The sequence below is a fragment of the Phalacrocorax carbo genome, chromosome 5, assembly GCF_963921805.1.
Source record: "Phalacrocorax carbo chromosome 5, bPhaCar2.1, whole genome shotgun sequence".
Classification (NCBI taxonomy): domain Eukaryota; kingdom Metazoa; phylum Chordata; class Aves; order Suliformes; family Phalacrocoracidae; genus Phalacrocorax; species Phalacrocorax carbo.
The window spans coordinates 13,054,230-13,611,782 of record NC_087517.1 but is presented as its reverse complement, the minus strand read 5'-3'; the positions used below and the strand labels follow the sequence as shown (position 1 = coordinate 13,611,782).

General features: G+C 43.3%; 4 protein-coding genes across 14 annotated transcripts; 2 read left to right on the top strand and 2 right to left on the bottom strand.

Annotated features, from left to right (window-relative positions):
• Positions 1-50,674: 50,674 nt before the first annotated feature.
• On the top strand, positions 50,675-106,831 carry SLC15A2 (solute carrier family 15 member 2). Of its 4 annotated transcripts, XM_064451227.1 has the most exons (25): positions 50,675-50,792; positions 50,867-50,972; positions 60,995-61,087; positions 65,627-65,673; positions 68,991-69,078; positions 69,696-69,837; positions 71,670-71,762; positions 72,824-72,923; positions 78,808-78,898; positions 81,042-81,119; positions 83,777-83,859; positions 85,087-85,173; positions 85,507-85,596; positions 85,947-85,991; positions 88,191-88,223; positions 89,297-89,385; positions 91,357-91,438; positions 93,366-93,491; positions 94,278-94,442; positions 97,651-97,697; positions 99,445-99,555; positions 100,877-100,973; positions 103,367-103,513; positions 104,538-104,642; positions 105,511-106,831. In XM_064451227.1, exons 1-25 carry the CDS (start codon positions 50,775-50,777, stop codon positions 105,685-105,687), a joined length of 2,340 nt encoding a protein of 779 aa, XP_064307297.1. In that variant the 5' UTR covers positions 50,675-50,774; the 3' UTR covers positions 105,688-106,831. The 4 variants fall into 4 exon arrangements, with proteins under 4 accessions (XP_064307297.1, XP_064307298.1, XP_064307299.1 ...); XM_064451228.1 differs by lacking the exon at positions 60,995-61,087; XM_064451229.1 differs by lacking the exon at positions 50,675-50,792 and having other exon boundaries at positions 50,906-50,972; positions 60,920-61,087.
• Positions 106,832-144,814: 37,983 nt separating this feature from the next.
• On the bottom strand, positions 144,815-183,139 carry HSPBAP1 (HSPB1 associated protein 1). 2 transcript variants are annotated; one of them, XM_064451226.1, is made up of 8 exons: positions 183,004-183,139; positions 170,425-170,610; positions 163,424-163,608; positions 159,164-159,300; positions 155,825-155,996; positions 148,077-148,160; positions 145,627-145,737; positions 144,815-145,417 (listed from the first exon to the last, which is right to left on the bottom strand). In XM_064451226.1, exons 1-8 carry the CDS (start codon positions 183,038-183,040, stop codon positions 144,860-144,862), a joined length of 1,470 nt encoding a protein of 489 aa, XP_064307296.1. In that variant the 5' UTR covers positions 183,041-183,139; the 3' UTR covers positions 144,815-144,859. The 2 variants fall into 2 exon arrangements, with proteins under 2 accessions (XP_064307296.1, XP_064307295.1); XM_064451225.1 differs by lacking the exon at positions 183,004-183,139 and adding an exon at positions 174,945-175,060.
• A 269-nt stretch (positions 183,140-183,408) lies between these two features.
• Positions 183,409-256,448, top strand: SLC49A4 (solute carrier family 49 member 4). Its single transcript, XM_064451224.1, has 9 exons — positions 183,409-183,971; positions 204,235-204,328; positions 218,209-218,477; positions 224,092-224,221; positions 229,554-229,662; positions 230,311-230,378; positions 235,371-235,498; positions 245,894-246,076; positions 249,368-256,448. The coding sequence occupies exons 1-9, from the start codon at positions 183,596-183,598 to the stop codon at positions 249,481-249,483; spliced, it is 1,473 nt and encodes a 490-aa protein (XP_064307294.1). The 5' UTR covers positions 183,409-183,595; the 3' UTR covers positions 249,484-256,448.
• A 6,810-nt stretch (positions 256,449-263,258) lies between these two features.
• On the bottom strand, positions 263,259-543,637 carry SEMA5B (semaphorin 5B). Of its 7 annotated transcripts, none has more exons than XM_064451217.1 (25): positions 543,216-543,632; positions 464,464-464,687; positions 454,509-454,569; positions 422,131-422,192; positions 403,252-403,457; positions 387,644-387,743; positions 371,370-371,415; positions 346,763-346,825; positions 336,755-336,853; positions 335,806-336,019; positions 332,921-333,206; positions 328,537-328,672; positions 323,617-323,824; positions 321,242-321,449; positions 306,525-306,642; positions 300,292-300,473; positions 297,017-297,160; positions 295,435-295,582; positions 293,839-294,064; positions 292,946-293,164; positions 290,925-291,095; positions 289,872-290,021; positions 288,940-288,984; positions 285,547-285,752; positions 263,259-269,644 (listed from the first exon to the last, which is right to left on the bottom strand). In XM_064451217.1, exons 5-25 carry the CDS (start codon positions 403,403-403,405, stop codon positions 269,489-269,491), a joined length of 3,279 nt encoding a protein of 1,092 aa, XP_064307287.1. In that variant the 5' UTR covers positions 403,406-403,457; positions 422,131-422,192; positions 454,509-454,569; positions 464,464-464,687; positions 543,216-543,632; the 3' UTR covers positions 263,259-269,488. The 7 variants fall into 7 exon arrangements, with proteins under 7 accessions (XP_064307287.1, XP_064307286.1, XP_064307288.1 ...); XM_064451222.1 differs by lacking the exon at positions 422,131-422,192 and adding an exon at positions 270,114-270,183 and having other exon boundaries at positions 269,551-269,644; positions 543,216-543,637; XM_064451216.1 differs by lacking the exon at positions 422,131-422,192 and having other exon boundaries at positions 543,216-543,631.
• Positions 543,638-557,553: the final 13,916 nt, after the last annotated feature.

Sequence of the window (557,553 nt, the reverse complement as noted above, 5' to 3'; positions counted from 1 at the left end):
TGTAGACGGGCATCACATGGGCAAGCCTCCAGTCATCTGGGACCTCCCCTGTTAACCAGGACTGCTGATAAATGATGGAGAGTGGCTTGCCGAGCTCCTCCGCCAGCTCCCTCAGTACTCTTGGCTGGATCCCATCTGGCCCTATAGACCTGTGAGGGTCCAGGTGGCTCAGCAGGTCATAAACTGCTTCCTCCTGGATTATGGGGGGTTTCTTCCACGCCCCATCCCTGCCTTCCAGCTCAGGGGGGTGAATACCCTGATGTTGTCACATCTGGTGCTTTTAGGCACGACTCTGATATTTCTGCTAATGATTATTCCTCACAATAACCCCTGTGGTAGTGCTCTATTGCAAATCAGGAAACTGTAGAAATAAATCTCTTCCTTTCAAGGGTGTTTTGTGGTTCAAGCAGAGAGTTGCAATGCAAGAGATCTCTTTTGCCTTGCTATTGGCTTGGTGTGATTGTAGGCAAGTGATTTCCTCTCTCTGGAGGAACTTCATGTCTCTTAAAGTGTGAGGAGCCAGTATCTAACATGAAAAAGTGGGTGGGTGTGGATTGCTTGTGTAATGGTAAAGTAAAGGAGCGTTTTGTTCTCGTTTAGTCGTCTTTTACTGCTTACCACATCAAAAAAGAAAATGGTACAAGTCATCAACATAGGGGGAAATGGCCTTTAATTCATTAATTTATTTTATAATTAATTTATTTCAATGAATTAATACTTAATACACTTTTGTGGAATGAAATTATTTGGGAATGAGTTCAGTGAATTGTTTGGGCCAAAAATGAAGAGGAAGAACTTTTCCAAGGAAGGTTTTATTCTGACAACCTTAGAATAAAATGTGACACATTTTGTCAAAAGTGATGTTTATTTAAATCACTACAATTTCTAGGGAGGAAAATGAGACATTTGGTGTCATCTGGAGGAGGGAGGGGCTCAGAGTTGACTGAAAAAGCCTGAAAAAAGCCTCAAACTGTCTGAGGTCAGACTATTTTATGGGTTATGATCTTTTTTTTTGCTCAGCCATTCACCTAAAGCTCCAGGTCCTCATCATGATAAACCTGGCCTGATGAGAGGACTCCCTGACACTTTTCTTATCTCAGAGTTACAGTGTGCTGCTGCTCTCACCTGCAGCAAGAGTTTGGCATGCACCTCGGTGAGGAACACAGAGGAGTGGTAGCAATTTCCAGCCAAAGAACTACTTGAAACTGGTGAATCTATCCTACAGTTCCTCAGCTGGATGGGCTGTAAGATACTGAGCCATCCCCTGGAAGGGCTGCCTGCCTTGCTTTCCCCTCAAGTAGCAAGTGCTCAGCATCATCCTCTACCTACCTACTGGCACAGAGAGCTTTTCATAACTGGAATGATCCTGTGAGACCCCCTTTCTAAGACAAATAGTGCCATATTGACGCTGTTTTCAGTTAGGATAAATTGTGTTGCATTCATGCTGTGTTCTAAACTGTTTGAATTGCAGATAGATTGTCTTGTGAAAAGCCTCCTAACAGGCAAACCCTGTCTATCTGTTAGTTTGGTAATGAGGCCTAAAGCCCTGGAGGAAGAAGGAGAAACTGCTGCAGCTCTTTCCCAAGATCTGGTGGTGACTTCGAGGTCTTTATGTAGGGAGACGCTGCTTTTTTTTTTCTCTTGAAACTGAGGGAGAGTGCTTGGTGACTATAGTTATTTATGTTTGAGTGTTGCTGAAGGTGAAATTGAGGTATCCTTCTCTAAGGACTTGATTAGGAAGGGTCAAGAGTGATAAAATGAGTGATAAAATGTCTGAAAAACATGTATAATATCATCTTCAAAGCCTGGCATATCCATCAAATTGTGGGTGTCCGTGAAGGAGTCTCTCCTGTATGCTGGATTGCGCTCCTGTGTGTCCCTGATGCATCAGTGACTCACGATGAGCTCTGCAAGTTGGACAGCACATCTGTAACACCACTGCTGTAGCGGGTAGATGCGAGGTTAGCGGAGCACATGCCGGTCCCCAGGCTGGCCATGCAGTGGCACTGAAAGCAAAGCTAAACCCCAGACGTCAGCTCTGGCAGGGTGTATGCTGGCTACAAGGGAAGCAGGCGCTGGGCAGGCTCTCTTGTACTGGGAGGATGCAGGGGGGATGAGGAAGGAATTAATCATCTGCAGTTCGCAGAGCAGGGGGCGGGGGGAGCATGCTCAGTCCTGTGCCATTTGGGAGTTTGCTCTGTTAGCCTGCTTGCTCACAGTATGCTTCTGCACTCCCGGCTGGCTTGCTGGGGCTGGATTTCACCGAGGCTGTTACCAAGGGAAAGTGAGGGTCTTTGTTACTTACTCAGTTTGCCCTGCAGAATGACAGAGACTTTGGCTTTCCCTTCTGCAAGAGAGGTGTATTTTCAGTCCTCTTTTTGTTCTGCCTTGTCTGTCCCACGAATGAGTTGCTGGCTTTGCTTACGAGCATATCTGCAAAGTGCATGGAAGCAAACACAAGCTGGAGGCAGAAGTGTTGTTAAAAGCACACGGAAAGAAGGGAGTGTCTGCAGCAGCAAAAGTTCTCACGCAGGTAGCGACAAAGGCAAAGATTGCCTATTGATCTGCTAAATTGCAGAGTATGCACTATGCAACAAATGGGTTTGAGCTGTTGTACTTGAAATGGCTGAAGATATTTTGATGAAATAGTTTTGCTCAGAAAGGGAGGTTGTTTGGATTAAACTCTGCTTGGATCAAGGACATACAGAGAAATGATTGCATGCTCTATCACCGTGCATAGTGTGGGAATTGCAGCACTCATCTGGGCAGAAGGAACTGTGAGAGACTGCTGAACTTGCATGAGCTTGCATGAACACAACATGAGCTTGCATGAATGTATCCCAACTTCATGTACCAGATTCATGGGTATTTTGGGGCAGGTTTTTATTGACAGAGTCCCTTGGGAGGCAGTCCTGAAGGGCAAAGAGGTCCAGGAAGGCTGGATGTTATTAAAGAAGGAAATCTCAAAGGCGCAGGAGCAGGCCATCCCCGTGTGCCATAAGTCGAGCAGGTGGGGGAGAAGACCGGCTTGGCTGAATAGTGAGCTTTGGCTGGAACTCAAGAGAAAAAGGAGAGCTTACCGCCTTTGGAAGAAGGGGCAGGTGACTCAGGAGGACTATAAGGATGTTATGCGGGTATGCAGGGAACAGATTAGGAAGGTGAAGGGCCAGCTGGAACTTAAACTGGCCGCCACTGTTAAAGATAACAAAAAATGTTTTTATAAATACATCAGTGACAAAAGGAGGGCCAGGGAGAATCTCCCTCCTTTACTGGATGCGGAAGGTAACCTTGCCAGGAAAGATGAGGAGAAGGCTGAGGTACTAAATGCTTTCTTTGCCTCAGTCTTTAATAGTCAGACTGGTCATCCTCAGGGTTGTCAGGCCTCTGTGCTGGGAGATGGAGACAGTATGCAGAATGAAGTCCCAGTTGTTGAAGAGGTGGCAGTCATCAACCTGCTCCTTTACCTGGATGTTCACAAGTCCATGGGGCTGGATGGGATCCACCCAAGAATACTGAGGGAGCTGGCAGAGGACCTCACCAAGCCACTGTCCATCATTTATCAGCAGTCCTGGTCAACCGGGGAGGTCCCAGACGACTGGAAACTAGCGAATGTAACGCCCCTCTACAAGAAGGGTCGGAAGGAGGGTCTGGGGAACTACAGTCCTGTCAGCCTGACCTCAGTGCCGGGAAAGGTCGTGGAGCAGATCATCTTGAATGCCACTACGCAGCACATGTGGGACACCCAGGGGATCAGGCTCAGCCAGCATGGGTTCATAAAAGGCAGGTCCTGCCTCACTAACCTGGTCTCTTTCTGTGATAAGGTGACCTGCTTAGTGGATGAGGGGAAGGCTGTAGATGTTGTCTACTTGGACTTTAGTAAGGCCTTTGACACTGTCTCCCACAGCATTCTCCTGGAGAAGCTGGCTGCTCACGGCTTGGACAAGTGCACTCTGTGCTGGGTTAAAAACTGGCTGGATGGCTGAGCCCAGAGGGTGGTGGTGAATGGAGTCAAATCCAGTTGGCGGCCAGTCACAAGTGGTGTTCCCCAGGGCTCAGTGTTGGGGCTGGTTCTGTTCAATATCTTCATTGATGATCTGGATGAGGGGGTTGAGTGCATCCTCAGTAAGTTTGCAGATGACACCAAGCTGGGTGGAAGTGTTGATCTGCTGGAGGGCAGAAAGGCCCTACAGAGGGACCTCGACAGGCTGGATCGTTGGGCCAGAGCCAACGGTATGAGATTCAACAAGGCCAAGGGTCGGGTCCTGCACTTGGGTCACAACAACCTCAGGCAACAGTACAGGCTTGGGGAGGAGTGGCTGGAGAGCTGCATGGCGGAGAAGGACCTGGGGGTGTTGGTTGACAGCTGGCTGAACGTGAGCCAGCAGTGTGCTGAGGCGGCCAAGAAGGCCAATGGCGTCGTGGCTTGTATCAGGAATAGTGTGGCCAGCAGGAGTAGGGAGGTGATCATGCCCCTGTACTGGGCACTGGTGAGGCTGCACCTCGAGTACTGTATTTGGTTTTGGGCCCCTCACTACAAGAAGGACATTGAGTTGCTGGAGCATGTCCAAAGAAGGGCAACGAAGCTGGTGAAGGGTACAGAGAACAAGTCTTATGAGGAGTGGCTGAGGGAGCTGGGGTTGTTTAGTCTGGAGGAGGCTGAGGGGAGACCTCATCGCTCTCTACAACTACCTGAAAGGAGGTTGTAGCAAGATGCATGTTGGTCTCTTCTCCCTAGTAACAAGTGATAGGACAAGAGGAAATGGCCTCAAGCTGCACCAGGGGAAGTTTAGGTTGGATATTAAGAAAAACTTCTTCACTGAAAGAGTGGTCAGGCATTGGAACAGGCTGCCCAGGGAGGTAGTTGAGTCTCCATCCCTGGAGGTATTTAAAAGAAGGGTAGCCGTGGTGCTTGAGGATATGGTTTAGTGGTGGACTTGGCAGCTATAGGTTAGCGGTTGGACTCGATGATCTTAAGGGTCTTTTCAACCTTAACGAATCTATGGTTCTATTGAGATTCTTCTACATTGTAGAAAACAAATATTCATTAGCCCTGAGAAAGTTGTGTTCAAGTCACTGTTTGGTTGAAGCTGTGATATTTGTGGAGTGCGAAGCAGCTCCAGCAGCAGAGATGGTGGCATGCCCAGGAGCCTGCTTGCAGGAGACCTGCTGAGAAGTCAACCTGGACTAGAAGAGCCTCACCCTGTCCCAGGTGATAGCTCCTAGCCACTGGTGTACCTGTGCTTTTCAGAAAGGATTTGAGAGGCCTTGATTTTCTTCTGAAACGGGATTTTTCAAAGTTGCAAAAATCTCTGTGGGTTGGGAACCCATTTACTACCCAGAGCAGCCACAGGAGTGAGACATAGGATTTACTTTACGGTGTGTTCACATGCATGCAGTAGCTAATGAAATAGGACAATTAAACTCCACTCAATACGTTTCTCTAGTTTCCAGAAAAGTTCTAAATTGGGAGCATTGCCCAGAAGACTTGTTGGAAATCTTTGAAAATACATGAGCGTAAGTTTCCTTTCAAACTGTATTAGGTATTATCTGTTAAATAACTAGGCGAGCACAGAGCAAGCTAAACCCCTGACCTGCTCAAATTAAACAGTTCGGTTAATCCAGTTCCCACTGGACGAGAAGGCCCCCCTATCTGCTTTGGCTCTGCAGAGCAAACACACTGAAAACAAACAATGTCTCTAACATCGTGCCCTTTTTCAGAGCATCACCTGCTTGTTCTTGTACCATATCTCCTGTGCTGGTACTACAGCTATTCTCCTCCCATGTGTAGGGACAGAAAGGGTGGAGGGCCAGCACGGATGCACTGTGGATTGCCAATTGACTCCTTTGGCAGATGACACAGTGTCCCAGGCTGTCTGAGTTCATATGCAGTATTGTTCAGGATGTGCTTACTGCAACACAGGATTACCATCTGCTCGCCTATCTTTGGTTGCCTCAAAGTACTGTTCTTTCCTCAAGGTATCTTTAAAGAATGCAGCTGTTGTAACTCGACTCCCTCTGATTTTCCCACCTCTGAACAAGAAAATAGATTGATTTTGCCTGGTGTGTTTGGCCTTTGAATTGGTGGAGGAATCATAGGGCTTTCAGTTAGCAATGATCTGCCATACACATGTGTGGCATTTCTGTGCCATGTGATGGGTGCTCTGCATCAACCACGGCTGCAGCAGGGAGGGGCTGTGGGGTGCAAACAGACCTGGAACAAGCTGCTGCTTTGGCCTGTGAGGTCCTGTGGTTTTAGGTAAGCAGCAGGTAGAGTCCCTGAGACAGGAAGGAATGGAACCAAAGGGGCTTAGTCTGTCCTAAAATACAAGCCAAACATGCTTGGGATGCAGAATGCAGTTTTTCTGTCATATTTACTGCTAGCTACCGTGCCTCTTGCCAGGCCGGAAGGTACAGATACAAACCTGAGCTCCTGCCAGTCACAGCCCCTGCTGCCTGTGCCTTACATCAGCATTCCCCTCACCTAGCAGGTATATTGCTTTCCTCCTCTGCTGTCTGGCTCTGATTGATGCTGTCATTTGTGTATTGAGACAACCAGAGCCTATAAATCCTTCCAAATACCCTATTATTAAAAAGGGATCTCACCTTCAACTTTGGGGTGGTGAGAAGGGCTCATTATGCTTCTGTTTGTTAGCTGTGCTTATGAAGGCAGTGTCTCTTGGGGCCAGAGATAACACTCGGATGTGTGGTGTAACGTGGTCACCGAGTAGGTTGCATGCGTCAAAATGTATCTCGAGGGCAGGCAGAGATTTCAAAGGCAGCAGCCTGCAGAAATTGAGATTTTTACAGCTGCATTGTGAGGGCTGGTGATGCAGGGTCTGGCATTTGTGACTTCCAGGTGACAGCTCTCTCCAGAGTGGTTCAGAGTGATGGCAACAGCCCAAGGACACTCTGTTGCTTCCTTACCTATGGCTGAGGGTGAAGATGGCTATAAAACCAAAGGTCCTGCGTAGCGAGTGCTAAGCCTGACTCACGGAGCCTTTTGTAGTGCTGTTTTGGGGGGACAGAAACAGCCAGTATGAGCGATGCAGGCACTGTCTTGAACTGATGAGAGACTTCTCAGACTGCTCCCTCCTGTGTCCCTGGCACCCCGCTTCTGTAGGGGAGAGCAGTCATGGACTGGCCATGCACCAAACCTCACCTACAGGCCAGACTACAAAGACATCTATGAGAAGGGTCATCCACGTACAGGTTTGGCAGTATTGGCTGCCTACTCCATGTTACCTCTGGAAAAAAAAAAAAAAAAAAAGGGGCAAATATCTATCTCGGTGCCCAATTGGATTGAGTTTTCCTGCATTCTGGAGATTTCTTCCCCATTTTTTATTATTTTGCCGCAGGCTACAGGTCTGTTTTAGGGCCAGTGTAATAACTATCATAACTTTGTCAGGCTGACACATCAGTATGGTGCCAATCACAGTTATAGAGACCCTGGGACCACTTCATCACAGCAGCTTCACTCCAAGGCTCCTTTTAATCTTTCCTAATAAAATTTAAATGACAGTAGCTGTTCCAGTCATGAACCAAGAAAAGCCTCTCATATTATTTCCTCCCTTTTTTTCCCAGTGTTGGGTTCCCATTTTATAGTGACTAATTTATATGAAAGCTGACATCTTCCAGAGCTGGCTATGTGTGTCTGAAACAAGTGGTACTTCTGTTTAGTGTCTCTCTTCTCATCAGATAGGGTGTTTCCAGAGTGATGTGGAAAACTGTATAGCTGGGCCCTTGCCACTCTCATTACAATCCAGGCTGAATTTCCTGAAACTTATGGGTGCTTTAGACCAGGAGCTGTTACTGAGCTTGGACAGAGGTCTGCTGCAGGTTCTTCTAACCAGTCATTAAAGGTCTGACCCACTGATGGTGCTGAGGTGCCTGTCTGCCTTTCAATTCCACGTTAAATGACAAGAGCCAACAGCTCCTCACATGCTTCACTTTTCTCCTGTTCCCAGCAGAAGACAGTAGAAGGAGAACTTTAAAAAAACTGCACAACCTTTTCATTTTAAGCATGAGTAGCATTAAATGGCCTGCCTTGTTGGGAAACGAGCCTAGCACTTGGAAGGAGAGGTAGGGCAGCTTGTAGCGGGTTTTAGATCCTGCAGGCTGCACAGTCACAGACTTGGACCAGCCCCTGAGAAAAAGATCCTTGGCAGTAAGAGTTAAGCCACAAAAGCCAGTCTCAGCCTTCCTGAAGTGTGAGGGGTCAGGGAGCTGTTTGGAAATCCTGTGGCTTGAACTTCAGTCTGAGCTATTTCTAACACTGAACACACTGGGACTGGAGCAATAATTTGGATTATGCCCATGTCTTTTGCTTATTTTTCATTTAACCTGCTGGTGGCTGCTGTCTTGTATTGCTTTTCAGATCTACTGAGAGCAACTGCTTGTGACTGCATTAGTGGGAATGTATGTCTATGACTTATCCGTTGGTGGTTGGAAAACCCATCATGCCCTGTCAAGACATCACACTCAGCTTGGTTCAAATAGGTATTTTTTTCTGACCTGTTCCTCAGTCTGCTTCTAGCAGAAAGCTGGAGAATGACCAGAACGACTGAGGCTCTCAGAGTCTTGGTGGGAAAGAGGAAGGATACTGGCATGGGGAGGGTGTCACTGTGGTGGGGTGGATGCCACCCCAGTCTGAACACCCCCACAGGCGATAAGCTCGTGCGTTGGGGTTGTGTGCTATGGGCGGGTATGTACAGGATTGCTGACCCAGACTCTAGGCATTGCTAGGTTCCCTTCTTGTCATTCATAGGTTGTGAAGCTGGAGGGATGGCAGAAGACCGTGCTGATAATGTGTGAAATCCAAGTGCTGTGGCAAGGAGGTGGGAGGTGGGGACTGATGTCCTTTCTCATCTCATTTAACATTTTCACCCAGTGAATTTGCACTGGTCTAGTATGAGGAAGACATGCACCAGCTACTGCACCAGCAGAGACCTCCCCTTTGACCTCAGGGCTTTTTTCTTCTTTTCTTTTAGTAATTGTCCATGTCACACATGTAAGGGAAAGGGCAGTGAATTATAATCAAGGCATCTTCCCTCTCCTTTCAGAATGCATGTCAGGGAAGGTGATATCTGAGGCCTTATTAATACCAACTGTTGGTGACCAAATGTCACCAACTCTGTGGCACAAGCAGGCCTTGATTTACATAATAGAGATCGGACTGAGATCTTCAGACTTCAGTGTCAAAGGCCTGCAGGGCTGTATTACATTTTCTTCCCTGTCGATGAAAATGAAGTCCTGGGGGAAATGAGTGGTTTGGTCTCATCTGAATTCTTTCTGGAGTAGTGTTGCCTTCAGAAACTCTAACTGGCAGTCAGTGCCTCTCTTCTTGGCAATCTCAGCCATCTATATTATATCTCGTTTAGCTACAAGAGGGGTTGTTACCAGGAATATCTGTTTGTTTTGTCTAGGTGGAGAATGAGATAACATTTAGAAGATGCACTATGCATCTAAATCTCTCACTTTCTAGAGCAAATCCCAAACATACCATCTCTGAAGGCGATGACATCTTTCATTACATTTCCTGTCTTTACTCAATATCCAGTGTCCTTCCATCAGCCTACATCTTTCTGCATCACTGTTTCGCCCATACCTGCTGGCATCATCATGCTCTTGTGCTGATACCTGTCCAGCATGCCTTGCTGGAGACCTGGCCCTTTAGCAGGACTGCATGTTCTTGGGAGACTTGACCTTGGAAGACTTCTGGCCAATATGTACCTATGTCAAGAGCTTGGATGTTACAGGGCATCATCAGCTCTTCCTACCCTAATTTACTTGCTGCTGGCTCATTCAGAAAACACTGCCTAGATTGACATTTGCTTTGCTGACTGTTTTCAATACTTAGTACTTCTCAAGTTTTAGAAGGTGTAGGGGAAAGTGAACTAAGCTCAGATCTGTAAGGGATCCTAACGTGAAGTTAGGTGTCCTGATCCTTTGACCTGTGAAAGATGTTTTGGTTTTGATAGTAAGATGAGAGTTCTGGCTGCTGCTGCTGCAGGAGATGAGTGGGAAGACCCTGTATGTGGGTGCCTCGTGGCTGGACAGGCCTGGTCTGCATGTTTCCCTGTGTATCGGTGGTTCCCAGCTATTCCCTATTGCAGTAATCTTCTTGGGTCCCATTTTCCCCCACCTCCCTTCTGTAAGATTTTGTTATCAATTGCAGCCAAAACGAAGAAGTTATGGGAAAGTTGGGTCTGTTCCTATTTGTCCTCTTTTCAGGTATATGTCCTCCCAGGGTGTATGTACTTGCCCCATTCTAAACTGCAAATACTCCCTAAGGGTTGTCTTGCCAAGGTCAACCTTGTTACCCCTGAGGCAGAGACAAAGCCACACATGTCACACTGATTTCTGGCAGCAGACAGTCTGAGTAGTTCAGGGGCTGTTTTCTTTGTGGATGAGGCCCTTGCTTCTCATTTTAAAGGGACCAAATCCTTTTCAGTTCAATCTAACTCATGTAAAGATTTTACAAGATGCCTAGAGCTTGCTACAGACTGATGCCATCCAGAGACACTTTCTACAGTCTATTGCTTTTTGGTGGGTTTCTGAAGAGCATCATAAACTGTCAGTTTTGATCCTAACAGACCCCTAGGGTGTAACTGACACTCCAAGAGTTACAGTAACTCCAGTGACATCTTTTTAAGCTCCTTTCTTTTCTCTTTCAAAATTTTAAATCCTGTGCTCCTGTGCCACTTTTTAGCATGTACCAATTTGTGCAGTTTCTAGCAGACAACACCCAAAGTTCTGTTTATAGGGGACTTGTGTATGAATTATTACCTGCAAAGCTTGCACTCAAGTAGTGGGTTATAGTACTAATTAAGGCAAATGTCATAGCAAGAGCACGCTGACGTTGTTGGAATTAATGGCCCAGAGCATTACTACTTAGCACACCTTTTGAAGTTAATGGAATCGTATTAATTGGGATCTTGGAGGGACTGAGGGACACAGAGTACATCACTCCTGAGCAGCACCTCTGTTATTACATTAGGGCTGGAACAGCATCCAAGTTCCTCCTGCCTTTTGTGCCCCTTTTGCACAGCCATTTCACAAATGGATGGCTCTGGCAAGGCCTGGGGGAAGGTTGTTTGGTCCTAGGGTAAAGGGTGAAAAAGTCTGTTCCAGGTGTGGTTGCAGAGAATTGCTCTGCCTCCAGAAACCAGTGCTGAGAATTGCCAAACTGCCTCCAGCACAGTCCTAAAGGAACAAGGAGGCATGTTCAGAAATATTGTGTACCCTTGTCCCTGGGTCTGATTCTGCAAATTCATCTCCCCTCCATGGAGCTTGTTCCGATGAGCACAACCCAGGGTGTTGGTGCAAGGTGCAGTGTCAGAGTGTTAACAAAAAAAGTGTCTGTCAGCGATACTGAGTCCTTTTGGACATTAGCCAGCTGCGGTAGCAGTGATACCGGTGCAGTGTGTGGTTAGACCTAATGTGAAGAAAATTTTAGTTTTGACATAGCAAAAAGCAACTCATGGAGGGCGTCTGCTTTCTTTGAAAAAAACTGAGAGAGATGATACTTTTCCATAGAAAACAAAAACTCAAAACTTTTAATACAGCGCTTTCTGCAGCTGAGGAAAAAGAAAAAAAAAAACCAGATTCCAAACCAGAATGTTCTCATTTTCATCCAAGTTTTCCACATGGGAGAAATAATTTTCAAGCATCTCTCATATAAAGTAATTAACCATAGATGAGAAATGGATGATTTCAGAAGGATAGGAACACATACTATCTCTATATAATGATATTAAATCCATTGTGCACTGGGAATGGAAGTTTTTATGATACTGTAGATTTGCTGTGCCATTTTATTCTTGTTGAGTTCAGGTTTAAAAAAAAAATGCTTAGCTATGATAGAGCATTTTCTTTGTATTAAGAGGAGTGCAATTATTAATTGTCCTTTGCAGCATTACGGGGGTGTAGGTTCATGATTACCATTGACTAAATTTGTAGCCTTTTACATTATCTCCTGAGTTAGCATAGGGGAAACGTTCATATTTGGTTGAAATGACAATGATTTGATGATGATTTTTTGTCAAGTCAATCTCCCACTGCATGGAAGTTGAAACAACAGCATCGTTGAGCCAGCACTGCCTGCACGGGAAGTTCCCTCTCAGCTCCATGCTGGCCTCTCCTGCCTCGGATACCTTGGAGGCCTGATGGCAACATCCACAGCTCATCACATATGGCTCTGCTCAGCTGGGCAGGAACTGGAGCCTGTGAGCCCTAATCCTGCTACAGACTTACTGTGTGAAGTTGGACACATCTCTATCTTACAGCTGTGTCTGCTGTGCAGCCACCTGTAACTGGCTGTGGGGGATGGGCAGGGTTTGCCAGCAGAAAGTCCTTCTGTTCAGGGCAGTTTCTCTTAGGGCTTGTTACCCTGACCTTAGCCTGCAGAACTGCATTGATCCCAGGCAAGTGCAAAGAGCTCCTGGCTGTTTAAATCTATCGCAGTTCTGTTTGAATTGAAAGATTCCTCTGTTCCTCGGTGGAGTGTGTTGTAAAACAATCAGTGACATTTGTTAAATGGAGAACACGTAGGGCAAGGACTCCATCAGCTCTGAGGAGACAGTGAGTAATGGTCTCTTAATGTCTGAGAGCTTTAAAGCTACTATAATATTCTTGAAAGTCAAGATACTGCGGTGGGGCTCTGCATTGCTATCCCATGTTCAAGGGGCAGGCCATCGCTGAGCACGTAGCCAGCCACCATACTTCAGCAGCATCTATGCGGAGGGGAAGGAATTAGTTGCTGTGCAACATGCATCACAGACAAGGCAGATTTATTATTTACTTATGAACGTTCCTGTAGCACTCATCACTCAGCTGGTTACCTGTGCCTGCTAGATGCTGCTTTGTACTTCTGGCGGTGTCTGTTCTGCCCTCTTCCTGACACAAATCAATCCGCTAAGCCTCAGCACATTTGGGAAGGAGGTAAACGTTGCACAGCCCTCACCACAAAAGGGGGAGTGGAGGGGAAGTGCTTGTCTGTGATCGGATGGAAACTAGCGGTACAGCTGGACACAGGCCTCCTTATTTTGGATCCCTCTGACCTGTGGTACCAGTGATCTCTGTTTGAGGGCTTTGTCTTACCCCTCGGGCAAGGCCCTGTCTCTGGAAAGGCAGGAAAATAACCTCATTCCAAGTCCTGTACTGGGTTTGGTTTAAACCAAGTGACTTTTCCTCTCATGTGAAGAGCTCTTGTGTTGAGGTGAGCAGCTTAGTGGAGAAGTCTGTCCTGAGCACATGCAGAACCTGCAAAGGTGCTCTACCAGCCAGCATTACCACTTCTGCCATGCACAGCACAGGGCTGAACTGATTGACCTCGTCTGTCACCGATACATGAAGATGCATATTAACACTATTTGAAACTTGGCTGAGTAGCAACTACGTGGTAACGAACTGTGCATTTTTAGCTTCAGAGTCTCTGGGACAGATGGATGGAAGCAGAGGGATGATTTATATGCTCAAACCTCTTATTTACAAGCAGTCACGTTCCTCATCTTCCTGTAGACAAATTGAAAGAGTTGTAAATTTGCCATATAGAGTCCCTTGAGCTAATGCTTATGGGAGATGTAATTTAAAACATTCATTTGTCCTGGAAGACTAAGCCTGAACGGCATTGCCATGGAAATAGGTACAAAACCTGAAAATAGGTGGATGGACTTCACACAGTCCTTACTATAAAGAATTTACTGTCCGTATAGATACAACAGAAGAAGCAGGAGGGAAATCAGGTCTCCTGAGTGGCAATTCACCTTATTAATCACTGCCACTAGTGACTAGTTAAGGACTAATTGAGGGCTAACTGTGGGTCATGAGAAGTGAACCGGCTACCCAATAGGCATGACACCGTTGTGCATTTATTCCCTAACTGATCATACAGAACTGAAAGTGCACCCCCTGCTTTTAGTAATCTTGGGACTACTGACATTTTAGAATCGATCTGGAAAACAATTCTGCCTTGTTTCTAAGAAGTCTAGTGTATATATGTCTGTAGGAACACAGCCATAGGACTCACCCCATGCAGAAGCTTTTGTAAGAGCAGGGATGCCAAGGGACTGTTCTTTTTCTTTGCAAATAGTCTGGTGTTTTAGTATCATCATTTCCCAGTGCCTGTCACTTACCATCCAGCATCCTGAGTTTAAGAAAGAGGTGAAATACAGCTATTTTCTGTACTCTGTCTGTTTTCCCTGCAAATCTGCTTTCAGCCTGGAATATGGATTTTTGAGGGCTAATGTGGGAATCAATAGATCTAGTTAAATGGATTGGATTCCTTTTTAATTCTAGTAATTGCACTGGCTTGACCAGAGGTGTTACTGATCTACAGGAAGGAATTGCCAGTTGAGCCATGGACTTCTTATGTGAAGGAAGAGGCCAAGCCTCTGTAATACTTTGTGCCTCAGCTTCTCCTCTCCCACCTTCACAGTCTTGATTCTTGCTGTGAGTGGAAAGCACCAAGAACAGTGAATCCTCCGTGTCTGCTCTGGCTCATGGGCAGAGCAAAATGGCATATTCTCAGAGTCCTGGCAAGAGGCTGTGGCATGAGCCTTCTTGCTGTCCTGCTATAAAGTTGCCACGTGTATCTAAAGTACATAATTTTTTCCTACTTGAATATTATAATGAAATAGGGGGAGAAAAGTTTACCTATTTGCCAAGGGCTACCCCAAAGTAATGTTACAAGCAGGTTGCCTAATTCCTCTCTGCTCTGGATTTGCCTTTCTTCCTGTGTGTACATGGATCAACTGTACCTAGAAGCTCTGCAGTGCCTGATGAAATGGGGCTTCATGGGGTAACTGCACCAGTGTCATAGTCCTGGGGCTGTCAGGGCATCTGCTTGCCTGCCTGTTCCTCCAATCCTGCTTGGGTATCTCAGTGCTGTGCTAATACAGAAGCAGTATTCCAATACAAATCAAAATATATCTTCCATTGTGTTCCTTTGCTAGCACTGCCAGATGTTTTAAAATAGCTTCCTTAGACCTGATGCTCTCTGGCTGTTATCTTCATTTCCCATCGCTTTTAGGTGTTTTCTCTTTTAACCGGGTGTTTCATGTATCTGGCAATAGTGAATGCCCTATATTTTCCAGAGCCACTTTTTTGCTATCTGTACATTATCTATCCCTCTCCCTCCCAGAGATATAGTCCCTGTCATGGCATTGGGTCCTCTCTTCACTGCAGAGAGGCAGAAGGAAAAAAAATTGCTTCATAAATTCCCCCATTTCATCACCTGCTGACTCCAGTTCACCCCTATCATTTTTACTGGAGTAATTGTCTTGTTTACTTTCTGTTTCACACAGACTTGTCACAGTGCGTTAGGCTTCCTGGGAACCTCTCTGTAGGTCTGATACTCAATTTCTTTCTGGTTCCCTAATAATCCTCCTAACTCACTTCACCTTGTTTTTATAGGTCTTCTAGTCCCCTTGCTAGGTAGTTCATATCTTTAATACAATTCTCTTTATTGCTTTTACTCCTCTTTACCTTCTGGCCTAAACACGTTGGCCTCTAATGCCTTGGGTTTTGCTCCTGGTCTAGACTCCTGTAATTAGCACTGAGCTCACAGCAGGTGAAACAGTAATTTTATAGTCTCCCATGGACCTGTGTGTGTGAGAGAGTACCCAGGGGCAAAGGCCGGGTTTCTCTGCTCCCCAAACTCTCTCTGCCCTGATGCTCTGAAGGTCCCTCTTAGATGGTGTCATTCCTTTCCTTTTCTGTGGCCTGTTATTTCAGGTACTAACTTCGTCTCTTATTAGGCCTGTTTGGCATTTACCACAGTGGAGCTGGGCATGCAGGTGTCTCCCACCCACAGATAAGAAAGATGTCCCCCTGGTAGTACTAGTAGTGCCTTTATCTCTCATTTTTGGGCTTACATCTGCAGAGAGTCCAATGCCAGCTCAGTGGAAGCAGAGGGGTGGATTTGACCGTGTGCTCCAAGGCATGTGGAAATTAACACCGGTCTCTCTACCTAGGCATTTTCCAAACCTTAAATGCGTAAGTTAGAAAAAAATATTAAGATATCCCAGTATTGCACTAAAGCTGGGAAGAACTCAGGAAATTCATGACTCATGGAAATGGATAGTGGAGGATACTAGGGTGTTCTGTAGATCAGGCTCTCTCAAAGCAAGCGTGAGTCCTCATGATAGTCTGTTCTGCTTCGTGGATCTCTTTTATATTTTATGTCATTGATTACATGTTCCAGATTGGTGTTAGATAGCTGTAACTAGTCCCCAGTTGGGTAAGCACATGAAGCAAGGTAATGTATGTGCGCAATTTCTTCTGCTCCAGTATCAGGAACAAATGCAAGCAAGGTTTCATCCCATGTCCCAGCCTTCAGCCTGTGCCCTTGTCAGAACTGGTCCAGTCACTCCCTACGAACTACAGCCCTGCTTCACCGGCACGCAGGCTGGGGGCCTGCTCCCTGCCATGTGGCCTGGGGACACCAACAGCACGTAAATGGCAGAGAGGCCCTCATGCAGGACAGCATCACCCCTGCTGCTGTCTGCAGGCTCTTCTCAGCAAGCTGTGCTAAAAGGAAAATAAAGACCACAGATGAACTTTCTCCTAATTCCAGATAGAGAACTTTTCCTCTGATCAATACATTGGCTTATCTCCAAATGCAGTGCAGAAATTCTTCAGATGGGCACAGGACTGCTAACAGGAGGGGAACATCTCTACAGACAACATATTAACAGAGTGGAAATAAAAATCCTTTCTCCTTCACGTTGTTGAGATAAAGTGAAGTGTTCTCCATGTCCCTTACCTGTCACCTGACTTCCTGTCTTGCCTTTTTGCCTGTGGTAATAATGACGATAAGAGATCCAGCAGGATGACTTTCCACTGAAGACCCAAGAAAGGCCAGATAGCTGAAATATTGTGAGGTTATTCAGAGAGGCAAAGACCTGGAGGAGCAATTACATCTTTTTTTTAATGGCAAAAAAGCTGTGCCAGTGTGACTCCATCTTCCTGGTGCGCAGAAGCTACAGATGTGCTTTTAAGGCCCTACATGTGTTGGCAAGTGCATAGCATGTCTTGTGCCTAGTATTGCTGCGCTTTGTTGCTGGAATTTGGAAACACCAAAGCCTACATTAAAGGAAAGGGGACTGAGACCAAGCAAGACATAAAGGCATCATAGGGGAGTAGTTATGGTCCTGGCATAACAAGAGGTGGGGAGGGCTTTTGCTTTGGAGAGGAGAATGGCACTGAGAACTCCTGGATTCTTTTGTTTTCACAACCAAAGTGTGCAAGCAAACCTGCTTGCCTTTCTTCTTGGGTACCATTACAAAAATTAATAGATGTAGGTAAGAACACAGTGTGTGGAATAGAGTAAACTATTAGAGACACTGTTTCATGAGATGTTACAAGCAAAATTAATTTTGGTTGTCTGGGAGGTAAATGCTGCCCCAAGGCTTCAGAGACACATTTTGGATGGCTAGAATATGAAATGCATACTCCTGTCTCAGAGGACAGCGGGGGTGTGTGTGATTTTCTATGCTTGATTATTAATGTGTATATTTACTTTACTTTTATTAATGTGGATGTTTACTTTGTCTTGCTGGAAGAGACAAAAACGGAGGTGGGGAGTATTCTGAGTAGCTCCCCAAGCCTGTGTTTCAGCAGGACTTTGGCACACAGCTGCCTGAATCTTCTGGGCCAGGGGTCCTCTCCCCTGCCTGCTGGCCATCTAACTGTAGGCTGAGAAGACTTCATCTCCTCCTAAGGAAAGGGCTGGAGATGGGCAGACAAACTGCCTGCCAGAAGAGTTGGTCTCCCTCCAGTGACTAGAGGGACCATCTCAATGAGTAGGTTAGACTACAGATGTCACTTCTGGATGGCTGAAGGCAGTGACATGTGTCCCACAGCTGCGGTCACACTTGCAGAGATATTCAACGGGAGTTACCTGACTGCCTCTATACTTACAGTATCTGGGAATTCTTGGGTTCTGTAGACAACACCTTGAAGGTAGCTGGGGATAGGTGTGAATGCCACCCATTGCAAGTAGCTGAAGGTACATGCTCCTGAGTACTGGAGAAAAAAATACTTTCAGAATTGAGCATATGGGAATAAAATGGTAAGATAAAATCCCATCATGCTGATTTCCCTGTTGGTTTCCATCTTCTGATATCAAGTATGTTCTGACGTCAGTCATGAGAACTGCTGGCTGTGAAGTTAATGCTGCACAGTGCCTTGGAGCAGAGCACACCAGCATTCCCGTGCTGCCTCTGTTTTGAGGATTCATAGGGGCCTGAGGTGCAGTCTGGGAGGGGAAGCAAGACAGGCATCACAGGGAGATGATCCTTTTTGAATGATTATTTTCTTTATTTCATTCTCTTTTTGAAAATCATCCATATTGTCTTCCATTCCCAATTCCTCAGCAGTTTCAGAACACTTAATTACAAGGTCATATTAATCTATGCCTGGTGCCCTATATAGCTTCTGCTTCCACTTTCAAGAGAAGCTGAAATTCTCTAGTGAGGATAAATGGGGAAAGTATTAGACCAAACTGGGTAGATAATACAGTTTCTGTGGAACACAGGAAGAAAGAAAGCATATGTAGAAATCACATGGCCTGACAAGACTGCTCAGGCAAGGCATTAGTCACAGGCTGGGAGTCAAATGGCTTCCTGAATAACACCAGGAAACAGCAGCTATCATCAAATGACACATCACAATATGATACTTTGGGGCAAATTGCTTAATGAATATGCATTTCAGCTTAGCTTGCTGTGAAATAAGCACAACACAGTGTTCACTCATCCCAAAAAGTAAATACGTAGGGAAGGTAGTAAGTTCGCTAGTTATTGATGTTGTGGATTGATACATTAGAGTATAATGTGCACTGGAGCTTATGCACTGCTGTCTGTTCTTGACAAACACGCAATTTCATATGGGGATATCTGGAATCATCTACTTAATCATCCTGGATTGGAGAGGTTTCACCAGTGTCCTGAGTGGGAGGTACCATCCCATTCGTGAGAAGTGCTCCTACCCTCTGATACATGTCAATGAAATTTCTGTGCTCGGGCACCCTGAATGTCATATGCACATTTTTCTATGCATGTCCTCATGCACATACATAGTGGAAAACTAAATAGGCTACATTCTCTCACCCCTTAAGCAGAAGGTTATTAAAATGTGAACTCCATAGTTAAAGTTGTAAAGCCAATTTCATAACTCATGTAGTAATGTTCCCTCTATTTAATAAGGCAATTCGTTGATCTGCAGCAGCAAATTATACTTTTTGAGGATTTAAGTAATACTTCCACTTGGCTTACAGTTTAGGAGGCAATTTAACATTTCCCTGGGCTCACTAGTGCTGACTGTACAGAACTTCTGGTGTTGGGCATTTATTCAGCATAGAAGCTTGAAAAAGTTATTGCTATTTTATGCTCAATATGGGACTATTTCCTTTTAGAAACCTCTCCTTTGCCCAGCTACCACCAGGACCATTGGAGTCTGCCCAATTCTGGCAAACAAATCCAAAAGGAATGGATTAATGCAAGTTAGCTGCGTAGGCAGCCAACACCAGGAACACCTGGCCCAAACAGGACATGGTGCCAGACATCTAAAGCCAGCCTGACCTGGTCACCATCTCTTCAAAAGCACCAAAGGACCTCGTGCCTCCTCTGCATAATGGAGAGAATTCAAACATAGGAATCAGGTGCCTTGAGGAAAACTATTTCAGAGGGAGCCATTGAACAAGACTGGTCGTATTTGTGTTGAGCCTTAAGAGATTTGAAGAATATATTTTTATGACCCTAAAGCTGCTTTGGTTTTCTGTTTAGGTCGGCTTGTGTAATGAAAGCTACTACTCCTGTCTACAAACCTTCTCTTCGCCTGTAGCCTTAGGCCATGGCCATTGAGACAGTCACAGCTGGAGTCCTCACAGTGCTGGCAGCAGAAGTCCCCTGGCCCCATCTATTTGCAATCATGGTTGTACTGGAAATCTGCCAGGATGCTGGGGCTGATTCCTAGAGACAGAAATACCCTGCTTGTAATATTTCTTTTTCCAAATGGATCGTTCTTCAGCTAAAAGCCCATCCTAGCCTGGAAACATAAACATGTTTATTCCAGGATATTTCAGAACATTTTGGACACATTTCCTTTAGGTGGCAGCAGGAGTACAAGAATATTCAGCCTCTTTGATACTCTGGCTGCTGCGGTGACGTGACTTTGTGCTGAACAGAAACACGTTTTTCAACCCTTTCACAGCCTAACACATATGAGTGTTTATTTTCATTATTAGAGTGATTTGCTGATGAGCTGAAGGCATGAGTCAAGACCCGCTCACCTGTCTGGCCAGTCCATACAGGTCTCTGTATGTAACTGTTATGACTGTCTGGACACTTAGCAGTATGGAACTGATTCAGACCCTGCCTAGGGGATCTCAACCTGGAGTCGGTATCGCCCACACATAACATTGCGATGGAGTGTGAAAGGCAAGAGATGAGGAGGAAGAATGCTGAAGATACTGTGTTGCTTGTTCACCTGTTTTACGAGTTGAGGCAAAGCTATCAATAGTCTAAATACAATTGCAGTAGAGCTGCTAAACTGTGCAGAATTGCCCGTCTCTGGGATGGCCCTATTGCTTGCTTATCTGATGGGAGGCCAAAAGATATTTCTGTATTCCTCCCCTCATTTGCAGACTCTTTCTTCCTTCAAGTCTTGTTTGCTTTGGAAGGGAATTTCCAGCTGATGTGTCCATCACATTCCTTGACAAATTCTTTGAAGTGTATGGTCTGCTTGTGGGACAAGGAAGCCTGAAAAGCCCTTTCCCTTTGGGCATCAGTATGCCTAGTAGGTCTCAGGAAGAGAAATAGCAATGTGGAAGTGTCGGCTTTCTGAACTCCATAGGATGCCATTCAGGCATTTCCATCCAGCTGGAAATGAGGCAGAGGCTCTCAGTACTGCTGAGAGGGAACCGCCTCAGGCCAGGCTGGCCTTGGGCTTGTGGGAAGCAAGGCAGAGGCTGAACTGTGGCTGTCATCTCTCCCTCACCATTAAGTGACTGATATGGGATCCAGCTGGGTGCCCATGGTTGGAGGCCTCAAGCGATTGCTCATATGCTGATGTATAAGCCTGCTCTGCTTCAGACACTTCTGCTTTCTGGACTTGCTGGTCTCAGGCTCCTCATGTCTCAGTGCTGCTCTAGAGGAGAAATCCTGTTTTTCCTATATGTTGGGCTCCTGCCTTCTAAAGAGGGCCTTGAAGTAGCATCATCTTTTTGAAGACAAGCAAATACACCTGGTATATACATTGCAGTGACTTGTGGAAGCTGCTGGCTGGGTGGTTTAGGGTCCTGGTATTCTGCCATTCTCCGTCACGCTCAAACCTCCTTCCATTCATCTGTCAACGAACAACTACCATTGCCTCACACCCTCCTGGAGCCTGGCCATTTATCCAGCTTTTATGGTGAGTAAATAATATGCTCAGTTATATGTCTGGAAATAAGGCTCTGTACAAATTCCTCGGGCAATCAATATACAGAGTCGTTTTATGTTAGAAATAGCTTGTTCCAAATGGCCATATATATCTTTATTATACTGTAAATTCTCACACTGTCACTGGAAGCCACATATGCCTTATTACCCAGCTTCAGCTGCAGAACAAACTCATTCCCTCCTTCCCTCCTTCCATGCCTCTTTCTCTCTCCTCCTGTCCCCTTGGCTCAAGGCTGAGGAATTAACCAACCTCTCCAACACACTAAAAAATCTCCTTCCCTTCCTGGTACAAAAGTGTCCTCTTGGGACTTTCTTCTCCCCAGGAAGACCCTGCTATAGCCTTCTTCCAAAAAAAAAAAAAATCAGGCTTCAAATATCTATGTGCTATAGCCTTTCTATTTTAGTTGTCTTTTCTCTGTCAAAATTATTTCTATGGCAAAAGCCTTGAGTGCTCCCAGCCAGCTCTGAGCCCTGTTCTGTCAGGCGCTGTACCCAGTGCACAAGATGGCTTTAGCCATCTTGAACCAACAATTTTACCAGAAGACATCTGCATCCTCTGGTTAAGGTCTCTCCAGCTCTGGGGACTAGTCTGAAAGGTTTGTGAGAGATAAAGTTGTTGGACCTGGGTGGTCAGATGAAGTGAGGACAGTTCTGGCCACATCATGGAATACAAACTGCATTGGCACCGCAGGCGGGGATGGGGGAGATGGATAATTACTGCCCCTCAACAGCTGTGGGGCTGCTTTCCAGTCCTGTGCTTTAGCTAGAAAATCACTGGCAATGATATAGGAGGGCGGCTTTGGTAGCTGTGAAAAAAATGTAAAAAAATCAGGCAAGAATCAAAGTGTGGTGATATTCGTAGATGGAGAATGGGAGCCCTCAAACACAGGTACAGCTGACCCCCTAGAAGCACTCCCATTCTCCTCCCTGAGATGGGGAAATGAAAGTTATTTGCAGGGTTAAAGTTACGGGCATTGGAGACAGCAAAATAAACAATAATGGCTTGAAGAGAAGACAGGAAGATGAAGCATGGCTATGCCCTGGGAATAGTCACTGCTTGCTCAGCATGTCTTGCGGTTGTACACCAGCTCAGAGTGGGTCCCACCTTCAGACTTTGAATTACAGTGCCCTGAAGGCCAGCACTGCTTGTGTGGAGGCAGAGCTCTGCCAGAAAAGCCAATGTAATCCTGCAAAATGAAGTCACAGCTGGAGGCAACAGGCACATCCTTTGCTGGTGTATATCACCACGACCTGATTGATTTTAGGGCCAACCTTGCTATTGAAGATGTCGCAAAAAGTTCCTTCAAAGGAATCTTTAGAGAAATGTTTCCCCCTTGGTCTCCTGTTAACTTGCCTGTGATAATACATTTGCAGCATGCTATCAGTGTGGACCTTGCTCACAAAAAAAGGAAAGAAGGAGAAAGACTGCTGTTCATCTTATTGACTGCTTATTCACTTCTTTAAAAGTAATTAGGAGTTTAATCAGAGTTTCTATGGATTTTTGGGGGAATCTGTAATTAAAATCTGCACAGTCCACTTGCACTATATACTTAACTTTCTCCCAGAGCTGCTCAAATATCTTTAATATTCTCACTTCCTCTAATGGAAACTGTCAAGTACCCCAACATAAAAATGAACAGCTAACGAAACCGCTGCAACAGGCCACCAAACCACAGCCCCCAACAGCTTTTTGTTGTTAGGAAAGGTCTGATCTGTGATAACAGCCCAGGCTGTAGGTTAACAAGCCTGATCGACTCCAAGCTGCTTTTTGTCTAATGAATAGAGATGTTTCTTTTCATCAGTGTAAAGAGTGCAGCGTATGGACAGGGGGGAAGGGAAGGGGAAGAAAAAAAAAGCCATCTCACTGCATAGGGATAGAGCCAGTCTCTTGATAAGCTTTCAATTAAGAGCAGATTAAAATTAGGTTTGTCTTCTGAAAATGGCAATGACGTTAATATAATAATACAATGTAATAACTTAATAACCCAGTTGGAAGTGACTCATCCACATCAGTTTTGATGCCTAGTTCTGGGGAGGTTGTGTGCCTGTCCCTCATTCCTGCGGGCGTGCAGGCACTTGTGGGGAGAGGCAGAGCTGGGCAGTAATTCATGGCCTGGCTGCTTCTTCTCCCTGGCTGGTCCTCAGGGCAGTTGGATCATCTACCGTCAGGGCTGCTGGGAGGTGAGAGTTGAGTCGAGTATGGCTGGGGAGATGACTAAGGGCTCTGATTTGCCTTGAAACCCAAATCTCCTGATAATTAGTGTATTCCTGGAGGAAGATCTTCACCTGCTGGCAGGCATTGCATTTGGAAGGTAGCCAGGGTTAGTCCAGCTTTCTCTCTCAGTGGCAGACAAGAAGTGCTTATTTCTTTGTTAGGCTATACCTGGTGGGAGGGCCCTGTGTGCTTGGTCCATGCAACAGGGAAGGGACCAGTGACATTGGGTGGCCCCAGGGGATGGTGAGACCCTGGTCTAAGCCACAGGCAGGAAGCACGTTTGCCTCCCTGTGAGACCCAGTGTTTGGAGCAGCTGGTGCCCATGTGCAGTCAAGTGTCACCGCCACCACCTCTCCCTGACACGCAGTCCAACAAGAGGCACAGCACTGGGATCTTTGGATCCCAGTGGATCCCACTGGAGACTTTGTTCAGGTTGCCTCGGGTGTTACCTGGGAAAACCAGTGAGATCTGGTCTCCTGGTTGCCTTTGTCTTTCCTCCTGCTCCAACTTTGGTTGAACTGCTCTTTGAGAATCACTTTGAGTTCCTTGGTGCCATCCTTCACAGTTTAAGGCCACAAGGAGCTGGTTTGGCCCGTGTGTCTGAGTTGGCATTCAGACACTCAGCGGCATTCAGATCTCTCCTGTAAATGAGGAGTCTCTTTTCTTGACCACATCAGCTGGGCTTTGTGTTCCTGAGCATGTAGGTCAGTCTGGTAGGCTGGCACCTATGAGAGAGGTTATTCCTCCCTGCAAACTGCCCCCAAACTACCTATCCCCTCACCCCTACGGTGCCCAAGGCTATCAGCAACATCAGGGAAGTTGATACCTGGCCAGCCTGGTTTGGAGGTGTACGTTGAAGCTACGCTCCACACCAATTCCTCCTTGGCTCCCTTCTGTATGCCACTGGCTTTTCCCAGTTTCTGAACCCAGCCTGGTTCTGGAGAAGTACTCTGTAGGCATTTCTCTTGCATGGTGCACAGAGAATAAGCAGAGCCTGAGGCTCCATTTTTCTGGGTACTCTATTAGCATGTGGCTCCTAGCACCAAGCAGTTTGGTGTGACTGACAAGGGAGATTTGAGGTGCAGTCTGTGTGTAGAAACAGCTGTTGAGGCTCAGCAGAGTCCACCAATGCCTGGACATTGCTGCTTACCCAATCCCATTGCTCCCTGGGGAAATGACAAGGTCCCAGAGCTTTGAGGTGTAGCAGCCAGTGCCTGGCATTGCTAGGAAAAGACCCAGGAATCAAACACCCACAGCTGGTTGTTCCCTACTTCTCAGTCCAGCCCATCACATGCATTAAGGACTATGAAATCTGCTGGCCTTAGTGGGAGTTTATCTCCTCTGTTCAGGTAAAGGAAATAGATTTCCTCTGCCACAGGAAAGTGTTAGTGAAAGCTGCCCTGTGCAGTGTTTGCTGCCCCGAGCTCAGGTGCTGACCCCTGCAATTAACCCAGACTGTCAACCAGGAAGAGCCTGTTTGAACTGGTGTCATGGGAGAGTGCAGCTGCTCGTTCAGCTCATGTCTGGATGAGGTTGGATGATCTCAGGCATGCCCTTTGGATTCAGGAACAAAGTTGGTAAATCTGTTCCTGCAATCCAGACAAAGTAGCATTTTCCTGCTCTTCCTGGACAGAGACCTCATTGATTTATTTATGTCTGGGAAAAACAGTCAGAAATACTTCTTAATTTTTTTTAATGAACCTCTGCTTGAGATCATAGCAGTCCATTCTCCTGCTAATGTCTGTGGTGGTTTGAATGCAGGATACATGTCTGGTTTACAGCTGCTGGAACCTGTAATCTCCCTGCAGATTCAGGCCTGCTCCTGCAATGAGCTCCAGGTCCCCGCTTATAAAACTGTGTGGCTTTGTATTAAACCTCTGTGAGGGCCAGAAATCAGCCTCCCAATGGCCTGCTTGCCAGAGCAAACCCCTTGCAGACACTTAGTCTATAAGGGTCTGCTAGCTTGAATTAGCCTTGATGCTTACCAGCTGTTTGATATCACTGCATTGCTGGTCGTTCTGCCTGGAGAGTTTTACTGTTAACACTAATCCATTACATCTCCTGCTGATCATGCCTGTTGTCAGACATGAGACCATGCCTACTGCCCCCTTGGAGGGCTGCTCATGTTTGGTATCCTCTGTATACCCTGTGGAGTGGATGTGATATGGCTCATTTCTCACCATTGTTTGGCAGAGGTGACTGGTGCAAGATACTAACACCATACCTGCTGCTTTTCCTGCCAAGAAGCTGAAATAATCAGCCTCAGAGGGAGAGGCAGGAAGGGCTTTCTAATGCAAGGTAATCTCTGGTGTCTTTAGGTCCCTCTTGATCGGGCTGTGCCAGCTGCCCTCTGGATTGAGGAGGTCTGATTTGGCTGGGTGTGGTTTGCTTATCTCTTTTCAGGGGTCAATCAAAACAGTAGCCTGTAACTTGTGTCAGAGAAAGGTATTTGTCTCTGTGCCCTATGTGGTGTTTTATGGAGGAGGTTATAAAACTCTTCTCTTCCCTTGTCATGAAGGCTGTCATCTTGGTCCAGAACCTGGGCACTGAGCTTTACCCATGAGAAGTGATCACATTAAATGGGTTGTCTTCCCAGATAGAGCACTCAAGACCTCTAAATAATGAAGTGCAACAGTATAGTAATTTTCAGCTGACAATGCCTAAGCACTTGAATGACTTACCATGCTTCTGTGTGCTAGCCACTCTGTTGTGTACTGGAGATTTCCTGCACTTTGGTGTCTGTGGCTTGCTCGTGCCCTTGAGTTTAATTAGCCAAAACCAATGAATTAAAGCAGCTTTCCAGTAAGACAAATACTTACCTGTGCCCAAATGCAAACCTCTTCAGAGCAGTTTTTACTCATGTCTGACCTCTAATGTGGGCCTAACCCTTTACCTTTTGAGTTGAGGGACCCACTGTGATTGACTGTAGGATGGGTGTGCTCAGTCCAACACAGGTGCAGGGTGGACAAATTCAGTGGTAAAGAAAGTGAAAAACAACAGTAAGCAATCCAAGTAACAAGGTAATACCAGCCTGGAGAATAAAACACTGTATTTTTTTCCCTTTGCATTATGGGCTGTGGTTTTTACATCCATAAAACAGTGTGTAGGACTCTTATGGTCTTAAAACTCCAGCTTTAATTCAGAAATGCCTCTGATGCACTGGAAAGTCATCCCATGGAGAGTAACAGTACAGCAATGGTGTGGCCATGACTAACCCAGTTCCTTGTGGTATTCCCTTTCCCACTCCTGGCTGTGCAGCTAGGGATATTAGAGTGCAAAGGGAAATGGCTTGAAAGCAATTGAACTGTGAAGTAGTTAGATCCTGTGTAACAGCCGTAGGGAGAGGAGAGCAAAGGAAAACAGTGGTTTCTCAGGTGTAAAAAGGGCATTGCATGAACTGCATGAGATGTGGCATCTACACTGGCAGCAGGAATCCATCCGTCCATTGCTATGGGGCCACCTGGTCCCATATGTCCATCTGGTTATGGGGCTCCATTCCTTTACCCTGCTCTTGTTTGATTTTGAAGGCCACTCAGCATCCATCTGGGATCAGGAGAAAGTGTCCGTCATTCCTGTGTTTTCTCTGAGGTGATGCCCATCAGGTTGCTCTTCACCACTCACTGTATTTGTGACCTGGTTTCTCTGTGCAGGAACTTGGGGTGGCAAAAGGCAGGGGACAGTCCCAGGATTCCGGTTGTCCCCAGGTTTGTGTCTGATCTCACGTGTTTCTTTACACCAACCTCTGTTACTGGGGCGCGCATCTGTTCGAGGAGCTGCCTGTGTTGGGAGGGGATGAGATAGGCTTTGTTGCTGATATTCAAGGCTAAACTTTGCAGCCTCTGCAGTACTGTTTGAATGCTCTTCTCCCTCAATTGTTTGAGGATAATGAAGGCAGCAGTTTTTTGTTCGGATTTATACTGCTTTAGAAGGTTAAGCTGGGGGCTGCTTTTGGGCACTTCAGTGTCCCATCACCCATGTCCCGTGACAGGTAAGTGCCTGCTTAGCTGCATTTTCCTCCAGATGCTTACCAGTAGGACAACTGCATAGATTTGTTAACACTGTCAGGGGAAAAGAAAAACGTAGGGTGTTTTCAATGGGAGTCTGGTTTTACTGTAGCAATGATATAGGCTGTTTTCCTGAGCTTTGGCCTGTATTATTTTGGCCTGATTTTGAAGTGCTTGTTTTTCAGTAGTTTTCCATTGACTGACACAGGAGGCTACTTGTAAAATTGTAGTAGAGAAATTCAAATGTTGCACTCTTTAGAAAAATAAGACATTCATGTTTTGCATCATAAATAGGGAAATTTAGCCTTTGACAGCAAGAACAAGTTCAGCTGATTGTAGATGTTTCTGAGGATGCTTTTTAGCTTTGTCGCCTCTCAAAAGCATAGTAAGGACTGGACCTCCTACTTGGGTATGTGAAAGCTCCTTGTCTTTATTCCTGAGCAACCAGGGCTACCCAACATTGATAACTGTGTTCAGTGTTCAATAAACAGTGTTTATTGTTGTTGGAAAAAAGTAATTCCCCTTCTGGCAGTGAAGAAGGTGTGATTTGTAAATAGAAGTCTGGGAGTGGTGCTGTGGCTGCAGATAGAGTGAGGGTTTGACAGAAATGCAGCAGAGCTAAATTACATGTGTGTCTATGTGCGGGAGCAGAACAGCCCTGTCAAAACTCAGACTCTGATTGCTAGAGCCACTGCCCTGGATGAGACCCTGCAGAAAGCAGATACTGTGCAAAATGGCTTGTGTACCATAATTCCTAGCCACATTTACTAAGAGGCAATTCTCCAAATTATGTGGGACTGGCAAAACATGCTTCACAGCTTCATTTGACATAATTTCAAATGTGAAATATCATTAAGAAAGGTATCTTTGACCATGTTGTAGATACTGAAGTACCCACTAAGGCTTGTTACACAGGTCATGACTGTTTTTCTTTGAACAGATGATACTGCTTGTATATAGACAGCAATGTTCTTTCAAAGGATCTCCACCCATCTGGCATGCTTTTGCAGCTTTTCAGCTCTCAGGAAACTTTGTTCTGCTCTGATTTCCCACCTGGGGTTCTCTTAGTAATTAATTTCCTCTGGAACAGAAGCACCTGAGCTGCAAACTCAGATGCTGGTGGACCATTTGGGAATGTGCCACTTGCCCTGTTCCTGCAGTTTTCCCTAAGCATCTTTGGTTACAGTCAGAGGCAGGCTCCTGACCAAGGTGGACACACATTTATCCTGGCAATGCTGTTCTTTTTTAGTTATTCTTGTTTTTCTCTCCCACTGCTTTGCTGCCCCATCTCTGTGCTGAGAAGCTGATTGAGGATATACCTTGGCCCCTTCCCTAACTTGAGCCTGGCATCATCAACAGGCTGGATGTGGAGGAGCCAATGAGCACTTCAGGTACTGGTCCCAGGCTGCCAGTTTATGCAGCAATCTTGCAGGAGAAGCCTCCGTTTCTTAAATATAGGATTCTCGTGGTGACTGCTGATATGCTGGATTGTTCCTCTGTCGTGGCTTAACCCCAGCTGGCAACTAAGTTCCCACACAGCCGCTCACTCGCTCCCTTCTGCTGGGATGGGGGAGAGGATTGGAAGGGTAAAAGTGAGAAAACCCCTGGGTTTAGCTGAAGACAGTTTAATAGGTAAAGCAAAAGCCATGCATACAAGCAAAACAAAACAAGGAATTCATTCACTACTTCTCATTGGCAGGCAGGTGTTCCAGGTGTTCCCAAGAAAGCAGGTCTCCATCATGTGTAATGGTTACTTGGGAAGGCAAACGCCATAACTCTAAATGTCTCCCTTTCCTTCTTCTTCTGCCAGCTTTATATGTTGAGCATGACATCATATGGTGTGGGATATCCCTTGGGTCAGTTGGGGTCAGCTGTCCTGGCTGTGTTCCCCTCCTGGCTTCTTGTGCACCCCTAGCCTGCTTGCTGGTGGGGTGGTGTGAGAAGCAGAAAAGGCGTTGACTCTATGTAAGCACTGTTCAGCAATAATGAAAACATCCATGTATTATCAACACTGTTTCCAGCACAAATCCAGAACATAGCCTCAAACTAGCTCCTATGAAGAAAAGTAGCCCCATCCCAGGCAAAGCCAGTACATTCTCCACCCCTTATTCCGTACCATTTATGTCATGCTCAGGTCCCGCACTATCCAATACATCCTCATTAACCACCCTCCCCTTCCCCATCCTTTGACATAATACACAGGTATCATTCCCTGAGTCTACAGACCATCCCTGTGAAATGTCTGTATAATTTCCACAACTGTCCACAAAATGTCCACCAAATTCATTTAGTCCATGACTCTGGGCTCCACCTGTTATGGTGGTCACCCAGGACAGGAGAGGTGGTGTGTTGCATGGAGTCACTGGGCACCAAAGCCAGCTCAGGTTGGGTCACTGCTGCACTCACACTGCTTCTTGTAAGGCTTGTCCTCCATTGGTTTGAGTGGTTCCTGCTATAGTAATTCCTATAGCATACAACTCAAATCCTTGGTTACAACAATTTAAAGGTATTTCCATTACAATCTTCACCCCTGGTCTCTTTGGATCAGACCATCGAGTTTAACATTGCAACAAACTCCTTCCCTTGCCCCTGCTCCAGCTTGGACCTACCCACAGACTGCAGTCCCTTAGGGGACATTAAACAATGTGTCTGTATACAGACACACTTTGAAGGTCAACCTTAGCAAATACTGTTGCATTAAATCTGCGATTCAAATAATATTCTAAGATATTAAGCAGAATAAATCTAGCAGAACTGTATTTTATTATAAAGTGAAAATAAGGACACTTCAAGAAGTGAAATAGTTAAAAATATAATCAAGTTTCAAGTATATAGAATATTTAGTAAGGAAACTTAAAAAGTCACTAGATGTCTTCCCATTGACTTAGCATAGTTCAATATGCTCCAAGTGGAGCCTTATCTATGAACCACAGTCTCTCCAGGGGTGTTACCTGCTGCAGCATAGACTTATCCACAGCCACAGTCACTTTGAGGTGCACCTGTTCCAGTCTGGCCTTCTCTATGGGCCACAATGCCTTCGGAGATATACCTGCTCCAGCATGGCCTTACCCACAGCCACAGTCCCTTCAGAAGTAAACCTGCTCAAGCATGGGCTTGCCCATGGCTGCAGTCCCTCCAGGGGCATACCTTGTCTGTCGTGGGCTTATCCATGGCCACGTGTTTTGAGGTACTTCAGCATGACCTCACACACAGCCACTGATGCTTCGAGGTGTACCTGCTGCAGCATGGATTTATCTACAGCCACAAATGCTTTGAGGTGTACCTTCTCCAGCATGGACTTATCCTTGGGCCACAATCCCTCAGAGGTATACCTGCCACGGCACAGACATAACCACAGCCACAGACACTTCAAGATATAACTGCTCTGGCATGGGCTTATCCATGGCCACAGATGCTTCGGGGTGTCCTGCTCCCACGTGGACTCATCCACAGGTGACAGTCCCTTTGACTGAAGTTCACACTGGACTGCCTGTCCAGTACAGCAGCACAGAAGCGGCAGTGATGCCCTTGTCATCTGCCAGCCCAAGTGCATGGCCATTGCTGTTATCAGAATGTTCCCAGGTCCAGCAGAGTAAGGTGATAAGGACTATAGCAGTACAGCAAGCAGCGAAAGCAAAAAGCAGGCACTAACGAGCACTAGACTAATATATAGTAAGGAAAGCAAGACCCATGGCAAGCAAAGGAGCCTGGCAATTAATAGCTAAACAGCAATAACAACTATAAATTTGATCTAGCACATTCCAATCAAATCTGTCATTGTCTTGAACCCTTTGAGCCCCATGTTGGGACGGGCTGGTGTTAAACCACGACACCCTCTCAGCACTTATCTCCCTGATGCGTGCATCCAGCTTCCTGCCCTGGGCCTGGCCACTACTTAGGATATAGATGTTTAGTCTGTTTTAATTTGTTTCTTGCAAATCAATCCTAGAAGCCTCCCAGCCATTTCTGCTACCTTTCTCCCACAGCATGTGCAGTTTGTTGATACCCAGCCTGTTGCTGGGGATTAAAAAATTTATATGTGTTTATTTAAGCAAGGAGCTCTCTGCACTGAGCTCTTGGAGACCAGCAACTGAAGGCTGTCTGCATAGAGGTGTACAGGGAGGGGAAGATGCAAAAATGAGGAAGATCCATGAGGATGCTTGCTGTCTCTCCCTGACTCCACTGAGGACCTGCTTAGAGCCCATGCCTTGTTTTGAGTCTGTCACCTCAGTCATCAGGGAGCTGCTGGAACAGGCTAGGAACAGGCTGTGCTGGTGCCAATGGCACTACACAAAAAGACATTCACAAATAATGAAGCTCTGAAACACCCTGAGCAAAAGAGTCAGCAGCTTGAATTGGGGTCACTTGTGCCTTGGAGAGAAGCAAGCTGGGCTGGGGGAGTGGGGAAGAGACCTCCCCCTCTTCTGCCTGGCTGGGGGAGGGGGCCTCCAGTGGGCAATGGGGAGTGAATCTGCTCCCACTGACTGTCCCTGGGAAAGCCGGGCTCTGGCAGGGGTCCTTAACTCTGCTGCAGATCAGGGTCTGCTCACCCTGGTCTTCTTCAGGCCTCATGTGGATACCCAAAAAAGGCATGCTCCCAGCCACAGAGCTTGGCTTTCTGAGGCTGCTGTAGGCAAACAGATGCTGCCCGTGGACCAGCAGTTCATATAGCCTCCTGAGTATCTGCGATGCCCTGAGCAGCCCTGGAGAAGTTGCCACCTTGCTCCATGCCTCAGTTTCCCCTTTTCTATAACAGGACAATAATGCTGATCTACCGAGGGGAGGAATGATGTTTGTGTCATTGTGGCTGTCCCTGCCTGAGGGGCTGCTGCTCCCAGAGAGTGAAAGGAGGTTGGTTTTGAGACAAAGGCAGAAGGATACTTGACTTTGCCATTAAACCAGTGGCTGGCTCTGGCCACATGACATGTCTTCCTGCTGTTTCCTTAAAACTGGAAGGCAGATCCCACCAGGTCCAAGCAGCACCAGGGGTTTGCTGAAGCTCAGCCAGTTTGGGGTCCTCATTTGAAGGTGTCATGCCTCTGGCTAAAGGAAGTTCATGAAGCCAAGTCATAAGGACCCACCACAGCAGGGTATGTAAAACATAGGCTTTCCACTGGCTACGCTTGCTTCATGAATCAACTTTGAGGGAAGAACATAAGATTTTTAAGGCTGTACTGAGTGGGAGCAAAGCCTGCCCCTGCCTCCCAGGTATATAATAGCAACTAAGCTGCTCAAGGACTTTGCCAGCATAATTTCTCTGCAGTGCAGTACCTAGGGTTGAGCCACCAGTGCTACCTTCTCTGAAGACATGAAGTGCAGCCCTGAGGACATGTGGGATGTAGTGTTGCTGTTCCCCATACTGAAATCGTTAGTGAGTGTGCAGATACCAGCTGGACATGTGTTCAGGGTTCTTACAAGTGCAATCACCAAATGCTGTCTCCTGAAACCCTGGGGCTGCTTTGCAGCAAATTAAAGAACAGAAGCCCATACGCTATTTCACTGGTCGAAGTGGGGAGAACAAATTAAAGTGCCTATTTTAGCACAGTGAGGCAGCTGTGCTCTTCTCAAGGCAGTTCCTGGGAAGCCACCTATCCATGCTTGATGGCAGGGAAAGCATCTGGCCTAGCAACAGCCAGTTAACCAGAAGTGGCAGGGCTGGCTAATACTTGCTCATGAGGAAATCTTTGGATGCCAGCTTGGCAAAGACCAAGGGGCAGATGCAAGCCCAAAATGCTCCCCACTAAGTAGTGGCAAGTGCCTTTCATGGGACTGTCACTTGCCAGGTGAGAAGGGGCTGGGACCTATCCAATGGGGCATTTTAGGGCTCAGCAGCAGTGGGTGTCAGGTGTTCAGTGGGATTTGTTCACTGTTGGTTGTGACTCTGAGTTACCATCAGCAGAGTGAACTGGGGGAACTGGGTTGCGGGAACAGTCTTCAGCTGCTTCCCTGCAAAGGCAGGCAGCTACTTAAAGAGCCTGTAGTGGTTTTTAAGCAGTATAGAAATATTATGTATATCATGTTACTGTTAAGTCTTGGTGCACTCAGAAATGTCTGGCATTCTTATTCTTCTGTTAGCAGAATGAGGTTTAGGAAGTAAGAGTGACCAGAATCCCAATAGATTTCTGCATGAGGAGAAAATGGAAATGTGGGGGTGTTGTCATGCCTTGCCACAGGCATAACAAGTGGTGATTGGATGTTGCTAACTGTGCTTGTTCTTTATTTCTAACATAGTTTTCATAATAAAAACAGAGTTGGAAATTAGAGAAAATGTCACTTCAGGGTTAATAGATCACAAGAACCAATTCACTCAGAGGATGTAATCCCTCCCTGTACATGTACATAGATGCTGGGTGTATTTAACTGTTTCAGAGTCCAAAATACTTTAGAGGGATTATTAGTACTTTCTTTTAACCCCTTGCTGATAGTGCTTTATAGTTCACATGACATAATTCAATTAAATTAAACCACACCAAATCTAGGCTGAAGTTTCCCATACTTGGCGTTTAGGACCTTACACTTTGGAATGAGTTCAGCCTGTGATAAGCATGTTTTTGGGTGCTTCTGGGCTGTTCCTGTCTGGTCCAGAGCTGACAAAAGTTGCTCTCTTCTCAGGAGGTTTTAGTTTGCCAAGCAGTGACTACCTGTCTCCTGAAAAAGTTCCTATGGATCCATGGTCAATAAAAGGTTGCAAATGATTGTTATAAAGGCATGACTGCTTTAAGATAAAAGAATAGTTCCTTTCCTTTTCCAGGTGAAAACTTGTCCCAAAGATGAAGTGATTTGCTGAAGGTCCCTCAGAAAATGTAAAGGAGAGACAGGAGATGAACCCAAGTCAACTGACATCCCATTTGATGCTCTCTTAACCAAACTGACTGCCTGCATTATGGAAAATTCAGCAAGAAACATGGGTAATGAAGCTGCCCAGCTGCCTGGAAGAATGACTCTGCTGCTATACAGCAAGTAATCCTTTAGATTTAAGAAATGGCATAACTTGTAAGGAGGAAGTTTACAGAATATGTCATCTGAAGACACTGCCATGTTTAATGCATTTGGTGCCAATGATTTGCGTTCCCTTGCTATGCTGTTTACAGAGCAGCTGGTGCAGAGCTGTTGAGCTTGCTATTGAAGATGAAAGGCTGGTTGTTTTTCAAAGCCCTTTGTGCCTCTTTGCTCCTAACTGGAGCTGTCAGCGCAGATGCTTTTTATTTCCTTTATCGCTGGAGGTCTGAAGTCCCTTCTCTAAAGATTTCCTCAATTCAAAGGAGGATTTCTTTTGCTTGTAGTCCAAAAAGACCTGGATGGTCTTTGCTTTTTTGTTTGGGCTGAAGATTCTACCAGCAACACCAGTGCCTTCGAAGGACTGCTGAAAACCTTTAACTCCGAGACAGCCGATGTCCCATCTGAAGTCCTTTGATGAAGACATGAGGAATTCAGTCTGTCCTCCTAATTTCTGTGGCCTGGGAATGAGAACACCCCTCCTGAACTATACAGATGCAGTGGAAAAATTTCTGGTGATTATTAATTAATGGTCTTTACAATGGTACATAAAGGATGGAGCTTCCCCCCTCAAAACAGCACAGACAGCATGTGTTAGGTACGGTAAAAATCCCCACAAAGAGATGCTTGCTGAAGTTGTTTAAAAGCCAAGTAATCAAGGCAGCAGAATCTTCCCCATTTCAAAGCTGAGGTACTGAAGCTATGGGAGGTCAAGTAATTTGCCCAAGATCATGACAGGAAGATGAGACACAGCTGTGAATTGAAAATAAGGTCCTGCTTTGGTACCTTAACAACCTGATTTTCATCTTGTGTGCCATCTCTTATGCACTGAAATATGCTGAATTACAGGATATTCTCTCTCATATAGTCTGTCAGCTGGTGGTTCTGTTACTTTGACAGGGGAGCTGTCTTAGAAATCTCTCTGATCAGTTGTTAAATCTGCATGATATCACTTTTTTGAAATGTTCTAGCCAATGAGTTTCTCTCAGAGCTGATCTAATTGGTCCTTAGTGGCAGTCTGAAGGGCAGCCCCTGCGATGCCCATTCCAAGCACGCAGCTTTCCCACCCAGCCTGCAGCAGCAGGGTTATGTCAGTCAAACTGATGCTCCTAAATGGCTACATTGCCCAAATGGAAAGCAGTCTATGCAAATCTCATAACGAAGCTGTAGCAAAAAGACTGGATCCCTAGTGTTCTCCAAAGCTCTCCCCATCAGTGCATTCAAGGGACTTCTGACTGATGAAATGCTCTTCAGCTAGATGTGCTTTTCATCTGTAAATGTGTTTTCTGTAAATGATTCATAAAAGTGATCCCAGCTGGTATTTTTTAGGTTGCCCTGTAGCCGTGCTGCCAACACGCATCCCTTGCTGACCACACAGTGTAGCCCTGTAGGGGAGCTGCAGCTGAGCTGCTTGTGAGTTGTGCAGGGCTGAAAAGTCCATAGCTCAGCCACTCTCATCTTAGCTGAACAAGAGTGAAACAGTCCCAAAGTCACATAGTTCACTAACGGCCAGAGCAGATCTTGCTCTCCTTGCTGAGCAGTTTGAGTGAATCGATACCAAAGGGTGAATGCTGAAACCAAAGGAGCAATGCCTTCAGATATACTTCCAGTTTTAATCTTCGCCACTTATCAGAAAGTGATGGCACCTGATCCAGGCAACTATCTGCTTGTTTCCTTCCTGTTTTATTTCTTGGGGTAGTGTTTACGCAGCAAAACACATGCAGGATGCACACAACCTTCCTTCTGCGCATCCACATGTAGGTGACTTCTTTGCTGTTACTGATTAACCGTTATGTAATTGAGACTAGAAACACATAAGTGTGAGGAGGGCAACATGGCTGCCAAAGAAAACTTGTGTCTTGAATCTCAGGTATAAGGGTCACCAGAGAACTGTGTAAAGAGTAATCAAAATGCATATGGCTACTGCTGAAGGTGACTGCATCTCAGCAGGGAATGTAGTTCTTTCTCCCTCTGTTATATTTGGCCAATTGCACTGTATCAGTACAAAAAACATTCCCCAAACTCAAAAGGCTAGGTCCAGTCACACTGGAAGTCTGTACAGAACTGGAAACAATGTGAATCATTTAAGCCCTCAATTTGCTTTCTCAAACTGCCCAATCTGAGAACACCACAAATCCTCTACCTGATTCTGTTACCAGCTTTGCTCATTTCTATTTTGAAAAGGTTTTGTTGATTTTTATTTTGTAAATTTTAACCTCTTCAAAAAATATCCCAAGTGCACTGAATAGGTCACCTCCTGCCACAGAACCTGTTTGGCTTAATAATTAAGAGATCGATCACCACCGGCCACAGACATAAAAGTTTAAACTGTGTATAACTGTTCTCTGTACTAATGCAATAAAAGTGGTTTTACTTTTACAGTGGTAATTTTAGCAGCAATCTAAATCAGCACCCTGTTGATGATCAGAGAAATCTTCCTTTAAACAGAAATGCAGTGCAAGTGAGCTAGTTAGTATTATGGGCACATTATTGTCTTTACTTTCTGCAATCAGCTTTTATTCATGGTTTTACAATAGGTGTAAATTTTTATATTTCCTTAGGCAAGCAGAAGAATGAACTGAACTTCTAGAAAATTACTTAAAATAGGCTATGGTGATAAAAAATAGACAATTCCATAGAATGTGTAAAAGGTCAATGGATTAGAGTGCTGAGTACTGCAAATGGGCAGCCCTGCTATGCTGGGTCTGGCAGTCAGGCAGCTGAAAAAGAAAAGCTTGACTGGGTGGTGTTCAAAGTGTGGTGGGGTGTTTTCTGTATGGATGTGTGCTGGGGAATTTGGGAGGGGAGAGGGAGAATGGTGGTGAGAAAATTCTGTGGTATGAGGCACAGCCACTGGGCAAACGGTATTTGGAAGGGGAATCATCTAATGTGAGGATGGAGGACTTGCTCCTGTGACAGACCGGGGCTCCCTCGGCTGTGGCTTGCCCTCATCCCTCAATCCCAGGCTGCCCTCAGCTGCGACCAGCTGTAGAAGTGAGGGAGACCAGGGAAGTGGCTTTGTACCTTTGTGTGATACAGTGGCAAGCACACTGTGCAGAGAGAAGAGCAACTCTGGAAATCTGTGGGTTTGATGCTCTCAAGCAGTACCAAAAATGTAGGGCAGCCAGTTTTATTTTCCAATTTTCTTGACAATGTTGCTTTCAAAAGTTGAAAGAAATCATTGAGATCTTGCTATGCTAAAGTTTCAATGGCACTCACGGCATGGAAAAGCTTGTTGCTCCACATGACTCTGTTCCCAAGCTGCACTGGCTCAGACAAGAAATGTGGTGGCAGTTCACACTCACATTGCTTCCAAGGGTAGAGCTTTTGTTTTTCCGGTTTTCTACGTCCATCCAAACGAGCCTTGGTCAGTCACAGGATGCCCTGCATGCCTGTCTCTGGAAATTCTAGATGGATTTATGTTTGCAGTTGATTTGACGATCACCACTTTACTTTTGTCAGGAGTGCAATTCCTATTGGCTTCCAGGAGAATCTGTTCAGCTGAACATCTAGACAGACATGTTAATTATTATCCTTTATACTCCTTTTATGTCTGGATAGTCCCTTGCCATCCTCTTCCGAAACAAGACCACCCATGAATCATTGTTTGAGTGCTACATGCAATGTGTTGTTCCCACCTGACAGGGGAGAGCTATTCTGTGTGCATGGCTGCGCGTCGGGGAATGCTTGGAGCTGAGGTCCTGCGGCTGACCTGCCTCAAATAGGAGTCACTGCCCTCTGTTTTCCCTTCTGTAATCTTTCAAACCATTCTCCTGTCTGACTGCTGTTTTGTAAACTCTCATGAAAGTTGGTTGCAAAGTGCTATCATTGCGATTTTGAAGTGAAAGAAAGAAATGGTGGTGGCAGATTCAGTGCAGTATAACTGAAGGCAGTGACATGCATTACATTATAGTTGGTCTTTCTATCTGTGGTCCTTTCTTTTTTTTATGAGTAGCGAGATGACAATAAGTCAACTTATATTAACTGTTTCTTGCCTTCAGGCCCTGCCAATGTGTCAAGAGATGGCTATGTGAGGGAGAAGGTTGAATGTTAAGCCTTGTATGTTTGCCAGTCTGGATGATTCCTCATTAAAACAGTTCATATCAGTGCAAGTTCAGATCCTAATGCAGAAACAGCCTCCTTTGAAACCAACAGGGCTGGGCTGGGCCATGGCCTGGTTTCTCAGGCCTGTTCCAGTTTGCAGAATAACCCATTTCCCTGGGCAGGAGCAGGCTGCACGTTTTTAAGTAGCTTAGTCAATTTGGTTCGCTTAGCAATGGGTAGGATGGGTATAGCTGCCTGCTTTGCTTTGTCCTAGAGGGCTATGTCTCCAGGTACTCTTAAGTTATCTTCTCTGCAATGACAGATGGGGCTGGCTTTGATATCTGCTTGCTTTTTCCTTGGGGACTCAAATGGAATCAGTAGCTAATTTTAGGTAGTCTCCTGGAGAGCTACTGAATGGCATTGCAATTGTATTTTGATACCAGTGGAGAAATCCAGGGCTGGTTACCTTACTCATCAGGGCTAGAATGAGCATGGAGACTTCCACAGCCGACAGAAAAGGAAAAGACCAGGGACGGAGGGTCTGTGGATCAATGGCCATCCACATGTTGAAGAACAGAGAGGCAAACCCTTCTGTCAGCTGATAGTGGTAACTTATCTCCATGGTTCTGGAGTGACCTGGAGGACAAGCACTTTCCAACTGCATGCTGGAAGCAGAAGGTTCAATGAAATGAGCTTCTGTTCTGTGTCCTGAAGCCAAAGAACATCTATTTCAGGAACAACCCAGTGCTAGCAATGACCTTTCATATCCTACCCTTCTTTGGGGCAGGTGCTTGGCTCTGGTGCTCTGTGTAAGCCAATCCTTTGTCTTGGCTTTGGCTTTCCTTTTCCTCCCCATTTCTGACTTACCTTGCTTCATCACATGTCAAATTACTTTCATCCTTGCTGCCTGCCACAGTGGGACACGGGCCAAAAGTACTGTAGAGCAGAAGGTACAACATGCATAGCCTGCTTTGACTGGCCAGATACAGCTGTGCAGTCCAAGCCTGTGGTCCCAAAGCTCTTCCCTTAGCCTGTATGCAAGCAGGGAGCCTGTTGCCTTCAGAGACTCTTTTGCCTTAGGAAGCACTTTGTGACTTGTCTTACAGCAAGGTGTTAAGTGATGCAGACTTGCCCCTCTCCAGGCCACCTCTCCAGCCTCTGATGGAGAAGAGGAGCTGCTCACTGTGTTGTCTAAGCTGTGTTTGGCCATCCTACCATTTGGGCAGACCTGCTGCCCTTCGCTGGCTTGCACTTCAATACCAGCTGGCTCAGGCAACCACCCAATGCATCTGCCGCAGTCTTACAAAGCAGCTGCAGCTTTCATTGGCATGGCCAGAGTCATCTGTTCTGCATTAATTGAGCTGACCAGCATGCAGCCCTTCTCTGCACTGCTGGGATATGTTGTAAAGAGTGAGGGACCAAGTACTCCAACAGCTTGACTGTAGAGTAGGATAGTCACTGTAAGCAATGTCTCTGCTCTTACATGGTTGCCTTTGAGCTTTGAGCTAGAAAGAACCAGGCTTCTTCCCCATTTAACACAAGCTGGATCCACAGTGTCTGGCAGAGTCACGATATCTGTCACATAGGCAGTTTTCTGGGTGCCCATGGCTTCAGTTTCAGTGTTGGATGCTCTCTCCATGTAGAAGTTTGCTCTGGCACCCAGCACATAGCAGAGGTATGTGAGTCTGCCCGACCAAATGAGGGCTGGATGGGGTGGATAGGTGGGGCAGATCTGGCCTGTGCAGGTATCCAGTCTTTTCCACCCTGTGCAAGTAGCCATCCTTTTTGCTCTGTCCTTCTGTAACAGCAAACACATCCCCAGAGCTTGTCCTCCTTGGATGGCCGGTAAATGAGCTGTGCTTAGTGAAGAGGCAGCCGAGGCAGCGTAAACCTGTATTGCCACTCATTGTCAATAACCTGCCTCATTGCATGTGCTTTGTCCATGCCAGTACACTGTGAGAAAGGTGGAGAAGTGGCAGGAGAGTGCACTGCCAGTGCAGTTGTCTCCGGCTCTAGAAGATCTGGGAATGTATTAGTCTTAGAAACTCAGAGATGCACATTTCCGCCCCACCAGAATGTCTGAGATTTAGAAAGTCTTCCTATCTTGAAGCAGAACAAGCTGCCTGCACCTTGAAAAACCGAAAAACTTGACTTGAGTCAGTAAAAATGTTTTTGACATGTTTTATTTCAAATGTGAGCCTTTGCTATGTCTTTGCAGATTTTTAAAATATAACAAGTAAAATCTTTGAAATTATGTGTTTGAATAATTTTGAAACTTTATTCTCTCTCTCATTTCTTAAATAAAGATAATCTTCTCAATTCCTTTCCCCTGCAAGCCCACGTTTTTCACCAGTCTAAGTGAATCCCTTCTTCCTGTTAAAAAAAAAATAATCAGTTGGTATAATCTAAATCTTCTTGATTCAATTAGAAAGAGCTTTTGCGGAGCTGCTAAGTCAGGGAGTTTATCTCTCAAATGCTAAATGGTGGCAAAGAGGTCACCACTGGGCATAAAATTAACCCTAAACCCAATTTTTCCTAGCTTCTAGCTGAGTTTTAAACACTGGTAATTCTGACTTTGGTTTGAGTCAGGATATCCCAGTAATAAGCCTCATAAAGCACCTCAAAATTATTTGATAGTGAGACATCAGAAAAACAGAGATGCGCATCCACATGTTTTACAGTCCTAACTGCAAGTGAAGACATTAACTACTCATTCACTGTCAGTTGATTCCAAATCCCTATAAAACGCTTTAAGAAAATGTATGTTCTTGAGACTTACCCTCAGTCAAGTCTCCCCTCATACTAGGTCTTGCAGCTACTTGACTAATAATGTGAGGCACAGGGGCACGAGCCACCTTACAGCTTACACTACAGTAAATCTATTCGCTCCTTGCAGCAAGTATTGGTTTTTCACTAGACTTTGCTCCAGCTCTGCAACCCTAGCACACAGACTGTCTTGTTGGTGACAGCCCACTGAAATCAGTGGAGTTACACTCATATCTGTGGGGCTGGTCCTACAGGCTGCACTTTTCTTGGTTCAATGAAAGTTCAATTTTTTATTGATTTGGGAGATTCCCACCATGATACCATTGATATGGCATATAGCAACCATAGTAGTGATGACATACAACATTACATAGCAATTAGCAACATACCATTCAGTTCATTGGCTGTTGTCACCCAAAATCAAATCCCCTTGAGGTACACACTGGACTCCTCCATCCTCCTGCATCACCCATCAAGTGCACCCAGGTCCTCGAGCAAAAGCAATCCCACAAATGGGTTTGCCTTTGCCTGAGGCAGGAGTAATCCAAACTGTTTTCCCCAACATATTTTTTACATGTACTACAGGGACTCTATCCCTTTCCATAGTACGTAAGGGTTCTGATTGGCAGGGCCAGCTTGATTGGCAGATTCCCTAGTGTTGACTAACCAGGTGGCCTTTGCTAAATGTATGTCCCAGTGTTTACATGTCCCACCCCCCATTGCTCTCAGTATAGTCTTTAATAGTCCATTGTATCTTTTGATTTTCCCAGAGGCTGGTGTGTGATAGGGGATGTGATACACCCACTCAATGCCGTGCTCTTTGGCCCAAGTGTCTATGAGGTTATTTCGGAAATGAGTTCCGTTGTCTGACTCAATTCTCTCTGGGGTGCCATGTCGCCACAGGACTTGTTTTTCGAGACCCAGGATAGTGTTCCGGGCAGTGGTGTGGGGACAGGATATGTTTCCAGCCAGCTGGTCTTTGCTTCCACCATTGTAAGCACATGGCACTTGCCTTGGTGGGTCTGTGGGAGTGTGATATAGTCAATATGCCAAGCCTGCCCATATTTATATTTCAGCCATCATCCCCCACACCACAGAGGCTTTACCCGCTTCACTTGCTTGATTGCAGCGCACGTTTCACATTCATGGATAACCTGTGCAATAGTGTCCATGGTCAAGTCCACCCCTCGATCATGAGCCCACCTGTATGTTGCATCTCTTCCTTGATGGCCTGAGGTGTCATGGGCCCACTGAGCTAGAAATAGTTCACCCTTATATTGCCAGTCCAGATCGACCTCAGCCACTTCAATCTTGGCAGCCTGATCTACCTGCTCGTTGTTTCGATGTTCTTCAGTGGTCCGACTCTTGGGGATGTGAGCATCCACATGGCGTACTTTCACAACCAGGTTCTCTACCTGGGCAGCAATATCTTGCCACAATGTGGCAGCCCAGATGGGTTTGCCTCTGCGCTGCCAGTTGCTTTGCTTCCATTGCTGCAGCCAGCCCCACAAGGCATTTGCCCCCATCCAGGAGTCAGTATAGAGATAGAGCACTGGCCACTTTTCCTGTTCAGCGATGTCTAAGGCCAGCTGGATGTCCTTTACCTCTGCAAACTGGCTCGATTCACCTTCTCCTTCAGCAGTTTCTGTGACTTGTCATGTAGGACTCCATACAGCAGCCTTCCATCTCCGGTGCTTTCCCACAAGGTGACAGGACCCATCAGTGAACAGGGCATACTGCTTCTCATTTTCTAGCAGTTTGTTATACAGTGGGGCTTCTTCAGCATGTGTCACCTCCTTCTTTGGTGATAATCCAAAGTCTTTGCCTTCTGGCCAGTCCATAATCATTTCCAAGATTCCTGGGCGACTGGGGTTTCCTACTCAAGCCCACTGGGTGATCAGTGCAACCCATTTACTCCACGTAGCATCAGTTGCATGGTGTGTAGAGGGGATGTTTCCTTTGAACATCCAGCCCAGCACCAGCAGTCAGGGTGCCAGGAGCAGCTCTAATTCAGTACCAACCACTTCTGAAGCAGCTCAAACCCCTTTATATGCTGCCAATCTCTCTTTTTCGGTTGGAGTATAGCGGGCTTCGGACCCTCTGTATCCCCAACTCCAAAACCCTATGGGTCAACCTCGGGTCTCCCCTGGTGCCTTCTGCCAGAGGCTCCAGGTAGGGCCATTCTCCCCAGCTGTGGTGTAGGGCACATTCTTTACATCTTGTCCTGCCTGGACTGGCCCAAGGGCTACTGCATGAACTATCTTGTGTTTAATTTGTTCAAAGGCCTATTGTTGCTCAGGGCCCCATTTAAAATCATTCTTCTTCTGGGTGACTTGATAGAGAGGGCTTACGATCAGACTGTAATCTGGAATATGCATTCTCCAAAAACCCACAATGCCCAAAAATGCTTCTGTTTCCTTTTTGCTAGTTGGTGGAGACATAGCTATTATTTTGTTGATCACATCTATTGGAACTGATGATGACCATCTTGCCATTTTATTCCTAAGAACTGGATCTCTTCTGCAGGTCCCTTAACGTTACTTTGTTTTATGGCAAGTAAAAGGAAACTGTGGCCTGCACTCTGCTGCCAGAGGGATTGAGCAGAATGCATTAGCGATATCAGTCATGGCATACCACTTGTCTGCCTTTGACTCTAGTTCGTATTGCAGTTCTAGCATGTCTGGCACAGCAGCACTCAGTGGTGGTGTGACTTCGGTCAGGCCACGATAGCCTACTGTTAGCCTCCACTCTCCATTAGATTTCCACACTGGCCATATGGGACTGTTAAAGGGTGAGTGGGTCTTACTGATCACTCCTTGGCTCTCCAGTCAATGAATGAGCTCATGGATGGGAATCAGGGAGTCTCAGTTGGTGTGATATTGCCGCCAGTGCACTGGTGTGGTGGCAGTCGGCACCTGTTGTTCTTTGACCTTCAGCAACCCCACAACAGAAGGGTCCTTCAAGAGGCCAGGCAAGGTAGACAGCTGTTTAATTCTCTACATCTCCAAGGCAGCTACTCCAAAAGCCCACTTGTACCCTTTTGGGTCCTTGAAATACCCTCTCCTGAGGTAGTCTATGCCAAGGATGCACGGAGCCTCTGGGCCAGTCACAATGGGGTGCTTTTGCCACTCATTCCCGATTAGGCTCACTTCAGCCTCCAATGCAGTTAGGTCTTGGGATCCCCCTGTCACTCCAGCAATGCTGATGGGTTCTGACCCTATATAGTTCGATGGCATTAGGGTGCCCTGTGCACCGGTGTCCACTAAAGCTTTATACTCCTGTGGGTCGGACGTGCCAGGCCATCAGATCCACACAGTCCAGTAAGCCCGGTTATCCCTTTCCTCCACCTGGCTGGAGGCAGGGCTCCTCTATTCCTGGTCATAGTATTCGACACTCACTTCCTGTAAATATGAATCACAAGTGTCTCTATTAAGATCAGAAAGAAAATCAGTGCTTCTGCTCCTCTGTCTGGGGAATTGCTTACTGGAAACTGGAGCAGCAGCTTTCCTGGAGAAACCCCCCTGAGTGACTGTTTTCCCTTGCAACTCACGTACCTGTGCCTCTAGAGTCCAGGTAGGTTTTCCATCCCACTCCTTCATGTCCTTTCCGTGGTCACACAGGTAAAACCATAAGGTGCCCCGTTGTGTGTATCCTTTCTCTTGAGCAAAGGGTCACTTACTCCTAATGGCTGAGATACTGGTCTGTACTGGTGGGGAGTAGGACATATCTTCTTTGAATTGCTGGAACTCCTGGGACAGTTTCTCAACAGCAGAGACAAGCGAAGAAGAGAGATTTGCTTCATATTCCCAGAGTTTATCAATCAGCTCCGCCACTGTTGGTGTCTCGTCATCTTTCCAGGGCATTACTGCCAATGAGTTCCCATGTGTTGAAGGTGCACTCTGCAAACTTCTGCCACATGGGTTGTGTGCACTTGGCTTCATCTGGATCTTTGGATGACTGTTGATCGTCCAGGTCACTATAAATCACCTCAAGCATGGCTAGTTCCCTCAGGTACTGGATACCTTTCTCCATGGTCATCCATTTTCCTAGGCAAAATACAATATCTTCTTTGAAGGGGTACCTTTCTCTCACACTTGACAGGAGTCGCCTCCAGAGGCTGAGGGCTTGTGTTCCTTTTCCAATTGCTTTATCAATGCCCCCTTCCCTAGAGAGGGATCCCAGTTGTTTGGCTTCCTTCCCCTCTAATTCCAGGCTACTGGCCCCATTATCTCAGCATCGGAGCAGCCAGGTGATAATGTGCTCACCTGAAAAACAGCCGAAATATTTTCGTATATCCCGCAACTCACTCAAGGATAAGGATTGGGTAGTTTCTGTTCCTTGTACAAGTTCTTCCTCTTCATCCGCCTCTTCTTGTGATGGCCCTGGTTCTTCATCATCTCTTTTTAAATGAGTTGACTTTCTCTTCTAAGATTTCTTCTTGAGTATAGGGGCGACTGATACTGGCATGGGTTGGTCCTCTGATTTAGCTGCAACGCTTGTCACTGGGGTTTGAGTAGCTGCAGTGTCTGTTGTGGGGGTCTGAGTGGCCACAGTGCTTGTCGCTTTCCTTGTCTTTGTCTTTTTAGATCCAGAGGCCTTTTCTTCCCCTTGGGGGTACTGAATAGGGCTCGATAGGCATGGGCCAGGCCCCAGCACATTGCAGTGATTTGTACCTCTCTGGAATTGCCAGGGTGACAACAGACTTACTCCAAATATTCTACTAATTTTTCAGGATTCTGCACTTGTTCAGGGGTGAAGTCCCATGACACTGGGGGTGCCCACTGTCTTAGGCATTTGCCCATACTATCCCACATACCCTGCCACGCATAGCTGTCAAGCCTTGGGGCAGATCTCTGGATGATATTCTTAAATTGCTTATTAACCTTAGACAGAACTGAAACGGTCTGCCAAAGCAATACCAACAGGTGTATCTTAACTACCCAAGGATGTTCAAGATACTGAAAACTTGTTGTAATGAAAGAGGAGATGTTATATAAGATGGTAGCTAAGGTGCCATTCTGTATTTCCTCCATAAAAAAATCTCTCAGAAGAGGAGGTATAATTGCTAATTGTCTCCATGAGGTGGTAGCTGAAGTACAGTAATGGCTTCCATGCAAGACCTAAATAACCGATAATGCTCAAAGCCAGTGTTTAATAACAAATCTCCTAGGCAAAACATCTCTAATCACTGCAGAGCACAGCAAACTACAAAAACCAACAGCAATTTTTAACGTGTACTTTACAATCAACATGGTAGAGACTGGACAAACTAATATTGAGAACAGATGAATCAGTGCTGTCCAGCAACTGTTATTATCTGAAATCCTTTGTGCCCCACGTTGAGCGCCAAAATGGACTGTCGTGGTTCAGCCTCAGTCGGCAACTAAACACCACGCAGCCGCTCACTCACTCCCCCCACCCCTGTGGGATGGGGGAGAGAATCAGAAGAGCAGAAGAACTTGTGGGTTGAGATAAGCACTGTTGAATAATTACAATAAAAATAATAATGATAATAATAATGATTGTGATAATAATAACAATAATGATAACATAATAAAATGGTAAAGGAAAAAAAAGGGAAAAAAACCAGAAACACAAATGATACAATTGCTCACCGCCTGCTGACCGAAGCTGTCCATCCCCGAGCCGTGATGGCTGCCTCCCTCCCCCAGCCAGCCCCTCCCAGTTAACATACTGGGCATGATGTTACATGATATGGAATATCCCTTTGGTCAGTTTGAATCCACTCTCTTAGCTGTGCCCCCTCCCCTCCCAGATTCTTGTGCACCTGGCAGAGCATGGGAAGCTGGAAAAGTCCTTGACTAGTACAAGCACTGCCCAGCAACAACGAAAACATCTGTGAGTTATCAACATTGTTTTCATACTACGTCCAAAGCACAGCACTGTGCCAGCTGCAGTGAAGAAAATTAACACTATCCAGCTAAAACCATGACACTCCTCTTGGTTTTCTGCAGCCTCAAATGCCAGACCCCAACTTCAGCCTGGTGTGTGACCTGCCATTGGGCAGGACGATGCCTCCTCCAAGGCCAGCATATTAAAATGCCTGTGTCTATACATAATTGTATGTATTTTGATGATATATGGTGTCTGTAATTTTTTGAACAGTTCAGCCTGAGGAGGGTTGAACTGAAGTGCAAAGGAAGGTCCCTGGTCTCCTGTCTGGCCAAGATACAGCAGAGGAAATCTTTGCCATAACCAATGATAACAATCCACACCAATTACTCAGTTAAAGCTAAACCCATCTTTAATCAAGACAGTCAATTTAAGAGGCCTTTGGGATTTTTTGAGAAGGATGAACTCCTAATCAGTGCAAAGGGAATTGCTCCTATTTATTCTAGAGTTGAAGTTGCCCCCAAATTTGCAGATGCTAATTTTGAAAAAGAAACTCAATCATTAGTTTTTAATAAAAATATTACTTCTTGGGAGGTGGTGGGAGGGACTGAAAGCATTTCCCCAGCCAGTTTGGAGTTCATTAGTGCACCGATCAGGGAAAGTGTGCACAAAAAGTGCAGTCAGATGAATATTCCTTATTTAACCTCTGAACCAGTAATTCAGAAAAAAGGCAATTTCTTCTAAATCTGAGTTCCAGGTGGCTGCCTTTTATGTGAGCTCTGTTAAATTATTCCCTTGCTAAATTCTTACGAAATAGCCTGTTTGCTCCAGTAGTTGTTGACTCCCTGAGATAATTTTTGAAACCAAAACATTCTGTTTTTATTAGTAATTATCCATCTTTCACCCTGGTGATGTGAGGGGCTTGAGGAAGGTGTTTGTGCCTGGGTATCATCTTTCCTCCCTGTTTCTTCACTGGCATGGGGAGAGGCTGGATGAGCTGGTTCCTGCTTGTCTTCCTGGCTGTGGGTAGCACCAGGGTACAACGGAAAGATGTAAGAGCATCTGGCAGTAGTCTTACCTCCAACCAAGCCAAAAGGCACTGTCCTTGGCCTCATGCTCACTGCACAAGCTTGTAGCTGGATCTCTCTCCCCTCATTTCCACCACAGTGTCTCAGCAAGATCTCCTTTCTTCGGCCTCAGTTATCATCATTTCTTCCTTCTTTGGTTGTCCCATGTGATTCATCCCCAGGGCATATTTCTGTGTGGCAACCACCAGACATAGTTTTTTACAGTATCCTGTTTATTCTGGACTTACACACTGCAAATTCCCTACACAGCCCTTTTTAAAAACACATATTTATGTGGTTTTACTGACTCTGGTCAAAGTAGCTGTTCTGAAATCCCATAGGGATGGAGCATTAGGGGCAGGCAGATATGATGAGCTGGGGCTGCTCCACATACCAAATGCAGCTGCCTGAAACTAGCCTTGGTCTTGTTATAAACTGAAGTATTGTCCAGCCCTATTTTCACTGACGTGATGTATTAATGTGCTGAGGGGACAGGGCAGGAGGACTGCCTCAGCATTTCTCAGGTGGTATGTGCCTGGGGCATGTTTGTCTTGACCGATTTCTTCCTGTGCATGAACTCTGATGCAGAATGAATATTTTATAAAGCTTTTAAAATCTCTGTCTGTGACTTTTATGGCAAATTGAGCTCCTCTCCTGTTCTATTGCTTCTCTTCCTTTCTCTCCTTGTGACCTCACAGTCATCAGTGCCTGAATTCCTGCCTGTATGTACCTCATTTTCTCTCTCTCCTGTCTTTGAGGAGGTCCATATCCATGACCATATGTGGCTTTGACGCTAGTTGCTAGGTCTGAAGGGCAGTTCGCATGGCTTGAGCAGGCGCAGGCCTATCTAGGTGTGTAGAAGACCCCAGAAGTCTGGAATTCCCTGCTAGGAGCAGCAATGGGAACTGCAAGCTTGTTGCTGGACTTTCAGGCTCCTGCCTCTGTGCCGGGGAGCCTGGAAGCCCCCAGACCTCAAGGGTTTGCAGGGTCCTTGTGATGGAAATGGTCTGGGTTCCCTGGACAGCCAGACAGCATTGAGGGCTGGGGACTCAGATGTCCTCATTCCAGTGTGGTCCTGCCGACACCCAAGGTGAAGATTCTTCCTATCGAACCAAATTACTACAGGTTTAGTTCCACAGACAAGGCAGAGCCTCCTGCTTCTCACCAAAATAGGTGAGAGGAGAATCAGGCTCTTAATCTCAAAGGCATCTTATCATGTCCTCTGAATTATTCTGTCACAAGCATCTTGAATGTCTTGTTTATCTCCTCTAAAATTATCAGTACACTGCTCATCAATCAGCCTTATTTAACAACTAACAGGCCACAGGTTGTTTAGCAACCTGAGCATTGTGGCTGAAATTCTAAATAATTGCGTTCTCTGGAGCCCCGTGCCTGAATGGGGAGGGAGCTGCTGGTGCCTTTGAGATGCTTGAGCGCTGTGGGGATGGGGGCATGGGGTGCCTGGGTAGATGGCCAGCCGGCCACCCGTGTCAGGCTCTGTCCTTCTGCAGCATACCAACCCTTAGGAGCAGCAAATTTCAGTTTCACAGTGGATTATGAAGGCAAGGCTGAAGAAAGTGAAAACTTCTTTTCTTTCTCTGGCAATTAAAGAACTGAGGTTGTTTTGCCTTAGGAATATAACTTTACCTGCCTGGCTTGCTCCTTCTTCACTGCAAGCTACACTTGAATGGCAAAGTGATTCTTGCATGTGTAGAAAGTGGGAGCGCCTCAGAAGTTTTTGCACTCACAGGAGGACTGGTTTTTTGGAGAAGCTGAGTAGTCAGTACAGTGAGTTTCCCTCCTGCTTGCCATTCACCAAAGCCTAAATCTAATTTTAGGCATCAAGTTGAATATGAGCTCTTGAAAACATTTGGCATCAATTCTGATTGCTGATCACTTTTGGTAAGTTGGCTTGGTACAGCCAAATCCTCTGAGTTACTTTCCGTTCCCCAACAGGGAATGTAAAAAAAGGAGGAAGCTTTAGGGCTGAGAGATACCAGGTCTGGCAAGCTAGCACCCACACAATCCCTGTTTTAGCTGTCTATCCTCCCTGTAGGACCAGCTGTTTCTACAGGAGCCCTTCTCTGGAGCACATACAAGTTGGAAAGAGACCCCACCAATAACTCTACACTTACAAAGGCACTGAGTGGTACAGAAAATATGAAAGACTCCCCTGAAGTACATGAATGATGAATTAAAGAGTTAATGAATCCTCAAGAAGCTTTACGTTTTCATACAGAAATCAGAGAGGGGAGGTTCACCAGTACATTTCTCTTGCCAAACCCACAGATGAAGATTAACTGAAAGCCTTCAGGGACAACAAACAGAACAATGTTACAGTGAGGCCAAGAGCTTGTTTCGCCATTTGTTCTCTGTATGTCAGCATGGTATGCAAGTGCTGCTGTGGGTAAGAGAAGAAATAGCCTTATTTCATTCCCTAAATTCATCTCAGACACATCCTGAAGTTTAAACGGTTCGTAGCACTCTTTTTTTGTCTTGGACCACTTCACTGCTTCCTCCATGGAAATCCCACCACCTGGGGAAACTCCACCGACGCGTTTCTTTGAGACTTGCTGCAGATATTTCCGTAAGTAGCATACTTTGATGTGTTCCTGTTCTTTCCGTGTTCCCTGGCTGGGCGTGCTCGAGCAGACAGAGCTCATGTGAGGAATGTTCGTGGGAACGGGCTGTTTTGAGGCAATCATACAAAATATCCATGAAAGAGCTTCAGAATGAGAGTTGCACAATTCTGCACACTGAACCTGTTTCTAAGATGTGTATTCATGCAGGTGAAAAACTCTGAAGTGTACAATGTAACCTGTGTGTCCCCTTGTGCATGCTTATCTTGCAGATCACTAATGCTGTCAAAGTACCTGAAATTGCTTGCAGAAACTACTTGCCATATAGTTCTGAAAAACAAATAAACCTAACAAAAACTCCTCTGTTCATAGGGGAAAAATTCAAAAGGCAGAAAATGAGAAAGTTACTACTACTTTTTGTGAATTAATCACCCATCTCCAGATCTGACAAAATAACTCAGGGAAGGCTGGAGTCTCTTTTTGCTCTATTTTCAACCAGTGTTGGAAGCAAAAGTGCCAGAAATCTCTGCAAAGCCTGTTCTGATGAGATTTTCAGCCAGTTTCATGAATCAAGTTGGTTTGGATTAACTGTGAATAAGCCCTTGGGCAGAACTAGCAAATCATGGGTTCATTGATCACAGACACTTCTGTGCATGGGGTCTGACCCAACACTCAATAAAGGCAATGAGAAACCCACTGGGACAGCTTATCTGATAGCTGTGGAGCCTCTTTGTAGTTCTCTCCAAGGTAGCTGGAGTCAGCTATTCCGAGATACTGGAAACTGGATGGGCGTGAATTTTGTTTATGGTCCATTCACCCAATTTGTGGGGGTTTGCATCAGGCCCAGGGACAAGCTCCCTCCACAGTACACTGCTCATTAAAAAAACTGGTGCAGCAGATGAAACCTAGTAGAATCCAGCTTGTAGTTTCTTCCTGCTGCTCTGATGCCTTGTTTCCTAGCAGTGATTAACAGGGACAGATGCCTACTTCTGGGATTGTTTAGCTGTGGAGACAGTTTCAGGGCTGTCCCTTGTGGCTGTCTCCACAGGTAACATGCTTTTTAAGTTATGCCCCTCTATTGATCCCCTGTCTGAACAATTTCCAGTGGTGCTTGCTCTGAGCCTAAAGGTGTCTACAATCAACCCCGTAACAATATTTGAGGAGAGCACTATTTTAAAAGGCTGGCTCTCCTGAAGCATGCTGTGTGTTTTAAATGTGACAGGCTACATGAGAGGACCTGAAACAGAGACATTTGAGAAAGCCTTTTAATCCTGGAGTCTGAGCCCAGCCATACTTTCTGACTTTGATTTGGGACTCAAACACACCCTTTTCACCTGGCATCCAAGCCTTGAATGGACCATGTCCCCTCTCCAATCTGGAGGAGTCCAGAAGTTTAAAAAAAAAAAAAAAAAAGATTTTACAGAAGCTTTTGCCTCAAAATGATTCCTCCAACATGGTAAGAATGACTGATTTTGTGAGATTTCATAATGGTGGAAATCTTGTGAGACTGTCCCCTACCTTGCTTTGAAATGCCATCCCCTGTGCATGGGTTCCTCCTGTGCGCCCAAATCCCAGCCTCAGTCTAAGCTAAGCAGAAAGTTGCAGCTGCTGCTTCAAAATATGGATAAAACCTTTCATACCCCTCTATCTTAAGGACAGTTCAAAAATAGATGGTAAAATGTCTACAGAATCAAGCATGGGAAGAACTCAATTTGAGATGAGGAAGAGTGTGAGTTAATGAGGTTTGAGTCTTCACCAAGTAATGATGGGGTAATGAGTTTAATGAGATACATCTGCAGAATGAGCTGAACTGTACTTTGGTGGTGATGGGACAGTTTAAAAAGCAGCATGTCCCACTAGCGTACTTGGGCAGTGTTACTGTGGGGGTTGGATTTACTGAATGCTCCCTGGGATGAAGTGTCAGCCTTATGGCATAGGGGTTAGTAGTTGTTTTTCAGGTTTGCGTATAGCACAACAGTGCTGTTGTAGTGTGATTGCAACATGCATAAGAGCTGCTTGCTCTCTAGCTGCTTCTTATCATCCTGCTGCCCTTCAGGTTGTATTTGCTGTGCTGCCCTTGAATACAAATACTGTGAGTTCTCATTAGAAGGGGAATCCTGAGGTCTTTGCTGGGGTTTTTAGCTTATGAGCACAACTGGACGATGTTTGAAGGACTGGTTTGTGTAATAAAGAAGGAGAGAATATAGGTTTCTAGGTTCCTCTTGTACTGCAGCTTGAAAACCTGTCCTTGCCTTGTAGTCCTTCTGAGGAATGAAAGAGTTAATGTATTCTCCAGAACCTTTATCATTCCTGCAGAATAACTGTTCTAAAGATGCCTGCCTTGGTATTACAATGTAATATGCTGCCTGACTAAGCCCTGAAAATCTGGTGTCTGGTAGATAAAAATAATTGATAATGATCATTTTGTTTGAAGCATTAAAATCTTCAGCAGAGCTGTTAGGACAACAGCTCAGCTGCTCAGAAAATGGCAAAGAAATTTTTTTTTTTGTCAAGTATCTGACTTTGCTTGCTATGCAAACTCCAGCTGAGGCTCCTGGGGGCCAGATTTTCTGGAGGTGGAAATCCAGTATTGAATGCCTGATAGGGCATCAGGGCTATCAATCCTGCTGGTGAGGCCGTGTGGAAAGGTAACATGCTCACTGAGAAGTAAAAGCACTGACTGAATGATCATTCAGAAGTTGTGGGCCCAGTTCTTGTTTCTGTAGCTGGTTTTCTGCACAGCCTTGGGATGGTTGCTTTTTCTCCTTGTCCTTATATCAGCTCAATTGCTGGACCAGTCTTGCAGTAGGTCAGAGAGAGTAGAAGGGGTCGGACCTCCTATCTGCTTCTTCAAGCAGTCTGGAGGGCCCCACAGCTAGCAGGGCTTCTGCCTGGAGTGACTTGAGTCAACCAAGAGCCAAGGCAGCAGGGCACTATGATCCCTGTCTCCGTATGGGCTGTCACTGTGCTCATAAGCAGCTGTAGCACTAAACTGTGCTCGTGGAGCCAGAGGTCATGCTGGAGATGGGACTTGCAGGGAGCATCCTCAAGGCACTGTTTTTCTTTCAGAGCTTGTCTTTTTGTAGTTGGATAGTCCTTGGTCACTTCTTCCCAGCCTGGTGGCAAAGCTACTTGGGCTGACAGCCCTCAATTTGGAGGCTGATGCAGGAAGACAGGTTGGAGTGAGCCTGTGTTTGAAGAGGTCTCTGCTGATTAGGGTCAGATGCTATTACCACAGGGGCAGTTAATTGAGGGGGTATCAATTGGCAGCAGTTCATCTCTCTCTGCTTTTCCTTTCCTATCTGTTATTTAAAAAAAATATTGAGAGGAAGGCTGCATTAACTTTACTTTTATCTTTAATTCTGTGACTGCAGTAAAAACCAGTATTTGAGAAGTCACTGAATACGGGACAGAATTGGTTCTGTAATAATAATAATAATAATAACTTGCTTTCCCTCTTTGAAAATAAATATACTCCTTAGCAGAAAGATTTACCCATTGCTGGCAGTCAATCAGCCAGGACAATTTGGGGCTCTGAGTACTTGATTAGAATAACTTTAAGGAAAATTGCCTTCCTGAATCAAGTAGGGATCCATTAACCTGATGAAACAGGGTTTGCTTATCTGAGAGGTTAAGGCTCAAAACACAGCCTGGGCTGCATTAGATGAGGCCTCTTTTAGAATGGCATAAAGATGGAAAGTAATAAAAACACCATCTGTCATGTCTAGTCAATCAGATCTGGTATAAGAGAGGAATTATTCCTCTGACTTTACTGTTAAAAGATCGTCTGTTTGTTAACAATGGCAAGTGTCAGGAATGTTGAAAACTGGTTTTATTGCCTCAAATTATTTCTAGCTGTCTTTATCTCAGAGGGAATGAATATTAATCTGAGTTTATACTGCAAAGAAATATTTCTAGATGAGTACAATGCAAAGGCATTCCATGTTGAGTCTCTTTAGTGATTTATTGTTAGAGGTAAAAGTGAATGAGAGAGGGATAAAATGTGCCATGTACACTTTGCTTCTGAGAGTGATTATTTCTATAAACTAATCTCTTGCAAGTTCCTGAGTACTCAGAGGTTCTTTGAAGTCAATTGAATATATAGCTCTCGAGTATCCCTCTGCATCTTAAAGGACTGGTGTGGCTAGTTCTTCTCGTGTAGCCTAGGCGTAGCTGGAGGTCATGGAAAAGGTGACTGCTTTTTTTTTTTTTTTTGGCACGGGTTTATTAAAGCTAATAAATGTTGACACTAATGGATTTCTCTGTCACAGAGTACCAGTGTGCTCTCCTCTGTTTACTAAGGGCTACTCAGGAGCACTTGGAGACTTCTAAAGGGTAAATGCCAAACAGCAAAGACATGCCAGCTGTGGGCACAGAAGGTGGAAGGAGTGGTGGAAAGCCAACACCAGCATATCACCAGCACTGTTGCTCATCAGCTGGCGTGGAAATGCCATCTGCCTTTGTCAGGCATCACAGATGAGACTGTGGTGGATATATTAACTGATGTGAATGGGCACATCTTCATCATCTAGTGACTCTTGTTGTAGCTGGTACATACCTATACTACTTCACAACCCACATGTAGCATTTCCATCTTGCAGCTGCTGAGCTTTATCCTGTTTGCCAGGCAGACATCCTCTCCAGAGAAATTGGCTTAAGAGAGCAAGTACTGGGGCTAGTGAAACCTCTGCTAGGTCTGGGCATCTTGCTTTGCTCAGGTACAGATGGGATTGGCTGCTAGTGAAGAATAAATATAAAGGACCAGATGAGGAGCTGATACGTCACCACAGGAAGGTTCTGGAAATCTGTGGAGGGTTTGTATCCTTATAGTGTACAAGGAACTGCTTAGAACTAGATTAGGAAAGCTGAAGGGCCTGGAGGCGAAGGTAGTGGCCTGAAGAGTGAATGTGGCTTAATTTGACTTCATTAAACCTCCTGCTGTTGTGTAGGATTCATGCTCTGAGCCTGTGTCTGCAATCACTCAAAATGCATGGGGCTGGCTCTGTTCCTAGTGAAGCCAGCAAGGCTCTGGTGGCCTGCAGGTGCAGAAAGAGCAACCTATGCCATTGCCTGCTGCTTGGGCATGTGCCGTGCTGCTGCCCTGCGTGGTCAGCACTGCTCTATAGCTCCTGGGTGGCCACAACCTGGAAAACACCAGAGGTGGTTTTGATGTGCCCATGGGAAAAACATTTCTGTGTTCAGGGTTGCTGTTTGCACAAGTGAAGCAGAACGTTTGCAGGTATGTGATGCAGGATTTGGCTGTTGTGTGATGGGTACAGCCCCAGGCAAGATCGCAGGAGAAAGGAGACAGGTTAGAGCAAATGTGTGATCCACTATTCGATCATAGCCAGAAAATGTGCTCCAGTTAAACTGCTGAGACAGTTCTTGGAGAAAGACATGTTGAGCAGAGGGAAGTTAACATGTGCTGTGGGGTGGCTTGTGGGAAAGGCTGAGGCCCCCTTGTCCCACTGATGTCAGGTGGATCAGAGGCTACTCAGCTCCTAGGAAAAGTGGACCTCTTTGGGGGAGTTAGCATAAGGAGGAAAAGTCACAGATAAATTCTTCATCCTATGCAAGTATAACCTTTCTCCCTGCCAAACTCAGAGGGGATTTTCCACCAGTGCCAGGGGAGAGCAGACTGCCCTGGGCACAGGATGGTCAGGACAAAATTAATTGTGCCACAATGTGTCACGATCCCTGGAGACACAAAGGCTGTATGTTTAGAGCAACCTTTTAAAAAAAAAGCAAAAATGGTCTCTAATTTTGTGCCTGTCCCTGAAGGAACTGATGCAGGGAAAACCCACATGACTGCGCTTCCTGCTGGAGCTGGTGAGAGCTACTCGCGCTCACTGTGTTAACAGATTGATCCCTGTGGTTGCTGCAGGGGGAGGCTAAAAAGAATGGATGGCACTGCAAGCTCGTTATGAAAATGCAGGGAACCAGAGTTAATGAATCTTGGATGATACCCTGATCTGCCTGGCCCTTGGTGTGGCAATGGATGGAGCTGGCTGGGGAGGGTCTGATTAACATCTCGGTGGAAATGACAGTCCCTAGAATGCAGAAGGTTGTCTCATATCTGTCTGTGCTTCCATCTGGGAGAGGTCACTGTCAGAGAGCTGAGATCTCTCTGGATTAGATCTGCATTTTTTTTTATCAGAACAGAAGTATTTTTGGGATTTGCATGTTCTCTGTCCCTGGCAGCTTGCCCTGATGAAACACTGATTACACAATTGTAATCCAATGTAAGCTGTAGTCAAAAAATCAGCTGTGTGCTGGGATATGGTGAGAATACCCTCTCTGTGATGGCAAAGATTTGAATCTGTGCAGTGCATTATGTCTCCTGACATCGGGAAGCTTGCAAAGAATAAAAAAATGAGGCTGTTTACTGTGGGTGCATGGAAAAAATCAGAACAACTGTAATTAATGCCTTCCCTGAGATTCTCCTAATCCTGTAGTAGATTAATGAATGAAAACGTTTGCCCCAGATGTACAGGCAATCAGTGCTGCTTGACTCTTACGGCCGGTAGAGTTAAGGCTAGGAAACTTGAAACATGCGCTCAAGGTGCCTGACCAGTGGTGTAGTCGGAACTGAACATCTGGGTCCTGCTGTCACATCCTGTAGCTGTGCCACGTCCTTCACTACCCGATAGAACCCCCCTGCCAGTGCCGGGCATCCCTGTGAGCTGGCTATGAGGAATAGTTACAGGATTCCTGCTTTCTCATTACCAGCTGCCTCTCACCAAAGGATAGGCTAGCAGTGGGTAAAAGCAGCTTTTTACTCCAGAGCTGAGTGGGAGAGGGTGCAGGACTCACCAGCAGAAAGGGGATGCTGGCCAGCTGAAGGGTCAGTGCAAAAAAGGAATTCCCAAGGCAGTATCGGTCCCAGAGGCTGGAATTCAGCACAGAGAGGAAGGCAGTGCACCCAAGGGATGACTGAGAGACTGGATGCAATGGTCTTTCAGCGTTTCTCCAGATCCAAGGCTGCTGCAAGCTGTGATGTCTTCAGTAGCTGAACTGTCCTTCAGAGCCTGTGGTAGAATAAATCAGTAGCTGTTTTTTCTTTGCTGCGATAATAATGCAGGCAGGGAAGCTTAATGGATAGACTGCTGGGCTGGCATGCAAGAGGTTTCAGCAGAGTCTGCCTTCATCAGGATGGTTTTTCCTTCTTTTGCTCATCTCTGAAAAGGAGATACTGAAATCTGCTTGGTGAAATGCGCCAAGACCTTCTGCTCAAAGCTACTATGTAAGATCCTGCTTCTGATACCACCAGGGAGAAAATGTTCTTGGTACACTAAATGGTCCTGAAGTGCTTTTCCAAAATCCTGCCATACCACATCCATCTTTCTTCCAGCTGCGGGGACCTCCTCCCTTCTCACTCTATGAAGGGGACAACTCAGCCTCAGCCCCAGGCAAGTGGACTGGGTAAACCTTCAGATTTTCCTGTTTCCAGGCTCTCTGTTATTCAGAGGTTTTGGGCAGAGAGCCTGAGTTATGCCTGAGCCAGACAGCTGTGGCGTTGGGTGTCTGAGGGACTAGCACCCACTGTTTGTTAGGGGCGTAAAAACGATGTTCAGAATTGATCACCTGCACCCTTGCAAGTCAAACGGTGGTGATTAGTTTATTAGAAACTGAGCTTGCATTCCCTTGCACACTTCTCTTGGATCTCCTTTTCTTGATTCTTTTTTTTCCAGAGCACTCTCTGTTGTTGACTGCACATACCTGTGTGAACAGTGAAACAGGCTATTGTTTTAACTAAGGACTGTCTCTAAGAAGCAGACAACATTCCTGAAATACTTTAAATCACTATAAAGGGGAAGCAAAGGGCAAAACATAGAAACATCCCAGGGGCTGGACGTGTTCCCATGGTCCAGGTTGCCTGGGGCACCTGGATATCCACTTCTCTAGGTCTTGAACTTACTAAAACCAGTCAGGTCTGAGTCAGGGCACAGTACGTTATCCCATAGCATCAAGTACAACTTAGAACTGGAAGGGAAAATAGCTGGAAAGGAATTTGAGAAGTCACTTACCCTGTCTCCTTACTGACAGACTGAATAGTTAGATTATTCTTGATTTCCTATGCAATATATAGCTTCTTTTCCTATGCAATATATAGCTTCTGTGGTATTCGCTTACTGTTAATCAGTGGTCTGTTCCAAAACGCCACAAGTCTTATTCTGGAGCTGACTTCCAATTTTTTGCAGTGATTTTATGACACTTCCATCCTGAGAGCCTAGAACCTAATTTACATTTGTGGTTATATTTTGTTTGTGCTGCGTTTTCTTCATTTCCTGCCTCGGCTGATCAGCTCTATCTTTCCCTGTGTTTTGCTTGGACATTCCCTCCAATGAAGGAAAAATCTTAATTCTTCCGTGCTATGACAGTCTCTTAAACAGTTCTTTGGAAAGAAAAGCTGTTTCCTGGTGTGTTTTTTTCCTCCCCTAATCTTCTAACAGAATTCACAAGCATTACCAAGTAAAGCTTTTTATTCTTCCCAACAACTATTCTCCCTCCAGCTTTTCTTCTGTATTGCATTGTCTGACCTGTAGAGCTCATACTTCTTTTCTGCTTGTTTTTTCACAGTGCTTGCCCAGAGTCTCATACTGCTAGCTTTGCCATGCTGTGCTTTGTACTTATCTATGGTATATCTTATTATAATATGGCTAATGCTCCTTGGATCCTGATCATACATCCTACATTCTGGATTTAAATCTTTCTTACCTGCTATTTTTACTCTAATATATCTTGTGTGAATAGCCTGCTCTTTTTTAGCCATAATTATAGTTTTGCTTCAATCCTCCTTTCACAAGCTACTCAAAATTTACCATCGTCTTTTTATGAGTTGTTTGTGCTGTTCTTCCTTTTACTTCAGCCTGTGCATTCCTTGTTGGTCTATCAAATGACTCAACACATGTAGGAATTTATTCCTCATTTCATTTTGAAATTTGATCTGTGATCGGCTCGGGCTGCTTGCTATTACAGAGCTATTTTACAGTAGCTATTGCTGCATGTTTCTCTTCACTGTAAAGTTAGGATGTCTTTTAGTGTTTCCCTAGTGCATCTTTCTACTCCTACCCATTTCCCTTGGGTCAACTCTTGTTCAGCTAATAGACTTCATTAGGAACTATGTATCTATCTGTTTGTAGACTTGACTATATTTCGTGTATTGAGGAGATGATGAGAGTTATGGGGCCATGAAGCACATGGGACTGGGATTTCAGTGCAGTGAAGTGGGGAAGGATGCAGGTGGCTTCAGGGCCATGATACGTGGTAATGGAAACCCTGTTTTGCTCTACTGCTGAACATATAGAATTTCACTGTGAACCACTTCTGTGTCTGCAGAAAATACCTGGGCATTTCACCTGCAGAGGAGATGCCTTAGAGCCTCTCTGAAAGGAAGTCACAGCAGTTTAGGGGAGGGTATGGGGGGAAAGCAGGAAGAAACAAACAGCAGAAGTGCAGTAGCAAAAATGTTGATCCTCCTTTAGGCAGCTCATGGCTTTAAAATGAAAAAGGGTCTGGGAGGACAGCGTGTCAGTGTTATCTCTGCATTCCTGTGTGACACCTGCAGAACCAGGAACTGAAGCCAGTCTGTCAAAAGGTGATGAAACTCTATGTCCTGACAACCTTAACTACTAAAACGTGTATAGTTAAGACCAGCTCTGTAGCTGGTGTACAGCGTCAAGTTTGGATTTATGGCCAGCTGTAGATCCTGTTTAGTCACAGGTCCAGTCCCTGTTCTCATCCAGAAGTAGCAATTTTATTGAAAGATAGTGTAGCTGCAGTGCAAAGTGATTGATCGTGAACATCCATGAAAGATGCCATGCAGCCTTAGAGGCTGTATTCAAGGAGAAAGGCAGATTCCCTATGACATCTGGGAGCTGAGCAGAAATTACTTCAGTTTGACTTCAAGATCAAAAATAAAATGAAAGTTTAACTGTTTTATTGGTGACCAAAGGACTGCTGTTGTGAGGTGAAACATTAACAACAGGGTGAGAGCGAGCCAGGATTGCTCAACGAGGTCCATCTTCAGGTGCAACAGAGCTGGAGTCGTCCAATGCACAGGAAGCAGAAGGCATGGCAGAGGGGGATGACATGCTGCAGGCTGCAAAGGACGTCCAAGCTGGTGAGAGAATTTTTTAAAGACTATTTCTTGCTAATCATAGAAGAAACCGAAGGCAAAAAGGCACCAGGAGGGATGAGAAGTTTCTCTGATTGTTTCAGGTTGACCAGTGACCAGATGACAGGCTCTTAAATACAAATTAGGTGCTTGAGATTGTTAGTGGTATTAATCTAAATACCTTTACCATTTTGAGTCTATAAGGACTGGTGAATAGAGCAGAGGTGCAGGTCTGAGGACTTCTGGCATATTTTCCTGGTTGTTCAAGTGATTTGATAAATCATTTTCTTAAATTACTTTGAAGTTTGAGAGAAGACTGCAGGCAATGGAAACAAGTCTTGATCCATCTAAGTCAGTTAAGCCATGCTCTTTCCTGTAATCAAAGAATTGGAGAAAATAAGCCAGAGGAGACCTGGAGGGGTTATCTTGTCCATCCAGGGCCAGGTCATTAAGCCCAAAGTGTTGCTGACACACCTTCATCTAGCTTCTTATAACCTTATCTTGGAGAGAGAGAAAGAGGAGAGAAACACAAATATGGCCCTTTGGCTATAGAAGTTTGGCCAGTGTATATGAATTCAAAATAAGACTCATTATTAAGAGCCCAGTGTGGCTGAGCTGAAAATCAAGAAGGGATTGTACCACAAGATGGATGCAGATAAAAATGAAGTGATCAGTCGAGTATAAACAGATTAATGTGCATGGTACTGCAGCAGGAAGCAGTGAGAATCTGAGGACTGTAAATGCAAAGGGAAAATGCAGATTATTTTCCTGTGGATTTGGGAACTAGAAAAAATTAAATGAAGAACTGAAAGACAGAAAAATGTATTCATGGGAACTTCTGGCTATGCAAGGCATCTGCTAGCTGAACATTACATTTAAGCATGAATCATCCTGCAGATTCCCCACTTGCATAAAGGATAACTCAGAAATGAAGAAATTTTACAGAAAGCAGTCCTTGCTTTCCTGCTTACCAGTTGAAGTTGTTTAGCATATGATTTTCGTAGAAATTCAGGAGAGCACCTCATCTGTCTGTCTGTTCTGGGACAGGACCCGATATTTAGCCAGATATATGTTCTTATATAACAGACACTAGGGATTGCCTGAACCTTGCAATCCCAGCCATGCCACATCTGATTCAGATTTTACCTGTTCTTGCAGAAAGGGAATTTGGCCAAAAGAAGCCCCGAATCTTCTTTACTGAAAATAAAGCCAGTTATTTTTCTCATCTTATCCTCAATAAAAATGGAGAATGGTTGGTCTCTGTGGCTGTTTTTCCTGCCAATGGGTAGGTTTTGGGCACAAACATGAGCAGCACGTTGGCTGTGCTGATGTTCCCTTTGCTCATGGAAAAGCTGAGGACGTGTGTGTTCCATGCCCTCCTAATCTGATGGAAAAAACATTGATAGCTACTTTGAGAGAGATTTCCCAGTTGCTCACTATATGGGTATTTCATCTGGACCCTCTTTTCCTTGTGAGACGTTAGAGATGCTAGAGTTAGGATATGTCACATCCACAGCTGCTCTAGCTGTTACACCACTGACCCTGTCATCAAAGAATAAACCAGCCTTGTCCAAGAGCATTTTTACAATCCAAAATTGATGTTTTGTAATCCTCATTCTTTTGGTGCTTAGAAGGGATTATCTGATCAAGTATCTATCTGGCCATGGAGGAACGTGCCTAGCTTGTCCTAACCTGCCTTTTCAAAGGCAGTGGAGATGCCTGTCCTGCTTCTGTCCTTCACAAGGGAAGTGGTTCAAAAACTACCTTCAGCACTTGAAGGTGAACTTCATCAGGCTCTAATGATTTGAGCAAATTTGGCATATCCAAATATTCTTTAAGCTGTTTTTGTCTCATTTCACCCATATTCCTACTGGTTCATTTTAATGGTGTTATGTATCTTGTTGCAATTTAGGTTTTTTAGTGAAGACAAACAAAAAGGACACAACTACTCTGGCTTCTCTGGATAAGCTTTTGTTTGCTCGTTTTCTAGTTTAAATAACAGACTTTCATCTTCCTTCCTTTTTCTCCAATATTGACAGCATTTCTAACACCTTTTCTTATTGCCTTTTGTGTCCCCCTGCTAGCTGTAATTCATTTTGTGCCTTAGCTTTGCAGCCTCTATCGGTCTATGCTTGATCTATTTGTTTATCCTTGTCTTCAGAAATGCCACCTTATTTCCATTTGTGGTACAATTCCTTCCTGATTTTCAGCCCAGCTGCACAGGTCTCCTTCTATCGAGTCTTATTCTGAATTCATTTGTATCTGAGGTACTTGCAGATTTATTCTCTTTAACTTGTTCTTGCTGTTTGCCACAACTTACCTTTTATTACCAGATATTTGAATTCCTTTTCTCCCTTTCTGTCTCAGAAAACCTTCTGGCAGCTAACAGCCTAAACATTTCTGCAGTGTATTTGACAAGTAATATGTTAAACCCACAGATTGATATGGTTTTTCATGCTGGTATTAAAAAAAATCATTTAGCTTATGTGACGCACGCGGCCATGTACACACTCAGGAAATAGCTGCAGGATGCTGAAAGTACTAAGGCATCACACTGCAGCAGTGTGGGAGCCCTGCACAAGGGATGGTGAAACCTTTTGTGTCTTCCTTTTGTATTACTCCTTTAATAACTTTGCTGCTGTGTTTGCTCTGCTCACCTCTGCAAGGCAGAATACAACAGGCTTCTACTGGGAGTTGTCTAGAGATACTTAGGGCAGTAAGAGATACCACCAGAGGGCTCAAAAAGTATTTCTGCTGCCTTGAACACAGGGTCAGACTTGCAGGACTCAAGAGTATGTGCTGACTTGGAGTGCAGGAGACAGGACCAATGTGCGCAAGTCTGTTCCTTGCACGGCCCCCAAAGTTGGGGGTGCTTTTGAGTCACTCTTGCCCATATAATGGGCTTGACAAACCCGAGCTCCCTGGAGGCTGTTTGTGGCACCTGCGAAGTGTGACCCAGGTGAAAAGCAAGGTTGTGAGGGTGTGCAAATAACTGGGAAGGCTGAAGATGAGGAGCCGGTCTGTGGAAGTATATAGAGGAGGTATCAAACTGTTGCTTTGCCACTGCTGTAGAAGAAAAAAGGAATAAGAAAAGGGTAGACCTTCCTGGCCTCATCTGCAGTTTGGCCCATGTTTAGCTGCTCAGTTAGCAGGAGTGAAACAGGATCCCTGGGGATCTTCACTGGAAGCAAAGGGAGTGCACATGGGTCAACATTGAGAGTAATTATGCTTCCTCCATGCATTCTCTCACATCTATGTCCCTAATCTACATGTTCTCCATGTCTTGTTAGCAATAACTGAAGCCAAATTAAGGATCTATGGTGTAAGCAAAGGTCTCTTTCCTGGTTTGTCAACTGCAAACTTGGTTCCTGTGGTACCCAAGCACTAGCAGCAACTCTGTACTGGAGCTAGGGATGAGTTTATGGAGACTCCTTGTACCAGTTGCAGATTCTGGATGTGGTCTGTACTTTTACTGGTAAGAGAAGGGAGAAATATTTGGGAAAATGCTTTGGACATTTGCCTTTTAAAGAAGCCAAATGTAAGGGGATGAAAACAACACCTGTGCTGAGAATACTGCAGAGCCAGAGCCACTGAGGATGGTTTATGGAAAGGCTGTGAATTTTACTCTGTAATTGAAACTGGCACTGGAATAATACTGATGAAGAGTTCCTCTCTTCCTGTGGGAAGGGTATGGAAGGATGGACAGCAGGGTGCTTGCAGGGAGCTGAGCCACATAGCTGCAGGGGCTCCCAGCACAGCGTAGGATGCATTTGCCACATAGGGAGCCCCAAGGTGGCCTTTTGGATAACAGGAAGCAGAGAAGGGGTTTGGGGCTGCTCCTGGGTGCTGGCTGTCCCACTGAAAATGGTAAGGTCATTCAAGGGCATTGGTGCAGGAATGAACCTTGGGTTGCTTCACTCCTGGGATACCAAAGAAATAATTTAACATAGTGCAGGTGTCTGTGACATCCAGTGTCAGAGGGTTTGGTGTAATGAGTGTTTTAGTAGTTATGATTTGGGATGGGTGTGTGGCTTTTCAGTGGAATGAGATCCCTGCAGAATAAAACTGTCATTGCCAAATCAGGAGGGAGATGCACGCTCTGCCTAAATCTGCAGGAGTATCTGGGACCTGGGATTTTTATTCAGCTCACATCTGTTCAGCATACAGTGCTGGGCTGGGCTGGTGCACGTACAATAACTGGGGGCATGCCAAACAAAAGGGAGGTCTGTGCCACAAAGTGCTGACAGCTCCAACCTGTGAATGATTTAGGCTGCACTCCCTGACCCTTCTTGAACTCTGGAGTTGTCTTTCCTGGTAGCCTCTCCCCTTTTTTTCTTGGTAGCCTCTCCCCTTTCTGCCCTGGCTGCACAAATGTGCTCAATTAGGGTTAACTCAAACTGAATCAAACTTCATGCCTGAGGCTGGAAATCTTCCCAGTCAACTCACCACAGCCACATAGCATGGTGGGAGACAAGGCAAGAGGGGAGATGAACGCTTTTCAGAGAAATGAATCCAAGGAAACTTTGTTCGCTTTTATTTCTGCAGGAGATGATCCCCCCAAAGGAGATTTCCCTGTTCAGAAAAAATCCCCGGTGAGTGTTACAGCTGGTTTCCTTTTCTTTGCTTTCTGCTCAGCTTGCTCTAAACATTGCAAGATCTCTCTGTTCTTTCCTCTGTTGTGCTCTGGCTAGGGACAAACACCCTTTCTTGCGGAGGGTTGAAATAAGCATTAACAACTCAAGGCAAAAATCCTTCCACTAACCCGATTAAGTTAGAAAGGGCAGCTTAAAGAGAAAAAATCAACTGTCCAAATATTTGGGGAAAAGCGTAAGTGTTTTGATTGCAGCCTTTTTTCTGAATGCTACTTTCCTTGTGGGAAAGGGCTTACTTCTGTGAAGTGGAGGGGGTGTCATGTGTGGGAGGAGGGAGCTGAGCTGTGCATTTGCTTCATTTGATGAAACCCACCAGGAAAGGGTTTCCAGATGCTACAGAGCAGAAGGAAGGACAGGAATTGAGCACGGGCCGCTGATGTGAGTTACAGAGCCTAACTGTAGTTCCAGAGCCTCAGGTTTACATCTTTGTCTCTGATTTAAAGCCAGATTCAGGTGAATATTTTGTTGCTTTGCAGATTTGATGTTTTCAGGCTAATTCTAGTTGAGTGCTTGACCCCCTAAAAACTGTACATTGTATTGACTTCAGGGAGAAGAGGGCTTGAATTGCACCTGCTTTGACTTGCAGGACAATATGGTAATACTTGCTCTTAAAGCTCACAGTCATTTCATTAGCAAGCCAACTATTTAACTTGCAATTTTAAGTACTGTGCAGACATTAACTATTGGATATCCAGAGCTCCTGTGAAATATTAATCTTAGTCCCATTTTGCAGCTAGTCAGCAAGGAGAGGTGAAAACAAACGTCTCCTGTAGCCAGCACTTTAAATGACCTTTCTTTTTTCCAAAGACACAGACTATCAGCTTCCACAATATCTTTAAGAGCTCCGTAATCCCACAGATCCCAGGCTTACAGTAGTAGCTAAGCACAGCATACTATCTGTAGGCTCATGAATCCAGGCTTAGCCTCTGCTTTTGCTGGGGCTGTCTTCTGAGCAAGGTCCTGCTTTGCGAAAGCGAGGAAACTGGATCTGGCTCCCTGCATGGATGAAAGCTGCCCACTTTTGGATGTCCAGGCAGGCCACAGGCAGGTCAGTGATACAGTGGAGAGAATACATGAGGTTTTCTGTGCGTGCCAATGCCTTCTCATGACATACAAGCCAGATGGAAGTACCCCTGCTTGTAAGTTGTTGCTCTGTGTATGTGAGCGCTTGCTCAGGCACCTGGGGGAGGTTTAGCTGAGAAGTCACGGTCTCCCGCTTTCCTTTCCTTGCTACTCATCTGTAGGAGGTGCCCATCCCTGAGCAGGAGTGGCTGAAATAAGCCACTGCCAGGTTTTCTGTCACTGCAGGTTGCAGTGTGACATGTGATGCCTTAAACCGCTGCAGCTAAATCCAGCAGGGCTTGTGCATTGAGTGTGGAGGAGTGAGTTCAGGCAGCAGGGTTCCCAACACCTGGCCATCTGGGTTTGAATGGCCACACTCTGTGTCTCCATTAAATGTTATTAAATCTCAGAAGTACTGATAGCGAGGTCTGTGAAGGAGAGGAAGAAAAATATCCCTGTTACACAGTTTTACTTACAAGAAAACGCCTCCAAGCACCCACAGGAAACATAATTTGCCTCTTATGGCTTTTCTTTATTATGAAAAACTTGTTGGAGAAAGGTATTCTGTGTGTGCATATGTCTGTGTGCATTTACAGCTTATATATGCTACCATTTTTAGGCTAGTCTAAAAGCAGGAGGCCCCAGTGCGGTTTCCAAGGGAGCCCACTCTGTCTTACAAGCCATATGCTGAGCATGATGGTTTCAGAGTAAATAATAGATGAAATGGATAATTACATATTTACTATAGTAAAGCAAAGAGGCCAAGGGTTTCTTAATAAAAAGGCAGCCTATAAATAGCAAAAGAAAAATATATCTAAAAAAGGACAAAAGTATTTGTCTTTATAGATGCTGGGTTAAGTAATGGAAAGTGTTGTTTGTGTTTTGCTTTTTTTTGTGGGTGTTTTTTTTTTTTTTTGCAGACAGCCAGTCTCTTCTCTTTTGTTGCTCTTGTATAAAGTTAAGCAAGACAGCATCATTAAGATAGACTCTTCTAAACTTGATGCTATTGCTTTAGGAATCCAAATAAGCTCAGGTCTCTTGGTGGTGAAGTAAACCTGAATAAACACATCTATTTTGGTGTTTGTATTTGCATTTGGGACTCTGGGAAGAAATACAGGAATTCACATGCATTTCTGTGCCTTGTGTCAGAAATAATGAAGAGTTCATTTCACTTCACTGGCCCATACCATGTCTGTTTAAAACAATAAATAGAAATGCAACTGTTAATATCACACTCCCCCCTGCCCCATCCCTCACCAAGTGCATGGCCAGACCCTCTCTCCCACTAATTGGTAGAGGCCAGGCAGTGCTGTGAAAACCTGCTTTCCCTGTTGCAAGGCAATGGAGCTAAGCAGCTGGAAGCTGCTTAGCTCAGACTGCAGTAGGGTAGCAAGAGGGCCGGAGGCCCATGCAAGGTTATGCTAAGACTCATCTGTTTAAACACCTTGTATTTCACTTGGAAACTGCTGATTTTAGCTGGAGTAAATTCAGATTTGGTGAAAGACTGGCTATGCTCAGACAGGTTTGATAGTCCCATCACTGTTTTGTTTAAAAAATTGAATTATCCGTAGCTATGCCAATGTTCTGGGAATACGAAATGGATGCTGTGCCTGAGGGAGTGCAGGGCACAGGGCTGATGCTCCGCTTCAGTGAATGCGGTGGTACAGTTCAGTGCAAGTGAGGTGCAGACATTGAGGGCAGTTGTTGCAGGGGAGGAAGGAGCTTCAGGGAGAATCAGACAGCAGCTCCCTAGGGTCTACCAACTGCTGAAGCAACTTCTGGTACTAGGAGAGGAAGCAGTTTGGGGCCAGGGTAGTAGCTTTATGTGAAGTGTAGGAGAAAAGGCGTCCAAAGGCATTTTTGCACCTCAGTGGGTTTTTGCATTGCAGCAGAGAGGTGGAAGGACCCTTCCATTGGAGTTCCTGGGGCTGCAAGCATGGTGTGTTGCTGACAGCCCACAAATCCCCATGGTGGTCCTTACTGGGCCCGTGTCAGCCAGGCTGATTCACTGGGAAACACTAACCAAAGCAAGATAGGTGTGGGGTCCCCTCCCTCCTTTGAGTACAACCCATAGGCCAGTCAAGTGGGCACCTGTTTTTTGGACTGGACTCTTCTCCACCCACAGGCACTATGGGGATATGTTGCTGGGGTGAAGGCTTTCACAGAGCTGATATGTTCTCATTTGTCTCCTGCAGAAACTCTGTGGCTCCAACTACCCCCTAAGCATTGCCTTCATTGTGGTGAATGAATTCTGCGAGCGCTTCTCCTACTATGGCATGAAAGGTACGTTGCCTGTGTCTGTGAAGCGACTTTCCCATCCTTGGGTTTCTGTACACACTGGTCTAGTGTTCCAGGGCTATCCTGTATGTGGTCTCAGCTGTCTCTCAAAGTCAATTAGTATTTCCGGATGCAGGTATGAACATTGTGCCCTAACATTGATGCTACACCTGCTCTGAGCAGAAGCTGGGACCAGAGAGCTCCAAATGTATCTTCCAGTCAAAATTTTAATATGATTCTTTGTCTCAAACCTGGTTTTCCAGTGTGTTACGCCTTTCAAAGTTGTGTGAAATAAGCATATTTGGGAATTGAATCATACAGGCACCTAATCTGCAAATAGAAAATGTGCATAAACAGAACTACAGGTTACAGTAAGCTAGAAAATACATTTTCCAGCTAAACATAAATTTTTATGAGCAAAGAACACCTGATAGTCATAGATCTCATTTTAGCTTTCCCTGTGTCAGGGATTGAGGAACAGGTCTGAAAGCATAGATCTTTCCACAACAGTGCTCATAGCTGCTGGACAAATCAGTGGTTTTCTTGCCACCGTGATGTAGTTTCCTGCTTACCTGCAGCTATACACAGTAATTATCTGATGTGATTTGCTTGTTTCCTTTTAGCTGTCCTGACGCTATATTTCTTAAGCTTCTTCCACTGGGATGAGAATCTCTCCACTGCTGTGTACCATGCCTTTTCTGCACTCTGTTATTTCACACCTGTCATTGGAGCTATCATGGCAGACTCATGGCTGGGGAAATACAAGTAAGTGAAGATATGACTCTAATTCAGACAGCATATACATCTACACCATGCAGCCTGTGGGAGGGCAGTGCTGTGTGCTCCCACTTTTAAGCTAGTTCAGTGCAGCAGACACACACTTGTGAAGGTCAGCTCCTCTCTTAATGGATGAACAGCTGATCTGTTTGCTCATGCTGTTCTGTGCTCCTCTTTCACCCAAGGGCCAATAAGCAACAAAGTTGGAACAAATTAAATGTCACACTTTTCCTCCACTGTCCTTCTCTACCCACCTTGAGTAAGCTGAGGTATAAGGTGATTAACCCTCAGCTTGCCAAGATCTGCATCTGAGAAGGATCCAAAGATGGTGAGGAAGTGGTGTCATCCCCTAGATCTCGCAGTTTCTGATGAAATGTCACTAACTATAGTATACTTACACTTTCACAGCGTAATGAATGTGTAAGCACACCCATTTTTATGCCAGAGAAACCTGGGTTCACTCAAATCTTCTCCCTCAGCACACAACCATGTAAACTCTTCCCTTACACTGGTAAGTTGTGGGGCTGTCATCTTCCCCAGAACGGTGGTGAGCAGCTGGATATAGCAAAGGATATAGATATATAGAGAAAAAGGATATAGAAAAATGCTTTGCTTGGCAATATTTGTTAATTGTCTGAGGAGTCTTGGCTGTCAGAGTGATGAAGTGTAGGCCGAACCCTCTCTCTAGGACTAAGCATATCTGGCAGAAGAGTCTCAACAGGAGAATGGCTGCCTTATGTCTTTCCAGCAGAAAGTTCTTAAGGAGATACCGACGCTCTTTTTTTCTTTGTGCTTGCTTTTAGTCATTCTCTTGTCCCTTTGAATGAAAAAAATGACAGTGGGAGTTTATTAACTTCATTATTTAAGGTCATCTAACAATGTTCATTGGTATTTCAGGATATCTATATTGCAGCATGATGTTGTGAGAAGGTAAATACAGACTTTTGTGCGTTAGGCTGGAGTCTTGCCCTGGAGTAATCCCTATGACTTAATGGGAGGTGGCTTTTGCTGTAGTAGCTGGACCTTGGCCAATACCGAGGACAGGATAACATATTAGAGGGACTTTTAGGAATGATCTGATGTGGCTCTAAATTAGCTGATGCAACCAGGGTTTGGATGCGTCAAGGACTGCTTCCATGCCCAAAGCTCATAGGGCTTCTTCTGGTGCCTCTGTCCTAATAAGTCCTTCCATTCCATCTGTGTGTTGTCTGAATGTAAATAGATAGACACCTCTAAATCCTGAAGGAATACACTCAAGAGCCTGATCCTCCTAGTCAGATTTCTTCTCCCTCACCAAGACATGGGAGGCAGATAGATGAGCGCAGGTCTTCAGAGGTACTTGGGATCTGAAACAGACTTGTAATGAGGAAAACCCACGCCTGATTTGGATGTGTTAGGTGTGTTGAATGTGGGCAACAGTCCCTATAGACATCTTCCAGCCAAGGGATTCACTTAGGCGCATGCCACAAAATACCAGTTTTTAGTAATCTGGAAACTGACTTGGACCTGAACAGTACTCTCTTCTTTGCAGCTTTCTATGCATGACAAGACTGAAATATTTTTAGTTTATTCTGCTCAGCACCTCTGCAAAGAAAGCAGGGGCTATCCCTCCCTGATCTGAACCCATTTGCCTATCTCTTTCTTCTACAAAGAGTTGACACGAAAGAGTTATAGCTGCCTGCTATACCAGTGGTATGAACGAACCAGTTCCTTGTGTGTCTGCCAAGTAGACTTACCATATCAGGAAGCACAGGCACACTCTGTTTTCAGATCATACATCACCCTGCACCTTCAGTCACTGCTGTTTACTTTCCTCACAGGACGATCATCTACCTCTCCATTGTGTATGTGGTTGGCCATCTGATAAAGTCAGTCGGTGCCATTCCATCCCTAGGCAACCAGGCGGTTCATGTGTAAGTAGCTGTTGAAGCTGCAGCGCTGTAGTACGTTGCGATGGTAGTTGGTTTACCCAGGACTGTCATTAGTTTCACCTGCATCAGGACAGCAGTTTGGGGACTGTGCATGGGTTGCTTTTGTTGGGGAAGGGTTTGGGATATATGAGTAGGAACAGAAGGATCTAGAGTGTGGGTGCGCCAGGAGCTGGAAAGCACCACAGAGATGGTAAGCCCTTTGAGGTGAGGACCTCTGATCACCCCTCTCTGCTATACCATGCTACTGGAGTTTGGTTTTCTCCACCCAACTGCCAGCACCAGGCTCATTCGTCCCTCATTTCCTCATCAGCAGGGCTGCCCAGCTCAGCAAGGTTCCCCCGTATGCGTGGGAACATAAAACCAAAGAAACATTTTCTGATGTGACAGAGGAAGGTCTGTCTCTTCCATAAGGTACTACCCTTCTTGCCCTCTAAATTCTGAACTGATAGGCTTGTCAGAGTAGTTCCCCAGCTGGCGTCTCTGAAACCACCAAGATGCTTTTGCCTAGGTGGTCACAGCTCCAAAAATATGCACATGCAGGCAGGAGCACCTCTCATTTACTGTCCCAGACCTGGCCAGTCCTGACACTCCTGTTCCCTACAGGTGTAATCTGTCAAGCCAACCATGGTATTCTGAGGAGCACTGGGAAGTAGAAAGCACCCAAGAATGAGCTGAGGTCAAACAGTTTTTGTGCTCTAACCCAGGCTGGAAGGCCACAGGAAAAGGCTTTTATTTTTTCCTTTTTTCTCAGTTGGTCTCTACAATCTTTTGTTCTCATATGAGTAAAAAATAATCCTACAGATCTTTGATCCCTAGTAAGTCCCAGAACAGCAAGAAACTGACAAAATCAGTTTGGTTAACTGACTGGTACTGAATGCAGAAATGAAGATAACTAATTTGTTTTTCACACTTAGCTGGCTCATCATCACTACCCATGTGCAAAAGACAATGATACCAGAGGAATCGAGGTTGGGTGACACTAAAATGCACTCATAAGCAGTGGAAAGGTTCTGCAATGGTGATATTTTTGTTCTTGTATGAAGGATCCTGTCTATGGTTGGTCTGTTTTTGATCGCCCTTGGAACGGGAGGTATCAAGCCCTGTGTCTCTGCATTTGGTGGGGACCAGTTTGAAGAGGAACATGTAAGATTTCTTTTCTTTCCTAAAATCTGCAGTGTCTGCTTACTTTATGACGATGTTTATGTGATTAAATCATGTTGTACTAGAATAAGGGCCAGTTTGCTAGGAAAAGATGTAGTAAGATGTGAGGTAGGATGGTTTGCATAAGACTTAAGATAATCTGGATGCTTCAGGAAAGGAAAATGACAGAGCAGGACTGATATTGGGAAGGATAGGTCATAATTGCATCAAATCATCCAAATGTTAATTGGATGTTAGAGCAGCTGGAAAATCCTGTATCACAGAACTTGGAGTAATTTCTGAACCAGCTTAACAGAGGTGATAATCACAGAATCACAGAAGGGTAGGGGTTGGAAGGGACCTCTGGAGATCATCTTGTCCAACCCCCCTGCTTGAGCAGGCACACCTAGAACAGGAGGCACAGGAATGCATCCAGGTGGGTTTTGAAAGTCTCCAGGGAAGGAGAATCCACAACCTCCCTGGGCAGCCTGTGCCACTGCTCTGGCACCTGCACAGTAAAGAAGTTTTCTCATATTTAAGTGGAACTTCCTGTGTTTCAATTTGTGTCCATTGCCCCTTGTCCTATCTTTCGGCACTATTTAAAAGAGTCTAGTCCCATCATCCTGACACCCACCCCTTAGATATTTATAGGTATTGATGAAATCCCCCCATAGTCTTCTCTTCTCCAGGCTGAACAAACCTTGTTTCAGCCTTTCCTCATAAGGGAGATGCTCCAGCCCAGAGATCACCTTCATAGCTTTCCGCTGGACTTGCTCCAGCAGCCCCCTGTCCTTCTTGAACTGGGGCCCAAAACTGGACACAGTACTCCAAATGCTGTCTCACTAGGGCAGAGTAGAAGAGGAAGATAACCTCCCTCCACCTGCTGGCCACACTCCTTTTAATGCAGCCCAGGATACCGTTGGCCTTCTTGGCCACAAGGGCACAGTGCTGGCTCAGGGTCAGCTCGCTGTCCCCCAGCACTCCCAGGTCCTTCTCAACAAAGCCGCTTTCCAGTAGTTCAGCCCCCAGCCTGTACTGGTGCATGGGGTTGTTCCTCCCCAGGTGCAGGACCTTGCACTTGCAATTATAATGCACTGCAATGGAATACAACAAATGAACATTGGATCACCAGCCTATGCTAGGATTCCCTGAATCCTTGGGAATTTTCCCTCAAATCAGTCATAGTCTGTGTCTTAGATGTTGTTCAAAAAGAACTTTAGGAAAATCCAGTCTTTTGAAAGTACTGCTAGTACCAAATCTATCTGGAATGTTTCCTAGATATTACAGAATGAAAAGTTCTGAAGAGTTGGGAGTTTCTTTTTTTAGTTCTGTTTGTGCTCTGCATCCAGTCAATTGTAATCCAGTTGCCTTGTGTCCTCATTATCTATCATGAGAGCTTAGCCCCTCACCTGCACCAATATCAAACTCCCATTATGCAGCACAGTCACTCAACCAGGGATAAGGTAGTGCTTAAAGAAACAAAGCAGGTCAGGAAGTACTAATCCGCAGGCAAAATGCATATTTTTCAAATTGACCTGAAATTAAACACTTAGATTTAGGTTGACCTAACATATAAATAAAAATTTCAGTTTTCTCAATGACAGTATTCAAATCAGCAACTTCTGTGTGTGGCATAAGTCCTCAAATATGTAGAAGGCCATTGCTACAAGAAAGAAAATAAGTGTTGTGGTCTGTGATGAGTAGGCTTAAATTCCAGGAGGATTGTTTAGGACTGACAGTAGGAAAAATTTTTTTAAAAAATAAAAATCTAGAGAAGTACTGGAAAAGATTAAGACCTTTGGGAGATGGCAATTCCCATCAGTGGAAGCACTGAAGAAGGGCATTGGACTAATGGTCTGTCAGAAAAGGCCCTGGTAGGGTTGAACTAGGGATGGGATCCCCATAGGGCCATTTGCTGTTTGCCTTTTGCAATGCCCCAGCTTGTAGTCAGCATTTAATGAATGAATAATATAGACTAGAATGTTTATTTTAAAATTATGGGAAGACTTGTGCTTTCTGCACATGAACTGTGCAATGCTGAAATGCTGAAGTTTATGGTTACTAAAGAGTAATAAAACACAGTATGTTTCATGGTCACTTGTTCAAAGTGGATCCTTCTGCAGGCATGTCCATCCTGTGCTGCCAGTTAGTCCCAGTGCTTTAGGGGATGCTGCAGAAGAGGGAGCAGCAATCATCTGGTGGTCACCAGCTTCCCCAGGTGGCACAGCTCTGAACAAAAGCAGGCTAGGGCAGTACAGCACATGCTCTGGGAATAGACTGTGTGCATACTAGCATGTGGGCATCCCAGCTTGCAATGCCAACAGTTGTTTGAAAAGAATTCTAACAGGTGTTACAGCAGCGTTTTCGGAAGTGCTACTTCTATGAATATTAATGATTAATAATGTTTATCCAGCATCTTTCAATTACCACCTAATTACAGTATGATAATATGTACCACTTATCTTCAGAGTGTTTTATAGACTTCAGCTAATGAGTCTCAGCACCCCAGTCAGGCACATGCCTATTATTATCCCAAACTTACAACCACAACTGAGTTGCAGAGAAAAACCTGAATTGCCTGTGGTTGTGTGGGCCTGTGACCATTCTCCAGTATTCAGACTACACCTCTCCAATAAATTTATCAAATACTAAGGATCAAATGTTCACCTCTGTGTTGCCTTCAAGAAAAACTAATTTGGAGAAAGAAAACTGTAAAAACCTTTGTGATAAGGACAATGTGTTCTGCTCTATTCATTCTTTTCAATATAGGACGTTTTGTATTTTACTGTTTTGAAAGGACTTGACCTTTCAGAAGAAAAAAAAGTTTTATGCTATGTGGTAGGAAATGTAAGTCTTCAAAATTGGAATGGGAAGTTTTGATTTTGTAAGGAATGAAAGTTTTGGGGCCAACTAGGGTATTTCTCCCCTCCGGAGTGGTGTTTGAGAGGACTTATATTTTTCATCTTCCACTACAGATAGGATGAAATAAGTTTTGAAAATTCCCATTGAAATGAAGCATTTGATTCCCTCTTAGTTTTCAGGACACCAATAAACTTCAGCTGAGCCCTTAAGTGCACAGGCTTAGTTGTTCCATCTAGAAACTAGTAGCAGAACTAGTAGTTCTGTGTATAAAATGAGTAAATAAATTGCCCCTGCTATTCCCATGTAGAGACAAATTTATGTTTTGAGGTAAATGCACACCATTGCTCTGGTTTTCTTTTAAGTACTTTATGAGTGTAATAGTCTTGATCTGCCACTTTGAAAACAGTACTACTACAAACAGTGGTGGAGACTGATTCAGCAGGTGGTCAGATAGGGAAAGTAGATTTACCTGCAGGAGATTTCTAAGCATCTTTGTCTATGGGATTAGGAATCCAAGCTAAAAGTGCCTGAACAAAATTATATTTATGATATGTTGCATGAATGCAAAGGCTGCTGTGCATATTAATTAAAGACCAAAGCTGCTTTCAAACAGTGTGATATGGTGTTTAAGGTACTAAATAGCATTCTCTTTGTTTCTTTATTTTCTTGTTGCCAAGGAGATCAGGATTATAATGTATGGTACCTTTTCTCAAATTAGCTAATCCAAATCATGTTGTTAATGTATGTCTGTTCCAAAGATTAAGAAAATAAGGAGGGAATTCTTTTTTTCAATCAGTGTAATTTGCAAGGTCATTAGTTTTGTACTTGCTTATGCTTTTCTCTGACCATTTTTTTCCATCACTGAAATCTGAAAATGCGTGAAATAAGATGCCCCAAATTCTTTATGCATCACTATCATCTTCTCTTACCAACACATTCTTTTTGGTAATTGTTACTGTAGACTTTATCATGTCAAGAGCTGCATGCTTGAGTTTTTCCTTAGCTCTCAAATTCTGAGTTGCTCAGATAGGAAGGGTTAGAGATAATGGCATGAGAATTTGACTAGAAGAGGGCAGGACTGTGAGGACTCCACCGCACCATCCACACCAAGCCATGGCAGGGCTACTCTGGGAGTGGGAGAGATTGCTGAGGCTGCTTATTTCTCTAGATTTCCTTATGATGACAAGTAACTAGTTACAAAGGTAGAATGAAGAAGGAAATGTACTTTTTCTGGCTTAGCAGTAGAAAGCTCCAGGTAACAGAAAACACTGGTAAGGACAGAAATGGAGTATAAGAGATCAGTGCTATTTGCTATTAACCATGGGAACATGCCATAGAGATGATGATTATAAGGATTACAAAATCCTTTAATCCAGGATAAATAATTTATGAGCGATATATGGATTAGATTGCCTAGGACACACTAGGAAATAAAATTGTGGGAAAGCCAAAAGCTCAAGTTGGGGCAAGGCAAAAAAACCTTAATCCAAATGAGTTCTTAATCCACCCCAGACTCCTTGGTGGGTGGCAGTGGGAGGCAGTGGGGCTCTCACCCTCACCTTCCCAGTACCAGCTACACAAGGGGACATAAAGCCCTCCCATGTCCTCCCACCTGCCCACCTTCCCTGCAGTAATCCCCTGTGATAAGAGGCTTCTTGCCATATGAAGTAACAATATTTCCTGTTGACTGCACCATCAGTCACTGGGAGTTCTGTTACATTTTTGGATCCCAGGCTTCATTCTTTAAGAGCTGTCCTCTTTTAGCCTCCTGCAGTTCTTTGTGTTTTCTCCTGTTCTCTAGCCTTGTGAATATTGTTGTAAGGAAGCAGGACATATTAGAATGAGAGAGGGCAGAACCAGGCCCGTGAGGAGCTTCCTCACACTCAGCAAAGTTAAAGCTTTGCATTTAAATGATGCTCAGATCATGGAGATGTCTCAAGGTGCTCTAAGGAGCTCTCCACTGGGCACCAAGCCATGTCCTAAGCAATTTGCCCACTACCTTTACAGGACGTGGTGACAGCTGGGAGCAAAGCCTAGATGCATATGGAGTATATCGCTTGGGCTGTCCTTAAGTGCTGGTTTCACCAACTCAGGTGTCCTATAGCTGGTGATACAGATGAGCATGGGGTAGGTCAGGTAGCCTGCTCTTGTTTCTCCACTCCACTGGCCCACCCAGGCAGAGGGAGGAGGTTTAGCACTGTGTATGTGCATGTGACTGTGCATGCATTTGTCCCCCACAAGCAAGGAGAGACTGCTCTCAGCTGAATGCCCTCACCACACATTACTCCTGCAAAAAGGACCAAACTCAACATCAAGGTCTTGATTTGTTCCAAATTATGAGTTATGCAGGAAGATGATGAACAGGAATCCTTTGACTGTATGAACTATAATATGTTACATCATCAGTTAAATTCTGAACACTCTCTTAGAAATCATCCTTCCATTGGGCTCTTGAATTTGCTCCCGGAGATTTAATTTACCCTATTAGTTTTAGGTTGACGGCCCTCAGCTTGGTAATCTCCTGTCTGATGGATACCTCTCATTTGCTGGCACTCTCTCATCTATGCTGTCATTACCAGCTTCTCAAAATACACAGGTTTCTTTTTTTATTTCTACACAGGAGAGGAGGGGAAAAAAAAACAACCCAAAAGAGCTCAGACATAGGAAGGAATGATGAGCTTGTCAAACCGTGCCAAATTAGATTGAATTAAGTGACAGAGGATCTGAATCATGCTACTTGTTCTGAATAAGTAAATGCTCTCCCCTCCTTCCAAACTCACAACACTCTTAAAGCAGTGACTTTTCCTCTGAAATGCCAAAAAGCCCCAAAGCACTTCTCAAGTAACGTGAGCTGATTTGTGTGAACATTTACCATCACCTGAACACAATCTTGTTTGCTTAACATTTTATGCACTGTGTGTCAATATTTACCCAGGCTTCCTAACAAGAGAATTGATAGTGTTCAATTTGCAAGCCCAATGCTGTGCGTTAGCTGTGACGTTGATATTGTCTTCTTTTGTTTTAGACCTCGGAGAGAAGCAAGTTTTTTTCCATCTTCTATTTATCCATTAATGCTGGAAGTTTGATCTCCACGTTTGTAACTCCTGTATTAAGAGGTCAGTGTTGATTTAGAATAAGACAATAAATTAGCTGCCCTCTGACTACTCTGCTGTGCACAGTTAGGCTCTTATGACAACTGAATGGCAGAAATTACATTATCTGTGGAGTGGCCAGTGTATTGCATTTACGCCTTGTTAATCCTGCCATAGCAGCATAACAGATTTATAGTACTAGGAAACGAGTCACAGAAACTATATTCCTGGTTGTATTTCAAAACCAGCCTGAACTGTGGAATTAAAATATGAAAGGTGGAAGGACCTATATGGTCATCTAATCCTCCCCATTGCCAGTGAAGGATTATTCCCTGTCTCGCCTTCAGGTAGCCTGTGGATGGGAACTGATCTCTGCTGTCCTGTGCAGGTGTCAGGGCCAAAAAACTTAGCAGGGCTAGTTTTGAAGTCCTACCTTCTCCCTCCTGCAGGGTGCTGCTGACTTCTGGAGGGCTCTGTCCTGGCACCCACGTGGGTCTGCATGGGTCTGCTTGCAAGATTGCATCCCTGAGCAACTGTCCTTGAAGACAAAGTACAGGCTTATGCCCCACTTAAGACCTACTTTACATTCTAGCCAGCTTGCACAACCCCTTTTAGTCCCTTAGTCTTGCTGCACTTACTTCATTGTTCTGCGGTGCCTGGAAGCCAAGGGAATTGGCACGCTCTAAATACATACACAGAGGCATAGCAGCATGCCATAGGGGATGGGGACAGGGACAAGGTAGCCATCACACTTAGCAATTTTTTTCATTCCGTCCCATGGCCTCTGGGAAGCTTTCTTTGTTCAGAGTGGTTATTTTAACAGGCAATTAATTTCACAAGGCTATGGGCAATTGTGCTTGTCTCATATTTACACCGTGCGTATGGGTAAAGACAAATGCTATATCTCATGCTCTTTGTCTCACCGGTGTCCCTAGGTCAGCATTCTGTTGGGAAGGGGCTTCTGCTCAATGTAGTCAGTGGGCAGATGAAAATCCAGTCCCATTTGAACATCAAAACCTGTGCCAATACAGCCTAGGAATAAACTAGCTGCAACATGGAAATGAGGTAGAGAGGATGGGGAAAGAATAAAAGTTCTAAGTGTGAAAGCTTTTCTTGGAAGAGCAAGAAATGCAGTTCATAGACATTTGGCAGAAATGAGGAATATATACTTTTAGGTGGAGCAGTCCAACTCATTTTGCATGCCAGAAGTTCAGTGTGCCCATAATGTCTTGCTGCCAGCTTTTCTGGATTTCAGCTGATTTGCTGAAAACAAGTAAATAAATGCTATGCACACACACAGCTAGGCAGCTGACTATGACTGCCCAGGGACAGAAAACAGGAACAACTGAAGGCTTCATGGGTTGGTTTCCTGTTAACTATGTTGGCTTATTTTAGCCATTTTTTTATTACTCTATGTAAGAAAGCAGTAATTTGTAGCCACTGGCATACAAACACTGCTGGCTTTCTGTTTGCAGCTGGACTCCTAAATTCACATGGTGTGAGAACTGGCCTTGCCCAAGAGGCGCAGGGTTTCAAGGAACCATTGCTCAGGTGATTCAAAGCCATGCTGTAACAAACCTGGCTTCCTGATGGGTTATTGCAAAACCTGGCATTTGGAGCAGGCTGCCTCTGGAGAATTGGGAAGGTGGCAAGAAAGCAAACTGGGCTTTTAAGACTGAATCCTGTGCTCCCACTTATATAGTAGGGTTATTGGCTTCCAGTTTGTCCGCTGTAGGTTGCTATGAAATCAGATTCAGTTTTTAGCTCAATAACCCATGCAGCTGGATCAAATAATGTGGAAACACAGGACTGGTTATTTAGATCTAGGCAAATACAGAATGGCTTCAGGTTATTTTAAATCTTATGTGTTCCTTCTCAATTACAGCTCCTACTACTTCTTTCTACCTATTTTTCTCCCCCTCCCTTCTACCATTCTCATCAATATCCCATTATCAGCTGCTTTTGCTGGCAGACACTAATCCAGCTTCCAAATTGTCTTCATCAAGGGAGGACAACTGTTTCAAGGAGATGCAATTCACAGTGTCAAGCACCAGCAAATAAGATTTAAAGCCAGGGGAAGCGACTGATTTAGGGGAAGCAAATCAAAGGCCCCGGTAACATAAGTCTGACTGTAATGAGGTGCTTTTATTTCTGACTTCTTTTTCAGGGGATGTGAAATGTTTTGGAGAGGATTGTTATGCACTGGCTTTTGGTGTCCCAGCGGTACTGATGGTGTTGGCACTCGGTGAGTGAAAACAATAATGCTTGGAAGAGGAGTTACCACTTTTGACTCCATGGACAGATGAGAAAATGCACAAATTAATTAGCTCTGGATAGATACTGTGATGGGGAAACTTGAGGGTTCAAGGTCATCCAACAATTCCACAGTTCAGAACAGCAAGAAAAATCATTAATTCATTTAGTTGTGGGGAGACCATGGTTTTAACTGCAATCCTTTATCATCATACTGATGAGAGGGTGGGCTGGTGGATGTTTCACAATACAATTGCCTTGTTCCATAAAGCAAAGCCAAAATTATTCCCCTGATGGCTTGCAGTTTTGCCTACGAGCAGGCTTGGCATTTGAACTGCAATATGAGCAGTCCTCTGAGTTCCCCAGCTTATAGAAGAGAAGCTTAGCATGCCACTTCTAACCTTTCCACAGGCTCTTTGCGGCTTTGGGCCATCTTTAATGGCTCAGACTTCTGCTTCAGAATCTATGCACCACAGAAATTGCAGGAGGAGCTGAATGAGATGTTATTTTATTCTGAGCTGTCTCACTTTGCTTGGCTGAAGTAATTCCCACAATTACAGTGACAACTTATTATGTTGCAATAAAAAGCCCTTATTATTCAAGTGTCAGGAGGCAGCCGCCATCACCCTGCTTCCTAAAGCTTGCATCTTAGCCCCATTAATGTACTTGTCAAGATTTCTTCTTCAACCCTTATAAAATGCTCAGTAATTTCTGATTTCTACATTCTTACTGTTAGTCCTTGGTAGCCAATGCAGAGGACACCCCATTAGCTTTTGTTTCACAGTTGCAAGCTGCTGAGGGGAGCGGTCTCCTTATTACGCTGTATTTAAGAGGCTTTGACACAGCGTGGGGTGACTTCTCAGTCAGCTTGTTAGCTTAATTGAGAGACCAAGCAATTTTGTGATTTCACCACAGCATCTGTGATTTGAAAAGTTTGTCCCGCGGGGAATGTGAATGTTGCTCTCTCCACTCAAACTTCCATCAGAGAGAAGAATCAGGACACTGGAGAAATGTCATCAGGCCACAGCTAATGTTGCAGCTATTATTTTCAAAAAAGTGCATGGTCATGGGCCTCAGAAGCTTCTCTTTCCCCTGTGGCCTGTTCCTATCTGTTTAAGGCAGCAGAGGCTTCTCTGTGCACCACTGTGTGATGAATGTTTCTAGCAGAGTGGTAGTTGCCCAGGGGAAAATGGACGTGTAAATATTGCCGTTTCGGTGAGGGCATCAATTGAAAAGTGTTTTTAGCTAGTGTCCTGCTGCCAGATTCCACGACCTGCCCAGCAAAGCAGCTCTGTGTTCTTTTGTAACCTGCTAAAATGCTCTTGGAAGTGATATATTTGACTATGTGAGCAGCATGTGGAACTGGAGAGAATACCCTTTCAGCCCTGACTGGCCCTCTCCCTGTGATGATGGAAAGCAAGGATAGATTTAGAGGCAGAACGGAAATCTTATAGAGCAAGATCTTCTGGACTGCTTCAGTTTCTGAAAGATGGGGGAAGATTAACACTGTTTCATTCCAAATGCCAAACCTAATGTAGGAACCTCAGTTCCCAAAGGAGTCAATGGCAACACCAGAAGGTATTTCAGCGAACCTAATGAATCACCTTTTAGAGGCACCAACAAGTCCACAGGGAGATGCTAAAAATTAGGTAGTGCAACTACCTACTCTGAGTGACTTTGGACAGGTGTCTTCAAGTGCAACTCACCTAAACTGACATGAGAGGTCTCTCTGGCAGTTCTGCAAGTCAAAACTGGATGCAAAGGGTCTTCATAATCAGAAAAGAGAAATGAGCTCCCTGCAGTGTCCCAGGTCTCCTGTGTTAGGACAGAGATGCCTGCTTTTCTCCACTGGCTGCGGACTGACCCAGACAATTAGGTTAGTTTAAAAAGTTGAGACTGGTTTGTTATATGGATTTCATGCTCGGCTTTTATTGTGCTTCTCCCTGCTAACGTCTTTGGAATTCCAATGTGCTTAGAGGCTCTCAGAGAGCAGGAAAAATTAGATGTAATCAGATAGCCCCATCTCTGACAGGATTTTGAAGCCATGGTTTAATATTCTTTGTGCTTTGAGGGAGAAACCAAGACAAAACAATATCTTAAATTGTATATCCCTTTGTGGAAACTGTAAATTGAGGTAATTTCTGTTAACACCAGTGTGTGATGCAGTGACCTTTGTGGAAGTTTCCACTGAACTGTGTGTGAGATGTAAGTACACAGAGCCCGTGCTGGATCTGGATTAATTCTCACACGGCTGCAATGAGTCAGGGCTGATTTCCAACATCAGGTGAAGCAATTCAATGCAGATTGAATTTTAAGTTTAGCCTACAAAAAGAATTGATGGACGGAATTTTCAAAGCTTTGATTCCCAGCATGAATAGGATGTGGAGGTGCCTGTTGTGCCAGAGCAGATCGTGAGAAGATGAGGGTGACTTCTTAGGGATCACACTGCTTCATGTAGGATGTTGCCTTTGCTTCCATATGAAGGCATTAAAGGAGTCCTGTAAATTTATTTTGTTAAAAAGGCAATCCTGTAAACCCCAAGAGCAGTGGTTTTCTGTTGAATACAGGGATGTGGGATCCTTCCCTGAAGCAAGTGCAGGATTGAGCCTCAGTCATTTTAATTCCCATTTGGATGACAATATTTTTCAGTTGTGTTCATTGCTGGAAGTGGACTGTACAGAAAAAGGCCACCACAAGGGAACGTCTTACTGGAAGTGTGCAAATGCATCTGCGTAAGTGTGTGCCATTCTCTCCTTTTCATGCATGACTCTGAGGTTGCAGTCAGAAAAGTGCGATGGGGAAGAGGAGGTGATATTTGGAGTTCTTCTGTATGCTGCCCCTAGATATCTTGCTGATGAGCTGTAAGGAATAAGAAACACATTTATGTCCTAGTTTATTCTTTCAACATTTCAATTGTTTTTCCTTAGCTCCATGAAATGTTCAGTTGTCAGTAGAACCGCTAGTGGCAGATGCTGGTGGAGACTGAACTGAAAGGAAAATTCAGAAACTCAAAGTGTCTGATATATGACTCAATTTTTTTCACCTGAATAATTTTACTGAAGTTTATCAGTTCAGCAGACAGTAATAGTACACATTCATATTATGCACATTCAGCATGTTCATGTAAATGCAAGAGACACCTGCTGCAGCTGCAGTATAGCTTTATCAATTATTTTTGCATAGTGTGTGAGCTGAATGTAGTCTGTGAAAGAATACTCTCTTATTATTAAATGGATAAAGATGTTTCAGGAAGCTGTTGCTAACAGCAGGTGTTTTCTTTTACCTAGGTCAATCCTAGTGACAGTTTTACCTTGGGGAAACAGGACAGATCTTAAAGATAGGATTTCTAAGTGAGGTCTGCCACTCTTTTTGCCGGGATGGCTGTGTTCAGTGACTGGAGCACACAACATAAACAGAAAAGTTCTCACTGAGTTCTCCTCCAGTGAGAAACCAACTTAAATGCTGGTCTAGGAGTGAATGAGGCACAGGCTGCACCAGGAATATGCAAAGAAATGTCTACAGAACAAGAAGGGAGTGAGAGTTCTGGTTTTGACATTGATTTGGATAATGAGGCATTTCCTTCCCAGCACAGTGGTCAATCTGACAGGTACTTTTCGGAAGAGAACTGAAGAAATGATGCACAATGCTTTATCATGTAGTAGGTTTTAAATCAAGCATGAAAGTGTCTTTTGGGGCTAGTGTCAGATATGTCTCTGAAAGACAAGCCCGTGAGGTCATTCATTCCCACATCACACCTTTTATCAACCAACGTCACAGAAACTTCCCTGCAGAGAATTGGCCTTAGAGCATCCGATACGAGATTCTGGAAGTGTCCATCAAAACCCCCACAATTTTCTGGTGCTGCTTACATTTGGGAATGGGGAGGGCAGCCTTGAGCTGGGAATGTGACAAAGGCAGGTGCATTATGAGGGAGTTACTCACCTGTTTTTTTCCCCTAGTTTGCTATTAAAAACCGGCTGAAAAACCGCTCCAGTCAGATTCCAAAGAGGGATCACTGGCTGGACTGGGCATCAGAAAAATACTCGGTAAGTGATGCTCTACCTGGCAGGTTTGGAGGGGGAAGGGGAGAGACAGGCAGACAGACAGGGGAAGACGGTAAGACTGGCCTGGCCACACCACTCCTCACATGCACTGGGCTCTCATTTGTCCTGTGCCTTCCCACATCTGTACTCTCCTGACCCTTAATGGACAGTTTAGGTGCTGCACTGAAATACAGAAATGCAAATACATCCAATGTCATAAATTAAGTGCAATAAATAACTGACATGCAGAAAGAAATAGGAGTTCTCATGCTTTGATGCTTGAATCACCTGTTGGCTTTTCACCCCATCTTACCTTTTTGCCTGTTCCCTTTATAGAAACAGCTGATTGGGGAGATTAAAATGGTGACACGTGTTCTCTTCCTTTTCATACCGCTGCCAATGTTCTGGGCCCTGTTTGATCAGCAGGTACAGTACAGTGCATTGCAGGTCTGCCTGCCAGCCTGTTTGCACCCTTGTCCTTCCAGGGTAACATCAAAGCATCCTGGGGACACAGAGTGCCATGCTCCTGCCAGGTGTCCAGGAGCTTGCTAAGACAGTACCCACCATCGCTGCTGGCCATCCCTTCACAGCCCTGCTGTGCATCTGACACAGGAGAGTGAGAAGGAAGAATGTGCCCTGCCTACTAGCAGGTGTTACAGGGAAGGGAAGGAATAGATGGGAAATAAAACCTCCAGCATGGCTGTCTTCTCTGTCCCCATGTTTTCTAGTCCCATAGGACATCTTGAAGGCTTTACAGCTGTCTGTTTTCTCCTTAGGGATCCAGGTGGACTTTGCAAGCCACAAAAATGAATGCTGACTTTGTAAGTACTTAATATCACCAGGGCTGGTAAGACTAGTACTAACATCACTGCTCTTGCTTTTTAACCGGAGTTTCACAGTACTAAGAGCATCTGCCTGATGAGTCTGGGTGAGTTGCACTTATGGTGATTAGAAGCAAGATGTTCTGTGCAGCCATGTTCAGTTCATCACAGCACATCTTGGCAAGGAACAAGGACTGGGGAGCCATCAGCAGCCTGCAAGGTCAGAAGTGCTGACCTACTGGCAATCAGTCCCTCTGTGACCTTGAGCAGGTACAGTTTCCAGCCTGCTACCCCCACTGAAGAGAGAGAAGTCAGGGAAAGTTCACACAGCCCTTGTAAGGTGTAACTAGGGCTATCGTAGTTGTATATTTCTGCTCTGGCTTACTTGGTGATACATTAACGAAGCCTCTCAAAACCAGCAGGCCTCTTGTGTATAGGGTAGAGATGTGATGAAGATTAATTATTTAGTAGCCATAAAGTTCTGCAAAGATGTGAATGGCAAATAGTGCAGGGTGCAGTGGCAGATAAATGTGGATCAGCTATCTGCCTAAAGATGCCACCATCCTGGGCTAGTTTCCAGACATATGTGTTTTCACAGGTAAGATCTGGGTGGCCTGTTGATGCTCATGTCAGAATTTAGGACTGTAGATGCCCATTTTCCAGTTTAAAATTGTCTTGAAGACCAAAACTTGAGCCCTCTGTGTTGCACCTATTAAAAATTGGGCTCGCAGCATGTGATACTTATTAGGCTTAATTAATTCAAATGAGGCATGAAAAAGACTACAACTTGGGTAATATTTATCCACCTCAGAAAGACAAAACAGTGAAAGTTCATGCAGTCTTTGTGTATCTAAAACCTTTGTTTTCTGCTGTTTTGCTCACATGCACTTAGAGATCCATTAACAGAAGATCTAAGAATCACCAGGTGTCACTTATTAAACTCTCCCCGGTAGAGAAGGACATATTCAGGGCTTTTTTGTTACACCAACTTGGATAGATTTTTGGCTCATGTTTCAGTCTCATCTGCTCTCCACTGGTGAGTTGTTCCAACACATAAAGGTGAGAATTAACTGCAACATTGGCATGATCCCACCATTAGGCTTGTTGGAGTTCATGTTTGTAACATTCCATGCTTTTCCTTTCTGCAGACACAGGGCTCAGCTAGGAAGTCCGGAGTTAAATAGGGAATATTTAGTGTGAGATGAAATATTTGCAGGTTTGTTCCCTAACGGCACATTTGTATAGTGTGCACAAAGAAGCAGGAGGGGATATTTGCCTGATATTTTTAATTGTAAGACTCCTTTGCTGTGACCAGTGCTTTCCACTCTCCCAGGAGGCACCTGCTGGCAGTCAGGCAGCCATTCTAGATTCACCTCAGGACAAGCCTGGCAGACAGGAGACAAACTCCCACAGTGCTTTCATGGAAAGATATTATTTACATCCTATTTTTCCCCCTCTCTGTCTTAATTTCAAACCAAAAGTGTTGTGTGGAGTTCAGACAAACACCAGACCCTCCCTGGAGACAGCTCATCGGTCCTTTTTGGGGACTGGGATCCCTCCGTCCATCCCTGTTGACCTTGCCTGATTGTGGGGGGCTGGATACAGTGGTGCAAGGGTGAGGCCTCTGATAGCTTGAGGGCTCTTGGCTGAAACCAAGAAGTCACAGTTGACCAAAACCCATTAGGTGCCCTTGGCAGATGGAGAGAGGTAAGAGGCATTTGTGCAGCCCACTGCCTCAGGGGTGGTCTTCTGTTATCCTTTTGGGGTGCTTGGGAGAAATGCCAACAGAGCTCAGGGTCCTGAAGCTTGAGAGCACTCACTTGTGGGATTTGGGCTTTTCCCATTACAGAAGCAGGAAGGGAGGAAGCTCTAAGACCCCAACCCAACTTGGGCACTAGCATGCCCATTCCTCCCCACCTACCTAGTTCATGGCTCAGCCAGTCTGAAAGATGAGTCTCAGTACCTGTCATAGGCTGTGTCCCTTCTGCCCTATATCAAGGACTGAGTATAGCTTCCTTGTGCAAAATTATTCTCATCAAACACTGTGTCAAGAACACAATATCTCTTGCTAAAACCAACATAAAGCATTTGAGGAAACCACCTTTGCTGGTAAGGCCTCTACTGGACCTGCTGCTTATTTGCCATACGCACTGTTATATTATGTGTTTATGAATCACTTTGAATATCTTTTTGTTTCAGGGAATATATGTCCTTCAGCCTGACCAAATGCAGGTAAAAGATACTATAGGGTAGGAAATAACCTTTTGAAATGTATTTTCTTTTTCTTTCTCATTTTTATTTTTCTCATGGGACCAGTATCCTTTCTCTGCTCCTTTTGAAAGTAATAGCAGTGCTCCTGCTGACTGCTGTGGTATGAATCTGCCTTATTGCTCATTAGCCATTTTGCAAGCTTAGTTTTGGGGTTCAGAAGACCCCAGGGGTGCCCTAACACAGAGGTTGAATCTTGCAGAATAGTGCAGAGGTGTGGGGAGACATGCTACCATAATAGTTCTGGAACTAGTGCTGGCATGTGGAGGATAGAGGCTGTGTCTCCTTTTAACATGCCCCTGTGCTGGGGTGAATGTTGTACCTGAAATATGTCTCCTTCCCCTTTTTTTCAGGGCAAATGAAAATGTGAAGGCTCTAAGATGGTGCCATGTCGTCACAGTTTATTACAATTCTGATGACGAACAGCTTTGGAGAAATTCAAAGCTGTTCTGTTCCCTGAAATCTTCCTTTGAGACTGAAACAGCATTTCTCTCTGCTTGTTCTCCACCACTCTATTTTCTTGCTCTGCCCCTGCTGGCTGGCAGACAAGCTCTGCCCCTCCCAGGAGAAATTTAGTGCCTGGGGGATTACCAAGCTGTGTGGAAGTGCAAGAAATCGCCAGTCTCAGAGAATACTGCCTGTTCCTCTGGGATTTTGCTGAAGTCCCAAGATGTTTCCATTACTGCTGATTTGTTGTAAGGTCCCACCACAGCACCGAAGGTCACCTGCCTCTATTGTCAGTGGGTTTTGTACTCTTTAAAAACATAACGCTGCAGTTCTCTCTTCAGGGAAACTGGGCCAGTGATGCTTGCTTACCTCTTGGAGGGGAGGATATGAACAAAATGTATTCATGCCTGTGAAAACTAAATAGCAGAAACTGTCGGAGTGCAAACTATGATTATATTTTAAAAGGAGGTTTTTAAGTGTTTTTTCATGTCCTTTCTGTAATGGAATTATTTCTGGAGGACAGTGCTTTATGAGTTTAATTACTGAAAGTTGCTTTCTAGTCACTAAACTCCCATTCTTTTGTATTGCAGTTCTTAAATCCACTTCTTATTCTTGTCTTCATCCCACTTTTTGACCTTGGGCTCTACCCCCTGATAAACATGTCCAAATTTAATTTCACGTAAGTACTTGGGGACTATGCAGATGCCTCAGTGCTTTTTCTTTTGTGGCAAGTGTGCAGAATAGTTTTTAAGGAGGAGAAACACAAATTTCCATTCACCCTTCCCAGTACTTGCCCCTACTTTAGACCCAAGTGGCAGCATCATCCAGAGGGGAAAATTCAGTGGTGTTCACTTCTGCTATGTACAGATTTTCCCTGAAAGCCGATATGAACAGTCCCTCTTTTGAATTTGATCAACATGTTCTTCCCTTGATCTCCTTTATCACCCGTAGATAATTACCTCCCTGAAATGTCCCTGTGGAACCAAATTCACTGTCTCATGTGGGCTACATGTGGTGGTGTGAAAGCAGATTCCACACTAGGGTCTGAACCAGTGAGTATGTAAGGGAATTTCCATATGACCCAAGCATTTTATCCCTAGTCTGTGTTAGCAAGACGTGCAGTCTAACAGGAGCAGACTTCCACGTTGGTTCTGAGACCCGCTTTATGCATTTTGGGGGATTTCATTTCAGAGTATCTGTAGTCTGCCTCTGTGGACTGATGCTTTTTAGCAGTGGGAGCACCCTCATGGAGTGCCTCTGCCAGTGCAGTTTCAGCTGAAAGGAACCAAATTTCCATGACCCAGCACTACTTCTCAACATGAACCACAGTGTGGGAAGGGGTGATGAGTGAGAGTTTGGTTTAAAAAGCATGTTCCTAATCTAAAGTGCTGGATAGACAAAACCACATAAAATGGGGATGGAAGGAACCTCAGAAACCTACCCCATCACCCTGCTGATCCTTTCCCATCATGCTGAATTACTTACACCTAAAGACATATCAAAGACATGGTCCAGCCCTGTGCTGGTGGCCTTTGGAAGACTCACATCAGAAGCTGTGCTTCTCCATGCTACCTCAGTGTGAGCCCATGCCCTGGACTGAGCCCTAACTCAACAGGAAACTTCCTGCATGATGACCAGTTCACAGATTAGTTCACCCAGCAACACAAAATCATGCACTGGTCAGGACTGAATGACATGCTGTTTCTGTCCCCTGGATGCAGGATACTAACAGGCTCCTATCCAGTTTAGCTGTAGAAGTGGCTGTGGAAACACGGTAGCCTGCAGGGTGTTAGCCCATGTGGCTGCAAAAGTTTGTGCCACAGAATCCCAATGCAGCATTGAAGATCAAAACAATTTTTTAATTACAAGATGCAAGCAGTAAATATTTTCTTATCCCAGGGCATGTAACTGAGGGACAGAATTTGGGTTCGTAATCTTGATTTCCCACCTCAAGTGCGAATGTGAGTCCAGACCATTACAAAGAGTGGACACCACTGAATCTAGAAACAGATTTGTTTCAAATCTCAACTACTCAATGCTCAGTTTAGACATGCCATTCTGGGCCTATTTTCTTCTGCTTTATATCAGCTTCTCATGCAACTCTGGTAGAGTTGCACTAGTTTTGCTCTCAGTTCAGAAGCAAGCTCTTTATTCTCTAGAAATGTAAATGTATTCGCATGAGAAATAATCCAGAATGATGCCACAGATGGTCAGAAACACTGATGATACACGCTACACGTTTTTCTGCTCCTCATTCCTGCTGCTAAATAGCATGCCACTTTTCTTTTGCCTTTCCCAAAAGAGACTTGAAGATGTATCATTTCTAGTGCTCCTTCCAACATCACAGGTTAACATAATGGCATGAGCTATTCCCACTAGAAGAGCTAGGAACAGGATAATATGAAACTTGCAAGCAAAGAGCTTTTTTTCAAGTCATATCAGTTTTAATTGGCCTCAGTGCTGGCCTCATGCAGAATAATAGAATAGTTTTAAGTTAAATGATTGGCAATTTAAACAGCACATCATCCCCAGTGCCACCTGTTGGACAGTTTATTACATAGTTTTGGCATACCTTTGGCTCTGAGGAATGGTCTTCCATATTTTAAATCTTTTTTTTTCCTTAATGACACCTCTTTCATTTGCTCCATAGACCTATTAGGAAAATGGCAACAGGTATGATCCTTGCAGGGATGGCATTTGGACTTGCAGCTGCTGTAGAAGTCAAAATAAATGTAAGTATAGCACAAGGGACTCCTCAAATATTTTCTTTCCCTGGGGTGGTTTTATTGATGCCTGTTAGATGATCCTTCTAACTATTGTGTTCCTTGATCATAATTTTTAATGTCTTCTTTACAATTAAGCATACTGATCCAGTTGCTAATGAGAATTCTTACTTTGTCTACTTTTCCCTCTCTTTGTCTCTTTCTCTGTCTAGTCTTTGCAGTTTTGCTGTGCTGGTCATCTCCATTGGTCTATATTCTAGATTTCCATCGTCAAAGTGCTTGACAGACATCTAGTTTATGCTAGTGATTAATTCCTAAAAGGTAGTTGGTTCTCTCTCATTTCTTGCTGTAGCTTGCCTATATTTTACTGTTTGGGGTTTTGTATGTGTGTGTGGTGGCTTTTTTAAAAATTTAATTACTTTACTACTTCAGGGTGGGGATGTGGTTTTTTACAAGCCAAGTTGTTTCTCCAGTGAGGCAGGTGAATGCAGTCACTTCTAGAGTCACAGGCTTCAGCGACTGCCAGGCATCCCTAGACAGGATGGCAGCAAATCCCTTGTAAATTCGATGTTAGCCCCTGCAGATTTGTATGATGTGTTTTTGGCCTGTGACCAGCCATGTGCAAACTTTTTCTGACCTTTGTCTCCTGAATGCTACTATAGGATTAATTTTTTAAAGTTTCGATGTATACTTAAAACAGTCTGTTAAAGTAGCTGGCTCACAGCCCTGGATTGACATCTTCTGGTTCCTCAAGTGAATCCACTGACAAGTCTCTTACTAAAATGAGACTCTGTGGGTTCAGGTCTTCTTTCATGAGCAAAGAAATGCTTTCATTGCCGCCACTAGCAGCTCTGACTGAGCACTGAAAGTCTGCTCTGGCTGTGAGTGACTCCTCCAGGCAGAGGCGTAGTGACTTAGAGGTTTCCCCCTGCCCTGTGCATGGAAATTTTACCTTGAAGGACACTAAAAGCTCTAACAAAGAGGGGGATAGGATGGCCTACCTTGGCTTGGCTCTAGGTATTGCAGCTGAAAAGCCACAGTAATGGAATTTGCTGGATAACATTAACAGGCCTGTTGGTCCAGAGCAGCATATGGGTACAGGGAAATCAGTGTTGCACTATCTTCTCTGACAGTATGTCTCCCCACTGAGCTAGGTTCAAACTGCCCTGCCTGCAATGCCCAAATTATAGGATAAGATAGAGAAAAAATTAATAGCTTTGAAGTATTGCTGGGAGCTACTTGAAAATGAAGTGAGGGGGAAAAAAAAAGAGACCCTTTTTAAAAAAAATTCATTTTACATCTGCAGGTAGTACAAGGCTGATACTGATTGATGTACACTTTCTAGGAAATGATTCCTGACAGAAAGAGATACCTCTGTGCTGGAGGCATCGTCTTTCTTTTCTCAGAAAACAGGGAGTGAGATCTATACAGTCTGCTGTTAGATAGCATGGTGTCAAGTGATACAAAAGCACCGATTACAGATGTGGAGCTCAACTTGGATTTTCAAAACTGCTTAGCTTCTGGCCTAATTCTTTTCCCAGTCACTGACTGCAGTGGAAAATAATTATTCTGGTCACTGCTTTTGAAAGCTAAGCACATTTTTTTTTCTGTTCTGATATGGCAGTTTGTTAAATCCAGGCACTAGGGAGCTGTATAATGAAAGCAGTGACATTGTTCTACCTACCCAGCAGTTGTGTAGCCTGTACGGTGGTGTGAAGAGCAGTTTTTGGGAGGAATGATAGGTTGGCTGTTGAGCTACTGTGAGGAAACCTCCCTAAATAAGATTAATGTTCAGTTTTCTCTCAGTGCAGCTTCTGATGAGGAAGGGATGGAAAAGTATCATTACAGAGAGGAAGACTATTATGGCTAAAATGAAGAGATATTAAAGTGCTAATAAAGCAAACAGATGGCACTTAAAGCCTTTTACTTTAATTAGGAAACTGATTTGCCTCGACTTGTCCCAGAAGAAAGTTTAATTCGGGTTCTGAATTTGGCAAAGAACCCTGTTCAAGTGACAATCCAAGACCGGGACCTATTTCAGCAGCCTGTGGAGGCTTTTCAGGTAAGTATATATGTGGGGCTGGAAGGCCTGACTTGTATCCCATTGAAGAAACGGTGGGCTTTTTTTCAGGCATTTTCTAATAAAGCCCACAGATGGTAGAGCTTATTCTCCTCCACCGCCTTAGAAATGCATGGGAATATCTTTAAAAATGGAGCATATTATCTCCATTGAGGAGACAAAAATGGAGAGTTTTGAGACATATTTCCATGACAAAGGAGGAAATGGCTAGCCACATTCACCTATAATTAGAAATACAGGATAATTGTCCTGAGATGAGCATGTTCAGCTCACATCTCTTGGTGCTCAGACCAGGCATTGCTGCTGGGATCTGGATGGCATCTGAAAAGTATTTACCTGCAAAGGAGGAAAGAAATAGGAATGCAGTTATCTGGGCATGTGCACTGGGTTGTTTCCTATTTCAGCTTCCAGATTACAGGTCAGGTTAGTTTGGAACTCAGCCCAGCAGTCCATTGGCCACCAGCAGCCTGACATGGTTTAGGTGTGGTCCCACCGGGGCAGAGCAGGGCCAGGAGAAAGTGTAGCTGTGTGGGCAGCAAGTGTTCCCTGGCCTTTGGGATGCATCCAGCAAGGGAAGGTGCTCCAAGCTCTGGCTTGACCAGCCCAAAGCCTGTAAGTCAACATAGATCCTTTGCTGAAGAAGGCAGCTCTCACTGTTAAACTTCCCTTACAGGCTCCCTCAAAGAGAGGATAGGGTTGCACTTGGTGGGAAGAACCAGATCCTTTCTCATCTGAAGAAAGTGTAACAAAGTTTGTTTTTTTCCACAGAACCCAGCTGAGTACTCAAAATTAATATTGAACGGAGAGCAACAGAGCCTTCACTTCACCCTGCAATATCAAGGATTGTCTCTTGCTTTTAACTACACTGTGAAGGAAAAATCAGTATACAGCTTAATTGTTTTTGAGGCAGAAGAAAGCCTATCAAGCCACTTAGTAAGTGTGGGAGTGAAGTGTAAATACAGTATTAATTCAATGACTGTGATGATACAATGGGGTAATAGGCTCATTAATTCATTTGCTCAGTTGCAATGTCTTTCTGATTGCTCTCAGATGCTCTAAACCTGACTTCTTAGCTAGCGGCACTGGATCTGTACGCATTTCTGCTGGTTGATTAATAGAGGTGTTATGGCATCTGAGACTTTCTGGGCACACTTTAATCCAGTGAATGCTGCAGTGGGAGAGCAGAATCATGCCTGCTAGGCAGCAGAGGTTGAGAAAGCTGAGGAAACAGAGCACCAGAGATTTTCCCCCAAAGATGGTTCTATAAAGCAAAGATGTTAAAGAGGCTCTAGGGCTGGGCATGGAATGAAAGCATTTGAGGAATGATTCCGGGTTTAGTTATTGCAAGTGTTTAGTGAAAATGCACAGAAGGGCCATTTGTTTTGCTGAACGGAATAAATGATTAAGCTCATTTCAGGCTCTGCAGCAGAGCCGGCTGTGTTTGGACTTTTGTGTATTGCTGCGACAGAGAGAGGCATATGGGATGTATTGGCCGGATTGTGATATCTTTTACGTGTAACTGTATCCTAAGAAGCTCTCTTGAAATGAATGGTGTTACTGCACATTGTGGTAGGTGTGTAAATGTCATCAGAATCTGTCCTCATGCTAAAATGTCAATTCTCTTTGCAGTTCCTCAGCCTCTTCCCTTACAGGGTTGCCACGCCAAGCAGTCAATCTTGTACAGTAGAAATCATATAACTGTTTTTAAAAATGAAGTGTTTAAGAATTTACTTTTTCCCAGCATTGGAGTGTTTTACTGCTTTAGAGTTTAGAGCCTGGGGCTCATTATCACACAGTGTTGTTAAGTTTCCCTGTGACCCTGATGACTGTGTGCTGTTACTTTAAGGAATGGATACTCATACAGTTCTTAAGTGAAAGCCTGCAACAGGCTGGAGCAAAGCAATCTCTGAGCTTCAGTACATCTCTGTGCTTCCCTAGCTATCTAGCCTGTGCTTTAATTAATTAATTAACCCTGGAACAAACAGGCTGTCATGTGCTGGGGAAGAGCCCTGCTGTTGGGTGATGCTATTGTAGGGAAGTGATCATGCCCCTGTACTTGGCACTGGTGAGGCCACACCTGGAATACTATGTTCAGTTTTGGGCCCCTCACTACTAGAAGGACATTGAGCTGCTGGAGCATGTCAAGAGAAAGGCAACGAAGCTGGTGAAGGGTCTGGAGAGCAGGTCTTATGAGGAGAGACTGAGGGAACTGGGGTTGTTTAGTCTGGAGAAAAGGCTGAGGGGAGGCCTTATAGTTCTCTACAACTACCTGAAAGGAGGTTGTAGCGAGGTGCATGTTGGTCTCTTCTCCCAAGTTACTAGCGATAGAACAAGAGGAAATGGCTTCAAGCTGCCTCAGGGGAGGTTTAGACTGGATATTATGAAAAATTTCTTTACTGAGAGAGTGGTCAGGATTTGGAACAGGCTGCCCAGAGAGGTGGTGGAGTCACCATCCCTGGAGGTATTTAAAAGACATGTAGACATGGCACTTCAGGGCATGGTTGAGGAGACATGGTGGTGTTGGTTTGATGGTTGGACTTGATGATCCTAGAGGTCTTTTCCAACCTTAATGATTCTATGATTCTATTGGTCTATCATTCTCAGCTGTAAGTAAGGGAGGTGTGGAAAACAGTGTGGTAAATGATACTCACTTTTCCAGCATTGCAACACAAGGATAACAATGCCAGCATCACTGCTATGCTGTAGGGTTTGCCCTGGAGTAGCCGTGGCCCACGCCAGCCTCCCTCACGGCTGGGTTTGGCCCCCTCACTCAAGTGGGGGTGCTTTCCTGGAAGGATCCAATCTGCAATTGGTTTCTTCTCCTTTGTGGGCTGTTGAGTAGGCAGGAAATGAATTTGTGAGCTCTGGGGATCACCAATGAAAGAGAGTAATGATTTGGCTGGCTTGTCTGCAACGAACTAGAGTGTTAATCCCCATGCGTCTGCCATGGGAAAAAACGTTGTTGTTTATTATTTATTGCTCTGACATTTATTATTCACTGTGGCAATTTATTATTTAGGGCATACATTTTTTGTGGGTCAGCATATCACACTGAAGTACAATAGAAATTTTATAGGTATACTGAAATTCTGGATCCTTGGTTTCAGAAGTTCAGGGTTTAACATCAGGAAGAAGGTGTGGAGAAAGGGCTAGAAGATTTTAAGAGAAAGCCAGTTTCTGAAGGTAGATTCACCCCCTTTTGGCTTGTCTGCATTCTTTCTGTGGGCAGCACAAATGGAAATTACCCTGGCTGTTTAGGTGGACATGGCACAACTGTGGATTTCTACCAGCCAAGAACCTTACTCTGTGTTCTTTTTGTGTGACATATAATCTTCAGGCAGGTCTGTCTCTTTACAGTTTTTTTCAGCATTGTACACCAAATAGGCTCTCCTTGAATGAATGTAGGTTATGTTAACTATTGAGCTGATGCTCTAGCTGTGATCTCTAGGAGAGGCACACTCATTCCCCAGTGTGCCCAACCAGGTGGCCATTTCAGGATATATCTGCAGAGACTGTGAGCGCAAACAAGCTCCATGCATCTTGGTCTCTCCTGCTCACTGCCTGCACCATAAAACAGTTTAATCTTTTGAGTATTGAGGGTCAGGGAAAATATGAGTGATATGTGATGATCAGAATAGTAACCTAGTGGTTCCTCTTGGCTTTAGGCTTCTGTGAAGTCTACGAGTATGCCAAGAATCAAGGCCTGGAAGTTAGGCAGTTGCAGGTTTTGTAGGAGTAAGGCACTCATGTTTAATTGTAACTAGTCATTGGAAGAGGCTAATGTGGATAATGCTCTCTTGCTATCTTCAGATCAAGACAAATAATTTATTGGAGGGTGTTACATGCCTCAGTAGAAGGGTGACTGGCTGAAACTCTTTAGCCTTTGTTATGCAGGACATGAGGAAAAAAAAGTATGATCTCATCTTAAGCCCTTGGTAGAGCTGAAATTTTGCCATTGGTTTCATTGTACCAGGACTTCACTTCTGTGTCCTGATGTAAAACTTACGTGAGAGTCCAGTCAATTTCTGTGGGCTTTACAACACACGCGTAACTCCACAAACACTAGTATTTTCTGCTACACATTGTTATAAGGCAGCATTAACAAATACGTTTGATTTTTTTTTTTTCTTCCCCTTTCTAGATTACAGACTTGGAAGCAAAGCCAGAAAATGGTTTGACAGCTGTTAGGTAGGAATAGCGCTCTTTTTTTTAAGATTTGGAGGTGGTGGGCTGAGGGAAATGGCTTTTGTCTAGTGCAAACTGTATGTAACATACACCAGATGTTCTCAGGTTGGAATCTAGTCCACACTTCTCATGCAAGACTTGGCTGCCAGCTGCAGAGGCTTGACAGCGTGTCACCTCCCACGCTTGCCATGCAGAGCTGAGCATTATTGCTGCTTACTGCCTAGGATAGTCTGGGCTGAGATGGCAACATAAAAGATCTCCCCTGGAAGAGTGGTAAATTCATCTCACTGTTTCCCACCTGTTTGGGAAAGAAATGAAAGACACAATGTGGAAAGGAGCCGCTGCAATTTGCCCTCTGCAAACTGGCCAGTCCATGACGTTCATTGATCTCGCGCAACTTCATGCACATATTCCTACTAAATTAGATACAGCAACAATTTTACATCCTCATAAACAATTCAGCTGGGCTTTGGGCTCTGCTTAAGCAACTAGTCTACTTTCCTAATCTGAGCTAATCCATGAACAGTCCTGTGCCAGTCTGTGCTGAGATGCTGTCTCACTGAGGTCACAGTTACTTCTAGCATAACGTCACCAGACCTATGTGAGGCTGCTGAGATTGTGGAAGCAACAGATTTGCTAAGGGGAGAAAAAAAAGAAAAAGAGGATTCCAGCTGGTCTTTCTGGAGGATTTGGGCAAGCTGCAATTTAAGAAAAACAAAACAAAAACCAAACAAACCAAAAAACCACACACAAACAAAAAAAACCAAACCAAAAAACCCAGAAACAAACAAACAAAAAACCAAAACCAAACCCCAAACAAACAACCACCCCCCTCAAAACCTTTAGATAGTCTAAAACAATGTCCAGACCCTCCCTTATCTGAAAGCCTATGTTGACAGAGTAGGAGGGCAATCTCTTCACAGCCCTGTTCTTGTGAAGGCTTCCACTGACTAAACACCACCTTGGAGACTCGATTAATACCTGCAGTCAGGAATGTTTTATATTTTCCTGTCAACATTTTTGACAAAATACAAAAACTTTCCTTTCAACAATTTGTGAAGAGGTTTCATTAGGAAGAAACTTTTTCCACTAAGAAGTTACTTTTGTTAAGCACTTGACTATCCTCAGGGATTTCAACCCCGTTTTAAGAACTGGAAACCAAAGAATTCTAAAACATAAATCAAATGAAAAGTGTTTGGTTTGGCGAACAATTTTTGAGTTGTCAAAAGGAAACTGTCTTTTTTTTATGAAAAAGCATATAAGCGCTGGTGAAAAACCCAAACCTGAATATTCCCATGGAAGTTTTTGTTTTAATGAAGTTATCTTATTTTGCTAGAAAACTCTTTCCCACTGGTAGAAACTCCTTGGAAAGTATGCCAGCATGGTGCACATGTTCATCAGGACACCCAACTTTGTAGTTTCATGGGATGGGCTGTCCTCTCAAACAGCCATGGAACAATCTTTGAAGGTGTCTGAGAAGAGATTGCCCGGAAGTTCTAACCCACAAAAAGTGAGGGTCACTTTTCACAGGAGAGAGAGTAAAAGGGTAGAATTACACAGCAGGAAAAACTAATCTTATATTGAAAAATTGGGCAACAAATTGGGTGATTATTTTGGTAGCTTGCAGGAGAGGCTGTCATAACCTTATGGAGTTACAGAATGCTTTGTGAGAGAGCGCACTTCTAAAGTACCTGATATTATGCTTCTCCTGCCCTGTCTGACAACCCAATGAAATATGCTTTCTTTGCAGATTCATTAATGGTTTGAGCCAAGATGTCAACCTCACCATTGACAGCGAGCAGTTCATTGCTGTTCAGAAAAACTACAGTGCTTCTGAGTACTTGCTGCTAAAAAGGGACAAGTAAGTTTCCCTTGCTGTGCCGAAGGTCCTTGCTGAGACCTTTCCTTGGATACAGTTGGCCTTTTCTTGGGTAAATGGCAAAATCTTCATTGCTATTGTCTTGGGATTTGGCCATGGGGGCAAGTGTTTGTAAAAAAGTGGAATTATTGGCTCTGCGCAGAGCAGGTGCTCTGGGCCCCTCATGTGTCCAGGAGCACCACACATTTAGTCTGCAAAGTGTCCAAGCCAAAGGACAGCAAATCAGTATCTCTTTGTAATATGCAGTTGAATAGGTTCAGCCTCCAAACAATGTCTGGGATAGCTCCCTTTCCGTGGCTGTTATTGCTTTGGTAAAATAAAATCAGTAGGGACGAAGCTTGGAAAATTTATTCCCATGACAGGGTATAATGACATCCTAATTTAGGCCATCATCTGAGTTTTCTTAGAGTCAGGTCAGGGGAATTTTGGAAACCCCAAAAACCTTTTGAAGAAGTCCAGATACAGCACTCAACTTTCTCTGAGATTTTATTCACATTATGTGGGGGCCTGGAGGGAAGAGAGAGGCCATTCCTGTACATCTGTCAGCAGAGCAAGGTGGGACATGGTAAAGCACCCTCTGCCATTTGATGCCTGCTCTATTTTGATATTCTCTCAGGCCCAAGGTCTTAGCATTAAGGTGCTCTCAGGGAAAGGCCAATTCATATTCCATGCTACAAAGCATTGGTATGATGTGGGCTGGTAACATCAAATAACATTACATGGGTTTGCAGGCTGGGCTTTTGTTAGACAGGGGCTCCATATGGCCTTGGTTTGGCAGCACTGGAGTTGGCTCTTGCAATGTTTCAAAACAAACTTCATAGCTTTTTCCTGCATCAGCGCCATCCAAAATATTTATTGCTGCAATTTAGCAATGCTGCTGAGCCTCTGTGCCACCTCACACATCCAAAATCAGAAGAACAAATATGAAGGCTAATTTGCTCTACTGAAAGGAAACAAAGTGGCTTGTGGGTGCATATCTCTGATTTCCTGAAGGCTGCTTGAGCCTGGCTAACTTGTCTAGCCCATGGTTCCTGAAGGAGTAGAGAAAAGTTTGGAAGGAAAATAAACCTTAAAGGGGGGTCAGAAAATAGCCCAGGTCATTAGGTGAACTCCAGTGAGCACCTAAGTGTTTCTGGAAGGAAAAGATGGCGAGAACTGTAGTGTTCATCTGACATAAATATTACTGCATCTTTACATCGTACATCTTCCTATTCCCATTGTAGGGGCATGTTTGATAGCTCTGCTCTGTGTTCTTTGTCTGTGGGACTAATTGGGAAATACTGTACTTCATCATTGTATCTAGATATAATAATGGAAAATGCATAACGGAAACAGGAGAATTCACCCTGGAGCTAGGGCTGCTCGACTTTGGCGCGTCATACACCATTGTGATAACTAATGTAAGTGTTCCTGTGACGGTAACAAGCTCCTCCTGTTCTGGTCTCTGGCAGTGCTTTTGTTCTTATTTTTGTGACACTTTTGCTTTCTTCACTCTGCAAGACCTGCATGGTAGCCATCTGAAGGCAGTACATAAGCAAGGTGGGTGGGTACTTATTCTACCTTACACTGAGATCTTGTCAGATCTCATGGGTTAAGAAGTAAGATCTTTTCCTTGATGGAAATCCTGCATGGAAAATCATGTGACCCCTGTGGTTTGTGCTGGTCTCATGCCTCCCTTGTTCAGTCAACAGTGATGCAGCGTGCTGCAAAGAGCTATTGCAATCTGCCAAGAGCTGACTCTGCTTGTGGTCTTTATAATACTGCACCTAGTGGTACCTCACACCTGAAAAACTCTGCAGAAAGTCTGCTGTATCCTCACATTTAACTTACTGATCTAAAGGCTGGTCTTCCAGGATTTGTGAATTATGCATGGGGGAAGAGGGACAAAGTGTTGAGGGAGGAGGTTGGTGAGATTGTGCATCTGTTTTTCCTCCTCTCACTGTCTGTACAGCACACTTGGAGCCTAGTGTAAAGTCAAGGCATGGTTTTCAGAACTACCTAGCCCTGACGGGATGTGAGCACTGCTGAGAGGGTGTATTCCTTTCCCTGACGGCCAGCCTCCTAGGCCCACTGCTAGCAGCAGCCACGGAGATGTATGTGATTAGCTTAATTTCCATTTTAACCTTTCCACTGCACAGGCACACAGACAAACCAGGCCTGACAGGACACACTGCTAAGATGCCCTCTGAGACTTTGACTACTGTGTTGTGGTGAGCAGAGCAAAGTGCTGTCAGCTACTCCCTGGCAGTAACATCTCCCTGTTGGGCAATTAATGGGAGCTGTTCATGTCTGCAGAGTCCAAATACGTAGGGGGAAAATAAAGCTGCAAAGCACCTGGCATTTTTTTTTTAACTCCAGTATCTGGAGTAGGATGCACAGGATGCACCAACCTGGACGAAACAGGCAGATGCTTCCATCTGTGAGTGCAGAGTTTTATGTACATAAAGCACATACTTTAAGTGATGTTGGTCAGACCCTTCCTCCATGGCTGCAAGCCTCTTTCACCAGATGAGAAACCAAGTAGAGAAGTTGCATGAGGAATATTACATTAAGAATATTGCCCCAGAGCCTCTGGTAACACAACTAACTCAGGGCAGTTGAAGTAGATGTGTCCCACGTCACTGTGGGATTCCAATTTGTGGTCCCATCTACAAAAGTCCCTGCTGCAGCTGTGGCTGCTCGGGGGTGGCTCTGTGCCTCAGCCCTTCTGGACCCTGTGCCTAGTCCTTCAATCTTTTTGAACCTCTGTTTTTCCATCTCTGTCCCTGTGGTTCCTCCTTCTGTACAGAGTTAGTTTGCTCCAGGCCGAGGTAATTTTTAATTATTGCAGTGATTTGTACCGAGCCCTGCTCCTCTGCCAGGAGTGCTATATAGAAGAACCAAGAACACAATATATTAGTCTGCTAATGTGGCTGAACTGTGATACTGAAATCATGGGGGTGCTGCCTTTTACCCAGCCTTCCTCAGTGTGCAGTTATAGTATGGTGCTTGTGACATGTCTTTGTGGGCTGAAGAGCAATGCACAGCTCTCCTCTCCCCCCTTTTGGCCTGTTAAAATACAGCCTCTCGATTTGCCTCCCTGCATGGTGATTAAGTACATCTTGTAAACTTCCCTTGTATTTTCCCAAATACTCTCCTTAAACGCAGGGTTTTCTGCCTGAAGTAATTTCAGCCTAGTGTTTAGCCAGAGAGGCTAAATCTCTCTCTGCCTCTGTGCATCAGAGGCACTATTAATTACACCTGGGAAAGCAAACAAAAAGAATGAGGAATATAGCTACCATAACTATCTGAATACATCTGATATGGGGCAGTGTCTGCTACTCTTGGTGTCCCTGAACCATGTTTGTTTAGGTGTTACAGTTATAGTAGGGGAGTTGTACAGTGCCAATGAAATGGGAGCAGTGGCCACATGGCTGCAATGAGCATTTATCCTCTTGTCCTCTTCTGGCTGTGGGGACAGCAGCAGGTCACAGGCTCTGCAAGAGTACCACGCAGGCTTTTCCCAACCCCACTACTGAGGGCAACTTGTTGATTTGCAATAACTCATGCAACTCTTGTAGCACGTGAATGAGCTGGGATGCTTCCATCCTGCCACCTCTGCCTTGTGCAGTAGCAGTCAGCCCATTCCCAACAGGCTTGGAAATGGCGGGGTCAGACCCAGTTTTTCTGCCAGGGCAGAGGTTTGCTTCTGCCTTTACTTAAAACTCTATTTTGGTAAAGTTGCTGTTAGAGTCCAGGCTAAGAAGGGTTGATCTTTGAGCAGCTAATCAATGTGCCTTTATTTTCCTGCTAGGTTTTTGGAGATGCTGTTAAGGCATGGAAGTCGGAAGACATCAAAGCCAACAATGTCCATATGGCTTGGCAGTTACCACAATACTTATTAATATCTGCAGCGGAGGTGATGTTCTCCATTACAGGTCTGGCCTTCTCCTATTCTCAGGTACTTCACTTAAAGATTAGACTTTAGATCAGGCTTACAATTAGACTTCAGGATTTATCCCCGCATCTGCAGGAATACATCCTTTGTCATGATGCTTACTGACAAGGTTATCTGTGGTTCAGTTAAAAGTGGAATTATAACACATCTTGCTGGGTGCCCTCAAGCTAAATTAATTCATACTCTGAAGATACCCGTTCTCAGTTATTCTCAGGAATCTCCTTTTCTGGTAAAGCTGAGAACAGAACTGGATAGAAGTTTATCTTAATGTGAAAACTCTGAATACTGTAATATCAGGTTTTTCTCCCTGTGAAATATTTTGTGATACATGTTTTCCAGTGATAAAAAGGCAAAGTTGTCTCAAGAACTCCAGGGTGGCATGGGGGCTTGGAACCTGCTTTAAGTTGAGAGACTGAAGGGATCTAACCCTACACAAGTCTCTAGCAGAGGAGCAAGGAGTAATGAGTGTGCAAAGGATGATTTGATTGTTGTTTGGGGAGATGGTTTATAAGAAGAGAGGACTGGGACACTATGGGATCAAAAAGTGGAAGCTGCTCAGATTTATCCTTGGAGTAAAGTGCAGATATTTATTAACGAGGGTGATTAATACAGTGGGATGATCTGTCTTGGTATGTGGAAAATTTGTCATCAGCAGGAAGTTTAACATGAAGATCCAGTCTCTTTTCCAAAAGTGTACAGCCACATGGCTCTAGACTTAAAGCTGCAGGGCTTGTTGTGTGGCTCCCTGAACTTCCTGATCATACGATTTCAGAAGATGCAGGCTGGGGATGATCAGGATCCAACTCTGCAACAACAGCATCTCCGCTTTCTTCATGTGTCCTCATGGATGACATGTTTTGAAAGCACCTTGTATGGAGCTGTTGAAATTAACCACAGAGGAGACTCTGCGCATAGGAAATTCCACCTTCTCCTCCTAGGTTGAGCCCAGTGACACCTACACTGGGCAGGGCATCACAGGGTGATGGGCACAGCATGATACCCACTGACCAGGCCCTTCTCTTTACAGTCTCCGGCCAGCATGAAGTCGGTGCTGCAGGCAGGCTGGCTGCTCACAGTGGCTGTTGGGAATGCTCTTGTGCTTGTTGTTGCACAGGCTGCACCAATTGCACAGGTACGGTTTGGCTCTTAAAACAGAGGTAATGCTTTAAAACAGGCCTGGGCGGTGCTTCTGGACATCTGTGTCCTGGAGGCACGGCTGCTCTGCACAGCCCTAGCCTCCTGCAGTAGAGTGGTGGCAGCCTGCACCGAGCTGCCTCCCAGCCAGGACTCTGTGTTGCCCTCAGCATTGTTGCCCTCCAGAGCAATGGCTCTCCCTAAGCCTCCCAGTGGCAGTAAATAAGTGATCTGCACTGGGATAATGTTGCTGGAGCTCAGGTCTAGGCAAGCAAGCTGTATTTGGGCCTGGAGCCTGGACAAGATGCCGGCCATGCATTGCAGTTGTTTACCAAAAGCAGCTTGCCTTCATCCAGCTAGCCCAGTGGGCAGGCATCCTCCTCAAGTGCTAGTTTGGGCCTCCTTCAGGGTCAGCTGCCTGTGGCACCCCCGAGATGTTGAGCTTGCATGGGGAGGTTGTGGTGCAGAGCTTGTTTAATTCAGGCTATCAGACTTCTGGGATGATGGCATGAAGGTGTGAAATGGAGCTCATTTCTGGCTAACATGAAACGGCCTCTTCCAAAGGCATCTTGTGTGCAAAAAGCCCAGATGGGGTATGTTCCAGTTAGGACAGACTTGTAAGAAAAGATTTAATGAAACTAGCCCAGTCTAGCTGGTTTGTTTCAAGGTATATCACACTTCCATAACTACATTATGTGTACATGAGTTTACCAGAAAAGAGGGTGAGAAAGTTGTATTTGCGAGCAGTCTTGGAAGCTAAAAAGTAATTTTCATCTAGCTCTTTAAAAAGTGCTTGGAAGTACAGAGAAATCCTCTGGACTGAGAATCTGGGGTGCCCTGACCTGCTGTTCTTTTTTCTTTCCTAGTGGGCTGAATTTGTCTTGTTTGCTCTTCTCCTCTTTGCTGTGTGCATTATTTTCTCCTTCATGGGATATTCCTATGTCAGTGTGAATCCAGAGGACCTAGAAGAAAAGGAAGAGAAGAGAGAGATCTCAAGCAGCGGAAACATGATTAACCTCGTTACTCAGAAAACAAAGCTCTAACACATGGGCTGGGATCTTTTTTTTTAACTCTGTAGATGGGAGGGTAAAAGAAGGGTGGGGGACAATGTTATTTTATTTTATAGCATTGCAGTCCCTATTACTCCAAATGTAGCCACCTTCTAAATGGGACCAAACAGCCCTCTATAAAAACAATGGGGGTCCTGAAATCAGAGCAAAACTCCCTGGGAAAGCTCCTCTGGAATTACAAGCCCTTATAAGTAAATAGTGTAATTTAAAACCTGCCCATCTTTTTAAGCATGGAATGCTTTCCTATGATTTTGTTTTAAGCATATATTTAGGGCAGCAGGGAGGAAGGGTGGAAGGAATGCCATATGACAGTAAAATTTGGAGATGTTGGGAGAAAAGAATGAAAACCCAGTATAGGAATTAGGGAAGAATAGATGTTACTGACAGAAGACTTTTTAATGCTATAATCAAGGACTGGAACTGTTACAATCCCAAAGGATTTAATCATGTAACTCTTCTTATGAGTATTTCACCCCATTTTTGCTTGTTATGAATTGTCCTGATTTATGACTTTCACCTCCAGGCTCAGAAATAATAACAGGGAATTAAACTCTGCAGCCTAAAATATTCCCAAAACACTACTGAAGAAGATATGCATGCTACCATCTCTCTGGTACTCATTTTTTCCTAGAAGTTTTTAGCGACTGATGGTGGTGTTTGATTAGAGATGTGATTAGAGAATTGGTTTATGCTTTCTTATTTCAGAAATCCAGGCAACTATTTGCCATCTTCCTATATATTAAGCCTTTATTGGGCATTTTCTGTTACAGCACCTGCCGCTGCAAGTTAGGATACAGCTGATTTTTTATCTCATGCTTCAGTTATTCCCCACTGGGAGACATGTTGCAGCAGTTTCTATAAAATTCCAGGCATCCTGCAGTGAGTTAAACAAGGATGCACTTTATATTTTTTTCAGTCTACAAGAGGAGACCGTGGCATAGGAGATTTTTCTTTTTCCTTCCTGTTTTTGTGTGTCTCTACCAAACTTTGGGTATAGCTATTTTATCAGAATTGTGATATAGTTGTCTGATTTTCCTCGCTTGCGTGAAGCTGTGATTTCGTGTTCTGCATAGAAGTAACTTGACCATTGCTGATCTAGTAAAACTCCTGAGAGAGTCCTTGCCTTCCTCTGTCGCTCCAAGGCTGCAGTTGTAACAGGTATGGCCTGATTTATAAAAAGGTTGTCATTAGGCTCTTCAGGTTCACAGAGACAGATTTTAAATTATGCTTTCCTCTTCCATCTTGGCATTGGTCACAGGTGGTCACTGATGCTTTGATTCAGGACATCACAAAATACATGTTTAATTTCACTCCTGTTCAGGAACATTGCTAGGGAATACGCTTAGCTTGACACCTCTGCTGCTTTAATGTGTCGTCTTGAGTAAGACTGAGAAAACCCCACTTTTAGGTTTGCGACTGGAACACTCACAGCCTCAGATTGTTTCCTTTGCTTCCTGTCCTAAATGGTCATGAACTTCCACCACTGGTTCTGCATAAGCTCGTGCCTGCTGTGAAATAGCATCTGGGTCTTGTGCCAGAGGGGGACCATTGTCTCAGATAAATGACAACAGGCTGTGGGTGTGCACACAGACACACTTAATGTGGTTCAGTCGATGCAGAGCCATTTATTAAGCTGTGGTGGCTGGAACTGGGCAGCTGAACCCTGTGACTCAGTGGGGAATGAAGGGCATTGAAAGCCATCTATTAGGTCATCCAGCCTGCTCCTCAGAAGCCAAGTGAGGATTATTCCCTCTGCTCCTTTCTGGTATTGTTCTCCTGCTGTGATTCTTTGTGCGGATTCTTTCTCCTCCAGGCATTGTTGTTTTCCTAATCCTGTTTTATGATACACTGCAAATCAGCTCAGAGGCTGCTGAATCATTCTGCTATGATGCTGTTTGACTGGCTTCCAATCTGAAGCACTAATAGAAAGCATTTCTTCCTCCCCCCTGCAAACAAAATAAAAATCCACAAACTGAAGGAATGGACAGGCTCCAGTAACGCTGAACAGACACAATTTAGAATTATTGGAGCATTTAATTTTTTATAAGCCTTGAATTTGGAAGTATGTTGGGGTTTGAGGGCATATGTGGTGAAGAGAAAACAGAAAATTATTGGAGCACTGTCCTTGGGAAGCACTTGGTACATCGCAGCTCAGTGGCACGAGGGAAAGCAAGGTGTCCAAAGGAGATGATCTTTAAGACTACATATGCTCAAGAACCTCTTGATTTTTATGTTTTATTTCCTTACTGGCGGCAGTACCAGAAGCTGTCACACACTCTGAGCTTAATTTAAAGGAATCATTCCAAACTCATAAAATATACATTTAGGATGTCATCTGTATCTGCTTTTTAGACTCCTCATGCCGAATTACCCTTTTCCAAATATCTCCATGTTCCAAACCATCACCATAACGCTGGGGGAGGGCAGAAAAAAATGCAATTTGCAGTTGGAAAGGTATCAAAGGGAAGGCAATGCTAATAAAGTGCTAACATGAGGCTGGGGGCTGCTCCTGCAGCCCCTCCAGGGAATTGCTTGCCCGAGGCAGTGTAAGGCTCTGTTTACATTTCTCTTCCAGCTGACACATTTACTTCTTCCTACCAGCTCATCACCACCTATCGGAAGCTTTATTCCCCTCTGGTCTGCCTGGTTGGTTTCTGGTATGATCCTTCTCCACCCTTTCAGCTCCAATTGTAAAGCTTTGCTAATTGGACCTATTTATTTGAAATGCACCAGCCGTTTGGAGGGATTTCCCCTGGGCATGCTGACCACTGGCCAGAAGCAGGCTGGGGGCTCTAATGAAGAGCTGCCCCTGCTGTAGCTGGGAAAGGTGGCAAAATAGCATGTTCAGCATAGCACTTCTTCAGTTTTAGAGCCACAACTCCATCCTCGGAGCCCTTTCATCACTTTCAAATGGACTCAAGACTGGATCAAAGGTTTAGGATCTGATTCTGTGGAGTATTGAGGTCTCTGGGTTTTCCTTCCATACGGTCAGCTCAGAGATGGGGCCACGCACAGCTCCTACCACCCACTTTTAGAACAATATTCCTGTTCCTTCTGGTTCTTTGATTTCTGATCAGAAGGAGAAGCCAAAATAGTGATAGTATATGTAAAGCTATGTGAACCTCTATAGAGAAATAGCAGCCTGCTGCCTGTCCAGCTTTGCCTGTCATTGAAGGGAGTCTTAGCTGTTGGAAGAGTTTGACCTGCAGCAGATTAGGGAAAGCTCACACCAGCTGTTTTGGAAGCCAGCCTACAGAAATTATAATCTCTAGTTAAGGGACAGTAATGAGCTTGTAGGTATGTAGGTATGCTGCTACACAAGCCTTCATGGAGATTGCAGGGCTTTGGCTTCACAGTGGAAGTGTGTGTATTTATCTGTTTTTCTGAAAGATGCTTTCTGATAAAGTTTTTTTGTGCAGCAAATTTCCCTTCAGTTGCACTGGCTGTTATTCAACACATTTTTCCCCTTATCAGATTGTAAGTGTGGCCAGTGTTATTTCCAGCTTTGCATGAGATAAGCATAAAAATGAGATTTCAAACTCAGCAAAACAACTTCTTGACTGAGGGTTTCTTAAATTTACCTCTTCTTTCTGAGGCTGTCAAATGCTTTAGGTATTTGAGCTGCCTCTGTGCAGCTCAAGGGGTTGCACCTCTCTTTTATTCCCTCCCCCTTCCCTCATAGCCCCACAATTCCAGAAGATGAGTTTTGGAGGATGCCAGAAGATAAGCCCTGGGAGGGCTGTGTGGGACTGCTTGGATGCAGCTGGCGTGTGCTGTCAGTGCTGGCTGGGAGGCAGAAGCCTGGCCAGACACAGGAGCTGGTTCTTCTCTGGACACCTAAATGGGGCTGGATGAGGTAGCCTGGGGCAGAGCTGGCAGGGCCTGCCCTGATGGGAGATGTGGTTTTCCTGAGCAGTGATCTGGAATTGAGTTTTATTGTGAAAGTGAAATGTAAGCGAGTGAAAGGAAAAGTTTCGCTGGCCTTGGCTTTGGCCTGAGGCACTGTGCGAGGAGGCTGGAGACTGATGGGCAGGGAGGAAAGGAATGGCTGTTTGGTCAAGGTCTTCCCAACCCCTCAATGAACAGCTGAAATTCCTTGCATCAAATTAATTGGAGAGAAAATGAGATGGGAGAAGTGGAAAGCTCAAATGATTAGAGGATGACTTCAGACCTTTCAGAAAAGTGCTCTCCTCACTGGTGGTAAAAGGCTATCAGGGGAGTTGGTCAAACCATGGCTTCAGAACTGGTTCATCATTCCAGAGTATTGCAAAAACCAGCATACAGACCTGTGTCAGAGAGCCTGCAGTGACTGGAGGAGGAGGAGGTGGCTGTGCCCCTGGTGATGTCCCCACCATCAATGGCAGCCACCACTTTGGCTTCCCCTTGGGACAGAAAAAACAGCTGAAGGTGTATTACAGATGGGAGCAGCACAGGAAAGACAGCTACACTTAGGGATGGCTATCGGGCAGTTTTGGACACACACAGAGGAATAATCTCTTCTCTCTGTGTTGAATTTCTTTGCCTAGCTACAGGAAACTTTCTAGCACCAGCACCTTAAACTTGGGAGTTCAGCTGTATGGCAAATACCACTGAATTTTGGATGTTACCAGACTCTGCATTTCATTAGCACTACATTTGTTATTGTGATATAATTTTAAAACAGCATTTAAGAGATGTTTCTGGTCCCAGATGTTGATAGATCTGGCCAGGGTTTTGCATGTTGATAGCTGGATTTACCCTAGTCTTTCATGTTAACACGTGCAATAAACTTGTCATGTACAAGTAGATGTTGTGAGGCCTTTAGATTTCCCCAGCAATTTAGGAAAAAAACAAAATCCCCAGTAAAGCTGGCTAAGCATGAACTGTGGTGTTGCTTCCCTGTCAGAGCTGCCCACATGCTTTGCAAAGCGAACCTCATTCATCTCTTGCAAAGTGCTTCCCAGAAAGACAAAAATAGGGGATGCTATCAAATATTTTGCCTTTGCTCATACAGCATTACAGAAATTGTGTGAAGGAAAATTATTTCTTTGCTTAAAACGCCTCCTTCCTCACCATCTCAGGTGGACAACAAGGAACAAAACAAATTGTTTCTCAGTGAACTTTGGATCAAAGAGCTGCTGCATCTTCTCAAGGTCTACAGGGCTCCACCAGAATTGGTCTAAATTTAGGCCAAAACTAAGGACCTGAGAGACTTGTAATCAACAAGATAAAGAGCAGTACTCTCAAAAAAACCTGCTAAAACACTGGTCTAGTTCTTAATTAAAATTTCAATATGCTTACAGAAAGTAAAAATGTAAACCAGAATGTAGCAATTCAGTTTAAGCAATTAAGAGCTGCAGTTGGAATCCAGCAGTGTGGCAACAGGCAGCCAAGCTGAAGACACAAAAATCAAGAAAACATAACTTCTTAGATTATTTTTTGTCACTGCATATGTTGTTCAGTCTGCTTGGCCTGTCCTGTTCAATCTACCCATGTGTGTAAGGAAAAGATGTTGAACTGACTTGTGGAAGACACATACCCTTTCCAAGGTGCGGCTTGGTTTTCCTTTTGTTGCAGACTCCCAAATTAGCTCCAAATGACTCCCTTCACTAGCAGTCAGCCCCCTCAGTCCCACATGCTGATCTTCCCTCCCCAAAAGTCTTCTCCCTGATGACTTTGCCAGCCCTCAGCACCTTGCTTATTCCTCCTCTCATGCAGCCTCTCTGCTGCCAGCAACAGCATGTCTCCTTGGGGGTTGTCCTGGGTAATGCTGGCCACTTTCCTGCAGCCAGAAAAGCTTCTCACTCACAAGACTACTGTGCCTGAGCAGAAATCACACAGAGCCAAATATCTGGGTGGTAACAGGGCATCTGCCCTGGCTTGCTTTGGCTCTGGCTTCTTGTGACAGCCTCATATGGCCTGATGCACCTTCTGTAGGCAAATCAGTTCAGAAGCGCTGGGGTAATCCAGCATCTCTGTGTGTCCCTCCCATCTATCCTGTGCCCAGTTAGCTGCCTGCAGTCAGCCCTTGTGTTATGCCATGTCAAGCTGCAGGGGCTTCTGGACCAAAACACTACTGTTACCAGCCATGGGGGGTCTGTTTGTGCTGCCCATGGCCCCAGCCTGCTTTACCTGGCCTTTGTTTATACATTATTTATGGTCAGGCTGCTCCTTCCAGCCTCCCATTTGTGCTTGCGGCTCTGGAGCCCTCCCCTGCCAGTCAGTTTGCAAGTCTTTCTCTTGTAGAGAAGTAGGAGAAAGCCACTAAGGTTGTGTTCATCATAGTACTAGCGTGTGGTCGGTGGGCTGCATCTTCAACCACAGATCTCCCTTCAGTGTGGATGCAGCAGCTGGTGAAATGGGGCTAGCTCTTCTGCCAGCAGTGCCAGCGCAGGGACTGCTGGGGTTGGTGGGGCTGGCTCTGTGGCCTTCCCAGGCTTGATCAGGATGTTTTAAAAGCTGGTGTCAATGTTTTGCTGGGAGACCCATGCTATTATTGTGGTGCTGCCGGGCTTCAGCTTCTGAATCTGCTGGGTGAGCAGCAGCGGGCTGCGTGTCTGGGCAGAGCTGCTCCTCCTGACACAGGGTCCTATGCCAGTGCTGCTCGCCCACAGCAAGGCGCTTTTTGCTCCTCCTTCATCTGCTTGCCCAGCCCCAGGGATCAGGTCTCAGGTAACTTGCATCTCCCAGGGTGTTATGTGCCCACCCACAAGGGAAGTTTCTGCAAGTGGTAATGAATTTGATTTCTTTGAGCTTGGACTCTACCCAAATCTGCTTGGAGCCTTTGTTTCGGCTCTTTCTCTGTTTAACCTGTGCATCAAAACACTCTCTGAGTAGGCCTTGATGCTGTCCTCACCAAAGACAGAAACCTCTGAAAGGTGCTATGCCATCATGGATTTTTCCTGGCCAAGTTAGAGGTGAAACAGGACAGCAGGAATCCAGCAGGCACCAGGAGCTGCTGCCTTTCAAGCTGCCAGCCCAGCTCTTGCTGTGTCCTGAGCTCAGCAGAGGCCAGCGAGTGCTTGGATGCCTCTCTGAGGGCTGTGACTCCCAGATCCCAACACTGTCCAGCCCACCTGTGTGCCATTCATGGTATGTCAACACCGGCTTTGCTTCCTGACACTTTATACAGCCCAGAATCTGCAGAGCAAGAAGGAAGTTCCCTTGTTCCATAGAGCGTATTTAATTTGCTTTTCCTCCCTCCTTTCTCATTCACAACCAGTGTCATTAGCTGCCCTGTTATTCCAGGGCAGGCCAAGGGACCTGTGCAGTCCTCCCATCTCATCACTGCCTTGGAGTGAGGGGAGGTTAGGACTCTCCCACTCTGCCCACCCACAAGCACTTTCCTGGAAGGTCTCCTCAAATTCAGGTCCGCCACTCCTCCAAAGAGCACATCCCTCATGAGACCAAGGATTTGACATGTTTTTAACCAGCCAGTCCCATTGTGGGGATTAGCCAGCCTGGGTAACATTTGGATTTTACCCTTTGCTGTCTGCTGGCTGTGGCTTTACTTCTGGAGCTAGTGTCACTGTTTTTCTTTCCTTTATCCCCTCAAAGGTTGTCCCGAGCACCTGCACTCTCTATATAAAATAAATAAATGGCCTTGCCTGTTTGCAGGCAGATGGTCCATCCATCTTCTACTGAAATTTTAATAGTGCCATGAAGAATCCCTCTGCGCTAACGATGCCAGTATAGTCCTTTATATCCCCACCAGAGGACTTCTTTGGGCCTTCTTTGCACCATACTTTTGTACATGCTGGTCAAAACCAAAGGGCTTGCGCTTCATTTCTCACAGCCTGCAGCACTCTGCAAGCTTCTGTAATGCAGGCTCTGAGTTCCCTCTTCTGTTTGAGCTGAAAACTATTAAAGGCTGTTGAGTGCTTCAGCACCAGCTGGGTTTTGTCTAGTAAAGTTCGTTTTTTGCATTTTTTTTATACTGTATTCACATCCATCACTCACAGCTATGGTTTGAAACACTGCTCTAGTCCTCCTGTCAATGCTCAGTTTTCCGGAGAAGGTCAGGCTTTCAGCTATTCTGTAAAAACTTTATCTTTGGTGACTTTAGTCCTAATGCTGTTCATTGTTCAGCATCCCTTGAAGCCAGGGATTCGGGCTCCTTCCTTTGGGTTTTCGCTTCTGTCCGCTCAGCATTTCTTAGCTGGTATCACTGTATTACACCTCCTGGGGCCCACTGACCTACTGGGCTGAAAGGGAGCAGAGAATTCATTGCAGTTGTTTTAAAAGATGCACCTAGACTGAACCTGCTCAACTCTGAAAGTTTTGAGCCCTTTCCCAGCTTGTTTGAGGAAGAGCAGGCACTTTTCCATGTAAAGGTGTGCTTTCATGCCTACTGCATCCTGATCTGGCTGGGAGGGGGTGCTGCCAGGTCAGAGCAGCTCTGCCGTCCCTGGCACTTTGTTCCTGCTTTCTTCTGGCTCTGCATTTCCTGGCTTGGATTCATCTGCTCTAGTCTTCTACTTGGTGGGTGTTCTGCAGTAGTGATATTCACTCTGAGGGAGCCGTTGCCTCCAACAGTTTATTTGACCAGTCCCATGATGTTACTTGTGGTGACACCCATCACGGGGTTTATTTTGCCTTTTCAGTCTCCACTGTTGTTCCAGGTTTCTGCTGTGGTTTCTCGTCATTCAGACTGTCAAGCTTTTGACAATTTTGTCTTCCTCATCATGGCTTCCCATTATCAATGCTGTGCTTCGAGTCCAAGTGCCCTGCATGCCACAGATCTGCAAGCTAAGTAAACTTAGCAAATCATTAGGGCAGATTTTGACTGCTCCTGTCTCTGTCAAAGACTGGCATTAAATTAGGTCCCTTTGATGAACTGAGCTGATGGGCCAATTTGGATTGCACATGTGGTATTATGAGCCTCGTGTGGCTTATGATTAAAAGACATAAGAGAATGCAATTATTTAGAGAGCTACCAGGAGATTGCTGTAACTCACTAGTCACTTCTTTACCAGAACAAAAGAAGACCCCAATTCTGCAGGGTGGCAGGCAGCTCCTGGGAAGTGTCTTCGAGCCTCTAATAGCTGGGGGAGGCAAGAGTCACGTTTGTCTCCTGCAGGTTTTGATGTGTGATAACACTGTGAAGGGGGGGTGGGAATGTCACTCTGACCATTTCTGTCCCTAAGGCACTTGCTCCAGGAGTGAAACCTTTCACAGAGGTGGCTTATCTCTTTCTACAGTTGCTTGGGTTATTTTCCCCCATAAACTACAGTTGTCTTTGCAGCAAGATAGAGCTCAGCTGGGTTTCTTTGCCGGACTCTAATCAAATCCCGACCTGCACAGGGAGCTCAGTGCAATCTAGGCTGAATCCGTGCATCAAATCCTCAAGCCTGGGGCTGTATCCTGACCCAGTAGAAAAAGGTCTGTTAGCTTAGGCTCTGCATTAAGCCCTGAAGATGAGAAATGTCTGACTGGACACAAATACAATTTTGCTTGCTTTTTTCTCTCAGGTTACTGAGTCAGAGCTGGATGGCATATGTAACTGTAGTAGGGCCATTATTCTCTCTCTTTTTTTTTTAAGCAACATTCATGCTGCATTTTAATTACAACATTTACAATACGTCCAAATAGCTTGAGCTCAAATTGATCTTGTTTTTCACCCAGGAAGCTTGTTTTTCATCTATTATAATAATAAATGTGCTATTGATAATAGTTTAGGTGCAATACAGCAAAGCTTTGCGTTATGCATCAGCTCTGGAGAGCCAGAATTTTCTTATTATCCATTATTGATATGACAGTGTGCAAATATTTAACAAACAAATTACCAGGTTTTCCTTGTTCCCTTCTTAGTTTGCAATCTCAGTCTTTTTGACAGCTGAATTCAGGATTAATGATGATCTTGTTTAAGACAATTGTTTGCTAGCAGGTTTATTCCGTACACTTACAAGTGCAGTAGCAGAACTAGCACTGGCACTTTGAATTAAATCTCATTCTTGAAGCAAATTTTTTAGCTTTATTCCCTCCAATTCTCCTAAGTAGAAATCAGATTTGCCTGGTAAAGTGTTTAGACCTGTTATTAATTTCTTAGCTTATGTAGTCACGTTACATATAGAAGCTTAATGTGAAGGGCTGGCAAAAGGAGCTGTTTTTCTCTCCCAGCCCTGAGCTTGCTGGGTCTGTTCTGATTTTAAGTGGTTTAAGAGCTCTGAGCACAAGCATGGGAGCAAGGAGACCACCTTGAGCCTCTGTAGAAAAGAGAGATCCAGAAGGACATGCTGGATTTGGTCCTCAGTAAAGCACTGGAGGCCGCACTGGGAAGCATTCAGTCCAGGTGCTGGGACGGTAAAATACATCCATGCTCTGCAGCAGTTTCCTCTCCGCCTGCTCCAGGTCTGAGGACAGGGTAAAGGACATGGAAAGGGCTGAAACATCAATGTCTGCCTGTTTCTGGGTAGATGGCTGCAGGTAAAACAAAGAGGGTGCTGCACCCCGTGGGAAAGCCTGATGCATCCCCCAAGGGGATCGGGGGCATCTTCTGGGCAAAAATACAGCGCCAGAATGGAGGCTCAAAGAAAGCATGAAGCACCCCCTTCGGAGCACGTGCAGGGCACTGGGCCATTTCTGCCCTGCGGTTTCTGACCATGGGCTTTGCATACACAATACAGAAATTCACTAGAGTGTGAGCCAGGCTTTGGAGATGAGAAGTTAATTTGTTCTCAAATAAAATCACCTTTTGTTAGCAGAAAATCTGTGAGTTGGGTTTCCCAAGGGAATAGTGTTTGAAAATCACAGATGATTAAAAGATAACACATTTGAGGGTTTTTTGTTGTTGTTTTGTTTTTGTGGAGGGTTTTTTTTTTGTTTGCCTTTTGAATTTGGGAAGCTGGGTGCCATGCATAAGTTTCTCCACAAATTACTTGGCCACAAATTTCTTGTTTTAATGGAAGAAAATCCAAGACTCTCCTTAAAAGAGGAGCCCCCCGGGGCTCTGGAATACCAGACATCACACCAGCAAAAATTACTAGGGTTAGCAACTCCTAGTGTATTACATTGGTGTTAAGCAAAAATAAGCCAAATCAAACAAGAGTTGATGGAACAGTATAAAAGCAGGCAAGCACCATGGCTTGGCTTGAAATTATGCGTTAATAGAGAGTGTTTCTTCATTACTTTTTATTTGATAAGCAGTAAAACCACAGATTCACGCTGAATACAGTCTGTATGTGCCCTCTGCTGATTGCCCATCCCCGTTTGCAATAAGCACTGATTACTCCCTTCCCCTGGAACAAGTGGTGGGCAGTATGGAGCAGCAGGGAGAGGGGCACAGCTGTGTATTTCAGCACATCTGCACATGTGTTTTCAATCCTTGAATAATCCCCATTATATGAACATTTTAGCCTGGTATTTAAGCCTTCATCTCACTTCTTTTTAAGGCTTGCTGAACACTTTTCCAGTTGATTGATGCAGCATCAATCACAGTAATATGCCAGCTATGATGTTCCCATCAATAATTACTGAGGAGCCAGGTGGCTCAGGGCCCTGAGCTGAGCATGGGCATTTTCTTTGAGAGTAGTAGGGGGGATTTGCCACCACAGCAACTTGCAGATATGTGGGGCAGCAGTAAGAAACTGCCTGTCATTCGGTCCCCAAGCATATCCCAGCTTGGGAATATGGCTATCGATGTGGTTACGTCTGCAGCCCTCTTCTGCTGTTGGGGGTTAAAGCTTTGAGAAAAAAACAGCCTTACATGCAAGTCTGTGAAGCGCAGCTACCAGCTGGACACACCAAGGGTAAACTGGCTCCAATTACCTGCTTTGCTTACACCAACTGCCATGTATTGCAAATAAAACCAGCCACAAGGAACTAAACTATTAAGCTGCTTTCTCATAATCATTAGTTATGAAGATACCATCACTCATGTTTGTAATCTATGAACTGTCCTGTGATAGCTGATTTATTTTTTTTAGTTCAGTGAATTGTGATGGTGAGGCTGCAGTGTTACCAAGTGATTCCTGCAGGGACCCGCATCTGCAGGTCTGAGCCAGTGAAATCCCCTTTCATGACACGAAACTGGCACAGTGACCTCATGGGTACAGATTTACGTTCCCCCCATACTCCTGGCCACCCTGCCCAATCTCTGGGAAAAGCCCAGCCCAACCCAAATGTGTCCTGCTTAGATGGTCTGCTAGCAGAGGGTCAGGCAAGTGTTTGATATCCGGACAGTCAATTTAAGGAGAAGCTTTCAGGCCAAGAGGGTGTCACCCCAAAGACTTTCTCTGGCACGTTGAACACCCCAAAACTTTGCTGGGATCCATCAGCCTGAGTACTAATTTCCCCTCCTCTTTTGTCTTCTCTAATGTGTTTATTCTAAGAGTGGCAGTGCAGTGAGAGGGGTTCTTATCCCCGTCCCAGGGCAAAGGCAGCAGGTATGGGGCAAACCCCATACTTCTTCAGGCCTCCCCCAATTCATCCTGCTGGCGTTTGGTCCTCCTTACACACCTCTGCCCTTTCCCGCTGCTGGGAAGGGCAGCAAAATGGATCAGAAGAGGAAGAGGCCTCCAAAGTTGCTCATCCCACCAGGGTCACTTGCTGCCCAGGCTGGCCACAGTCTGGACAGTGAGTTAGCAATGGGACTTGCTACCAGAGCATCTGGGACAGTCTTGCACTATTTTCTCCCGAAACTACTTTCTGGACAGATGTCTCCCAGCTGGTTGGTCTCCTCAGATGTGCACATCAGTCAATGCATGTGATCAGATCACTGATAGATGCTCCGCGGCCATCTGGATGCTGGGAAGAAATGACAAATCTCCCCCCCCACCAACCACACCTTCCGTGAGATATTGATGAATGAGATCTTTATTGGCTGCTGGGCTAATTAAATAGAAGTTGCATCAACTTCTAGCTGACAGGGTCTAATTGCTCCTGAGTGGATTTTGAGAGGACCAGATGAATAGGAAAATAAAAGGAAAGAGTGTGGATTGGATCCAAGGATGTATCTGACTGCATCGTGCTTCAGACGAGCTGGAAGTTTGCCCCACCTTTCCCTAGGGAACAGGGACAGAGCGGGGGCTCCTGTGCTGCGAGAGCACACAGGGAGGTGCTGTCAGAAAAGCCAAAACTAACATAGACAACAAAAAGGGGAAAATAGTATCCTGGTTTTAGATAAGAATTTCTGAAGTCTTATCCTGGCCTCAGTGTCTAGCTTTGGCCTTGAGCAGCCGGTACCCATTGCTCTGTGCTCCTGTTCCCTATCTGTCACGCAGGACTAACAGTGCCTGCTGCCGAGGGCTGAACTGTTTTGGATGCTCTAACACCACACGAATCCCTGAGCCTGGACTTTTTTCTTCCTCCTGTTGCCTTGAAGATCAAAGATTGCAAAAGCGGTGTCAGGTGCCCAGTAGTCCCCACAGCTGAGCCGAGCCCTGTGCCACCCTGCTGAGGGCTTAGGAGAGGGGTGCTCCCCTCCAGAAACAAGGATGTTGGGACTTTGAGCCTGGCCCTTTGGGGCACACGGTCCTTTGAAGATGTGAGGTACTGCATGTGTGCAACACCATGTGCTAGCTGCCAGCAAGGGGTGCAAAGCCCTCTTGGCTCTTGCTGCCGTTCCTCCATGCAGGAGCAGGGTGGGGGTCCAATTTGCTTCTCTCCTCCAGGCCCCTGCCTAAACCTGCAACTGGGGAGTGTGGATGGTTCAACAGGAGCGTCACTAACAGCAGAAGTTGCTGGGGACCCAGGTTTCGGGTTGGGCCGGGACAGAGCTGGATCTGGTACACAGTAGATCCTGGCATTGAAAACTTTAACTGAAGTTAATGGCCAAGCCCTCAGTGACTTCAGTGGTGTCCTGTTTTCCCCAGTGGACTCTGTGGGCTATATCTGGGCACATCCGGCCTAAGAGGCTTGTCCCATATTTAATTTATGGGGTGATGAATGAGTTCTTAGCATACAATGCATTTAATTCCATTTTTGCCTGATTTATGATGTGATGTGAACTGCATGTGAAGCTTTTAATTCAGGGGGTGGTGGCTCTGATTCAGTATATGGAGTGTGACAGAAGAGATGATAAATTTGATTCCAAAGGTGAGGCATCAATTTCAGTGTGAAGTGCATCAAATTTATCACATGGCATATTGGTTTCAGTGCATGACACCCCAGTGACAGCAGTGCCAGGCCAGTTAAGCGGGATGCCTTCACTGCCTCACCAGTGGTCTCCACATCTACCACCTGCCCAGAGGAAAATGCCCTTGCTCTAGGTCTTTTATTTGACCTTGCAGGACTTGAAGAAAAACAGTAAAATGGCTCATCAGGTGCTGGTCAAAATATTTGTCTTCAATTTAATACAAACCCCATGTAAAGGCTTTTGATATCCCACCTAAATTCAGGTCTCAGGAAGACGATGCTGCTCCTGGGAATCTCAGCATCAGCTAGCAAATTGGCCTTATTTTGGGTTCATTTCATGGCTCAATGTCTTTGCTTTTAACTCAATGTCTGGCTGACCCACATTGCTGAATGAGGATGTGGATTTTGAGTCCTCTCTGGGAGAGACAGACTTTAACACTGGGCTCTCTCTCATCTGTAACCTTTGAAGGATATTAAAAAAAACAAACACCCAGAGAAAACATCTCCTCTTCTCCCTCACTCCACACTAGGGATGCTTTTGGGATAAGAATTCCTGGCTGAAATAAACTCACTTCTTGATTAGGGGATCCTGGTGGCATTCAAGCAGCAGCCGTTCGGGCTGATGGGACTTTGTGCACGCAAGCAGGACAGCCCAGGGCATGCTGGGTGCCGAGGGGGCTCCCAGTGCCTGCGGTACCCAACCCCTTCCCCATCCTCATGCCCCATTAATACCAGCACTCCTGAATCCAGCCCCAGCACAGCAGAGCATGGTGAGTCGCTAATGCAGCTGAGAAAGATGTGTGAGGGCTGATGAAGGGATTTGGTGACAAGCTGAGCGGGAAGTAATTACTTTTCTCCTTCTCTCCTCCTCTCACTGCCACAGCCTCTGCAGTGGCAAGGATAAATGCAGTATATTAGCAGCAGTGAGTGGCAGATTCACTGAACTGCAATTTATAACACTGTCCTCCCCAAAGGCTCATTGGAAGGCATTATGAAGTTAGCTTTGTAAGAGGGGATGAAATGATGAGAGGGTCACTCTGGAAAAGCATTTGGAAACCCTCAGAAAAAGACCTATTTTCTTCTCTCCAAGCCAGGTATGTCTCATTGAGCCGACCCCAGCGGAGCTCCGAGGGAGGGTTAGCACTCTTACACCAGATATTAAATTTAATCCAGTGAGAAAGAGCAGATGTTGATGTGCCAGGTCTGTCTGCCACTATGTCTAAGGCATAAGGGTGGCTGAAAAATCTTCCATCAAAATGTTTTGATTTTTCTTGAAGAAAAACCTAAACTGCTACTAGTAAAAAAAAAAACAAACCCCAAGGCAGAAAACTTATGGCCGAGCAAACTTTGTCTTCAGACAGTTGATAAAGGGTTGCTACTGTCAGAGGGGATAAAGAGGATGATGTTTTTCATCAGACATGTTAATCTGATCTATCCCTGCATGCAGGCTTGTGCAGTTAGATAAAATAAAACAGCTCCTGATAGGCTGATGAGCCAAATCCTATCGCAGTTTCCAACAGGGGACTCTGAGCTGTCTGGATGGAGAGGCAAGGGGGGGCTTTGCTTATAATATACCCCCTGGTGAAGGGTGTCAAGCACTAGGAAAGGCACTGGGTTAATGTGCCTCTGGTCTGCCTGGAGCTGTTTGCAGGTTCGGTCCGTACTCTGGGCTCCCAAAACCTCTACAGCAAACAGGTCATGCTGCTCCTGCCCCTCACAGCCAGGCTCCCGCAGGGAGAGGAAGCTTTAGCCCCAGTCCTCCACTCTCCAAAGGGGTTAAAAAAAACACCTAGGCATGTTTTAAATTGTTTAAAAAGTTCAAGGGAGGGGAAATGCTAAAACCCACCCCTTTCAAAAACAAAAATGCTCATGAATCTGAACTCTTATTTCAGCACTGCCTTGCGAACAACTTTGTGACCGGGGTAAGAACTGTTGTGTCTGGGAAGCTGCTGTGCCCACTCCCATGTCCCCCAAGCACCCCACGGAGGGGAGATATGTGCCCCACTGTACCCCAGCCATGGGACCAGGCAGACTCATGGATGCTCCCACCACTGCCCCCATAAAGTGAATCTCAGCGGCTGAGCCTGCCAGGAGCCAGGACTGGGAGGTGGACAGTGGGGAGCATCCGAGCCGAACAGCGTGGCCTCTGCTCCCACATCCCACTGCAGGGCAGCTTGCTGAGCCCCCGGCACAAACCCCTCTGCAGCACATGCAGCTGCCCTGCAGAGCTTCCTGGCTGCAGAAGATGTCTCAGTTGTGGAGAGAAACACGTACTTTATTTCTTCATTTATTTGTTTTACATGGGAGACAAGGCTGCTTGTTTATAATGTCGAACAACCATTTTAGCTGAGTGCAGTAGGTCCCGTAAATCAATCGCATTTCCAGAGCATTAACTGTTTGCCAGGAACCAGCAGTTTTACGATGCCTTTTCATGTTATTCTGGGGGGACTCTGGGGCCAGAGTCTCTGCTGGTATAACTTGGCCTCGTTCTCCAAATCCCGCTGATTTACATTAGCTACCTGATGCTGCTAGGAGCTACTGCAAGTATTCTCATACAAGTAGTTTAAAAATATTATTTGGCCTAGTTTTTACTGAAGGAGGGCTCATACATTGCTGCATGGTGTTTTAAAATACATTTGTCAGAACGCTTATTTGCCTCAGATCAAACTGTATGTCCCAAACAAATGCATCTGTCACTCTGAAATAACTCCAGGCCAAAGCATTAGCAGAAAGGAGGTCCCTCTCCAGTAGTACATACTCCAAAAGCTGCTGGTCCCAGTTAGCCAGGCCTCCTAGGAGCTTTCTTTCCTCCTGCTTGCGTTGCCGAGGCTCTCGGTAGACATCATGGTTTTCCTTCAAACGCTTGTTTGTCATCAGCCTAACAACGGTGAGGCTACCAGTGCTGCAGCCTTTTGGGATGGCTCTTATCACCTCCTTGGTTCATTCTTCTCCACAATCTCCATCCATCCATCCATCCATCCATCCATCCATCCATCCATCCATCCATCCATCCATCCCTCCCCTTTTTTTTAGAGGGCAAGATCCTGGGGCAGGAACTGTCTTTCTTTTCTCTCTTTTATCCTGTTCCTTGAGTGGCAGGTTTTTATTGACTTACAAATACACACAAAGCGTATTTTTGTCCGTGATCAAAAGGATGTGGTTTTGTTAATGTTTTCCCAAGCTTCTTAAGAGTGAGCCCTTATTTTTATTTTAAATTGTTCTTTTTAGTGCTGACTAAAATGAGGTTTTTGTGCCTTGTGAGCCACACTGGGCACCCACATGGCCTCCCAACAGGGTGGACATCACCGATGGGGATTCCTGTACCCTCCTGCCCTGAAGGACCCGTTACACCTCTAATGATCAGATGGTCACTCTGTGCTGTTGGATTTCCTGGAGATGTTTGAGACCCTGGTGATTTGTACTATTTTGTCTCACTCAGTTTTCCCACACTGCTCTGCTATTAATTTTTGTACATAGAGAAGAAGAAAAGGAGACGTGAGGCCTCTGGTTGAGATCCATCCCCTGGAAACAATGAACTGCACACTCAGCTGGACGGACGTGGGTCTGTCCTGGCTTTTGGTGTGTTTCTGGGCAGATAGAGCTAAACTTAGTTTCAAATGTACAATTTCCCATTCACATCAGAGGATGTTTCAGTTCACCATTAATCCACGATGATGAGATTTCTATGAACTATAGGACTCAGGAGGCTTGAAAAGAGTATCTGAGTATGTCTGTCCCTTTGGTCTGGTGCATTTGGGAATGGCTGGGGTCCAGACTGACAGAAGTACCTCTGCTTTAAAAGGATTTAAGTAATAAAGTTTAGACAGTTCCGTATTTGTTTTGAATCAGCTTGGAAATGCAGTAGGCTCCCTGATTTCCACCACCAGCATCTGGCTAGGCCCAATTTTAAGGTACAGTTTCAGGTTGCAAACAGAATTGAAATTTTCAGACATACGGTGCTAGCTTCGTAAGTGGTAATTGCATCAACTTAGGATCAATGGAGCAGAATAATATCTGCCCACTAATAATGGCTTAATAAAATTAATAGCATTGGCCCCGCCATGAATTACTTTAAAATAGGGATTGTAGGATAGTAATGTAAACAATCATTGATTTTTCTTGGGAAAGTAGAGTACTGTAAATTAGATATGACTCTCTTCAGTGTGTAGTTGATACCAGACAATGGAGAAAATGTATCAGATTACCTCAACAGTGGGTGGAGAGGGAAAAAGCAAACAGGGCTCCTGTGGCACTGGGGAGGCGATTAGGAAAATGAAATGAGCCTGGACCAGATGATGAAAGCTCAGAGCTGCCTGGCACTTAATATTGCTGCCATCCAACCTGACCCAATTAATAACATATTAGTGCAGAACAGGTCTGTTCAACAGTTCAGGTCCATTAATTGAAATGGTGTGATTAATGGCATTAAAGGAGATGAAGAACACGTAGAAAAATGACATGAGTCTGCAGCTCCGTGCCATGGCCAGTGTGTTGCTTAGGGGCGAGGGAGGTGGGGGGTGGCCGTGGTCCTCCAACACCCAGGCTTCCTGTTTTGGCACCCTCCGGCTGGGCTCCGGTGCTGCTTTTACCCTCCTTGAGATCCCTCCAGCGCCCTGGTGCTAAGCTCAGCGTCAATGCCAGAGTCAGAGAGGTGGCAGCTGGAAGGACCAAGTCCATCCTCAGCACTTCCCAAGGTCGCAGGGGAATCGCGTGCACTCAGTGGCACTGGTGCCTGTGGGGTTTCCATGCCGGTGTGCGGGCTGCGTCTGGCTGACAGGGCAAAGGCAGCCAGGCTCAGGCCAGCTGTGCAGCCGTCGCTCTCACGGGTGCGGGTACCCACTGCTACCACACAAGGGGACATCGGGGCCCCGGCAGCAGCGTGGCTCCGTTCCCACTAACTCACACACCCCCAACATCTACATTTCTCCTTCTGGAGACCAATTTTCTCGTCGATTCCAATTAACCCTAGTGCTGACGTCTCAAGGACAGCTCTGGAGGCGGCTTTGCAGGAGAGCAGCAATTCGGAAATGTGTCTTGGGGCTGCAATGGCGCCTCAGAGCCCACCCTTAATTACAGCAAATGGCCAGAAAGAGCTGTGCAATGATTTGAGCCTTTGTCATTTGCAGAATAATTTGGTTGTAAGATTACCTTCAGTCCTGACCTGCCATCTTTCCATTATGTCGGTGCCTCTGCCTGAATGTGGGGCTTAGCACAGGAGTGGGCACATGGCACACACCCCGGCCATTTACCTGGTAAAAACAGTTTGTCCTTTTCTTCTCCCTGGAAAATAAGCACTCCACAGCCAGTCTGTGAGCGTGCTGGAGTGGGGAGCAGTGGGCTTCAGTTCTAGGGAGCCCAACCATTGCCCCTTGGCCATGGGGAACAAACCATTGTTGCTTCAAGATCTTCTCTGCCCTGGTCCTTTTTGCCATTTCTATCATCCCCATGAAAGCTGGGGGTGAGCTTGTCCCCATGTGCCTTATGGCTGTCCTTGCGCCTGTGCCCCCATCCCAGCACAGAGCCTGCCAGTGAAACCCTGGGAATTTAGTCGGTTTGAAATGCCCAAATCCACAAGTTTTTGGGAGATGGTGTGGCTGGTGGGGGCAGCCTGTGTGCCTTCACTACTGGCAGAGGCTGCATGATCCACGGCGGCTGTTTTTGGGCCGTCAGAAGCAAAGGGACAGAACTACAAAAGCAGCAGCAACACCAGGGAGAAGCAGGTTCAGAAGGATGAGTCAAAGCACAGCTTTTAAAATGGGGAATAATAAATGTACAGAAAGACCCACAGCGCCGCAATGAAACATCCCTTAAATCCTTTGTTTTCATTTCAGATAATAAACGAAAATCATTAGGGCTCAATTAGTCATGAAAGACGGGGGTCTTTCTGCATTGCACTGGCTTGAGAAAGCGACTCCTGCTCAAGAGCACATCTTCCCTATCCAGCGTGGGATGATTAAATATCAAACACTTTATTTGTGCTATTTGCATTGCTATTTGCACGGGATGAAAACCCTGCAGCAATAATTGATGCACATGGTTTTAAAGGCGCTCGGCATTCTGCCTCGCAGAGCTTAGAACATGCAGAGAAATGAAGGAGAGGCTCTGAACAACAGAGGCTGCTGGTGCCGCTTCAGCAGCACAGCGGGATAAAAAAGAAAAGCAAAAGAGGAAGGAGAGACAGACGAGTTTAAATGACCCTGACACAGGGAGATAAGGGTCTTGGGTGTGTTGCCTTTCCCTTGGGGATGGAGAGGAGGGGATGGGGCGGGTGACAGCTGCGCTGCTGGTCCCAGCATGTCACTGGGATAGACTGGTGTTCCCTCCCTGCCATGCCAGGGGAAACTTTGCTGCAGCAGGCCGTGCACATGTACATGAGGTCTTTAAATATTCATAAAGCAGTCACTGTTGTTGAGATGATGGGCAAGAGAGACTCTGAACTGGGAAGGTTCCCAAAGCCGTTTGCACGCTGGCCCCACCACAAGCCCTCGCTATGCGACTAGTGGGACCCTTGGTGGTGCCAGCACGGGGCTGTGCTTTAGGCTGAGCAGAGAGAAGATACCCCAAGAGGAAATAAATAGTCCATAAAAAATCCCCCACAACAGAACAACCTCCCCCAACCCCACTCTCTTCACAGACATGGCTGTGCTGCACGCAGGCTGTGATTTGTTTTTGTCGCCATGGGAAATGTAAAGCACAGCAGCTGTGCATTACTTACTGCTTTTATTCCCCATCTCTCTCTCTTTATTTCTTTGCTGAGACTGCAAATAAAAGAGCAGATTAGTGGCTGTGCTGCTGTCACTGTGCTCAAAGGCCGGGCGGGCAGAGGCCGCCGGGAGCAGCCAGGGTGCCTCGAGCCCCAGCACGGCCCTGCAGAGAGGAGCTACTGCAGGCATGGAAGAGGGACGAGGACCTGGGTCTTTGCTGTATTTTGACGCATGAGATCCCATGTGATGGGGCAGAGTGAGCATCCCTGAGCGCTCACCTCGGGGCAGGTCACACAGTGGGGACGAGCTCTGGCACAGGGTTTCGGCAGGAACAGGCTGAGCATGAGATAAGGTCATCTGCCCACGGGGAAGGAAGATGCTCGTGCTGCCGCAGGTGCCTCGACAGCTTTGGGAGGAGAAGCCTGGCTTAGCCTGCCCAGACTAAAGCAGAAAGGACCCGTCATGGTTCTGGGACTCAGGGATTTTTTTCCTTCCTCTCCATGCAATTTTTCCCTTCCTTCAAGCAGGGACTGTAACAGGCTAACCAAATAAGGGGCTGTAATGTAATTTTAGATATATGCTCTTTAGAAAATGAATTCACATTTGGAGTAGTAGTATTTTGGTTTATTATTTAATTACAGAGTTTGTAAATGTAAATGGATTTAGACACTTAATTTTAGGAGGCTTGAATTACCTTCCATTCCTTGTTTAATATTCAGGTAGAAAAGCTCCCACGTCTAGCTGCGGCACGTTTGGGGTGCACAACGCAGCTGGGCAAGCCAGGCGTTTTCACCACTCTGTCTTCTCATTTGTAGAAGTTTGGCCAAACTGTGTTTTACTATAAAGTGCTTAAAATTAATTAAGTGGCAGAACATAAAGGAGCTGGTTTGAGTCCTCCTTCCCTTGGCAGCACTTTGCAAACTGCGATAACCTCCCCGGTGAAAACCAGGAGAAAATTGAGCCCCTGGGCACCGGCTTTTCTTTTGCACCTGAAAATTTAAATCCTGCCGTTACCCTATTAGCAATTGTTTGCCTAATATTAACCATGTCAGATGAACCTCTGATGGTACAAGGGCTGCTTGGCTTTAAGTTTGAGCTCCATTCCTGTGTAGTGCTGGGAGCACATCTCTCGTTTTAACCAACTTCTGTCCAAAAGCTGAGCCAGTGCTGCAGTGTACTGATGATCTGCCCCTGTTCAAGGTGACTGAGGCCCTGGAACACTGAAATCTGGGCAGAAAATACTTCTGAGGACTCACATCTGAGCCCTCCTGCCCACCTGGGGGTTTGACCCTCATGTTTTTCCACTTGGGTGGAAGCTACACTTCCAAAATATCGGCTTTTCTGAGAGGTTTTCCATTACTTCTAGTGAAGCTTTTTTTTCAGGGGAGTTGCCTTCCTGTTTCTTTGTGATGGGGTCCTCCTTAGCTGAAAATCCCTGTGCGCCCCAGGGGACGGTGCTGGCTCTTGCACCGGGACCCTGAGAGGCCCTGAATGCCCGGCGGGGCAGGGATGCTCCTGGGGTGAATCCTGTGGGGATCTGTGCGCCAACCCCCATGAGCGGGAGGGCAGCACCCACACCTCCCCACGTCCCACCCCGCCACCCCAGCGAGCCCGGGGCTCCCACAACATGTGCCTTCTGGACACGCCACCAAGCAACAGGGCCATTAATTAGGGGAATCAATTTGTTGCCTGGGCAAGGTGCCAGCACCAGCAGCACTGCTCAGCTCAGGAGTGAAGAGTTTATTTAGGGAAAAGCCATTGCTGGGCATTTGCATCCCCCTTCCCCGTTGAGCTGTTCAAGTCAGATATCGCCAAGCAATATTACTTGCCCCAGAAGGCACAGCAGTGGTTTGGGATGCGGTCCTGGGGGGTCCTCCCCTGTTCCCCATATGCTCTGTGACAGGGCCAAGGCTATTTTGGGGATGCCCTACTTTTCCCCCATAAGGAGGGGGACCAAACCATTTTGACCACTCAGATGAAGGCCCAAATAGTGGTAAAACCCCACCAAAGCCAAGCCGGAGGCTATGGGCTGTCCTGGCCAGTGCAACAGTCCCCAAAGTCCCTTGTGTGTGCCTGGAGGCAAAAGGAAACCTGCAGCTTTTCTCAGTGCAACCTGAGAAAAGAACTTCTTTAATTTCCATTATCTATTTTGAACTGTGTTTAACTCAGGCTGATCATCCCCTGCAATTCCCATCTCCTCGCGCTTCCTCCCAGCGTCAGCTATGTCTGCAGGCAGCTGGCCAAAGCTGGGAGAAACTCCACAGAGATGCTGCACACGTAGGCATTTAAGCCCCTTATTTACCTTGCAGGGACACCCTAGCCAAAATCAGGGAGGGGGCTGCGATTGCTTTGACACTTTATGAGGCATGTACATGCTCCCACCTAGCTTTTGAGCTGCTAGTTATGGATAACAATCTACAGGTCAGCTTTCGTAAACAAAACTCCCCACTTGTTCAATGCTGAGTAAAAACTGTATAATCATTTCTCTGCGAGAAGAGGGTGCGGAGGGTTGTGCTAAGATTGGTAACATACTCCTTGGATGCACACTAAGGAATAACTATTCTCCCTCCTGAATATCATGTTTTAACAACAGGCTGCTTTTTATTTTCTTTTAATGTTGTATGATTTTAAACCACTGCATTCAAGCAGATGTGCATTTGGCATCTGGATAGATGATGCAACGTAAAGTAAGGACCATCTAATTCCTATCCATCTGGATTCCCCGTATAAATAATTAGAGTGAAGCACCTTCAGAAAGGAGGCTGAGGGGGCCGAGCCCATCAGCAACAATGTGCAATAAATGGCAAAAGAAGACATCAGAGTTTGCACGACATGTTCATCTTAATCCCTTTCTGCTGTTCAGGACCGCTAAAAATAACCCCCCTTCGAGTTTTGGCTGTTTACACAGCTGTAGTATAAATATTTAGATTTGCAAGAGAAATGCTTGCTCAGCCAAAAGCCTTCCCAGATCTCTGGAGTCAGCAGCAGGGCGTTTACAGAGGCCCAACATTTCCTTGGAAAATGAAAATCAATAATAATTAAAGCAGGGAGTGATGTTTCCACAGCAAAGCTCGGCACTTATGTAAAATTAACTCGGCTCGTGTGCTTCAGGGGGTGCATGAGAAACTCCCCGTGAGGGCTGGTGAACGCCATTGCAAGCTGCAGAACAAGTGCCACAAGCTGGGACCTTGTCTACACAGGCACAGAGCGGGTGATGGGGAGGACGCAGCCATCGCGCCGAGGGCTGGGGGTCCCGCAGGACCTGCAGTCACCTCAGCAGAGTGTGCCTGGGACAGCGAGGGGTTGGTCCAGCGAGTTTTCTGGCCTTTGGGTGCTCTGTGGGGGATGTGCCTGGCATTGCCCTGGCCAGAAACCACTGGCCATTGTGGTTTTCTCCCTGCATTTTGTGACCATAAAGTTGGCTGTGGACCCCAGATCATCTTTTGACTACTTATTGCCAGCAAAAGGAAGGTTTTTACTCCTCTGGAGTATTACACAGACAGGTACGGCATCCCCCACCCCAGGGAGAGGACGGAGAACACGGCTGGCTCCTTCCTGCCGAACGACTACAGCCTCCTTTCTAGATAAAAGTCTTTAAGTGGATTTTCCATCTGGTAAACCATCACTTTAGGAAAACCATAAGGTATAGCAGTTATTAAAAAGAGGATTTTTACTAATGCACCTACTGTGTCTTCATTATGTCAGGGCACCTCTAAGAAGAGATTTGCAGAAGAATCCATCCATTCATTTCCACGCATAATTCCTCAATAGCCCATTTGCTTCAAAGATTTTTATCGACTTTTACTACTACATGAATCCTCAGATATTTATTTTTTAGGCCCCAGGGGACCCATTGAAAAAGAAATTAATTTTCTGAAGTTTTATGACAAAGGTGTTGCTCTGGATAAAAGCTTCCCATTATTTCCAAACTTCTGTTCTCCACAAAGACAACTTTGGCAGGTTGGCTCCCTTGGCTGCCATGGGGTGAGAGGCATGGATAAAATTTTAGCTCCCAGAAATAAATAAGAATATATTTCTGTTGGAGAGGGCTCCTTCCTTACCACCACTGCTTTCAGTAGTGCGGACATCTCTCTGCAGGTATCCAAATGCACACAAATGCCTGGGAGTGGGAACTCTGCGTGTTCCCGTGTTGTTCCCATCAGCACCACCTGCCTGACCCATCTCCTTGCAGGCCAGCCCCACCGCGAACAGCCATAACTGTCCTTACAAATCCCCTTCGTGCCCCCCAATCCCTGCTGCACAGTGATGCTGGGGAAACAGCAGTGGGGCACCTGGCTGGTGGAAACCCTTTAAAATCACTCCTGGTGGGGCTTCAGTGGAGGCCAGCTCTCCACCAGTGAAAGGTTTTGCTGTGCATGAATATCCCATATCCCAGGCAATGCTTTCCATGCCGATTTGGGCTCTGCCAGAGGAGCTCATCAGGTTTTCTGCTGCATGGCATGCTTTGACATGGTGGCTTTATTTCCCGGGGCTGCCGCAGCCAGGGCAGGCATGGAAAGCAGCCGGCGGGCTGGACTGGTTCCCCCGCCTCCCGGCGCAGCCCCTTCCCGACCCCCAGCACCAGCAGCTGGAGAGTCATGAGCAGGAGAAAGCGCTCCAGGAGCTCCCAGCAAGCCCAGAGGGTACCTGGGATATTAATCCCTAGCAGGCAGGATCCCACCCCGCCAGAGAGGCCATGAAGAAGGCAAAACTTAATGAGAAACAGGCAGAACTAGGAGTAATAAAAGTCTTTCTCCCCATTTCCATCAGCCTTGTGCAATATTTAAGCCATGCAAAGGTAAGGCAAACTCACAGCACTGAGGGAATATTCTATAGATCAACTGTGCTGTTTTGGGGGAAGGAGCCAAGCCTCTCCTCAGTTTGCTTTTCTGAGGATTGGGAGTTTCCAAAAGCAAACCAGATGCCTCAAAAAATAGGCTGATGTGAGCGTGGGGATGTCACACATATGCACTAACAAAACAGGCATTCGAGGCAGCCCAGCAATCCAGGTGCCCCTGGGTTTGTGTAGCTCCAGGATGATGGCGACCGATATAGGCTGGAGGAGTAGATGTGCCTTGTTGCTTAATAAAAATATAAGCTCTCTGGGTGCAATCCTGCTCATACTGAAGTCTGTCAAGATGAGATTTCACTGTCTCGGTCTTCAATGAGACACTGACTGAAGCAGGGTGATGGAGATGAGGCCAACAGGTGGGGTGTGGGAGAGGAGGATTAGGGGAGAGGAAACATGGCCACATCCATCTGCATCTGTCAGGCACAAGAGGGAAAGCCAGATGGTTACACTGCGACAACGTTGACACAGCTAAAGAAAATATTTAACTGGACCCATTTGCCACAAGGTGTCATTGGAATTAAGAGCCAACACATCCATGAAAGGATGAGGTGCTACATGGATGATGAGCGTATCCAGCACTGTGTTTAATCAGGGTCATAAACTGCCACACTTCAGGGAGAGGGCCAGCCACGTCGGAGGGAGAGGAGAAGGAAGGATGCTGTGGGCAGACAGGCACTTTCTGGTTTTCCCCATGGGGAAACACAGTGGCAAAAAAACAAGGCTGGGTTTGCTGTTTGTCTGCCCACGTGGTGCCACGGCAGCGCATCAAGGATCACTGCTAGTAACTGCCTCCATATGGCACTTCTACAGCAAACCAAGCTTCTTCCTCCATCTCTCACATCCCACTGCTGTGGCCGGGTCTGTCAGGACAATGTCCCCGTCCCCTTGCTTGCCCTGCCCCATGCATGCTGGCAGGGCTCCATGAGCAGTGGTGGGACAACAGTGAGTCCCATGGGCAACTGGTAGCCTGCAGCAAGTGGCCCACCCCACCGTCACTGCGAGCTCCGGAGGGACATCTCCAGACCTTCACAGCCCAATAGTTCTGCCTTGGAAATTGCAACTGGCAGTAAAACAGGGCAATTAGCACTAATCATCCTGAATTATCACAAGTCCTCCTCCATCCCTGCTTTTCTGTCTCTCCTTCCCCCAGAACTTTGGTCTCTCATTAATCAGGACAGAAACTTTCTGTCACCACTGATTGCATTGTCCAACGTCAGCTGCCTGGAAGGATAAAAATAAAAGGTGGAAAGCATGTGCCTTTGTACGAATAAATAGGTGCCAGAGAAGGTAATCTAATTATGCAGTGATTGAATTAAGTGGAAGAAACTGCCTTATGCCCACAAAATATCTTCCCTGATGATCGAGTTGCAGCATGGTCTCTGTTTGGCCAAGCGATGGGGTTTGGGTGGGAAGGCTGGGGAGCAGCTCCTGCCTAGTGCCATCGGGATTGTTGTGGGTAACTGGGCTCACCCTCTCTTTTCTTGGTAAATTTGGCTGCTGGCAGAGGGAGGCCGGCATTAAAATATTCTCGTTGCCTGCTACAAATTTTCCATGCAAGAAGAAATTATTTCAGAGCAGATGGGACTTACGGCTAGGCTGCGTCCTTCCACTGCTGTACCTCCTGTGGGATTAAATGGGACAAAGTAGAGCAGTTAAGGGACAAAAAGGGAAAGCTCACTGCAGACAGGTGTTACTCAAAAGTAAAAGCCATGAGGAGTTTATACGGGCTGGAAGAAAACATGGATTTGCAGCTGATAAAGGGTTTCACGCAGGTCCTGGAGCCGAGCGCCCTGACGAACACGCTGCAGCCTGGGTGTACCTCTAATTAGGATAAATCTCCCTGCTGCTGGACTTAATGCATTATATATTGAAACCATTTGTGTTCATTTGTAGCAAATAATTACTTTAAAATGTTACCATTTATTTGGGTTATTTGACTTCTCTATTAATTCTAGAAATAATTGTTTAAAAGATTGTGTTGAGGTCAGTGAAAATCATCAATATTATTCCGTTATTGGTTGATAAACGTGGCAGAGTAGCTCCGTGCGGCCGGGGCAGCGGGGAGTGGTGGCTGACCTGTTGGCATCACCGCAGACCCAGCCTAGCCCTCCATTCCCAGCAGCTTCCCACCACCCCTCGGTGACATGGGGCACACGGCGGATCTATGCTGGAAATCACTTTGTGCTTCAAACTCTGTGCCTCCCTCTTAATTGTTAGGAAATGCTCCGATTTTGATGCAAAGCTGTAGCCACATCCTTTCCTGCTTCCTCTTGCTGTAAATTTTCTGTCCTGTGACGCTTAAAAGAAAAAAGCAATCTTCTTAATCACACCATTTGATAATACAAACAGAGGTACAAGGTAAAAGGCAGTAAAGCAATAAGCTCCTCCGTTGTGTGCCCTTCAGTCTGGCTTGATAAACTGAGATTTCGCCATAAGACTTTTAATGCATTAACATTAAAAGGGGAGAAAGGCTATTTTCTTTCCTTGCAAGGTGAGACAAAAGAGCCGTGCTTTCGGATTTGGCAACATTAGTCTTCATTTCAAGAGGGGGAAATTAAACAAATTAATCTGAAAGTGGGGAGGAGGGAAAAGCCTTCAGTACAGAATTAAAAAAAATATTTCTGGGGCTCTTCACATCTTCCTGATGTTTCAGCCAAGTCCATAAAGCATTAGGGAAACACATGGACCCCATAAGCATCCCACTGGCCATCCCTGGCCAGGCACAGGGGTAGCAGCTCCCTCTTCCTGATGCTCCAACTCAGCACGTTGCCAAAATTTTTTAAAAGTAACCCATCAGTTAGCTGATTTTCACAGAAGAGTTTGTTCTGGATAAATCCAAAGGGAGAACTTAAAAGCTCTCTGCATTTAATTTGATCAAGGCTTTAATAACATCTGGCTGGATTAGTATGCGGGTGCCACTGCACTCCCAGGAGTGGGGCTGGAAACAGCCTCCTGGCATGCCATGTTTGCCACACTTCAGTGATGTCCCCACCAACTTTGCCCAGTTTGCCAGTAAAAAGGATGCTGTGGGGTTTTGGTGGCACAGGGCTGCTCCCGCAGACACCCCCTGGGAGCTGGGGTCCCACTGGCACTGATCCCCCCCATCCATCTGTGGTGGAGCGGGGGAGCTGCCCCTAGCAGAGCTACCACCATGAAGTGGGGGAGAAGGGGGTCTGTGGGGTGGCTGGGGGTTGGGAGGGCAGGGGATGGGGGCTCAGCCCCTCTCGCACCTCGTGCTGTCATGTCACCTTTCTGCAGTGGGGCTTCTCCTGGGAAGGCACCACAGCCGCTGGCACCAGAGAGGGATTTTGTCTCCTCTTAAATCACAGGAAAATGATTTAAGGGCCCGAAAGCTTCAAGCCAGGACTCTTAACCGAAAAGGCTCATTGATTTTCTGTAGCTGATGGAATAAAAGAATTACTGTGGTTAAAAAAAAAAAAAAAGAAAGAAAACTTTGTTCAAAAAGCCACCTTGGCACATGCTCTGAATCAGTGGGGCTGGTGCTCCCGGGTGCTCTGGGTACTCTGTGGTAGGAGCCGGCAGAGCCCAACATCTGGAAGGACACAGGGTGACGTTCCCCCCATGCTGCTGGGAGGGTTTGGGCATTGCACCTGGCTGCAGCCCAGCGACGACGGAGGCATTATCTCTGCTCACCAGGAGGGACTGGATTTCCTTGCTGGTTTTTCTATGACGCTTCAGACATTTTAATCCTGCACCCCACACATCCCCCACCAGGGTTATTATCTCTATCTGTGGATGAGAGATGGAGGGGACCACATGGGACCAGCACTGGGGCTCCCTCCCTCTGTGTTCCACCTTTTGGACGTGCAGCCTTGGCCCCACTCTGGGGTTTGGGGACCAAATTACATCCCTTGCAGTTGGGAAACAAATGCCAATGGGATAAAGGTGGGGAAGCAGCAAGAGGGGGTCTCTTTTTCCCCTGGGGGGGTTCCCAGACGCTGGCAGCAGCGTGCTGGGAGACCTTGCTCTCCCTGCTATCGAAGCTGCTCTGCTGGGTATGAATAATTGCCCACCCCCTCGGCCATGCCCTAATCGCCCGGCTACAGAGTCAATCGCCTGCCTTCTCGCTCTTTTCCCAATGAATGTCTCACACCTCCCCGGGGTGGTGGCACAGCCTGGGCAGCCTGCACGGCCGAGGCTTGCTGGGATTTATCAGAACGTCCACCATCTGCAGGGAAAGAGCAGCATATTGCACAGAAAATGCCTCGGATTGTGTCACCAAGTTGTCCCTGGTGCTCGCAGCCAGCCCAGTGTGGTGGCTGCATCTCTCAGAGAAGGGGTGAAAGGCAGAAGAGCTGCGACCGCAGGAAAAAGCAAACGGGGTCGCCTTCAGGAGCAGCCGGGATCCTGACTGTTCTCAGAGCAAGATTCAGGTGATCTCCAGCGGGAGCAGCTGCCCATGCTGGCGGCAGCCTCTCACCCTGACATCCCCTCCCTGGCACTTTGCTTTCCCACCAATGCCCAGGAAATCCCTGTAGAAAACACCTGCTCTGTGACCATGAGGAGCTGGCAGCATTTCCCCAGACCTCCACAAACGCACTTCTTAATTCTCTATTTCTTCCTTAATTACACGAAAGCAATGACCATTCTATCATTGCTTTACAACACCGCAGCTTAAACCCACTATTAAGGCAGGAGTGTTGCAGCTCAGACATTTTAATTAACATGAATGATCTCACCTTTGTCCATAGCATCTTTTTACATGTTATTATATCAGGTAATTGTTAAACTACTCACTGGTTTAGAGAGATCTGTACTTTCATTAAAATGTCCTGCTTTTTCTGACCTGGCAGATTACCCACATTTTTAAGCCTAGTATTTTCAGGTGATTTGAGTTAAAACAATCTGGAAGAAACAAGATGAATTATTTAAAGCACCGGTGGCCTCAAGCTAGGCAGTGGGGTTTGGTCAACATTTCTCCAAACTTGAGGAGCTTCAAGGTGCTCCCAGAGCTGGCTGGGAAACCAACTCCCTATTGACCAAAGCCATCAAAAGACTTGAATAGTTTAAATTCATTTGAGAACTTTCTACACTTGTGGGGGAAAAAAACCCCCAGCATTCAGTAATTTCTAATATCCTCTGTCTTGTTTCCTTTCTCACTGGAAAAAAAGGCTAGGAGAGAAATCAGGGGCTCTTCCCTCAGGAGAGGAAAGCCCTCCCAACTTTTTTTGAGATTTTTTTAGAAATGCTGCCCGTAGTTTTTCAATATGAACTTTCATTGCAAATGGCAGGGGGACTGAAGTAAAACCCAGCCCAAAAGCCTATCCCACGAATCATGGTTTCAAGGCACACGTGAACATGGGTGAAACTACTGCTTCTGACCCATTTTGACCACTGATAAGCATCAGTTCTTCTCTCAAATCTGGGAAAAATTGAGACAGTTTTGTGCAAGCCATTAGGATCGGCTAAAGCATCTCGCCTGCACCCATCCCTCAGCCCTGCAATTGGGCAGCAATCCTGCTTTGCCACTAAAATGTGGCCCTGGGGAGCTATAAGAGGGCCCAGTGCTCCCCCCCCCAAGGGCAGCTCCAGCTTCTGCCTCCTGGGTTTGGAGAGCGATCAGGTGAGAGCAAGACAGACACAAGCATAGGATGAAACTTCTGCCTCGGCTCAACAAAGACCAAGGCACTGGGAGACTCCTGAGCTTTAGTCTGAACACCTGAACCTTCATCTTCTCCTCTCCCTGACCCCAGGCTGCTGCCTGAGAAGCAGGAGGGTAGCTGAATTAGAGAAGACCAGGAAGGAAATCCCACCACAGCTGCCCTTCCCCATCAGCACTGGAACCATTGCCTGTCCCCAGCCCAGAGCAAGCACAGGCTCCAGCAGGTAAAGTATTTGATGGTTGCTCACCCTCCCTTATCACTGGATGAGAAACACCTGAAGGCCCTAACAGCCCTGCCCAGCCTCACCTGGGACCCACCCACAGGCTCTGGAGCCTCATTTCAGCTCATCCCTAGGTCAGTATCCCTGGCTTGAGCCCTGCCTTTAGAAGGGACTTTGGACCCACGTTGTCCTTCTGCTCATAGTTGCTGGACTCTGATGGGACCCTGGACCTGGTTCATAATTTCCTGCATGTGGAGGTGTTGATGGACCCTGGTACAAGCCCTGATAAGGCTGTAGCCCATCAGTGAGGGTCACCCTTGGCTCCTGGCTTGTCCTGGTGATCTTCAACTGTAAGTTGTTGTGCTTCAGATGGCGGTGAAGGCAAGGCTGTGTACTTACCATGTCATTATGGAGGGCATGAATCTGGAAAAAGGAGCTGAAAGGTCCCCTGGGTTAAGGGACTGTCTTAGTTTTTGCCATGTGTCTGGCCAACCCTTTTTCAGGGTGGCCTTTTCCAGGGCTGGGGTGGGTCTGCTGCAGTGTTACCCATCCCACTGAGGAGATGCATTTGAGTCATATAAACTGTGGTGAGGGCTGTTATCTAAGAAAAGCCTTTGCCACTGTGGGGCTGTGAGCCTTGTCTGTAACTCTCAAACCCACCTCCAGAGGAGGAGGAGTGGGAATAGCTCCGACCTGCAGCCCTGTAGATGTGCCACCCAGGCACAGGGCTCAGTGAGGCTCTTCTGTGGGCACAGGCAGCTTGGTGCAGCAGCGACGAGTGCAGTGGTTAACTGGGTTAATTATATTCATGTTGCTAGGATCACTGTGAATTATGTTAATAGCAGCATCTGGGGAAATTACATCTTCATTAATTGGTCCTGATTGCTTTTTGGCAGATGCGAGATGTTTTTGACTTTAACGTGCAGGACAAAATTTATTGTCATCAGTACATGCAGTAAATGCACAAATACCATTACCTTGCCTTGCTAATTAACTCTCCAAAGAGGAAGAGATGGGAAAGACCTGCTTGGCTATCACTTCCTTTCTCTCTTTCCCTAGCCAGAGCACACTTGTTTTCTAACAGTCCATGCTCCAGTGCCTCTTCTAGTAGAGTTTTAAACATTATTTTGAAGTTAAAAATGGTAATAACGAGACTGACAGACACAGAAAAGTAGCCATGGGGCTGGGGATGCTTCTGATGGTATGTATTGTATGCTGGAGTTGGCCTTGTTGTTCTCTGGCCTTGATCTGCCCATAAGGCTCCTCCTCGTGGATGTAACTTGGTGGCAATCGGGTCTGTTCACGTGCTTAGTCAAGTATGTTGGTGGTTCAGCTGGACACCTTTGACCCCATCGTGTCTCCAGCTGGAAGAAGTTGAGGAGGCTAACCTGGGCTGGGTTGTCCCCAGGGAACCACCACTGGGTGGAAGACAGGGCTATTGGGGTATCAGCAGAAGAGAGTCGTGGCTAAAGCGGCAGTCATCTATGTGTGGTCTGTCGTGTCAATCTTTGCAATTCTTCAGCTTTCAGCCAAGGTAGTAGCAAACAAGGAATTAAGCAGCATTTCAATGAACTATTGCTATATAGCAGGAATCTCTGGTTTTAGCTGTGGCAGAGATCCTAATCTCTTTGGATAAAAACCCAAAGCTCTGAATGAATGCAGAGTGTGGGGCGGAGGTAATGCATTACCTCCCCAGGGAAAAACAGCCTAAAACTCAGGCAAGGCATTGAGCAACTTGTAACTTATGAGGCTGTTTGTCTGGAGATGGCAATAAGTTGTATTACGGCCCTGCTTGCTCTGCCTTCTATTTACAAAACACCATTTTTCATTTTAATGGTGATTTTTCAGCCAGCTTTGTTAGGGCTGCTGCTAATTGGACTGGATTCATGTGCCCTGTCAGGGCAGGACAAGGTCGGTGCTGGTTAAAAGGGAAGGGTGAGTTTACCTGTCTGGTGCTCTGAATGGGCATCGCCCAGGCTGTGCGGAGCAGGAGTGGGGGTATGGCAGGGGTGAGAGAGGAGTTTAGGACCAAGTTTAACCCTCTGGCTGCCATGGAAGCTCAGAGATGCCCTCCCCACTGAGGTGATGGAGCGGAGAGTTGCTCCACATGAGTCAAATAGCCCCCAGGGAGATGAAGATCCTTTTTGTGGGTGACCTTTCTGACATGCAGAGCAGGCCCAGCTCTTTTTCTGGGAAATTGGGTTTAAAAGATCTTTGGTGCTTGAAGTTTCAGCCTCAGATCTTCATGAAGTGGTTTTCATGGGTCAACACAAGGAATCAGAACTCTTTGCTGGGACAATCTCACCAGAGCTTTGGAAGGAGCAAAGTTTGTGCCCTCAATGTGCCCTCAAAACCTAGAGCTAGATTCTACTGAGAAACTGTAACACGTGCTGAGCAGAGAGCTAGCCATGTCTTTTCTGTTACGCTGCCCCTGTAAATAGGTAAGCAATAACACAAGGACCAGGGCAGCTGTAATGCAGGTGAGACTTGGCTGCAAAGCAGTGCTTCCGGCTTGTGGGACAATTTTACCCACTGCAGGGCTCCCCAGGTCCCTCAGCAAGCTCCTGGGTTTCTGTCTGTGGGTCCCTGACCCACAGTACCTGCCACCCCTGGTCCTCACTGCCCTACAGTCCTCCCCAGAGCCCTGAATGCTGTGGTCTTGCCAAGCTGACTGTCCCAAGGTGACCAGAGCTTCTACCCCACAGTCACCCCGTTAAGATGGACAAACCCCATCAATTAGATGGAGAAATAAACGTTTAGTGGAGCATTCACTTGGGATGTCTTCAAAACACAGGTCTGAAATGTGTGGCTTTTTAGGCAGAGGTGCCATCATCCCACTGCCCCTTCAGCTGATGTGGCAACATCTGTCCCCATCTCACTATGGGATCAGACCTCCTTGCCCAGAGGACAGAAAAGCAGGGCGCAGAAGAGCTAGGCTCCATTTCTTCACCTGTTCAGATGAACTGGGTGGTAAAACCAGGCTACCCATTTGCAGTGGTCTTTACCCATCAACCACTGTCATAGTAACACCAGAAATAACCAGGAACTCCCCCGAAGAGGAAGTCTGCCCATGCCATACACCCAAACAGTTCACATTTGTAGCCAAGAAGCACAGCAAGGAGCTTACTAATTGGCAAAAGTACTGATTTGTAGAACTGCCTTTATTTTAAAAGGCAATTAGCACTGTGGAAGGATTATCTCTGCCTCTTCAATATGCCATGTTTGTTAGTTAAAACTTCCATTTATGGTTACATAAACATATGTCACGGCTCTGCAATTGAGTTGCTCTGTGGCACCCAGCAAACGGAGGCAGATCAGAAGTCCTGAAAGATGTGAATGTGGCAGGAAAGAGTGTTGTGAAATAAAATGGTACCTGCTGAAATGTAGTGGGGAGGTTTTTCAGTGAAAGACTAAAACTCTGGAAGATGTAACCATTTGGGATTTTCCCTTCCTGTTCCCTTGAGAGGTGGGATTTTTTGATTGGAGTATGGCTTTTTCTTTGCAGACAGGCAAAGTGCAAATCCCTTAGGTGAGGGCTGTGCTTAGGGACAGGGAGCAGCAATGTTGAACAGCCCAGGGGAGACAAACCAGACTGGTCTGTGAACCACTTTGTAAACTCAATTTTGGGGCAGGGAGGACCCAGGGTTTCCATCAGGCAATGGGGATGGGCAGGACATGTGTGGGGACATGAACGTGCTGGCCAACCTGCTGCTTGGTCTGGGCCGGGGCTGGAGCGGCTTTAACTTCAATGCTGAGCCATGCAGTGACAACCACTTGTCACACAGCTAAAGCAGAGGTGATGAGCGTGTCACCACTGTGACCGCCTGGCTGGTGGCTCCAGGCCACCATCTCAGCTGTTGCCATGCCCACTGGTGACAGTGAGCAGGAGATACTCTTTTGGGGTGAGGGGGAAGAAAGTTTTCTCTTGGTGGTTGTGGAGGGTTAAGTGCAGGGTTCCTGCTCTTCATCAAGCCAGCCTGTCACCAGAAAGGTCAGATATCATTTATTTTTAACGCTATGAATATGTAGAAACTTGTCAGAGCTTCTCCACCCAGCGGCCATGAATTTAGAAATGGTGTCAGAAATCGCAGCATTCAGTATCCTGTGAATTGGATCAGAGCTATAAATTTCTCTTATTGGTGTGTGAGCCGTTTGCCGTACGTGACATTCTGAATTTGTGGTCACCTCTCTCTCTACCCGTGTGCCGAATGTATGACTGAGATTTTATATTGTGCCTCTGAGACACAAAGCCCTTCTGGTGCTTTTGCCCAGCATCCCAAATAGGCTCGCTCGCTCTCCTCCCCGTCCCTTTGCTAATGGCTTCTGGCCACAGCCTGGCCCTTAAATCACCAGGCTGCACCTGGACAGGCATAAACTGCAACTCTTCCCAGACAGAGGGCATTTGTTTAGAGCAGTGAGCAACGCGCCTCTGAACACACGCGGCTCAGCCTTGTGAGAACGGCTGCTCCTACGCCGAGTCTGAGACGGGTTCTCTGATGCAGGCGCTGGAGCCTCTGCCCACGGGCACGAGTCCTGTAAAGACCTTCGAAATGTTCAACAGCCTTTTCAAGGACAGTTATTCTGAACACAAAGGGAGAAAATGTTCAGCATAGGTATCGTGGGGGGTATGTTAAAATGATACGTGTGCTGGGAGGAAAGCTTAAGCTAAGGAAGTTCATGATGTGGGGAGTGGAAGGTGGCGTTGCCATCTACCTCCTCCACTTTACTGCCTGTGCTTTTCCTCCCCCACCTGTATCTGTTCTAGATATAAACGCTTTTTTATTGCAAGGCTATTTTTGCTCAGTGAATTAAAATGAAGCGTTTGCAACCCCTCCTCCCCACTGCAACCACCCCAGCAGCAATGATCCCTGCCTGGTCCCAGCCCCTCTGGTCAGCGGGGGAAGGAGACAAGTGCAGCAGCAGGACAGAAGCGGGCTGTCGCTAAAGCACAGCTCTGCCGAGGTGCCCCCATGTACTGAAACGGGGCTGCCACGTTCTGCAGATCTCCTCCCTCGGAGCCTGGTGAGTCACTAAAGGCAGCAGATGTGACTAAGATGTTTTCTAAGTAATTTTTAATCCTTTTGGCACAGCAGTGCCAACACACAAACGTGAACTGTACCAACGGGACTGTTTATTAAATTCTGGTCTTGTCGCAGTGGTGCAACCCCATTGAGACAGTTTGGCGTATTAACACAAGACAAGAAAAGCAGATTTTCTCAGATGCCACTGAGAACCGTGTCTCGCCTGCAGGTTGCTGCTGAAAATGGTACACAGGCATCATCAGGGTCTGAGCCCGATTACAAGGGCAGAGCAGGACATTTGAAACTGCACGCTGCTGGGTCGAAGACAGAGCTGACATGGCCCCTACTACTAACTCACAGTCACTTTCAAAGCCAAGTTCTCCAGCGAACTGCGTGTACCTCTTCGTTTCATCTTTCCCTCCCAGCCAGACAGAGGGTGAGCTAAATCCTGCCCCATCAGTAGCTGAAGTAACTGCACCCAAAAGAGCACATCAGGATAAGGTTTCTGTGCTCGTTGAATGTTAACCTTTGAGCCTTTTCAGTTGAATCCTTTTCCAAGTGTATTAGGTTTTTGTGGGCTTTTTGTGGGGGTGGGTGGTAAATGACAAGGTTTCCTGGATTTTTTAATGCCTATCTAGAGCAGGTACCATCATCCATCAGGGCCCTGCCAACCTGCAATCTGTATAAAAGCAGAGAAAAAGCACCTTTGCCATCATGATTTTTCAACTATAAATTCCTGGAAGGGGATATTTGTGAAAACATCACTAGCTTCGTATATTTAGCAGGGAATAGGCATCAGGAAATAGAGGGCTGGTGGTGCAGGGCTCTGAATGCAGAAACAGCTCAATGATAGAAACTGGTTTGTAGGTGCTAGTAGACTTGAGCAAAGCTAAGTTTTGAAAGCAAAGGCTTCACGGGAGCTGTCCCAGAAGACCGCCTCTGAAGCTATGGCTAGGGCAAATGCTGTTCGCTGTTGCCACCGCAGGCAGAAAACTGAGGTGAGAGTGTCCCAGAAGATCCCAGCAGCTTTCTTTCCAGTTTTGGTTTGGTGTTTTTTTTTTTCCTCAAGCCTCCATGCACAGCTTCAGGGTTAACTCACCTTCCTCCCTGTATTTTCCAGTTCTATAACCTTTTAATCAAAGGACCACCCAGCCTTCAAAAACAAATCCAAGGACTACTATACTTTGAAGAAAGGATGGTCTTGTACAGCAGCCACTTACAACCAAAAGAAAAAAAGTCATTAAATTTTGATTGTTATGGTAAAGAGTAGAAAAGAGGCTAGAAAGTCATAACTGCTTTGTTTTGTTCTATAGAGATAGGGAACTGTGCTCATCTGGCTTTAAATAAATCATAACGGTAACTTCCCGATGGCCTTTTGTCTCCCAGCTTCAAGTGTTTCTGAACCACCTCAAGGCAGCTTTCTTGCTAAGGGCTTTTGTCTCGCCCCCTTCCAGAGCTTTGTGGCAAAGCTTATGTTATTTTGTGAAAGGAATTAGATGCGTTAGTGAGTACAGTACCTCTTGGCTGAGGTTAGGTTTATTAGAACTTACTGTTTCTAAAGTGGTCAACTGATCACTTACTGACCATTCCACTTTAAATGTGGTCAAGGGCTGCAGTCAGTCTACCTTCTCCCACTCTTAGTCCCCCTCTGCCCTGTGACCACCTAAGCGACAGCAGACTGTTGTCAAGCCACACTTGTTTCACTAGTGATGCTAGTCGGGATCTTCCCAGCCCTGGGAAGTGCAGTGTTGAAGGACAGCACAGAAGTGCTTTTTCAGCCTTCCAGCTGCTGACCAGCTTTGGCAGTGGAGGGGAGTGAGCAGGCGCAGGGTTCAGTGTCTCTGGTATGCTTCTTAAGGACTTAAGTTGCCCACCCTGAGGCCCAAAGCACGAATTCATTCTGCTGGGATGAGCCTTCCTCTTGGGAAGATGCAAGCTGTAATGCCCTTGCCCGTGGGGATGCATGTGTATTACTTGAATGTAGACATGGATCAAATGCATCTAGCTTCAAGCCCGCTTTCCAGTTCTGACCCCAGCTGTGAGGCATTAAGTGCTGCAGTATCTCTTCAGTATGGCTAAACCACATTCATTCCCAGTGACTGCTGCTTGCAGCATTCACCGTTGTAGCAAGGGATGCCTTAAGACCAGAGCTGGTTTGCCTGGTACCTGGGGTTTAAAGGAAAAAAAACAAAAAACCCCAAACCACCAAAAAAACCAACAAACCAAATCCCCAAGAACCCCTGCAAGAATATGAAACACCCCCTTCTGGCAGTTTAGGTCTAGCGAACTTAATCCAGAAGGAATTACGGCCATGCTGTCACACCATGAAACGCAGAGCCTGCTTGTTTCTGCACAGCCGTCCCAGCCAATGCTCAGAGCTGCAGAACATTTTAAAGATCCCATCCACCCAACAAGGTGGGATTGTAACTGCGTATGCTCTGTTTTGTTCGTAACGCCGAGGAGCTTTCTGACTAAACACACCTTTCTCTTCCCAGCCATCATTAACCAGTTATTCTTCTTTCAGCTCAACTTCAGTCTGCCACTTAACCACTGTGTCTGTCTGTACCTTAAAATTATTTGAAATGAAACATTCAATTATTACCGAGCTTAAACACCCAGAACAAGGCTGCCATTTGGTTTCTTTATTTCAGAAATGATAAAGCGCTCCGGCACTAAACTCTTGTTCTCTCCAACAGCAGCCGAGCCACTAAACTGATGACTTGTGGATTAACCAAACAGTCTAGCAAATCGTTGGTAGAAAGAGCTGTTTGTGAGGCATTTGGACTGCCGTCTGAATCCATTTGATGTGCAGGCGTTGCAGAGTCATTACTCATTACCGACTGCTTCCTGGTGTGGTGTAATTTTCCAAAATGTCCTCCTTCATTTTCATGGAGGAGATCTCTACTGTCACTTTCAACTGCAACCGCACCCATCGAGCTTGTTTCTTGAGACTGTGGCAAAACTTGTATAAGATGAGGCCCAAAAGGTATTTTCTGCAACTTTTCTGCTTTAGATATTGGAAAGCCAAATTCATGGGTTAGTAATGTGCAGCCCTCTGGTTCAGAGCCAGCTTCCCTTTTCTTCCTCTTGCATGAGGTGCTTGTCCTTTGCTCTGCACCAGTGCAGCTGGGACATGCCTGCTCTGACTCACTTGCCTTTTGACACTTGAAATATGCAGACACAGCTTTATTCAGGTACTGAAGATTGATTTCATGGGATGTTGCCTCAACCTAAGAAAACACCCAGGATACACTCAATTAAAAGGAGATATGTTTCAATTCAGTGTTGCATGATTATCTTCCATGAATTAATTTTGCTACATGTAGGGAAGGAATTTAAAATTCTTTTTCTCAGGCAGCAGAAAGACTCTGGGGGAGCTAAGCAAAATGTCAGTAATTCTCTGTTATCACCTCTATAATGTGAGCAAGAGAGGGCTTACCTCTGTGGGATTTAGCCAGAGATCTCCATCACTGGGATTTTCTGCTGATTTTATGGCACATACCAGCATTCGAGTTATTGCTTCTTCTACACGGGCTTCATGATCTGCATCCTGCCTCAAGGGAACACAAAGTGTTTGGAGATAGGTTAGCACTCAGGTCTCTGCAGAAACCTGGAAGTTGTTCTTGGGAAGGACTAAATGGATGGTCTTAGTCTGAAACCCATACTTATGTATGTGAAGTCAGTGAAAGGCTTCAGACTTTTGATGTTCCTACACGTGTGTACAGCCCCCACGTGAGTAACAGCACAGAAATTATTTAAGGTGTTGCACTCGTTATTCATCCTGGTCTGCTGAATAACAGGGTTGTACTGGTTGTGTAAGAGTACGTTAGGAAGCAAGGAATACGTCGAGTAGCTCACATCCAGCTGAAAACAAACTCCTATTCTAAAGTCTTGCCAATATAGTTAATGGTTTCACTAGGACTACAGATGTTGATGTGATTCTCATCTGTCAATATGAAAGCAGCTGGTAACAGCTGCAAGCAACAACTGCCTGATTTGGTAATGGAAATGTTCTCAGTATTGCTTTTAAGCATTCATGTCAGAATTTATTTTTACAGATGGATTGCCCAACACCTAACAGTGCTGCCATCATCAGCTGTAGGGATAATTTCTGTAAGGAACTTTCACCTGGGTTGCAATAGCTACACTTGTTTATGGCAGCTTTTGATATTTGGGGATGGGGGAGCGCCAGTGCCATTCATCAGCAAGACCCAGCAAACGCTCCACTGCTCATGGTGCCATATTCAACTCCCTGCTCTTGCTGCCACCAAGCAGGATCTTGGTGAGTTCTGTAAGACCTTTACGACCAGGAAAGCCATGGAGTTCAACTCCACTGTTTTTTTTATTCTTGCAGCACATAAGAACAGCTAGAAATGTTATAGCTCACGCCTGGGAGTTACCAGCCTGGCACGACTGCTCTGGTCCTGACCTGCTCCTCCACAGGGGGACAATTTGTGAGGCACCCTTTAAGGTATGAGTGTGTGTTGACATCAGGGTCTTTCCAAGCATGGGGCACACAGCCAGTTCATCTGAATTACCTCCAAGGCTGCTCAAATTTAAGGCAGGCTTAAATGGTTGCTCTGTGACATTATTGGTGCTTTCTCTGGCACTGGCGCAGCCTGACTGTACTTAGGGCTATATAAGAACTCGGTATGGGCTGTCGGCCTGCTGTCCTTTCTAAATACATAGTCTAAATACATCCCATGAGGGAAACACCCAAGTGAGTTCCTCTGCTCTTCAAGCACGTGTTTTGATGTTGGTGTAAGAAATGTATCCTGTAGTCTTTAACAGCAGTTGAATGCACCTGTTTGTTGCCCTGCAGACTTCAGTCTAATAAAGTTTTTTTTTTAAAAAAAAGAAAAAAGGCAGTAAGTATTTTAGTGAGGCAGCTTTCACAGGCCATTTCAAAGGGTCTTTTTTATATTAAGCAAGGATTAATGATAAAGTAATTTGAATCAGAAAACCTTCTGGAGCATTGAGATGGTATCCCTGCAACTCTCCCATACATACTGTTTAACACAAGCAAGAAAAATCAAAGCCTGGGGAGAAGAAAATTAATTTAGTCCTTGAGAAAATCCAACTCCAGGCAAATGAAAAATATCACAGAGAAATGAAAATTCAAAATTCCTCTGCCATCCCCTTCCTATCACGTTAATCTGATTTAAATTCTAATTTAACTTTGCACGTAAGCATGTGCTTGAGGTAAAGCTGCTGTTTTGTCGTCTGCTATTCAGTACAAAGTTAGCTAGTCCATAAGAAATAGGTCATGAAAAGTTTAGCTTGTGTTTAATTGTTTGCCTGGTAAACTTGCATTTGATTTCTGCTGAATTTGGGCTTCAGATCTGGAACCTTGGAAGGTTCTTCAGGAAAAACTGAATCTAAAAGGGTTCTTCCCCCACCAGCCTCTGAGTACAGTGCACCCAATAGGGCTGAACACGGCAGGCAAGGGACAAATTGCTTCAGTCTTGATCCTTACAGAAGTTCCTGCTCAATGCAGCTAAGCAGAAAATGCAGCTTGAGTTCTGAGTGGCATCATTTCTCTGCTTAGGTCACATTCTTTTTACTGTCTTCTTGCTAGAGATGCTTCTTTTTTTCTCCCATGACTACTTCTAGCAAAAACCCTGAATTGAATGTTGTGCTACTGGTAAAGCATAGCTGTGTTTTAGCAGTGGCTGACAAATGATGGTAGTAGAACATGCAAGACTGCAAAGTTTTCTGGGATCCTCAGGATAAAAGATACTATGTAAATGTAAGCACCATTGAAACTACTCAAAGTGTCTCATAAGGTAATTAAATCTGGGACAGGATTATTTGTGTCAGCTTTCCTACTCTTTAAAAGATATACAAACATTGAAGTGCTACATCACCATGACATAAAAAGGAAAATACCAGTTCAATCCAAGAATTTATGCTGACAGTGATGGGGTCAATGGATTCCACATAGTGCCACCAGTGCCTTGGAACGAGCAGGACCTGGAATCAGAGACATCGTATTAGGGTACTAGCAGAGGCTTGAAGAAAGACAAGGGGATGTGGGATGCAGAGGCAGAATGAGGCATGGAATAGCGGTGGGTGGTGATCTCTATTTCTTTCTTTTAAAGAGCCTTTTCTAAAGAATTAAATGCCCACTCTCTCCTCCCATTGTGTCAATACTATGTAAGAAGTAGACGTGATCTAGAACTACCTCTTATCCAAACTCCTACTCATGTGAAGCAGGACTGTAACCATATTTCTAGGGTTACTTTTTAAGTAAGCAAGGTCTGGCTGTATAAAGGGAGTGCAGCTGGTGTAGCAGTAGAGCAGGGCTTTAGAGAAAGTCTCAGCCAAGCAAGAAGTCTTTTGTAGGCTCTCCAACCGAGCAGACTTCCCAGTTCCTTTAGAAGGACTGCCAGCTGGCTTCTCCAAAAAGCAGATATCCTAATGCTCATCAAGGTGATTAACAATATGTAGCTTTAATTCTGGTAAATACTCACCAGCATTACACTTGCCACTTTTAGCAGATAAGCTTTTAAAGGAAGGTGTCCCAGAAATCATGACAATCTAGTTTAAATCAGAGCTTTGCAACTCTATCAGGATGATAGCTGTGACATAAAATTGATTCTAACCCATGCCTTTTATGGTACAAAGACATTAATGTTGTTTTGATGATATAGTACCACTTTTACAGATTACTGAACATTAGATTAACATAGAGCTATCAAGAAAAACATAAAAGATGGCTTTTGACAGGGAATAAAGATGGTCAGAGGCGGATAAAAATATACACTTCAGAATGGAGAAAGTAAAGCAATGATCTGTATCTGAATTGCAGACAATTCTTTTTCTTGGTAGACACAAATTACTTAAAAGAATGTTCTGCTACCTAGATAGCCCTGTGCTTCATTATATCAAAACATGGCTAATGAGAAAATGTCTCTGTAGGAAACAATGACTGAGGCCCTAGTCCTGCAAATACATACTTACAGGACAGTCAGAGCAGAGTCATTTCTGAGCCACAGGACAAAATGTTCTCCAGAGGTTTCAATTTAAGTCAAACAAAAAACCCCATTGTCTCTCTAAAGGTCAAAAACATTTGGAAATTGTACTTTAATCTAGTACAGCATACAAAACAGAGAAGGGAATCAGTCTGTAGAGGGCCATTATCTAAAAGATATCACCAATTAATTATTACTGACATCTAAAAGTGTACAAAACCCTACACAGACTGAAGCCAGAACATGTTTGCTACACACAGCAAGTTTGAGCGGTGCTTTTATCACAGAAACCTACATTTTTAGATGAAAAGCGCAGTTGCATTAGCTGCAATGGGTTTATCTGTCAGCAAGTGTTTGCGCATGTTTCATTGACAGCAGAAGCATACACAAACCGCTCATCTGCTCTACAGGGGATCTTATGCTGTGCTCTGTTAAAGAATCTGGGTGCCATCCAAATGACAGGGAATAATGATGAAGCCTGGAGAATTTTGGTGTACAGCAGAAGACGGCTTAGCTTCTAGAGTAAGGAGCTGTTTCCAACAATGAGGTCCTTAATGTGAGACTTGCCTAGGAAGAGTGAGCTTGCTATGCTGGATGAAGACGCTAAGGAATTGGGGTATGGTGCAGAGGGAGGATATAGCTAGGGAACAAAAGCATGAGGCAAGTTAAGGGAACTGTATAAATGTTACAGTACTAGGGGCTGCCTGGAAAAACCAAGATGGAAATTAGGAATGGAAGGTGCTGGCTCAACATGATTCATGTGCAAAGCGGAGACAGAATTGCTTTGGAAAGAGGAGGTACAGCTAGGAGGAAAATACAGTCCCCTAATTAGTCCAGTCTTTTCGAACCAAAGAGAAGGAACTTGGTCTTTGGAGAGACTAATCAGAATTTACCTGCCAGCAGGTTAAGGGTAATAACTGCGAACTTGTGTATTTCTGCAGCTGGCACTGTTTGCTGCTGTGATTTATAGCGGACCTACAGAGTTGTGACTCAGAGGCAAAACAGGTACCACAAAGACACTTGCTCTCCTTCTTTATTTTTGGGTAAGCTTATGCCTGTTAAAATAAGGATTTATGGTAGCAAGAACGCTGAAATTACCAAAAACCAAAAGACTAAAACCTTAAGGAAGATGAAGAAATGGAAAAAAGTAATTAAAACTAAAAAATAAGGCTGGCAAGGGAGCAGCGGAACTAACAGAAGGCAAAAAAAAAAAAAAAAAAATCCAGCAAAGAGAAGAGGAGTAGGATTACTCTACCTTTACAAACTAGTATTCTAGGTTTGCAAACTAGAACCAAAAACCCCCACAACAAAACCAAAACGAAAAACCACCACTACCACCACCCCCAACTGTTGATCCCACAATAAAATAAAGCAGACTTCCATATATTTATGAATATGGGACACAGATTTAGCTACATTTGAAATGATGTTTCAATAGGAAATGTGAAAGTAAACCACAGTGAAATAATACGCACACAAAAAAACATGCAGCAAACATTTTACAGGGAAAATGTAAAGTGCAAAAGCAAGACAGAACTATTCTAAGCTAAGAGATAATTTTGTGTTAGCCTGCTTTCTGCGGAACATATCTAGCTTTGTGGGTTGGGGAGATACTGAACTAAACAGCAACCAATCAGGTAATTTTAATATTTGGGCTAGTGATAGGCAAATATAGCAGATGAAGTTAATGTAGGACAGAAATCCCAGAAAAGACAAAATGAAATTCTAGTCTGTAATGGGAGGAAAGAAACCAAGAGAACAGTTGGGAGAGCAAGTGGAGCAATGCTGAAGACTTGTACAGCACGGAGAAAAGAACAAGTTTAAATCCTCAATGGACATGATTAACTCAATACAGTGCAAAGGTAGGGCAAAGGTGGAATTGCTTCAAAAAGAGAGCATACCCTGAAGTGAAGTATTATACCAAGAAATTCGTGCTCATTAGGAAAAGGTATTTGGGTAAATACGCAAGAAAAGGAAGCATCAAAGAATGCCAGTATTATGGGATGAAAAAGATGGGGGCTGTTGGGGGGGACCCAAGCAAATCCCAGAGCTGCTTGAAACCCTGGCAGTGAAAAATAAAATAAATGCATAGACAACTCTGTGGGATCACCATATGAGGACTCCACAGGGGTGCTGCTACCCCAGCCCATGGCCTGTCCCAGCCAGTGCCTGGCTGCCCTGGTGCTAGGAGGTGCTTCTTATGCTGCCTCGCTCTTGAGCTGGTGTCTTCCCACCCACTGAAAGAGTGCCCAGGGCCACTGACAGCAGAAACACAGGCACAGCCCTGGGGTGGTCTCTGGACAGGAAGGGAATGGGGCTGTTACCATGCTGTGTCCATAGGGACCCAGGCGAGGGAAGGAGGGAAGCTCAGGGAAGAGGTGGAACAGTAGAGTCAGGAACTGGCAGCTTTCACCTTCAGTTTGCTTGACTTTTTGTGCACTCATGGGATTTTCCATGTGCGTTGCAGGCCGAGTGGTGTTTTCATCACAAAATTCTCCATCTCTTTTGTAACGGAGGTGATACTTCTGGTGTCTAGAGGATGAGCTGGGCTGTCTGCCATGTTGAACCGAGCTTTTCCTATGGAGCCAACTGGGGCCAGCTCTGTAGGCTCCCACATGAAAAATGCCTCTTCCTTCTCCAAAACAGACTTATCAACCATCTACTATGCATAATGCTGTGGACAGCTCTCAGTACTCCTTTACTAAAATCACTTAAACTCTTTTCCAGCAAAAGCAGTTTTTCACTGCAAACCCGTTTAAAAAGTACTTTATACACTTTGAACTGAAACATTTTATTGCTTTTTAAAAAATTTGAATTAATGCATTTCCTGACTTACTACAACACCTTTTTTGTTTGGTTTTTTTTTTGCTTTTTTTTCTTGATTATTGAGAGTTTGTCCTGCTGTTCCCCCCTTTAAGCCCAATCTGAAGTTCTCATCCCTTTTCTTTGAAGGTGGCACATAGGGAAATCCCTCCCTGACTTCATGAATATTTCTGCTTGCTCAGGGTTGGGTTAGAAGTCAGAGGTCTGCCTGCGCTGTTGTGAGCTCTGGCTGCCAAGCAGGATCCCACGGTGTGTCAGACACTGCAGCAGGAGAACAGAAAGAGAAAACCTTGCAGCTGTATGCAGGAACTTGGTGATAACTGTAGTTGTGGATGCAGACTGAGTCTGCGATGTGTTTCTTCAGACTTTCAGAAGACAGGCAAGAAAAGCAGGGGAGGAGAGCTTCTGAGCAGCACATCATGGTGATAGACAGCGAGCAATAATGGTGATCATTTCTAAATAACTCTTCCCATACTGTGATGATGTTTTTCAAGGCTGGCAGGGAGCATCCTTCTCGGATTCGATGTGCTTCTGAGTTTAGCTCAGTTAGGCCTTTCCTCGCATCTCTGTTGTCTAGAGCTGCACTGCACCTCCTGGCTCTAGGCTGCACCTGGGACACAAGGCCAGGAAAGCAGGCAGCAGGGCAGCTGGGTGCTGCCTGTAACAGCATGGGTCCTCGTGTGCACTACTGTCTGGCGTAGCATGAGAGGGAATGGCATTGCTCACGCGAGCCCCGTGTACAAGGTGTTGGCTCTCCATTAGGAGGTCAGATGTGTGGAGACTCAAGTGTCTACCTTCGGACAAGCTGAGATGCACGGTCTCATCTTTCTACTGTTATCTAGTTATATGGACATGGATTAAGAGGAAGATGGATTAAGAACAATTATATTAGCAAGCAGGAAGGAAGCAAGAAGCTGGTGAGCAGTGGAGCAGAGGAAAGAATGATCAATGATTTTGTATTTGTATAGAATCTCAGTTTTTTGAAGCCTTTTCAGGTGGGATTCATCTCTCCTATTTTCAGTCATCAAGAAAGTTAAGCATCTATGTGTTTAGACTTCTTTTATAGCCTGTGCTGAAGGACAAGACGGGATCAATGTTCCTGCAGGACTATAATCGTATAAGACAGGGAGGATGAATCGCCTTGTAGAGGTGCCAGGTTCCTCCCACTGTTGGCAGACAGGACATCTGTCCTAGATGGGTTAAGTTGAGGGTAGCAAATCTCACCCTAACTCTCTTAGTACTTGTCCCAGAGTGTGGGGTAGAAGATAGTAGAACAGACATGTTTTGCCCCATTTACATTCTTTTAAGCAGTGTTTGCATATTCGTGAAAACAATCAAGATGTTACTAGAAATACTGCAGAATTTATGAACAAATAAAATATTAATGCTTTGGGTGAAAACTCACTAGTTCAGTCAGTACAAATCCACCAGCAGTCAAGCTCCTGCTCCATACTTACCACTCAGCCTTGCAACCACTGCAGAGGCGACCAGGTCCAAATATTTATACGGAGCCCCTGCGTTTGTGTGATGCAGCTAGAGGTTGTTATTTTATGGATATAGTCGTGTACAGCTGCAAACCCTAAAACTACTCAGCTGCCTATTTAAGTAAGCTAGATATCTAAATGTTATCATAATTTGTATCGAGACACAGATCACTAATGTATAACCAGAAGTTGATCACGACCTCTGAGAAAATTCAGGCCACAGCCACTGGTCAAGTACAGGATAAAACCTTATAAAACCTGAAGTCTCAGCCAACTACTTAAATTCATAACAGAGACTCACCTCTAAACAATACAGTGAAAGGGCACAAAGGATGCAATTAAAGTACCCATTGTGCATTGGTACAATGTTATATGAAGGAATCCTCCTTTAAAGCCTTAAATGGGTGTAGAAAAATGGCTTGTAGCAAACAACGACCAGAAGGTGGCATTAGACACATGAAGTTTTTGACATTCAAAGCTGCACTCACTCTACATGCAGTTGCTCTCCTGAATACCTAACACCTTTGTCTTTATTTTTCAACCCTTTATTGTTAAAATATGGAATGGAAAATGTTCTGTGTACCCTCTGGGAACGCTATGTATTATCACAAAATAAAGCTAGCTGCAAATTCTGTAGTAATTGTATTAATTCTACATGAAAGCCACTGCTAAGCATATATCAAGACTATTATTTAGGGATCCTCTCCCTTGTTAACAAAGGAGGAGTTCTAGGTCGTTTCTCTCCATCAAATGGCAGCAGTCCCCAGCCACCTGCCCCATAAGCTTTGGGATGAGATGCTGGAAAGCACCACCCAAAGGTGCTGATAAAATGGATAAAGGCAACACCTTGCTCGTCCGTTATTGCCTCTACATTACTTTCTCCCCAGAAGTCCAAGCAGTATCTCCTTCATGGCAATGCAGACAACTTGTATTGCTGAGCTGGCTCAAGATCTTTATTCCTAGCAAGATTAACTTGTAATTGCTTTAAGCCTAATTAAAATTAAGACCATATTAAAGCTTCACTACCATACTTGATCGTTTGAAAGGAGATTATAAATTGAAATAGTGTTGGGGATCACGGATAACACAGTGCTGAATGGATGTGGCATTTTTATCAATAGTAAAAATTTGTTATTTGTACTTTAAATTATTGAACACTGCAACTTTACAAAGTGCAGAACATGAAACTAATAATTTGCTCTAGGAGTATGACTAGGAGACAATGTAGTGCAAACAATTAAGGTTGATCACAGATTCCCCATTTGCAAATGTACCTGCAGAAGAGCATATTCTTCCCAGTTGACAGACATCATCATCTTGTTGGAAACTACTATCCTGCTCCAGTCTGCCACCTCACCAGTTCACAGGAGCGCTCCTCACTCTGCCTTCTCAAAATTAGCTAGATTAGCAAAAATCCATTCTTTCAATTGTTGAAGGCAGCTGGGTTTGCCAGCTAGGGGCAAGGGAGCATTCGCACAAGCTGCTGAGCTGGCAGGTCAAAAGAGGTGATAACATCTGGTAGGAGAAGAGTGAAAAGGTGCTACAAGCAGCAACTCCACCATCTTAAGTGGTCGGCGCAATGAACATCGCAAAATTCCTTTGGAAAGGCCTGTCAGTTTGAGATGCACAGGAGTGCTTTACAAGGACATGCGCTGCTGAACAAATGAAAAAGGGTAATTCAGATGCCAAATACAGACCATGCTGATTAAATAGAGGATGCTATTTACAGCAGAAGACCAGGAATTAAGAGTCCCGAGCCCTACTCTCATACTGCTGCTGACTGCCTGTATGACTATAAGGCAGGCACTTATAACTGAACTTTCTCAGTCCAAAAGGGTTAATCATGCCCTCATCCTTGTAAAGCACTGTGAAATCTCTGGATGGTGTCTGCTCTAAATGCAAGTCTCATTATAATACTCTGCTATTAAAGCAACAAGTCGGGCCAATGTTCCCTGGTGAAGGTTATCCACTATCAAAACATGAGTTCCTTTGCTGGCTTTACATGCTCATTAATCAAGCACATTTTATGGAACATACTGGTTTCAGAGTAGACAGGTTGGAGTATTGTTCAAGGTTTTAAAGCAGACAAATTGGAGGGGATTGCAAGAACTGTGATGAAATTGAGCAGCCAATTGAACTAACTCTCCAAATGTTTGCGGTTTTTGTACAAAAAAGGCTAGTAAAGTAACTGTGAGCAAAGAAAGTTCCCATGCTGAGAGAAATGTGTCAATCCTGAGTGCAGACTGTAGGGAGAGGGAAGTTTCATGATTTGTCAAGATTTCCTAGCCCTTAATTAGCCAGTGAAATAATTTACTAAAATCTTTAAAGTAACTTAAGGCTTCTATGTGAATGGTACCTGTCCTGGGCTGAGTGTAACCACATAGGCTGTCGTGTTCCTAAACTCAGGAAAGCGTTTCAGATCAGGGTTGGCAATGTTGACTTTGCTGAATATGCTTGATTCCTCATAAGGGATCCTGGTGGGATAAAGGAAACTGGTGTCACCAGGTGGAAAGAGGTGCCATCTCTTCCTGAAAATAGACGATAAAAATGTATTCAGTGCATGTCAGTTATAGCAAAGAACTAAAGGCAGTAGCAAGGTTTTCAATAAAACATAAATCTGCCTTGCTGTGTGAATCTCCTACGCAGTGAGAACACAGGCAGTGCTTACAGGCTGTCTCCTGAAAGTGTTTTTAAAATATTCCACTTTTTAATTTTTTAACTGAAAAGATTTACAGCTTCTCACAAATGATTTTTAAAAGGCAGATAAAATAAAATTTTAAAAAAGCTCCTCCATCTGGTTCTTTCTGCCTTTTACAGAGCAACACACAGCACTTACAGATGCTCAGAGCTTTAAAAATTGCTCTATAAACCAGGGGAAATAGTTTTGTTAAAGACAACGCACTTTCATTCACTGAATGAATAACTGCTGTACCCATGTTTGTTTTAAAAGGAGGGCATCATGTGTTTACAATGGTAACAGTAAAGGGGTATGGACGTAATCGTCTGTCTCCTATCTTCACCTACAGTACTTATTTGGCTGTTAGCTGCAAACCCCTCATTCTTAGTAAAACTCACCTTGATGCTCCTATGCCACAGATGGCATACATAAAAAACAGAGACATTCACAGGCATAAGCATCCTGAAACACCTGCATTTGTTATCAGTACCACGTGATGCAAATGTGGCTTGTGTGGGTCACTGGGGTTAAGAACTCACTGGGCGTGACGAAAAGCCCAGATGGAGCAGGACACGGTTGTTGTGCTTGTGAGGGCACTCAGTTCCAGGCTGCTCTCTATGTGCCCAAAGAAACAGGTCAACACACCGCAGTGTGGAGCCAAGCAGAGCTGAGACATGGACCTCGTCCTCAGGAGCTAATGTTTCTATTTCACTTACACAGACCAGATCAAAGAGGAGCAAAAGAATATGCCAGAACTGGTGGTGCCAGTTTTATGGGTACTATAAATGAAATATCTTAGCAGGTACATACGTTATTTAGAAATAGGAGTTTTATATGGCAGTACTTTAGGTGATGGAAATAACCAGAAAGGAATACACAAAGGGAGAATTTATTACATTTAAGAGGTGCCAGACAATCAATACAGCAGTGACCCACGCACTAAGCAATGGAAAGTAAAGGCAGTACTTTGCAGCACAGTTGGACAATTTGAGCAGCTCTCCTCTTTGTTTCAGACTTCAGGGAGATCTTTTCTTCTTCTCCCTTTCCTTGGTACTCACTTCTTTCTTCTTGCCTACTGCTTCTGGTTGTCAGTTCTAAGTCACAGATATGAAAATGGGAGAAAAGCAGCCAAATGGCACAAAACCGGAAGAGACAGGAATAGCAGGATAGCCAGAACTGCAGAGATTGGCACACATGGAAGTGTCATCGGCCGCTCACATTTCTTGGTAATTACCAAAGCTACTGCTGGGTGCAAGCACAAAAAATAGTTCTCCTGAAATTCAAGCCCTCTTGCAACTTTATTTTTCCCTCCAAACTAGAGCCTCTGAAGGGGCAGAGAATAACTAGTTAGAAGGCTCATGGGTTAATCCTGCAGGCTTATGACAAAGCAATATCATGAAGCAAAAAATTAAGAAGCCCGAGGGATGCAAGGAGGAAATTCAAGATAGCAACAAAGGGCTAAGGAGTCATCCCTGGCTTTCCTGCAAAGGCAAATCTATTTAAGTTTAGCATAAGCTCATATTCTGTTACAAAGCCTGTCTTGTTTGTGAGTCCCAAAAGGGAATCTTCTGCTCTGAAGCAGCACAGGATTCACAATCTTGTGCAAGTTTGCAATCTATTTATAGGCTTTGCTCTTAAGAGGAAAACAACCTTGTCTTTTCAGGCCACACAAAGGTTTTATGCTGCTTCTTTCCCTGAGAGGAACAAGGATTTTGGTCTACCAGAGGGGCAGGAAGTGTCTTGGGAAGGCAGGCAAAATTGCTATGTGATGCTGGAACTCTGGCTCAAGTTCAACACCTGAAGGTAGAGATCAAAGAGGCACAGCAGGTATTGGTCCTGCTAGACTACCCTACTCATTTAGTACACCCAATATTTAGATGGATCCTTAGAAGATATTTAGGCACATAAGTGTCATGGTTTTCAATGAGATTTCTGGCTCCTAAATACACTTAAGTGTTTGGACTTCAATGCATAATGCTTACTGATGTGATCTGAAGGCTACAGGACTGGTTGCAGCAAAGCGCAGTGCTGAAGGGTGCCTCTGCTGCATGTTCACCCAAGGATCTCAAGGCTGTTCATGAACATGAATGAAAACCTGCCTGAGACCTTAACAGAGTTACCCTTCTTACAGATACGATGATGACAAATTCATTTGCTTCAGGCCTCAAAGCTGGTCAACCTGCGGCACTGCCTGGCACAGAAGCCAGCGTAGAAGCTACCCTGATGCCCAATCCTGCAACTTAATCACAAGACCACCATGATTTTACTGCTTTATAAAATGTCAGAGCAATTAATCACATTAAAATCCCCCTAGCAAATTATTCCTTCTACTATATCCCATCAAACCTAAAAAATGCATGCAACTTGTTTTGTTACTGTAGCATTACTCTAGCAATAATAGATACCAAAAAACCCTGAGGCCAATGTGCAAGGAAAGGATGAAAAAAAGAGAATGGGGGGAAAAAGAAAAGACAGCATGCAAACAGGCAGAAAGATACAGCAACAAAGCCACATGCTCCAAAATTAGCTTGGAGCCTCAAGTGCCCCTTTCGACTTTGCTCACAGCTGGCTGCTCCCAACCTGATGTTCCCCTTTTAAATTAGTTCTAGCAGGCTATTAGAGGCTCTTGCACAGAGAATATAATAAAAGTCTAAAGTAGTTTGTTTCCATTTTGTTTCTGAGATTTTTATTTTTAACTCTTTATTTCCTAATCCCAAATTTCTGAATTTATAACTACTAGGAAGATTAAAATGTTTATTATTGGACCACATAACACACAGATCAGAAAAGATCTTCAAACAGAAGAAAATAAAATTGTGTTACCTCCATGCCCCAGTCAAACCCCAGCCCACAAAGTTCTGCCATTTCCTATAGAACAGTTCTTATTCTCTTCAATTATTGAGAGCTCAGAAAACTAAAATAATCAGGACCTAGAATTAATACTCAAGAGTCCAAAACTAATTTTATAGCACAGTATAACTTTCTCCTGTACTTGTTGTATGTATATGTACTAGTTACCTTCCTTGTACTTGCAAGACTAAGTTGCAGCCGTAGGAATCCAAATGGCAGGGGGTGTTTGCTCCTTCAGAACCAATCCACAGCGTGCTCTCTTTCCCACTTCTTCCAGGAAAACCAAAGTCTGACCACCTTATATCCTACAGCAATGAAAGGGTTATTTATGTAAGCTGTTGAACTGATTCACATCCTACCCTCAGTTCTCTGAGTCTCTTTTCTTGTCCCCCCACTGCTCAGTTGTTCTTTATCCACTGCAGCTGTTGCTCCTTGGTGGGGTTCCTGCATGCACAGCCTGTGCCCCTTCCTCCAAAATTCTCCTCTCCAGTAGCGTTTCTTCTGCTGACTTACTTCTTTTTCTGACTACACAGCCTCCCAGATCTCTGTCTCCAGTTTTCATACCAGTCTTTCATATCACTCAAGTTACCCATTTGCTCTACTGCCCAGCTGCTCCTGGCCACACATGGCTTCTTTTCCTTCTCTTCAAATGCTCTTTTTTCCCTTTCTCTGCTCTTAACCATCCACCTAAGCTGAGAATTGCTTGTAGAAAAATTCTGATATGTGGCATTTAAAAAAGAATGAAAGGAAGGAAAAATCCCTATTCCCTTTTCAAACCAATTTGATAATCCATGTAGTATATTTGTTCTCTCTTTGTTCCTGCCTCAGCTCTCTTCATGTATTCTGGCAATGCAGCCTATACCTCCATCTCTGACCCAGTGGTATGCTGTTTTTTTTAAGTTTCTTGTTATTTAATGGACACATTCTTCTGCCTTTGCAACTGTGGAGGCAGTGAACTTAAAACTACTCAATTAGCTGGTGAGAAAGGGCAGAACAGGTATACATGTATTATGAACATGATCCTGGAACCTTCCAGTCCATTGATCCTCCCACAAGCAATTCTCTGGGGATGACTTGGAGGGACCGCGAGGTATTTTTCAGATAGTTCAAGGGTTTTGCAGGATGGCTCTGTATAGCTTGGGTAAAGCTTTCCAATGTTTCTATAGCTCACCCTGCCACCTGCAGGGCCTGATCATTTGTTTATTGGAAAGCACTTGAAGTGTACTGGCCAGAGATACTGGTGTCTTTTGGCTGGAGCCCCAGACTGAGCCTTAGGAAACAGTTTCAATTCCTGGCTCCCTGGTGGTGTCAGGCAAATCACTTCATCTCTGAGTTTTATTTTTCCCCGTCTTGAAAAGGAAGATAACAGTATTTGTTCTGTTTCAGTAAAGCACTTTAGGGTCATTCACATCACCTAACTTTAGGAACCTAATTTAAGCTTGGCTCCTGCTCTTGTCAAAGGACTCTCAATCATGCCTTGGAAAAGCCTCTCTCTTTCCACTGTCTATAAAGAGAAAATAGAATTCTAGCCTAATTTAAGTGTGTAAGCTAGCTGCTTGCAGACAGGTGGATGACTATACTTTTTTAAGATCTATGGATGAGGAAAACTACAGCTAGACATTACCATAAGGATGACTTCACCATGACTCTGTATCAGGAAACCCTCAAAATGAGCAATAGCCTTCCTAAAAATTAGGTGTTGCTAGAGATTTGGAATTTCAGAGTTATTGATTTTAAAGATATAATTTGAAAAAAAATGCAGAAGTGTAATATCAACATTTGTCAAAGGCAGCAAAAAATCAAAAAGTTGCTCCTATAGATTTCAGCAGCCATAAAATTTAAAATCCAATACAACTATTTCAGTGATAAAGTTAAGCGTAACACCACCTCTACACTTTAATCTCACACCTAAATAGTTTTTGTATTTTGTTACAATTTAAGTGGAAAGAAAGCATACATAATCAATATAAGATTTAAAAGAACTTTTTGAAAATGGTGCAGCTGTAGCAAATAGTTGAAGCGATTATGGGTAGAACAGTTTTTAACCAATGAACTGAAAAGGAACCGGTAGGATTACTGAAATCTTGTCACAGTGGGTTCCTTTTCTACAATAAAAAGGAGAAATGTACTAAAAGGTGTTCCAACCATAACAGATGGCACATTACTCGTGAATTATATTTATTTCATTTGCTGCTTATAATGAAGTTAATCTGTACCCATACGTCACTATAAAAGGTCTCATTTCTATTTAAACTTCACGCATATATCTTGCTTCTGATTTATATCTCAAATTCTGTAATGAAATATCAACTGAACAAAAAATGTAAGATGCTAGATACTGCTCATAGATTAGAATAATGGAATCATTACCTTAGCCCACACAACTGTAAATGATAAACAGTGCAATCTAAATTTCAAACAACTTCTAAATGGCCCTATTAATCACTATAAATAACAGTGCAGTTGGCCTTCTTTTCCCCTTCAGATCACCTTACGTAAATCTAAATAAAATCTAAAAAGAAAAAAGGGGTTATCATCAAATTCACACAGGAATGGAAGAGAATTTCTACAAAGAACTCTTCTGGCTGGTATAAATTGTGTAGCAGTATTTCAAAAGCCGTATGAGTCTGGAACTGACGGATGCATTTCACTCCCATGCCTGTGAAACTGGCAGATGACATACACCATATTTGCTTGCATAACACCATTGATTTTTTCCTTTCCCAGATTCTGCTTTAAAAAAATTCCACAGCATAACCATTACGCTTGCCTATTCTAAAATTGCAGTACAATCTGTTGCTTGTTATAGGTCAGGTGATGAGGTTGTGGCACGACACCTGCAGAGAAATGCAATTCCTGGAGCCTCAATTTTGTTCTTGAATGGGGGCAAGGGGAAGAAGGAGGTAGGGAAATGGTTGTTTCCTTCAAGTGTGTTTTTATTGACCGAATGAAGCAGCAGGCTATTCAGATCTTCTGAGCTGCTATTACCTTGTGCCATAAAACACAGGAAAATGCTGTCTGTTGAGGCAGAAAGAGAGAAGACCAAGGCAGGACCATGAGGGAGGAAGTCACTCAAAGATCTGAGGAAGCCTGAATCATCCCTGGAACTCCCAACTTAGTTCAGACAACATGACCCAGTATCAGAGTCATGCAGTCCAAGTTTATGTGATCCTGGTTGTGTTTCAGTGTGCTTAGGAAGGGAGGAGAGAAAGAAAGGTAAAACAGTCTCTGTACCTCAACCTTACCTTCCAACCCACAGACCGATGGGAAAGGAGGCAGACTGAAAAAAGACTCAGCATGGAAAAATACTACTTTTACTGGTATAAAAAAATAAAATACATATAAGGAGCATGTGAAATGCTTTCTGAGGAAATCATTAATTTGAGGGGGGTTATCAGTTCATATTCTCTGTCACGCCAGTGATACGTTATTTGCAGGGAATTACGATTCCATCTTCACATTTGAAAGTATAGAAATGAATAAGGCTTCATATACTATTTTTATTTTATATCTTTTGAAAAAATACACCTTTTGTAGAGCTACCCTTAATTTTGCCCTCTGACAATTTGCAAGAAGTAGCAGGAATGTAGATGAACTAATACCTTGAAATAGCAGACAAACATGAAGAAAGTAAAAGAAAATACCCCAGGTAGGTGTCCTAATACCTGCATTTGGAAATTACCATTTGGAAATTAGTAGATTATGTACTTCCTTTTACAGGTTACTTCATGTATTTTACTGCCTCCACAGACAATAAAGGTATGATGATCCAGAAGACTCAGAACTTCTCCTACTCACAAACAGTTAATCTAAATATATTAAGGGAAGGAAATGTGCCACTTGACAATATGAGCCACAAGGCAAAACATGGAGCAAAACCATGCTACAGCCTTGTTGTTACAGGAGAATTCATGCCATCAAATCCTCTGTCCTGAGTGGAGCTGTTACTTCAGGTACCATTTGGGTACAAGGTGGATCTGGGGCAGCAGCAGGGTCTCAAGTTTGCAAGATGCCAAGCCTGCCAGCTGCCTGTCATTTCCACACCCTATTCCCACCTCACTTTCATACCTTCAGCAGAGGTGCAGGGAAGGAAAGCGTTCAGCTGCAAAGGTCACACATGACTCGGTGCTGCCCCAGCCTGCTCAGTCACAAAATGATCCTGGGCTAAATGGGAAGGGGAGTGCTGCCAGTCTGGTAGTTATTTTTGCCACTTGTGGTGTTGTTTTTAAGCATACAAGGAGACCCAGAATTTTAGATGGCTGCCACTTAGTACTAGCTTTCCGTTAGCCTGAGAGCCAATAGCTTTTATTTGAAAATTTTTAAATAAATGGCCAATGGAACAAGGCGGGGACAGCAGTAGGGGTTTCAGAAGCTACACTACATAATTTGCAATGTCTAAACTAGGAAGAGATAATATTAATGTTTTACCTGGAAAATTTCTGGCTTTTCTTCAAACATCGTGGCAATGTATTTGTAGTCAGCGTAAGCCCAATATTTGGAGTACTCGTAACAACTGAATGGTCCAGAGAGACAAGAAGGCTGCCCACAACTCCAAGCCAAAAACTCTTCAAGTGTAGCCTTCACATAGCTACACCTCGTTTCAAACTGGGGAACTACAGCAACAAAAGAAAAGCCAAATATTACATGAGCACTGAGCACAAATAATATGTAATTTCTCTCTCAGCTCTGGTTAAATGCAACATGAGACTAGGTGGCTGGACTCTGGTCAATAAAATGGTTTTCATCACCTAACTCATAATTAAAGACTGAGACTATTGCTTTTTCATTAAGGTTTAAGCAAACGGCTGTTACTTTGAGCTTGCTGCGAGGTAAAAACTCAGCAATAGTTGTTCATGTGCAAGGCACCCTTCAGCACAGTAACTCAATAATACGTTCAAGTTCCCTAAACAACTGAGAGTCCTCTGCTTCATCTCCCTTCTTAAGTGTGAGCTGCAAATGTGCACACAAGTATTTGAGTACCCTTTATTATGTCACTGTGAATTTATGTAGATGGACATGTTCATCTTTCCCCTTCTCCGAACCAGTAACCGAATCAGCACAGTAATGCGTAGGAAGTTAATCTTGCAGCCAATGAGCGCCAATGTTCAATCTAAAATGCTGTGTGTCTTTATTTTTCATTTGGGACTGACAAAAGCATATTGAGGTGTTCCTTGGCAGACATAAGAAGTATTTACCAGCACTGTTTTTCTCCTGTCATGCTTTGGTGAGGCTGACTGATACAGCCTTTCAGCTCAAGGTCAGGTCACTTGGAAGGCCTACAAGATAACCACATCACAGCATACTTTAATTGTGGTTAATCAGAGATCTTCATTTCCCACAGCTGCTAATAGTGCCAGCTTCAAACACACTTATCCAATGGTTAAAAAAAATAAATATTACTTTACTGTAACTACTACTGGGAAAAAATTACTGCAGCCTGAATGAATGACAATGACGGAGCTGCAATTTAACCTTGTGTAACTTGCACAGAGCTGCTCAGAAATGGGATCCTTTCACTGCTGTGCAGCAGCAGCTCTTCGTTCTTTACTGCTCTCATTTTATTATTGCAGTAATTCCCATAGAGTCTCATACATTTGTTCTTATTCCCTTTGGGCGGGAGAACAGCTTTTACAAACCTTTATCACTATCATTTTGCCATTTTCCATTGTAGTAGCCTAGTAGTGGTTTTCCTTCTCCTCACTATCAAATTCATTAACTAAAAATAAACCCCACTATCACACCATTCAGCAATCTGTAATCTGGGTCTGTGCAGTAGAAGGGCTCCCTACCTAAGAAATGCATACAAGACATACAAATCACCTGCAACAACCAAAGCCCCTATATCTGATTCCCTGTGTTGCAGTCCAATGCCCCCTCCTGATACCCAGTCATTAATGCAATGCACATCATTTTACTAAAAGATGGTCTGATGGAAAAATCAGATAAAAGATACAAGCGCTACTGAAGTATACTTCATATATACAGATACTCAGTATCTGTATAATTTTGATGAGAACAGAGAGTGCTTACGACACTGCCTATTTTCCAAGATAAATCAGGAGCAAGTGCTTTAAAGGCAAGTAATATGCTCTTTTTACCTCACAGTGTATTTCACCCTGAGCTTCATTTCAAAAAATCCAACTATGAAAGGCAAGACTGTCTTCGAGGATACAATCTCCTCAGGCAGGGTTCTTGGTTTAATTTATAACTTGTTCAGTACCAAGGTGGGTGCTTATGGAAAAATAAATAGTAATAAAAAACGTATTTGGGCAATCTGGAGAGATTGCTTAGATGGATTCGTAGACTGCAACTAGTGTGAAAATGTTAGCAATGGGCAGCTGAGAGCAAGAACATTATTAACCAGTTTGCTAATACTTAATAACTAAAAGCTGAAGGTGTTTCATAATTGATAAATTGTAGATTAAGCCATCTAAGTCTAAAGTAAGCTACCAGTGCTGCCTGATGAGATAGTATCTGAAGGCATGACAGTCCTCCTCTCTCTCACCTAATGCCACAGATTGAAACTGGAGGGAGGGAGAGAGGCAAGAAGTGTTTTTTGCAGGAAGCAGCTCCCTTCCTTAGTTGAAGTCTGGTCCTGGCAGATGCCAAATTCTGTTCTACTCAGAAAGACAGTGTTTGCAATGTATGCTAGAAGAAATGTAGACAAAAAAGACAATAGCTTTAGAAAATACCCTAATGCTCCAGTAAGAATGCAAGTGAAATGTGTCCTCCATTTCTTTAAACTTAAAAGAAAACCAAATGTCTATTCACAGCTGCTGGGCAATTAAAATTATTTAAACGAATAATCCAAGCAAGGAATAGCCATTTAATACTATAACAAAGCACAGGCACACTCACAAACCACACAACTGGCCCTCCACATCCAACTCCCATAACCATTGTGACATTTATTTAGCATATGATATTTGTATTATATTTTCAGCCTCCTATTCAGCTACTGAGTCTATGGCCACCTTTGCAGTCCCTCTCCATGTCAAACCTCAGAGGTCTGAATTCTTTCGCCCTCCTTCGCGATAGAACCTCTTGGGCAGACGTCCAAGCTGCAGCCCTTTTCTATCCAACAGCATCAGTTCTACCCAACATCTCTAAGAGAGATCTCCCCAGAGATCTTGTGACTCATAACTGATCAGCATGACAACCTGTTGCTCTCTCCAGCTTCTTCACAGTTACCTCATTGTTTATTCATTTCACAACCAGAGAAAATGGTCAAAATAAGAAACATCTGCATACAGAAGGCAGTTTTGTGTAAGCTTTCTTCTTCCTCTGTAATTGCTGGTGTGCTCCAGGTAGCCATCAGATAGAAGGGCTATCATGCTGCATTTTCTCTGCCAGAAACTCAACTTCCATAGCTGCTCCCCACCCTTTATCTCACCTCAGAAAAATCACAGAATCCCAGGTTGGAAGGGACCTCAGGGATCGTCTAGTCCAACCTTTCTAGGAAGAGCACAGTCTAGGCAAGATGGCCCAGCACCCTGTCCAGCCAAATCTTAAACGTGTCCAATGTGGCCGAGTCAACCACTTCCCTGGGGAGATTATTCCAATGGTGACTGTCCTCACTGTGAAAAATTTCCCTCTCGTGTCCAACTCAAATCTCCCCAAGAGTAACTTGTGTCCATTCCCCCTTGTCCTCTCCATGTGACTCCGTGTAGAAAGGGAGTCTCTATCTTCTCTGTAGCTGCCCCTTAAGTACTGGTACATGGTGATAAGATCCCCTCTGAGCCTCCTTTGCTCAAGGCTGAACAAACCCAGCTCTCCCAGCCTATCCTCGCATGACAGGCTTCCTAGTCCTTTGATCATCTTGGTGGCCCTTCTCTGGACCCCCTCCAGCCTGTCCACATCCTTTTTGTATAGAGGGGACCAGAACTGTACACAGGACTCCAGGTGTGGCCTGACAAGTGCTGAGTAGAGCAGGATAATGACTTCTTTCTCTCTGCTGGCGATGCCCTTTTTGATGCAACCCAGCACCCTGCTGGCCTTCTTGGCCGCAGCAGCACACTGTTCGCTCATGTTGAGCTTCCTGTCCACCAGGACCCCCAGGTCCCTCTCCACAGAGCTGCTCTCCAGCCAGGTGGATCCCAGTCTGTGCTGCACTCGTGGATTATGTTTTCCCAGGTGCAAGACCTTACACTTGTCCTTGTTGAACTTCATAAGGTTCTTGCTGGCCCACTCCTCCCGCCTATCCAGATCTCCCTGCAGAGCAGCTCTCCCTTCTGGAGTGTCTACTTCCCCACTCAACTTGGTGTCATCTGCAAACTTGATCAGGCTACACTTGATCCCATTATCCAGATCACTTATAAAGATGTTGAATAACATTGGGCCCAATATTGATCCCTGGGGGACTCCACTAGTGACAGGTTGCCAGTTTGAGAAAGAGCTATTTACCACCACCCTTTGGGCATGGCCTGTCAGCCAGTTCCCCACCCACTGCACAGACCACTGATCTAGGCCATAACACATCAATTTCTCTAGGAGGAGACTATGGGGGATCATATCAAAGGCCTTGGAGAAGTCCAGGTAAATAATGTCCACCGCCCACCCCATGTCAACCAGGCAGGTCACTTTGTCATAGAAAGCCACCAGGTTTGTCAAGCACGCTCTGCCTTTAGTGAAGCCATGTTGGCTTTTCCCAATCACGTGCTTCATTTGACTTGTGATGGCCCCAGGAGGATTTGTTCCATAAATGAAACTCTTAGTGTGACTGGAACTAGATGGATAGGCATTTCCTGATTAATAGCACCTTCATTGCTCTTGTAATGAACGCTGGTACTCTCTCTGGAGGTATCTCTGTGAATGCTTAATCCTCTGATTCTATTTTTTCCCCTTTTATGGACACATACTGTTTCACTTGTGTAATCACACAGAATACTATCAAACAGACAACCTTAGGTAGCTGCAAATAATTCACACAAATAATATTGCTAGCTGCTATGTTTTCCATGTTTCAGATGTGCCTTCCACATCCATATGACTCAAGAAGTTCCAAACAAGCAAGAAAAGCAAATATAAAATCCAAGAAACTCCCACCAAGTTGCCCCATTTGCAGTTCTCACTTCTTTATATTAAGGAATATTCAGTTTGGGAATGCTGCCCCACCCAGGCTGCAGATGTGGCACTAAAGAAATATGAGAAATTGTCACAGTAAGAGGTCTCAAATTATTTAAGATCTTCCAGATGAAACTCATGGCTTAAATAATCTCAGCAGCTCTGAAACAGTCGTTTCAGACACCAAAATATACCCACAAGCAGGAGAACAGTTTCTTTCTCGCATATGTTTCCAACTTAGTGGCAGGCGTGGTCCCATCTAGTCTTAAGGCAACGAATCTATTGTAAACATTGGAGGAATATTCAGAGAGATCAGTACAATTTTAGTTGTATTCTCCTGTTGCTTTCTCTAACCACATCACTGCCTCCGTTTCATCTGGGAAAGTTACCATGAATAATGATAAGAGAGACCCTCGCTGAAAAACAATGTTAAGCGCACAAGAGCGAGATCAACCATCTTCCAAACGACAGTGGCACATGAAATGTATTACATTATTTCAGACTCTGAGATGGCTTGGCTAATGGCCTCACTAATATAGCCTTACAATGCAAATTTTTTATAGCATCACAGGTCTCATTCAGTTACAATATAAACCCTGAAGGCTCTACCCATTTCTAGCTCACATTAGCATATAACAGAGGCTCCTGAAGAGAAACCGATTTCTGCCTACGGATTGATGCCTTTATGAAAAAGCAAAATATAGATAGATGCAACTTCAAGATACAAATTCCAATTTAAATCCACTCTATATCCCTAGTGACTACAAGTTATTGTCAAGTGATGACTCTTATCTACTTAGCTGGTAGCATTAATCCATCACTTAGCTATGTAACACTCCATCAATCCCATCAGAAGCTCTTCCAGCTGAAATACCCAATTGGCTCTCAAAAAGCACCTAATAATTAATGGAGACTAGGACTAAAACTATCCTTTTACCTGGTAAGCCTTGCATATTACAACTGAGATATATTAATGAGGTGTTAAGGAAAATGTCATATGTATGCAACTTCTTCCCTATTGGCAATGGGATGCCTTTTACATGTAGTGCAAGAGTTGGCTGATACCTCATCAAACTATAAAGATACTGCTGTGAAGATGTGTACCAACATATTAATTCTACACCTCAGTTATCCCATCTGTGGAAAGTGAATAAATAACATCTGTTTTCCCAGGAAGGACATAGGAATCATTAATCTATGCTGGTAAAATGCTTTGCAATCCTGAAATGCCCAGCGTTTTCCCTCTAACATTTCTTCCTGTTTCATCACTTCTCTTGCAAAAATTGAACATGAAATAATACGGTCAGTAACACAGTGTTGTTAAGACAATGTGATGTAATCCTACCACTTCCATAGGAACTGGCACACCCTTATCTGGAGTCTTTGTGCAGATCCTGTATTCCAAGAAAAAGGTGGCCCAACTGAAGAAGGTTGGAAGAGTACAGAAAGAATAGCTAGGTGGGGACTAAAAAAACCACGACTTATATTGAACATTTTTTAAGAACTGTGTTTGTCTGGCTTAGGAATAAAAAGATTGAAGGGAGACGTGATACTTTAGGCAAAAGGGAGAAAGTGCACTGCAAAATATATTTTGGTATGTGGCTGGGATGGCAAAGGATGTACGGGGCATGAATAAAGCAATGAATAACCTCCAAAGTGGCTAGCAGATTTCCACCTTGGAGCATGTTTCCTCTATCTTCCCTCCCTGGTATGACACTCTGTCCATAAATAGACTATGACTAGTACTGTGTGCATACAGACCAAAATGCAGTTGTAGTATTTAAAATCATGTCTTTCTCCCATGGTATGTTCCTAGATATCTGAGTGAATCCAGAGAGTTAGAGGTGAGATGATTGTACTGATGTCAAGTAATTTTTTTAAAGCTTTATACTTCTATAGCATCTTTCATCACTGGACTTTAAAGTACTGAAAACAACCATCATCTTATAAAACCTCTGAGAGGAAAGTGAGAACTATCACTGTTATCCAGATTAAAAAAACAACAAGATAGCCCAGTTAATTGCCTAATTTTTTAACACATTCAGGTTTGTGGATATGGAAGCTCAGCTTACATGAACACCACAATCATGTAAAAGACCAGGACCAACCACAAATACTAAACGGCAAGAAAAGAAAATGGAGATGCTTGATTCTCATCTTAGTGTTACTCACTAGACTTCCTACTAGGAATAAACACGCAAGAAAGAGAAAGCAAGGTTCCACTGTTGGCCAAAATCAACGCCCTATAAGCAAAGCTGGTGGTGAAAATAATACATTAGAGAGTAAAGAGTGATAATGGAGAGACAGAGGATTGCAGAACCTAGAAAAGAGTTACAACATGCAACACCAGTCCACCTCAATCTCACCTAAATCCACTGCCTTCAGACCTAGCCTAAACTGGATCATCTTCCCATCCAACAGCGCAGAAAGGTATTTTGCATTCCAGTAGAGGGCTGGCCAGTCATCAACCATGTTACAGAAGACTGCAGGTTGCTGTAGGGACATCACAATTTCCTTGGCTCTCCCAGGAGTAAATGGTTTGACATCTTCGCCTAGGTAAAGAAAAAAAAACAGCTGTAGAGAGATGATTAATGATACATGAAATGTCACCTATCATCTCCCACGGCATAGGAAACATTAAGAACTAACACCTCCTTTGTTTATGGTTGGTTTTTTTTATTGTTTGTAGATTTTTGAAAGACAAATTTCTGCTGCAAACACTGAAAGAACATTCGTACACTAAATTATAATTATAATTTAAAGCAGTCTATTACCACACAAAATGTAAAAAAAAAAAAAAAAAAGGCATGTGCTTAGAATTTTCACTTGTAGCTTAGGCAATAAAGCACTTTAGCCAAACGTTTAGAATTAGGCTAACAATAAAAAAACCTTATGAATAATGTCCAGAGTTTAGAGAACATAAATTTTATGAGTAATAGTCTTTCTGCATGGGATTCTTTCCAAGAGGTCTAGAGCATTGTCAGAGATGGCAAAACAGGTTCCTATGCATTTGATTTAAACCGAGAAATGGCAGCATAACCAAACCAGCAGGTATTTTTAAAGCATTTTGAAATTCCTTTTCATCACAAAATTTTAGAAAAAGTAAATTGTGCCAATCCAAGAACTAAACTAACCTGAGATTTCCACTTACTCCTTTGCTGTTTAGAGATTTATATGCCTCACTGAAACTGTCAAGCTGAAATGCTGGCAACCTTGAATAAACTCAGCACTTTCAGAACAACTCTTCTTTAGGGACATATTGAGAAGGAAAACCTGATTTTTTTTGTTTTAAATAACATAACAGCTCCATAGAGCTGAAGCAGTGGACTACAACTCCAGATCATAAAAAAATCCATTCATTATTTAACCTCTACTGAAGTTAACTCATCCAGAATTTGTGTCCATATAATGCCAAGGATTTAACATACTGAATCAATACATATGGTTCCCCATGACTTCTAGCAGCTCATTTAAAATGAACAAACCAATTCACTCGCTCTATTTAGGGGTCAAATTATGGTCTGGCAAGCACGATGGGTTAAATAAATACATGACAAGAAAATTCCCTAACTTTGCCTTTCGCTCCTCCCTGTGTGTGGGTGTTGGGACAGGTAGCGGAGAACCAGCCAGTCCCGCACCAGGCAGCCCAGCACTACCAGCAGGGAGAAACACAGAAGATGACCCACCAGGACTAAAGTCACCAAGGAAGGTTCTTCAGGATTTTTTCAAACATAACAGTTTATTTTAAACACATGAATGCTGAAGTGCAAATGGCAGGAATAAGAGGAGCTCTGTGTGTGCTGTATGCCAAATCTCTTTGGAAACTTTTCTGATCCCCCTTCTTTCGGCAGGGTTTACACTCCAGTATAGCTGTACTTTCTTAGTTTTCTAAATTAAACTGCTGTCTTCACACAGGGTCAGTGGAAGGTGTCAGGGCTGGGGTCTCCTACAGTCAAGGGGTCCCTTCTCCCACAGACTTCCAGGGAGACTGAATCACTCTTTCCTTCCACTCCTCATGAAAGCTCCAGCTTGACACTTTAAAACTAAAGACCTCCAATATTTTATCTTCATGGCATGTAAAATTTTTAAATGGCTTCCCTTTCTCAAGGCAGATGACAGGAGGGAGTTTGGGTTTTGGTTTGCTTTCCACATTTCCTCTCATATGCAGAGCAACACTTGACAGGATGGTGTTGCTGTGACACTGAGATGTCTACGGCACTTGGCCTTTAGTCTCACGCTCCAGCAACTTGCACAACCAGGACATAAGGAGGCCTCACGACGACCGTATGTCTCACCATATGGTCTTCACTACCCCCGGAGGGAGGCTCTGGGGGTTTCCAAGCAATAGGTTAGTATACCTAGAGGGAGCAAGTCCAGCAAAGGCAGAAAGACCATCTGCAGACACGACGGCACACGCTGGTGCAGCTACCAGGAGCTGGCTGCGAGGCATGGCAAGAGGCTAAAGCTCAGCATGGTTTTTTTGCATTGCTGCTGTTCAAAGGCTAAAGGCAAGACTCAGTCCAGACCTGAACACTCCCAGAGGGATTTATAAAACTTCTGTCTCTAACAGGTGCAATTATAATATTTTACAGACGTGGCTTTCATGATGTGGGAGCTGGCTGGCCTTACATACCTTACAGATTTTCTAACTCATAAAAATGAAATTATTCCTGCTTAGGCTAAGTTATTCACTGTATGGCTGTCTTTTTGACTACTCAATTGTTTTTGTTTTAAGGGCCATACATTTACTTATTTTAAAGGATATAAATCCAAAGAAATGCAAGCAATGTGTGGCACTTTTTGGGAGGATTTTGTAAAGCTGAGTTTTATTGCAAAAGCTTCAGGTTTACCCTGAAACTTCAGTCAATGGTTCGGATGTGCTACAAAAGCAGAAATTTTACTACGAGAGAGGGGAAGGCTCATCAAAGGCAACTGTTGATTCTGTGCGGCTTTCTAATGTGATTTCCACACGCATATTGTGCTTTTGAAAGGTGTGGTTTTAACCACAGTGAATATACAGTGGGAAGTGCAAAGCTCAAGCTACTGGGAGAGTTTGTATCAATGCCAAACAAAAAACCACAATTAGACTAAATAGCCTCTCCTCTACTGAACGTTAGCTGGAGGTTTTTGTCATGTCACCACTCTTTATTCAGTTGCAAACCTATTTCCCTATAAAATTTAGAAACAATGAAAGGGGACAGTCTAAGTAATGCTAATAATTCCTATCTTCAAACAGTATTAAAATCATAGTTGAATGACTATATATCTTTTCCTGATATAATCACACACAATACATGTGACATAATCTCCAGTGAAGTTTGAAACATTTTAGAAAATTTAAAACATTAGATAAATGAACATTAGGGTTTTTTGCAAAGACAAATGGGGATTCTTGTGAAGAAACTTTAAGTGTCTTGATTCAGTTTTATGCATTCCTTGGTGAGAACAGCAGTCAGCTAACCATAATTCTTTCCCCATAATATTTGTCATGCATAGCTAAATGCCTGTTAGAGAAAAGACACACAATAAAAGGTAAATATCATATACTACATCAAATAGATATGATAATTTGGTGCACTTTGCTCATGACCAACAGAAATTTCTGATGGAATTATATGCTATAGGAATGGTAAAAAGTAATTAAGAGATATATCTGAATATATCTCTTGAAAGAGACATTAGCAGAAAAATTTGTAATTTAAAATAATACTAATATTTTCCTTAGTGTTATCATAGCTTCACAAAGACCTCATAAGCTGGGCTCTTGCTTCTCAGTATTTCCTAAGCTGAAATTGATGGTAATTGATTCCTAGGCAAAGCCTGAGGTTGTATAGCCTATATAAGGGCATACAGTTTGGACATGGATGTGTGTAAGTACAAGGTGTATAAATAAAATGCATTGCAATGAAACAAAACATCCATGTCACATCATGGGCATTAGGTATCAAATTCCTAAGGGAAGATCAGGTAGCAGGAGAGAACAGAAATGCATATTCCCTTTGAAAAGAAAAACTCTGTTGGAGTCTTCATTTTCTCAGTTGTACTCTGATCCAAAAGAGAGAAGGAATACTGTTAAATTAGTTCTTTCCATCAGGCTCAACAAATGATGTGGCTTCACAGTATAAAAGGAAGCAGGAATAATCTGTCTCATGTTTTGACTTTACACAAGGCATGTATAGAATCCAACCAGGAACTGAAAAACTGAACCAAGTTTTAGCTCAAGTTTTGTAACTGTGACAGCTTCTATAATTGGTGAAAAACGTAGGTGTTCTTTAGAAAGGTAACACATTGTGAAATAGAGATCTTCCAATTAAAAAAAATAAAGCTCTCCAGTCATTTTTACATGAAGTGTTGTCAAATATGAAGACTTATCCAGGCTTCAGCACTGAGGGCAGGTAAAAGAAAAGCAATGAATTGGCTAAGTGCTTTCCAGTAGACTTTATGCTTCTAAGAGAGGAAATAATTTAATGTTTCTAACAGTTTTTCTGAACAACTGAGTGGGGTTTGGGAATAAAGAGTTCAGCACAGCAGGCAGTCTGACAAAAAGTGGACTTGATCAAAGCTGTTCAGAAGTTAAATGTACTGTCATTCATTTAAAATAATTTAGCAAATTAGAAGAGTTCATTAGTGTGTCGTAGTTGGCTTCTGCCAAAACACCCTGCTGCTTAAATATGAGATTTAATTGAGAGGTATTCAAATTATTTTCTAAAAGAGGGAGTACAAGGAAATCCTGGTAACATATTTGTTATAAGCATCATCAAACCATTTTTCTGTAATGCTTCATTATCCTTATTTCTTATAGAAACTATTAAAAATTAAAAGAACAATTTGACATTTTGAATACATTAATACAGAGCTGCCAGGTCACTCAAAAAAGTCAACTAACCTCCAAAATCTTAACCATCCAACAACCAGGAGCGGGAAAAGAGAAGGTAGAGGGGAGGATGGGGAAACTCCCCAAACCAAAGAGAAGTGACTTTGTTTGGAGGTCAGACTTAATGATTTCACAGTACATTAACTCTGTAAATTAAAAAACAACTTTAAATAATCTGCATGTGATTACAGCGTTATGCACTATAATCAGCCCACTCTGGGCAAACAGAATGCACCTAAATATACACGAGTGGCTTTCAGGATATACCGCATTAACATCTAGGTATTACTTCCTGACCAGTTATTGCTGTTACTATTATTTTTGACTCCAGGAATGTCAATACTGCAGATGCAGCATAGCTGGGGGGCATCTAACCTAGTTTTGCATAGACATTTTGGCTACTGAAGGATAGTTAGCAGTTGCATGGAGCCTCTCAGGATAGAATGGTCAAACACATCTCTGCACTGGGAAGACTGGCACCTGAAGCTTACTCTGGTAGCGTGAAGTCAACACACACTTCCTCCATGTCCGCTACAGTGAAAGGAAAAAGAAGAGGCCAAAAGAGGAATTTGTATTTGCACTCACTTTCCAGTCCTGCTGCAGCAGGGCTGAGCATCTTACAGTTTTTCCTAGAGTAAGTCTGAGTCGCTCAGGACATAAGAGCATGGGCTATACCCTCAAACCTCAAACTGTCCTGACAAAGAAAAGGAAATAGCTGCCAGACTTCTTAGGGGTGGATTAAGAGCCCAGAACAAAGAACTGGGAGGGACTTCCTGCCTCTGCTCTAACTGACAGCATATAATCTCAAGCATACATTTATGAAATTCCTTCCTAAATCCCCCAGGGCTCTTCCTAGAAAGCTGTTTCTGAAACCTGGCCAGCTTCCGTCTGTTGCCTCTTCTCCTGTCCTGTAGTGTACTTTTCGAAAGCAGTCATGTTGGTTTTCAGCTAACTGAATGCTGAATGCCCTCAGCTCCTCTGGTCTCCTCTAGTAGAAGAAATGCTTTCCTTTGCCTGTTATTACACCTTCCACAGCTCCTGCCTGCACCTTCTGTCATTTGAGATACCCCCTTCCCCTCCCACCCCCCGCAAAACCAGGAAAAATAGGATATGTACAACTGACAGAAGTCATACTAAATGTATTTCCAGTGAACTTTGTACACTTCTTAATGGCAAAATTGCTGCAAGCAAAGTGAAACACAATGAAACGGCAGCACTTGTTGGATAAATGGCATTTCACCTTCTTTTTGAAGGAAAGCCTATGGTCTTTGACCAAAACCTTCCATCAGATATATATCCATATATCCTACCCACCAGGATATATGAGAGTTTCTCCAAAGGAGAGACTATTCTTCCTTAAGCTAGGGCTGCTACAGTTCCACTCTTCTGTCTGTTTAGGGTGTAAATTACACCCCCCTGCTGCTGAGGAAATCTAGTAGCAAAGCCATTTCTTCCCAAAACCCCACCAGCACTGACACACATTTCTCATAACATTTCCTAATGGATGGGAAACTTAATACAAAACACAATACTAATATAACATTATGACTGAAAGTAAAGTAACTGGCACATCAGGGAACTAACATCTATATTTCTAAGAAAAAATAATTTTTTCATGTTATAAGTAAAGTTTATTTCTATTTCTTTTTCTATTGCATGTTAGTAATAAATATGATTGCACTACTCAAACTGATGAATGCATTGTATAAAATTCACTGTCAGAAACTGTAACGGTTTATGACTATCATTGTCCTACCCTGCAAACTTGACGGACTAGAACCTCAAAATGACAGCAGCGAAAGAATCTAAATCTTCTAAAATACACCGTTTTCCCATAAGCTAATTGCAGTAAATAGTCAATAACAGTAAACAGTATTCTAAAGATATGCTTTTCCCATAAGCCACTGTAATAAATAGTCAATAATACAACCGAGCCTTTTGATTTTGATCCACAAAGGGGTTACGATAGAAGAATACAAGACTTTGTTCATTACTATAATAAACAGGATACAAATTATGATTAATGACTGAGTCAATTAGAGGTATAATTGTCAGAATGAAATTATACTTTAAAAGAATACAAGAAGTATTTTTGAATTACATACATTATTGAACTGAAAGAAACCAGACAGCCACCACATGAACCTCAAGAACAGTTTCTGAAGAGCACAATAACCAACGTGCACAATCAGGGTATTAGATTCAGGGATTGCCATTATTATAGAATATTAAACAAAAAGCATGGCTATCATTCCATCTGTTTACATCATTCCATTTCTTTCAGCATGGGTAGAACAAGCAGAAGTGAGCTTAACCTTTGTTTCAAGTTGCTATTTCTCTTTATAAAGGTTCTTATGCAGCAACATGAAATTTGTGAAAAATGTTAACAGTGTATGTTTTGAGTCTTGGGGTTCATACGTACGTATGAATGTAAAATCTTGCTTTGACGTAATGCAGAGCTAAGGATGCATTTGACCTAATACAGCTCACCAAAATGTGAACTACCAAGCTCTAATTTAATTTTCAACCTTAACATTTCATTAATGTTAATTCTGTTTTTTAATATAAGCATAAAAGAAACTCTGTTTTTACTGAAAAAGAACAGCATTGTTACATGGAAGCTTCTCTTTCACAACTTTATAATATAACAAGCTGCTGCTATTGGTGTCAATATATCTTTACCATCTTCCCTCTGGAGATTTTCATTCTCTTTTCTCTTTCAAGTAACAACTGCCTGCAAAGTTTCTTTATCTGTAAACACCAAGAGCTAAATATCAGAAAAGATCAAGGACTCTGTAGGCCCAGATCTCCACTCAGATGCACATGAACTCTTGTTCTAAGCAGCTGCACCTGCTTTTCTGGGGACTGAAGGTGACCTTTAATTTTAGAAGAAACCATGACAGCGCTGCCGCTTTGAATTTTGGAAGCTTCTTGCGATGTGCAAAATATACCAAAACTCAGTGTTTGTCAACCTATTAGTATATCTAGGAAAGTCCTTTCAGTAGAGGAGTTTCAATACTTGCAGATTTCTTTCGAATATTAATGTCACTATGTCAACCACTGACTAATTCAATATTAGTATTAGAAGTAATGTCTTATATATCCAATCTTAAAAAGCACATGGCATAAATTTAAGATAACCCCCTGAACATCAGCAAAACAATAAAATTGCAAAAGGTTAAGTTGCACTTTTATACAAAGACTTCCAAACTGCCTAACCGTCGCTCTTGTTGAAATACTCCAATAGAAATTGAAATTTCGTGCTACCATATCTACTCCCAAGAATCTCATTGTGTCTGTGATCAAAAAGCATAGAATAACTTAAATCATATATGCCCCTGTTCAGAAAAGCATGGACACAGAAATAATCAATTTAGACTCTTCTTTCTATACAGAATTACATGATAGTCACATTTCCAAATAGACAAACAATATTTTGTGAGCATTATGTCTTCAATATGGACCTGATTCCAAACACCCAGCCAGACAATCAGGTCTTCAGGAGACTCATTTGGAGAGCACACAGCATACCTGTTGCATGACAGCCAAGCGTGACTAGCCAGACCAACAGAAATAATCTCCCTAATGCCTACATCATTAATTATATCAGAGCAATAAAGTTACTCCCTGCTGCTTCAATATAAGACAATAGGAGAACAATGACAAAGCCTGATCAGAAATGAGAAACACATTCTCCAGTGATACAGTGGACAGACCAGTATCAGAACAATATGATTACCTCTTCTTGCTGGCATCGGAGACAATGGTCAGAGACTCTGCCTACACTGAGGCAGTCCTACCCCAAGGAGACAGGTGGAGATTTTCACCCTGTGTTCCCAACTGACGCCTTACATCCTCATGTGACTCAGTTCATTTCCACCATTCTCAGGTTTTCGGGAAGACAGGAAATGATCAGTCTCTGACACTGGATTTCCCTAACACAACTTCAGGATGTAAAATACCCTATTGATGTTGTTTGCAGTTATTTGCACATGGCAGCCCTGAATAAAATGAAAGAACATAGGGACCATGGTCTGCTGAGGTTGGAGCTCCAACATAACGTCTCTAAAACACGTAGGGCACTAAGCCTGAAGGCTGCCTAAGTGAGGTAGGGAAGTAGGCATCAAAATGAGCTTGGATGAAAGACATCATGCAGCTTCTATCTCCTCCTGAAAGGAGATACATGTTCATCATTAAGCAGGTGATGAATGGCAGAACAAGCAGAAATGGAGTACAAAATGCTTTAAATGTCCCCAAAGCCCAAATCAGGTGTGACTTTTGCACATCCTTTTGAGAGCTACAGTAGAGAACCTACAGCGTGGTCTACAGAGAACCTGGTGAGATGTGAGAACACTGGCCAACCACAAAGGCAGACTCCACAAGAGAAAGAAGCTACCCCACGCCTTACTAAAGGACCTTGCATTGGGCTCTGGCTCACCACAAACCTAGAACCATCTCCACCACAATGGTCACTTTGCAGTGTGGATATACACAGCCTGCAATCAAAAGGTATAAATTAATGCCCACTGGATAACACTGATATTTGAATTTAAGAATAAAACTGTTTCATAGGCTGAAGTTATGTCTGTATTTTCATTTACTGTTGACACTGGAAAAAAGGAACGACTGTAAAACCTTTTTCCTCCTGAAGTACAAAGAAATCACAGTATGATGTTTGAGCTGGAAGTCTACCTACCGCTCAATAAAAAAGAAAGGTGAGAAAAGATGCTGAAAGGTACAGAATACACAGACTGTAAGGTACCCAAACCAAGCCCAAAACAGAGCAGATCCTGAACAACCTGTTCCTAAGTAACTAAAAGGAAAGGGATGTCAAAACTCGATGAGGGAAGAACGGGATTTGCTCACACCTCACAGGCTCACCTTCAAAGGTGGAGTTCAAGACAGGGGGTCTAAAGAAGAGAACCATTACAGCTCCCTGCTACACTAGTGCTGTTTATGGCAGCTCTGAAACTACATTGTCACAATGCCAGCTGAAGTCTAGAAGTTGAGAGAAGTCCCTGGAAAGCAGGCCTCTTTTCGATGCTAGAAGGAATATTCAGAATTGGCTAAATGCCGCTTTTGAACCTATGAATGAATTTTGGGTCCTGCCCATTTTGTGCCAAAACACTTCTGGCCTTTGTAGGGTATGCAATCAATCGCTACTTGTCAGATTGCAATTTATGAATTGTTAAGTACAAGACTGTACACATAATGTTAGGAGTTGTGGGAGAGAAGCGTAAGAAACAAGGGGATGCTGAAGTTCCTCAAACCTCTCTGAAGAAAGTCATGTGGAGAGCAGATCCTTCAAACACCTGATGACTGGACAGAGCAAATGGCACTTCCTAATGCACTAGGAACTGGGGGTTGCACCATGGAGGGGATACCCTCCTGGACTGCCCAGCTCAACCATTACATGATAGATGTGTTTAAGCTGAATTAGACTCTCCAGATGCCTCAAGGTTATAACAAACTTGTCAAAGCCTTCTGTTTGTCTTAATAAGCCAGACTTAAATCACCACAGTCTAGGTGCCAACTCATAAGCAGATCAGCCAGGCCTGCCTCAGGGATGGGATGAGCATTTGGCAGCAAAACTAGCTTTGGCCATATAATTTCTATCCATCACCACTAGTTTATCAGAGCTCCAGGCCACCAACTCCTAAGCAGAATTCCAGAAGGCTTTAGGCCAGAGAGAGGTAGACAGGTGTGAATACAGAGACACAACCACCTTGAGAGTTTTTAGGTTTGAAATGGAAGCACTTACGCTATTGTGGTTGGGCAATTAGTAACTGGATGGGCTTCTGTATCACAGTTTTGGATCTAGGCGCTGTTAAGTCTGTGCAAGTCCTGCTACAGGCATGTAAGTTCTGGGCTAGGAGACACAGTAACATTTCTACTTGTCTGAATATATGTGCACTTCATCTGATAATATTAAAAACTCTTTAGCTACAGTATAATGAGGTTAAAGCAAGAAAAGATTTCCCCACCCCAAATATTACAAATGTCAGTAATGAGAACAGTAAAAATGTCACCACACGGAGAAAAGAGTGAAATTAGCATATTTAGAGAAGTATTATACCCATGAGTGAAATAATGCAATCAGCTAGCTGCAAGATAAAGCTAATTTGGTTTCCAACAGTTTATCAACAATGCACTGCTCCTTTACATTAACAAATTTAAATGGTACCATATCCTGCAAACAAGAATAATTCACACAGAATATTACACTGTGTTAATTAAAAAGCTGGAATAGAAAGGTCAGGCCATGACTGAAAGATGTGCATATGGGTTGTGAAGCTATGAAAAGATGGAGTGATTTCAAATCAAGCAATTAAAATAAATTATTTAAATCATTATTAAGTCAATAAAACCCCCTAGATTTTCTGAGCTTATTTTGACAGCTCCTTTCTTTTGTTGCTGTTTCTCAGATATTTCTCTTTCTTGCTGACCCACACAAGGGTCAAAATATCTTTAAACCCACCATATTATGAGGTGGCTTGGTTAAGTTATCAGAGTTATCCTACTAATATTTAAATATTCATTTTATTATGCAGGAAGAGGCAAGTTTTGTAGTAAAAGGACACTGCAAATCCCCACTTGCCTGATTTCTGGATGGGTTTCCTGCTGCTAGAACAACCAAGAAATCTGCACAATTACTACAGTTAACTGAACTATTTCAAAGAGAAATATTTTTTAACTTTGTTTACTTTTGCAAATGACAGCACTTTGTCTTTGGCACAATGCCACCAAATCAATTATATTATCGTAGTAAGACAGCCATTGTAAATTGAAAGAACATTTTGGCATGGGCTAAACTATGCTGAGGTGGTTATATATGAAAAAGACCTAGTAAAACAGGGAATTAATCTTACTTGGAGACCCAAAGCACTACTGGAAGATGACAGGTCATGATCAGATCTGAATCTCATCCAGTATTTTTACTGTGCTTTATTTTTGTCACTACAATTGTACACCGCAAGCTCAAATCTTACTTTGTTACTATCCGTATGTCCCCGTTATTTAACTGTGCATGAATTTTATTTTTCCTGGGGAATTTCCTGAACTTTTCTAGACAAAATCTCATTTTCTTTTTGATCATAGTCCTGCTGATTGCAGATGGTATAAACTTCCTTTTTGCACCTTCAGTGCAACTTCTAATTTTAACCTCAGTCCAGCAAACAGAGCTGTCTGGGCTAAACAAAATGCAGTGTCGCACGTTTTGGGAAGAATTTCATGGGAGTGTGTTGTTTTGGCTGCAAAACCGTGGGATGGGCACCACGTGTGAAATTCAGCTGGATGCTGCCCAGCACATCAACGGAGTTACGGCGCTGACACCGGATCTAAAACAGGCCCGCGTGGATCCCACTGCTCAGCTCTCCCCCATTAAGCACACAGGCATTTATCAAGCCAACTTCCAGACTTTGTGACATAATGCCTAAGCAAGCCAAACTGAAACAGCTCATTTTTTCAGGGAAGATGAAGCGTTGTGCTGCATACGAGCCATTAATTTTACGACAAGTACAGATGGTAGATATACAGATATGTACTCACGCAACCTAATGGAATGACTATATACTTCAATCTGTTTAAATGATAAGGGTTTCTAATGAGCTTACTGTAGCCCACATGATGGTATATTCATCCGAACTCTTAAAATGGATTTCAGTGCAGGCTGTAACTAAATCCTACCACTTCCCCCCCCAATTCGGGCCAGGCCGGCTCGTACCCGCCTCAACACAAAACAACTTACTCCTCCCGTTGAAAGGAGGGATACCCTCCGTGAATTTCCCCGCACGAAGGCACCCCGGCGGGCTGAGGGGCCACCCTAGCGCTGCCCCCCGCGGCGGCACCGGCCCCACGCCCGAGCGGGACGTTTCCGGGGAGGAGCTGAAGGAGAGGGATGGCGGCCCCGCTCCAGCCGGCTCTTCGCCCCCCGTTCCCGCCCGCGGCCTGCAGACGAGCCGGGCCCGGGCCTCGCCGCGCAGCCGGGCCGCGCTAGGCCGTAGGGCGGCGGGGCCGGGCGCGGGCGGCGCCCCCCGCGGCTGGGTGGGCGCGGAGCGGCGGGGGCACCTACCCGGCGCGGGCGGGCAGCGGCTCTGCGCCCCGGCCATGCTCCTCCGGCTCTCCCCGCGGGGCGGCTCCGACGGGCTCCCCTCGGCGCCGCCCTCACTAACGGCAGGGGGAGCCCGGCCCGGGGCACGCCTGGCTTGCTGCACCCTGACGGGCGGGGCGAAGCAGAGCGGCGGGGGCGGCGTGCGGCCGGAGCTGACCGCGGCCCCGGGGCGGGGGCTCCCCCCGTCCTCGCCAGTGACACCCTGCGAGGCCGCCCCGCTCCTGCCCCGTGACCCGAGTCCCCACTCCCCGCGGGGTGGCAGCCCGTGGGCTCCCCCGCCCCGCGGGGCCGCGGCCGCCCGTCGGCACGGCTCACTCCCCGCGGGCGGCGGGCCCGGCTCCCTCCCCACCGCCGCTTCCCTCCTCCCCTCGCCGGCGGAGGAAGGAGGCGGCGGCGGCCGCCGGCCCTCCCCGACCGCGCATGCGGCTGTGCCGGGCCGTGGCGGCTGTGCCGGGCCAGGGCAGCGCCGCCGCGCTCGGGGGTTGAAGTGCGTGTGTCCCTTCTACCGGCCCCAGCCCCTCCTTCCCGGCGGGCCCTGTCAGCGCCCTCGCAGATGGGCTTAGGCTGGAGCAGCGCGGAGGAGCGGCAGCCCCTCCTGCCGCCGCCGCCGCCGCCACAGCAGCAGCAACGGCGGCGGCCGCAGGCGCGGGGGCCCGCGGGGGGCCCGGCGGTGCCGGCGGCGGTGCCGGTGCCCGTGCGGCGGCTGGCGCCCTTGGCGGGCCGCGTCTACGGGCGGCGGTGGCTGGTGCTGCTGCTCTTCTCGCTGCTGGGCTTCGCGCAGGGCCTGGTGTGGAACAGCTGGGGCCCCATCCAGAACTCGGCCCGCCTGGCCTTTGGTTTCAGCAGCTGGGACATCGCCCTCCTCGTTTTCTGGGGCCCCATCGGCTTCGCGCCTTGCTTCTTCTTCATGTGGCTCATGGACAAGAAGGGTGAGCGGGGCCGGGGGCGGCCGGGCCGGCGGGTCGGGGCTCCCCGCTCCACCCCTGCGGCGTCCCCCGGGCCAGGCGGGGATGCCGTGGCCGTGGCCCGTCGAGGCCGCGGTGAGGGGCGGCGTGGGGGCGGTGAGGGCGGGGAGGGGGCGCCGCTGCCTGTTGCGCCCGGACCAGTGGCCTCGGTCTTAAAAGGGGATGACTAATACTTCAGAGGCATCATGAGTGCTATTTTCAGTACGCTGCTCAAATGGGTGCATCAAAGGCCGTTCCCAGGGAAGGTACTTAAGCTGCTCTTTAAGCTAAGAGGAATTATGGCATCTTCAGTCGTGGCTGAGGTGTGGGTCTGGAAATGCGCTTCCTTCTGGCATTGCCATGCGGGTGTTTGCCTGGAGATGGTCATGTTTGCTGGCAGTCGGCTGTGATCCAAATGTTTGGATCAGGTAACATCAGTGCTCAGGGCGGCCACTGCGTCTTGAAAGAAATACTTCTTTAAAAACCAGACTGGACATGAGGTCGCTGGTTTGCTTTTGGTTGTGCTAGGGAGATGCAAAGACAGCAAACGTAAAACAGAAGCTGTACTTCGGTGTTTCAGAAGACAAGCACAAGGAAGAGTTTCCTAATTTGTGTTCAGGCCGTTGCTTCTCGGTAGGAAACTTATGAAAATGGAGTTTGTCTTTGGAGAACTTCTCTCGGGCCTGTGCAGTTCATCTGCGGTCACCCCGGGGACCGCTCCGGCGAGGGCAGGTACCTCTGTTAGCAGATTTGAGCTCTTGGGCCTAAATCCACAGAGTCGTTTGGTCTTCTAATTCCTGCTTAAACAGGCCTCTAAACAGAAGATAGCAGCCTACATACACTTGTGGATCCTAATGGTGAATGCTACTCATTCCATTTATTTAGGAATTAATAAGCTCATTTGTGGGGAGAGAAGGGGGGAAAGTAAAGGTAGGCAGGGAGAAGAGTTAGAGCTGAGAAGGCCTGTGTCTCAAAATTGGAATTGCTTTTCCTAAACTGAAGAGGCGTTGGGGAAATAAAACATGCTGGGCTGAAAATACGTTCTCCAAATGAGTCCATGGTGTCTCTACAGCCAGTCTCCTTTCAAGTAATGTAGATGTAAGTCAACAATGTCTGTCTAGACTGCTGTATAATAGTGTTGTTAATTATCTTCAATTTAAAGTAAGTTATTTTATTTTGTACAGTGAAGGCAACGACTCTGCTCCTGGTATGAAGGAAATAAAGCTAAACTTGAACCTGTGCTTGTAGAACTCAATCTTTATTTTTATTTCTTCATTTTCCACAAAGTTGATTCTGAGTGATGCAAAAAAAATACTGGGGAAGTTTTGAAGCAACTCATGGAAGGAGAAACATCAGTGTTTTGATGTTACTTTAATGTGATTGGTAATGTAGTTTCTGGATTTCTTGGTTTTACATGTAGCTTGTTTTAATGAGAATGTGTATAGAAGTGTTTTCCTCATTACCTTAACTGTTTGGGTTTGGTGTTTTGTTTTTTTTTTTTTTAATTTCCATGTTCATTGGCAGTATTGATACAAACTACCCCTTTGTTCTTGTGTTGTTGCTTTCCTTGTTGAGAGAATTTTGGTGGAAGGCCTAAATAGAGCATCTCAACTCCTTGGCTTTATGCACAAGGAGTGCATAAGGGCTCTGGAGCATGTTCTTTGCACAGCAGCAGATTTTGTGGGAGCCCTGTTGTGTTTCATGCTGTTTTCTGAGTCTGGATGATTTGCACAGAGAATGTGGTGCTGTTCACTTCAGAAGCGATGGTGGAGTCCTGCCACTTGGTTTCTCACGGAGCAAAGAGGAGAGCTACTACCGCCCAACCCTCCCGTGGGGCTCATTTCCACCGGAGACATGTTGCAGGGAGGTGTCTGCTCTTTGGAGTACGCGTGTTCTGGGAGGAGAGTGACTCTACTCCTTTGAAGCTGTAAAGTTGGATGGGTGTGACCTTGCAAGAGCAGTATTTCACTTGCTTAAGGGTACAAATGCTTGCTGTTACACCAAATTTGCTCTCTGTACCAAAAATATAGAGAAACAACACCATTTACTCTCCTGGCTCCAGTTATCTGTCATTGGAGTTGGCTAGTAAAGGAACTGTCAGGAAAAAAATGTATTTGAGAAATGTCAACATGTAAAACCTGGCACGTATCAGAAGTATGACAGTGTAGATGATGCATGTCAGAATTTCAGAGGAGGTTCTGCTTTTAGATAGGCCTATACTTCATGGTCAGAAGTATATCTAACTGATATTGATATATAGCTGCCTGCTGTCAGTTAAGTGTAACTTTGTGTTATGATGCTTCAGGCAAAGTCCAAAAGTATTTATCTTCTTGGTTTTCAGTTGTTCTTTGTAGCATATAGTTTGAAACATAAATCTGTTTCCATACCAAACTTCTGTTGTATTATTTGTGTGCCTGTTTCTTATTTTAGTACTGCTTATATGGGTTTGGTCACTTTTTTTTTTGTAACCTTTTAACTAATTAGATGTTGAAGATTGACTATTAAGCAATAGATATGTTAATATTCCTACCTGGAAGAAGCATTTCTGGGGCTGCGTGATTCAGTTCCATCACAGCTTCTCAGAAGAGTTTTTGGTGTCCTCTGAGAAGAGAGGACAGCAGTGTTTATTTTTAGGACAAAGTATGCTATATAAGCTGTAAATTATCTGTTCTTCAGTTCTGTATAGAAGGCATCCAGGATGGAGAAATTATACTTTCTTGTTTGTTTTCTAACCTCAAAGGGTTTCTTGGCCTTTGTGACACTTTTCCTCCTGGCCTGTCAAGTGTGTCTCCTGGATTTATTTTTTTTTTTTTGTGGAGGCCTGTTGTAGGTGACACAGGTAATGCACTTGGAGAATGGGAGGAACACGTGGGCTGGGAAGGGTGTGTGGATGGTGTCTCTTGGCTCCCTGGAAAATTTCTGTGTGAGATACTACAGGCAACTCTACGCCTCCCCCGAGGACTCCAGTGACCCAGAATGGCTGTTGGTATCAGAAGCAGTGTGACAAACAGTCTTGTGCTGGCTAAGCCCACGTCCCTGTAGATCTATAGGGATTTCCTAATTATTTTTTTTTTTTAATGAAATTGACGGTGAATTTTCATCAGGAGAAGTGATGGTCTTAACAAGGCTGTATTTGTAAAAAATCTTACTCGAAGGTCTGAACAGGCTCAGTAGGAATACACAGGGTTTTTTTGAAGGGCGATAACACTGTATTTTAAGTGTCTTTGAGATACTGGAGGAAGCTTGGTCTGAGCTGGTACTTCTGTAAGGCGTGGTCTTGGAAGGTAGTTTGCATTTTTTTCTGAGCTCTTGTTCTCAAAAATACATTCATTTTTCAGATGCTTAGATCACAGCTGGAAATTCTTCTTTGGGGAGTGAGCCCTATTCCTGTTCCTGCCTCCCTGCTTCCTCTGGCTGAATGGAGACTACTTCTGCCAGAGTGCTCTTCCTTGGGAGCCTCGAGGAGCTTTCCATGCTCCTTGACTCGGGTGCTGTCACAGGGACAATGGTGACATCTGTAACGTTTCCTAGCCCTGTTCTGGGATGGGTGGACGTTGAAACTTGGGAATTATATTTGCGTACGTAATTTTTAAGTATGTGCCATTTTGAAGTAGGTTTGAAAACCCTTTTCCGTAGAATTACATATGTTGTCTTGGTTGGTTTCTTAGTGAAGAAAGGCTAAAAGATGGAGCGTGCCATGGAGCCCCATGTGTCTTATCTGGTGTGTTTTCTTTAGCAATAGGATGAGAGAATCCTGGTTTAAATTATAATTACCTTTAGAGATTCAATAAGACTGAAATTAAATGGGAAATTACTTCAGTGTGCAGTTAGATGGACCCTTGTTGTTTACAGGATTAAAATTAGCTACAATTTGTTACATGATGCTTGAGTGTTTATGGATGTTTTGTGCCTTGAGTGTTTCATTTCCTGGGAACTGTAAACATAAGCACACAGAACTGTTAGGATGGTTATGTATCTAATTCCTGCTGAAATAGAAAGCTTACATACTTCTATGCATCTGGTTCACTGGTTTTTTTTATTAGTTAAGTTCATAGTTACAAGGTGAGACCTAGAAGCAATATATACTGCCAGTCTTCATTATGTTCCCATATAATCAAGAAGAGGCAATGAAGAATGAAATGCTTTATGCTAATTTACATTAAACAAATTGAAAAGAATGGTGTTATTTTTCATTAATTTTTGGAATACAGTGAATACTTGTTTATATTGAGTTTGAAGAAACGTGGCATATTACTTGTAAAAAGGTGATCTATTTCTTGGTCCTTTTTTATAAAATGGTATATGCTTACAAGGGTTGCATGGACATTCTTAGTAACTTTATTTTGCGGAAATTAAATTTACATAGCATTGTTATCCTAGTGATTAAATTATGAAGTGGAGAGAAAACTTCAATAATCAGATTTTGGTTTTTAATGGAGATTGGCTTGTCTATTGAAACAACAAATATTTTTACTTGCATGAATCGTTACTCTTTCCTGAATATCAAACTCTTGATTTCAGTGCTGTCTCCTAAATCATGCTTCTCAGTTTCCTTCTCTGAGACATTTGATGGTTCATACTTCTTTCACCTGGGAATTTTGACGTTCAATCCTTTAATACAGTCTGACAAAATAATAATGAATATTTAGTATGAGTACTAAATTGGGCCTTAATAATATAAAAAAGTCTTGATAACTGTTCTCTATCCATCATGTGTAGTTTATTTTGTACAAAGAGATTTCTGCATAGCAGTTTTCATGTTTGAAGTTCCCAGATTGTCGCTTTGTGCATGGAAACACTGATGTTGCTTTCAGGGGACCTTTGGACTGCTCTAACTCATATCTAGGGTCACTGGGACAGAAGTGAGAAGCCTTCAAGTGAACTTGCTCCCCTTCTAGATCTTCATCTAGGAAGTGTTTGTGAAATGCCTTTGGTTTTATTTTGAGAGATGTGAAGGTGGATACAGAGAGCGAAGAGGTAGCAGGTGGTTGTTCCAGAAGTCAGTAAAAACATGAATGGTCACATGGGGAACACTTTCTTTCTCCTAGCTGTTTCCATTGCAGTTGGCATCTCGGAGTCCTTGCCTGTCATTCAGGCTCTCAGCAATGTGGTCGTAAATACAAATTGGAGCCTGTTACTAATAACTTAGAAAAATTGCAGCAGATCTAGTTGCTGATAGGTATCACTGTTGGTATAGATGGACGGCATGATGTACTTTCCATGGTGGCACTCAGAAGAACATGCTGAGTTTTTTTAATGGAAGTATTCATAGTTCTGTCATGTCCCAAGTGATCATAACCAAACCCCTGTGTGTTTAATAGAAGGAGGATAAAACTAGGTGAATCCTGAAGCTTTAAAGTAAAGGTTTTTGTCCTGTTGCAGAGAAACACATTTTCAGCTTCTTTTTCTCATTATCTCAGAAACAGACTTTTCTTATCTTAGATGCATGACTTCCAGATATGTGGCCAATATTCCAACGTGACCAATTTGATAATTGACAGGTCAAGTTCAAGAATGAGTCTCAGCTAAAGACTTGGTGTAAGGCTGTAAGACTTTAGCTCGATCTCACCAATTTCTATTAAAAGGACTTAGACACTACAACAGTAGAAGAGGTTTATACAGACATTATGGTTTCAGTAAGTTCGTACAGCCTACAGGAAAGAAATACTACCAGGAAAACCTGCAGGTATGAAAATGTGGGTAGAATGGCAAGGAGCCAGTGAGAAAGGAAAGTGTGATGTTTCTGGTGCTTGACTGAAATGTGCTGGTATGACAGAGAGCGGTCCTATGATAAGCAACTGATTCTACCCAGTAGCATTTATGTTAATGGCAAAGTCTCATTAACTCCAACAAGAGCAGCAGAAGGCTTTCTTGCATTTAATAAAAGCTATATGTGAACTTAGTGCTTTAGTTTAAAAAAAAAAAAAACAAACGGTGGGGGTGGGGGGAGAAAATGCCTTGACTCATTTGAAGTGAAAGCTGTATATGTTTGGTGAAAAGGCAAGTGATTCATGCACTTCAACCAAGTGCAAAAGAAGTTTGAAGAAAAAGGTCTGTTTTACCCCAGTCTGTTCTCTCTCATTCTGTGGACATCTTCTACTGCATGCTATGAATAATATGTATTTCATTCTTATAAGGAATACTGATCCACACCTATCAAATTCCATGAAAGGGATTAATTTTCTTAAGGTAACGAATATTGGAAGAGATGAGATGAAGTGTTGTTTTTCATGTGGAAAGATTAAAGAAGCAATTAGAGAGCTAAATATAGGTAAATCCCACTAGAGTAGATATTTGATCAGCATGACTGTACAAAACTTATTTTGATGAGTTGCTTGTGTGTGTGTGTCTGTATAGACATGCTTTTCCTTTGCACCATCAGAAGAAAAGAAACAGGAAGACTGAACCAAACTTGGCTTTTGTTGCTTAATTTTATATACTGTGGCTGCATGAAAGTCCACAGAGCATATGTGCAAGTGCTTGCAGAAGTGAGGACTTATTAAAGAATTGATTGGCCCACCCTCACTGGAGTCAGGCATGCTGCAAAAGACCACTTGAGATACAGAGTCATTAGCGACATAGAGTGGTTTAATTAGGATCTGATGAGTTGTATTAACTTGATGCCACTATGATTCATCATAGCAATACTAGCTTGATTGTTAGCAGCACTTCCCATACCTCCTGATGGGCCAGGTTCAGATGAAAGCATCAGTCGTGACTGTAGACAGATGTCCTTTTCTCGAGCTCTTTCTATTAGATGGTATCACGCCCCGGTCTCTGCTTTGTACTATGTTTCCACAGACATTTCTCTTCATACTGCTACCCTTTATGCAACTCCAGTGCTCTTTGCACTCTTTACATGCTGCTTTGTAGCTGCAGCAGTGTTGCTAGAACAGCTGTTTGAAACACCACATACTGAAGAATACCAGGAAACGGCACAAATAACTTTTTCTTGATGGAAGGTAAAATCTGAACATGTTTGCATAGCTCATGTGAGAATAGCAATGACCAATGTTATCTTGAGGTTTTGTGCACTGAACATACAGGCACACTGAGTGTGGGATATGAACTTGCTGTACCTTGATGTTAACAGATTGATGAATAGGGAAATAATTTACCAGTGTAAAATACGATCCCTTACTTTTATTATGCAGCTGTTAACATGAGCAGTATTAAAGCACTTAGACATCCCAGAACTGGGTCAGGACACGGTTTCAGCTAGGAAGATATTTTGTCAACAGTAGCTTTTAGAAGTTTACTACAGAGAGTATAATTCTAGGGCATCTGTGCACTGATATCTCCCCTCTTGTATGCTCATGTATTTTCACTGTCCCTCACAACCTTCTGTTGACCCAAATCCTTCCTAATCTGACTGCTTCCTCTTCTCTATCTCCTGTCTCATCTGGGCATCTCCTTGCTGTTGTGGTGTGCCCATCTTGTCCTCCAACTGCCCTCTGTCTTCCACTCCTCCTGCTTGTTGAGGAAGAGGTTGGACATGAGAAGCTCAGGGCTCAAAGGAGTGAGAGCAGATGTGAGAAAAACCCTTGGGTAGGTAGAAAGAGACGGAAAGAAGTGGAGAGTATGGGGCAAGGTAGTGAGTGTGTGTAGCATAGGATGCATGGATGCAGAAGCAAGATCTAGAGCTGGAAGGCAGGGAGTGGTGGGGATGGGAAAGGTGGAGGAGCAAGCTGAGTAGGAGGCACAGGGAAAAGGACGCTGGGCGTCCTCCTCAGCAGCAAGAGGCAGTAGTAAACACAACTTGGATAGCCAGCAGCAAATGATGGGGTGGCAGGTGCCTGCAGCCCTCCTGGGCTGCCTGCATAGCACCCCAGCTGCAGGTCAGCAAACACAGCTTTTGTGAACTGGCTTGAAGTGCTTTTAAAACCAAGGGCTGGGAAGTCTGTTTGAACACAGTTGACCTTCTCGCATTTTCTTATCATAGAATCATAGAATAGTTTGGGTTGCAAGGGACCTTTAAAGGCCACCTAGTCCAATCCCCCCTGCAATAAGCAGGGACACCTTCAACTAGATAAGGTTGCTCAGAGCCCTGTCCAACCTGACCTTGAATGTTTCTAGGGATAGGGCATCTACCACCTCTTTGGGCAGCCTGTTCCTGTGTTTCACCATCCTCAGGGTAAAGAATTTCTTCCTTATATCTAGTCTAAATCTACTTACTTTTTATTTAAAACCATTACTCCTTGTCCTATTGCAACAGGCCCTACTAAAAAGTTTGTCCCCATCTTATAAGCCCCCCTTTAAGTACTGAAAGGCCACAATAGGATCTCCCAGCAGCCTTCGCTTCTCCAGGCTGAACAACCCCAACCTCCTCAGCCTGTCCTCATAGGAGAGGTGTTCCAGCCCTCTGATCATTTTGCGGCCCTCCTCTGGACCCACTACAGCATGTCCATGTCTTTCTTGTGCTGAGGGCTCCAGAGCTGGACACAGTACTCCAGGTCCAGGTGGGGTCTCACCAGAGCAGAGTAGAGAGGGAGAATCACCTCCCTAGACCTGCTGGCCACACTTCTTTTGATGCAGCCCAGGATACGATTGGCTTTCTGGGCTGCAAGCGCACATTGTTGGCTCCTGTCCAGCTTTTCATCCCCCAGTACCCCCAAGTCCTCCTCCTCAGGGCTGCTCTCAATCCTTTCACCCCCAGCCTGTATTGATACTGGGGGTTGCCCCCACCCAGGTGCAGGACCTTGCACTTGACCTTTTTGATCCTCGTGGGGTTCACATGGGCCCATTTCTCCAGCTTATCTCCAACAAGGTCCCAGTCTCTTGTGTCTGCACAACCCAACCTCTGAACTCTGCCTGGCCGTGACTCTTGTCAGCCAGAGGGTTTATTTGGCCCTTCCTTCACCCTCCCCTTCCCCGAGGCACCCTGGGCTGTGGCCGCCTGCTCCCTGCCAGACTCCCCAAGTGCTGCCAATGCAGAGGAAAGCGGCTGTTCCTTCTTGTGTGGGTTTGGTGGTGACGGATGTCTGGCCTCGTGATGGAGGCATGAGCAGGATGCTGGGGTGGATGTGGCCACTGTGGGTGGTATCTATTCTCTTCTGGAAGGCCTTGTGGAATGGGACAGAAAACACTGAAATACTGTTTTGTTGGCCATTGCCTTGCTGCATTTTAAGAATGTGTAAAGTTTGCCAATCTCTTTTCTTCTAGAAGTTTTTAATGGTATGGCAGCTGTGCTACATAAAGGTAGCTGGTGCTAACTTCGGTAACATAAATGACAACAGTAATTCCAGTGTTATCAACACCCCTTGGGCTTTCTCATGGATTTTTATTATGGAAGTAGTAAAGTACTTAGGAAAGTTGTATTGCAATCATTTTGCTAGCTGTATGTTTATACTGTATTTATAATTCTTAGCTATTAGTTTATAATTGCATTAAAAAGAGTAGATCAGGTTTTGGCCTGTGAAAGCTGAATCTGCTTCCTTTGAAGAAAACAGAATCTGTTTCATTTAAAGAAATAATGCGATATTGTTTGGTTTTCCTATCAGAAGAAACTAAGTGTGAACAAAGAAAGACCATTTTCATTTGGTAATGCTGAACTAACCCAGCTTTACTGATTTCTGAATTCCAGCAGCAGCATTACTGTTGCACCAGCAAAACAAATTTTATGCATTATTTTTGGCCGATGTTGTTTTTAAGAGTTAGTTTCATGTTACGTTTTAAGATTGAAAAATAAATCTGAAGCAAATGAAGAAATGTAAGTTCATTACTCTTTATAAAGTTTGGATATTTTCTGTATTGTCAATTTCTACCTCTTTTTTTTTTTTTTCTGGTGAGAAATGCTGTGCTTACGGGAAAGAATCCCTGTAGAACAGGGGTATTAGCTTGCCTTTTCAGAGCTGAAGTAGATGGTGCATAGCACAGGTCCTGAAATAATGTTTGCTGTTGTGAAAATCAACAGTCTGACATAGTCAAATGGAAGTATTTGGTTTAAAAAAACACCCAGACCCCACCAAAACCAAGGTCAGTGATGAGATGAGCAGAAGTAAATTTAAGAAACATGATGTTTTCATAATTCTCTGTTAGAATAGTTTGCAGGTGTTCTTGGAGAACATTGTTTGAGTTCTCTCAGTGACAACCCAGTGCAGCCTCAGCTGAGCAGGCCAGAGACCTTACTGTTAGAAGTTTCTTTAAGAACTTTTTTTAGTTATAATCCTGGGGCAAGGGAAATCTTGGCTTCCTCTGGCTTTCTCTCAGTGGTGACATTCAGAGCTATTCCATCAATTCCTGCCATAATTTTGGTCTTTTTTCTTTAATGCTTCTCGCATGTGCATGCTATTGTGGCTCTGTAGCCATGCTGTAACTGTAATTGTGCTGCAGAAGCTTGTGATCAATGCTCCAACTTCCTCAAAAGCTACAAATTAAGCTTTCTCATGCAGATTTGTAGTAAAGAGGATTTTTAGATTTTTCCTCTCTAAAGCTGGAGATCCATGTGACTCAGCCTGACGGAGTGATGTGTTTTGAAAGTGAGAGGTCTTCTGCTTTTTGCAAAGACTGATGATGATCTGCTGGAATACAAGATGTAAATACAACTGCATTTAGAAGCTATTTGTTTTATTTGGTTATTTTTGATTAACACCATCCCTTTTGAATATTTGAGAAAGGAAGAGTTGTTATTTTAATTGATTATTCACGTGAACCTAAAAAATTAATCAGGAGCCTTAAAAATATAATGGGTTCAGGACCCATTACAGTGCTGCAAAGGGTGTCTTTTAGGAATAACTATGTGCCCTAAATAGTGCCTGATGCATTTTAATGTTAAAGTAACATTGAAAATGTTCACAGAGAGGAAAATTGAAAGCTTCCTCCAGTGACCTTTCCTAAAAGTCACAAGACCTGCATGGATGTTACATCAATGGGACTCTTAAGGCTCTTTTTTCCCCAGCTCGCAGCAGGAATAGTAAAAGGGGAAACTTTGCACTTAGTGTCCTGCTTAGCAGATGCACTAGGCAGTATTTAGTGTGGCTGCCAATCCTTGCTGCATGATTGCTTCTCGATACTCTGTTGTGGCAAAGCAAAATGCCTCTGTATTTCTTAAAACGAAGAATTTCATGCACCATTGGGTGTATAGGCAAGTACCACTAAGATAATGACAGAACATACAAGAGAGATTGTTTTTCCTCTCTGTTGCCATAGGTAAGGATTTGTAGTTAGCTGTGTGGTAATTAAGCCTGCTGTGCAATCGGGAGTCTTTGAAATGAGTGGGAAGAGAAAAGAAGCTTGGTGCTGAAAGGGCTTGGGTTGTCAGCGTTTGTCCAGGAATACAACAGTGAGAGCTAGAGCGAAGGCTTGTTGTTTTGTGCTTTTTCTTGACTTGTTAATGAGCATCCACAATTTAGCTTCAAAATTAATGAAGAGGTTTAGTCCCCAACTGCATTATTTGCTGTTCTTGTCAGTTGCCCTGCATCTCTCTCTGTATGTATACACTAGCACACATGTACACACACGCATGCCCTGTTATGTAGTTTTTCAGTTTATCAAATGGCAAAGATGGATTAAATGATTCACCCGAATCTTCATGTTTCAGTAAATATTGGAGGTACCTGAGGTGAAGGAAGAAAGAACAACTCTTACAAGTGTTTGTATATTAATTTCATAGATACAGTAAGTACTCAAATAGCTATTTTTAAAAAAAAATTATTGTATCCCAGCACTGCACTGACCCCAGTTGAAGAGACGACCTGAATTACTAGCCTTCTGATACTAATGGTGAGACTGGCTCCTGTTTCCATGTGATTATAGCTTGAATAAACAAGGTGGAGTGGGGGAAAAAAGAGAAAAGTGAAGTGGCCTGCCCAGTTCCATAAGGTGTGTTGAGAGATGTGGGTCCTGCTGTCCCAGGCCAGTGCTCTCTTCTCTGAGGTTCATTGCACTTGGATTTGTTGCAGATAAAGTGAATGCTTTCTGCAGTAAAATGTGTAATATCAATAAACAGCTAAAATAATTGGTCTCCTTTGAAGCCAAGAAGCATGGTATTAAAGAATAGGAGATATTTTAGTAAAGGGACTAAAACTGATTCTAAAATCAGCATTTTGATCTGCAGGCAAATACCATTCAACTCAGCACTTTGTTTATCTGTTCAGGCAAAATGTCAGTCTCTGGACTGATAAATAGAATATACATCACTTGTAGAAACTTGCAATGAAGATCTTTAATCTACATCTTTTGCCATTTGTTTTTCCATTGTTGATATCAAACAGTTAAGGTACTTCAAAATCCATAGCTGACATATAGAAGGAAATTTCAACACTTGTAAACCACCTTTTTATATAACAAAAGCTCAGATAAAACCTGTACGGTTCTTAAAATCAGGACTACTTTATTTGAAGTAGTAAACTTTTAAGCTGCTGCAAAAACTCTGAAATATTTGCTTTGTATTTACAGGTATAGTCTGCCACCAGCTGTGGTTAAATCCATGTTAGTAGAGCTAACTCTGTAGGACACTGTAGAAGAACTTGGGTCATTAAGTTTGTAACAGCTATGCTTAGAGGAGTAGAGAGTTGGAGAATTAAGTTATACTTCCCTTGTCATATTTTTAGATATTATTTATGTGCTTGCTTAATATGCTGGGATAATGTTAAAACAGGATGGGTCCACCGATCATATTATCTTGACCTAATTGATGCAAATGAGACAAAAGCATACTGCATCCTCTTGAAATGGTTGTGATAGCTTGTTCTTCCTTCTAACAGATGGAGCCAAATTCTTATATCTGGGGTAAACAGAAAAATAATGATTTTAATATGTTTTAATGAATGTTAAAATGGGAAAAAAGCCCCCAGAATGATAAAGCAAGAAGAGTATTTACAATACAAACCAGAGGTGAGCGGAGCAGTTTGAGTGTGAATACGTAAGTATCTTGGTTCCCTTACAAGAAGGGATGCGCGTAGAGAAAGGTACAGCAGCTCAGGAATTGTGGGGTGGTCATGTGAATTGTCATAATAATTCTCAATTGCATTATATTTAGCTTTGTTTCTCACAATTATGTCTTAGCAGCTTCTATATCTGTTTTAGTTGTCACACATGTTCAGTCATTTCCCTCAAGATGACTGTCTTCTCTCTGAAACACCTTACTAGCTAAATTTTGTGCTTTGAGTCTCTTGGTTATATTGGATTTTTTACAAGTTCATAATTCAGGAGAGATGCTATTCTTACAAGGAGTCACATGATGACATTTCTGCAGAGAATGCATCCTTCTCATCTGAGAGTTACACTGAAGAGAGGACCGGTGGGATGAGTGTTGGACATCATATTTTCAGTTTTGCAAGCAGCCTTGCTGTGTCTGTCCAGCAAGTGCTAGCAGCAGATACAACTTTATCTTTGGATCAGATTTGGTCTCTGGCACCTACCTGTCTTCCTCATCTGGCAGGAGCTTCCCTGTAGGTTCCCCTGCATTGCTGGTGATGGCCCTTCTGGGATACCTGCTCTTCTGAATTTCTGACCCTGATTAGAAAGTCTATATCAAACCACAGGAACTACTTTACTTGAAGCTACTATGTTTATACATACAAAGTTTGTTTCCTCACATTTAAAATTTGCAAAGAAACTAATTTATAAGAAATTTCAAACTCTTCCTCATAGCCCCGGCGTCGACTGGGCAGCTATTGCTGACAAATTCTGTTACAACAGCTGTAAGAAATTACGAAGAGAAATTACCTCTCTGAAGATCATTGCCTCCTACATCCACGTTTCAAGAGCTTGTTAGTACATATTTTGTCTGGGGATCCCAGTCCGCCCAGCATTTATGTCAGATGGAAATTGGAGCACAGTGTCTAGTAGAATTTGCCCTTGCCCTGCAATCCTCCACTGGAAAATTGAACTGGGTTTTATTGTGGGATCCATACAGGAAAAGGTCTACTTTCTGCATCCGAGACAAGACTGGGGGTATTGTCTTACTTATTTCAGATAGGCCCTATATGATAGAGCTTGGTTCTTACTAGTTGATACCAGAAAGATGCTGTCACCCATCCTGCAGAATGCTTAAGTGAGGTTGCTAGAAGTTCGCTTCATTTTCAGTCAGGAAAAAAAGTACTCAAGTCGTAAACCTTTTCAGTTGAAATTTGGATGCTATTTTGGTAGTGCCACATAGAGCCAGGGGAACAGATGGAAACAATTGGCTTCAGGTTGTTTTAAGAACTCAGCTTGCAAAAGATGGGGCGATAACAGAAGCATCAGCATCATGTCTCCAGAGAGAAAGGGAGTTCCAGGGTGTGCTTAATAGCACCCAATGACATCTTGGCCATCAAACTAGGAATAATTTTTGGTTAGCTATGTGTGACCTGGTAGTCATTTGCAGTCTTTTTATTTGGTTCCCAGTTTTTTCTTGCTTCTGAGTGTAGCCGATGCTATTCTTGAAGTATTTATTTTCCACCGAGTTTCCAAACACAATTTATGCTCCTCTGCAATCAAGTGCTTTTGTGGAATCTGAGGCAGCCCTGGTACACTGATTTTTCAAGTTTGTTCCGTTTGTTAGCAGAAAGATTTCAGGACCACAGCTCAGCTATGAAGTCTTTTTACATCCATGAAAAGCGTTTTTTCTTGTGAGTGTTGTATTGCTTGATGCAAGGATGCTTCCTCTGAAAGAGGATTGCTGCTTATTGGCCTTAATGACAGTAGTCGATTTGGCAAAGTGCAGTCACTATGGAAGTTTTATTCACTGTGTGTAGTAGAAAGGTAGCATTTTTATTTTTAACGTATTTTAATCATGGCAAAGATAACTGATCTTGTGAGAGTAGGTGGCACAGCTATTAGTATACTTTGATAGAATTACTTTTAAAATACAAAGATTTCTGGAGTGGTAGACAATGATGAAGTAGGGACTCTATGCAGAGCTTTCAGGATTCCCTAATAAAGTGATCTGTTTAATCAAGCTGTTGTATTAGTATGGCTAAATATAAAGGCACGCATTAAGGAGGTAGAGAAACAGACCCTTGCTATGAAACAGAGAATTGGTATCTAGCGAAGAAATCCATTTTTAAAAGGGTGGTTGAACAATAAGGAGGGTATTTAGACAACTCACAAAACCAATTCCAGGACTAAAGGAAAATTGTGTAAGACTTGGAGGTCAGTGCTTTGCTTACTCTGAAACCAAAGGTAAAGGTTGTTTATAGTATGTTAACTTCACTGAAGGAAAAATGCAAGATCCTGTGCTTTTTGTCAAGAAAAGCAGAGCAAGAATTTATTTGAAAACTGCATTTGCTTTAAATTGGAGGGAAAAGCACTATTTAACAGGGAATTTTTGGAACGGCTGTTGAAATTATGGAGTTTTCCTGATGTGTGTGCATCAGGACAGGATTTTATTTTTTTTTTAACTAGATATGCTTTAGTCACAATAATAGCAGAATAGTTAAGTGACTTAAAACGCTCTCAGTTCAGTGTCAGATGGTTCTTGCTTCCAGCCTGGTCTTTAAAAACTGTGAAAATGTGCAGCAGGCTGATGTCACTCATTTCTAAGTAGAGCCTTGTCGTATTCTGCATTTGTAGGACTGATTTTACTATCTGCAGCTGAAGGAAGGAAACCCCTCAAATGTTAATGCATCCAAGAGCAGGGGGTGTGAACTGTACGAGGGAAATCCACTGCTGGCTGTGCAGTCTGGAGGGCTGAATCGGGCAGATTGTCCTCTGCCAAACTTCCATTAATCTTAGCAGAAAGGTGAAAAGTGTCTGTCCTGCACATCCAGGTGGAATTCCCCCCCGCCCCCAAGGTGGATGCTTCATTAAGGGGGGGGGGGGGAAATACAAACCCTAACAATACCTGCCCGTTGTGTGATGCTCTGAACTCAGTGTGTTGCTCTCCGCGGGTCTGTAGCACTACCTGGGGATCCAGGGGTGCTGCCGTATGCTGGCCTCCACTGCGGGGGGATGCACAGGGTGCTTGCTGCCACTAGACAGCAGAAGCAGAAACTTCCACTTCTTGATATGCAGACAATTTTGACCTGAATGTGTGTTTTGTGTGAGTAAGGATTTGGTTTTTTTTCAGTCTCAGTCACGTGTTTTATGATGTTCTATCGTAACAGGTGACTGACAGGTGAGAGAAGGAATGGTCATATTTCTCAAAAGCTTACAAAGGCAGTGAACAGTTTTAATGATGTTCTCTTTCTGAATTACAAACTGATAATGTATAAATAGAATAACAGTAGCTGTACAATATCTTTTATTAAGCTTCTTATTAAACTGGGCATAATAATTAATCATTTACTGGGTAACAAGTCAGTAATGTAATGAGGGAGGGGGAAACGCATTTTCTTTTCATGTACTTGAAAAACCATTTTGAAAGTAGGGCATGCTGGAAGAGTTGTGGGAGCTGTGACACCCACGCATTGGATGCTATCGCTTGATGTTGCTGTGAGGGAGCAGAAGGGCAGCTGGGTGCCACCAGTGGCCGCTGCCTCTCACTCTGCTGTGAGACCATGGTGCAGTGGGTCGGGTTTTGCTTGTTTTCTGTGGTGGGGGGCCCTGGGTTCATCATACTGTGTGCATCACTGCAGCAGCTGCTTTCCCAGCAGAGAGGAAAGGAAACTAGTGGGCCAGCTAGAAATGTTCCAGGGGCCAGATCCAGTCAGCGTATCCTGCCAGCACAGGTAATCGTTACTGGTTTACTAGTACAACGTGCTCTTGGCCGGATTAGAAGTCTGTGTTTTACAGAAGAGTTAAGAGGATTGTGGGTTGAGAGTTTGTGTTAAATCAACAATAGTGACAGGAGTTTGAGGGTAGTTGTTTTAAAAAGAAATAAAAACCAGTAAATGTAGCATGGGCTGCTGAAGTTGTAAAGCAGACTGTATTACCTGTATGGTTAGCTGCAGGAGGGTTAAACAACTATATTGGCTGTTTCATTTGTAAATGATAATTTTTTTTCTTACTGACTCAATTTCTGCTGCTATCTTGGACTTTTCTATTATTGTTAATGACATTTGGCCATTCTGAATGTGGCCATGCTTTGCTCAACAGTCAGTGCATCCTGTGGGGCCCAGAAGCCTCCTGCAAGAGCAGGGTGGGAAGGAGCAGCTAACGAGAAAGGCTCCAAAGAACAGAAATCTCCCCCCATTGGCAGAAAGTTGCTTTAAAGGAGTTTCTTCCCAGTCCAGCCATGTGTCAGAAACCTCTGGTAGAAGGGGCCTGGTAACTGGATGATGGATTTTAAGAAACTGTAGCTCCCTCACCCCCTCCCCCAGTCAATTACTGCTTACATTTACAGGGTAAAATGAATGAAGTTAATTACATCTAGTCAAAATCTTCGTTGTGTGAAATCCTTAGATCTTTTAAAGTAGAGAAGTAATTTCTTGCAGGGTTAATAGGCTTTTTTTTCAGGCTTGGTTTATTACTTTATTTTATTGTCCCCATGGTGCATGCTGCTATCTGAAATACTCCGGGGTGTACCTTTTAGAATAATAAAAGATGTCCAATTCAGATCAAGGGCCACTGCAATGTTCAAAGCAAAAATACTGAAATAATTATAAAAATATTATTAAAGACCAATTTCTAACAAAGATGAAGAGGATGGATTTGGAAAGTTAAAATGTAAAGCAAAATAAAAGGGGAAGCTGCTTAGAGGTTAGAAATACATCATGTAATTAGCAAAGAAAATGTCTAATAGGCTGTTTGTCGGACAGTCTTTTACTTGTTCACTTTGGTGTCATCATTTTTAACATGCAGCTTTAACCAAAGGAATTTTTAGGGGTGTGTTTACATGTTAAGGTGAAAAAATAAAAAGGCCAAAGAATAATCTGTGCGATCAAATTATTTAAAAGTGGTATGTTACAGTGTATAGTATTCAAAATGAGGACTTAAAAGAATGTTTGGAGAGATCAAACATACTGGATTGTGAGGCTTTAACTGATAATTTTATTATAAAATTACCCGACATGTAAGGTTGACATTAAAGATAAGCCTCGAATTAGGGCTGGGGGAAACGGTATCCAACTCAGTTTTCACAAACTTGCGTGTCGCTTTTCTTAGGAAACTTTTCCACAGATTTAAATTAAAACTTTTTCTTGGTTTATGTTTTTTTGTTTTGGAATTTTTAAAAAAACTAAATATCAAGTAGAAGTTTTTTATTTGGAAACACGCCTCATGAATTCTGCGGTGATTTAAGCTTAAATTCTGTATAATATTCATTTGCTACTGTGCCCTGGGCTTACACCTGGCCTCTGCCTCCTGTGGCAGCCTGTGAGCAGGACCCTCCAGGCTGTCTGTCTCTGTCCTTGTGTCTTCTGAACAGACTGTGCCGTGTTTTCTGAAATGTAATTCCAAAAGACCATGGTTTACCTAGAAAATATGAGTTATACATACATTACTAAAGATTTCCTGAAACATTGCAGCAGCGTTTCCAAATGGAAAACTTCAAATTTTTTCAGCTAAAAGACTTGAGTTTTGATTTTCTGTCAATAAAATTCTAACTTCCATTGTGTACAAATTCTCATTATGCACAAAAGCAATGCTAACAAAGATTCATTTCCCAGGAGAAAAGGCAAAAGCATCACATATGTGATCCTGATACAAATAATTACCCCCGCAACATATGCAGTATGGTAATACGGGGTTAAGCATGCTATGTGAAGGCTCACATGGTGGCCCAGCAAACATGAAGAACAACAGGATTTTGAACAGCCGTATTATCCGGACATTTAGTTAGGGCTCTCTGAACACGCACACTTGAAAAACCAGTTTAACAGCAGCATGTACTGGTTGAGCACAGAGTCAAGCAAGTAAGTTTGGGCAGGCATTGGAAATGCTTTAAGGAAGCAAGGAAACTGATGGTACTTCTCCAGGGCATCAGGGATGTGAGGTGTCCTTCAGAGTCACAGGGCTGTGGGTTGCATTCCTTTTGTTAATGACAGAGCCATACCAAGGGAAGTTATACCTCCATTTCAGAAAACCTGTAACATAAACTTCTTTCTGCTTGGCTTGTTGGGCTAGGTTGATTGAGAGAGGAGCTGTCTTTGGTTTGGTTTGTGCAGCGTCCAACACAAGGAGTTGCGTTATTGTGACTGAGGTTCACTAAGAGCTGTTGCAATACGAGCAAAGTGATGTCTTGTCCTCTAAAGTTACGTTTTAGTAAAACACATGCTCTAAACCCCCTATAAAATTCACACGGAGACAAAATATTTAATGCGACTACTGGTTGAATTGTACTGATTAAAGGAGTTGTTAACATAGAGGGAGTACTTCTGAAAATTGGCTGTTTTAGAAATAATCAAAATCGTTTGTTTGTTAGGTGAGTTATCACAGGGACTTGTTCTTTTTCCATCCATGTTTTGGGTAGTTGCTAGTTTCACCTGAACGTTAGAAATACTGTGTGTTTGTCATAATTTGTTTTTATTATGTTCTGCTAAGAACATGGAAGCCCTTTGCTTGCTGTTTGTTGCTGTGAAATTGTTTCAAGTTTTATGACTTTACAGATATAGACTGTATCAGTGGTTTTTAATTCTGCATATTTATTATTTTGGTGTTTTACAAGATGCTGGAGGTTAAGCCCCTCAGCTGTCACTGTTTTCTTTGTGTTTGCTGCTGATGGAAACACCTTAGCAGCAGCAAGTGAACTGCTGGCAAAAGGAATTGCAGCACTGAGATAAAGTTTTTTCTAATCTAAGTGCTTCTCGGTTGAGAATCACAGTATGAGGGGAAAACATATTCAAGGAATCAGTCAATTGTAGCTTTTTTCTGTTGTACTATATTTACAATCTCTGACAATTTGAGCTGAGCGCAGCAAAAACCTGGCCTAATTGCAAGGACTGCAAAAAAATACTTGCACATTTTTTCCCTGAATAAATGGTTATTTCTTCAGGATAAAATGCATATCTGCATTATGAAATAAAACAATATCAGGTCTGTGTCTGCTGCACTCATTAAGTGGTTGGAAAGAATGTACAAGTCCAGATTTTTCTTTGGACCTACCTAGATTTCACATCACACGCTGGAGCGTATTCCCTGATGCTTCTAATTGTAAAGGGAATATTGTACATTTTTATCGTATTTTTATTATCACTTCCAAGAATGTCTCTAAGATTTGGGTACCGTCTTGTGTGATAGTATGCCTTTGTAATTCCGGAGTGTAAGTATAGAAAATAACACAGGATTTGTAGAGTATCTGCAATTCATATTGGCACCAAAGTGTTTATTTGAGAGAGAGATGCATTACTTCTGTGAGACTGCAGGTGAATATATATATATTTAGGCAACTTTTTTTTTTTAATATTGCTGACTTCACTTGTAAAATACTGTTGGTTTTTTATCTTAGGTCTGAGGGTAACCGTGTTACTAACGTCATCCCTCATGGTATTGGGAGCTGGCCTGAGATGTGTTCCAGTTTCAGACCTAGAAATTAGGAAGAAGTAAGTGAATAATTTACTTTTAATATACATATTTTATACTTTCTGTTAATGTAATTTTTGTTGCTATTGCAAAGACATGTTTGTACAAATTTTCTGTATTTATTTTGATACGCCAAATATTTGTTGTGTGGATGTGGGCTTACATGCTTCTTTGCTTCCTAAATTGATTTTTCTAGTCCTCCTCCTGCATGGTATCTGAATATCAGAAAGCCCTTTATAAACTTGAGTTAATTAAGCCTCACCCCATCCTGCATAACTAATATTAATCTGCTTTGCAAACAAGGAAGCAGAGATTTAGAGAGGTTCAGAAACTGGCCCAAGATCACACAGGGAACCATGCCACAAAACCCTAAAATATGTAATTTGTATGCAAATGTTAAATAATTAGTTTGTTTCTCATGCTCAGTCCCATATTGGATGTATGGGACTGTGTAGTGAGACAAGTGAATTTACACAAAATGGCCTTTTTCATGTAGCGTCTTCCAGTCTGCATTGCAAAGTAGTCTTGTACTTCTCTGTGGTTGAAACGAATGCCTTCTGTACACGTGCAATTTAAAAGTTTGTGATAGAGACATATTCCTTCCTAAAAATCGCACAATGCAAACAATTCAATTGTCCTCTTAATGTATCCTGATCCTCGGTAAGTACAGAAGTTGCACTTATTTTGTACAGCCAGGGAATATAGATCACTTGTTCACTTAACTTGCTTCTGCCTCTCATGCTGAAGGAGGAGGGATTTTTCCTTTTCTGCTTTTTTCTGCTTCTGTAAAAACAGTAGTAGCACTAGCTCTTCACTAGTTATGCTTGTATAATATGCAAGCACTAAGAAAAGAACTTATTTATAAAAGTTTTTTATGTGGTCTTTTTCCCTTGAATTCTAGTCAGCTTCCAGGCAGTCCTTGTATTATTTCAGCAAGTTCCTTTTTTTTTTTTTTTTTTTTTCCCCTTCCTTCATATTGATTACCCTGAAAATCAGCAAATCAGATTGGAAACCTTTAAGTTGAGAAAGAAAATGTTTGGTGTGAAGTAGAAGGCAGATGACTCGGTAGCATGGGTAAAACAAAGGAAGAGATTCAGAGAGAGAGGACTGAGAATGTAATAAATGCATGGATTGTAAAACTATCCCTGGTCAGGAGTAAGTAGCTAGTATGTAATGAATGGCTTAGTAAACTAAGTGCAGTGTGGTGAGTAGGGGCCATGCAATTTCAGTTCTTGGGTGCTTAGTGAGCATACAAGGAAACCCAAGGCGCTCCTGATGTTGGTTGCCCAGAGTTGCCCATTTCAATGCGGCATTCAAGGACTTTGTGAGCAGGGGAGGCTGAACTAATCATATTATGCTACCATTCACAGTGACTCATTTAAGGTGAAAATGTACTGTTAAGGAGGCTGGGAAGAGCTGTCCTCATTGTGCCCTTGTTTTACCTTTCTCAAAATGTTAAGGGGTGCTCAACATCCAGTTAATCCATTCTGACCAATCTTGGATTAAAAAAAATAAAATAAAAAATATCTTTTAAATGGGCGACACGGCTTAAATGCAATGAAATGTGGTGTCTTATGTAGCTTTTCATTATGGTTTATGCCAGAATACTTCTGCTACCCTAGGCTTTACCAAAGCAAGGATGAAGACTGCGAGAACCCTAGAATAAATTCTCAAATGAGATTTAGATGTAAGGTTATAATTTTGGGGGTGGGAAGGAGAGTTTCCACCTGTTCTGATCACCTTTAAACAACGTTTTCCAGTGTAACTGCAGCAAGAAAACCTGGAGAACAATGAAATAAATGCCTAAGGAGAAACATTCAAAGAACAGCTTCTTTAACTAGGAGAAGAAAAGGCTGTGGACTGTGTAGAGTCTGAGATACATAAAATATGATGATACATTTTTATTGAAAACTATATAGGAAAAAAATGCATGAGCAGAATCTTGATGGAAAAGATTCCTAATTTCATTTATTCACACTGTGAAAATATGCATCATCTCCAGCTGAAATTGACAAATTTGCTTACTTAGCCCACTCCAAAAAAAGAGAAATTTTCAAGAATTGCTCTACCTGAGGCAGTAGTTTGGTATTTTACACAGTTTGATTAAAAAATCTACAGCTAATTAATTATAGCTAACTGTGTGAAGCAAAAGGATGGTTTTCAGTGAAGATTTATTGAGACATTGTAAGTAATTGTACAAACTCTGCGACGTTATACCAGGTAACCTGCATTGTTTGAGGGCTAAGACTGAAGACCAATTTTCATTAAATACTTGAAGCATAGTACCAAATAAAACAATATTCTTGAAATGAGCATTTGTGGTGGGTTGACCTTGGCTGGATGCCTGGTGCCACTGAGCTGCTCTATTGCTCCCCTCCTCAGCAGGATTGGGGGGGGGGAGGGAGAAAACGAGACGGGGAAAAAAACCCTGCGAGAGTCAAGATGAAGCACAAAAGCAAAGGCTGCGTGTGAAAGCAGAAGTAAAATGAAGATTTTATTCTCTACTTCCCATCAGCAGGCGATGTCCAGCCACTTTCCAGGAAGCAGGGCTTCAGTACTTACAGTGGTTGCTCTGGAAGACAAATGTAAATAACAAATACCCCCCCTTCCTCCTCCTTTCTCTCAGCTTTTATTGCTGAGCAAACATTGTATGATATGGAATATCCCTTTGGACAGTTTGGGTCAGCTGTCCTGGCTGTGTCCCCTCCCACGATCTTGCCCACCCCTGGCCTACTGGTGAGGGTGCGAGATGGTGAAGAGGCAGCCTTGATGCTGTGCTAGCACTGCTCAGCAGTCGCCAAAACACTGGTGTGTTATCAACACCCTTCTAGCTACCAATACAAAGCACACCATTATGAGGGCTGCTATAAGGAAAATTAACTCCATCTCAGCCAGACGCAATACAGCATTACTGCTTAAAGCATTAGCAACAACTGGCTGAGCACTAAACTATGCACATATGATGAGTGTATATGTGAGTGTGCAATGTTTGAACGTTACAGAGCTGGTCAAATGGACAAGATCACACACAAGCTGATACTGGAGTATTTCAGAAGCCAAAACTGGATTCCTTCAGTCCCTGGGTAATCTGCAGTCACATACTGAAGGATTTCCATGGGACAATGATGTCAGAGTTAAGATACATAAAATTAGAAGAATGTTCATGATGTTTGTCAAGTTTAGGGTTTTTTTTACTTTGTAGCTGTCTCTGCTCCCTAAGCTCTTGTAATTTAACATTAAGGAGAGCTACTAAAGCCCATTGCCTATCAGAGCAATCACAAACGTGAGGAAATCACTGTTAAGACTGACATTTAATCCTGACTGCTTTATGCTCCTTATCTCACACAGACCTGTAATATCCATGTGCATTCTTAAGCTCCTTTCTTGTCTGTAATTATTCTTTTGGCTCTAGCATGTAACAGCAGACTATTTCCAGTTCTCCGCATCATATTTTAAACACAAACCTTAACCTCTGTTTTCAGTTCATTTGATGCCTATGTATATGCATGACTTGTGTGAGGGAGAATTCAGGTTGCGCGTTTGTGTGTGTCTCTTGAAGCAGCTGTTCCTTATGGTGAATTTTCATTCTCTGCCAGTGTGTGGCCTAAAACTGTACTGGGAATCCATGCCAGAACTGCATAAATTCAGCAGAGGTTGAAGTGGGATGCATGGCAAAAATGTGGAAGTATGGACTTGCATGTGAGATTGACGAACCAACCTATACATGGACTATTAAAGTCCCTCTCACGTACACATATTCTCTTACTCACCTGCTTTCCTCCGCAGCCCACTGACCTGTGAGGTTAATGTGTGTATCATATAGACAAGGAGGTTAAAAAGTATTTTTCTTATGTACCATGCACTTCTGGGTTTGTCAAATGTGCCAGATATGTAACAGTGATTTTGACTTTTAAAAATAAAACCCCAAACCATTATTCTTTTCTAAATGTACGAAAACATAATTTGCCACACCTATTTTTTTAATTCGTAGTTAATGTAAGTTATATAGAACATGAAAAAAAAGACGTTAACGAATTCTACCATTCCTGAACTTGTACCTTCTTCCCTTCCCTTAAGGTTACAAGAGCATTGCTAATGCTTTTTGCCTGCTTTTTGTCCAGTCCTTTCCTTTTTCACTGCTGCTTGGCACTGAGTAAATATTTTCATTGGACTGTCTTAGAATTTACTTATTTTATCCTGAACATCCACATTACTAGGAGGCCATTTTTTTTAATAGGCAAAGTCAGGATTAGTTATTTCTTCCCCCATGTAATACTTCAGACTGATCTCATATTCTGTGTTTAGGAATAGATTTACATACAGCTTAGGTCTTCCATATGATTATAAAATAATAAATCTAGGCAGAAAGTTGTATGAACTGAAATGTATAAAAAGAAGGAAATAAATTATTAAATCGGGCCATAGCTATAAATCTGTGGGTTTTAAGACTGTGTGATATAAGACTTCTTAAAATGTTTTGAAAGACAGGATAATGAAAGACATGGAAGTAAAGATTGTAACATAATTTGTCATTTGTATTGAATATATTAATTAAGCAATTTATTCGAACTTAGTATGCTGGGGGCTGGTAGTGTTTGGCCTTCACATCAGATTTCACAACAGAGAAGTAGTTATTGAGGACCTTGAGTCACGGCAGTGAGAGGGCGCTCCTTGGCAGTAAGTACCATTAAAACATTTGCTGGGAAGCCAGCAAAACAGTAACACAGAACGACAGTGGAAACAAGAGTAGTTATTTACTGGAGACACACTTATAATTGGTACCTCCTGTAAAGGAGTTTTTTTCTTTAATAATACCACTTGTTAGGATTGTGATTTTTTTTTTTTTTTTTTTTGCCTGCTCTTAGGTATATTTGTGTTCGCTTTTTCCTTATATTTGAAGATTTGCTCTTACCACAGCTTTGGTACATTTTGTTTCTAGTAGCTAGTTGTAACCTAGTTTGTTTTTTATTCTTGTTAGACTTACTCTTTAATAGTTCCATGTGAGCCACTATTCTTATGTGTGAAAAATGCAAAGAGGTACCTCAGAACAGGTAATTCCAGTAAAGAAAAGATGTACTAGGATCCTCATATTCCTTGGCAATACTGAACATGCTTCTGTTCTCAGAAATAATCCCAAACTGGAGCAGCCGTGGAGAAGAGGGATTAAAATATTCCAGGGAATTAGAAGAGCCTTTTAGGAGAGGATGGTACAGGAATCTGCCTGTAAGAAATACAGACAGAGTGTGATGCAGTCGTGTGCTCCTAACTCACTGGGGAAGAGAAATGAAAAAAGTATTTAAAGTGAGGTTTGGGGAGTAAAAAGATAGATAAACATACCTGCTTCTGTGCTGTGGCCGAGTGAGTGTAGGAGGAAGACGTTAAGATGGAGCACTTGCCTGGCGCTGGTGGCACTTGCTGATTTGTGCTTTGGCTGCTGAGCTGGGTTAATTCATAGTATCAGAGAAAGAGGTAAGTGGGGAAAAAAGGAAACAGGTCATTCACGGATAGGTTCTCATGGGGAATATTTAGTTTTTATACCCCTGTAACTTAACAGTTTAGCTTGTTTCTGTTACCTCCACCAGCTTCATCTTGTACACAGGTTTTATTTTTTTAACCTCTGCTTCAAAGCTGCTGTTTAGATGAGAGGTCCTGCAAGTTCTTCCTAAGCAGCAATGATTTTTTCCTGCTTTGCTTATTTGTTGATGGTAGCGGTGGATTCAGTGGGTGATTAAGTGTCCCTCTGGCTGCCCAGTAATCCCACTTGCCACCACTTGAGCTGCGCGTCCTGTGATGCACTGGCAGTCGCTGATCAGTACTGCCGCTTAGGTGGCAGCCAAATTAGCTTCTCCTTCAGCTGAAACAGCCTTAGTGGATAACGGAGGCGACTTGACAGTTTGGTGATAAATACCCTTTCCTCTTGCTCCTGTGCTGGATTTCAGCCGTGGCACTGTGGGTGTCACGTGCCTCTCCCAATGACAGGGGTAGCTGCTGAATTAGCAATTTACAGACCCTGTGTAAATTCTTGGAGTGGTAAATCCAGTAGATACATTAAAGGAAACTCTGAAATCTCAGAAAGCACTTGGTATTGCAGCAATATTTAACAGGTGGCATTTCTACAAGGCCTCAGCTAGTATAAGCCTATGCTGGAAGGGAAGGGAATTTATATTCTTTGTGAGATATTTAGCTCCATCTCATATAAAGGCAGGTGTTAACCTCAACTGTAGAAAGCTTTTAGGTTTTTTTAGTCATACTGAGCTCTTTGCCTTAGTCTTGTGACTCATATTCTGTTGGCTAATTTCTATCCTTAGAAGAAGAATTCCTATTAATTTAATTTATATTGAAGTAACTGCATTATAATCAAAATGTCATCGTGCCCTTTCACTTGCGAAAGAAAAATAGTTCAGGAATGTTTAAATAGGTCTTGTTTATCCCATTCCCTAATTTGCTGTATCCCTTGTACACTCCTTTTACTAAAAAATCCTACTTAGTACCTATCTTGTGCTAAGTAATCTCCATCAGCTTTCTCCAGTGGCAGCCTTGATAGCAGCCAGTCCTGCTGCCCTTCCCTGCTGACTTGTTTCAGTGTGTTTTGCCTCATTAGCCCATAATGAAATTGCCTACTTTGTGTTTACAACAATGCTGTTTATTTTGGGTCTGTTCGTATTTGATGAAAGTGTCCTCCATTAGTGTTGCTTTAAAGATCTTTTAATAATGCATTTGTGGAGTGGGTTAACTTTAAAAGAAAAACAAAAAACCCCTACTTCTAATAAAAAAAAAAGGCCAAAAAGCAGCTTTGATTTCATGCGCCCTCATCCTTCAAGCTTGGATAAAGCTTTAAGTGAAGAAACATTCTTCAGTTGTGTGGCAGCTGTGATGGCTGAACAATAACATGGCATGATGTGAGGATGTGAGTGAATTTGTCACTGTACTGCCAGGGGTCTCACTGTACGTGCACCTCATCCCTTTCCTCTGTCAGGACATCTGACGGAGACATCAGGGTCTTGTCCTGAGATTGCTGCTTCCTCTGCGTGCAAATCCTTGTCTTTCTCTTGGAAGGCTCTCAATAATAATAGTTTTGGAGTAACTCAATTTTCCCAATCCTTTTGTGCTGGTTCTGGCTGGGGTAGAGTTAAATTTTCTTCACAGTAGCTAGTATGGGGCTGGGTTTTGGATTTGTGCTGGAAACAGTGTTGATAATGCAGGGATGATTTTGTTATTGCTGAGCAGTGCTTCTATAGAGTCAAGGTATTTTACGCTCCTCAAACTTCCTCGCCAGCGAGTAGGCTGGGGGTGCACAAGAAGCTGGGAGGGACACAGCTGCAACAGCTGACCCCAACTGACCAGGGGGATATTCCACACCGTATGACTTCATGCTCAGCAATAAAACGAAGGGGAAGGCTGGCCAGGGGGCTGCTGCTCAGGGACTGGCTGGGCATCAGTTTGTTGGTGGTAAGCAATTGGTTTTTATTTGCATCACTTGCCTTTCTTGGGTTTTATTTCCCTCTTTGTTCTTTTCCTTTTCATTACAATTATTAGTATTATATTTTCTTTCAATTATTAAACTGTCCTTATCTCAACCCACAAGTTTTCTCACTTTTACCCTTCCAGTTTTCTTCCCACCCTCATTCTGCTGTGGACGGGGAGTGAGAGAGCGGCTGTGCGGTGCTTAGTTGCAGGCTGGTGTTAAACCATGATACCTTTTAAATTTAAAACCAAAACTCACTGTTTTTCAGACTGTTGCAAATGTGTTTGCTGCTTTCTTTAAGAGTGGGGGAAGAGGCATGAGGCTGGGATGCCTGGAAGATGCTATGGTCCTTTCCAAGTCTGCTCCCATAATGATGTGACCAACTGTGTTGAGGCTATGGTTTGTACAGGGGGTGAAAAACATGAGCCCAGTTCCTGATGAAAATGGTTGAAAGTACATTTTAAAGGTTTTTTTTCTCTTTTCTCTTTCACTTTATTGCTGGAGATAATGTACCACACAGTGACTCAGGCTTTCTGCTTGTAATAATTTTTCTTACTGGTAGGGAAAAACAGCTTTAAATTATTCCACATACCAATGGTCGCATGCATCAAAAACAAGCTAACAAAATGCTAATGGCCTCAATCCATGAATATCCAGAAGGCATAAAGCTTTTGTAGTATAAATATATCATTTAATGAAAATATTGAAAGGAAGTGCATTTCCATGGAATTCGTCTTTCAGAATGTTATTTTTAATAGATGAATTCATTGCTTTACCTAGAGGTATTTTACTTTCCAGTCCTCTTCCAGACATAGAGCCTTAGTGCACTTTCTTTGGGTTATGAACAGAGTCGCATTTGCATTGGTTTGTCCCTGTACTCCATAGCACTGAATTGCTGTAAAGCATGAATTTGACCTCCCTACTTCTATCTTTGCCTTAAGAAGTACCTGAAAGGGTTCCACTTAATAGAGGATTCTTTTGTTGTATTTATTTTTGTGAGTCTAAAGGAAAAGCTCCATCCTCTTCTAATAACTTGATTGTGAAAAAGCAAAGGTGGTTCTTTAAAAACTAGTGTCAGTTCCCTCTGTGGTATAATAAATCACTTAATGTATAATGTGAATAAGTCCATGTCTTTTCATGTTCCTTTTCCTGGGCAAGCAACTTGCATCATACATCAATGTAGATACTCTAGAATAGGAGGTATTTACTTGCTTTGTTGCCATGTGGTGAGGCTAAATTCAATAGCACTTGAAAAGTGCTCTGAAGTCCTCCAGTGGAAGGGTCTCTTTCATTTGCTTTCAGTAGTTCCCACAGTGAGCTAAACACTATATAAACTTATTTGTCTTCCAAATTAGCAGGAGGGGAACAGTCCACTTCTTTCAATGAGCAAAAATGTCAGGCATGTGAAAGAAAAATCAGCCATCCATTTCTGTAAAACATTAACTTCTTTATCTGGAATCCCTTTTTGCGTTAATTGTTAGGATCAGCAATTAATCTACTAAACCTTCTAGACTAAGGGGCACACTGCAGCACTGTCTTCGTGCAGCAGCAGGCTAGCGATCTCAGTGACTTTGCTCCTCACGCTTTGCTAAACAGTGGCAAAACTGAATTACCAATTTTTTTTTCATTGCATTTGTATAGAAGATTGAATAGTGACTAAGCAGTCAATTCTCATGGCAGCTAGTAGGAAAAGCATAGTAGAAGTTTCAGGAAAAGAAACTCTACCAAAATCTGACCTTCACAAGGCTCTTGAGATGAGCTCTGGTCCTTCCCAGGACCCAGAAGCACCAAATTTCCCCGTTGACTGGGAGCTCATCAGAGGCTGGTAGAGAAAATCCATGTTTACAGAGTCAGAGCAGCGCACTAGGGCCGATGGCCTCACTCTTCCCCTGTGTTGCCTGCCAAAGAAAAGGTGAAAATGCTTTTTCCACTCTGTTAATCAGTATTAAAATACCCATAAGACTTCTCCAGTCCTAGCCTTCCCAAAACAAGCCCAGTTAACATGTCTGAGAACTGAGCTTTGGAGACTTATTTTAGTGTTTTGGTTTAAATCTGTTGTATTAAAAGTAACTTTTTGAGTAAGTAATTTTCCTTCTACTGTTGCCTTTGTTTTCCCATCTGAGTATGGAAACTAATGAGACTTTCTGTCATTTAAAATTCCAAGTCCAGGCATGAGACTTGCTGTGGTAGAAACACTAAATGTCTTGGTTTTTACATAGAAGAAGTGTTTATGTAACACACAGCTTTCTAAATAGCTTAACAAATCCAATACCTGATGGGACTGTGACCATGCATGAAAAGTTTCAACCCGTACAGGGAGAAAAAGATAAATAAAGCTGACTGTAAATGGAAGCTCTTTCCTATCTTAACTATGTGGTATTATCATCAATCACTGAAACCTTCTTCCTGTATAATCTCACTTTTTTTTCATACCCAGCTTGCTCAGTGATATTGTAATTTCAACATTTATAGCCTTACATGTTTTCTTTGTTGTTGCCTGTTAGGATATTGCAACAGTGACAGCAGGGAGTGAACAAAGCAGGCATAACCAGGTTACTTCTTAATACTCGTATAAAGTCTTCTCTGAGGGAAGCGATGGAAACCATATAATTTAAGTTATTTATAATGTGACTTGACAAAAACTTGTAAAAGGGATGACAATATAGTACAAAAAGAATTTTTCTTCTCTAATGGCTATTGTTATGTTTGAGCTATTGCTTGGTCTAGCTTTCTGCAATTCAGAGGCCAGTTTAGGAAAAAATGTTATCTTTATTTTGTGCAAAGCGGGGTGTGTGTGTATATGTCTGTGTATTAATTTTTTTTATGTATAGATAGATACATGATGTAAATTTATAAGTTATCCATTACTGTGATGCTATGGCACATGATATTTAGCACTAGAATTTACTACCAGTCCTCAAATAATTTTTATTTATTTTTTTTGTAAAGGGCTCATGTGTTCAAATGCAAGTTACAAGTTTGGAAGAGCACAAAAATTCATTAGCGCAGAGGTCAGGTGTGCAAAAACCTTGGAATTTCACAGTGAGTCCCTGGCCTGGCTTCTGAAATGGCTAGAAATAAGATATTTTGGCTAGATGTTTACTCTCCCACTTTTGCTTTAAGCTAGACAGTCATCAATTATTTTGTAAGTCTGGGATTAATTTCTGGTGTAATTTTTTTCCAATTTTCTCTTTCATGATTGTGATTAAAAAGCCTTCTACTCTTGTGTTATTTTCTATTATTTGAACCAATAACTTTCTACTTTTTGATATATGAAAATAATTAGGTGATGATTGGATAAATAATGCATCTGAAAACAGAACAGAGCTGGATAAATAACAGATGAAAATTAGCCCGTTAGCGTAATAAGACTGAAAAATATTTTTCCGTCTGGGTAGGGTGCTGAGCTAAAGTTATCTTGTTAGCTCTTTTCTCAGGGAAGAGAAATCTTGTTGTGCAGAATGAAACTGAAATAGTGACAGGGAAAATTGCAGTTGCTCTCTGCACCTTTTTGGTAGCAGGAACAAGGGGAAAATCAGGGAGTAACAGAAACAAATGTCTGTTGGTGTTGGAGCAATTCTTAGCACTGCTGGTGTACGAGAGGAGACTCCTGTGGTCTGTGGGACCAAAATCTAGCACGGTGATGATAAGACATTGTAACAAACAGCAAAAAGCCACCAGTACTGTTGTGTTCTTATTCCTCTGCCAGATGGAGCGGCCGCTGCATATGTCTCCCAGATAGCAGCTTAGTAAATGCACTGAATTACGTTTTGAATCTCTTGTCCCTGCCTGTCTAGGGAAATGAGTTAAGGACATGTAGACGAATAATGCAAATAACCTTTTTCTCAGAGGAAAAATAGCTTAATTCAAGACAGTACTGAAAAACAGATAAAACAAGGTTTAGGCTGTTATCGTACGCAGAGGTATTTGAGGTAGTAGTCTGTATATCAGTGGCAGTTTAGTCTGAAAACAGTGTTTATTAACTGCAATATGTTAGATTTGAAAAATTCAGCACTATGAGGATAAGAGATGCTTTACCCTGGCTAATAATGTCAAGCGTGGCAAATACCAAAAATGTGGATGGAGAGGTAAATCCATGGGGACAGACAGCACACCAGGCAGGAGAACACCAACAGAAGAGATCTACAGAGAGACAAAAATTGGCGCTTTGAAAAAAATAAGACAGAAGAGTAATGTGGAATTGAAGTTCTGGATTAAGATACTGCTTTCTCCCTTTGGATCTGCAAAGTAAAATTAAACATCTGTCTCCCTTGAGTATAAAGGTCGGTTATAGAGCTTTATTCAGACAGTGGATTTTGATAGACATAATCTAAATCTGAAGTGTAAGTACATGAAAAGAATACGTAAAATACAATACATGAATTTTTTTTTTTGTTTGTTTGGTGGTTTGTTTGGGCTTTTTTACAAAACTTTTCTACCAGATGAAGTGCCTACATGCTTATAGGCACTGCAGAAAAACTATTGCGCTTTTTTCAGATTTTGGTGAGCTTTATTTGCCCTTAGGTTTTCTATAAAGTAGGTGTATTTGAATTAAAACAATGTCATCATAGTGGTATAAGTGAACTGAAGTGTTAGTATGGCGCTATAAAGGTTATTTTGTGGTGACACAGTTTTCCTAGCATACAATAACAAAACCGCAATTTAAGCATTAAATGCACTTTGGAGCAAGAGGAAGTGTAAGTTTGAGAATAACTTATTGTAGTGAGATAAGTAGAACGAAAATACCAGTGTGCACAAGGATACTTTCATTTGTCCAAAGTGCACAGGGTTGGAGAGGAACCATAAGGGATTCATGTAAAGCGTCCTCAAGAAAACTATACCAGAGTATTATTTAGATAGTGTTTTTTATTTATTTAAAACTATTTAATTTTATTTTACTGGGGGGCCCCAGTTAAGTATTAAAAAGGCCTGACCATGCCTTGGTGATGTCCATCTGAAGCACATAATGAACAAATAGTAATGAAATCTATTCTCACTATGTGAACTTTGGGGGGGGTGGGGGGGGAAATTGCAATTCCTTATATGTAAGAGTGGATATTTCCAGCTTGGAAAGTGTTTCCTTCAGATGGTATGTAATAGCTTTTTCTTTTTTCCTGTATATTTTTATAAATTTTGTTTAAAAATTTAATTTCTAATCCACTGAGAATCAGTAGCATCTATTCCTTTTTACTGCAATCTAGCTTGTTAATTTGCTGAAGAGTCAGTCAGCATTTCTTTTGCATATTTTGTTCCTTTGTGTGCTTTAAAAAACTCCTGCTACACTGTATATTATTCAATCATTTGTGGCTTGAAACATTGCCTAAATGCTAGCTTATGTTTCCCCATTTTCAGGCTGTAGCTTTTTATGTCTGACAACTCAAGTCTTGCAGCAATAACATCGAGTTCCTGCTATGCTTAGAAAAACACCACCCATTTAAAAATATAATTTGCCACCATTTCATTGCACAATGGATAGATCTACTTTGGAGGGTTGCAATGTTTTGTTTGACTCACTAGCAGTTTTTTAGACATGCGTGTTTTATATAAATTCAAAAATGCTTTTGCCTTTCATGGCCTATCACTTTTTGGAAGAGTCAAAGTAGAAGGTTTCTGGCTGACTTCCACATGTAGAAGAGCCTTCAAAAAGTCCTTTCTGTATCTGCTCATTGTACTAATATTAAGCCAAAGTTTTTAGAGGCTTCACTGCTTGGAAGTACTATCTCTGTTCTGTCACCAGTCTTATCTGTTAAATCCCAATGAGTGTGAAAAACAAGAAAAATCTGGGTTTGCTTGGCTGTTTCAACAGTATGTTGAGGACGGCCAGATTGCTGGAGAAGATGATTCTCTTGGAAACCTCAGCAGCCCAGCCTCCTCATCTGTAGGCACATAGAGCTCATCTGAGCGTGTAAATAAAAATAAATAATGCAGTGAAAAAATATGCAGAGTATTTTGCTGAAGTGTTTTAATTTTGGATCAGCCGTAGCTAATTTAAATCTTCTGTTTGGATTTATGCAGGCAAGGGGTCAGGTTTAAGATGTTTGTAATTTAAAGCTTTCCTGCTACTACACCTTTTCTACTTTTATATCCTATCATGATACCTTTTCTCTGCAAAGAAAGCCCCCTTTATTCCTTCTTCCTTTCCTGCTTTGAAGAGAACATTTGCTTCTCTTTTATCAGAGGTAATGAGACCAGAGTAGCTCCAGATTCTTTAGATCAGTCTAATTGGGCTTCTTTCAGTGAATAGAATATCCTTTTTTTTGCACAGGACTTCCATTTCTTTGTGCATTTCCTCCTTTTCCAGCACTCAATATCTTACATGCTTTTTTTAATTACAAAAAAGAAAAAAAAACAACACAAAACAAACAAGGGGGTGGGGTGGGGGGGTGGGCAAGCAATTGTGATCCAAAGGACTGTGGTCTCTATTCTCTATTCCAGGCTGATTCATGGAGGGCAGCTGTTAAATGGCTTGGCAGGGCCAACTGTGATGAACGCGGCACCATTTCTTTCCACAACATGGTTTTCTCCGGATGAACGTGCCACAGCAACAGCCATTGCGTCGCTGCTCAGTTACCTGGGCGCTGCTGGCGCTTTTCTAGTGGGACCTCTTGTAGTGCCATCTCCTAATGGAACATCTCACCTCCTGCTGGTATCGCAGGGCAACACTGAGCACATCAAGGACCGCATCGAGGCTGTCCTGTATGCAGGTGTGGTTTAAAAAATACAAATTTAAAAAAGGAAAAAAAAATTTACGTACTTTTATGTGTGTTTGGTACTTGTGAACCACTACCCTCTAGTGGCTGGTCTGCACAGAAAACAGTTACTGATGGTTGGAAAATAATCAAGTGGTGAAATGTTGTACCATCAGAAGGGTTAATTTTTTTCCCTTTTATATAGGAAAGATTTAAAAATAACCTTTTGTACAGACTGATTTCAAATTAAATATTTCAGTTGTTTGTATCAGCTGATCTTAGGAGAACTGTCTTCTAGGAGAGCTTACGCTTTCCCTGAGCTTCTACACTGGTTTTTGCTTCTTGAATTTTCATTTTAAAAATGTGTCCATGACAAGCTGGGTTTTTTTCTTTTGTTTCTGTAAGGATGGAAATTCAATAGTCTTTCAGCATTAAATTCTTTTCTGCATTATATCAGCCTTAATTTATGACTTGCATATGCCTTTCAAATGTGATTAGATTATTAGTATTTGAGAATCTGATGTTGAAATGAAAACTCAATAGATTTTGTTTTTAACTAGAACCACATAATTCTTATGTGGTGAGCAATTTCAATTAAGTGACAACAGTTCAGTGGAAAAATCATATATAAAATTCACCTGATATAACTTAGATTTTATGTCCTTGCTCTTTTTCATGCAATGGCTTCTATGGTTCTTTGTGTTACTTACAAAAAATTAGCATCAAGCTTTAAGGAACAAGTTGTTGCTTGAGTGGCTTAAGAGTCTACAATCTGATTCTTAGTGGATATAAATTGGTATAGCATTAAGAGCAGCTGAGCTTTACCATGACTCGGCATTTGCACATTTGGTTTTGTTTTTTTTTCCCCCTGGTAATTGCAGCCTCTGGAGGTCAGCCAGGAGTTATCCTGAAGTGTTCCAGTATTATTAAAGTATATATACTGTGTAGTTTATATGCAGGTTTATGGGATTGAGTTAGCTGTTTGTGATCATTTATACCTGGATGTTACTCTTATGGAAGTTTGGTCAAGTTAATACTCCTCTTGGGTGAGGGCCACTTTACTGTTCATTTTAAAGGAAGCGTAGTAGAAGTTGGATTACTATTTCAGCAAGTATTTTTCAGTAACCTACTTTTTACTGGACTCAAATGTATTGGAACAACAAAGAAATTTTGGCTTGGTTAGGCCTTTTTCAGAGGTAAATATGGTGTTAGCCTCTGAAAACCTCAGGGCAGATGAAAACGGCCAGTGTGAAAGAAGGAAAAATGAAAGCAAGTCAGCTTTTTTTGTCCTGAGGAGCAGTAGATAAGGGGAGGAAAAATCTAGTGATTAGAGAAGTGCTTTAGCTCTCCCTCTACAGATTTTTCCATGGAGAGAGAAGAATGCATCCACCTAAAGGAAGTACAGTTTTGTGTCTAAAACCACTGTTTTGAGTCTGGTAGCACTAGAAATGTTGCTTTCAGCAACTCATTAGATTCACTTTCTCTTCTGTTCTTTTCTGGGAGGTTTTCCTAAGCGTTTTCTGCTGAAACTAGGATGGATCTTGCTTGCCACCAAGATTCAGAGGTGTGTCTTGCCTGCCCCATGTCTCAGCATGGCTCTTTCCACTTTTCTGTGCCAGAAAGGGTTTAGGAACATTCAGTAGACCTGTTTGGGATGGTTGGTTCCAACATAAGATGATCCTACAGCAGCTCTTCAGCTTCCCAGGAAATGCATTTTGTGGGGCATCTGTAGTTCTTACTTAGTATTTGAAAGTGCTTTAAACAGCACTGGTTTCTTTGTGCAGCTACGCTCGTGGTTGTGTCATATAGGGTGCGTCTCTTCAGGAGCCCTTTAGCTGTTCAAGCAATGAAAAAGAGCTGGTTCATGAACGTTACGGGCCTGCAGTAAATTGCAGCAATAGTGGCAAAACATCCAACTGGTTTAAAATTGGTAGGAACTGTCAAAGAGGAGGTTGCTTTGAATCCCTCGTTGGGTTTGTCCTGCCTCACCTCAGCCCTGTTTCCCTGGAGAGCTGGAGGAGCAAGGTCCCCACTGTCTGCCTCCCCTGTGCTCTGTTGTGCCAGGTAGGCTCCAGAGGTGGAAGGAAGGCTGCCTCGTGGTGGGTGACTGCCTGGTGGTAGTTGTACAGCGCTGTTCACCTGAGGACCAAAAAATACCTGGTAGGTGTGGTAGGGTACTATTTGTCCTCTTAATCCACTAAGCAGAAAACAAAGCTCAAATTGACTTCACAGATTACTAGGTGTTACAGAATGTAGCAGAACAAGGAGCTGGCCCAAATGCCCCACTTCTTTAGCAAGTGTGGTTAGGCTTGGTATGACTTCTCCTTTCAGATATAGTGGAAAAGCCAGTTCTGCAGAATAAGCACTCTACAGTCCTAATAGAGTTGTGTTTGTGATGGAGTTTGTTGCTTTTGTTTGAGGTGGAGTTAGATAAGCAGCCTCCAAAAGTTAGATGATGACTTCTAAAAGACGGTAGTGATGTGAATTGCTAACTTGGGATCAGTAGCGTGCCAAGAATGTGCTAATTTTCCAAAGACTTAACCTCAAACATGATTACGAAGCAATTGCTTATAAACCCATTCTGAAATTGCTCTGTTAACTCCAGTCTCTTCTGTGTTTTAATAAATTGCTGTTCCTTTATCTCAAACGTGGACTAAGAGCTTAGCTGAATTACCACAGCCTCTTTCTGTGTCATCTATGTCGCTGCATATTCTGGTTCACAGCTGAAATAGTACAGATGTAGCAAATCAGGATTGAATTGTATTACCTGAATTGCATAAGGAAGCTTGAATTATTCTGGGCTGCAGCCAGAGCTTTTAGCCATGTGCTTTCGTAAATATCAATGTGAAATCATTATTTGTTTAAAAAAAAAATAATGCATGCATGTATGTGCAAAGTGCCTTCATTCCCCCTTTAGATTTCCAGACAAGACGGGGAGGAGGTTTCTTGGGTTTGGGTAGGGTTTTGTGCTATAAGTAGCCTATCTGAAGGAAAAAGACATTGTATTAAGGAGGGTTGTGTCTCTGTAAACCTTTTTTTTTTTCCTGTTTGGGGCTTACACAGGCAGCAGGGTGCCTATTTCCTAGGCTAAGATGCAGGCATCTCTCCAGTTTGATGATCACAGGTCACTGTGGCGTGGTACCCAGCTTATGTGAAGCATTCCAGATTCAGTCTTCAACAAGAGATACACAGGACTGTTTCTGCACACTAGCTTGTGCTGACCTTCCCAATTCAGAGTGCTTTGCGGCATCCATTGTGCTGTTGAGAAGCCGATGACTTTTGTGGAAGAGCTCCTCTTTTGTGACTGCAGCTCCCTCGGTCTCAATATTGACCTATTCATTACCTTTTCTCTTTTGCCTACTTTTACTCCCTACTTACAATCTAAAACTTGTCCTAGGAGTGTGTTTTTCTTTATCTAGTCAGGTAGAGTAAATGATGATGGAGATAAAGGTGTGGGTTTCCTAGTGAGGAGGGAATGCAACATGTAAGACATTGGCAGTGTTTGGCAGTACCAGGACGTTTGGTAGAGATGCAAGTGTGATGCACACAGCTAAGATACCACTAAAAGCTTTTATTCTTCAATGGAGGGAGCTGCTTTAGTTGCCAAAGTGAATTCTGCTCTTTTCTTTTGTGCGCGAGGGCAGTGCTTGCAAGGCAAATTTGTTAGCCTGGGAAGTATAACACTGGAAAACATGAAGGAGTTGCAAGAAGGTAGTAAAAGGACTGCATGCTGAATTTATTAAAAAAAAAATAATGAAGTGTTACTATACTGCTCCTCCTCCAGCAATTTGACTGGCAGGAATCTTGAGGCAATCATAGAAGAGGCCCCAGATGGACACCTATTATAAAATATTACTGTGACTTGAAAATATTATCAACGTGTTTTACATTCTTTAGAAAAAGACATAGCCTTTCTCCTCACAGCATTGCAGTATAATGAAGTTAAATAATAAGCACCTTGGACAAAGTTATGGGTTTGTGTGGTCACATTCTTGTTGCCTGTACCTGTCTGCAGTCTGAAATAATCCTTTAATATATGATTAAAGTGTGCGTACATATGTATACCTATAAACCTATAGGTAGACCTAGGTGCAAGAGAAAGGGGTAAACAGCTTTCGCAAGCCATGCTTCCTTGTCTAGTATCATGCTGTAGTGACAAAGCTTCTCATCCCTTTCTTAGATTTGGGATGATCAGTTATGGCCAGTTTATCAGGGCTTGTGGTCTCAAACACAGTGTCCACAAAGACAGAAATTAATCTGATTTCTGGAGAACAGAGGAGATACAGTGAGAACGTATAAGTAAAGGGCCTTGACCCTCAAAACATGTAATTAGACCACATCAGGAAAAGAGACACTACATAATTCAAAATTAATCCTTTAGTATTTGATTGTGAAGAATGGCATTGTCACATTCCCGGTATGCCTTCAAAAGAAATTTAGTGTAAACTTTTTTTCCATATACCAAATAGAAGCATTCATTTCCCTTCCCCATCTCCAGCTGATCCATTTAGACTCCAAGTGTTATTTACTTTTTAGTTTCCTGAATTTATTTTCTTCTGGTTTAGCAGAAGAGCTGGCAGAGTGCCATGTTCATATTGATTTATTAAAAAAGAGAAGAAAAAAGAAAATGAACACAATTGAGTATCCAGCTCTGCTGGAATTTATTTGTGGTGTCAGTGAACACTTCTTTGTTATAAGATCACAGGGTCTTTTAAGATAACACGCTTCAACTATACATTTTTCTCTCCAGCAGCAGCGACTCTTGTTTTCAAAGGGGATACGAGAAATATTGGGATTGAGGACTGTGGAGAACATGATATACATTGTAAAAGGCCTGTAAAACAAATTAGTTAGACTGACTGTGGGTAGAGTTGTTTTTCCTCAGAATGTCTGATCATGGGGCTTGCTGAGTATTTTCTGTGAAGTGCTCACCACTTTGCACGTTTAGGTCCAAATTTCTGCTATGAAATTTTTCAAAGATCTAGAATACCTGCTGCTGAACAAGAGGAGCATCTGCAAACAGCTGTATTTGTGTATTTTTCTCCCTATTACCCATGCTCTTTCTGTTCCTGAGCCATGGCTGCTCCTACGCTTTTCTCTTTATACTCTGTTGCTGTGTAATACTGTTTGTGCCCGAGATGCTGCCTTGCTTGACCTTTCATTTGCCTTCATCATCCTGTGCACCAAGTAATTGTCATTCCATGCCCTGGGGCTTCCCCAGTCCCATCTGTTTAAAGTCTCATAGCACGCTGTTACCTGCACTGCGTTACTTCTATCTCGAGGAAACGTGGCCAAACCTTCATAATGCAGTTCTCTCCAAAGAGAAAAAGCAAAAGCTTTCCTTTTGCTTCACCAAGTTCCCCATCTGTGAGCCTGGTTCTCTGCAGCTCCTGTCAGTGGAATGGACTGCTGGTATTTCTCCATCTCATTGATTCTCCATCTCAATTGGAAATCTAGCTTGGGGGGGCAAAAAGAAATTATCCTTCAAGTTATGGAGTTCTGTTGTTGGGAGCAGTAAAGCACTTGTGGTGGAATTTCTGTATCAGAGGCTGGCTGATAACAATGCTGTACTGAAACAAGTCTTTCGATGCTAACATCTGGTTTTGTTTTTCTTTGCCCTCTTTTTTAGAATTTGGAATGGTTTCCCTGATATTTTCCGCAGCATTGGCCTACTTCCCCTCGCGCCCTCCATTCCCTCCTAGCGTGGCTGCGGCAAGTCAACGGCTCAGCTACAGGAGGAGTTTTTGCAGGCTCTTAAGGTAGGTCCATGTTGCGTTTCCACTTCAAAGCAGATCAACACCTAAATAAATAAAAACAAGTGTGCTTTCATCTTCTCATTGAACAAACAAGTTGGTTTGTAGTGCTTTTAAACAAAATCAAATCAAATATTAATGCTGAGACATAAAAGGATGCTAACTGCTAAAAAGCAGACAATAAATTTTAAATCATTAGGTATATCTCAAGCCTTCGTGGCAGAGTCCTCCAGAACCAATGCTGCTTTAGTCATCCTGATAGCATGGCTTTTCTGATGCAATGCTTCTGTTCCATCAGGTTATAGAAGATTGTTAACAGCGTGCATACTGCTAGGTGTGAGATAACAATTAACAACACTGGGCATAACTAACTAATAAGCTACTTTCTTCCAAGCTTGTTATATCGGAATGATTTTGGGGTTTGCTTGTCATTCAAAGGAGTATCCAGCTGATTTCATTTAGCCGTGGGAGCAGTGAATGAACTATCTGAAACCACTATGGGATTTCTTAAATCTCATTAATTGTATGTTAAAATATGAAGTGGGAGTAGGAAAAGTGTCTCCAGATGTGTTTCTGAAAAGGTTCAAAAGTGAGTTAGTTTCTTTTAAGTTTTGGGTTTTTTAAAAAAAAAAAAAGGTCACAAAGAAGGTGACATCTCCAGCTTTGCAACTTCTGCCACTTGAGCTCTTTTGGTAAGACAGAGTCCTGTCCCCCACTGTTTGTACAATTTCTCGTGTAATGGGAATCTGATCTAAGAGGAACATAGAATCATAGAATGTCCTGAGCTGGAAGGAACCCGCAAGGACCATGGAGTCCCACTCCTGTCCCTGCACAAGACAACCCCAAATTCACACGTGTCTGAGGGTGTTGTCCAAATGCTTCTTGAATAGCATCAGGCTTGGTGCCGTGACTGCCTCCCTGGGGAGCCTGTTCCAGTGCTCCACCACCCTCTGGGGGAAGATCCTTTTCCTAATAAAAGCTTTTCCTAATAAAAGCAACTGTAATATTAATGATGAATAATTGTGTAGACCTGTGCCATGTATGTGGTACTGCACGGATGAACTCACGGGGCAAAGAAGAATGGCTCCGATGGTGTGGAGTATGGCTGACTTCACTGGAGAGCTTCAAACTCTTACTGTAATTGTTTCTTGGGTAATGTTGTGATAGGACCTGAATCTGTGTACAAAGGGCTGCTTGAAACTTGGTAATTGGGGAGCTTTAGGCATTTAGTTATTACAGACCTATTGTGGGCTGTACTTTGTAAAAGTGTATTTAGAGCCAGCAAAAACAACTCGTCTCATGTTGTCATTGGTTTTTTCTTTTGTTTGCGGAGGCTTTTGTTTCAGTTTAGGGGATAAATAGTTGACAAGAGGCTTAATCCTGTGTGTTCATCCAGGAGCAGGCTGGCTGTTGGGAGAAGGTGCGAGTACAGCTCGTTGGTTAGTCTGCAAAGTGACCTACTTAGGATATTAAAAAAATAGCAATTCCCATAGGGACACTTAGCACACACAATAACGCTGTTACACACCCATGCTGGTGTGCGGTGAGACCCTGCCTGAGGGCTGTGTTGTAAAAATGTTGCTGTTGAACAGAAATCCAAACAACAACTGACTCCGCAGGTGAAATATAAAATTTCTGTTGACAGTACTCCATTTGGGAGCTTTATAAGCATTAGATTGCTTGTTCAAAGCGTTGTAAATAGAGAACTGGAGATACTGGTAAGGTCAGGAGGTAAACAGCAAAGCTGACAATATTCACAATCAATGAAACTTAAGAAAGCAAACTGGACGCTTAAATAATGAGCATAGTTTGTAGAGTCTCCAAGAACCAAGCAGTTTTTTTAAAATGCGTTCAGGTAGATTATATCTCCCTTCCTTCTGGTCTTTGTACATTCTTCCATGCTACCCCTTATCAAAGGCACTTCTTCATTCCTCTGTACATGAAACAATCAACAGTTCATAATTAAACCCACTTATCTTAGGGAGCCTTTCAGCAACAATCCATCAAACAAGGGGGTTTTATAAAAGAAAATAGTATCTGCTGTGCTTCAAGAGAAATCCATCATCTGGTTTGTTAGGCTTCTAGATTCTGTTGCCTGCCTAATCTGGGCTTCATAATTCTTGGCACAGGGACTCTTTCTTTTGATTTAATGGAGTAGAGCGAAGGTAATCAGCTGATGAGTACCAGGAAGTAATTATTTCCCCTTTATTGTAGACTTACCCTCTGGTATGAGAACTGTGTGTAAGGCATTTAGGATATGTGTGAGCTGATGGCCTGACCCAAGTATGCACCAATAAACACTCAGAACAACTGAGATGTTCATAATTTCCCTCTTTCCTCCCCTAAACTGTAGTTTTATTACTTCAAAGTAAAGGTGTGTAGCATAACTTTACCATTGAAGTCATTGACCTTTTTCCTTGGACACTGAAGGGATCTATCAGATCCGTGCAACTCCCACACTCCTTCTTGCCTTCAGGTCCTTGAGCAGTCATCTTCATGAGCTGCTTCTTGCTGAGTTGTATTATAAATATCTTCATAGGGTCAATCCCTGTAGGCCATTTTTTTTGTGACTTGCTTAGGAACTTCGTTCTTCCTCCTTATTTGGAGGAATCCTGCTTCTGACAGATTATAACGATTAGCTGATCCCTGGTTATCTCCTGATACCAACTCTCACAGCCTGCAGCAGGAGACGACAGATTAGTCATGGTTTGGGAACTAAGCCCAAATTTTTTAACAGTCTGTCACACACTGTGACAAGTGTAGTTTGAATTCCCATTAGAAAAAGTAAGGTGCCCTTTCTCAGTTTTGTGGGTGAAGTAAATATGACTTCCCCCCCCCCCCCCATTTCAGAATATGCCACAAATTTCCATGGAAAAAATTCTAATACAAATAAATAGCTGATAAGTCTTAAAATCGGCATTAAGAAAACATGTAGTGATTTTTGCTTTGATGTAATTAGATGCTTATAGTTGGTTACGTGTCTTTTATGTTTTCAAAGGATTATGTATGCCATTCTGAAATTTCATAATAGGGTTTTTGTGCATTATCATATGACATCACCATAGCTGCTCAGAGCGTGCCTGATGTTAATAGGCACTGTCAAAGTTATTCTGAAAACGGTGACTGACTTTGACGGGGCTCCCCTCTGAACCAGTCTGTCTTATGGATTCTTGTGACATTAAGTAGATTTCTGAAAAAAAAAAAACCAAAAACACCCAGAAGAAAAAGCCAATTCGTATTCCAGCAGAATGGTTTAACAGAGGCTAATGCTGATATCCTGTCATAAGGGCTGTTACGATGGAAAACAGTGTGGGTTCACCAACTGATGGTGTGACAGACAGCACATTTTTCTATTTTCAGTGGAGCAATTGCAACATTGCAAAAACAAATACAAGTGACTGGAGCCATGAAAAGCAGAGCTGCTGCTTAAGATGTATGTTTCAAATAGCTTTAGCATTTAATGTAGCCAGCGCTAGCTATTGCTGGACAAGGAGACAGAATGAGATATGGTGATGAGTGCCGCTTTGTCACTGCCATGCACCCTTTCTTATGGTCAGCTTCCTTATTCTGGGGACTAGTCAGGGTGGCAGCCTCTGTCTCTGGAGTTTGTCATGGTGCAGGTCTGGTTCTCTTCTATGGGAACCAGGAGTTGCACGTGGCACAGAGCAGCCACCCCATGTGCCAGTCTGTCTCATGGCTTGAGTTACAGAAGACTTATACACCACAGGAGATCCTGGTCAAGTAAGCTATGAAGTACTCAACCCCACCAAAAGCAGCTTGTAAATGAAGATGAGGTTCAGATAGCCAAAGATTTTGAATATTGAACAAGCGTTATTTTGGAAGAGTGCATTCAGACTTTTTCCCCTCTTTGTAGTCTACAACATGGGTATATAATGTCCATGAAAAATGGGCACTTTCCCTTTTATTTTATTCTACAGATGTTGAATTGGCTTTTACATGGATAGTATTAAATAGCATCAGAAAACCTGCCTTAAGACATGCCAAGATGATACAAGATAGACTAGGATAAGAGTATGGCATTATTAAGAGAGAAAAAATGTTGTCAGGAAGACAGCAAATGCTTTAGCATTCAGAGAAAAATAAGCAGTGTGTGGAAGAGCTGAAAGTCTGGAATTTGTTTTTCTTTGCATTAAAAAATCTGACATGAATGATATTGGAAGAGGAGGATATCTTCATGTGATAGAAACGTGTTATTCAAGAAGAGGATGTACGAAAAAGAACAGTGCAGAAAAACACTGGCTGGTGTGCTGTGCGTGGATATTCCAGGGGAGTAAAAAACATAAGCTGCAAACCTCTGAATGTTATGGAGAGTATTTGAAGCTCTTTTCCTCCCTCTTGGCTTTCGTAACTATGTGCTATTGAATTGCCACTGCATGCCAAGGAGCTGGTACTGATCAGGATCAGTTTTATGTAAATTCTTTGGGAATGGGGGGTTTTGTGGTTACACAAACATCCCATGGGATAACCTTGGAATCACTGTAAAATCTCTTCGCTTTAAAGTATCAGTGTTCCAGAGTCCAAAGTATATTTTCTGGTTTTATTCCCAAATCAAAACAATTTTGAGGAAAAGTTGGATGTCTTTAGCAAAAATGTCACGTTTGTTTTTGGTTACGGTGGGTGGGTGGTGGAAATTGGTGGTGGTATTTGTCTGCCAACTCTTGTTTAGCTGTGTATGGTGAAGATGATGACACAGCTTTGACTGCTTCATCTTCACTGAATACCAGTGGTTGAATAATTTTAATTGGGAGGGAAAACCAAACACGTTGACTGTTTAGAGCAGAATATTATACTTGTCTCTGATTTTTTGACACTTCAAACTATCAAAATTTTCCACTATTGCAACTGTACCCATCTCGTTCCCAGAGCTCTCCCTGCCTTTCACCAAAATGAAGAGAAGTAAAACAGTTTAAAAACCAGTACAGTTCAAAAAGTATGGATCTCTGATTTTATTCTTGAAATACACTTTTTGTCATTTAAATTAGTGCTTATTGTTCCTAGCACACACTTAAGTAGGTTTCCCATGCAAATGCAGAAAAATTGCTTGCGGAAATGAGAAGAACATGAGCCCAGCATGTTTGAACTATGTGGAGAGACTGGCTTTTTTAATCATCACAGTGCTAAGGCAGTAACATCTCAGCATTTCAGTGACATGGCCGGATACCTTTCTTGTTTTTCCTGGCTCACTCCTCCTTCAGACCTCTGCTATTTTTCTTGATGGGCAGAATATAGATTCCAGGGTGTCATTTACTCTAGCAGCTAATCTTGGTGCAATTCCTAATATAAACTGCAGCTAATTGCATATGTTTTGTCTTCACAGCAATTTCCGATTCTTGATGATTGCTTTAGCCTATGCTATACCACTGGGTGTTTTCTCTGGCTGGTCTGGTGTTCTGGATTTGATATTAACGCCAGTTCACGTAAGCCAAGTAAGTATCTCCTGACTAATAATCAGCAGCTATTTTGTAAGCAGCACGCTTTTATTTTGCACTAGCATAAAATTGTATCAGGTTTTCATGTTTAAGGTGCTATTCATACATATGGACCACTTTTCTCCTGAAATTTTAAACAAAATAAACTGTAGCTTTGGCATCCCAAACAGTCACAATTCTCCCTGCTGACTCTTCACCAGCAGTGGGTATTTTAAGATCTGTAGGCACCTTTTGACAAAATGGAATAGGCAGGTAAACAGAGGAGAGCATTGTTGGCAGCTGCACCTTTAGTAAAAGAAAATAATATTTACCAGGTGGAAAAGGTGAAGTGGGGAGAAGAGGATTTCTAAGCTTTTGATAGAATATTATAAAAATCGAGAGGACATTACTCAGATTCTATAGAGAGAGGTTATATTTAGGGCATAGGCTATTTAGTCATACTTTATTTTAGTGACTTTATTTCCTTTTGAATACCCTAGAAAAAGTCTTGCACTTCAGATTATTGTGGGGGGCTGTTGCTAGCAGTTTGCAGCTCCTACACACCATTTGTTTTGAAAGTAACATCTTATCTTATTTTCTCAGCTTTAACACATTTCTGTTTTGTTTTGTTGGGGTTTTGTGTTTGTTTGTTTTTTTTCCCGTCAGGTAGATGCAGGCTGGATTGGATTTTGGTCTATCGTTGGAGGTTGTGTTGTTGGCATAGCAATGGCAAGGTAGGAATAATTACGTGTCTTTCTCCATTTCTTCAACTGTGATTGTCATTTAGCTTATACTCATAATAACATAATTTGTTTTCTCTCATCTTCTAGATATTTGAAATGGAAAAAGCATAATTCTGGGGTAAAGATGTGTTTCTTGTAGAGCAATGATTTGTATATTCCATGTTAGCGGTTCCTGGGGTTGAGAACACCACATGCATGTGCCTCAATTTGGCAAGTCATACTGTTACTCCTGACAAGTGCTTCCTGTATGCTCCTTTTAAACACAGCTCTTGTGAATTCAGCTGCCTGGTATGAGGGAGAACCTGTTGTAGCGCATTTGGAAAGCACTGAAGAAATGACTGTCTGTCTCCCTCCATCAGTGCTTTTGGGCATATTGATTCCCAAAGGGATATTGGGAATGTAGCACAAGCAGCCTACCCACAATAACATTATGTTCCTCGACAGAGAAATGAGTCTGGGCCCATTTTGGCCAGGTAACTGGATTCCTATATGGCCTAACTATTTTTTGCGATACTGCTATGGGTGGTATGGTTATGCCTACACTTTTTAAATATCCAGTCATAGCTTTCTCTGGCCATCATGGATGTTGATGACATGGGGAGTCAGAAAGCAAGGAATGTATTGCCCTTCCAAAAGGCTTCTGCTTTTTTTTCATTGAGGGTCTCTTTTTATAAAACCAGAAAAAAAAAACAACAGGGTGGGGTGAGGTGAAAAAGTCTTTCAGGACGTATTTGAGCAGTGACTTTATAAAACTGGTGAAAATCAATCACGTTCCCCTTGCATCTGGCAGATATCAAAGCATTGTCATGGCATCTTTATGTCCACTCTATAGACTCCATTTCTGCAATGAGTTCAGCACAAGTATAGGAGTCTGTCATCGTTGCAGTCATTCTGGGATTGTGGACCCAAAGAGGGATCTTTTTAGGGTAGAGATTGAAGCACTTTTTTTTTTTTCACTTGCTGTGCATCATCGGAGTACACAATGCATAAAGAAATGTGAGGTTTCTCATCCTGACATTTTGCAGGCTGCCTAGCAACTGCAGCAGAGGGAGAGGAAAAAAACTCCTGACCTGGGGAAAAGAAGCAGGCGCTTCCCTCCTGTCTGCTCCAGATGCAGGGCAAAAGACTTAATCTATTCAAACAAAGTTCACACACTGATTTCCTCTAAAAAGAGTTACTTTTGATTAGCTAAGCTCAGATAAGAGGTTTTCTCTCTAAGAGGAGTAGATGTTTAAATTCAACTGCTGTAAATGACACAGGTGCTGCAGCACGTTACGTGCTGAAGCAGGCAGTGTGCCAGTTTAATCCTTTCCATCATGGGTTAATCTCTTGTATATTTGTGACAATTCAATAGTAGAGGGGCACCCTTAGGCGCTCACTCAACTTTGTTAGGAGAGAATCTGCTGACTCAGTGCCAACATGCAAATCTCAATCTTTGTGGTAGATTAATTTATTTAATGTATTGCCTGGGTGAAGTTTCAGGAAATGCTGACAGTCTCTTTGACTGCTTCAAAATTGATTTCAAACCTTATTGAATACCAGTATTTTGTGGCATTCAGAGCTTTGCTTTTGAGTAAATTTAAAAAATACCAACAGCCTGCCTCCAAATATGTCTTTCTAACTTGGGCCATACACAGTTCAAATGGGAGGGTTTGCACACAGAAAGGGAGGGAGGAGGTGATTTGTCACTCCTGATGGATGACTTTCCCTCCTAGGCCTATTCAGCATTTATCTGTGTAGGGTTGAATCAATGACGAGTCTGACTGTAATCTGCTGAAAGTTGTAATTAGGAAAATTAAGTAATGATTCTTGTCAAGGCTGACAAGTTGATGTATTTCAGTGTCAGAACTGTGATTTGCCAAGCAAGCAGCTCGCTCTCTTAACCACCTCTCAAGAAGCTTGTTGCTTTGGGGTTTTTTCTTTTTTTTTCTTTTTTTTTTTCCCTGCTAATTTATCAAAGCAGAACTGGTGCAGTTTATGGATTTGTTCCTTCCATTTTTGTAAATGCAGATTCTACCTTTTAGAACTATAACAACCTGAGCCTTGCTCTGGAGGATTTGGTCCTGCACGTCACAGGAGGTGTTAAATCATCTATATTTAAAGTAATGCCCAGTTTGGAAATTTATCTATCTCATTTTCAAAATGGTGCAAGCTTTCCTCAGCTCAATACATAAATCTTCCCACTCTCCACCCACTGCTGTCCCGATAGCCATGAACTTAGGTATGTTTAACGAATTTGTGTGATGCATTTTTATAATTGAAAAGCCTGGGCTATTTTGGGCAGCTGGCAGGTGCCATACCCTTTGCTGGCAGCTTTCAAATGATACTGATTTGAAGAAAAGCAGTGTCAAGGACCAACATTCGTATCATTGCATGGAAAGATAAATCTATTCCCTTTCCTCAGATTTTTTTTTTTTTTTTTTTTTGGCCACATTTGCTAATGATCATAGATGTTTCTGAGGTTTGGTCCTCCACAGCTCAGTTTTTCTTCCTGCTTTTAACCTGCAGTGTGGTCAAAATGCTGAAACTTTATGACATGGTGATAATTCCCTTAGCAACAGACAGTGTTGTCAGCAACGCAGGTTTGTGATTTTAACTGTAGGACCCAGCCTAGGGCTGGATTTGCTGGGATGCAGGGGACTGTTACCAGCAGTAGGCTCAGAGGTCTGTGTCTGGGTAAGTATACACCTTCTCTCCTGGTTTTTAGCAGCTGCAGACATCCCCTTACATGCTGGAACAGAGGGTTTTGAAAACAGTTAATGGGGTTAGAGGATAAAGAGAATTTCTCTCATTTTTTGATTGAAACAAGTATTCTGAAGAGTTGACTAGATTTACAGACTTCTTTATTCTCCTGTAACCAGACAAGAAGCACAAGTCCCTCGATTACCAGTTTGCTATGTCATTTTTTCCCATTATTTCTGTTGCTGGCTGAATTCAGTAGCTGCATAAACCTTTCAGTTTGTATTTGACCCTTCTGGAGTCCTGTGGTATCTGAGAGCTCGTTGGAGCACACTGCTACCACTGACACCCAAACCACTATTACCCAAACCAGGATCTTTATGTCAAAAGGAGTTGGAACTGGTCAGTAAAGGTAGATAGTTGCTCCATTTCACATCTAAATCATTCAAGATAGTTTACGTTCTCCCATCCCCACATATTCCTGGTGCTAGGATAGAGATGGAGGACCCCCTAGAGATCCGTTCCAGACCTGTTGTCTGTGAATGTCCCTCCCTGAAGGCTGGTATTTCTCACACTCTTTCATTAGGCAGGATATACGTAACTGCTTTGCCTGTAAGGAGAGGGAATAGTATTGTTTGCTGGCAGGCAAAGCAGGGAGTCTCTGTGGAAGAAGTCTGAAGTCTGCACTTCAAGATGTTTCTGAGAAGCTTTTAAAATTGCTGATTTTGACCCCAGTGATCCCAAAGAATAATTAAAGAAACTGGCAAACCACTGAAAAGAGGTGATCCTGATTGCTGGATTTGGATTGTCAGAAAAAAACAAGAGTAGCATCTAACCTCTGACTATTAGAGATTAATGCATAAGCCACTTGAACACTGCAGTCATAAACTTTAAAGATTATATGCAGCATTGATCTTCCTCTGCTGCTTATTGAATTACTCACTGCTAAATTCAATGCAGAATTAAAGCACAGGAAGAATCAAAATATGATGAAAGAAGTGGTGGTTTGGGGGTTTGGGGTGTTTTCGTTTTGTTTTGGGTTTTTGGGTGGAGGGGTTGTTTGGTTTTTTTTTTTTTATTGCATTACTTGTACATCTCTTATGGTGTATGTAGAGCTAGGCTTCCTAGTTCTCAAAATATTGGTAGTATTACCTGTTCTATCAAGTGAGCTATATGGTATCTGCCTGTAAAGTGATCTTTACTGTGGGAGAGAAGGCAGTTAGCTGACAGATGGGTCAGATTTTGACATGGACCAAACTAGGTGGATTGTGCTGCCCTTAGCCTAATCGAGGTAGGAGGCTATGACGGCAAAAGACTTTCTTTAGACATAAATACCTAACCTGTCCAGCCCAAAATCATATCTCCTAAGCAGGAGATTATAGAAAATTACTAGTAGATAAATGACATTGCCTTTTCTAATATATCTTTTTAGTAGCTGTGTTGAAATCCCTTTTGAAAAGAGCAGTTGCACCGATAATTGTGCCATGTGCGCACTGCTCAAATGCATTATGTCTCCTTGAAAGAAAAAGAAAAAAAGATGAAGAAAGCAATTGTACCATCAGGTGGTATAAAGATTGTATTTCCCTCTATATAACAGCCATAGTGCCCAAAGGACGTATGGGGCTGTCCTCCCCCACAGTCAGTGGGGCATGTGTAGGAGAGGAGTGGGACCAAGCTCTTGGTTTCTGGAACATATCAACCCAAAACAGCCACCAGCAGCGACTGCCTGGGTAAAGAGTTCTTCCTTTGCCGAAGCCACTGAGAGCTTCATCACCAATGCATCCGAGGGTTCAGAAGCTGTTTCTTGTCATCTTCGATCTAGGGATTCTGGTATTTGGAGTTTTGTCATTTCCCACAGGAATGAATCTTGACACTTAACTTGCCTTGAATGAATTGCAGCAGCCTCCTCATATGCTAATTGAGCAGCGTGTCTGCCAAGGGAGGCTGGCAAATGCTGACAAAACGGCGATGTAAGTAGTGGTGTGATGTTGTGTCCAACAAATGCAGAAGAAAAAAAAAATCCCTTCCTACACCAAGTGTTTTCAGTTGATGCCTTGAGAATTGTTCTGGTTTGGTTGTTGTTTTGTGACAGCTAAAAAATCCATGGCTCTTCACCTTGTCAGCTAGAAATGTCACCATTCTACAAAAATGCCCTTTTTCTATTTCTGAAAATGATAAATTATTTAAAAATTGGTTTTATAGTCTCCAAAATGTTTAATGAGAATATACTGAATTGTCAAGCATCGTGTTTAAATAATATGAAAATCAGCATTTGTACTGCTCTGATCTGTGCTTTTATTTTAGATTTGCAGATTTTATCAGGGGCATGCTGAAGTTTATCCTGCTGCTGCTTTTATCTGGAGCAACGTTAGCATCAACCTGGTTTACTCTTACCTGTCTAACTAGTGTGACTCATCTGCCTTTAACCACAGGTATTGACAATTATTTTAATTCCTATTATTTATAATTGGTATTGCAGGCAAATATCTGTAGTCCTAAATCAATTATATTATAACCTGGTTTGGTATTTTTAGTAATACAGTAGTTTTACCAAGACAAAAAAAAATATTTAGAAAACCTACTGAATCTGAAATCTCTTTACCAGCTTTGAATAACTTCATAAAAATCAAAACCTAACAAAACCCAATCATAAGAACCCAGAATATACATTTTAAAATTTATTTTGGGACTGAGTGTTTTTCTGTTATGAGTGTTTTGGAATAACAGAGGTTGAGAAATAAACCAAGAGAGATCAGATGAATGGGAATAGCGTTGCATATAAGAAACAGTGGCATGTCTAGGAATTTAGGGTTTTGAAATTTATATTAATTATTGGAAGCATGTGGTACAGTTCAAACCGAGGTGACCCATCGTATTTTCAGCCATCTAAATCTGTCCCCGCACTGTGCTGTCCTCTGGTTTGCACCTGCATGCAGGTTCAGGGAACTCTTCCAGCCCAAAATTAACTCAGCCTGTGCCTCAAAAAGAGGGGAAAAAAAGCTGTTGGCAGGAGTGGGGGAAAAGCTCAGAGGTCTACTCAGGCTGCCAGCGAGCTGTACCATTAGTTGAAAATTAGCGCTGCTTAGTTCTTAAAAATCTGTCATTCGCCTTCCTGTCTGTACGAAAGGATTGATGCACCTGTGATTCCAAGACCTTCAACAGAGTAATGAGTTACAGTAAAACTAAGCCATCAAGATCTTCTAAAAAAATTATTAAAGAATTCTGTAAATCCATTTTAAATAAGGTGCCATCTTTGTTAAAGGCAACTTGATGCATTATAGGATAAATGAAAATTGTTTTTTCACATTTTTAAGAAAGGGTTTGGTGTGGCGAGTAGTATATAAAATACTGTTTTACTCAAATTAACTTTGAGTTTCAGTAAGTGCCCTTGGTACATTGCATATGTCACAACTATAATCTAAAGTGGGTACAGCAAATTGAAATACATGATCAATTCAGGAGAAACACCATCTGGATGGATAGGTCAAAGTTGTGATTTATCTTGAAATGTCAACTTTTTAAAAAAAGATTCTGCTTAAATAAAATGTAATTTAATCTATAAACAAATCAAATTTGATGGTGGCTATTGTCATACCAAATGTCTACACTTTTCTTTTCCATCAAATATAAAATAAATGCAATGAAAGCTTATTTCTTGTGCTTGCCTGCTTCATCACTACAAGCCTGCAGTAATGTAAATTTTTACAGTAACTCTATCATCTGAATTGATGAACATATAAATATCCTTTCAAGCCTATGCATAAGAATGAAGCAGAGAGGTTTCAAGAGGTGAAAGTCATTATGTATGCACTCACCAATGATCCAGACCAAAACTCGTGGAGCTCTGTCTCCTGATTTTATTTTTTGTAAAGAACTCAGCATGCAACATAGGTTCTAGAAGAATTCTTACTTGTTTATAGCATGTAGATGCATTATGGTGGGTTTTTTTGGAAAGGTGATTCACTGTCAAGACATAAAAGTACCTAAGGTGTTTGGGGTTTAATATAAAGCATCTTAAACTAGTACCTTTTGATAAGAATCTGGGGATTGGGTTATTCTTTTCATGCAGTTATTTCTTTTAAAACGGACAATTCCTTAGATTGAGTTGTAAATTATATTTTGGAGTTTTCTGTGCTGTTCATATATATGTCACTGTAAATGTTGAACCCTTTTCTACAAAGCACAAGCTTGTTTTCAATAGAAATGCCAGCAATATGGTGCATTCCTTAAAAAAAGGCAATCTAAAGCGTCACGGCCTAATGTGCAGCCATCAAATAATATCTCTTTTTTTTTTTTTTTTTTTTTCTTCTGTGGCATAACGTTTAAACTTTATAGATAGGCGGAGGGGAATTCATATCAGCCTTTTCTCATTAAAGTTCATATAAAATAGATGCAATGCGCCTGTTCAGTTTAGATCCTTGTACACAGAAAAGCAGCGGTATATCTTTATGAAATATGCTGTTATGGATGAAAACACACAAGCTATTTAAGCTAATTTATAGGACTTCATGCTAGATTATTCCTCAATGTAATGATGCAATACGATGATGACCTCTGCATTCCACAGTAATTGGGAGAAATGGTACATTTGAATTGATTTGGATTAACTTCTTTTTTTTCTTTCTTTTAATTAAAAGTTTGAGATATAGAGTATATCAGAGTATAAATGTAGGAGGTCAAATGCAGGCCATTGGCTGGCAGCTTTGGGAAGTGATTTGAGGTAGGTGGTTAAGGTGGAAGTCACTCTGCATAGGCATTCGACCAGTGTTGACAGTGAACTTCCAGGTAGTTATTCTCTGTGTGTTTCTGAAGAGCTGGAAGATGTACAAAAGAAAAGCAGCCATCATTGTGGTGTGTGTTTTGGTTTGTGGGTTTTGGGGTTTTGTTTTTTTTTTTAGTAGTAGCAGAGATCCCTGTAATGCTTTGTATCCCAGAGCTACTTTGCAGACATTGCTAACACCTGCAAAACAGGGATTGTTGTGTTATTGAGGACAACAGGGTTTGATGTTGCCAGAAGGTTAATAGGTTCCTCAGCTTCTTCCCGTTCTGTGGCAAAGACCACATGTGTTAGGCCTGGCAGTGCTACAGAGCCAGTGATGGAACTCAGTCCACACTTTCAGCTTTATCCAAATGCTGCGGCAGAGCAAGCAGGGTTCAGAACTGATTGTTATGGAAACTTGTGGGGTTGTACATTTGATCTTGCAAGGAGATTTTCCCTTCCAACCATCTAGTTCCGATTTTGTGAGGGGCTTCCCCCTCCTCTGTTGTCCTGCCTCTGATGTTGTTCTTTTGAGCAAGGCATGTTTTCCCTACAAAACCACAAGCATTGCCATCTTCAGCAATACCTGGAAACTGCTAAAATATCCACATGACCTGACGGACTGATGATGCAGTTAAAAGGAAGTTCTTCAATGGGACAGGACATTCCTTTTGATGAGGAAGCAAGACGCCTCATGGGAGTCTTTGCACTGGCCCGGTTGTTAAGGCAGGCTTCACCCTAGAGATGAAGGATGGTTAGAGAATATTGTCATCCTCTTCATCTCACCTGATGGCTGCTTGATCCATGAATAAACTTTGCATCCATAGGTAGACGTTGCCAGTGGTTTCCCCAGGTCCAAAAACAGTCCTTTCCTTTAGCATGTGGATATTGTGTGGCATACGTGCTCATTCCCCTCTTCTGAAATTCCTCTGCCTGTCTCTCACCTGGTCTCCAGAGTAAGCACTCAGGTGGGTAAGTTTGCATGGAAGCAGGCTTTTGAAATGCTAAAAAGATGAGAGAGTTTGGCCAATTATTCACCCTAAAGGGAAGGGAAGAAAATCTCTAAAGATTTGTTTTTAAAATAGAAACAAACCAATCCCCCTCTTTTAATCATCAGTATTCTTTGTAGCAGTTCTAGTAATGTCTGGTTTTTAAATATTGGGGGAGGAATTGTATTTGAAAAAACGGTCACAGCAAAATGGTTTTTTCCTGCACTTGTTTGTATAATGTTCTCCTAATTCCTTGTAAATAGGCACAATATCATTTAAAGATATTTCCTACAAAATGTAGTTACTTAGAGTGGAGACCTTTAATGCAGATATTAAAAATCAATGACTGCTTTGTGTTTTCTTTAAATGATACTGTTTAGCATTGTTTGTATTGTGTAATGCCTGCATTGCTCTGCATTATCATAATATGCTCCATTTTTCCTCCTGCCACAGAGCAAGCCAAGTCTTCTGTCATTTGCTGACTTCTTAATGTATCTCCAAAAGATTTTTTTATTAAAAGTGTATTCAGTCATGTGTATGAACTATGGCTGCCAGTATGGGGAAAAACAGAAAGCAAGGGAATAATGATATAGTGCCATCATAGCTACTATATTATCTATCTGAAACACCTCTTGTCAGCTAATCACAGCTCCTAAAAACTCTTGATTCTGGAATCGGCTTATATTTTAAGCAAGCTTGAATTTTCTTCTAAGAAATTTTAATTTCAATTTATATTTTTTTCATTTTTCAGCAAGTTTCAAAGACAATTTTATGTACACATTGAGCATTAAAATAGTTCTCTCCATTGAATTCCCAATGCAGCTGCTGATCTGTTTCTCTGTGCCAAGTCCATTGTTAGTGCGCTTTGTACTGAACTTCATTATGTGAATTTATGTACAATAGGATACTTTGACCCAAAATAATTGTGTAAGGCATTGTAATGCCAGTTTCAGTATCTTGCCACTTTGTATTGCTGGTGGTATCTCTGGATACAAATACTAGCATTTTCCAAAAATTGATATGCAATGGTAGTTGCTCACAGCTCAGATTGAATGTTTTCAGCGTAGCATATCAAGAATATTCTAATATTTATGAGCACATTCAGCAGAATTTTGCTTTACAAAATGTTTCATAGTGCTGCATGGCAGATACTCTGAATACGGTGGCAACTCCATGACTTGATGACTATATTTAGGTTAAAAGCAGCCTACACTTTATTTTCAGGTTCAACAGATTGAACATTATAAACACATCTGTCTCCCTGTCCTCATCTACAAAGCACAGTATTGAAAAAGAGAGACGGTAATTATTTAATACCAATTGTTTTATTCTTTACTATAAACAAGATGTGCTTGATAAGTATAAGGCAAGGGGACCCAGGGGATAAAACAGTGTCCTGAAAACATTTGTTTTTCTAGCTTCAGCATTGACCTGTGGGCAAATCATTACCCCCACCCCTGTTGTGCTTTTCCCACTCCTAAAATGGGAATAGTGACCTTTGTCTTCCTGAAGGCTTCTGTAAATCCACAGATAGAAGAGGGCTTAAAGAAGAACTAATTTAAAGGTTTTGTTTCAAAACAGTTTTAAAACCTAGTGTTAAATAGTGTACAGTGCTGGAAATTTGAGAGGAGCATTTCAGGGATAAATTTCTAAGAATCTGGCCACTTTAAATATCCATTGATAGCAAGCCTCAAATATTGTATGACTTCCAGCCTACCCCACCCCACCCAGCTTTTTTTTGAGGCTTACTCAGTAATTTCTTCCCTTTTTAGTTCTTCAAAGTAAATGCTATGCTTTTAAAGTGAGTTACACTTGCTTTTCTCTTGGGAAGTGCATAGAACAAATCCAATTTGATCAGATTTTTGGTTACTTTCATAACTATATCATGAGATAAGAATTTGATCAGTGCGTGCTGGAATGGAAATCCAGGCAATGAAACATATTGATGTTATAAATGCACACTACAGGGACATCCTACTTCTATTGTGGTTTTTGTTCCTGTAAGTGAATTACAGTAAGAATTACTGTCTTACCTTGAGGGAGTTACATTTCTCATGGAAAAATTAAGAAGGACTTCTTCGGTGACAATTCTTAGCATGGCCGGTAGCAAGAATTGAATTATATGGAAGTTTCATTCCACTTTACCAGACTTTAGAGAGTTTGATAGGAACTAACTTTGAATTGTTCAGATCATTTGTGGGGATACTAAAGTACTAAAGTCAACGAAGCATCCATCCACATGAAGCATAATCCTTTCATTTTGGCATTTGGGATGCTGTTTTATTGAGCAATAACAAAATTCCCTAGATCCCTGTAGGTTTCACTTTAAATTGTATGCAGCACCCAGGAGAACATATTGAGTTGTATTTACTTTCCTGTTTATCCATATGAAATTTGTGTGAGTCTTGGCTTGGTTTGTCTGAGAACCGTTACAAAATGTACAGAGTTCAAGAGTTTCTGGCAAAGGACTTTGGAAGAAGATACCGTACCACCTGCTTGCACTTGATACTGCTCTAGAGTATCTGCATTTTTTCTGTAAATTTAGCTGCAAAATACTTTTTTGTTAAAGGAATGGTAATATTTCATATTTTTTGTTAAAAGTCAGCCAAGATGTACATGCCAATGGGTTGATGAGAACTATTTACATCAGTGGAGGTCCTTCCATTAGTTTCATTTACTTTTGGATCAGATAGCAATGGTATAATTTAAGAGTAAATTGCTAAACATGTTGCAGAATATCCTGGGAAGTTCTGGGAACTTCTTTGGATGTCAGAGACACTTGAGACTCCTTCTGCTGTTTTGGAAGCTCATCTGGGGACACCAAGTGCATGCCATCATTGAAATCACATCCCTCTTTGAATTCCTGATTATTTTTTTTTTCCCCTGAGGTTTTTTTTTTTTTTCAATAAAGCTTTTTGCTACAGCATGTGGCTGGGAGAAAATAGTCTTTCTGGGATACGTGCATGTATTTGCCATCCAGTAGCTGAAAACCTGCAGGGGCTAAGAAGCCAGGAATGAACCTAACTTCTTACCGCTTTTTCTCCTGTTTGTGCTAAGGCACTGTATCAAATCAGTCCCCGCAGTCGGTACCTTGCTTCATCTAACTGGTAACGTCCCTAGTGCGATTATCAAGACACGTTTCATTCCTTGCTTCCTTCCTGGCCAGGAGGAGAATGAGTGCTGAGGGACTAGCATGGGTTGCCTCACACCTCAAGCATGAACATTGCAGGATGAAGGCCAGCCTGAGCCTCCTGCCATGGCAGCTTCAGGCCAATTCTCTGAAGCAGCTGGGCTTCGGATGGGTGTTTTGCCTTTCCTACTCTTTTGCACTGGCCAATCTGTGAAATAGCTGCTTAATTCACGCAAGCATCTTTAAAACATGACATTAATCAGTTGAAAGACATGCAGCCCAGTTCCATTATTTATTGATGTCCACAGCTGCCACTGTCTCGGGTGCACAAATTTGTACATAGCTTCATAGGCAGTTAATTCCTTTTCCTAAGAAAAAGTGATCTTTTTTTATACTAACAGCATGACATGCTTCCCCAGCATATGCCTAACCAAGCTAGCTGTTTGTCCTTGTTAGGCTTTAGGACATGATGTTAGCTTCTTGGTAAATCATCTTTTTCTTCTTTTCTTGTCAGTGCTTTCATATCCTTATATTCATTTCCAACGACTGTCATCAAGATTGTCTTAATTGAAAAAGCATTCGCTGTAACTTTAGCAGCTGTTCTTGTACAGTATAAAGTCATGGTTATTGTTTGTGTTCGTTCAGCGCAAGGTCGCTGTAATGGAAAGTAAATGGTCTCCACTAATAGGTGGTATTCTCCCTGCTACGGTATCTTGTTCCCCATGAGCTGGAATATGAGATGTGCTATTTAGCATATGAAATAAAAGGCAAAAAGCACTTTTGAACTCTTACTTGACTTCTTCCCATAACTTATTTTTCTGAAACTGCGTATCTTTGACTTTTTGTCGAGTTGACCAATTGCATTTGTGACTTAATTGCCAAGTTAATGGAATAAGCTTATTTGTGTAGCACTCAGGAAGACCTGGATGATTTATAGAAGCATGAAACAAAAAAATATTTTCCCATCACTACAGTATATACGCATCAAGGGAGAACCCTGTGGGCTTTCAGATGTACAATCTCGTTCACGTTCAGAGCCACTTCTTGAGGTTTACCAGTTAAACTAGTCCTTTCCATTAGATCTTAGAATTTAAATTGACATCTACTGGACACTATATTCTGCCTGTCCTTTTGCCTTGACATTTCCTTTTATTAGTTGCCAAATATGTGTGTACATATACATACCCCTTGTTTTATAAGTACTAGCTGTGATCTCAGCAGAGGTTTTGCCATTGATATACAGCTGGCAGTTTTTGGTGTGCACGCGTGAGGCGGGTAACGCTTTGGGGAAAACAAAAGATAATACTAAAGCTTCTTTGCTCATGGTAGTATGGAAGTGTGAGTTCTGTGCCAGTGGGTGTATTTGCTAAATGTATGGCTAAAGCAAGTTGTAGTGCAAAGGAAATGTAAGGTGGTAGTTTCTAAAGTACAGAGTTACTGTGCTTACTTGCTTGCTCTCTAGTCGTCTTAATACAGTTTAGTAAGTGATGAGCAATGATGTAATTCAACTAGCATATTTTAAAGTCTCAAATTTATTTTGAAGGCTTCTGTTTGATATATGGAAACTTTTGCATCTACTGTATTGTCTAAAATTTGAAGTCTTGATCTTTCAAATGGCTGCTGATCTTAGAAGCATGTTTTTGCCTTCTGCTGAAGTGAATTTAAGTTTCTGGAAATCATACGTCTAGAGATTGTGTCTGCTCAGAAGCACAATATTCCCCTTTCTTGGCTGTTGCTGTTCATGGAGGAGGTTTCTTTCTTCCTATTTGCAGCTCCACTTTTGATGGTGCTCATTATGGCTTTCAGCAGCTTCATGACTGTATTCACTGTTTGAGTTTCTAACACAGAATTATTGCTGGCTGTCACCTTCTCTTTGGGGAAAGTTCTGAAAAATTTCCCGAGATGTTACAAGTAGTTTCCTATAGATGCCTTTAATTGAGTGTAATGAGGGGCAGATGTTCATTTGTCTCGAGATATACTTCTGTTTCATTTATGTGTTGGTTTCTCAAGCCAACACAAAAATATCAAATAGCTGAATTCATTGCTCAGATCTGCTGGCTACGCCTGATAGCAGTGAGAGACAGAGCAACATGCAGTTGTGTTTGAGGTAAAGAGCAATTCAAAGAGAGGGTCATGACATTTTAAAAAGTGGTGAGAACTTGCAGCAAGTATCTATGGATCTTGTAACTAGGGAATCAGTTTTTCAGCGTTAGCTAGAAGAGCCTGTTAGGAAAAGCATCCTAATACTGGTTTGGTTTTTTAATTGAACACACCTGGCATCCATCTATAACTCTTATTCTGCAGTTTATAATAAGATAATTTGAGAGTTGAAAAAGTTATCATGGTTTATTTGTTCTTTTTTTTTTCTTTCTTCTTAACAACTTGGAACATTCTAGTATGTTAGAAAATAAGTGGGGGCCAGCTGTCCCTCCTGAAGTTGTGCCATCTGTATCTTCTTTCTGGCTGATCTTCTGTCCTCCTTTTCCTGTCCAGGCAGACTCTCTATAGAGAAGGAAATATGTCTTTGTGCCTTGGAAGCAAACCACATCAAATAGAGGATCTGATAGATAGCCCTTTCTGCTTCTTAATGCCTTTATCTCTTTGCTATGATTCTTCATATTTTAGGAAACAGTGATTTTTTTTTCTTAATTTTTTTTTTTAAGCTGGAATTTTTCTGCTTCCTAACAGTTTCTCAGTTGAAAGATTGAGCAATGCTTAACAGAAGATGAAGCAGAGCTATTTCGGTTCTCCCCTTTTCAAGACAGAAGAATGTAAATTAAACTGAACATGCAGTTTCTATTTTATATAAACATATATATCTGTATGAAAAAAAATTGTCTAAGGATTTTGTACCATACTGCAGTGAAAAGATGCTGTAAATAATTACCCTGTGACTTGGTAACTCTTTTGCATCTGAATTTTTTTTTCATATATTTTCTTGTAATTTTAGTAGAAACTTCAGAAAACATTCCAGACTTTTCTTTTTTCTTTTTTTTTCCAAGCCTTCTAATAATTTCCTTATACTTTTTACTTGATCATTAACCTCAGGTTGTTGAGGCTGCAGGTCAGGAAATCTTTCCCCTTCTCAAGGCAGCACTTAGCAAAGACTTATTTACATTTCTAAATAGGTCCTAAATTCTTCTGAAGTCTTATTTTTTTTCAGAAATAGTTATAATAGGTTTATTAATAGAAAATATATGCATATTAAGCATCTCTATTAAGATATTAAGCACTGTAAAGTATTTGGCAGTGTCAGAAAATGCAGAGCAAAATATTTGTGGTTACTGAAGAAATGTCTGTATTCTTCTGTTGATTCGTCCAAGAAAAATCATTTGTTGTACAGCGGTGAATAATCTGCATTATCAAATAGGTCCTGTTCCCGCCAGGCGCTGGGTGCCCTGCATTTCCTTTTGAAGCCAAAAGGGATTCAACATGTTGCAGCTCAGGCTGTGATGAATGCTAATGTCTTGATATCTGGAGACCATTAGTATTTATTTGTAAAATGGAAGCAAAATTAGCTTTGACCTTTACAGCTAAGTCAAAAGGTTAATCCATGTCCATTTCCAATTTGGTGCATTAATTGCTCCCTGTCTTAATTGTGTATAGGACAATAGTTTCTGTTCATTTCAGAGGTAAATCAAACAGTAGGTGATGCTTTGCATTCATAATTTTGTTCTGTTTGTTTTACATACAAGTGAATTCCAAATCACTGAATGTGTCTTCATGGGTTCTGTTTAAAAAAGAAATAAATCATTGTTTCTGATTTTTTTCCAAATTAATGCATGCATTCTGCCTAAAACTAGTGGGGTGTGATATGCTTTATGATACACAGAGGATAAAAATATGTTTATGCACTTTTCAGTTACTCAAGTATTAGTATTCTTGGCAGCGCTGAATAGGGGGAAAAGTGCCATCATGAAATTAATAACTGTTTTTGTTTCTTTTATAGCTACACTGTACACATCCTGCATTTTGTTGGGTATATTCCTCAACAGCAGCGTACCAATATTCTTTGAGCTCTTTGTGGAGACAGTCTACCCTGTTCCAGAAGGGATTACCTGCGGAGTTGTCACCTTTTTGAGTAATGTGTTTATGGGAGTGCTTTTGTTCTTCCTCACATTTTACCATACAGGTAGGAAATATAAGCTCCTTTGAAAATATAATTCTCCATGAAGACGTACCCTTGTCAGTAAAGGGGGGATTTGCACATACAAGTTCTGTTAATAATCAAATGTTTGATGGCTGAATCCCCCTACGTAGCAGCAAGGGAGAAGAACTTTAATTGTTCTTTTCTGTATGCATGCTAATAAAAATGAAAGGCTTTATTGCAATATGTATATAGTCATATTCTACTTACAGTTTGCTGTAGCCAGAAACCATCAAGATAATACACAGTCGTCATGTTTTTATAAAGGCCTGGGAACTGTAACCATTAATAATGGTTGTATCTATGGGTGTTCAAAACCCCAATAAAGCTAATCCTGTCCCATGCATCAGGGTATAACTGTATTGCCCAGGAGGGGCAGAGCAGAAATGCCCCATTTATGGTCAGCTCTGCACAGTGGGTTGGATGTACCATGGCAGGAGAGAGAGCATCTCTTGACCACTGCTCAGAGGTGAAATACTCATTCCTTTAGATAATCTAGTGGCCTAATGAGGCAGAACAGTGTTTTGCTTGACGTTTTCATCAACTTCTTCAGACTTTCTCATCTCTCGAGTATTATTTCCTTCCTCATAATGGTAACTTTCAACTTCCTAGTCAGTAGACTATAATATATGTAATTACTCTAAGATGTAAAATAATAACCCATCTTGCTTTAAAACGGAAATGGTCTTTATTAATTATTTTCAAATATGCAGATGTTTGGTTTGTATTTTGTTGTTCTGGTAAACATTTGCTTCATGATTCTATGATTTGTAAAGCAGTGTTTTGCTTTGGAAGCATTAGAAATTGCAAGCTTTTATATATTATCATGATGGCGTGTACTTCTTAAGACGGTGTGTTTTATACCCAAAAGGAGACAGAGAAATTTCAGAACGAATTGTGCTTGAAATTATGAAGGTTACAGCCTGGGGCAAATTTGCAGTGTGGTCGGTGTGTCTTGCTGCCAGGGAACTGCAAGCAGGTTAACAACCCTGTTCCAAATTGTGGTCTGAACACGAGCTGAGAGAAATGATTTTTTTAAAAAAAATTTTTAATACTGACATTGAACGGCATCATTGTAAAATCTGAATTACGTTCCTGCTAGCCTCGGGTGGCGTGATATTTAATCTTTACATTTTAAAGAATGCTTTTCTGACTTATATTAATTGGTGTGAACTCTGTTCACAAACACTGTTATTTTCAACATTTACATCTGAGCTGAAAGGCTACACAGATCATTCTGAGAATTTTTTCAGCATTTTTCATGGTAACAATCCAGTGTTTAGAATTACTTGATTGAGGATAGGGGTACAGTGTCTCACTTCTGACTGAAAGATTATGATAAAGTTAACTCATTCCCTCATAAACAGGGTATTTGGGCCATTTTTTGTCTCTGATATTTCTTTCGCTATAAGGTATCAGAAAATGTAGGTGAGGATAATCCTGAAATTAGTGTATAGATACACTTGGAATATTTTCCCTATTTATTCAAAGAAAAAATCAAAACGTAATTTGTGCTTAGGACGATCCATTCTCCATGATGCAGTATCGCAAATGATCGGAAGTACAAAAGCACGTGTGGTCGCTGGGGGGGATCGAAGCCAGTGGGTGCTATTGGTGCCTGTGATAAAAAATCCTGTAGAAGGTAGATAATGATCTTAAACATTTATGTTTGATTCAAATACATCCTCTAATGGCATTTAAGAAGCTTACAGATAAACTAGAACTCCATCAAATTCATCTTGTTCCCTCGGTTTTGCTTTTTAGACCAAATAATCTTTAGTAGCTTTAATTCGGATTTCTCTCTTTTTCTCCTTGTTCTCTGATATTGCAAAGGCTGTTGAAGAGCCAAGCCCTGGAAACTTTCCAGTGCACTAAGATTGTGGTCCAGCTAGCACAGTGGAGATGTAAACCTTTTTAAAGCTCATCTTCCCTGCTAGTGCTGTGCCGAGACCCAAAGCTGCAGCCTCTGGATGCGGTTTCCTTCACCTTTTGTGCAGGGACTTCCAAGGGAAAAGCAAAAGCAAACTGACCTTCAGCTTCGCACGATCGATCTGTTAGCATACATCACCAGTGCTGTCACACCTTCTGGATTGCAAAAGACATGGAGGATTCACAAGTTAAATTTGGTCTTTTAGGATATTTGAGTTAATGTCTGTTCAATCCAATGAAGCAAGAGTGTTATAAGGAAAATAGTAGCAAAGCATTTGCCTGTTGAGTTCTGGCATCACATAACATAGTCTTCTCCAAGCCTTGGAAAATTTTACTAAGGTTTTAATAAGATTACTGCCTAAACAAATCTGTAAGGGGTTTTGGTGGATGAGGAAGAGTGTTGTTGAAGGTTACTGATTTACAAAGGTTGATTTTTTTTAGGCTTTCTGACTTTTGTCCTTTGCATTGTGTAATATAAATTGTACTTTTTCTTTTAGCAATATAAATTACAGATTTAAGAAAGTAGCAGTGCTGACGTCTTGATTTTGATTAACTCAGACCTTGAGGGAGAGTTTAGATGCTGTAAAAATAAATAATAATAATAATAAAGGAAATTTTAAAAAAAGAAATAAACCAGCATGTCCAGTACAATTAATGTTTCTTCAGTAAAATGAAATTATGGTGCATTGTTTAAAAAAAACACAACAAATAAAACTGCTAATTAATAGCCAAATATCAGGTGATAGGATTTCTTGAGCGTGGAACACAGGCTAAGAGCAGTATGTTATGTCTAACAGCTAAAAAGAGGCTTCTGAGGAGCTGTTTGTGCAACTAGTTTTAAATAGAATTGATTGTACAAGTTTCTTCACAAGTTTCTTCTGAAGAACCGGTTTTCCCTTCTTATACCATGTAGCAGGTTTGATTCAAAATCAAATCCTGCTGCTTCTTGTGGTTTTAATTTGTTTTAGTTTTCAATCCATAGGAATCAAAGAACTAATGAGTAGAGTCTTCAGAAGTGCTTTGTTCTCCATTAGCAATGATAGATTTTATTTTTTTCCTCTGTTCTCTCCATTGACAGCTTGAAAAAGGGGGATTAATATTAGCTGGAGGCATTGGGTTTTTTTATATATATATTTATATACACACACAGACATATATAAATATAACTTAAGGTATCCATGAAGAAGTCTCATAGACCATATTAACCATCTATTAATTGAGAGCTGTCCGGATTTCGTTCAGAACACAGCAATATCCTTCAAACCCACCATCAGTCGAAGTTTTGGTCACTTTAAACACAGAACGTGTTTGATAACTCTGAATTTGGGTCTGTTTTCTGCTTTACAGAGTTTTCCTGGTTCAACTGGTGCCTGCCAGGATCGTGTCTGCTCAGCCTGCTCCTCATCCTGTGCTTCCGCGAGTCCTACGACAGACTCTATCTCGATGTTGTCGTCTCTGTGTGATAACGCTGGACTGGTGAGGGGTTGGAAGAGACTGGAAGTCCACTTTGCAGCCTGCACGTCTGCCTGGATTTGCACGGCTGAACTGCAGAAAAACAAAGAAATTACAAAACTTAATCGTGGCTTTAGTAGAGAGGGTGAGGGACAGGCTGTTCTTACATTCAAGACCACATTTATTTGGGATAAACGTGGAACTTGACTGATGGTGACGATGCTGAAATGCACAAAGATAATATATCTGATGTACAGGTCCCGGTGTCAGAGCTGGGGCTCTCTATTTAAAAGGCTGTTGATGTAGCAGTGAGGTGTACAGTTGCGTGTGCGTGCGTGTGCGTGCGTGTGTGCCGACTCAAGGTTGTACACACCAGGGTACCAGTAATCTCTGGAGTCTTCTATCAGAATAGAAATAGTGAATAATCTTAACTAAAGTTAAAAAAAGATAAAAGAAAAAAAAATCTTTTTTTTTAAGATCTCTCAAATCGTTAGTAATTTATATAATGAATGTCCATTAAACAGTTAAGCTAAAACGATTTGGTGCTTGTACACTACATTTACATTCTAATAAAGTGATTTCTGATATAAGACACTGGTACCAGGGTTTTTAGCCATACTAAATATCCCGTACAATCCCTGCAGTGTTGTTAGAGGTGTTTGTTGTCACCCTGGAGCACATGTAAATGATAGCTTTAGCTGCCACTGAAACCCGACTTGCACCTGCAGTCGCCGCTGAAATGCCACCATGGTTCTGTATCTCCTGAACACGGAGCACCTGTGGTGTCTCAGAAGTTTGCTGAAGAGTCACTCTTGGTAAGTGTTGCTGTTCTAAAGGCCACCACTGTGTCACCTTTTCATCTCCCGTCTCCAGAACTGCCTTTTTTACTGTGAAGACCTATTCGTGCCACCGAATACTGTGGGAGTGGATGTCCGAGTCACACTAGTTCTCTTCTGATGCTCCAAGGTGTGCGTGGTTTTTAGGATTAGTTTATGATTGAGGGTGCATAAACAATATTGTGTGTTAACCCAAGTCTTTAAAATCACTGTTTCCTAAAAAAATATCTTTCTAGTTGATGAGGTGTCCTGATGGCGAAACGACAATGAGTTTGACAATGAGAAATAACTCATGAGTTTTGGCATAATATGGGAAATATAATGCCAGCTCTTTTTATCAGTACTTAACTGTGGTCTTTCTGGCCCTTACTTGAACATAAATATTAAAGACACTTTGAATAGTTTTTTAACTCAATTTCAAACCTGCTAATAATTTCTTAATTATATTCTTAGATTTCAGTTCAGCAACATCTACAGTATTTCCGTGTGTGTTCTGCACTTTGTGTTCGGGGTGTGTGTTTGTGTCTGTGTGCGTGCATATTTATGTGTACACTAATAAAACTTATATATATATCATTTATATATAAGTTATGTAAGGGTATGTGTTTACATAGGTTTATTTTCAGCGATCTAATCATGTCTCTGGATGGTTATGTGGTATGCCACTGTTGGTAACTAAACCAGTCACTGCCACGAATGGAAGCGCGTACGTACGCCGTCTGCGACGTGAATCTTTTTCAGGGCGTGAATGATTTCCTACCGCAGCAATTTCATCGCAGGGGGTGTGTGCGCATGTTGGAGGAGGCTGGTGTGCAGGGTTCTGCATCCGTAGCAGTCTGAACCAAACGCCCTTTCCTCCTGTGCGGGGCTCTGCTGCCAACGGGGTGACACCCACACTGTAAACTCACTCGAATAAACCCTGAACTGAGCACTGCCTTTCAGACACGGATCCATTCATTCTCTCTGCTCTCCTGTTACAGAGAGAATATGCCACTAATACCTTCAGCTCAGGAGTGTATCTGAGCAGTAAAATAAAACAAGCAGTTCCCTGCTTTTCTCTTTTCAGAGCAATGGAGGTATTTACTGTAGCAACAGAATATTGTCTTAGCTCATTGCCTATACTAGCTACTAAATGATCTTCTCTGTCTTGAAGCAGGCTCTTTGTAGAAATGGAGCTAACCTACACTGGGGTAACTAAATCAATCTAACCAGCACATTCAGAACCGCTGGCATCATCCTCTTACCATTTTTCAGATGAATGGTATTAACTGTCCAACTTCTTTTTACTATGTTTTAGTGCCTGGAACAGTTTCAGTATCCAGTAGCTGCCTGCTACCTATTGTCTTCTGAAACCAAGGATCACTTGCCAAGAGTCTGATTGGAGTTGCATTGTCATGACAGAACTGCGAGCTCGGATGGCTCTTCAGAGCTCTGCTTCTGCAATTTACTGTAGCTATATTAAGATTAAAATTGGACAGCTCAAGCACTGTCCTGAGTGACAGAGATTTCTAATCCTTTCAGTGTCCTGACTATTTTAAGATGGGAAAGCACTTCAGGCAGTATTCGGACTATAACCTATTCTGCCTCTGTTCCAGAAAGCACTGAACGATTCCAAATATTTGTCAGTGCTGTCAGATGCAGACTCTCCATACAGTCAGGGGAGAAGAGTGAACATCTTGTTTTAAACCCCGTTGACTGTTTTTCTGAGTTGGTGTGAATTGCTCACTGCTCTCCTGAACTCGGATGCTTCAGTAGAAGTTTCTGTGTCTGTCTTGGGCACCGTAGTGTGTGGTCTTAATGACAGCCCTCGATGCCTCTGCACCAAAATAGAGACGTTACCCAGAGCCGAGCACTGCAGTGGGGCTCTGCTGGAGACCTGCGCTGGGGCTGCAGGCACTGTTCTGCAGTCAGGGCTCAACCAGAGTTCCCAGCAAGTCGGATGGAAATTTGCCTGAGTGAAAACCAAAGGATGGCCCCCAAATTGCTTAAAGTTGTGCAGGACACTGCTGCCTGCCACACACACAGGGTTCAGGCTTTAGGATTTTATTAGATTAGCAAGTCTGCCTCAGGACAGAGGTGAGGGTTGCAAATGTGCTTGCTGAGGTCTCTGAAAAATATTCTATCCTCATCTGTGCCCAGCAGCAGCATCCTTCGTTGGAGGAGCAGTCCATTTCATGCCAGTAACCCAACTGAACCTCTGGGAATACTTTTTGGATATGGGTTATCACTAGGTCCACCTTTGGATTTACTGAGGGTCCGAGCTGTCAGGATAACCACAATTTATTGGAAGTTAGAGTCTGAGACCACAGGGAGAGCCCTAAGCAATGCTGATACAATTAGCAGTAGCGCAGAACAGGCTCAAACCAGTTATTAATTAGTGAAAGTTCTAAGTCTCTGTAACTTGAGTCAGTAACAACAGGGGTTTTTATCTAAATGAGGCATTACCTTGCACTGCCAGAGAGTAGCCGACGTTGGCTGCTGCTTGGCCTGTGACTTGCCAGCAGAGGAAGGTGCCCTGGGCAGTCGCAGTATTTGCTTCTCTTCATGGCCTGTAAGTTCATGGCCCTGAAGAACATTTTCTTTTTCCTAGCAATGCAGAGCCCCCTAAAATACAAATAATTGTGCTATGTTTTATATTGAAAACAGTAGGAAAGATGCTCTGTAGTGGCTGCTCTCTTTTTAATAGTTCTTCATTTTCAGTATGGGCTGCTCCTTGGGTTTCTGCTTGGCATGGTAACAACTCTCAGTTCAGCTTCCAGTGCTGCTGTCTTTTCTTCTTGCGAGCTGCGGAGCTGTGCTAGCTTTCCTGCTGCTAATGAGGAAGCTCAGGGTTAGTAAACGTAGGCTCCACTTACCACACTGTTTGCTGTCTGTCGTCACTGCTGTTACCCATTAATTTCCTTCTGATTCCTTCACCTTCCCACATGGCTGCCCACTCCCCTGATCCGACGTCCACACAACAGGTTTGGAGAAGAGCTTCCCTGTTCCCAAGCAGTTTGAGAGGGTTGGGTTGGCCGACCATCTATTTAGTATGCACAAAAATAGTGATTTTTAGAAAATCAGGCAAACTGGAAGAAAGTGCAGACCCAACAGATTTTGCTCATATATGAGCAGATAGTCTGTTATGAGCAGACTATAATTTGCCTGAAATGTATAATTTTAGCCCCCACACCTAGAGAGGCCGAGCTGATAGGGACCAGCCGTGTTACGTATTCAGGTTCACACAGCATCACAGAGTTACTCCCAACCATCTGACAGAGCTGAAATGAATGGGAGTGGGATGTCTTTAATCTCGGAGTGGGTTGGAAAACCCCAGGCTGCGTCAGTGTTTGCATCGGTGACCCGGGGGAGCACCAGGCTGATGGATTGAGTAAGGGGAGGGGGGGGTCTCCAGGGGGCATTTCAACACTGAAATATTGCACTGAGTTTATCAAATCCATATAAAATCTGAGGTTTTGTGATGACAGGGATGTTAATGCCTGGCTTGTTTTACGTTAAACTTCGCAAGTGACTGCGTAGCCTTACACTGCAATATAAACAAGCTGAATTAATATGCATATATTGTCTGTTACAAGAAAAGGGAAGTGCTATTTAGTTGAGAGGATTGACTGAAATATGAATGGGAATTATACAGTTCGCACAGTGGATATAGCTGTCCTGTGACACTATGACAGCAGGGTTTTAGTTTTTCATCTTCTTTCTCCTGTTGGGTCATTTGCAAATATTAATAATTATCTGTGACAAAGGCGTTTTTATGTTTGTAATAATTTGGCAAGACTACTGCATACATTAGTATTTGGTATTTGATGTTGGTGCCACTGTTCTCGTTGTTGTTAAAGTGCCGGGCTTGGGGAGCGGGAGCGGGGCGTGCGTGAGGAGGCCGCAGCGCTCGTGGATGCAGTCGCGCAAGGCTGACCCTGCCAAAACGGAAAAGGACTTCATCATCATCTTCCGCGGGTCCAGGACGCGGGTCCCAGCGTTGGGCTGGGGGGGAGGAAGGGGGAAAAAGCCTCGTTGCGGTTGCTGCCTCCCTTCCCTCGGGGAGACAGCCTCCAGGCTTAGTGCTTTGTGCGTGAGATGGCAAGTATCAGCACAGGCTTCGTTCATTTCCCTGCAGCCACTACTGCTGCGAGGCGGGTTGCAGGCGGCACGGGAATACCCGCCCTGCTTCCCCCAGCAGCGCCTTTCACGTGGCCGAGGAGGACTGCCACAGAGCAGGCGGCAGCCCCAGTACAGTCAGAATATTGTGTCAATCAGCCTATAATTTTTGCAGTTTCTGTTTCAAGACAGATGAAACTAATAAATAGAGGAAGCAATTTAACTCTGTCCAAAGTTTTGACAAGCAAAAGCAAATATTTGCACAGATGTGCTGGCTCCTGCCTTTTAGTTGGGATCGCAATGTGTTTGGAGCAATTGGTGCCTGCCCGGAGAGTGGACCCGCTCCCGCAGCCCCGGTGCTGCTCCTGCCACTGCTCAGCCCCCAGCAGTGCTGCGGGAAGCTTCGTGCCGCGCCGGGGGACAGCGATGGGTGCAGAGGGGGGAAGGGAAGTGCTGCAGCCAGGACGCCCAGAAGGTGTGACGCTGGTGGGCGCCTGCGTTATTTGCGCTGGAGGGATGTCTTCTGCACTGTGGTTTTATCAAAGTCTCATTTTACTTCCTCAAGGATGAGGTTCTGACCTTTGTTTTATGTTTGTGATGTGACTTGTGCCACAGAGCAGCTACAGCTGTGGCACAAGGCGTAGAGGCACTGGTTTTCCTGGGTGCAGCAGAGAAGGCAGGTGGGACTTGGTCTCTGCAACACCAGCTTTTCCTTCCACAGTTTCTCTCCCCACCAGCTTCCCCCATGTGATTTCTCCACTTGTTAGATCTGGACAGACTCATTGCTCTGACTTCATGTTACTACATGAAGAAAATACCACGAGCAAATCCTTTTTTTCTGTATGGGGAGCTTTTCCCTTCAGGCTCAGGCCTTCTTCAACCTTAGTCCCTCTGTCTGTAAAAGCTGAAAAAGCCCCAAACCCCGTGTTTTCCTTGGCAGAGGGTATGTGCAGGTTTGTGTGACGTTGGGCTAGGTAACAAGAGCCTGGGCGCTGCCCTTGCTCTGTTACAGTGCTGCTCGGGGGCTTGGGGAAGGGGTGCTTGTGAAGGGGGTGCCTTGCTCTCCCCACCTGTAAAAGGGGAAGGGGACACCCTGTGCACCTCCCCAGGCAGGGACACGCTGTGGTCAGGGCTGGGAAGTGCTTTGGGATCCTGTGAGGGACAGGGGCTGGAGCAGGGCCTGGGAAATGCCTTGTTTAATGGGCTGTGTGTCCTTAGCTTTGAGCCTTCTGTAGGGAGCGCAGACCCTGATTTTCTGTGCCTGGCCAGAGTCTGCCCGGGGCGGTTGGTGGGGGGTGCCGTGCCCCCGGGCTGTGTCCAGCGCGCTCTGGACGTCCTGGATTTGCAATCAAAGCCATGATGCGAAAACGGAGTTGGCTCCCTCGCCCTGGCCCCTGCCTGCGCCTCTCCTGCGTGCCCCGATCTTTCTGCTCCCGCACATCACCTGTGCGGAGCAAGCCCGGCAGAGCCGCAGGGTGTCCCACAGGCGGGCGGCCGCGGGCTGCTGCTCCCCCCCCAGTACAATGATGTATTTTCCAGATATATTTGTTTTCTCTGCCTGTGAGATTTACTATACTAACGTCTCTTTTTCCCCTACAAAGTTTACCGTCTTCCACTGTGCATTTTAGAAACAAGTACTTGATAAGGTGGAAAAAAACAGCTTTTGATTATGCGATGCACCTAACAGTTGGGGTTTTTTGAACTGCATGAACATACAGAGAAAGAAGAGGGTTTTACATGTTGGAGACCATCTTTGTAAACTATCCTCAACCTGTAAGACTGTTCAATTTTACTGGAGTTTGTATGCATTTTACTTTTGTAATTTTTTAAATGATTTGATAGAATTTTAGGGCAAATTCTAATTTTTGTATGCGATATTCTGATGTGATGTATTTTTATTTTTAAGAAAATAATGTTGAAACCACTATATAATTGTAAAAATAACACATCCACCGTGTCTTTTCTTTTTAAAACTGGAATATGACCATGAAGTGCGTGTTACTTTACGTACTGGTTGTTGCACATTAAAGAGGTTACTCAGATGTGCTGCCATCACTGTTCATTAAGTAAAAAAAAAATAAATACAGGTGAGTAGTTTATTTCTGCTATAATATCACTGAAAAACACTTCAGATACTGCTACAAAAAGGGAGTTGCTTAGTCTAAATGAACGTGGCCTCACCCAAAACCCAACCCCGCCAACAGAAAAGTTTCCATGGCTTTCAGTGGGGTTTTAGGGCAGGGGTCTGGCACCGCTGTTGGACTGAGGGTCCCTGTGGACCAAGGGGTGTGGGGGGCGCTGGGACAGAGGGGCCCCAGCAAGCGGGGACCGAGGGAGGGGAAGGCGCTGGCGGCAGTGGCAGCCCCTGCTGCCCCACAGCACCATCCTGACTGATTTCACATCCCACCTCATCTGGGCTCACGGCCCGGGGTGCTGCAAGCCAGCTGATTTTGCTGGCTCCTATCGTTAAGATCTCTGTTCGTCCTTTTGGAAAGGAGACCCTTCGTAATAACCTTCCTTGTGTCTATTCTGCATTTAATAGATACGGCCCCAACCCAGGATCCCTTGATCCATGTTTATTTTCTAGGACCAGCTCTTCATTAACGCCCTGACTACTTACCAGGGTAAGTTTAAAATAGCCTCGCATCCTATTAGTGCTGGGAAGAAATCTGTCAACTCTCATATTGTGGAATATCTGGGCCCCACTATTCTTAGCAACAGTCTCTTTCCAGGCTATATATGGGAGCTTAAGGCTCCTCTAACGATGCAGTTCCTGGTTGTATACATCTTCAGTGTTACGGAAATCTCCGTCCTTGGGATGAGAGCTGATCCATCCCCCATCTCAGATCTCTGGTCCGTCTCAGATCCCTGCCATCGTTTGGTGTGTTGGTGAACCCTCTGCGCTCATCCTTTCTCAAAGATTTTTTTTTTAACCAGGTTGCTATTTTATCTTTCCTGTTGTTGAACTCTGCTGGCATATAAATAACATTTATTCTCTCTTCCCCCGTCAGCACATCCTTGCCGGGTGCTTGTTGGTGGCTTCCTCTCCAGCCACGTTGGAGCTGCACGTGGGCAGACAGGACCTGTGGGAGCTGCTGGGCAGGGGGCCAGGCTGGGTGCAGGCACTCGCTGTTGTGCCCAGATGTGGGGGAGCCACTCACAGATACCTTGTGTCTAATGGCTGTGGGACCAGCAGAAGCTGTGGAAAAAGTCAGGGCCACTTGCAGGTACCAGGTATGGGTGTTTTGGCTTCTCTGGGCTGCAGCCCAGCACCAGGGGATGCTGACGTTGGGGAAGAGCAGCAGCAGCACCCAAACACAGGTGGGCCTGCCTTCACTCTCCTGCTGGGGATCGCGAGGGCCAAGTGGCTGCGGTGCTTTACTTGCTCCAGGAGCATGGTTTGGGCTGCAGCCAGAGAGTTTTGTTGGGAACCAAGGCATTAGCCTTTACCTGACACATGCCTCTGACGTTACTCTGCAACCACCACCATATGAACTCAAACTTGCAACCAGGGGATATTTTTTTTTTTTTTTGCTACAACCTGGGCTTGAGCAGGCAGAGGGGAAGCCCCGGCGCATGCACCGTGCCAGGACTCCTCACGCAGGCTGCCAGGAGCAGCATGCTCTCCTCTCCCAGCACAGCCAGTCACCCAGTGAAGTCATCCTTGAATAAGGGCTGCAAAAACCACCTTAACTCTTCGGGAGCCAAATCAGCATGGGAGCGTGGCCCCATGTCGTGGGGAGCCCTGGCTCATCCTGGGCTCTCAGCACGAGGCTTTGCAGCAGGTCCTGCAGCCACAGTGGGGTTTCTTTTTGGGAGCTTTCTGCTTTGCTCCATATCTGGGCCTGTCTCAGGGCTGGAGGGGCTCTGCCAGTGGCACCAGGATGGGCTGGACCCGTTCCCTGGGGGCTGCAAGGGCTGTGCAGTGGGCGAGCCTGTCCATCCCCCTGCTTGGCCACAGACCTACAGACATGGTAAATAATCAGCTCAGGCACTAAAAGGCAGTGGGCAGGGGATACACACCTCTCCATAGGCTGCACACAGGGAAACGCTGCCTCGATGGGACCTGGTGAGCCGGGCTCAGGTGAGCACAGGCAGAGGAAGCGCCAGCAGCTGACCCCACTCCCCACTGTGTCCTGAACCTCGAACTCTCCCCAGGGCTCTCCTAAACCTGCCTTTGATTGCAGAGTCAAGGGTTGGAGGTAGCTTCGAAGTTGAGTTTAGGTGCTGAAATCACATCTCTGGTGGGCAAAGGAACGGGGGACTCTGAAGGGTTTGTGGTGAGCGGATGAGCAGCAGAAGTGTGAACTAGAACAGCATAACCTCATGCAGAAATGACTTCAACTGCCACTGAAGTGCAGAAAAGACCTTTTTGAAAGAGATTTTTTTCAGAATAGGTCTTAGTTTATGCTAAAGCATGGCAGCTCATCCTACCTTCTATACTCATGTGGTACTTAGGGATTATTTTATCTTGGCTGGGGGGGGACTGTGGGTCTCTGGGCTGGTGCACAGAAGTGATGCTCAGAGCACAAGTCCGTACTTATTAGTTCAGACCGTCCTTGGCTGCAACAGCACCTGGTGTGGCAGGGACTGCCAGGAACCGCGCTGCTTCCCAGTACGGGCTGCCTCCACCAGGCAGCGAGGTTTGTCTCTTCCAGCGCCAGACGAGTGATGGATCAGCAGAAGACACTAGTAATTGCCAGGAGGCTTTCAGGCAGAAAGCAAGGCTCTCACTCGTGGACAGGCTGATGTACGTCAGCATGTAAATTGGGTACAACATAAAAAGAATTTCAGCCGAGCTCCTGTGAAGAAACCTATGAACAAAAACATGTTGTTGCTAAGAAATGTGAAAACAAAAAACAATAATGTGGCTCCTGCCAGGGTAATAAAAGCGTATCAGCGTTATGCCTGCTCTCTCGCACAGATCGCTTGCTCGTGACAGTAAATTAAGTACTGCAAAAATGGGTACGGTTTTCTCTGTGACCACTGATGCTTCACATCATGGAAATATCAAATGTTTCTGAAGGCTGTTCATTACCCTGCGCTTGAGAGGGGAGCAATCCATTGCTGGCTCCATTATTTCCACGACAGCAAGGAAATGACTGTGGGAGGTTTAAAAATGAAAGAATACAGCAAGGTTAGATGGATCGAACCTCAACAGCCTGTTGCCATTCACCGTAGTCAGTTCTAACCCCAGGTCTGGGAGACACCACAGTGTCTCCAGAGCGATGGAAAAGCAGGGCTACTTTCTGCTTCCAGCTAATTGCTGGTTCATAAACGGTGAAGTTTGACCTTGAAAAATCTCAAAAAACTTATTTTGAAGCGTGGCAGTGGTACAGCACAGCTCCTCAGCCAGGAGATGCCTGTGCCCCACAGCCAGAAGGAGCTTTAGGCGCGTGCTGCATACCAGACCTGCTTCAGCTGGTGCAAGGGTCCAGTGAGTTGAATCTTCCATGTTCAGTAGAGACACGCGCCATGGAGGCGAGGGGTGAACATGCCAGTGTCTAAGTACAGCATGCTAGCGTTTCCTTGTCGTCTTTATAGTCTGAAAACTCTAACGACCAAACTAATCTTAAATGCATTTAAGTTGATGCGATGCGATGGTCAATGTAGGGTCAGTCACAGCAACAAAAACAAGGGTGATAAAGCTCTGGGTCACATATGCACCTGCTCCATGAGCACTCCAGGGTGAAGCAGGAAAAGGCGCTGAGAGATCCAGCTGCTGAGAGCCGGATTCACATTTTTATCTCAGCAAAGAAAATGACCTTAGTCTGACTCAGTCCTTTCTCCAGAGGAAAACTCTTTGGTTTGGGGAAATCGTAAGCAGCCTGAAGGGTTGAAGTCTGACCAAAGATGGGCTGTGTGGCGGGGGGTGTCCTGGGGAATGGGCTGATGTTTTACCCTCATAGCCTGATTCCCTCCATATGTGACAATGTAAGGGATTTATTGTCTGTCCTTACCATGCATGTCTGGGGCGGGGGGGTGGTGTGTGTGAGGGAAGAGTGTGGTAGGGTTTTGTTGGGTTGGTTTGGGTTTTGGTTTTTTTTTTTTCCTTTTGGAAACAGGCTTGGGCAGGGCTGACTTCTGCCTTCCTCTTGGTTGATTTGAAAGTCAGCTTTTTAAACAGAAAGTGCAATGACAATGCCACGAGTGGCTTTTTATGAATAAACAAACCAAACCATGTCAAAATGCATTTAAGCTGTTAACAAAACTGCATTTTTAATGACTCCCCAAAGCTTTTGGTAATTGAGCTGTGTTTTTGAGAGTGTGCAGTCTCTTGGCTGTACACGCAAGGCGGAAAAAACACACAAGACACCTCGGGAAGCGATGCTTTTGCAGCATATTGACTCTTGTGCATGTTGAGGTGGAGCTTGCTCTGTGCTGAGCTCTGCCCCGGGGTGGCTGCCCTGAGCTGATTTAGATTGACTCAGGGACCACCCCAGAGCCTGGGGACTGTCCCTGTGCCCAGCCACAGCGGCACGGCCACGCGGGCTCCTACAGCTGAACAAAATGCCTGCATGGGCAGAGGGAAATGCAGGAGTCAGAGATAGGGCTTGTGATCGTGTCACGATGGAGGGACTGGGGGCACGGGTGGGGCTGGGGGCGCTGGCGGGGGGTCTGGGCACAGCAGTAGTAGAGCCACTTGGGGCTGTTTTTCATCGCCGCAGCCTGACTGCTTTCTGAGGTGCGTCTGCATGGTGCTCTGCCCCACCACCACTCTAGGCAGCATATGAGGATCATGTATGAGAGAGCTGAAAGCTTTCCTAATAATCAGGCTGCAGGATATTTCTTATTTCTGCGCTATCTGCAGGACGTGGTGCCTGTTCAGAGGAGGAAATTAACTTGGTCTGACATGACTTGCTCTTGATAATGCCCTGGTGCCAATATGTAGCTGCTTGGCCGCTCTGCAGTGGTTACAGCTCGCTCAGCTCCTGCAGGAGTCCCTGCTCCGGCATTTCCACAAGCACTGACATTAACTGGGCTGGGCTGCAACTCCCTGCCCCTCGTCGCCTCTGTAATGCCGCGCCTTGGCTGTGCCGTCGCTCAGGCAAGTCCCCCACCGGCCATGGACGTTTCCAGCCCTTGAGGGAGAAGAAAACGAAAGGGCTTCATAAGGAGGGACAGGGCTAGGACAGGGCTGTCACTGCAACATCTGGCTCAAGGCATCCCTAAAGCATTTATTGCAGAGAGCTGGGAGGAAACATATAGAAAGGAATCACAGGGAACCTTCTTTTTTCTTTTCCTCCATTTCTTATAGGCAACCTCCTGAGCGCTGCCGGAGGCAGGTTGGAGGGGGGCTGCGGTGCTCTGGTCCCCGCAGAGAGCTCCGCACCCTGGCCTGGTGCCCGGCCTTTCCCCCGCTGCTGCGGGTGCTCCCCAGCAAACCCTGTGGGCAGCGGGCGCTGCTCAGCAGCCCAGCACCAGCAGAGCAGCCCCGAGGCTTTGGTTTAATAATAAGCCCATGGGGAACCTGCCAGGTAACACAGTTCTTTGCTGTTTGCTACACGCGGTTAAGAACTAAAGAGAAAAAAGGGTACAGTTGGGACGCGCAGTGACGGTGAGAGAACAAAATGCACCGGGGCTACGAGTGAAACTGTTGCGTTAATGAATCAAATTAGCAACTAGAAAAAAGTTCTTGTGGTAGATAGATCTTAAGGAAATTGGAAATAGGCTCTGACATAATACTTTTGCTCTAATTGTGCGCAGGGGTGTCTTGATGCAAAAAAAAAAAAAAAATCAGAAGCGGCCTCTTGATGTTATCACGCAAACTAACTGGGAAAAAAAATTCATCTTATTCACAGCAAGTTTGTTTTTACTGATCTTGTGCCTCTCAATTACTTTTTAATGGTCTGCATTGAAAAGAAATTCCTGTATGCACACTTGAGAATATGAAAACACCCAAATGATAGCTTATGATTTAGTAGGATTAAAGTATTATGTATGCAGGTGTAGCACGTTTCAGGATATTAGTAATCCAATCTATTTTTTATGACATTATGGTGTAATTTTCTGTATGAAACTTCAATATAAGTCTTGAGCTGTATCGGAACATAAACTAAAATGTTCCTGACTGTCACTTTTCATGGTCTTTACTTTGATTAATAAATGCAACAAGAGCTATAATGTTCTTCAACACGAGGCTATGATCATCCTTCAATCAAAACGCGTCCCTCAGCTTTTTCTAACTTTTCACATCAGTATGTAAGGCTTGAGAAGGAGCAGCGATGTGATTTCATTGCAACTGAGCACGTACACCTGGGAAGCTCTGCAGAAGAGGAGCGCATTTTTGCTCGCTGCAGCCGGCCAATCTCCTTGGCACAGCGAGTGAGCACTTGTGTCCTTGGAGACCTGGTGCCACACGCCGAGAGCCGGGGAGCAGAGGTGAGAGGTGCCCTGCAAAACTGGACGTGGATTTGGCACCCCGACTTTCAGACAGATTTGATTTTACCTCATTGGGCGCCTTACTCAGAAATCCCGTTTTAAAAATGCACCCAAAGTTTGGCGTGGAGCTGCACTCCAACATTCAGGCTGGCGTGGGAGGGGAGTTGAACTGCAGCGACAGGCTTTGGCGTTATACTCAGTAACACAACTTTGTAACCACATAGCCTGCAACGCATGACAAGTATAATCCAAACCGGGGCCTCAGGGTGCAGCCGGAGTGCAGAGGGGGAGGAAGGGTGTATGCTGCAATTCCGCATCCCGCCAGAGCGGCTGAGTGAATTTTGTCTTGCCCTTGGCCCCCAGCGTCGGGAGGAAGCGCCTCCGCATTCCCTCTGGCCCGTCCTGCCAGCGCCGCTCAGGAGCCCCAGCCCCACTGCGCGTCAGCTGCAGAGGCGAAATAACTCACAGGCTTGCCAGGTTGGTCTGTTTTTATTTCTGAATTATTCTTTACATTGTACAATATATAAAAATACAGAGTACCCAAAAAAAATTCACAGTGTCTAAAGGCAGTGATTACAGTCTAGGTCACCTTTATACTAAAGTACCATCGAGTTTGATTGCATAGGAAGGGTGATGTGCCTTCACAACAGAGTCCAGTAATACTCTCCAGGTTTTGCTGTTTTGGGGCAAGCAGTCTGCGTTCGCATAGTAATTTCCCACGTATACGAGATCCAGTATTGCATCTGCCACTCTCCCACCTCAATTACAAGCGAAAGCTTATCATTTCCATCTCATATACCGGTCATCCTCCCTAATCCTTCCTCTGTGGGAACGCTCCTAATTAACTGCATCGCTTTTAAGTATGCACAAGTTTGGATGTTATCTAAGGAGGGGTGTGTGGATGGAAACCACACTGTCGTGCAGCTGGCTGGCTTTTACATTGTTTGACATTTTGGTACTAAAAACATTTTTGCTTCCGTTATTAATGGCCCATCCACGCTGACCTCTGCTTGACTCCGTGGCACGTGAATTAACGGCACCCCGCTCACGGAGGTTTCAGATCTGGAGTGCAGTGTTAATACTTTTCACGACCAGCTTTGTTTAAAACCAAATCATGGCTAGGACTTGCAGCGAGCCAAGCGCTGCTCTTACAGCACTGAACCCTCTCGAATGGCAGGGGTGAATTTGCAGCTGAGGCTGGAGGCAGAACAGGAAAACATCCAGTTTGGGCCCAAAATTGTGTTGAATGCTATTGAGCACTAATATTTGTTACTAACTGAAGAGCAGGTTGCTGGTTTTGCTCCTCCAGCCAGGACTAATGCAGACACTAAACTTTCCCAAAGGATCAATTTCCAGGCAGAATGGCTGAGACTGGTTAAGCTCCACATGGACCCAGCTCCAGAGGAGTTTCTGTCCAGTTTTGAAGGCTCTGGCAATCAGGCAGCATAAAAATTTGTGGATTTTCTCACCTCCCCCAAATCTGCTCTTGAAGCCACCTGAAGTTTTCTCCTAATAAACGTAAGGGGAAAATTCACCTGTACAAGTCTGGGCCTTGGTCACCAGGGCTTTAAAGTGATCTGTCGAAAAACACTAAATCCTTCCAACCCAATCTACTGGGTATTTCCCTGTTGTGCCAGACAGCGCCAAGGGATGCTGTGCCCTGCCGCGCATGCGGGCTGGCTTGCGGGACCGACGGGGCGAGGAATAGACGCAGAGCTTTGACTGCTGGCACTGGAAGCTCCAGAGACACCCGGGGCACCAGCTGCCTGACTTCCACGGCCTGGTGGCTTTTTTGGACCCCTCTCAAACTAAAGCTCATGGGTTTGCAGGGTTTCTCCTCCCTACATTTTGTACTAAAACCTCCTAGTGTGGCTATAAGGCAAGGCTTATAATGCCGATCAGTAACTCAGAAAGCAGTTGCTAATTTCTTTAACATGGAAGATGACATTTTTCATGTTCTAACAGATGATGTCTTTTCCTCTAATGGTACAATATTTGTTACTCCTACTTGCTATTTTAATTTTCTTTGCACAATTACTCCCTACTTATAATTACAAAAACAATAGTGTGATACACATGAGAGATTTGGGAGGCCTATTTAGAAAATATAAGCATTATCAAGAATCTTTTCCTTAATCATTCTTAACCAGAATGATTTAGGGGGGAATCAGCATTTCTAACTAGAAAAATCAATTTTCTTTCAATTAAAAAATTGTATTTAATTTACCTCAGAAGTGTTTTGTTTTGTTTTGTTTTTTTAAACCTAATGGAAAGGATACTAGATTTTTACTGTGTTTTTTTTTTCCTTCACTTCGTCCTTGTGGAATTTGAATACCAGCACTGCCTTTCTTATTCTAAGTTTCCTCTGCAGGCATTTTGCTAAATATATATATTGTGTGTGTATATATTATAAATATATACTGTATCTATCCACTGATAGATGTATACACTATTACAAAAAAAGAGTAAGTTGTTACACAAACTTTACATTTACATTTTTTTATATATATATTTATATATATAAAACTCTTCCCCGACTACATTTGGTACAAAGAATAAATCAATCTCAGTGGACAGCAATTTCCTTTCCAGGTGGGCTTAACATCAGATTAACACTGGAGGCGTCACATTGTCTGCATCAGACGTGGACGCCATTCCTACTCTCTGTTGATTTCAAACCAGCCATCTCATCTTCTGAACGTAAGGCATTAGGAACAGTGGTGGTAAGACACTACATATTCTTCTCCTATAGTGTCTGTGCAGTTCATATATTTAAGAGCAAACCTGGCTCACATGCTGAACATTCAAGTGCAACTTTAGAGCAACAGCACCACTTATGCTGTGGGTTCAGCATCAAGTGGTTTGTCTGTTAGTGAGCTGCACAAGTTATTCCTGGTGGGTGACAGCTGATCAAGTCAAGCCCGACAGCAACTGCACGATGCAGCCTGGATAACACCGCAATGCACGCGCCTTCTGGAGGGAGAGAGGCAGCCAATTCCATGGAAAAAGAAAGAATGGCCTAATGAAAGATGTTTCCGCTACATACCTGGCTGTAAGATTTCCATAATATTTTACATACTGTTTACCTGAATCCTGCCCAAAGGGTCTGCAGAGGACCAATGTCTCTAGACCAACACAGGAACTGCCCAGGGTCCCCCCCTTCTCTACCTTAGATGTGAAAGAAAAAAAACCATATATTTAGCAAGATGAGTCTTTTGAAAGCAACGCTCCCAAACTAAATGCATTTCCAATGTACTGTAAGATGGCTGTAGGAATATGACATTTTAGCAAGTTTAACATCCAGCTGCAGGAGCAATTCAAGCTGTTACAGATATTACAGACCTGATGACCAAGCTGCCAAATTACCTGGATTGCAAGAATATTGCTGTACGTGGTGTCATTAACCTGCCACACATTAGAGAGCTCATAAAAAATTGCAACCCTCACACTGCATTACCATCATCCTTAAAAAACTGCACTCCCATGCAAACATTAATTGAGTAATAAGTGTTCTGATTGCTTTCTTTCACTCTCTCTTGCTCTCTCCTGGATTCTGCTTTCTGCTCGAATGGAGTCTATAGACCCTTGCTGCGATTGCTAGTTATATGAAAAAGGGCTGAATCCATTTGGATGGCTGGTAAGAAGGGCTGTCTTGATGAAACTATAACCACATGCACCACCGTCAAAGCATCTGCCCTCCAATAGCCTACAAAATATCTGCCTCCTGAGTGCAATGGCAGTAATGACCGCTCTTGGTGAGCTGAACATTTAAATAATTTCAGCTGCTATGTGGCACTTTTGGGGAAAAAAAAAGTGTTATTCTGTGAAGCTGAAAATGGAAAAGTTTGGGGGGGTGTAGAAGAAAAAGAAAGGAAAAATACAAAATTTAAATGATTGCAAGGTTTGACTTGCTCTTACCCTCCCAAACTCCAGCTGCAGCCCTTCCACGTGCACAGTAATTGCATAATGTGTTGATACAGGGAATCTTCTGAAGGGGAATCTTGGAGATGGCTTTAATTTTACAATGGCCAGACTGATCTCAGGAGCCAACGTTTTCTTCTGAATCATATAAATTAAAGTTGGGAAATCCCATCCTGATAGTCTAACGTAATAGTTTTCAAGCCCTGGGCTACCTACTTCTTAGAACTAATTTAAGTGAGAATTTTAAGTGTTGCTGAGGGGGATGTGGAAATTCAGTGAGACAGAGTGAACTCATTACAGCGTGAGGCGCAAAGGCATTGCTCCTCAAACGGGTTCTGGGGGCCTGGGAAGAGCCCCCCTGCAGGCGTTGGTACCTGCTACCAGTGCTCTCCTGCTTCCCTAGCGATCCTGCTTCACTCCTGCCACTCTCACCCTGGCCGTGCTGCCAGGTGAAGTTAGGGCTACCAAGACGCTGCGCCTACCTGGAGGGTTGCAGAAGGTTGCTTCAGAAAGAGCTTTGAGGTCTGCACCAGCTCCTGACCCCAATGCTTCAAATGCGAGTACATCTATTCAAGGGTACCTCCCTCTCTCCCTCCGTTCTCTCTGTTTCACCCAATGAGACCAGAGCAGAAGCTGGATGAGCTGCTAAATTAGAAAAACAGCTGCTGGAAATGATGGGCACCACTGAGTCTAAGGTGTCCTTGTGGCAGTGTTCATGACCCCACTTTATTACAAAAATCCCTGCAGCCTTCAATCACTGATAACTGAAGTTGAATAAAGTAATTTAAAAATGGGAGGCTACTTTATTCTTGCCTTCTGGTCAAACCACCATCACACAGGCTTACAGAGCCATGTTGGCTTTTCCTTGCAGGAAAAGCAATATACTTGTCACAAGCAACACAGTCTTTCTTCATTTCCTACCAGCTGCCTATGTGAAAGAGCTGAGCACACAGCCCAAGCTGGGCTTCCAAACAAGCAACTGCAAAGGAATAGCACCGAGAACCGATTGGTGTTGGCTTACAGCAAAATCTGAAATAAAGCAAAGACAAACGGGACCGCTGGGAACACGGCCAAGCCAATGGCCAAGCATGGGCATGGCAATTGCTCGAGTAAGATGCAGACGACAAAGCCAAGCTCGGGACCACGTGGAGCTCATGCGTGTTTCGGGATGTACTTTTATCTCATGCTCAGCATTGCGACATTCTAAAATCCTTAGCATCAGGAGTTCATTATAAATATTTAGAAACACTGAATGATAACAGCGGTGAACTTGTTCACGTTGCTAACACATTGGATGTAATTGTACATTAAGCACGAGCAATAAGTTTCCTTTTTGCCAAACAATTATGTCAGACAAACATCTGGTTGCAGACAACATGGCTTCTGCATCAAACTAATACAGTTCTTATAGACACAGTTACACACATACACAAAATTACATTTCAAGGCTCAATATACTGTTTAATAATGCTACCGCCTCAATTTACCTCAATAGCTGCAGCAGCATTTGTTTGTTGGGTTGGTTTTGTTCAGAAAAATTAAGGAAATATTGGCAAACAACGCACATTACTCAGCTGTGTTACTATTTCATAGAGTACTGACTGGAAGACGCTATAAGAATGTGCAGCAGACTTTCTGGGTCATGTCAGACTATGGAAACATTCCTTAGAAAAATATCCTCCCCCTGCAAAGTCAGAATTATTCACTCTTTGAAAGTAAATGAACTAAAAACCAACAATCAAACAAGAGGAAAAATTAGCCCAAAGCATGGTGATTTCCCACCAGAACAGCATGGCCTCTAAGGTTGCCTTTCCTGGCAGACGCAATCAGGATCAAAGCTAGAACAGAAAGAGTTAACACTGTCTCAGAAAAAAAGAAAAAGGAAGAAAGAAAAAAAGCCCATGGCTCTTGTGCGGCAATCATCACATCTTTTTTCCAGTGATATAAACATCTTTGTTTGTTAGGCACTCCAAGTTCATGTCTCCGATGTTATTCCAACATTTGCTTTTCTCAGTGTCTCACTGCCTGTATAATTTTCTTTTAATTAAGACTGGAAACATGCTGGAAAGCTTCTTTGGGTAATGCACTTTGTTTGTGTGTTGTTTCTCATCAGCCGAACTGCGTATTACCAAAGAAGGCTGCGGAGAGTATTTCCTGTAATATGAAAAGATTCTGTCGAAGATACAGGGAACACTGCCCTAGAAAGTTACTATTTTTTTACTTCAGAAACATAAAAAAATTAAAAATAAAAAAAAAGGAAAAGAAAAATAAAACGTTCTTCAAGTTGTTGGCACGATGGAGTCCCACTCGGCCTGTCTCATGAGCTGCATGTCATCCAGTGCACCATTGCTACCCTGTCTCAGCAATAACACTCCTCACCAGACAGACACCCCTGCCCCAGGAGGCCACCTCTTGTCTTGCTTAGAGTGCACCCGCGTGTCACGTGCTGCTGCGTGGTGGTCACTGAGCCCAGCACACAGCCACCTCCTTGACAACGTTGGCTTTGGACAGCAACGCTGGTCTTCCAGCCATAAACAGTTGCAGTAGTAAGAGCCATCTCCAGCCAATTATCCACAAAAGCTCTGCAGAATGGTCCATATGCATTTTTGTCCTTGTAAGGAGATGTGCTGTTTATGAGAAATACAATTAACCAAAGGAAGAAAAAAAGACTCTACTGTACAATATTTACATCTAGAGGCTGGGCCAGTATTTGGTCCATAAAATCAATTTAAAAAAATTCATATAGGGATTGATCCAGTCCTGTAGGATCTGTCCATCATCAGCTGTTGGTAAAGGTCCTTCCAGGGGAGGCCTCGGGCCTGTAGTCATATTTATTCAGTGTACTGGGATAATAGGTTGTCGTGTACACATTGGTTTGCTGCAACGGGTAGAAGTTGGTCCTGTCATCTGGTATCAAATTGTTCTTGTTAAGTGTCTGTAAAAGAGAAGAAGAGATGACAGGCATGGCAATGGTGCCACATAATTACTCTTTTCTACCTGCAGACACCTCCCTTTCACCTGCCTTCTCCATCACAGTCTCTGTTGCAGCCACAACCGCCTTCCCTCCAGCTGGGAGAGTAAGACGGTACATCGTACTCGCTATGGGGCTAGTCTGCGGGGGACCACAGCTCCTGCCAGGTCTCCTTCAGTGGACCTGTGCCTAGCTACTGCTAGGGCTAGAACCCAGAGCCTTCTCCAGGCACTCAGAGTCTCCTGGTAGATGGTGTGTTGTCTGAACATCATTGTCACACAAAACCATGCTGGGCCTACACAAAAGTTGGTGACTGATGGCAGTGCTCAAGCTAATCTCTTCCAAAATGCTCATGTTATAGCCTGCAGCTCCCTCTCAAACCAGTTGCCAAATGGCAGCTTTTTTCTCTTTGGAAGAGCAGGTGTGCATTTACCTGATCTCCATCTCCATTGGTAGATATCCAGGTTTGGACCCCCCGATATTAAGTGTGTCACTTCTGTAAGCTACAGTATAAGTAACAAATCATGGTCACTTTTGGAAAAACTAAAATGACTTAAAAAAAAATTTAACAACCACGTAACAATTGTTGGCAACAACAACATAAAAAATGAGAACCACAAACGCCCCTTTTACCATAAAAATTTAGAGATGGGGCTTTTCTCCCTCCCCTCTTCCCCCCCTTCTTTGCTTTTTGCATGAATTACTATTATTCTTCCCACCAGCAAGCAGGCGCCCCCCTCCCCCCAGGTTACAGCCCATTGCTATGCCAGCCATCACCTGTGCAAAAGGATGAAATGCCGTCTTGGAGGGACAATGCAATAATTCTATGGAACTTTCTCCATCTTTATAGTCATCTGATCTCTATGAATTTGCCTGAGGAACATTTATGACGGTTTTTTTTTTTCAATCTCTGGCTTAAAGTTTTTATATGTATCTCTGGCCTATGTTGCTCCCACGTGCAAATCTAATAGTTGTCATGCAGGGAACTCACTCCTTTGATTTGGGAGTCAACACTAGGCAAGTTTGCTATAGCACCCTCATGATCACGGTACAGCACATTCAAAGAGGGCATGAGCATCTCTCCTGCCTGTCTGGCACAGAGAGATGGAGAGGTCTAATGAGGCGGCTAGTCCTGGGACCTAATGGCTGTTCTGCCACAACCCGATGATCCTGGGGGAACTACTTTACCTCAGTTGCCCCTTGAGACAAACAGCTCATACCTGACCCAGCTCAGGGCAAGATGGAAATTAATTAACTAATGCTCAAGCTCATGAAATAGCCAGCTCCGGTAGCCTTACTCCACCCATCTAACTTCAGCCACCTAAAGTTCAGGCATTGGGGCTCGGTCAGCAAGCCAGGGACAAGCCTCCTTTCTGCATGTAGGCAGGTAAGGATGAAAATTGCCTTTTGGGGGAGCCCCTGTCCCTCACCAGCCACAGCAGCAGCAGGGCAACCTACTGAGAGTGGGTGCCTGACTTTTAGGAAGCTACAGTTAGGTGAGTGGGCGCTTGCTCTGTGCACATGCCCACGGCACAGCCAGGGCTTAGCCACATCCCAGCTGAGACTGCTGAAATGACCAGAGCTATCCCAGGACTCAAAGGCAAGACCACAGGCAGTACTTTTATCTCCCAATTTCTTTGTAATTGAGTAATTTTACTGCATGAGGAGGGGGAGAGGAGGAGGAAGAAAAGAAAATGCTTTCTTCAAATCCAATAGCAAGCTGACAGCTACAGCTACCCTGGGAGCTGCAACTCCCAGTTTCACATAAGACATTAGGAGGAAAGGCTTTCCTATGGCAAAAGTACACTGGCAAAGAAATTTCCCAATTGCTGAACTACTGAATGACTTTTCTGGAAATAGGCACCATCTGAAACATCTCATACATGAAACCCAGAGGAGAGACAGCCTCATCCTGGTCTGACTATGTTCTTTCCCTGCCTGGACTCTCTAAAATGAGCTCACAGCACGTCATTTCTAGGAACCAAGGGGATAATTTGTATAGGCATGCTCAAAGTGACAAATATTTCCAAAGAACGAGAGTTTTTGCCCTTCAATATGGAAGGAAGAAAAGAAATATCATGCTTTGCTCCCAGTCACCCAAAGAAATAAAATAGTGTAAGCAACAGTCTGCTGCTTTGTGCTGGAGGCTGGGAAACAAGGAAGCCAGGCTCAGTCCTCTGCTGCTTGCTATGCTTCCTTGGGAAATCCAATTAACCTGCTCGCTGCTTCAGTGTCTTCTGACCCAGCTTGATAAAAATGATTGCGATCCCTTGTAGAAATTCACTTTGCTAAGTACTACCACTGAGTATTTGGGGGAACTGCTCTCTGGCGAGCACCACAGGTGTCCATACCAACTGTACACAATGGCTGCCATCTCCTATCAGTGTCTCTATCCCAGAATACTGACTGCAGGCAGTGTAACCCCACAGCCACAGCCCACCACAGCAGGAGGAAGAGGCTGATTCCCACTGCCTCACTCCCTCGGCTCTCTTGAAGGCGGTCCAGCATCCTGGCCTCATCTGAGTCACTTTTCAGGATGGTTAAGATTCATGACATGCCCGGATTACCAACTCTGAAATTTGGTGATGTCAAAATCCTGACCTGGGATGGCTCAGGACCGTCTTGATATGAGAAAAAAGACCTTAGGACTCCACTTCTTTGGCTTTCAGTTGGAAAACCTGCATGAGTTTCAACATGTCCAATGGTGTCTAAAACTAGCCCCTTACAGCAGGCTTAACATTTAATTAAGACAATCTGCATTTTTTTTCCTCTCTCTTGTCTTACCTTCATATAACATTTAATTAGGAAAAAAACCCCACAACTGCTCCTTTGCTCTTTTATTTTCTTTGGAGGGCTTATATCTTAGGAAAATACCTTATGAAAATGGTTTAGCAGAATTTATAATGCAATTAGCTGCAAAGAATTTGTCTCCAGAAATGCTGCGATGGCAGTACAGTCCTAAATCAGCACGATCAATGTGCACTGTCTTAACATTTCCCCCCACAAACTTATTGTCTGTCTTATTTTAATAAATAGATTATTAGGTTCCTTGTCACTAGAAATTGGTTGATATTTTGAAGAAGGGAAATTAGGCAGCAGTGAATTTTAGAGATGTATACATACATACTCATGCATGCACTGCAGGAGAAGAGGTGCACAGTTGCATCTCTCTGGGTAGGCTCCTGTGCTGGTTTTATGCAGAGCTTTAACCCTTACTCTTGTCCTGCAATTCTTCGCTGTGACTGTACAGAGATGTCCAATGACTTTCCCTTTGGAAGCTATTCCCCCAACGCTATATGGGTTATGCCGTCAAGGTCAGAGCCTCCTGACAACTTGAACTCACTGGAGTTATTGTGAGGATGAAAACAGCCTGCTGCGCCCATAGATGTTCCCACCAATATTTATCAGTCCCAATGGGAAAAGCAAAGAGTTGTCACCATAGCACAACTACAGGCGATCACAAAAACTAACACAGAACAGACCCTTGCTCACAGCCCAACTCCCAGGAGTGCCTCTTCACCTCAGCCACCTCTGAGTCAAGTCCCCAGTATTAGAGTGGCCAAGAAGTGGCTGCCATATGCATACATTTAATTTTGTTCAGCTTTCTCCATTGATATTTTTAGCCTAAGTCATCATTCAGATTTTCCATTTGTTACTTTTTCTCCAGCAATGCCTTGCCACTACTCCCCCAAATTCTGCCTCTGCTCCAAATCATTAAGTCATAATCCACTGACCTACTTGCTTATGTTCTCCCAGATGTATCAAAACATCTTCGTGCATAACAGTATGGGACTTTCAGTACTACTCCCATCCTACAGCTGCATGTACAAGCTGTATAAACATTTCTTACACACATAAGCAGATCAAATGCTTCAATTTTCAATAGTCACAAAAATTTCAAAATTTGATTTATAAAGGGGATAAACATCTCCTCACCCCCGACTAAAAGGAATTCCATGAGTTTTTGAGAAGCTAAAGTGAAAACGATGCTTCTAAAAGCATCTGATACACATACAATTAATACCAAAATAAGGGCCATAAAGTAGTTCCTACAGCGTGACATGCAATGGCAAGATTTTCTTAATCTTCTCACGCAGAAAGCACTCAGCTTTCTGCAGCTCAGCATTCTCTTCAAGCTCCAGATCTTCTTTTCTATTTTGGGGGTGATGTGGGGGAAGAGTCAGCAAGCTTCCCAAGAGTTTTGTAGGTTAATCTTCACCAGCTACGCAGCACTACAGTCCCTGTGAAGCCAGTGAGCAAGGACAGTTTTCCCCAGCCTCACAGTTTCTCCACTATTTCTCTGTTGACAGGTGTAATTTCAGCCCTTCCACCTCCCACCCATGACACTTTCCTTTTTAAAAAGGTAAAAAGAAGAAAGAAGAAGTTGGGTAACCTTCCTGAGCAGCTTCAAACCACTCCATCTAGCATTTATGGTTAAGTTATCACCACTTTAACCTCTGCAGAGGCTGTGCCACACAGCGTGCACCTTTGCAATGGGCATGTCTCATCAGAGATGTGTCGTCTGAGCCAGGACTGACTGCATAGTTGAAAGTTTCAATCTTGCAAGTTTGTTTGTAATGTTGAACGTCCCAGTGCACTACAAAGAAAAGCTTCCCCTTTCCTTTGTCACGAAGTCAGCGCAGGCACTAAGGAACCAAGGGTAACGACTCCAACCACGGCTAACCCTGGTCATCCACTGTGGACACAGGCAAAGGTCTAAAATTAGGGTCCTGGTAGCAGACAGCAACTTTGTAGTCAAACCATTCTTCTTAGCAACATCCAGACGAAGTCCATGTGCATCCTATATCCTGCCTCTGCAGAAGTCACAGACAAATTCCCACTGAACTCAGTTGCACAATTAGACCTAAAAGAATTAAAGTAGCACTTCCAATTTTCCTGGGAACAGCATCCAACAGACTTCCTGTAGCAACAGTGGGCTGGCCATTACGCCCCTTCATCCCCCAGGAAAATGGCAGGAATTGTGCAATGATGTAAGGAAGCCAAGATCCAACATTTAGCTGCTTTTGTGCTCCTTTTCAGTTATTTGTTTCTTGCAGTGAAATCAGATTGAGGAAAATGCCTTTTCGATGCAGATCAGCTGTTTTATGGAGCTAGCCATGCATTTTTGTTAAAGGATGTTACTTTCTGTGTTCTAGTAACACTAGCCAAATGACTTTGGGTTGTGGAAATATATTAATATTATGAAACATTTCCCACAGCTTGTACATCTCTGGAAGTACCAAGGCGGAGATCTCAGAATTATAATTAACCAGTAAATTTGGAAGTAATTAGCACAATAATTACATTTCAACAAAATAAACCGTACAACTAAAATAACTTCTTTTGGTAATAATTGACACCAGGAAAATAAATGTCGTCTGGCCCACCCACATGCTCCCTTTCTTCTGATCCACCGGATGCCACAACACTGCTGTGCCTCTCGAGCTATGCATTACCAATGACCCTGGAAAGATGGAAAGTTGCCAGAAAGACCTCATGAGACCTGTGTATTTACTGCAAGCTAAGAAGTCTTTAATGATTCTTCTTTCCTAGCTTAAAAATTTGCTCAGTGTCTTACACTAAACAAAGTATCTCACCTGATGCTTTTATAAAATCTCTTGAGCTCTGCCTACACTGAAGTCAAAGGCAGCAGTGGCCAGGGTTTATGTATTGAGTTCTTTCTGATGAATTCAGTAAGGCTGTTTGCAGGATTTACAGCAAAGTGTCGATGTACAGATGAGGAACCTATTGTCTTTACAAGAAGGTTTTTTCCTCTCAAAAAGAGATTAAAAAAAAAATCCCACTGGGACACTAAACTCACTAAACTTATGATTGCATGTTCTTTTTGGATGGAAGCTTACCATATTTTCAGACTGGAAATTCTTTGTTCACTGTTATTGGTAAATAAATTAAACAACCCCCAAATGACAGCAGCATCTGTAGATGTGCTTGGGTTGACAATGGAAGTAACATTCAATTATAAGGAAACTAATAGCTACAGTTTTCTATAGCTGTTTGAAAATAGCTATTTTAACATACTTAGGAGGGAGTGAGGTTATACCACTGCCATTTTAAATTTATAAAAACCTTCAGGGTTGGCAACATAAAGGACCATTGTCAGAAAGATGTTTTGGCACATCTCTGACTTTAAGCAGATGAGTAAGATGACAAAACAAACTCTACGTAATAGTAAGGCAAACTGAAGTGAGTCCCTGCTTAGAGCTAAATCCAGGTTTAAGTCTTTTTCTGAACTGGAAACTGAAGTCTGAGGAGTTGGCGGAAATCTTCCCACTGGCAAGTGCAGGTGTCTAGCCTAAAGCTTGCTATTTATCCTTGGCTTGCCAGTAATTTGGTGGTGGCAAAATCCATGACGTGGCGTCCAGACACAAAAGAGGAATTCAGGGCTGCCCGAAGCTGCTTCCCAATATAGCTGGTGCACAGGATATAGCAGACATGATCTCAGCTGTGTGGGAAGGTGTAAACTGTCTCCTTGCTGCACTGCTATGCTTCAGTGTAAGCCCCTCCTGGGTCCCTCACACACGCTATAGTGTTACTACAGGGGCTCATGAGTTGAGCTATAGCACCTGCCCTCATGCATACTCTAGTACTCAGGCTAACTCACCAGAGGTATAATCACTGCCTTCTAAAACTAAGTTTAGTAATCTGCATTGGGTGCAGATGATCATCTAGAGCAACTGGACTAGACTGGGCTTCCACTGATGGCAACTAGTAAGGCTGCAGTGACTGGCTGTAGGTCTGTCTGGGGAAGGCAGTTCTCACTGCCTCTTTGCGGTTACACTGGAACAAGCAGCCCGGAGTTTTCAGATGGCCCCAGAGCTGCTTATTCTGGTGATTACCAACGCAAGTCATGCAGCCCGGTGCCAGCCCACAGCACTACATTTAGACTGAGAATTGCAAAGGTAAAACTGCAGTGGTGCAAAAAAAAAGAAAGAAAAAAAAAAAAGTAGTAAATATAGAAATAAAGGTAAAAACCAGCCTAATTTGCCATCTGCTAACTCCGTTCAGTCTCTCAGAGTCTTATTGCTTTCCAAGTATCTCCCACCCCTTAAATAGCTGCTTTTTGATTATTTTCCTCAAGATTGCTTTGCTTTCTCCCCAAGTTGCATCTCACCTTGTTATTTCCTCTCTATATTTATAATCTCCCCAGGTCATTTTCCATTATTTCTATAGCAATGCCTGGTTTTTGACACACCTCCCAGTTTAATATCTTCTGTTAGTTTAATTAACACACTGACTGCACCCTCTCCAAGCTCATTAACGAAGTATTAAATAAAGCCAAACCTTGCATTACTGCTTGCAGTGCCCCACACAACTCCTCCCCATAGCCCCGTATGTTTCCATTAACGATTGCCTGATGTTCACCATCCATTAGCCAGGTTTCAATGTCTGCAGCAGCATTCCTGTCCAAGCCAATTTCTACCTGTACATCACAAGATTATTTAAGACACCAGTATCATCCTCTTTTCTTTAGGTGTATGGACCAGTGCAGCTAGACTTTTAACCAGCTAAGAATCTGCCCTTATGCAGCTCAGTCTCATGCTTTCCCTTCATCCTCTAATGCTGCAACTCTGTGCAAAAAGTGATCATGTTTGATTTCCTCCTGCTCAGCATTAGGTCCCAGCTGAGCTGTCAGTTCAGCCCAGCTACCTTTCATTTCATCAGGGTATGTGACATGTTGCCTCTCAAATATTAATTCAGATTTGCCTGCATATTAACACTGACACAGATTTGTTTCAATGAGCTTCCATCATTGTAACTGAAAGCACAGTCGAGTCAATCCCATTTGTTTCTCCTGATTTCACCCTCTAGTATGGCTCCGACTATGCCAGACTTTAAAGACCAAGCAGGATTTAACACCCCATTGATATGCTTAGCTGAATGGGTATGGTCCAGGTGTACTCTGTCGATTGTGGGTCTGTATGGTTACAGATAGTTTCTCTTATCCCCAAATAGAACTGGCACACAGATTTACTGGAGCTGCTTGTGTGCCTTTAGTGCCTTGGACTTCAGTAGCTTAACAGTGACTCAATTATCTGGGAGGAAATTGGCCTGCTTTCTTACAAACGCTTTTGTATTACCTTTGCATTTCATGGCACTGGGGTTTGCCCAAGATCTACAATATTTATAAAGGTAATTGGAGTTGTTCATTAGCTGGTTCTCACAGACTCTCCGATACAGTCCATCTAGATTCCTTCATCCGCAGTTTTTCAGTTCCTTCCTTTATTCACATGCTTTGTGCCAAATGTCAGGACAATGTTAGAGCTGACTTAATGAGGATTCCCCTAGCTATAGGGGAATGCAGGCAGAGTTACTCCTGCTTTCCCTACACCAAACCTATTGCACATATATAAATGGTGCACCAGGGAAAGGTGGCAACAGATGTAGTGTTGCTGCAGCCTGTGCAGCGTGTGTGGTGGCAGCAGCCAGCACATCCTGAGCAGCTCTGAGGTCTCAATTGCTCTTTAGGACAGGTTGGTCGTGGTTCAGGAAAAAACCAGCTCAGGTATTTTGGTCGTCCTCTCTCAGAGCTGCCAGACACGTTCTGGACATCGAGCTCTAGTTCTGAATACTGACACAGCTATCTTTATTTTGTATGTATGCAGAGAGATTCCTTTATAATTCTACTAAAAATCCATATTTTCGCTAGTGGAGCTATTCCAGATGAATAGTGAGGCAGCTCTCCTCCAAGTGTACCACAAAGGTTATATGTTTTCTGGTATTTATTGTTTATCTAACATTATCCTCTCCCTTTACTTTAGCTCCCTGCTTCTTCCATGGCTCCCTTTAAACATTTCTGCAAACACATCGTTAATTCCTCCTGAATATCTTGGAGGCACAGAGGATTTCCCAGTTCAGCTACTGCACGTAACACTGTCAGCCAGAGCTTCGAGGCACAAGGAGGTAAGAACCACTTCAAGCACATGGGCCAAGGGAGAACCATTAAGTTTTAGCAGGTGAGGCTAGGGTATATTTGAAATATTCCTCTTCTCACCAGTAGAGGGAAGTCATGCAAATACACAGCAGTTGGTGCAGTGCAATTTTGTTATTCCCATTCCTACAGTTCTTCATTCAATTCTCCTCCTTCCGGCACAGGTGGATGGGTGGGGGCAGGTACATGTCAACTTCAGAGACATTAGGAAAGGCAAAACTTGCAAGAAAAAGGTAATATCAATTATTAGATCAATTAGTGTAGTTGGAAAAAAATCAGATAAACTTTCGAATGCACCTGTCTGTCTTCAGGTCTGAAATAGCAGCTCACATGTTCAAAAACCTGCCAGCTTTTTCCAGCTATACTCCATTGATCTAATTAAAAGCAAAACAAAACAAAACTTGTCTGCCTACAAACCTGTCTTGCTTGCATCCACAGATTATCACAGCTGCAGTAATACAACCCCAAAGAAACAACAGTGCGAGCATCTATGATGACTAGCCTAGCCTGTAAGAAGGCAGAGCATGGACCACATCCCTGACCTAGGTGTAGAGATGTGCCTGGTCATACAAGGAGAAGGAGAGAAGGCTGAGTCAATAGAGGAAACCATGATAAATACAAAGCACCTACCCTGGCGTCACTTAAAACTTCTCAATATGGCTTAAAGGGGAAAACAAAAATTCATCCCCAAATATGGACTCTCTTGAAATGGTGGGGGAGAAGGAACAATGTGGATTCCCACCCCACGGTGAGCAGCAACAGCTCTGCGAAGTAATGAAGGGTTTGTATGAAAAGTGGATGGAGTGGGGAGCAGTTCCCATTGGGGGACCATTGTGAGCAGCTGCTTAGCATCCCAGAGGGAGCAGGAGCAAGGAAACATTCAGATCTGAATTGGCAGTTTCCCCCACTCTTAAATAATGTATCTATGAGATGGAGATATCTGTGACTTGCACACAGCAACCCGCTGAGCCACTGCTGCCATGGGGTGAGGACACTTCCAAGAGATGCACATCACTCTCCAGGCACAATCATCCTAGGACAGCCACACCTCCAGGCATGCTTGACTGCTCAATTTGACTCGACCCAACGATATAAAGGGGAGAAAAGACACTAATAGATTTTGACTGAGACGCACCACTTAATCCTTTTTTCCCCATCAGTAAGCTCTCTTGCTTTCCCTTCCTAGCAGGCATTATGTAAATTGAGAGTCCCCTGAAGTGATATTTGCAACTGCAGGATCATACAAGAAAGGGCACAATGCTCCTTTGCCAATACAACCCCCTGCCTCTACTATTCTTTTTCAAATAATACTATACTCATGGTAAGTACTAAAAATATGTACTCCACCATTCAAGCACTTAATGTTCTTAAATGCCACTTTGTTCAGAGGAAATAGTCTTTGTTAAACATGAAATTCACTGGGAATGAAATTTATGTTTCAATCTGATTTACTTTTTTTTTATATATATATATGTGTGTGTATTTATTTTTTTCAGCTGATTACATCAGCTAAATCTCTCTCTAAAATGCCATGCATCTAAGGCAAATACTTAAGGGATTCTGTTGATAACTTATTGGCAATGCTGGGTATCATCAACTGCTGGCTTATGTCTGAACTTTACAGCCACTTCCTGGCACTTGAATGATGCACAGTGAAAGGGTCACTGGGAAAAGAAAAAAGCTTATAGTGCAGTGCTATCAGTGTATGTGCTGTGATCACTACAAAGAAATGGTTTAGCCAATTTTAGTTGAGGTAGTAACATATCAAATTAAGCAATAGGAGACTGAAGCCCTAAGTTTTCCACGGCAGAGAGAAACAAACATCCTCTGAGACCAAGGCTGACTTAGACAAACATTCCTCTAGGGCACCTGACAGTAGTTAAAGCTCATTCAAACTTGAACCACTGGCTGTCTCCCTGCTATAAAAAAGGTGTGATTTTCAGCAGCAACGAAAACGACCATCACCAAGAGGAAGCCATTTAAAATCCACACAGGGATCCACTTGCCTATACCCTGAGCTTTATTTCTTTTTGCAATGTTGAAAGCCACACCAAACACTCAGCCTATTGTTTTATTCAGATTGATTCTTCTTCCAAAGACAGAATTGGTTTCCGTTTCATACCTCTCCACATTGGTACTTTGTTGTCATGAATTATTCAGGATTAGTAATGAAGTGTGGATCACAGTGTCCAGAGTCCTTCGCAGAGGAGGTCTGCTATGCACTATTATTTAATTCTCAACAGCATTGTTCTCACTTTATTAAAAAATATTCATCGTAGCTTTTAATTTATACAGTGTCCCAGTGATCTACTGAATATTCCCCCCATTTTCCTGGTAGCTCTATTTATATTTGCTGTATAACTCTGGGCAAGTGCAGGACTCACAGTCCTACTGGAGGTAATGTGTTAGTTCTGATGTCCTCCTAGAAACTTCAAGTATCAGGTGATACATCAGATATTTAGTTTCCCTCTTCTTTGCCATATCCTGCAATCTCGCTCAGTTCTCACCTCATCTTCCCGCACGCTAAGTGCGCTCATTGACATAAATGACTGTTTCGCTTAAGCATAACTTCAGTGTTTGGCCCTTAGCTTCTGTGAGAGCAGTGGTGATGCCCCAGAGCAGATGAAATGCTCAGGCGCTTCCTCAGCTTATTTGAGACATCAGTACAGAAAGAGTTTGACAGCATGACTCATGACTAAAGCTGTGTTCAAGGAAGGAAGGACAGAGGAAGGACTGTCCAGCACAGTCAAGAAGAAAATCTGCAGAATCGTCATAACCATCCTGCAAACATACATTTCTCACTAATCCCATCTGGTCTGATCCAAAGGCCATTGGATTTTGGATTTGGACCAACATGCAGGCACCTTTGCCTGTCCAAATCCCATGTAGAATAAAATGTTGGCTCTCTTTATTGGCAGAGGATTTAGCAATAGGAAGAAGTTCAGTCCAAACCCTTTCTCCATGTGTGGCTGTTCCAAGAGCTCCTAATTCACAAGGGCTCAGCCTTGACCCTACATCCTCCTGCTTCTACTGCAGGATCATCTGGTTTTCCATCAGCACGACTCTAATAAGTAACTCACATAAGTAAGTCACTGAGTAGCTAAAGCAAATTGTTAAAAAGGAGGAACTCCTCTCTGCTTTGATAGCCAGTTATTAACTAATCGGCGTGGCAGTACTGGGAAGGTTGTAGGTGGTTCTGTAACCCATCAAGCCAAAATGTGAAGAGCAGATAATTTTTATTTCATTATGCTCTTGTTCTGCACAGTCTTCAATATTGTCAGAGTGCTGTACGAACTTTAACCAATTAATGAAACATGAACTGCTTATTAGGTGACCCAAAAGGTCTCTCCCCTACGATCTGTGAATAACAAATCAAAATCAACATGCTGCTGGTAAATGCATATGCATGAAATCTTTTAAGACATGATGGCTAAAATAGCTAATAATAGCTAATAATAAACCTCACAGCATTGTTGAGAAAGCAAAACAGGAAGGAAAAAGAAGCCAGCGAAAATAAAACACTCTTCTGCAAAACACTGCCTAGGCAAGTTAGCATCAGCTAAATGATCAATAGGTCACCATTATGTATGATATTTACATCTGATCTGCATTACTGCATTGCTGTGCTGAAATGTCCAACAAGGCTTAAATCAGCTAGCACTTCCTTCATTAAGATCTGCCTTCATATAAAATTCACCTTGATTTATGAGTTTGCATTCAATGCTGTACATTTGAATGTAACACTGCCAAACTTTCTACTGTGTTCACCTGCTGGTTGGAGAGCAGAGATATTTCAAGATGAAAACAAAGTAAAGATGGTTGTAGAAGGCTTATTATTATCAAAGAATGGAAAATAATAGACTTGTGCGTATGCTCAGCCTTCTGCTACCATCATGCCACCGTGTCTTATCACTTTCTGTTACTGAAAAGTAGTCTACACACCATGTATTTCCTTAATCATGGATTCATTAACTCTTTCGCACACACACAAACCTACAATGATTCTTTTGCTTTCATTACCTAAAAAATGTTGGGGGCGTTTTTCTTGGTATCTGCTGAATAGAAACTTACTTGGGTTTAGAATCTGGAATTTCAGGTGTTTTCACTTTCTTTTGTACATACACATTTTAAATTCAGATGGGCCCATATCCAAGCTCAGTCCAACCCTCATTTTCCAGAAGGTGAATTTTAGCTACTCCATTATTTGAATGTTAATTGTGTAGCATCACAATAAAACCACACATGTTCCTTGAAGGCATGAAAAACTCCCTCCTGACCCTTAGAAAAATCTGCCAGTTATTCCTAAATATAAAGCTGGCTAATCACAAGTTCTGTAAGTAATTACACAGCACAGAGCACACAGAGCCTTCCTCTTATTGCACTAACATTATATTCTTCAAGGGACCACTGAGGAGTGACAAATTTGAAGTATTAAGCGAGACATTTTCAAGCAAGAGTTTAAGAACAAAGGGCCAACAGAGAAGATGAACATAAGGAAATATTCAACAGGAATAGGGAAAATGGGCTTCAGTTGATAAACAGATTTTACCCTTTCTGTAAATCTCTTTGCCTCATTCACCACTCTGAAAGTGTATGACTTTTAGAGTTGTTCTCAGCAAGTAGCCCCTTGCTCCTAAACATTTAGTTTTGGTCTGTCCAATGACTGCTGATTTATGCACTTGAACTCTTTCACTTCCTAACATGCTATAAATAAGCCCCATCTGGTCTATCTCTCTTCATGTCCAAGTCCCTTCTTCCCCCAGCCTAACTCAGACAGTCCCAGTTAGCTAATGCTTTCCTTTAAATAAACTAGACTTTTCAAAACTTGATCTAATGCCTAGGCTCTTTATGTCCCTTGAAAGAAGACTCTAACAGCTGCTCACTGTTACTACACACTAGATCAAGTATTCAGAGATGGATCTATCAAAGAGGTCAACTCCCTCCTGATACTACATTAACTAATCTGCTGCTATTTTAAACTTTGCTTGGCTTTGTTATTACTTCTACTCCACTGCACCACCATTCAGCACAGACATACTGCATTTCATAATCTATTTACCCAATTGATCAAGATCGTTCTGTGAACTTCATCCTTCTAAATTTTAACCATTCTTCCTATTTTAGCATCATCTGACAACATATGACAGCACAATATAAATCATAAAGAAAATGCTAACACAAAGCCAACCCTGTAACCACCTGCTTTTGGCCACAAAAATAAATTTGTCTCTTTTCTTCATTGTTTGCTATGTAAGAAACAAGGCGATATGTTTGCTCACCTCTTTATTCCTGTAAGATTTTCTCACCTGGGTCTTCCTATTGACTTTGCCACAACTGCTCACATAAATGAAAGCTTTACTCTCGCAGTTTGAAGCTTCCAGGATCAGGTCCCAGTTCTTTACCTGTCTTAATAATTTATTACCTAACCTGTATATGCAAAGTGTGCCGAATAATACATCCTGTGAAAATTTTTTAAAAGCCTCTGAAAATCCCAATATATCTGCTGCTTCCCTCCTATCTAGATCAATATTTATTTAATTTAAAAAAGGAATCCAATTTGCTTGACATGATTTACTTTCCACAGATCCATGCTGGCTCGCATTATGATGCTGCACCCTTATTGAACTGTATGCAACTGTAGCCTTATGCTGCTAGGAAATGTCTTTTTGAGACTGCATTTATAGGCAGCAGGATCCTCTGAGGGATCGCAGTGCCCAACACAAGGAATCCAGCACATGCTTATTGCCAAACTGGTCTGTTATTTTCCAGCTCAAACTGTTTTCCTTTAAGACATCAAAATAACATTGACTCTTTTCGAATGACTTGATGCAAGCTTTTAGTTCTGATGCATATTCACATTGCAAATCATGGCCATGTATCAGGAATTGTCCTGTGCCCAGCATTATAAAATCCCTACGCAGAAACAGTGCCCAACACCCATGGAATCTGGACTAAGGCAACAGTCCCACCGTTGATCTTATTGTTGGGTTTCAGTTAGAAGCTAAGCCAGATCAGCAGAAACAGAATCAAAATGTCAACAGCACATAGCTACATGAAGAAGGAAGCAGCTTCAGGGTTTCCTTTTGTTTTGTGTTCATGTCCCAAATAATGCTTCTCCTTAGGCAGGCTTTTCCTTCCATGGTGACATGAAGCACCTTCACCCATCCCACTGCTCACTTCTCTGATCCCACACTTCACCTGGAGACTGATGATCAAATACGACGATGCGCTACTGTCTCGGTATATTGTCTCTTGCATCCTTAGTCCTATCTGCTCAGATAACAGGTGATGTTCTCTTTAATGAGCAGACATGCCAACAGAATATGCCACTTCAACACTCATCTTCTCCTAAGGCTTCAACTCCCAATTCTGCTGCTATCACTGAATTCTGCATGGCTGCCTGGGGTAAGTTCTGTCCAGTACTGATGGAGAGGGCAGAACCCTCTCTGCTTTCTCAGTCTCTCCAATTTGGCAGTTCCCAAAGCACTTCTAGAATCTCATCCTAGCAATAAGTATTTTCCCAGCTATTTGTCTAATGAAGTCTCTATTTTTATTCTTCCTCCCCTCCGTTTCCTCTTACCATGCACTAACAATGCACTGAACTGAGCTCTTACTGGTTTCTGAGAGGATAATTTGTGTGCATGCAATTGTTAGAATGGGCTGGAGTATCTTGGTGTATACTTGCCAAAGTGGCATTCATCACTGTGAAACTGTGAAACAGAACAAAATCCCATTGCAGTAATGGGACTTTTTAACCCCTTTGTGACAGTATGGCTAAATGCCCCTTCAACCCCACATGTAATGCCAACATCTGGGCACAGAATCACAAACCTACCCAATTCCAACCATGACATAAATACAGAATTTGTGCAGGTAGTATCAGGCTGTTTGTGGTATTTCTCATCAAGTACCCTACCTTGAACTCCATAGGGGTGTACTTCTCGTTCTTGGGGGTTGTGTTGCCCTTGTAATGGAGATGGTTGGGAGTGGTTGGGTGGATAACAGTCGACTCCTGGGACTGCCTCTGACAGCGCTGACAGTACACGTAAATCACAAACGTTAAGAGGCTAGAGCCGAAGAAACAGGAGACCCCAGTGGCAATCAGATGGATGAGACTAAAACCTGCAAGGGAAATTACAAGAGATGCTATTTTTAAAGAACAGCTTTTTTTTTCCCTCTCCTGACAAGACCACAGGTGCAAATCAGAACTATGACATCTCGGGATCAACATTAATAAGCTGTTGAAGCCAGAGCCTTACGTTCTAACATAAACTGACATAATCTCCCTGCAAATCGGCCTCCCCAGTGCAGCTCTGGCTTGTGCAGTTTAACAGGTTCATGCATTGTTTTCTCAAAGCTCCCTCCCTGTCTCTCCTCTCTCCCCTCTATTGATATTGAAACTAAACATTATGTTAAGCTGACAGCTAAAGAAATGAGCCATACAAACACTGCACATTAATGGATTCCAAAGCATGCGCGTGTCATGGAAATACGGGAATTAAAAATGCTCAGTGTTTCTCTGAAGGGGAAGGAAGGAAGAGGAAAGCCCTTTTTGTTGGCTGCCCTAAATGCCTATAGGACTGTGTGTGGGGTGGGGGGAGATATACATTCCTCCCCCATGTAATGCAAGTGTGCGCAGCACTCTTGCTTATTTACAGGGTGGCATTGCCTTGGCCATGTATGCACTACCTCTGAGGTGTATTTGTATCGCTGTCAGTGAAACAGGGGTCCTCAGGGGAATGGGAAAGATAAGGTGGAAAAAGGAAAGGGGGGAACTGCTTGAAAAACACTTCTGTGTTGGCTTTCTCCACAAACTGCAAAGATAGGAAGTCAATTGCAGGTAGGTGCCGGCAGGGTAGCTACAGTGCAAATATTTCAAAAAGAAAAGCTCTTGGACTATAAAAGCCTCCTACAGAGATCTCTCCACATGGTATTGCAGCAGCACCCTCCAAGCACAGCGCTGACCTCTGGAAGGAGCTGTAGTTGTGTGTCCCACGCACTGGGAGGTGCTTAACTCACAACTCTGGCTGGTGGGGGGGGAAGACAAAGTCAAATAGTACTCCTCATTCCTCCCTCACCTCAGAGAGTCTCAAACCCTATGGTAAAACCAACCATCAACAGATCGCCACTGACAACAGAACAAACAGTAGTGACCTTTACAGCCACCAAGTTAATGAAGCAACCAGAAGCAATCTTGGGTGGCAAAACTTTATGACCTTGTTGTCTTTTGCTATGTGCAGGGCGGGTCTACAGAAAAAGGGTTAGTATTGATGACTCCAAATGCTACTGCCTTTCCTCTGCCTTTGCTCTGTCATCTTTCAAAGAGGAGTAGCAGGAGCCCTAGTGCCTGGGGGGAAACCCTAACTGCTTCTCCATGGGCAGCTGTCCCAAGGGACAGCCACATGGGCTCAGTGGAGACCGCAGTGGTAAAATTCCCATAATACTTAAAAAGCCAATTCATTTGGACAGGCTGCTGTGTTGACTGGACTGTGTGCAGAGAAATGGAATGGACTACTCAGAGAGTGGCTTTAAATGAGGTTCATTCATAGTCTGATCACGCTGTGCATTTTTTTGGTGCCATCTTACATTTTAACTGATATGCTTTTCAAACAGAGAATTCTGCCCATTAGTCTACTGCTCTCTTCTAATCTTTAGTTAAAAAATATCCTCCTGAGTTTAAAAAGAACAAAACCAATAGAGTTCTACAGCAAAGTAATGCACTTCAATCATAATTACTGTAAGGAACATACAGAATATATTAGACTGATGAGCTACATTTATTTTTTAAACCACACTATAAAATTCTATTGCAAGATTACCACTTTCTGTTGTGTTTTGGACGATGGTCCAAAAAAACAGCAGAAAGATAATTTCCTACTAAATGTTACAAGACTTTCCCAAAAAGACATTTCCTTTCTAAAAACCTCCGCCTGCTTTATGTCACTCCTGAGAGCTAAAACACAGAATATGCAGCCGTGCTCAGTGAAGCCACACGACACTCCACCGCATTCTCCTCCTGTCCAGCTTTGCTTATATGGCAGTGAATTTTTCATTTCACTGTTACATTTAAGAATTCACTGCAGTGGGAAATCCTTTCTAAAACATAAAGCGTTCTTACATTTCTCTCTCACTTTTGAAAGACCCATCTGAATTTTCAGGTGACTTTTAGCTGCATCTTAGGGAAAAACAAATTATTTGTTTGCAGCATGTGAGTCCCCAGGGGGGGAAGCTTTCTGATTCATCACTCTGAAAATATAGATTTTTCTTTCTCAGACGCATCAACAGAATTTCTATTGATTGGCTTCTTTGCCAAATATTGTAGAGCACTAGGTAATAATATTTGTTCTGGTAAAATGTAGATGGCAACAGTGAATACAATGATGGCGGTAAAAGAAGGAAATGTGTATACAGCGCACGACAGCAGAGTGCAAGCCATAGCAAGGAGTCCTGGAACTGAAGCACCCTCTGAGGGAGAAGTTGTGACGCAGAAAGCCAACTGTTACATTGCAGGTGCTGAAATCTTAATTCCATTCATTGCCCCACAGTCGCAAACCGAGAGGCCACATGTCTGTGCCAAAGGTGGCATGCCTTTTTTTGCCATGATCTCCACAGGGAGAAGAAATTTTGGCAGCCTGCAGACCATCTAGATTTCAGGAAAGCAGGGATGTTACGCTAGCAGGAATTGACATGGTCATTAATGTGAAACTAGCATTTTAAAATGTCGAAGGAACCTGCCATTTTCTTCAGTCTGCATTTTTATCATAGGGGCTCCTAGGGCAGTGGAAAAGTGACACTAATGACTGGATCTTTCCAAGTCACATGCAGAAAGGAGACACAGCTTCTGTGAGAAGTGAGGACTTGAATGGAAGGAAGTGCTTGGAGGATAAGTATAAACTCTAATCTCATCCTATATCAGCAAACTATGTGTATAAGAGACCCTGTTCACTGAAATCTTTATAGGTTATTTAAGAACACCTGCCTCCAAACAGCTGGAGGCTTACAGTGGTGGAATGAGGAAAATCCCTTCCTTTCTCCCGAACCATTTACCTTGTGGGTACAGGCAATGTGCTCCCTGGTAATTAATGACCCTCAGTGACCAACCCAAACCCCTAAGTAAATAAAAATCTTGGAACTGACAAGTGGACATGCGGTACATTCCTCCAGTCTGACTCAGACAGCAAGACTCCAGTGGAATTAAGGCTATCAGTGGGATATGAGCTGTATAGATTAATGGTTTGGTTGATACTGCACAGGGAGAAAAGAAGCCAGGTTAAGATAAAAATAAGATATATAGTTAGTGGTACCCTACCTCCACAGTTCGTGTTCTCATCAATGCTGGAGGCTGGCAGGATCACTAAACAAAGAGAAGAAGATTGGAGAAAGTTGTCAGTTTGCCATCACTTCACTTCTTTCAGTAATTAAACCCCCTGTGCTCCAGACACAAGAAGTTGCTCACGTGTTCTGCAGCAAGCTGAGAGTCTCTCTAAATTGAATTATAAACTCAGAGTGTGAAACACATGCGACAAAACCTCTCCAAAGACCTGACAATTCCAGTACTGTTACCTGATCACTGTTTAGCTTCTTTGATTTAGGGGAAAGAAGATCGCTGAGAAAACCATGAAAAAGAAGAGTACCATTGCCTAGCGATATCAGATTTTTAAGTCAGGGCGCTGTAATCCAGAAAACATGTGGAAAGGGGTTATTCAGTCTAGGCCCATAGCAAATATTTGCCTGAGAGACTCAATTTCCACAAAAACAGGGTGGAAGATGTTGATGACCATCTGTCCCTCAACAGTGTCCTCTACTAGACCCCACTTCACGCCCCAATTTTCTCCATCTGCCTCACCTTATTTCTTTGCTCTTTTGGGATGCTTCTTTTGATACCTGAACTCAAGGACCTTTTGTTGCCCATATCCATATTGAGGAGATAATTTTTATAACCCAGCCTGAGAAGAACTATGCAATGTTAAAAGCTTCAATTCCAGTGAAGCAATACTAGTTATTTCCTACAGATCTAGGTAATTCTGTTTTAAAGAAAAACCGAGCTGCCTTAAAGGAACACCATTTACCCTGTGCCTGCCACAAGGGGATTTATAAGATGTTTGTTTGTTTCCTTGTTTTCCTAGAAGCATCCAAACCCAATTTATAGTAGAGAAAATCTCAGGCTAGCTTGACAGTCAGGTCATAAGCTGCTCTCCTGAATTGGCCCACCCTCTCCCTCCTCCATGACACTGTACATACCAGGAATCTCGTTATACAGGCAATCTTGGTACTGTGTGCTGTTTCCGACGCACTGAGAAGAGTCTGGGCTGTGTACCTCACAATAACGGCTGCGGTACTGGACGCCCTCTTCATTACATAGGCTCCACTCTGACCACTCCGACCAGCCACCTGAAACCCAAGATAAGGAAAACACACAGGCAATGTCAGCAAGAAGGAAAAGGATCCCTTGTAGATACCAAACTTCTCCCATGCTGAAAGATGTCTAGGTCCTGGCCTTGGCCTCTCTCACACATTGAATCCAGGGGCCTTTAGTGGATTTAATTTTCTCAATACAAATAGCAATGCAGGAATCATACCCTACTTGCCAGGTTGTAGTTTTCTCAGTACAGACAGAACCAACCCTTGGTGGAGTACTGCACAGCAGAGAGTTGTCCTAAAAGCTCCTACATCAGCTCTTTGGTCAAAGATGTACGAGGAGCTGGATGGGCAATGTTGCACCAGTTTTGAGGTGGCCTCTCAGGGATACCCCAAGCAACCAGCGCTAGTTATAGCTGTCAGAGAGTTTTGCTGATGTTCCTAAGGGCAGGAGCCAGCCTGCGGTGGATCAGAAATACACAAAGGGGGTTCAAAACCAGCACAGATCTAAAACCTGCCCTCTGAGTTGTAGCACATGCTCATCTGCCCGTCTCTGTAAGAAAAAGGAAGGATTGTCCCTTCAGCAACTGTGCAGATTGATGCTTCTTGACTCCTTTTGTTTGTCTTGTAAGCTTCCACATTTAAGAGCAAAGCTCCTGCTTTTTTGATTACTTTAAATGGATCAGCCGTTAACAAGACTTTGCCTATCTGGCACCAGAATGACAGAGCATGGGCTAGTGAACAGGTGAAGAGAAAGGTGATGCATTGCAGTTGAATGCCGGGATGTCTCCTTTTTCCCAGCTCCGTAGACATTTACTGAATGGACAGAAAACGCCTAACTGGTGTTTTTCCTGATTTATTTTTTAAACATTTTGCAGATGTGCCTTGCTCCCACCACCACCCAAGCCAGATGGAGCAGGGACAAGAAATGGCTACCTTCACATGGGTGTGTGTTGCAAAGGGCCTCCTCAGTGTGCAGACCAATGCAGATATCCTCTCCGCTAGACGGAGCTGGATTGGTGCAAGTCCGCGTGCGCTGGTAGTGTCCTCCTCCACAGGTTGCTGAGCAGTGAGACCAAGGAGTCCAGCAAGACCATGAGCCTTTCACTGAAGGACATTGAAAAGCAAGGAGAGAGGGGTAGGTGCTATTAGTGACTCCTTTCACTGTGACAAACCTGGACAGCCCCAGTATTTCACCTTCCAGATCTACCCTGCCCAGACTAGCTAGCAGTTTCTTGCACCCCAGGACATTTGGGCCTAACAACAAGAACTTCATATCAATAGAGGGTATGAATGTGCTCCACTCTGCAGAGGCAGAATGAAGTCTATGCACAAAAAGTCTCTGCATCATGAAGTGCCAAAATAGAAACTACTTTTCAGAGTAGTCACTGAAATTATTCTATTCTATTCTATTCTATTCTATTCTATTCTATTCTATTCTATTCTATTCTATTCTATTCTATTCTATTCTATTCTATTCTATTCTATTCTATTCTATTCTATTCTATTCTATTCTATTCTATTCTATTCTATCTATCTTTTTATAAAACAGCATTGTCACTATTATTATATTGCCTCCTGGCGCTTCAGCTACAGCAACAGCAGATTTACTTGGGGAAAAAAGTGCTGTACAACCTAAGTGGAGCTTATATGGCATCTTTCTGTGGGGGCCCCGAGTCCTCTAGTTCCAACCTTTGGGAAACATAAACTCAGAGGCTTTATCTGACCACAGCACCATAACAGGTTAACAGTGAAATGAGGGAGGGACTTAAGATCCCCGATTCCCACTTCCCCGTCAGGCTATTAGACTGTCTGATTTGCATGTCCACATGCCATTATTTCAGAAGATAATAACCTGATGACTTAGTGCAAGATAAACCCAGGATTTGTGTATACACATTGAGTGGGGCAGGGAAGGAGGGAGACACAGAAGAATAGTAATCATGCACTCAGAACAGATTGTAAAACATCATAGTGTCCAAGGGGAGAAAACAGCACAGAAGAAGGGCACAGACATTAGTGAAAAGCCACTGAGAGCTTCCAAAATAGTACTAATAGCTGCCTTTATAGTGCTAGAGTTATTTTCTTTTTATAGGCCATAAATGCAATATTTGACACTCCTGCTACGCTCTTGCGGCACATTCTGATCATATTTTCCTATCTGCATTGGAATTTTATCTTTGTATTGAATTTTAGAATCATAATAATACTGTTATAATATAGCATTTTCAAGTGTAGGTCACAAACTATATTGCCAGAGGTAGATAATTGCTAGAACTGCAAAGAGGCAAGGTAATTTGTGTAAGATCACTTAAATTTAGTTTAGATAGCTATTACAGAGCAAGGAGAAGGATAAGTGAGAGAGAATACAGTAGTCAATGGTCTATTATTACTATTCTGGACCAAGAGTGCAACATAAACATGAGGACAAACTCGAAAACCAGGAAACCAGGCAAGAATACTCCCTGCTGGCTGTGCAGGAAATGGTAACTGATGTCAAGAGTAGATGCCCATCGCAAGAACAATACGTAAGCAGGAGAGGGGGAAGAAACAAGTGTTCACAAGAAGAACCACCACATCAAGCATCTCTACACAGTATTAAGCCACATTTATTAAGCCTGTCTCCTCATCAAGGTGCAGAAGCACTGTGATGCCCTCCACTGGATGGAGCATCAAACCTCCTGAAGTAAAAAATTGCTAGACAAGCCACAGTACTACTTCCTCTAGAGGATGTGGCTATGTTACCCTCTTACCCTAGGTGAAACATAAATCATAGCACTAAAGATCACACACGAGTCATTACAATAGCTTTAAAAAAAAATAAGGAAAAATCCCCCAAAGTAAAAAAAAAAAGACGCAGCTTCAAAATACTGATTTTTTTTTTTTTTTTTGTGGCTCTACCATTAAGATGCAGAACCACACCTCTGAGTTTCATGCAGGAAGATGATCATGGTTACCTGGGCAGGGATGCGGATTGCAGTCTTGGTATTCCGTTGCTGACCCCACGCAGGGCAAGCCACCATTTTTAGGTTCAGGGTTTGTGCATGTTCTCTTCCTGATCCTAAAGCCCAACTCACAGTCCCTGGAACAGGAAGACCAGGCTCCCCAGAAGGACCAGCCCCCATTGATAATCCGCGCAGAGGTCTTACCAGTCTTGAGAAGGTCATCAACAAGAGCTTCAAGGAAAACAAACAAGACACCACTTAATCACAAATTAATCAGTTGTTGGACTTTTAAAAAGGGCTTCAGCTCATGAATAAAATCAGGATTTATGTGCCCCGGGGAAGAGTTTCTGTTGAAAGCCCTTAGCAAGAGTTTTGTTCCTCAGGGTTACAGCTAAGCTAGACACAAAATGAAATCTGTACACACACAAACTGAGCCTACTGATAACCTTGATAAATGACCTTTCCTGGCAGCAAATTATGGCAGTTGAGACACTGCCACAGTTGAGTGGCCCTTGGGACACTGCCTTGCATCACAGCAGTAGTGAAGGGAATAACACCAGATGCAGTGCACAAGGGGACCTCCACAGAGAAAGAAGAGTAAAGACACACTGCTCTGTAGAATGGCACTTCTCTTCTTCTCTACACCCTCACTACTTGCCTGTTATCTTTGGGGCAGCCTGACAGTAGCAAGAACAAATCTATATGCTGCCATAAGCACAGACCTCACAACCGTGTTGACCTCTAAGTCACGGGGCTCTCTCCATCCCTGCCATTCTGCAGTGATACTAGTCATACATGCCGAGGCTTATGTAGACACAATCAGGTTCTGGTTGTTCTGAGAAGATCCCCCTTCCACCACCAAATCTAGGCTTGCCCTATGGTTCCCAAGAGCTGGCAAGACGTACAGTCAGTATCACACACTGCTGAGCCATCATTGGGGCAGAATCGGCTCTCGGTCTTCTTCCTCCCAAACTGCAGCTCATGGGGATCGGACAGCTGGGCACGACACGTGTAGCGGAAGCGCTGCTCCTGGCGGGCACCATTCTGGGTGATGTTGACAGGCATCCAAGGGGTCCAGGGTGTGTTCCTGCGCACCTCTGGGCAGCTTTCTGGGTTGCAGGTCTTATATTCCTGCCAAGAAGGAAACCCACTCTCTTATTAAAGAGCAGCAGCCTAACTGGCAGAGATTTATTTACACCCCAGAAAATAAGAAGGTACCCTCTGCATTTAAAACAACCTCCTTCTACTTTATTTGACCTCACAGACACAAGCCAGTGCTGGGCACAGCACAAAATGTGGTTACTATAGAGGTGGTGGTGGTGGTGGTGCATAGCTTCAGGTGGACCTCAAGGGTGAACTATGCTTGCTATTTTTATGTCTCCCTCAGGTTTGTGTTTCTTTACTAACTCAAAGTCCTGTGGGATTTCAAAAGTTTGGTACATTTTGGGCAGGAGAATAATTCAGGCAATAGATAATAACAGCAAACAAGTTTTCTGCTGTGACCCTGAGATGCTGCTCTTAGGTCAGCCTAGAGAAGCCCCATGAGGACAAAATGTAAGTAAGGTTTATTCTTTGAAAAGTTTATTGTTTATTTTTAAGATGGGTTTAGATTATCTCTTTTTACAGCTATTTTTGTTTCATTGGCTTTTTGAACTCTCTAGTAAGGGCTATCAACCATTTGCCATCTTTGGTGTAGAGCATCCATTGAATACAGACAACATTCTAGCTGGATGGGGATGGGGTGATTTGGGGTCTTTACAATTCTTGACGCTAGTGGGAGGAATTCCAGTGACAAACATTGCATTCTTCTTTAAAAATAAATAAATAAACCAGTCTTTTCTGGCAGAGGGAAAGAAATGTAATGCTTCAGGACATAATGATTCTAGAGTAAATGCCAAACAGCTTGTGAACAGATGGGAGGTTCCAGATCAAATCTGCTTACACTGAAAGAAAACTCTTCATAAAACTAATTAAAACAGCTGCATGAAACAGCTGCCAGAACAGGAAAGGAAAAATAAAGAGAGAAAATGGGTAGCCATTGCTTCACTGATGGGTTAACTAGGTGTTTGACCTGTTGTTTACTCAAGTATGACAGTGAGACTCTCTTCTGATGCGTGTAGGTCCTCCTTGATTGAATAGGATCATCCTTGGCAGTAGGACAGAACAAAAGACATACATAGTCCTTTCAGGTAAAGGACTTGATATCTAAGCCTACATGTGCCTAAAGGAATTCCTCTGTACACCAGTCTGTCCTTACCTGTGCGCATGTGCGCACACACACACACACACTGACACGTGCACCCTCACACCAACTTCATTGACTTTGAGAATCTGTCACTGCTCTGCTTCCTGGTTCATTTCAGTATCCTCTCCAGCAAAATCTGAGGATATATTTTTCTTTTAGCTTGGGAGATAAAACCAAGATGGAGAGAGGCATTAAATGCCAAGTCCCTAGATGCTAGATGTCAACAGGTGCCCCTTATGCAATAAACAATACATACCACAGCACAGCCTGGACATGTATTTCCATTTTCACAGGACCTCTGCCTTGAATGAATCCCTCCACCACAATTCACACTACATTTATTCCAAGGACCCCATGAAGACCAAAAAATCGGTAATGGACATGGACTGTTCTCATTACAGAATCTGCAAGGGAAAAGTGCATTGCTCAAAAAACAGCCATGTCAACACATCCGAGGGACAAGAAAGCCAGCAGAAGGCTGACCCAAGTCAGATTAGCAATACTGCTGTTCATGGCAGAGAACTGTACCCTTTGTACAGAAAGGGGAGTGGTTAACCAGGCTGAGCTCAGAGACAGTTTGAATGAATGGTCAAGATCAGGTTTTTTATGTGCTGTAAGCTCATAACTTTTACGCACTGAATTCACAAAAGAGGTCATAAGCTGAAGCCCATGTCTCATAAAGAGACATAGTGGATGGTAAATATTTTCAGTGGGATGACTAATAAGAATTCAACTCAACAGTGACCTGTCACTAATGACATGTGTTAAACACCTGACAATCTTCTCTTCACATGATCCGGACCTTACTGCTGCTTGGATCCTAAAAACACTAGTGTTTGCAAACGGAGCTGAACTAGATGCTATATGCACCTAAAAGCAGGCCTTAAATTAATGCTATTTCATCTTCCCTTTTCAAAAGGCAACTTTAATTTTGTTCAGCTTTTTAGTCAATATTGTTCCCAAATTGAATCACACAGGACTGCAGTTGACTCAGAGGTAGTCTTTAAAACCCAAAAAGGACCATTCTGAATGGCCACAAATCAAACCACACATTAAAATGTCCTGAATCAAGGAAGTTAAATAAATTGCCCTTTGTATTCTGAGAAATGCAGAGAGATCTGTCTTAAGTGACCACTCAAGGGACATACAACAGCCTATTGCCAAGCAGAGGTGGCCTTTAATGAAATGTCAAATCTGGAAACCAAACTGGGATGCCCTGAAGCATGTGTTTAATGAGGGGCTGGGCTTGAAGAAGCGTAATAGTGCAGATGGATCTGTAGGTTCAAAAAAGTATTGTCTTCTAGTGATTTTGCATGGAATTTGCTTAGTTTAGAGGGGAAAAAAAAAGAGATGTTTTTCTGATGCAAAGCCCTGAAAAAACTCAACCCTGAATCTGAGTTAAGCTATATTCTGTCTTGAACTTCTTTTGGTGCATCAGCAAAATTAATACAGACTTAGGAATGGTGCAATTGGCAGTGAAAGCTGCACATATTCAACTGCCTCCTCAGGGACAGATCAGAACAGTGTAACTGTATCTATAAACTCTACACTGCTAACAGCAGGCACAGCTTCTCCTTTTGTTGAGGAAGTCAGCCCTGTGTTTGGGGGACAGGAATACTTGTGAAGGTATGAAATGTCCTGCCCAAGACGGGAGGCAGCTCTGAAGTCTCTGGTGGTCACAGGCTCGTTGGAAGAGACTGGCCATGCATGTGTGCAACCTCATCCCTCCCAGGCTCTGGAATGCCTTCCGCTTTGTGCATTCACCCAAACAGCCTTAATCTGCATTCATAGAATAGCCATCACATATGTGAACACCCAGCATTGTGAACACCTCTTACCTTTCTTCCCTGCTCTGTCCAACGCAGACCCTGCCTCCATGCCGTGGAGCAGGGTTGCTGCAGGATCGCTGGCGGACCTGAAAGCCTATCCCACAGGAGGTGCTGCATGGGGCCCAGGAAGACCAGGGTGTCCAACCGCCATTTCTAACAAAAAGGGTGGGAGAGAACAGGTTACCTAATGATCTGTCCACATCATGCCCTGCTTAACAACAAAACATGTAAGGCACTGACTGGGGAATCATTGAACTCACTGGAGAAAAGATTATTCATTGCAACCAGACTTTACATTAGCAGAGATCTAGAAAAGGAAGTTTCAAAAGTGCTTAGTTTTGGTCTAACTTTCCTCCCATTGAAGCCTCTAAAATTGGAAAGGAAAAGAATGAAGCCAGTATTGAACAATTTTGAAAATGCCTCCTAGAATTTGCTGGGCAACACTGTGGTCATTATAACTCTCACTGACCATACCCCCATCATCTCCTCCATGTCTCATAACCTCCCTTTTTTGAGCCAAAGGCTGATATCAAAGTCATATCTCCTGGACTCTTCTGCACAAAGAGTACAGGATTTGAGGCTCACCAGTGCTAGTTGTGCCGAAAGATGTAAAAAATCTACCCTGTGCTAATTCAGTAGGTACTGATGCTTTAAATATCTTACAGCATTACTACTGCCAGCTCCCATGGTTTTATCACAAACCTCATAATATTTGACGTTTTCCTAAAGCCTTCAGCACTGAATCCTATTAAGTGGAAATCTCAAATTTCATTAAAAATAACAATAATTGCTTTTAGCTTTCATGGCCGCCTGCAGACGTCACTGTAGTGTGACCTTAAATCTGGAGAAACCAGAAGGCAATTAAGAGCTCAGAGGCAGGATCGAGTTTCACAGTTTAATGAGTGATCACATCTCTGCTGAGCAGTGGTAACTTAGCCTGAAGCAAACGGGATGTAAAACCCCTTAGTTCACACCTCAGTGACAGAGATGTCAGCAAGTGCTCTGTGCCTCATTCCTGCGACAGGCTGAGCACGTGCAGGTGGCTGGCTCCTGCAATGCTGCTGCCATGCTGTAACTCAACCACGTGCTTAAAAAGAAGCCAACATTTTCATCTTTAAAATCTTGCATTTATTAGAGCTTACTTTCCTTTGATTTGGCAGCACTACTGAGCCTTGGAGCAGGAGAGGAGGAACTGTATCTCATCTCTTCTGTGCTGCAGGTTTCATTTTGTATGGAGCCAGTGGCAATGCTCTGTCCTACAGAACTGCCTAATCTTGACACTTCACTGCCTTAAGCCAAAAAATCTCATTTGCTTTTGGGTTTTTTTTTTTTAATAAGAAAAACCTTTCTAAAAATTCTGGTGAAAAAACAACTCAGGTGCTCTCTGGTTCTTGAAAGCTAAGCTTGAAAACAGATGTTAATTTTCAAAGCATTAACTGAACTAATAACACTGCTGGCAAGAAATATTTTCTGGCATAGCACCAATCAGGGCAGAGGATGAAAGTTAAAACCCACATTGCCCTTCACAGTTTTTGTATTTGTTATCAACTCTTGCCTGTTCTTGGCAGCTTTATTTCAGAACTGTGTTAGATATTACTCCCCTCCTCCTCTTGTTTGCTCATCCCTCTCCCTCCTTCCCTTCTCTCCCACCCCAAAGAAGGTCAAAGAACAGAAAACTCACTTATATAAAAATCCTACTATTCCATCTTATTCTGTCATGTTTTAACCTACCTACTACCTCCCCACTCCTTAACCCAAAAGAAATATTAGATGTAAAATCACAGAAAATAAAAACCAAATAGAAGGTTGCTGTTATTGCAGCACACAAGGCAAAGTAATTTCTACTAAAAGTTCCTCAAAAACCCAACAATTCTCAGCATCTATTTGTGTTTCAGAATTTTTACCAGAAATAAAGACACTGTGCATTTTCAGGTCTCCAGATTTCTAATAGAACTCATCTTTAAGCATCCTGCTCCCTCTCTGCAAAAAGAAATCCCAATGCCATATGAAGTCAATTAAAGGAAATTTGAGGGCTGAGGCAGATGTAGGATGACCAGATGTCCCTATTTTTCAAACCATGCTGTTTTCCTATGTCTTAAGAGTGAATAATCTATTTTTCATCCCCATCTTAGAAGCTGTTCCTGCCTCTTTTGCCATCAGAGCAGTGCTGAGAAACCCATCCCACTGGCATGATTTCCATTTGCCTCTGACATAGAAAGCCTGCCTTGGGAAGGCTCCACTCAGCCCATGGTGGCAGCACAGGGGCAGGAATGACTGTATGCCTTTTAGGCAGCACAGCCCACAACTAGAAGGAAAGATGCCAATTAAAGCATGAGTATTGCTGAATTTTTGGTGCCAAGACCAGCACTGATCTCCAGGGAGGAGTCAAGAGACAGATGTCCTTAATGGAATGAACGTTTATGGAGAAGATAAAGTAGATGAAAACTGTGTTGACCCAATATTTACCAAAATATTGGCTGGCCCCACCCCGGTTAAGTAGTGCTTACACTATTGCATCCTCTTTCCTTGAGTCATGACATGATGTAGTCTGAGGGCGGTGGGGTAACATTGGACACAAACACTGTGGCTATGTTTGGGCACCCGACCAGAGGACATTTAGCTTCCATGTTGCTCAAGCATGAGCTTCAGGCTTCCCTGGAAAGGCAGCACTTCCACACAAGCTGAGCTACCTGCATTGTTTAAGTGCTGCCCCTGGCAGGCATGCCTGCTAAGCACCACCCGCTGCCAGACGATGATCTGTTGCCTTCACCTAGCCAGCGTGCTGCAGACAGATCACAGACGCGCAGAACAAGGTGAACAAGCATTGCTCAGAGCCAGGCTAGACCCTGTCTTTACAAGCGTTGCTCTGAAGGAGCTCCTCTCACTTCTGGCAATGCAACCTCAGAATCCCAACTCTGAAAAATGATGAGCTTACTGGATTTTTTTATCTTAATGCTGTTCAGTTGGCTAACAAGTACCTCTGCTTTACCTCCTCCTGATGGGTACACTGTAGTCACTGTACAGTTGAGGGAAACCAAGGCACGGTGTAGGGAAGGTTAATGTGTACACTAATTTGGGGTGCTCATCTTCTAAGAGCCCTGGCTGAAGGCCCTTCTCTCAGAGCCCTTGGACTCCTTCATTTTCCACTGACTTCAGGCTGGACCTCACATTCCTCAGTTTGGCTGGGATAAACAATATGGTCACAGAAATACAAGGAAGGGGCTAAGCTGTGAACAGGCACAACTCCTGTTTCCTTCCTAAAAAGCACAAAGATGCTGAGGTACCTTGAGCAATTTGCGACCTCGATCCTGGCCCCTTCACAGCCATGACCTCCGCAGCGAGGCGGAGGGCTGTCACATGAACGTGACCTACACATACAGGAGCCTGTGCTGTCCCCATCCGAATGCTCACACAGTTGCCATGGGGACCAAGGCCCCAGTCTTCCATTTGTTGTCAGGTTTTTCACCTAATTTTAAAAGAAAAAAAAGGTCATTAATAGTACGTTTACATTTCTGCAGACAGCCCCACAATAGAAATGCCAAACAAAGCTGCCGGGGGGATTAGGATGCAGCTTAGATGGGAGCTGTCTGTGCTTGCGAGCAGGATTCAAAACAGAGGGTTGTTTTCAGACAATGCCACATCAATATTTACCCTCCAAATTCCACCCCACATACCTAACGTGTGTGCACAGGCATCCGAGCCAACCCAGCCAGCACCACACCAGGCACAAGCATCCATCTGCCACACCACAAAACCACCACACTCCTTCATCCCACATTGCACAGGTTCAGCCTTTCAAGCAACGCAATGGCCAGTGCTGACTGTCCCCACTCCATTATGCTCCAGCCTCTGCAGTGCTTGGGATGGCTCCTGCAGAATATTTTCCAAGTTAGCATTTGTATAACCATAGTGACCAGCTGAGACCAGGGCCTCGCTGAGTTTGGCCATGTTCAAACACACAGTAAGAACTGGCTCCCTTTCTAAACACAGCTGTAGCCTAAATGGCTAAGCTGGGTGAAAGATAGAAAGTAAAGGAAACTAGAAGGTAAAGGTGACTAGAATTAATGCTGAGGATCACATAGTGGGCTAAAGAGCAACCGTTCATCTTAAGGCAGTTTATAGACCAGACCACACTGCTATTTGTTCCCTCTGCCCCTTGCTTCATGCCTGTACAGCCCTGAACAAGCTGGGGCTTGAGCTCCCTGTGTGCTGTAACAAAGAAGTAAAAAAGTAAAAATCCAGCAGTTCTGGCAGAGCAAAAGCATGAGAAACAGAACTATTTCAGCCCAGGACTGGTGAAGACCTTCCAGAAGACAGGGTGTCAAAGCTTGCTCTCCTGCGCCTTGTTTTAACCAGTGCTGCTAGGTGAGCCCTAAGCTGAGGGCCAGGGGAGCCAGCTGCTTGGTCCCTTGCAGCAAGGCAGACTTGAGAAGACGAGTGCTGCCTGCTCCTCTCCAGATTGCTCCCAGGCCACTGCTGCCACTGGCACCAGCTCTGACAGCAAAATCCAGCAACTCCAGAACTCCAGGACCATGTCTGGGAGGCTGCCCTGAACACCCCTGTCCTGGCTTCCCCTCTGCTCCTGTCTTCAGAAGCACAAGGCAGAAAGACATCCAAGCTGGCCCTGCCTAGGTACATCTATTTCCTTGCTACAGCACAGCACCGTGATGCACTCTCCCCTGGCAGCAACCTCTGTCCTCCTCACTCCATGTCCCAAAGCGCAGGGTCTCGCAGGTGAGGCAGCAGCAATGGTGGCTCATCCCCACTGGTGTCACCCATGGGGTGGTGGGACGTTCAGCAGCTTTGGTAAAACCACTGGCAAAGGCTGTGACTGACAAATTCTGGATTTGGCCTCAGTGTCATACACAACCCAGGGTGAAGAAAGGAAGAGGCTGGGTCCCTGGCAAACAGCCCTGGCCCCAAATCTGAGCCAGCTACTGCTGACAAGCCCCACTGCACCATGCTCATTGAGCTCTGCAGTCAGCAGGATCAGTCCCCTGGGCCGCCCCGGGGGGAAATAATTTCTCCTGCTCTACAGACAGGGAAACCAAGGCACGGAGAGGCTGTGAGCCTGCTCAGGAGCCATGCAGGAAGCCAACAACAGCCACAGGACTAATGCTTTCTAACACTCATCCTCTGACACACACTGCTCTGTGCTTATTCTCCAAGTCTGGCACTACGTTAAACACTCACAATGCACCTCTGGGGGGCTGTCATCTTCCCCCCTCACCCACCTATAGCAGCATCAAAAATATGCAGCAGTGGCATGGAAGTAATTTAGATCTGTTACTGTGCTCATCAAGCTGTAGTTGGGGGTTTCAAGCATCTGGTGCAAACCTTTGTTTGCAATAGATTATCATGTCATTGTAAAAATTTGCTCTGGGCTGCAGGTTACAAGGCAACACGCCCAGAGAAGAGAACACTGAGTTTTGTTGTTGTTGCTGAATTTGTTGTTTTAAACATGCATGCAGTCAAAAATCAATACAGTTGGGTTGCTAAAAGTTGGGGGGGGGGGGAATCAAAAGAACTACTTTGAGATATTTAATACTAGATTTTTATCTCCTTTTTCCTCCTGCCTTACAAAAGTCATAATCCAAGTATTGGATCATTTCTATCAATTTTTGAGCCAGAAAGCCTTGCTGATTCCAGCAGGGAGTTCTGTTCAGAAATCAATGGTATGATATGGCCCGTGGCTTCAATTAAAAAAAAAAAGCTGACAAATAATTATTGGCTCATAAGTGATACTGGGAAGCAACCCAAAAATTAAACAAATAAGCAGCCATAACCAAAATGCTGAGATTTATAAACATGTCACATTGTGAGTGTGGGAAGTTTTTATACTTAAGAAATTACATATGGATTATTATTCCATCTTTAAATTCATAAAACTATCTTCAAAAAAGCAAACTTGGGAAGTGGGATAAAAACCCACATGCATTGATCTTTTTCAGGAATATCTTTACAAGGCAAATCCTTTGTAGCCAACACAGTGCCCATCAGACGAGAGGGCATCTTTAAAAACATTTGTGATCAAATGCCCTTCTCTCACCCAACAATATTACCAATTCCAGAGTTCTCACATTTTGTAAACTGCCATACTCCCGCCAAAGGCATCACCTTTTCATTTCTTCTTTGCACCATCTAAAGGCTTAACAGCAGGATCTAAAAATTCAGACTGACCATTCCTATCCCCCACTGCCAGGCTATTTTCAATGTTTATTCTGATATTATAGATAAGGCTGGAAGCATTCCTTGTTCTTTCAATTCATCTATGCTTCCTCTTAGGATTCAGATGTCAACTGCTTAAAACGTTGCCAAGCTTCAGTTATTTCAGCTGGAAGTTTCCATGCTGGCTGTCTGACAGAAGCTGAAAATTCTTGCAAAGTTTCAGTCAAAATATTTCAAATATTTCTAAAATAAAATCTAGAGAAAAAGAATGTCCATAAGAAGCAACCTTTTCCTTGAAACAAGCTAGTGTTCAGAGCAAGGAATTGAACCCTATGTCGCTGTAACATCTTTTTGCAATTTCTCTGTAAAGTGATTCAGATCTGTCTAGGGTATAAAATCCATGGGAGGTGGGGAGGAAAATGCACAGTTTTCAGAGACTCATAGAATTCGATCTTGGCACCTGAAGTCCCCTCTGTGTACTGGGCATGCTCCAGTGTGGGCCAGAGCCCGATTATCCCAGACACTGCAGCTCCAGCTCTGAGTGGCTAAATCCACATGAATTGAGAGCAGGGTACAAGTCTGCTAGACACCCCAAAAAAGGAGTGGGGAGACTGGCACTGATTAGCAAGAAAATGGGGTAGCATGGAGCAGATGCCAGATGACTGAGACAGGGGTTTGTTGGGCACAGAGTGTGACTGGGATGAAAACATGTGAGGAAGAGCATCATTTCGCTTGGGATAAGGAGGACTGTAGGCTTCATTGGGAGTACTCAGTTCCTGACTTGCCAACCACCATCAGCAGTGACCCCATGAGCTTGGATAATGGAGTTTGTTAGCCAAATCTAAAGTTCCTTTCCTGCTGGTGGCTCATGTTGGCATCAGTAAGAGATTATAAAGTGTAGATTTTTTTCAGTTTTCCTAAAACCAAAAAGCACCTCACTCCCTTCCGCCAAGTCTAAGAAGAAACAACATGCAGTCATGTATTCAGGACTCCCTGATATGACACATGCACATACTGGGAAAGAACAGCAGCATGTGCAATTTGTGTCCTATCACTTCTTAATATTAAAATGCTTGACATTTCAACCTTAGCAACAAACCTTTAGGAGGTTCTGGGTGTTACCTGCTAATAACATACATTAACCATTGCCCAAGGTACTATGTTAACACTGTATGATTAACCCTCTTTCTAAGGTCCCTTACTATTAAAGCTGGAGAGTGGGAATCTGTAGTACAATGCAGTGCTGTACAAAGATGTTCAGACTAGCTCTGAACAAGCATGTTTCCACAAGAGCAGCAATCAAGTTGTGTTAGTGTTGTGGTGGACTCACACAAATACCTGGCCCCTGTAGGATATAATTCAATGATATGCCAGTTCTAGCCTTAAAAGTCACCGCATGCCAGTCTCTCAGCCATGCCAGGACATCTGTTTGTGGGCTAGGCTGCAGAAGAACTCACTGACATTATCTGGGTTAGGAAAGGTTTATTTGGGAGGGGTGCTTTTAATCTACGCCATGTCACAGTTGAGTGTGATCTCACATACAGCTGTACCAGCGCCTGGTGCTCGGCCCAGGAAAGTGGGGTGAGAAAATCCAGGACTTCTTAAGACAGTAACTCATCCAACTAAACTCCCAGACAGGCCTTTTTCAAGAGTGAAATTTGACATTGGGTCACTGCATTCCCCTCCCTTTCAAGCGGTCATTTGTGTGTGCTGCCTTAGACTCTTGCCTCTGTTGACCACAACCTTTACCCTGCACTGAACACAGGGAAATACTTGGTTATTGCCAATGTAGGTGCTTACAGGAGTCATCCCACTCCACACCAGAGATGAACTCATTCCAGCGAGGGGCAGAGGAGAATGAAAAAGAAAGCACTTGCATGTAGATTTTAAACAGCTTGGCAGCCTGTCAGTCAAAGAGCACAAGGCTGATGTATGCACCAGAATGAGAGCACCTAAATGGAAAATAATCTACAATGGAAATGCTAAAACAAATGCAAAAGCAGGACCCCAAGAACAGCCAAAGCTCCTGAATATTCTGCACTGGATTTTTATGACCTTGAAACAATGATCTGGAGTAGCCTGTTCCCTAGTGTGCACCACAGCAGACATGTTCAAACTAGAGGATTAACACCTCACACACCTATCAACAGACACAGGCATTAAGCAGGATGAGATAACAGCATGGGCAATCAAGAAGCACTGCATCCCAGTTCAACACAAGAGGGTTATAAACGCACAAGCCTCTGAATCCAGCAGTGAAAAACTTAAGCCTGCCAAGCTGAGGATGGATTGAAGTAATGACTAATATTTCCCAGGAAAATATCTGAGAAGTAAGGAAGATAAGGGGAATAAACATCCCAGCACCTCCAGACAGAAATAACATACTGAAGTTATAACCCATCCAGTCCACTCTCTCTGTCCACGGGACTTAGCAGTATTAACATGCGAACTGATGTTAGATAATAATGGTGGACATTAATGAGAATTTCTCCTCCCCTCCTCACCCCCTAATTTATTTCACAGGACTGGTTTCCTCCCCAACCACCTTGCAGGTACAGTTCAAGCAACAGGAATTAAATCTGGCCAGACGGCTTCTGGGGATCACAGCCAGGAAGTGGATGTTGTCGTCAGAGGAGGGTGGGTGGGTGCGTGGGAAGGGAGTTGGAGTGCCAACTCAAACCGATTCAAGCAGAGACACTTTTTAGCTGCTGCATCTCATGGAGACCAGGGCAAGGAAAGAAGACCATATCCTTGAAATATCACATAGACTTGGTCTTTGGACTGCTAAATTGAGGTTAGAAATTAACACTCTTTTTCTCATACTCCTTCTCTTGGATACATTCTCCTCTTCCCTCTTGCTCTCTAGTACATACTGCATCTTTTTGTTCCCTCTGCAAACCACCCATGTATGCCCTGTTTCTCTGCTGCTCCCTAGATGCCTCTTCCTGCCAGTGCAACAGTTCTTCACCTGTGTTGTCTCCTGGGCCTAGCCCAGGGATCCAAGAGGAAAATGAACTGGATGCTGCCCAAGGACGCTGTACATCAGCTATTCCAATTTCCCCGACCTGCAGGGAAGCCAAGGAAATGGTGCAGACAGTGAAGCAGCCCTGAGAAAGCTCAAGTTTCGTCTGGGGCTTACGTGGTTCTCAGCAGTAACCCAACAGCATGATCCAATCTCATTAAGGCATGGGTGGGCATAAGGAGGACTGAATGCTGGGCTCTCCATGCTCTCCTAACAGCCAGTCCTCATCAGGCTGCCTGCCACGCACTCACTTTCTCTCTCCCTTCCACACATACGTACACACTCACACACCAGTATATATAAAATAGTTCCACTCCTTCCACTTACTGGGCACTCAGTAATATTTTGAGTCCACAGGCTCATGTTGGAGCTGTCCTCAATGGTGGTGCATTGCTTCTGCTTGTTATCCCAGCCGCAGTAGGGGTCTCTGGCTCCTAGGCATTCCCTGCATGAGCAAAGAGAAAAGATTAAAGCTCTTTAAGACTGTCTAGTTCTAAAGACACGTATTCAAGTATAGTGCTTGTATATGACAGCTGTCAACTGCACCGAGGCTCAGCAGAAGAAACAATTTCTTCTAAGCAGAGGTTTACCTGCTTGGAAAGGGAGAACGGCTGACTAGAAGGGTGATAGGACACAAAGCAAATATCACTCATAGAAGTTGTAGATTAAAAATCAGTTCACTACTCTCCAAGGCCTAGGGAAAGAAAATGACTTTACAAATTTTAGTCAAAGAACACTTGTCATTGAGATATCTTTGTGCCCCCGTGTAATCACTCAGCAGGCCAAATCTCACACAAAGCAACCTCTGTGAGTATGTTTTCTGACACTGTGTCCATCCAAAGGGGTTAGACAAGCAGAATTAGCCAATGGACCAGTAATAAAGGCTTTCTATTAGTCTTGGCCCTTGCTGGAACAATAGTTTCATTTATAATCCCAACATCAAGATGTCAGTTTGGAAAAGTCACAGCAGAACATTATTTCTAAGCTTTTGGCTGCCTTGAACACTGCTGTATTCATTTTCCTCCTGAATCCATATTTACAGGCTAAGTGTGTGTTCCCAACATGTGAGCTGCTAAAGAAAAATAACTAGGGTTACTACTGCCGCTAAACAGAGAAGGTCAGTCACAGAATCAGTCTGTACCGATAAAATTCAGCTGTATTGGTTGTTCCCATGGGTTCATTTCAAATTGTTAATTTTCATTAAGAAAACATTACAGTACAAGCCACATCATGCATGTATTAGTGAAAGACAAAGAAGAGAGGTCTAAGCCTAAAAAGATTCACAACATTATTTTTTATTCCAATGATCCATGCTCTTCTATCGCACAAAAGGCTGATAGGATCTTTCCAGAAGTCCCAAATGATTTGAAAACTGCCAATTATACAGCAGCAAGGGACTAAGGGGAAAAATTCAGTTCAAGAAGTTAAACAGGAGAGTAATAAAATTTATTCTAAAGGTAGGTATCAGTATGATAAATGAAACATAAAAAAAAAAAATCAAATGCAATGAGATGTGAACTGTTCCCTCCCAGAAATCTTTGAAATCCTATTAGCCTGTAATCAGCCGCAAATGAAAAAGCAAGTCCCTTAAGCACAGCTGAAAACACTCTATCAGGCTGTACTGCCTCCACAGCCGTTTGCCCCAAAGCAAACCCTACACTGTTTTGCTGTCTGGTGCCCATTGTTTTATACATATATATACATATACATAGAAACACACACACACAGAGACACAGGTGTATATATTTATATTTTAATGATGAGTTTCCACTTTGCTTCTATATGGCAGCTCCTACATCTCCTCTACTAAGGATTTCACACGCAGAGTTTTAAGGAACATAACTTTATCCTTCATGCTTTAGCAAGGTAGTTATGATGACTGTCTCTACTACATTTTTCCTTCAGCTGCCTCAGCACACCCAAGGAAAAGGCAAAGATGATTTTGTCCCAGCCCCAGGCAACAGAACATCAAATATTTGCCTAGAAAAGACTAGGGATCCTCAGTCCAAGGACACAGAAGGGACACGTGGTGCTTTGCTCATTATTCTCGCTAAAGACCTCCATCCTGCTGCTTTGGCAACCCACACTGCCCTCATCCATGACGTGGGGCTGCCGCCACATCCAGAGCTGCCTTTGCCGTCCAGCAGCCCCTCAGCAAGGGCAGCACCCAGTTAATTACTGAGCAGATGCCAGGGCATCTGCCCACCCTCTTGGTAACTCAGCCCTCCAGGAGGAAACTGGGTGTTTTCTAGAGAGAGGAATGAGAGAAGCTGGGTGGGGGTGTGTGGGTGGGGGTGTGTGTGTGAGGGTAAGAAAAAAAATTAAAAAGCCCCTGCTTTTAGTGAGAGAGCCTTTTGGTCAGGCTTTCAGATCCTGACACCACATACTTGCTATTGTTTCCAACTGCATGAAGCCATTTCACTGGGCACCCAGTGAGCTGAGAGAGGTCATTGTAATTCATAACAGAGAAGGCTGTTGTGAACATCACCCTATTATGATACACATTTTCTCTGAATTTAATTTATAGGAAAACATGTGCTGCATAAATTCAGGAAATAATCTCCATATGTTCTGTGCTGCAGCCCTCAGCCACTCCGCAGGCTACAATATATCCCGGTTAGGCACTGACCACTTTGCTGGCACTATCATAATGTATGTCATGTAGCTAATGTGCTGCTCTTGGCTGAGAGCGGCGAGCTACAGATCCCTAACAGCGCACTCAATGAATTACAGCCTCAAGTCCCCTACTGCCGCCACTGACCCCCAGCTGACAGGCCATCAGTAACGGAGCTGCAGAGCCGCCAGAAGGCCACGATGCTGGGCCCCAGGAAAAGCCCAGTGCGGTGCTTGCTGGTGGGGAGCTATGGCCATCCCATGCTGCGCTGTCCCTGTGCTCTGCATCGTGGGTGTAATGAACTCCTACCCAGCCCGGGCTCCGCTGGGTTGTCAAAATGCGCACTCTGTGATTTAACAACCATCAAAGCCTGGGACTTCTCCCTGTCTGATGGCAGGCCCTCAAAACCATTTGAAATCTAAAAACAAAATAGCTATGCTGTCTGCCTCCCTTCAGGATTCAGAGCCCACTCATCTCTTCAACTGTGGTGAGAAACCTATTATATCATCTGACAGCGATACACTTAAGGGTGAGGAGGAATGTATTTACTTACACACAATTTGCTCCATTTTTTGCCCTTTTGTAAGCAGGAAAAGCATTACAATGTGCATTACTGCAAGAGAACAGCATTTCTGGCAAATACTTTAAGTGAACACTTCAAAATCCACCTTAATTTATATCCTTACAATATCTTTAGAATGTAGATCCCTATTTATGTCATTAAAAGATAAAAACGAGCAAACACACACCAGAAGACAAATATATGTATGCATACATGCACGCACAGATCAAAATGCTTCAGAAATATGCTGTCATTCTTAGTAGATCAGGCACCATGGTGTGGAAAATGTACAGATATCACAGCATTTCCCCATGGTCAGAACACAAAATAAATTGCAATGTTTATGTGCAAATACCATTTTGTATTATGATACCGCTGAAAAGTCTTACACAGGCCATGGGACCCAAAGTCTTGCAGGGCAGTATGTAAATACTGTGAAATAAGATACAAAGGAGTTTACATGCTGTAATGAAATGCTGATGTTTCAATGGCAATGGGACTTCTGCCACTGGCTCAGTGGGGCCAGATTTCATACCATACATACAGGGAACAGCACACTTAGGTCTCCTCAGTGGCAGGCTGAGGATGCCTCAAGGAACTAATGACACACTGTTGTCTCCCATCATAATTCACACAGGTAGAGAGAACCCATTATCCCAGAAGACTACCCAAGCATAGCAGGTTAACACTGGCTATATTAATTCTAATGGCTTAGTTAATGAAATCCCACAAAATGGGATGCTTGTGGAAGTAAGACGGTGATGATACCACATGGTCCATGCCCCCAGTTCCCCTCTGGCCATCTACTAACTGTAGTGCTTTTGGCGAGGACTCAGGAGAATACCTCTTGTCGGATATCTAAGAGGTTGGATTTATTATGACAGGGCATTGCTATCAAAAGCGATTCACTTTAAATCACCGCCTCACAATAAATGTCTTATTCGAGGCATAAAGGCATACACTGAAAATGCTCAATTGAAAAACAATTCCATTTGTATCTCCTATTCAAGTTATTTTTTTCTCCGGTTCCTTATTCTCACTTACCAAGGACATTTGCATGAAAATAAGATCTTACTCATAAGAGCTCACCTGCTGCCTGCTGTTTGGGAGCTGTAGGCCTCCCTGTTGGCTGTTGCAATCATTTCTACAGCAGTGATCTCAGATAACACAAAGGATTAAGACTCTGCAAGTGGGGCACTATTCACAGCCTACTGAAGTCAATGGAAACTCTTACCTATGACTCAAAGGAGTTTTTATGGGGCCTTTGAAGCCTGACAGTGCTGAATCTTCACTAATAGCATGTGCTGTAAAAAGGCTTCTGCTTCCAAGATGATGGTCCTGGCCAAGATCTCCTTTTCTGTAGCAGCCTGAATGACATCTTCTTTCAGAATCTTCATTAAAGATTAAATGTCTGTAGTTCAAAAGTTTTTGATTCCCACTTTAATTTGCTCTGAGCCTAGATAACTTCATCTTTTGGTCATTTTTCCCTGAGAGGTAAAACTTTAGACTGTATAATAAACAGATCATCTAATCAATAGAACCAGACCTAAGAGATTAGGCTTCGACAGACCAAAGGAAATAAAGAATTACTAGAGCTTCTTCCCATTCCTACTACCAGACAGAAGACACACAAAAATTCCATTTTGTACCAAAAGCCACAAACCGTCATCCAGAGCATTCACACTGAAGGACTCTGTTCCTCTCATCTACCAGGACATGCTTGCTCTCCCAGTTTTCATTCCCTCTCATTTCATTTACTTCTTTCTCACTTCTTTTTGATGACTAAAAGCAAATAGGAATGGAACGACAGCATTTGATGATCTGCAGGGGCAGGGCTCTAGACCCAAAGACTGAGAAGCTCCCTTCCCAAAATGTATTTGCTCACGAAACCCTGCTGCTGCTCCAGGAGAGTGTTTTGCATTTTTGCTTATGAGTTTGGAACCTAAAGGGGACATCAAGTTTGCCAGGAGATACAATAATTGTCATAGCACCTAGTCCTTTAAAACCCCATGGGCATCACCAGTTAGTTCATCAGAGGCACAGAGATAGCAGTGCTATCAACAGGTGCAGTGCAAACATTTATAAGCCTGCAAGGCACTGAGCAACACTCATCTGTGCCCAGCATCTCAGGAGCATGTGCAGCACAGGAGTTCACCTTGCTCTTTTGGGGAGTAAGACCTCAGAATTTCATACTGGTTTGTTGCACTCTTTGAGCAGTTACCTCCGAGGGAACAGCCCTTTGCAAGCAATAAGCGGGGTTTAGCACTGTCTTTTGGTTGCAAGCATGAGGCTGTGTTTGGCAGACAGGCATTTCCTGACAAGGTTAGCTTACTGTCCCATTGCTATCAACCTGCAGAGGGGATGAACTAAACAAATAATCATATTAGTTTCCAGCCAACCAAATCATAATTACTGACAACCTCAATAGCCCATGCAAGGAAGAGCGGACTTCTGTTTTCCCTAAAGCCAGATGTCATGAAAAGAGAAGAATAATCAAAAGGATGTTCGTGGCTTAAGAAAATAAGATTAGAAAGGGGGAAAAAGCACTAGACCTTCAAACAATCCCTCTAATTTTGATACGTTTAAAAATTCAAACTGCAGAGATGAGTTAGTGATCTGTACAAATCCATTATCTTTCCCCACTGAGAAGAGAAGCCAAGTGGAACTGAGCTGCTTTAGTCAGGTGCTGGTCAAGTAGCAGCTTAATTTCTCAGCTGGTGAATACAACATATGCCGTGCCAGATGCTACTGCCCTTTCCTCAAAACGAGTAGCCACATACTTCATAAGGGATTAATGGGGCTATTTGTGGAGCAGGGCACTACTCGGGAAGAGCATACTACAGCTCACAGGTACCACCATTGTGCGGGCTACAGTTGATGTTAATCTGGACAGACAAGGTTTGGGATTTTAGCATTTGATATTGGATGCAGAGGCAGAGAAGCTGAGGGGGTGTGTGTGTGTGTAATTTATCACCCACACATGCTTAGCATCAGTGATTGCTGTTCTGCACATGATTTGTTTTGAATACATAAATTAAAGTCATGGTGTAAAATGACCTCTAAAACTGAAGTCCATTTATAAGCCAAACAAATGTAACTTATCTGAAAGAAACAGTGCACAGACAGAGGATTTTCAGAGGCATCTTCATCTCATTTTCCTTTCCACATCAGGGACCTTGGCTTGCTAGTTTCCACCTCCTGCCCTACCACTTTCAATATCACTTTAATCGATTGTGGCTTATAGATTTTGGCCTCGTGCAATCTACACAACAAACTATTCCATTTCTTACTTTCTGACATCCCATTCCATCATCTTTTAGCAACAGTGACTTCTTTATTGGATAGGTGTTTATTTTTATTTTTAAAGCTGTGAAATAAAACAACATTGCATTTATTCAAATATGAAGATTAATGCCATCCCAATAAAAATTCTGATTAAATCTGGATTTATGTTTACATTAGTAAAGCAGGTTATTAAAAAAAATGAATGTGTTCTTCTGCAAACACTATTAGAAACTCTTGTCACTATGCCAAACAAAACTGACCTCTAATAAAAACAGAAGTACAGAGGGCCTCTGACTACCAGTGATGGGATCAGACATCCACAAGAAAACTCAGATACTATTAAAGTCCTAATGAAAGGAATAGTCAGAAGGAATTCCTGAATGCAGGGCATGTTTGCCTGGACTGCAAAGCACAACGGTTTCCTAGCCTCAGCAGGCTTTTGAGCCTTAAGAAAACATGTCCCCCAGGGCTGCCATATGGAAAGAGGCAGAGGGGACTAGACATCCTTTTGGAAAGGCAGCTCGGGCAAATCAGTGCACTCAAGTGTTATTCCCTGTCTCTGCCCTGTGTCAGTCAGTGTCTGGAGGCGTCTGTCAGATTAAGATGTGCTCTGCTCCTGCGCTTCTGCTCTGTGGTTGCAGATCTGAGACTTCTATGTGAACATGGCAAGTTCCTGTAGTCTGGTGACATAGGTGGAAAGGGGAAAAAGGGTGGTCTAGGCAAAAGCAAATCACAGAATCACAGAACGGTAGGGGTTAGAAAGGACCTCTAGAGATCATCTTGTCCAACCCCCCTGCTTGAGCAGGCACACCCAGAGCAGGGGGCACAGGACCACATCCAGGTGGGTTTGTCCCCGGTGCAAGGGACACAGACAGGTGCTTTACCTAACTTCTGCAAGATGCTGATGATTTAAGAACACAAATTATGCTAAAATGGGAACTTAGGAAGGGAAAGAAAACTGCAAAGGCAGACAACTTAGAAAGAAATGGGAGTGACGGTAAAGAAATCTGAAAACAGTCTACAGTTGTCACCCAGGCTGCAGAAAGTAATCCATACTCAGGCAGCTCCTTTGTGAAAGTTGGATTTTGTTAAGCTCTCGGTAATTATTTTCTGCTCAACAAGATGTAGATTCAACTAGACAGAGCCTTTGTAGATTAACGTACGTTGGAAAAGACAAATAAATATTAGACAACCTACTACACCCTGAGGATCTAACATATCTCTTATCCAAGGCAGGGCTATTTTAACATTGCATAAGGGGCAAAATGGTCCTGCCAACATATTCTCCATTGCTTTTTCCCATGTAGTTTTAAAAACACCATCAAACAATGCCCATTCCACTTTTTAACAAGAGACAACATCACTTAAGTAAATGGATATTCTTGAAATCCAGCCCTACCCCTTTGCAGACTGGAGTGTTCCCATAGATCTACAGTACTTTGGTATTTTGACTTGTAAAAGACTCTAGACAGTATATTATTATATTTTTTCTACAACTCATACATATTTCATATACTTACATGTACTTAAATTTTAAACTTAAAACAACAATAACAAATTTGCTCTGGCTCCAGATACTTCCTTCTCCCCAAACAGGTAAAACAGCACATCTCCTAATAAAAAGTTAATGATGCATCTGTAGCATTATATTCATTCAGTATTAACATTGGACACATTTGTGTTTTATACTGCAAATGCTGCCTGGAAGTTTGAGGCATGAAACAAACCAGCCATGGCAACAGTAAGGCTGTAGACTCCTTGCATCAGGAGCCATGTCGCTGAATATGACCATTGCCTAGAATACAAATCTTATGACTTAATAGTAGTGAATTGCAAGAATTGACAGATGCAATGAATATCTGCCCTGGGGCTTGCTGTTAGCTTTAGTTATTAATCTTGTTTGTATAACAATAGCATCAATGTCATCCTAATACTATGTATTCCAAGAAAACTACCTGCTTTCCTGTCAGTCACCACTGTGTGGAAACTAATTTCACATAGCCCACCTAGCAGGCATCAGATGGTAATGACTTCTAGACATCATTGATCTGAGCTGGCCTAAAGCCAGCCTGCTAGAGGCAAAAGGATCCGTACGCTAAACCGCTCCCTATCTTGCAAGCTAAGTCATGTTGGCAGTACACTTTGAAAATAAGGAGCAAACAAAAGCCCTCAGCACGTTCAACCTCCCTGCTTTTTCCTCCCTCCTAGCAAATCCAAAGCTCCCCAAAACAAATTGGCAACCTAGTCATGATAGTAAGGAGACAAAAGGCAGTGAGCCCTGAAATTAGCTGATTTTGTTTGGCATTTTCTGAAGTGACCTTCATCTGTTTCAGCAGTTCTATAACCCTGGACTCTTGCTACTGCTGAATTCCCCTTCTGCCACAGTGCCATTCACCTGGGGCCATTTACATAGTTTGGAGCTAAAAGTGGGAGCCTAAAAGTGTACAGGCAGCTTAAAATAAATGTAAAGCATGTAATTGGTTTGAGCATTCAATAGAAATGGGAAAAACTGTAACAATTCATCTGGGTCGGAGCAGAGCCCTTTTCCACTCTCATCCCCTGACCACTCTTTTCAGTGATGAAAACACCAGCAATCTCAGCACAGGCTTATTCCTCAAACTAAGCCTCTTGCTGGTTTCCCCACCGGCCCCACATAGCATTTCTCTCCTCACTGTTATTTGTGATTCCTTCATACTTAAATTCCATCTACAAAGTATGCTATTTTCTTTCTTCCATGCCATTAAAGATAATGTCAAACAAGATGAAACTGAAAACCAATCTCTGGCATCTTACTGGAAACATAACCATGCTCACTACATTGCCACTTAACCTTGCCTTCTTTTTTATCCAATTTCAGACACACGTGGCCACATCCCTTTCCAAGACCCTTCAGATGAAGCTCAACTGCTATCCTGAAATCCAGGTTTCTTAGACCTGTACCATCCCCTTGAAACTTAAAGGTCATATCCTGCAAATAGTATGGATGCGCTTAACTTTACATATATAAGCAGCTACATTAAAGAAAATGGGAGTAATTGCCTGCTACAGCAGATGCAAATGTGTTTTCAGGATAGAGAAAATGGTATAATTTTGTACTTCTATTTAAAGAACACAGATCCATTTCATCTACCAAACTTCATTCTTTCCAAGAGCTTTAGTGATCATCGTTCTGTTTGATGTCTTCATTCTCCGTCAGTGGTAGTCTCGCTATTTACTTAAATGTAACCAGAATGCCAAACCAGATGTTTAGTGATTTATTCTGATGTATTATTGGATACTGTGGACGACAGAAGATTGGGCTGAGCACTCTCCTTTCTGCCTATGAAGTCTTTCAAAGCTTTCAAGCATTATTGGTGGTACAATAATTAGCTAATTCCCTTAATTTTGGAGAGGCCGTATCAGCCAAAGCAGATGGAAATTGATGATTAAGCTTTATCACAACATTTTTGTAGGCTGTTACCTTTCCTTTCGCCTCTACTCTTAAAAGGATGTTGAATGAGCTGGATATTTTTTAAAACTCTCAGGGAGAAGATTTTCAAAACAAAATCTGGGCCAGATTTTCAACAGCCTCAGCTCAGAGGAAGGGGCTGGATCTTCAAGGTCTTTGATGAACAATCTGGCTATCAACATCGCCTCAGCGTTCTGCTGGATGCTGGGCTCCACTGAACAACAGCCTCTGCTTTGTTCCTTCCCTTACCTCTTTTATCATTTTCTCTCCTGCACTTTCTACCCAACAATAGTTCCTTGTTTGTCCTTCAAGGAATTTTTGTCATTCTGATGAAGAGGTCAGAGGATTTCCAGCCCATATTCAATTCACTGTCTCCCCAAACTGGAAAATTTTTAGACCTCTTCCCAGACTGTATTATTCCTCAAATTAATCCTCCAATTAAGTTCCCCAACAGTTTCACTCTGTAGTTCTGGTTTTGTGATCCTAAATTCAAGTGCTTCTTTCCTTTGTTACAGAGGATTTTGCACCATACAAGGAATAAAAGAAAGAAGAAAATAACAATAACCACCAAAACAATCCTCCATGTGATATCTCAACCCCCTTAAAGTATAGTGTGGACATGGTACAGGGACTGGGCTTGGAGCTCCAGTTTTGCACTTTGGAGAGAGAAAGCAGGCAGAAAACTCTCTGCTTCTTTTTACTGCTGACCTGTTTCTTCTGAAAACTCCCTGGAGCCATTTCAGGCGTTACTCACCTACATGTACTTAGCTGTACTGGCCCAGACCTATTTAGAGGTGAATTGTGTTTCCCACACGGATCTCAAGTCAGCAAATAAGAGTACTTGTCAGCTGAGTCATTTCTGCTAGCTTTGCATTAAGCACCATGGCTGGAGGGGATGTACCGCAGAATTTAGGCCAAGTAGGAGGGCAATAGCTCAGCATCACTTGACAGCAAACTCCCTGCAACCAGGTCAAAAAAGCAGGCAGAGTTCAAATGAGAGCATGTCATAGCTGCACCAAGAGGATCTGGCTCTCCCCATAGCCTCGGAGGCAGGAGTATCTCCACTGGCATGAGGCTGACCTAAGGTGACACACAACCTGATGGGATACCGACACGTGAGCACAGCATGACAGGGGAGGACAGGCAAGCCAAACTATTCTCAGAGCCACATTGTACATCCCAAAATTGCAACCTGCATCATGTGAACTGTAAATTTTATGCAGAAAACTGGAGGGAGGAAGAGGAAAGAATGAATATCAACATAAAGTGTGTTAAAATAAACTGCTTAGGACAGGGAGAGCAGACAAGGTGGATATTCAAGAGTCCCTCTGGTCTCATTCCTAAGCACATTTTCTTTTCCTCATTTGAATGTGTAATCAAAAAATGGCTACAAAATCACTCCAAGGCCAGCCTCAGGTTTCCGTCTGCTCAGAGGCCCACGGCTGTGATGCTGGAAAGGGGCAAGACAAATCACAACGCGCTCCCTACAACAACCAGCTTCATTTTCCTACCTGTTTGATTGCAATTCCTAAAATGCATAATCTCACCCCACCCTTTGAAAAAATTACTAAACTACCCCTACAGATAGGCCCCACCTGAAAATAATGGTCCAGATCTGAAGGCTTCACCTCTTTAAAATTCAGATTCAGGATTTTGTTCAGACACATTCTAGAGATATGTTGGTGTCAGTGATAAAGGTGCAGTGCTGGCTCTCCAAATATCCCTCCCCAAAGCTTGGGGGCAACTTGAGGTAAAAATCCAAGCTCATTTGAAAATTGCAGGGAGGTTACAAAGATTTCAAAGCCATGCAAAATCCAGCAGCAAGCACAGCCAAACTACCACCCAGCAAAGCAGCCTTCAAAACACGCTGCATGTTCAAAGGGCTTGTAGGTTTTGCTCACATTGGACATCTTCCTAATAGTCTCCAGCGAGAGTGGGGTATGGCAGCACTGAAGCACAACAGGAAAACACACGCAAAAGGCAGGGTCCCTGCAGCCAAGTCCAGCCTGTAAATTTGGGCAGCTGACATTACAGATGTCTTCCCGTTGCCCTGCTGCTAAGACTGGCTGTTCTGAAAAGACAGATTGAGACAGGTCAGTGGGCACACACAAAACACTACTCAGACACCCAGAAATATATTGGGTCAATGAACTACATCAAGACATGTGGCTGAGTTTCTGGTCACCATTGAAGAGATTAGATTGGTGCCATGTCAATAAACAAACAGTAAAGGAGATGGCAGAAATCATTTTCCCTTCCTATTTCTTCCCTTCGCTTTCTTCCCTTCGCTGCTGCTTTTTCCCCTGTACCATTTCTGAGTCTTGGTACCAAGCCCCATGGTTTTAAAGCAGCAGAGCAGCAAGGATTGCTGGAAGGGATCAATGCTAGGATCAATTTTCTCTCAATACTTGATTGCCCATTCCAGGGAGAACCCAGAAGGAAGGGCGAAGGCAAGAGCTCTAAGTCAGCAACTGAGAACCCACATCAGCCCCCAGGGTGTAAAACGCTGCAAAGTTTCCTGATAACATGAGGCACAGCCAAAGAAAACAGTGTTGTGGTATTCCTGCCTGGGAGGCACAAATTCTCCATCACCTCCAAGCTTCCTGAGCCCGCATCAAAACGATTAGATTATAAAAACTGCTGAAACCAGAGCTTTTCAGGGAGGCCAGTCAAGAAGTCACAGCACAACAAAAAAGTAAGCAGGGGGTGTTGTAGGGGTGGGAGCCCTTCTTCCCGTGGTGGCTGTATAAGTATGTATTAAACATAGACACAACAATAAGCAATAAATCACAGCCCAGGAGAAGTGCCAGGTGGAATGCACTGGAGGAAATTAAAACATCCTTTTCGATACAGTTCAGTGTTGAAAGAAATACAAAGGAGGCCAAGTTGACTTATAACCTACATAGCCAGGATGCTAAGGGGGAAATGGGTTCCAACATTTGCAGCTGAAAAATTTGCAGCTGAATAATTTCCTACAAAAAAAAAAGCTTAGCTTAAAAATTCATAATAATGTCACAAATATGCTTTTAAACAAGTAAATAAATAATTGCCTTCCTTGGCTTTCCTAAGTTTTCTTCTTCTTTTCCTCTTTCCTTCAAGTGCACAGCCCCTCCACAAGACTCAGCCATAGAACAAAGGATCCATTACAATGTACACAAGTACATGACCTGGCCAGCACGCAAATTTAAGAAATTCTGACCTCCCCATCGCCAAATGTATGTGCCCACCACGCTGTCAGGAGACCCTGTCTTGTGTACTTTGGTATAGGCCAGTGGCTAGCTTAAATCTCCTAAAAGTAGCATGAAACTAGTCAATGGAGGAAGAGTTTGAGTCTCCATCCCCCAAAGAGCTGCTCTCCTTCCTTATTTCACTGAAAAATACCTCCAGAAAGTTTGTTTTAGGAAAAAACAGCATTGGTATACACGCTTCCCAGGAATTTCAGCCAGGACTCAGCACTGTATCATGCATAAAACTGAGGCTTCTTGTGGCCACCAGAATGCAAGGGAACCTCTTTGGAGTCAGGTTTCTGTTTTGCTGGGATAAGGTTGTATGAGCAGGCCACTGTGCTGCGGCCCTCAGGTCCTAGATAGGTGGTGCCTCTGTGATGTACCCCCATCTGCCTGCCCTCCAGCCACTGCTGCTTTTTCCCTGCTTGTCCCTTTTTTAGGCAGTTGAGCAAACCTTCACCATTTGAGTTTTAATGGAAGTGTCATACAAAGTACTTACGCAGGCTGAAAGTGGGACACGATCTATAAATTACCAGAGAGCTGAACTCAAGATTAGGGAAGAAAGAAAAGGAAGAACTCATTTCTCTTGAAACTGGATCATATATATGTATACACACATAAATATTCTCAAACTGAAAATCTCCAGGACAGCCTGAAGAGGACAGCTGTTATGTTCTGCCTTTTTACATCTCTGCTTTTAAGGGCTGAGGACAGGATGGCATTTTCCAGCTGTGGTTCTCTTTCTTTTACTAAACACTTCTGTGTCAGCCTGTCTGTATAAGCAACTAAACCTTTACACACTGAACACTTCTATGTCAAACTTAGAGTAATGACCAAGTTATATTTTCTGAAAGAGACAATTAAGAGGTTCAGCAAAAATGGAAAGAGCTGGCAGTTTTATATTTAGACAGACACGAATTTAGTACAAGCTGATAGATAAACTCTACTTGTTGAAAATAAAATGATGGTGACATTTTCTATATTAGGTTTTTTGGCAAGAGAAGAGGGACATCTTGCAGTAGGCCCTGCAAGATTCCCCATGAAAGAAGGAATCCATTTAGACGATGGTAACAAATTCCTTCCTCTTGTCTAGCACAGAGGACATCAGTTTCAGACAAAACTCTCATCAAGGAAAGCAAGGCAAAAGAAGGACGAATGTTTTTAAGAGGTGTAAACAAGCAATTTCTCACTGCAGACCTCACTACACACTCAGGGAGTTTATCTGAGTGTATGTCTCAATCAGTTGGTATCACAGTCTTTCACCTGCTTGAATGGGGGGATACTATTTAGATGCAAAAACGTTCTACACACGTTTCTGGGTGGAAAGCTGCTCTGGATCCAGGGCTGACAATCAAAAAGTCTTTTTTCCAAGTCCCTTTAAAAGGTACAATCAAGGCACAGAATCTATCCAGGTGTAAGAGGTGTCACACATAGCTGAGATGAGCTATTAGGTTCCAAAAGCAGTAACAAGTTGCCACACAGCCCAGCCCTGCCTCATCAGATGTTTGAGAGGTGATTACATAGATAAGCCAGGATAGGCAGGCTGCAACTCATATTCAGAAGCCTGCAGTCACACTGCCAGTAAGAACCACCAGTAAAACACACGGAGTTATTCAAAGCAACACTGAAATATCAAGTTAAAAAAAGAAAAAAAGAGGTAAATATTGCAAGTCCTTCCATAGTAAACACAAAATTAATTTCTGATGAGGATTAATTAATATTTACAAAAATATATTGCTCATTCTCATTGCTCCTGTCATAAATGTATCTATTAGGAGATGCACTCCTAACAGTGTCTTTTGTCTTGTAGTGATGAAAAAAAGCATTCTAAACCAAATCAGACTGGAATATGTCTCCCTGGTGCTTTTCTTTTTTAGCGGAATATATCAGAGCTGTAAAATTGCTTACCCTTCTGTTCTGTACATGGAGCATCTCTCCAGAGGAATTTTTAGCACTCCATTATTTAAGCCCACAAAGAGCGACCTGTCGCTGTGCAGGATTTGAAGACTCTTGATTGCCTCCCGTTGTCCATCAGGGAGGATCTGCATTTCCTCTAAATAACAGCTCCTCAGGCTCCTGTTAGTGGTAGAAAGGGCCTTCAAGATGGTGCCATACTCTAATGGAAAAAGAAATAAGAAACAAGTAAATCTTGGAGGCGTTGACTTCATTCCATACCTGCCTAAAGTGTGAAATATGAATGTAATCTTTACACGGCTGCTTTAAACCTAGTTCTGGGTCACCTGTTGCCCATGCTAGAGCGAGCTCCAGCTACATGGTTACAATCCTCAGCAGTTCTCAGATGTTACAGAAACCACCTGTGAATGCATTTTAATGGGAAACCAGAAGGATGTGAACCATCTGGAGAGTGAGTACCTGGAAAAATTTCCCAGCTGGAGTACTGAGGCAGAAGAGAGTCTGGTCCTTTACCAGTGAGTTATACAGCAAGGTGACCTGAGATAGTAGGGATCATTTCTGGTGCTTTGAGTCTATATTTCTTTTGGTTTATGGAGCAGATCGCTGTGATTTGATGTCATGACAAATGACAACAGATGCAGTGGCCCTGCTGGAAATCTCAGAGGTCTCCATAATGACTGCATGGGTCACGAATCTAATTGATCCTCTTCCTGGAAGAAGCCGGCTGCCAGCTTGACACGGGGATGTTATGGCATGAGCAGTGCATGCACAGAAACTTATATATTTTTGCTCACAGTGCTCTTACCTAAACAATTTAAAGATCTGATAAACTGTGGGAGATTTATGCTGGGGAAAAGGGGGCAACCACACCATTTTTCATTAAAACCCCAAAAGGTCTGTCAGCCCCAATTGTTCCTGAAGCTTAATCTTCCTATCCCAATAACTTCTCTACTGGTGCCAAAGCTTTGCAATTTACCATGGTGGGGGTGTCTGCCATGCAAAGCTTCTCTTTCACTTCGGAGGGCCTTAAGACTGAGGCTCAAGTTTGGGCTTAGTTTATCTCAGGACTGGGTTTGTGTTCAGGACTGCTTCTGGGCAGGGCTGTCTCTGCTGAAGCATTTGACTGATTTAAATGTTTCAGGTCCAGCAGAGCTTACTCTTCAGTCACCACTAACCAGGGCCAGAATGCAAACATGAATAAAGAGGTAAGGTTATGGCAGTGGACCTTTCTACACAAACTATACGAGGTAGAAAGTATCCCAGCTTGCTCTCAGGCTTTGTAGCTGGGACTCCTCACTTAAAATAGCAAGATATCAAAATGGTAGAACCATGTTTTATTTCTGTTTAAGTACAATCTTCTCATCATAATCAATGTCCATGGAGGCTCCCACAGTGGGAATGTTACTAGAACACGTCCAAGATGATCACTTTTGAAATAAGTGGTGGTAAAAGTTAGATAATTTATGACACAGTCCTGGAAGGTAGTAACATGAGAATGAGGCAATGACTCTGCATTCAGATGTGAGATTAAACTAACACTTACAGAGGCAATCCATCTCATTCTAAAGTCAAAGCTTCTGCAATAGGGGATAACAACGTTATACCCATGAGGCTGGCCATATACTCTGATTAATCAAACTGTTTAATTTAACCTCTATCATTAGTATGAATATGGGCTAAGACAACAATTTGTAACACTTGTCCTTCTTCAGCATCTTTCATTTATCCAAGATATCTGTGCATTTCAGAAGAGGCAATGTGTCCTGCTAATTAGAAGATGGCAGTAGAAATCAAGAGGCTAAATCATATACTTAATTCTACCACTGGCTCGCTATGCTACCACAAAAAAAGCACTTGCCTCAGCTTCCCCATCCGCATTATATTTCAGTGCATGCCCATTCCCAAAAGTACTGGGAGTCATACACCAGTAGGCACACAGAAGCGCAAAGAAGGAAATAATAAAAACATTGGGCAAGCCTGGAGGTTAAGTATTATTATTACTTATTTAGAGATGAGTATGTCATAGCACAGAGAGGCAACTTACGCACAAAACCACAGAGCACTTCAGTGACCATTGCTTTTCCCCACTGTTATGTATTAGTCTGTTTAGTTGAAACATGTTTTTATAAAAGGGAGAAAAATGTTATTGTTGTTTTTAACCAAAATGTAGATTTACGGTCTGCTCACTTGGGACTCTGCCTCAAGTCCTCCATCCTGCTTTTAATTTACTCCGGCAAACTAATTTCCATGAAGGTTTGTGCCAAAACGATGTTGAATGACAACTGTGTAATGATGTCACAACTGGACTACTAGGGCTGCTAGGTCTACAAGCAAGTGGAGGGAACTTTCTTAAGCTCTGATGCTCTTACCTGTCCCGATATACATCACGTGGTAGAGCGTATCCTTCCCCTGAACAATATCAACCACCAGTTTGGAAAATCGAATGCTGTCCTGAGTCACGTATGGATCTACAGTCACTGGCTGCACGACATCATTCATCAGGAACAAGCGTTGCGCATCCTGCAGGACTCTCTCTGTCAGGTTCTCGTTAGGGCTGTCATCACTCAGCGTCCCACACTAAATAGGGAAGACTAAACTTCAGTACCTGCATTTTCTCCCCACCCCAGCAGCCCAAGACAAAACCCTGAAATTCTTCTAGAAACCCATGTCCTGTTGATTTCCCCCAGAGCTGGGTCTGTGTGTGGGGTCACAGGATCAGGCCCTTAGCCTGATCTTAGGTCCTTAGCCTAGCTTTGGCCTGTAGCCCACTCTTAATAATTGTTTCTCCCAGCTGGTCCACTGAACACCAGCTGGTGTTTCATTCCCTTGTGATACCTGGAGCCAGCACACTAGGAGGGCAAAAGGCATTAACAAACCAAGGAGAAAAAGAAAGAATTAAAACTAGCTGTTGAAAGATGTAAAGCTAGCAGTGGAAAGAAAGTTTTTGTAGTAATACTTGAAGCATTTCAAATCATCTTCGGACTCTACCTGGCATCTCAGTCTGTACAATACATGAAAACCGGAGATTAAAAAAAACTTCTGAAAAATGCATTTGTTTTGCATTGAAGAACTCAACTTACCACACTGCTTTTCTCTTACATGCTCTCTTTTGAACAGACCACTCCGGCTTCATCTTAAGCAAGGCAGGTAAGGCACTAGGTCCCCCCTCCCACACACAGCTCTTCTATCCTCACAGTGAATGGCAGGTCAACCGGTGTCCCTCCATCCTCCAGCACCCCGGGGTTCACTGAGACAGGACTCAATGCCCTTGTGCATCCAGAATAGGGGGGAGAAGAGAGCTCATCTTCTGTCTTTTAAACACCAGTGTTAAGTCCTACTACATGGATAATGCTTTTTAAGGCCTGAGCTTCTCTCTCACACTAATCTCTAGAATCCAGCATTTTCAAAAGCCAGTGCAAGATTATACTCTCCATGCAGTTTTGTGGTCCATGTTAGTAGCCAGGGCTGGATCTTCACTTTTCCTACAAAGCCATGCATGGTGGGCAGAAGATTTATTACTCCAAAAGACAGCTGGGTGACTGGTTATTTATCCTACCCAAGGCCATGGGAGTCAGTGGTACAACTAGAATTCCTGCCAAATCCCATATCCAGTCCATGGAGAGCTTTGCTTCTCACTAATCACAGAAACATAGAATAGTTTGGGTTGCAAGGGACCTTTAAAGGCCACCTAGTCTAATCCCTCCTGCAATAAGCAGGGACACCTTCAACTAGATCAGGTTGCTCAGAGCCCCATCCAACCTGACCTTGAACGTTTCCAGGGATGGGGCCTCCACAACCTCCTTGGGCAGCCTGTTCCAGTGTTTTACCACCCTCATCATAAAAGTTTTCTTCCTTATATCTAGTCTAAATCTACCCTCTTTTAATTTAAAACCATTACTCCTTGTCCTGTTGCAACAGGCCCCACTAAAAAGTTTGTCCCCATCTTTCTTATAAGCCCGCTTTAAGTACTACAAGGCTGTAAAAGGGTCTCCCCACAGCCTTCTCTTCTCCAGGCTGAACAACCCCAACCTCCTCAGCCTGTCCTCATAGAAGAGGTGCTCCAGCCCTCTGATCATTTTGCGGCGCTCCTCTGGACCCGCTCCAGCACGTCCATGTCTTTCTTGTGCTGAGGCTCCAGATCTGGACACAGTACTCCAGGTCCAGGTGGGGTCTCACCAGAGCAGAGTAGAGAGGGAGAATCACCTCCCTAGACCTGCTGGCCACACTTCTTTTGATGCAGCCCAGGATACGATTGGCTTTCTGGGCTGCAAGCGCACATTGTTGGCTCCTGTCCAGCTTTTCATCCCCCAGTACCCCCAAGTCCTCCTCCTCAGGGCTGCTCTCAATCCTTTCACCCCCAGCCTGTATTGATACTGGGGGTTGCCCCCACCCAGGTGCAGGACCTTGCACTTGACCTTTTTGATCCTCGTGGGGTTCACACGGGCCCACTTCTCTTGCTTGTCCAGGTCCCTCTGGATGGCATCCTGCCCCTCAGGTGTGTCAACTGCACCACTCAGCTTGGTGTCATCTGCAAACTTGCCTATGTTGTACTCAATTCCACTGTCCATGTCATTGATGAAGATATTAAACAGCACTAGTCCCAGTACAGACCCCTGAGGGACACCACTTGTCACTGATTTCCATTTGGACATTGACCACTACCCTCTGGATGTGACCAATCCTCATCCACCGAATAGTCCATCCATCAAATCCATATCTCTCCATTTTAGAGAGAAGGATGCTGTGGGGGACCTTGTCAAAGGCCTGACAGAAGTCCAGATGGGTGACATCACTAAGTGATGTTCACACATGAGTCATTTCACTTGAAGAAACCCACAAATTTCTTTTCCTTCATTTTGGGTCCAGGTGTTTGGGCTTTCCTTGGAAGAGGTGTTAGTATACTGTGTATTAAGATGTCAGTTTACAGCACTCCAGCTACACTGTACAAATTTCCCATGTGCATCGTCTCAATATGCATCAGAGCAACTCTTTGCAGTGTGGCTGCCTTTCTGAGGTGCACCATGCAGAGCTTCTCTTACAACGTGCTAAAATGAGTTGACAGGAATTTACTCACATTTACACTATAAATATGGATCCTAACAGCTGGTGTACTAAGCCCCACAATATTTTGGAGCTTGTGTGAACTAGGTGAACAGGGAGATACTAATTCCCACCACCTGTGAACAAGGCCTATTTTATCAACTTTAGCGCCTTCCTGAGTAGCCAAACTAAGGAAACCCCAATGGTTTCTCAATGTGTCCTCCAGTGGTCATTTTAATTTCATGACTGCCTCATCCCAAGTTCTAAAGAGTGTTTAGATCTCTCTCTTCTGCTGTCTCCTATACTCCTGGTTTACACTACTCTCTTGCTTTGGCTGCTTTTCTCCCCACTCACTTTCCTTTCTAAAGCATCACTGAAGGAGGAGTCCCAGAGGCAGAAATGTCATTGTTGGTTTTGTTTTCTGTTCTCATCAAGTCACAGATAATCCTTTTGGTCTATTGGCAGCCTGTGTGCTGACACAGCACCCCTCTGGTTTGGTTTTATTTTGTTTTGTTCTAATTTCCTTATTATCTGCACTGCCCTGATCCTCTATACCCTTCAGTATTTCTCTTTCCTCTCTGCAAGAAAAAAAAAAACAACTCTGGCATCCTTCCCTCATCGTCCTTTGTGAACACTGAGGCAAAAAAATTAATTTAATTTTTTTTGCAATATCTGCCTCTTCTGTCGCTAAATTATCCTTGTCATCTCCTAAAGGCCCTTCACTGACCTCTTGTTCCTCCTGTACTTGAAAAACATCTCAATCTCTTCTCGCAATCTTCCTTTTGTCCGCCACATACCTCCTTTTCCTTTCCTCATTTTCCTCTGACTCTTTTCTTTCATCTTGCTGCTGCAATCTTTGCACTCCACATTTTATCTGATACTTTTCACTACATGGAAATGCTTTCCAAAGTCCTTTTCTGTTCCTCCTGGGTTAGCCCAGCAAGGGACAGAAAGTCCTTGATTCTCAGTTAGCCTTAATATTCCCTTTAAACTCAAAAAAAAAAAAAAAAAGAGAGAGAGAGAGAGAGAGGGCCTGGCCATGTTTGGCATGGCTGGCCCTTCAGTGAAGTTTCTTGGTTTTGAGTGCACCAAGCTGAGGGGGTGACTGAGAGCCCAATCCTGCCCCGCCTTGTATAGGCAGAAGCCCTCACTTGGGTGCCATGAGGGAATTCAGGGGGAGAAATCAGGTTCCTCAGCAGGAACCCAAGCACATCTCTGCCTGCAGCGTGGGCCTGCCTCCCATCTGCTCTTGCTGTGATTTCAGGAGACTGCAAAGTCCTTTTTGGGAGGTCCTTCACATCACCAGCTTGAAGGCAGATGGCATTTACAGGCAGCCTTAACAACTTTGCCATAATAAAGGAGAGCCAGATTCACACAATTGGGCTGAAAGGATTCACCGTGGGGAAGCGCGGACAGGAAGACAAGTCCATCCTCCCTAGGATTCCCCAGGTGGGAAGGGACTAAGCTGTAAAATGGACTCATGCTTCAGAAGACTCAGGTTTGCTGCGGCTGTCACACACATAATCTGCACTGCACTGACTGAATCTGGGCATAAAGCAGCTGAAGTTCTTCTATAATTTTAAAATTGGCCTTAACTCATAATCTTGGAAAAGTGCTCATTCATAAAAAAGAATTTTTTTTAAGATGAGAAGGAACCTGTGACTATCCTCATGTGTCCTCTTCCACCAGTAACTGCTGCTGTGTGTCCATAGCTTCTGGCTGAGCTACCTTGTCTCGGAAAGACATCCATCCTGCACTGAAATAATGCTAGCCTTAGGGGCCCTATCAAGTGATGGAAAATTCATCACATCCTTACGCAGTCACAGTGGTTAATTACCTTTCTTGTTTAAAAAGATAAATTGTCACCATTCTGGTTTGACTTTGTCCAGCTTCAGCTTTCAATCCTTCCCAGTTTCGGTGGGGACATGGCTATTATGTCCCCTTGTGAGGATCACATTCTCGGAGTTCACGTGCCAGTGATGAGCATAACAGAGATGTAAATTATTAATTATTATAAATACTCTGAACATTCTTACTCTCGTTAAACCATTCAGTTTTTTGCCATGATTCCTGTGGTCTCAGTAACATGTGATAAGGAGTTCCACAGACTGAAACACTCATATATGTGGAGAAATACAATTTATCTGCACCATGGGTCTACCTAGAAAAAATGAGCCCCACACAAATCAACCCACTGGAGCGACAGAAGGTAAAAGGGACTGGAGTAAACTGAAGAGCAGCAGCAGTACCTGGAAATTAGGGATGGGGTTTAATGTTGGCAGCCAGGCTGATCTTGGGTTTTCTTGGTAACGGAAAGGGCCATTAAATGCCTGAGTAATGGCACTCAGATTGAAGGCACACACTGCTGAGGCAGCTATGCTGTTTCTGGAAAAGGGGAGAAAAAACTCAATTTAATCATTAGAACATTGACATTTTCATCATAACAGATATCAAACTCCACTCAAATAAAATACATGTAAATTGCTAGGTAGATGTACAGTGATACCAATCTCACAGGAAGTAAAAATGAATAAATAAATTGTAAAATGCAGATAGCTTCCATGATAATTTTGAGAACAAATTTTAAGCTTGATTTTAAAATGTCTGTGATTTAAGAGCCACAGAAGCAGTTCTGACAAGAAAGGTGAATACAGTTTAATTTGCATGGATTATTTGTGTCTGTCTTTTTTTTTTAATTTTAACAACCTGTCTATCTTTATTGATTACAGACAACCTAATTTTTAATCTCTTGGTGTTTCTTAAGGTGAAATTCTGTTTCTATAGGCTCCTGAACTCTTCAGCTATAAAATATAGTCCCTATTTTTTTTATATATCTATGCACACATTCATGCACACATATGCAGGGGAAGGGGAAGGGTGACAGCACAAACCAGGCTGGTTGTTACAGCAGCTCAGCACACAAAAAGGTCTTGTTAATACATGAAAGCCTCTGTTTTCAATGATCACAGTTCACTTCTTTGTGTTCCCAGCTGGGAACAGCATCTGTCTTGGGCAGGCTGTTCACCACGCACGCACCAGCCAGGGGAGGCATGGCTAGGGAAATGCCATAGTAGGAAGGACTCCTTGGAGGGGAACTTGTTTTAGGATGCTCCACTGCCCAGTCAGACTCACACACAGATCAGTTGGCCTTTGCTGTCCTGTTTCACTCATGGAGGACCCATTTCTGCAAGGCCCTGAGCAGGCTCAGCTCCTTTTGCCTCAAGAGGGTTTGAGGGCACCTCCCAGACGGTGACGGCACCTCAGGGAAGCCAGCCCAAAGAGGGACATTTGCTAAGTGCTAACCTGAAATTCAAACCTGCTCCCAGCTCTTCCCTTCCCCCCTGCCTTTTTCTTTTAAAGGAAAAGAACAATGTTTAGAGAAAAAGATATCTGAATAAAACTAAAAATAGGGCTAGCACAAGAGACTGACTCGTCACGGTGCCTTTTAAATAACCGAAGCCCTTCTGTGTGTATCTTTCTGCTAATTAAAGTGATTTGAATTCTCTGAAAAGAACACTTTTTTTTTTACTAAACCAATAATTACACTCTGTCGCACAAAAAAGCGCCTTGCTCCACAATCCCAGGCTGAAAGCAGAACAGATTATTTCACAGCATATTTCTTCCAAGCAATACAACATCAGGAAGAACTTCTTGCTTTGCCTTCCCATTCTCCACTCCTACCCCTACCCCTTCCATCCCTGGAGTGATGGAGTAGCTCGCTTTGAACATGTCGAAGCAATGCCGGGTGAACCTTTCTCCACTTTTGTCTGAACACCACTGATGCAGTGCATGCTCACAGACGGCGGCTCTTAAGACAAAGCTAATGATGGATGACAAGTAAATGCCTTGAGGCACACATGGAAAAAAAAAAAAAGAGAATGAGAAAGAAAATGAAAAAGGAAAAGAAAGAATAAAACCCCACTAGTCTAACAAAAACACTTTTTTTAAAAAAGGAAAGGGTTTTTTTAGGGCCCTGCTAAGGACTCCACAGTTTAGCCCTACCCCTTCGCTGAAGAGAGGAAAGGAAAGAAGTTTTCCATGAATCTGTGGCCCATTTTCCTTTCCACCTGTGGCTTGGCGTATTTCCCACCCCTCCCTATGAAGAGTTTGATCCCAGTCTCAAGCCAGTAACAGCAACTTGTGCAGCTGGCCCCTATGTTGTCCTGGTATGAATTGCAACCTCCTTTATTCCCACCTCCTACTTCCTGCGATTAACTAGGTGGTTTAGAGAATGGGTTAAGTTCAAGGAGTTTTAATGTTGTCTCTATTACCTCCCAGAAAATTTTTAATAAAAAATTCTTAAATATTTCATCAGCAGCTTCTCCTAAAAGCTCTCTTTCCTACTGATTCAGCTGGGTATAACACACATGAAGCAATAAATCTGTATGTGGGTGTTACCACATACACTAATACCCCTTTGTTATAGGATGACCCTAAATGCATTAAACATGATCTTTCCAAAATAAAAATACCTTTAAACAAAAAAATCATAGTTTTGTGGTATATTGGTGTTCTGTATAAAGAAACTCAAAATGGAGCATATATCAACCCTCTTTGGTATGCAGAGCTCATGCAGCATGATATAAGTCCCAGTGGAAGTTAAAATAATAATTACCATTATTTCTCTAGTCAGATGACAAATTGGAACATTTTCTCTTTGAACTCTCAGAAGAACATCATGTTGTAGACCCCAAACGCTACTTGATCTAATGTCAGCTATTAACAATAACTCATTTCTTCAATTACACAAATGTTACATATTATATTGTCTTCCAAAGATATAAGAGAGAATGTACACCTGTACTGTATGAAGACACTTAGGTGTAACCCAGAGGAATGGGTAACACTCATCATGTCTCATGTTAAACGTGGGAGACAGAAACAGCAGGTGAGAACTCTTCCAACCAGAGGTAGCCTATGTATCCCCCTGTTATATTCCAAAAACTATACCAATTTGATGAATATAATGCAGTTATTAATAGTTTTCCTATTTCCAACTTCTGTTCTTGGCTGGATGAATGGACAAATGGATAGACAAAACATTACCACTATGGGCATAGAAGTCCTCTCTCACTGCATCAAAAAACCAAAGTGTCATCTCAAATGCCCAAAGTAGCCAGGCTTCCTTTTAATGTTCACGAAGTTTGGCTAACATCCTTTAAATACTTTTAGAGAACAACTCATGCTTCTTTCAATTCCAGGGCAGATTTTCCCCAAAGTCCACAGTCAAGGTGCAGAGCTCAATCATGTCTATTTTTTCTAGTTGCTTCTCCACTGGCTCACTTTTGGCTGACGTTGGCAGTGGTAGTGCAGAAACAAAACATGGAAAATGGATGAGGGTGGGTGGCCAAACACCTACCTACTTCTTGGCATTTACAAAGCGGGAATAACATTCAGGAACTGTTGAGTCTAATAGTAAAACACCCAACAGTGCTTTAGCTCAAGAAGTTGGGGCTGGTGCTTTCTGACTTCAAGGGCTGAAGTTCAAGCCCTGGCACAGCAGCAAGTGACACATTAAAATCAGAAGGCCTGCACTTGAGTGGGGCTTCACTTCTTCGGTTTGCTGTGGGCTCCTTGGGACCAGACCCTTATTCATATTGAACAGTACTCCATTGCACACAAAAACCCCAAAGAAGTTGGCTACCCAGCATGAGAAAGGCACTTCGCATCTTTGTCATGTAGAGTAAGATTTTCATTCTCTAGTTTACACATCAGGATAACACTCCCCTAGAGAACATGCATTATTGAAACTCAATACCATGAAGACTGGTTATAGCTTGAAAGTTATCATCCTAGCCTTGGGCTGCAGAGGAAAAGTTATTTGAGTTTTTCTGACTTAAAAATATACATTATGAGTTTTTTAATATATTTTTTAATTAACTCCTCTTCTCCTTTCTGCTTTCACAGCTACACTAAATCATTCCAATTACAAGTTTTTTCAATATGAAGCCAAGAAGAGATTATTACGAAGTTTCAGAAATCATGCCTTCCATTCGGAGTTCCAATGCTGCTTTTGATTTCTGGACCTGAAACAGTCTGTAGGAGAGGTACAGTCCCCCCTGGAAATGTCAAATGCTGTGTAGCCTGCATGACCTTACTTCTATAAAGTGTTGTTCAACAGCAATTTATGTTGTTTTCAGTCTAGGCTGTTGTGATCCCGTCTGCCTCATTCTCCTCCTTCCAGTCCTTCTCTCCTAAGCATATGTACCTGTCCACGTCAAGGGCCAGCCCCAGGGTTCACACAATTGTGTCAGACTGTCCAGGCATTTAACCTGGCTGAAAATTAATTACGTTTTCCTGTTGGGTCATTTTTAGACCAGCTCCCTGAACTACACAAGTAGCACTGCCACTACAAAGAGTCAGAATTCTGTCACAGCCCAGGTTTATATCAAATTAAGTTACCCTAGAATTGCACAGTCACCTTTTATGGACTCCAGGAATCTGTGAACCATGGATTGAAAACATTGTCCTACAGGCTATGTTGCCATGATGGATAACACAAAGCTAACTATTCCTTCAAATTAACCAAAGGATCATTCAAAAATGAATCCTCAGACTGTCTAAGAAATCAGGATATTCTCAAGTCTCAGACTGCTGGGATAGAAGAAGGGCAGTAAAACCAGTGCAACTTACACATTAGTAGTGAAGACACCATAGATCAGATCTTGCTCAGGAAGGTAGAAGGTGCTTTGCAATTCGTTATAATAGAAAGGGATTTCTCCAGCACGGGAGCAGTTCAGCCTAGCCTTCATGAAAGTTGTCCATGTGTCCTCCAGCAAAAATCTCCCTCCGATATCATTTTTGCAAACCCTTGCCACACGAGAATACACTGTTTTCCCACAGTCATGTTCTACTGCATTCTCGCGGAAGAAGAAGTAGGTGAACAAACCGATGTCGTAGGCGGCAATAAAGTTAGGCTCTGAAAAACAAATATTTGAAGATATTTGTACAGGTCAGAAATCAATCCATGCTCACTGACTTGCTCAATGCATCGTGCCGCCAGCTCCCTTTATGCAGGCTGTCAAAGCTGGGACCGCAGGGAGTTTGGAGTCAGCAGGGGACATAAAAACACTAGATGGGAACAATGATATATGGGGATAGAGCTCTAGTTCCACTTTCAGATCGTGGAAAGACCCCATTGTTTCCCTACTTTATTGGCAAAGTTGCTACTGATTTCAGTGAAAGCAGAGTTCAGCACTTTGCATACTCATGACTACTCTCTGAACCTATACTCATTTTACAACATAAAGCCTTCCCCTTGGGTTCCTTCACCTATTCACTTCTGAAGCGCACCTTATGATGTGTTAAATGTGCTGCAAGCATCCGCCTGGTTCCCCAGGCTGCTGCACTGAAACATTCAACCTACTCTCCCAGCGCAATCACATCTGGCTTTTATCATAAAGCCTTTCCAGTTTCTAGGCACAAAAGATTATCTTATGTCCATAAAACAAAACCATTTTGTTTGTCTTCATAGACTGACAGTATTGAAGCAAGTTCTCCTTAATTCTTTTTCTCCTAGAATTATTGTTATTATTTTCACAAGAATTGAAAAGAACCTGGAATTGGTTTTGTAGTGAATATTTTAATTGGGTATTTAACAAAGCTTTACAGTGTACAGTCTTTTATCCCAACAGTTTCTTTGGCAAAGGGAAAAGATTGGCCAATGAATAATATTTGACTAAACAAAAAAAAACTCTGTTGGTTTTATACGGTGCTTTTACAATGTTCATTTCTGAGTAATGCTCAAAGGAAGAAGAAAATAGAGAATTGCTTTAACACTGCAGCCCAGGAGTGAAAGGAGAAGACAGTCATGGTGGAGGGAAAGGAAGGCAGGCTGATGCTGCTGCAAGGCAGCTTTGGGAGGCAGATGATGGTACAGAGGTGAGCACACCACAAAGCATCTCCCATCAAAGTTTCTCCTTCAAACAAACAGTGAAACTTAAAGGGACCGTTGTGATCACCAATCTGACCTTCTGTCTAACATGAACCAGAGAGTTTCACCCTGTAATTCCATCATTGGATCCTGTAACTAACAAGTGAATTAGACCACATCTTTTGAAGGAGATCTGATCTTACTGGACAATGTCAAATGGCTTTATATCCATCACTTTCCTCAGTGACTTGTTCAAATGACTGAAGACTGCCCCAGCTGCAAACTGCACTTCTTTTTCCATTTGACGTTATCTGGTTTCAGCTTCCAATCACATGCTCTTGCCGTGACTTGTCCACTAGATTAAAGAACTTTATCCTGCCAGAAATCTTCTCTTGATGTAAGTACTTCCATATCATGAACAAAACACCTTTTATCTCCTTTTCAGAAAGATAAATAAATTGAGCTCCTTAAGTCTCTCACTGTGAGGCAGGCTTTCCAAGCTTCAAATCACTCCACGGCTCTTCTCTGAATCATCTTCAAGTTTTCTGTTTCTTGTTGAAAAGTGGCCAGAACAGGATGAAATTACTTCAATGTCACCAATGCTGTGCAAGGTTATAAATCCAAGAGTCATTAGTTTTTCCAATACAAACTAGAAACTCAGCTTCTGTTTGTCTTTCCTTAAACTGCCCTGTTCCAGTGTGACTTCCTTCTGAATTCTTCAGTCGTGTGCAGACAAGAGGCACATATTTCTAATGAGTGTGTATGGGTTACGTTGCTTCTTGGTCCTAATTCACAGTCTTGCCTGATGACATTCTTCTCCTAAAACTCTGGATCTCCATACTGACTCCAATCTGCCTGCAGAAGCCTAGTTCAGTCACACTAAGCTTCAGAGAGTGCACCATCCCACTGCTCATATCTTTGATTGAAAGGTCCTGAAATCCAATGGAAAGGTTCTGAATATCTTGTCAACTTACCTTCATCAAAGGAGAGAGGGGGAATATTCGGGTCTCCATCACTACAGTCTGCTCAGAGATGATGTGCTTTGCCCCAGACAGAAGGTGTGGAGTCAGTGCAGGAATTACTGGCTGAAATTCTGCTTGAATTACTGGATTCAGTTCTATAGCTTGCTTGATGCAAGGTATTATCACACTGGGGTAACAGCTGCTTTTAATAACTATAAATCCACAACAGCGTGGGTTTACATGGAAAATAACTCACTGTGAAATTTCTCATTTTCAGACTGATCTTCCACTGAAACCAACCATCTTCAGCTGAGTCAGTGAAAGTAGAGAGTGCTTAACACTGTGCAGAACTGGGTCAAAAATATGATGCTTTAAGTTCATTTTGATCTTCAAATCTTTGAGTGGTTTTCTTGTTAAAAGGATGTATTTGGTCATCTCACAAAACAGAGACCCATACATATATTAAGTAGTCTGTAAGACCCACCTTCCATACTCTAAAACAACTTCTCTGAAATACTTCCAGGCTATTTTTAAACATCTTCTAAGCTGCATCAATTATTGCACTGGAAGCCCTTCCCCATCGTAACTCTGGATCCCAATGTGAAAACAGAGTAAAAGGTTTACAAGCCTGCCAAGTTGACTTTAATACACCTCTCGCTCAGATATGACCCACATGACTTTACCATTGAGCCATTTGGAGTTGTATTGTGCTGTCCTAAGTGGGGGAACATTTCCAAGGCTGCGGTAAATAGCAGGATCCCGTCCAGAGAAATCAATTACAGTCGCAGCATAGAGTTCTCCTCGTGATGTAATCACAGCTGTCGAGTTATGCCGGGGGTCGTATGGGCACCGAGCCACTCCATTAATTCTGTCAATGATTTTGCTAAGATTTCCTACCTGTATTTAAAGGAGAGAGGAGAGAATTTAAAGAGTATCTGTCTGTCTTACTTGTATAGAGAATTCAGTTTGCCCATGATTACCTACGAGCAAACCCCTGATCTAAAAAAAAACAGGCAACTGTAAGAAAGTAATGCTAGTGATGACTAAATTTATCTCTACATCCATCGTTTGCCAAGGTAAGAAGTTGTGCCTGAGCCTCACTGATCCTATTGCTTTCTAAGAAGGGTAATTCCCCTGCCAATAAAGCCTGTAGGCCCCAACCCACTTGGTGTAATCAGGTGCTCCTGCTGCTAGCACAGGTTCCTAACCTGCCGTAGACACCTCCTGAATATATACTGGCATTAAAAAATATAAAAACAAATGTTGCTTTGGACCTGCTCCTGCCTCCCTTGAATCCAAAGGGAGTTTTGCCATTTATTTTAAGGAAACATTTAAGTGTTCAGCTCAGGAGGTGCTCACAGCTAAGCCTGTCTATATTCCCAATTTTCAGCAGCACACCCAAGGGTTACATGAGCAGCACCCTGTCCAGATCCAGCTCACACAAAACACAAGTTTTCTGCTCCCCACTGCCCCAGAACAGCCCAAAGGGGCCCAAAGAACAAATCCAAAACTATTTCAGATCAGCTACATTTGGAACATATTCTCTGCAGCCACGATGCCCTGCCAAACAACTAGCCTTCCCCAGACCACGTATCCAGCCCTCTCCATCACTGCAAAAGAGGCAAAACAGACCTGTCGACTGGAACACACAGGCGAAAAGGCATTTGTACCACAGGTAAAAACCTTCTTGCCATAAACAATCAGCACGCGGACATAGTTCTGGCACTCTTCCTATAGAGACACAAGACAGAAACAAAGGATTTTTGAAAAGGAGACTGTGGGGTTATTTCTTACATTAAAAAATTACCTGTATTGCAGCTGGAATACACCTTCCTTATCTCTAACTCAGACTGAGGTTTGTTGCATCAAGCAGTGCACAGCTGTACAGAACTAGTGGTCTAAGAGAGCAAGCCCAATTTGCTGGTTATTTCTCTAATCATAGCCCTGCACAGTCCCCAGATACGATGTTATCTATCAGGTTGACTCTGTATTAGCTACACAAGTGCCTCTTTCTGTGTTCTGCTTAGATCGGAGGAGGAATCCTTCTTCTTTTCATTATGATACTTCTGACCTATTTTACCCAGTAATGCTGCAGCTTAGAAAACGTTACCCAGACACAAACTCCAGTGAAGGACAGGGGGTCCATCTGCGCTATAATTCAGACCAGTGCCAGCAGGAAAATAGCAGGAACTCCTCCTTAATAGGCCAGGCTGGTCAGGAGAATCTTGTGCTTGAACAGATTGTTACTTCCTGCCTCCCACAAGGATTGTGTGCTCAGGATTTTCCATGGTAGAAGGAGTTTCTCTCTTAGGCCAGGTCAGTGAGAAATAACAAATCTCCTCTTCTCAACTCCATGACCATTTGGTGGTACAAATAGGCAAGTCCCTCCACACACCAGTCCCCAAAGGTGTGGGGCTCCAGACACCCCATGCTGGGGTGGGGGTGGCAGCACAAAGCTGCATTTGGATGCTTTTGGGTTTTTTCCTCCCCAGAAAAATCTCCTTCATGTTGTTGGAAAGAACCAGAGTGTCTCTTTCTCCCCACAGCCCTATACTCAGAGACCTGTGGACTGCAGATCAGGCTACCTGAGCATCTTCAGGGAGTTAAGCCATTGAGGAGGAAGAGGCCACATAAGGCAGGAACTTTCTAACATGACACACAAGGAATAGGAGGTGCAGGACCAGCCGTCGAGCTCCCACAGGCAGTGCAAGAAAGTCGAATGCAGCCTACCCCAAGGTTCACCCAAACAGCCTACATGAAAGATGCACTCCAAGCCTGGCACCAGCCTGCCTGCCCTGGGCTCTGAGGCCACCTCAGAGGAAAGGATATGAGCAACGGCTAATGACTAGCACCCACAGGGCTCCAAGCAAAGAATGTATATTCCATTCTACTGTAAACATAAAAGGAAACTTGTTAAAAAATAACAGCTATGCAGGGTTATCCTAGCTGCTTTGCTTTCCTCCCTCCAATAGATCATAATTTGCCACTAAGCTGAGCCTACAGCTGCAGACACTGCTGCTGCTTCTGTAAGCAGCAATCACTCTGCGAGCCTCCCTGTCTCACAGCGCTCCATGCTGTTGATCATTTCCCTGAAGACTTCATTTGCAAGATTTAGCAGTGTAAAAACACTCCCTATGATCTGGAAAGGAAGAGGCTTGCTCAGCTGGATTACGTGCTATCTCCTTTCATTGCTGTATGGAAATCATCTCGTTGAAGTATGGCATTTAGCGACAACCCACCAGTGTTAACCACAGACAAGCGACTGCATGGGCATGACGTGGGTCTTGCTTTTGAATGCAGAAGATCAGAGGGGCTGCACTCCAGAGCCAGCCCAGGAGCACTTGCCCAGGCTGGGGAAGAGGCTACAGAGAGCCACGGAGCAGGTGCTGCCAGTCTTGAGTCTCAACAGGGGTATCAGGGATCAGACACATAATGCCTGGCACTGAAAATGAGAGCTTGAATTCATAGCTGGGTCGATTCAGTACTTCTTATTTCAGAAGCAGATCAGTCATGGTGACTGTGCATCAGTCTATCAAACAGGACCCTGAGAAACACTGTCCCCCCTGCTGTGTGTTGAGAATAGAGGTCTCATCGCTCCCTTTAATAAAATGAAAGACTCTCCAGCCTTTCTGCCCTATCCCATCATTGCTACATGGTGCTGTGAGCCCTGTTAGTTATTCCCTGTTCTAGAGATGTGTGCATTTCATGAGTGGGTTAAGTAATTCCCTTCTGTAGAGCACAGTTATTCAATCCCACATAATATTAGGACCACTATATATTTAACTGCAAAGTACTAGAAATTCTTGAGGGGATGCTATGAAAAAAAGGTATGGGCTCCTCTCCCAGCAGGATTTTGTTTTCAGAATATGACTGATTTGACATTTAACCCAGAATGCAGCTCTGTACCCAAATCTCACAGAATAAGAGAGTACGCATCTGCTCCCCCTCCACATCCACTTTGCTCTGCCCTGTGCAGAGTCTGAGCATAGCTTCTGACCTAAACCAGCTAATACCATATATGTTACCGGACCCTTTCCTGCCCAGGTACTTTAGTATATTCCTAATCAAAATTCTCTCCTGCAGAACTCTAAAATCCTATTTTGCAGAATTTCCTTCTTTGCACAGAGCTATATTATAGATTAACAAACTTCTATTTCTATAAAAAATCTTCCCAGCTGAGAAGACAGCACACAAAAAAGAATTTCTCTGTGAGGTCATATGTTGTATGGTCTTCTGCAGTCTACTGGCTGCGATGCATCTGTTGCACTCATTATTCCAAGGCACAGTCGCCTGGGTTGGTAGGGATGCTGGAAGCTGGTAAAGTATTGTGTTATTTTAGCCTAATTAAGCATTGTTTTATTTGTACCCATTCAGTCCAAAGCAGGAGTTATTTATTGAAACAGTGGGGAAACCATACTGAGCAAAGATATCTGCTGCTGTCTAAACCTGCACCAGAATATTTAATCCATGACTTCCAGCCCATTTCTAACTCCTCTGGCAAAGAGCAAAAGAGCAGAGTCAATATGGATGAGGTGTTAGATTGGAAACATTTGACAGCTGATGCTTTTCAGGGAACTGGATACACCAAGCCCACTAATTATTTCACTGGCTCTAAGAACCAGAAACTGGGGTGACTAGTGGATGATTTCCACTCTGCTTAGACAACGATGCCTCTAGGTGCAGGCCACATCCAACCGTAGTTATTCCTATGAATTAGCTGAGTAGGCATTTTCCCTGGACCTGCCTTACTGATGGTAGTAACAGCGCTCCATGCTCCTCTAGGAAGGGCAAACATAATATGTAGGTTTCATCCACTGGTGTCAAAGCAATTTATACAGCTTTAAGTAATGTTCTGAAACAGATGTGCATTATCTGCCCTGTTCCCAGTTGTCTTCTGAGCAACCTGAACTAATTGAAGATGTCCCAGCTCACTGCAGGGGGGTTGGACTAGGTGACCTCTAAAGGTCCCTTCCAACCTAAACCAGTCTATGATTCTATGATTCTCTCAGCTGGGTGAATCAAAACACACAGGTGCTAAAGGTTTTGCCATGGTGACACTGAGTCAGAGGAGATTCTGAAGGACAGCAACAAAGATGTAGCTACTAGACCCCATCTCTCTAGCCTGCCTGGCTTCAAGAGGAATACTGTGCTCATCTGGCATTTCTTATTGCCATACCTGCTATCAGTCAAGTCAGTCTATGAAAACTTCCAACCAAAGCAAAGAAGAAACCAAACCACTTAAATGCTCCAGCTTGCAGGATGTTTTGTCAAGACACTGTTGGTGAGATTTACACTAGATCCTCTTTCTACCCTATTCTCAAAATAACTAGCAGGAAAGAGCCTCCTCTCTGTGTTCCTTAACCAGCCTAGATTTGCTCTAAAAGTCATTCAACACACTGCTGTCTGCAACAATTCACAGCTGAGGCAACTGGTTAGTAAGATGATCTCACAAACCCCTACAGAAAATAGCTATTTAATGTAGTTTCTTCCATGGGCTGGAAAACTCTAGGCCTGCAGGAGGCAAAATTCAAACTGGCTTTAAAATAGCCAGAAAATCTGGCAAGCTTGAACCCAACTCCGTCCAGACAAGACAATATTTGGATCCTGCTCTCACATTATGGAGCAGACAGTTAGATCTGTGTATGATCAGTCTGCAAATCTCATCACCAGAAGATATTATTGGGATCAAGAGATTAAGGATTTAAATAAAGGGAGAAGACTGGGTATTTATATGGTTAATGAGAATAACCCAGTCATATTAGTTGGGATTATTATTAAATATATGGCAGGGCTGATAAAACCCTTTGGCTCATCATCAGAGCATTAAGCATATCTCCAATTTTCCTATGAATTGCATGTTACCCACTTTAGGGTTCTCCCTCCTTCCTCAGAATTACCTGGTACCGGTCACTTGTTGAGCTAAGACCTTAAATTGAGCAGATACCACTTTTTCTCCAGTCTAGTGACCCTTGTTTTCCTGGAAAGGAAGAGTACATGACTAATGCTCAACCCTGCAGGGCAAAGGGTCTCATGGTCGCTAAGAGAATGAACTGCTGAAGCCTCTCCCTCCCAGCCCCCCTCAGTTTAAGCCTATCCTCATTCGTTGTGGTTTTTGCAACCTTTAAATTTAAATGCATCTGTCTGCGAGTTCTGTAATGTCCACAACTGTAGACAGGACCAGGCCTCTTTCTAGCTCATACAGATGTCAGGCTGCTTTGAAAGCACATTTCAAACGCAAGAATCAAGAGTGGTGCCCTGTTACTCCCTTCATTCATGTGGACAGATCAGCAAATGGAGGGGCTGAACTCCTGCCAGCTTCGGCTTGAGGTAAAATTCAAAAAGACATTGTCAGGATGCTGCGAATAAGCCAGCTATAGGTGCTTCTTGAGTCGTTTCATCTGTCATCTCTGAACACTGGAGTTCTGTAATGTTGTAAGCCCTTAATCTCATTGTACAGACGTATTTTTCTTTGAAATCATAACCATATATAGGCACTACTTTAATTGCCCTTTTACTTGGAATAAACCACTCAAGTCCTGTTTTGAGAGATCTCCTTTTTAATTTTTTTTTTTTAGGCTAACACTATTTCATCACATACTGAAATATTTTACTCATAGATTAAAACCACAGTTACATGCTGTATGAGAAAAATAGCTGTTTCAGATGTCTGTTGTCCTCAGTAAAGAAACACAGACTCCTGGAGCACAACCTGCAGTTCAGAGATCAGCCAGCAGAACTCCATGTTACCCCTTCAACAACATTTTAGAGTGTCACAAACATTTATCTGTTGCAGTTCATCCCAGTTTGTTAAAAAATAATCAAGACCTAACATGTTCTTGAGCACTGTTATTAACACACTTTCCGATATCTATATTTATTTCTTTGGACAAACAATTCTATTAATCAGTTTAAGCCAATACCCTGACCAAGCTGTCTTTCTCCTTTGAGTGTAATAGACAGCAAAGAGAATTGCTAATGATTTTTCCAGCCAAGTTTTCTTTAATGGACTTCAAATCAAATTTCAAGGCTGATTCTGCATTGATAGCTTAGCAGAAGTACTAAGAATGCAGGTTCAGGTCTCTAGCAACAGTTACAAAGGGGGGAAAAATATCTGACCACATCCCAGTTATTTCTGTTTGTCTGGGGATTTATGGGATGCCTGTCCTACCTGGATGCCTATTATTTGTAAGTGGCATGGAGATTCCCAGCTCCACTAGATAACCAGAGGGCACGTCCTCTGTGTGACACAGAGCCACCCGAAGGCCTGAAACGGCAGATTCCTCCATTAGCGCCAAACCCATATAGGTGGGCTCCAGCCTTGGCTAGGCTTTCCCTGTAATCTTGTGTGAATCATAAGACCCCCCAGTATCAGGGCATCATACAGGAAAAGGAAGAAACTATACTGGAAGTATGGTGGGACAACCAGTAGCTGGATGCCTATCAGACATTCCCCTGTTTCTTTCTTGCTCCAGAAATATTAATAGTGCCTCATCTTTCTCCTGGCTACACAAAGCTCTTAGGACAGCATGTCAAAGCTGTAAGATCACTGCCATTTTCACAAATAGTTCCCTTTCACTTTTTGAAATGACAGCGTGCTGCTTTTGGAAGGTTAACGAATAATTCAGTGCTTAGACAAGAGAAAGACCAAAGTGCTCTTGTTTAGAAAGCCACAGCTTTCCACGCCAGGCAAAATTCCTTAGATGTGGTGGGTGTGGACTGTTACGCAGAAACAAACCAATTACAATCTAGAAGCCAAGCAACTCCTAATGAAATTAAATACACCTCTTCCCCTTCTGCTCTCTCCATCATTCATTTTAACTGCAACCTCTCAGTGATATCATTTGGAAGACAGAAAGAAAGGCAGCATAACACTGACTTTGTTCTCTCCGTTGTCTCTCAGTAATTTGATGTTTTCCAGGGGACAGTTTTAAGGTATTGATCAGTATACATTTTATAAATGCTGCAAAAGTAAGAATGATTACTCTTGGAAGCCTGCACGTATCTCCAGAGACGTGGCAAAAAAAGCATATACAATTCTTTCAGGAAACCACAAGTTTTGGTTGCTAAATATGACATAAATGAAAGACTTTTCTGAGGTGTTTTTTTTTTTATATACCACACGACATATTGTGGAGAGTTAATTTTAAAATCAGGTTCAAGAACATATGCATTAATGGACAAAAATCTGATAAATTACTGAACTGAAAAAAGTCCTCAGGGTGAAATAATTCACAAACTTGCTACTCTAGGAGGGCCCCAGAATGGGTGGTACTAGCCCAGTATCAACATTTTTCTTAACAAACATTTGTGGATAACCCAGATATTACAAAAATAGTAATTACCAGTGAGGCCAACACCTCACTATATATATAGCGATATACACTAGGCTGGTAAGATGGACCCAGCAAACAAAATACATTTTTGTAAGATATAATGCATTAAAGAGCAAGAAACAAAAGGGCTCCATGTATAGACTCGGAGATTACATCCCAAGACTAGCCACTGTGAAAAGGATTTAGTGGTCACAGTGGCTAGGTAATTCTGCATGATCTCCTATGGCAGAAGAGCTTATGAAACTGCCAGATGTATGAATAGAGGAAGGGGAATAAGAGGTGGAAGACTGTTTTAATCACATCTAGGCGTTAGAGAGATTGACAAGAGAATACAGGTGAAAAATTGGAGTGTGCAGAAAACAGACACAAAAAATATTCAAGGGCAGCAGAAAAATGACTTAGAGGAAGAGGCTTGGAGAACTCAGGTTTTTACATTAGCAAAAGTCCTAAGTACTGATTTGACAAGAGCATGTAAGTGCCTTTGTAAAAAATAAATATTGGTAACTAACGGGCTCTTTAGTCTAGCAGAGAAGGACCCATCCATTCAAAACTGAAGCCAGATCCAAAGAGGAAATAAAGTAAATGTTGTTAACAGGGAAGGTGATCTGCCATTAGAACAAGCCAGCAAAGCACACAGTCAGCCCATTTGCTTCAGGCCTTCAGTTCAAAACTTTTGGCCTTCCTCAGAAAGGTACAGCAGCCACACACAAGTTACGGACTGCAATTTAGGAATAAGCAGGTTAAATTTGTGGCCAGAGCTACACAGGGTGTCAGAAGAAATGACCTAATGTACCTCCTAACCTCAAATCTGGGACCCAGATTTCTCATCTCCCTTTTCTCTGGCCAATAGGTACTCAAACATAGAGTAACCATCATGCCGTAATAACTACAATTCAGTGATATGCATTTTGTGGCTTTTACTCTTGCACTTTTTATTTTCCTTTTGGTAAAGCTCTACGAATTTCAGAAGATATTTTCTAAGCAGCAGGAAGAATCTGATGTAGATACTCAACAAGCACAAGAATGAAGGGGAAAAAGGCATTTTAATACGCTAGGTGGCTTTGAAAACCTCGCCCTAAAACACATATATTATTAAATCAGCAAGGAAAATGGACCAGTCATATAACTTACGCAAACTACACTGTGAATTAATATAAGAGCCAAAGGTCCTCCTTATTTCTGGTCTCCATCACCACAAATCTAAGTGCCTGACAAGCCATAACATATTTATCATCAAATCATCTGTGCTAGGTAGAAAATTGCCATTAGTCAAGTTTTGAAAAAGAAGAGGTGAGGCAGGCAGAGCTCTACCACCATTACACAGCAGAATCAGAAATGTTCATATTAGTGCTGCCCTCACTTGCTGCATTTACTCGGCATGGGGCAGAGATGCTTGGTCAGAGCTGAACTTCTTAGCTGGAGTAGAGTACTTCACCAGCTGGTTAGGCTAAACTCAGTGTTTTAGGAACCAGATCTAAGTAATTTCTCTGCAGTGTAACAAATAATGAATGAGTAGACTCCCCCCAGGAAGGGCTCATCCATGGACACACAGGCTAGAGTAGATACAGACTTGGGAGATCTGAGTTTACTTAGCTACTGAAGAATCCTCCTGCTTTTGTTTGTAGCTTCATATCTTCTCGTTAGACTCTTAGTCAACACCTCTGTGTGGCATTTATTGTATGTCAAGTAGTGTCTAACAATCTGCTTAATTATTGTTCCTCAGAACTTCACACCCATGGCCACTGCGCCCACCAGACAATTTCAAGCTCTGGATCACAATCAGCATAAACTCAGCTGTTCAGAGCATTATCCTCAGGAAATTTTGGCAAACTCTTTGCAGTGTGAGGAGGCAGCAGCAGCAAAGATACTCAGACCATCGCTTTCTTTTGGCATGACAGTAAAAAAGATAAATTGAAATTATCCTAGAATTTGTTCAGTCAAATGCATGGTTTTATCCAGGGGTTGACAAAATAATTCTAGGTTATAAATTCAAATTCTTCGTGAACAATGGGATACCATTTAAATCTCACAAACTTTACAATGGAAGAAAAGAGCAAAATCCTTTATTTACACATTTTAAAGTACAAAGACTCCAAATTCAAAAATTCTTCAAGTCTTGGGTTTTGGAGGTTTTTAATTTTGTTCAGCTTCTGTTGGACTCTTGTCTAGTGGCTGTCCATTTTTGGTGTTCACCTAACTCAGCCCATTTTGCCTCCAGGGTGTTCTCCTGGATAACATATATCCTTCATGAAAACATGTTCTAGGATACCCGTACTCCTATTCTCCAAAGCTACATTAAGCAAATTGTTGTCTAGCAATCAAAATTCAAGCTAGCTTTTTTGCGTATATACCAGTTAATACAGTAATCACATAAAGTTTATCATATAAAATGAACAGGGCCAATGGAAAATCATATAATCCTGTGTTTAAAGCACTGAACTGGAGCTTGGCAGAATTCCAGCGTTTTGGGCCAGCCACACAATCACTCTCTGCTTGACTGTCCAAGTCTAAGCAATGATCATGCTTATCCTTTCTTATCCTTTGTCCAGCTTCTTTGGTTTAGACTGAGAACTCTTTGTGATGTAGTACTAAGGACAATAGGACACCCTTTCAGTTGAGGCCTGAAGATTTTTGAACTGTACCAACGTCATATTTGAAAAATCAAAATATTTCCTGCTTTTAGATAGACGGCTTTGTTTTAGCTTCTCAGAAGAGGGGCAGAAAGGACCTGTGTTTGGATCAGAAATGTCTTAAAATTCCAGACTTCTGGGACAGCATGTTTTGGCTCAAGCAATTCTTGCTTTAAACTGCACTTTAGCAGACTGTACCTGCCTCCAGAGGAGCTCTGAGGTATGCCACCTGAACAGACTGCAGTGTGCTAGCAGATTCAACTCTCATCTTCAAGCAAATTATACAGAGATGAAGTCTAACTGCAAAAAAGCATCGAAGCCCATGTGGCCGAATGCCAGTGCTCACTGCTGAGTACCGAGACTAAGCCAACCTGCCCAGCCTCAGACTCCACTGCAAGACGTTACCCCTGGCTTGCCACTACCCTGCTCCCAGATGTGTCACAAACTGTGTCCTCTCCAGCAGTGAAATCACCTTTAAATTCCATGCAGAGTAAGTCTAATAACTTGGACAGGGGGTGTTTGAAATGGCTTGCTCAGTGGTGCTTATACACTCGTGATGGTGGATCTAAGCTGCTGCAAATTTACAAGCTCAAGCTGGTGTCAGATGCTCCCTGTGTGGATTTCACATGATGCAAACAAATTTACCCACAGCATCACTGTAGCAAAGCAAAACTTACCTCTGTTTTCCCTTTACTTTGACAGGACCTCCTGGTGTCTTCATCTGAAACCCATGCTGTTGCCTGAGAAACCAAAATGCACAAGTCACATGACAATGCCACCAACCACCATGTCTGGAGACTCCCAAAGCAAGAGCAAGTATCTCCAGCCAATTTACACAGCCCAATTTAAAAGCAGCATAGTGATAGTAAACATGTATCTCGCCCCCACTGTGCTCACAGTGCACACAAATGATAAATAGATGAGAAGTCCAGTGGCAGAAGCAACTGGAATGTTAACAGAGGACAGACTTTAATTTACATGTAAATACAACTTCTGATCATCATTCAGCTGGAAAGTCCAAGACACAAGCCCCATAACACTGAGCTAACACCCTTTTTCAGAGCGGACAGCGCTGTATAAAACCACCAGTTTTCATCACCAAAGTGAAAACCTCCCCTGCGGCAACATCCAGTTCTGCACAAATCTGCTGGTCTCCTTCAATTCACCCACGAGATTATCACCTTCTAAGTAAACCTGGAGCAAAGTGAGCTGTTTAAAACAACAACTGGGAACTGACAGGTGAAACCCAGAGAGACGGGAAGTGGGGAGAAAGGCTGGATGGTGATTCGTGATGCCACACAAGTGGGGTCAGATCCTGAGCTGGAGTAAAACATGTTAGGGCTGAGGGCACTATTGACTGGGGGGCTGCAAGACCTGGACCAAGAGCACACGGGATCCCTGGTTGGCTCTGACTCCTTCGGAGCCAAGAGGCCCCTTCCTTCGCAAGAAAAGTCAAGACCAGCACAGCTGCATTAGAAAGAATGTTTAGATGTAAAATATTCAGCAACATGCCCAACCATTCAGTGCGCTCTGCGATTTTCCTCCCTTCAGCACTTTTTTAAAATAGTCCTAACAAATTCAAGCAGGTATTGTTAGCTGGAGGTGAAAATACATATAAACATCCATGCTATACATAATACATCATTCTGTGTTCAAGAAAAATAGCGCTGTTACCTAGGGAAAGGCCAGGCTTGCAAAGTTCAGATACAGATCCAAAGCTCCCCTAAAAGAGCCAGGATTTCTTTTTTTTAACCCAGCCCATTACCAACACAGGAAATGGCTTCAAAGTTCGGTCCGGATCTGAACTCTTCTTGAACCTTCTCACTGCAGCCAATATATTTTTTTTAAACTCTGGGCTTCCATAGAAATTGTCCCCTTGACACATGATAAATCCTGTTTTTTGCAGGAGAAAGATGGAAGACCAGTAAGCAGAGATCAGTTTTCCCACCCCCAGCTCAGGTCCATGAAGACGCTTGCCCAGAACCGCAAGAAATGTCACCACCCAGGAAATGCATTTATACACAACACCGGGGGAAGGGATATTTCTAACTCACTCGGAAAAAATGGTATCTTCTCCACAAGCTGAGCATTCAGTTTCATTTGGCTTGAAGTAGGATTTTATGAGCACAGGCAAATATCTGGTGGGAGAAGGGAAGAACACAGATCTTTCCCTGGAAGTCGCTTGGGAAATACCTCCCAATCCAGGCTGAAGGCCAAAAGCTTGTGCCTCAGAAGTGTTTTTGTGAAAGCTGGGATAAGTCTTTGCTGGAAAGGATCATTCAGCCATATCCTGAGAGGGGATATGTCACTGGATGAGAGAGCTCATGTTGATAAGCCATCACAGGAGAGCCGGGAATTTTAACCGGTGACTCCCAGGAGCCCTTGATATCTGCAAAACAACTGTGCAGCAGCATTTTGATCCCTAGTCCCAAGTCTAGCCCATATTCATCTAACCACAGTATTCTTGCACGTTGGATCAATTTTTGGCAGCCTTAATAAAAAAAAAATTCCAGAAAAGAGACACGTGATTAGGTAGCTCTTCTTCCCATTTCAGAAACAGACCATAATTTCTTGACAGGACAAATTTAAAACAAAAATTGTTGGTTACTTCAGCAATCAGTAATGCTTCCCTGCAAATATTCTGGGTCTTCTGGGATTGCAGCAACACAAGAGAAGAATTTGGCCTAGGGGACACCTTGGTTTTCCTGCCAGGCACCTGCACCACAGAGCTTTGAGGCACGTTGTAAATACAGCTCATGTCAGAGCACTGGTCCCCTCCAGCTGCGTTCTTGGTGCCTAAATGTTTTGGGTTTTTTTTATTAGGCAACACTGCCCTTCAGCTTTCTGAAGCACTACCTTGATGAGTCTAGTGATAACAGAAGTTCTTGGTGATGGCCCAAATTATAGGAACATGTTGTTTGTGACTGCACCATTAGTCAGGGTGCACTTCATTAGAGCTAAGAGGATAATTAAGCAATATGGCAATCCACAGCATGTTTTACAAGTCCCACACACGTCTTTGGTGGGACAGGGAGGAGCTAATTTGAGGGCTGAGTAACTCCAATGTCCTCTAGTGACTCAAAGAAAATATTCATAACCCTGCAAAGCAGAACATCTCGTCAAATATAAAAATATAATTGCGAAGCCAAGCAGCTAATGTGTGTTTAAAAAATTGTGCTGCAAGGTATGAATACGCACCAGTCAGCTGACCTACAGCCTAGACAAGTCCTTCTGTTGGGCTCCCAGGACACTTCTGTGGTCATGGCCTTTGGGGTGGACCTGGTAAGAGGTCCTGGGCAGGCTCAGACGTCTGAGCTTGGGACTTTCACATGAGCCTTCCAGCATTGTTTGGTTTCTTTACTTGACTGACCAGCCATCTTTTCAGAACAAAAATGTCCCACTCTTGTCAACTCTGTCGTCTTGGGCTTCTCTGTGCAAACTCCCTGTGTAATGCTGGTGCTTTACTTCCTGCACCTCACTGGTATGTTCAACCCAAGCCTCTCCTTCCCAGATGAAATATTCTTTGTCTGCCTTAGATTAATTTTGCCCCAGCATCAAACTACATCCTGGACATTTGACAGAGAAACCTTCTGAAAGATCTCTCTTCTGGAGTACATCTGTGTGTACCCATACGTTTCTCAGTGAGGCAGACACCTGCTTAATGCTTGTGTAACACTACAGCACTGTAAGGGATGCTTTGTACTTTTGTCTCCTTACCTGACCATAACACTTCTGAATAGCCACCTTCTTGGACACTGACTTAGGTGCCTCCCCTCCCTTTCCTCATCTCCCTCAATAAACCAAATTAATATTATTTCCTTTTTCTGCTGAAAGCTGCCTCTGCACACTTGGATGAGGTACAACCTGTATCCACCAGAAGTTTTTGGCTATTCTGATTAATTTTCTCCGTTTCTCAGTTAAGTTTCCAAGCTCCAGAAAACACATCTGGGGTTATTTTTGTACCTGCTGCTACACATGGCAGTCAAAAGCAGTAGAGTAGACACCTCTGGACCCATGAGGCAATAAAACAACGTTCATGGCATGGGTCATGGAAAACAGAGCCTGGATGAAGATGTGACAAACTTGGGAGCAAGGCTACATACAAACACAGGACAGTATGCATTTTCTCGTAGCTACTTGCTATGTGCTTAAGCAACCAATCACTTTTTTAGGCTGTCACGATGTCAGCAATTCCTCCTTACATCCTTACCAAGAGCACTCCAGATCCTCATGCTACCTCCTTATAAGCTCTCCAGCATATCTTCCCTCCTGCATTTCCAGAAGAAATGCAGTTTCTAACAGTGTTTCCAGCCACTTTGAGGACATCCTCTACAACCACAGGGCCCATGTGCAGAATGGGGGAACATGAGATTTGTAAGCCATACAAATGAAAGAACCAGCTCAGGGCTGCAGCTGCTGTGCAAGACAAGTGCTACACAAATCACAAGCAGGACTGCCCAGGCACCTGTGCAGACAGGCACGAGAGTAGTAGCAACTTTGCCCCGAATTGAAAATGCAATTAAATTTGCCTTCCTTCAGCCTATTTGCATGGACACCTGGCTCTTCACACCTCTATTCCTCTTCTTGAGTTTTATGCAGCCAGATTTTCTCAATTAAAAAAAAAAAGGGGGTGTGTGTGTGCTTTGTGTGTTATTTCTGCACCTTTAGGAAGTCACATGAAGGAGAACAATCACAGCAGAAGCAGTCATGTACAACCACATGTACCTGGTGCAACACTGCCCAACTAGAAATTAACAGAAATGGCCCACAATGTTTAAGCTCAGTGCATATATAAATATTCAAATGCCACACTCTGACACAGAAGAAAGAAAGAGTTAATGTCTCTTCTAACAAATTATGAGCATCACTGTTTGCTCCCAGTTCAGACTGCAGATCAACAGTGCTCTAGAAATTCTAGCTCGTCGTGTGTTGTCAAATGAGTTATTCAGCACGCACTGCTGAGAGAAGCTTTCTAGATACATTGATTTAATTACCTTCACATCCCAGTGTTGGCATCCAAAGTACCTGCCTGTCACTAGCGAGTCCTGTTATCAATAGTTATGTGCATCCTCAAATGCTGATGTAAAAATCTCTTCAACTTCTATGGTTTTACATTCAGGCCAGCAATTTCTAATTACTTCAAATACCACATATGAATTTAATAGATTAAGCATACACTAATCCCTGCACTGTACTTGCACAACAGAGGTTGCAGGTTTTTGTGCAGAACCAGAACATTGCTTTAAAACTGGAAAGTGGAGACTGGAAGATAATAGGTTACATGCATATTTATCGGGAAAATTAAACCCATTCTTAATTTCTAAAGTCCTTTATTATAAACCTATCCATTTGTTACCAACCTCACTACCATTAACTAAGTACTCCATGCAAGCTACTGGCAGCCTGGCATGCCTGCAGACCCAGAATCATGTTCACTCCTAGCAAGGGAAAAAAGTGTAATACAAAAATGTACACTGTGTGTTTGGAAGGAGACAAAAAAAATCAAGTACAGATTTACTGCAAAAAAAACCCAGGGACTGATTCTGTGAGATGCCCAGCATTTCCTAAAAGGTACTGACTTCCTCAGGTTTCTGCTAACACCGGCAGAAGCAAAAGTTGCACCTTGTGTCCCAGGCTTGGGTCTGCATCGATCGGTAATGGCAGAAGCTTCCATTTCCATCAACTCTCCGCAGTGCCCACAGGAGACTTCTCAATATGCCTGCGGAGTAAGAGGTGATTTTGGTTCTCCGCTTGTGCTATGCAGGGCACCCTGAGCAGAGTCTGCCAGTCACATCACCCTTTGCTGAGTTATGCATGAGGAAGGAGGGCAGGAGGTGTTGTGATATGACAGTTACCATTCACTAGAGACCTGAGCTGGCAGAGTCATCTCTTTCCCTGTGTATTTATTTACATCTTCCTTTCCAGTAACTGTACAAGGCACTAGTATGTCCAGAGAAATGTACCTCTGGAAAAAAAAAAGACTTGCTTTGAAGACAGCTTCCTGCATTCCTTATAGCAGCTCAAAATCTGTGCATTTCTTATTTACATCTACAAATAGGTTTTTTTGATCAGCTCATTCCACAGCAAGGTATGGAAACTCTCCTCCAAGTCTGTGGAGAGAGGAACATGGAGGGACCATGCTTCTGCACTGCATTTAATATCTGCCAACTTTAGCCTATTTACATAACCTACCAGACAAGTTTAGCTTAACCACATGCTTAAGGACTTTACTAAATTGGGGTGCAGACCAAGTCCTTCACATGGTGGCTGCTCAGAGGCCAATGCATTCCCCTACAAGATGTCAGCCTCAATCTTTTCATCTGTACTGATGAACAGATTTCAGACTTCTAAAATATCACCCATAGGTTCTTGCTGATAATGACAAATCCATTTTGTAAGTTTACTTCTTTGTTCTATATACTTTGCAGTCTCTACACAAGCTAGCACCAGTGTAAAAAAGAAACTGGTAAGTGATGGGTCTTTCAGCACTTAGAAGAAAACAGTCTTTGAAAGAAGTTCTATAGGCTGGATCCAGAAAATCCATGAAAAGGTTCTTGTTTAACTTAGGTTTCTATGATGTGTACTATAAAAACATTTCTACAACAGTTTAGCTATTTCTTCCCTATTTAATCCTCCAGGACTTCTCCATAAAGACTTGCTGCCTTAGTCTTAAAAGTGGTAAGTTACGTTTCCTTTTTGAAGCATTGACTTTTGTCTCTTGAGGACAAGGCACTTTTACAGTGCTCTATAAATAATAACTTATTGAAATCTAATTTCTTACTAATAAAGCACAGTAGCTTAATACCCCAGAGGCCATTTCTGAAGTTCCAACACTGGTAATTTATTAAAACTCTGATAAACATGTCTGATAAACAGATAACAAATACCAAAAGAACATAACGCCAAGCTTCAATAAATAGTTCTGCTACGTACTGCGGTATACAAATTACAGATCACTGCTGCATGCAGGGACAGGTGTGAGGACTGATCACAGTCAGTTCATTGTGGGGAGAGGATGGGGCTTGGATAAAGGGAATTGCATTATGTTTCATGAAAATTTTAATTGATTTCCCTTAAGTGATCTCAGATGCTTCGAGATGTGGTAAAACTCGAGCTGTTTGCTTCATTTAAACTAAGTACCCACAGAGCCTATCAACAGACTGGCCCAGTCACACGGCTCTTCTGGAGCAGCTGGACAGTAAGTCAGCTGGGGAAGACCTCAAAATGTAACATGTAGAAGATGCAGGTTGCCAAACATGAAAAAAAAAAAAAAATCCATCAGTGAGTTCTAGTTCCCATAACCTTAATTTCTGAATTGGACCTTCTCTCTATAAACAAAAGTCAGCCTCTTACTATACTGGGACTGATTTTGGCCTGGCAGTTATTGGCTGCTGAAGACGATAGCTCACTCCATTCATGTCAGAGCAGAAGTGGATGTTACATACTAGCATAGTAAGTATGGAATTATTTATCAGAAAGAAGGACTTTCTCATTTTAAGAATGAATCTTTAACTCAGCTCCAAATAATACCACCTTTGGATATTCATGTTCCTCTATCCCATGGACTCTTATCACATCCTTACAAAGAGAAATGCAATAGTCTGCAGGAAGTTCCTCTGCCCTGGCTCACCTGTTTTACAAAAATTATGTAAATGGTATACATCTGCACCCACTAGTCAGGGAGGAGAGTTTCCAGGAGGTCTGATTATGTTCTCTTTGCTGGTTTCATTCTTAAGCCTCACTGATTTAGAGTAGAGTCTGTCCTCCCGCCTTATGTTTTCAGACTGTATGCATAGATGGAGCATCACTGTAACACCTGGCAGAACAGGGCCTCAGCCTCCAGGTATGGGAGCTCTACTTTTTCTGATCAAGTTATCCCAGCCCAATGAGCTACTGTAGATCAGCTGAGTCATGGTAACCCACTCTGTTCATCATTCTGTCTTATCTCAGATGCAAGGTGAAATACTTGTTTAAATCGTTCACAGTCTTCCTCCTGCACATCCCAGTAACACAGCTCCGCAGCAAGCAGAAAGCTCCTGTACCTCTGTTGTGTGTCCGTGCCTACAGATACAACCTGTTTTGAACTGCAAATGTTACCAGCTCCTTTTTGAGGGAAAGTTTTCAGCTGCTTTGAGTTCTTCTTGGACGGTCAATGCTACTGATTTTTTCCCTTTCACAGCTTCAAATTCCCTTGTTATTTACTTGTATGCCAGGAGCACGTAGTGGCACAAACTGAGACTGTGACCCCATATTTCTAGGCAATATACAAACATGCTGTGGGAGAGAATTTCTGCCTGAGAGCACTTACAAGCTAAGCAGACAACACAGGCACATGGGAGGAAAGGAAAACCAGAAGCACAGAGAGGTCAACCGACTAGGAAAAGCCACTGAGCATGTCAGAGGCACAGATGAGCACTGAACTTTGCTCTCTTGAGGACTAAAAACTTTCCCGTCTAGCACAAAACAAGTTCTTTGATAGCATTTTTTGCTAGTATCACAAAATGCATCCAGTGCATCGGTAGCGCACAGAGGGAGCAGGTTTAGAAAGAACAACGGGCAAGATGCCATGCATCCTGTCCTCTTCTTTCTGACATCTTCAGGCAAGGCCACAGTCTAAAGTAGAAAAACAAATTTGAGTTTTGGTGCCTTCAACTTCCATTTGTCCTACAGAAGATTCCATTAAACAGCATACAGTCTGTAAACCAGAGACTCGCCCCTCTCTGCAGTGTCAGGTAGGATTTTACAACTCCAGACCATGCATTTCCTTATCTGAAAGAAGCGTTGTGTGAGGCTTAACAGATCATGGTTTCTAAGTGTACCCAAATGGAAAGTACTGTACAAGTACAAGGTTTTATTATTAAAGACAATTGTCTAAAGCTTTAGTAAAGAACATTTGATAACAAGTACTAAAACTAGAAGAGTGTTTTCTAAGATAAACAATAAATATAAATAGTCACATCCAGGCTACAACCTGTACTTTTCAGCTCTTTGGGAATTTTGGTGAACAAAGGACAGCTTATAATGGAGCAGCCAGCTCAACCTTGAGGAGGTACTGTCAAATTAAAACTCATATCTGAAGCAAGCAGATTGACTTGCCAGTGCTTTAAGCATATTTTCAGTAACCCTGGTGTAACACATTTGTAACTCAATGCTGAATTCCACACAGCAGAGAATTTAAGATTTTTAATGTAATGGAACTTTCTTTTTCATCCAGATTTGTAGTTTTTGTAGGACCCATGAGCCTCCATCGTAGCTCAGGACTCCCTGTGCAAGCCTGTGTAGGTATAGCCTTGCCAAAATGCATTATAAGCAAAGCATAATAATATGCGAGACGTCAGGTGGCAGTGGACAGCAGAGCACAGAGACCATGGAGCATAACAGCACAACAGGAGAAGGTCTCAGCTCACCAGCTGCCTAACTCATCATGAAGGTCTGGTAAGCAGAAGAGTTTTAGTATACTAAGGATGGGATTCTTCGGAGACACAAAGAGGACACATGGGAGGAAGCAAGAGGAGGAGGCACATTAACCAAGGGGGAGAGAGATACTGGCTTCATGGGCTCATTCAAAGTGGGGTTAGCCTCTTATGGGAAGCGATACGCAGGTCTGTGAAAGACCCCTAAAATTAATACCAGCACAAATGCAATGCAACAAGGATACCCCCAAAGAGAGGTGAATCAGTGGAAGGGTGCAAAGACACTGGTAATCCAGCAATACAAGGAGCTATGGATGTGATGCTACACCTGAACAGAAGGGCTTGTGGAAGTCAGGAATGATGGCCAGATTACAGGTTTTAGCAACAGATTGGATTGCAGTGCTGTCCACAAGGGCAGAGAAAGAAGAAGTACATGCTCTGCTGTGGCTATATGCTGAACTCAGACTGACAGCTACATATTTATGCAGCAATGTTAGATGAACATGCCAACATGTTACTTTGGAAGAAAGATATGGCTCTGAAGAAGGGAGATGAAGATGGCACTGGATTTCTGTTTCCACTATCTAGTGTTTGTATTTTTATCCTTCTATGTAAAGAAAAATGTCAGTCTATGACAACGATTTCATTCTGCTGATGACCTACTTCAATTTTCTTGAAAGTACTTAACACTACAAAGATGTACTTGCAAGTACTATATAGGAACCCTTATATTTTTTTTGAAAACAACTTAATCCATTGGATATTTCTATCACTTTTAAGCATGCAAAAACACGGACAGGGCCAAATGCAAATTTATACTCTTAGTTAACTGGGACATTTTGCATGCTACTAAAAAAAGACCTTAAAGGTCTCACCTGTAGCCAGTTTAGAATGAGTGACAACATCCAGAACTGGAGAACAGCAAAGGGGACATTAAGGAAGGATGACTTACAGTGTTTCCTATTACTGAAGATCAAAAGCATATAGAAACTGAGACAAGACTTTTAACATACTGGGTAATTAACAGCCACAGTGGAATTTGGTTTCTTGCCATGTCACATTCAGTTTATAGCTTATGACAACAGTCATTTACTAAATGTTCTGGAGATTACAGAGAAATAAGACTATATGATAAATCAATACAATAACTAAATAAAGATGTTAAAACACACTCAGTCAAAAATGATTGAAGTCCACTGCAGTCAAGCACTGGTCGGGAATATAAGCACAGCCAATGCCCATGCAGGTGCAGCTGACACTGGCCAGGTGGGTACCACATGGCACTATTTCTCACACCACCAGCATTGTTTATTCTGTAAAGAACAGGGGGGGTTGGTTTTGGGGTTTCTTTTCCCTTCAGTTGCTACAAACAAGGTACAACAAGCTATTTCTAAGAAGCGAGCCAATGAACAGAGTCCCAGCAATGGCCACCCTTGATAAAGTGGAGGCAATTCTTCCTTCAAGGCCCCTCTGCCGCCAAAAGATGTCCATCTCCACCCCTTTATGTTCTTTGGCAGAGTTACCATTCAGAACAAAATCCCTCCTTCCTCTTTGTGGGCTCCACTGATGGATGTGACAAGACTTCTAAGCAGCCTCCTCTTACTATTTTGCACAATGATTTCTGGAGTAGGAGGTTCAAAAACCCTTCCAATGGACCAGCCCATATTCAGTACAAAATCAATTTACCATGGCTATACTCTCCTTTGTATTTCTGCATCAAGCAAGGCAATTTTATTCTCCTTCATCTTTCTGCTCTGGGTTTCCTTGCCATTGTGCCTCTTTGAAGCTCACTGCTATGTAGCGATGTTAAGGATTCTCCCTTGCCTCCCCCCCTGCTTCTGAGACAGACTGGACAAATCCTGCACAGTCAACTGAGTGCATTTTTGTGCACCCACATCAAGAGTTCAGCTATGAAAAGCAATCTTCCCATATATGCTTCAAACTGAAAATGTAATCACTGAAGCACACGTGAAACCTCTGTGTATTATCAGCTTTCTAAAGCGGAGAAGTCTTGCATTCTTTATTCCTCTCCAGGTTACACCATTGAATATACTTGTTCAGCATTTATTTGTTTGCTCTGAGAAGCAGCTAAAATAAGTTTGAGGAAATGCCCAATTTGGATCTGACTCTCCAAACAATTAGGCTGAGATTCAGGAATCAAAATCAGCACATCCTGCAGTATTAAAGAGACTAATGAAGAACTCAAGATGACTCTTTCACTGTTCTGTGCCTCCTGTTTTTCTTTGGGGAAATCATATCTATTGCATTTGGGGGGGGGCTAATACTGTTTCCGAGGACAAACACTGCAGTATATTCTCATTAAAATTGCATAAGAGGTTGAACATGGTTTAAGTCCTGTCTTGGCTTGAAAAAAGGGGGCAGTGCACAATTAAACAAATAAATGTGCATGCGACTCAATTTATCCTATCAACATTCTTTTCTGGTTGCAAACTTAAGCTTGGTGTAGTAAAACCAAAAGGGAAAAACAGCACTGGAAATCTTTAATTAAAGCTAAAGATTCATTATTGAGACCAAATGAAAGCTTTGAGATTACTTTAATTAGCCAAAGCCAGTTTTGTGCGAGCCAGAGAGACTGGGAAATTTTTGCAAGGCAGGCTGAAAACAGAGATCCCACCTAAGCCTGCTTGTACCATGGGAACTTAAGTGAAACCAGACTCTCCCTCCTGCTCTTCCCTATTTTAAAGTAATACTTTTGAGCTCCAAGAATATGGGCAAAAATTTCTAAATCCTCAGCTATAAAGAAGTCTTTGTACTTTCCTAGACACCAGGATTTTGACATGTACTGTGGAAGCACATGAAATACTCAGCTGCACCCTGCTAGGCATTTCTGCTTAAAACTAAATGGCAATCCTTGCCCCAGTGAGCCTGAATCCTAGGGTTAAGGTGAAAGACAACATGTAGTTGCAAAAAACAGGCAGAAAGAACAAGGAGCAGTGAGATGACTGATACTTGCAATCAGGGAATACACATGGTGCACAGGCAAGTGTGGTGCAAGCTTCCCAGGGAAGTTTTTGGCAACACACCTAGATTTTGACCTTTAGACCCTCTGGCTTCTATGGGGCTTGGTGCTCAGCATCACAAACTGTCAGAAAATGTCACTTCTGATAAATCACTAATAACCAAGAGCAAGTAGGACTTTTCAGACAGTACCAGGCTGGGCTGGAAGAAGAAGTTAGCAATGAAAAGTGCCCCATGTTTCAGAAAACAGATTTTGGGTTTTTTTAATTGTTCTATAGTTACCTTGTGCATTACGTATCTGCTTTCCTCTGCCAGGTGCCTAATGCTCTTGATAAGCTAATTACAGCCTTCTGCTTATTTCATGTCAAGCTTAACTCCCCAGTCTGAGCCTAGCCTGCAGTTCTGGCATGTTTTTTCCTTAATTTAAGACCATCTGTGCTCCATCAGCAAGGATGGAGCACTTAAATACAGAGAACACTTAAATACAGAGAAAGTGAGGAACCAACAGCGTTGAATTCCCCATACAGTGCCCCCAACTCCTCTCCCCAGCATTTCCAATTAAGTGTGAAGCCAACATCCATCCAATCCTAAATACACTGGAAGGCTTTGAGCAGGCTACAGTTATCTACAGATGCAGCAACACTTTCAATGGTCAGTGGGGAAATGACAAGTCAGAAAGGAGCTGAATCTCTCCATTTCTTTACACCAAAATCATCACATTTCAAATACCATCACATCACCAGCAATGCATGCAGTGGTTGAGTTCAGCACTTGATCAACAAAAAATCAAATACTTGCCTCAGAGCAACAGCAAGGAGTTGGTTTGGGAAAAAAGTGATGGCATTGATTTACCAAGAATCCAAAAAACATTTCTCAAGCCATACGCTTATTGCTGCAAAATGGAAGTACACAACAGTTTAAATCAAAACCGGACTGCAACATTAGAGGAGATGGCTCTCTGCCCCTCTCCTGTGCCACCACCAAAAGTTCAAGTGCTTCTAACCCCTGCTGTCCCCTCACTGCCCAGCCCAGGTGGATGCAGGCCCTGCCTGCTGCCGCTGTAAGTGGGAAGAGCCCCACCGCTGCGCATAGCATCAGCCCACCTAGCTTCCTCCTAAGGCTGGGAAACAGATGCCTTCAGACTCCCTGCTTGGTCTGTCACAGTTTGCCTTGCTTCTGCCTCCTCTCTTCCAACACCAGACGTCAGCACCTGATGCCATAGTGAGCTCTGCCAAGCTTCATCTCAACAAGGAATTTATTTGCTCTTTCTCCTGCAAAGAAGACTCTGATGCAGTGTCTTTTATTCCTTCCGCCCAGCTCCTCTGTTCTGTTTTCCAGTCTGCACTCTCCTGCCAACCTGGGATTTATTTTCCAATTTCCTTCAGTTTGAGTCCTGCCCTTACATTCCCCCTGCCACCTGTCTCTTCCCTCACCTTCCCTCCAGCCTGTTTGCATTTGACCTCTACCAAGGTTAAAGATTCTACAAATGAGTTTTAAGAATATGCCTTCTAATTAAGATGAGGGGATACAAAATGATTCTCCAACAGCATTAATGCAGCATACTTCTTTGTGCTTCTTCTGTCTTAACGCCCTTTTGGTGGTTTTCACATTTATCTTGTATTGTAAAAAGAATCTTTTTCTTTTTCCTGCCTTGTTCTTAAATCCTCAGTAACTGATCTCACAGCAAAAGCTACTAAATTTGTAACAATTATATTAGCCACATACATTTTTTTTCTTCTGTCACTGTGTTTACCGCTATTATATTTATGAACCATTGATCATTCCTTTCTGCCCCATGCATCAAAATCCTCTCCTCTTAGGCAACTGCAGTTTGTCTCTCAACAGTCCCAGGCTAACTTAAGAACTTTTTTGTCATTCTTAATAAAGCTTAAATCACTTCTCTTTGAACAACCTTGCAGCCTATTCAAATGGCTGCAGCCCTGTTATTCCTTTTTCTTTACTTATAAGGAAGTAAACCCCTCTATTTCAAAAAAGCTCAAAACCATGCTTTGTCTCCTGTCTGAAGTGATTGATTAATAATTAATGTATGGAATTTGATCCACACAAAAGTGTTTCCAATGAAAACCCTCCCCCCAAATTCTTTCCAAGCTGTTCTCTTTTTAAACAAATTTACACAATTATTTATATTTTAAGTATTTTTATCTGAAGGGATACATTTTTATTGGATTTTTCCCCTACCAGATCCCAACTACTCTATTTTTACATTAAAAGCTTTTCATTTAAGAACATTAGAAAAATGTAGTGAAAAAGGGGTCCATTTTAAACATGTGGACATGCTGAAGTTGCATAATTGCTTACCTAGAAAGCAGAGGTGAAAACAACTGCTTAATGTTACATGTACTATGAATCAGCACATAACAACTTTGCGGACTTCTGATTAAGGCAAATTCCCTCTATCCACAAGCGCATATTATCGCACATAATAGTTCAGTCTTAAACAGAAGGCCACATATTTCAAAGCACTTCAAGAGGACAACTATCATCTCAGCTTCACATGTGGAGAAAGGAAAGCACAGACTAGAGATGGCTGGAAACCACCTTACCTCCCCACAGCTGTCTACAAGTGAGGCAGCTAGTCCATGCCATCCAAACTCTGCTTATAGACAATGGAGAGAAATATGTGATTTTTCTATGTATCTCCTTCCATTGACTCTCCACCCTCAGAATAGCTCAGTCTCTACTCACTCATGTTACTGATAAAAATGTATCAGATATAGCTATAACCATGGAGTAGTAACCTTTAGGTGAAAGGAGCATTTCAGTGACAGTGGAATACCTGTAGGATCATTGTTCCTATTGACTGTTCAAGCTACCCCACATTTATACCCCATCCCTCACCCTCCTCCAGTAGTAAAACCCAACCTTCCTCTCCCATTGCCCACCCACTAGCAGGCAACTCACAGCAGATGTTGCCTGATATTGTTTAGCTGGAGGTTTGCTACTCGTCCTGCAGCCCTGAAGGCTTCTGAGCCTGAAAAGTTCCTATCTTTCACCAGTCAAGGTGGCTGGAGACACCATAGGCATAGTCAAGTTTGTGCCTGTTTACTCGCCTCTCCTCTTAGCACGTGGGTTGTGCTTTCCTTTGAGTTCAGCCTGGGGAAGGTAGGTGAAACCTTGGACGCCAAAGTTCTTTGAGGCACTCGAAGGATTCGGGGAAGCTGCGCCTGCCGTGCTGTGACAGGATCAATGTCCTGTGGGAGCAATGAGCAAACTGTTCCTGTCTCTGCTCCCCAGCTCTGGGTCTCTGGTAACAGCTGTGCATTAGTGACTCTGCTGTGCAGCTCTAGGCTCCAATAATCCCCTCGTATTAGTCATTCAGAACTGTTGTGTTTAAAAGAAGCTGTAAAACACACATCAGCTAAACTATTACTAGCAGAGAAAAGTAGGATTATTTATCTAGGGAAAAAATGCACACACTGACATGAAATGTATTTACTTATAAAATACTTTTTTTCTAGGAGCTCAATAGTTGGTTTTAAAGGAAACATGTAAGGTCATTCATGGGCCCTTTTAGAGAGGTGCAAATCAATAAACGGTGATATTTTTTTAATGCTCTCATTATAAATGAGTGGATGCTATCAGGGTCAAACTTAATCCTGTGCAGACAGCCAGTGCTAGGGATGTGAGTTGTTTAGATCTCTTAAGCTCTGCTTTAAGAGTAAAATGTAGTTATTTCTCTATATTCTCCATCTTAAAAAAAAAACCTGCTGCTTTTTTTTTTCCAGTAATTGGCCCAGAAACTCGTTGTTTGTCTTGTAAGATGTAGTCCTTTGTGTTTTTAAGGACTTCTCTTACTTCTGACTTCCCAGCATGTGCCGCTCAGATCCCACGCCAGGGACGGGTCAGGGCACCGGGTCCCAGGTAGGAAAAGCACTTCACTGTGTGCACAGCCCTGAGAAGCGGCAAACCACAGCACCAGCTGCAGCAGGGTGCCAGGACCTCTCCCCAGGCTCCACCGATCAGCAGCTCACCACCTGCACAAACCTGGGCTTGCTAACAGCAGAGAGACTGCAGGAGGTATCACCTCCTCTCCAGGAGAGCATGAAGCAGGAACTGACTGCATGAACCCCGTGCTCTTCGAGTGAAACTCAATAGGTCGCTGTTGCCACATCGACCACTCTTAGCAAAGGTGCTGAATTAAACCCATCCTGCGTTAGAGCCTCCACTAACGATCGCATCAGAGAACCCTAATTGGGACAGGAGCAAATAGGAAATGCTTTCTGTGCTTTGGGGTAAGCAAGCATTTGCAGCTCAAGAATAAACTTCTCCCATCTCTAAAATTATCCCACATCCCTAAAGTAATAATAATAAAAAGCAGCATGTTTTTATATAAATCTCAGTTTATATAAATGCCAGTTTAGCTAAGGTGCAGCCTACAATAAGAAGCTGATTTGCCTCTCAGGAACATCTGCAGAGCTGGATTTGTTGACAGCAGCCGCAGATGAATGCATGTGTCAGGGCAGGGGACAGCCAGGGCATAAGTACATGCAGACCCCGCCGAGCCTCCTGGAGCTGGTGGAGTGGGAAGCAGCCCACAGAGAAAAAGGGGTAAATAGGCCAACCAAAATACATTTTGCAAAGAAACAGAAGCAACATTGGTGACAAGAAATGAGAAGTCCAAGGGATTTTTTTTTTTCATTTTTATTTTTTCCCTTCTTTCTAAAGAATGTTTAATGGTTCCGACTGTAAGTTGCAAGGAATAAGAACATTAGTCTTCATTCCCAACACATAAAATGCCTGACAGAGTTTTATCAAATAAAGAGCCCAATATGGTACTGTTATCAGTAAGTGACTTCAGCAGCTAATTAAATTCTCAGTTTCTGAATCCTGCTCATAATGTTTGCTGACAAAGACCAAAACCCCTGTAGTAATTTTGGCTTTTAGGTGAGATGAAGCAGGGAAGGAGGGAATGACAACTAACAAATTACCCAGGAGAGAGGGCTGGCAATCCATGGCTGACAGTCATCACACAAACCTCACTTCACCGGGTGAGCGTAACGGGGTAATTCCCCTCCAGATGTAGATCAGCTCCATGGCCTTCACTGACTCCAAGAAGGCTGCCCTGCTTAATGCCAATATGAATCCAAAAAGGTACAGCTCCTGAACCTCCTATACATCCTATACGACCCTATGTACATGATCCTCCTCTGTGTGTGTACATACATATGTATAAATAAAAATAGATACGCAAATATATATATCAGAACTTCTAAGACCATGCCTAAATACTCACTTTAGAGGGCAATTATGCTGATTACAGCTAGGCAGTGCACCCTGAGCCAGTTTAGCAAATCTATGAATGCACATATTGAAATGTATTCTCACTCGGTAGAGCATGCAGCATGTTCTTAACCTGGACAATTCTCAGAGGAAAACAGGCATTTATTTGAAGCTAAACCTGGGCTTAAAAGCTTTGCTGGCTATAAATGGACTCCTGAGTTGAGTTCTCTCAGACAGAGGGGATGTTGTGTTCAGAAGTCGCTCAACACTAGGGAGTGTGAGAAGAGATTTGCTTTCTCTGCTCTCTGAATTTCAGCTGATGGGTGTCATCAGCACAAGGTTGGTTCCCAACAGCATATTCTGGAGCCTATTAACGAGTAGTTCCCTGCAGCGAGGAGCTGGAGAAGTGCATCCTTGGAGGATGAAGTGTAGCCTTCAGACATGGTCACCTCCAGTCTGACATGCCTTGTTTTCTTCCCTCATCTCCCCTTCCAGGTAGAAATGTCTATCTTAGATAAATCCTGGGAAGGCAGACTTGCACGTGAAAGCTGCGAACTAGATCCTGAGCAGTCATTTTAAGGAAGGGTGTATTCAGGGAGTAGATTTTATTTAGGAACCTGAAACCATAAGAATAAAAAGCTGAATTTGCCAGAAAGTTTGCTCAGCCAGTATAAGCTTTATTATGGAATAGCTTTAAACTCTAGGCTGAGAGTGAGAGGTTTTAGGTGCAGCTTTGGAAGGTGATTTATGAAGAGATTTATATGTTAATCTGTTAATAAAAAATGTAGCATACTGATAAAATATGTGACAATCATAACTCAGCTATGAGCCACATATTAAAGACTGCATCTGCTCTAGTAGAGGTTTTGATTATGTTTTTAAATGAGGGAACTGCATTGGCCTGAAAATAAAGAAATAAATGTTTTATCTAGAAATATGTGCCATATAGTTCAAAGAAGTATCTGAGAATCTGCAGAAAAACCCAAATAATAAACTGCTTTTAAGAAAATGACTTCTGGAAAGTGAAGCTTATTCCTGAACACTTCAAAATGGAGTTCCTGTCTGGCAGCTCGGTGGTACATAAAGATACACAAAGTATTCTCACTCTTTCCCAAAATTACTTCTCAAACTGGATTTTAAAATTGATAATAATCTTGATACTCCAAATAGACTGAATAAATAAGTATCTTCAGCAAAGTTGGGCCAACTTCTGAGCACCCACGGGTTTGCTCTCTCATATCAGTGCCTGGCTTCCTCATGATTTTTGAATGGATATTTTGAAAAATGGGGACAGCTCTGGCTCAAGGATGTTTCTGCAAGTAAATATGAAATAAAATACCTTTATCTCTTTTTATTGACAAAAATTCACGGCACTTTTCATAAAGGAGTGCTATATGCCTTTTTCGCACGTGAGCAAACACCAGGCAGAAAAACCAGGCACATTAACTTGCCCTCAGTGCAAATTCGGGCCCTCAAGCCCTGTCTGGTGCCTACCCAGCATCTCTTGGGGATGTAAGATTTATCTATTATTTCTAAGCTTTCTGATGAGCACCAGGGTTTTGTGCACATATTCTGAATCCTTAAAATTTCCCAGTGAAATATTTTTAGCAGGAAAGATTACTTGAGTGACAATTTGTGCTATAAACTATATTACTCAGTGCTCCCTGTTGATTTAATTAATCATATTTTATTCAGCTATACAGAGAAAAACCAAGTTAAACTCTGCCACTTCTCCTCACACTTCCATATACTTGCAGAGCATGTTTCTCAATGGCACATTTAAATGTGGCACTACTGAGCCCTAAATAAGTAGAAAATAATGCATTTAATGCTTGGTTTGATTGAAAGTGCAAAATATGAAACCTGTTCCATTTGTTGCTGTGTGACACAGTGAGGACCAATAGGCAAGTTTTATTATTATTAACTATACTTTTTTGATAGGTACTGTTGGTTTGCCATAGAGTTAAAGATCCCTCCAGGGACCAGCAGGATGGGAAGTGTGTCTTCAGGAGCAGCTGTTCAGTTTAAGAGCCCCATCTCTGTAGCAGGGATGTTTCTGCTTCTTAGATCAAGAAAGGAAAAACTGGGGTAAAACTATCCTTACTGGAAATGCGCTGGATACATAGCTGCAGTTCATCTGCTACAGGACCATACAGAAATGTTTTATCCTTATTTTGGGTTTGAAAAAAATACCCATCCCAAAGCCTCACAATAGCAACAGAAAAAAAAATTCTTTCAATAAGCTTGGTGTCAAGTCTTAAGAGCTGATGCTGCTTAAGCATACTGCTAACTTTAGGCTTGGGTTTAAGTCTTACACCTCCAGTGGGACTCAGAAGATCATCAAGTTATGCCCTAGTAACCGGGTAACATTCTCTGAAGTGCTCACATGAATGTAAGTGCTCTCAATTTATAAATTTGGAGCAAAATTCAAAAAGCAGATAAGGTCGTGTGTTTTGCAGTGGGGTAATTGTAGATCTGTAATTAGAGATCTAGATTCTGGCAGCCCAGGTGATACTGGACAGTGTGTAAGTCCACAAGCATTCTCACCAGATTCAGGGTTATGACTATTGGGGAACTAACATGCTCTGTCTCAGAACTTAGAATCACAGAATGTCCTGAGCTGGAAGGGACCCACAAGGATCATCAAGTCCCACTCCTGTCCTAGCACAGGACAACTCAAAATTCACACAATGTGTCTGAGGGTGTGTCCAAGTGCTTCTTGAATATCGCTGGACTTGGTGCCGTGACTGCCTCCCTGGGGAGCCCGTTCCAGTGCTCCACCACCCTCTGGGGGAAGAACCTCTTCCTAACACCCAACCTACACCTCCCCTGGCACGTCTTCCTGCCATTTCCTTGCGTCCTGTCGTCGGTCACCAGAGAGAAGAGATCAGCGCCTGCCCCTCCTCCTCCCCTTGTGAGGAAGCTGCAGAACACAATGAGGTCTCCCAATTTAGTCCTCACTCAAATTTTGTCCTCAGGAAATATTACTAGATTGTTAATTAAAGTGTATTTTAATGTGAAAATTTTGTGTCTTTCTTAATGGATTAAATAACCTATGTCATCCAAATAGTTTTGCAATAGGTGTACACATTTATTCTTTCCTATTCAGTTAAAATACAGTTTATTTTTAAGAAAGGGAATACTTAAATACTCTTGAAGCATTTTAAATACTATTAAGACGATATAACAAAACTGGTCAGCATACAAACTTCACAGGGCTAGTTAGGAACATTTTCACAGGAGATCTTCCATTAAAAAAAATAATAGAAATAAAAACATTTTACAAAATCCTAACAGTTTCTATTAAACTTATCAGACAAGAGTCCAGAAGGGAACCTTGGATCCAAAGGGAAATTTTTGGTCACAAACAATGGAAAGGAAAGGAGAAAGATGCCCCAGACAAACACGGTCAAACACGTGAGATGAGAGAAATGCTCATTCAAATCCTCTGTCTTGATGTTTCAGAAAATAACTTGACCCAAAATATTTGCATACCAGGTAACCACGTGTATATCTCCTTCTCTTTCAGATTTTACAAAGATGCCAAAAAGTCTTGTTTTCATCTCAGTGCAAAATATCTTGGTGTCTCACAAAGGTTGGAAAAATCATTTCCCACTCAGTTCTATTGAGAACTCTAAGTTCCAGGTAAAATCAGGGTGAACAGAGGGTAGGCACTGTACTAGGATTTATTAAATGCCTGCCAAGTAGCCTGCTTTTAATGTACACCACAGAATAGCATTCCTTGCTAAGAAGTCCTAATCAGCATTGTGCATTTTAGAAAAATTTGCTCAAAGGATTATGTTTTTTAAATGACCCTTCCACCTACTCTATTAATTACAAACTCCAGTATGAAATGGACTTTTATATGGCCTCACTGTGAAAGCTGCAGATTAGGAGCTAACCTTGTTTCAAACCCATGCGTAAATTAAACAGCAGGTGCTCCAAGACTACATAATCTTAAAAATGTGTTCTATAAAATGTCTAATATTTAGTGCTTACAATGCATACAAGAAGACCATTTAAAGATGGAGATGAAACATGTTGCAGGGATTTTTTTAAAAAAATATGCTAAAAGATTAAGAACAGTAACCATTTTAAAATTATGTTTCTTGACTGCTAAAAGAATTTGAATGTTACATGCTCAAGTTTCCAAAATTAACAGGTGCTTTTGGATACCCTATCTAGGGCATCTCAAGATGCTGATTTTCAGAAATTCCTTAAAAACATGCCTCAATTTTGGCACGAAACACAGGCAGAAAAAAATCACAAGTGAACCCCAAAATACCTTAGCCCAATTTCCTTCTAGATATTGATATTCAGCCAAAAAGAATTAGCCACTACCAAAGTTTGTCATGCAACTAAAACTCATTTATGAAAGGTTTCTCGAGTCCTGAATGGAATTTCTGAAACACATTAAACAGAGAGACGTGGGAAGGGGAGGGGAATCTCAGAAAAGTTGGGACATTTTGTTCTGTGAGGCAGGAAACAAGCCTGTTCTGCTTCAGTTTCTGCTCCAGTTTCTGCTCTGCTCCACTCACTAGTTCTCATGTAAAATCTCAGTGCTACAGTTTTGGAGAAACAACCTCAGCAGAACCAACAGAAAATTCAAAGTCAGGAGCAAATCTTGGCACATGGTAGAGCGGCAGAGACAAAAGCATCTAGTTCTGGAGAAGGAATCCAAGACAAAGAGCTAGGAGCTAAGAAAGGAAAAGAAATGACCCCTTTATGAAAGTATAATATGGTCCAACAGCTGACATATCCTAAAACCTACCTCTCCTCATCCATTCCCCTGAAATCTCAACTGCTCTATAGGGTAATGCTGTCTTTTTACACAGCTCTTATCGAGTAACTTGCCCACATAATGCTAAATTTTGTCTTCTAGTCCACTGCAATTCCAAGACAAGAGCTTCCTATCCTGCCTACGTGGAGTGGCTACCTGATAATCCAGTGTGTTCTTTGCTATGAAGATTACAAAATTAGGTTTATACTAACAGCAGTCCAACACGGATTCAGGAGTAATACCATAACTTTAGCTTCTTGAACTGAAGACTCCTAAAATATATTTTTAGGAATGATGGTTTTATAAAATGATCCTTAAAGTTGATGGAGAACTCTTGCTTATTTTAATTGATTTTTCACGGGTCTTAAGTGAAAGTCATCCACAGTCATTCAACAGGTAGAAAGAAAGAGCACAGTTTTTTTAAAGTCTGGGAGTTTAAAACCTTTCTAATATCAGAGAGGGACAACCTGGTTAACACTGGGTTTGTGATATGCAATATTCATAAAGGGGATTATAATCCAGAAAAAGAATAATTTATTCCCATTTGAAAGCAATTAATAAAGTAATGCTGTGATGAAAAACATTATGGCCTGCTCAATCAAAATATTCATTTTCTAGTTAAAGAATAGATAACTGTCAAGGAAAACATGCATTAGGTAATTCTACCCATTATAGAATGAAAGACTAAAGTACTGCATTTTCTACTAGCAAGCAGAGGCCATAGAGATATTGCTCCCACGAAATGCCATTGCCACCCTTGCTGAAAAGACAATTAAGAGCCACCTCTCTCACAGGAACACCCTGGCCTCCTCTCCTTTCCATGACAGCTGTGGGGCTGAAATGTGCCCTTACCTTTTCCCTACAGGGACAGTGCAGCCTAGGGATATAGCCTAGGGATTGCACAAGAGCACTCAGCGAAAAACAGCTTTAAACTTCACCTGACCCTGCTGTGGAGAGGTATATTCCTCACGCTGCCAGGCTTTGGCCCACAACAAGCATATCCTGCTGTCTCTGTAGACTGTGCACCTCATGTTCTTGCCCTCACCTCATGGAAGTGCAAATGCAAAGGAACACATCTGTCAACACAGTCCTGCACCTTGAAGCAGATTTAGCACCACTGGCAACGTGAAGAGTAAATCCCATGAGCAGAAATAAATCAGACCACAATCTGAAGATGAAAAACTATCCCCAAATCAGTCCTGAGAAGATCCACAGAGGAGATACAAAACAACCCAAATCAGCATTGTGATTACTTCTTAAACTGCACTCTCACCCCCTATAGAACTAACTGCAAATTCCTTGCATTTCTTGTCTCACTTTCTGGTCTGATCTCTGAAATGATGCATAGTGAAGGGAAGGTAGAAAGGGGTGCCTTTAAGCCACACCATGTGCTTTATGGAGACAAGCCAAGCAGCTACTTAGGCAACCATTAGATTGGGAAACAATCGCTTCCATCATTCCCAACACGTGTGTCAACATAATTCCATGCTCTCTTTGTCATGCAAAAAGTCTTGGCAAAGTGACCGGATACACCCAGAAAGCAGGAGCAAACTAAGCTCATTATGTTAACCGGAGATCCCACAGCATCCTCCAGTGCCATAGAAGGAGACTTCCCATGTTTTGCAGCGTAGGAAAGGAAACTCGCTGCACTGAAAAGGGCCCAAGCCAAGCCTGGCTTCAGAAGTGTATAACGGAAATTCACAATTGGGTTTCGTGGAAGGGGATCCCTTGTCTGACAAGCACAAGAGACTCTGTCAGGCAGTGTGATAACAGGCATTGCAGAAGGTATGACACCTCGCATAACTACAGATACTTCCCTCTCCTGTGTGCTCGCTGGAAGCCTTCCAGCCATGCTAATATGGCTCTGCAAAGGGAAATTCCTGCCAAATGAGAGTATCAGCTTCTCTAACTCTTTATTGTTGTCATTGGTAACTCCGGACTTTGTTTTCCTTTTAAAGGAAGGTTCAATGCATTTTATAACCATTAAACATTTTTTCTTCTCTCTGTCTATACTTGTAACTCCTACTAAACAGCAAAAGGCTTGTGCACATGGGAATAGCTGGTAATATTAGTCTAATAGCTTCTTTGCCTGGTCAGGTACAAGAGGAAGGCCCTTTAGTCTGTCTGAAAAATGCTGAATACATCTTTGGTTTTCTAGCAACCAGAGAAGACGGTAAACATCCCAGAGCATAGGCATTTATTTATTTATTTAAAGATAAGCGGTTGGGGTTTTCACTAACAATTTTTGCCACATCTTTCAATTCCAGATGCAGAGCAGTGGAAGGAAAGTCCTAGTACTGCTGGGTATTTGCAAGCCCTTCCAAGCTTTAGCTGCTTTGCCTCCATCCTGCCATGGGTAACATATATTTTTCAACCCATTTTTCCTTCTAAATGCTTGCAAGTCCAATCCTGGTTTTAGTAATGCATTCAGCAAAACACAGCTCCTCAGCAATCCATGTTCACAAAGGCCAACAATGGCTAAAAATAAGGATGAACAAGAATAGTAAAATCTTCTCCTACATGTTGCTGACATGTCCTCTGATGAAAGCCAAGGATTTCTATTGATTGTTGTGTTTAAGCCTGTGTCAGTCACACTACACGCTTTGTTCCTTAAGATGCCATATTTTTGGCAGATCCTGTTACCACCTGAACACTCAAGAATCAAGAGCAGAGAGAGCTGTCCGAATGGGCAAGTGTAGAAGCAGCATTATTTTTGGAGTGGGAATAAGCATCTGGTTCTGACTGTGTCTTCTCCCTGCTCCATCACTCTGGGCAAATTTACACTATAGAGCTTTCAGAAAATGTACATCAAATATTACAGAACATTAATTAGAAAGCCAAATAAAACAAGAGAATAAAAAATGAACATACCTGAATAAGAGAAATGTTGTGTAGACTAAGTCTGAAGAGGTAGTTCCTGCATAAACAAGCAGAAAAAATTACAAACCGTTAGGCTACCAAAAGAAGGAAGAGAGAAGGTATAAAAGCATATCATAGTTTTTGGCCACATTTCTACAGACAATGAGGTTTTCTTGGACTCCTCTCCACCGAATGCAAAAAGTTACATGCTGCTTGCTCGTAAGTGTCTTAGTGAACCTCATAACAAAGTTCTGAGCAGCTCTGGAGTAAAATATTCCAGAAGTTGTAATGAAGAACCACAATGAAATCCCAGCAACACAGGGACTGTTTCCAAACCCTCAAAGGGCTCTGGTTGAAATCCTGTGTGGGCTGTGCTCATGTTTTTCTCTGCATTCTGAGAAAACTGGGGTTGGACAGAAGCCAGCTGGAGCAAAGCTGACTCCTGTAGTATTCTCCCTCCAAGCCCATCCTTGTGGACGCTCCCATTCAGGACTTCATGGAAAAGGAGAAGAAGAGGACAGATACTTCTCAGCAGAATCTCTCTGCACAGAAAACCAGCAGGGAAATCAAGTTAGGGACTGCAGATACTCCCAATCCTCCTGTCATCACATATCCACTGGCAAAGCAAGGGAATTCCTGACAGAAGTCACTGTAGCATGAGGTACCACACATAAGCTGAGCTCCTGTAACCCTCCTTCTCCACATTCATATCCCACCACAAATAGGAGGGAACACACATTTGCATAAACATCTATGGATGAGGCTTAGTTAAGAGGATTTATGTCACATTTTTGCTTGCTAAGACAAGCAGTTGCCACGAATCAGCTGATATATTAAGCCATACGGACTTGATTGTGTGCTTGAGGGTTTTGGCCACGTCTAACTTCATATTTTTGCAGCCCATCTGTCAGGAGGTCTGAAGAGCTTTGATCCTTTTCCAACATCCCTGTCACCACAATCTTGCTGGGAAGACACATATTATACCAGGTGAGCTATGTTTTTGGAGGTAGCTCTATTTAAATAGTAGAAAGTACAGCTTTGATGATATAGCTTCATCTGCTCTAGAAATGCCAGTACACAGACATTCCCCTCCCTAGTAGAAAAGCAAGTTCCAGTTTTAGGTCAGTGAAGTCAGAGACGTTACTGGAAAGCTCCTATAGTGATGAAAAGGTCCTAAGGACTCTTCTAAATAGCCTTGTTTAGGGTCTGTAATCAGCAGCACACTCTGCCCAAAGTAAGTTATTCAAATTTTGACATACAATAAATTCATATTGGGTCACAATGACCACTACAAGGCTTGAGCAATTTTTCCTTCTTCTGTTATCCCTCACTTGTCACAATCACACAGTTGCCTGTATACTTTTTCCCAGTTCTATGAATAAATTGAAAGGTCTCTACTGCTGCTGACTGTCAATAAAGAAGAATGGGAACAAAGATGATGGGGATCTCAGGAGGTCAGACTCCTAGTACTGAATCTTCAGCTGTTGTAGCTCTGATTTGGTCTGATTTGCACCATCCTATTCTATACTGGGACTGGTTACTGTGCTGGTTTTGGCTGGGATAGAGTTAATTTTCTTCATAGTAGCTAGCATGGGGCTGTGTTTTGGATTTGTGCTGAAAACGTTGTTATGGATAATACAGGGATTTTCATTATTGCTGAGCAGTGCTTACAGAGAGTCAGGGTCTTTTCTGCCTCTCACCCCACCCCACCAGTGAGGGAGCTGGGGGTGCACAAGGAGCTGGGAGGGGACACAGCTGCGACAGCTGACCCCAACTGACCCAAGGGATGCCCCACACCATATGACATCATGATTAGTGTATAAAGCTGGGGAAGAAAAAGGAAGTGGGGGATGTTCAGAGTGATGGCATTTTGTCTTCCCAAGTAACCATTACTCGTGGTGGAGCCCTGCTTTCCTGGAGGTGGCTGAACACCCGCCTGTCCATGGGAAGGAGTGAGTGAACTCCTTCTTTTGCTTTGCTTGCATGCATGGCTTCTGCTTTGCCTATTAAACTGGCTTTATCTCAACACGAGTTTTCTCTTTTTTACTCTTCCAATTCTCTCCCCCATCCCACCGTGGGGCAGTGAGCAAGCAGCTGTGAGGGGCTTAGTTGCCAGCTGGGGTTAAACCACAACAGTTACCCAGAGAAGAATGAGACCCATTACCAATATCTGAACAAAATACATCAGTAATTACTACACCTCCTGTAAGTACGCAGAGAAGTACACACATACACAAAATCTCCATCTTCTCTCCTAGTCCTATCACTGTACCTCCAGCAGTTCTTTTGTACAGTCTGAAACCCTACTCTGTCTCAAAGGGCTGCATACTTTCCCAAGTAATTTGTTATTAACTCTTTAGCATCAGCTACAGACTTAAATACTATGTCCTGAAGGTGCATGCAGCAGGCTAGAGGCACTAAGCTTATATACAGCTAAAACTTCAAAATGGAGGTAAATCCTCATCCGGTGACTGATCTGACTTAGCTCCCTTAGAAAAACACATGCTACTCTCACCAAAATATTAATGCGATTCCAGGACATGAGAAATCAAGGAATAAGCTTTCTCCTGGAGAAGTTAGGCATGTCACCGGCCTCCAATCTTACAACACCCTAAGGAGAAATTCTCATAACTAGGGACTTGAAGTTGCTATCCTGTTGTTAAGCATGCTATTTAAATGCATTGATTTTGGAAGCCTTATAATGCAGATTTCAGCTCCTTGTTTTAGTCTAGTAAAAAGCCGGACAGTTCAACTGAGTAATAAATTTTAATATTAGGGTTTTTTCCCTGATAGCACTGCAGAGCAAATTCAACCAAAATATCTTTAATGGAAGAGACATATCTAAAGAACACAATTTTCATTGCACTCAGCCAAAAATGATGTAGACAGGAATAGTGTCCATTTCAATAAAGCCAGTCTCTGTCCTCTCAGTGATGGCTATGTAGCACCTGGACAAAGCATTAGTAGTGAGATCACTCAGGTGGCTGAGACCTAAACCAGGGAGGAACGTAGTACTAATGTGAACAGCGTAATGATCTTCCAAAGGGTTCATACCAACCTCAGCTCTCTAAGTCTGACCTTGTGACTTTTTTACAGACAGGAGGGTTTCCCTACATTTTTCACCAGTTTGCCTCACCTGTTGTCTGCACAGCCACTGGCAATTTCTTTTTGTTTGATCACTCTCACATGTCAGCAGCAGTAATATGAACACCAGTAGGCAGATCAGGCTATCAGAGACACCTCCAGACTCCATTTGACCTGCCCAGCTAGGATGGACTAATCCTTAATTAATAACATACTCTTTTAACCATACTTGTTCTGTAAAGCTATACTGGGAGTAAAAAGCCAAGGGGAAAGATATGCTGAATAAGACAGTGTCATTTTTATGAATTGCATTTTAACTGCAATTTATTCCAAGAATGAGCAAAGTCTCTGAATGACAGGCATGGTTTATTGTACCTAGAATTGCCCCATTTGTGTCCTTTTTTCTGCTTGTGTTTGAAGTTATGTCTGTTTAATACCTTGCTGAACTATAATTTAAAGCAGCTGAAAGGGAAGGATTAAGAAATATATAAGAACACTGAGACCTCTGCATGAATGGATGAGGTGCCTTCTTGGTCTTTTTTTTTTCTCTCCCATTTTGTCTTGTAAGTGAATGTTGGCTGATTCCTTTCTCTCTTAAATTAAACCCATCTGGACTAGGCCAGAAGAGCGATTGCCTGGTGAAACCAGCTTTCTAATAACCTCTTTCTCCTGTATAAAGAGCTGGTGTACAAGCTTGGAGGGGTAGGACAAACTTCTTACCCACTGTCTGTCCTAAAAGGTCACGCAACTTCACTCCATGGTATTAAAACATGAGCTTTGTTTCATCTCAGAGTTGGCTGCATTTCAGTCACCTCCAGAGCAAGCAACTACACTCCTCTAAGTACTCTGGGACAAATGGTATTACACACATTAAAAGGTGCCTCAAACTGCTAATTATTATTACTACTAACCTTATTATTGATGAACATCAGTGCATTTCTGAAAACGCCCATGTTAAACAGTAATACCCTGAAGTCTCAGCCAAGACTGTGATTTTGTTGTGTTAAGACAGAGTGGGTTGATGGTGGTTCCTCTGGAGACTGATTCACAGCAGATGCCTCTTTAAACAACCTGAGGGTGGATCCTCTCTCTGTCACCTCCAGTTGCAGGGGAATATCACCCCTCAGCTCAGATATATGAAGTTAGCTGCTGTAAAGACCCTCCTGCTCTATACAACCTAATCTTGAAGAATTTGCCTTCTAAATGTATACAGAAGAGTGAAAAAGAGACATTGTTCTCATTTAAATTTAAAGCACAGATTAAGCGACTTAGCCAACATCACAGAGCATATCTGTAGCACAGCCAGGAGCCGATCTCCTGGTCCATTAGTCCACACCCTAGTGAGGAGAATAACTTGCCCCCAAAGTTGGGGCACAGCATGTAAACCTGTGCTGAGGTGCCATTTACGCTCATGGAAATTGGGTAGATGTCAAATTTCCCAAACTGGACCCTCTATGCTAGTCTGCGTATGAACAGAGCCAAGGTGCAGAATAAATCCTGTAAATGAAAGCATTTGTTAGTTGGCTTCATAGTTTATATTTGGCTGCCTTGTAAAATGATTAAGTGCTCACTGTGCCTGGTACCACAAAGCATACGTACCAGAACAGGAGGAGAGCAGCTGAGATGTTTCAAGAAAGGGTGGAAGCATATATCCACTTAAATCTGCTTGCCATGACATTCCCAAGTCAAAGCTGCTTATTAAATGTTTATTTCACATAGCCAAGCGCACTTTGGATGAGCTTTGTAACACGATGCCCATGCACTTGTTCACACATTGCCTGGCCTTGAAACAATTTACAGTTGACGGCAAAGTACTTTGCCTGTGATGCCACTGAGCAACACAGCTACAAGAGAAATTAAGCCTTTCCAATGGGAAGTCAGGTAACAAGAGTGCTTGAATAATAGCAGAGACCCTTTATCTTAGGAGTTCTGAAATTATAAGGGTTGCAACATGCTTCAGATACTCGTTCAGGCCTCTTTTTCAGTGCCTCTTTTTAGGCACTACATCCATCAGCACTGTGCTGGCTGATTAAAAGGTGCTTCCTTCTAATTAAAAGAGAGCACGCTTTTCAGTTCTGCTGTGGTAGATCAGGAAGAACATCCCAGCAGTCGGTGGACTGAACAGGTGTAAATGAAAGGCTACTACAGCTTCAGATTCTTTTTTCTATTTAAATGAGCAAGGTTTGTTCACATTTCCCAACACTGTACCCCTCCGCACACACCACACAGGTAAGATAACTAGAATAACTAGAGTAACTAGAAAATTGGGGGCCACAAGATTCCTAATGCTCACCAGAACCTCTCAGGACTTTCACATGCACACAGAGACCAACAATATGCTGCTTTATCTCAGCTGGTCTGTACCACTACAAAACATGTACACCTGCTCACATGTTTTTACTTGCCTGTACCTTATAGAAGGCATGGGAAGCTCACTCCTCCCTCATTAAAGGGCAGGCTATGTCAAGCCCCCTCTCTTTGTACCCAGACAATTACCCTGCAAGTAGAAGCAAAGCCAACAGGAGCTGATAATGTTTGCTCATGAAAAATAAAGATACATTTAGGGAAAGCTGAAGAGAACCGAGTGAAGGGTCACCCTCCCTTTTGGGGGTTATTATTGCACTGGAACAGGCATCCAACACAGCCCAGGTGGTGTACTGGAGACTCAGGTAGGCTTGTGGTGCTCTGGGAAGGCATTCACGGTGTTGAATAGAATAGAATAGAATAGAATAGAATAGAATAGAATAGAATAGAATAGAATAGAATAGAATAGAATAGAATAGAATAGAATAGAATAGAATAGAATAGAATAGAATAGAATAGAATATTTCACTTGGAAGGGACCTACAACGATCACCTAGCCCCACTGCCTGAGCACTTCACGGCTGACCAAAAGTTAAAGCACATTGTTAAGGGCACTGTCCAAATGTCTCTTAAACACTGACAGGCCTGGGGCACTGACCACCTCTGTAGGAAGCCTGTTCCAGTGTTTGACCACCATCTCAGTAAAGAGATGCTTCTTAATGTCCAGTCTAAACCTCCCCTGGCACAGCTTTGAACCATTCCCACACACCTTATTACTGGATACCAGGGAGAAGAGCTCAGCACCTCCCTCTCCACTTTCCCTCCTCAAGGAGGGGATTGTGCTGCAGTCAGGAGCCACATCTGCAAGAGGGACTCACAACTGTCACAGCGTAGATAATTAATAAGAAAAATAATTAATAGAACAGGGTCCTTGGGCGATACAAAACAAGACACAGAATTATGCATGTGACAAACCTAAATGCTCCCTTCTGGCACTCCTGGAAGCCACGTGTTGGGGCTGAGCCTCGGGCTAGGAGCCAGCAACTCCTGTCAGCTCTTCCTATCTTTGCTCCTGGAGGCCTTAGATATACTTTGTACTTCCATAGTACATGACAAACACAGCTTAGTCATGCTTCACGACTCCCTGGGAGCTGGTTAGTATCATTCCCCCGTTATACTAATGGAGAAAATGAGCCAGAGAAAGGTTAAATGACCTTCTCCAAAGTACACAGCACGTCAGTGATGGAATCGAGATCAGACCCCAGGGCTCTTGGCTACCAAATCTCATGCTAGATTAATGCACACTGCCTTTACGCAGGTCCAGCTGTGGCTGAACTTCTCAGATAGTTATCCACATTTCTGAACTAGCCAACCATCCCAAGAAACTCAGCTCCTGAAGGATGATTCTGGCCTTTGCTCTCAGAAGGAGTTAATTACATGCCTGCTCTGCAGTGTGATGTGACGATACATTTGCAAACGCTACTCCAGTGATTCATCTGAAGGGCCTGGCATACACATGCTGGAGAAAAGGTGGAGAGCCAGCATCTCCCTTACAAGCAGGATCCTTATTCACCAGTAATTTTGTTTCTATTGAAGAAAAACTTGTCTGGTACATCATTCTTCCTTAAAAATCAATAGATGTTCAACAGAGAACCATACTAAATGGCAACCAGTAATATGATGCAGTTGCTGTATGAGCAATTGCTTTTCCCAGAGCAACATTGCTCAGTGATAAATCCAGCCAGAGCTAGAGGAGCATCCTCTTAGAAGAGGCTCCTTATGCAAGCAGCATATCATTCTGATTAAGCAGCTTCCAAATTAAGCCAGGGTCCCAGCTACTGTTTCAGGGTTGCCACTGAGGCCCATTTAGTACTTCTCAGTGGAAACAAGGACGAAAATCAAATCCTCTATACTCCACTCAATGGAGGAGAACTACCATCATCTTTAATGACACAGGGCTCATGGCACAGACCTGCTCAGGCTCGATGCTGTATACTTAGGGCTAGCTGTAGGAAGAGTCAAAAGAGGCAGATACTTCTAGCTGCAAAGCATGCAGAAAACCAGCATGCATGTTCAGATATTCAGAAATCTAGATGGATGGCTGCTGCCGTGGGAGGGAGAAGCAGGAAGGGGATCAGCCCTTGGACCGACAGCTGCGGCCCCAATTCCATTCGCTTGCAGGGGGAACAGCGAGCTGGCTCTAGTGTCTCTGGCCCTTCTCTTTCCCCAGGGCAGGAGAGGAACAGCCTCACTGCAATGTGATCCCACCTCCTTGGGAGTGGCAGTGTTTGCCATGCTCCCAAGACACGTTGAACCACCTATCTTCTGGAGGGTAGCCATATGTACACACTTCAGAGAACAGGGAATGGGATTTTTTTTTGTAATATTGTTTGAACTTATTCATAAAATGTGGGCCAACTTCCTTTTTTTTTTTTTTTTGTTACATTTCCCTCCCTCTGTTGCACTAGATGGATTTCTTCAAAACCTCAGAGATGGAAACTGAGCCAAATTGCAAAACTCATGTGTGGGTTTGTTCCTATTTTCCTGGAAGAGTCTATCTCCCAGACCATCACGCATTATCCCACATGCCACCTCAAGTCTCTCTTGACATGTGACTGACAGCTCTTCTCTCCCTCTCTCATCCAGTTGGCAGTCACAGAGCACTTACACCACCTTGATATTGCCCCTAGCCACATGGGGACCTTTGATCTCCTATTTGCCCATTGCTTTTAGTTGTGCTTTCATATGCCAAACTGTAAAATTCCTCTTCTTCTGATGCACTGATTATTGTTCAAATATTCCCCAGCAGCCCCCCCACCTGCCTACTTAGGCTGATAAACATGCTCAGTTTTGTCAGGCTTTCCTCAAACTCTGGATGGGTTCAACACGACTTGTATGCAAATACTGATAGAGTTGCCTGGTGAGCTTAAGTTATTGCCAACCAATCCAGTCTCTTTGCTGTGGTTTTTATACCTTTGCAATGGCACAGAACAGTGGGCTTAGCACCTAAACTTCTGGATATAAAGTGAAACGCAAGCCACTGTGGTGAGCCTTGCCATATAAAACTGACATATCACCAACTTAACCAGAGCAAGAGAGAGTATTTTCAGCAATGGAAAAGGAAACTGCTCTGCAGCCCCATCCTGTGATGCTGTAAAATGCGTTAGGTCCAAGTCTCCAAGGCTTTTGCCAAAATATACTGACCTTGTGTTTGCTCATACCCCACTCCCTGAAATGCAGTCTCAAAACTTAATTATTCTCAGTGTGTTACTGAAGTAAGTGAGCCTCTCATGGGTGGCTGCTTTTGTGATAGGGTATCACCAATTTTAATTTTATCTGTAATATATTTTTCCAGTCAGGTCTGCAATTCACTGTGTCAGGATGCTCCCTATCAGCCTGTGCTGTGGCAAGGTTGCCTTTCACACAGCACTGGCTGTGCAGGCACTGGGCACAAGTCAGCTGATAGCCTGGTTCTTCTGATGATGGGCAAAAGTGCATGGACTACCATGCCAGTGAATTCATTTGCAGAGAGATAGATGGTATTGCCTTGCAGGCAATTTGAAGGACCAGCTGTTTTCCCCGCCTACAAAGATGATGGACCAGAGACTGCTGTTGCCTCACCCTCTTCTTCACGTACAACACCTGGGACAAAGCTGTCTCTTTGCTCTCCTACAGCTGTGGCTTCTTCTGCGCATTGGTCTGGCACAGCAACATGACAGTGCTGCAGTATAGCATTTTATTTATTTATTCTTATTTAATTAAAATTCACATTCTGTGCTCAAGCAAATGCACAAATTTTAACTGAGAAAAAAAATTACACTTTGAACAAAATTTGGGCCAGGCTCCAAAATCCCCAGAATCCCTTAATTACAAAAATACTCCTTCCGTCCTTTCCTGTCCACACCTTTTCCCCTCCTCCCCAAGAGGTATAAGTCAGGGACAGCACAGATCTGGGGTATGGCAAATTCCAGACTCCTTGCAGACCAGCAGAGGAAAGCAAACTCTATAGGTAAGAAGCAGACATGCCAGTGAGGGTCCATCCCTCCACGCTTATACAAGGGCTGAGCTGACTCACCTGGCACAGTATCAGAGATGAAAATTTCCCTGTGAACTATCCCAGGCCCAACCAGAAAGGTTAAAACCTGCACGTTAAGTCACACTTTTGTTCCCTGTGTAAAGAAACCATGCACCCCAATTATGAATTTAACTAGCTGCAACGTCTAATCACAGATTTCTCACCTCACCATATTCTTTACCATGCAGGACAGGCAGCTTCTTTAAAAAACATCAATGGTCTTTGAAAGTTTCTGTTAATTTCAGAGACTGATTCTCCCTTTTTTTCTCACATCACCATGTTATCTGCCCCCCTCGAGCCCTCGATACAAGGATGCAACTTTAATTAGAGCATTCTTTTGTCTGATACAAAAAATCACAGTGAAAAAAAGATGGTGTTTGTTTTTCTAGGTTTTTCTGCAGCAGCGCTTTCAGCTACCCTCCTACAATCTGGATATAATAAAAAACATTATCATGCTCTTTGCTTGCTCACGTCCTCATTAATACCTCAAATAGCAAGGTAATTTCTCAGCCAAACGTGACTTAGTAGGGGGTAAAGCTGGTGTAAGACAGTACGATACTAATGCGAGCCATCAGAAATGGCAGTAAATCAGCTCAGTCATTTTGTCTCAGCAAAGACTTGAGTCAAATCCTGTAGTCAGAGACAAACAGCATGTCGCTCCTGGCTGATAACAGGACAAGCCTGTGGACCTTTGTCTATGCCCATGTGGTCATGGCTGATATTAACTTGCTTGCATGTTAGTCTCTCCATGTTGTATAAGACTTGACTTTTTCAGCCATGATGAATCCTCAATCTAAGTGAGAATTTCGAAGACTTATGTCTTCTTTGGAGGTGCAAGGCTGAGACCAGGTGATTAAACTACCAGGTGGAAATACAACAGTAAAGGGTTCAAATCCCACCCCTGCCACAGGCTTTCTGTGAGTCCATAGAAGAGCTTTGGCTATGTCCGCATTAGCCAAGTACAGAGACCTCTGAGGTCATGCAGATTTTGACTGGTATCTTCAGAAAGCATAGTCTTGCTGAAGGATTAGCTGTGTTAGGTGCAGAACTGCACTACCTTTCAGATCTACCACATACTCTCATTTCTCAGCATCACGGACTTTCATAGGGCAGGTGTGCTTTTAATCCCTCTGGGCCTCAGATTCCCACCTGCAGGGTGAAATTATTAGTGCTTCTCTGCCTCACAGAAGCCCTGTGAGGATAAATGTTGGTGAGGGGCCCCGGTCATTTGGCAATAGAAAGCATTCCTGACAGAGTATAGACCCAATGTTGATACTCTAAATCTGTGCATCATCTCTGACCCAAATTCTGCCACTGAATTTCCTGTTTTGCAAAATGATTTTTGCCCAGGCAACACAATCTGCAGAGGTTTATTCTCTTCAGGGTTCAGTGGCAGTCCAGATCTGGACAGAATTGAAGGTGCCCAAGGGTAAGAGTGATATTTTCTAAGCAGCACAGGTTTTGAGAGTTTTACTGCAGTGCTCTGGAGCTTTCTGCCAAGCAGACAGGAAAGAGCCTATGTTCAGCCAGAAATCTGCATGAAACCTGGTGTCTGACAGGCTAATCTATCACACACCAGAGACTTTCAATAAACTCAGGGTGCCAAACCTGCTGGTTGAGGGTCCTAGAGTATATTTACAATTTGCCATATTTCTGCAAGCTGCAACTTGAAGCAACTCTTTTGGGACAACAGTCACTCCATTCAGCCTTCAGCTCCTAAGCCTGCATGATCCAGAGTTGTTTTTATGCTTGGACAGCCAGGAGCAATAATAGCCAGGAAGGGCTTGTGCCCAGGCTGCTGTGCTCCCCCTAAAACAACCTTTGTAAGTTCATATAGCACCCTCCCTGCTCCCCAAACTAACCTTGTCTCCTTTCTTGCATCTGTCTTCTTGGCATTAACAGGCACATTCCATTCAGCTCTAAATCAAGTATGAAGATCACCCCCATCAAAGCATCCAGACTTGCATTACCAGCAGCTTAGTAGCTTTACATTTATTGCCGAGAAATCTGGCAGTCCAGAATGACGTGCACTTTACTTGCCAGTTTTGAGTCCGTTGATGCAGCCTCTACTCACTACCCTCTACCTCTAGGCTCTTCCTGGTAATGACTACTTGTGAAAAGGACTTCTAAGCTGCAGTTCCCTGTGCGACAGCCATTAGAGATGATCCTTTCCCATCTCCTGATGGAGGTGACAGCCCCATTGGCAGGCAGAACTATAAGGACTTTTGGTCATGATGCCTTCTGGCTGGTTTTCTACAGTAACACCTTCACTTGCTGCGAATGGCCAACCTTGTAGCCACGCCTCTCACATCTGCAGCCCCAGCAGGGTCCTGCCCCGAGCTGATGCGCCCACAGTTTCCTTCTGGGAAAAGTCAAATGTTTGTCTGGGAAGCCCCAAGGCACTCTCTGTGCAGCCATTTGTTCGGGTACCATCCTCCTGTTGTCCAAGCTGTTTCTCTTCAGCTTTCCATTGTGCCAGATTGTCACACAGTGTCCCAACCATCCTCCTTTAAACCTTTTATGTTCTTCTCACTAGGGAGCAATTCTGAAGCATGCTTTTTGGCTTGACTCCAAGCAGGGTCTTTCATATCATCATTTCTTTACTGGCTCCTGTCTCTGCCCAGCCAGTAATGAGATAGTCTTGAGGAGTATGTCTCCTCAAGAAGGTAGAATGTCACAGCTACACATTGTACCTCCTCCACAAAACCCACCCTCCCTGGGGATTGGGCACTCTGACTCCAGCACAGGTGAGAGAGCAAGGCACTGCTCCTCCAACATGCAGGTGAAATCACTGCCGTGGGGATAAGAGAAGGCCAGCGTGTTCTGCTATGGGTAGGGAAGGAGGGAGGGGAAAGGACAAAGGGAGAACATTGGAGACCTGAGCTAGGACATCGTGCAGGAATGGGGATGGACCCATACCTCACCACCATCTCCTCTGGCATTCCCATCACAGCACAGGCACACTGGTAAAGGGTCTGAGGCTGTCTGGCTGTCAGGCAGGCTGCTGCTCTCCACAGTTTCTGACAGTGTCTAGATCTGACCTTGAGCTACAGCAAGCAGATGCCATCAATTCAAACAGTTGCACTTTTTAAGTCACCACTTTTTAACACAGGTCTCTTTTGCTTGCCCATCGAGTTAGGAAATTCAGCTTATCTCCTTTGTTAAACCATTTATTATACAGCAGCTCATTCAAGCTGTTCTTCCCAGTCCATTCACCAGCTGTATTACTGACAAAAGAGCAGTGTCCCAGTCTCCTAGCCTTTGTTCTGGTACCAGAATAATCTCCTCTGTGGCTCTTCTGCCGTGGCGGCCTATGTACAACTTGTGTCTATAATTCAAAACGATAGCTCATTATGTGACACTAATCTGCGAGAAACTGCCACCCATTTCCTCACCATTACTCTTTGATTTCAGATGTTTAGGTAGAGCAAATAGACCCTCAGTTAATAAAAGCAAACTGCTCACTAGGAATGCTTTATAGCAGAGTTAAATTTGAAATCTAATAATGGGAAAGAGATTGAAAGTAAAGACAATAAGCATTCCAGATCACGCTATTAGAAAGGGATGGAAGTTTCTACATAGTCAAGGCTGCAATCAGTTTCCATTTCAGCTCCTTTATTGGCTTTGACTTGAAAGGTTTCTCAGGTCTGAAAAATTCAAGGCTTATTCTTGATGAAAAGAAGAAAGTGTTTTTCAAAAAAGCAGGACCATTGTACAAAAATGGCATTGCTGATACCTAGGACAGAAGAAGCAGGATTCAGGTTCCCCAAATAATCAGTTTTTAGTGCATGGGGGGATTTATGTGTCTTGTTTTTTGAGCTGTTCAGATCATATTTTTAAGTTTTTTCTCAGTAATAATGAGGCCTAGAAAATTGTTTTTCCTCCCATTAAAATAAGCTGAAATAGTAATCACATGTGCTCAAGAGCTGAAAAAAAGCAGCAAACATTTCAAAACAATCACTCATTCACAGGAAAAAAAAATGGTACATTAAAACACTAAGACTGCATTGAAAGCAAAAGCAAAACATGCAAACTATGAGTCAAAATGAAGGTTATGAATTTTTGAAATGTGTGTTTTTATACTTAATGAAATGTGGCTCATAATATGGGTAGTGTGAGATTTACAATGCTCTAAACTATTCATACCCTTACTCACAAGTGTTTGGATTTTACAAATGATGTGACAAGTAAATACGTTGCTTAGAAACCATGGTGGGATTTTGAAACTAATTCTTTTGTTTCTGGGATTTTGATTTGGCAGGTGTTTGGTCAGTGGAGTTAATCAAACTCCTCTGGTTTGCACTCAGACAGTACCAGTTATTTGGGGAGGGCTCTCAGATAAGGATAAAGCTTAAAAATCTGAGGCTCATGTTATTCCAGCTCCACGTCTGCACGGTATGCCCTCAATACCTCTTACAGTTTCAGTCACGCTGTGTCCAATTCCTGAAACCAAAACCCTCGTGAGCCCCAGGATCTTCTTTTCTTCTAGGAAGCATTTTCTGTGAAGCTTTGAAACACAGGATGAACTAAGCCAAAGAGATGCTGTGGTGAGGTCATACTGCTTTTAAATAGAAACAGAAAGAACTAGTCTGAAATAATTTATAATGCCATCATCTAAAAGAATGATGTTAACCAGGAAATTGAGAAGCAGGAGTACTTATAAACTCCACCCTGATCCCAAACTCCTTCCACAACCCCAGAATAGCTGGCATTACTACTAATATGATATACAGTAGCACATTTAAACACGGTTAACATTTAAATTTAGGTTTTATAAATTACACCCTGTAGAGATGGATAGAGACAGCTCCTATCTCTTTGAGGTATTGTTTCATTTGCAAATTCAAGCAGATGGTGCACGAGCAACTAATGACTCAAAAAATCACCCCTAAAAATAGTCCAGAACAAGGTGTGGATTTATCAGGGAAGGAGGGAAAAGAAAAGGCTTTACTTCCCATTCCCATTTCTCTGGCACAGCTCCAGGAGCTTAGCACACCCAGAGCTGTGCAGCATCGAGGACTCCATCCACACCCCCATATTCATGCACCTCTCCCTGTCACTTTGCACAGGCTGGAAATGAGATGGTGAAGAGGGAAAGGGCTCAGCCCTCCCCACCTTCCCCACACCAAGCCTGTGTCCAACCCAAAAAAACCACCCTGGGAAATTGCATCTCCATTAACTCGATCAAGAATTGCTCACCAGAGCCGTGTGGCACCATTGAAACTTTCAGTCTCCCAGTCAGGTGGGTAGTGTTTCATAAACACTAAATTTGCCAAGCAAATTCTATAAGTACTTGTTTCTACTTCCTCATGAGGCAATATACTGCAATATTTTGTACTTCCAGCGGGAAGCCAAATTTGCTGTTATTCCCCTGTTTATAATGATATTGTAGCCTCGTGTCTAACCACACTCATACAAACTCTTGCGGAGACGGAGACTCCCTCCAGGGTGTGTTGCTGGGGTTTGAGCAGGGATGAAGTGTGTCAGTGTTCGCAGCGTCTGCACGGGGGGAAACCTGCCGTGCAGCTGACTTATGTAAACTATAAATTCCTCAGAGCGATGTGCCTGTGTTTGTGCAATGCCTGGCAGAAGGCACTGTTCACAACCGTCCCCAAAGCAATGCCGTTCTGAAGTAATAAATATTAATAATTGCTGGTTAAAGATTCCAGCACAGGTAAAGCCATGGCTTGAAAAGTAAAATGTTACTGTATGAGAAGCAGGAGGGCCTCTGGCAATTTGAAGAGCTACAAGAAGGTAAGTGTTATTATTTACTGCACAAATACACACAGAAAATGTATATTAAATCACACTCCAGTTGCCTCTGTGGAGCAAAAAACTCCCCACTCTGCTACACACCTTGCTCTTTTCTCTTGTTCATATCATGAGTTCTTCCAGCTCTGCTCTTCACCTCCCTGTCCTCTAATGCTGAATAACCTGGGAGGAAAGAAGTCTCCTCCTCCATTTTCATTAATAGCAGAGACTGCTACCACAATGCTATCTGATTCTAAATATTAAAACTGATTTGTTAGACCATGCTTAGTCTTTTCTTTTTGGGTTGTCTTATCTGTTTATTATGCAATAAAAAATAGCTGCTGTTGGGGCTCATGATTCAACCACTCCTGATGTATATTATTTTCACTGCACCATAGTTCTTTTCCCTGTTACAAATGCAGCTCTAAATTTGTTAGAGCTTGCCTGTACTCATCTTGTATGTTTCCACCCTCCTCTTATGGCATCCTGGATAAAAGTAATGTTTAAAAATAAGGGAAAAGATATGCTAATTATATAGCCATATATGTAGTTCTGGGCCAGAACAACAGAGTTGCACCAAAATGCATTAGGTGAGGATCTGGCTGTATCAGCAAGATGAAGCGAACAGGTTGTGGAGGGAATTCTAAGAGAGAACAAAGCAATCATTTACATTGCCACTATGACTTATACAAAGGTGTGTAGATGAACCTGGTACAGAGGGAGAGTCTGGCCATGGCAAATAAACCAAAATGTCTGAGCTGGCAGAGGGATGGTGCAGAATGATTTACTATAACTCTTCTAACATGCACAATACCGAGGGAGATGCCAGCATTCTGCTTCATTAACCAGTCATTTTGATTGCATCTTTCTTTTTTTTTTTCTTTTTAAATTCTAGTAATTTTCTCTTCCTTGCAATTATACTAGGAGTCTAAATCCCTCTACATAAATTATAGCCTTCTTTTTCAGGGGGACCCTGGCCACATAAACTGGAAACACACTCTCCTCTGAAGCCAGAACCCAAAGGGAAAACGCTTGAGCAGCAACCCTGGACTAATTAAAAGATTATCTTTACCTTGCTCCCACAATGAGCTGGTTCCTGTTGGCATCCAGTGCAAGCTGAGAAAAGTCATGCACACCTGGATAGGTGAAATTCGACACCCAGGGCTTCAGATCTGCAACGAAAATGAGAAAGCAGAAAACAATAAAGCTGCTCTAGAAGCAGTGAGTTCACCCGCACATCCACTAATGGATTTCCTACCGAGTTATCTGTCAGAGGAAGGCTAATTAATAATCTATTTAAAGGGTTTCTATTTATTCCGATTTTCCACAGAATGTGCAAAAAAACGCACGTAAATGCAGGGCTGTCTCAGCAGCTATTTTCACATCCAAGATGGAGTGTCAGTATTGGTTTCGGAGACAACAGCAGCTCAATTTGACTTCTGTTAAAGCTAGGAACCATCTTCAGTGCCAGGGTTAAGGGGTGTAAAGGGACTAGGTGCCTGCCGTTGCACCTCCATAACCTTGCCTTCTGTGCTATGCAAAGGAGAACTGCTACCCCCCAGAAAGAGAAGGTGGGGTCAACTGAAAACCAAGTTAGAGTAGAAGTGATCTGCACTCAAGATCTGACTGCCCCAATGACAAGTTTTACCTTCTCCTTCAGGTTTTATGTTCTCTTCTACGTTTCACTTTACCAAATGTCTGGGATCCCTATCAGTTAAATCCTTCCTTAATTTAGACAGGGGGGATCATCACAGCATCTTTGTGGCTGAGAGACTGCACAAGCTTGAGACTGGCTCTATCAACCAGCTTGGATTTGCCAAACTAGGCAATTGTCCAAACTGCAATCACACAGGTTAAATGCAAAGCAATAGATTTGGCTATGCTATGCTTGTGAAGACAAAGCTCTTCCAGAAGCTACATCTATTAAAACAACATCAGTTGAGAGATGTAGGGCAGACACTTCTGATGTAATAAAAAATACACCTGTTTAAAGAAAAAGGTGAATTACTATTTTTAGGGTACCCTCAGGCATGATGCTAGGGCATTCACAGAATTCCAGCTTTCAGTACAGTTACCAACTTTGACCTTGCGTATATCACAGATCACAGAATTTCAACCCCTCACCTTACACCCCTTTACTGCATGAAATAACTGGGGATAGATTCATATGTATCTTTCACAAAATAATCTAGCTTAACTGCAATGAATTCTCTTGAGAATTTTTTCCAACTCTTAACTACTGGCTGTTAAATACATGGAGAATACCAAATATCTGAGGGAGCAAGGCACAAATGAGACAGAATCAGTATATCTGTAATCCGTCTGTGACCTGTTGACAAGTAACCTTGCCTCATTCAAGGACTGGATGTTGAAGATCGAGGAGGCTCAATATGGAAGGTAATATATTCTGGCCTTGTGCCAACAGAATACCAATACACAGGACAACGACTTGATGACTCATAACAATAATGATGCAGTTCAGACCAGTTCAAAAGAGCTCTGAAGAAATATGCTCCATTGTCATTTTATATCCCCAATGATAAATTGAGAAGTCTCACCGATGGCAGTTGGGTTTGAAAGTTTTGTTGTAGGCATTAGTTCCCCTTTCTGTAGGGGTGAGATGACAGTGCTGATGAGGAATCTCATTAAGGCCCTTGGCATCTTCGCATGCTTTGTAGCATTACAGATGTGGAATGGTTTAAAACCATTGACATAGGGATATTTGTTGAGCAATTTCAAGTCCCTTCTCCCTCCAGGTACTTAAGCAAGCCCTTCAGTTATTAAAACCTTATGAAAACTCATTAAAAAGTCCCTACACCCCACCTTATCGTGGAGCTTCTGCCTCTGCCCTTAATACCACCATGTTTCATAACAGCTCCTAAGCCCCCTTACCATGGAGCTGGACACCAACAGGCCTGGTCCCATGCCCTGCCTAACTGGACACTGCCAGGGTCTCTCTGACAATAAGATCTCCAGCCTCACAATTTAAAAGCCCTGTCACCCGGAGCTGGAGGCTTCCAGCCCTTCTCAGCATTCCTGTCACACTGTGTAACCACACACAACATGTGTACCTCCTCTGCTCTTCAATGAAAAGGCATGAGTTAAGGAATCACTCAGCCCATCTAATCTTCAAGCCTCTCTACCTCCTACACTCCTCTGGGACCCTTAATGATGTACTAGCACCAGGGAGGCACTGCAGTTTCACCTCTGGCATTCTCCTAACTAATGGGGCTCTGTCTTCTTTTCCTGTAGCTCTTTAGCTGCAGAGACATTTCTGAGCCAAGCAGCAGAACCAGCAACAATAACACCTTTCAGGCAGGTTAGCCAGCTGACATGTGCTGCAGATCTCCTGGCATTTCTGTTGGCTGATGGGAGTGGGATTAGGGGATTGCTATATAATGATGATGCCTTTTAAGGACCCTGCTTTTAGGCCATAATTTCTCTTGTCATTTTACCTCCTCTCCTACCAACTTTTTCTTACTAAGTAACCAACCCCCTATTACAGTGCAGTGGCAGGAAGAATATTTCTTCAACTGCTGCTCTAAGCAAAAGCTCCTCACTTCAGAAAGGTACACTCATCAGTTCTTTTTAATGGCAAGCTCTGACAAATTACAGGTAAAAATAATTAAAAAAAATTAAAGGCAGTAGGTGGTTTGAATCTTTCCATGTTGGCTGAAATGTCAATCAAGCTCAAGAAATAAGAGGCAGTGTCTTGATTTCTATTACTACTGCAGGTGGTACAACTTATAAAGAAACCCTTCCCGGTTATTAAATTAAAGGCTGCAAGGCATGCATCCTCATAGCAAAATTAAGCTTTTATAGGCATGTAGCTGGAGATTATTAAACCCAGCATGGTCCCAGATAAGAATGTCTAAATGTGAGTTGTCAGAATTAATGCCAAACGGCACATTTTCCTTCCCAGCCTTCATTCTTCCTGTTATGAGGGAAGGGATAAAGTGGAAGGGAAATGCAACCAAGAGTCAAGACACGGGTCTTTTTTCATTCAACACATTCAAATCTACTGCTTAGACCACAGGCATCCCTAAGGACAGTTCCAGCCTTTCATTCTGAAACTAGCTCAGTTCTGCAAGGTAGGTGCTGCTCTGGGTCTATCCCATATTAGCTGAAGTTTACACATATGGACCCAATGAACTCCAGAGTTTGCTTGTATTTGACCTTTCTCAGAAGGCTGATTTTTCTAGTGCTGACTCTTTAATTTGGCTGGAAACCTTCAGTGCTGGGGCATGTTTACATTTGCAAAAGTATCTGTTTTAAAACAGTATGAAAAATTAAAAACCAAGGCCCTGGCTTTGCATGTCGGCAGCAGGAGCCGGAAAGCTAGGAACCACATGGCTTGGGGGCAAAATGTTCATCAAGGCCTTCTTTGTACTTCTCATCTCTAATCATTTCCAGGAGGTTAAAGATCCATGCTCTCACTTCCTCCACACAAGGACCAACGAACAAAAGTTTAATAGTTTCCAACACCACCCATCACCAGACATCTGATTCAAAGCCTCTAAAGCTCTGCAAGTCCCTCCACAGCTCAAGGTGGTTCAGGTATCCAGCTGCAAAGAGGACAAAGCTTCACAGGAAATGTAAGTCTACAGACATAGCTGTGCTTAAGCTATTATGCATGCATAAGACAAGGTGAAAAGAGGCCCTATGTCATTTTGGAAGGTGGTCCTTGCAGCCTGCTAGCACGCTGCTCTGCACAGGCTTCCTGAGAGTACAGGACTGGGACAAGGATTAGTCAGCTGCACAGAGGATAGTGTGCCAAATTGCAGGAGCTGGGTTTAAAGGCCTGATCCAGAGGCTCTTCAAATCACTGGCGGTTTTCCACTGAGCTTGATGGGGTTTGGATCAGCTTCTAAAGATGTGGGAAACCTAGTAATACTTGAGCCTTCATCTCCTCAAAACCAGCTGCTCCCCACCTCAACCTTACACCGTATGTTTTGGAGGAAAGAAGTATGTAAACACTGAGTTGAGACTTGCCTGTCTGAAGGACAGCATTTACTGCTTCATTTCACTTGAGCCCACTTGTAGCTCCCATCTCCAGCAGGCCGTAACAGCTTTGTGCATCCAGCACACACCATGCAAGAGCAGAGAGGTTAAATGCCCATGTCTTGAAATTGCAAAGCCATTGCTACGTGCACAGACTATGGCTAACCATTATGTTATCCAAGAACAGCTCTTCCGGAATAATTCTCAACATGGATTTCCCAGGCTGGAGCAAAAGAAGCTAAACTAAACAGGACCAAGGATTCTTTGTACAAAATAAGGGTATACCCACATACAAATTATCCATGCTTCTGAGCTAGCTTTGAAGACCAGTGAGGCTGCATGAGCAAAAACCTCATCTTTAATTACTTGTCCAAGTATTTCTCCTGTGTTTTGGGCAGAGCTTGCAGCCCAACATGAATACTACACTGCCAGCTGCAAAGTCATTAACTATACTGGAGCTGGATCATTGAAAGCCAATTCAGGCATGTCTCTATGAGCCCTGTTTATACTTTTGAGTAGCAGCATAGTCACTGCTCAAGGTGTCCATACATTGAGTTATTCTGGAATAGCTCCTCCTGACAAGTGCCAGGTATAGTCACTAGTTGTGCCACCATGTAGAAATACCAGTCTCCTGCTGAAAACAGGAGGACTGCACAGAAAAGCTTCAAAGATACCATGAAAAAGACCTTAAGGGAGGAAGATAGGGAAGTTAAACAAGAAGGAAGATCCAGGGCCCCCATTCCAGAAGAGACAACCTGAAGCATGTACATTACATGAAGCCCCAGCAAAATAATTAAAGGCTTGTGCAATGAAGTAGAGCATACATATAGCATTGGGGGCCTGCCAAACTCAACGGGAATAAAGAAATACCTTTCTGCACATATTCAGACCTGCTTTTGTGCAGCGTTAACTTGACCACACATCGAGTGTTTCCCTTACTGCCTCAGTATGGTCTCTTATAAGTTCTCTTAACTCAGCTTACAACTTCATGGCAAGTTTAATTACTGTGTGTGAGTATTTCAGCATTCCTGGGGAGGCCCAGATGACAGCCATGACCTTGTAACTGTACAATCTCCTTTCTTTTTGGTGTGCTTCAGCCTTGGCACAGGGTAAACTATGTATGGTGACTGACAGATAATCCAGTTTGCAAGTAGTCAACCACTTAGATCTTTTTCAGACCACCCACTAGCCTGAAGGACTCCCAGTGTTGTATCCCACTGTATCCCACAACAACAACCAACAGATGCTAATCACTTTGTACATTGTGCCTTAAGGTAAGGTCTCAGGCTACCTTCTTTGTATAGACTGATAAAATGTCCCCTTTTCAGAATCAGACCTACCATCTCACACCATCCTCTGCTTCAATTATCCTCAGCATTCAAAACATTTTTCATGAAGGAGACAGTTGCCTGCTAAGACTGAGGCCATGGTTTCCATTCTGTCGGGCACCAACCAGAACCCATCAGAAACCAAGCAAACAAGGCTGTAACCAAAGATCAGAAGGCTAATGACTACCCATGCTACCACCTGTCTTCTCAAACACAGCAAGTGTGGACACATCTACGGATGCAGAGGTTAAAAGCCTGCTTACAGTGTTATCTTTATAAGACTGACAATTAATCATATTTTAATATCAGCCTCATTCTAAAGTTTAGCTCTCTGTTGTAGGTCACACCACAGGTTAGTGCAATAGTCTTTGGAAAATAACTTTCACTCCTACCCTATGCTGAGATGTAAAAGTAGCCTCCACAACACAAAACCACTCTACAATTCAGCAAATTTATCAGGGGAAAGAGAAATCTTTTGCTGTGCGGGCAGAGCTGAGCAAACAAATGTGTCAGCACTCAGAGCTCAACTTTACTCACGAGGCCAAAAAAACACAAGCTGGCTTTACCCCAAAAGTCCTCCTACACACACATATCACCCTGCTGTCTTGTCTTCCCATCACCACCTCCACCTCATTACTGGTATTCTCTCTTTCTTTAATCTGATACATTGAAATCTTTAATAGAACATTAAATATGTCCTCATTCCAACTGCTGTGATTTCTAGCTTCATTCTCTTCTTAAATCTCTGATCTCCACTCACCTGTATGAGGACTTAGAAAGCTATTGCCAGAGTACAACCTCTTTTACCAAATGGGCCAAACCAGCAGTTTCCTCCTCTCTCCCCTCAATAACCATACCCAACTCAGATGTTGTTCCAGCTGTCTCATTTTCACGGTTTCACTCAGTTTACCCCTCTGACCCCACATTCATGTCCCCTCCCACTCCTGCTTTCTTTTCTAGCAGTCTTCACTTTCCAGCCACATTTCTACCTCATTTCCTGCCCACTCAATCAATTCTACCCACCTTGGCCAACTACAAAACTCCTCCGCAGATGACAGAAACAATGAGCTAACTCATGAGTGGCCTGAGAGTCACTGTGATAGCTGCTTGCAGCGAGCCATTCCCTTTCAATGAGATGCAAGAAGCAAAAGAGTTGCTAATGTCCATCTGCAGGCTGTCCAAGAACATGTGGATAGGAGATGACTGAAAGAAGAAAGAATAAGACTTTTTTTTCTCTTGGTATCATGAAAGAGGGAATAGTCCCATCTCTCAGCTACGAAGGAATAGGAGTCAGAAGAAAAGGCTTTGCTCTTTACCACCCTGAAAGGGAAAAAAAAGAACCGAAGACTCAGGGCGTACCTTCTTAGAGCCATAGAAATCACAATAATCATAGTAACCTCGACATGTTATCATTTAAATTTATGTCAAATCTAGATGATTTTGTGCCTCTCCCCACACTGCCTCCAGCTCCTCCTTGAACTGACCTTGCTGAGATTCTTCCATCCCAAGAGAGAAATTGCATCTGGAGAAGCAGGCACAGTCCCAAGTGCCCACTGGCACTGACATTGGAGTCCTCTCTGTCTTGGGCAAATCATGAAACTATTCATTGCCTCACTGCTTCCAATTGTTAAATGGATTTAGGGATACTGGCTAGTGTATCAAGGCCTAATTATCTGTAAAACACACAATGTACGGGGGGCACTATTTGTTGCTAGTGCATACCAAGCATCTTGACTGTTTGTTTCCTAAATTTTAATTATTTCTTCAAAACAAGTGTTGCTAAATCATTTAAATATGGAGAAAAAATAACTTAGTCCAAACCTAATTTTTGCAAAAGTACAATTATGACTGCTTGTTTATTTACTTTTTTATTATTAATATGGACCAGCTGGCAAAACACAACAGTCTATCAGGAAGAACCCAGGGATTCAATCCCAGATAAAGAAAATACCAAATAATAAGCATGAACTAGTGCTCTCTCCCAGTACAGGAAAGTGTGCTGTTAAGTTGTCCTGGGACCCCCCCACCCCGGGAAGGAGATTGAAGGACTGTGAGTCACATTCCCAACTCTGCATGTTTCTACAGTTCTTCACCATTTCTGCTCCATCAGAGACGCCACTCTTGGCCCATTCACTGTGTCACTTGGGTTCCTACTTGCTGATGGTGAAGGGCAGGCTGAAGCTCAATCAAGATCTGCCCCAGGGGAGAGTCAGGAGACTTCCACTCTGCAAGTCCCCAGGCCTCAGGCTTGGGGACTGGGAAAGAAGTCATGTAACATGAGAGAGGCTCTTCCCTCTTCAGCATGGCTCCTGCTCGGACCCCCACAAGACCTAAACGCCAACTAATATCCAGCATTGCAGACCCTCACTGGCAATGGCTGATCAAGGGCAAGAGGAGATGCCACGCTGCTCCAAGAGTGTAAGATATGGACGCATGTCCATGAGCCATGAGCATGTCTGCCGTGCCTGAGATCAACAGGACCAAAGGTGTGTGTCTACATAGCACGGGGCTATGTGGAAAGAGTTGATCTGGTTTTCCTCAGCAGGCTACTAACTGGGGCGAACAGTACCCTATTGCTGCCTCCCTTAACAACCCTCCATGAAAACCTGGCCTGCTACCCCACATGTAACTGCATGGGGTCATGCAGTCATAGCCTGTGCCCCACCACCACCTTCTGAAACTCGGCTAACCAGTGCCACCCACAGCCCTACTGTCAGCAAACCCAAAGCTTTCCTGTTTTCTTAAGGATGTTGCAGAGTTTAAGTATTGTGACCCATTGTTTACTGAGACAAGCCCTGCAGCTGTCACGCAATCTCCCTTGCTGAGAAAGTTATGGCAAGTGCTCATGCCTCACTTGCAGCTTCCTATGACATTCTGATCAGTATAATCCCTTTTTTCAGATAGGAAAGCAAGCTGCATCTTGGCTCCTGCAGCCACTGCAGTCTGATGGGAAAAAAACACCCCTTTGTCATTGTTCAACCATTATTCAATCTGCCTCCTCCACATCTGGAGGCAAATTTTTTTTATTATCCTTACAGTTACACTTCTACACCAGCCACTTGTGCCAGCAGAGATGGTGCAAGATTCAGGGCAACTGTTTTCACTAGTGAGAAAGCAGGATGGAGCAGAGAAAGCATAGCTAAACTCTCCATGAGTTTCACCTGCAGGTAGCCAGATCTGCCACAGAAGCAGATGCGTCTGATTTTGATGAACATCTGAAACAGAAGTTGACCCTATTTGCTGGCTCACCAGAGACTGAACTGCAGATGCCAAGTCAAATGCACAGTTTGTACTTTTTAGCAAGCCAGGCCCATGAGGACTCCTGTCTTCTGTGGACAAAGGTCCCACCATGAGTCAGTTACACCAATGAATCTGAGCAGAGGTTGTAAAATCCTGAAAGACTTTTCAAATGAACCTGTTCTCATAAGGAACCATGTTTTTAAATTGGAAGCTGGCCAATAATAGTAAAAGATTATCAAAGACCACGCTTCACCGCTGACCTCTACCTCTTATTAATGTGCTGTAAAACAGAGAAATCCCCATGTACAAAACACAAATCTGAATTTTGCAGCTCAAGCACTTCTATTAAAATATATTCTAAAGATCGTCCAATGTTATAAAAAGGAAAGGATGGATGATCTATGAAGACAGATCTTTTTAAGCCAAAGCGCAAGAATTTCTTCAGGATTTTATCTGCACCTCCAAAAGCTAGAAATGATCATAAAAACCTCTAACCCAGTCTACCGTGTATTGCATATCACAGACTTTTGTCCAGCTAATCCTATACTAAGCCAAGGAATAACTTGATTCAGCCATGTTAGAGGAACAACTTGGCCAGTTGGACCTATGGTAGCAGAACACTCTAGAAACAAAATTATATGCTAGGGTTTCTATTTACAGACTTCATATTTCAGTGCTGTACACTTTGACTGTGGCCTACCTCAGCACATAAGCATATGCTTGTTTTCAAGTACACAATCCCATTGACTTCAAGGTAAGTACATATTAAGTGCTTGACTGAGCTGTGACTGTTCGTAGCTTTCCAGGGTGAACCCCACATGATTAAACAAGAATATTTCTTATGAGATTGCTAGTACTAAAGTGAACTTTCTCAAAGCTAATCACATCCTTGAATGGAAGGCTTTAGGAGAATGTGATATATTAGCACTCATCAGAAACAGATGTGCTAAATAAATGAGGTCTGCCATACCACTGGCTCACAAACTTATTCAGCTAGGGAGCTATGCTAAGTAAACTTTAAAATTGAGAATGAGGTCTCCGCAAGGCATGTCTTTGCACTGAGACACAGAAAAAGAAGAAAAGCACTTTGTTTTGCTTTCCACCCTGTTTCCTTTCTCTGAGGTGCTGTCTGGGATCTGAAAAGAGGCAGACCTCTTCTATGTCCTAGATCCAACCACTGCACCAAAGGACGGACCACGCACGCGCTGCTGTTAGCTGCTGCTGTTAGCCCCAGTTACACCAGCAGTAACTCTGGAAAATGTAAATTACTACTCTGCTGTTGACCAGAGTTTTTCATGGCCTTGGTCCACACATACTACACTGGTGACCTTCTGAGTACCTGTTCCTACACGTCATAAGCCCACCTCACTCAGTCCTGCTGCTGAGCGTGCCCTCCCTCTCATCATCAGCACCACTCATAGTCAGAGGCTGCTCCTTCACTTGAGCTATCATACCTCTTTAAAGTTTTACCTTCCCTCACTCCAGTATGTAAGAGTTACACTTTGCTTCCTGAAGCTTCACTGTAAAGTCTTCCTTTTTTCTCTTGCTTGTCATGATTCGCTCTGTCTAAAGCATTTGGTGAATGAAGGGCATTTTCCAGGACCCTTTTCTTCTTGAGGCCCCAAGGAACAGAGCACTGAATAATTTTTTCAATCAAATCTCATTGTGATTATTTGCGAAGTCCCTTGGACACCGTTAATGGGGAAGTGTCAAAGAACTAGCATCATTATTGTTATTATGGAATGAAAAATATATTGAGAGCTGTTGGGTGTAATTTTCAGAAGTTTTGCCTGAGAGCAAATTACTTCCCTAACCACTGTATATTTATGGCTTTATTAGTCATAATTTCCAAACAAATTTGAAATCAACCCTAAAGACGAAAATATCAGCTTCATTTGCCACAGTTCCATTTTTCAAGATTAAAAAGAAAATTGCCACAAGGCTTGCTTAATGGAAGCAAAATCTACTGAAATGCACTGAAGGTCAAATATGCTGCAGCACCCGCAGGATGCCACCAGTTTCTGGTCAACACTCCATCATTAGTTCATGTTTGGACTCCCTATTTGGAAATTCAAGGGCAGCAAGGCTATGAGGTAGAAGACAATTCTCCCATAATGTATTTTGACTTCCCTTTGATGTTTAGCCAGATATACCTGTATACTTCACCCCACAATCTTCATCCTTCATTACCTAAAATTTTGGTTTGGATTGTCAAAATCTCACTTGCTCAAGAAAAGTATAAATCTTTATCAGAATTCCCTAAGGGGCTTTCGTAGCTGGTTTTTGGAGTCGATTGATGCTAATGTGCTTTTTTCCCATCAATATACAGTAAAGGGAATAATGTATCAGTGACCAATTCAACAATAGTGAGGGTGTTTGGTAAAATGTCAAAAACCTTCAGAAGAAATAAATCATACCCTATTATCCTTCAGCCCACAAAGTTAAAACAGTTTTTGCTTTCAATACAACAAGCGAACACTTAACTGCTCCCTACAGATTTCAGTGTTTGAAGTTGGCCACATTTCAATAAAATGTTGTTTAAAGAAAGAAAATATTGAGAAAATATATAGCAAGCTACGTTCAAGCAACCTGAATCATATTCATCTGGTAGGAGGTAATAATTACAGACAGTCTAAAGTAAAATCCCAGATTTAAACACTCCCAATCTAATTCATTTTGAAAACCTGAGGCAACAGACGGAGTAACTTGTCTGAGTCTAGGAGAGACTGAGGATTAGACAATGGGTCAAATGCTGCACACTGAGAACTCACATCAACCATGATGATACAGTCTGCACAGCTGAGATTTGCAGTCCTGAAAAGACATGGAATATAAGCTATTTAACCAAGACCACCTCTCTCCTCTGCTTCAGCCTGGGATCAGTTGGGGTGTTTTTGTGGATGAAGACAGGCTGCAGTTATTAAAGCAGGGACAAATTATGTTCTTCCAGCTTACAGTAACTGCCATGACCCAGGGGAGAAAGCCCTGGGAGACTGAACAGAGAATAACCTGGGAAGTCTATCATACTTTTTCCTGAGTACAGCCATTTAATGGATAAAACTAATGAGAAATAAATAATTATAGAAACTGCAAGTGGAAACCTGTCTACAACTGATTTCCCGTTAGGTTGTGAACATCCAAGTGATTCATATAACACAGATGAGTTTGCAAACTTTAAAGTACTTCCTTGGTAAAGAAGCTGAAACCAAGCACTCTGCACCAATTACAAACATATATGCACGTCAGTCATGGCTCTGGCTCTCAAAATAACAAATCTTACATAGTATTGATGTGGCAGAAGATGTTTGTGGCTTTCCCAAGGGGTATGGTACAAAGGAGCTCCAAATGTCTCTAATGAATAGCAAAGGTGCTTTATGTCTAAGAAGTGGCTATATAACAATGAGGGATACTGCTAAGAACCAGGACAGTATGGCAAGGGCATAGCCTGGTTGTGAATGCAGGGACTGACCTATTGATTATAAGATATGTATGGGAAAGACCAAAAAGATGAGCATGACTGACAGGAACTAGAAACAGTTCATCCAGTGTTCGGCTTATCAGAGTGGTCCACAGTGAAGCTGTGCCAGCATGACATACTGTTTAGTGAAACAGGACTTGTACGCATGTGTTCATGCACATATAGATAAAAAAAGGATACACTAAGATTATACCTGACTTGTTTCACTAATTTCTCAAGTCACTGAAAAACAAACAAGCATGCAAGAACCTTATTGTAGCTACCCACTCACAACCAAATAGGTAATAAGACACCAGAAACAGGCTCCTGGGAAGTAAAAGATCATTTTCTTATTGATCTGACAAGGGAAATCAAACTTTAACTGGATTTCCTATAAGCACAGAGTAGAACAATCTAATTATGAAAAGCCCAAACTGGGTACGTTATTATTGTTGGTGAACTGTACAATGAACATCATTTATAAGCTCCAGGGAAATCAGGGCACCATTGTGTTAGTTTGGTACTGAGCAAACAGACAGGACGGTGCTCACAGCACAAATTCCTAACCTGTCCCTCATGATCTCTGTGAAGTCTGTCAGGACAAATCATTCAGCCCGCAGGCCCTTCTCAGCCCCCATCTCTCCTGGCAGTGCAAGGTTTAACCTAAGCATGTAAAATAAGCACATTTACGACCAGAATTTAGGTCCCTTGACTTGTCTAGATCATTTTCTCTAGGTCACAAGTAATGGCAGGTAGTTTGAGGAACGGGCTCTGTAAGGAAACAGGCATTTCTTCAGGTCTGAACAGAGTTAAAATAAATGGATTTTGCATATGTAGACTCCTTTCTGCTTAAGTGAGTAGGTCATGTACTGCATTCTCTCTTTCTTACCCCTCCCATAGCAATACAGAGAAATATCAGTTCAAACAGACAGCTGACTAGTGTGGGTGAGATATAATAAGCAAGAGATGAGGCATAGCAAATGCAGAATTTCTCAGGAAATAAGTTAAAGAGTAGACAAAAAGGAATTTTACTTGGATTCTTCCATGACAAGGATATTATTCAGCCAACTGGATGTTAAGAATATTGCAGTCTGGTGGAAAAGTGCAATAAAAAGAGAGGCTGAGCACAGGCAAGGTGGGAAGTGAAGACTGGAAAACACAAAACATGTTACGGGATCCCATTTGCCTTGCAATGGGAAGCCTGGCTAGCAAGGTTGTGAAAAAGAAGCTATTCAACCCCTATGTAACATAAACTGTTTTGTTAATCTGTTCATTCTGGCACTAAATTAATGCATCCTGTATAACTGAACGGCCTGGGGCCTTACTTATTAGTACCACCCATCCACTGAAAATTGCTGGTGTATCACAATCCTTTCCCATGGCAGCAGGAGCATCAGAAGAGCTGCTGCTGGGGTCACTCTTTCAGTTGTTGACTCGGCATTCCCATTGTATAGCAGGTTGTGATCCGTGGGACCATGCATTTGGAGACTCACAGAAAGCCCATGAGCCACACTGTTAAGTGGAGCCATCCTCACAGCAATTTGGAACAGCACATAAGGTGTAGATTCATTCCCCTGCTTGTCTCCCCTTGCAGCCTAAACCTGCTTGTGCTGGCATCAGAAGAGGGTATAGCTTTAAGGTAAATTATATTATGAACTGAGATGTGGTTTTGGAGGTGTGAGCTTTCTTCCATAGAACTTAAATACTATGTGCACTGGAAATAAGGTGCCTTTAATTTTATTCCTGTGTATTTTCCAGCTGAGCTTTGCAGCAGAAAATACAGGATTAAACTGTATCATGAACAATCCCGAGGAAACAGGTGCTGGGAAAAACAATAACTCTGAATCTAACTTGGGTTTAAGAGACCAAAATGATAATCTGGGTCATTTTCTTGAAGTGCCTGCAATTTTCAATCTTTATTTCTTTTGTATAATTGTCAAGTTCTAATTAACTCATACCAGTTTTTGCCCTCTATCATTAAAGAGAGGAAGGGAACAAGAACAGTGAAAGGGGAGGAGAGATTATTTTTTCTGTGAAAAATTCATGCCTGATTAAAACAAAGCAAACTGGCAGATTATGAGTGTGTTTACGTAGCCATCACTTCTGCAGAGAAGCACTCATATTGAGTGCCAAAAAATACCTACTAATTCCTCAACATCAGGAATCTGGGCTCTAATATTCCCTGCAGACTGATTTGTCTCAGTGCTGGATCCTGCAAACACATCCACTGTAAACCCCACGTTTGGTGCTCCTGATTAATAGAAAGAGTACACACTTTTTCTCTTTCCTGTACCTATAACATTGTCATTATTGTATTATCTATTTAAATATCCAACTGAGTTCCACCATGTTTTTAAATGTGAGTGTTTCTCCTTTCACCTGCCCCCAGTTAAACAGATGGTTAGACTTATTTAGCAATTAAAATCAAGGTTTATTTGCCCATTCCACCGGAGCAAGGTTAGAGCCAGTGCCATATCATGTAAGCTTAAAGATTTTGCTAATTTCCTTTAATCCACTTAAACCTTTAAAGCACAGATAATGGAAAGCAGACAAGAAATCTCTTACACTTTCCAAATTAAGAGACCAGAGTTTCCTCCTCTGTCAAGAAGAGTAAAGCTCTCTCGAAGAACCCTGAAAGGTCAGCAAGGAAGCCTTTGACTACTTTCTTCCTGGAAACCCTATCTCAAAGGTCACAAAACCACAACTAAATTGCCTTTAGCAAAGAACCTAACTAGAGACACATTGCAAGGCACTTAATTGCCTTTAGCAAAGAATGTAACTGGAGATGCATTGCAAAGCCTTAAATGGGAACCAAAATCGATATTTCAACATTTAGGAGGAAACCATTTTTAGCAAGGAGATTCAGCAGCTGATGATGCTGCTACACTGAGCTTAACACACTAGTCTAGGGTGAATTCAGAAATAACGGTGGTGCCAATATAATGATCTAACTGTCATGTGGGTAAGTGGACAGATTGGACAGACAGCAACTTAGGAGTACAAGTACACTCATGGAAAATCCAATTGGGATAAGGACAAGATAAATTCCATGTTGCAAAAGAACAGTAAAAAGATTGCCCACATTTGGCAGGTTGCTGCAACACAAAGGCCCGCTCTCACACTCTTAAGACCTCAACAAGTTAAATGCCCAGATGAAAGACAGAAAAAATACTAGCAGAGATGATAAATACATAACAAAAAAGCAACAAACAAAAAGGCAGCCACTCCCTGCAATTTTAAAACAATATAGTTCTTTTGCATTTACGTATGTCCAAATTCTCTATCACTTTTCACTTACTGTCTGGATCCAGCCAGCCAGGTGAGGTTTATAAGCAATACTGATCCCAGTTAGAGAAAAGGAAACTGAAACACGATTTCAGTGTGGCACAAGATTACAGGAAGCCTGTAGCAGAATTGGAAATGGAGGTATGTAGACAGTAGTACGAAAACTGCCTGAATTAAGTAACCGCTGTGAACCTCAGAGTTAAAACGCTGTAAAGCATCAAAGGGAATATGATTCACCAGGCCACTTGAACTGGCCTGTGGATCACAGGTGTATACAGCACAGACTACACCATCATCCATAACAACACCAGCAAGGACTTCAAAATGGATCATCCTACTGGAACCTGAAACAGGAATAGAAGCTCTTACCTTCAAAAGCAATTGTGGGGTGTTCTTTCCTGACACATTGCTGATGTTCAGCTTCAGAATATTCAGGTACATTCTGTGATGCTGAGACATGAAAAGCGAGAAGAAAAAGGCTTGGCAATGACAGGGAAATGGCCTTTAATCTTGAAACAACCATGACTGAAGGGCGGCTGCAGATCTAGCTTCCAAGGTAGGCCCAGGGAGGATACCTGAAATACAAATAATTCCACTTTCAGAAAGATGAATGCTTACCCAAAGTGTGTAACGTGCGTAGGGAAGGGTGGAGGTTCCCCTTTCATCTGAACCCCAGTTGTGCTAAGTGGACAAGATGATACTCCACAAACAGCATCTAAAACAAAATCACCAGTTTACAACTGTATTCAGGCTTCTAACTTCAAAGAGAATGGAAGTGCACGGCTTCCTAAATATGTATCTCTGTGTACCTTTGGGGTACATGTCCATATACAGTAGTCGGTGTGCAATGGCCAGCACTGACAACATGAAAACTCAAATACTCCAGGTATCAATGTGTCCCCCAGTGTAGATACCTCACTCCTTGGTTTCATGATATGTCCATGTCTAAATGTCATGCTACATTCAAGAGATCGCTAAGGAAAGGCCAACATCATTCATCATTGGAACACATGTGCAATCAATACTGTTCTAATAGGAGATTTATACATTTTACCACTGCTGTTTTAAATGTCTTGAAACAAGAAAAGCCAATTAAAAGGTGTTGCCAGGAAAGTGCTAATTAAGGTAACATAAAAATTAAAAGAGCTTAATGGGAGAACGCTGAGAAGTGAGTCAATTACCTGCATTATCATGGGATGCTATAGTTCCCAGTCACAAGAGCTGAGGCACAGCTGATGCACTCACTCTCAGTCTAGGAGACGGGAAAGTCATGCCTGTTCAACGTGAGCAGTTTTTAACAATAGCAGCAGAGAAGATATAGCTCTAAAAACTCCCCTGGGCCTACCAGGCCTGAGGCGGGATGGAGGATTAATTAGCCCATGCCACAAACTCCCCAAGATGCTGCTGCAGCTTAGGAAAATCTGCATTGCCAAATTTAATCTTACTGATGTGCATATGTAACTTTGTTCAATTATTGCAAACACGTGTTTTCAAACAAATGGAGCCTCCTACCCTTAGATCTTATCTAGTGATAAATCTGATTTTTATTAAATTCACACATAACAAGATTTTAAATTCCTGCGGGTGTAGTGATTCATAAAGGTAGTGTAACAGTCAACACCCGCAGTGCCCAATACCTCTGAATTTTTGTTTGGAGTCTCCAAAACACCTTCACTGAGCTGAAGTTGTCAGGCTGGTGGCTGGTAAGACGAGGCACTGATACACAATGACAGGCTCATGGCATGGAACGAACTCCAATATAGGGGACAATATTGCAACATCAAGGAGCTGGAAGAAGTTCACAAATGTTTTCGGGCATCATAGGAATAACAAGGGACTGCTTACAGCAGCAATGGGAGACAGCTGGTTTGAAAGATGGATCCTATGTTTTATTCTTATCTGTATTTCTCTGTGATTTTAGACACTGGCATGAAGATGAGTTTCCAGTGCATCTATTATGTATGTCCTCAGCCGCAGCTACATACCATTGAATGAAAATAGCGTTGGCATTAAGGATCTGGGGTAGCTCTACGGACTTGATTTCCCAACTAGTGTGAGTGAGAGATTACAGCATTTCACATTTTTTCCAGCCCCATATACATGCAGACTTTATGCAGGATAGATAAAATCCCCTTCCAGTTCTCCAGAGGAGGTTCTACAGCACTTCACTAAGGACGGTTTGCCTTTTTTTTTAACACAGCATGTATCATGTTAAATTACAAAATGGGACTGGCAGAAGTGAGAGATGTGAAATCATTCAAAGCTAAGGCCAGCACAGCATTTAGTCATTAAGCACAAGCATACTGCAGGGCGTACACAACTGGGTGCTGTGGCATCTCAGATGATGGAGGTGTTGTGCAAGTCATGCTGTAATGAAAATTATTGATAATGAAGCATCAGATTATATTTTCAGCATTGGTTTAAATCATCGGGTTTTTTGGTATGGATCCAGAAGTAAAACACAGCACAGAGATGTGAACCCCAAGGAGATGTGTTTTGTTTAGCTCTCGGATCCTCTAAAAGTTCCAGAAGAGACAAAGCCGAGCTTTCTTTAGATAGGTGATGGTTGTTGTGGGAAATGCACAAGAGGCAAAAGGAATTCTTCACTGTCAGATATCCTTGCTGGAAACTGGAAGAGGCAGTCACGGAAATCTCACTTTATGCATGCCCTACTCCTCCAAGTGCAGCCATTACTGGCTAATCCTAGAAATAAGGTACTAAGCTAGATGGACTTATGGTCTGAGCCAATATGGCCATTTTCACGTACTAAGCATCCAAACAATGATCTCAAGCTAGGTGAAAAAATGCTTAAATCAAAGACACACGGTAGGGTCCCATGGTCCTCTAAGGCCCTATGTGGTCTAGAACCAGCAGATGAGTGAATTCAAGTTTCACGCTCATCAGGGTCATGAAATGATAAAAAGTTGCATACAAGAAAGCTTCATAACAACCCACAGCCCATTCTGTGCCAAAGCAGAGTACATTTACTAGTGTTTTGTCTGGACTAGTTGTAAAATGTGCCAAGTAGTTGGATTTCTGCCACTTTCCCTGGGAGATTTTACCACAGTCCAAGAGACTTCAATGTTCCTTAGAAAGCTGTAACCAGTATTTGGAGTAAAGTTCCATCTTCTTTTTCCTTAGTTCCATCTTCTTTTTCCTTATTGTCATAGGAAAATCCAAAGTGTGCATGAAAATAATGGTTTCAAACTTGATGTGAAGTGGAAAGTAATGTATGACCAAAGATGAAAAGGAAACATTATCCATGTATGCTTCCCTACGTCCCCTATTGCCTACATCCAATTGCATCCATCAAATGTGTGGAGCTCTCATGTGCTGGGAAGTTGAACAAAATCAGTGTCATATGCAGCCCTGAGCTGGTATCTACTGGAGTCAGTGAGCCAATGGGTAAATGACAAGACTGATCAAGGACAACAGACACCAGAGCTTTAGAGCACCAGCTGAACAAGATTCAGACAGTGGATAGCATTGCAAAGTTACTCCTTCAACCTGCCCCTTCCCAGGCTGCCTTTCTGATTTTTTTCCCTCAATATGTTAAGAGAGACTCTAACTCAGTAACTGCCATTCCCAGCTGCTGCAACTTTACTTCTAGGAAAAAAAAAAAAAAAGAAAAAGAAAAGAAAACAAACCATATTCCAAATATGAAGCAGTGCCATGTACAAGAGGAGGTCAACTGTATGCCAAGAGCACACTGGTAACTGCCTGGGAGAATCCAGCGCCTTGTTTTGAAGTGTAAATGTTTTAATTCTACTGGAGATGGCCAAACTCAAGCCTCCAATTTTGCCCAAGCTGCAGATTTTCACCGTGAGGGCTGGAGTATGACCAGCGCTTAGGACCAGTCCTCATCCAAACTGCTAAAACATTGCACATCCTAAGCACAGTCCAGGCTAGTGGTGGTTCGCACTGCTGGAACTTGCCCTAGTGTTAAGCCATTTAGATACAGTTAAATGCTATAAAAAGAGCCGTTCTTATTAGACACTCTGCTCAAAATGGCTTACAGCTCAAGAAATCAGCTGTCAACGTTTCAGTGCAGATGAGAGACAAGAGCTCAAATCCCTGGTTAAACTCAAATCTCAGACAGGACATATCGTTTCAATTTGTTATTTGCTCATCTTGATGAATCTTTACCACCGCAGCTATACCCTCCCCTGCAATGCAGACACATTTAAAAAAAAGGATAAAAATGTCCAATAAAATTATCTGTCCAAGTTTATCTGTCCTCTCCCTCATGAAAGCCTGTCCTCTGCACCTCTGCACAGCCCCAAGGCCAAGTGATGGGGCATCTCTCTCCCTTCTCCTACTCTGTACTGTGAATCCCTCTGGCCCTCTGCCAAAAAAAGGGTCAACAAATTCAGACTCCATTGGATCCAGTGAAATATGCAAAGCACCGCTTCTGCCACCATCCTCTTGCCTCTTAAATCAGGCTCCCTTAGCTCATGGGCCTCCCCGACTGTAGCAGCGATGGCAGGGGACAGGCAAAGAGCTGCTCCTTCTGGGTAAAGCAGGAGGCCTGCATGCTCAGTGCATCTCCAAAGCTGAGATTTGCAACTGCAGCACCCATGTGAGCACAAACCCACTGCCACAGGCCCATTTCTCACCCAGTCCCTTTCATGGCAGCCCAATAGGGACAGCATATAATTCTGCTCTGCCTCGTGGCTTTACCCCCTCACACAAGCGCAGCTTTCAGGGGATCACCCACAGTCCCTCCCTTATTCATTCTCGGGGCATGAGTCTTTTCCAACTCACCCTGTATTGTATCATTGTAACTCCATTGATTTCACAGGAACTAATCCTGATTTACAGAGGGTAACTCAGATCAGGCCCCCTTTGACTAAAGCTCCACGTCTAAAAGAAAAATACCTTCAATCAATCTTCAGGGCTTTAAAACAAAGCACACTTTAAAAATGGCTGTACCAGGAATTCATATCCTGCTTTCCTCTCACTGTAACTATCATTTTGACTTAATAAAACGTGACAGTATAGTTTAAGGATAAAAGAAAATGCTTCATCTTTCATTTTAACGAAAAGAGATGCCTTTTAAGAAAGACTAAAAAAGGAACCTCCTGTAAAAGCATTAATTCTTCTGTTTGGGATCTTTTGTGATTGGCCCAGTTATGATTTTATTAGAATGGGATACCAGAGGAAAGAAAAGCAATGGAATGAGGTGGACATTAAAGTATTCAAAAAAAGTACTGGAAGAATAAGGAAAATAAATATAAACACTATAAAGCAAGACAGCTCAGCAATGTGGCTATGACAGGCTGGCACAGGCAGCTCTGCCCTAGAAAACTCCAAGGCCAACAAAACCATGGTCCTTTATTCATGTGCCACTCCTTGCCCTCCCCTCCCACCCTCACCAGCTGGAATTCATCCCACCGAACTGGCTCCAAGGGCCATTTCACACTATCGAAGAAAAGGCACTTTTCCCTCTGCCCCCGGCCACATCCCTGCACTCAGCCCTCAGCCATGCCTGTGCTGGGGAGGCGGATCTGTCTCAGAGCCAAAACATTGCACGCTGCACTTGCATATCCACACATCAGGTCTCATGTGCACCCTTAGACTGGGCTCCCACGTAACAAGGTTTTGTCACTTATATACTTTTGATGCAAACATATGGGAATGGTCAAACTATGGTTCAGGTGAGAATCTGTGAAGAGATCTTGTTTTGCTTTAATTAAATCACCAGTGAGCTCACCTCTAATTTCACTACAATTTACTCGCTGCAGCTCTTGTTCTGGCTGGCTTCACCATGCTCTCCTGTGCCCACCTTGTTCAGGGCTTCCCATGGCCTCCACTACAACCATATCTTAAAGCCTCAGACTGAACTCACCCTCACAACACCCCAGGAAGAGAGAAACACATTTTCATGCGTATAATCCAAGGGTTATCTTTTTAAAAACCCCTACAATTCAGCAGCAGGGTGGATTGCAAGAGTGTGCAGGTAATATGCCCTCCTGCAGCAAAGCAGAAGCTTGAGCTCCGTGCTCATCATTGGGGCACTCTCACAGATCCTGCCTCGCACAGTCTGCAAGGCACCAGTTGCAGTATCACAGTAGGCCTTATATCAGGAATAAGCAATCAAGATCTCACAACACAGGTCACTTTATTGCAACCTTTCTGTTATCTGTATAAATAATTCAGGTAACTCTTTGCAAAGGAGAAATCGGTTTAACCTACTATACCGTAGGCTCATGATTTGTGAAGCCTGTAGTGGCACCAAAGAGTAATAGTCTATAGTTTGATCTTCTTAAGACTACATCCCACAAAATACTGACAGTCCACTTTGGGGCATTTTATTTCTAGAGTGCTTTCCAATTGCTGTTCAAACCCACCCAGGACTGGTCAAGGTCCCAAACCAAGCCCATAAAATGCAATGGGATGTTCTCGTTCAGATCAGGTAACAGAGACAAAACTCTTAATAACAGCTTGGTACAAAATGAAGTGGTTGGTGTCAGTCCACTTCTTTATGGACTGGTGTAAGCCTTCAGTGAGCCATCATCAGCCACCATTTGGTTACTTGGCCTCAGTAGCACAGTCAATGGCTGCATGGCTCTGGAACTGTTTCCTCACTTTTAGAGGAGGCCCTCCAGAACAGGAACCTATTATAGAAAGCTCCCATTAAATAAAGCTGATTCGACAATAAAAGCCTGTGTAACAGAGCAAAATATAATGTACCGCTGGGTTTCTGCCAAACCCAGTGGGCATAAATAAATACGTGCTCTGCTGACACTCAGACCTGCTTTTGAATAGGGCTAACCTGACCACACATTGAGTGCATCCCCAAGTGCTTCAAGAGGCTCTCCCTGAAGGGCTCTAGATCTTTTTTTACTGGCTACACATAATATAAAGGCATGCAAAGTTTTGTTAGTGCTTGTTTGGGGTATGAATTTAGCACTTGTGAAAAGGTGCCTTGGAGTCTGAAGCCGTCTGTTTATCTAAAGATCATGTTTGGCAATGAAGGCTTATACTCATTTATTTCCCTGGTAGTATGCCTCCACTGTTCTCTAGAAGACTACCTCCACTGTGGGGATGGAAAGACCTTCTATTTGCTGGTCACAGAATGGCCTCTCTGAGAGGCTGTCAACAGGGACGTCAAAGTGGAAGTGTTTTTGGTAATTCTGGGACCTGGACTGACTATGGAATTATTTTTCATGTGCTCTGCCTGTGAAATATAGAGACGAAGGCAGTGACTAACACAACAGCAGAATGAAATGGATGCTATGGTACTTAGTACAACTGCAATTATACACAAAGTTTACTGCAGCCTAGATTAGAAATCAGGAGCTCCTGGCTCCCAGTCAAAGTCTCTTGATGGTCCATCAAAAAGAGGGGATGAATGAGTGTAATACAGCCCAGGAGAGGAGCCACCCCAGGGCTCACAGAACAGCAGCAACACAGCAAGAATAACTATTCCAGAGGCCCTGCCTGTGGCAGGAGAGCGTGCCCAGGGCTCGGCATCCCTTGCAGTGCAGTTGCCTTTCCCGCTGTATGTGTGATGTAGGGCCCTCTGCATGGGTGCTGTATATCCAAGGTGCCAGATGTGCTGTTTACATGCAGATCAGCCACATAATGCAAGTACAGTAGATTCAGCATCAGACTTCCTGCAAATAGTCACCTGGCTGCAAGGGCTCTTTCTGGCTTGAGCCTATAGCTGTTGTAGAAACACTAACACAGCAGCTTTTCTTCAGGTTGCTCCCCTGCACAACATGGGAATGGATTGTAAATTTGTAAATTAGCAGAGACACAGCCCTGACACCACACTGCACAGCCAATGTCATTCCAGCCCACTCTGGTGCCTGACAGTCTGGAGATGCTCCTCTATTTGCAGTGATTTCCAGAGGTGTGGTGCTCCTGCTCACAGACCTCCCCACTGCAGCTGTGACACTACAGCTGGGACAACTGAGGCATGACACAACTCTGTGACTCAGTCACTAGTAATTGCAGCCAGTTTTTGGTAGAAGCAGAAAGAGAAGTAAACTCCTCCTGACTCTTCCAAATGCTTTTGGTACCGGGCCTTCTTTTGTCTCAAGTTTAATAGGAAAACCATAAGTGTTCTTGAATTTTTGACTTATTACAGTACTAACCGTTGTTTTACTGACACTAGTATTTTATTCAGCTCTGATGAGAGGGTCCACTGAAGACATCCCATGGGATTTTTAGTAATGAAGTTAGTGACAGTGGTTCCAAACTGCATCAGACTGAATACAGATTGGTAACTTGCAAGGTTTCTCTCTTCAACACCATGAGGGCAAGCAGATAGGCGGTCCTGATAAACTATGTAGCAGCCACTACGGTGACCCTGTGGCCACACAGTCGGGAAAACAGTAAAAAGATGAAATTGAAAAAAAAAACCAAACCAAAACTTAATTCTCCTTTGACCTGGAGCAATCTCAGAATTCAAGTCTCCAGCAGACGAAAACTGAGCCATGAAATCATCACACCAATCAACCTCCTGCCTGAGAGTCAGCCGTAACATATGGGCTTGACTTTCCCTAGAGCCTTGTTTTTTAAAGTTTAAAGACTCCAGCACTGGCTCCAGTGCTACAGCTCCTGCCACCCACCCCCCTTCTGCTCCATCCCACAAATCCTCCTGCATCACTCACACAACCCTGTGTGCTGGGGTCCAAGGCAGTTGCTGCACATCACAAACCCATCTCATCCCTCCCAGCAGCTCCTTCCTCTGTTCCTACATTGCAACAACAGGATGAGAACTTTTTCTTTTAATGCTTGCCCGTGCAGGAGACAGATACCACAGCTTGTTTATTTTTGTCAAAGATTTGTGATTACCCGGTGCCACATAACACATACTCATGGTTTAATTGTAACACTAGGAGAATAAACATAAAGCATCGTTGTAGCACAACTCCAAGTTTCAGCCTGCTTGGAAACAAGAATGTTTCGCTGCAGCATCTTCTTGGCACTGCACAGCATCATTTTATCATATGGAAACCTTTGCCTAGAAGGCATTCAAACAGCCTACATATGCCCCAAATCTGAACAGACAAAATAATAATTGTCAGCCAGACTCTTTTTTCTCCTGCCATGCCCGGCTTTTCTCATATTTCTTGCAGCAGCAGTTACCCGTTGGTCTCTGTTAACTCTTCCCCTCGTTGGAGCAGCAGGGCTGCTTTGGTCTGCCCTGACTCTGGTGTTGCACTTGGGATCTTATAGAGGGGAGCAGCTCTTCCCAGAGCTACCCGGCTGCAGGACAGCACTGAAGGGAAGCAGTGCAGAAAATACACAGCTCACAAATGACAGGTTATTACTGACTGCTGTGTGTAAAAAAAATAGAACTGATTCCTCATCTGCTGAAAACACCAGTGACATCAGTCTTCCCCCGAAAAATATCTGGTGATCAACAGTTTATTAAAAGGCTGAGCTGAATTTTCCTCTCCTCCAAACATCTTACACAACTTCTCTGATACCAGGAGCATGGTACTGTGTTACCTGCTATCTGAAGCTCACCAGCCTAAGAACACAGGTGTTACTATGCTGGGTGACAGCAATATCCTTTCAGATCTTTCTCAAAATTTATATTTAGGCTAAGACAAAGTGAAACAAGACAGGTGACCTTCAAAAAGCCCCTGGCTACATTCTTTTAATGAGCTGCAGTCATGATTTTCACTGTCCATATATGGATTTACTCTACCTGAACAGTACACAGTACAGTCCCCAGCTTGTCAGGTGTCCCTCTCCCTAAATTCCCCAACACACCAAGGTGATCCAGGATTTAATACAAACCCTATTACTTTTAACTTAGCTAAACAGCTCCATGCTGGAATGGAAGAGAGGAATATCTGGACTGAAAGCATCCTCCACATTCACGTTTTTGACAAATTCAGATGTCCAGCCAAAGGTGGACATCAGAATCTTCTCCCACCAGCTGGGAGAAGCAGCCTGCCAGCAGACACCCCAGCCCGGGGTGCCAGCCCTCCTTCTCAGAAATGCTTTAAGAAGCCCAAACAAGCCCTCGGACAGAAACCTTGTCATCATGTTCCAGGAGGCAGGGTCTGAGCAAGCGTTTGGGGGCTGATATCATTTTAATACAGTCCGAGACCAGGCTTTCTGGAGAAGATGAATTATTTGTAATGAATTCCAATCACATGGCGCTCCAGCCCCCACACCTTCATCCTGCATATATAACCAAATTAGTTTAGGAGATGTAAGTTATTCAGGGACTTAGCTGTTCAGTCTGGCCTTGGAGGATTTGCTCTCATTATGGCTTTTATGCAAATTCTGTCCTCCAAATCTCTTCTGAATCAATTATTACTAGATTAATTTAAACATGTCCACCTGGGGTGCCTGTATATCATGTGCCTCATGTTAAAAAGTAAAAAGGATGATAATGAATTCAGGAGGTGACTGAAACAGATTCCTGCTTTGTGGAAATGTGACCTTTTTGCATAATGTCATAAAAGAAAGAAGTTTCCTCGAGAAACATGGCAGATAGGGTCGTTTGTTGGATCAGCTGGGCTTTCAATCACTCTTTGGAAATTAGCATGATACAATAAAAAATTAATAAGAAATTAAAAAAAAAACACTTTAATGCTCCAGACTATTAAAGTTTTCGATGGACTACTAATTGAAATGTAATGCTTAATTTTAAGCAATGCCATTTTATTAATGGTAAAAACTTGAATTAATGTCATTAACCAATGTTAATATTACAAATCCCCTGAGGGATAACAAAGCAATTATGTTATTCACAGAATTGAAAGGGGTGAAAAAGTCTGTATATGACTGCACTAAGGCAGAAGAGACTACTTCCATCTGCATCTCCTCTGCTGAGAAAAGGGGTTTGTTTGTTTTTTCAGCAAAGAGGAGGGTGAGGGAGAGAAGAATTTGCGCTAAGTTAATTACTGCTGATTTTCAGGTACTTAATAGCTAGGAAATTATTCTGTTACTCAAACACCATACTGTGGGGATCCTGGAAAAACAATTTGGGAATGAGAAACTGATTACAAACCCTCCTTGGAGGCCTCCCTGTGTGCACTCGGATCCTAACACATGCACCAACCGCCTTTACCTGATGGAAAAGCCTGATGTAAATCGATGGCCCCCACCTGGCAGTAAATGGCTTTATGGAGCTGTGCTGGCTTGCATCTGTCAGGGATCACCAAGGAGATCATCTTCTGTGGTACTGAATGCTCTCAAGTCCATGTGAAGGCACATGCTTTTCTTTTATATAGTTTTTGCCATCTTGTCAGATCCACTGCTCATACAGCAGGATAGATGGGGTTAGTCTTTAATTAAAGAACCAAACCCAACACCCTTGCCAACTGGCAGAAGTCACATTGCCCAGAGGGAATAAGAACCTTGTATGATGCTGGTATAATACTGCATTTACCCCAGAATAACCATGTTCAAGATAAAACCTTGATTAACTATTGTTTTATTGTCTGGCTGATAATTCAGGGACAATGAGGAGATTCAGCAAGCCAGAGCATGAAGATCTCCCCAAGGAGCTACAAACCTTGTTATTCCTCAGAATCCCAAAGACTTTTGCTTTTTATTTACACAAAGTGAAAGTACTCCAGCGCACCCAACACACCGTTGCCAAAATCCACAACTAACTCAAATGCCTCTTTCAGTGTGCACTTTTCAAGGCAACCAGTCAAATATGTCACATGTTTGTGAACAGTATTAATCCATGGGAAGAGATATAAAAATTAGTTTCCTCTGTTTCATGTAACATGCCAATGCTCTGCTGTAAACCATCTCTCAGGATGCCCAGGAGATTCTTCTGACACTGTCCAGCCAAGCAGTTATTTTTAAAAATTAAGTTCATCCCCTTCTTAAGGGAAAAAAAAAAAAGCAATGACACTAATAACTATTAGGCTTCCTGTCTGTGTTGCACAAGGTGTAAAACCTCAATACTAACCGAAAAGAAATGGACCCAAAACAGACCAGGGCTTTCAGTGGAGTGAGGATGTACTCCTGAATTCAGCTGGACATAACAACAGGCACACATACTTGGTGGCTGGGACCAGGGTATCATTCTTTCTTTGTAGCCAAAGCACAGAGCACCCCAGTGCCTCTTTATGTTTCCGTTCAGGATATAGATACAGCTGTAAAACACAATGAGATTTGGGGTCTTACTTAAATTGATACATTACTTAGCAATCTTATTAGAAAGGGCAGAGTGAGCCAGAGGAAGAATTACTGCAAGGTTTCCATTGTGCTTACCAATGAGGTCCAGCACATGGCAGGCTTCAGTCTATGGAGCCAGTTATGCTCAACAGCAGGATGCCTTTCTCCTGCAAATTTGCAAATCAGTGCGTTTTGTCTTCCACCTGTGGTTTCTCTGTACCTCTTCTCTCCCCCATATCCTCAAAGAACACCGTTAAACCCCCTGTGAAATATCTCCAAAGTCCATTCTGTCACTCCCATTTTCTCTCTCAACTGCCCACTCCTGATATGAAAACAGAGGGAGGGGAAGCCACTGAAGACACCAAGGTCAAGGCAGAGTGAGACAAAGTCAAATTCATGCAATCATTTAAAACCGCACACCATCAGACCATTACAGAGACTCGAGACGTTATGGATTGCAGCTTAATAGATCGCAATGGAGGATGATGGGGGAGAGGGGAAGAGAGAAATGTTCCTTCTGGGTTGAGACTTACTGATTAAAGTGCACGAGTGGGCAGGGGACCGCGACAGCATTTGTGTTCATAAATCCGAGACTTACTTCTCGATATTAATGGACGCACCATTGTTGCCAGACTCAATGTTTTGTTACTGCGTGATTAATTGAAAGTCACACGCAATGACATATTACAGGCAGGATAAAGCTGTCACTGGAAAGCAATTCTTCACAGTAATTCCTGCCAGTCTCTACAATCTGAAATTGCATACCCCGTTACAGACGACCCCTCAAGCACAAACGCATTACATATCTTTTTATAAATAACAGTGACTAACAACGGCAGTCTGAGGTAATCTCTGTGGGATATGAAAGAGAGAAAAAGGTAAGACAGAGAAATTGTCTTCAAATATTAGTAAGCTTGTCCATGCTAATCTCCATCAAATGAGACATTTCTCTTTTCCTCTAAAATAAAACCTGTTCCTGCTGGAGACATACAAAGTATGATAAAGGGACATGTTGTGGCATAAATGACAGCTAGAAGCCTTTCTTCTTCAAAAGGCCACTAGTTCTAAATCTTAAAAACGTATCTTGATCAAGACTAATTAAACTTCGACACAGTCGCTTTATCACTTACTTAGGTCAGTAAGTAAGTATCAGTAACTGGTCCAGCTCACTTTTTTAAAGCCTCCAGATCAAAGACTCTTTTATATTTCTTTTGGCAGCAGCAAGAAGATACCAAATCATTAATTTTCTCCATGCATTTTATTTCAGTCAGAATCACTGCATTCAAAATACAATGTAGAAAAAAAAATCTACAGTGCTCAAGGGAAAGGACACAGCACAGGGGAGTACAGGCGCCCAGGAAATAGCTCGCATCACTTATATTTGTGTACGACAAATTCACAGCTGAATTGCCAGTAATGGTACACAGTTGCCTAATCTTCCGTTGGCTTTTAGCGCTCCATTTCCCGTATCATTGGCTAATGGTTAGATCTGTCCCAGTCCTCGATTTATTTCCTTGCTATCTGAACATAAATTCGAGGCAATACCCCACTACTCAGATTATATTTTAAAGACTTACCATCAGATAGGGTGGCATCATCCCAAACCAAACAGTACTCTCTCTTTTGCAACTTCTCCATTAAAAGAGCTCCATTTCACACCCCGATGGAGATGGTCAGACGTTTTAAGCCCTTTCAAGCTCACCCACTTATACTTTCTGTTACCAACCACTTGTAAAATACGGAAAAATGACACAAAGGTCTTTACCTGCTCAGAAGACGGTCTCTTGCAGGCTCTTGTAAATCTGCCAGTGACAGGAGCCAAGAGAAATGGGGACAGGAAAGCACAAAGCCTGGGCTGTCCTGTGGCCTGGAGGCAAATAGCAATCTCTGTCTTCACCTAACCCAACCAGAGCCCTGCAAGAGAGTAAATCTGTGTCCACTGGCCTTTTTAACAGTCCCTTAATGACCGTTAACTTTTTTCAGCCAGCCATTGATTCTAATGGCATGTGCATTCACACACAATAATACCTCAGACGGCCTTCATTAATTTACCATGCATAATTTCTCTGAAAGCTTTTGCCGATAGAATACCCCTAAACTGACTCACTAACTGGTGAAGATAAAGCACTTTCTGTGAGAGACCATTATGCAGATTCACAGCATTCTCCTCAAATAAGTTAAAAAGTAGGTATTGTTCGGTGTCTGCCCATTTTTTGGACCGCAGCAAAGTACCAGGGCTCACAAATGTAAAGCTGCTGCTGGAGTATCGGGTGTGACAATGAATATGTAAGATACTCCGGGCTGGGGAAGGAACAACAAGAAAAAAGGCAACTTATATGAAAAGGTCTTTCTACTGTGAAGTTCCTGAAATCTCTTACGAATTTCAACAATAGGATGTCCTAAAAGTGAAAGGCTGTTAAAATACCAAGGGAAAATGCAGCAATGTAGATATTCACCAGCCTAGCTCCATTCATCCAGACAGAGGAGCGGAAAGATCCAGCAAAGGAGTGGATTAGAAACAAACTCTCCCAGAGAACAAGGGTCTGGAGCTGTCAGGAACTACAGTGCTGCCCGTTAGCCTTGCAATAAACTACAGAGCTGTCAGCGTTTTCCCCTTATAAATCTCTCAAGTCTCCTCTTACGTACACTGATGCAACATTCAGACCTTAGTCCCGTGGCGGCAATGAAATTGCAGACAAAAGCGCCGCAGTCCCCTTTGGAGGCATAAGAGCCATAAATATAACCAGCAGTCTTATAAACTTTGCAGGATGTTGGTTTTAGGGAATAAAAAAGGATTTTTTTTTTAATTACAATTAGTTTGGATTTAAGCAAAGTCACAGGATGGCAGGTGAAAAGCTGATTGAAAAGGTGATCCTGGAATAGGCTCCTCTTCTGCACTACACTCAAGTCTTTTATCGACTTGCAAGTCTCTTATCCCTTTCTGGAGGACTGATCACAGAGCCCACAAACGCTGCGTCTCCACTTCCAAGGTTACAGGTGGCAACCTGACTTATGTGAAAAAACACCTTCCATAGACACATTCGCTTGTTATGCCCTCTAATATTAAATGTGGAAGTAAAACAAAGATTTTTTTTAAAAATCAGATCTGGAACTTAATTTAATCTGTCTCAAATTCATGAGTCGTGGGACTCAGCGTTTTGGTTCTTGTCAATGAGCAGTGAACCACTTGCAGAGAGCACAGGAGCAAACGTAGCCACAGAGCAGGTGGATTAAGAGCAGAGCTCTTCAAAAAAATCTCTGTTAAAAGAAAGCTTTGTATTTTTAAGAAGTGGCTTTTTGTTATTTCAGAATATAGACTGAAAAAAAAGGCCCCCAGTGGGGAAAAAAAAAGATAATGAAGACTGACAGCATACGTGGGGGAAATATGCTCGCGTGAGATACCTTTTTAAGTGAAAACCACCAGAAGGATTTTGGCAACACAGATTTAGTACAAAGGATGTAAGCCATTATCAGCATAAAGGTAATGAAAACTCAGGGAAAACACCACTGCCTGGAGTCAGTATAGTTAAAAACCATTAATATTGCTGCTAATTACACATGCTTAACTACAGCTTTGCCTGCAACTGTAACATCACAAAATTGCCAATAAACTGGTCTGTCTAGGGAGTAACAGACTTCTTCAAAAGCCCCTAAATATGTGTTTACAGATGATACGGGGGAAAGCGATCTAATACACCTGAAGAGGCGTATCTCCCCATTTTTTTTCATACATTTCACTTGCTCCAGACAACTAACTCTTCCCCCTTGCTGTGGTGTGCTGGCACCCTGAGCCCAGCTTGTCAAACCAGGAAAAACATGAGCATGGGCTACAATTCTCCAGTTACTCAAGCGGTGGTAGTAAATCTTAGCACAACATACATGACTGTACTAGACATCAGGTAGTGCGTATGCTGGAGGATTTTGGGACTGGAAGCAGTCTGTCTGCTCCAGATACAAGTAATGACTCAAACACAAGGCAGGAGACACTCAAGGCTCCCGGTGCGTGCGACAGCCCAGCAGAGTTACAGCCACCCCAGCCCTCCATCCAGCAGTAGCAGCAAATCACTCTTTACATTTTTCTAACCCCTTAACAGTGTTGCCATACAAAACCATCCTTTGCTCTTGGCTTGTGTGTTAGAGGGAAGAAGTAGGACAGCGTTTCCCTTTTTAATCCTTGATTTTTACATTAATTTTCTTATGGTCTAGGGTTCTTTACTGAAATCTTGCAGTATATCTGCTCATAAAGTAAACAGCATAGCACTCTGCTTCCGAGACAATATATAACAGCAGAATAAAATTCTATCCATATGTCCGAAGAAAGAGAGGTTCACAGTCAGAGCTGGCAAATGGTGTGATTAATCCTGACTGCATTTCAGCGAAGACAAATCTAGAAATAATGTACAATTTCTCTGTTTGTGAATTACCACTTGAGAAAACTCCCTGCCTGTATCATATACACCCATACCAATTTTTGAAGATTGTTTACAATAAATCAAATTTGGGGCAGTGCTTGACTGATGAAATTTCAAACACCATCTCTTCATTCTTTGGGTGCTCCTTTTATAATGCCAAGTTAACAGAAAAAACACAGCGGATACACAGACGCCAGACACATTCAAAGGTTTCCATCTGGGCTTTAATTACTATCACAGTTGCCTCACTAAATTGAATATGATCCTCCCCCTCCTAAGGGCTTCGCCTTGTATCTGATTTTGCTTACTTTGCCTTGATGAACTAAATCTGGTATAACCATTTTCTGTAATGCCCCAGAGGAGCATCATCCCATGTATAAACTTGCTGCCCCATAAGTCAGCTTTTTACATTTCTTCCTTCAGACATTACTCTCAACTTTATTTAGAGAGATTTTTCTTCCCCTCAGGAAATTATTTTGGAAAAGTCCTAGAGCAGATTTTCTCCAAAGGCCACATTTAGGTTAGATTAAGTCATTGCCATTATCGTAAAGTTAAAAAAGAGACAGCAACGTTTAAACCACTTCTTCCAAATGCAGAAGACAAACAAAACCCCCTTTCTCCCCCTCCACACAGCATCACCTGTTCCTGACCCCACTGACCAGTTCATTATTGCTTTCAGATGCTAATTAGTGAGTCCAGACAGCCTGATCTTTGCCATTACTCCTGACCTATTAGGCTTGGCCTCCCCCAGTTATTATCAGTGTCTTTCTATAGGTGTTCTTAGAGAGCAGTAACAAGTAGGCCATCTGTTTTAGCTCTCCTGATTTGAGCTGTTAAATAAAAACACGTAACATCATCCACAAAAATACCTTTGTTAGGGTTCTGCACCCTTTATAATTAACTGCAGACCTACTTGTTTTCCAATAAGGTCATTCTTTCAGTAATCAGAGGTGGTCCCAGGAGGTAGTACATAAATAGCCTATACTAAAGCCTAAATTAGGCTAACTCAGAACTTCCTGTACTCTTCACTGTAAATAAAGCAAATATTTATAGACCCTTGCAATCTTTGAGGTTCCTGCCTAAGAATTAGGATCAGAGCAGCTCTCCTTGCTCCTGGTAAATCAGAACCCAAGCTAATGTCCTAAATCTTGGATTCTTCAGTGTATCGGTTTTGTTTGAAACTCCCCATACCATTCTTTTAAAAAATAAAAAGACAACCAAAAGATAATTCAAAAGGCAGATGAAAATAGGCTATGAAGGAAAACATCTCTCTGTTAAATTCTTGTTAAGGCATATTGTCACAGACTCAGAACATCTGGCTTCTACTTTGGGCTCTGCCACTGACTCTCTACGTGGCCTCAGGCAAGTCCTTTCAGCTTTAAGTCTCCATCTTCTCTTTCTTTTCAGGCTAACAAGTGTTTTCCTTTCTTCTCTCTTTGCTTTCAGTCTTAACCATCCAGAGATGAGCATAATTTTAAAGAAGACCAGTAACAACATTTACTCACCGGACAACACCATCTAAGTAGACACTTCTGTGAGGGACGGAGGCTTTGGACTGTAAACACTTCAGGGTAAAGACCATCTCCTAACATTTGTCAAGTCTTCTGTTTTATAGACTATTTAGAGAAGGCTAATGGTATGCTATAGGAGTTTCTGGAAGCAGCTGGCTGAGTTTCTGATGGAATCATCACTTTAAACACTGTTGGGATGTCATTGTTTTATTCAGAGGTGTCAGAACGCCTAGAGCTTTGGCCAGCCATCTTTTCTCATTAGTAATTTTCACACAAGTCTAAATAAATGTGTTTGTACTGTGCCCAGCGTAATGCAGCTCCTATGTGCCACATTAACACAGCTAATAAATAAAAAATCCTATTCATGATATTCTTACACCAAGCCAGCAGTAGAAAATGGACACTCATCAGGGAAGCAGGAAGCATTAGTGGCTGGGGTGGATGGTGTTAGCAAACAGGCTCCAGCTGGAAGCGTAAGCATTGTAAGTAACTTTATCATTTATTTTCAACAGCTAACTCTGCATTTCCTTGTCCCTTTACCACCTCACAGAGAAGGTCTGGTGAAAAGCATGGTACCCATTTATCCTTGGTTAGCTGATGAGCCAGCAAGCCTCTTTGTTACATTTTGGCCTGGAAACCAGGGGTGGACCTGAATGACCAATGCTCTTCGGCTTCTGCCTCTACACAGCCAACAGTGCAGGAAGAACGATACCAATGGGCAGTGAAAGAATACTGCTTCCTAAATAGCTGCCACCAACATGCTAGATGCTTTTCAAATACACAATACCCAGCCTAAAAAAGCTGTTGTCAGAGAGCTTTCCGACATCACTGGAACACAAAATTAATACACAGGGGAACGTCTCTGTGAATACATCAGTGCAACCCCATGCCTCTTGCCTTGACTGTGCCCAGCTGTGGTACAGCTTCCTTACATCTCTTTATCATTAACTATCCTTCTTACATGGAATGATAAAACAGTTGTGTTTCACAAGAAAGTACTTTAAGAACAGAGACTTAACATTGGAGCCAGACATACCTAATTATCCTAACATGTATACACATTATCCTACAGAATCTGGAATTTCAGACTAATCAGATTCTTCATTTCTTCCAGGTAGCATGGTTAATGGTTTTCCTGATCCACAGAATAAACATATTTGAACAAGCATTCTGCAACCACAACATCCCATTGAACTCCCCCCAGGGTGTGTACTTACAGAGCAAAGGCTCCCATCTCCTTTAGCCAGGAAACTAGCTCCTCTCCATTTAGGACCAGGTTCTACCAATACAAATAACCCCGTATCAGTTTACTGAGATTCAATGAGTCTTTGGTACAAGCAATTTCATGGACAGTCTGCAGAAGCTCCCCCTAGCCGCAGCCCCAGCCCAGAGCTCACTCTTTCCACTGCCTTTCTCTTCACCTCTCTTGTTCCTCAGATGAGAAGCCCAGCTCCCAGGCTGAAACAGCTACATTTTTCCAGAGCAGTGAAGCTAATGTTACTCCCAACAAAGTTCAAGGGAGTTACAAGTAATATTCTTGGCAAAGACCCCTCGCCTGTGAAGACACCTGACAGGAGAAAGCTGAAGCCTTCCTAACCATCAGCCTTGCAAAAATCCGAGATAAGAAATCATTCACCTGTGCTCATAAATAATAACAATACTCTGCTGTTGTGACTTTAGCTACTGAAATCTATGAGTAGCAAAGGAAAAGGAGCCTCTAAAAGCAGCCTTCTGTGAATCCTGAGAATATACTGGGTGGTTCACTATGAAGATGTCAGTTGCCCTAGAAACCTCATAAGCTGGAGTGGCAGATAACTGTAGTAGACAAGATCTGTCAGAAAAAGTTTGGCATCATCAAACCAATGCTTTGAAAGCATAAAAATGACTAATTGTCTGTGTTTTCTTTTCCACATGAGACAAAAGGTTCTCCTGGCAATGAGGGACACCTCTTTGAGTTGTGTTTTGTTATTCACTCATCTGCTTAAATTCAGAGTGTAGGATTTAAAGCTTATTTACATTTTTTAAAAAGCTTATTTCATTTAAATTAAAGCTAGGTAAGTAATGGGCTTGCGTTTGTTCCCCTTCTCTTTCAAAGACCAGAGCTCAGACAACCTTCTGAAAGACTGGTGTTCTGCTGGCCCTAAACCTTACTTAACACCACTATAAAGATGCCACATAACTGGACACAGGTCTCATTTCTGGCCAGGAGGCTATCAAGATGAAAAAAAATTGATCCTGCGATCCATTAAAGCACAAACCCTATATTTGACCAGATTCTGACTTGTCATATCAAAGTAGATTAACTAGTCAAGGTAGTGGGTGAACACAGTGGCAACAGAAATCAAGGTTTGGTTTACAAAACCAAAGCACCAAAAGACATTGATTTTTGCCAAGGCTACTGATCCAAATCTTTCATCAGCAGTAAATAAACAACAACACTGAAAAAGAGAAAGATGAGCTTTAAAAAAAATTAGCTATAATGTATTTAGACTGACGTTTCCTTTTTTGGCCTCTTAGTGTATGTTTCTCATTCCCTCTCCCTCCCCTTAACTGGCCAGTTGCCAACAGAGGAGAAAAGAAGAGAAAAGGAACAAAAATTAATTATAAGCAACAATAGTAATTCTAAACTTTCTCAAGGACTGGTGCCAGAGCAGGAGGGAAAACTCAGGAACTCTGGGTTTGCTACACTATTCTTCGCAGGTCCCCAGCGATGCCGGTGTATCTTTGTAACCAGCACACAGCAAACAGCACAGCTGTTTGCATTCTCTCTGTGCACAGGGAAGCAATTTTTCCATTTCATACATTATTCACAACTTGCTGCAGCCATTCCACAAATTCAGTACATCTCCTTTAATACAACAATGAGATTGAGATGCAGATTCTCTCCCTTGTTGGTTTTTTTTTACTTGAATACTGAGAACACTGGATATGGGTTTTCTTTCCATTTAAATTTCTCTTTTCAATTTGGAGCTGATTTAAACTATGCATAATGCACACAGGCAACAAGTAAGGATTTCCTGCTCTGATCCATGCCTTCTCCTCTGGGCAAGCCTGCAGAAATAACCCTCCAAGCTTGGACATGGTCACATCCCCTACAGTTTAGAGCAGAGATATACCCAACTCCCCCAAACTTTCAAAATGGTTTTGGAATTGAATGTCTTCAGAGAAAATACTGTCTCTTTTTCGTCTCTACAGTGACTAATACAAATCATAGTCAACCCCTTTGCAAAAAGCAAGCATTTAACACTAATAGCCGTTACCATTAATAACTCCTTGCTTTTGAACCACCCCTAGACTGCAGCCACCAAAATTTATTCTCACTTGATGTTAAGATGACAGATTTGCTAACAGACTTGGGAGGTGAAATAACATCACTGGGCCACCTGCTCCCTTGGAGTTTAGCTTTAATAATGTAATGCAATAACATAAGCTGAAGTAATCTGATGCACTTCATGCAAGAGGGAAATGTAGATTTTCTTGCTTTCTCTGGAAGTTTTGGGTTAGGCGCCACAGTAAGCTGTATCATTCTGCTCCCACATGCCCAGACTGAACAGAGCAAAGAGTCAGGTTCATCTCTGGTATCAGCCTTGGCTTGGCATGAGGCCAAAAAGAAAAAGAAACTGTGATTTTATTGCCATTTCTAAAAGACCTAGTTGAGCATAATGAGCACAGATTTCTTTCCACGCTTCAGGTTTGGCAGCCACCTTGCATTTCTTCTCCAGATAAAGTGGAGTATCTTTGTTTTGCTTTGAGAAGTTAATCATCTTATCACTGAGGCTTCATAACATACTGTATAGGAGTGTCTCTGGAAAGCATCTTGTGGCTCGGCATGGTTGGTTACCTGTTCACTCACTACAGCATCACTGCAGTATCTATGTTGTCAAGGTTGCTTGACACAAATTGGATTTCATTTCAATATTGCATTGATGCCATACCGTGATCACAAAACACCAGTTTGCACGCAACATTGCAGGAGCCAGATCTGCACACTTGTAACTCAGTCCAAGTCCACTGACAAGAGCGGAAGTGTATCATCCACATCAGCAGATCACCTGGTGTAGGTCTGATATTAGGGGCAGGACAGGCCAGCAGGAACTCTGGATTTGAACCTCACCACAGTCTGGGCAGTTCTTTCAACCTCCCTAAACACCAACTTGTTTTTTGATAATATGGTCCTTATATTGTCTGTTGGCCTTATCAAAATATCTTAATTATTTAGGTTTGCGATACGCTTTGAAATTTTAGGGTGAAATAAGTTGTGGGGATTCAGAGCATTGCTGCAGACGTGATCAAATGCCCTGTACGCTGTGGAGGACATTACAGTTCTGCTGACATGGGAATGACAACGCAGTTCTGCCCTCCATAGCTTGATACAATTGACTACATGTGATACAAAGAACTAAGCTTAAGAGGAAAAGTAAGCAATGTAAGCCCCATCATCCCAAGCTTGCTACCCACATGACTGGTGTTACATTAGGTGGGTTATTGCAGTAACCTACCTGCAATATTCACACTTCGTGGATCTTATCGCTCCTGTATAGAAGGTACCCCATACGTAAGTCCCCTGTTCCCACTGATGTGAAATCCTTTTAGAAAATGTTGCTAAGCTTTAGACTACCTGCATGCTAACCCAGAAAGCAGGGGACCCTGCTAAAGAAGTCTGTAAGCATGGGTTCTTCACCATCAGTGAGGCTCAGGACTCAGGTGAAAGCTCTTCTTTTTGTACACAGGCTTACATGTTAAATATGAGGGTCTTGACAGTGAGGTCAGCTCCAGGTTTAAATTACAAGGCAGAAAATCCCTGCGTAATTTCAGTAGCACTGTATTCACTGAGTAAATGCTTACACCAAGTTCAGGTCAAACCGAATGCCACCTGCACAGGCTGGTACGACATGCAACGAGTAAGGGTTTCCCCACCAGAAGTAGGTACATGTAGGGTTGTTTCCTACATTTGCAGGGGAACAGGAAACGATCATTTACAGAATCATAAATATACTTCAGTGTCATCTAAGGCAGGGCCTCCATCAGAAAAGAGTTACCAGTTACAGGGCTCATGTTGTTCCTCCTCCTCCACTGAACAGGCTGTTAAATGAACAAAACCAATTTTATCTCACACATCCAACTAGCATATAAAAAAAGCTCAAGAGCAGCTGCTGCCTACCTACAACTCTCTAATTCCAGCCCAAACAATCTGTTTCCCAGTTGTGGGAGAGCAATCCGCAAAAGGACCCAACAATCAGACGAGTCAGCAGAGACGTGACGTTGTGCCTCCAGCTCTGGCGCGCGGCTAATTACGAAGGACAATTATTGTAATTAATGCCAGTGGATGTGGCCAAGTCTCCCTGCAACTACTGAGGGGAATTTCTACCCCTGCTTCAACCAAAAACCATCTGTCAGACAGGAAAAGCACAAAATAAACCCCCTCCTTTCCAAATATTCTCAGAAAAATGTGTTATTGCCACTAACCTGGCAGTCACAAGGAGGTCACACTAGTTTCAAATAGGAACCACACTATGAAGTGAAAATCCCCGATTCCTTGTTCTCCACCTCATCAGGTAAATAGTCCATTGATTTATGCACCAAGAGGCTATTGCTGGAGAGGTGCAGGGACGGGCAACTTACACACTCCTGTTTGTCCCAGGCTGGTTTGGTTTATATAGTAGGGTTGGCAAAAGGCATCAGCTAGAGAAAATGGACTGGAAATGCTGCTACTGCACAGCTCTATCAAGGTAGTGAATTTTGCAAAAGCTGCTTGTCATTGGCCACTCACACATTTAGATTTTCGTGTCCTTGTACCTCACTGACCACTTGAAAGGCAATAGGAATAAGGAAAAATTATTAAAGCAGACATGCTCCTGACTGATCCATGCACAGACTGCTAAGAGGAAAATTTTGCTATAAAGGAAAGTTGTTGGCTATGTCAAACTACTTTCTCTGCAACTAGGAGACAAAACCTATGTAACTGTCTGCCACAGTGCCCTGATTCCTTCTCATCTCTCCTCCTCTTGCTGCATCACTGGTGCTGAGCTCTCATCACAAAAATACCTAGACCTCTTTAGTCACTTGTTTCAGGCATCAGACTCTTCATTTTGTGCAGAAACCTTCACTTGCTAAGTACTGGCACCAGGTCACTGCAAGAATTTTGGTGGTGGTACTCAAAGACTCAACCACCTGTGCTCCACTAGAGGAAAAAGCATATGGCAAAGACAAAACTGTAGCAAAGAAGGAGTGTTTTCAAAAACCTTATGCAGTATTGAGGATTTTTTCTCCCCAAAGTGTAGTTCTTACTGGAACACAAAAGTAATAGCTTCTAGACTTTCAATACCTCCTTTTTCTGGACAGCCCAATTGTATTTTGCAGTCTTACCAGCTCAAGTGAGGAGCTCCTCACATTTTAGCACTGATCTACCCTGGAATCCCTGTGCTAAATGCTGTATACTCACACGATCTCCCATTATTAGCAACTTAGTCACAGCAGAATGGAGCACGGCTACACAACTTGCCTGAGTATATTTGGGCCATAATGCTGCTGGAAAGATCCAAACTCATAGTATATACCTACACATTGACACTGCCTGGTAGACAGGCTCTGAGGAGTTGAAAAGGCAAAACTAGAGTCTGCTGAAGAAAAAGACACCTTCAGATGAATCTAAAGCTCAGGTCCATGTCATTCACTTCCATCAGGCTATTACAAAATCAAAGAGGTTGTTAATTTGGGCTAATATGGCTGGAACACCTGGTTTGGCTCCTAGCTCTGCAGAGGTAACTCATACAATTTAATGCAAGCAGATAGATGACATATATGCACCATTAAGTGCTACTACGTGCAAAGGCATCTGAGAGTACATTCCTATTCATCCCTGTTACTCCAATAATTATTAAAATAGACATCTGCTGCCTGCAAAGCCTCATGGGTCAGAGTTAAGGTGTCTTTGTAGGATATTTCTGTACAGGTGTAATGAATTATGTACATGTATTGATCTGAGCTGAATGAAGATTTGTTCTTCTTGTAAGTTCTTGTTGATGTACCGCGATGCAATGTTTTACATAAGTTAATTAAAAACTACTTAGTAGTCTTCACACATAGGCTAATGGTGAATACATCCGTAGAACTGAAACCATTACACAGGACAGTTGTTTTGAGCTGGAATGTACACATGTAGGTTTGTGACATATTAGAGAATGCTGAAATATTGCTATTTAATTTGAACACTTTCTGACTCATGACAATTGTATATTTTTCAGCCCATTTAAAATGTCTTCATTATTTCCCATCAATATTTAATTCTTTGCTTGATAGTGATTAGCCCCAAAAGATAATAAAAGGCTCCAGAGGAATGAGGAAAGCAATTTGTAACTTTCAAGAATAATCTTCTATGGCTTCCAGCTATGTAAACCAAGCTCTTGTATTGTATAATGTGAGCAAGACAATATATCAATGAAGCATGTTTATTCTAAGGATTTAAATGTAAAAGTGTTCATAAAAATCTGACTCATCCTTTTACATTTGAAATCACTCTTGCTCAGACTAGTCAGAGAAAATAATCTTCTCAGCTTTTAAAAAAAATCTGAAGTAAAAGGCTTCTATTCAAATGTTGGTGTGGGTTTTTTTGTTGTCTAAAATTACTTTTATTTTTATTTTTATTTCTGAAACAACTATGAGAAAATAATCTTCATATCAATGGTAGGAATGCCCTGGACTACCTGAGCCTGCCAAGAGGAGAAAAACAGAGACATCCAAGCCAAGGAAAGAAGTTTAATGTAATAACTAAGCACGTGTCACAGCAACTGTTTTTAAACCCGCCTTCCTGTCAGATAACATACTCATAAATCCATCAGCACCAGGTCACCGCTGTGTCCCTCTGGGGTGCAAATGTAATTGAAACCTCACAGCCACTTAGAGTTGTTGTTTTTCCATGTTGAAAAGGCTAGAGAGGTTAGACCCAACTGCACTAATAGATCAGATCAGGCTGGCATTTATACCACCACTGCCTAACTGAAAAGCTCTTTGTAAGTCTATGGGCAAATATTTTGCTTCTGATTTGCTTTGACTAGCCGTACGCACATCCAGATCGCTCGGCCTGTGCGGGTTGGGGGAGATAAGCCTTTGGTAGAATATAAGAAGACAATCAGTTAACGGTGCTTAACACCTGTTGCTTAACTATATTATGTCTCATCAGTCAGTTTTCCATTTTACTTCCCTTTAGTGTTTTTCTTTATCAATCTATCTTCTTTCCATTATTTCTGTTCAATGGAGTAAAGACAGTAGATGAAATGTTAAAATTACTTAGGATTTTCAACTGCAAGAAGAGTGTATAAGCAACATTAAGAGTCTGATTTCAGTGTAAAAGAGGATATTCGGGTAAATCAGAGATCCCAGAGCAATTCAGCAGCTTGGAACTGCAGAGGAAAGAAAGATTAGCCATTCTCTTCCAAGAATGGTGAAAAATTGTGCATGCAGCTGATCTAGGTATGTTCTTGTTAGTTCCTTCCCGTTCTTTCCTTTTTCTCTCCTTTTATTGAAAGTTGCCTTATTAATTTTTTTAAGCGTCATTCTGTACCCAAAATAGGTGCTATCATCATCACATATTCTAATGCAACTGCAAGAGTGTTTGCAGCACAGAGTAGGCAAAAGTGGGCCAGCTCCCACCTAGCTACATCTGGAAAGGAAACGAGCCAAGCTGGGACCACATGGACATCAGTACAGGTTAGTCACTGAATTTGGGCAATTCAGCACAGGCCGACTTCCGCATTATTGCAGCTTTAATGATGCAGATCCCCCAAACGGCAAAGTTCCTGGAAAACCAGAATATAAGACTTCAATGTAGAGGATAACAAGCATCGTCCCCGTGTCAACAGAGTGTTCAACAGGGGACTATTTTATATCCAAAACCAGGAGATGTGCTGAGGCTTTGAAACACAAGAGAAAAAATCCAAACCCCCAAAGTCAAGTTGATTACTTTCTGCAGAGAGCAAGAAGTGGACTCGCGGTGCCTGCGAGTCTGCCTCGGCAGCAATGTCTGCCGTGTCCCTGAGGGCAGCAGTGTGAAATTGGCCGCTACACCACGGGCCAATGTACTTCCACAATTTGCAGTCCTACCCAGCTTCACTCTCCTGATAGCGCTGGATGAAAATGGATTTGTCCACATAACCACAGCTAAAGCTGCTGCAATTCTGCAGCTTGTGCAGGTCTTTCTCCAGCGAATGCCCTCTTAAAAATGCAGGAGCAGAGCCTCACCACCATGATGGCATCTGTGCCTTCTGCACCAATGAAACCAGCCAGCAACACCTGGAATCCTGTCATTAGGCAGCCAGAGAGCAAGTAACACACAAACCGTATTTGAAAGTTCTTTTTAATAATGTTTTACACCACTGAGTAAAAATCTTTGGGATATTTAATCTCTCTTTGTTCCAGAGAGCCACCTGCCACAATAACTGATACGCGCAGCCTGCCTAGGCAGTTGATGTCAGGGTTGGCAATGCTCACATCTGACGCTCTCCAGGCAGGATATTTCAGGGTGATGCTGACAACCTATATATTGAGATCTTATAGCCAAGTCATCTGTATCAATTCTGTATTACTTCTCTGTTCAGTAGGTGGTGGGTCAAGAAATTACAGGAAGTCAAGTGGCCCCCATCTCCCACATTGTTATTAGATCAAAAGCGAATGATTGCTCTGCTGGCTCAAATACGTGGGGAAAGAGCAAAAACCCAGTCACTCAAACATATAAAAGCAGTTAAAAGTGAAAACAGAATTAGGTTAGTTAAGTAATGAGGAAAAAAGGGCACCTATTTTTCATTCAAGTTCTATGGTAATTCAGAGGCTCACAAGTCTTCTCTGCTTCATGATAGACCGTGAGAGCTCATTAGCAAAGCATATTTTAATTCTGAGCAAATTAAAACACATATTATTGTAACATTTGCCTATAGACTTGCATAAAAATTATTTACTTAATTTATCCAATGAAAGGAAAGGACTAAACTGTATGGATTGTAATGATAAATGTAATGAAAATTCAGAATTTCCACTGCACTATTTCAGTTTACCCTGACCTGCCCTGGTACCACACTTGACCAAGCCATACTGCTCCAGCTACCTTTGCTTCCATCACTGCTCTGCTCTGTAACATTGGCAACTCACTCCTAATGTCAGTCACGAGCTAAAAATCACTGTCTGCTACATCAACACGCTTCGGGGCACCAGCCAGCTCTGATGCGTGTAAGTCAGAGGAGGCTCCTTTACGACACATCGTAGTTTCTTGCATCTTCCTTAAAGCATCCAACATCGGATGCTGTCACTGGCAGCACGTTGAAGAAGAATGATTGCTGGTTTCGTCTGACGTGCCATTCCTATTCTAACAAGTAACGAGAATTGTAAGCATCTCCTGAAAGCACTGCTTAAAATATGCACCCTTAATTGTTCTGCCAGTAGCCTTCTGGAATCCTGTAGGGATGTACTACCCACAAGAAGGATACAGTTTGTCAGATAACCAGCTTCCTGCTGAATAAAAGTTATCTTCAGAAAAGAATTAAAAAATCTTGCTGTATACCAGACACAGCTATGCTCACTTTTTCATCTGCACAGTATTTGCATCACCCACAAACAAATGCCTAGCACTGCACAGCCAAAGTAACTCTGGGGAATAGACTTTGTGCTATTCAACCCTGTGTATAATGTGCAAAGTTACTAGCCAGCTTCCTAACCCAGCCTCCTTACTGCTACTGCATCCCTTTAGAAAGCAGGAGGAAAACACATTTTTTCCTCTACATAAAAGGAAGAGTTTGCAGTAGTCAGAGACACAGAAAAAAATGTTCTAACTTGGAAACTGGCTGGCTTGTGTGTGTGAACATTAATCAGAAATAAATACGAAATATCAAGGTATGTATTGCACTGTTGGCCTGGACCAGGCGCTGATGTTTATTACTGCCAAACATATTCACTAAAATAGGAAATGCCTCAAAGCTGAGGATCTCTCAGCACCAAAAGAAGGATTCAAGGCAACAAGGATAAAAGGCTATGATGGGAGGGAAAAAAGCAAGCAAAAAGAAAATGCAAGGGTATGAAAAAAAAAGTGGTAATTTACTCCAGGGAATGGGGGGAGAGCAAAGCAGAGTGCGCTCAGACTCTGTGACGACAGAGCTTCGGTGATTCCCCCTTCCTTTCCACTCATCCAGTCCTGACAGACAGGGAGAAAATTAATAAAAATCAAATCCACTGAAGGAAAAGGAGAAACAACATTTTTCATGACCTTTCATATCCGACAATGTGGTGGGAATCCCTGGAGAAGGGGTGCAGCATGCAATAGCCCGGGCGCAGAGCTGCAGTCTGTGCCTACAGACTGCATGAAAGTCATTTAGAGGTGGGACAGAGCGAGCAACCCGTTAAATGGAAAACCAAAAGATCAAATAAACAGGCAAGTGCTAGAATCTTAAAAATCAACCAGCTGCTTTATTGGGAATCAATTTTGTTCCCTTAGGAAAGAAATAAGATAATGGAAAGACTTACATCCAGAAAAGAGCCCTGCTCCTGAATTCTGTACAGGAAGGCAGCATTAAAGGAGGCCCTCCGGCAGTGACTCAGAATAAAAACGGCCAAAACCAGGTTGAGATGGAATAAAATCAGACAGCACATCCCTGTGCTACCATTGAAATGAATAGTCTTAATTCACGCGATCGGTTCATCTGCCTCTCAGACACAGTATTTCTCTTTAACATCACCCTCTGTTTCAAATCAGATCATTTTGCTACCTTCTTTGCAAAAATGCAGGTTCTACCTTTCTACTGCTTCTATCAAGCTTTGTCCCAATGCTTTTCTAGGCCAGTTCCTCCACTATCGCCCCTGGCCCTGATCTTTGCAGAGTTTCCCTCCAACTGCAATTATCTAACCATTGTTCCCTTAGAATTAGCCATAAAACAACACAGCAAGCAAAACAGTGACTTCCAGATGTGTGAAGTCACATCCTTCCTCTTTCCACCTTCCTTGCCTGCTTCCACGCCCCCTCCTGTCTGCTGGATCTCCACCACATGCCCACTTGGCCCATCTCTTTTCCAGGCTGGAGAGTCCTTGTCTGTTCTACTCAATCACCAAAAGATACAGACACACCTGGTGATAAACTTCACTTGTTTTCTTACAGCTGAGGTCAGTACTTTCTCTCCTCAAGATCAAGTCTAAAACGCACTGAAGGCCGAAACAACACGCCCCAGTCTCCCAGATCAGAGTCTGTCTATGGGTAGCCAAGACTTCACTGCACGTGATGCCCTACAAAAACCCCCAGCCCAGCTCAGCTCCACGAGCAACAGCATCCATCAGCAACATGTCAAAAGTAGTGGTATACCCTGAAAGGATCAGAGCAAAGATTATAAAGGCTTTATGCTCAAGACTCTAGCGTATTGACTTTCTTTGCAGCAGGCACCAGCCAGGAGACATCTCCTTCCAAGGCCCAGACTCGTTAAACTGCAACAAAATTTCACTGAATGTTCATTCAATTCTCTGTGCTTTTTGCCCTTTTTGGCAGGAAAAGGCGCTTTTGATAGCTCGGCTGTTTAATAAGGAAATTCCTCAGAGGGTCTTTGCTGAGAACATACAAAAATCCACTGACAGCTGCTGTGACGGTTGCTCATTTTGGGGTTAGTGCACATTATTTAGACAGGAAGCAGTTGAGGAAAAGGTACAATTTATTAAAAACAGGCCCAGATCCAAAACTCACATTATGGTAAAACACATGGCACAGAGACAGCACGCTCCCACCGCAGCTACCTGCACGGACGGGCAACCCCAAATCCCCGCTATCGTGTGAGTCAGGCGCAGGAGCTGCAGTTACACCAGGGATGAATAGGACCCACACCACTTGCAGTCCTTCAAAACTACAATGCTGTGATAAATTCCTTTTTTGAAAGACACATCCTGCTTTTCCACATGGTGCAATCTGAAGCCAAGTCTTTGCACTTCTTTTTACATCTTTAAAGCAGCTGTCAGACAGAAGGCTGTCTCTCTGAAGGACTCACAAGGTCCCTCACACCACAGCATCACCATAAAGTAATGATTTTTACAGCATCTTTGGGAAAGATCTCCTCCAATTTACAGGAGGCGAAACTGAGTCAGAAAGCTGCTCAGTGATCTTGCACAGCACTCCCCACTGCAGAGCAGGATGATCACTCTGGCTTTTACACACCCCCCAGCACTTATCTCACTGAAAAAGGTGTTCACACATCGTCCCGTCCACTGCAGCAGCGGCGTGGAGATGGGATTTTGTCCCCCTGCCCACATGGTGGCTGTAGCCCCTGCCACGGGCAGCCTCCCCACTTCTGCTCTTCTTCTATCCCTGGGGCAGCTGCATTGCTTTGGTGGGACGATTTCTGTATGTTACAGCCTATGAAACCCATGGGGCGTTGCACTGAGACTGCTGCAAAATGCACATCTCCCTTCAGAGAGAAACGACCTGGTCTGGCCTGCCAAGCAACACCACGGCCAGGCAGCCACAGTCCACACCGGCACAAGGTTTGTTCTCCGGACACAAGGCCCCGCTCTCTTCAAGCAGACAGCAAAGAAAACCTCTGAAATGGGGTTCATAAAACACCTGATGTCAGCCTAAATGAAACAGCAACAAGACGATCGCTTCCAAAAAATGGTTGCTATAAAAAAAAGATAAGATTTTGCCATCCATTTTAGAAATTCACACTACCCGGATGGTGATTATTTTGCTCGCTTTACAAAAGCACAGAACCTCCCGCCTCCCCGCCTCCCTGCCCGTGTCAAGCAGGCTCGTCTGGATGTTTTCATGTACACCCACATTTGTCTTTCCTTGTATGATATTACAGAAACATTTTGGTTTGCTCTTTTCATACGCTACATTCCAAAGCATTTCTGTCAACAGCGAGCTGCATCCCTGGCGTAAGCTCCTGTGTGTAGTCAACTGGTAGGCAGTCATCAAATCCCAGATACGGCCAAAGCCTGGTGGTAAAGAGGAGGATCAGTGCAAAGCAATGACACACACAACCACATGGACACGCACGCACCTTTCCTGCCCTCACCACCAAGGCTTTTTGCCCAGTTTAAGCACCACATAAACCCTTAATGTGTATAATAAGCCTGGCAAAATGTCAATGAAATTTCATGCAGGTTCATGCCAAGATGTGCACACCAGAAACTTGGTCGCGCAGACCTTGGCGTAGCTGGCTGCTGTAGCCACCAGTGCCGTGCACACTGATAATTAACATTACCATATAGGTGGAGGATCTGGTCACTGGTCACAGCTGACATGAAAGTCAAGAGGTTTTCTGAACTTAGGAACTGAGCCCCAGCTGCTGTGGTGAACGAAAGTCTTTCAGCAGGGGCACTGAACCTGAGGGAAGAAAAGCAGTGTTTGCCTGGAAGGGGCAGTACTTTGCATTTTTTCACAATTAGAAAACTCAGCAGTAGCTGAATGGATTTATATCTGAAGTATCAAAAAGAAGATTTTTTTTCTGCCTCTAGAGAAAAGAGCATCCCAAGCGCTAATTTTTATTTAAGCAACTGTAGAGAGCAGTATAGAATGAAATTGCCATCTGAATCTTAATTATACCTTCACATTGAAACACTGTAGTGAATTACATGTAAGATTGAAAAAAAAGGAGTGATATTAACATATAATGAGCCTTATCAATTACTATGGATCAGGAAAAGTAGCCCTCATATTATTGAAATAGTTTAATTTGCATGGCTGGATGATTCAGATTCTTCTTGGTCATTCATTCAAATCTCTCCAGAAGTCATAGCCACAGACAAATGTCCCGTAGCAGGGTTGGTCTTAAATAACTAAATTAAATACACTGTTAGTTAGCCTCTCATTTTGCAGCAGGGAAATTGAAAAGATTTCCTACAGTAAGTCTACAGAGGAACACAGATCTCTAGCCATTACTGAACTAACTGTATATGTATATAAAATTAGTATGATTTTTATAGTGCAGCAGTATGTAAAATGACTTGCATATTTGAGTTTAGCTCCTCATGGACCACAGTTCATCCCCATGCTGGAAGCAGGAAATGTATTTTAGCAGTATAGCAAGGGATGGACTTGAGGACAGTGATCTGTGTTTCCGTCATTTGTACAGGAGCCCAACAACCAATAACCCAGAAAACAAATAAACTATACTCAGAACTAAGGCTGTGTGTATACTCAGGTTTAGTCCCGATTCAGCCACTGGCAACTCGCAGTTAACAGATCTGAGACTACAAAAGCAGATAGAGGGGAAGCCACATTGAGATGTTTCCTCCAATTTTGCCAAATTCTGGCTTTTCTTGGCCATCCTTGGGAGTTTTCCTCAGCTGTAACTACATTGGTTGATGATGACAAACAGCAGAATGACAGGTACAAAGATACAAGTCAGGAGCTGCTCAGCGTTGCCTTGGACATCACATTTATCCTCTCTGCTTTAATATTCCTGCTCAAGAGTTACATGATTTCCTCGCTTTGCAGGGACGTTAGGAAAATCCATTTAATACTGTTGAGCAGATTAAGGTGTTGGATGAATATCGATCACTGAGCTCATCCTGACTTTAGTACCATATACATATACAGGCCAATCTTCAAGACACTTTTGATGATCAGCACTGACCGATTATATTTAATGAAAACTATTTTAGAAACACATTTGAGTCGGGTATCATTCATTCATTTCCAGATTCAATCTGCAAAGGAGTGGGGGAAAGTTTGTTTCCTTTTCTGCAGATTAAAGGTTGTGTCTGCTTTGAAAATTAATCACTTTCTGCTGTCATAAAGTGCTCCAAGAGGCAAACTGATGGATTGGCATGAGGTTGACTCACAATAAACAGATACCCACACGCCTGCAAGCGCTTGTAAAGATTAAGGATGGAAAGGGATTTTTTAGAGGTACACAGAGATTCCATCGTAAGTAATGAAATGAGGAAAACAAAGGCAAAATCTTAACTTTAAAATTCACCGCGGAGTGTTTATTAGAGAATGGGCCAGGGATAAACTTCCAAAGGAAGCTCCAAAAATTTTATCACTTGCAACTGGATATAAACGAACTGGACAAAGCACCTGAGACCATACTATCAGGTGAGCTCATGTTTTACAGTAAGATCATTTAGATGACCTTTAAAAAGCTCCTTTTCCACTTGGTATTCCATGAAGGCCCATAGCTGGAATCGTTACAAACCCCTGGTCCAGCACAGACCCCAGTGAGCCTGGGATGTTAGCAGGGGAGAGAAGGGAGGAAGGACCGGCATATCCCTGGGACACCGACATTTCTCACAAGTACAACCCAGCCACGCACCATGCCCTGCCTTTCCTCCCTCAGTCGCCCTGCACAGAAAAGATCCTGCAGTCATTTATCACCTTTAAAAACTATCTATCTGACAAAGTGACTTCCTGACCATGTCCTGGCTTTAAATCAGAAAGATGGCAGGATGTTCACTACATCCCTATGCATCCCTTGCTCTCCACAGGCATCCTTCTGCCCTACCCCTGTCACCACTGTCCCAGCCATGCCCTTGTTGTGGGCAGCATGATAACAAAGTACAGATAATGACTCCAATTAGGAGGTGTGAATGTCATTCCTCTCCCCCTGCTCTCCTCCAGGTCACTATGAATGTGTTTGAAAACTACTGGCACAGCAATTTAACGATAATTCAGATTTAATTTGCACTCTGTCATCTCTGTTTTCTCTATAGGCTTTAATAGTTTAATTTAACAGTCTTAAGCACTGTCTATATTACCGAGACATAATGTGTATTTCAGATTTGAGCAGCTACATAGCACAAAATAATATTTCACATTTATATTGTGCCTTTCATGATGAAAATGCTTAAAAATGCCTTGATTACTATATCCACACAACAATCAAGTCATCCATCACTGAAATGCAGCCACTTCTAGGTTGGAGATCTCATCCGTCTAACAATTTAGGCAAAATAGAGCAGAATATTCCACTGAAATGAGAAGGCAAGTTGAGCAGGTACAATTAAGTTATCCAAAACCGCAGTTGGGCAGAGCTGTCTGCTATGCTCAGTCTTGTAGCAGGAAGTTTTTTATGACCCTCAGATATCTAATCAAAAGGCAGTAGTACCTGTGGGAACAGTTTCCCTTAGACCAGCATCAGTTTATTACCGGTTGAGAGGAGGAAGGCTCTACCGGCTGCTACCTGGCTCAGCAGCAGGGCTCTGTGCGGCACCCTGCCTCTCCCTCTGCCACCTCCCCTCCAGGTCAGTAGCCCCAGTCTGATGACAGTCAGAACTAACCCTCGAAAAGATAAAGAAGTAGTGAAATGATAGCCAACGTTCCTCGCTCCTGCACTGCCCAGGCCACATCCTTCAAGCCAGTCAGAAGGCTCCCGCTGATGTCAATACACTCTGAATCAGGCCCTAATGAAACTCAGCTCAGCTCTGCCCATCAGTCCCAACGCCTGCTAGCATCACTGGCTGCCAATTTTCTAACTGAACGGCTGTCCAGTGAGAGCAACTTTCATGTCTCAGTGAGCTGCCTGCCTAATCTTTCAGTGATCAGCGTAGGAGAGATCTCTTACACATGTCGATGGAAAACATCTGGCGATGAATTTGGCTCCAGAGCAGAGTCCCACCTGCTTTAGCCACCCCACGCCCCCTGCTCTGATCAGCAGGAATCCATGGTGTTACAGCCTCTCCCCAAAGCGTCATGTTCTCCAGGCCCTGCAGCCTTGGAAGGTGGTGCTTTCCCAAGCAGTTTCCCAGCTAAAGCTTTGCCTCCCTGGAGCATTTTTGTGATAGTGATCCTGGGACCAAATAAAGTAGCAGGAAAGTGGGTGGGTGGAGAACAAATGTGTCAAACTGAATAAAGATTCTCTCTATTTTCAAGCGCATTATCATCCATGTTCATCACTTATTAAAAGCCTTATTTATAAAGTCTTTAAAGCCTAGTTTAATAACCTGCAAATCATTACTTGAATCACAAAATTTGCTTTTTATTATATTGTGTAAATGAAGCACTGTAGCATTTAATGTAAATTATTTTTTCCTCTCCCTCTTTTGTCACTGTTTTTAAAGCCATTATAATCAGGTGCTTTTCCCAACCAACCCTAAAAATGCACAGCACAATATCTATGACCCAAAGTAATGCTGTTCCTGGGATTTGAGTATAACAACAAAAGAACAAAGATAATAGACCAGCCCTTCCCATGTGCTTGCTGCCTCTGAGGTTTCTAACTGGGTGGTTCAGATCATTCTCTCTCCCCAGGGAGAGTCTCAAGGTCCCCTTATATCCAGGAGACATAAAAAGGAATTTGTTCATTATTAATACACTGTCTCCAAGAGGCTTTTCTTTTTAATCAAAGTATAAATTCTGCGATGGAATGGATATACATGCAAACTGAGAACACCGCACTGTCAGTGGGGTCTCCTGGCATTACAGGCGAAGGCATGGTAACAATCCATCAATCACATTTGCGGCTGGGGGATTGGTCAAGAGTTGTGGCTGTTTCAGGCCAGAGAGAAAGACATTTGCCATTTAACCAAATGAGGGCTTCCCAGGGACCATATTTTACTGAGCTGCCAGAATGCCAGTAGGGGCAGTCACCTGCCTGCGTACATGGCACAGAAATGTTTGTCAACCCAAAGTCTAGTACATGCTCCCCCAGCATGTATCAGCGGATCCTGCTACCAAATTACACCTCTGCAGCCCCAGTGGGACTTGTGGCAGCAGGTCTCATGTCCATCACTGAGGCCAGTCTTTCACAGAGATAAAATAAATGCATTAAAACACCTGGACTAAAACCAGAAGGAAAAATATAACAGGAAAAGAATTAAACACTGGAAACTGGTCCAAACTGCAAAGCTGAAAGATGTGGATCCAAAATCTGGAGCAATTCTAATCAGGGTTTTGGTTCTGGCTCATCTGTAATTAAAATGAAGTACAAATCTGCCTGAGACAGTCAACAATCTCAGCTGTTTCCGAGATCTGGCTTTCATTAATTTCATTAACATCTTAAATGCATTCTTATTGCTTGTTCTTATGCTGAAGAGCAAGCGAAATAACAACACACCATGAACCAGTTTATCTTTGTCTTTGCAGAGGAGCAGATGCAGTATCAGTCTCAAGGGTACGCAGGCCCTTCACATGTAAAATGGCAGCACAGGGAGTCGTGCAAGTGTGGAAATCTTTGGCCTGAAAAATAAATTGAAACTAGCACTTTCATCAGTGCCTCATGCACTTAGGGGAGCTGCACCAGCATTATTAGTATTAACGAGTGTGACAATCTCAAGCTATAATTTGCCAGTCATGTTCCAGAGAAACAGTCAAAAAGTCAGAACTCATCTGGAGCCCTCCCAAGTACCTGCGCTCCAGGAGGCCTGACCTGGGATTCTGCAGGAAGCTCACAGCCCTTCCTGATGCTTGTGGAGGGAGAAATACCACAGACCAAGTTCCTGGTCAGTGTTATGCATTAAAGACAGTATAGTTAGGTCTGTGACAGAGAGTATGATGGCACTTCTGTCCCTTCCTTCACTTCAGATATTTAAGATTAGGGAGAAAATGGGAACTGGGAGGCTGGTTCCCCATCTCCCTGAAACAAAGCTGCAGCAGCCAACAAGATTAATCTCCCGTGGGCTATCTGCTGCTTTGCAGGCCTTATGACTGTGTCCCAGGTGGCAGAAAGAACAGGTAGTGTGGGGACGCAGCCCACTTTGGCCCCAGCAATCTCAATGGCAAACTGCAGCCCATCCGCAAGCTTTGCTGTGAGAGCAGGACAAGCGGTGGCAAGAGGAAACGCCACCAAAGCCAAATCCAGCAGGGCTCCAGGGCACGCACCACTGGGATGGTGAAGGAAGCCACTTTCAACCTATATAGATAGTATATCAGGACACAGAAACTCTGGACAAACTTTTAATCAACTTTCACTCGATCTAAATTCTTTTGCCAGACTTCATCTCTCTTCTAGAGTGAGACAAGTTACCAATGGAGCGACTAGAGGGTGCTACAACACATATGGGCCTCAGACTCTGACCGCCTGGCGTTTCAGAAATTCCTGGCATAAATTAACTGTTCAGCTCTGTGATGTTGATTATTTGCTCCGCTTGGCATATGCAGATATTTTGATACAAGAGAGACAATACTTTCTAAGACCTGCCATCCTCAGGTTTTCAAATTCACTGGCATGTATAATAGCAAAAAAATATGAAAGACAAAAATAGCCTTGTACAGATAAAGACCTCCATGTCACAAACGCAAATTCAGTTTAATTAAGCCAACTCACATACAGTATATTCCACCCATAAAACTTAATATCACCTAAAAATTCCCATCAAATGCAAATTTTTCTCAGTGATCTATTTGTGCAATTGTGAGACGGGGAGAAAGCACACAAAGCAGTGGGAGCTGCAGGCTGAAGTAAACAGTGTTGTCAGAATATGCAAAACAAGAGAAGAACACAAAAAAGAGAGAGAGAAGGAAGGGACAAACATTCTCTGGCTGGGAAGTTATTGAGTGTTTAGAGCCAAAGAGGAATGGAAAGCTTGGAAGGGAATTTCTACACATAACCTACAGACTGTACCCTATTTCCACTCCCAGCACCTCTCCCATTTAGGTAACATGAAAAATCTTTCTGAGGGTAGACGAAGGACTAGGTTTATGGTTTTAAAAGTCATTGCCTAAAATCAGCACCACAGTGAGCAGAAAGGAGCTTTGCATTTGGGTCGGCTTCGGCGTATCCCACACTTTGAGGAGCTCTGGCAGTGAGGTAATCCCCTAGGAATGTGTGTGCGGTTGGATGGCTGTGAAAAGAGAGCGGTCAGCTACCAAAGCTCTGCGCTGAATATTCACGTCACACACACACAATCATTTTTCTTGTTAAGTATTGAGAAGAATGGGAACATTATAAATGCAGTATCTTTTTTGGCTACAAGTTTAGCTGCTTTAAAAAGATCTGCTCCCTCCCTGCTCCTCCACTCCAGAAGCTCTCCTCCACCTCCATCCCCAAACCAAATCTGCACACACTGAAATTTATAAGACATAAAAAAACAGGGGGAAAATTAAATACAAGTGAACTAAAGCTAAAGAGTAAGAAGTTTAAAAGATGACAATGCAGCAAACTGGTATAAGCATCTTAAGGTCACTTGTTTATCTAAAAATGACACCTTATCAAACACATAAGCCCATGCCACATGTTTGGGTTACATCCACATCCATATCCACATCCATGTCATATTACTCAAAGCAACTGTTTTCCTCTCTACATGTTGAAGAGTCATTACAGCCACAGCAGATTAAGTTTGCCTTGCCAGTGCCAAGGAGTGTTGGTAGTGCTGACTGTTGAAAATACCTTTATTTGCCTGAGGCTCTTAGCAACTTGTTGCAGTGAGACAGGGAAAGACTAAGTGAGGATCAGGTGCCCCAGCCCAAAGCTCAAGCGCATCGTGGAAAGTTTCCCACTCATTTTGGTGAGTTTTGGTTCAAGCCCCAAACAAGAAAAAAATGCAATATAATGCTTCCAGTCACTTTTCTGATTATTTGCCAATAAGGCGAGACAGATCATCTTCTCTCTTTCCGCCCCTGTTTCAAATGCCCCCGCACTGGCATTTATCTGTCCACTTCCATATGTACTTGCTCACCCCGTGCTTAGCTCAGTGGGTTCATGCTCATGCAGTTCGCCTGCGTGGAAGCAAGACAATGGCACAACATAGAAGTAATTTTCAAATTAATGATATCTACAAAAGAATAGAGAACTAGACCAATCACATCCCTCATTTGAAAATAATATTTTTTCTATTTTCTCAAAAATTTGCACATACTTGTACTCATAAGACTACACTAAGTTTATATATCACAACTCCTGATTATGAGATTATTAGCTTGAATGGCACATTTAAATGCCAATATCTATTCTCTTGTAGGAAACAATCTGTTCAAACATGCAATTCTTGACCCACTCCAGTACTTCTAAACTTATTTAAACTTACTTTCTTTGTTTAACAAAAAGAAAGAAGGGTGGCAAAAAGTTGCCAATCCACTTGAAAACTTCTACTGTATTAATGCATGTGCTTAGAGAGATGAAAACTCATAGGGAACAAACTTGCTAAAACTAAGCAGCAAAAGTGTCAAGCAGGTGCTCTGTACCAGGGACCAGAATGCAAATTTACTGCAAACTTATTACAAATTTTAGCCTTCGACTTCTAAACATGCTTATAGAAATGTCCTTACAGCTGTAACTAACTCCAGCACAGAGGTCTTCAACAAGATACACAGCATTAGGAAAGGTCCAGGACAGTGTCTGGTAGTGTTTACTTCCAGCTGCGAATTGCCCCACAGTGTACCACCTCCCCCTCAGAAGATACTAACTCTCCACAGGTATTAACTGACCAAGCCTGAAAATCCTACCATGTTCCATTAACTCAAAGCCCTCCACTTTACCAGTGGGAAAAGTGAGATACAGTACAGCCAAGGGACTTCTCAGGCTTCTTGCACAAATCTGTAACGATAAAGTACAATTTTCTTGTTTGCTGGGGAATTTAACTCTTATGTGAGACCATATCTGAACAGTATCTCCAAGTACTTCACAACAGGATGTGAACTGCCCACTTCGTACAAGGAGGATCACTTTTTCACACCACCTTAATGAAGGTCATTAACTCACACTGACAAAAGGTGCTTTCTGGGTTTCTGTCATTACCGCCATGACTACAGCACAGTCTGCTCATGCTTCAACTTCCAGAACAGCTGCCCCCACTGGAATTTCTGCAGATGGTCCATCTCCCATGCAAGGCATCCAGGAAGCTGACTGAAAAAATGTCCATATGAAATGATGTTCATAATTTCAAAACTGCCCCAATTACACGTTTGGAAGGAGACAATCAGGGGCTATGGTTAAAAAAATTACACTACTAAAAAGTTATTTTCCTTTCAACTATCTTATCAAGTTCGTTAATACCTTCTGCTGTTGGTGAAATGATCCCACATTAACATTTCAATTTATTATTGCTGTTCCATTAATGAGACCACAAAAAATGGAAATGAGGCCTATAAATATGCTAAGAGTTAAAGTCAGGAATCGTAACAGTGTGTGCACTTTATGAGTAATGCTTCAGTCCTGCTAGCATTCAAAACAGCATGGAAGGATGGCTCTGCAGCATAAGCATCTAGCTTAACAAACAAAACCCACAAAACCCCAGACAAAAAACCACGACAATTCCTGAAACTATAGGTTAAAATATCAGCAGAGTGAACTCAGTCTTAACCCCTGCTGCAGCAGATGGGAGAACTCCATGCCGTTCACTGTTAAAATGTCTTTGGAGAAGGACTTTCTCAGTGAAGGTCACTGGGACTGTTAAACTTCACAAAGCAAATTCTGCAGGAGGAAGGATTTGTCTCCATGTCCTTTGTTAAAAAACCCTCTCTGCATGCTAATGTCTACTTACTGCCACCACACCCAGCGCTGGGGGGAATTCATTCTCTTGATAGTATCTCAGGTCCTCCAGGAAAAAGAGCAGGCTATAAATAGAGAATTCCAGTCTTAGGAACCACATTAAGATTCATTTGAGAAACATGTTTATTGCCAGGTAGCCTTTTAGATCCATCAGGCTCCCACAGCTCCTCTGCTGATCTTTTCTCCAACAAACAGTGAATATCCTCCATGGGTCAAGAAACATCCTTATGCAAATGGCATTACTGCGACTTGCATTTTCAATTATTAATATTTCACTTCTTGTTTTACAAACTTTTTCAGAAAAGGAGGAAAGCAGCAGCTTGTTCCCCTGGGAACAAAAACACAAAATACAGTACCTCGCTAAGCCATGAAAGGAATGGTCCCTTCAGCACAGAGATGTCATATCATGCTGGCAACATTTTTGTTTCTGCATTTTATTTCTCTCTAGTGATTAAAAACGATCGATCCTACCCCGTCTTCTGTGCATAGCTGATGGCACTAGGCTTGTGCTAAATGAAATCTGTAGCCATACTTCCACTAGCACTAACATCTTGCAAGGAACAAACTTATAATTATTACTTTGATTTTATAATTTATTTTCCAGGAAGCTCAGATTTCACGATAGGGATTGGCTTTGCATTGAGGCCCCACTACATCAGCGAGAACACTGCAGTCCACGCTTCTTTTAACGCTTCTTTTAAGCATTAACAGAAGAAATTATCTAAATTATCCAGTTTGCCATGGCAGTAATAGTAAGTTTGAAAAAAGCCCAGACACCTTCAGTAAGATGAAATAAAACGGAAACATAAAAAGCAAACTATGTAATGAGAGCATAGGCTATTTCAATAAATCTAGTTATTTGATAAGCAGACAGCCACTGTCAGCCTTTTATCATCTGTGAAAACGCGTGATGGATCTTCTCTGTTTGCTTACAATTTCAAACCTTCCCCTTCTGATCAACATTAGCATTTTTGCTCCAGTGCTTCTAACGACATGGACTGCTAGCAACCAGCCCCGATTCCACCTTTCAGGGAGAGTCTAAGCACTGACAACGTAGGCATGGCTCAGTGGCACATACATATGGCACACAGGCTGGGTGGTTCAAGGCGGTTAAATGTTCTTCCTCCTCTGAGTTTGCCTAAAGAGAAGGAAAACGGCCCCTGCTGAGAGCGTACGTACATAAAGCTATAACAAACATTTAATTTTAGCTGCTCCAAAAGAGAATTAGTCTATGCATTCTGCACTGCCAGTTCCTGCTGCAGCTGCTCGAAAGAGGTGGCTTTGGAGGGTTATTAATTCCCATATTAACGGTCAGCCTCCTCCTTGTTACTGAAATATAGGCTCCCAAGTGTGTTTCAGTCTTACTTTCCCACATCTCTTTCAATTCTTCCACTATAAGCAGATAAAATCATTATTCAGCTGAAAAGGACCTCAATCCAACACAGGCCCACAATACTTTATCTAGCTTTATGATTCAACTACACTTCTCCTTCTGTGGAAAAAAAGCTTGTTAAAAAAAAAAAAGTAAAGAGTTAAAAATGTACAGCAAGTTCCAGGGAAAATGCTGAAATGGCTACTGCCTGTGTGCATTGTTTGTGCTAAAGCAGTTAGCAGCCACAGGAGGGAAAGACTCAGATATGATTTTTAAATTAGGCTAGTGAAAAACATTTTGCTCTCCATCAGAGCAGGTTTGGAAGCACTATTTCTCTGCTACACTTTGAGAGGGCAATGCTGCCAGATGTCATGAATCTAAAAGCACTTTACGCAAAACATAAGGCATCATATGAAATCATGTGTACCTTGCATACCATGTAGCCTCTTTCTGTCCCTTTGCTGTGGTTTAGGTACTAAGCTCAGGGGTACTACTGGAACAACCCCCAAAAACTCCATGGAGATTTGACTGCTTGAACTGGAGCAAAGCAGAAGTTATTCTATCAAAATCAGCTCTTCAGCACTGAAGTTTAGCTCATTTATGCTGGCTAAGGATCTAGTTCTACTTTCTACAGATTGAAAGATGCTCAAAAAGGGCTATTTTTATATGCTTTACCAAATATAAAACATGTGATTGAAATGTAGGCAGAGATTCATCTCACCCTACTTTATTCACCTGAAAGCTGGGCTAGGCTAGGCAGCAAGGTGCTTGGTACGTCAGCAGGAGGAGATCAGCACTCCCAAAGGTCGGCTCTTGTTGCCTGTGAGAATGCCACTCTGATAAGTCATGCTCTGAAGATGCTCATCGCCTTCCTCCACTACAGAACAAAACTGGATAATGATAGATCATCCCAATCAGCTGTAACCAAATAATCTGATAGTTATACAAAATCCTGATCGTCCTCCTTTTCTCCCCCACTGATTTTGTGCCAGCATGAACCCACTGACTTTTGCAAGGTTATTCAAACTCAAATCCATCTAACAATAATACCGACTCCAAAGTCATGTTCACCTGGACTGAAAGCTGCTGAATAGAATTGTCCTAACTTCTTCAGAAAAGGTATCCAAAAAGCAAGAGACTCACAGATCATCCTTTACATAAGGCCTTCCTTTTTTTTCATCCAGGTTTTGCCTCAAGAACAAGTTCTCACAAGTTTGGTCTGACACAAGACAACTCTACCACAAAACAACTGAGAAATATAAATCACTTTAACAGCCCCTCACCACAGGATGAATTGCCCTGAATGTGGAGCAAAACTAGATATTGTTCACACTTCACTGCATCACTTCCAGTGAATTTTGCTGAAGTTTTTGAGAGTTAATAAGATGCCTGCTTCTCTTTCAGTCTTCAACAGTGTCAAGACTGTATACAGAGAGATGTATGGAAACAGGATTGGATCTAAAGCTAGAAACAAAAGAGCTTATTTCCCCTTATCTGGTGAAGAACACAGTAAGCCTTTTGGGTAGTTCAAACCACAGTAAGAACAGTAAAACCCTTCCTGGAATTGAAGGATCAGCAGGAAAGCAAGAAACAAGGAAAATGTGTTGTTAAATAGAGTATACTTGAGGAGAGCTTTAATCAAAGGTGATGGATGGTGTAGGTTCCTTAGCAGAGACTCCAGCGTTCACTAGCAGGAGATACTTAGGATAGGGCACAGACGGGGACAGTTCCTGTTCCTGACTCAACTGGGGCTGCATTTCCACCTTTGGGCACCTCTCTCTTCCCCACCTGCAAAATGGTGATAACTCCTTATGAATAAAATTTAGTAGATGAGATCTAAGCCGTATTAGTAATAGGAGGCCACATCCTCCATGTCTTCAGGCAGGCAGCACCCAAGGGAAATCAGTGTGCGATTTCCCAGCCAAAGGGTTGGAGGACAGAGCCCAGAGCTGTGGGACAAAGCCTGTATAAGGAAGAGATGACCAAGCGCTGTGCCTTTCACATATCTCCAGAGTGGTGCAAAGTAATTCCCAAGTTTATTGTTGCAAAGTAAAGCTGAGATATATTGCTCCTTTACAAACACAGACATTTCATCAGAGGGCATCAAGACAAGTTTTGCCTGTGTTTTGCCCTTCATAACTAAAAAAGGCATCCCACAAAATAAAAAAATCCCTTCTTTTTTCACTATCTCCAAACACGCTGCTTCCACCAGGAACCAGCCTCTGCAGCAGCTATCATTTTGCTCCAATCTGGTAAACGTCCTCTCCTCCCTTCCCCTTCCTTTATCCTTTCCTAACTGGGGAATTCAGCTGCTTGCAGAAAAAGTTGAAAAGAGAAAAAAGGAATAAAAAATTGGCTTGCACGGCCCAGAAATAAGAACTGGAAAAAAGTGAAACCGTATGCCTTGCCCCCAGTGGCTCTGGGACTTGGAGCCAAACCAAGGCCATGAAAACAGAATATTGCTCTTTGTTAACCATAAATAAATAAATAAAGGACTACTCACCCTTGCCCTTTGGGATATGTTTTCTAAGAAGGAAGAAATTCCCTGTGGAGTTTATTATGTGTAGACGGGAAGTGTGCCTCCTAGGGAAAAGCAGTGGGGGTAGTTTTTTCCCTCGGTGATTTCTTTCCCGCCTTTCCATCACTCCTTTATTCGTTTTGCAAGTCTCCCTCCCCTCCCTTCTGCCATAAGTGAAGCCACACAAAGGAACATGCAGGTAATTCAGCCACTCAAAACTACACAGCATCTCCTTTCCTATATAAACGAACAGTGTGTGGCCTGGGTTTCATTTGCAACTGTAAATGAAACAGGCCTACAGCTGTGTTCATAATCCTCCTTAATTGAATTTCTGTGACAAAACCCAGACAAAATTATTACCCTCAAGTTAACAATTTGTGCAAAGTAGCCAAGGGTTCCTGGGAAGCTTTAAAACAAATGCAGGACAAAACGATATCACAAAGCAGTTATTTGGTGTTGGTACCATGTGTTTGAATGGGGGGAGGTTTCTCTGGAGGAACAAGGTCATTTTAATCTGAGGGACAGCGTAGGAATTCAACCAAGGCCAAAAAAAAGTGAGAATTAAATATGCAGCGGAAGAGCTTGGATGTAAACCAGCACATGCTGCTCACACCACAGCTACTGGAAGGAGGCGTTGGGCTGTCCTGGCTTTTTGAAAGGGCAGCATCATTCACAACTTGGTATGGCTAACAGAGAGTTTCACAAATCCAGGAGGACTTGAAGCAACTGTTTGGTTTGTGTTGAAGTTCACACCCCACTGAAAGGGGCATCTGTCTCTTTTAGAGCCGTCCTTGTAATAATTTCCTTCAACTAGATCACCAATTATATGGTAAATATGCAGAGCATTCACAATGATGTCAGGCTGCTAGTAAAATACCTAGACTTATTTTTAAAATGTGAGAACTACCACTAAATGGAAGCAGGGTTGCAAAAAGGTCACTGCCCTGCAGGGCACTCCCATTGCTTGCGGAAGAAGAGAATTAAAGCCTTCCCTATTACTGAAATTTAGCGTTTGTTATTCTTTCAGATGATATATGTGTTTTCTTGACGGAATGCACAAAGCTGGTGTGAACAGAGATGTCTGTTTGCAACAGCTAATTTTGTGTGTCATGTGCCACGTACTTGGACAGACACCCTATTTTACCCCAAAATACCATGTTTTAGTGATCTCTGTATCAGCTGGTAACTAAAGCAAACTAGCAAAGTTATTAGGGATCAAAGCAGACTCTTTATGCTTCAGTTTACACAGAGCTGATCAGGGCAGGGAAAACCATGTCATCCCAAGGCAATGCCTGTCTGGGGTCACCGCCCCACATGCTCACAGAAGTTAATAACCTTTGCAATTTAAGGAGAAGGCAAGGCTACGAGGGAACAGGGAAGGCTGAGGTAATGGAAAGAGAAAGCCTGTAGTTCCTCGGTGTGCGCCCATGTCCTGTGTGTCACCCAGCCCTCTCGCAGGCAGTCAATGGAAATTTAGTGGTACAGAAGGCTGGCAGGGCCTCATATTAAAATCCTCTCCAATTTAGTTATTCAGAATGGAAGTAAAATATCACTAGAGGTGATTAAATGGGCAATACTGTTCAGAGACAGGCAGGCAGAGACCAGAGCTCATTTCCACAGACCTCCACACCGCTGCGGGCAGTGTGTCCCTGTCCCCACGGTAACTTACAAGGCAAAGCTGGTGTAAAGAGGGACCTCCGAGGAGTTTCCAGGAGATATTTTCTCTCCTAGGGATGCAGTGGGGTAACAACCAGGTGCTACTGGCTTCCTCAATGACTCTGCTGCACCAAATGTTTCAGTGGTTGCATTAACACCTGGTTTTGAGAGATTGCTCATTAGCCTTTGTGTCCTGTGCCACTTTAAGTAACCTTTTAAGAACACCTTTTTATAGTTTGTGTGCTCTGTTTTTCCTCAGGATACAAGTTAAATGCACTGAACAACACCAGGGGCAAAGTGAGACAGAAATAAATAGATGCATATGCACATGCCTACAACACCCCACATATACACACTCGATCAGGGCCAGAGACCAATGTCTTCAGGAAAAGGCATGAGGGGATAAATTCATCACAGTGCTTTGTCACTGGTGGCAAAGGAACAAAAAAGGAACATTTAAAAGGGTGATGAAATGTTTCAAGAAAAAGCAATATATTTTTATGTACTTGTAAAATCCATTGGCAATGACTTTTCTGGTTAATTGGTTTCATCTTATTAAACTAAAAACCTATTTGTAAAGTACAGACATATTCAAGCATAAGTCCAATTTCTTCGCGAAAAGCCAATACGCCATTTCAAAGAAGAAAATTAAGCAATACAAACCAGTTTCCATTAGTCTGAAAGCACAGCACTTGGTATGGGGAAGAGAAATGCAATAGAGTGCTTGACTTTTCTAAAATGCACTTTGGAAAAATCATGTTACTCATTTACCCCAAAACTGCATTCCCCTTCTTCCCTTGTCCTGTGAAGTTGGATGAATATTTTGGCCCAATTATGCGGTGATTTATAAATCAGCCTTCCCCTATCTTTCCCTGCACTTGTCATGTTCAACTTCTTCCCCCTTATTAGACCACTCTTCTTCTCACTAAATAGTCCCTCTGTCTCACTTGCCAAAGACCTGCCAATGGGCCCCTCATTTTGCAGAAGAATAGACCCAGCTTTACCAGTGGGAAAGGGCCTCTAATGTACCATGGACACAGAACAGTGAAGCATGGCAATTTGCTGTGTTAATGATGCTACTTCACAATGATCAGGAAAACAAAAATCTTTAATAGCTAAATGACACTCAGTCCTTCTGCAGCCTGTTGAATCCAAAAACAGTGGAAGCAAAACTCAATGTCCTTTAAGAGATGAGCTAAAAGTGGCTGCAACGTTATTTTTTTTTCCAAATACCTAATCTGCATGGAATCACTAAAACGGGCGATTTGGTGCTGAAAGCAGGACAGAAAAAACAATCCAAGTGTTTCAATATGTTTTAGCAGCTTAAAAGCAGGGGATATTGATGGAAAAATGAATGAACATATATGTAAGCATTTTTGGACGTACTACACACATGCATGATTCTCAGCCCCTCAGTTATTCTGCTCTGTGGGAGGGATTTTGTGCAAAATATCACTGAAAAGTAGAACTAAAGCATATTTACATATTTTCTCCTTTTTAGGTGAAAAGAGGAAGCCATTACTGTGGGAGGGACAGAGGGGCAAGTCTGCATGTGCCATTGCTTATTTCTGAGGATGCTCCGATTCCACAAAGCACTGACCTCTTTAGTGCTAAATCAACCCCGAGAACTGCTTTCAACCTCAGTTCTCATCAGAAGCTTTTCGCTTCTTACAGCTGGGTTCACTAGGCTGCCTGGCTAGGCAAAACACTGATTGCTTTGGCCAGTCAAAGTCTGGTTGCTCCAAAAAGTCAATCTTCAAATACAGCACATTAAGCTACTCAGTGGGAGAAATTCTGCTCTCATATTCGGCCAAAGACAACAGGCAGAACGGCACGGACTTTGATGACATTATTTGGTGTGCACCAGAAGGAACCAGGGATCATAAGCAATCATATGGTGCATGTTTGGTAATCCTTTGGCACTGCTGAAAGGTTGGGGAATAGACTTAAACATAGGTTTATGAAAGAAAGATTAACCTATATTTACAATACTGCCCATACAAGAAAAGGCTTCTATGATATTTTCCAAGGACAGAGGGAGTGATTTGTCAGAAGTTGGCCTGCTGCATTTTTGTAGATTTTGTAGCCATCTGATTGGCACACTTCACACATTCCTTGTCCAAAACTTTCTGGTACAGCTGTGCAAAACAGGAGCAGGACTTGAATCCAAGAGGGCTGCAGGAAGGCAGAATTGCTGAGAAATTAGGACCAAGCCATTTCAGTGTAGCACTTGTCCAGGCATTCTTCATTTCACAATGTTTAACACTTAAGAAACTTTGAGGTAAGTCTCTATCACAGTTAAGCAACAGCTTCTGCTGTAGGGTGTTTGGGGTGGTTTTTTTTTAACATTGTTCACTGCACAGTTCATCAGTTGATTGTTTTACGAAATTATGTGCTTACCATGGGAAAAGTTCATCAACCCGGGTTGAAAATAAGCATCTAAAAACTCTCTAAATACCTGTTTACTCAATCTGGAGGAGGATTCAAAGGGAGTACTAAAATCTTTGAGACAAATGCCACACACTACATGTTAAAAATTCCCCAAAATGTTGTATTCTTAAGTCCTTCTTTACGAATGTGCTTGCTTCAATTAAAAAACACGTTCTAAAAATCCCCCCAGGTGCATGTTTCGATGGTTGGCTCAACATTTCATTTGCAGAAAAGGTGGCTACAGCGCTAGCAACAGGGCTTTGGGAGGGACATAAGCAAATCAGCATTTTGATGTCCCTTAAAGAACAAATGATTTATGATATTTTTAAACCTTAACGTTTTCTGAATAAATAATTTTGATACACGCTTTCATCTTGAGTTCTGTGGACCTTGCCAAGTTGAGACCATAATACTTATCAGCAATTTATCAGCAAAACCATGGGTGACACTTCAGAGGCCTGATATTTGAGACCTGTCCAGGCAATCTCCCTCTGAAGTCAAGGAGCCAAGCAAAGATTCCCAGCTGTGACCCAGCACAAGTACTTCTCCAGTGGGGAATTCAATCTCCCTCCCAGGCCTTGCTTAAAGCTGCTTGGCAGTGTGAAAAAGGTGTGTTGCCTTCCAGAGGCTGAGAGCAAAATAAACCTTCATCTTTGGGACAAAATTCACTTCTGCAGCAGAACTGGCAGAGATGATCTTCTGGACACTGTGCTTCTCAAACTGGCCAGGGCATGAAACCAAGAGAGCTCTCACTACTAGTAACGAATAGGCATCACCTCATCCTGCCAAGCCAGTGCAGTACCACCCCCTCCTTTGGGGCAGCAGAAGCAGTGGAAACAAACACAGAGGCAGGGGACAGAGCAGGTACACAGGCCACTGAGACCAGGGAGACCCCTGTGCTCCACTGGCCTGATGCTGTGGCTACTCCCTCCTCTGCCCTTACCTAAAGCAACAGCAATGCAACAAAGGCGTGTGAACAGAAAGGTTGGAGGATCTTGCAGAGCATAGAGTTTCATCTCTTGGTGTCTCTCTTGATATCAAGCTGCTAGACTGAACGCTACTGCTCACATACAAGGATGCTAACACCATTCAGTGTGGTGGAGCTGATACAAGGTACTTGCCATAGCAATTTAAGTAACCTCCATGATTTTCCCTCTAGATTTTGCAGGATGAGTGCACAGGTGTAACCATTAGTTCTGTTAATTTTATTATAGTGGTATCTCTTTTGCTTGCTACTTGCCAGGCACATATGGCCACCAGGGTGTCCAGCTATGAAGTGCAAACCGCAGTTCCTATCACCCTTATTTATTGTTCACCTTCCTTTTACTGTGCTTTTTCCTTGAGCTCTTTCCTGTTTGATCTCCTTGAGAAAAGTGTCCTCCTTTATTGATTAAATTACAAATTCCAGTGGCAGATGATTGAGTTATATGATAACACCTCACGAAAGACATCAACTACAATTGAAATAAAAGGAAAAATTAGCACTCTTTTTATTACAAAAGGTTTGGATGTTGAGTAGCTGACTGAATTAAATGGAGATTGAGCAGATCTGAGAGAATTGATCAGGAAAAACCATGCAGAATTCAGAAAAGAGCTACCAAAATTAACAGCTCACTAATTCACCTTAGAAAAAGATGGAGAAAGTTGAGGAAGAGAAGGGAAATTTATTTCTTTCAAGCATTCACAAGGAGGAATTGCACAAAAGTTTGCCTCTTTGATAAGACTCCTCAGATACTGAACTCTGACACCAAGTTACGAAAGGCCAACAAATACATGACCAGGGCAGCAGCCCCTCGAGTTCATTCATTCAGCTTTTAGTAGGCCTTTTTAATTAGTGGTATCACAAGCAAAATAAGGTTCTTGGCCTTTGTTCTGTGCCTGGGAACCAAATGCATGCCAGCTTCTGGTAATGTGTTGCTGCATTTTATTCACTGCTCATCTACGTTAATGAGGTATTTTTATTTTTGTCTGCTTGTGGCATTTCCTGCAATACTGACAGATGTCTTCAGATTTCCTCCTGAAGATTAAGCAACCATTATTGGAGTTCTTAAATGAGACAAGAAGCTGATAAAGCAAAGTGTCTAAAATGGCATGGTCTACTTTAGAACCATGTCAGCTTCCAGTCACTTCCTTGCAAGGTAAAGTCTGGCAAAGATAAGTTCTAGCAAAGCTCTAGAAAGAGTGTAAACACAGCTTTAAAGAAGGGTTGCAAACATTATATTATTTACTTACAGCCTCTGCATTACTGAAGTGTCATATTTGAAGTCACGCTCCAGGGAAAATCCTTAGTAACCTGTGGAAACATCAGAAAAAGAGTGTTCAGTGGATATTTCTAACTACATCTTCCATCCGATGGGGAAGGGAATTTAATGTCAAATTTTGACATTATTTTGGAAACAAAATGTAAAGAACATCTTACTTAAGTTTAACCACAAAACAGCTTAAAATTTTCCTTAATGCTCATCTGAAGGTTGCTTCAAAACTTGCTTCAGCTGCAATAATTTTTTTAGTATTTGCTTTCTGCAAAAGTCCTAGCCTACAGATTTGCTAGCAGCAAATGTTTGTAGAATCAATAAATATTTTAACACACTCAGTCTAACTTAGAAATTGTGCAGCCCTGCCTGAACGTTTCACAGTCCTCACAGAAGGTACAAGGAATTGCTCTTGTCCCAGTTTCCAAGTGGGAAATTTGCACCAGTGAGAAATGTAGGCTGTGAACACACATCTTATTCCTCACTGCAGTGCTCTGCTCGGGGACGTTCCTGTCCCCACCACCCAATGCTCTGCCTCATCATTCACTCCTGCCAGAGTTCATTGCACCCTCCATTCTGTCAGCAGAACTACTCACAAATGCAGTCAGATACAGGTTAGTAAAGACCTATTTAAACTGTTCCAGTCAATCCAGGAGCTACAGCCAGATGAAGACGATTTGCCCCAGGTCTTACAGAAGCCTGTCAGGGCAGACAGCTAGTGTGAGACCATATCCCCCCTCTTTCAAACACTGAGGGTACTATTCCCAAAGCAAAGCACAGAATGAACAAATCTGCTCAAGAAACCCACACCTCAAAGGATATTTTCATTATTGTCACCCTTCTGCCTTATCCAAAACCCTCAATTCCACCCAAACATGATGAAAGTAAAGAGGCAAAAATTGTAACAAATCATAACAAATTCTAGATTATTTTCTAATAATTTATTCTTTAGCTTCACATGATGGCAGCAGTCCAAAGCCTACCCTATGCCTGAACTCTTTTTGCTAAGCACTGTGCAGACGTTGGCCGTGGCAGTCTCTGCTCCCTGGAGCTTACCAGCGAGAGATCAAGGGAAAAGACAGAGACAGAAAAAATCAGAGGACACTTCTGCACAATGGCTTGTGAGCAAAAATCCCACTCAGCCAGTAAGAAATGATTCACCGTGAAGAGATTCTGACCCTGCTACCTATTATGCTCAACAGACAATCTCACTGAAATCATTTATCTAGTTATTTACATGGCTTCCCTTAAAGCAATGTCTGAGCATTCACAAACCAGATGGGATTGTCCTCACTGCGCTCCTGAGAAGGAGCACATGCCGTTAACTTTGCATCATGGACAAGGAATGGAGACACTAAAAAGACAAAATGTTTTTTCTAGGGAAACTAAAATCTGATCCGCCAAAACCCTGTATCATGCCAGAGAGCTCCTGCAGGAAGATGCTGCACTCAGGGACGAGCCACCACGTTAGCCATAGGCAGACCTCTCACCACCCTGTTAATTCTCCCTTGAACAATGGCTTCTAAACAGTGTAAATCAGGAAAAGGAAAAAAAGAAAAGGAAAAGGAAAAGGGAGAAAGGGAGAAAGGGAGAAAGGGAGAAAGAAAAAGGAAAATAAAAATTTAAATAATAAATAAAAAGTCATAATAAATGTAGCAATATATGGAAAAAGCAAACTGCAGCAACAGAGGAACAAGTCACCCAGTTCACTGAGAGGACTGAAGCAATTGTTTTCTACAAGAAACTTCATTCATCACATTTCCATAACCCAGAAAACGCTCCCACAGTCCCTTCTTTCAACAGTTTAAGACTAACATGCATACGCACTCCCGCATTTCCTTCCTCTTCCTATCAGTCTTCCCTTGTGGAAGAAATCATAGGAAAGGGATGAAGATGTGAAAATTTCTGCAGCTGTTCTGCCAGGGCTGAATCCTGAAGTTGGGCAACCCAAGAGAACCCAGCGTGACAGAGCACCTGACAAAAGGACTCAGTCTTCCCTGCCAGTTGACTCTTGCTCTTTAAAATTATAACAGTGGTAATGTTTTTTTGGTGATATCCCAGGAGGCAAATCAGAGCCCGGCATACCAGGTTGTAGAGAAAATAAGATGCATCTGTTAGCAAAAACCTCCAGACACTGGTCAGCGCAAACTCTTGGGTTTGATCACTAGAAGGATTTTTGGTCTGCAGACTGCCTAATTCTCTAACCTAATAGCTCCCTTCTGGCCAGAGAATAGAGGATTCCCTAACCTAACCCTTTGATCTGCATGAAACTGAGCCTTCTCCTGAAATTACTTCTCGGATGTTTGAATTCCCTCTCAGGTTACAGCATGAAACTTTTCCTATCTCTCCCTTAAAGCAGCAGATAGACGCATGGTAAGTCGTCATCTTTCAGGATTCCTGAAGTTTGTTTCCCATTAATTTTAACAGGAACAGGATGCTCAGAGCTCCTGTTGCTGTTAAAAGAACCAGACCTGCAGACTGTGCTCAGTCAAAGCCAGAAAAATCCCAAGCCTGGTAGTCCTTCCATAGAGCTGTCGTGAATTAAAAAGAAGCGGGATAGTGTAAGTAGCAAAGTATAATGGTCAAACTTCCCCCTCCACACACCCCTCCAAATCCATGCTGCCTTAGCCAAAAGCAGGGCATTCCAAAACTAAATTAATAAACTGCCCATCCTGAGGCAAGGAACCTGTGGGACTAGTGCAATAGCTGGCTCACAACCTTTGCTTAGCAGGAGAAAGGAGGGACCTCTGCTCTCCCCAAGGCTACGCTTGTATCTCCAGGGCTGCCAGCTGAGCTCTAAGTGAGATATGATGGCAGGGGCATGACTGCCACCTTGTCACTGACTGGGCAAGCCATATTGCCTTCCTCTGAGCATGCACAAGAAGAGTATAAAAATGCTCACACCATTTTTGAAAAATCTTCAAGCACTGCAGATAAAAAGCCCAGTGACTGCTGTAGCGGAGGCGGAGCTGTACCAGAACCACCACAGGATCTGAATGTCTTCTCTTTATTCATGGGTTTTATCCTCTCTTCATCCTTATTCTAGGGTGGGAAGCGTTATTGCCCTTTTGCAAGCTATAAAAAAGCCAGCACAGCAGATGGATTAAACACCTCGCCCAAGGTCCCTCAGGACACACACATCTGCACTGCAAACTGATCTCAAACTGCCACAAACCCTACTGCCCTTCCCTCTAGCACAGCCTAATTCTCTGAATTTCATGATGATTCAAAGCTCTATTTAAAGCCCCTACAGCTATGGGCGTGTGCAAGGAATTAAGGCTGAGATAAAAAGTTTTAATTTAGCAGCTCCGGTTGAGATTCTTCTTGGTAATAGTGACACAGAGTTGCGGTGGTTTAACATGAAGTGCTAAAAAAGGTGGTATATGTTATTTGGCTTATGATGGAAACCCCCAAGAAGGTACAGTAACAATGCCAATGTCTTCCTCTTCCAAATTAGCCTGTCTTCTGAACAGTCCAGTGGTGGCCACCCAGCATAGCACAGCTTTCCCAAGCCTACCACTTGCTTACACAGCAAGAGCTGCTTTGAAACAGGAAAAAAAAAGATACAAAAGAGGTACTAACATCTCTTGCAGTCTCCCAGTGTAAGGGAAGTGGCCAAGCACAGTTACACACTGAAATGAAGGACAGCCAGGGTAGCTGACAATGTTCAGAGACACACAGCTATGGTTTACTACTCAATCCATGCTAAGCTCTTTAGGTAAGCTTTATTATTACAGATGGTATTGCTTGCCCTAGATCTGATGACCAAAATGGGGTTGCTCTCTGTAATCCTTCAGAGGCTGCTTATAAATCACAGAACACTTCACCTCTGGACACATGGCACTAACAGATAATAATGTAAATGGTCCAACATTTTAACCTTAACAGTCATTTGCTTGGGTTGTGGTATACAAAAATGAGGTCAGGAACTCTGGTCACAAGCTTGAAGTTAGAAGAGCCTCGGTCCAGGGTCATCTGGACCCCCCTGGCCTTTACAGCACTGCGCACATAGCTGACACATAACAGCCACCTATAGGCTGGAGTTGCAAAGGTGACAGTGGGCTATATTGTTCCTTGCCCCTAGGCAGCTGCACCCCACAGGCTCCAGTCACCTCCACCGCCCGGACCCCATCAAAGTCATTATGTCTATAAAGAAACAGCAACAGCAGTAACACGATTGCTGTGAAAATAATTTGAAGACATCAACTCCTAAACACACGCAGGAAATAAAATCTGCTTCTGTATGAGCCTTTCAACTTTTCTCAGGCATCTGTGAGATGTCCTTTATAAAACATGAGATAAGGGCAGACTTGTTGTTCAGACTGCATATCTGTGTGGTTCCTTAGATACCAACGAAAGCCCAAAGGCAGGTCTTGGCATCTCATCCCCTTCTCATAAACGCTTTCAGAAAGTTAGAGTTGACTTTGACATGAACATGATGAGAAATGGGGAGCTATCTGTGCCATTCTGGGGAACATGCCAAACCCTATATTAACAGCCCCCACCCCATTAAAAACAAAACAAAGCAAAAATCAACAAAAAACAACCCTCCTGTTTGCTGCTGATTAGGCAGCCGAATTAAAACTGATGAAGTGATTGGACAGGATCCAAAGCTGTTTATCTGCACATAAATCACCGACATGCTTTACTCAGCCAGTATGGATTTACTGAGCTAGGGGAAAGACCTCTTATTCAGAATGCTGATTATTACAGCAATTAAAATATCAATGAAGCAAACATTTGGGGTAGAAAGCTGTTAGGGGCTCCTGGAGAAATCATCCTATTAAATATGAATTCAAACAAATATCTAATTAAAAACAAAATGAAGTTTTAATAGAGAGTTGGTCTGTTTCTTCTGCTTAAGTATATGATGTTAGAAAAATCAAATTCTAAAGGAGGAAAGAAAGGTGCAAATTAACTAGCTGGACACACCAAAGGAGATTAAAAAGGAAGGCTGATACATATTTTATGATCGCAAGGGAATGAAAAAAATTAAGAGATGTACTGTCAAACCAGACACAGTGTTAATAGCTAAAGTATATGGCAATAAGACTGCTGTTTCCACAGCTATTCATGTAAACTGAAAATTGGGAGCAAGCTGCAGCAAAAGAAAATAAGTCACACTTTTTTTTTTTTTTCAATTTGAAAATATGTGTAAAATAAATCCCAACCCCCAGCATTCACTCTCTATATCCCAACCCCCAACAGCAAGACAAAAACTGTCATTTCAGCAAGATACAACTTCCAGGCAAGTGAGACAAGTGACAATTTCTTACTATTAACCATGGGTTATTTATGCAATTTTTCTACTTATCAGAATCATTGGCCTGGAGATTATCTCCTCTTTCCCCTTTGAATCCTGAGAAACTATTTAACATGGGAAGTCGCTAAGGGGGGCAAAGAGGGGAGAATGTCATGTAGCCAAGTTATGCATCCCAGCTGGAATTTGGGCTGATGTCTTGCAGTTCTGACTCCTTCAGCCAAGTTTCATACAGGAAGCACAAATGCGCCAAGGGCGCAGTGAAATACACTGGAGCCAATAAATAGCACGTGACTCCATCAACACACTCATGCTGTGGATCCCATCATGAAACCCTTAGTCACCTTGCAACATGTTTGCTCATAAGGTAGCCAACAACTTGCACAAGAGGAAGGCTCAGCAGCCAAGATGATCCTCTGATGGAGCCTTACAGATGCAGAGTATGCTCGTATGAGGGATGTATATGCAGAGCCCTTCCACAAGAGGCAAACGCTCATATATAAGACTTATATGGAAATACCAGCCATGGAAAGTCATGGTGTCACCAGTGAGGTAAAGGGCAAATTGCTGTGAGGAACACCACCAGCCCTGGGAAGACAACCTGCTCTTGGCACAGAGGCTCCTCTCCAAGCCTGGGAAGGGTAAGGGGGTACCAGAGAGGAGCAGGAGTCCCCATCGGTTCATGCAGTTTTCACCCATACTCAGTAATCTGTTCCAGCTGTGCTGCAGAACAGGAATTTGTCACCAAGCGACTGTCAGAAGGGGATCTTTCTAAGACCCTGGTTTTGTCTTCAGTGTTGGATTATTTATCTTTTTTTCCTCCAGTTACACACAGCACACATGCAGCGCTGATCCTCCTGCTCAGCACACCAGTTGCCCCTGGCCTCACTCGAACAAAAAGGTGGCTTCATGTTTAATTAAATCCCCTTAGATGACCAGGAAGAAGTTTCTAAAATTCTTATATTTAAATTTTGTAATACATGCATTACAAAGACTTGTAATGGTTACTTTAAAAAGCTATTAGTAGCAAGAATAATTTCAGCAAGCATAGGAATACCTCAATTTTTGTGCTGGAGTAAGCCATAACTCTTGAGGAAAGTAGTTGACAAATTACTTTACAAATTTGTCAACTACTTTGGAGCCATCAAGATGAAAAGCTTCATATAAATGTTGTATGATATTTTTATGTATATATAAAAAAAACCACTTTTACTGGACTGCTGATAAAAGCCTGAGCTACAAAGGAACTTGTTCCCCCAGTTGAGAAAAGGCAAGCTGCTAGACAAATCAGTCCAATCTCTTCCTTTCAAAAAATATAAAGCAGTATAACTTTCAGGAGCAACACCTCATCTGTTTTTTTTTCCAGACTGCCTATCAGGAATCAAGCAGTAAGTAAACATTTGAAAAGTGTTCCTCTGAGAGCAAAGGTTTAGATTTGAGTCACAGGATCCACTGAAAAGAAAAATTGCTTCTGTGCATTGGGACCGTGCCTTCCCTTCTGAAAACTTTATAAAAAGAATAAATGGAGATAATCTTTTTACAAGGTATAGCCCATATGGAAATTCATTATTGCTTCCCTTTAAAAAAAGTAAAGATGGTTCAGAAAGTGAGAATGGGGTCACTATTAAAAAAACCCCAACGTATGCAGAAGATTTTCTAACTACTATATCCAGTAAAAGTATGGTTAAAAAGCTTTATCATAGTCTAAAATGAAGCTCCTGTTGATGAGAACATGAGATAAACAAAAGAGGGAAAGACATAATAAAGCCCTAAATCACTAAGAGTATTTAATGCAGAAGTGGCGTTATATATACCCAGAGATTGTTGATTAAATATTTTAAGGATCCATTCTTCTCCTAGTACAAAACAGTCGCTCGAGTAGCTTCAGCGCTCCCACTCCCAGAAGACTGCATTACTGCTTGTAAGCCCCGCTCAATCACTGCTGTGGAGGCTCAGCTGAAAGGAATCATTGTTCCTGCTTTACAAAAGCAAAACTGAACCTCCAGAGAAGGTGACTGATTTGCAAAGGATTTATGGCAAGCCAGTGGCACAGCTGGGGGAAGGGAGGAACCCCAACTTATGGGCTGGTGCCTCCCAAACACTAGACCCCATTGCCTGCGATGTTTCTACCAAGAATCCAATGGAGTTAGGCACTGTTTTCATTCTTGCCTATTCCACATCCAGCCGTGACTATTAATCTAAGGCTACCACTAAGAGCATGTATATATACATGGAAGGTCACAGAAGCAGGGCCTGGGATACTGCTTGAGCACAGCATTTATGTCTAGATTCTACTTTCAACAGGTGTGCATCTAAATAAACTTCTGCCTTCAGTGGATTTATACTGGAGATGAAAATTTTATCCTAAAAGGCCTAAATTAAAACTACAGCTGCTTGGAAATAGTTTTCCATTGTAGCTGACATTCATCCCGATTTCAATCTGATTACATAGTGTAAGTGTGGCAGGCACCTGAGGACAGAGCATAATCCCGCACCATATGCACGCTGTGATACCCAGACAAAGCAGCATTAAGTCATGGAGCCAGACAGAGAGCCCTGGGTGGTCACACCAAGCCACACACTCTTCTTTAACACTGATTAATTTAGGTGACTGGATGAGTCAAAGACTCAGAGGGAGCTTTAGTTCATTACTGGGTTTTTTTTGTCTTTGGCTATTCCAAGAGAAGTTTTAAGGAACAGTGGATCTTTTTAGCATATAGTCATGATTCTCATTAGCGTTGAAAATATGAATACGAAAAGAGTAGAAGGAGAGATGGGAAATAACTGCAAACATCTTTAAACACAGAAAATGCCTTTCCTCCCCCAAAGAGTACAGCTGCTGAGCACCATTCTGGGCAATGAAGATCACAGGAGTAAAACCCATTGAGCAAAGTTCACTCTTTGCAATTGTTTGCAAACCAGACCAAGGAAGCTGTAGGCAGATCTCCCAAGGAAATCCCCAACACAACTCCCTTCTGACAGTAAAGCTTGATTTGTCAACATTGACGCGTCCAGTCTTTTGGTTTCACCAGGTTTATCAAAAAAGGGGTGTGAGGGGACCAAGCTTGTCTTGTTGGTCTCCGTTAGCACCCTGCACGGCTCCCTGCCAGCTCACGCTGCAGGATGGCAGGGTAACAGCTTATACGGCCTGTGCTTTTACAGCATCCCCAACATTGCAGCAGCCATGACACAAACCAAAGCACTGGAAACCCAAGCAGATTTTAAGATCGAACCCAGAGGGCTTGTAGGATCCCCAATAAGCAGTCAAGCAGCTCTCACTAAAACAATGTTCCCCTGCCTCTAGACTGCCCACAGTACAGGAAGGACGTGCCTGAGCAGGCCTCGAGAGCATACGGAGCACACAACTATTCTTTTTTCTCTAGGGAGAGTGGCACTTGGTCCTTCTGCTGTGTAACTTTTTCCAGCAGCAGGATGGGGCAATATGGTCCTGTCCTCCCTTGTCAGATGACCAAACTTAGGCTCAGCATCTCAACCTGCAAATAAACAGTGTATCTGGGATTTCTGGGTCTTACTGAACACCTCTCTGCAGCCTGTTCGCCGCATATGGCACCATCTGACCAATTCCTGATGTCTCCTTCACACCTCCTCTTTTTCAGAGGACTCCCAGGCTGGGAGCTGCCTGCAGGACCAATACTGCCACTTCCCCCGGAACAACTTTGTGTGGACCCATATCTCTTCATCAGACAGTCCAGAGGGAAATGAAACACCAGGATGGGACCAGATTGGTTATTCTGGCAAACTCTGTGTTGGGTTGATCATTCTAGAAAACCAGAGAGAAACATTTTATATTTCTGTCAAAATAAAAAATTATTTTTCCATAAGGAAATTAAAAATGCTTTTCGATTTTCCAAATAGAAGTTCCAGCCTTTCCAAAGTGGAAAAATTTCCTAGTTTCAGAGAATACAAACTGGGCACAATCTGTAAATAGTATCTTCTTGTAATGCTACTGTGGAAAAGCAGTATTACAAAGGTAACCCCTTGCAATGCTATTTACTGAGTCTGGGATATATTTTTGCCAATCTATTTCCATTCACTCTTCCCCTGCCCATACTGCATCACGCGTACTCATACTGTGTGATTGTGAAGTAGTAGGTATTTGTATAACAATGAATTCTGGTTAAACACACCATCAACATTATTTTGGATTTGAACCAGTATAACCAGGGCCTGAATTTGACCTACCTTTTTAGTTGAACAGTGCTTCCCCCGCCCACTAAACAGCATCTGCAAAAGTTGCATCATCTCCCTGCACTGCAGCAGAGACATATTTTTTTGTATCCAAATGATACCAGAAACCTACCTACTTCACACACAGTCTGAAATATAAGGTCCTTGTTCCCACCAGCCAAGGAAGAAAGTCCCATTGAGTCCAATGGCAGCAGAGTTAAGAGAGCCCTAAGTCATCTGGAAAACCCTACATCTAACATCTGTCATTCTTGGCCTCGTCCAAAATCACAAATTGGCTGTGGCAGCCTCAGAAACAGAGGCCAAGTCTTCCAGCTCCCAGGTTTGTGCTTTAACTACTTGACATATCCTCTCATCACTGGAGTAGGAGGAACAGAATGATCAGAGATCAAAACCCCTCACGCTGAGCAATCTGAAAACATCATGTTTCAGCACAGCAGAGATGTCTGTCATTCCATCACTAACTCACCAGCCGAGAGGCCAAGTCCAAGACAAATGTCCCGGCAGCAGTCCAAGGTCAGAGTCCCAGAAGGTAAACTCGTCAAGAATTAGTGATGTAAACGCTCCCTCTCAGAGGCAGTCCCACTGCAGTCTTCTCTGAACCCCTTGGACTCTGCAAACTTCCTTCCCTGGCATGCCTCTTTGGCCTTCTTCCTTCTATTTTTCTCAGAAGCTTCTTTGTGGATGATTTATCTAGGGAAAAAAAAAAAAAAAAGGCATTTTTTCCTTCATTAAAAAGAAGTGTGCCTGCATTTGGCCAATACAATAATAATGTTATAAAGTCCTCTTGGAGGAAGGGTCTCTCTACTTCTGTCAGGTCCCTCCTCTTTCCTGAGTTATGTGACTAAGATCTTGGGAAAACAGCTCATAGCCTTCATGGTAAGCATCACCTCCACTTCTCCCTTCTCCCTCCTCACACCATTTTTTGAAAAAAGCTTAAATGATCCCATGCCTGGTCTGAGCATCAAGTCTGATATAGTCATCATCTCTGAAGACCCTACTTTTCATCCATCACTGACCAGGACACAGAATCCCTATTCAGTGTAAACGTGACTCAGTTTAATTTTTCCAAAGGCCATTTGTTTACTTTCTGGTAGAGACTAATGAGTAAATATTATTTGGTAGGCTAGAATTTCATGAATCCCAACTAAAATGAGGGCTCCAGATCACTAGATGCAGCATAAACATATGGTAAAAAGTTTGTAATCATCCCCAAGACTACAGAGGCATCCTGTGAGGCAGCCAGGAAAGGAACTGAAATCAGTTTTCTGAGTCCCAGTGTAGAGTCTTAAACATAAAGCCATCTTTCCTCCATATTTCTGCTCTCAAAAACCATTAATTTTCTGAGTTTCTGCCTAGCTAGCAAATATCTAAAGCTAGCCATCACCCATCTCCAGTATCGACTCACTCACAATTTTAATTGCAATTGGTTTCCTAAGTTGTCGTCTCTTCTCGTAGTAATTTTTGCTAAAAATATACCTCCCATCGTTGCATGGGCTCCATTCTAATGAAGCTACACTGTTCTCTCCACATGTTTGGCACTGCATTTAAAAATCAAAGTGCCAAATTCCTCTGTGAACTACTCAGATGCAGCACTTATATATGCCTATCCAATTCAAAGACAAGCCAAACTTTGACCCTAAATAAGTTGATATATGAAAACACGATAATGTTTCTTTGTCTACAGGAAAAAAAGAGATTACTGTAAAGCCTTTACTTAATTCTTTGTGGCTGTATTACAAAACAAGCAATTATAAATCTCAGATTGTTCTAAACAGTACAGTAAACTTAACAAAACAAGATACACATGCCAACATCATAAATGCTTTTCTAAACAGAAATGTTAGGCACAGTTAAAACACCACTTCAAGTCAGGACAGTCCAGCAGTAATTACAAGTGTTAAGAACATACAAAGCGAAGACCAGACTCAGAGCAGAACCCTGCCTTTTTCACCTATAAAGAAAAAAAAGTTCAAAGAAAACCCAAGAAAGAGTGAACAAAACTTCAGAGGAGTAATGAAGTCCGGAGCCTGCCCCATATGCAGCACTAATGATGGCTCTGTTAGTGAGCTGAAGAGGAATGGCGTAAAGGATGGAGAATCTGCCAGACACTGACAAGCTGAGATAAAATGAAAAGAAACAGTTATAAAGACTTCTTTTCCCTTGGTGATGAACTACTCTGTTCGACTACAAACCCAGAGCAGAGGGAGGAATTAGTCTATGGTAGCTAACCAAAAAAAAAGGTGACTGACACCTACTTAAAGGAGGGAAGATATTGTAAGTAAGTCTTTAGTTCTACAAAATGGGAAAGAGTTTTCTCATCCCACAAAGCTTCTCCCAATTTAAATGGGGATGAAAATGAGACCTTCTAGGGAAAGACCATGTGGCACCTGCACACCAAGGAACAACCCAATGGCCGAGCATAAAAGACTGAAGTTTAAACCTCCACACTGCTCAATTTAACCAGACCCTCTAACATTTGTCTTTCACTTCTCAGCCGAAAGTCTAAGCCACAGTTTCTGGCTATTCAGAGAAATGTATATACCTGTACCTTAAATAGTGACCTGCAACTACTAGCACATTCCCAGCCAACTCTGCTTTCTAATAACACATGATACCAGCCTGCCTAAGCTATATAAAATATCCCAACAAATTCCAAATCATCCATGCTTCCACCTCTTAATAACAGAGAGGTCTGAGAGCATGAAGGCATGTTTTCACACTAATCACACAACTTTCTGCAGCTCCATGCTTCCCCTGCTCAGTGCAAACACACACGTTTGCGAGCATTAATAGGGGCATCTAGGACCGTTATTCAGAGAAGTGGAGGCAAGAAGGAACCAACAGATCATTTTCTCCAACCTCCTGCTGACAACTCGGCTTCCCCATTTGCACAGCTAAGTCCAGTAAGTGCTACATATTAGTTGATGAACACTGGCAATGTGCTATATAGGTCCAAAAAATATTCCCACAAAATAACAGGGAGCATTACCTTTCCTATGGTCCTGGAACAACTCTACCAGTATAAATTTTATGGGTTATTCTTCAATAACTTCCACAACTCATATGAGGGATGGATTAAATCTACGATTGTTGTTCTCTGATGCTCTTTCACCGAACATCACAAACACTTTATTACTAATTTTTAGCTCATCTGCAAAGAGGAGAAAAGATTTGAGAGCAACTGGGACGACAAGCCCTCAGAGTACCTTACAAACTTACGACTGGAACAGAAACTTAGAAACCAAAACCTAGAAACTCACAATTGGAATAAGGAGCTAGAAGCTAAGACAGCTCATACATCCCATAGGGGATGTAGCAAAACCAAGAGACAAAACAGAATAGATTGCAAAAATTGATTCATTTCTGATGTAGAGGAAACAATGTCCACACCAGTAAACATGGCTACTCCTGCAAGCGTCTATGTGTTTGCAGAGGGGAAAAAATCTTGACCAGAAATTAGGTTTCCATCTGGAACTTTCTGGTAGCTGGAAACTGAAAATTTTCAAATTTTGTAATTAAAATCTCAAAGCTTACAGAAAGGTTTCTATAACAGCAATGTTTTTACAGGATTAAATTAATTTTCCAACCAGCTCTCCAACACACACATCTATAGTAGCATGTAACAACCAGTGATAGTATTTAGGCTGACCCATTTTCCCGGTAACAAATAACACTGCTTTATTTCTCTTTGGGACACCACCCTTTTCATCTCAGATAAATTATGGAATAAAATCTAATGTCTTCTCCACTTCCATTGCTGCAGGCAGAGACCAATGCCTTAAGATTTTTTTTCTTTTTCAGTGTACAGTTAGGTCCCTAGCAAGCTCTGCCCATCAGATTATTCCATTAACTTTCCAAATGACATAAGATCACAGTTTTACATTCAATTCTTGATCATTATCAAGGTCTTGGAAAAATTGCATTAATTTTTGAGCAGCTCAAATTCTTACGAGAATTCTGTTACTTAAACACAGTAATCATCTGCTGTGTTGGACAATACGAGCCATTTCCATTCACCGAATGCTATCATTTAATTTCATTTTCAGACATTTGAAAAACCACCTGTGGGTGACCATTAGCTGTTAAATGGGATCTCTACAAAACCTCATTAATTAGGTACCTTGTACCCATCAATATATTTAAAATAAAGCATGAAACATCAACTGTATATCTGTGCCGCAAAGCGATAAACATTTTTGTTAATCACTTTTCTTCATCGTATTAGAATCACCAATTTAAATATCAGTGTCAGTTCTTGCATTGCTTGCTAATTCCAGTAATTTATACTGGAAATACGTTTGGTCCACTTTTACTCAGATGTGAGGTTCCAGCAGTACGCATTCGTAGCCCTTCTTTCATTAAGCCCTCTTGGCAACAATTACAAGGTTGTTTTCAGACATGCCCCTAAAAAGTGCTGTAGCAGGCAGGAGACTAAGAGCCCATTTGGAGCAGTGAGACCTGTAGGTGGTTAATTAAGATCAAGCGTTGCATTACTAACAGCCATCAGGTCAGCTCTGCTTCAAGGAAACAGTGGAAGTGGAATACAAGAGTAGGATTTTGAACAAGTGCCTCCGGGGTGTCCAGTTGTCTCTGCAGCACAGCAAAGAGTGAAGCCCCCATGCCCCATGCAACTCTAGGAAAAATCCCCACCAGCCTTTCTATAACATGGTTCTGACCAGACACAAACGCTGTGAGGCTGCAAATCTCCATGCGGTCTATAAATCTCAGCTCGTATAGCCACAGCACACTTAACTTTTTGTTTCATATTGTGAAGCCACAAAACCCCGATTTCTTTCTTTACTGCTAGAGTTGGAAGAAGGATTCTCAACATGTACCGATGCTACTGTAGTGTCTTTATTCCTACAAGGATTATTAATGCAACTAATGGTCATGATGGGCAAGGCTGGACAAAACGCCGCTGGGCTCCCTGGTCGAACATACTGTATCAAGCAGGAAAGGTTCAACTCCACACTTGCCCATCGTGACCATCATGACCATTAGTTGCATTAATAATCCTTATAGGAATCCTGAAGTTGAATTTGCTTGCTGAATTTGGACTTGCTGAATTTGGAAACCAGAATATTTCTACCTAGTTTGTCATAACTACCTCATTAAGCAAACAATTTCCCTTTCTGCCTGCCCTTAACTGTCTAAAAGTTTAGCCTCATTTCCAATTTGAATTTGCCCTTTATTAAATGAATTCATTGTTCTTTGTGTTACTACTTGTGTTATGTGTCATTTCCTTTTCCTGGTATTAAATGACCCTTGAGATGATCATCCTGCCATTAAACATTTCTTTAGATTAAATTGGCTACATTCATTCCCACTCTCACATGTCTCTATTGAATGCCTCTGGGTTAAAGTCAAAGGGGTCATATCCAAGCAGGACCTCACAGTGGGCATCTGCTATCGACCTCCTAACCACGGTGACGAAGCAATGTTTGGGGCACTACAGCAAGCTTCTGGCCAACAGAACCTGGTCCTGATGGGTGACTTCAACTACCCAGACATCTGCTGGAAGAACAATGCGGCAGCTCGCATGTCATCCACCAAGTTCCTGGTATGTATAGAGGACTGTTTCCTGATACAAATGTTAGATGTGCCAACCACAACTCAGGCACTGCTGGACTTGCTATTCACAAAATGAGAAAGCTTTGTAATATCTTGGTTAGTGATAGCCTTGGCTGCAGTGACCACAATATTGTGGAGTTTGGGATGCTGCTGAGTGTGCTGAAGGTCAGCTCTAAGACAAGGATTCTTGATTTTAGAAGAGCAAACTTCAGTGCACTCAGGGCTCAGTTGGGAGGGATTTGATGGGAAGCTTCCATGGAATACAGAGGAGCTAGTGAGAGCTGGGAATTCTTCAAGAACTCTCTATTGGAAGCACAAAGCCAATTTATGCCCTACAAAGGAAAAGGAAGTAAGCGGAGCAAGAGGCCCCCATGGCTCAACCATTACCTCCTGGGTCTACTCAAATCCAAAAGGGAAGCACACCAGAAATGGAGAAGTGGAGGATTATCCACCGAGAACTACAAGGGCATAGCCAGAGAGTGCAGAGATGCAGTCAGAAGAGCAAAAGCCCAATTTGAACTGAAACTGGCTGTAGACATAAAAAATAACAAGAAAGGGTTCTTCAGACATGTCAACCAAAAGCAGAAAAAGAAGGAAAACATAGGCCCACTGTTAAACTGAAAAGGAGAGTCAATCACCAATGATGCAGAAAAGGCAGAGGCCCTCAACACCTTCTTCACCTCAGTCTTTACCAGCACTGTAGGGTCCCAGGCTTTGGGAACAAAATTGCCAATTGAACCAAACACTGACCCGCCATCAGTGAAGGAAGAGTTAGTATGTGAACTACTACAGGAGCTTGACCCCCACAAATGAATGGGCCCTGACGCCATCCACCCGAGGGTGTTGAGAGAGCTGGCTGACATCATCGCAAGGCCACTCTCCATAATCCTTGAGAAGTCATGGAGAACGGGGGATGTCCCAGAGGACTGGAGGAAGGCAAATGTTACTCCTATCTACAAGAAGGGCTCAAGGGAGGATCCGGGTAACTATAGGCCCATCAGCCTTACTTCAGTCCCTGGGAAAGTTATGGAACAAATCCTCCTGGGGCCATCACAAGTCAATTGAAGCACGTGTTTGGGAAAAGCCAACATGGCTTCACTAAAGGCAGAGCGTGCTTGACAAACCTGGTGGCTTTCTATGACAAAGTACACTTGCCTGGTTGACATGGGGCGGGCGGTGGACATTATTTACCTGGACTTCTCCAAGGCCTTTGATATGATCCCCCATAGTCTCCTCCTAGAGAAATTGATGTGTTATGGCCTAGATCAGTGGTCTGTGCAGTGGGTGGGGAACTGGCTGACAGGCCATGCCCAAAGGGTGGTGGTAAATAGCTCTTTCTCAAACTGGCAACCTGTCACTAGTGGAGTCCCCCAGGGATTGATATTGGGCCCAATGTTATTCAAACATCTTCATAAGGGATCTGGATAATGGGATCAAGTGTAGCCTGATGAAGTTTGCAGATGACACCAAGTTGAGTGGGGAAGTAGACACTCCAGAAGGGAGAGCTGCTCTGCAGGGAGATCTGGATAGGCTGGAGGAGTGGGCCAGCAAGAACCTTATGAAGTTCAACAAGGACAAATGTAAGGTCACACACCTGGGAAAACATAATCCGGGAGTGCAGCACAGACTGGGATCCACCTGGCTGGAGAGCAGCTCTGTGGAAAGGGACCTGGGGGTCCTGGTGGACAGGAAGCTCAACATGAGCGAACAGTGTGCTGCTGCGGCCAAGAAGGCCACCAGGATGCTGGGTTGCATCAAAAAGGGCATCGCCAGCAGAGAGAAAGAAGTCATTATCCCACTCTACTCAGCGCTTGTCAGGCCACACCTGGAGTCCTGTGTACAGTTCTGGTCCCCGCTGTACAAAAAGGATGTGGACAGGCTGGAGGGGGTCCAGAGAAGGGCCACTAAGATGACCAAAGGACTGGGAAGCCTGTCATGCGAGGATAGGCTGGGAGAGCTGGGTTTGTTCAGCCTTGAGAAAAGGAGGCTCAGGGGGGATCTCATCACCATGTACCAGTACTTAAGGGGTAGCTACAAAGAAGATGGAGACTCCCTTTTTCCAAGGAGTCCCATGGAGAGGACAAGGGGGAATGGACACCAGTTGCTCTTGGGGAGATTCCAGTTGGACACGAGAGGGAAATTTTTCACAGTGAGGACAGTCACCATTGGAATAATCTCCCCAGGGAAGTGGTTGACTCGGCTACATTGGACACGTTTAAGATTCGGCTGGACAGGGTGCTGGGCCATCTTGTCTAGACTGTGCTCTTCCTAGAAAGGTTGGACTAGATGGTCCCTGAGGTCCCTTCCAGCCTGTGATTCTGTGATTCTGTGAAATATCAGTAAGGTTAAGGCAGCTGTGAGTTTCAACTGAATTACCTCTCCCTTTGTTTGTATATTTTTTAAACTCAGCTTTTTTCTTTCATATGCATAGTACCTTCTCACTTTTCACATGCAATTTGACAGTCATTTCCTCAGCTGTGATCTTTTCCTGGTCTTTCTCTGGATCTGGACCAAAACCCACCTTTTGTTACAGAAGACTGCAGGGTAATGATCCATTTTTCAATGCATCTGTGTGAACAAACACAGCAAATGCTGAGGGGAGCAGATTTTGAAGTGAATCAAGTAAGTATATGAGTGTGGGAACCAGGGCCCGAAACTCATCTTGGAAAGACATTTCTGAGCTACCTTAATAGGGTCAGCCCGCCATATTGCAAAACAGCACTGATGGACAGAAGAATTAAAACTTGTCTGATCAGTTTAAGCACAGGCATCCCTCACAGTCACTTTCTGCATGTGTGCACATGCACTCACGCAAACACACATGCTTCTTCACCCGTAGGATCAAACCTCTTAAATTTCTTCCATGATTGATTTGCAAATAGTTTATAACACAACTGGAGCCCCACCTAGAAGCCTGCGTTGCAGTATGCACATTCTGCCCTCTGAAGGTGCCTGTTTCTAAGGCTTTTTTTTAAACAAATATGGGTATGGATACAAATATAACCTGAACATGTAAATATATATATCTATATGTACACAGACATTTATTTATAATTTTGGCCTCATATACCCCCAGAGAGCAAAACACTTGGTAATGATTCTTTCGGTGGGGCTGTGCCAGCATGGTGAAAATCTCTCTGCTCTTAACTAGTCCAAAGGCACTTAAACTCATGGAGATATAAATTGCCAGAAGTAGAAATCTATTGAACGTAAGAAATGTGCTTTAGATAAACAGCAGGGAACAAAGTACAAGATGGCCTAGTGTTACTTGGCTTGATGAAGTTTTAGTTTCCCTGGATCAGCAGCAGAGCTTTTAATGTTCCTCCTTTACTTTTAACGAAACTTTACCACAGAATCTCCCCTGTATCATGACCTGGGATTCATAAAAACAATGCAACAACCTATATATTCTTCTGATTATGTTTTCTAAAGCCAAATTTACATGGGCCATTTATAAGTCACTCACCAGAAAGCAGAAGAGAAGAATGATTTCCATCTCTTTAATAAAAAGCAAATGCCTCAAACCAAACAACAAGCAAAAAGCAGCAATTCCATTTCCTGCATTGTACACAGCACTGTGACACCAGCAGTGACTTTTATGATACCATATGCCCTGCTGAATGGTGTTTCACTCAGCTGATATAGCCTTATTGGAAGGTTAATAAAGAGGCATGATCTTTGGCTAATAAAGGCTGAGTCCATTATAAAGGAGATACATTTCAACCTGTAGGGACAAAGAGGGGGTAAAAAAAAGATAGGCAGGAGAAATCTCTGCTGAGGGCACTATTGGAATGCCATAAATTGCAAAGCAGGGATGAGGGTCCTGTTATGGGGTTTCACTATGACAGTACATGGGGCAAGCAGAGCCAGGACTTGCTCCAAAGCCCCCAGCAAGGTTGCTTCCCCAGGGTCACATGGCAAACCCTGAGCTTGTTTCTCAGCTTGAGGATTACAGAAACCAATGACCCAGCTCTCCTCTGCTTCTATATTTGACGCTACTTATCACTTGATGGACTGTGTTGCAATTAAAAAGACAAGAAGGGGTTGCCAGCCTGGGGGACTTTTTTTCCTCCAGGATGCAAAAGAAAGAAGGTCTCAGATGCAAACCACCTCTGAAGCACACATGTGGAAGTGTGAGCTGTACCATCCCTGAGAGATGGGACTGGTCCACCCCCAAGAACCAAAGTGCCTCCATAGAAAAGAGGAATCCTTACCTGCTTTTTCTACCACTGCTGAGAAAATGGGAAGCAAAGTTCATTTTCATTGAAGCAAGCCTTCTTTTCACATATGCACCCATTTCTGCAGAGCCTAAGCCTGGCAGGCTTCTTCCAGCCTCCCAGGAAAGCATTTCCAGCACACCCTGTCCTGAGACCCTCCCTCCCTCTGTTCCCACACACACACACTCAAATCTCATCAAGGTAAACAAGTGGTAAGACCTCAGGATTAGGTCTACTGACCTCAGAAGGAATTTTTCTCAAACCAGAATTAAGCCTGGAAGGATTTTGGCCTTACTGAGAGGCTTCTAAAGGTTTCCCACATAAGAGCTTCCTGAAAATGACTTGTGGAATTTACATCCCGCTTTGCTCCCTCAGTCACTTTGGCAGCTTATCCTGGAGGGCACCGGAGCTGGCACTCAGACAAGCCGTCAGCTCACAGCCTAACAAATTATTGATTCTCTCCTCACTTTGAAGCCGACAACAACAAACTCCTAAATGCACTGCATCCTTCAATATCTCCCTCTGGAGAAATATCCGTTTGTGACATTGGCAGTAAGGGGGCATTTCCATCTCTCCGGCCATGACGGCTGGATGGAGCGCTGCACTTTATGTATTTTGTTCTTCTGCTTTCAACCAAGGATTGGTGACTAGGGGAGATTTTTGCACAGAGCGTGACTTTCAAATCCACACTCAGACATACATACAAACGTTCAAGTGCACATATATAAAATTGATTGAATTTGGAATGAAGAAGGTGTCCAACAGAAAATGGGGTTAAGAGCTTGTTTTTTCCCAGTATTACATTATTAAGAGGCAAACACAGTTTTCCGTGCGTCATGCACTTAATGAGCTCCAGATTGCAGGATACAAAAAGATCTTGACATTGGCTTGAAGAACCAAATGTTCAAAGTGATCTGGATACATTGAGGCACTTCATCATAAATGACATATCACCACATTGCGTATCAGTTTTGCGAAGTTCCTGTTATTTTTCTGCAACTCATAGCAGTGTCCCAAGCTTTCTTGTTTTCCTCCTGCCTTCTCCACTGCCTGCTCACTAGGGATGTAGGTTCTCCCTTGACCCACTGCTCTGAGGGGCTGAGCCTTCTGCTGTTGATGGTATCCCAACTCTGCAGCCCCCACATGCTGAAACCAGCGTGCAGCAGCCAAAATGTGCTGGGGACTCATAACTAGACTCATGTCAAGAGCAGCATGAAGAGTAGCATCTACTTCTACCTCTCTGCTTGTAGCCATGGGAGCAGCTCTCCCTCATGTCAAGGGCTAGAAATGAGGTCATTCGATGGAGTCCATCACAGACTGCCTCATTGGGGTATACAGGACAGACCGAGGAGCTGAAGCCAGGAGCTGCAGCTCACAGTCTTTCATTACATCTATGCAATGCCTCCCACTGCCTTGCGCCATCTCACATTAGGACTACAAGGGGTCCCTTGGGCAAATTCTGCCTGCTGCCGGCTTAGAATACAGATAAATCCATCAGCCCATCTATTCTGCATTGAAATCAATACGGTTTTCATGCAAATTTTTACTACATGTGCTGCACCAATTCTAAACATTCATTCAGTTGACACACCTAAATAGCTCTGAAAAGGATATTATGGCTTATCAGGTCAATGATCTACAATTTTATATCTCCCTAAACACATATTCATAAACATTGTTAAGGTTATTGTGTGAAACTCTTATACCATTTCTAAGTGTATTTTTTGCAAATGCTAATTTTATCAGAAACGTTAAACAGCAAAAAAAATTACTTTTTGCTTCAGCCACTCCTTTTCCGATTAAGACTGATATAACAGAAATTTCAAATGTGCAAGAAATACTCTGTGCAACAAATACTCTTCATTGTCCCTGTGTATTGCAGTATGTCCCAATTTCAGAGTCTGCTTTGCTTTAGATAACATTGCCAAGTTACTAAAAAAAACCCTCAGCAATGGGCTGTTTGCATCCCAGGGTCATAATAATGTATCCTGGTGACACTGAAACACCAAGATGTAAACAATAAAGAGACAGAAGGACGTTGACCCAAGTGTCTAAAAAAACTGCAATTCCAAAGCAAAGTGGTATTTAGACCGTTGGATACGTTATCGGTACAGGTACTTGCAGAGCTAGGTGCCAATTTTAGCATTTCTCAGATGAACTTGCAAACTGAGTTCGTCTGTTGGGCTTACTGCAGAATAGAGACCTCTAACAGATGCAGGTTCGTATACACTGTAGAGGCTGAAATAATCACTTCTAGCCCCACGGCAGAGAAATAGGAAGGCATTTGTTTTCTATATTTAAAACAACTAATGTTACAGCATAGCTCGTCATTAATACAAACTTATAATAACAGGCAGAGGACAGTACTGAGACAGACACCTATCCTGGCTGGCTGGTTTTGCTGCCTTAAAATACACTGAATACAAATCAAATATGAGCCACCATTAGCAACATTTCAGGTGATGGACTGATAGTGAGAGATGGCAGATCATGTGTATCTTTTATTGGACTAATATATAAACTGTTACACATGAGCCTTCAGGCCAAAGAAGACTTCTGGGGGCTGGCAGCAGAAAGAACATTTCTGGCCCGAAAGCATCTCGCTGTTGAGAGCCAACACAAAGCCTCCACCTCTGTCCATTTTATCTCAAGCAGCTGAAAATACTTTTTGCAGCCTGTTTGTGACAAACAGTCACAATGACAACTTGCACAAATCCAGCAGGCCCAACAGAAAAGTCCTTACCGCTTAAGAGCTCTGTTTGTTTTTTGCACTGTCTCTATCCATCCAGGATATTTATAGAGCACAGTCACCGGGACGTTCACAGCCCAGTCATGGCGATTTGGCAAGTTTCACAAGGAGCACAGTCACGGAAGGAGCAATTGTCTGTGAAAATGCACAAATACTTTCACCTGCCACTAGTAGTTGGGTGTCCCTGGATCTGACCTTTGTAAATCTCTTGGGATTACAGTGCAATTTAGGGAAGAAAAAACACTGCTGTCAAGGTGTTTCTCAGAGACAGCCGAACGGGGATTTGGCCAGAGATGACTTCTGTGTCTCTTCTGATAATGTTTCCATACAAACATAAGGGCCACTTAGCATTGACTTGAACAAGGTGTTCCAAACTAAAAACCTGAAGGGGTGTTGCCTGAGTGAAAAAGATGGACTCTGAAATTAGGGACTGCAATAACTTGGACCCTGCTTAAACAATCATAAGACCCGAAAAGAGAAACAACTTTACTGTCCTTCACATACTATCAAGAAATGTGTGCAGCACAGGGAGTTTAAGCGATCTGGCCACCAGGATCAGGAGCTTAACTGTGATCTCTTGCATTTGCAAAACACCTTCTGTACCAGACCATGGCCTGGATTTTTCAAGTCTCTAAGAAGCACGTGAATACTGAAATAGGGTTTTCAGCAGCACCAACACTGAAGTAGTCAGAAAATCTTTGGAAGCTTTTTTTCTTGAGCCAAAACAATTTGAGAAATCATATCAGTTCTGCTGAAATTGTGTCTGAAAGAAAAAAAAAGGAAGAAAACTGGAAAAGTTCTGAAAATGGGAAAATCAAACATCAAAAACTTTGAGAATCATAAAATATACTGAAATAAGGTTTTGCATGTTCTGTATTACACATCTGAAGATAAACATTTCTTAAAACAAAGCTTTTCTGTGAACCCCAAACAAAGCATTTTTTCCCCCTCAGAATTTCCTTTCCAGTTTTGAAGTTTTCTGGTTTTGTTCCTACTCAGAATAAGTTCAAACACTAAAATCCTACATAAAACATAGCTTTTGCCCATCCCACAACCTACACCTGAAACTCCATTCCTCTCTGTAGGGACAATGTATCCGAGCACTTCACAAAAAACCTCTGTTCTCTGCCTCCTGGTATTGTTAGGCATCTAAATAGTTTTTAAAATGTAAACTCAGCTGTTTAGCAAGAAATGAAGCCAGGTAGCCCTAAAGCGTACACCAAACTGCATTCCCACACAAGACAGTTTGAAGCATAAAGCTATGAATAATGCGAGTACAATTCTCCCCCCCGCAAAAAAAAAAGAAAAAAAATAAAGGCAAAGGGGTGAAGGGAGGAATTCAAACAAGCAGGGTCCCTGTGATAATGACAGTGCCAGAGCATCACTGCAGTGTAGCCGGGCTGTGGGAGGCGATAACATTCTTTCCCCAGAGGAACCTTTAGGTTTATGACAAATCAGGGATGATGCTCAACAGCTATTTGATGAGCTCTGCAACAGCTGCTGAGGTCTGCGTGCCACTGCAACACAGCTGGAAATGCACAGTGCCGCAGCATTAACTGGATAATAACTCAGGGCTTGCCAAGCACTGAGTATCACTAACTTTTCTGATGAGTTATTTGTGTCCATAATCAGCTGTGAAACTCTTTAGGGAAAGCGTTCTCTGAAAAGGAGGATTTATCTGAAAAGGAACCCACTGTCGTTAATAAAGTTGTCTGGCCTCAAAGCCTCAACAAATCAGACTCAAAGCCATGGTGCAGTTTTAAGGCAGTTAAATGTTTTCCCAGTGATGTAAATATAAGGACTTTTTAAAAGAAAGAAAAAATGGCAAATAAATGAATCGACAAACCTTTGTCTATCAGAAAGGATGATTTGCTGGGGGAGCAGAACAACTACCACGCACCTATCACAGTATGATCAGGGATGAAAAATTCTGCATTATTGGAGAGCCATTTTTGACTTGGGAAAAAATCCTAATAGTGCAATCACTTATATCTTGACTGTAAGGCATCATCCGCTCTGAGTAAAGGCTGGCACCAGATCTCCCAGTGAGCAGGACCCAGGGAACAAATTGTGGCACAGGCAGTACCAGTTCCTTCAGCCCTGCCAGAGGAAAGCTGTATCCACTTCACTGCAAGAAACATTTAAATATCAGGCTGTGTGCAGCCACCCTACAGGGAAAACAAGGGGCAGAACCAAGCTTGTTGTTTACCCTTGCTCTGTCATAGTGAAATGAGACAGAGTAGGAGGAAATATTGAGTAAGGTGCAGTGGGGGACTCTACTGCCCCTCACAGGGGCACAGGTCAGGCCAACCTAGCTCATCTAGTTTGGCTGTTTTTGTGTATAGTGTAAGAAAGTCCCTAGCACAGCTCTCAGCCAAAAGATCTCTCCTTTCATTGAGTGATTGCTCTGGCCAGTTACAGGAGTGTCTTTCAGCTGGTGGTGGAGCAGCATTGCAGCTGTCAGCACCATTCTGGAACTGGGATGCTCTGCAGCTGCTATGTTCTTGAATCAGAGGCGACAAGGGAGGGTATGGCAGGTGAGGGTGATCTGCGGAAGGAGGACAGGGGCCACATTCCTGTCGTTGCCTAAATAAATGAAAGATCAGCCCTCAGTCCAGACTTTGTCATTAACACATTGCCACACTGACCAGTCTTTTCCTGTCCCACAAATGCCAAAGGCATCTGCCTTAAAGAATGTAAATTAAATAAGAATCATTGCCTTCTCCTCCATTATACCAATGCCTACAGCCTGAAAAGGGGGGTGGCGGGAACCCAGCTGAACCTTACTCTGATTTACATCAAATGTCATTTGTATTTTCACTGGCTGCCTGAGGGGGAGGGAATCCACAGAATGAATATGGGGAGTCTTTATCATCACCAAAGGAACAGAAACACAAGAAAAGAGCAGATGGGAGAGGATGAAAAGAGGGAAAGTATTGCAGAGAAGTGAGTTTATAGCTGTTGTTTCTTGGGCATTTCACAGGTTCACACTGAGCAAGTTGAGGAAGGAGAGGCGGTTCCACAGCTGAGAGCAAAGCCTGTGATTTTCTTCCAGACATTTTTACTGCTCCACATCTGAGTCCCGTGCACTGGTTCATAACAGCCTTTTAGGCACAATGATGGCAAGACTTTCCTTTTAGCAGCACTGATTTTGCCAGCATTAGAGGAATAGGACTCATTTTAATGGATCTCAGCATGTTTGACATGCCTAGTCTTTTACTGAGGGTAGGGACAGAGCCCACACAGACTGCAAAGACAAAGGCAGAGCATCCCCTATAGACTCCTGCTCATAGAGTTGTATCAGTGGGCAACTGCAAGGAGCCTCTCGGTCTAGAAGACCCCCCAGGAGGAGCTACAATGCTGAGGAGAGCTGTGGTAGCCATATTCTCCATGGACAACCTGATAATGACTGCACAGGGCACAAACTCCTCTTACTCTCCTCACGTGACACCCCGGACACGACACCCTGAGCTCACATGGAGAAGGCAGCAATCAAGCAGAACAAAACAACATCCCGCCTGGCTGTATTGTCTCCCCAAGCAGTCTCAGTGGTAATCAGCCCTTTTATTCCTTGCACCTGATGACCAATCAGGAGAAACCACCATTTTCAACTCTCAATTTTATCCCGTCTTACACTGGCTGGTCATTTCTTTAAAGCGCTAGTTCCTATAGTTACACAAAAATCAGTGCTGCTCCTGGTTCCTAAGGAAATGAGACCCAACATCTCTTCTTCCTAATAACTTGGGAACTCATGGACTAGTTTTAATCCAGACCAGAGGAAAGTGGAGGTTTCCAGGATAAGCAAGGTCTTACAAACTTCATGAACACAAGCTCTGGAGAGGACATAGATCTAGCAGCTCCAGGAAAGGCTGAAATGTGAACTCGTGTCTTATTAAACTAAACCACATAGGAAATAGCCCTATATACGAGACCTAACTACATTCATCGGGGTTCACAACCAACCACGAGACACAAAAGTGCAGGAAACCAGGCTTAACTTCTTCCAGTATTCATTTGGAACTAAAGATGGAGAGAAGACTGAAAATCTGAACAATATAAGATTAGCCTCCATCCCCATAAAATATGTAAATCAAAACAAAAAGAACCTCTAGTCACTTTCAGTTTTCAGGATCTGTAAGACAAACCAAACCTCTCCAGGCCTGATCTCACAAGGTCTGGAAACCAGTCTGGCAATATGACACTTGCTTCAGTGTCTGCAGCTTAACTGTAATTAAAACATGAGACATGAGAGTCCAAACCAGAGTAGACACAGCTCTGCCTAGACTACAGAAACCAAAGCCAAGAAAACCAAATCAGCCAATTTAATTGCAGAGGAACTCCCCTCCCCTAACATAAGGTTTAAAAAGCATTTGTTTCTAAGGATCATTAAATTAATAATAATGAGAAACAATTATTTTTCCACAAGCTATTTTACTTCACATCATTAATTCAGCTTCCTTGAACTGCTGAAGAGACGTGGACAGGAATGGCGAACCTCACGTGTCCTACATGTGCCAAATCAAGATGGTGCTATTGTAGAACACTACGGTACCCTCTGTCCCCTCACTAAATCTTCCTCAGGGACAAATCCATCCCCTACTGTTGGGATTCAGCCAGAACCACCACTGCAGACCACAGCAGTGATAATGCTCGCATTTCTGGTACTGCGTTAGCTAACATGAATTAAGATGCTGGTATGTCAGGTTTCCTCCTGAGCAGAACTATCATTCGGCTCCCATTTATGCGGTCACTGATGGAGGGGGCACCTGAAGGGAATTAGAGCTCTGAAAATATCTCCATGCAGACAGGGCCAGCGAGGCCTCCTGCTCATGGTGATTTACTTCACTGCAGCAATGAAAATTCCTGTCTGGAACCAAGTGCCTGACTGCAAACTTACCACAGCTCCAGGGCTAGCAGAGTCAAAAGGTCACAGTATTTATTTGTTGCTCTTCCAAGATCACTTTCCCATGAACTTGATGGATTCCTAAATGCCTTCTATTACACAGAAGACTGTGATTAATCTAAGTCTTGGTTCAGTTTGGGACCAGAAGTGTTTACTTCAAAAAACTCATTCTTAAATTCACTCCTCAGATTCTTAGCAGTCTTAAAAGTGAACAATTAGTTTTAAACTAAAATATATAAAGGTCTTCTTTTACTAAGCAAGTATGACTGCAAAAAATAAGTTGCTCTAGTTCTTAATGTAATACTTTGCCCAGCAGAGGAAGAATTCCACGCTTAGGATCTTCAGCTGCTTTCTTTTTCCCCTCTCTGCGTTAAGACATGGATGAAGTCAGTTCTGCTCCCAGACTTGCTACCCACCTTTTGTGCTGTTGTATGTAAATCTTGAATTTCATGTGTGTTTTCTCAGCTAACAGAAGCACTTCTCTCCGTCCCTGAAGTATGGTATTATTTAATTTTTATGTAATATAATAGAACATGGTGATTTTATACAGTGGCTCATAACTTTCTCTTCTTTATAAAGCCACAGTTCCTGGAGCCATGTTGTTACATGAAATTCTCATTACACCAAAAAAAAAACCGCTTTTAGCACTCAGGGTAAGAAAGAGCAGATTGCAAAGGTGAATACTATAGGTTCAAAAACCAGATGAGCTCTAGCTAACCATGTTACAGAAGTTTAAGGCATCGCCATCCCCAGACATCTGCCTCAAACGTTTTCCAGAGGTTACCACTGCTTGAAGCCATGGACAGAGTAGAACACATGCCTGCACTTAAACACAACAGCTTACAGTCAGAGAGCTCAGTTCATGCCCATCATCCTCACTGGTCTGAGCTAAAAGATGGGTTTTGCACAGGAACTGGAGGCAGCACAGGCTTATCTGCCCCTCTGCCTTTTGTGCTGTGAATCAGGGCCCCCAACAGACAAGGCAGGGCAGGGAGCTGGGGCCATATCTCCAGCCCCAGGTTCATCAGCCATCATTTTGGACCCAAGCATTTCAAGCAAGCTGTTTTGGAAGCAGCAATGCTAATGCTGTCATGGGATCCAGGTCGGGTCTCTCTCCCTGCCTGGCTACGCCTGTAACCCCAGTTCTCTTATGTCCCCTATAATCTTACCCTAGCCTTCCAGCAGCCCTCTTCCAAATCTCCCGACATCCCCACATCACAAACTCTCTCTGATACCCACCACCAGCACCCTCCCTTTCTTCCCATATAACCTTGCTAGCTGCTGGTCATTTGCCAAGCCGAATGCTGCCCATCCGCCATGCTGACAGTCCAGCCAGCAGTCAGCCACTGGAGGTGACTGCTTCTCCATGGAGGCATTGATCCTCCACCCACCCACAGTACCTTCATTTGCCAGTGGCAGTAATGCTTTTTGTCTCTTTTCATGGGAATATCTGTGCATCAGGAGCCCTCGACAGCAATGATGCAGCATGTCTCCAAATGCTCTGCAGAAAGAGCAAGGGGATGCAGATGTTTGCTACACATAACCTAGACACAGTTTAAACTCACAGCCTTTGGGTTTCCCCCACCCCCAAATACAACACTTAATGTCTAGTCCTGAGATTGCCTTCCCACCCTGAACACTCATCAAAATTAATAAGGCATGAGGTCTTATATGCTAAAACGGGCACACTCCCGGTGGGAAAACAGCCATCCCAGAAGTCTCAAGCCTGGCAGGAAACTCCAGCTTTCCAAGAGCCTGGAGTTATGTGGGACAAGCTAAATGATGCTACTCAGCAACTGTTTCCCAGAGAAATACGGCGAGGGCCATGACAAGGCCAAGAAAGACTAAAAATATCTCAGAGTTTAGCCCACGCTCTACATACTGTTTCATTTAATGCACCATAATTAAGGCTTTTTGTACATAGCGATGTATGAAGTACAACACCATCACACAACCAGGAACAGTGATGCCTAAGAAACAAGAAGACAAGGGGATAGCGGTGCCGTTCAGCGTGGAAGACAGACCGTCTCAGGGATAAAAGCAAATTGAGAGGAATACCTCAGAAGGAAAAGGTCTGCTCGAGGGGTGATGGGAAGCTGGAGTAAAAATTCATCTGTTTAGCTGGATCCCAGCAATTTGCTGAATGTAGCCACCTTCAACATTTAAATTTCTCTGCAAGTTATGTCTACAAATTGTACTTATTTGAGACTGCAAAGCATCTGTTTAAAGCAAGCTCTAATTTGAGACATTTTTTTCTTTGATGACAGCATCAAATTCCAAAGTGCTAAAAACCAGACAAAAATCAAGAGCTGAGATGCTGCAAGATTTTACATTTTTCACGTAGCAGCAAGCCAGTCTCACACTCTCTCACGGATCCCAGTGTGTTGTTACTACATGAAGCTCTAATGCTATTGATAATAGTTAAAGGATGGCAGTTATGTTTCAGGAGCCAAAAATAAAAAAAACCTTGAAGTGCCTTTAAACAAACGTTATTGAAACCTCTCCTTTTGTTCCTTGAATTCCCATCGGGTAGACACCATACCCTTCATGTAAACCCTGGCTGCTGATTAATGAAACTTGGCAAAGGGTAGCAAAGCCATGCCAAAGGCAGCACAAAATCCCAAGTTTCTACAAATCCCATAGGTGAAAATGCACAGACAACAGCAGCACCCCCCAATCGTTGCCTGACTTCACTTAGCCACAAGTTTGAGGTAAGAGCACTCAAATAGGCCATGCTCTTTTCTCTCTGTGTTCCTGACAATGGTTCCACATTCAAAGCAATCACAGCCATCTCCTGTGTACAATTACTGGCCTTTTACAGTCTCACCTTGTCTAACTTCCCACTACGGACCACAGCTCTAGTCAGACACTACGTGCATTTGCAGTAACTTTTCATGTAGTTGCCTGGATCTCTGGCTCCTGTAGGAAACCTGCTGTCTGCAAAGTTAACAGGCATTAAAACATTGGATACAATTCTCACGTAAGCTAACACTGAGCTTTTTGGATCATTAGTGTTCATAGCACCTAATCTTGCTACTGCTAGAATAACTAACCCTTTATGTTCTGCAGATACTGGCTTGGGCTGTGAAAGCCAAACATCCAGACTTGCTGGGTGTTTGTGTTCTACATCACATCTCAGTTTTCCTGCTTTGCTTCATTTATGATTAAAAAGTAATAATCCACATGCCAAGTGATCAGAGAATCTGTGCTCTGGATGGATCCCAAACCAAAGCAGCATCCGTCCCAGGGTCCAGATACCTCTCGGCAGCTAGATTCAAAAGACAATATATACCAAGCAGCAGCATCCCAGCTTCCTGCTACAAACCAGCAGCTTGGGACCACTGGCGCACGGACAGGTCAGAGCAACACACTGCAGCAACAATCAGAAATATCCAAGGTGACCTTAAACAGGTTAGCCCAGGTCCCAGTTCTCTCCCAGAACAAGGAGGAATACTTGTTCAGCCACAGCACTGCAGCGCTCGAGATACCCCCAACATACCTTGCGCAGTAGAGAAGAGAGGCAAGCCGGTGTCAGGGAGGGAGGGAAACACACTGCCTGCAGCCAAGGGCAAAGCTAGCCCTGGTTTGATGCTGCACTTTGGCAAAGTCCAGGAAAGCACAGTCATGCCTCATCACCTGGCCAGTCAGGGACATCGAGATGGGTTTGCACACACCATGACAAATGAGTCTTAAAAATGATACACATGGAGTTCCCACCCTGGGCAAAGCCACTGTGCTTCATATCAACACTGGGATGTGAGGGGAAACAGCAATTTGCTTTTATACTGTTTGGCTGTTTACAAACAGAAAGCCTTTCAAACAGGAATCTCAAATGCAAGTAATTGATTTTTTTAGTCAGCTAAAAGGGACATTTCACAAAATATATCCTATGTGTCATGTATCATAATATGTACCACGTATGATAATAAACCCATGCTTCTCCCAAACCCATGCCCCAGTCCTACTGCTCTTCCAGCATCAAAGTTTGTTAGCTGTCCATGCTTGGTGGCAATTCCATTGCATGTGGTAGAGGGTAGGTGGTGTGCACGCACCTGGGCGGCAGAAGGCCTGTCGAAGACCTTCCAAGAACACGCCTGGAGGCACCAATGCAAAAATGCCAATCCCAGTTCTGCTTTCGATTTCCTCCTGTGACCCTGGTTAAGTGACTGTGTGCCAGCTTTCCTATCTGTGCAAGACCCCAGTCCCTGGGGCTCTTGTGAAGATTAGCTTCTGTAAGGCTCTTTGGAGAAGAAAACTGAAGTATCGATCTTGTGGTTGCACAGCTGTCCTGTGGAAGAGTCCTGGGCTTCTCAACAGAAATACAGCCAATGGCTTCTGCAGCACTGCTACCATGTTCTACAGAAGGGACCAAAAAAAATGTATTTAAGAAGAATGAAGGGCTTCTGGGAATATTTTTTAGCCAGCATCTAGAATGCTGCTGCTGGGAACTTGCGTTCTGCTCAGCTTTACAGGAAGAAAGACTTCACACTCCATGTTGCTGTATAAAAGAGTAAGACTGGGAAACCAAATAAACAAGACCAAGAAGACAAAATACAGAGAGAAAATATCAGACAGGGAATGTAAATGAAAAGTGTTAAGGGTCTAGGGAAGATAGGGCAAGAGGGGAAATAATATTCCAGGTATGAAAACCAGAGAAAGCCAGGGGATAAGAAATGCTTATATATCTGAGTGAGCAGCAGGTCCTCTGGGATGAGGTCTGAAAGAATTAATTCAACAGTGAAGTGGGGAAAAGGTAACAAAGAAAGGGCTGGTGTGGCATTTACAGGCTGCTCCAAAAAGTCATGGCGGAAGTGCTAATGAAGTGTACATTGTTAATTACTGCTGAGCTAGCCCCCCATGATGTCAAGGTGCAGGATCACAGAGCCTGAGCGGATGGGTTTCTTGACCATCCCAACACAAGCCATGGGGGGAGAGCAAAAAATTCAGGGGTCTCATAGGATGGGTGGCGAAAAAAGCGCTTGGGCTGGGTGATGGGGAGAGAGAGAAGGATGTGTAAGCTGCTCAGAGGAGGTGATGAGACATGAAGCCTCCTCTCCCCATGGAGCTACACGCTGGCCTTGCCTTGATGGCTCCATGTGCTACCAATGCACCAGGCTAAAAAGTAACAGTGCAGATCCAGGTGTCATACCCAGCACCCACACAGACCCACAGTCTCTTGGTTGTCTCATGTTCAGCACGTGGGCATAGCAGGAAGCTGTGCACGTAGTAGCCCACAGACAGAGCTCCAAGCAGCCAGATGTCAGGAAACACCGATCTTTCAGACAGCAAGATAACAATATATGGCACTGACGGAATACCTGTGATTATCAAAGCACTTTGTAAGTATGAACACAGCCTCCCTCTGTCACTAGGAGACAAATTAATATTTGTCCTCATTATACAGGAAGGAGCTGAGACACAGAAAGTGATTTGTTCTACACAGCAAAAGTGAACAGCAGAGCAGGGAAGATGATGACTGACAGACAGTTAGCGCTGGTTTTCCTCCACATTCCCTGTTTTTCCTCTGCTATTGGTTTTGCAAGACTGCAGTGCACTCATACGGGCAGCTACGGGGAGAAAGTACAACACACAAAGTTGGGGCTGGGCATTCATATTGGTAACAAGGCTATCCAGCATTGTGATAGCAAACTCTACCTCCTGAGAGACTAAAGCTATTGAAACAATATTACACATTTCAGAGCCAATCTCTGGATATTAGGAGCTAGGACAAGACATTCACAAAGGACAGCTTATTGCACACACAGACCCCACACAGCAGCAGGTTTCAGCCAGTGTCAGACCCAGCAGATACACAGCCCAGGTAAGAATCCCAGATCAGGATGCTCTTCCCCAAATTCCCACCCAAATCAGAAAAGAGACAGAAGTGCAGAATGGACTTGTTACTAGCTGATACATATAAGCAGGCAACTTGAGACAATTCAGTTCCTGGCTGACATACCCTGCTTAGGGGCTATTTTCAAACCAGAGAGAAAAAGAGAATAAAAATATTTCTCCATGGATCTTGACTTCTTTCCCTTCCTGTAATACTTTCGTTGTGCTTGCCAGATTGGAAACTGCTTCTGGCCAAAACATCCCTGCCAGGAACAGAACAGAAAATGAGCTGTCTGCTAATAGATATCACCTAATAACAGGGAAAGGAGCTATTTCACTTACAGTCTATGCTGATATCTCTGCAGGACCTGGAGAGCAAAGCATTCAGATGGTGAATTCACAAACCCTAAGTATGGGTTTGAACTTCTGACATCTCCTTCACTGCTGAGCAGTAGCCTCACTGCTGGCTAACGCTGGGTGCCCCATTCACCTTGGCTTTGCACACTGTGAATTCACTAAGCCTGTGATGCCCACCAGCAGCTTTTTAGCTGCACACTCATAACTAGTTCAAGCACAGCCCCCATGCTGAGCGGGTTACATTACCAGCAGTGTAGCAGGTATAGGCAAAAGTCACTGCTGTAGGGGAAGTGAGCTGATGAAGGTCATTAACTTCTCGCCCTGAAACCCCATTGCATGCCCAGTCCAGCCTCATCTCGCAGCAGAACGGTTGCTCCTTTGCAGAGCTTGTCTCTTCTCCCATCTCTGAATTAGGCTCGGTTCCCCCTCCACCTCCCCAAGGGATGCTGTATGTATTTCATGGCCTTCGGCCACATGGAGAGTTTAGACTGCCCAGGACTTGTAGGGTCAGGAATCTTGGCCATCTCTATGTTCAGCTAATGAAAAGGAGAGGAGCAATGCTAGAGCTGGAGACAGCTGCACTGCTCTGGAAGGGAACTGCACAGAAGCACAGCTGCTCCTTCCCCACGTGACAGTGGCAGCAGGCAGGGACCTGCAGCCCCACCAGGCTGCCCACAAATCCCTGTCCAGTTTGATCCGCTCACACCTCATATCCTTTTGGCATTGGTATAACTAATTGCAGAAAGCAAGCAGCAAAAGAGGATCCCACCCCAAGAGATAATAAAGCTTTTCAATGAAAAAAAGCTGCAAAAATGTTGGGGTTCATATTAGGGGACAGGGAAGCACACACAGGTGGTTACTATTTTAAAAGTCAGCATTTGCAAGCTCAACACCGCTGATCTTATTTTGTTGTCTCTCCTCTTCCCCTCTGCATGTGGTGAATTCTGAATGGGAAATACGTACTGCACTTGCTGGGAGAGCCTGACAACCTGCAAAACCCGTTCAATTCCCAAGAAACAGCAGGTTTGTAATAATTTGTGCAAGTCAGGTAGAGGCTTACAGTGCTGGACAGAAGGAACTCCCAGAGCACCTGAGAAGCAAAAACGATTCAACCCTCGTGTCTAGAGCGAGCTCCAGAAAAATCACAAAAATTTCTCCTGCTGAAAACCAGCCCCCATGTGGCTCTACCCTCACAGGGCAGCTGCTCCAGCCTCCAGCCCTCTGCATGGTCACCCACAAAAGGCATGGAAACCTCAAGGAAATACCAGTGGGCCAGCTAGAGTGTGGAGGCAGCCCCATGAAAATCGGCAGGGAAGGAGCTCTGCAGCTGCTGGTGGCATTTAACTAGCCACACTCCTCTGGGCAGGGGGAGAGGCTGCGGGAAGCACAAGCCCGAGGGCCAGATGGGGAGGAAAGTTGGTTAATGTGAGCATTGTTAATGTGTCTCCAAGCAGGGCAAAATCCATCTCCCTCCATGGGGTGAAGGTGAAATGTGGCTCCATGCAACTCCGTGCAGCCCTGTGCAGCAGTGAGAATGCTGCCTCAGCACAGACACTTCCACCTCTCCTCTGAGCATATGAAAACTATTGCACCTTATCGGCTCTCCTCCGCTGGAAACCTCCCACAGTCCCATGCTGGGGGCTTAGGAGGAGGTCAGGGAGGGAGAGTTTTACATGCTGAATCATTCCCAGACAAATCGTTTCCTTATTATACATGGCAGCCTCCCACGGATGGACTGCCAGAGGGCTCTCTGAAATTGTATTAGGTGCCTTTCCCTCGGTCCTCTTTATCCCCCCTGTCATCCCTCTCTCACTTGAAACATTATAGCTTCCAGTCCCACCGGAGAGGGTCCAGGGGGGTCACTAGCGCTCAAACAGTCCAAGGGGCCCGAGGCAGGGAGCAGCACGAGGGCCCGGTGTAAATTGCTCCAGGCTCAGCAACTCCCGCCTCGCTCCCCACATGGGGCAGCCGCACTCCCAGCTCACACTCCCAGCCCTTGGCGGGACTTGCAGCCAGATATCAGGATCCGGCGGCAGAGCCACTCTCCAGCCCCACGAGGCCATTGCTCTGACACACCGCCGACCGTGCCTGCAGGTAAGGTGTGCGCGCTTGTTCCTACCGCATCTACCCATGCCCTGGGCTCGCTGGATGCAAACCAGGAGCCACAGAACTGTTTTTGCAGAGAGCATCAAAGAGGAGTTAATAAGCCCCGAGGAGGCACTTAGCTCCGCGCTGTGCTAAGGCTCCGGTTACAGCCTCCGGGCCGGAGCTGACTTGCACCCAGCCAGGCAGGAGCAGGGAGAGATGGCGGTAATTGCCCCCACCAAACCACACCGGCTCACGTGTGGGATGACTTGTGCTGGAGGCGCAGGGCTTCGTGCTGGAAGGGCTGCGTGCCTGTGCCCCGGCGCTGTGCGGCGGCTGCTGGCTCCCTGCGAGAAGAGGGCGGGCGATGAAGGAGCACGAGCTGCGGCTGCAAGCCCCTCCGTGAGGCCTGGGGAGATTAACAAGACACTGAAACTTCACACGGGCGGTTTCTGATGTCAGCAGAGTGCCTTGATGGAATTACAGCAGCATTATTGTGCACGGCTGGGGGTAAATTATTCCTTATGTAACTTTTATTTAACATAGTAACTTCCCTTGTAAATCATGCTGCTCGGGCCCCAGTTGCTGCAAAGGACGTTGCCGATCAAGGCTGTGACAGAAGTAATGCCAGATCTGAATCAAACACAAAAACCCTTCCGAGGTTCCTCAAATCATGCTCAAGGGCTTTTCAGCAGGGCTGGCTCACAGCATGTACTTGGGCTACTTCTGGTTTGTTACTTAGATGCAGCGATTGCCCTGCAGAAGAAGGGCTGGGGCTGTCACACAGCAGTACAAGGTTTCCATTTATTCCTGCAGAACTGAATAGCGGTTCTCATGGTGCCTCTCCACTCAAATGCCTTGGAGCCACAAGAATCATTAGAGCGTCAGGGAAAACAGAAATCTTCTTTACATACTCACAATTTCTTTAAAAATATATCATCAAACCTGGCCACTGGCCATCTCTCCATGTTGTCATTTGCTTTCTCCTGCCCTCTGCGCTCTGCTTTATCTTGCCAGGAAGCAGCTGCCCTGTAGAGCTTTCTTCTGTTTCAGAAGGGTTCAGCAGCAAATTACTGACAGCCCCACAATATTGTAACAGGTACAACAAAAGGTAAAGGTGATCTAGGATCCCTGGACCATTTCAAATTCAGCCGCAGCAGGACATAGGGATTTGTGACAAACTATTTCAGGTTCCAGCTTGGGGGTGACTTGTCCCCCCTGTAAGGACCCACAGCCTCTTAGTGTGGTGTCCAGCATGAGGTTGAACTCAAATGGTGACTGTCCTACAGAGTTACAAATCCCATCTTAGACTGTGGGTTCCCTCAAAAGTTACTAGAGGTGGTGTGAACCTCACGTAAGTAAAACAAGTCCCAAGTCCGGGAAATGAAACAAGAACTGAAAGTGGAATTTTATTGCTTTGAAACAACTCTGGTCTCTGGACCCACAGGAATTTGCACAGCACACACATAGTTTCTCCTATCATCAGAGCACCTCGTTATCCCTCATGGCTGACGCGGCACTGCAACGTCACCGTGCAGAGTCCTCGTCTCCAGCACACATCAGCACAGAAACATTTAGCACAGCTGTGAGAGCTCTCCCAAGAGATGTGAGTGCCCCACTCCTGCAGGCACCCACGAGGCACAGCCCCGCTCCCAAACTTGGCAAGCACCAGCCCTCCACCCTCCAACTTCATTTGCCCCAGGCCTGAATCAGCTCGGGGTGGCCTGGGTTATTGTTTTATTTTTCCTGCAGCTCATGGAGTCCCTCTGTCCAGTTACTGCATTACACAAAAGAAAAGGAGACCGCAATTGCCCTGAACAGCACACACACTACACAAGAAAGGAAAAGGCTGGGGGAGGATTATCCTACAACTGCAGTACTGAAAAGACATGGAGATGAACTGACTTGCTCAAGGTTACACAAGCAGTCTGTGGCAGAGGCAAGAATTAAACCAAAATCGTCCAATTCCCATGCTAGTGCCTTTACTACAGGCCTGTCCTTTCTGCCTGTGAAGGAATGTCTTCGCATTTCAAGGGCAAAGCAGGGAAAATGCCAGTGCTGCTTTGCTTCCTCCCTGCAGAGGAAGCAGAAAATGAGTCACAGCATAGCCAGGTGGGATTGAAGACAGAGCACTTGGAGCAGCAGTATGAAGTGGGTAATCTTTTTTGGCAATTAATGAAGATGTGCTACTGCCAGAGACCTCCTTTCCCCCTGTTGCAAGCTGCTTCCACCTCCTGAACTGTTTGGACTACTTCCCCACTCCCTCCCCGCAGTGTATCTGGCAGAGTTACGGAGAGCTGGACATTTGGGCTAGCAGAGCTGATTTACCTTCACTTGCTTTGCTTCTCACCAATGCCTGCATCACCACAGAACATCTGCTTCACGTTTTATAGCAGCTTTAATTGGGATCAATCCAGAATGCTCAGTAACCGGCTGGTTTTTTGGGTACCAGTCAGGCTCCAACACTATTTTGTGTTCCTAATTGGACAATTTTGCCAGGCCAAATCCAAAAGCACAACCAAAGCAAGTAGCTGCTGAGACTTTGCATGTGTTTTGAGAGAGACTCCCCATGTAATCCTTACCTCTCAGTTTCCTCCTTGAGCAGTGGGACAAAAAGGAGAAGATGCATTTGACCTTCCTAAACTGGGAGGCTATGTTGATTTGTGACTACATCTCTCCTCCAGCAGAATGGACGAACCTTACTCTTAAAATCAGAACTGAAATATCAAATCAAGAAAATCAAGTCATAAAATCAGAGCACAGACTGACCTGTGCATCCCTGAGTAACTTTTGTCGGGCCAGATATTTCAGATGACGACCACTCTCTCTGCTAACAAAATTAAGCTGCCACATCTTGATGTTTCTCAAATGTAAACCCCACGTTAGAACCACATGAACAAGACTACTCTAATAGTCTAGAAATGAAACACAACTTCTCTGATTTCTGTTTCGAATTCCATCCTGAAACATAGATAAAGGTTACTGAAAGACCAGTGCAGGCTCAGCATAGAGTGATCATAATGTCCATTTTCAGAATCCTGAAAATCCTGATAATAAAAATAAATAAGCCAATTTCTCTGTGAAGTGGTAGAGAACAATACTTGACTAAAGAAACAAAGAAATTGGCATCCTGCAGTCTCCACTCAGCCTCAGACTGTCTTTCTCCAGAAAACAGACTGTTTCCAAACAAAACCACTTTCCAAGTCTGCCACAACAGCTCTGCTTCAAGCTTTAAAAAATTTCTGCATGAGTCCAAGCCTCCTTATGCTCTTTGGTGAAAATCCTATACTGTTCATCATATAGATCAAACTTGAAACCGAGTGAGTTTTCAACTTTGTTTTGAGATACCAGCTTCATACAATACCAGGGCTCCAGGCAACTGCCCCTCCAAGTGTAAGCCAGCCAGATCTAAGACAGGTTATCACCCTTTATACAAGCCCAAGCACAGCAGAAACAACGAGCTTTGATTTAAAAACAGGGAAACAATCACGGCAGTGAAAAACTGAAATGCCATCAGAGTCATCAGTACAGTTTCTCATATGTCACTATGTTATTAAATCACAGTTTGGTGTACAGGAGATGGCTTGAGGACTGAGTCTAATTCCAGCCCTAAAATTCTTTCTTTAGACTGAATTCAGTCTTCATTTAAGGAGCTGCAGTTTTAATGATTTACATCCAAGTATGCCAAGTCTCTATTTGGCTTTTTATGTGGCTTGAGGCATATGTTAAATAGGATCATAATATTTACTTACCTCACCAAAGCGGTGGGAGACTTAATGCACCGACTTGCATATTAACATGATACAAGAAGATATTGTCTGAAGTAGTTTCAGGCATTATCTTGAACCCCCCTCCCCCCCTTCACTTTTAAGGCTCTAAAAATCACATATTTTTGTGATGTTCCCTCTATTTTGTCCTGCACAAAAAGGTAATAAACAAAAGGTAAAAGCATTAGAATCCTAACAGCCCCAATTTCTAATACTGAAAATTCACAGCAGAAGCAGGCTGGAAGGAAGGCAGCCAATTTCTTTTTCTTGTTCTTCTGTGATTTGAGCCAGTTAATAAAGAAAAAGGAATTAAAACTTCATCAATCACAGCTTTGACCAGAAAAAGAAGAGAGAAAGAAACCCATGAAATTTTCCTCTCCTTGCTTTATGAGCAGAATTTATTACAATATACATGTTTTTTGTAACATAGTAAGTTAAAAAAATCAAAAAGACAAAACTGTGATTTCTTGGTTGATGACAATTCCTCACTTAGCTTATGTTTGCAAAGAGCTTCAAAGAGGTAAATGCTTGTTGTGTTAAAACCTTACTGACTTTGCTGGGGCAGAACTTCAGCACAGGTGATCCACCAGGGAGGAACAAAACAAACTGGCTGGTAGTTCTGAAAAGCCATAACCCAAGAAGTGCCCACAATGTGCTCTGATCCTGCCTGCACACAGGTGGGTCTTCTACAGAGGCTGTATTACTTCAAGCAGTAAACTTAATGCACATCCACAGTAAGCAGGCTGAACTCTTATGCAGCCATTGTCATCCTCATACTTACAAGCAATATTTACCCAGAGCTCTGCATTACTAGATCTGTTTTCCATGATGCGAGATGGATGGGAAATATGCAGAAAGGACACAGTCATCCAGCAGAACAGTTAAGGCTGTAACTGGATGACCCAAGTTCTCAAAGTCCCAGCTCAACGCTGTGAGCATGTAGCTGTGCTGCCTCTCCTGGTCACACCAAGGAGTTCAAACATGCAGAAGACCTTGGCAGAATCACTGAGCATTTGAGCTCCATCACTCAATGGGAACAAGCCCTACAGGAAAACCAGGCAACTGTCTTCTGCTCAAAAAGGAGACAAGAGTAGGAGGACCATGCCCCATCAGCAACTTGGACTTGAATGGGAAAACATGTCTCAGGCTGCCTGAACCAATCCCTCCCTGCATGTTCATGAATCCTTTCACCCACCCCCAACTCAGAGCCTGCCCCTAGGTTCTTTACCTATTCTTTAATGTCACCAGCAAAACATAAACATAGGAGCACTCAGAACAGAAGTCAATCAAACAGGAACCATTCACTCCTCTCCACGCCTCCCCAACTACAAACAACTTTTCCCCAGTACTCAACCAACATATCCCAAACACTTCTCCCTTTCTTCAGGAGACACCTGAATAAACAGACTGCTCTCAAGTTCAACAAATCCCCTGGGAAGCAGCTCACGGCTAAGCTGTCCCTTCTAAGAGTTGGTCCCTTTTTCCATCCTTGGGTGAAGATTGGATTCATGGGAGACCTGGCAGGCAGTGTGGTCTTGTGGCTTGGACAAAGGTCTGTGTGGATCAAAAGCGCTGGTTTCTTTTTCAGATCAGGTTTGTTGACCTGGGGGTGCATTAGCACAGGTCTGCCAGCCTCCACCTGTCAGAGTGCATTCACCATTTAACGAGTAAGCTACTGGGAGGGATACCACTGTTGTCTGAATGGGGCAGAAAAAGCTGTGACTACAGGGTCCAGGAGCAGAGCATTAAAGCACAGGAAGGTCAGGAGAGCTGCTAATGCCTTTTTAGCTTTCTCCCATCCTGCAAAACCTGCAGCTGTCTGAAGCCCTCTCCCAGGATGTGTTTGTAGCCTAACTATTACAACAGGTCCCTGATCTCTGCCGGACCTTCCTGGATATTGCTGAATGAAGCATAAATGCTAGAAAGGCTGAGTGCCACCTACTAAGCCCAATTCATTTCTATCTATGACTCAACAGAGTATTTGAACCCAAGGCTATTGAAATGAATGGCTGGTATCAGCCATCCGCTGCATGACCTGCATCGCTCTCCCACACTGCTCTGACCTCAACTGAGACCATTTGCATTTTTACTCCTTCCGCAGTGGCATGAATTAATGATTGATCATGGATCTTCACCATGAATCTCCAGGCTTCTGTCAGCCAGTGTCACAAACTTAACATTATCTAATTGTAAGTTTTCCCATTTAATTGCAATATACACCTGCTCAATGTCCCTCTGTGTGGAAAAGCATCATACTTCATTTAAAAAGCCCTCATTTAAATTCAACAGCTAGCTGCACAGATTTAACCATTAAACTGATTTATGTTGCATAAAAGATCAAACCAGATCGCACCTTGTGGCCAAATAACCATAAAAGGTTTCTGTAAAGATCATTAATTCACCTCCCTGGGCAGTTAGTTTAGCAGTAAATATGACTTAGATGACTTTATCCAGTTAACCTTAATCAATTTGTTATTGTGATTAGTCACCCTAAATAATAGGAATGTGAGCAGGGAAGGTGCTACAGTTCAGACCCCAGCAATGAACAGTCCACTGGTGTGCTGACCCTGGATTCCCACACTCCTGGGAAAGGGGCATCCGTCCTCTGCCTGTGCCCCAGGGAGAGCATCCCAGAGGCTGGGCTTTGCCTGATCCTTTTCAGTGGCCCGCAGGTAAGCAGCTCCCATCACTGCAACACAAGAACTGGAGGAAGCAGAAAGCAGAGGGGGACAGAAGGCAAAGACAGCCCATTCGCCTCATGCTAGGAGAAAGCTGGCCCAGCCATCCTCATACCAGCTTGAGATCTGGCAAGGTTTTATTTGGCAGACCCTGCTCTGTCACAGACTTCCAGAGCGACCTTGGCCAAGGTATTTCATCCTACTGTATCTCAGCTCCCCAGCTGTTAAGCAGGGATGACACTGCTTCCCTCTCTCACAGGAGTGGTCTTAAAGTCTGTGAGGCATTCAAACATCACAGCCCTGGGAGCCATAAAAACTCCTTAAGCAGGCAGATCCATCACACTCAATGCTCCGTTCTCCTCTCACCCCGGTACAGCTCCATTGACTTCAACCCATTTACCCTGTCACGGAGGACATGAAATCAGAGTTAGGCCCTTGATCTGGCAACAGGATTGCCTCTTCTTCAGCATCACTGCAACAACCAGCAGAACGGTACCCAGCGGGGGCTATAGCAATGTAAGTGACCATCAGTACTAAAGGAAATAGGCCCATATCTGGGCCACCAAAGTCATTCACACCTGAGCAAAGCCCATTATTCTGACAGCCCAGCACTCCCTATGCAAACTGCTGATACCACCTTACAGCTTTTTACACCAGTTTGAAAATAGAGGAAAGAGGCAATGAGAGGGGGCTTAAATCTTAACATACATACTAGTATAGATCAGCAGTAAATTCATGCAGTCAGTGGAACAGTATCAGTGTAAAGAGGAAAACAGGATTCAAGGTGTTTGGTGCCAGCCCCCCTGGCCTCCCAAGGGGCAGAGCCTTGCTCCTGTCACACGGCTGCACTTGGTATGCAGTCAGCGCATCAGTAAATCATGACTCCCCGCATGAAAGGGCTCATTCTGTTTGTGTGCATTTCTCTGTGTGTTCAGTCTCTCCAGGGCAAGGAAAGCACTTTATCCTTCATTTTTATGCTCAGCCACATGCTTCTCCAAGCCTTCCCACATTGTGTACGCGACTGTAAGAATGAGGAATACTTCTCTTTCCAAAATGCTTACATCTCCACCTCCCAGGAAAAGGACTCTAAACCTACACCTACGTTCACCACAAAGTGTTGGACATTTTCTCCTAAACCCAGCTCCTACTTCAGGAGGTGTTTGATCTGAACAGAAAACAAGTGCATGATCAAAACCACTCAGTAAGGACCTTTTCACTGATCCCAGCAGGCTTTAGTTGAGGTTCTCTGTGTTCAATTACCTACAGTCATTATTTACTGAAGAAGAGGCTTGTGCATAACTTGCAACCTGCAAAGCCACTAATGTGGAACACAGCACATGAGAGGACACAATGTAATTCATTTGGGAAACTTAACATGCTAATAGACATCCCTTCCTTCAACATCAATTATGTTTTCCATGAACTTGGCTGCGTGATCATTTGTTCTTGGATATGTTTAGCTTTCTACAAATGAAAAAAAGTTATTATAAATTTGCACAGCATATAGGAAACCTCTGTTCCTATGATGATAGTTTGCACTCTTCTGATCTGGCTGCAGGACTCTGGCCAAAGCAATTTTATGAAAACCAAATAGTCTACCCCCATTCTTAGCAAGATTCCTAAATCCACAGAAATAAGAGCAGCAATAAAGCCTGAAAAGAAAATCTGGTGAATTTTAATAAAATTGGGGCCTGACTTTGTGCAGCATTTAAGCACGTGCTTAAAATTAAGCATATACCTAGGGGTCATCAACTTCAGTGGCACTTATTCATGGGCCTAAGTTATGTCTTGATTTGGGATCTGAAAGAAAGCTTCAACATTAGAAAGCAAATGCACAGAAGACTTCATTTTTGTGATTAAAGGCATATCACATTAATCTTATATCAACAAGGAGACTTTATTTATAGAATATGATATTAAATCTGAAGTCCTTTCAAATATTGAGAGTATTTTGTTACATTACACATCCAGGTGCTACATGTGATTTTGACAGACAGGCTCATCCGAGAGGTGCCAATTAACAAACACACCCAGAAGCAGAGCGTGACAAAAGTCACAACATCATCAGAGAAGGAATGTGTTTTCTCTCACAGGAGGAAATAGCAATGAGGGAAAAAGTTCGTTCATCTCCTCCAACAATATGTGAATAGTTCCCTTCAATTGCCCCATTACTCTTTTACTAACTATAAAGAGACATCAGAAATAATTTTAATAACAGGATAAAGAAATTATTATGTATTACATTTCTATTTTACCTAATATCTCTCCACTGTTACTAACGAGTCAGAGAAGGTTAAAGCTCGATGAAAAGTCTGTTGATTTTTTTACCATCATGTTTGCTTTTAAATTCACTGGAGTGCTTGAGCAAGCCTGTGAGTTCCACATTTGTTCCTAATCTGCTCCAAAGGAAGGGGCCAGCAGCAGGGCAAAACAGGCAGTGTCCTGCACTTCTGCTTATTTTCAGGTAGAGTTTAAGGCATGAGTCCAGACCTGAAAGGTGTTTTAAATTACTGATCTTGAATTTCTACAATACTTCTCTTCTTGGGAGGATATCATGGTGTCTTACACGCTATGGTCATAATTCTACACTGAATTTATTCAGGCTTCGTGTATGAAAAAGGGGGTGAATTTTAGGAGGATTGGGGCTAGAGGTCACCATAGCCACCGCTTAATGCACAGAGTTGCTGTTTAATGGTACGGAGACAAAAATCCTACCTGCCTTCTTACTCACTTAAATCTGCTGAAAATAACTATGCAAAATGGAACTGGCACCTCTTCACTTCTGAAAAGCACCAAGTGATAATTAATTATTTCAAATGTCAGAAACTTAATTTAATATCTTTTCTGGAGGACTAGTAATATGGTGCCTGACCAAATCATCAGGAATGACTCGTCCAAGTCATCATCTGCCAGCCGTAAGGGTCTTTCTTTAGGACCAGGCCTGCTCAAACATAATTTCTGATACAAGATCTGGCAAGAGCAAAACATGCCCGAGGTAGTGACTGTACACTGTTGATAGGTGAGGTTTTCTGTCCTACTGGTAACGCAAAATGGCCCAACTCACCCCTCCAGTCATGTCTTTGTAGATGTTACCTGTTGCTGACTCACATCCTGCCAAAGAAGCAACAATCTCCTACAAGAACCAGCTCTGCTCCTCAAGCTGCTTACAACCAGAGGACTCCCTAACCTTACCTACAGCATGAGGTACTGAGATACATGTTTATGCTACTGAACTCAATGAGCAAGACACTGAGAAATTCAAGCCTGGTTTTGCATATTTAGTCTACATCATAACGTAATGAAAAGAGAATATTTTTAGCAATAAAGCAATCAATGTGTTTTAAAGTTACTTGGCAGAAGCCTCCTGGATGGTTAGTTTTCCTTTTGATCTCAGTGAACTGGCTTCGAAACTTTCCCGTTTCTGAGAGGGGGAAAAAGATCACATTTTGCTGGGCAACAACTTTAATTTGTATGCAACTTTCTTCCTTGTTTTGTCAACCTCAGACAAGGGTAACACGTTAATTGCTGTTTTTATAGGTATAATGGATGCCAATTATAAGGTGTGTGTTAATAAACTCCTATGTTTTAGTTAAGTGAAAAAAAAGATCACATATACCATCCACACTCTGCTATCCAAAGTAACGAGAAGTTGGAATAACCCAGGTAACAGAAAACAAAAAAAAGATAATGAAAATCTTAAAGAGACACCTTGTTACTGTGAGTCAGCACAGATCCAGCACAGCCAGCTCTGAGACAAAGCTGAAAAGCCCTGCCTGATCTCAGCCAACTCCCAGCTCTCCCTCATTAGACTGAAAGCTTACGGTGCTCAGCATCTGCACTGGTCCTGTGCATTCACTGCACATGAGCAAATCCTTCTGGACCCCATGGCCATGGGGGCTCCAGCCACAGAGCTCTCCCAGCGCTCTGCTGGTTTGGACCCTGCCCCAGCCACGTTTACAAGTTCCAGCTGTGCCTGAGCCATCCCTGGCCCCATGATCAGCATGGTGGTTACAGAGTGGGTCCTCCCATCTCCTGCGGGAAACGCGAGTGTCATGTGGGCCACGCTACTCATGCCTGTAACATGCTTATGGCCTGAAAAAATCCACAGAGCTACAGGCTAGTTTATGAACCTTACCAATGGACTTGACAGACAAGAAAAAGAATATTTAGGATTTCTTTAAATCTGGAAACACTTGGCAGATACAATTAACCTTGTGTGGTCATTTCTTCCCATGGCTTCATGCTGCTGCATAATTCTCATCCAAATTGCTCATTTGGTGCAAAGTTCCTCTTCAGAGAGTTTTTGTCCAATTTCCCCATCCCCTCTTCAAGTGGTCTGAAAGAAAGGACCTGGGCATGCTGGACTTCAAATGACCCATGAATGCTGTGCTTACCTTCACAGCAGGATGCATCGACTGCCTCATCAAGTAAGTCTCAAACAGACAGGTTTGTTGATTGGGAAAGCAAAGTCTCAAGCTGAGGGTAAAGAGTATGTCACAAATATTAGTGTAAGTACAGTGAAGGCCCTATATCCTTGCAGAGAATGGTGTTCGCCCTAGGCTAAAGTCTGCTAATATTTTGAATTTCTATCTCGTTTTCTCAGCTGATCTTAAGGGAAAACGGACGATTGGATTTTATAGCTCAACAGCTAATAGGATTCTACAGGATTTGACAAAGAAAGAAACTACTGTTACAGGTTTAACTATGCTATAACAAGGAATATGGAGTTGTGTTAAATTTCAATATTTTATAAAATATTTGCATTGAAAGTAGAGCTAACATGTTTTGTGTTAATAGTTTAAAATTAAATATCTGGATGTGTAGTTGCTGATGAACTCCATACTGAGAAAAATAGATATCCTATAGTTTTATAGCCTAAATCTCTGACATCTGCAGTATCTTCCATTCCAGGTGTTCCCTTTGCTTTGGGAATTTGGGTTCAGAGAAAGAAGAAAATTGGGACTCAGCAAAAGCTTAATCCAGAACCAAAGTAAATCAAAATGCATTTAGGCACTGCTGCTTTTACAGAGATACCTGGCTGAGGTGTATGGCACACTAATAGACCCCAGGTTGATATTGCCAGTTATCTCTTCTGCAACATCCAGCCTCTCTCAGGCACACGTGAGCTTCCTTTTTTTAGCATCACTGGTGCTTGTAGACAGGGATATGGCAGCCTGAGCTTCTTGCCCAACACTGAGAGCTCCCACAGGCAGCCAGCTCTTCAGCTGCCCAGAGACGAGTGCTAACACCACAGAGCACCAAGAGGTTGGTGTTTCTACCAAACTGGTTTTGAGGATAACTCAAACAAACTACCAGAGAAGGAAAAAATCACTAATAATTTGTATGCAGGCACAAGGGTGGGATTGACTAGAAAGGAAACAAAACCTTGAAGGAAGCCTGTGAAGGACCACAATGTCCCAGCAGACTAGCCGCTGAAACATGGATTGAACCCAGATGATTTTGACAGCTCACTACAACACCTTTAGGAAGCTATGTCCCTCCTGTTGAACCGACTGGGATGAAAAGAGCTACTCTACAAATTGCCCGTGCCAGAGAAGAGCCAGATAAGTGCATGACAAAGACCATATGTGATCCTAGGGAGAAGATCTGATAAGTCAGACTCAGGAGCTAGATGCTATTTATGATGGCAGCAAAAAAATAAACTCTTGACTATAACCTTGGAAGCAACAGGCTGGCTGAGCCAAGCATCATCTCCTAGATAACAATCTAATGAGAAATCTCTCCCCAGCTCCCTCCCTCCCTCCCCTCCTCCATGCGTGCATCCCTTTGATGTACAGCTGCAAGGGCTGGCCAGGTGCAATCTCTTTTATTGAGTAATATGCATATAGCTTTGTAAAATATTCTCAAGACTTCAGATGAAGCTGGGCTCACTGTTCTACGTTTATGAGTTTCAGGTCCTGATAGAGAAGTTCAGCAGATGCTGGCTGAGCACATCTCCTCACTTGGAAGGCACTGAACCTCCCCTCTTCAACTTGCAGGCACCTGAGTGAAGAAGCTCAAGTCTTTTCCACAAGGAAAGACTGGGCAGGGAACTGGTTTTGGGGGAGAGGAAGGTAACTGAATGTGAATTTGAAGGGGATTCACTCACTTGTAATCTCTCTGAACCAAACCTGCAGGGTTCTGCCTGTGAACTGAGGACTGCAGGGAGGGAAGGGCCTGGGGATTTTTTTATGTGCTGGCTGCTATGTTCTGGGCCACCACATGCAGATGTACTACTCCATTACTCAGCTTCCAAGTGAGGCCAGATTGCTTGTCCGGGCTTTGACTCCTTCGCTGCACAAGTTCAGCCATGCGCTGTGGAGCTGGTTTGGATGATTCCCTTCTTTTCACCACGCAAGGACAAGGCTGTTTAAACATGCCTCCACCCCCAAGAGTAGGTGTCTGGAGTGCATTGCTGGGCAGACACCCAAGACAGCTCTCAACAAGCTAGGCTGAGCCTTGAGAGCAACATAACCACTTCTTGTTTGGCACCTGGGAGCGATGTAACCACTCCACTAACCTAATGCAACCTGCTTCCAAGGCAGACTGATTAACCCAAAAAGGCACCACACTAGTGTCATCACCTGGCTCTGGATTGCTAAACAAGCACCTCCAGGGCTCATGTGGGCATTTCCAAGAAATGCTGCTCTGCACTACATAAGCCTACCGTAGCATACCACCTGCTCCTGCCACAGCTGAAAACTCCTCCCCAAAGTGCAGGCAGAGTCAGAGTCGTACGTGCTATCCCACCCATCCCAGGGCTCACAGCCAGCAAAAAGACAGGCAGCATCCGAACACTCTTAGTGAGTACAACTCAGAGACGGCAAAAAGGTAACAGTAAGACAGTTAGGTGTAGTAGGAGGTCATTATAACACACCCATTTTTTCAGTGCTCCTGACTGTCTTGCTTACTGGAGCTATCCTCCTCTGTCCACACATGCCTCTCCTGGCCCTTGACCCTCAATCAGTGCCAGCAGTAGAGAAGTGTGTGACTCCAAAGCCAAGTGCTAGCCCCCACACAGCATGTACAGAGGATCAAGAAACACCCACTCCCCTCTCCCTGTGTCAGGGAATCCACAGATGCTGGATTCCATCTCCAGGCTTCTTCCTCTCACCACACACACAACGAGCGATTTCCAATATACATGCTTTGTATGCTCCAGTGGAGCATATGAGAAAGTAAAGGTAAGTGGCAGCCAGGAGACCGCCCACAGGAGCCATTGTAAGCTGTTCTCAGCTTACAAAATCGACTCAGACACTTCCAGAAATTCACATCAGATATCCACCTTCTCTGAATGGATAATAAATACGTCTGACCCAATAACCCAAGTGTTATCTGCGTTCCAACTACCAAATCATACAATACAGCTACACACCTGATGTAATTTTAATAACATAAGACCACAAAAAGCAATGGAGCACAATGGCAAAAGCAGACAAGGGAACATTGATTTTCAGATTGCATTCCACTATAAACATCAAACTGCGGGCGGTTTATCTGAAATATAAGCAGCCCTAAGTGGAGTGAAGGAGGCTGAAGTTCATGCGTTTAGGCTGAACAGTGCTTAATGTGCCAACCCGAGGGAATCCTGCAGGCAAGCTGCCTCTGCCAGCCATAAACAGATATTCTTCATTCAGGATCAATACAACTTCAACTACAGTTGTACCAACTGTAATAGCTGGATTTTGACAATGTTCCTGTACATGTTACGCAACACAGGTTCCTGCCTACAGGAGGAGAATTTAACTTCTTTTAGCACAGATAATTATACCCTACCTTAAGGCCTTGACCAAACTCCTCATGCTCGTGTAACACCCTGAATGCCTTCAGCTCTCACTGACTTCTTGTAGTCCTAGGAAGCTCTTCAAGAACGGCCTCTGGGAAACCAGTCCATAGGAGAGGGAGGCTTTCTGCTAGCTTTTGCTGTCATTTACTTTGTTATCAATCAGGTAACTTTCCTGACATCAGCTGAATGATGCCTTTTTACAACCAAGAAATCACAAGCACAATTTTGTTCACTGTACTTTGATTTTATTTGAGTCAGATAAGGGATCCGAGTTTCCTTTCAGAAGCTACTTTCCACCTAACGTATTTGGGACCACACATAGTGTGTTTTTTTCTGTGCTCCACGTGCCATTAATCCCTCTCCCCCTTCAGAATGCATACGCTTCCAAACCACACACCAAATGACACTGACTTTAGACAAAAAGGAGTTAAAATTTTAACCTTCTCAACAGGTGGGTTGGACAAACCTGTATTTCTAAATCTAACACTGGCATGAGCTAGGAAATTTGGATTTTTCTTCTGGTGAAGACGAGCTCAAACAATATAACTTAAAAAGGGATAATTTAGGAACATTAAAGGAGATATCACCCCCAGATGCTCAGAGAGCTTTCTAGAGATGAATTCTCTATATACTGATGCACTGCATGCTGCATAGGTTCTGCCCTAAGCATCTGCTGCTGCCTGCTGCCAAAGGCAGACACCAGGAGAAATGGGGCTTTAGTGTGATAGGTGTGGTGAATCACACAGAGGAAGAACTTCTCCTAAACTCTGATGGCTTTCATGGTTGTAAGTTTTAGCCCTGTGTCACTGCAGTGAACAGCCAACCTTCCTTCTTTACTGGCACACTGAACAAACATGCGAGGGCTCTCCTTCTGTCTGGGCCAGCAAAATCTGCAGCCAGATCTCAGCTGAAAGTCACTACTTAGTTATAGTACAGTATTACTGTAATGCTCAGATTTCCCAAGAAATGCAGTGGCCACAGAAGAGATGTCTGGATAGAGCAGGTACAGCCTCCATGGAGATGACAGTGTTTAGGCACTCTCTTGCTGCCACGGGAGTCTGTGGAGGACCCCCTACTGATTTCAGTAGCAACAGGACAATGAAGACAGGCAATTCAGTTACCTAGCTCATGAAAACATAATATTGGCATTGCTATCACATTGGCCCCAACCATAACACTTCCTGGTTCTTTCAGAAGCTTTTCAAGCACCATTTGGGGCTCAGTGAGCATTACTTCACCTCTCTGAAGTGCTTAAGAAACATTTACCAGTATGCAAATACTTACAATTGTGAGTTTACACAAGAAGGGGAGATGCAACTGTCTGTTTTTCTTTGGCAGAAATACAGAGCTGGTAACATTTTATAAAGTCTAATACTTTTTAAAGAACAAGGGCATCTACAAAATAAATAAAGCAACAGAGCTTGATTCTCCACTGGACACCTCCAATTTCACACTGGTGCAACAGTATCAAACGAATGGCCAAGAATGATTCATGGTCTGGAAAACATGCTTTTCTGTGGGAGATTTAGAGAATTCAATCTTGTTAGCTTATCAAAAAGCAGGTTAAGAGGAGATTTGATCACAGTCTGTAAGTACCTACCTACACAGTACCTGGTATCTGATCCTAGGCAGTTTTTTAATCTGGCATCCAAAGGTGTAACAAGATCAATGTGCTAGAAGGTGAAAGTAGACAAACAAACTGGGAAAAGCAGACTTTTTACTCTTTACCTAGCTCTTCAACCTGGGATGCCATAGATTGTCCGTTTCTTGCATGCTCTTAAGTTTGAATTTCTTCCTACTATAGGTATGTTCTGGCACAGTCATATATTATTGAATTTAATGCTGGAATTAGCAGGTGAAATTCCATGTTCTGTAGTTTAACAGAAAATCAGGCTAGATGCTCACAGGCCATTCTGGCTTTAAAAATAAAAATAAATATGAAATAGAGCTATACAAACAATATGAAATAGTTATACAAACATGCAGTGTAATAATGCCAGTTATCAACTTATTTTTGACATTTAGAATGCATTTTTGCAACACAGCTGTGTGGATTATGAAACAGCAGGTAAGACCTTTTTTCCTTTTGTCTGTAAGGAAGCTGGATCCCTCACTCCTTATGCTCAAACAATTTATTTTGAGGCAAAGTGAGGAGTTTGGGATTTGTTTGGGTGGATTTCTTGTTATTATTATTTTCTCCCCTATATAATTAATATAGAGGCAACTTCAAAACTCCCACACATGGAAAAAGCACATTTATAACTATGAAGGTCTTCAGCCTTTAGCCTGGAATGCAGCTGACCTTTCCTTTCTCAGCCGTTACAGTTTCTTAGCTTCCACAAATGGATATTTACTCTTATTTCTTTTTTTTTTTTTTTTGGAAATCTTCCATGCACAGTGTGCTAGGGGATTTCACTCAAAGTAACACATGCTCCACAGATTAGCAGGCTCTTAGAAATATGCTTGTCTTCTCTTTATGGGCCTGGTCTATTAAAAAGAAGTTAACAGAAAGACACCCATTAGCTTCTGTGGGTATTGGATTGGGGCCTAAATTATTACTAGTGCTAAACATGCACAGTCAGAAAGTATTTCAGAAGACGTGCTATATACTGCTCTCCGAGTCTAAAGGAGATTTCCCTGAGAGCCTTTCCAAACTCCAGTGACTAGCTCTGAAGAAAACATCTGCTCTCCCACGGAGCATCTCCCTCTAACAATGGGCAGGCATCAGGCATTCCCTGTGTCCTCACAGTGGGGTTTTATATCACTTATACCTGGCTTTATGCCCTACACACACACACATGCAGCTCTTCCATACATCCGGTTCTCTCCTTCCCATCCTACACTGTCAGCTCCTCCTTTCTAGGCCATCAACGGAAATAGTGGTTGCAGCTCACAAAAACAGAATTGTCAGCGAACCACCAATGTTGATATCATCACATTCTTCTAAGCAGCCGCACCATACCCTGTATACACACCAAATGCACCTTGTGAGCTGAGGAGAAATGTCTTAATGGATTGTGTGATGTACAAAGTACATTTTGCAGACTCCTAAACACTTCCCTGGCAAGACCATCAGTAGGCTCGCCAGCTCATTACAGAATGCTAATTACATCCCATCAAGTGACCTGAAACTGCTGAACAGCACTGAGTTATGTACGCTTTCATGGGAAACACCAGAAAGCTAAACCTCTCCACAGTTGGCTTAGAAAAGATTAGTTTACGAAGACATCTGTTCCTTGTCAAAAAATTCCTTCGATTTCTTTCTTTCATGTTGTACACGGACAGATCATTATTGGCTTGAAATTGCAGAATCCATTTCTTCCCCTTAATAAAATCCATAGCAAGCCTTACTGGGTTAAACTAGTAATTTTTAAAAACAAAATGAAAACAGGCAGAAACAGGTTTCTGAAGATAAACAGAGGTTTAAAAAATAGTTTTATTTTTGAATGGAAGCAGAAGCGCAGGCATAGAGACCTGAATTTTTCTAAGTGAAGCCAGAATTTGAAATCAAGTTGTGTGCAATCTAGACTGCTCAACACTCGCACTTTTTCCAGTTACCTCCCCATTTCTCCACTACTGTGATGCTCACTTCTTGCCTCTTCTCTTTAATTAGGCATCTATCCCATGAGCTGTTTATAGCAGCAGTGTCCCATTCACTGCAACAGGGCATGAGGTCTAGCTGTACGGAGCACTCTGCCATCTGTTCAGGGCTGGGTCTGACTTACATTGCATGTTTGAAAAGCATCCCATATGCTGAAGCCCCACTCCTAATAGAGGCCTTGCAGGCAAGACAGAACAGCAGCCTGCTTCAATAATAGTACAAAAATTTAAAATTACAGATTTTTTCCAGCGCCAAGCAGGTTCTTCATTCCTACAGCTCTCTCATGACTTTTCTCAACTGGCTTTAAAGCTCTCCCAAAGGAGATAAGTGTCTGTATTTACAAACAGGGAAACTGTGCACAGGAAAAACTGATAGCAGAGACAGAAACAGCACCTCAGCTCCCCAGTCGCAGGCCAGCGCCAAATACACTAGGCTACGCTTGTCTTTTAGGAAGCTGCTATGGTCAACTCCCTTTAACTGCTGCATTAGTGCTTCTGAACTGCTGGGTTTATTTTAAAAATCTCCTACCTGGGGGGAGAGAGAGCGCTAGTTTGTGTGTAAAATATGCTAGTATGCATTTCTGATTTGATGTCTATAACATCCTCCATGTTTTATGCTAGAGAGAAAGAAGGAAAAAAGCTTTGGTATACTATCTGCTTCCACCACACTGCTGAAATGGCAGAGGATAAAGACATGCATGGGGAAGTCAGGAATTGATTCGCAAATACGTCCTATCTGTTCCAGTTCTAGTTGCATTAACAGCGAGGCTCCTGTGAGTTATCTCTGCCAGGTATGCTCTATGCCAGTTTTGAGGAAGGAAAACTATTCATCTCCAACTCCTAAAGAAGCTTCTACCTTACCAACATTGTTGTGCCACTGCTGAAAATGCCAGAGACACATCAGAGTTATAGAGTTTAGAGCTAAACTCATCAATGTGGAGAGAGGAGACAGAATCATCTCAAATCCGCACACTCATCAGGTCTCTTTTTCCCTGACAGTTTTGATGCAGCCCGTCTCAAAGACGCACTTTTGACCACTGCAGCATTTGAGCTCTGCTCTCCTCACACCATGTGAGTTGTCTGATCCCAATGGCCCAGAGCTGATTGGGGTGACAAGTGACATCTGACAAAGAGCGACAAGAGAGAACATATGCAGAGCTCAGATATACCCAAGAGGACCCTAGAACATGGAGCTGGGCCCTTACCTGGAATAGTAACACTTAGGTCCACAGATATTAACTGTTTGAATTTGATCATCTCAGTTACTGAGGAACAGACTGGGACCAAAACCCAAAAAGAAACCTAACTAAGGAATATGAAGATAGTAGGAGCTGTCTTTAAGAAACAATGTATTCAGTTGGTCTCCTCAGTCTAGCCAAGCGTACAATGTGCTCCAGACTTCTTTATATGCTGGTTTCACTGAAAAAAATACAGTTAATTAAGCAAAAAATACAGTCAATTTATATCATTCATCTAGAGACAAGAATGCAATCCATCCCTGAAGGCTAAAGACCTACTTGGAGAGCCACTGCTTTCCAAAAAAGGAATTATGGGGTCAGAGCAAACAAGAAACTCAACATGAGCTCCCAGTGCAATGGGACCAGCAAAGCAACAATAAATGGAGAGCTGAAGCAGAGAGGTCATTTAACTAGAGTTGAAATAGTATATGCCCTAACCCAGTTCATCTGCACTAAAACATCAGGAAGCATTCGCACCACCTAATGAGCAGATGACCTAAGAGGGCAGTAACCCCAACACAGCTAGAGCCCAAACAGAACACAGGAACACAGATTTGACATTTACAAGCTGGAGAGAACATAGTGAAAATGGTGAAGACAGCTTTGTATTTTCTGAAATGTCTCAGGAGGGTGGAAGATGGGAAGCAGCAGTACCATGGGAACGTCCTCTACTTTTCTGAGCAGTATGAGAGAACGTGTTTCTAACTTTGGCACTTGCAGACTTCTAGTTTCCTCTGCTCCAGCAATTAAGACGGGATATGCCTGTCACATTGAATCACACAACAGGAAAAATCTCTGGAGCCCTTTGGGAAGCACACACCCACGCTGGGGTGCAACACTGCCCTGACCCTGTGCTCCAGGCGTGGCCCCATGGTGAGCTGAAGGATCCAGTGACAAGCTGCACCCTCAATACGGGCTCACCGAATGGGACAGAGGTCACCGCACTCCACAGCGAGCGGATGGAGGATGGCCCTCAGGGATTAAGGGAGCTCTGTGTAGACGCCCTAACAGAATAGATGTGAGCAGTACAGCCCACGCTCCTTACTGTTCCAAGTATTTTCTCATAGACCACCTAAAATTTTTACACCTCCAACTTTGCAATGGTTAAACACTTACAGAAAAAAATACCAGCTTTCCCTCATCCACACAGCCATTTCTCTGTGGCCTGGAAAGCCCACAGTGATGGTATAAAATAAAAAACTGCCAGCACAGCTTGATATAAGTACGTGCAAATGCACCCAGGATACATACATATTCCATGCAGGGGAGGGCAGGCTAAGCTATCATTGTGGTGTGTGCGTACTAAGTGGAGGCTTTGCAGTGCTACTGAAGAGAATGCACGAGGTGTCTATTTGCACAGACAAACACAATAGTCAGATTCAATTATTCTCTGTGGAAGGCTCTGAAACAAAATGCTAACACACCAAACAGTGTTTTAATGAGAGGGTCCCATCCCTGAAGACCTGGTAGTTCAAATTATATAGCAGAAGAAACAGGGACAGTCTTGTCTACATAATTGGAAAATAAACTGCCAAACCTAAAATGTTTAGAATTGCAATATGGTTTCACTTGCCAGGCAGTTTTCCATGTCTTTTTCCTTTGTTTGGCTTTGTTCTGTTGTCTGATAATACAGGAGGTGAAAAAGAAATTTCTATTGGCAGCCCCAAAAGACACCATATTCTAAAAATATTCAGGGTTAATGAGGGGAAAGATGGCTTTTCTAAAAAATGCTGTTTTCTCCACACAGGTAGCTCAGAAGACATGGGACCCCTTTGAGGTTAGAGAAAGCTGAAAATTTAAAATGCAGCTCAGCGACCTGAAGGATGGTCTCTACGATTAAATACCACAACATAGACAATCCAGGTTCAGTACTGGCTCTGCCACTGATACCCGCTCAGCCCCTCAGCCTCTGAGACCCAGGTAATCGTCTTGAAAATGGAGTTCCAAAATGGAGTTCATAGTAGCCCTTCAGCAACATGATTTTGCATGCGCTACAGCTAGTTCTAGAGGGTACTGATAATTTAGGGCAACTACAATTCCACTTGTGGATCTTGCTCTGGATTCAGTTTTTTTGCTAGACTAACAAGAGTAATCTGTCAGCTGAGACAGCCACTCCCCTGGTAGAGTAACCTAGCTGTAAATCCAGAAACCTGTTCCAGAGTCTTGGGTTTAGGATCCAACATTTCAGTTTGGACTCATCTTCAGTTTAAATCACCAAGGAAGAAAATTCAGCATTTGATTGAAAAAAGTGATGTACAGAGCTCTCCTCACTGATCAAGAAAAGTGATTATCTGCTCTTTCTTCAGAAGGAAAATGACTGTTTCTAAGGAAGAGATCACAAATGCCAATGTGCATTTTCTATAGAATTCTGAATTACATTTCACAACTCCAGATAAAATTTAATGACCTTTGCGGTGTGGAGAATGGTCCGACTGGGATCGCTTCTTTTATTTTTTATGCCTCACAGCACAGACACAGAGTAAAATGTCTTCACAGATATAATTGTGTTATATCACGATACTAGACAGACGTGGTGCCGAGACCAGACAGTAATTTACTCACTAAGGCTCTGATCCAGTTTCCATTGAAATCAATATAAAGGTTTCCTCTGACTTGAATGGCTATTGACTGGATCAATCTTTTTGTCTTCCTAGCTGGAACATGGCAATTTTCCCTTATTGTTCTGTGACCTTGCTTTCTCATTAAACTTCACTCAAGGGATTCATAAGATACAGAATACTGCATGTGGAAGATAACTCAAGAGATTTATTATACCCAGTCATGTCTAAATAGAGTAGTGACAAGCAGGTGAACATACTTCTTTTCCAACCGTGCATTCTGCTGGCCATCAGGAGAATGTCAAGTTTCACTTTATGCAAGGTAAGATCTTACACATAATATCCAGATCCCACCCCTTACCAAGTCATGGAAATACGTGCAATGGGGTAAACTAAGGAACTACTGGAGAAAGTCCAGCAAAGAGCTACCAAGATGATCAGGGGACTGGAGCATCTCTCTTAGGAGGAAAGGCTGAGACACCTGGGTTTTTTCAGCCTGGAGAAGAGAAGACTGAGGGGGGATCTTATCAATGCTTATAAATATCTGAAGGGTGGGTGTCAAGAGGATGAGGCCGGACTCTTTTCAGTAGTGCCCAATGACAGGACAAGGGGCAATGGGCACAAGTTGGAACACAGGAAGTTCCACCTCAATATGAGGAAAAAGAACTTCTTTCCTGTGCGGGTGCCAGAGCAGTGGCACAGGCTGCCCAGAGAGGTTGTGGAGTCTCCTCCCCTGGAGACATTCAAACCCTGCCAGAACACGTTCCTGAGCCCCCTGTTCTAGGTGTACCTGCTCAAGCAGGGGGGTTGGACGAAACAATGCCCAGAGGTCCCTTCCAACCCCTGCCATTCTGTGATTCTGTGACTTGAATTGTAACATTGCTGAGGTTTGCTGACATCAATTTGAATCAGACGCTTAAATGCATATAACGAAAGTTTGGCTGTTTGTGCTCTTTTATTGAATTCTACCAGGTCATCCAGTCTCTGGCTCTCACACACAACCACGTCATTGATCCCTTTCATAAACAACCATGATCCACGTTAAACATATTCCCCTTTCAAAAGCTGTGACAGAAGCCTGCCCTCACTTCTCTAGTGGCCAGAACATAACAGTTTCCAGTCTTACAACCAATGTATACATACCTAACCCTGTGCCAGCCTAGTCCTTTAGCTTAAATAGTTCTTTTCCTTCCCTGTATTTACACCTGTGATATATTTATGGACACTCATATCCCCTTTCCACCTCCGCTTTTCTGGGCTAAGCAAGCCAGGCTATTTTCGTTTCTTCTCTAATTATGGCTCTTCACTCTGTTTAGATATTTTGCACCTTGTGGTACTTTAAAGTACTTGGAAAGGTTTAGACAAATTATTATATTTTACAGCCAGATTAGGCCATTATGACCTCCTGAATTACCCTGGCTACAGAATACCACCTTTAATTTCTGCATTTTGGCCATAATTTCAGGTTGAAATAGGGCATATATTTAACAAGCAGCAGAGAAACAAATGCATCAAGCCCCAGTTGTGCTCAGGTACCAAAATGATCAGAGACTCAGTAAAGGACATACAGAGGGTAGAGCAGTAAAAACCAGAGGCCATGAAAAATGCTGCATTGTTTTAACAAATACATGTTCTATGACACAATGAGCATCACAAAGTGCTTTCAAAGTTAAAGTACAAAGTTGTTATTTGTCCAACATTTATAACAATATCAAGCTTTGCTTTACAAGGAAGACTCCTAGAAACAGTTCCACTTGTTTTTATTTCTGTGCAAATATTTTTAAATCATTCCTGGACTGCAGAGGGAAGACAGTAAAGAAGAAAACACAGAGCTGGAAAGGGAAGATGATTTAACATAAAAGCAAAACTAGCTTTGAGTTTTTGATCTGAACCAAAAAATATATGGAAAACATAATGGCAACATTGGGTTTTATATTCTATTTTGCAAACAATAACACAACGTAACAATAGGTCTTCATGCAGCAGAGTATGTTTGTCAGCTTGGCCAGCAGATCTTTAGCTGGTGCAGGTCAGTGGCAAGCAGAAATGTCAGCCCCATCAGGATCCAAGACACCCTCAGACTCACTTTTTCAAAAAGAGCTGGTGCATCCCTGGGAGGCTCACACGCTATTCTAATGACTCCAGTCATCTGGCCCTAAGGCTCACTCCTACTGTGAAGTGCCTTCTTCGATTCATGATTGCTTTGAAGCAAGTAGAACTGTTTGCAGATAAGGTACTAATTTTGTATGAGCAAATACCGCACAACCTGTGGCTTAGCTTTAAGAGGTCCTAAGCACCCACAGCTTCCATTAGCTTCCTCTGAAGCTCAGAGTCTTCAAAAGCAGAGCCAGCATGCCCTCAGGGCCTGATTTTCCCCAGCCCCCAGAAGCACTGAAAATTAAGCATAAGGGTTATCAAAGGAGTGTGTGAAAACATACTAGATTGTATAGTGTACATTCAATTAATACTAAATGTGTATCTATCAGTGCTCCCTGCAGCTGGTCTGCCAGTGAGGCACTAACCAGGACAGCTCTACAACTGGAAAAGCAGATGGGCTGTGATATTTTCATTATGAGGAACCAGACAAGGTCCTACTGCTCACAGGTCCATGAACATGCACTTCCCCAGGACTGATGCTTTAGGAGCTAAAAAAGTCTGGATAAACATGTGAAGGTGTTCAAGTCTAAAAAAGCGGACCTGTGAACACTGGGATTTTTCCATCACTGGCCATGTAAACGCTGCTGCAATAAGGAATACGAGTATTGTTAAGTCCGAATCTACAGCTTTCCTGTGATGTCTGGATTTAATTTCTAGTAAGCCTGGACTTTACAAGAACATAGTTTTTCTTCCAGTTTATTTTGGCTCTATTTTCCAGGCCTTTGTATTTTGATATAGACAGAAAGCATTCCATAAAGTGTTTTAGAAACAGTATATCCTATGGATTAAGGGTAAGACATATCGTAAAGATATGAACTGAACTATCACTTTTACCTCTGCACTTCCATAGGCTTTTGCAAATATTGTGGCCATCTTAATTTCTGAAAACAATGGTGCTTTAAGACCTGGCCAGCCCTTCTTGCTATCAGCTTAATTAAAAGCTTCATTAAATGAACTGTTTCACTTCGTACTGAAACAAATTAGGAATACTTACATGATCAGTCAGCTGAGCAGCAGATAATGAACAGCTGAGAGACAGCAACAACCTAAATCAGTACAGCTGTTTAAAAGGCATAGGCATGACTATCTTTCAAAATTTGCCATATCCTTCTGAAATAGATAAATATGCTAATTGATACACCCTCCCATACCTAGATTTCCTAATTACCGTTGTGTGGTCTACTGTAGCCATATGGGATCCAGGACAGACCTGAAGGCAGAAATCAGAGTCTCTCCTTATTGCACCCAGTTCTCAGCCGAGCTTACCCCTCGGGTGTTGGCAGTAGCAACTAAGCAGGTTCCCTTTTTATCTGAACTCCACCCAGCAAGATCCTCTTGACAAACATTGCAAATGCATTTTTGTCTACAAACAGCTGTGAGGCTGATGTTATTGTTGTCCATAAAGCAACTGCATTTGCAAAACAACCTTAGGCAAAGAAGTATCACTGAGGAAGTCCTAGCAGCTTTATGAATGTGCATGTAAATATGCTTTGGCATGAGCGTCTGCACAACTGTCTCGTTCAGGTCCCCCCTCCATGTTTACTGAACACTTCTGCCATTCACTCAGAGTGTCAACAGACTCACATGTGATTTGTCTACACTACACCATTGGCCACCAACAGATGATAGCCATGCAAAACTGCAATTAATTACTGTCAAGGAACTCGAAAACTGGAATTTGTGTGCATAAAAGCCTATGTGAACACTTATTTTAAGTAACAAATACATTTATCAAGACTCAAATCCTTGTGTGAAGACAAAAACAGAGCTACGTTTGCTGAAAGTAGTTGCTGTGATTTAGATAAGGGATACAGAACTACAAAGATGCTACCTGTTCAGCACAAGCCACTGATTTATGGACACAGTGGCCTAAGCAATACATTATTATTTCCTAAAAGGGTCATCTCACCCCGACTACCAACGCAGGCAATATCGGTTGACATCACACGTAAGAACACATTCTCTGTATGTACGTACAGGTGCATATGACAATCTTTAATGCAAATCCACCCCAGAGGCACAGGTGAATAGGAAAGAATCTGAAACAAACTCCTACTTGTTTCTAATCCAGGAAACCAGACTGAAATTCCTCAATGGGGTTTGGGTTTTCTATTTGGCTTGTTTTGTTTTACAGAGGAAGAAAGTCCATGCTCCCAGGATGAGGGGATGCTATATGCCAAATGTCAGCATGGAGCACATTTTTACAGCCAGCTTCTAAACCCATGAATAAAGAAAAGGGCTTAGTGGAAATACTGACAGAAGTTTAACCACAGTGGGCTGAAGTTAGCCTTGTGTAGGTGCAGGAAACTCCACAGATGTTAACGTACTTATACCAAGGCTAGAGTTGGCCCAATGCCTCCAGCTGGCACGGCTAAAACCTGCAGGCATGATATGGAAAGACCATGGCCTGGAGGGACCGGATGCTTCCCCGTGAACCTGTTGGGATTCGTGTTCATCAAATAGATTGCATCAGTTCCTTCATGAATGAGCACCTGCAGATTCACCCATGATCAGCTCTAAAGAAACTCGATGCCAGCATTTCATGGAGCAGTGATTATGGATTACAGTGCTCCTAGTAAATTCTAAAGCTTGAGGGATGATAATGTGCCCCTCACTGGCAGAAACCTCCTTCAGGCCTCCTTTTGCACACAGCACTGTGCTTTGTTTTTTCTTAAGAGAAAGACCACACAGGCAGGGATTTTGACATTCTGTAAATGGAAAGCTGTAGCTGGTTTCTAAACGTGATGAATCTGATCCTGAGAGCCTTAGCTTCAGCAGGGAATGAATGATCAAGCTCAGGGAAAACAATGGTGTATTATCAAATTAATTTCACAGCATGGATCACGTGAGGTTCCCCAGAGCCCCTCCAATGCCAAAACACAATCCGATTGTGTAGATCAGCAGCACAACTGCTGTCGTCAAGGGTAAATTAACTGGCCAGACTCATACCCTGGTGTAACCTCACTTGAATCACTGAGTAGGTCAGTGGGATCCTGCAATAGACAATTTTAATGTGGAATTTGACCAGCTTCAGATCTTGCCAATAAGTGGAATTTTCGTTCTATGTCTAGCTTAGTAGATTCAGTAATTTTGCATAAAATCCTGCTCCAGTGAGGAGCTCCACATAGGTATAAATTTTGTCCATATGGAGTCCCACTGCTTTGAAGTAAATCACGCTTGCTGCGGTTTCATTAATGGAATGACAGTGGGTCACAGCAGGCAACCTCCAAATCCTGAACACACAGGGACATGTAAATACCCATACACAGCCTGGCATAGACTGCATCTGTATCATAATCAAAATGAAAGTGATTTAGGCTACAGTCCTGCAAAGAATTCTGCATGGGCACGTCTAGAAATGTATCTTTTGAAACATTTGTTGAAAAGCTGTCCTGAGCAAAGCAGCTTTATTTTAGCAAAGGCAGAGTACCTTTCAAGTGTGCACACACTGAAATAGTTCAGCACAGCACAAGATCTTGTAACACTGTGGAAACCAACATGACAGGTACGTTAGGGATTTAACTAAAGACATTCAGAGTTAAACTAAACGTATGGTCTGCTACCATGAGCTGAAAGACGAAAACTTTCCGACTGCAACTTCTATAGCTCCATTACAGCCCAAAAGTCCCTGCAGATGAGGCAGACGCTCGGCAACAGCTATACAAGCAACTTGCAGCCCAAGTTCTACATTTCACATGCTTTTAATTCATTGGCATGTTCTAATGAAAGGTGATGCTGATTCACAGTTTAAAAAATTGATGATACAGAAGAGAACAGTGATCTCATACATGACGTAAGAGGTGTGGAGCAAGAAGTTTAATAGTGCAAAGGGCAAGATAATATATTTTAAAAAAAGCATGAATATTGTGGATATCACTGGCTAGAAAGAGGAAGACAGAGATCTGGGTTTGTAACTGCATTCACCAGCACCTGAACCATTAATAGGGCATAGTTGTTAAAAAGACAAACGAAACTACATCATTGTATTAAACCACATTTTTCTAGCAGAGGTGGGAAAGTGTTAATGGAGCTATACAGTATTGTTCTCTCCCATACCCAAAGAAGAGGAATTCAAACTTGAGTAGGTCCAGTGAAAAGCTACTCATGCTATCAGGCACTTTATGAATCTCATGAGCTTAGACTGTTTAGCCTAGTAAAACAAAAGCTGAGAGGGGGAGATGATTACTGACTGTAAATATATCAGGTATAAAAGAGCTATTTAGGTTAAAAGAAAGTGTTCATACAAGAAAATAAATTATATAAACTATCTCTGAATCGAATTAGCATACACCTTAGAAAATATTTCTGACTATCAAAGGACTGGGTTTCTTTAACAGTTTCCCAGTGAAAATAGTGGGGACAAGACACCTACGCTTTAAAAATGAGTCTTGCTAGATGTGTTAACGACTGCACAACCTACCATGTTTCAAGAGCAGGGAGCAGAGTCAATCATCTGGAAATGTCATCCCAGTCTTGCATCTCTGTAGGGTACTTGAGACTCCACAACCCTCGTGAGGAACCAGGGTCCCACTGTGCTTGGGCTTATCACAAAATAATGGACTCTTACTATACTGTAGCTTTTCTATGTCTTGTCTTACCTGATAGATTCTAAGATCATCTTACTTAAAAATTAGTAGAACATTCTGGCTAAAATTAAGTTAAGACTACAAGATTTGAGGTGAGAAGTATTGGAGGGGAGTAGCAGCTGAGGAAAAAAGACTTCAAAAACAGGAGTGTTAATATGGACAAAGGAAAACCTCCAACAACTACAATCTAAGCAACAGCTATGGCTAGACAATAAAAAACCAACAGTAAACCTTGTGGTGGCACTTTACCACTTGTCAGATGAACAGAAGAATTGACTCTGTGCGTGCTCCTAGCCCATTGCAAATGAGAAGTGAAGCATGTTAACCTAAATAAAACAACTTCCAGCAAGATTTTGGAGATGAGCAGCTGGAATCAAAACATCTTACTTGAGCTCAACTCCAACTACAGCAACACATTTGATGCCAGCCTCCACTGCACAGAGAATCATCCACCAAAGAGTAACTCGATACACTGTGATCCTGGTATGTAAGTAGTTACATCAGCATACTGCAGGCAGCTGCAGCAATAAGACTTCCCCGACACTTATAAATTCTATATGGCATATGTATTTGGGGGTGTAATGCATAATTTACATGACATATTTAGAAAGCTCTAATTAATTTTGTGATCGATGTTCTAAAACTACTGAGTGAAGTTAAGATTTTTTAAAAATTGTTAAATTACATTTGTGAATTAACACGAGCAGGGCTGAATAATCAACACTTCATGTTCATGTATAGTTCATTCAGTTCAATTAAGTTCTGCTGTATAATGAAGAGGAGAAAATAGCCAGACAAAATGCTATTGCAAGAATCTGGGTGACAACTAATACAGTTTACAAAAGAGTAAGAAAAATGGTAGATTTTCTTTAAACCTTTTAAAGAAAATAAATCTGAGATTTATTACGGAGGCAAGTATGTACTATTAGTGGTAGAATTATCGCACGCTCAGAGTGATGAAGCATTTTGTGCGCTATTCTTAGGAGACATTCCACCCTGTCCAGCAATACAGTCATGTCTGGATTGGAAAACAGTACCTGTTTAACAGCATATCATACAAAGGCACAAATATCTGAACCAATTGAAATGCTATGGAGAATTACATCCAGACACAAATACAGGATATCTGGAACATTCCTTGTATAGAGAACATCTGGAACGCTTTCTCTTGGAGAGGAGGCTAATATTCCTTGTATCTTGTTAGGGTTTTACCTTACTACCTACCACCATGGTAGGAGAGAATCCATGAAAAAAATAACAACAATACCATTGGCATCAAGGACTCAAAGGGATCAATTTAAGTTTTACGGCAAAAAATGTACATCATTTTTTGCTGTGCCTTACTGGCTGGTTAGTGAGCTTACTTGTTGCAAGTCTGAGGAAGGTAATTTAGAAGAGAGAAGTTGGTTGATAGACCAAAAGTTAATATGGATCCATATTCTCAAAACTCATTAATCCTAATTCTTTGTATGGAGAAATTTCTCCACAGACCCTCTCTCTTCATGTAAAAGCTCAGGAAAACCAATCAATATATTACTCTTGTTATTTGCCACACACACACTCCTCCCAGCTGTGGCTGCTTTGGTCCCCTTGGTGACATTGCTTAATGCCTACTCACACACAAGCCTAACCCACCTTTCTCTGGACATGTATTCTCCTCTGTAACTCACCACGGCAGCAAGAATATAAATTGCTCCAATTTGCAATCTGTCCAAGACTCACGGGCTCAAAAGCAAAGAGCGCCGAGGTATGAAATGGATGGATACTGACCGTGATAAGACAGTTCGGATATCAGAATTGCTTCTTACCTTAAAGATAATGAGTCCAGCAACATCCTACCCTTTGGCAGAGGAACTCAGCACATGAATCATTATTATCACCCTCAATTCTGCACTGAAGACCTGGTCGTATCTCACTCTTTTCAACTTGTGAGAACCCAGACAATCACGCCCCAGGTCGAGATCCACAGAATGCTAGTCACATCCTCTTTAAGCCATGACATAATAAGCAATGCTTTTCCACACCATCCGCAGAGGTGCGGTTACCACAAATTCCTAGCACCAGTGGTTTCTCCGAACACATGCTGACAGATACAACTACTGTTGAGTTATCAGTGAGCTCTTCCCCTTCCAGAAGTCCACATGAGAAAGATAAAACCTTTTACACATCCATCTTTCTCAGTTTGCAGGGCACACCAAGAGGAAGAGCCCGAAGCAATGCTAACTGACTAGAGAGCAGATGAACACTGTAACATTGTGCTGCACAGGCAGCACAGTCAATTCCTGCAGCAGACACTCATTTGATCAAAAGTCGTTCTGCTTTCTTACTTTTACTTTTCTTGATCCCACAGAAAAAGAGTTTTAGTCTCTGTTTTCAACTTGACTTCTACTTGTTGCCCTCAGGAAAATCAAGGCCAGATAAATGATTTTCAAAGACAAGACAGTTTCTCTTTTTCAGATTCAGAAAATTATTTTGTCTTGATGAATAATACAGGCTTTATTCGTTTAACTTAACTCAGAGCTACAAAGCACCTCTGGTCTCTCCAGGTAACCAAGGACACATGCATTTTTAACACACCTGTCTCAAAATGAATTTGCAGGGCAGGCAGTCAAAAAATCCATCCTGTAACTTGGATAATGAGATATGGAGCCATTCAAAACCACTCAACATGCAGCTCCATGCTGCCACTTCCGCAGATTCACTTTATTAACGAGGGCTACATTGCAAAGCATTTCTCTTTTGGGGGTCGGGGTGGGAAATTACACAAAACCAGTATTTTTAGATGCATCACATACTTCCAGAGCTCTACAGAAACCTGAGACTTCTCCAGAAAGTATGAGAAACACACTTACTCAACAACATCAAAACACAGATAATTTAACCAGAGAAATTTACAGTCTCCTCTGAGTTCCCTGGATCTAACACCAATATTGTCTTGACATAACCCTTTCTCTCTCATTCATAAGTCCCTCCTTGCACCCGCACACCAAATTTCTCCTCTCCACACTCTAACCACTTGTGCTTTTGACATCACATCCCAGCATGTTTCTGCATCACTCCACATCTCCACCGTTTGGTTCCTGAGCAAGGCAAATAACCCAGCCCCACATCAAAGCAACAAGTAGGAGCAATCTGAAAACTGCACAGGTTTCAGTAATGTAAGACGGCATGGAACAAGTAAGGCCTTATTGCCAACAGTGAGGAAAATTAATGAGGCTTTCAAACACCCAACTGGCTGTGTTAGTGCGTTAAAAGAATGTAAAAGAGGGGAAAGGACCATCTGCCTGCCAACTATGAGTACTCTCTGGCTGGTGCTAAAAATTCCACTGACTGCTGGGCTTGAAATTCAGGTATTAAAGTTTAAGGGATGTGTTCAAGATTTTTATGAAATAAATGTGATTTACACCAAAAGACACAGCCAGTGATGCTTTTTATCCTCTCTTACTTTTACTAGTATTTTTTCCTCTAAATGGATTCTCTGGATCTTCAGCCACTGGTGGAATTTCAAGCTTCCAAAAAAGAATTCTTTTCAATTTACAATTAATCATAAAATATACGGAAAAAGGGTTGATGTATAATTCCAGATTGCTGCTTCGTCATTGAGCTGAAATAAAAGAAAATGGTAATCTAATCATCAAACTGAATGATGGTAAGGATTGCCTATAAAGGAGTATTTTCCTCTGAAACTCTTTTGCTCTATGTCCAGATTCAGATCAGACACAGCCAAAAGGAAGGGCTCCTCTAGGATTTGGTGGTAGACAAGCCTATTTTAAAGATAAAGCACCATTTGTCACAGTAGCGATTGTATTTTGTTTCTGAGGGTTTTACAATAGCACCTATAAGTGACATTACCCCTAACTCACAGCTGGGAAGACTGAAGTGTCTCAGCTACATTTGCACCATATATCACACACACACACACCCCTGCACAGTTTGGGAAAAGCAATCTGTACCTCTCGTGCACAAGCCTCCATTCAGAAGCTGTCCTGACTTATTCTGACAAGGAACATGAACAGGTGTTAAAACACCCACATTAAAAAGGGGTATAATGGCTTCCCACTGCATTGACTCATCTTGCTCCAAAACTGTGGTGCCACATTTTCAAAGGTATCCTGAACTACAGTTTTATTCAGAGCACATAAGATGCACAAGTGGCTTTATCAAAGGACATGCTGGAGTTTGACCTGAACATTAATTTGCAGCACTGGAAGATGTATATGCTAGAGAGTGTCCAGGGGAGGGCCACAAAGTTGGAGAAGGGTTTAGAGGAGAAACTGTATGAGGAGTTGCTAAAGTCACTTGGCTTATTCAGCCTAGAGAAGAGGAGGCTGAGGGCAGCCCTCATTGTGTTCTGCAGCTTCCTCACAAGGGGAGGAGGAGGGGCAGGCGCTGATCTCTTCTCTCTGGTGACCAACGACAGAACCTGAGGAAATGGCAGGAAGACGTGCCAGGGGAGGTGTAGGTTGGGTGTTAGGAAGAGGTTCTTCCCCCAGAGGGTGGTGGAGCACTGGAACAGGCTCCCCAGGGAGGCAGTCACGGCACCAAGCCTGATGATATTCAAGAAGCATTTGGACACACCCTCAGACACATGGTGTGAATTTTGAGTTGTCCTGTGCTGGGACAGCAGTTGGACTTGATGAGAAGGGTAGATGTAGTGCTTGAGGATATGGTTTAGTGGTGGACTTGGCAGTGATAGGTTAGAGGTTGGACTCGATGATCATAAGGGTCTTTTCCAACCTTAATGATTCTATGATTCTATGATCCTTGTGGGTCCCTTCCAACTCAGGACATTCAATGATTCTATGATATCTCCAGAGTGAAACTTGAGGCAGCATAAACAGCAATTTATAAGAATGAAGCTTATGCTGATCATTGATCACTGACACAACATACGGTAACAACAGTGCTATCTACAAATATCGGTAAAGTGTAAAAATCTAAAAAGAGTTAGGTGGGAGAAGGGGAAGGAAATTAAGGAAAGTTTAGGCTGGCTGTTAGACAGAGTTCACCACTGGTGAATGGTACACTTTCCCAAGGGAAGTAATAGATGCTTTGTTATTTAAAGCCAAGAGGAGAAAATGCTTTGTAGGGAACAATCCCACATTAGCAAGGAGGGATGAACTGGATAGGCTGTCAGCCCTTTTCCAATTCCAATTAGCTTATGATTTACTAATAATTCTTCTTTGGGACAAAAGGTCAAAAGACCCTCACCATTCTGCATACTAGTCTCCATAAATATACGTTATTCAACAGACAGAGAGCACAAGTTCTTCCTGTACAATATGCTCTATCTGTCACCTTGCAATTAGTGAAATATTGTGCAGCAAAGCCTTTTCACCAGAGAGATTTTACTTTCTAAATGATGGTGAGGGTCACTTTAACTAGAACTTCTCTGTACACATTGCAAAACAACAGAGCAGTCAACACCATGTTTCTTTGAGACTGAGTGTGCCTGGAAACCACGCCTGCATGAAGAAAACAGGCTGTGATTAAGATCTACTGAGATACCTGGAGCAATTCAGGGCTCTGTCTACAAACACTGTTTGCATTCTTAGCAGCTGTAGTGCACTTTCAGCTCAGGCTGTCAAACTTCAAGACACCTTGCATCAGGCATAGACTCGGTGGACTAGGAGCCCATTGTACATCTCATATTGCTTCTGGAAGAAGACTTGAGACAGACAAAAGACAAAGTGAGCAGGTTTATGTTCAGACAGGACAAAAGATGTGCTAAGAGTTGGAAAAAGCCAGCTGTTGCAGGTGGGCTACAAGGAGAGGCATTTGGAAAAGGATATTTCCCCAATTGTGGAAAACAAAGAAACTTGTTGTCATTCTAGAATTAAAAGCCTACATGGGTTGCCAAAAATGAAAGAAACAAGGGCAGGGAAAAGGAAAAAAAGGAAGAAGTTTTGCAAGGATTCAACCATCAGCCATGAATTGCCTGTGTTTGAAGGGTGACTCTGGGATTCCGATGAGAAGCCAAGCACGAGAAGGAAAGAGATTCCATAAGGGCATTTTTTATTATCCCTGGTTTTCTGACTCCTATTCTGCCTGAAAGGGCAGTGTAATGGGTTAGAAATCCTCCAAAAATCCTATTTCTTTCATCTATCACACATCCCTAGAGAGATAAATTGTTGTCCAGAATGAGCTGGGATCTAGAAGTACAAAGACACAGAACTGGAAAAGACCACATGAGCAATGAAGTTTTACCCTCTGCCCATTTATGGTGGTGGTTAAAAGCATAAAATTAAAATGCCTGCACTAACACATTCCTAGCTTAGCCAGGCCGAGGTGAGGCCTGCTAACTAGGAAGAGCTGTGGGGCACACAAAAGCACCAGATGTTTGCCTGCTGAATGACTAATTGTGCCCTCACCCTCAGTAAAGTGTTCGAGTGGCACGAAGAGACACATTCTTGGCTTCAAAAACAGCTACTGTTAGCACTCAGCTGAAAACGCCATTAAAAGTCTGCGTATTTTAGCTCAAGGTTGGAGTGGCTGAAAACTCCTCATCTCCTTACCACCCCAACCAGCCCGTTGGACAGATGCAGTGGTTTTCTGGTGGAACACAAACAGCTGTAATCGCTGGATTAGGTATGGTTGTGAGGATGAAAGCAAAGGACAACATCCAAGCAGTACAGCCTGCAGGGACTGGGCAGAGGGAGGGAAGGGAGCTGCCAGCATTTCGTGCAGAGCCAGGGAGAGCCCTGCCCTGCCGGGAGGGCAGCAGCCTGGCCGACAGCAGCCCAGCTAGCGGCAAACAGAAGCTTGCCCATTTCTGATAATGCGGATGAGAATCAGGAAAGGAACAGAGGTTACAGGGCAAACAGCATGAGAAAGGTTGGAGCTCGGCCCATTTCCAGCCAAAAGAGCCACATAATTTACCAGCCTGTAAGAGAAGCAATTCAACTGAAGTTTCCTTTTGCTGTTGGGGAGATTTCTGACAGAGAAACAGAAGAGACCTGCCTTCCTGTATGCCTCAAAGCAGATCCATGACCTCTAAGGACAACCTAACATGGCAGCACTTCCCTGCATCAGGAACACATGAACTCCAGCCTACAAAACACTGTCTTCATCCCACTCGCCAAAGAGGGCAGCCCAGGCCAAAAGGCTCTTCCTGAGAAGCAGTGGTATTATGACTATCCCTTGCAGACTGGTGTCAATAAATGGCAACACTCCAGAGGTCCTTCTCTCTCCAGCAGGTATAACACCCCTAGCGGAAGAGGACAAGCACAGGGATCTGTTGCTACATGAGCCCTTCCTGATGGGAACAGGATGCCAACCATGTGCATTCTAGATTTTTTCCTGTAACTCCCTGTCAGACTGCCAAAGGTATTAAATAACAAATCTGCTTATTTTCAACCATGACCACAGTTCAGTGCAGCCAAGTGAACACAGTCCATTGCAGGTGGACAGCATATAAACCACTACACCCAGCCCCTGGAGAGGGCACCCTGCCCTTAACGACGTGTATTCCAGCTGTACTGCAACAGATGTACAGTCCCCGTTCAGCTTAAAAAAATACTGGCATTGGTAGACTCACTAGTTTAAAGGTAAAATACTCTATTGGCTCTAACTTCAGTTGTACAACATTGATATATTCCACCTTCTGTTAAAATACAATCTTGGTAGCTATCCATGACAGATGCAGTAATGAAAAAAAAAAAAAATAGGTAATAAGCAATAGTAATAAAAAATAAAATAAGTAATAAAAAAATGCTTCTACAGACTACGAGTCATACTAAAGGAGGAGAAGTGTGAACAGGGCATGCCAGTACAAGTGAAATGCAAAAATTCCTGAAACAGAAAAGATATGCACAGTCCTCAAGAATACTTGGTTCAGATCAGAAGAGGGGACAAGTATCTTTAAAAGGCAGCCTGATCCAAAGCTGATGGAAGGAATTTTAAGACACCCTCCTCCTTTTATTTCAGTGATCTTTGGATCAGGTCCATAGCAAGAGGCTGGTAGCCAATTCATAGGCTTTAAATTCAGAAGGAACAAATAGAGTAACTTCTTGAGTAACTTTTAGAGGAGTAGTTCTAAAGAGACAATTTGCTCTCGGCATTTCAGTCCACATCAAAGCTGGTGCCAACTAATCCAGTTGATGGGAACTTCAGTGGCAGTTGGACCCTTGCAATATGCACTTGTACAGGAGAGAAAGGAGAGCATTTTCATTTGCAGCCCACTTTAAAGTCAAGTCATCTAGGGTATCACAGGAACATGGACCACTGACAAGACAGCCTAGGCAACTCTTTTGTAATCTCTTAGTCCTGAAAGGAAGCTTAACAATTAAAGCTAGTGTGCGAACCTTAATGCACCGGAGAGGTCTGGCTTGCAGTTTGAATGCTGAGGTTTGGAGGATCATAGCCAACAGCAGCCACAGAGTCAACAGCTTGTTTCCAGTTTGTGAACTCCATACACAAGATCGATTTCCACTCCAGGAAGAGAATGGGTAAAGGGAAATCATTCAAGTTATCATGCCTTTGGGGTCTATGTTTTTTTGATTTCTTTTTTTTCCGCCCAAGCTGGCCCACATCACTAGAAGCAAATCCAACACTAGACACACAGTGTATCAAGTGATTCACCGCTGATCACTGCTTCTGACTGGGAGCACAGGTATGGAGAAATCTTAGAACGGGAAATGCAAACTTCTTGCATCATAAGAAGTAAGGGTAGCTAATGCCAGCTGTTCTGCAAGTAATTTGGGGAATGAAGTGGAAGAGTTAGCAGCAGCTAACTGGTGGGAATCTAGTTTTTCTGCAAGCACTGCTCCAGGAGGGCGGGTTTCAGAGATAACTCTGCCAGTTTGAACAACAACATCTTGTTTTTAATAGCACACATCTGTCCTTTCAGATGTTTTGATGAAAGAAAGGGTCATTTCAAACGGAAATCACCAAATGGGAGCTGTGCTTCAAACTGATTTTTTCATATGCATACAACTAATATGCAGAGATGGGAAATCATTTAAAATACCTTGCACTTTTCAGACAATCATTTAAAACAATCTCTGACTAATTCTCACAACTAGAAAATGCTACCTGTCTTCTTTTTGTCTTTTTTCTTACGCATTATTACTTCAACAGAGAAACCTGATACAGACTTCCCATTGTTTGCCCAAGGCAACGATTGACCTGCTGGTAAGGGTGAGGTCAGAAGTTAAAATTTACCAATTCCAAGGTTCGCATTTAAGCAATCACAGCACATGTCTCTCTTTCTCAGATAATTCATGTCCCTTTCTGTCTGTTAACACAGACCAAAGCAGGTGACATTCATACTTCACTCCAAGCAATATGAATACTTGCAATTCTGTAGCTGGCCCAGACTAAGTGCTCCCAGAGCTTTACAAATCCCAGGTACCAAAGCCTCACACCATCTCTGTGAAGTACTGTTTGCTTTGTAAGGGGGCTGAGTAACAAAGCATGGAGTGTTTATGGGACATGCTCATATTCAAACAGTAAGCCTGTAACGGGACTTGATGCTAGCCATGGATGCCAGGTCATTACCAGATGTTTTGGGAATGCTCCAAGTCTTCAACCTATGTTCAGCTCAAGAGCCCATTGTGCCCTTCCTTCAGTTCCATTTTCAGGTAGAAATATTCTCCGCAAAAGGCACAGAAAAGATGTAAGAACACCCTGTCCGGTGATCTTGAACAACCTCATCAAGGCTAGACATCCACACGCAGAAATTCTGTAGGGTGAAGGGACCAGTCACAAGAGAGTATATTGTTTTGGTTCTCTAAACAAACTTTTTGGCTGTGTGCAGTGTAACATGCATACCATTTAACCTTTTAACATTGTTAGTTGTAGGTGCCAATAAACTCAATAAGGGAACATTTGAAATCAGTCTCACCTAACTGTAAAATCAATGCTACCTGTCACAGCACAATAAAATGCTAAAGCTCCAGCTGTACTGTATGGTTTCAACTCCTAACCACACAAAAACACACACACAATGCTCTCTAAGATGCTGCAGTCCTGCTAAAACAATTTTCATTAAATGCCTCAAAGAGCTAAAGAGATTGTTATCTGAAAACAAATAGAAAGCATTTAAACCACAAGGTGTTTGGATTTCAGGTGGATTGTCCCGACTTGTGTTACAGAGACAGGTAGAGGTTCCACATGAGTGGCACAACACAAGTTGCTATCCACAGAGTAACTTCTCGTCCCAAAAGAACTTTTGATCTCAATGAACAAAAGAGATTACACATACTGTCATACTCATTCACAGTGGAAAGTTGAGGCAGAAAGCGCTCATCAGACATCCTCCTGGAGTTGATTTAAACTTCCTGTCCCTGCACCATCTGACCTCTGTGTGAGTTCGAACTTCCTGCAAAAAGGAAATTATTGCCCAATAATCCAGGATGTAAATCTAAATTGCAATAGGTATTTCCTGCTAACTCCCCAAGCGGATACTGTATTACACAGTCAGAACATCTTCTTGTGGTTAAGAGGATTACACTACACCACATAAAGGCACTCTTTAGTTATCATTCCACCACAGGCAGGAGAGGCAACCACTGCACAGGTAGGCATACCTGTGCTAGCTGACAAGGCACAGGCTGTATTAGCTCTACCAACATCCTAAGTACTTACTTGGGCAGTTGATGCCTTTGTTTTTAAAATAAAGAGACATGAAGGAAAAGCCCTTGAGCTGTCAGAGCTAAAGTGCATAGAGAAATAAAACTCTAAACCTGTTAGCTGCTAAAGATGTTTTTGTTTAAGCAACATACTCGTTCCTTCATAGTCCATTATCTGACCAGGTTCAGCTACATCTAATAGCTCCAGCGAGGAAAAAAGAAGAAAACAGCAACTGTAAGAAGAGAGGATTTTTGTAAGTCAGTATGTGTGTGAGTGGGGATGGTTTTATGAATGTATCCCATCCAAAGACAAGCAGGCACAAAGAGCTGTCCCCATTAACGTGGTATCACTCAGCATCCAGTTACCCTTCTCAGCTCTGACATTCCTGAGTCTCCTCCAAATGCCACCTCCGTTGCCTGCAATCCTGAAGCAAAGCCAGGAGGAAGCGCAGCACATGTGCCATGCTGCACTCTAACAGCAGAAAGGAGGTTTTGGCTGCCGACTCCACAGTAAACCCTTTCTTTTCATTTAGGATATGTCCAAACAGTATCTCACTGGCAGACACGGTCTTCTGCTCAGACTCAAGACAGCCATTTACAAGCCTTGTTCACCTGTGTCGTTAATTGGGGCTCTCATTTGGCTATGGCCTCTTACCTCTCTTTCCCACATAACAAACTCCAGCTCAGGAGAGGAAGTGCTTTAAACTCTGGCTAATTAACTCAGCACAAGAAAGTCAGAGCTGAAAATCTACCCTCCCCTGTCAGAAACTCCTTACCCTGCAGTTAGGAAACATGAAGCTGCTGACAACTCTTAAACACTCCTCCCATAAGAAATTTATTTCTTCCACAAGTTCTGGGGAATCACTCCTATACAGTCGCAACATAAAAAGTCCTGGGAAACAGTGATGCCCACACATACACACACCTCCCCAGAGGCAAGTGCAGGAACACTAAGGACATGCACATGGCTTTGCTATCGTACTTGTTCAGATGGAGCTTCCAACCTCCTAGGTGAGTTGTGCAATGAAGACAAGGATGGGCATCTGTGACTAAATTGTTCTCCTCTGGCACAGCAAGGCCAGGCAGCAGGGCGCTTGCATGCCTCTCTCAGCTCTGCCACTGACTGCACATCCCAGTCCTAAGCCACAAAACACCAGCGGCCAAATCTGAAAATGAGGTGCCTTGCTAGAGAGGCATGGCTCCGAGGTCCCCAGAGTCTTTAACTCTCCGTGACTTCCATCTGCTTTGAGCTTTCAGGACCCCTGAGACCAGAAATGCACAACCAGGCATCCAAAAATGGAGGCTGTACCTCATTAGCCTCTATGAAAAGCCATGTCCTCTGCCGTTCTACACAAGTAGCGTACAACTATATACATTTTAGTACAGCTGTGCCTTTTAATACAACATGGGGATGTTTTGTATGGGCCCTAATCTCTCTCTGTTTCACTTTATCCTCCTCTAAAATGGAAATAAATAATACCCACACAGCATGGCAAAGCACTTTGTAATCCCCAAATGAAGGGTTCCATAGGTGTGACGTATTCATAAGATATATTTTCAAACTGCAAAAACCCTTGCTGCTGTGTTCCTTGCCTGACTTTAGCACACCTCTCTGCTGTGCAGATCTGAAGCAGACATCAAGGAAAGGAATGCTGTGATAATCAACTCCAAATCCCGCAACCTATTTGTTCTACTAATTAAAGGAATATTTACTTAGGAAGCAGGTTTACACTAGATGAATAGTTTCTAAGAACAAATATTATTTAATTATGTGTAGATTCAAGAAGCATATTACATATTAAGAAGATTAATTTATGCTCACTAAAAATACAGGCAAAATTGGTGCTTGACTATTAATTTTCTATGTTGCAGAACAGAAAGGGTAAGAAAGGGTTCACAGAGTTGTCTGCTTTAGAAGCTTATTTAAAAGTGATCTGCATTTTTTCAAAAAGAATCAGAGTAAGTCCTTTGCATAACATAACTTCATTTACTCACTGCATTTTAGAAATAAATTGTATTCTAGATTAAAAGAATAAATTTTATGCAATTAGCAACAGAGCAAGAAAGAAGTAAAGTACCTTCAGCGAGGAATAAAGCAGGTTTTTAAACAATTACGTGATTTGTGAGTGAGGATGAACAGGTTAAAGAAGTGCCACGTAGCATAGTTACAAAGAGAGTCCTTAGAGGGCCCAAGGCAGAGCAGGCCAGTGCTGAAGGGTGTTTGATGATACATGAACTTGTAGCATATTCAGCCCCTCCATTCCTGCATTCTGTAGGGAACACCAGACACAATGTGGTTACAGGAAAGCAAGAGGCAACCTACAACATGAGTTGTGTGGAGGAGCCTCTCTGCCAACAGCTATTTTCTTTAATAAACAAGACAGGCCCCCAGCTTCCAGAAGGTGACAGACACAAGCAGAAAAGAAAAGGTCTTGATGGGGCTTCAAACAGCAAGATGGCAACTTTGAACTGAATCCATGCATTACAGCACACACTGTATTGCGTTAGTTACTGAAAGAGCTGATAGAGAAAAGCAACACTATATTTTGGTATCAAACTAATTTGTCAGAACTGTTCGCCTGATAACACTATGGTTTAAAAAAAAAATTATTTTTTAACAGTTACCGTAAGTATTCTTAAGGTACCCATCAACAAAATTTGGCCTTGCTTTATAGGAAAAAAATAATTTCTTAGAAAGTGCAGGGACTGTTTCAAGGTCCTTCTGCTTTAACATAAAGAATTCATCATATTTCTGCTGTCAAACAAGGAAAAGCGACTGTGACTGCAGAACTCTTATTCACTGCCTCCCTCTACGAGCTTAGACAAGTGACTCAACTTCTCTTTGTCTCAGCTTCTTCCCTGGTATAAAGAACATTTGTTCACTTAGGAATCATAAGGGACGATGCAATGGGTTTGATATATTACAGCTGGATAAGGCACAAAATAACACAACAACTTTTTCATAAATTCTTCTTCCTGTCCGTTACATGTACTACTAAATATAGCAGAGCAAGACAGTTCTAGTTGATTCTTGTCTTTCTTCTTACTGCTGTTTTTCATTTTCTGCACAAGCTTCCTCCCTTTCCAATATCCTTAAAAAACAATAATTTACTGGCATCCCACCACCCTTCAGTGTGCTGTTACCACCTGGTCTCATACCACCAGAAAGCTGGCTTTTCCCACTTGCTCCTGTGTTTGCAAGTACGTAGAATTCCATTCTCAAAGATACAGACTTTAGCCTAGTTTTTAGGAGTCCTTCTGAAATGGAATATAGCTAGTCTTGTGAGTGAAAATTCAGATTAATATATTTTACACACATCTTCCATTCCTATCAAGGTTTAGCTACTGCTGAGTTCAGCTGAGCCTGTGTTCAGCTGAATGGTGGAGGTATAGTTGATGCTGTCTGAAATCAGGGAATGGACTAGATGATGCATCAAGATCTGTTCTGTGAAAGTCTGGCTGCTGATATATTAAATTAGTGTCTGACTGTTTATCAGATGTAGTCCAATATTTCATTACAATGTTTAAATCTCAGCCTTTAGAAAATACAAACCAGAAATTTAGAAGGACATGGGGAAAAGGAAACACAACCTTTGAAACCCTCTGTGAAACAGAGGGGGCAGCAAAATACAAAGTGCTTTGCAGCATTTTGGAAATTAATAGCAGTCCATTTTTATCAAATAAATGCTGTTGTAGCTGAAACAACACAGATTGCAGACACATTTGTAGCTTTCTGCTTACAGAGAAGCCAAAGTTTTCAGGAAAAGAGGGGAAAGATCTTCCTACATCAATCCGCTTTGAAGTGTTTCCTACAATCATGATAATCTGTTCCAGAAACTGGTCATAATAGAAAACACCATTTCAAAGCGGTCTACAAAGCACATTTCTAAAAATGCTTTCAGTTACACCTCAATTGCAAATATGCCACTGAGCACTTACTTTTTCATCGGGGAGGGCTGGCTGTGATAAGCACGCACTTTTCCTGATCTCCTGCCTTTTAATCATGTCTATCAAGTCATTGTAGCTGACAGACACGTTAGCTCTGCTATTCAAAACAAATAAGAGATGCCTAAATTATACTGTTGCATTTTAAAGAGGTACTGTCAGGTTGAAAACCTGGGGCCAACTCATGCAGCCCTGACTCAGGTAGTATGCCAATTTCAAAAGCAAATAGTCCTTGCAACACATGAACTTTTGGGGTTTTTAAAATCAAAAATCCAATTTTAACTTGTATAAATGGAACTTCTGCTACTGATGTCCCTTGATACAGGATCAGGCCCTTATTTCTTCTACAAATATCTTACACCATTAGAAATGCAGACATCAGATTTTTCCCAATTCTTTATTCTGTTAATCTAAGCCCCTGATTCTACCAGGTAGAAGTCTGCCATGTAAATAATCCCACTGGCTCAGGTCTTTGTGATAACTTCACTGAAGCACTTCAGTAGTTCGTTTGGTCTGTTTGTGGAGAAAAGTCTTACTCAACCCGAGTAAAAACTTCAGAGGGTTTTTTCTCCTTCCTCAGTTGAATCAGCTTGGGAAAGGAAAGAAAAAGCAAGTCTCATTATTTTACTTCTGTTTCTAATCAATTACTTCTGCATCTCATGCTCAGACACTTAGGAAGCTTAAAATTCAACAGAAATAAAGATCTTGTTGGCTTGGGTTTTGTTTTAATTAAAAATGGAAATGCTTTTCTTAGTGCTGGGTTTTGCATAATCTTGCAGACCTAATTTTGGAGAGTGCCTCTGGACCGATACCATCCCTATGCAATCCTTTCCCATAGGTAGAAACTTGTCTTTGAGTTTTTGGGCTCATACTACTATTCCTTGGTCAAGCACAACTCCTGCTCTTCAGTGAGGCTGCACTAGTGTATCTGTGAGTAGAATTGGACTCTTGCACTTTTCATGGACGTCCAAGTCCTTTGAGAGCTTTGTAAATGGATAGCAGAGTAGGCTGCCAGAAAACAAAGGGTTTTCATTAAATGATAACATCTTTCCAAACTAAAAACAGAAATTGTATTACTTATGGGAAGGTTCTAGTCCTCTCAGACCACAAGTATCACAGTTAAGGTGTGCAGCCCAGCCATACACTAGTATAAATTTTGGAAATAGTTTAAAAGTGTTTGTCTTGTGTTAGCAATCAAGAACTCAGGCCAGTAAATTCTCATCCACAGGTCATTTCACTGAAATGACTAACACTTCATGCATTTGTACAGACTGCAAAAGTGAGTTTTATTCTGCAGGCTCAGATCTTATACTTGCAAGAACAGAATGGCTTCCTCACCAGAAATTCAAGCTGAACTCTGCCCTCAGTTAGCTTAAAGTGTCTCTTTTCTCTTTGCCTACATTGCAATGCTCCTGAGTGAAAAAAAAAAAGACTGGCTATGCCCAGGCAAAGTGCAGACAGATGTTTTGACATTTCCCTGCAGAGAGCTCCTCTGATACAACACTGCTCTGATTTACAAGCAGTGCTGCTGCTGCAGTCCCTACCCACCTCCCAGCCATCCTCCTCTGCCAGTAAAAATCTGCTGTTGCCTTTTACCACTACAGCTACTCCAGCTCTTCACCAGGCATGTTATCACACCAGGCTCCTCATGCCAAGAGCTTTCTATACCACTACCCCTATTTTCTGCCTTCCAGCTTCATAGCCCTTACCTCCTGCTATCTATCTGCTCAGTTCTGCTCTGCAATCTATGCTATTCCAGTTCTCCCAAACCTTTGCAGCTGTTGGTGCTACTGTCTTCTTTGGCCAGAAGCATCCTTAGAAAGCGTTCAGAGGAGAGCAATCAGGCAATAGGGATTGAAAAAACACAGAAGAATCCAGTATCATACTGAAATTTCACAGAGAAATTAAGAGATTACTTGACTGCAATTCACAAGTACTTCCACAGGAAGAAAATGTGATGCTCTGCTCTCCAGATGAGAGCATAACAGGACCAAAAACCTAGCAACTAAGAGGCAACGTAATTGCAAGGGTTGCTGAATTTTAAACACATAACCAAGAATTGCAGGATGTTCTCTTCCTTCAGAAATATTTAAATTGGATGCTTGTTTAGAATAGTTGACCAGCTTGAACATGAATCAGCTCAGGGAAGTTCTGTTCCTTCAGGGAACACAGTTAAAATGACTGAAAGCACCTTTCTGGAGTTACCATCCATCACTGTGAGAGGAGGGACTAGAAGGGGAAGAATCCCAGGAATCAAAAGTAAAATGTAAACTAAAGGGTAAAATGCTAAAATCCCCGTTCACTTGTGTTCTCTCACAAGTCAGTGTTCTTCATCTGAGTGAAGACCAAGTGACCGTAGAAAAGCCTGCTTCCCTAAAGTACATCATCTGCAAATCTGACAATGAGTTTTCAATGAAAAATTAAATTTAGGTTTGTCAGTCTTGATACACTTTGTCTTTATGAAATAGGAATGAAATATAACATTGGGAGTAATCTTATCCAGTTGTCTTAACTAATTTAGCATTTTGGATGTCTTAGTTTATGAACTTTACAGAGAGATTCTTTGCAAAGAAGGATGGCATTGTAACTTCGGCCTTCTAAAAATTAACTCACACCAGCTATTCTCAGTAGTAACATCATTATCTGCGAATCTGTGCTCAAATGAAGAATCAATAAATAAATATGAAGAAGAAATTTAGGGGAAAAAACGAAGTGCTGTTAGCATTCCGGGAGTATAATAAACTCATAATTCTCTGAGGCAAAGCAGTGAATCCTGGATTTGCAAAGCAACGGCAGACAAGGAGGTGTGCAAAGCTCATTCCAAATATAAGTTGCTTTAATATTTCAAAGACCCATTAGAGGGAACACATAGCATTAGCAATATCATGGTCTGTATTCCTGATGTACAGTCCTAGACAAATACAGAAGGTATCTAGTAAATTACTCTCTCGGGAACAATTTCTGTTGGTTAAGGGGTGGAAATGTTAAATTTTAAACATGTTATTCACTTGCTTTTCTTTTAATTCAATCTATATAGATGCATGTCTGGTGTGCATCTAAAAATACAAAATATAGGAATGATCCCTAGTTCATCTTCAAAATGTTGGGCCCAGTTGTGCACATGCAAGCAGGGTACTTTTTTTCTCAAACTGTAGTCACACTAAGTTGAACTGAACTGCTTAGGTGAGTAAAGGGTTTGCATGATCCAGTTACCTACTGGCAATGTTTAGCAAGGAGATAAATGCATAGTCTTGTAAGGCACAAGTCCAGGGCTCTGATGCAGGAAAGCAATGAGATGAAACATTCCATTCATAGGATTTAACTACATATTTAGAATTAACTATGTGAATAAGTGTTTTCAGAGGTTGTAACCTTGCCTCTGCCGCTAATGCACTCCATGACCTTGAGCAAGTCACGTAAGACTAGACTTTTCACAGACCTCAAAGTCTAATTTGTGCTGATTTGAGTTGCTGGTAATCCTACTTGGCGCCTATCTGCATTGTTATGTTTCATGATATCTTTAACAGATGAGCACAAAATTCTCCAGGCCGTAGTCCTTTTATGCCTCAGTTTCTCTCCCTGATGATTATTACTTCTGACTGTTGAGAATTGTTGTAAAAAGGAAATAAGGATAAGTTGTAATATTATATCCCTTGATTATCCTCACAAAGGATAATCTTCATAATTTATATTACGTGTTACTTGACATCATCATTCATCAGTGCTGGAACAGCGCATAGCTACACTGCATAGTCCTGTTTTCCCCATGTGAATAAAGTATGTGTCTTTATCCTACCACAAACCACTAATGATATTCTTTCCCCTGTTGTCTTTTAAGTAGGTGGTTACTAGCTGCAATCAGAACTAAAAGCTAAGCTCTCTTAGACTGGAGAAACACCTTGGAAGCAGGCAGAAACTGAGTCTCAGCTTTGTATCTTTAATGAAAATGCCCTTCCTATGTGGAGTGGACCCCAAAAAGGTCAGAGAGTGAAATATTCAGTGATTTTTAAATATAGACTGATTGTCCTGTCCAAACCATGTGTTTGAAAATCTCCTTCTGGCAGACAATCATCTTCAGTCAGGAAGAGAGAGCAGAGAAAGGAACATGAGGCAGGGCAGGGGGATCTGTAATCACTCTAACAAACTTTTGAGACCTAGCCAACTCTTCCTTCCCTGCATTATATACACACGCTTCAAAAGACATCTCTTTCTACATTCTTGTATTTACTATATTATCCTGTCAAACTGAGTTATTCAGAGTGAACGTCCTACCCTTTACTTTCCTGTCTTTTTTTTCCCCCAATCTTTGATCTATTGTAAATCAGCATGGTAGGAGATAAATAAGCAACCTTTAGCTGAAACAGCAGTCTAAACAACTTCCACGTGGCCAGGCAACACAGCAAAGCAATTAAACCTGCCCAACAGGCCATCCGTAGTCAGCATCCTCTTCCCTTAAGAGACCGTCCCCAAAGTGTTCCCAGATTTATTTCCTATTCCTACCTCTGAGTTGTGCACATGGTCCCAGCACCCACTCAAAACGTCTCTGAACTTACTATGAATCTACACACCAGGTAAGCTTGTTTGGCCCCAATTCTGTTGCAAGAATGACAATGTGGCCGAGGCCTCACTGGAGTTTGTCTCCTGCCCCTCAAGAAGACAGGCGGGATCTTCTTCTTTCTCACATAACTAGTCATAACTGTCACAGCCATATTTTGGAATCACTAATTTGATCTCTGAGTCAGGACACTTTCATACCACATAAGAAATTTTCATCCTCTTATCCTTTCGCATAAATATTTTTTCATTTTCACTCTACATCCGTAACCTGCACATGGTTTGCACTTGAAATGAAAAATGCTACTTTTAAAATGACAAACACTGAACACAGGACATTTGTTACCACTAAAAAAAAAGCCCTCTCTGTCTATGGAGGAGCATAATTCATTCACTGATACACACACCCACATCTTCTCCAGGGAGTTTCACAAATTCACATGCACTCCCAGCACTAAATTTTGCATTTCAATCTAGGCATTAGCTATAAAAGATGTGTAAAATCATATGTAGTCAGACAGAAGCTGTTCCCTATTGGCTACATAATAAGCATCTTAGGTGGCTCCAGGGTATAAAATTATTTCAAAAGGGGTGTGGAAAAAATTACACTGCATAAATTGATTCCAGATCCACCTGTTCCAGGTGCCAGCTAATATATTTTGTTAAAGCCATCTGCTTGTCTTAAAAGCTAACAGTTTTTGAAGACTATGGCACAAGCAATCTGCAAAACATACAAACTTCAGAAGCCACAAACCCTTCAAATGCAAACGGCTTATAGATCTTCTATGTAGGACTCAGCCTGGCTGTTCTGCAGGAGTGCAGACAGCATCTCTGCTGAACATCTGAGCATATCCTGCATTGGGGTATGTCCTCCATAGCACGGAGGGTTCAAGACTACCGGACGATCCATTTGACATCACCAGCTCGTCATGTGCTATTCCCACTTACGGAGGCTGCCTCATGGGTTTGAAGTTATGATTAAGCTTTTGAGTGCAGCACATTTGGCAGAGGTAAAACTGATGACTATGGTTCTTCTCTGCAGGTTGCTACGTCCCAGCTGGTCATGTGTTGCTGCACAATGGATAAAGTCAAACCTTTGAAACTGGCACTCTGCAATCTATTTAGCTTCCAGCAACAGCCTAATAGGGAGCATGTTATATATTGAGACCAGCAAGCCTATAAGCATTTAGCCTGCTCAACAAAGCAGGTAACCCTCAGAGGTCAGACACTGCTGCAGTTTGTGTTTATCAGGGTCTCATCATGTAAGGTGCTGTTTCCCGGAGGCACATTAACAAGAAAGAAGAAGACACAGCACCTTGTAAGATCAAGCTCTGTCACAGTAGCTTCTGGGAAGAAAATATCCTGTGCTCTCTCCACAAACGACCCCTTACTGAAAAACAGTGAAATTACACAGATGATTTATAAACTCCCAAGGTGTTCACAATTGATTTGGGGATTAAGACTAGTAATCAGCATGTTGACTTATTATCTCATTTAAAGCTCACTAAAAAGTAAATAAAAGACACACCAGTCCTTAACCAGCACAGTGCTTTGGTATATGCTTAATTATAAGCACATGAATAGCCCTGCCACCAATTCAGAGTCATACTCTGTAACTTGGTAACATCCTTCACATGCAAATTACCTTCCAGGCTTATTACATGCCGAAACAAAACAAACCCATTTGGTTTATAGATAGATATTTGATAAAAGTCATACCTCTGGATTATCACTACTCATACACTCATCATCAGAAAATCACTTTGAGTGATTTTGTGCAGGCCTTAAAAATTTGTGCTTTATATGAATGCTAAACCAGAGGTAACTTCAGGAGTCACAGCACTGTAGTCAAGGAGACCTTGCATACTGAAAGTCACAGTTGTGCTGTCAGAGCTCTGCTGCACTTTTCTCACATGGTTTGAGCCTGGGGTAAGGAATAGCTGCTATCATGCAGTATTTTTTTGGACAACAATGAGAACAGAGGTGAAATAAATACTGAGACTAACTATGCTTGAAAAATAATCTCCAGCAAGAACTGTCCACAAAAGTTGTAGGCTCAAACGCCTGTCGAAGTCTTGTATCTCATATTCAGACAACTCCCACTGAAACTAATGAAGATTTCCACCATGGACAGGGATGGGATAAGTCCTGGTACTGGGCACGCTGGAGGAGTCAGCAGCCCACAGTGTAAAAGGAAGATGAACAATCCCTACAATAAAACTAGCCAATGTACTCACCTCAATGAGTTGGTTTTTTCCTCCTTAAAAAATAAAAAGGCAACAGAAAGATAACAAAGAACTGTTGACTTTATCCTCGAAGTCAACAACACTCATATGAGGACACAGCCCATTTCAAGGCACAGCAGGGAGAGCACTGTAATACTCCATGGTTTGTCTCCTGGACTAAATCACAAGGATTCAACCTAAAATAGTGGCAGTTAGCCTTCACAGTATTCAGTCTGTAACAGGTAAGTCCATCACTTAAGACTGATTTTGCAGTCTCAGCGTAACTTGATACTACGCATCTGCTGCGCAACTAACACAAGTGAATTTCACCCCTAGAGAACTGTTTCGAGTTGCCTCCGCCACTACCTGCAGATGATTAAATTTCCTTTTTTCAGCTTTACACCAGAAATGACCTGGTTGGGCTGATCTGAAGCGAGGCAAATCCAGCTGCAGACTTCGCACTGGACTGCACCTCAGCTCTGGGTCTTGGCACTGCCCCGACGGTGGGACATCTTCACATTACTATGACGGACTCCTTATTTCTCACCACTTCCCCTTCTCTCTTGGGGCTGGTCTGCACTTGCTGCTGCAGCTTTTGCCATGAAGGCAGTGAGCAATGCTTAGGAGACCTAATGAAGCTGGCGTCCAGTGCATGGCTTCCCGATGACAGACCCTCAGTAAAATTACACATGGCTCTCAGTAAAAAATGAACTAAGAAATGCTAATCTAATAATTCCAGGCATACAGATAAATAAAAGGTGAAAAGGCTGTTAAATGAATTCTAAATCCAATATTTTATAACATGGATCAATATATTTCTCTAGGCTGGAAACAAATGAGTTCTCAAAGAAAGTTACATTTAGAGAAGAAAACATTTGGTTTTCTTACTACAGAAAACAGTGAGGACAGTTCCCTGGAGGGCATTTATATGAACAGCAATCCAAAGCTAGGGGTTCATCATGCTCTCCCTAAAATCAGTGCAGTAAGAACAGGTTAAGGTTACTGCTGTCAGCCTACTTAATGTGCACAAAAGTAACTTTGCAGTCGTACAGCATTGTCCTTAATTTCCAAGCTTTCACTGGTCAAACCGGCATATGGAAGTGATGCAACCATGAAGTAAAACGACAGCTTTGATCCTGCACCTTTTAAGCAGTCAATTAACCTCCCTGGTGTCTTTACAAGGAATCGCCTGAATAAGGGCTACGAGATTAACACCCTACATTCCCAGATCCCAGTAGATGCAGCACACATCAGCACTCAAGGCAGAGAGGCAGCCACGCTGCTGATTGCTTTGTGGTATTGTTTGATACTGCCCCCTTTTGCCAAACAGCAAGTCAACAGCCTAGACTTCACACAGAAACTTTTCATGTCACGTATTTGTTTTCAGAAAAACTTATTCATGCAGATGGTCTTATTTAACCCTAGCATGACTGCTCACATGATTATTAATCCTGGCTAAAATAGAAATGCATTGTCCAAGCCATGTTTAATATCACAGAGTGAGGCTCCTTTCCAGGAACATTTCCTCTAACAAGGGCCCATCATGTCTCAGCCTAAGTCAAGCGGCACTTTTACAACTGACTCCAAGGTAAGAAGCGAAGTCTGGGCACATGTTCCCCCAAGTCAGCCATTTGCCTGGAAAATAAAGGGCAATCATACCGGACGATCAAAGCCATTTTGTTTGGGCACTAATTTCGCCTTACTGCAAAGCAACTAAAATCCCATGGCACCACCTGTATCGAGTTTCTACCAGGCTACACATTACCATTGAACCCATCTCCATGCCGTCTTTTCAAGTCTGTATGAACTGATCGGGGCCACCTTGTTAGAAGTCATTCCCCACACAGACCCTCATCTCCTACATCTCTCTGTTCCAGCCTTTTGTCTTCTGGGGTTGTGCTTTTTCACTAGCTGGAGTTTGCACATTTTCTCCTCCCTGGTTGCCCCAGCTCTTTGCGGGAAGGGAGGGAGGTCACAGAGGGCAGCCACTGCCAATTCCATCAGCCTAACGGGCTGGGGGGATAAACAAAGCAAATACCTATATTCTGAACGGCAGGATCGCTCTCCCCCCATGACTTTAGGACTAACATGTCCCTGACAGGGGAGGACAAAAACTTAATCTCGCTGAGGAAAGAAAGCAAGATAGAGATTAAAAAAGAGAAATTTCCTCCACCGAAAACGCAAGAGGCATAACACAGAATGCAGAGATCCCCTGCTACAGCCTGCCTAGCACAGTACTTATCATCCAATCCAATCTGAACAGAAAACTTTTATTCCAAAAGGGAGAAAAAATGAAAAAAAGATATGGATGATTCAAGTGACTGTTTAAAAATGAAATCTCTATTAAAAAATCTGGTTAAATATCAGCAAGATTTTTCTTTTTCCCATTGCCTCCGTCTCTGCAGTTTATGACCAGTTTGCTCCCTTGGGTGCTTACAAATCACACATATAACCAAGAGAGCACTTTTCGGTATGAGAAGCTTGTTCCAGCTACTCTCACTCCTCCTCTTTGCCTTCACTCACCCGGGACCTCTACTGATCTCAAACAGCAGTAAGAATCAAAGCCCATTATAACTTTTAGCTTAGTTGGTTTCTATTTTGTTTTCAGTGCAGTTGGCTTGGGGTCTCAGCCTACCACTGAACCCATCCAGAGGCAAAGAGAGCTAACCTCTTGCCGCTCAGACTATAATTTAGGAAAAGAAGTATTTTCTGTAATGAGAGGGAACACTTGCACGACAAAAAATTAAACTTTACTACGATTCCAAACCGATATATCCATACAGAAATAGTTCAAGAAAAAAAAAAAAGGGGGGGGGGGGGGATGTAAAACTCGACCAAAAATAAAAACACAAAAGTCCCCAGTACCTGGCATCTACCATGCTTGAAGACCTTTTTTAAGGACAGGCCATTATCTGAGCCTAAACTGAGCCAACAGAGGACCATGAACCTTTAGGACATAGATACTCCTCTATACGTACACTCCACCTAAAAGCCCATGAACAGACAGGTTCAGCACCGACTTGGCAAGCGCACCTTTTGTTTGTTTCCTCTGAGGCGTAACAGTAAGCGTGCTCCTGGGCAGCACCGCGGAGCAGATGGCAGTGTTAGAAAATACAGATCTCCAACTTTTAGTGTGGGTGTTGGAGCTGGATCGACAAAGGTTTTTTCTGGGAATCCTCCCCCCCCACCCCATAAGTTTCTAACAATACACGGAGCTAAGGAGCCGCACAAGGCTCTCTGTTTCCCTCTCCCTCTCCCCTTTGCTTTTGATCTCCATCAGGACGTGAGCTGAAATTTAATGGGCCACCCCTATCACAAAGACAAATCGCCATCTGAAAAAAAAAAAATCACTGATATCCCTCCGTCTAGGCTACCCGGCTTCCCACCACTGCACCCGCTTCCCTCTGTCCGCGGCCCCGCTCAGCGGCTTTAGGGAGAACCGGGAGGCGCGGGGGGAGAGAAAGAGGAAAGAAACCACCTCCGCTGCCACCTCCTAGCTAGCGTCCTCTCCAGCGCTGCCGGACTGCAAAAACAGCGACCAAAATAAAAAAAGAGAAAGTCCCTTTCGCTCGGCAGCCCGCGGGGGCCACAGGACGCCGCACCGGGCGCCGCGCACCCACCACCACCACCACCCCCCGCCGGGAGCCCCCGGCCCCGCCATCATCCCGCGCCGGCCGCCGCAGGGCTGCGCCGGGGGCGGCGGAGCCCCGCAGCAGCTCGGGGCTCCCCGCCGCCCGCTCGCCCCGGCCCCCAGGGGAGTTGGGAAGTTTGCGCGCCCCCCGCCCCGCGGCCGGGCCCGCCGCCCGCCCCCCGGCCCGTCGCCGCCGCGCTGCGCTTACGGGGTGGGCGCCGGGCTCCCGGTGCGGGGCTCACCGGCACATCGCTCTCCGGCTGCTGCAGGAGCGGGGGCAGCAGCGGCGGGGCCGGGCCGGGCCGGGCTGGGCTCGGCGGGGCTGGGCTGGGCTCGGCGGGGCGCGCTCCGGAGCGGCGGCTCTCCCGGCCCGGCGCTTAGGGAGCGCCGCCCCGGGCCATGCGAGCGGCTGCGGGCAGCGTCCCCGCGGCGCGGCCGGAGTTGGGACCGAAGTCCTCCCCTGCGCTCCGCTGCCTCTTCCAGGCGGCTCCGATCAGCGCGGCTTCAACTCTTTCCATCGGAGACCGGGGGGAGGAGGGGGAGGAGGCGGAGGAGGAGGAGGTAGGGAAGGAGGAGGGAGCTAGGGGCTGGCAGCCCCAACTCGCACTGATGTCAACTAATATATTCAAAGTTCAACAGGGCATTTCTTCGCAGGCGAATCGCCCCCGCCGCTCTCCCCGCTGCTCGCAGCCGCCGCCACGGGCTGGCGGGCGGTCCCGCGGAGCACGGCGGCGCCCCGGGCCGGAGCCCTGCGAGGGGGGCCGGCGGGGGGGCGGGGGTAGGGGGCTGGCACACTTTTCGGGCGGGCAGGTTCAAGTGCCGCCGGCGTGGGGAGGGCTGAGGGTGGAGGAGAAGCACCAGCCGCCGAGAGCGAGGATAAACACCAGCGGCGGAGCGATGTTTGTATTTAAATCCACCCCTTTCCCTCCATGCTGGAAGGGGTAGGGCCGGCAGCGTTGCTGGGGATGGGGATGGGGAAAAGGATGGGGATGGGGATGGGGATGGCAAGGGAGCGGGGCGCAGGGGAGCCGCATGGCGAGGGCTCCCCTTGCTTGGAGTCGCGCCTTCGGCCGGGCTCCGGGCTGTGGGGCTGCCGTGCGGAGCCGGCGGCGGCCGCCCGGAGAGGCTGCCGGGCAGGGCTTGCAGCGAGCCCGGGGCGCAGCGCGGTCCCCCTGCCGTGCCATGCCCTGCCCGCGGTGCTCCCTCACCGGGGCGCCCGGGCGGAGTCCGCCTCTCCCCGTCGCGACGCCCCCCTGCTCGCCGGGGACGGGCGGGGGCTCGAAGTGAACCTGCGGAGCGAAGCGTCAAAGTTTTCTCTCGGCGGCGGCGGATCGGCGGCGGGGCGCGTACGCGGCGCGGAGCGCAAGGGAGAGGCAGGGCCGCCCCCAGCCCCGGGGCCGGCCGGCAGCGCCCGCCGCGCCGCGGGGAGCCCTGGGGGTACTGGGGGGTGTCGGGGGGCCGCATCGAACGGGGCTTCGCAGGCGGCTGCCGTGTCTCGACGCCCCCGCGGCGCTGCGCCGTGCCGGTACGCCGGGAGCGGGGAGATGATCTCTGCTGATGGGCGAGCAGCCTGGCAGCAAAGGGATAAAAATACATCTGGGCTGGTTTGGTGACATTTAAAAATCGCAAGATAAGAGCCTCAGTTATTTATCAGGTCAATCCCCAGAGAGAATAGCCTGTTCCGATGCCGTTGCATATGTATGTGTACATATATAATGAGACTGGGTGTTTTTTTTCTTCTGTAAACTGATCTCATCGTTCATGCTGACGGTATGTTATAGCTCTACAAAAACAGTGTAATTGCATGATGGCTCGTCAATGCTATGACAGCCAGTTGTGGTGGCAGTGGGTGTTCTCCCGATTCACGTCTCAGAGAAGTAACAACACAGATCCACTGCAATCATCATTATACAATACGTAATTACTTGCCTGTTCTGAATTTCTCAGTTCTTCCTTAATCAAGTAACTATATCACTGCATCCATTCATGCAGTAACACATTTTTGGATACAGCTTGTATGAAACAGTCAATACATTATTTATATGTACAGCATTTCCAATCTGATTTCCATTTTAAAACTCTCACTGGGAAGCTGAGGACAGGTAACAGGTACAAAATAATTGCAGTGAGGTTACGTACCCTGCTCAGAACTCAGACTCTGGGATAAGCCCCAAGTCAGGCACAGCCTGGAGGCTGCTAAGCAGACTGCCCCATGCACCGAGGGATTGCATCTGCCCCTCTTTTTCCACCCCCATCTCTTCTGAAGACCTACAGAAAAAAACCTCTAGCTGATTTGTTGTGATAGCATATTCTTAGGGTGCTGTCTTAATTTACACGTGAATAGTAAATAAGTGTCAAGCTCCTCCATTTCACTAATAAGCAGCATGATATATTTCAATTTAGTAAATTAAATTTCAAATAGTGATGTACAGCAGCCTGGGGGTTCGAAGCAGAACACAGTGCAGGACTCTTCTGGGGTGCTGGGGCACTATTGGCTTTCCTCGCCAGTTTTACTGTAGAGCTGGTGGTTTGCTTATCTAAGCCTCAGGGATAAAATGCCTCATCAAATGACACAACTACACATGTAATTTCCAGAAGACTCAGCTCAACCTTTCTTCCTCCTAAGACTTGCAGATGAGGCACTGAGCGTAGTAGCTGAGACCTGAGCATGGGAAAAAACTAAGTTTTTTTTCCAATATCTGTCCACATGTAAAGATCTACTGGATAACACTTTTCTATTAAAGAAAATGCTTTTTCTAGCATTTTCCTGCTGCTATTTTGCTGGTTTCCCCCCAAAGCTGGCAGTACTTCTGTTGGTCATGCATGTGCATGCGTTGCTCAGAGAGCCACGAATAAAGGTGCCTATAAATTAAAGTCCTGTGTCATTTCCTTGGACACTCAGGTCCTGACACCTTAATGCCATTACACAGCGTGACGTCTCTGCAATTGCTGGCCAGACAGGGCAACTACTCAAATCCTTTTAGTAAAGGGCTTGTGACGCAAAGCGGTACAGTTCAGGTTCTTTGAAAAAGAGAAGAATGCCATGGGAGAAGTCAGGGTAGCGCATGTGAAGTGATCTATATCAAACAATTTGTTTTCAATCTCCAAATCCGAAGCCTCGCTGGGGAGAGGATGTACCGGGTTCCTGTTATGGACTTGGCAGAGACCGAGCCCATGGCAAGGCTCATCACAGTTGTTCGCAGACGTGTCGAACGGCACCGCTGCCCGGAGCCACCTCTGCGGGAGAAACCCCCTTTTCTCTGCTTTTCTCCTGCCTTGTCCCGCAGCCCCGCATGCGGGAGAGGCGCGGTGTTCCCTGGGGTCGTTTCTAGCCAGCGCAAAGCGCGGTTTCTCCCCGTAAAAGGGTGCCTGGCGGAGCCCTGTTCCCCGCCGCGCCCACCTCCCGTAGCCGCCGGGGCCGGCTCTTACCGCTAGGTGCTGCTCGTGCCTCCCGAGCCGCCCGGCGCCGCGCCGAGACCCGGCGGGCCGGCCCCGGCACCCCCCTCGCCCGCCGGCCCGGGCCGCCCTCCCCGCCGGGGGCACCCCAGCCACGCGGGTGGGTTGGGGCAGCGGGAGGTCCGGCAGCGCTTGGCCGGGAGGCGACTGGAGGAGCGGGGTCTGCGGGGGGCGGGATGGAACCCGCCGCCGGGAGAGCGCGGCCGGTGGCGGGAGGGAGGCAACGGGGGCGCCTCTGCTGCCCGCGGAGACGGCGGTGTCCCTGAGAGGCGGGGGGGAGTTACACGGAGCAGAGGTGCAAGCTGCCGGGAGGAGGAACAACAAGCGGAGGGACGGGAGGACTTGGGGCTACAGGGCAGGAGGCGGCGGGCGCTGGTGGGGACGAGGAACTGCAAGTGTAAGAGAGAGCTTTGCGAGGTCAGAAGAGATCAGACCTGGGCTTTTGTGAGTCAGGTCATCCAAAGACAGTACCCCAAATCGCAGCTGGAGTCGCGTTTTGCAGCCTAACTGGAGTAGACTGTGTTAGTCTGCGTTTGCACACAGAAAATCAATCTGTTTATGACTGAACCCTCTGCGCAGACCTGCTTGAACTTGAGCTCTTCCGGGCACCCAGATAAGCTTTACTAGTATATGTTTTAGGTGGAGATCTGGAGGCAAATCTGCACTCTGCCCTCACCGTCTGGGGGCTAGGTGACAACATTCACCCACGCTTGATCTCTGCACCACGATTCCACAGTAGTGGCAGTCTCATTAGAAAAGTAATTTTGCTGTAGATATCCAGACAATTTCACATAGACTGAGGGCAGGGGAGAGTGTACGTCAGTGGCAAAAATTATAAATTATGCTTAAATTTAGAGCTGGGCACATATGTTCAGCCAATCACTTCAGTAGCTGACTACAAATTTTTATTTCCCCTTAGCGCTCCAAGGGGAGAAGCAGGGTTGCCACGAGGAAGACAGTCCCGCAGAACACCTTTGTGCTGATGCTAGTGACTGACCCTAGTGGCGCCCAAACTGCCCTTCAAGACAGCGCAATATTTTCTCAAAAGCGGAAAAAATGCATTTCTAAATGCAGTATCAGCAAATACTCAAAAGCAATGGCATGCAGCAGTAGAGATAGTAAGCATTATCCTGAATATTGAGATCTAGATCTGAAGCCAAATGGCAATTAGCCATAAAATATTTAGGTACAAGGCTTTTTTCTTGAATTTAAAATAGGTTGCTAAATAGTCACAGTTGTGGTTTCCGGGCTCAGTCTGGTGGCGACAGTAACATTTTAATTTATGCTAAAGAGAAGGCAAAGTTAAATCCATGACACGAACTAGGAGTCAGATGACCTGAAAGCAAGAGAATACAAATGAGCTCCCTGGAGAGAAAAGGCTGTGATGGAACAAATAGAATAATACTGAGGGATGACTCGATGCTATCACCAGAGCGACTGTATTTCACTTCTTTGAAAATAAATGAAATGAGCTTAAATTGGGACAACTGCTTTGTTTTCAGAGAATTACATCTGAAGCCTCTGCTGCCTACAGACAAGTGAAATACAATTGTTTCTCCCCCTGAAGCCAGGTACTATTAATTGCCAATTTTCATATGTCACTCGGCATGACAAAGTCAGCAAATATCATCTTACTTAATAGAGGCAGGCCTGAGTATTCCTACTGAGTCTCACAGAGGCAGAAAGTTCCCTGTTTGCAGACAAAGACTCATGAAACATGGAAGTTGAGTTAAGGATATGATATACCAGGAGGGAGGGAATGTTAAGCTGAGACACTTCTCATTGCCCAGTCATCATCCATGTTGCAGTAAGACATACAGCACCTAGCAGTCACCTATTTGTTGGCAAATAAAAGGAGCAGTGAAAAATTAGTTTTTAACAGTGCCATTAGGAGGTTTGATACTACATCAGAAACTGCTTCCCTCCCTCCTCTAACCCAAGTTCTGAGCCTAGAGGCTGTATTTAATGGAAATTAGTTCTGCCTTGAGACTGGAAGTGTAAAACCTAGCACTGAGTACCTTTATAGTGCTCCTAGATATATATTATCCAAGGGACTGAAAACTTCCTTGGTAAATATAAGGGGGATTTTTTTCCCTGGGGAGTATTGGTACCTTTACAATCAGACTTAAGCTTTAATTTAAAGACGTGGTTTTTGGCACATCAGATGTCTCACTGAATGCTCTGTACAAGAACCAGATTTGAATGGAAAGTGAATTTGGGACTGTTGACAGCTTATCTACTGACTTCATACCCAACCTTAGGCAATACAGCTGAAAGATGAGCTCAACACTGCGAGTTCCCATTACAACCTTGGCAATGTCTTCCCTATTCTAATTTCCTTTAAACAGCTACATTAAAAAGCTTTACATGGGCCCACTTATACAACAAGCTGTTAGGTCCAGCAAGCTGTGCTTTACTGAAAAGTCTGGGTCTAAATGTGAGCAGGTTTTCAAAGTATTAGTATTCCTTCCTCCACCCGCTTATGTAATGACCAAAGTCTTGATAATGCAACTTGCAGCATCTGGTTTGGAAAATGCAGTTCTCGGTTAGTGGGAATGTGAACATGCTGGTAAAACTGAATATCTGTTCAGCAGATTGTAATTCTCCTGCTGTATTTGGAACTTATGACCTGGAAAGCCATTCTGAGGACTTAAGAAGTTCATAGCATTCAGTTAATACAGTGTCCTTCCATACTTGCATGTTTTTAATTAATTTAACTAAAAACCATACTGTACCTACTCACAGTGTGATATTCAGATGCTTGTAATTCAAATCAAAACCAACTGACTTGCAAATCTCACCCACTTTGGCTGCAGGGCTGTTTAAACTAAAAGGTCAGGAGAAAAAAAATATTTTTTTTAATTAAACTTTTTTAGTCTTCTCAATCAAAATATGAACTGCTTTTAGAAGCATATTTTCATCTTTAGGCGGAGGCCAATTAGTTTAAATTTCAATCCTCCATTTTGCAGATTTTCAAACAGGTACTGAAAATAAGGGCTTAAAAAATAAACTGAATTGTAGCTTCACCTATGATGGTTGTGACTGAGTCACAAAGTCTTTCCTCTCTTAAGAAAGAGGCCCATTGGAACTGATGCAGACAGATCCATGATCTTTGGAAAAATGTGTTTTCAAATTCCTAGACAGGGTAAGTACAATTTCACAGGTTGAGACATTTCTCATCAACAAACCTGAAACGTAACCCTAACCCCAACAGCCCTGCCTGCTACTTTAGGGGAATGTAGCTTATAGCTGCACATTTAGCCATGTTCCCTCTGGAACTGCAGTGTACCCCGTGGTGATCTGGCAAGGCAGCAGAGGGCCCCGAATTAGGGAAACCTCCTTCTGAAGTATAAAGAGGTGGAGGTCTCCCACAGAGAGCCCTCTCTGCCCTGTTCACTGCCTGATTCATTGAGGCAAGGAGGCGGCTTCTCTCCCATGCAAAGAGAAGGGTGGTGGAAGCAGTTCTGTGATGGAAGGGAATCTTGGAAGGCTGAGCTGTCCTAAGAAGAGCTAGTAATATGTGAAATATGAATATTCATTATAATTTTATCATTGATAAGCCACCAGGAAGAGCTTGGGTTGGATGTTACTACAGTGTGTGGCCTGTTTTTGTTAAAGAAAAAAGTGGCGAAAGACAGCTCCCATTTTTCTGGCAGTACCTTAGCAAAGAGATTGTGGGATACCACAAACATTGCATTAACAGAAAGCAAAGAACACTGTCACATTGGACTGTACGCTGCACTGCTTCCTAATGGAGAGTGTCTGCTTCCCTTCGCCGGCACAGCCAGGGATGTCGATAAAGAAAAATGATTGCAGCAGAGGGGTTAGTGCACTAAGAGATAAGCTTTCTGCTTTGCATTTTCAGCAATTAAAATCTCTATAACTTCTTCTCCAAAACATCACATCCTTCCTTCAGCTTGGCCATCACAGCATACAGTGGTGACATCTCAAATACAAGGCACAACGGCAAAACAAGCAAGAGCTTCATAGTGACTTCTGAAGGCATGCAGTGCAGATCAGGGTGCTTGGAGCAGGCAGGGCCAAGTATTGGGTCACAGGTATTAAGCAGTGCACTGTTATAACTCTTCTAGTCAGATAATTCCAACCACTTTCTATTTTTATATAAATATAGTTGTATGGTACTGATTATCTATTTTGTATTTCTTTTCCACACAAAGTTGTCCATCAGAAATACCTTTACCAGATAAAAATATATTTAGATAGGTAATCAAAATAAAATTACTATATATATTTCTGATTAGCATAATATGTGCTGCAAAGTATATTGTATATTCAGTCTAGTCTGGTGGCCAAAAATGTTCCATGAATTCTGGTCAACAATTATCAAGAATTCTATTCCTGCCAGATAAGCTGAAAATTATCACTTGCTGACTAAGTCAATATGTTACCCTGCTGCTATGCCATATGGCCCTGCATGCTGAGACACAACACAACCTCATCAAGTGACACCCAAACTGGAGGAGTGGTTGATACACCAGAGATCAGGCTTCCCATTCATAAGGACCTCACCTAACTGGAGGAGCAAGCTAGCAGGAACCTCACAAATTTCAACAAAGGCAAATGCAAAGTTGTGCATCAGGGCCAGCTGTGCATCAGGCCAGGCTGAGGGCTGAGCAAACAGCCCTGCAGCTGGAGTTTGGGGGCTGCAGAACAGCCGCTACTGACAACCTGGAGATACTCCAGAGAAGGGCTGCTAAGACCATTAGGGGACCAGAGCACCTGATGTACGAGGAGAGGCTGGGGAAACTGGTTTGTTTAGCCTGGAGATGCGAAGGCCAAGAGGAGGTATCATTGCAGTGGTCCACTGCCTTAATCCATTGAAGAAGACAGACACAAACTTTTCTCAGAGATGCACAGCAAAAGAACAAAAGGCAACAGTCACAAGCTGCAACAAGGGAAATACTGATTGGAAATATGGAAGAAAAATCCTCTCAGTGGGACTAGTGTGTCACCAGGCAGGGGCCCAAAGGGGCTGTTCAATCTCCACCCTTGGAAATTTTCAAAACTTGGCAAGACTTGGAGCAACCTGATCTGATTTTGAAGCTAGCCCTGCTTTGAGCAGAAGGTTGGGCTACAGACCTCGAGACGTCCCTTCCAACCTAAATATTTCTATGAATCTATAACAGAAAATCCAGTTCTATAAGATCCTAAGTATCCCTTGCATCAGCCCTAAAGGTGCTTGAAGCTTTGTTAGAGGTCAACAGAATTGGCTTATTAGAGTAGTGATGTATCTAAATCTCAGCTATGATTTCATTCGGTAGGTAATCAGGTTAAGTGTGATCAATTGTTTGATTGCCTATATATTATATTCAGATTGTTATAACAGACTGAGATATATGAGGCTTGATTCTCCTCTCCCTTTCTTCAAAAATATGAGATTCAATAGTGATAGGGAAGGAAAAAAGACAGAAAAAATGAAACTGGTTTCCCCTGAACAATGAGTGGAACTGCTACATTTCATGTAAATATTATCACTGATCTATAGTACAGTCAGCAGGCTGAACCTCACTAATATTCCTTCCTCGTCAGAACACATAGGGTTACTCATAAAAGTAAAGGTTTGGAGGCATGCAAATTAGTTTGTAGTAAGGTGGTTAAAGTTCTAAATCATGTATTAAATTACTTCTATTGTACAAGTTTAACTTCATTTTCCAAGCTAGTCACATGCAACAGAGATGCAGTAATGTAGGTATTCCGACTGCAGGAGTGATTAGCTGCCAGTGCCTTCTAAAACTAGATTTGTAAGTCAGATCATTGGAAAGATCAGTGGTTTGTGTCCTGGGTGTCATGAGACCAGAGAGGTGGAATATTGGCAGAAGATTAGGTTTATTTTTGTATATGTGCTTGAAATATTTAAACAGACTAGGATAGAAATCAACTTGTAGGGTTATAAACCCTGATCCAGCAAAGCAAAAAAGTAATGACCAAGCCCATCTCAGGTGTTCAAAGAACATAAATATTAATTTATCCTTGAACAGTGGCCCAAAGTCCCATTAAAGTTCAAGGAACGACAGTGGTGATATTCAAGCATTTGCTTAAAGGTAGGCATGTGCTTAAATGCACTGATGACTTGTATTTCCCTATTAACAAACAGGGAGCTACCACTGGGTTTGTTAGTATTGCAGGCATTTCTGCATCTCGTTGTTTCTGCACAGAAGCATAGTGTTGACAGTTTTGATTTTGGCACAGAAGAAAATGAGTGTTCCAATATGAATTGTCTGCCTTGGTCTGATGAAATCAGAGAAGTTGGCCACCAGGTTTCTGCAGGGTCAGATTGGGCTATAAACATTAATTCTCCTCAGTAAATTTATTTGTACCTTTAAGAGGCTTGGACTGAAATGTGACAACCTCTGAACAATCTGATTGGGACCAATATATAAGCAGCCAGACTGAGTTACCTGTCAGTACCTTTCCCTCCCTCAGGAGCTTTATCCTTTACTGTTTGTAGGTTTACCTGTTAATGCTCATCATAGTTATAGGCTTTGACTCAAGAGCTCTCATTAATCACCGCCTAAGAATACTGCATCAGGTAAGCAAAAATATCAGATGCTGAGCTGAAGCAGCAATACTCACTTCAAACTGTCATTTGCTCCTGACATAACAAGGGAAAAGATTATGTAGCCAAAGTACCAATAATTTTTCACTGCACGATTTAAAACAAGCTTTGGAGATTGCTGCCACACTGCTGCAAATGAAGGTTCATGAAGTTCAGTTATCGGCACTGATACACACATCCTCCCTGTACCTCACTGCATGTCTTGAGTTATACCCACTTGGAGTTACTCCAAGGTGTTCAGCTGATGAGCCTGAATAACAATGTTAGAATTTTAATTCAGCTGCTAAAGTTTGAGAGTGTTTGAAAGCTAGGTCTGAATAATCACATCCTTAGATAGAGCCAGCTGTGAAGAGCAGCTGAAGGTCTTCATTTTAGGAAAGTTCAGGTTCACTTTAATCCAGATTTTCATCTGTAATCCAACCCTAATTCTTCCTCTGAATACAGAAGGAAGCCAGGCAAGATCTTTGCATTGGGATTCAAGCAATTAGCAGTTCAGTTTCCAGGTGGTCAGTTTTGGTGATTCAGCAAAAGCAGCAGTTCTCAAACCGTAATCTACTAAAACCGCTGCTGTCACAATGGTAAAGCAGCTATCAGTCTCAGAGCTGTGATGTCTTGCTGCTGCCTGGAGCTCAGGTCAAGATTCATTTAAGATTTCCAAATGCTTTTTATTTTTTTTTTTTACTTTTTATTGGGTTTTGATTGGGTTTTTTTGGACCAGCTAGACTCCAAAATAAGCATACTACTTTGACATCTTTCTGTGTCAGGTATCTCTGATGAAAATCCAGCTATAAGCAAGCCTTCAGCCAATGCTGAAAACAAGAGGGCACCAAGCAAGTGAGAGGAGAGAACCAACACGCAGAGTGACCTGGAGAGAAAATTAAATGTCTGCATGCAACAGAAAGAGTCCACAATAACAAGTGTAAAGTCCCAACATTTCTGCCAAGAGAATGCTGAGTGACAGGGTGCAGCGAAGCAGATGTACACTTCCTGTTGAAGGAAGCTCAGTTTCACATTGTTTCCTATAGTCATTCTAATTTTGCTCAACTGTTTTTATGGTAGCTGCAGTGCATGTTGGAAAGAGAGTAAGAAAAGGACTGGGACACTGGGAGGAAAAACAGAATCCATGAAAGATCTGGGGCACAGAGTGTGGCAATACAGTATTTGAAAATCACCAAGTTCATGCATTCCTGGTTATACTTGCCATGTGGTTTCAGCAAGAGACAGTTATTCTTCACACATGATGTTCAAACTGTACAATAATGGATCATGCAGCAGCTACTGGTTTGCAGCCCAGAAATTACTGCACTTCAGTGGCAGGCAAAGGGATCCAAATAGCTCCTGAAGTTCTCGGGTGTTTTGTTAGGTAGGAAGGAGTTAGACATATATAAAGAAATATGTTTCTAATTTATTATCTTTTACACAGATGTGTGCTTTATGGGAAAGGCATGATACAACTAATGTAACCTTCTCTTTAAGGCTCACCCAGGAATTTTTAAGGTCACAAACTGTAGTCTGTGTGCTTTGAAGAATCATATTTTGCTGCTTAAACTGGGAATGGCAGCAGGTCAGCTGGTATGAATGGCAGCTTTCTTTCCATGTTCACATACTGTAACTTTTGTATGGATGTTGTCTAAACTCATATGTGAGTTACCACAGGATTCCATGCACTGCTTATTGTCTGCTGTGCTGATACACTGGCACATCCAGAGGTGATTTTTCACATGTCATCAGAAATGTTATAACATTAGATTGGTTTTGTGAGTACAAGTGACTACCTAAGTGATGGAGGATTCCTGTCTGCTACTCATGCAAGAATAAAAAGGGAGGGCAGGTGAGAGACAGAACAAAAGGCTATATACCAGGTAAAAGAGCAGGAAACCTCAATTAATTTGTGGAAGCAATAACATTTTTGTCAGTTATTCCTCTTTCCTGAAGGATAGAACCTCACTGATTGAAAGATGCTCAGGTCAGATATACTTTAATTTGTCAGCAGCTAAGTTGGTATAGCCCTTGTAAAATCTAAAATCATATGCCCTTCACACACACTGTTGTTTTTCACGGCTGCACTCAGCATAGAGTATAGGAATTGTCATATGTTATCAACTGGGCAATCTGTTCAGATCCGGTGTCCTCTCTAATAGTAGCTTAAGAGGACAGTGCCATAACCTGATACGTATACTTTTTTCTCTTCTTTAAATATCAAATTAATCTCTTGAGAAACTCAATTCTTCCTCAGAGCACATTAAAATCTCTCTGAAATCTGACAAATTTTGCCAAATTTGGGAAATCTTGCTGTAACTTAACTGATCAAACCCTCTTCAATCTCTTTAAGGTCTTGGCCTCAGTGGCTTACCCTGACAATATGTCCAAGGCTGAGGTACATGGTCAGTAAAAATGCTTATTTTTATCAGGTGCTTCCTTTTATGGAATTCTCTGATATTTAATTTAATTTCTCATCCAGTTACTGCAGTATACAGCCCACTGCCAAGGCCCTGAGTGCACTTTTAGGCCTGAATGCCCTGACCGGCCCCTGGGGCCTCCCTGCACCAGCCTATGGCCCAGGACCCCTCTCCAGCCCAGCCCGGGGCACTCAGTTCCTGCCCCAGTGATGCCACAACAGTGCCGGCCTCCAGCTCCCCCATAGCGCTACCCATGGGTCCCACTGAGCTGGACCCCTGTCCCCAGGCTGCCCCAGCTGCCCCCCACTGCCCTGCTCCCTGGCAGGGAGGCCATGTCCTGCCACCCCCAGGGACACTCACCACCCCCAGGCCCTGGGGAGCTGCCAACCCTAATGGCTCCCTGGCTTCCTTGTGAACCAGCACCGCAAAGTTCGTTTTTTCTTCCCCTCCCCAAAACTTTTTTATGAAATCCACACAGAAACCTCCTACGAATGACCACCCCATCTGCCAGCTGTCAGCCCCCTCAGCGCTGACTCTTGCCCTCAGCAGGACATTTCCAATAGCCACTCTGCTAAGCAGGGCTGATCCCCTCAGGACCTCTGGACTCCGGGGGCTGTGCTCAGCGCTGTCCCCTTCGGCAGTGCCCTGACATCTTTCTGACCCTTCACGATTGATGACACCTGCTCTGGGTCAGGTAAGTGGTGCCAGGGACCTTGTGCTCATCCAGAGAGCTCCTGCCACACTCAGGAGGGGCAGTCTCAAGTTTCCCCCCAGAAACCCAGGAAACAGTTCATAGATCCTCTAAATCGGTTATAAAGGGAAATGTGGAGCTCCTGAATCATGAACACCATGATCTCCCATCATCCTAAAGATGATGAAGCCTGTGCCTCCAGGACTTACCTCCTTCAGGTGACAGCCAACGAAGAGCTCCTCACATAGCACCAGGACACAGCTCTACCAGCCCCGCTGATGGTAGCTATCCCTTCATCACAGCCCAGTGTCATGAGGGCACCATGCCAAGCCCTGAGGTAAACCAATCCCTGGGATGCCGGGAGGGCTGAGGGAAGCTCACCCAGGTTACAGATTTCAGTGGAAAAGACATGATCACACAGGCTGCCCGCCAGGCTGGGTCCCACCTCAGGGCAGACGCCCTGCGGCCTCCCCGTCCAGCAGACCTGCCAGCTCAGGTATTCCCTCATGTGTGGCATCTCCAGCAAGTTTTGCTCATCCTTTTTGTCAGTCAGCAGGGATATCAGTATTCTTCCCTTCGAAATGTAGCCATGTTTTGGCTAAAATGGCCAGAGCTGTCACCTAGGTAAATGTCAGTGAGGCTGGGCTATGCAATGGTCATCTTCAAGCAGAGAAGGTACATGGCTTTTGCTCTCCAAGGCCTGGGTTTGGTCTCAAATGATGGCACAGCATGTCTTCAATGAAGGTTTTCATGATGCAAAAAGGTAAAAATAGATTTATTTTACTCAGGCAACAGACCCACCGAGAGGAGATGATTTTCACATGAATTGAATCCAGCTCTCCTCAGTCATGCACTAAAACCATAGCTACAAGCTCATCCTTTCTCTTTGGTGGCAGCTATCTAACTAAATGTGTTTTCTCTAGTCTAATCCAGTACATTGTGCTCTGTGCTGAGGTTGTCAGCTCAGTGTAGCTGCTCCAGAGTCAGGTTTTGTTCTGCTTTTAAACAACGGTAAAACAAATTCATCTGTGAGCTATGGATTAATAGCCGGCATGGATTTGGGCCAATGTACTTGAATACATTAATAAAATTTTGCTTTATCCTTAGTGTCTTGTCTTCAAGAATATTCTAAATATACTATTTTATCTTTGCTGTGTTTCATTTGCTTGTAAATACATATAAAACATCCTGATTCTGTTTGCATGTTGATTTTCTTTCTCAGGAAAATAATTAATTGGTAAATAAGGGATGGACTGGTGTTGGAATTATGCCAGATCTAACCTTGGGTCTTCTCTTTCTTTATCATGTTTGAGGGAAAGAGAAATGAAACAGAGAAACAAGAATACTTAAAGCATGTGATAAATTCTTCCCTGGCATGAAGAGTGTTCAGGAAAACTCTTTCCTTTCCAAGAGCATCTTTGGT

Bases quoted from the DNA above. Each gene is read 5' to 3' on its own strand.
- SLC49A4 (XM_064451224.1), top strand. From the start codon at position 183,596: ATGGGCTTAGGCTGGAGCAGCGCGGAGGAGCGGCAGCCCCTCCTGCCG. The intron at 204,329-218,208 runs GTAAGTGAATAA...TCTCTATTCCAG, and splicing joins GACCTAGAAATTAGGAAGAA to GCTGATTCATGGAGGGCAGC. The intron at 230,379-235,370 runs GTAGGAATAATT...CTTTTATTTTAG, and splicing joins GTTGGCATAGCAATGGCAAG to ATTTGCAGATTTTATCAGGG.
- SLC15A2 (XM_064451227.1), top strand. The intron at 61,088-65,626 runs GTGAGAGAATTT...TTATTTCTGCAG, and splicing joins TGCAAAGGACGTCCAAGCTG to GAGATGATCCCCCCAAAGGA. The intron at 103,514-104,537 runs GTACTTCACTTA...TTCTCTTTACAG, and splicing joins TGGCCTTCTCCTATTCTCAG to TCTCCGGCCAGCATGAAGTC.
- SEMA5B (XM_064451217.1), bottom strand. From the start codon at position 403,405: ATGGTTGTTTCAAGATTAAAGGCCATTTCCCTGTCATTGCCAAGCCTT. The intron at 288,985-289,871 runs GTATGTACAGTG...CTCTTTGTTTAG, and splicing joins CCTGTATAACGAGATTCCTG to TGATCCTGCCAGCCTCCAGC. The intron at 269,645-285,546 runs GTAGGGTACTTG...TCTCTTTTACAG, and splicing joins ACACCCCTATGGAGTTCAAG to ACACTTAACAAGAACAATTT.
- HSPBAP1 (XM_064451226.1), bottom strand. From the start codon at position 183,040: ATGGCCGGGGCGCAGAGCCGCTGCCCGCCCGCGCCGG. The intron at 148,161-155,824 runs GTACCATTCACA...CTCTGATTCCAG, and splicing joins TTACACTCAGCCCAGGACAG to GTCCTGCTCGTTCCAAGGCA. The intron at 145,418-145,626 runs GTAAGCCCTCTC...GTGTTTTCTTAG, and splicing joins TCTGGCTAAATCCCACAGAG to GTTGAGGCAACATCCCATGA.